Raw genomic sequence first — 516,633 nt, forward strand, 5'->3', positions numbered from 1 at the left:
TGAGTGAGTGCCGAACCTGGGAAGGGATTTATTCAACAAACATTTACTCTGTGGTCTCTGTATCCGGATAGAGGAGAGGCCACCTGGGCAGCCGAGAGCTGTATGGGTGCCTTTGAGGAGTAGATGTGCCCAGGCCTCCTGGGTTTTTTTCTTGTTTGTTTATATTGTTGTTTTCTTCCTTCCTGACTTCCTGGCCTAGTGCTTTGGTCTTTGTGAACTGGTGAGGCTGTGCTGCAAGGCTCACAGGGATGTTTCCTGGGGCCTTTTCTACAAGGCCAAGAAAGCCTATACGACAGTCAGTGAGCTGTTGAAATAAGAGGTTACTGTGTAAATAAAACACTTCATCTCGTTGCATTTCGTTATGTCAGAGCAATGTATAAATCTGTCATATTATATCACAACATTAAACCAGGAATGTTCAGTCTCGGACTGGGGATTAAGCTCATTCTCAAATCATCCTGAAGGGTTGGATCCAGCGAACACGTTTAGCAAAGGCTCTCCAGACTCTGAGACCGAGGTAATCATTTCCTGGGCTATCACAAATGCAAAACACCCTGGAGACATCCTATAACCTTCCTAAAAATTTCAGATCAAAGAGAGGTTCTCAAACAATAGAAGCCATTCCCAACAATCTTCCTCTGCTTTTCTAAGGACCAGGTTATCTGATCAGACTTCCCTTGGAGTAGATAAGCGCCCATAAAATGAGTGATAAATGGAGTCCATTTAGCAAGTGGGAGGAGAAGAGATGGTTTTATAGATGGATTCAAAGATAAAAGCTCCATTTTTAAGGCACTGAGAGGGAGTGAATTATTAAACCAGTTAGAGCCTCAGAGACGGAAAGATGAGACATTCTATTTATCGGCTATGCCTCTGTCATATTTTGGTTGAAGAGTGAACTTTATTAAAAGAAATATTATCCTGCAGAGAAAAAAGGAAACTACAATAGGGAAAGGAAAACATCATCCTTGATTTGGGTCCATTGTGGTGGATGATTAGATAATGTTTAATGTCTCTTCCAGATCTGGAATTCTGCGATGCTATGGGGGAAGATTTTGCAAATCCCTTTCTCAGGGATATGAGCGAGAGCCATGTAGATGAATTTTGGTAAAGACCTCATGAGAAGGTGGAAGGGTGGGTTTGGGCTTTGCGGTACAATCAACCCTCCCCTCGCAGCTGGTTTTGTGCTCAGGCCTCAGTGTCTTATTGACAGAGACCTTATTGCCATCTTCTCTTCTATGGCTTTCTGCCATTGTTCCAACATGTGAGGAAAGAGCAAATGTGAAGTTAGGTTACTGCCTTATGCGGTCTTGGCAATTCTGTAAGGAAGTTCTGAAGCTTCCTTTAACAACACATCACTAACAGTTCCCTCCCAACCTCGTTCAGCACCGTCTTGCCCCTATGGGTTTTTTTTTTGTTTTGTTTTTATTTATTTTTGGCTGCGTTTGGTCTTTGTTGCTGCGCGGGGGCTTTCTCTAGTTGCGGCGAGCGGGGGCTACTCTTCGTTGCGGTGCGCGGGCTTCTCATTGCCGTGGCTTCTCTTGTTGCGGAGCACGGGCTCTAGGCGCGCGGGCTTCGGAGTTGTGGCGCTCGGGGTTAGTTGCTCCGCGGCATGTGGGATCTTCCCGGACCAGGGCTCGAACCCTGCATTGGCAGGTGGATTCTTAACCACTGCGCCACCAGGGAACCCCGCCCCTATGTTTTTAATCTTTCTTTTGTCAACTCTCCACATCTCTCTCTTCCTCAGACACAAGCTACTTCTCCTCTTCTTCCTTTCCTCTCTCTCCTCCCTCCTCCTCCCCCTCTTTCCCCCTCCCCCTCCTCCTCCCTTCTCCTTTTTCTTCTTTTTTCCTGGCTTTTCAAAAGCGCACTCTTGAACCCTGACAATTTGCTTTCCAACCCTATCACCCCGATGAAGCATCCTCTTTTTTTTTTAATGTTCCTTTTCTTTCAAAAATTGAGGTATAATTGACATAACATTATGTTAGTTTCAGGTGTATGACATGATAATTAAATATATGGATATATTACTAAACCATCACCGTAGTAAGTCTAGTTAACACACGTAGTTACAAATTCTTTTCCTGTGATGAGAACGTTTAAGATCTACTCTCTTAGCAGCTGTCAAATATGCAATACCCTATTATTAACTATAGTCAGCGTACTGTACATTACATCCCATGACATTTATTTTATAACTTGAAGTTTGGACTTTTTGACCTGCTTCTGGCAGCCACAAATGTGTTCTCTGTATCCATAGAGCTTTTTTTGTTTTTTTTTAGATTTGACATATAAGTGAGATCATACAGTATGTCTTGCAAATTTCTCTTAAAGATCAGTGGTGATCTCCAAGTGGAAAAGCTTTTGTTCACAGCCCATTCTGCATCTGTGCAGTTTCTAAGGCTGTTTACCAACTCCTATCTGAAACTCTCTTTTCTCTTGGGGTCAGGGACGTTGAGTTGTTCTGTTCCGCTCTTTCCCAGGGTTCTGTCTCTCTTCTTTGCCTGCTTAAAAAGGTAGATGCTTTATAAGGGTCTTTGTCTTGCCCTCTTCTCTTCTTGATGCGTCGTGGACAGAAAGGGGGGAACAGTTTCCTGGAAGAGATGGACTTGATTTGGGTCTGGAAGAGAGGGAAGGATTTGGCTGGATGGGGATATGAATGCTGGATAGAGATGGTCATTATTTTTAAGGAAACATTGTAAAGAAACTCATGGTCCCTAACTTTGTGACACTTTGTGCCAGTGGGGAGGCTGGGCAGATAAATAAACACATCGTTACACTTGGTGGTTTAATTAATTATATAGAAACAAATCACAGATGCGTTATTAAAAAGTGAGGAGGGAATGGATCACACGTGTAGGGTGTCATGAGGAAGTAAACATTTAAGTCAAATATGAGAAGGAGCCAGCTCTACCGAGAAAAGGGGAGTAGCGTGCCAGGAGTGAGGGCCGGAGACAAGACCATTGCAGGCACAGGGAACAGCATATGCAAAGATGTCCTGTTCAGAATTTACTGTCCTTCCTTAAGTCAAAACAGGATAAAGAGTGACATTCAGGCTCCCAGTTTGGCATTTACGGCCCTTGAAAACTTTCTAATTTTTATCTTCTTCAATATTCCCTGAATATTCTGTATCTCTTCCTTCATTTTCCTTCCTCTTGTGAGGGCCATGTCCCTCACAAAAGAAGTCTTCCTCACTCAGGTGAAAGAGCAATTTGAATAACAAGTGTGATTGATGGACAAGCCTATTATTATGTTTTAGGCCCCTGTAATTAAGTTACAAACGTGTTTTATAGAATTTATAGAGTAGAACCAAAGTTTTTTAATGTAGGAAGGTGGGAATGAGGAGTCCTATTCGCTGCTTCCAAGCAGCAAAGCAGACTTCTCCCTCCATCTTCTCCGTCTCTGCTTTTCCTTCTTTCTCTCCCTCCTTCTCTCCCATTCTCCCTGCTGCTTTCCCTTCCTTCCTGATACCTGTCTCTAAGGCGATTATGAAGAAATGAGGTAGAGAAAACATAGATAAGAATACTTTAGAAATTACCATTCTGAACGACAGAAGAAGGATGTCTGTGTTACACCATTTGTGATATTAGTGTTCTAATGAAAATTAAGAGGCATTTGAGCTGGACGGAGCATGAGAGAGAGATTAAGAAAGTTTGATTAGGATAAAGTCAAAAGCAATAATAAACAAAGGATTGCAGAACCACTCTCCAGTCCATTTGCCTCAGGCAGTGAAAGATGATTTCTAAAAAAAGACAAAAACAAATAAGAATGGAAACAGTAACAGTGAAAAAGATTCAATTTTAAACAAAAAGACTAAGGGTGTGGGGGGTGGAAATTTAAGATATAACAAAGATGGAAGAATAGGTGATAGAATTTGTTTTAAGAAAGAAAAGCTGTCTCGAGGAATGAGAGAAGTCAGACAGACAGCAATGTTCCACCTTCAGACGTATTAGATGCTCAGAGGTGAAGAGATGAGAATATCGTCTTAGTGCTGAAGGACAGGGAAAGAGTAAATAGAAAAAGAAAGGAGCTCTATTCCAGCTGGCTTGTAGAGATAAGTGTCCTTTCAGTGTCTCAAAAATTCCAAGAAAACAGGGAGCTTGAACTAATAATACTTTCAATATGCTACAGTTAAAATAAAATGTACTCTTGCAGAAACTAACTCAGAAACATTTTAAGAATCCAAGTTGATATAATTAAGGTAAACCTTTGGCAAATAAGACTAGTTGAATAATTTTGGTATAATAAAAAACAATATTTTTCTCTGATTTATCAATATCACGTATAATGTAAAAGCACATTTTTATTCTATTTGGACCTGCTTTCTCTAAACTTACGCAGGTGTACTGATTGGTTATGAAAAATGTCACTTTTTCTACAACTAAATTGAATCATTATTTTGACAGATGCTTTATTTTAATAGGAATCATGTTTTGTAGTATGTCAGCTTGAAGATAATTTCCAAGATCTTTAGGGAGTTTAATAATAAAATGACAACCAATTGAAAAATTGGCAAAGGATCTGACTTGACGTTTCTCCAAAGATCATATACAAATGGCCAATAAGCATATGAAAAAGATGCTCAACATCATTAGTCATTAAGGAATTGCAGATCAAAACCACCGTGAGATACCAGTTCATGTGGACCAAGATGGCTAGAATCAAATACACAATAATGAGTGTTGGTGAGAATGTAGAGAATTTGGAACCCTCGGCTACCGCTGATCTGAATGTAAAATAATGTAGCTGCTGTGGAAAGCAGTGCTGTAGTTCTTCAAAAATTAAATATATACAGTTACCTTGTGATCGAGAAATTCCACCCCTAGGTTCCACTCAGGAAAATTCAAAACATATTTTCATATCAAAACTTGTGTACAGATGGTCACAGCAGCATTGTTCATAATAACCAAAAAGTGGAGACAACCCATATGTCCACCAACTGATGAACAGATAAACTAAATGTGGTATATCCGTACAATGAAATATTATTTGCCCCTAAAAGGCATGAAATACTGATACTTGCTCTAGGACGGATGAACCTTGAAGACAATATGCTAAGAGAAAGGAGCCAGACACTAAAAGCCACATGTTGTATATTCTATTTATGTGAGACGTCCAGAATAGGTAAAACAGAGAGACATAACGTATATTAGCAGTTGCTGAGGTAGAGGGGAAAGGGAATTACAGAGAATGACTGCTAAAGGGTATGGGTTTTCTTTTTGGGGTGATGAAAATATTCTGGGTAATGGTGATGGTCGTACAATCTTGTGAATACACTAAAAACCACTGAATTGTACACATTAAAATGGCTAATTTGGGGGCTTCCCTGGTGGCACAGTGGTTAAGAATCCACCTGCCAATGCAGGGGACACAGGTTCAAGCCCTGGTTCGGGAAGATCCCACATGCCGCAGAGCAACTAAGCCCGTGTGCCACAACTACTGAGCCCGCGCTCTAGAGCCCATGAGCCACAGCTACTGAGCCCACGTGTCACAACTACTGAAGCCCACGTGCCTAGAGCCCGTGCTCCGCAACAAGAGAAGCCACGGCAATGAGAAGCCCGCACACCGCAACGAAGAGTGGCTCCCTTTCACCACAACTAGAGAAAGCCCGCATGCAGTAATGAACACCCAACGCAGCCAAAAATAAATAAATTAAATAAATAAATTTTTTTTAAAAAGAGAACAGCTGTGAAAATGATTTATAGAAAAAAAGGCTAATTTTATGGTATGTGAATTATATCTCAATTTTACAAAAAGAACTCTAGGGAATTTGAATCCTTAGACTGATTAAATAGAGCTAATTAATGGATAATCACTGGACACCTAAATTATTTCAAAGTAAGATAAACCCCTGAAACATTGATCACTGAGCATAACTTTATGTTTATATGCTTTTGCTTTTAACATGCTACAGATAAGCTATGTCTTTCATTAATTTTTGCCACTTTCAGAAGGGATATAAAGTTGTAGTAAGTGTGTGTATTTAGGAAGTTGTGTTAGATGTATTTATGAGTTCTCCTTGTTGGCTAAAACGCTGATTGGTGACAGGCAATTCTCCATTATCTACTTTGAAGTTTTCTCTATGAAATAGAAGTTGGTCACTTGGTTTGGTTTAAAGTTACAATAAATATTGGTGTTTGAGACTACTCTAGGAGCACAGTGTCAGAGAAAATACAACGACAAATGTGCTTCTATTTTTCAAGGAAAAGAATAGTTTTCCCCTAAAATAGTACTCCTCTGTCATTTTTCCTTTCTTTTTTTCTTTTTTTGTTCTTCAAACCCATTTACACTCTTAAAACTTACTGAGGACTCCAAAGAGTTCATGGGGGTTGTAGCTACTGGTACTGACTGTATTGGAAATTGAAACTGAGAACCTTTAAAAACGCTTCTTTATTGATTACTTGAAGGTAGTAATGATGAAAGCATCCTATGCTAATAACATCTTCTGAAATTAGTTCTCGTGGTCTCGCAGGATTTGTCCTCAAGTGCCAGGCAGTATGTTCCAGAAAATTAAAGAGCACAAGGAAAGGCAAAGCTTGGAATGTAAATTTTATTTGCCTTGGTTTATAATACCTGAGTCTGAAAAGCTATGGAATGTGTTAATGGCTTAGCAAATTTGCTCAATGTTGAAGAAATTGCTTCCTTGATTTACCATTTATGGCTTTCACTTACAATATGAAGGGTTAATCTTTCAGTGTCATCTAACTACATAGCAAAGATTGTCTTATCAGAGTAACTTTCTGTGCTTTATGCTGACTTTGTCACATCCTGGCTTATTTAAGAAAACAACAACAAAAAAGAGAAGAATCCTCACTTCTGAAAGAGCTAACATTTTTACAATTATGTTACCTTCAATGTTTATTTTTAATTTTTTGTCACTTCAATTAAATAGGTAACAAGTATTGTTTCTCAGGCACCCACTTAATCAAGTGTCTATATCTCCTCTGATATTTTTTATTTTGTCTTCCCCAAATCAGACAGTATAGAACAACAACAACAAAAAGTAAAACTCTCAGGATATCTTTTGTATCTAAAACTGTATTTATGATTCCCAGAGGGCCCCTGCAAAATCACAGAGATGTGTTCTTTCACCGTGTAAAGCACTAGAAATAATTAGGTTTAAAAAAAAATCTATATTCCTATTGATGGGTTGCATGAGAAGAGATGTCAAATCAAAAGAGATGTGTATCCTCCCCTAAGTAAAATTTTTATGAGTAAAATATTATTAATATAAATATTTCAGAAACTGCATCTTATTTGGGAGGTTCCTGGGAATGTGTCAATGTCCTTGTGGTCCATGACATTCTTCTATTTATCAAAGTCTTGGTGCAGTTTTGATTGATGACATTAGGCATCAACAGTAAAGTGTTGTTAGTCATAAATTTCAGTTATTATTTAAAATGCTTATTGGCCACAAGTTTATTTTTCATTTAAATCTGACACCTTCTGGGCCAGTGGCTCTGGGGATTGTATATACATCAGATGCATTCATGAGGTTTTATAAAAATACAGATGTCTAGACTCTACTCCAGACTTACTAAATCACTTAATAATCTTGGGATATTCTTAGCATATGCTTTGCATATTATTGGTATGTTATGTGTATTATGTGTCAGGATTATTATTTTATATGTTGAAATTATTTCCTCTGTAAAGAGTACATTCTAATTTTATAAATCAGATGTAACATTTCACTAACTTCTTTGAAAATAGGCTTAATCATGGTCCTTAGGAGACATTTTACCTAAGTGTTTTGAAATGGCTTTATTATCTTGTTCTTCACTGCACGAGTACAACCAAATTTGCTTGTCAGTTGCATCATCCTTGTTATGGACATTCATCAGACCTTTCACATTGGAAACGTATCAGTAATAAATTAACCACAACTATTTGAATCTCTGTTATCTACAGATAGTTTTTGTATTATTCTGATGCTTTTTTGCTGTAGGTATGACAGTTTGAAAAGCTGCCAATAATGGCAGAAAACAGCGAGTTTGATCCTATTTCCTCCTTCACATCAGAATCTGGGCAGTCTTCTCCCAGCTTCTGCCCTAACCACCTCATCGTCTGGTTCTATGCTGGTCCCATTCCTTTCCCTGCCCAAAGCTTTCCGTATTAACTGGCTTATTCCTTTTCTCCCTTGTTCAGGGACTGTCTTCTTTTTCTCTTTCTTTTGTTTCTTCTCTCTCCTGTTCCTGATGATTAGTTTATTATTTTACCTACCACTTCTCTCTCATCAGGGTTCTCTCTCTTTTTTTTTTCCAGGTCTTTCCTTTCCAATTGCCACCCCAATTCCTAGCCATCAGCACCCCCTCTACTAATCTCTGAATCCTCCTATCAAGTCAGGTCACTCCCATGCGATTTCCCTCCTGATTTTGTCCACATTTCCTCCAGTATAAACTCCTTATTGCATCATAAGCAAACTCTTTGTCCAGAATGCATTTATAACTCCATTTTACCTGCTTGATAGAGCAGAAAACACTCACACAATGTTATCAAAACTGTTTCTGAGTTGCTCTGCGGACTGGGGGTTCCCAAGTTGAAAATCAATCTAGTGCTTTCCTAAGCGCTTTAAGTGCCTTTCTGAATTAAAGGACAGCATCAAATATCCAACCAGAATTTCAACACAAAAGTTAACAGCTGGTGTATAGAGAATCTCCTAGAGCCTCTTGTTATCTGAGTTAGGCCTTCTTTATTGAACTTTATTTGAAACAGGCAACTTGGCATTAAACTCACAGCTGCAAGTTTTCTAGGAGGGAGAAAAAAATCATTCTGGATAGGGTTACATCAGCTACAAAAGAAAGAAAACCTATCTGTGACCTTATTCTGCGGGCAGTCTGACGTGGTGGCAGAAATCGCTTTTCGTACTGCTTGGGAAGTATCCCTACAAATTGTTGCTGGGATTGAGGGTGACTCTACTGGCTTCTTTCAGTCGGTGGTTTTGGGGTCTGGCCCACCATTTGGAGGCATAAGTCTCACACTTAGAGACTTTTTTTTGCTTTTGTGCAACAGATGCTGAGCAGAAACAAATACCTACTTAATTTTGGTATAAGGACCAAAAATTTTGGTGCACCAAATGTAATTTGTAATGTAAATTTTTTTCAAATGTAATTACGCCTGCCAGCGCAACCCTTTAATAACAAGCACCTAGTTTACAATTATGCTGTCCACATAATTTGCTACTTGCACACTGATTTCCACCCCCTCCCTCCCCTTAAACCCCCTCTCTTCCCACAAGCTTCCTCAACTTAATTTATACTGAGAAAGCTTTTGATACACTGGGCATTTTTCTAAACTAGTGTGTCCCAAACTTTGCTGCACATTAGATTCAGCTGGGGAACTTTAAAAACTCCTAATCGGGGTGCCTGGAGGAGGGAGCCAAGTGTCACCACTTTTGAAAGATTCTCAGGTGATTCCAAAATGAAGCAAAGCTTGGAAACCATTGTTCTAAGTGATTTATCTGCATCAACTCGCTGTCTTGGCCCTTCGCACTCAGAGTTATCAGGCTACCCCAGATCATATGGGTTGGTTGGTCTGTTTCTCTGTACTTATCTCGTGTGTCATAGATGATAACTTATCGCCCTTAATCTATTCACTCTTCTCACCTGTCTTCCAGGAACTACACTTGCACCCTGATTTTCTCTTACCCTCTGTTTATAGCTCCCTTCTCCTTCCTGTCCTGAAAATACGGATATGCTCCAGAGTTCAGGCCTCCTTCATCTCTTTTTTACCTTACACTTACCCCCTTGATGATCTCACCCAGTCTTGTGACTGAAAACACCATCTATATACTGACAATTCTCATATTCCCAGATTTATATTTCTAGCTCCAAATTTTCTCTTAAATTCCAGATTCCTAAGTCCAACTCTATTACATATCTCTGCTTGGATGTCTAATAGTCATGATGATTGACATAGCCAAAACAGAATGTATGGTTCTTTTCTAATTACCCCTCCAATTACTCTTTCTACAGAAGTTTCCATTTGAGTTGATGACTACTCCATTCTTTGAGCTGCTCAGATGAAAAAGAAAGCACCCTTGACCCCTCTTTCTCTGAGCACATTGAATCTGTCAGATAATCCTGTTGGCTCTACTCTTCAGTATCTCCAGAATCCAACCACCTCTGACCACTTCCGCTGATACCACCCTGCTGTGAGCTGCCATCATCTCTCACCTACATCACTGCAAGCACCTCCTCACTCTTCCCCCTGCACCTATCATGCCTCCCTGCAGTCTCTTCTCAGTACAGCCCCTGGAGTGGTCCTTAAAGACACAGTTCAACCCTGTCACTCCTCTGTGTGGCTTTCCACTTAACTTATGGTAAAACCCAAGATTCTTAGGGCGGCCTTCAAGGCCCATGTGATTTAGTTCCCAGTCACCTCTCTGACCTCATCACCCACAACTCTCCACCCTGCTCAGCATGCAGCAGTATGGTTAGGCTGAATAATGGCCCCCAACGAGGTCCACGTTCGAATTCCTGAAGCCTGTGAATGTTACTCAATGTAGCAAAAGAAACTTTGCAGGTGGAATTAAGTTAAAGATCTTGAGATGAGGAGATCATCTGGGTACGCCCAATGTAATCACAAGTTTCCTTACATGAGGGAGACAGGAGAGTTACATTGACTAAATGAAGATGTGATAATGGAAGCAAGAGGTTGGAACAGGATTTGGGAAAGTTACTAATCTGGCAAACTTCACTATCATCATCTGTAACGTGGCAAATGTAATACCCACCTTACAGGGTCATTCTGAAGATAAAGTGAGAAAAGCCTTGTATGTTTGTCATTTGAAGTGGTATGTAAAATTTCCTATTTACATTTCATTAATTTCATCTTATTTATTTTGGACCCAATTTTCCACCCATCTGGGGGAAAAGGCAAAAATCTTTTAAAGTACTTATTGTAATTTAATGAGATAATCATGCAATTGAGATTTATGTGCCGGTGTTCATTCAGGTCATGGACATTACAGAAAAGAACTAGACCAGATACAAAACTCCTTAAACCTCTAAGTGGATTCTTATCCATATTTAATATTATTAAACCATTTATGAATTCACCTACACTGAGTATGCAGATATGCCCTTGGTCCGTGGGGGTTTGGTTTTTTTTGAGGAGCTCTTAAACTGCATAACTAAAATCCTGGTTTACAGTGTCTGTGACCACTCCCTAACTGCTGGTTAGTTGGGCAGGTTTTTCCCTTAGTGAACCCACTTGGATTCTATAGATCATCTTGACCTGCTATCAGTTTCCTAAGTATTGGCAAGCCATTTTAGGATTTTGCCATGTATATATTGATATACGAAGTTTACTTTTTGGTAGTTTCTTGGGATTACTTTTTGGAAGAGAGAGACCTTTTTTTCCCCTCAAGTCTTAAGATTCCTCTCTATTTCTCTACAATTTCTCACTAGTAATCCATTTGGGTGCTTGACTGTACCTGCACATTCCTTTTATATCCTGAAATATAATATATCTTGGTCTGAAAGCATGGTAACATTTACTGTGACCACATACTCTTTTACCCTTCTCTGTATCTTGGGATTCAGTTCCCACTTAATGTTTGTCCTATCTGCACAGTTTGAAGAGCACTCTTCTTAACAGACAAGGTAGAAATTGGGAACATTGCAAGATAATTTTGTACTCCCAGTTCTTTTAAGGCATCAGTTTCAGTACAGAACTGGGAGTTCTATTTTCCAATAAGACTACCAGATTTAATTTCACCGAGAAAAAATTTATGTTTTCCCTATAAATTATATTTTTACTCATTAGATCTCATTTTCCTCCCTTGGCTTTATTTTTCTTTTATTAAAAAAATTACAAAGCTTCATTTCACTTACCTTTTGGATCCTTTGTATGATAAGAGTGATTTAAGGTTTTAGTCTATAGCACTGGAGTTGAATTCACTCCCATATTTTAAGATATTCAGCTTCCTGACATGTGAAAATATAAAATGTGCACCTGGCACAATTTTCAGGGAAAAAACTCACAGAAGTGTGTTGATGTTCCTTTTTTTCAGCTTCAGAAATAGCTGCCCTGTGTTCCTTTACCCTGTGTGTGAAATACCCGCCCTCCCCCTACAGTGGTCTCTCAGGACATCAGCTCTGTCTAGTGAACTAATGTCATTAACTGGACTGCCTGGTTTGTACTAAACAAAGAACTATGAAAATAAGGACAGGAAGAAAATTTCTTGTTAATTAGTTCACTCCAAAATTAATGTTCAGACAGTCAATATATGGCAGTAGACTGAAAGCAATTTCTCAATAACCTGTAACTTCCCTTTTTTTTGCTTCGTAAAGAGACATTCAGCTAGAAAAAGATTAATTACGTGGGTGTCCTTCACTCTGTGGAAAGGAAACATCTAGAAAGCTAACTCTTAAAAAATGCTGATTTACATTATAATTGTGAAAATGTTACTGCTGGGATCTCCATTTCTGACTGTCTTGTCCTCTGCCTGGAGAAGGTAAAATGGTGTCATTTTTTTTTTTTTAATAGATCTTTATTGGAGTATAATTGCTTCACAATACTGTGTTAGTTTCTGTTGTACACCAAAGTGAATCAGCCATTTGCATACATATGTCCCCATATCCCCTCCCTCTTGAGCCTCCCTCCCATCCTCCCTATCCCACCCCTCTAGGTCATGGAAAAGCACCGAGCTGATCTCCCTGTGCTATGCTGCTGCTTCCCACTAGCTATTTTACGTTAGGTAGTATATATATGTCGATGCTACTCTCACTTCGCCCCAGCTTTCCCCTCCCACCCCATGTCCTCAGGTCCATTCTCTATGTCTACATTTTTATTCCTGCCCTGCAACTAGGTTCATCAGTACCATATTTTTTTTATATTCCATATATATATGTGTTAGCATATGGTATTTGTTTTCTGCTTTCTGACTTACTTCACTCTGTATGACAGACTCTAGGTCCATCCACCTCACTACAAATAGCTCAATTTTGTTTCTTTTATGGCTGAGTAACACTCCATTGTATATATGTGCCACATCTTCTTCATCCACTTATCTGTCGATGGACATCTAGGCTGGTTCCACGTCTTGGCTATTGTAAACAGTGCTGCAGTGAACATTGTGGTACATGTCTCTTTTTGAATTATAGTTTTCTCAGGGTATATGCCCAGTATACTGTTTTCCATAGTGGTTGTATCAATTTACATTCCAACTACAGTGCAGAAGTATTCCCTTTTCACCACACCCTTTCCAGCATTTATTGTTTCTAGATTTTTTGATAATGGCCATTCTGACCAGTGTGAGGTGATACCTCATTGTAGTTTTGATTTGCATTTCTCTAATAATTAGTGATGTTGACCATCTTTTCATGTGCCTCTTGGCCATCTGTATGTCTTCCTTGGTGAAATGTCTATTTAGGTCTTCTGCCCATTTTTGGATTGGATTGTTTGCTTTTTTGATACTGAGCTCCTTGAGCTGTTTGTATATTTTGGAGATTAATCCTTTGTTCTTTCATTCGCAAATATGTTCTCCCATTCTGAAGGATGTCTTTTTCCTCTTGTTTATGGTTTCCTTTGCTGTGTAAAAGCTTTTAAGTTTAATTAAGTCCCGTTTGTTTAGTTTTGTTTTTATTTCCATTACTCTAGGAGGTGGGTCAAAAAAGATTTTGCTGTGGTTTATGTCAAAGAGTGTTTGGCCTGTTTTTCTCTAAGAGTTTTGTAGTGTCTCGTCTTACATTTAGGTCTTTTATCCATTTTGACTTTATTTTTGTGTACGGTGTTACGGAATGTTCTAATTTCATTCTTTTACATGTAGCTGTCCAGTTTTCCCAGCACCACTTGTTGAAGAGGCTGTCTTTTCTCCATTGTATGTTCTTACCTCCTTTGTCATAAATTAGGTGACCATATGTGCGTGGGTTTATCTCTGGGCATTCTATCCTGTACCATTGATCTATATTTCTGTTTCTGTGCCAGTACCATACTGTTTTGATTACTGTAGCTTTGTGGTATAGGTTGAAGTCAGGGAGCCTGATTCCTCCAACTCCGTTTTTCTAGATTGCTTTGGCTATTTGGGGTCTTTTGTGTTTCCATACAAATTGTAAAATTTTTTGTTCTAATTCTGTGAAGAATGCCATTGGTAGTTTGATAGGGATTGCACTGAATCTGTAGATTGCTTTGGGTAGTATAGTCATTTTCACAATATTGATTCTTCCAATCCAAGAACATGGTATACTTCTCCATCTGTCATCTTTGATTTCTTTCATCCATGTTTTAAGTTTTCTGAATACAAGTCTTTCACCTCCTTAGGCAGGTTTATTCCTAAGTATTTAATTCTTTTTGTTGCAATGGTAAATGGGAGTGTTTCCTTAATTTCTCTTTCTGATTTTTTGTTGTTGGTCTGTAGGAACACCAGAGGTTTCTGTGCATTAATTTTGTATCTTGCAACCTTACCAAATTCGTTGATTAGTTCTAGTAGTTTTCTGGTAGCATCTTTAGGATTCTCTATGTATAGTATCATGTCATCTGCAAGCAGTGACAGTTTTACTTCTTCTTTTCTGATTTGGATTCCTTTTATTTCTTTTTCTTCTCTGATTGCCATGGCTAGGACTTCCAAAACTATGTTGAATATTAGTGGTGAGAGTGGGCAACCTTGTCTTGTTCCTGATCTTAGTGGAAATGGTTTCAGTTTTTCATCATTGAGAACGATGTTGGCTGTGGGTTTGTCATAAATGGCCTTTATTATGTTGAGGTAAGTTCCCCTATGCCCATTTTATGAGAGTTTTTATCATAAATAGGTGTTGAATTTTGTCAAAACCTTTTTCTGCATCTATTGAGATGATCATATGGTTTTTATTCCTTAATTTGTTAATGTGGTATATCACATTGATTGATTTGCATATATTGAAGAATCCTTGCATCCCTGGGATGAATCCTTCTTGATCATGGTGTATGATCCTTTTAATGTGTTCTTGGATTCTATTTGCTAGTATGCCATTCAGGATTTTTGCATCTATATTCATCAATGATATTGGTCTATAATTTTCTTTTTTTGTGATATCTTTTTACGGTTTTGACATCAGAGTGATGGTGGCTTCATAGAATGAATTTGGGAGTGTTTCTCCCTCTGCAACTTTTTGGAAGAGTTTGAGAAGGATTGGTGTTAGGTCTTCTCTAAATGTTTGATAGAATTCGCCTGTGAAGCCATCTGGTCCTGGACTTTTGTTTGTTGGAAGATTTTTAATTACAGTTTCAATTTCATTACTTCAGATAGATCTGTTTATATTTTCTAATTCTTCCTGGTTCAGTCTTGGAAAATTGTACCTTTCCAAGAATTTGTCCATTTCTTCATGGTTTTCCAGTTCATTGGCATATAGTTGTCTTTAGTAGTCTCTTATAATCCTTTGTATTACTGCGGTGTCAGTTGTGATTTCTCCTTTTTCATTTCTAATTTTATTGATTTGCATCCTCTCCCTTTTTATCTTGATGAATCTGGTTAAGGGTTTATCATTTTCTTCGTTTCTATTTCATTTACTTCTGCTCTGATCTTTATAATTTCTTTCCTTCTACTGGCTTTGGGTTTTCTTTGTTCTTCTTTCTCTAGTTTTTTTAAGTGTAGAGTTAGATTGTTTATATGAGGTTTTCTTGTCTTTTGAGATGTGATTGAATTGCTATGAACTTCCCTCTTACAATGGTTTTTGCTGCATCCCATAGGTTTTGGGTCGTCATGTTTTTGTTGTCATTTATTTCTATGTATTTTTAAATTTCTTCTTTGATTTCATCTGTGATCTCTTGGTTATTTAGTAGCACACTATTTAGCCTCCATGTATTTGTCGTTTTTACAGTTTTTTTTCCTGTAATTGATTTCCAGTCTCATAGTGTTGTGGTCAGAAATGATGCTTGATACAACTTCAACTTTCTTAAATTCTCCAAGCCTTGATTTGTGGCCCAAGATGTGATCTATCCTGGAGAATGTTCCATGTGCACTTGAGAGGAAAGTGTATTCTGCCGCTTTTGGGTGGAATGTTCTATAAATATCAATTAAATCTATCTGGTCTATTGTGTCATTTAAAGCTTGTGTTTCCTTATTTATCTTCTGTTTGGATGATCTGTCCATTGGTTTAAGTGGGGTGTTAAAGCCCTCTACAATTATTGTGTTATTGTCGATTTCTCCTTTCACGGTTGTTAGCATTTGCCTTATGTATTGAGGTTCTCCTATGTTGGGTGCATAAACATTCAAAATTGTTATATCTTCTTCTTGGATTGATCCTTCGATCATTATGTAGTGTCCCTCCTTATCTCTTGTAACAGTCTTTAAAGTGTATTTTGTCTGATATGAGTATTGCTACTCCAGCTTTCTTTTGATTTCCATTTGCATGGACTATCTTTTTCCATCCCTTCACTTCCAGTCTGTATGTGTCCCTAGGTCTGAAGTGGGTCTCTTGTATACAGCATATGTATGGGTCTTGTTTTTGTATCCATTCAGCCAGTCTGTGTTTTTTGGCTGGGGAATTTAATCCATTTACATTCAAGGGTATTATTGATATGTGTGTTCCTATTACCATTTTCTATTGTTTTGGGTTTGTTTTTGTGGGTCTTTTTCTTCTCTTGTGTTTCCCACTTAGAGAAGTTTCTTTAGCATTTGTTGTAAAGCTGGTTTGGTGGCGCTGAATTCTCTTAGCTTTTGCTTGTTTGAAAAGCTTTTGATTTCTCTGTTGAATCTGAATGAGATCCTTGCTGGGTAGAGTAATCTTGGCTGTAGATTTTTCTCTTTCATCACTCCTGCCACTCCCTTCTGGCCTACAGAGTTTCTGCTGAAAAAATCAACAGATAACCTTATGGGGATTCTTTTGTATGTTATTTTTTGTTTTTCCCTTGCTGCCTTGAATATTTTTTCTTTGAATTTAATTTTTGTTAGTTTGATTAATATGTGTCTTGGTGGGTTTTTCCTAGGGTTTGTCCTGTATGGGACTCTCTGTGCTTCCTGGACTTGGGTGACTACTTCCTTCCCCATGTTAGGGAAGTTTTTGACTGTAATCTCTTCAAATATTTTCTCAGACCCTTTATTTTTCTCTTCTTCTTCTGGGAAGAACCCTATAATTCGAACCCTATAATTCAAAGATTGGTGCATTTAGTGTTGTCCCAGAGGTCTCTGAGATTGTCTTCAATTCTTTTCATTCTTTTTTTCTTTATTCGTCTCCTTGATAGTTATTTCCACCATTTTGTCTTCCAGCTCACTTATTTGTTCTTCTGTCACAGTTATTCTGTTATTGATTCCTTCTAGTGTATTTTTCATTTCAGTTATTGTGTTGTTCATCTCTGTTTGTTTGTTCTTAAGTTCTTCTAGATCTTTGTTAAACATTTCTTGTATTTTCTCAATCCATGCCTCCATTCTATTTCTGAGATTCTGGATCATTTTACTATCATTACTCTGAATTCGTTTTCAGGAAGATTGCTTATTTCCTCTTCATTTATTTGGTCTTGTAGGTTTTTACCTTGTTCCTTCATCTGTGACATATTTTTTTATAATCTCATTTTTTTTCCTTTTTTTTTTTTATGTGTGGGATTGTGTTCCTGTCTTACTGGTTGTTTGTCCTGAGGCTTCCAACACTGGAATTTGTAGACAGTTGGGTAGAGTTGGGTCTTCGTGCTGAGATGAGGACCTCCATGAGACCTCACTCCAGTGAATATTCCCTGGGGTCTGGGTCTCTGTTAGTCCAGTGGTTCGGACTTGGAACTTCCACCACAGGAGTTTCGACCCAACCCCCAGCTTGTGAGCCAAGATCCCACAAGCCACGTGGGGTGGCAAAAAAAAAAAAAAAAGAGGGAGAAAAATAACAAAGTAAAAAATAAAATTAGACTAGGAAACTAACAGATATTTTAGAAAGAATATAAAAGTAAAAATATAGATGAATCAACAACTGAAAGTACAACAGTACCACACTAGTAAAAAGGAAGAGGAGGGAAGAAAAAAACGGGGAAAAGGCCTTGGCTGTGGAGCACAGGGCCTAACCAAGGGTGAGGTTTGGGCAGTGGGCGAGGCCTATGCTCAGGACCCACAGGGCTGGAAAAGGCCCTGGGGGCTGTGGGGAGTGGGACTTAGGCTCAATGTAACAGAAGGGGCCAGGTGTGCCCCCCACTCCTGGTCTCAGAGGGTGGGAGATATCACCTGGGAGCCCAGCAGGCTTCCTGGGCTCGAGTGGGGGGGAAAATGCCCTCCTCTCCTCTCCTGCTCCTCCCAGGGGGCCCCTCCCGCCTGCCTCTCCTGCTCTCCTTGGCCTCAGGGGTGCCGATCCTGTCTGGCCTTCGCTTCTGCTCCCCCCTCAGTCCCCCCACATCCTACCGGTTCACTTGGGGGTTCCTCCCATCTCCTTGGGCGTCAGGGTACCCCACTAGTGGCTGGCAGACACCCTAGTTGTGCAGAGACGCTAACTAGGTATCTTCCCACACCGCCATCTTGACTCCACCTCTCTGGCGTCACTTTAATAGTAGTGGTTGTAGTAACTACAGTGAGTGCCTCACCATGTTTCAGGTGCTGTAAGAAGGACAGGGGTGTTGTTACACTCAGTCCTCATGGCAGCACCATGAAGCAGGTGCTATTGTGAGTGTCATTTATAGAAAAAGACGTTCAGAGAGGTTAACAAAATTGCCCAGTTCACATAGTTATTAACTGGCAGAGCCTAAGTGGGCCTGACTTGGAGGCCTGCTCTTATCCACTATACAATATGCTTTTCTGACCTTAACCACCATTAGAGACACCCCTGGAAGTTCAGTTCCCCTCAAATGACTCCTGCATTCATTCTGGGAGTCTCTAAGATGTGTCCCAGAGGAACTCATTAATAACACTCTAGAGTTAGCTCCAGGAATCTTTCATTTATCCACTCTTAATCTTCCATAACTACACCATTGCTGAGGTCTACACCATCGTCAAAATCTTCTGAAGGGCCCTCTCCTCTGCTCCCCCAGCTGAACGGGGACCCAGGCAATTTATGGGGATTCCCAAAGGTCCCAAAGGTACTAGGCATCCACTCTGTCTGATGAGGCGTCTCTCCCCAGCTGGGAAGGATGAGGATTCTGGGCTCCATCACCACCCATGTGGGCCAAGGGAGTGGGCCCCATCATGGAAGAAGCAGATACACTGGAGCAACAGGAGTTCTTCAGTTGCCAGGACATCCTGTCTCTTCTTCGTTCCTCTATGCCTCCCAGCAAATGTTTCAGCAACACCTCATATGCTCTTTTTTACTTGGAATTCCCCTCTTTCCTCCAACTCCCCTTTACCTGGTAAGGTCTTCTTCACTGTTTAAGATCCAATTCAGGAGATACCAGGTCTCAGAACCCTTCCCTGACTATTCCATGTGACTTATTATTTGCCCTCCACTGTGTTTCCATAATAGCCTTTACTTGTGTCAAATGCCACCCTGACATGTTGTATTATGAATATTGCATATGTATCTTTTTATCTCACTAGATAATTGAGTACATTTTTCAATTTGAGAGCAGAGATTGTTATCCTTCTTTGTGTCTCAGCCCAGTACCTGTCATGTTGTATCAGGTCAATAAATGTGAAAAAATAGATTGCTCCTGTGTTTCTAGCTAGAATAACTAGGAGGACGGATGACTTAATAAATTTTCCTTATTAAGTTTCCCTTGACCTTTCCCCAGTTCATGTCTAATCACCTCTTCCCTGGACCCCTGAAGCAGCCTCTCAACTCTTTTTATTGTGGTAAAATATAGATAATAAATTTATTATTTCAATTATTTTGAAGTATACAAAGCCTCTCAACTCTTAACCTGTGTCCGTGACCTCAGTAAATCCTCCTCAATACCACCCTTCATTTAGTTGCCCAAATGAACTAAAACCATGTCAGCCTACTGTTTAAAATCCTTCACTAATTTCCTTTTGCTTACAGAATATAATTAAGTCAATACTTTTAAAATGTCATATAAGACAAGAAAAAGAAATAAAAAGGCATCCACATTGGAAAGGAAGAAGTAAAACTGTCACTATTTGAAGATGACATGATACTATATAAAGAAAACCCTAAAATCTCCACCAAAAAAACTATTAGAAATAATAAATGAATTCAGTAAAATTTTAAGATACAAAATTAATATACAGAAATCAGTTGCTTTTCTATACAGTAATAACGAACTATCAGAAAGAGAAAGCAAGAAAACAATCTGCTTAAAATCACATCAGAAAAAAAAAAAAAACCTAGGAATAAACTTAACCAAGAAGGTGAAAGACCTATACTCTGAAAACTATAAAACACTGATGATGGAAATTGAAGATGGTACAAAGAAATGGAAAGATATCCCATATTCTTGGATTGAAAGACTTAATACTGTTAAAATGTCCACACTACCCAAAGCAATCTGCAAATTTAATGCAATCCCTATCAAAACTCTCTATGACATTTTCCACAGAACTAGAAGAAATAACTCTAAAATTTATATGGAGCCACAAAAGATCCTCAATTGCCAAATTAATCTTGGGAAAAAAGAATAAAGCTGGAGGTATCATGCTCCCTGACTTCAGAGTATACCACAAAGCCATAGAAATCAAAACAGCATGATACTAGCACAAAAACAGACACATAGATTAGTGGAACAGAATAGAGAGCCCAGAAATAAGCCTAAGCAGTTATGGCCAATTAATCTAAGACAAAAGAGGCAAGAATATACAGTGGAGAAAAGGCAGTCTCTTCAACAAGTGATGCTAGGAAAACTGGACAGCTACATGTAAAAGCATGAAATTAGAATATTTTCTCACACCATATACAAAAATAAATTCAAAATGGATTAAAGACCTAAATGTAAGACTGGAACCATAAGACTAGAAGAGAACATAAGCAGAACACTCTTTGACATAAATCATAGCAATTTTTTTTTTGGATCTGTCTCCTAAGGCAAAAGAAATAAAAGCAAAACCCCCAAATGGGACCTAATTAAACTTAAAAGCTTTTGCACAGCAAAATAAACCATCACAAAATGAAAAGATAACCTACTGAATAGGAGAAAATATTTGCAAATGATGTGGTCGATAATGTGTTAATATCAAAAATATATTGACCGCTCATACAACTCAATATCAAAAAAACAACCAACCTGATTAAAAAATGGACAGAAGATCTAATAGGCATTTTTTCAAAGAAGATATACAGATGGCTAACAGACACATGAAAAGACATTCAGCATGGCTAATCATCAGAGAAATGCAAATCAAAACCACAATGAGATATTACCTCACAATGAGATATCACCTGTCAGAATGGCTATCCTCAAAAAGTCTACAAAAAACAAATGTTGGCAAGGATGTGGAGAAAAGGGAACCATAGCACACTGTTGATGGGAGTGTAAATTGGTGCAGCCACTATGGAAAACTATATAGTTTCCTCAAAAAACTAAAAATAGAACTACCATATGATCCAGAAATTCCACTCCTGGGTATATATCTAAAGAAAATGAAAATGCTAATTCAAAAAGATACATGCACCCCTATGTTCATAGCAGCACTATTTACAATAGCCAAGATGTGGAAGCAACACAAGTGTCCATCAACAGAGGAATGGATAAAGAAGATGTGGTATATGTACACAATGGAATACTACTTAGCCATATAAAAGAATGAAATTGTGTTATTTGCAACAGTATGGATGGATCTAGAGGGTATTATGCTGTTATCACTTAAATATGGAATCTGAAAAAAAAATTTTTAACGCATGTATGTAACAAAACAGCAATAGACCCACAGATAGAGAACAAACTAGTGTTACCAGAGGAGAGAGGGAAAGGGGAAGGGGCAAGATAGGGGTAAGGGATTAAGAGGTACAAACTACTATGTATAAAATAAATAAGCAACAAGGATATATTGTACATTATAGGGAATAGAGCCAATATTTTACGATAATTTTAAATTTAAAAACTTTGGAGACGAGCTTCAAGATGGCAGAAGAGTAAGACGTGGAGATCACCTGCCTCCCCACAAATACATCAGAAATACATCTACATTTGGAACAACTCCTACAGAACACCTACTGAACGCTGGCAGAAGACCTCAGACCTCCCAAAAGGCAAGAAAGCCCCCACGTACCTGGGTAGGGCAAAAGAAAAAAAAATAAACAGAGACAAAAGAATAGGGACAGGACCTGCACCAGTGGGAGGGAGCTGTGAAGGAGGAAAGGTTTCCACACACTAGGAAGCCCCTTCGTGGGTGGAGACTGAGGGTGGCCAGGGGGGAAGCTTTGGAGCCGTGGAGGAGAGTGCAGCAACAGGGGTGCGGAAGGCAACGCGGAGAGATTCCCGCACAGAGGATCGGTGCCAACCAGCACTCACTGGCCCGAGAGGCTTGTCTTCTCCCCTGCCAGGGCGGGCGGGGCTGGGAGCTGAGGTTCGGGCTTCGGAGGTCAGACCCCAGGGAGAGGACTGGGGTTGGCTGCGTGAACACAGCCTGAAGGGGCTAGTGCACCACAGCTAGCGGGGAGGGAGTCCGGGAAAAAGTCTGGACCTGCCGAAGAGGCAAGAGACTTTTCCTTGCCTCTTTGTTTCCTGGTGCGCGAGGAGAGGGGATTAAGAGTGCTGCTTAAAGGAGCTCCAGAGACTGGCATGAGCCGCAGCTATCAGCGCGGACCGCAGAGACAGGCATGAGATGCTAAGGCTGCTGCTGCTGCCACCAAGAAACCTGTGTGCGAGCACAGGTCACTTTCCACACCTCCCCTCCTGGGAGCCTGTGCAGCCCGCCACTGCCAGGGTCCCGTGATCCAGGGACAACTTCCCCAGGAGAACGCATGGCACGCCTCAGGCTGGTGCAATGTCATGCCGGCCTCTGCTGCCGCAGGCTCACCCTGCACTCGGTACCCCTTCCTCCCCCCGGCCTGAGTGAGCCAGAGACCCCGAATCAGCTGCTCCTTTAACCCTGTCCTGTCTGAGTGAAGAACAGATGCCCTCAGGCGACCTACACACAGAGGTGGGTACAAATCCAAAGCTGAACCCCAGGAGCTGTGGGAACAAAGAAGAGAAAGGAAAATCTCTCCCAGCAGCCTCAGGAGCAGCGAATTAAATCTCCACAGTCAACGTGATGTACCTGCATCTGTGGAATACCTGAATAGACAACGAATCATCCCAAATTGAGGAGGTGGACTTTGGGAGCAATGATATATATATATGCTTCCCTTTTTCTCTTTTTGTGAGTGTGTATGTGTATGTTTCTGTGTGTGATTTTGTCTGTATAGCTTTGCTTTTACCATTTGTCCTAGGGTTCTGTCAGCCCATTTCTTTTTTGTTTTTTTGGGGGGGGTTTTTTAGTATAATTTTCAGCGCTTGTTATCATTGGTGGATTTGTTTTGTGGCTTGACTGTTCCCTTCTTTCTTTCTTTCTTTCTTTTAAAATACTTAAAAAAATATTTTAATAATTATTTTTTGTCTTTTATTTTAGTAACTTTTTTATTTTATCTTTTTCTTTCTTTCTTTTTTCTCCCTTTTATTCTGAGTGGTGTGGAGGACAGGCTCTTCGTGCTCCAGCCAGGCATCAGGGCTGTGCCTCTGAGGTGGGAGAGCCAAGTTCAGGACATTGGTCCACCAGAGACCTCGCAACTCCACGTAATATCAAATGGCAAAAATCTCCCAGCGATCTCCATCTCAACGCCAAGACCCAGCTCCACTCAACGACCAGCAAGCTACAGTGCTGGACACCCTATGCCAAACAACTAGCTAGACAGGAACAAAACCCCACCCACTAGCAGAGAGGCTGCCTAAAATCATAATAAGGTCACAGACACCCCAAAACACACCACCAGATGTGGACCTGCCCACCAGAAAGACAAGATGCAGCCTCATCCACCAGAACACAAGCACTACTCCCCTCCACCAGGAAGCCTACACAACTCACTGAATCAAACTTAGCCACTGGGGGCAGACACCAAAAACAACGGGAACTAGAAACCTGCAGCCTGCAAAAAGGAGACCCGAAATACAGTAAGTTAAGCAAAATGAGAAAACAAAGAAACACGCAGCGGATGAAGGAGCAAGGTAAAAACCCATCAGACCCAACAAATGAAGAGAAAATAGGCAGTCTACCTGAAAAAGAATTCAGAATAATGATAGTAAAGATGATGAAAAATCTTGGAAATAGAATGGAGAAAATACAAAAAAGGTTTAAAAAGTACCTAGAGCTAAAGGGCAAACAATCAAGAACAACACAATAAATGAAATTTAAAATTCTCTAGAAGGGATCAATAGCAGAATAACTGAGGCAGAAGAATGGATAAGTGACCTGGAAGATAAAATAGTGGAAATAACTACTGCATAGCAGAATAAAGAAAAAAGAATGAAAAGAATTGAGGACATTCTCAGAGACCTCTGGTACAATATTAAATGCACCAACATTCGAATTATAGGGTCCCAGAAGAAGGAGAGAAAAAGAAAGGGACTGAGAAAATATTTAAAGAGATTATAGTTGAAAACTTCCCTAATATGGGTAAGGAAATAGTTAATCAAGTCCAGGAAGCACAGAGAGTCCCATACAGGATAAATCCAAGGAGAAACACACCAAGACACATATTAACCAAACTATCAAAAATTAAATTCAAAGAAAACATATTAAAAGCAGCAAGGAAAAGCAGCAAATAACAAACAAGGGAATCCCCATAAGGTTAACAGCTGACCTTTCAGAAGAAACTCTGCAAGCCAGAAGGGAGTGGCAGGACATATTTAAAGTGATGAAAGGGAAAAACTTACAACCAAAATTACTCAATCCAGCAAGGATCTCATTCAGACTTGAAGGATAAATTAAAACCTTTACAGACAAGCAAAAGCTAAGAGAATTCAGCACAGCCAAACCAGCTTTACAACAAATGTTGAAGGATCTTCTCTAGGCAGGAAACACAAGAGAAGGAAAAGACCTACAATAAGAAACCCAAAACAATTAAGAAAATGGTAATAGGAACATACATATCCATAATTACCTTAAATGTAAATGGATTAAAAGCTCCAACCAAAAGACATACACTAGCTGAATGGTTACAAAAACAAGACCCATATATATGCTGTCTACAAGAGACCCACTTCAGACCTATGGACACATACAGACTGACAGTGAGGGGATGGAAAAAGATATTCCATGCAAATGGAAATTAGAAGAAAACTGGAGTAGCAATTCTCGTATCAGATAAAATAGACTTTAAAATAAAGACTATTACAAGAGACAAAGAAGGACACTACATAATGATCAAGGGATCAAACCAAGAAGAAGATATAACAATTGTAAATATCTATGCACCCAATATAGGAGCACCTCAATACATAAGGCAAATACTAACAGCCATAAAAGGGGAAATTGACACTAACACACTCATAGTAGGGGACTTTAACACCCCACTTTCACCAATGGACAGATCATGCAAAATGAAAACAAATAAGGAAACACAAGCTTTAAATGATACATTAAACAAGATGGACTTAATTGATATTTATAGGACATTCCATCCGAAAACAGCAGAATACACATTTTTCTCAAGTGCTCATGGAACATTCTCCAGGACAGATCATATCTTGGGTCACAAATCAAGCCTTGGCAAATTTAAGAAAATTGAAATCGTATCAAGTATCTTTTCTGACCACAATGCTATGAGACTAGATATCAATTATAGGAAAAGATCTGTAAAAAATACAAACACATGGAGGCTAAACAATACACATAACGAAGTGATCACTGAAGACATCAAAGAGGAAATCAAAAAATACCTAGAAACAAATGACAACGAAAACATGACGACCCAAAACCTATGGGATGCAGCAAAAGCATTTCTAAGAGGGAAGTTTATAGCAATACAACCCTACCTTAACAAACAGGAAACATCTCATATAAACAACCTAAACTTGCACCTAAAGCAAGTAGAGAAAGAAGAACAAAAAAACCCCAAAGTTAGCAGAAGGAAAGAAATCATAAAGATCAGATCAGAAATAAATGAAAAAGATATGAAAAAATGATAGCAAAGATCAATAAAACTAAAAGCTGGTTCTTTGAGAAGATGAACAAAATTGATAAACCATTATCCAGACTCATCAAGAAAAAAAGGGAGAAGAATCAAATCAATAGAATTAGAATGAAAAATGGGAAGTAACAACTGACACTGCAGAAATACAAAGGATCATGAGAGATTACTACAAGCAACTCTATGCCAATAAATGGACAACCTGGAAGAAATGGACAAATTCTTAGAAATGCACAACCTTCCAAGACTGAACCAGGAAGAAATAGAAAATATGAACAGACCAATCACAAACACTGAAGTTGAAACTGTGGTTTAAAATCTTCCAGCAAACAAAAGCCCAGGACCAGATGGCTACACAGGCGAATTCTATCAAACATTTAGAGAAGAGCCAACATCTATCCTTCTCAAACACTTCCAAAATATAGCAGAGGGAGGTACACTCCCAAACTATTCTATGAGGCCACCATCACCCTGATACCAAAAAAAGACAAAGATGTCATAAAAAAAGAATACTACAGACCAATATCACTGATGAAAATAGATGTGAAAATCCTCAACAAAATACTAGCAAACAGAATCCAACAGCACATTAAAAGGATACACCATGATCAAGTGGGGTTTATCCCAGGAATGCAAGAATTCTTCAATATATGCAAATGAATCAATGTGATACACCATATTAACAAATTGAAGGAGAAAAACCATATGATCATCTCGATAGATGCGAGAAAGCTTTTGACAAAATTCAACACCCATTTATGATAAAAACCCTCCAGAGAGTAGGCATAGAGGGAACTTACCTCCACATAATATAGACCATATATGACAAACCCACAGCCAACATCGTCCTCAATGGTGAAAACCTGAAACCATTTCCACTAAGATCAGGAACAAGACAAGGTTGCCCACTCTCACCACTCTTATTCAACATAGTTTTGGAAGTTTTAGCCACAGCAATCAGAGAAGGAAAACAAACAAAAGTAATCCAATTCAGAAAAGAAGAAGTAAAGCTGTCACTGTTTGCACTTGACATGATACTATACATAGAGAATCCTAAAGATGCTACCAGAAAACTACTAGAGCTAATCAATGAATTTGGTAAAGTAGCAGGATACAAAATTAATGCACAGAAATCTCTTGCATTCCTATATACTAATGATGGAAAATCTGAAAATGAAATTAAGGAAACACTCCCATTTACCATTGCAACAAAAAGAATAAAATACCTAGGAATTAAACCTACCTAAGGAGGCAAAAGACCTGTATGCAGAAAATTATAAGACACTGATGAAAGACATTAAAGATGATACAAATAGATGGAGAGATATACCATGTTCTTGGATTGGAAGAATCAACATTGTGAAAATGACTATACTACCCAAAGCAATCTACAGATTCAATGCAATCCCTATCAAACTACCAATGGCATTTTTAACAGAACTAGAACAAAAAATTTCACAATTTATATGGAAACATAAAAGACCCCAGATAGCCAAAGCAATCTTGAGAAAGAAAAACGGAGCTGGAGGAATCAGGCTCCCGGCCTCAGGCTATACTACAAAGCTACAGTAATCAAGACAGTATGGTACTGGCACAAAAACAGAACTATAGATCAATGGAACAGGATAGAAAGCCCAGAGATAAACCCATGCACTATGGTCACCTTACCTTTGATAAAGGAGGCAAGAATATACAATGGAGAAAAGACAGCCTCTTCAATAAGTGGTGCTGGGAAAACTGGACAGCTACATGTAAAAGAATGAAATTAGAACACTCCCTAACACCATACACAAACATAAACTCAAAATGGATTAAAGACCTAAATGTAAGGCCAGACACTATCAAACTCTTAGAGGAAACCATAGGCCAAACACTCTCTGACATAAATCACAGCAAGATCCTTTTTGACCCACATCTTAGGGAAATGGAAATAAAAACAAAAATAAACAAATGGGACCTAATGAAACTGAAAAGCTTTTGCACAGCAAAGGAAACCATAAACAAGGCCAAAAGACAACCCTCAGCATGGGAGAAAATATTCACAAATGAAGCAACTGACAAAGGATTAATCTCCAAAATTTACAAGCAGCTCATGCAGCTCAATATCAAAAGAACACACAACCCAATCCAAAAATGGGCAGAAGACCTAAATAGACATTTCTCCAGAGAAGATATACAGATTGCTAACAAACACATGCAAGAATGCTAAACATCACTAATCATTAGAGAAATGGAAATCAAATCTACAATGTAATATCATCTGACACCAGTCAGAATGGCCATCATCAAAAAATCTACAAACAGTAAATGCTGGAGAGGGTGTGGAGAAAAGGGAACACTCTTGCACTGCTGGTGGGAATGTAAATTGATACAGCCACTATGGAGAACAGTACGGAGGGTCCTTAAAAAACTAAAAATAGAACTACCATATGACCCAGCAATACCACTACTGGGCATATACCCTGAGAAAACCATAATTCAAAAAGAGTCATGTATCACAATGTTCATTGCAGCTCTATTTACAATAGCCAGGACATGGAAGCAACCTAAGTGTCCATTGATAGATGAGTGGATAAAGAAGATGTGGCATATACAGACAATGGAATATCATTCAGCCATAAAAAGAAATGAAACTGAGTTATTTGTAGTGAGGTGGAGGGACCTAGAGTCTGTCATACAGAGTGAAGTAAGTCAGAAAGAGAAAAACAAATACTGTATGCTAACACATATACATGGAATAAAAAAAAAAAATGGTCATGAAGAACCTAGGGGCAAGATGGGAATAAAGACGTAGACCTACTAGAGAATGGACTTGAGGACACGGGGAGGGGGAAGGGTAAGCTGGGACGAAGTGAGAGAGTGGCATGGACATATATACATTACCAAATATAAAATAGCTAGCTAGTGGGAAGCAGTCACATAGCACAGGGAGAACAGCTCAGTGCTTTGTGACCAGCTAGAAGGGTGGGATAGGGAGGGTGGGAGGGAGGGAGACGCAAGAGGGAAGAGTCCAGAGTCCCAGTCTGGACTCTAGACATTCCAGAGAGCAGGGAATGGATCTCTGTGTAGAATTTGACACACAAGTAGGTGCTTAGAAAATACTAGGCAAGCTACAATAAGGGGGTTTCATCCAGTTTCTTTCACTGTACTGCACTGTTTCTTACTAGTTCTCTTCTGTGCGTCATTATTAGGGAGTGATACTGAAGAATTTCTCCAGAAATTCTGGAGCCTCAGTTTCCATTGCTGTGCTTGATGCTAAGCTACAGCCTGTCTGCCACCTCCTACTGCCTTCTTCCCTGTTGCCCTGGACTCTCTGTCAGGGTGGCTTGCGTCTGCACCCGGAGGCTTTTCCTGCCTGGCCTCTGCTTCCATTGAAGCTTCTCCAGAGAGAGCGTGTAATTGCATTGGGTTGACACTCTTTAGCGCAGAATGCTTCTGTGGGGTTCTCAGGCTAAACCACCTTGTGGGCTTCTGATCATAGTCACCGACTCAGACCCCAGTCCCTGATCCCATTTGCTTGTGGCCAAGATGACGGGGTCACATAATATAAGATGGGAAACGTGTGGAGGCTGGTAGGAGTGGATGAGGAAGGCATTTATAATTTTGAGGCTGTTCATGGCAGTCACCAAAGCATCAGCGTTGCCTCAGACCAAAGCTTGACCATATCTGATTCTGTTCCAGGAGGTGATGTGCAGCTGAGTACATGCACATTTAGGTGTTATTGTTGAGAAGCTGTGTCCTTAATTATAGACTGCATGCTGACAATTTACTGCACCATATGTTCCAAAGCCAGAACTTGGTTTCCACTTTCATTCAGATGTGGCTCACACTGAATGTTTCCCAGAGGACCTGCTGCCCAGCATGTGATGGCTCCCTCAAAACCTTTGGATCGTAGAAAGGGTTTCATCTGCTTCTGTAATTACTTATTTGGGGCCTGACAGAGGAATTGAAAAGCTGGAAAAAATTGTTCAGCTGTAAAGTCCATATGTGATGATTTGCTTGTTCCAGCAAAAGTGATGATCATAGCAATAAAAATAATACTTCAGTCTTGACATTTCCCATTTAGAATGTATGGAACCCTTTAGGAGAAGTGTTTCCTGTTGAAAACTTTTCTATTACCTTTCAGGGATACCTCTTCGGGGCTCAAGTCCTGGAGGAATTGTTCACCGCCCTGAGGATGACCAGGCTCTTTTCAACTTCTGTATTCAAGGTCTGCCGTTACAGATGCACTGGACTCACTGCCTGGGGCTGTGTAAATGAGAAAGAAGGTACATTCTCTTCCTCCAGTAGATGGAGTTAAAATTGTTGTTCAGGGTCTAAGTGAGGTTGTATATACAGGGTTGATCACAGGATGGAACTGCCCATGCTTCAGGTTCCTCTAATCTTACCCAGTCTGGGTCAGACCAAGTCAGAGCTCTGGTAACTAGGAGCCTGCTAAGACCACCTTAGTTCCTGTGTTTGGCTGAAATTGCACATAATTTTTCAAAGGTGATCTCCAGAACAGATTAGCGTTGTTTTGGGTTGCGGTCAACTCTTACAGCTCAGGGCAGGATGTTATATGCCATGGTGGGAGGTGGGCTGAGGTTGCTTTGATTCTAGTTCTTGAATTCTCCCAACCTTACCAAAATATGTGTTACTGGGGAGTGTGATGATTGTTCTGTCTCCCAAGGCCTTGGCTGTCCCTGGTTCCTGGAAAGTCTCCCTCCTGTTACACCTCAGGCCTATGGGTAGTAATGGTCTCCAGCTGTTGCTAGTCTTTGAGCATGCTTCAACACCCCCTGTCTACAGGGTCCCTTAATCCTGTCTACACCACTGCAAACAATTCCTTCACCAAAAAGCCTTCTTCAAAAATCCCAGGCTGCGACGCCATCTGTCTAATTCCAGGACCTTGACTGAAACACCCTGCATGAAAACATCCAAAGTAGATAACTCCCATCTCCATTTCTGAGCTTTATCAATATGATAGCATCTTATATCAGGCTGAAATAATGTCTTTACATTTTTAATAGTGTATTCATAGACAGCCACAAATCTATTTCCAGTTTTGATCCTGGCCCAAATGAAATGAATGTCTTAATGGAAGATCATTGTAGTTCAATCTCCGAAGGCTTGATCTCTTTCAGCAATATTTTTTCACTAGCAAATATTTCCTTAATATAAATGAATTGCCTATTTAACTCACAATTGTTAGACATGTGCACTTATTTCATATTGCATAGATCAATATAAAAAGAAGCTCAAAAATTCAAATTTTGCAGAAAAGTGGAAGAGTGGAGGAAAGAGAGCAAAAGATGAGCCAATTATATTGTACGTTTCATGAGCTGGTTATTTTACATTCCGAATCTCTGGTCATCACGACAGGGGCTGAACTCACCTCTTCTTCGCAAATCTATTCTTCACGGTGTCCAGGTTTTCCGGACTTCCTTCCTCCGAGGATTTCTGTCCTCTCCATGTGCCTCAGCAGCACCTAGGGGCTCTGCACGTGGTCCTTGTAACTGATTCAGGCCCTGGTACTGGCCCTTCCTCACTGCTTTTTCTCTCACACTCCATGTCATCATCCAGCTTAGTCCTAAATGACAGCAGTGTTTCCACCACGGTACACCTGTGTACCAGTCTCTTCCACCATTGCCATACACACATGTTGTATAAGTAACCCCCTGCCACCATCACCAGCATTCCTTCCGCCTCCCCCCATGAACTGCAGTGGGCCTCTCACTAATCTCCTGGTCAAATGGAATCTGTTGTTTCCTTCAGTAGGGGCTGTCTTTTCTCTCCCTTCCTAAAGCACCACAGGGGTGGATGGAGGGCTCTGAATGTTCCCTTTGCCCTCTTGCCAGTTCCAGCTCACTGCTCCAAATGAAGGCTAATAGTTTTGTCACTCAAGGACAAGGGTGAAAAATCAGCCAAAGGATTTGGAATTGTTATTCTAAATGGATGTTATTCTAGTTTGAATAATGGCCTCCCAAGATGTACTGCTCTTAACCTCTAGACCCTGTGAACCTTTTACGGCAAAAAAGGACATTGCAGGTGTGATTAAATGAAGAATTTTAGGAGGAGATGACCCTGGATTATCCAGGTGGACCCTAAATGCAATCACAGATATCCTTTTAAGGGGGGAGGCATCGTAGGGAGACTTGAGACAGACAAGGAGGGCAATGTGGCCACTGAAAGAAGATGCTACATTACTGGTTTTGAAGATGGAAGGGGCCACAAGTCAAAGAGTGTGAGAAATGCAGCTCTAAAACCTGGACAAATCAAGGAAACAGATTCTCCCCTACGGTCTCCAGAAGGAGCACGGCCCAGTGAAACCAACTTTGCACTTCTGAACTCAGGAACTCTAAGAGAATAAATGAATGTTGTTTCAAGCCACCAAGTTGATGGTACTTTGCTACAGCAGCCCTAGGAAACTAGGACAGAATTCCTGGATAACTTATAGGCCAATCTGGGGAGGTAGGTGGGATTAAAGAAAGATGGTATTTTAGCTCTCCCTAAACACTGCTGCTGAATTAATCTCTCTAAAAATACAACACCAGTCATATTCTTAACCCTTCTCAAAACCATCTGTAGACTTGTTTTTTTGGGTTTTTTTTAATGACTTTAAAAAGGTCTAATTAGCGTCCTCCAAATTCTGGCCACACCTTCCTTTCAGCCATATATCGCTCCCTGTTTTCCTTCTGCATCCAGCCAGACACACGCCCGGTCCTGTGCATCCCGCATGCAATCCCACCTCCACCTCTGGACCTTTGTTCAGCTCCTCAGCAGCCTAGCTGGTCCTCCTTCCCAGCACACCATGACTCACGCATCCATCAAAGCTAACCAGATGCCTCCCCCGCATGAACTCTTTCCTGATTCCTTCAATAGAAGTTATTTTCTCTCTCTGAACACCCAGACTGCTTCGTGGGTCCTCTCTCCTGACCCCTCTTATGTTTGTCCTTTCCTTATACTTATAGGTCATAGTTGTTAAACGCACACACTGGAGCCATCTCCTGAAGTTAAATTCTCGTGTGAATATTTACTAGATAAGTGACCTTGGGCACGTTACATAATTTTTCTGTGCCTGTTACCTCAACTGAAAAAAAAACAAGGATAATAATTGTGAGTAACATGGTTTGTTATAAAGATGAAAAGAATTCATGAAATCAGTGCCTGGCACATTGAAAATGTTCAATAAAGGCCAGCTATTGTTTTTATTATGCATTATCTTGCCTTTTAACTGTAAGTTCCTTAATGGGAAGACCCTACACTTACATATCTTTGTCTTCTCCATAGTTCAGTACATGGCATCGAGTAGGTGCTCACTAAACTCTAGTGTTTTTTTTTTGTTTTGCGGTACGCGGGCCTCTCACTGCCGTGGCCTCTCCCTGTTGCGGAGCACAGGCTCCGGACGCACAGGCTCAGTGGCCATGGCTCACGGGCCCAGCCACTCCGCAGCATGTGGGATCCTCCTGGACCAGGGCACGAACCCGTGTCCCCTGCATTGGCAGGCAGACTCTCAACCACTGCGCCACCAGGGAAGCCCTAAACTCTAGTTTTAATGGAGCAGGCAAGAGCCTATGTCCTGGTAAGACCGAGAATAGATTTCAGAGCCAAAATGCAATCAATATTAAGGAAGAAATAGCACTCTCTTTACTTTCTCATGTGCTATATTCTCCTCATTTCACTGTAACTTGCTTCAACTTCACCTGTGCTACTGGGACTGCCATCAGATCACCAGAGACTTCTTACATGGTGGATTCAAGCACATGTCGCAGGTCTCACCTCACTGCTGGCCACTTCCTTCTTCTGGAATCTCTTCTCTTTTTCCTTTGCTTGCACCATACTTTGTGGCTTCTCCAATCTCACTGACTTTTGCTCTTCCGGTCCTTCTGTGGGTTCTTCTTTCTCTCCATGGCTCTCATATTGTGTACTCAGGGTTTAATGTGAGATCCTTATTTCTTTTCATTCAACATATTATTTCTGGGAATTGTTACCACCCTTAACGATTTTCACTACTTTACATATGCCATACACTGATGACGTCCATGTTTATATTTAAAACATAACATCTCCCCTGCATTTCAGACTCAAATATCTGGCTGAGTGCTGGACAGCTCATCCTTGATTTTCCATAGACATCTCAAATTCCATAGCATATGCCAAAAATAGCACATTACCCTCTTTCCCACTAAACAGCTCTTCCTTCTGTATATTTTCATCTCTGTTGGAGGTACCACCATTGACTCAGACCCTGGAAGTTAATCAAGACCCTACCTCCCACTCAAATCCCGTACCTAATCAATCACTAAGTTTTGCTGTTTTCTTGAGTTAAATACCTGTTGGATTCATCCTCAAATAGATGTCTTTCTTACCATTGTCTTAGGTTAGGTATCACATCTTACCCAGCATTATGCATGAATATTCTAATGTTTCATTTCCTGACAGCTGCAAGAATGATCAACTGTGAAGCACATGCTTAAACCTTGTTTAAAACTCTGCCTAGTGGTCCATGAATGGTTCCCTATTGCCTACAGGTGCAGGTGGTATTTAACATGGTGTTTGTTTCCTTGCTTTCGTCCTGGTCTACCTCTTCAGCCTCATTCTCTGTACTCCCTGCTGCACTTTACGCTTCACAACGCAGGGCAGCCTTCACCTCCTTTCCACGTGGCATGCAATTTCTCGTCTCTCTGCCTTCACTTACTCTGCCCCTTCTGCCTGAAACACCCCCCCTTCCTTTTGGCTAACTCCTCTGTAAGACTCAGTTCAGGCACTGCCTCCTACAGGAAAGCTTGGTGGAGGTGTGGGTAAGCTGGGAGGAACATGCAAATCTAAGACACTGAGTGGGACGGGAAAGGGGAACTCTCCCATCCCATCAGCAGCGGCCAGGTGCATTTGTTTCCTAGGACTGCCATACAAATTCCCACTAACTTAGAAGCTTAAACAATACATGTTTATTATCTTACAGTTCTGTAGGTCTGAAGTGCAATACATGTTTCCCTGAGCTAAAATTAAGGTGTCTGCAGGGTGTGCTCCTTTCTGGAGGCTCTAAGGGAGAAAACGTTTCGTTGCTCATTCAGGTTGTTGGTAGAATTCTGTTCCTTGTGGCTGGAGGAGCATGGTCCCCATTTCTTACAGCTGTCAGCTGAGGGCTGTTCAGAGGTTCTAGAAGTCACCCACATTCCTTGGCCTGTGGCCCTGCTCCCACACCTTCAAAGCCAGCAACGGTGGGGCACTTCCCTCTCGCACTTCTGATCTCTCCTGCTGCGTCTTCCAGCTCATCTCTCGGGCCCCGCCTCTTCTGCTTTCTTCTTCTGATTTTAAGAACACATGTAATTAGACTGGTCCACCGAGACAGTCTAGGAAAATCTCTCCCTCTTAAGGTCTTTAATGCCAATTATCTCTGCAAGTCCCTTTGCCATGGAAGGTAACATATTTGCAGGGTCTGTGAGGCAGCCATTCTTCCTACCATACTCAGGTTGAGACAAATAGATCACTTGATTCTAATTCTATGTTCACAGAATTCATATTCGATCATTTCCCTTTGCATTATTTTGTTGTGCAAATTTCTGACTTCAGCTTTCTTTTTGAATCCAAGGAGTTGAGGAAGGGACTCAGCTCTGCTGGTTCATTTGGTAAGTACTTAAAGAAATGTTAAGTGTGCATAACTTCTCAGGGCACTGACCTGGAGATCTTGTTCAGGAAGGCATTCACAGGTATGCCAGCTGTGGAAAAGCACCTGGAAAGCCAATTCGGAAGATGACTGGAAATCAATAGATAAAATTCCATTATTCAAGATTTAAACCATTCGCTAGGATTTAACAAGGTTAAAGAGACTTCTGAGAAAAGAAACTCATCACGTGATGAATAACCACAGCAGAAAGCGAGAAGGAATTTTCTTATAACAAATGAGAACTATTAAACAAAAGACATATTGTTTCAGGAGAAATGTTCATTTAAAAAATTGTCATCCAATAGAATTTCATATTTCTTTCTTATAAAAATTATTAAAGCAAAAACAGTTGAGTTTATTATTTGTTGAATTTATTAGTGCTTATGAATTATTTGTTAGGATAATATTTACTTACTGAATTATTTCCCTCTTTTAGGAAATCATTATGATTCACTAAATATACTCTTAGCTTTAAGGGATTTTAGAAACAATGTACTTTAATTTCCTGCCCTCTAGTGACAAAAATAATGCACTCATGCCTTTATAGTGAACAAATTCTGTTAGTAACAAAATTAGAGAATCTGGGGACAGAAAATAGAGTCTGGCTATCATTACTAATGTATAAAAACCATTTTTGTTTGGCAAAAATTCTTATTCAAATAGATGACTTTAAAATTGTGAAGTAAAGGTCAATGTGTTTTTTCTAGCTATCACCTGGCTATCTATGACCTCTATCTTTACAATTAGAGGGTATATACTTTAGAAAACTCTGGTAACAACCAGGAAATTGACAATTTTAATATCGTTAATCTTAAATATCAGAATTGAAGGAAACTTACTAATTCTAAAAATTCCCCTCAATGTTGTATTCATCTGAATCTTTAAGTCCAGGCAATAAACAGTTGGATAACCAGCTAGGGAGTTAAAATTAGAGATAAAAGTAATCAAACTGGTTGATGATTACAATAGGACTAAACAAGGTAGAATTGCTAGATTTGATTAAGTGTGACATTCCCATTTTTTGGTATTCTAATTACTAACTGCATTATTACTATCATTGAACATTTTGGCATTCCTGGGGCACAGGAATGTGTGGTATTTGTGCTATTAATTTATCAGGAACAAATGTATTGAATGTCTACTCTGTGCTAGACTCTGTCTTTGGTGCTAACTGACTGAATTCAAAGGCGAAGGCACTCATTCAACATGCCACACTCCCAGGCCTTGATGGAGCTCCGGGCTCCTGCATCCCAGATGTTCTGATGTAGTACAGACTGGGTTACTGCTTTTCATCTGCAGCGATCTTCTAAACCCCATTTCCCTACCTCGTGGGGCACACGGGTTAGGACAGAGAGGAATATGTTTTGTTGGGGCTGGAGGGCCTTGATGGAAATGTGAGCTCCAGGGCCAGCTATTTCTGTGGCCATTCCTCGTTGGCAATCACAGTGGGGCTACAGGGCCTCCCTTTACCAAGCACAGCCAGAAGGCCTCTTGAAAGGGTGTGAGCTCTCCCCTGGCTTTCCACGTGACTGTCCCTGCGTGAATAGTAGGGTAGAGTGGGGTGGCGTCCTATCCGGATGTGACAGGCTAGGGACAAGCACTCCATGTTGGGCCCTCACTCACTGCACATTTCCTATGCATGTGACTCTACATCAGCATCTCTCTCCCTACAACAGCCTTGTCAGGTGGGTGTTAACATTCCCACTTACAGACAGGTAACTGATGGAAAGAGACTGTGCCCGAGGTTGGGCTCAGAACCTATGTCTGGACCAATATTTACGAATTCAGTTGATTAAAAGACAGTGGCATGGGCTTCCCTGGTGGCACAGTGATTGAGAATCCGCCTGCCAATGCAGGGGACATGGGTTCGAGCCCTGGTCCGGGAAGATCCCACATGCTGTGGAGCAATTAAGCCCGTGCGCCACAACTACTGAGCCTGAGCTCTAGAACCCGCGAGCCACAACTACTGAGCCCACGTGCCGCAACTACTGAAGCCCGCGTGCCTAGAGTTCATGTTCCTCAACAAGAGAGGCCACTTTAATGAGAAGCCCGCGCACCGCAATGAAGAGTAGTCCCAGCTCGCCGCAACTAGAGAAAGCCTGCGCACAGCAACGAAGACCCAACGCAGCCATAAATAAATAAATAAAGTTACAATGCTGGTTGTAACTAAAAAAAAAAAAAGACAGTGGCAGATGGTGTTAGTGAAAAGGATAAGAATTAATAGTTCAGCACTTTTACATCTTTACAAATGTTAACTTTTACTCTTTGAGGTAGATTTTATCTCAGTTTTCAAGTGAGGCAACTAAGGTTAAATTGCCCAAGGTCACACAGCTAGTAAATGAAAAAACCAGGAATTGAACGCAGATTGGCCTTACTCCCTTCTGCCGGGGATAAAGAGTGTATGTGTGAGTGTGTGGGGTCCCTCACCACCCACTGGCCAATCTTCACGCCCGCATCAACAATCAACCGTGACCCTCTTGCTCCGGAACTGGGATCTCCTCCTTGGAATCCTTCTCTGGCACTTTCTGGGCAACCCCTACGAAGCTTTGGAGTTTGTGTTGAGCGCAGCCCTCCCTGCTACACCTGTTCCTCACCTGCTGCCTCTCCACCCAGGTTCAGCCTGGATGCAAGGACAGCTTGGTCTCATGTAACAGACCTCACGACCAGAATAGGACAGTGACAAGTGTACCTGCTTCAAAAGAAACAGATCTCACTTAAAGGGAACAGTGGGCCAAGAGAACATTCAAGGAGAGAGAAAAGGCCACAGACAGCTGTTCTTTAACCGATTCAACACTGGCACAGAAGCAAGAAACAATGGCAGCAGGGGCTTCTGCTGTCTGGAACTTGCCAGGGCTTTTACTGCCAAGAACGGAGCATCTAAAAATTTCTTGATTTTCTTCTTAATGACAATTTGGTCTCTCAAAAGCCCGAAGCAGCAATGAGGGGACCTGCTGCTCCTAAAAGAATTCTGGCCAATAAGAGAGCGTATAAGGGGCCGATCTAATGAACTGCAAGTGTGTCCCTAGCACTGCCTCCTGTTCTGCTGAGCTCTCAGCATGAAGACCGTGGGGCTGGGTTGGGGTGGAGGCAGGGAAGGTACTTTTGAACCTTAGACACTTTACTTGCAGGGGACAGGCTGGGGTGGGGGGACTTCTGGGGGGTGCACCACTGAAGCTACCTGGTGACACACAGTAGCTCTGAGGACAGTAGCACTAGCGAGCAGTGCAGAGATGCTGAATGAGATGTGAGAGAATAGGCAGGACAATCTTAACCTATCTAATATATAATCATATTGATCCTAAGACAAAGCAAACCTCACTGTATCTCCTTTCTTCCTATTCTCCCAAGAACGCCCTGTTGCCTGGACCTAGAATCCTGCGGTTAGAACAATGGCTTAGTTGTGTCATGGTCTGGCTTAATTGCTGTGGGCCGTCCAGGAAATTATCCATCATTTATTTCCACAAGAGGATACATTCTGAGTTCCAATTAGTCAACTTTTCCAATCCATTTTTGTAATGCAATCAAGTTTTAAATTGGGAATGGCCTGTAGCCTCTCTTAGCGTTCCTGTGTGCCAATGCATGTAATCCTGTTTAGAATGCAGTTTACGACATAATTCAGCAAACATTTGAAATTCACATATACTAAAGAAAGTAATGATCTTTATCAAATTTTAAGGGTACAGGGAAAATGCATTGGTTGGGGCTGCTATTTCTGGATTAATAGTTAAAGGAGGCTAACTCAAGGCAACATAATGCTGCAAGACCAATTATAATTTCAAAATACTGAATGGCATGTCTATTTTAGTTAAGAGTTTCCTTATGTAGCTGTAGGACTGAATTTAGTTCTGCACTTTTGGAAAGTCCTCAATTTTTTTCTTCGTAAGCTTAGCACACATCAATCTCTCTCTCTACCCTATTCACTCACTGGCTCCCATTCCTCTATGCTTTGGCTTAGAAGTTCCCATAGTACATAGCCGTGGTTGTGAAAATTATGTGTAGTGGTTTAAAAAATTCGCAAGGAGATGTACAATGTTAAATGTTATGTTTTATCACATTTACGATGCTGTGTCTCCAAGCGTTATATTACAGAAACAAGAACACTCATTACTAATTTCTAAATCATAGTTTTTATCATATACCTTTTATTCTATGTGTTTTTATTTTTTTTTTTTAAATTTTTTGGAAATACATTTTTTTAAATTTATTTATTTTTGGCTGCATTGTGTCTTTGTTGCTGTGCGTGGGCTTTCTTTTTAGTTGCGGTGAGCGGGGGCTACTCTTCATTGCCATGTGCAGGCCTCTCATTACGGTGGCCTCTCTCGTCTTGGAGCACTGGCTCTAGGTGCGCGGGCTCTAGAGTGCGGGCTCAGTAGTTGTGGCTTGCGGGCTCTAGAGCGCAGGCTCAGTAGTTGTGGCGCATGGTCCTAGCCGCTCTGCAGCATGTGAGATCTTCCTGAACCAGGGCTCAAACCCGTGTCCCCTGCATTGGCAGGTGGATTCCCAGCCACTGCGCCACCACGGAAGCCCCTATTCTTTTTTTTTTAACATCTTTATTGGAGTATAATTGCTTTACAATGGTGTGTTAGTTTCTCCTGTATAACAAAGGGAATCAGCTATACGTACACATATATCTCCATATCCCCTCCCTCTTGCGTCTCCCTCCCACCCTCCTTATCCCACCCCTCTAGGTGGTCACAAAGCACTGAGCTGATCTCCCTGTGCTATGCGGCTGCTTCCCACAGCTATCTGTTTTACATTTGGTAGTGTATATATGTCCATGCCACTCTCTCATTTTGTCCCAGCTTACCCTTTCTCCTCCCTGTGTACCTAAGTCCATTCTCTGACTCTGCATCTTTATTCCTGTCCTGCCCCTAGGTTCTTCAGAACCACTTTTTTTTTTTTAGATTACATATATATATATGTGTTAGCATACAGTAGTTGTTTTTCACTTTCTGACTTACTTCACTCTGTGTGACAGACTCTAGTCCATCCACCTCACTACAAATAACTCAATTTTTTTTATTTTTTTTTTTTTTTTTTTTTTTTGCGGTACGCGGGCCTCTCACTGTTGTGGCCTCTCCCGTTGCAGAGTACAGGCTCTGGACGTGCAGGCTCAGCAGCCATGGCTCACGGGCCCAGCCACTCCGCGGCATGTGGGAACTTCCCAGATCGGGGCACGAACCCATGTCCCCCTGCATCGGCAGGCGGACTCTCAACAACTGCGCCACCAGGGAAGCCCTCGTTTCTCTTTATGGTTTAGTAATATTCCATTGTATATATATGCCACATCTTCTTTATCCATTCATCCATCAATGGACACTTAGGTTGCTTCCATGTCCTAGCTATCATAAATAGTGCTGAATGAACATTGTGGTATATGACTCTTTTTGAAGTATGGTTCTCTCAGGGTATATGCCCAGTAGTGGTATTGCTGGGTGGTATGGTAGTTCTATTCTTAGTTTTGTAAGGAACCTCCATACTGTTCTCCATAGTGGCTGTATCAATTTACATTCCCACCAACAGTGCAAGAGTGTTCCTTTTCTCCACACCCTCTCCAGCATTTACTGTTTGTAGATTTTTTGATGATGGCTGTTCTGACCAGTGTGAGATGACACCTTGTTGTAGTTTTGATTTGCATTTCTCTAATGATTACTGATGGTGAGCTATCCTTTCATGTGTTTGTTGGCAATCTGTATATCTTCTTTGGAGAAATGTCTATTTAGATCTTCCGCCCATTTTTGGATTGGGTTGTTTGTTTTTTGAAACTTGAGCTGCATGAGCTGCTTGTATATTATGGAGATTAATCCTTTGTCAGGTGCTTCATTTGCAAATATTTTCTCCCATGCTGAGGGTTGTCTTTTTGTCTTGTTTATGGTTTCCTTTGCTGTGCAAAAGCTTTTCAGTTTCATTAGGTCCCATTTGTTTATTTTTGTTTTTATTTCCCTTTCTCTAGGAGGTGGGTCAAAAAGCATCTTGCCGTGATTTATGTCAGAGGGTGTTCTGCTCATGTTTTCCTATAAGAGTTTTATAGTGTCTGGCCTTACATTTAGGTCTTTAATCCATTTTGAGTTTATTTTTGTGTCTGGTGCTGGGGAGTGTTCTAATTTCATTCTTTTACAGGTAGCTGTCCATTTTTCTCAGCACCACTTATTGAAGAGGCTGTCTTTTCTCCATTGTATATTCTTGCCTCCTTTATCAAAGATAAGGTGACCACAGTATGTGGGTTTATCTCTGGGCTTTATATCCTGTTCCATTGATCTATATTTCTGTTTTTGTGCCAGTACCATACTGTCTTGATTACTGTAGCTTTGTAGTATAGTCTGAAGTCAGGGAGCCTGATTCCTCAAGCTCCATTTTTCTTTCTCAAGACTGCTTTGGCTACTTTAGGTCTTTTGTGTTTCCATATAAATTGTGAAATTTTTTGTTCTAGTTCTGTGAAAAATGCCAGTGGTAGTTTGATAGGGATTGCATTGAACCTGTAGATTGCTTTGGGTAGTAGAGTCATTTTCAAATGTTGATTCTTCCAATCCAAGAACATGGTATATCTCTCCATCTCTTTGTATCACATTTAATTTCTTTCATCAGTGTCTTATAATTTTCTGCATACAGGTCTTTTGTCTCCTTAGGTAGGTTTATTCCTAGGTATTTTATTCTTTTTGTTGCAATGGTAAATGGGAGTGTTTCCTTAATTTCTCTTTGAGATTTTTCATCATTAGTGCATAGGAATGCCAGAGATTTCTGTGCATTAATTTTGTATCCGGCTACTTTACCAAATTCATTGATTAGCTCTAGTAGTTTTCTGGTAACATCTTTAGGATTCTCTATGTATAGTATCATGTCAAGTGCAAACAGTGACAGTTTTACTTCTTCTTTTCTGATTTGGATTCCTTTTATTTCCTTTTCTTCTCTGATTGCTGTGGCTAAAACTTCCAAAACTACGTTTAATAATAGTGTTGAGAGTGGGCAACTTTGTCTTGTTCCTGATCTTAGTGGAAATGGTTTCAGTTTTTCACTATTGAGAATGATGTTGGCTGTGGATTTGTCATATACAGCCTTTATTATGTGGAGGTAAGTTCCCTCTATGCCTACTCTCTGGAGGGTTTTTATAATAAATGAGTGTTGAATTTTGTCAAAAGCTTTCTCTGCATCTATTGAGATGATCATATGGTTTTTCTCCTTCAATTTGTTAATATGGTGTATCACATTGATTCATTTGCATATATTGAAGAATCTTTGCATTCCTGGGATAAACCCCACTTGATCATGGTGTATGATCCTTTTAATGTGCTGTTGGATTCTGTTTGCTAGTATTTTGTTGAGGATTTTCGCATCTATGTTCATCAGTGATATTGGCCTATAGTCTTCTTTCTTTGTGACATCTTCGTCTGGTTTTGGTATCAGGGTGACGGTGGCCTCATAGAATGAGTTTGGGAGTGTTCCTACCTCAGCTATATTTTGGAAGAGTTTGAGAAGAATAGGTGTTAGCGCTTCTCTAAATGTTTGATAGAATTCACCTGTGAAGCCATCCATCCTGGGTTTTTGTTTGTTGGAAGATTTTTAACCACAGTTTCAATTTCAGTGCTTGTGACTGGTCTGTTTATATTTTCTACTTCTTCCTAGTTCAGTCTCGGAAGGTTGTTCTTTTCTAAGAATTTGTCCATTTCTTCCAGTTTGTCCATTTTATTGGCATAGAGTTGCTTGTAGTAATCTCTCATGATCCTTTGTATTTCTGCAGTGCCAGTTGTTACTTCTCCTTTTTCACTTCTAGTTCTGTTGATTTGAGTCTTTTCCCTTTTCCTTTTTAATTAATTAATTAATTTTTGGCTACATTAGGTCTTTGTTGTTGCATGTAGGCTTTCTTTTTTAGTCACAGTGGATGGAGGCTACTCTTCATTGCGGTACACAGGCTTCTCATTAAAGTCGCTTCTCTTGTTGCGGAGCATGGGCTCTCGGTGCACGGGCTTCAGTAGTTGTGGCACACAGGCTCAGTTGTTGTGGTTCACGGGCTCTAGAGCGCAGGCTCAGTAGTTATGGCACATGGGCTTAGTTGTTGCGCGGCATGTGGGATCTTCCCGGACCAGGGCTCGAACCCATATCCCCTACCTTGGCAGGTGGATTCTTAACCACTGCACCTAGAGACTGGAGGTGGAGGCAAGATGGAGGGACAGACGTCTGACCCTTGGATGGGGGCAAGGAGGTGGGCTGGGCTGCCCTCTTCCACCTTCTGTTTCTCCTGGCAAGTTTATGCATTTGTCATGGTGTGAAAAGGGGGAAAACAGTGTCAGGGAGGATACTTTAATATAGGCTGAGGGCAAAAATGGAATGATACTACATAAAACTGTGAATGCCAAAGGCCACTTACTTCAAGTGCAAGAAGATGCCGGACTTGGATCTTCCTCTGGCATGAATATTCTTACCGTGTCTTTATTGTGAATTTGAAGTCGTGGGGTCAAAGGTGTGTTTGGCATGTGACTGGGTGGTCGGCAGGGGTGGGGAATGAAAGCTGCATGCTAGGGCACATGGAAATTGTCGACTGTCTTTAAAGGTGCACAGAACCAGCCTTTGGGGCCTAGGCTCTCTCCCCATGGAGTTTCTATCTGTCGGGTTTAACTACAAAGCTCATGGAGGTGGGAGCAGCATTCCCTTGAATATCAACCTGTGGAATCCCAATGAGACGTGGCTGGAGAACTGGGTGAGGGGGAGTAGGGGACTCTGAGGCCACAGAGCAAAAGCTCTACATTCCAACCCACGGGGTGCAGCAGTTTAACCCCTGAGTGATGCCAAGTGGTGGTGGGGGCCAGTGACCCACCATCTCGCTGGCAGGCCCGGCAGCTGCTCCTTCAACTTTAGACACTGATGGGATGGAGTCCGGCTATTCAGTCACCCCATCAAAATTACGGGCAGTCTATTATTGTAAAGCATGTATTTCTGTGGAGATTTTTTTAAGCCCAATATTTTAGTTCTTGCTGCAAGAGCCAGTTTAGAAAGCAGCCCTGTGCCTCCAGGTTTTAGTGATCCAGGAGGAAAGCACACAGAGCTACATGTTTTGCTCCTAGATTGAAAAGGAAAACCATTCCTGAGCCAAAGAAAGAGCGCGTGCTTCGCTGAGGGCAGAGTGTGTGAATTACATCGTCCCTCACAACCTGCTGTGAGGCTTAACTGGAGATTGCTTTCTGGATATAATGCCATCGGAAAGGGAAGCAAATCCCTCATGAATAAATTCATTCTCCTGTGAACGTAACTGCAAAGATAGTATGACATTCATTTAATAAAGGCAGACTTCAGCAGTCCAGAGTTGTATCAATCTGGTGTTAGTGCCTTTGGAAAACTATTTCAAGTCTTATTAAATTATTGAATGTGTGCTCTTCTTACCCCCAAACAAAGAAAGTATCTTGAAGGGTGGCTGGGATATATCTAAGACTAGAGCACACACAATAACAACGGGATCCATTAGTAAATGCTACTACTGTGGGGCAAAGACCCAAGAATTATTCACCTCTCCGACTTCAAGCAACTAGGCTTTTAAAAATGAAGCACAGCTTGGAATCCTTCATCATTAGAAGATCACACCTAAGTTTCACTGGCACCATGCAGATAAAGAAGCTAGAGATCAACACCAAATGCTTCAGAATGCGTTCATTGTGCTGCAAAACATGTTGTCATGAAATGGATATTGAATTCATTATTACTAGGGATTATAATAGTGGAATGGGGGGGGTGGGCTACAAGAAGAAGCTGGAGGAAAAGAAATAGAGCACGTTCATGCATTGTGAATCCTCAGTTTCTTAACCGGGTGCTCAATTCACTAGAAGACATATTTAAAATCTCAAGGACCTCAAGCTTCAGTTTTTCATTCACTTCCCTCTGTCTGTTTAAACACAAACACACACACATACACAACTGTGGCAGAATAAATGCTACTTTATCTAATTTAACGTATTATTCAGGTGAGGATAGCTTCCCATAAGCATAGGTGAGAGCAAAAAATAAGTAGGGCTATTTTCATAGGATGCTACCAAGATGATATCCTCGTGAGCTTACCTATTTGGACTCAGCCGAATATGGAGCAAAGCAACAGGATGGAGTAGATGAGTAACTCTCCATTTTTAGGGCATGAGAACCACCTGGAGGGCTTGTGAAAACACAGGTTGCTGGGCACCACCTCAGAATTTCTGCTCCAGAATTTTTCGTTCAGACTTTTCTGATTCTGACCTTTTGGCATAGAGAAAAGTTTGACTGTTTCTGAGCTGCCCGGCTATGCGGAACGTTGCTCTCTCTCCCGCTCTAGGAATGCTCTTCTGCTTTCCTCACTGGGGGCTGTGGGAGGATGAACGGGGCCCTGGGGACAAGGCAAATGAGCAGAAGCCAGTGAGGGAGAGAGATTCAGGGAGGAGGGGCTGCTGGATACCTACCCAGGATAAACTTTCTACAGTTGGCAAGGAAACTAAGATTGAGTACAAATTTCTAAAACAAAATATTTTTCTCTTTTGCTAGATAGGTAAAGGCCTATTGAATTTCTGCTGCCGGTTCCTGGAGCAGGCTTCAGATTGTTGATGTCTTTTTTTTTTTTTTTTTTTTTGCGGTACACGGGCCTCTCACTGTTGTGGCCTCTCCCATTGCGGAGCGCAGGCTCCGGACGTGCAGGCTCAGCGGCCATGGCTCAGGGGCCCAGCTGCTCTGCGGCATGTGGGATCTTCCCAGACCGGGGCATGAACCTGTGTCCCCTGCATCGGCAGGCAGACTCTCAACCACTGCGCCACCAGGGAAGCCCTGTTGATGTCTTTTTGGTTGGACCCATCTCAGCATTATCTGCATATGCTGTGGAAGGGCTTCTCCTACTAGAAGCAGGTAGAGTCACCTGTAGGGCTGCCATATTGCACAACTCCAAGGCATCATTCACTTTGCTGCAGTATGAGAGATGGAATGTTTTTCACTATTCCCTGGAAATCTAGTTATCACGATGATCTCTCCTATTCACTCCTGTCTATTTTCTTTCCGTGTGGGTATAATACCTCCAAATCCATTTTAATAACAAACTAAAAAAAAAAAACTACAATGAAAATCTACAGAAAAAGTGGGAGAAAAGAGCTCAAAGTGACTATGAATCATCTCTAACCTAGGTCTCTGGTTTCACAGATGAGAAAACAAGGGCCATGCAAACACCTATTAAATACCTTTAATACTTATCTATGACAATTTTAATAGCTGCATAGTGGTCCATCCTATATAGATACAATAACTTATTTAATGAATTCCATCTTGTAGAAAGTTAAAAATTTTTTCAAAATGTTGCTTTTATGGCAATTCCTCAGACTACTATTCATTGTAGAATTGAGACAGTGCTATTTTTACATGCGATGGACCAGAATTTCAATAATATATCAGCAATGGAATTTTAGAACCTCACGTTTAAGGTATCAGTAGTCAGTAACATAGAAAGCATGCATAATATTTTTTAGAGACATTTTATATAAGAATTACCCTTCCTTAAGTATTCAGTCTGAGGCAGTACGTACTATCCTGTGCTAAGTGATCAGTGCATAATGTCTCATGTAACCCTTATACATGCCCTAGGGCTTAGATTGGAGGATTACAGGATATCCCAGAGATATTGCAAATTCGGTTCCAGACCACCGCAAGAAAATGACTATCAAGATAAAGAAAGTCACATGAAATTTTTGATTTCCCAGTGCATACAAAAGTTATGTTTCCACTACACTGTAGTCTATTAACTGTGCAATAGCATTATGTGTAAAAACAATGTCCATACCTTCATTAAAAAGACTTAATTGCAAAAAAACTCTAACCATCATCTGAGCCTTCAGCGAGTCATAATCTTTTTGCAATAGTAACATCAAAGATCACTTATCACAGATCACCATAACAAATATAACAATTATGAAAAAGTTTGAAATATTGTAAGAATTATCAGAATGTGACACAGAGACACAAGTGAACAAATGCTGTTAGAAAAATGGTGCCAATAGACTTGCTCAGTGCAGAGTTGCTGCAAACCCTCAGTTTGCAACAACGCAGTACTTGCAAGACACAATAAAGCGAAGTGCAATAAAATGAGATATACCTGTACTCCCAATTAGCCAGATGAGGAAACTGAAGTTGACAGCGACCAGAAAACTTGCCCCAGGTACACAGGTAGTAAGAAGCAGACTCAGGTGCCAAATCAAGTCCTCTACCATTAGGGCCACTGTCATGCTGCCTCTTCTTGCCTTTAAGATAATGAAGCTGAGTCTCTAGCAGGAGAGAAATGGAAACACAGGAAAATGAAAACAGGGTCAGGAGGACAAAATTTATGAAGTAATCTTTCTCTTTTTCATCTTATTTTCAAGAAAATACAGGTATTGTATCAAGAAATTAATAGCTTAGATGTTTTGAGTCCACTTAAATGAATATGACTTTTACTTATTAAAATGCTAATAATCCATTAGGCTTTAAATTTAAACATCAAAAATGTAAATTTCAATATCAAACCCCCAATTAAAGGCAAGTAATTACATTTTTCCTGTAGTGGAATTGCTGGGTGAAGGAGTGTTCGTTCATACACCTGGGAATTTCCCGGGTGAAATCTGAAACTGGCCACTGTACACAGAGGTCGAGAGAGGGAAGAAAGAGGCAGATGAGGAGGCGGGTCGGATAAGCAGGGAAACTTAACAAGTTCGACTTGGGCGGAGGCACAGTGAGTAGATCTCCGCCCCCGCCCACCAAATTTTAAAAGCTCATAGAGAGGCCTTATCAGGGTTCAGCCACGTACCCGGTCCAGGTGATCTCAACAACACATTACTCTCTGAAGGCGAGTTCTCGGAACCAGCTCCTACTGCGGCAGCGGTGGGCAGAATATACCCTCCAAGGATGGGGGAGGGGTGAGGAACCTCCTGCCCGGGTGCAGCTCAAGGGTCAACCAGCCCTCATGTCCTTTGGATGACCTCCTCCAGCCGGGATAGAGGTACAGCTTAATATTTTTAATATTTATTGCCAAATTTTCCTTCAAAAAGTTTCTATTTTCCTCTCAATTTTTCTTCCCGACACTCCTGTCATATCGGAAGTAGGTCTTTTTTTTAGTTCCTCAAAAAATTCCTGCGAAGTACCTCTTTTAAAAATGTTGTTTTAATTCTGTGCCCATTTAATAGTGGAAACTGATCTTTCCTTGTTTTAATTTGAATTTCTTTGATTAATTATGAGGTTTAATTTTTCTTGTTATATTTATATACTTGGCATTTGTTCCTTTGTGAATTTCCTATTCTTTGGCTTTGCTAAATTCTCTGTTGGGGTGTCATATATTTTTGTCTTTGTTGAGTTGTAAGAGCTTTTCCTATAGTGAGGATATTAACCTTCAGTTTGACATACATTGTCCGGCAATCTCCTCTAACTCCAGGTTTGTTGTTTGTATTTTAATTTTATAGTGTTTTGTTCATATAGATGCTTCACAGTTTTAATAGTCAAGTTAATGTATCTATTCCTTTTATGGATTCTGCTTTTGCATGCATAGCTGATTTCAGGTGGCTCTTTCACTTATATTTTTCAAGCCTTCAGTATATGTTAATGTACACAATTGCCTTGTCACAGATTATGTTTGGGAGAACATTATCTCATTAAAATGACCTGTCAGTTTTCTTTCTGAGGTTTCTGTGTCTGCCCTTCTCAATGAGCTACACTTTTATTTTTCTTACAAATGCCCCAACCCACTGTTGATCCCAGCAGCGCCTTTTAGTGGAGCAATGAATAATTGCTTTTCTGCTGAAGCTTGAAGTCATTTTCAGATTATTAAAACATGAGGGAATTTAGTTGAACAGGCTGGACCTCTTTTTGTGAAGATTACAGAGAGAATCTACAGTTTCTGAAAGCTGATCTTGCCTGAGAGTAATGATAGTGCCTGAAATAAAAGGCCTCTCTCGCATCTCCTGTGGGCCCTCAGCGCATTTTAATCCTAATTAAAGAAGTCCAAGAGCGCTTTTCCAGAAGGAGCTGATTACAACCACAGCTCCATATGGAACGCATCGAGGGTTACCACTGCAGCTGTGGAGCATTAGAGCATGAGAACCACACTGGAAATGTCTCCATGCGACGCATCTGTTGAAAAATGGTTTGTTAAACTTGGCTGTGTGGGAGTCCTTTAGTGTTCTTAGTACCAGGGGACAAGTTGTGTTCTACCAGGAGGCCCCCTTCTTCCTTTAAGCCTTGCTATGCATTTTTGTGCATTGATACTGCATGAAACCTTTCTGATTGCTGGAGTGCCCTGGTTGTATTCCTGACAGAGGGCGTGGTACTCGGTTTTAGATCTTTATCTTTGGGCAGTGGGCTTGGATTATTATCGACTAGGGCAAGTTGAAAAACACATTCAGTAGCTTCTGGGTCACATATTGCTGGGGGGCTGGTGCAGTCCATGAGGAGGACAAGAGGCAAAAGAGCTGGAGATGAGCGTAAATATCTCACATCTGCCCTGGAACAATCCGGTGAGCCTCTGCCACTCACAGCAGAGAGATCAGGGCCGGGGAGACCAGAAGTCCACTTGTCATTTCAAAACTGGAATAAGGTTCTGGTGTTGCCCTGGCAGCAAAATAAATGAGTGTTGTAATGGTTAAGATATTTTTCTCCTCTTAGCACTCTAATTCACACTCTTTTGCACCAGTAGTAACTCAAACGAACAAAGACCAGTACAAAACAGGAGAGAAAAAGCACACGTCACTGAAAACTCAAGATAATCTCACGTCTCATTTTAGCTAATATTTCCTATTCCCACCTTTTCTCCAATTCAACTCTTAAAGCCTGTGCACTAATAAGTGTTAGTCTCAAGTCCAAGGTGAAGCTGGGTGCAGGGGAAGCATGAGATCACCAGCAGCCGGAATGCCCTGCTTCTCCCCAGCTGTTCAGAGTGCTCGCAGATTCAAAGGGAGGTAGGGAGAGAGGACACCCATGAGCAGTGGCCAGGACCAGGGAACCGGAGGGGTTGCCGATCCTCCTTCTGGGTTCTTGAGGGAGGACATGCATTTTATTCTTTGGGGCTTCGGGCTCTAAGCTCATAGTCTCCAGGTGAACTTGGTACCTAGGAACATCATGACTGGTGTGCTTCAATTAGGCAGGCCCCAGTGATGTGGATGATGCCTTTCTCTAGGCCACCTTCTCCCCACTCGTCATTCTTAGATAAGAAGGGTCATATGAAAACCTCCCAAGTAGGGCTTCCCTGGTGGCACAGTGGTTGAGAATCCTCCTGCCAATGCAGGGAACACAGGTTCGAGCCCTGGTCCAGGAGGATCCCACATGCCATGGAGCAACTAAGCCCATGTGCCACAACTACCAAGCCTGTGCTCTAGAGCCCATGAGCCACAACTGCTGAGCCCGTGTGTCACAACTACTGAAGCCTGCGTGCCTAGAGCCTGTGCTCCACAACAAGAGCAGCCACCACAATGAGAAACCAGTGCACCACAAAGAAGAGTAGCCCCCGCTCGCCGCAACTAGAGAAAGCCCACGCACAGCGATGAAGACCCAGCGCAGCCAAAACTAAATAAATAAATAAAAATTTGGGCTTCTCTGGTGGTGCAGTGGTTGAGAGTCCGCCTGCCAATGCAGGGGACACGGGTTCGCGCCCCGGTCTGGGAAGATCCCACATGCCGCAGAGCGGCTGGGCCCGTGAGCCATGGCCGCTGAGCCTGCGCGTCTGGAGCCTGTGCTCCGCAACTGGAGAGGCCACAACGGTGAGAGGCCTGCGTACCGCAAAAAAAAAAAAAAAAAAATTTAAAAAACAAAACCTTCCAAGTACAAGGTAACAATATATATAGGTTGGGACAGTCCCAAGGGATCTGAGGTTGCATTGTTATATTGGGTTTATAGAGTCAAAGCTGGGAGACATTTGAGAATGGAGGGGGCACCCCAGACCCTAAACAGTTGTGCCTGTGGTGTATAATACTGTGTGATGCCACCAACTTCCCAAAACATGAAAAGCTGAGCTTATGAGACAAGCAATTCAGAGGCCTTATGTTAATCAATGGGAAAAAGATGGTGTTTATTTTAGTGATAGTTATGTGTGGGAAGGCATATATTTTCCTAACCAAGTGTCTAACAGCTAAATTAACTGCAGAGATTCTAGTCAAAAAATCTTCTCGCTTTGAGGATGAAGGGGTAACAGGCTTGGAGGTGAATAAGCTTTGAGGGCATAACTCCTAAGAAAGTAACTCATGAATTTAAGACAAAATGTCATTAGGTGTTTTATAAATTTATTTCCCAAGGGTATTATACTTTTAAAACTACATGTAGGCTTCTGCACACGGCCCGCAGCCCGCCGAGCTGAGGTATTGGTGCAACCATTTCACACTAGGGACTCTGGGCTGAAGGGCCGTGAGAGGCCTCTGCATGAGACACTCTGTGAGCAAGTGAAACGCGACCCGGCTCCAGATTTGTTCGGCCAGGTTAGGTAGCCTGGTTTCTGCAGCCAAGCGGCTTTCCCAGTGGTCTGTCTGTGCTTTCTTCTGGATACAAGCCATGTGGATGAAAGGCTCTTGATGCTCCAGCCAGGAGTCAGTGCTGCGTCTCTGAGGTGGGAGAGCCTACTTTAGGACACTGGACCACAAGAGACCTCCCAGCTCCACGTAATATAAAACAGCAAAAATCTCCCAGAGATCTCCATCTCAACACCAAGACCCAGCTTCACTCAACGACCAGCAAGCTACAGTGCTGGACACCCTATGCCAAACAACAAGCAAGACAAGAACACAACCCCACCCATTAGCAGAAAGGCTGCCTAAAAACATAATAAGGCCACAGACACCCCAAAACACACCACCAGATGTGGATCTGCCCACCAGAAAGACAAGATCCAGCCCCATCCACCAGAACACAGGCACTAGTTGCCTCCACCAGCAAGCCTACACAACCCACTGAGCCAACTTTAGCCAACGGGGACAGACACTAAAAACAACAGGAACTATGAACCTGCAACCTGCAAAAAGGAGACCCCAAACACAGTAAGATAAGCAAAATGAGAAGACAGAAAAACACACAGCAGATGAAGGAGCAAGGTAAAAACCCACCAGACCTAACAAATGAAGAGGAAATAGGCAGCCTACCTTAAAAATTCAGAGTAATGATAGCAAACATGATACAAAACCTTGGAAATAGAATAGAGAAAATGCAAGAAACATTTAACAAGGTCCTAGAAGAACTAAAGCGGAAACAAGCAATGATGAACAACACAATAAATGAAATTAAAAATACTCTAGAAGGGATCAATAGCAGAATAACTGAGGCAGAAGAACGGATAAGTGATCTGGAAGATAAAATAGTGGAAATAACTACCACAGAGCAGAATAAAGAAAAAAGAATGAAAAGAACTGAGGACAGTCTCATAGAGCTCTGGGACAACATTAAATGCACCAACATTCGAATTATAGGGGTTCCAGAAGAAGAAGAGAAAAAGAAAGGGACTGAGAAAATATTTGAAGAGATTATAGTTGAAAACTTCCCTAATATGGGAAAGGAAATAGTTAATCAAGTCCAGGAAGCACAGAGAGTCCCATACAGGATAAATCCAAGGAGAAACATGCCAAGACTCATATTAATCAAACTATCAAAAATTAAATACAAAGAAAACATATTAAAAGCAGCAAGGGAAAAATAACACACAAGGGAATCCCCATAAGGTTAACAGCTGATCTTTCAGCAGAAACTCTGCAAGCTAGAAGGGAGTGGCAGGACATATTTAAAGTGATGAAGGAGAAAAATTTACAACCAAGATTACTCAATCCAGCAAGGATCTCATTCAGATTTGATGGAGAAATTAAAACCTTTACAGACAAGCAAAAGCTGAGAGAGTTCAGCACAACCAAACCAGCTTTACAACAAATGCTAGAGGAACTTCTCTAGGCAAGAAACACAAGAGAAGTAAAAGACCTACAATAACAAACCCAAAACAATTAAGAAAATTGTAATAGGAACATACATATCGATAATTACCTTAAATGTAAATGGATTAAACCCTCCCACCAAAAGACACAGACTGGCTGAATGGATAGAAAAACAAGACCCATATATATGCTGTCTACAAGAGACCCACTTCAGACCTACGGACACATCCAGACTGAAAGTGAGGGAATGGAAAAAGATATTCCACGCAAATGGAAATCGAAAGAAAGCTGGAGTAGCAATTCTCATGTCAGACAAAATAGACGTTAAAATAAAGACTATTACAAGAGACAAAGAAGGACACTACATAATGATCAAAGGATCGATCCAAGAAGAAGATATAACAATTGTAAATATTTATGCACCCAACATAGGAGCACCTCAATACATAAGGCAAATACTAACAGCCATAAAAGGGGAAATCGACACTAACACAATCATAGTAGGGGACTTTAACACCCCACTTTCACCAATGGACAGATCATCCAAAATGAAAATAAATAAGGAAACACAAGCTTCAAACGATACATTAAACAAGATGGACTTAATTGATATTTATAGGACATTCCATCCAAAAACAACAGAATACACATTTTTCTCAAGTGTTCATCGAATATTCTGCAGGATAGATCATATCTTGGGTCACAAATCAAGCCTTGGTAAATTTAAGAAAATTGAAATCGTATCAAGTATCTTTTCCGACCACAACACTATGAGACTAGATATCAATTATAGGAAAAGATCTGTAAAAAATACAAACACATGGAGGCTAAACAATACACTACTTAATAAAGAAGTGCTCACTGAAAAATCAAAGAGGAAATCAAAAAATACCTAGAAACAACTGACAATGGAGACACGACGATCCTAAACCTATGGGATGCAGCAAAAGCAGTTCTAAGACGGAAGTTTATAGCAATACAACCCTACCTTCAGAAACAGGAAACATCTCAAAAAAACAACCTAACCTTGCACCTAAAGAAATTAGAGAAATAAGAACAAAAAAACCCCAAAGTTAGCAGAAGGAAAGAAATCATGACGATTAGATCAGAAGTAAATGAAAAAGAAATGAAGGAAATGATAGCAAAGATCAATAAAACTAAAAGCTGGTTCTTTGAGAAGATAAACAAAATTGATAAACCATTAGCCAGACTGATCAAGAAAAAGAGGGAGAAGACTCAAATCAATAGAATTAGAAATGAAAAAGGAGAAGTAACAACTGACACTGCAGAAATACAAAGGATCATGAGAGATTACTACAAGCAACTCTATGCCAATAAAATGGACAACCTAGAAGAAATGGAGAAATTGCACAACCTGCCGAGACTGAACCAGGAAGAAATAGAAAATATGAACAGACCAATCACAAGCACTGAAATTGAAACTGTGATTAAAAATCTTCCAGCAAACAAAAACCCAGGACCAGATGGCTTCACAGGCGAATTCTATCAAACATTTAGAGAAGAGTTAACACCTATTCTTCTCAAACTCTTCCAAAATATAGCAGAGGGAGGAACACTCCCAAACTCATTCTATGAGGCCACCATCACCCTGATACAAAAAAAAGACAAAGATGTCACAAAGAAAGAAAACTACAGGCCAATATCACTGATGAACATAGATGCAAAAATCCTCAACAAAATACTAGCAACCAGAATGCAACAGCACATTAAAAGGATCATACACCATGATCAAGTGGGATTTATCCCAGGAATGCAAGGATTCTTCAATATATGCAAACCAATCAATGTGATACGCCATATTAACAAATTGAAGGAGAAAAACCGTATGATCATATCAATAGATGCAGAGAAAGCTTCTGACAAAATTCAACACCCATTTATGATAAAAACCCTGCAGAAAGTAGGCATAGAGGGAACTTTTCTCAACACAATAAAGGCCATATATGACAAACCCACAGCCAACATCGTCCTCAATAGTGAAAAACTGAAACCATTTCCACTAAGATCAGGAACAAGACAAGGTTGCCCACTCTCACCACTATTATTCAACATAGTTTTGGAAGTTTTAGCCGCAGCAATCAGAGAAGAAAAAGAAATAAAAGGAATCCAAATTGGAAAAGAAGAAGTAAATCTATCACCTTTTGCAGATGACATGATCCTATACATAGAGAATCCTAAACATGCTACCAGAAAACTACTAGAGCTAATCAATGAATTTGGTAAAGTAGCAGGATACAAAATTAATGCACAGAAATCTCTTGCATTCCTATACACTAATGATGAAAAATCTGAAAGTGAAATTAAGAAAACACTCCCATTTACCATTGCAACAAAAAGAATAAAATACCTAGGAATAAACCTACCTAAGGAGACAAAAGACCTGTATGCAGAAAATTATAAGACACTAATGAAAGAAATTAAAGATGATACAAATAGTTGGAGAGATATACCATGTTCTTGGAGTGGAAGAATCAACATTGTGAAAATGACTATACTACCCTAAAGCAATCTACAGGTTCAATGCAATCCCTATCAAACTACCACTGGCATTTTTCACAGAACTAGAACAAAAAATTTCACAATTTGTATGGAAACACAAAAGACCCCGAATAGCCAAATTAATCTTGAGAACGAAAAATGGAGCTTGAGGAATCAGGCTCCCTGACTTGGTACTGGCATAAAAACAGAAATATGGTTCAGTGGAACAGGATAGACAGCCCAGAGATAAACCCACGCACTTATGGTCCCCTTATCTTTGATAAAGGAGGCAAGAATATACAATGGAGAAAAGACAGTCTCTTCAATAAGTGGTGCTGGGAAAACTGGACAGGTACACGTAAAAGTATGAGATTAGAACACTCCCTAACACCATACACAAAAATAAGCTCAAAATGGATTAAAGACCTAAATGTAAGGCCAGAAACTATCAGACTCTTAGAGGAAAACATAGGCAGAACACTCTATGACATAAATCACAGCAAGATCCTTTTTAACCCACCTCCTAGAGAAAGGGAAATAAAAACAAAAATAAACAAATGGGACCTAATGAAACTGAAAAGCTTTTGCACAGCAAAGGAAACCGTAAACAAGACCAAAAGACTACCCTCAGCATGGGAGAAAATATTTGCAAATGAAGCAACTGACAAAGGATTAATCTCCAAAATTTACAAGCAGCTCATGCAGCTCCGTAACAAAAAAATAATCAACCCAATCCAAAAATGGGCAGAAGATCTAAATAGACATTTCTCCAAAGAAGATATACAGACTGCCAACAAACACATGAAGGAATGCTCAACATCATTAATCATTAGAGAAATGCAAATCAAAACTACAATGAGATATCATCTTACACCAGTCAGAATGGCCATCATCAAAAAATCTAGAAACAATAAATGCTGGAGAGGGTGTGGAGAAAAGGGAACACTCTTGCACTGTTGGTGGGAATGTAAATTGATACAGCCACTATGGAGAACAGTATGGAGGTTCCTTAAAAAACTAAAAATAGAACTACCATATGACCCAGCAATCCCACTACTGGGCATATACCCTGAGAAAACCATAATTCAAAAAGAGTCATGTACCAAAATGTTCATTGCACCTCTATTTACAATAGCCAGGACATGGAAGCAACCTAAGTGTCCATCATCGGATGAATGGATAAAGAAGATGTGGCACATATATACAATGGAATATCATTCAGCCATAAAAAGAAACGAAATTGAGTTATTTGTAGTGAGGTGGATGGACCTAGAGTCTGTCATACAGAGTGAAGTAAGTCAGAAAGAGAAAAACAAATACCGTATGCTAATACATATATATGGAATCTAAGGGAAAAAAAAAAAGGTCATGAAGAACCTAGGGGTAAGACAGGAATAAAGACACAGACCTACTAGAGAATGGACTTGAGGACACGGGGAGGGGGAAGGGTAAGCTGTGACAATGTGAGAGAGTGGCATGGACATATATACACTACCAAATGTAAAATAGTTAGCTAGTGGGAAGCAGCCGCATAGCACAGGGAGATCAGCTCGGTGCTTTGTGACCAACCAGAGGGCTGCGATAGGGAAGGTGGGAGGGAGGGAGACGCAAGAGGGAAGAGATATGGGAACATATGTATATGTATAACTGATTCACTTTGTTATAAAGCAGAAACTAACACACCATTGTAAAGCAATTATACTGCAATAAAGATGTTAAAAAAAAAAAACTACATGTAAGTCAACTAGTTTTTCATAATTCAGAAGAATAGGAACTGCTAATAATCTTGTCAAAGACATACAGTCTTTTAAGAAGTTTTGTTTCAAAGTCATTTGAACAAATGGGAGAAGAAAGATCATCACTGTAATTTATTAATTACTATGAGGAATTGGCTCTCAATCAGCTGTCTGCCAGCTACAGACCCAGACAAGCCAGTGCTGTACTTCAGCCTGAAGTTCTGAGTCTGAGCCCTGAGAACCAGGGGAGCCAATGGTGTAAATCGTAGTCCGAGGGCAGGAGAAGAGATGAATGTCCCAGCTGAACAGTGAGGCAGGAAAAAGGGACAAGTTCTTCCTTCATCTTTTCTTCTATCCCAGTTGTCAATAGATTGGATGATTTAATACCCATATTAGGTAGAGAAATCTGCTTTATGGGGTCCATGGATTCAAGTCCTAATGTCATCTGGAAACACCTTCCCAGACATCCCCAGAAATGCTTGATCTGGGTACCTTACGGCCAGTCAAACTGACACTTAAAATTAACCATCACAATCATGCTTGTGAAAAAACTCGTTGAAATATTTTATTCTTTGAATTATAGTAATAATATATTTCAAATGAGAGGACATAGGAAGAAAACAGAATCTTTTACATGAGAGGTACTAAAAACTTCATTTGTGCAGATACAAATTACACACTATATAATTAGAGAATGTTGAGTTTTCTCCAGAGTAAATTATTTCTGTTTTAATAAGGACCTTATGTTGGAATTGACTAGCATCATGAAAATTAACATTTGTTGAAAGTCATGACTTTATAGTGCAACCCAGTAGTATAAACATCATCAGTATTACTGTTGTCAACTTGACCAGTTGCTTTCCCAAAAAAAAAAAAAAAAAGGTCTGCGGTTTAGTTAACTGTATTTGCTATACATATAAAAACAACAACAACAAAAACTAGTAGTTTAGCAAAATAGATGTTTCTGCTCCTGTAAAGGTGAAGTGTGTATGTTCACGGTCTGGGGGCAGCTTTCTCCAAGCGATGATGTGGGGACAAAGGCCCCTTTAATCTTTGAGTGTCAACATTCCCTGTGGTCTTACGTCTTTATCTCCTTGCTGAAGGAGGAAAAGGCAACATAGAAGGTTCATCTTGCTTCTGTCCAGAACAGCCCAGCCTGGTGCACATCCACGGACAGATCTTACCACAGGGCTTCCCTGGTGGTACAGTGGTTAAGCATCCTCCTGCCAATGCAGGGGACACGGGTTTGAGCCCTGGTCCAGGAAGATCCCACATGCTGTGGAGCAACTAAGCCCCTGTGCCATAACTACTGAGTCTGCGCTCTAGAGCCCGCGAGCCACAACTGCAGAGCCCGCACCACAACTACTGAGCCTGCGCGCCTAGAGCCTGTGCTCCACAACAAAAGAAGCCACCTTAACGAGAAGCCCGAGCACAAGGAAGAGCAGCCCCCACTCACCACAACTGGAGAAAGCCCGCGTGCAGCAACGAAGACCCAACGCAGCCAAAAATAAATAAATTTTTAAAATAAATAAATTTTAAAAAAAGCTGGTGATGCATTAAAAAAAAAAAGATCACGGAGTCACACGTCCTCTATGTACACCTGCCCTGAGTCACCTGCACACCTGCCTCTCCGTCCCAACTCTTCACTTTAGAAAGCAGAGCCTGGATGCCTGTAGAATCTGGTCTCTTTGTTGCTGCCTGAATCCAGCGAGTTGGTCCACACTAAATCAGAGCATTCATCATAGACTGTGACTTCTGTCCTATAGTTAGTGTAGTGAATGGTGTCAGTGAGTAGCTGTCCTCCTGAGGAAGACTTATGAACATAGTGCCTGGGAAGAAATAAGCTTAATTGAAAAAATAAAAACAAGCTGAAAACTTTTCAGTAAGTATTCTAATCTAAAAGCTGATAAGGGCTATGGATTTCATTTTATTTTTGAGAGAGCGAGGTTGTTTTGTTTCATACTTTTATTCTTGGTTTTATACCAAGTGATTATTTGTATTTATCCATCATAAATACTGTATTTAGATATATGTGACTCTTAAGGAATTAGTAAGTAATAATAGTGAGGTATTATGTGTAATGAATTAAAATATTTCTTGGTGAATAATGTTAATAATTTAAGTTATACCTGCATAATTAGTTTTTCTGTGTGTTGGATACACCACTTGAAAAAATGATTTGTGTCGTTCCATTGTCATTTATAGCCACATTAGTAATATCTAGCATGTATTTTTCAAAGTAGTAAATTTCAAAATTTTCTGGCAATATGATGGTCTTGCATTCCCTAGAACTTTTGGTATTAGGCTCCTACTGCCATTGGTTAGGTAGTCACACTCTTTTGAAATCAGAGAATGAAAGTTAGTTCACCAGTCATTGAAAAGGGGAACTAGAAAGGCATATTGAATAAATCAAATACTTTGACATTTTTAATAACTCCCACATAATTGCCATGTTTATAATTCAGGGCAGGAAATATATCAGAGCTACCCATTAATTAAAAATTATTCTGATCATTATGCTTTATATTCATAAATCCATACATGCACAGATAGTACCTGAAGTAACAACAAATACAATATCTGGGCGACACCCAAATCAAATGTAAGTAGAGAGCATTTAGAACACAAATGGAACATTAAGACAGTCACGATCTCTTGAAATCGGTCCTTCTGGTTGGATTTCCCCTTGATTGGCCTTTTGGACTTGTTTTGACTTCTCAGACCATTTTAGTGGTCATGTTTAGTCTCTAATTTAAATATTAAAACATGTGTTCTTTCAAATCTTAACTAGGATTTTAAAGAAAGGGAAAAAATAAAAGGAAAAAAGATCAAGAGGTTGTTTTCTTATGGTAATGGATGAAAACGATTTAATACATAAAATGCTGGGAAGAAAAAAACGGTACCACAAAAGTGGTTTGGGAATTTTTTTTGCTGCCTTTGGGGCAGTGATTATTTCTATTCTAGAGAAGTAATGCATATTCCGTTCCTCAGTGTCTGAAAAAACCTACCGAGACTCAGGTGTGCATTTTCTTAATTCGAAACCCTCAGAGTATGGTCTTAGGCTCACATGATCAGTCATCTACTTGAAGATTATGGAGGACACTCGAAAGACAGGAAGTGAAGAGAACAAAAGGTACCTTAAAATAGGTTAGCTGAGCTTCCCTGGTGGCGCAGTGGTTGAGAGTCCGCCTGCCGATGCAGGGGACACGGGTTCGTGCCCCGGTCTGGGAAAATCCCACATGCCGCCGAGTAGCTGGACCCGTGAGCCATGGCCGCTGAGCCTGCGCGTCCGGAGCCAGTGCTCCAGAACGGGACAGGCCACAACAGTGAGAGGCCCGCGTACCGCAAAAAAAAAACCAAACAGGTTAGCCTTCTCGGGGAATTTTGTGAATATTTGAGAAACGAAGGGTTGTCATCAATTAGTCGTTAATAAATAATAAACTGTCACCTGCCTTCACTGATCAAGCTCCCTTTGTTTTTCAAAAACTTGTATATCCTTCAAGCATCACGTAGTCTAAACAATAAGATGTTTGCCCAAGTACTTTTTTCAGAAGCTTGGAGTCAGCTGTGTCCAGTTCAAGCTCCAGCTGGTTAAGACTGGTTAGGACTGGTTAGGATCACAGACCCTCCAACTGGGCATGCGCGAGTGTCCACTCTGTGACCTTTGACGTCAGAGAGCCAGGAGCTCCGCCATCAAAACGTTGGGTGGGGGGAGGTGGGGGGCTGGTGGTGATGTTCTGGGCATGCGTGCCAAGAAGACTCCTGTAGCTTAGTTAAGCCTGCGCAGAATGATTACTCACCTTTTCCTTATTTCCAGTCACCTTTCCCCATGCTCCCCCTGCCTCGGCTTTATCCCAAGTAAATATTCCGGGCCTCTCGCTTTCAGAGAGGTGGGTTTGGGATCTGTTCTCTCACCTCCTCACTCGGCTGCCTCGTGAATAAACCCTTTCTTTGCTGCAAACCTCATTGTCTCAGTGCTTGGCTTGCTGCGCGTCAGGCAAATGAAACTGGTTTGGTAACATATGTAAAATACAGCTTCTGTTGGTGTCAGATGTCATAACGTCATACTGCATAACAACTACACCACGTGTCAGATGATAATGTTCACTTTATATAATTTCATAATATCTTTGAAATTTTTACAAACCTGATTAAGTGTTTTCTAACACGTGTAACTAGGAAAGGATAGAGCCTTTCATTCAGGAGTGAGGGTGGAATAAAGCAGCCTTCAAAAGCCCCAGGAAGGACTGACACAAATAGAGGCAGGGTTAGGTTTGGAAGTATTGGGGTGTTCTGGAGCTGTAATTGGGGGTGCAGGTAGGGATAAGAGAGCAGAAGGTGTGCCCTGAAGAGTTGGCACCCTAAGCAGGGTGCATCGGTGCTGCAGGGCTGATTCCCTTATGAAGATCCTGGCTCTGCACATGGAGACTTCATTCCCATCAACAGTCTCTCCAGGTATATTTTAATGCAAGATGCTGAGTGGCCATGGCTTTCCAACTGCACCCATTGTGCTTCAAGTTGGCGGGGCAGTGGTCCTAACTGTGGATTTCCTGTAGTGAATAGTGGTAGTTTGTCTCTGCAGGCAAAACCCCTTCCGGAGATGAGGAATTAATGAAGCTTTCAATAAATGGCCTCACATATAAAAAGAGGACTGTGAATATGTGATATGGATGATAGAAAGGGGTTGAGAGTAAGATCAGTGAAAACTGGCATAACTGAGAAAGGCTTCATAGTGGGACTCTGGTCCCCAGGTCTTGCAGGATGGCTAGGATTTGCATAGCTGAAAAGAGAGGGCCAGGGCTAGACCTGCAGGTCGAGGAACCACAGAAGAAAAGGCACAGAACTAATAAAAGGCATGATAAATTGCATGCAGTGTGAAAAATAATAATACTTTAAAGAAACCGCACAGTGGTGCATGTTCAGCCATGAATACCTGGAGTTAGAAGGGACTCCTTAGGTACCGGGCTGCAACCTCAGAGTCATACGTGGAGTGCAGGCTGCAGTTTTGTCTGTTCTTTGCACATATATGTTAATATCCATGAGGCCGAATTTGGGCACAAATGGGGAAACCAAGAGTAATAATTGCTTTAGAGAAAATTCTAAAGAGAAATTTGAAATTCTTTAAAATTCAATGATTATCTTTCTTTGGAAAAGCACACACTATCGAAATATATTTAATTAATTATTTAGCATCAACATTCAAGAATATACGATCACAAATCACTATGTGTTGCTTTAATATTATGCCGATTCAGTAAACCATAAAAGCTTCCCCTTGAAGCATCGTATAAATGAAATGTAATTTGTTTAACATGTCTAAATGACCTTACGAGATTGTGAGTTTCTTTAGAGGAGGACCTGATTCCTCCAGAGCATTAGCATATTCAATAAATGTATGTTTGGTGGTGATTAGATTAATAATAGCTTTAAAACTCGATAAATGAGTAAAAGATTTGAACTGAGGGGCTGGGGAGGAAATTCTTGATTAGAAATTATAATGGTGATGAATAGTAGACATTTTTTGAGGGCAGCATACTTGATAACTTTGAGCATCAAATAGAAGACAAGTAAAAGATATAGAAAATATCAGAATGAGTCAATGGGAGAACTTTGAGGAATAATTCTCATCAAGGTGAGGGATAGATGAATCCCTCAGGGCCTGGATGAATTTTAGAAAGAAAAAAAAGGAAAAGGAAAAAACAAAAAGGACAGAGTTAAGGGATAGAAATCATAGGATGTATTTGGAATGATGAAAAGAAAAGTGATCATTACTTGCAAAAGTGTGGTTCCTTGATTAGGTATAGTATAAGAAATAAAATCAGGTTAAACTGATTTTATAACTATAAAACTATAATTATGTTTAAAATTTTAGAACTCATTGGTTTAGTTTATATGCACATATACACATAATACACGCCTATATAATTTATATTATAGATATACTATTCGTGCTATATAAGTAATTGAGAAATAAACTTTTGTTAGTACTTAATAAGAAAATTGTCCGTTTGCCTTGGAGAAATCAGAAATCTGCCCATTTTTCCCTTACATAAAAACTGGAAAGTATTTATTGCTTTTATTTTTTTCCTCAGGTTCACTCTTGTCTCACAGAATATGTATTTTCAGTTTTATTTCAACAGAACATCCATGAATTTTTGTTTCTTTGTCTACATTTTTATTTCCCCGGGGAACATTTCTGTGGAATCCATTTTTACTTGTATGTGACCAGAGGACCTCTATCAGTCAAGTTCACTAACATCTTCGGCATAATTTCAGGAGGAAATTACAGAGAGCACTGCAGGTCTGCCACTCTCCTGGAGGGGAAATATTAACACCCTCACCTCTTGCTCCCAATATAAGATTCTGGCTAGGAGTGAGTTACTCATTTTCTGAAGGGGCATTAATTCCTTAATACCTCTCTAGTCACTTGGTAAATTACCTCTTCCATTACCCAGAACAGTGCTCAGAGATTTCAAGGAATGAATACTTCTAAAGGTGAGAAATACTTAGAAACCCATTATGAAAGTGGTTTCTTTCAAATTTTGTTTTAAATACAGCTTACTGTATGTCTGTATGCACATATATCTGTAGTTATTGAGTGTATGTAGGCATTTATATTTATATAAGGATATTAGAGATTTCACTTATACATTCGTATTAGTTAGGCTCTAGGTTTTCCTTGTATAATAGAAATCCAACATAATAGTAGCTTAAACTAGGTCAGGGCTTTTCAATCTTGGCATTGTTCATGTTTTAAACCATAGAATTCTCAGTAGGCGAGGTCGTCCTGTGTATTGTAGGATGTTTAGCAACAGCCCTGGACTCTACCCACAAATGCCAGAAGCAACCATACCCTCTCAGCTGTCTCCTGACACTGCCAAATGTCCCCTTAAGGGCAGAGTTTTCCCTTATTGAGAATCAGTGAGCTGGATAGAAATGTATGTTTCACTCATGGGGAGTCCAAGCTGGCGTGGCAGCTCTGCTCTGTGCTGGAGGCCAGACTCTGAGCTTTGTCATCTCTTGGACCTGCCGTGATCATGTGAACCCATAGATCTCGCTTAAGTATCCTGATTCTAGGGGGGCAAGGGCAATGTGTGTTGGTAAAGTGACTCTCTGAGAAAAAAAAAAAAAAAAAAAAGAGCCTGATTGGGGAGCAGGGGACTGATTTCTAGTGTTTGTGGATTTCCATGTTGTAAATATTCCTTCAGTGGCTGCTGTTAAACTATCAATTGTTTAACAACTGGCTTCAAAATTCTTGCATATTTAACAATCACTTTTTGTAAGGCAGTATTAGTGGGTGGCAGCATACGGCCACAGAGGAAAGAGAAGGCACAACCTTCTGTCTAAGGGCAAAATGAGATTCCACTTCTGTTCACCCTCATAGGTTAGAACTTAGTCACATGTTCATCCTAGATGCAAGGGAGGCTGGAATGCTGTGTGTATTCTGGACAGCATCTATCCAGCTAGAGAACCAGGAGAATGTATCACTGGGAGACAGAGAGAGAGAGAGAGAGAGAGAGGGAGAGAATTTACTTTTTACAGTAGGAAAACCATCAGCCTCTGCCATGTTATCATTTAAAAATTGACCAGAAATCTGAATGAATTTTATCTGAGAGGATCTTAGGAATTTCAGCATTTAAAATATAATAAGTGAGAAGAGATACATCACAGACTTCCTTGAACAGTCAAAGATTCTCTATGCAGCTAACAACAGAGGATGTTGGGTGATTCTTCTTGCAATTTCTTAAACTGAAGGTAAATGTAGCTCTAAAATTCTACACTTTTAGCTCAAGTCTTTTGAAGTAGGTGACCTGTGTACTTCACCTTTTGGACTCACTAGAGAATAAATACAGGATTTTAGAATTAGAATAGGATTAATGATAATGGTAATGATTATAATAGATAACATATATAATAGTATGTATCAGTCACTGTCTAAATACTTTGCATATTTTTGTGGTCTTTTAATCTTCACAACACCCTGCGTAGTAGGCACCATTGTTATCCTTATTTTTAGACAAAATTGAGGCACAGATAGGTTAAGTAACTTACCCAAGGACACATAGCAAGTAAGAAGTGGGGCCAGGATTCTTAGAGATCATCTCTTCTAATGTTCTCTGTGCATTCATCTCTATTTCCTTCTATATCTTCCCCCGTAAGGAGGAGAGGCTCTGGAAGGGTAAAAACTACATTTCCCAGATTCCTTTGCAGCTGAGGTTCTGGGTACACTTTGCCTTCAAACTTTCACCTTTATGATGTGAAGCAGCTTAGTGACAGTTGGGTTAGCAGTAGGAGCAGCTATCTCCTGGCCCCCTCTAAGGTGTTGTGACCTTTCTGGTCATAGAAACTTGGTAGGTTTTTAAAAATTTCCTCATTTGTAAGATGGAGATAATAACATTTCCCTTTTAGGATTGTTCTGAAGATGGAGTGGTCTATTAGGAAGTTGGTTTGGCTAATGACAGAACCAAAATAATAGTCGCTTAAACAAGATGAAAAGTTATTTCTCTGTAATGCAAATGTGCTAATGTGCAGTTCAGGCTTGGTGCAGTGGCTGCAGGATCCTCAGAGTTCAGGCTCCTACCTTGTTGCTTGACAATTGTCAACATTCGGTTTCCACCTGTGGTCTAAGATGACTATGCCCACTTCCCACCCAGTGGTGAAGGGAAAGTGGGTGGTGTGGCTTGTCCTTTAAGGGCAAGACCCGGATGTGGTACCTATCATTTCCACTCAAGTGCTTTTGGCTAGAAGTTAGTCATATTTCACACTTTTGCTGCAAGTATAGTCTTAAAATTGTAGCCTTCGATTGGACACTTACTATCTCAGTTTAGAAGGTTGAATTCTATTACTAATATTATGTGAGAAGTATATCATGGATATTGAGGATGACTAAAGTCTCTGCCATGTGCAAAGCACTTGGTACATGAGCATATTAATAACTGGAATTCTTCACTTTATTGTTTTAGGGTCTTTTATCTCCTAGAAACAATATTATTTCTGATTTCCGTTGAAAAGGTAATATTTTGATAGTGTGTTACCTGAAAATTCTCAGAAGCAATGTCTGTCTCTGAATCAAGCTTCAATGGGAAATAGATCCTGAATCAAATGCTAAGAGAAAATGACTTTGTCTTAATAAAAATGATTTTTTTCATTTCTTGCAGAAAAATAATAATAAATAATGAATTTTGGAATCTCATTGGGGTGTTACACTCTCCAAGCTCTATGACAGTTTCAGGTGGCAGACCATTTGAATCCTTAATGCTGCTGGTGGCTATAAAAATATTCTAACTATTCCTTTCAAGTGATGAATTATAGAGTTAGCAGTAGACCTGATCAGTAGAACATGGTCAATATGGTTGAGTGCCCACAGTTTTAACTTTAAAAGTAAGAAGAAGTAAATCATGGGAATTGGAATGGAGTAGCCCTTGTAAAAGTTGTGTGGTGAACAAGCTTATCTTCAACATTTGCCTACAGTCTTGTTAGGTTACCTTCTTCTCCTCCTTCACCAGTGCCTAGCCCATAAAGTTTCTGCTCTTCCAAGTACACCTCATCTCACTGTCTTGTTGGTAAAGAGCTGAGTACCTATTGCTACTCCCCCTTTGCAGATAAAGAAGTCCCTCACCCCAGATAAATGAAAGCTAAATGCCTGGGAGAAGGGTACCAGAGGTATTTGGGCGAGGAGACTCTTATCTGTACCTGAAAACTCATCCCATTTTGTCAACTGAGTCTCCATGTACAGAGGTGGGCGCTAGCTAGATTTGAGGGAAACTAAGCATTCCTATTTTGGGCAAAATCTGCACATGGTTATCAGGATGAGTAACTAGGCAAGGGTTATTTGTCTGCTTACTGAGACTATCGATATTTCATAAAGTTTGGAGTGGACTTTGGGTTACAATTGTTAACACTGCTATTCTTGACAAGGGCAGACAGATGAATATCTATAGCTCTCTGAGACTTTTCTATTTACCCAGTTGATTACACCACGTGGAGATGTCTGAGTGGCTCTGTCTAGAGAAATGGTGCTTGGCACAAAAGAAGACATTTAAATACCTTCCCCTGCTTCCTGCACGGCTTAGCTCCCTCTGAGTGGGTTCTTCCACCACTTGAAGCTATATATGAAGGACTAGCGGCCGACAGCACATGACATCTTGGGAGGAATTTTGGAATCCCTCAGCCTCATCTTTGGCCACACAAGTCCCTTTGTTTGTTTATTTGTTTACTTATGCTTTAAATTCTACATATTTTATTTAAAAATGCATTTTAGAAACTGGGAGGACGAATACAAATCTTCATTTTTTTGATAAATAACTCTCTCTCTCTCTCCGTCTTTTTATCCCATCTTTTAGCTCTGGCAGTTCTCCCAGAGCAAGTAATAATAGAGAAGACGTTACAATGAAACAAAAGCTTAAGACATTTCCCAATTGGGCAAAAGTTGGAAAATGTGACTAAAAGAAGCAAAAGTAATCCTATAACAGTGGAGCCTGGAGCTTTCTTACATGACATTGGCAATCATATGTGGCTTCGTAGCTTGCAAGACTTAAAAAGAAGCCAAAATTAATATGTGGTTCAAATTTTAAAATACACAAAAAAGGGTAAAATTTACATTTGTAGCAAGATGCTCAGACCAAAACTCTGTTCCCAAAATCAACCAATGAACCAGAGGAGCATACAGTCTGTTGATGGTAGAAGTTAAGGCAAACTCTGACTTCAAACTCGCCTGCCCATGGTTACTGCCTGGCAAAAGACCCAAACTTGAACTTGGACTGGACATTTGTTTCTGTGGACAATACTGACTCTTCAGGTAAAATAATAATAATCCACGCTACTATTCTTAAGGAAATTGTAAAGTGACTCGAATGCAGACATTTAAGAGTAAAAACCTAGACATTTTCTTCGTAACGTGGACTCCTTTTGTTTTAGCTGGAGTGCTATTCTTGCAGACATTTAATTCTTTGGGAAGTATTGGTTTTCGCTGCAAAGAATTCACCTGGGTACATGGTGTCTGTAATGTGGAGATCATATATATATATATATAATGTGTGTAGATTGTCACCAGAGAGAAACAAGGCTGAACATACGTAGGCGGGAGTTTGCCCTCACTCTAGAGGAAATAAACTCAGAATCGCTTGGCTAAACTTAACCTGGGATTAGATTCCAGACTGTCCCCTGCAACAAAGAACTGTCTCGCCCAGACTGTCAGTGGTGCCATGAAACCCTGTTACAGGAAGAAACTAGAAAATAATGTGTCCAAGGACCCATAGCCAGCTAGTGGCTGAGGAGCGCTTCGCCCCCAGAAGGCTCTGGAAAGAAAGGTTTCTTCACCCAGTTGGTGATGCAGGCCCAAGGGCCTGTGGGTCATGATGCCATGCCCAAGTTCGGACTTTTTTCCATAAACTAAGCATGCTTGCTTAACTTTGCCATCCTAATATCGAGTTCAGCTGTCATATAGAGTATAAAGAGCTTGTTTGTTTTTATTTTCCCTCCAATACAATTTCATTTAAGTATTGAAATAGGGTTCATTTGAATTTTATTTTTGGCTCAGGAGTGAAGTGCTTTTAGAAATGATTCTCAGGTTGGCTCCATCTAATTAAGGATGAGTGCACTGTGTTCTAGATCTCAGTCATTGTGGACATACCCATGTATTATCCTGAGTGTCTGTCATTGTCTCTTGCCACTTGTTTTTTTTTTTTTTTTTTTGGTCCATTCATTCCTTCCACTAATTTTTATTTCAGAGATTTCTTTTGGCTCATGAATAATGCTTTGAAATGACTAAAATAACCTAGAAATGATGGGATGTACTTGAGAAGGCAAGATTCAGATCTGATTATAGATTTGACAGATTAGAGACATGAGTAGATGCAAATAGGTGTACAGAATGATACCCTACAAGAAAGGAAAAAAATGAGCAAATAAAAGTAACAACTGCTTATATTAATGATATGTGGTCATATTTCTGATTAGAAATTCACTCTTAAAACATTTTTCACCGAAGAAACCATTTTTAAAAATTGAGCTATATTTGACACACAATATTATATTCGTTTCAGGTATGCAACATAATGATTCAGTATTTGTACTCATTGTGAAATATCACTATAATAAGTCTAGTTAACAACTGTCACCACACTTAGTTACAGAATGTTTTTATTGGGACAAGAACTTTTAAGATCTACTCTCTCAGCAACTTTCAAATATACAGTACAGTATTATTGACTACAGTCACCATGCTGTAAGTGACATCCCCAGGACTTATTTATTTTACAACTGGGAGTTTGTACATTTTAGCTCCCTGTACCCATTTCACGGACTCCCTAACCCCTGCCTCTGGCAATCACTAATCTGTGAACTTGTTTTTGTTTTTTTTTTTTTAGATTCGACGTATAAGAGAGATCATACAGTTTTTGTCTTTCTCTGTGAGACTGTTTCTACTTAGCATAATGCCCTCAGGGTCCATCCATGTTGTTGTAAATGGCAAGATTTCATTCTTTTTTATGGCTGAGTAATACTCCATTGTATGTATATGTGTGTATACACACACACACACACACACACCATCTTCTTTATCCATTCATCTGTCAACGGACACTTAGGTTGTTTCCATATCTTGGCTATTGTAAATAATGCTGCTATGACATGGGGGTGCAGATGTCTTTCTGAGCTAGTGTTTTCATTTTCTTTGGATAAATACCCCAAAGTGTAATTGCTGGATCATATGGTAATTTTATTTTTGTATTTTTTGATGAATGTCCATACTGTTTTTCAATTTTCATTCCCACCAACAATGCACAAGTGTTCCCTTTTCTCCATATCCTCCCCAACACTTGTTATTTCTAGTCTTTTTTGATAATAGCCATTCTGACAGGTGTGAGGTGATATGTCATTGTCATTTTGATTGGCTTCTCCATGATGATTAGCGATGTTGAGCATCTTTTCATGTGCCTGTTGGCCACCTGTATGTCTTCTTTGGAAAAATGTCTGTTCAGATTCTTCTGCCCGTTTTTAAATTGGATCTTTTGGATTTTATTGCTACTGAGTTGAATGAGTTCTTTATATATTTTGGATATTAACTGCTTCTCAGATATATGGTTTGCAGATATTTTCTGCCATTCAGTAGGTTGCCTTTCCATTTTTTGATGGTTTATTTTGTTGTGCAGAAGCTTTTCGACTTGATGTAGTCCCACTGGTTTATTTTTGCTTTTGTTGCTTTTGCTTTTGTTGTCAAATACAAAAAAATCATTGCCAAGACCAATGTCAAAGAGCTTACCGCCTACGTTTTCTTAGAAACAAGTGGATATGATTTATACAAACATTCACTTTGGAGAATTTATAAAAATCTGGAAAGAGGTTTTAATGTAAGTTTTTAAAGACATTTTATTGGATTTATTGTCTTAGCTTTGCATTTCTCATCATCTCACATTTGGATAACCTCCAGTCCTCTTAATTGGCTTACCTGCTGCTAAAGAAGTGTCCCTCACAATCTCTCCCCACCAGAGTACACTTGCTAACATTTAAATCTGATTGTGCCGTTATCCTGCTTACAATCCTTCAACCTTTCCATTAACTTTCCAGAGCACCTGTGGAAAAATGTTAAGACCCCTGCCAATCCTGTAACTGTCCCCTCCCCCTACAGGCTGTGCAGCCTCAAACCAAACAGAGCTATTTGTAGTTTCCTTCCCTAGCCAGTCTTTTCTGTGCCTGGCCGTATTTGCATTTGGAGAAGCCTTGACGCAGTTTGTGTGCTCAATAAACTCACTTATCTTTTAAAACGCAAATAATGCTGTTTCTGTCAACTGTCCCCACTAGCAGTTATAGATTCCCTCTGCGTTCTCATAATAATTTCTGCATGTCTCTATGACAACACTTAACTATATTGTATTTTAATTATCTATTTACCCATCTGACTTTGCCACTGAGTGTTGGACTCCTGTTCATGAGGACCTTGTCTTGTTCATGTTTGAATCCTCCATATATTATATATTTTCTGGTGTGTAGTAGATGCTTAACAGATATTTGGAGAGCCAGAGAATAAATAAGTGAATACATGTTGAATATGTAAAAATTATACTAGAGTCAAATTTAATCAGTCGCTTTCAAGAGCTCGTCTTAATCAACTTCGTCTTTTTTGTCAAAGCGTTCTGTAAAGAGATTTATCTCAAAGTTTGCTTGTGGCATATTTAAAATATAATTGAGGTTATTATTATAAGCTAAACAGACAATTTTCTATATTCAGTTTTGTGGATATTGAGGGAATATTTTGATAAGCAAACAGGATGTAAAAGTGTATTCAAAATAAACTCAAATAGCATGATTTAAAGGGCTGTGTTATTTCAGTTTCATTAGACAGCAAGCACATTTGCAGTGTCCAGTAATCTGGTGAATTACTACTAGAGCAATATTTTTAAAACCTGCTTCTAAAAAGGTCTTTTACCAACTAGAAAGAGGCTAGTTTCTGCTAGATGATTTAATATTTTATATGTACATTTAAGGGAAGTTGAGCTCAACTGCGGTCCTCCTTACTTTAAAGGAAAAAACAATAACTTTCTTCCTGAAATGTCCTCCTGGTCATTTTCTTTTCCATGTAATTAGTTAACCTGTGAGAGTCCTGCTATTAGTATTCATCCTAAATTCTGCCCTGAGGAAATTTCATGGATTAAATTCATGATCCCTTGTGGAATGTTTACTGCATAACATTTACCAAAGAAAAACAAGGAAGATAATTACCTTATGAGGAACAGCCCTACCCTGAGGTATTATTATTTATTTTTTTAGATCGAAGTATAGTTGATTTACAATATTGTGTTAGTTTCAGGCATACGGCATAGTGATGAGGTATTATTTTGAAACAACAGAAAATGTTGCAGTTTCCAGATACTAAAATGGAGTCAATGAGAAAGCTGGTAGACACTGAAAAATGGGAACATTTCACCAAACCAAATTCTAAGCGGAACAAGTCAAACCATAGTGTGTTGGAGGTCATCTTGTTATCAAACTTCACACATCCAGGAGTCACCAGAAATGGGCCATCTAAGTTTTCTTTTCAACTTTACCATGAATGTGTGACTTTCATTTGTAAAATGAGAAGTAGTTGTTTGCTTACCCAGTAGTGTCAAGGCAGCATTTAAAGAAATTAATCTAAACATCTTCTAACAAGTACAAAGTCATTTCTCTTTTACCCAAAGTGAATTTAGATAGAAATCGCTGTTGACCTGCAATAAATAGACTGCCAGATATTTCTCCAGCAAAAACAGGTTTATTCAGAATGAGCAGAGAATAGCAATTCCGGGTCTGCAACCATGGGGAGCCGTGTGCAAGTTTTCCCAGGGCAAGAGAAGGAGAACATTTTTACAACAGGGGTGGAGGGTGGGAAAAGAAAGCTGGGAGGGCTGTAGTGCCCAAAGAGTCCATTTTCATTGGCTGAGTCCTTGGCAGGAAAGAATAGTCTACTTCCTATTGGGCTCTGCTACAATTGCAGGGTGTGAGAGCTCCATGGCTGGTCTCCTGGCTCTATTTAATTGAGGTTTCTGTTTATTAATTTTTTACATAGTAGTAGGCTCAGTAGTAGGCCCACTAATGAGATGGGCCAAAATAAAAATAAACTAGCACTGAAGGATAGTCAAGCTCTGGGGGAAATGAACAGGTACTTTACCTTGATATCAGGTAATTTAAATACAAGTCTCTTTAAAAAAAGTTTTGAAGATCATTGTTTAGTATTTTCAAGAGCATTTTAAAAGTTTATGTCAAAGGTTGAATATCACTTCTAAAAGAAAGCTTATATATAGGTTATTTCAAACGTTCAGAGGTTATGTCTGACAGGAATCCACTGGAGGGCAGTATGTAGTAAGAGTTATGACTTGCCTGGAATATTGATTTGTTTCAGAACGTAAACTGAATATCACATTACTGCTCAATTTTTTTAAATGACATACAGTTCTGCTGTCTGTTTTAGAGTTTAAAAAGATTTCCCACACTTAGTGCCTGAATTAATCTGTGTATTTCGATTGGGTGTGAAAACGATAGGGCTGATTATATGTTGAAAGCATCTCTGTCTTACTGATAAATCAAAAAGTGTGAATTCAAGTTTCTGCACTCATTGAACAGTGATGTATTTCAATCTGGCTAGACTTTAATTTATACTCTATTTCCCTAGGGAAGAAATTGGGTTTCTGGAGACAGCTGTCATTAATTGAAGTTAGGTCACACTGCCTCACATGCCTTCACCCCAGAACACTGAGTGCAATGTTCTGGATCGTAACAGCTGCCTGTGTAGGACCCACTCCCTCCACGACGAAATGTATTTAATTTGATTTGTGCACATTAAAGACACACCTGTGAGATAGAGCTTAGAATTCAGTTTGTTCATTTAACTGTAAAGAAATACTATATTTGATTGAAAAGTCATCGTTTGCTTATAATAGTACTTGCCCTCTCACCCATAGTTCCTTCCTTCCTTCATCCATCCATCTATCATCTATCCTTACATCCATGCTTACATCCGTCCATCCATCCATCCATCCATCCATTAATTTATTCAGTATTTATTGTTCTTCTACAATAAATGTGCTCTACAGCCCTGGGTTTGCAAGGTGATTATGATATTTCAGTTCAGAAGTATTGCATAGGAAAAACTTTCCTCAGAATCATATCAAGACTTGGTGAACTTTAGGTCTTCCTCAAACAGTGATAACAGACGTGTGTATAGCCTCTGAACCAGGCGCTAATTATGAGCTCTCTACATGCCAACCCTGTGAGATAGGTTCCGTCGTCGTCATCCCCATTTACAGATGAGTACATGGAAACACAGAAAGATCAAGTGCCTTGGCTGTGGTCACCTAGTATGAGTGGCAGAACCAGAGTTTGGGGTTTGCTCTAGACCACATGCTCTGAACAACTAACCAAGGTACATTTCTCCTCAAGAGCAGGGGTTCCAAGTAAAGCAAAAGTCAGCTTGGAAAATAGCTAATTTGAGGATGGCTTTGTGCTTTTGTGAAAGAGAAAATGTACTAGGCAATTAAGGAAATGTTTTATTCAGCCTGCTGCAGTAGGAAGAATGTTCATTAAGGAATGCCTCAAAGAAGAAAGAGGGAACTTAGAATTTCATAAAACAAGGCAGTCATTGAGGAAACGTGGGGCTAGGTCTTATCTCCCAATCTGCAAGGGCAGACTCACTTGTGTTAGCTGTTTGGGCATTTCTTGGAACTCAAAAGAGTCACAACATGGTGGAAGGATTTCTTGACCCTGTTGCTACTTTCCAAGAACACCGGGCTCAGATAAAGCTCAACGTTGTCAATCCCCACTTGTGTTCAACACGTAGAATCCCATTCCTTGCTGAATAGCTGAGAGGCAATCATAAACTTCCCAAGTGGAACGAAGTTGGGCTAGGAAATTGTCTTGAGAGGACTCTGGTTGGCCTTGTTCCTGCAAAATCATTTGAATTATCTGTTGGGAGGTGGTGGCAAAGGTTGGCAGTTTTGAGGGACTGGATCAGGTATCTTCAGAGAGGGATGCCTACAATGAAAAAGATATCTATTAATATCAAAGGTTGTATCAAAATAAAAAGCCAGGAGTTGAACTCTGAGAGTAACCAGTTCAGTGGATTCCAAAACATTGGTGGAGAAAAATCTTGCAGGACTACTTGTGGAGTTTACCGAAGTTCTGGAGCCAGAATGTCAATGCTTTTGATGATGTGGTCCACAGTTCCGGTTACCTCTCTTATACGAAAATGCATGACCCTAGTATTTCATGGGACTTCCCTAGTAGTCCAGACAGGACTCTCCCTTTGCATCCAGGAGGAAGTCTAGCCCATGCGTGGTCTGCTGTGGCGCTGAGTCCTTTGAGGTTTATATCAAGTCCTTGGATTTCAGCCCGAGGGGCTTCTTCATATTCTGGGGGAAAAGGTGAGCTGCTAGGCAACCTAGAGTCCCCCTAGGGATCTGGGCAGATAGTTATCTAGGCAGATTACACAGATAATAAAATAACCTTCTATAGCCTCTTCGTAGAGCACACCAGTAATCCAAGGAAAATGTTCCATTTTAACAGAGAGAAGGCCAAATTCTATTGCAATACCAGTATACTGTTTGATATGAAATCTCCTCTTGAAAATCTTATAAATAAATTCATTACAATAGGCAGAATAATGGCTCCTCCTGAAGATGTCCACTTCCTAATCCCTAGGACCTGTGAATATGTTACGTTACATGGTGAGAGGTAATTATGGTTGCAGATGCAATTAAGATTGTCAGTCATTTGACAAAATAATAAGGGTATCCTGGATTGTCTGGTGGTCACAGTGTGATCATGATGACCATTTAAATGTGGAAGAGGCAGGCGGGGAGAGTGTCAGAGGATGCAATGTGAGGAACACTCACCACTTGACTTTAAAGCTGCAGGGGGGCGGTAAATTGAGAATTCCAGGCAGCCTCTACCAGCTTGCAAAGGAAAGACAATGGATTCTCTTCTAGACCCTCCAGGAAGAATGCGGTTCTGATGATATCCTGATTTTTGCCCAGTGAGACTCATGTTGAATTTCTGAACCATAAGATGATAAATGTGGGTCAGTTTAGGCCACAAAATTTGTGGTAATTTGTTACAGCTGCGAAAGGAGACTAATACACCCATCAAATTTTAGGCCACTTTGATCATAACAACAACAACAAAATTCCATTTCAGCAAAACTTCCACACCTTCGTATACTCAGTCAGGGTGTGCCCTACACTCTTCTCTCCTCATTCTGGAATAGTCCTTCTACTTTAGGACAAAACTACTGTCATTTCCTTGACACAAACATATCCCTTATAGCACAGCTTCTCAAAGTAGCAAAAATGAAAATGCTCTTTAAGAGACCCAAGTACATACCCTCTCTCTATAGCATAAGAATAAGAGGCAAAATATGTAAACTTAAAATGATGCTTAGTAACCGATGTTTCAGTATTCTATCTGAGAAATTATCTAGACATCCAGTAACCATTGATTAACTCAAGTTAATACCAGTGCAAGGTTTAAGTTGCCTAAAAATCTTGGGAATTGTCTTGAAGTTGACATACTACTGCTTATAATTAAGAGTCTACCTAAGCTGATGTGCTGACAGCTTTTAAGTCTCCCTTTTCCCTCTCCCTCCTTCTGTCCCACCTTTAGGCAGGTTGATCAGGAAGCCCAGGTGCTTCCTCCTTTGGTGCCCAGGTCGGGGTTGTGGGACAGGAGTTCAGTCCATGCAAGCCCCTGCCTGCACGTGGGAAACTGCACTCCAGCCCTGCCCCTAACCACCTTGAAAACGGAAAGCCAATCTCCTTTCCTTGTTCTTTTGTAAGCCATTTTGGACCTATATGGGAGGCCTGCCCTGCTCTCTCCAGAAAGGCATCTTCTGTGAGTAATAAACCTTTTCCTACCTTCTTGGTGTTTGTGTAGCGTCATCAGCCTACAATCTTTTTTTTCTTATTTTTTTTTTTTATTTTTGGCTGCGTTGGGTCTTCGTTGCTGAGCACGGGCTTTCTGTAGCTGCGGCGAACAGAGGCTGCTGTTCGTTGCAGTGCGCAGGCTTCTCATTGCGGTGGCTTCTCTTGTTGCAGAGCACGGGCTCTAGGCGCGCGGGCTTCAGTAGTTGTGGCGCACGGGCTCAGCTGCTCCGTGGCGTGTGGGATCTTCCTGGACCAGGGATCAAACCTGTGTCCCCTGCATTGGCAGGCAGATTCTTAACCACTGCGCCACCAGGGAAGTCCTCAGCATCCAATCTTAACCACATTTTGGGTCCACAACACTATTGAAATAAAATTTGTCAGAAGAGTGATTCAATTTTGGTTAAACATATTTACATTTTTCGTAATCTTAAACATTTAGTAGAAGGAATGTTATCTTATTCAATCAGCAAACTTGCATATGGTTAGGGAAAACATGTCCAAATAGAATAAAAGTCTCCATGTAAATTATACTTACACTAATCTAATAGAAAATACATAGCTGTTTTTAATTAAATCAAAATGATTAAACTAGCCTTGTTTGCCAAGGATAGACCTACATTATGTGAACTTCTTAAAACATTTCTGAGTTCATTTCTATAAGGAGACCTTTTTTTTTAACATTTGAGGAGTTTCAATTTCCTTAATATCTGAAAATTTTAGGAATATTTAAATTATAAGTGCTTCTTATCACTATACCAATCAGAATAAGGCTCCTTTAAGAGATTTTATAATCTAATTATTAATACCATGAAAGGGTAGGAAAATGTTATGTACTTACACAAAGAACATACAACCAGACACAAATAGAGGGCTTATAGCTTTATTTTTTAAAAACTTCAGCCATGGGTTAAGCATAAACACAGAAGTACAAACCTCACCAGTCTAAATCTAAGAGGGTTTTATCACCAGGACGTACAAATTCTTAATTTGTTTGAACTCAAAATAGACAAAAAGAGAAGCATAAAGGGCTAACATACCAGATTCTCTGTTGTCTTTCAACCAAGAGAAACAAGATCTCTGTAAATCATTAACACGTTTATAGAAATCACAAAATATCAGACCGTGAAACCAAAAGAAACCAGCACCAGGTATGAAACAAGTACTCACAAGGAATCAAATCAAATCCTTATTATGCTATGGGTGGACAAGAGTCCAGAACACAGGATCAGGAACTGAGCTCACTTTTGGGTCCCCGGACTGTCACTCAGGAACAGAGCACTAAAGGCTCTGAGATGCCTCGTTACCTGGTAGGAGACAATGGGATCATAAGGCTAAGACCAATGTCATCTGAGTCACAGCATCAAATCCTAAAAGACAAAATGTACCAATTAAGATGATTTTACTCAGGCTGTTGCAACAGAGAGAGCATTCTCTAGTGATAAATGTCTCGGAGCAGAGGGAGAAAACCTGAGGTTTAAAAAAAAATGACAGTCATTAAGGAAGGGTGGAGGTGGGTCTTACTTTAGAACATGCAGGAACATGGTGGTCCTTTGTAGTCAACCCATTAGCTACTTAGCCATTTTGCCATTTCTCAAACATGAAAGAGTTACAAAAGGGTAGGGAGGTTTCTCAACTGTCACCGCTTACCAGGAGCACAGGGCTCAGATGAAGTCCAGCATTGTCACTTTATAATAAGCTATTTGCTTCACCAGCTCTTTGACTATGGAACCCTGAGGCACAAGGCAGGTGATATAATAATAATAATAACCTTTGGGAGGGCTTTCCATGCCTTGTAATGTCAGGTACTATGTGGAAATTTTGTAACATTCAAAACGATTTTTTAGGTACCACATGACTTTGTGTATTTGAAGATTAAAAAAACCCATTTCAGGCTTCTAAAAATTTTTAGAGATGACGTGAAATGGAAATTACTAAACAGGAAACCATCTTTAAATTAGTTACCATTGAACTTGCAGGGTGAGGAATTTGAGTGATGTTAAGGACAAAGAGACATGTTCTAGAAGCATCTGCTATGACTGAGGGGTGAACAAGGGCCAGGACTTCTGGTCATCTACTTAAAACGGGCAATTTTAGCTTTCTCTGAAGAGGTGCTTTATGGAAGCAAGGGCAGAGGAAGACTTTGTTTAGCACCTGTGAGAACATTAGGGACCCAGGGAGATTAGATATTATGCATAACAGTTTGAAAAATGTTAGACCGCGTGAATTAGACTGCTCCAGAGTGGCTGTTGGCATTTCAATCTGCAGAGTAGGGGCAGTAGCTCAGCAAAGCTGGTAGAGACCAGCGGATCCTGCCAGAGCTGTGTTTCCGCTATGGCATAATAATTCAAGATGTAGCTTCCAGAAATGTTCCATGTGTGAAGGAAATGGATATTCTCCAATTCCTGATTTAGGGTTCAGTGCATGTTTACTAGATCCAGCATGTTAATCATGACATTCATGATTTTTTAACTTATTTTTAAAACCTTATTCTATCCATTATGAGAGATGAGTCAAAAAATCTCCTTTTGCGATGGTGAATTCGCCCACGTTTCCTATCATTTTTGCTTATATTTTTGAAATTATGCTCTTAGGTACAAGTGAATTTAGAATTGTTTAATCCTTTTGGTGAGCTGAAACTTTTATCATAATATAGCAAAAGTGTTTTTGCCCTAATTTCTGTTTTGTCTGATGTTAGTATAGCTATCCACCTTTTCTACTGGTTGGTATTTGCCTTATATAATTATTTTCATCCCTTCATTTTCAACCTTTTTTTTTTCCCTTACATGTCTCTTCCTTTTTTCATGTAGCTGAATTCTGACTCCCTATATGAAAATTTCTGCCATTTAACTGAAAACTTCAACTATTTCCATTAATCCATTTAAATATATTGTAAGAGCTAATATATATATTATATATATAATATATATATCCCTGCCATTTTAATTTTGTGCTTTTTATTTTTCTTGTTTTTTCTGTTTCTTTTTTTCCCCCCTTCATTTCGTGCCTATTTTTAATTGATTGGGAGCTCTTTTCCTTCTTCTACTTTTCCCCCCGTGTTTACTCTTAAACTCATAACATGCATATTTAACTTAGAAAATTAAAATTTAAGCAGTATTTCTATCATTCTGGGTCCAGCCAGGGAAAGAGGAACCACTTTAAGCCTTTCAGTAGAGGGTATTTACTACAGGGGATTGCTTACAGAGGTAATGAAAATGCAAAGAAGCTATATAGAGGGCAGTAATTCAGAGTTGAACAATAGCAGGAAGTTGCTTTCACTTCTAGTGTTGCAGGGGCAATGGAAAAGGAAGTCCAAATGTTATACATATTACATCTTCTTAGTAGGTCTTCAATTCCTTTGAATCTGCTTTCAACATTTTTCCTCTCTTTGTTGTCTACATTCTTTGCTTTCTGTGTAGTGTTGTCCAATACCTCCATGTTTCCTAATTCTTATCTCAGTTCTGCTATTTAACCATTGTAGGCAGTTCTAAAATTAAATGATTACATCATTCATTTCTACAACTTCTCTTTGGTTCTTTAAAATATCTGCCTATTTATTTTTTAATGGTATCTTGCTCTTGTGTCCCACTTTTTTGTTTCTTTAAACGCATTTAACATAATTCTTTTGTATTATGCGCTTGAAAATCCTAGTGTCTTATTTTTCTGCAGGTCTGATTCTGTTGTTGGTTGTTTTTGCTGACTCTCACTCACAGTGGCTTTTCTTATGTGTTTTATTTTTTATTGTGAACTTACATTTGTTGGAAGTGTTTCTGAGAATCTTTCAGTCTGAAAGACTGAAAGTGTTCAATCATGTGTTCTTTTAGGGAGTACTTATGTTTGCTCCTACCATTACCTGGGCGTGATAAACTTGCACACACTTTAAACAACAACTTTTGGTCAGCAGTTTTTAGGGCTATGAAAAAACTATGAATCAGGCCCCAAACCTGCATGAGGTCTGACCAGTGATCAAGAATTTTCAGGGAAGACTTTGTGTTTTTTTAGCTCTATCTAGAACAAAGACCAAGAGAGAAAACTTTCTCAGCAACTGCTTTTGTGGAAAGGTTATTTTTTTCCTAGTTTGTCCTCTTCCTAACAGTATATTTCTCCCAGGATGCTGCCTCTAAGTGAATGGCCTTTGATCCAGTCCCCTTTTCTACAAAGGCCCCAGGCTTTCTCCCCACACCCTCGTGTACTGAAGTTCCAGGCTTCGGGGTGGTGGTCCCCAAGCATCGCTCAGATCTAGTGCTCACTACTTCCCTCAACTCATGCTTCTCCTTTGCTCCTCTTCTCTGTGGGTCTTTTTTTTTGTTTTCTGTTTAAATAATCCTTCTATTTATTTATTTATTTATTGGCCGCACCTTGTGGGATCTTAGTTCAATCCTGACCAGGGATTGAACCTGTGCCTTCCGCAGTGAAAGCGCGGAGTCCTAACCACTGGACAACCAGAGAATTCCCTCCGTGTTTGTTTGTTTGTTTGTTTGTTTTTCTCATTTTCTCCCAGGCTTATTCAATTTTTCAAAAGAATTTTAAGAATATATTTTATTAAGCATTTTCAGAAGCTATGTCTAGAGGGTAAAAATTCCATTCATAAAATAAAGATGTTGAAATATGAAAGAAAAGGGTAGCAATTTCACAAGTTATCTTCTGCAATAGTATAGAGATACTATTCAAAAGGCATTTCTTGGTTTTTGTTAATATCTTCCTCTGCTTACTATGTGTCAAGCTCTCTGCTAAGCACTTTGCATACATTATCTCATTCAATCCCTGTCACAACTCCGTGAAGTAGATGTTATTATTATTTCCCCATTTTGCATCTTAGGAAAACGGAACTCAGAAATATTAAAAAAACATACTCCAAATCATATAGAAATAAGACTTAGAAATGCATTTGAACCTTGGTCTCTCTGACTATAAAATCCATGTTTTCATCCACTCTTCTATAAAGTTGAGTACAAGTGAATGGGCTGCTCTACACTCAGTCAGGAAGCCTTTATCAAACCTTCCTCGCCTTGAGCCAGAAGGCTAGTTATTACATTTGTAATCTTTGACTAAAGTGATGTTGTGATAAGACTTTGAAGTTGGCGCCATGAATTAATTAAAAATATGAAAATTATAACTAGAATTTAATTAGCATTCTGTTCAGTGTCTATGAAAGTTAGAAAATGATAACAGCACTTGGAAGCTATTTTCAATTTTAAGAAGTGAATTGTCTGAATAGAACAAGTGACAAAGCAGCGCTAAAAGATCTGCTCAACAGAGTATGTAGAAGGCAAATTCTATTTTTACTGCTACTTAAACAGAAGAAATAGGTTAACATTTAAGTGAATAACATTAAACAATAAAAAACAAATTTTTGTACTTAAAATTATTATAAGATTGTTATAACGTGCCTTAATTTTCTCCTATGTTTCTTTTATTCTTTTGTAAAGATGCCATGCAGAGCTTTGGAAATAAAAAAGTTATTATCAGGGAGTGTCTTTTTTTCCTAGACTTTTGTACAGTTGACTTTTAGATCATAGTGTTAGTTTGAGTTTTCCCAGCAGCAGATTTTTCAAAAGATAAAAGTATGTTCAACTGATCATTCAGACGAAAGCAAAGCCTTTAGGTAAAAAACTAGTTCTGCCATAGATAAAATGATAAAACTTAAAATTTATTAAATAACTGATGTAAATATTAAAGGCTCATCTGTTAGGAAGAAGATGGAAGTAAAACTGAGTAAGAGGCATGGTAGCGGTTACTACCTGTTTCACTTGTCTCTTTCTGTAAACAAGCCACCCCCAACTTATTGACATGCAACGATCATTTATTATTAGCACCTGTCACAGATCTGAGGATGGATTGGACAGGTAGGCAGTTTTCACTGAGGGTACCTCAGGCAGTCATAGTCAGACAGTGGCAGGGGCTGGAGTCACCTTGATGACTTAATGGCTTCTCAGCTCACTGTCTGGCACACAGGCTGGGCACATGCAAACAGCGGTAGCTTGTTGTGGTGGGGTCTCAACGCCTATCTGCTCCCTGCCTCTGCAGGAACCTTACAACCAATATCTGTGAGCGCTTGCTTGGCACATCTCACTAGCTGTCACCCTCTTTCAGTTCGGTGACAATGTACACACACCTCCCATACCTGAGGCCACAGTAATGACCTGTCACTCTCGTATTTCACCAACACGTTGGGAAGAAATGACCTAACTTCAGAAAAAAGAAAGGTAAATAAAGTCCATCTATACTACTGGCAATCTCAAGGGAGAGAAACCAGATTTCTCCAGCAAAGTATTTTCACTTTAACTTTTGTAGCTTTATCTGTGCTTTGAAAAGCATTTTTTTAAAAATAATAGACTTTAATTTTTAGAGCAGTTTTAGGTTTATAGAAAAATTGAATAAAAAGTACTGAGTTCCCATATGCTCCCTCCTACGATTTCCCCTATTATTAACATCTTTCATTAGTGTGGTTCACTTGTTATAGTTATTGAACCTATATTGGTACACTATTATTAACTAAAGCCCATAGTTTACATTGGGGTTCAGTCTTTGTGTTGTGTAGTTCCTTGGGCTTTGACCAGAGCAGAATGTCATGTGTCCACCATTACAGAGTCATACAGAAGAGTTTCACTTCCTAAAAATCCCCTGTGCTTCCCCTGTTTATCCTTCACTCCCTTTTCTCCTCTCCACCCCAACAGCTGCTGATCTTTTGATCAGATCTCCATAGTTTTGCCTTTTCCAGAATGTCATATAGTTGGAATCATACAATATGTAGCCTTTTCAGACTGGCGTCTTCCATGTTGTAATATGCATTTAAGTTTGCTCCGTGTCTTTTCATGGCACGATAACTCATTTTTTTAAATCACTGAATAGTATTACATTGCATGGATGTACCACAGTTTATTCACTTATTGAAGGACATCTTGGTAAAAGTCTGCATTTTTATGAAGAACAGCTTAAATAGTTCTAGGATGGTTTTACAGGATTCTTCTGATAATGATGACATGATAAGGTGGTTATGATTTGCAGGAAGCTAGTGAGATAGCTTCACCGAACTTTATTGTCAGGAAGCAAAAAGCCTAGTAATATTGTAGTTAAGATCATCATGACTTTTCTAACTAATGATTACTGTTTGTGGCCTCCCAATATGGCCAAAGATTTTATCCTTTTTTTTATGGAATTGATTGCCAGAGGGGAAAAATGATTGAAAAAAGTAGGTAGTTGGATGATAAGTTATTAATACTGTGTTGTTTACTTGAAATTTGCTAAGAGAGTTGGTCTTAAGTGTTCTCAACACACACACACACACACACACACACACACACACATACACACGCAAAAGGTAACTATGTACCACTTGATAAGATGTACTGAGGAAGGAACAGCATAACCTCATGGTATTCTTGATAAAAATGCACAGCCTCAATCTAAGCATGGGAAAACTTCAGACAATCCCAAATTGAGGAACATTCTACAAAATAATTGACCAATACTCCTCAAAATTTCGAAGTTAGACAAGACTGGAGAGAATGAGGAACTACCACAGATTGGAGGAGACTAAGAAGACAGGACAACTAAATGCAATGTGAGAGACTGGATTGGCTCCTGGGGCAGAAAAAATATATTTGTGGAAAAACTGATGAAAATCCAGTGCAATCTATCGTTCAGCTCATAGTACTATACCAACGTTAAGTTCCTGGTTTTGACCATTGTATTATGATCATGTAAAATGTTAACATTAGGGGAAGCTAGATGAAGATAATATGGACATCTCTGTACTATTTTTCCATCTTTTCTGTAAGTCCAAAATTATTTCAAAACAGTCTGTCCACCTTTCCTTAGCTACCGTCTTTGATCAAGTTGTCATCATCTTTCATCTGAACCGTGACAGCAGCTTCACAACTGTCTCCTTCATTCACACTGGCACCTCTCAGTCCCCTCTCCACACAGTATCCAGAGTGTTCTTTTAAAATCATGATCTCACATCCCTGTGTAAGACCTTCCATTTTGCTTCCTATTGCAATCAGAATGAAATCCAATCTCTGTCCTGCAATCTCTTCCCATTGCTCCCTAAACTCCAGGTACATGGGATCTCTTTTTTAAAAACTTATGAAATAGTTCAGGCTTTAAAAAGGGCAGAGACCAATTTAAAATGAATACCAACTCCCCCATTCATCTTGTTGAATCTTAATTTTCAGCTGTCAGATATGCTGCTTCAAATCATTTTCAATAGAAATGAAACATTGGCGCTACAAATAAAAAACCCTAATCCCTGATCCCATTTCTTTCTCTAGAATTGTTTTTCGTATGGGTGGGAGGGGTGCTTTACATGTTCTGGACAATACTTCTTTGTCAGTTACACACACTGCAAATATTTTTTCCGAGTCTGTGGTTTTGCCCTTTCCCTTTGTTTATAGTATATTTTGTAGTACAGACGCTTTATATTAAATGCAGTTCAATTTTCTGTGTGGTTTGCATTTTTTGTGACTTGTTTAAAGAACCCTTTCCCACTTAAAGATCATGCAGACATTCTTTGATGTTCTCTCTCAATAACTTTAAATTTTTATTTTTTCATACCATAGTGCCTTTGCTCTTGCAATTTCTTGTAACACCTGCCACCATATCTGTGCCTGGCCGGTCCTTTCTTGCCGTTCAGCTCTCTGCTTAAATGTGACTTCCTTATCAGACCTCTCAATCAAGAAATAACCTCCACACAGCTCTGGTTGCTTCCTCAAATTATCTTGTTTTATTTTCTTCACCACACTAATTATTCCCTGCAGTTACCTTGTTCATCTATTTGTTTATTTTATGTTTCCTCTAAGCCAGATGTGAGTGCCAAGAAAAGGGATCTTTATCTCTTGTTCACCATGGTGTCCCCAACTTCTAGAAGAGAGCTGTTGCAGGTGGGGTTTGGCGGGGGCAGACACTGAGGCAGAGTTTAGTGTGCAGGTTGCTTATTAGGGTGAGCCCTTTGGATCAACACCTGTGCGAGGGAGAAAGCAGAAGCAACATCCAGCAGAGGGAGTAGTTGAGCTGTAATGCTGGCCCAGCTGCCTTGGCTCCTGAGGTCAAATGACCTGTTGGTGTCATCCCAGTGGAGCCAGAATGGCTGGGCCTCTACAGCCCAATTCCATCAGTCTTGGGGTGACCCACCCTGGGCAAGGTGGCTCTGCAGCTAAGGCCATATCTGCAGGGGCCGACAGCCAGACACAACAAGTCCTCTCCTGCAGAGCCATCTTGGTGACCCAGCTGTGTGTCACAGGTGCCTGGCATGTAGTTAGCACCTAATAAATATTTAAGTAAGCCTTTCCGCACATCCTGAAACTTTTCCTGAGCATAAAGTAGAATTTCTGACTAAGAGGATTTAAAACATTTTTAATGTAAGTCCTGCAGAAATCTCCTCTAGAAATTTCGTGACAAGTCACACTCTAACAATTGGTATAATCATTCCTCCTTCCCTGTGGGCCAGTGCCCTTCTTCCTTTTTTTGAGCTTAGCCCACAAAGGATATTGTTTATATTTTTCTTATTTATTTTTTTCAACTTTTAAGTGCTTACTAGTAAAAATCTGTGTTAAATTTTGTTTTTGTTTTGTTAAAAAAAAAAAAAAAAGACCTCTGACTCTCCATGGGGCATTGTATTCCCTTCTCTGAATTTTTGCTTTTTTTTACAATTCCTGGAAGCATCCTTATTTCGCACTGTCTCTACACAGAGAAGTTAAACTTCGTTTCACCTTACTTGTCCTGGTGCACCCTTAGTTGGCCATCCAGTGGGTCCTAGTTATCACTTCTGCTTCCTTGAACTCTCCCGCCAAGGGATCTGATGCAGATGGAATGAAAAAAGGACGCGCAAAATACGAACAGGACCACATCTGGATTACTCCTGGGAAGAAAATGGAAGTCACATCAGATCACCCTAGAGTTAGATTTTTTTTGTTCATTTTACAACCTGTCCAATATATTAGTGTAGGAGGTCACAAATATGTGATTTGGACATGGGTGTGCATGCTGAAACATTTTTAAGGTTGGGGTGCATAATCACAAAGCAAGATGTTAGTTACCTCCACCATATCTATCCCTTGGTTTGGCATCAACGGATTTTTTTTTTTAATGTTTATTTAACTGAATAATCTTAGGGCTGTGCACTGAGCATATGCTCTCCTCCATGCTTATTAAATGAATAAATAAATGAATGAATGGTATTTGGTTATTCTATGTACCAGAACACTTGTGTCACCATAACAACACATTCTCTCCCTAAAGTAGATGTTTATGGAAAGTCATATTCTAAATAGAAGTTTGCTTGATGAACACAGGATTAGAACAGGAAAAGACAGTTATTAGTGTTAACATCCATAACTACAATTGCCAGATTTGGTTATTTGCAGAGGGACATTCTTGCCACAGGGATAAGAATGATCAGATCCATAGGCTGGTGGGTTAACTTTTGGTCCTTTGGGCTTTCCATCCCCTCACTATGTAAACCAGACAAGTTATAACTGCTGAATTAAGATTGTGCTTCCTAACTCATATTCTAGCCCTGCCTCTTAAGATTTTTCACAGGTTTTTTGTTTGTTTGTTTGTTTTAACCATAGGTTTGGCAGTTGTTCATAATGTCTACTTTCCATTCTTATGCATTTCCCAATGCAAGAGTACTTATTTTCTTGTGGTGCCTTTAGAATTTCATTTTGTGATTAAATCAATTATTGACAATTTTATATGGTATGAGGTAGGTGCTACAGCTTTTTCTGTATTGTCTTAAGTAATTACTGATTTATGATGCATTCTCTTAATCTTTTATACATTTGAAGGGCTCCAAAAAGAACTGAGAAAATGTCTGAGAAATAACTTATTTTGATGAGCTAAGATTAACACTTTATAGAAAGGATTGCATCTATTAATGTGTTATTTGAGATGCTGAGAGACTTGCATGATGCCTCCTCTGCCTCTGATTTCTCTATATGAAGTAGGCACAATTAACTCTGTATTGCCATCTTTTTCAGTAATTATTTCAGTACGTAATTCATGTTAAGTGCAAATATTCAAGGAAGTCTAAAGGTTTTAATGCCCAGTCGACTTGCATGAGTTAGAGCTAACTTTCTGTTATTTATTCAGTTTTCTGTTTTAAGTTGTAACGTGAAATCCCAAGAATGAAGACTTTCTTATAAGGTTCCCCAGCTTGAGTTTGGGTTGATTAGAAATGTCATTGAAAATTGGATCATTTGGGAGTATAGAAAAATTTATATCACAGAACAAAAATAGCAGTGGTGAAGGAACATAAAAATAAAACCACAGAGCATCATCTGAATTTTCGAACATCCCTCTAGATATAGTTTGGGTTTAGAATGAGATTTTGGCATAGTTTCAGGATATTTTGATATTAAATAGAATTTTGAATTGGCTTCTTATTCTGATGTTTTAGAAGGGGGATTATTATTTCAATAAACTTCAATTATGGCTTCGTGTGCTAGTGAGAGTTTTCTACCAAATTAGAGACAAAAGACAATGATTTTCAATTCTGAATCCAGCTGCAGGAAGCAGATTGGTATTGATTTTTCCTTTTCCAATGAATGTGTGAGGACTGTTTAGACATCTGCAAATGGGGTGGATAAAAACTTTATAGTTTCAAAGGTACTTAAAAATATGTCCTTCATATACCTTGCAGCTGATGATGGGAAGGGAAATAAATACCCATCCTTTTTATGTATTAATTTTTCAATCTATTTCATATAATATGTGGGATTGATTGATTATAACTTACGGAAATTTTAATATTGTATAGAGACTTACTATGTTAAAAACTTGGAATTTCTGGGGAAAAAAAGCCAAGAAATAAAAGTTTTCTTTTTCTAAACAAGGAAACAAAAGATTCTAAAATATAAGTTTGGATTTCATAACACTTACTTTTCTTTTTTCATGTAGCAAATAGCATTACATAGTATTATCAATAGGTCATGGGTGCACATAAATTCTCATCAGCAATGTTCTTTGAGGGCCTATCACGTCTATGAACAATTGTGTTTTATTTGGTTTTATTGTGGTAAAAATTTCATATATATCTATATATATAAAATATAAAGTTAACCACTTTAGCCACTTAAAAGTGGCTCCATGAAATTAAGCACATTCACATTGTTGTGCAACCATCACCACCATCCATTTCAATAAATCTTTCATCCTCCCAAAGTAAAAATCTATATCCATTAAGCAATAGCTCCCCATATTTCTCCTTCCCCAGCCCTGGTAGCCACCATTCTACTTTTGTCTCTAAGCATTTGACTATTCTACATATTGTACATAAGTAGAATCAGACAATATTTAACTTTTTTTTTTTTTTTTTGCGGTACGCGGGCCTCTCACTGTTGTGGCCTCTCCCGTTGCAGAGCACAGGCTCCAGACGCACAGGCTCAGCAGCCATGGCTCATGGGCCTAGCCGCTCCGCGGCATGTGGGATCTTCCCAGACCGGGGCACGAACCCGTGTCCCCTGCATCGGCAGGCGGACTCTCAACCATTGCGCCACCAGGGAAGCCAATATTTAACTTTTTGTGTCTGGTTTATTTCACTTAGTACAATGTGTTCAAGTTTCATCCATGTTGTACCATGTTTCCCTGTTGAATGGTTTTGGCATCCCAGTTGAAGGTCATTTGAGCGTACCTGAGAGGGTTTATCTCTAGGCTTTCTATTCTATTCCATTGATCTATATGTCTGTCTTTATGCCATTAACATACTGCTTTAATTACTGCAGATTTGTAATAAGTTTTGAAATCTGGTAGTATAAGACCTCTAAATTTTTTCTTCTTTTTCAAGATTGTTTCAGCTGGTCCTATAAGATTCTGTGTGAATTTTTCTGTTTTGGCAAAAAAAAAAAAAAAAAAAAAAGCCATTGGGATTTTGATAGGGATTGCATTAAACGTGTATATCACTTTGGGTAGTGTTCACAGCTTAAAAATGTTAGGCCTTCCAATCCATGAACATGGCATGTCTTTCCATTTGTTTGTGTCTTTAGTTTCTTTCAGCAATGTTTTTAGTCTTCATCATACAAGACTTTCACCTTTGAGGTTAAATTCATTCTAATTATTTTATTCTTTATGATGTTATTGTAAATGAATTTTTTTCCTTAACATTGTCTTTGTATCATTCAGTGTTAGTGTATAGAAACATAACTGATTTTTATGTGCTGATTTTGTATCTTGGAATTTTGTGGAATTCGTTTATTAGTTCTGACAGGGCTTTTTTTTGACAGAATTTTTAGGGTTTTATATATATATAAGATCTTGTCATTTGTGAACAGAGAAAATTTTACTTATTCCTTTCCACTTTGGACGTCTTTTAATTTTTTTCTTGCTTAATTGCTCTGGCTAGGACTTCAAGCTCTATGTTGAATAGAATACCATTTCTCTTTTATAAAGCCCTGAGGTAAATGTGGTGAAAGGAATCAGAAGACTGCAGAAGAATTTTTAAGTTACCTGCTAAGTGTTATTCAAGAAAAGTGTTATGTGGAAGAACAGGTTTTCAAAGCTGTTGAGACTGGCTTGTTTTACAAGGATGCTGGCAAATGAACCTATATATCACAAACGGCATTTTAATTGATGAAAATGTTGTGACCAGAGGCTTGAGGAAACCTAACCCTGTACTTCCCCTAAAAGCAAAAGTTCAATATTCAGTAACTCAGTGTTCACAGCAAATTTAAAGAATATAACTTCCATGAATAATGAGACTTGATTGTGAGCTCCACTATTACTGCCGTATGACTTCAGTTCCAGTGAACTATTTGTGATTGCCTGAAAATGCTTTCCCTGGTTTACCCTCTCCTCTTCATTTAGCTACTTAGATTCATCCACTAAACTGCAGCCCCTGTGTGAAATTTTATATATACAAAATTTATGTCTCTGCCCCTGGTTCCTAGTACAAAGCTCCTAGAACCCTTGTAAGTTCCTAACTAAGAGCACTAAGAACATTTGTTCTCATATTTGGTCTTTGACTCTGGTTCCCCTAAATCCCTTGGCATTTTCTGGGTGATAGGAGTGTCTTTCATTCTAATGAAGCAATGCTTGGTGGGCTCCTGGATGAGGGCTGGTCCCAAGAAAGACCAAGTCATGATTAGAAGCTTGGAACTTTCAGCTCCATCCTCTATCCTCCAGGAAAGGGAGAGAGGCTAGAAATTGACTTAATGATTGATCATACCTATGTGATGAAGCCTCCATAAAAATCCCAAAGGTATGGAATTCAGGGATCTTCTGGATTGGTGAGCACATCTATATGCCGGGAAGGTGGCAGTACCCCAACTTCATGGAGACAGGTACTCCTGTGTTCGGTACCCTTCCAGACCTTGTTCTGTATACCTATTCATCTGGTTGTTCATTGACATCCTTTATCAGAACCTTTATTGTATAAGAAACCGGTAAATGTAAGTGTTTCCCTGAGTTCTATGAGCTGTTCTAGGAAGTAAATGAATCCAAGGGAGGGGGGAGTCATAGGAATCCCCAGTTTGTAGCCAAGTTGGACAGAAGTTGTGAGTAACCTGGGGTCCCACGACTTGCGATTGGGTCTGAAGTAGGGGAGGCAGTCTTTTGGGACTGAACCCTTAACCTGCGGGGTCTGTGCTAACCCCACTTAATGTCAGACTTGAATTGAATTGTAGGACAACCAGCTGGTGTTGCAGAGAATTTCTTGGTGTGTGAATAAAAAGAGCCACACATCTGGTGTCAGAAGTGCTGTGAGTGTGAGAGTAGGGTATTGAGAGTAGAGAAGAAACACACAGGAGGAGGAGTATAATTTTTTTCCTATACACTCTGTCATCCCCAGAAAATCTTTCTGGACCTCAACCTCTATGGTACCTTCGATGCTTCTCTTTTATGCTTGTTAACCCACTGTGGTATACCTGTATCTTGGCATCTATCACACCGATGTATTTTTTAATTTGTCTTCTCCGTTAGTCTCTAAGCTGCTGAATGGCAAGGTCTATTGTGTGTGTGTGTGTGTGTGTGTGTGTGTATTTGTTTGTGTGTGTGTGTGTGTGTATTAGCACAGTGCCTAGGCCATAGAGAGAATCAGTAAGTATTTTGGGGAAAAAAAGGTAATGGTAAACAATATTCATTCATTCTACCTAATTGAAGTTCCTTGGGTCATATCTTTTTAGTAAACAGATAAAATAGTTTTAAATTAATATTAAATTAACCGCTTGTCTCCTTAAATATTTTAAACAATTCCTTTACCCACTTTCTTTATAATTTGAGCTATCCATAGTAAAATTTTGCTGAGCAAAAATAAACTTCAGCTTTGTCCAAATGAGATAATTAGAAATGTGGAAGAAGTGATCTGGATTAATGAGTTTTTACTGTGCTCAGCAAAATTCTAGAATCTTTGAGCCAGAGAAGAGCTTCATTTACTTACACATGTGTTAATTAGGCTCTTCCAGGTTAGCTAAGGAGACAGGAGGGGAAACCACAGAAACAGCCCTCACCAGGCCGTCTGGGGCCTGAACACAAGGTCATTTGATGGCAGCACCATGTCCAGATTCTGACAGCAACTCTGTGACTGAACAACTCCTAGCACTTACTCCTGGGTCAGGGGCTGCTGCTCCAGCTGCGCCTTGGTCATGGCTTGTCCTGACTCATTCTTTCTACCACTACTCTCTCTGCCTGATTTATGCTCCTGCTTAGACTGGCAAGGGCTGATGCTCTCTGCAGGTCACAAATTCAAACCAAATTCAAAGGATCTGGTTGCTTCAGATAGTCACTCTCCTTCCTGCTGGATGGAGATCTTGTACTTGTCCATCTCCTAAGACCCTGGCCACCCTCTAAATTAGCTGTTCATCAGGCAAGCACTTTCTCCTCGTGTGAGATGGCGAGAAGTCATGGCCCACCTTCTTAGAAGGTGTGTGGGCACGGCATGAACTTGAATTACACCCCTGGGAGCCCCTCCCTGATTCAACAGAGGCAGAAACTGAAGCCTAAAGTCACCACTCTGTTCTAACAATAAATAAAGGAACTGAACAAACTGAAAAATCAATAACTCTTCTTAGATCCATAAGAGGATTAATGTCATAGGGCAAACTTCTGCACCCCCGCAAATTCAAGAGACAGACTGTGTAAAAAACACAGTTTGAAGAGAAAGAAGCATCAGAACCAGACATGGCAGGGATGTTGGAATTATCAGGTAATTTAAAACAACTATAATTAATATGCTAGCAGATAGCTAGCAGATAAAGTAGACAGCATGCAAGAATAGATGGGCGATGCAAGCTGAGAGATGGAAATTCTAAGAAAAAATTTAAAAGAAATGCCATTGATTAAAACACTAAACAGAGGGCTTCCCTGGTGGCACAGTGGTTAAGAATCTGCCTGCCAATGCAGGATACATGGGTTCGAGCCCTGGTCTGGGAAGATCCCACATGCCTCAGAGCAACTAAGCCTGTGCAACTACTGAGCCTGCGTGCCTAGAGCCCGTGCTCCACAACAAGAGAAGCCACCGCAGTGAGAAGCCCGTGCACCGCAACGAAGAGTAGCTCCCTCTCGCCACAACTAGAGAAAGCCCTGCGTGCGGCAGCAAAGACCCAACACAGCCAAAAATAAATAAATAAAATAAATAAATTTATATATATATAAAAACACTAAACAGAAATGAAGATCGCCTTTGATGAACTTATAGATAGAGTGGACACACGGAGGAAAGGCTCTCTGAGCTTGAGCGTATAGCAGTAGAAACCTCCAAAAGTGAAAAGCAAAGAGAACAAAAATTGAAACAAACAGGACAGATTATCCAAGAGCTGTGGGACAACTACAAAGGTATGATGTGTTGGTTTGGCCAAAAAGTTCGTTCGGTTTGGAGTAAAAATAAAAGACATTTTTCATTTTCACGAAGAACTTTATTGAACAACAGAACTGCTAACTGAATGAAATTTTTGGCCAATCCAATATATGTAATGGGACTACCAGAAGGAGAAGAATGAGAGAAAGGAAAAGATGAAATATTTGGAATAATAATGACTGAGAATTTCCCCAAATTAACTAGACTATGTCTAGAACAGTGCCTGGCACATAATAGTGCTCAATAAATAGTATTTTTTTCTCTGATTCTGCAAGGGAGTTATAAAAAAAAACAACAGGGAAGTTTTAGAAGAGGGAGAGACCATCCTGTAGAGCTGAGGTGAGCATCAGAGATGTTTTGTGGATGAGGCTGATAAGAACTGAAAAGTAGTTCCACTGGTTCATTCAGCAGATGCTCAATATCGCTTATATGTGGAATCTAAAAAAGTGATACAAATGAACTTATTTGCAAAACAGAAATAGATCCACAGACACAACAAACAAACTATGGTTACCAAAGGGAAGCGGGGCATAAATTAGGAGTTTGGGACTAACATATACACACTACTATATATAAAATAGATAAACAACAAAGACCTACTGTATAGCACAGGGAACTAGATTCACTATTTGTAATCACCTCTAAGGGAAAAGAATCTGAAATATATATATGGATATATCTATATATGGAATGAGAATATAATGGTGACCAAAAACAAACCCAAGAGTTTACAATCTGGTGAGACAAACAAATGTTCATCAAATAATCACATAAATAAATATAAATTTACATGACAAGCGAGCTAAATGCCCAAAAGGAAAATGGTGAAATAAATACATTTTTTAATTTATCTTATGTAGCTACTGAAATTGTTTCAAATAATTGTAAAATGATTACAAGAACACTGGATATTTTAAAAAGTGGGATATCGAAGTATAGAGTATAATCCCTATTTTATAAAAACAAACGTGTATTTGCCTACATGTCGGAAACTTGACTGTGTACCACATGGAACAGTGGTTACCCCTGGCGATGAGATTTTGAAGCACAGGCCAAGTTCTCATTAAAGAGTAATGTTTTTGCCAGTAGGCAAGTAGATTTGTTTTTCCATTGTTTGAATCTACAGTTAGAGCCTCTGTATGCTTTAAATGAGGAACTAAAGTTGTAACATGTATTCTTTCTCTTGCTTTTGGTTGTTTCTTTTTCGGTTTGATGGGGTGCAGAGTAAAGAGAAGGTCCTTGAGAGAATAAACTTTTAAATAAAACATGTTTCCAGTGTAATAATGTATTGATAACGTATTACCTTGTATTTAGTCTGAGAAAACCAAAGAGTGCTTGATTTTGCCCTTGAAAGAAACCCAGCTTTAAGGAAATTCCATCTTGGTGATTTGATTTTCTTTTAAACCTGAATGAACGTGACAGATATTACTACTGTTGCCTGACATGCGGTTCCATCCTCCTTCTGGGGCACAGGCAGGGGAACTGTGCTCTCCTGACTGCTCGCAGTTAGGGCTGTCCATGGGACCAGTTCTGGCCAATGGGGAGGATCCTTTCCAGTTGAGATTTTACAAAATGCCAATAAGAGACCCTCCAGCTCTGTTCCTCCTCCCTGTGAGGCAAACACAGAAGTATGTGCTGACGTGGAGACTCCTTCAACTTGGGGCCCTGCGTGACTACGGAGTGGATACCCTCCAACCCCCCCCATCCCCCCAACTACCACCCCAGACCCACATTGGACCTGTAGAGTAAGTGAAAAGTAAACTTTTGTTGTTTAAAAAATCGGAAGCATTTGGGGTGACCACGGCTGGCCTGTCCCGAATGACACGAGGGGCAGCTTCGCCTCCTGAGTGGCACCAGCTTTCCCCAGAGATCAAAAGAGCTTCCTAAATATCCGAGTTCTCAATGTGACAGATGCGCTAGCTGCTGCCACTTTCGAGGGACAGTGGAACTTTCTTTTAGAACAGAAAGACCACATTGTAGGCGGATTACACGAAATGCCTGGAGAATGAGTTCCTTCTGTGGTTTCTAAAGGCTGTGTGTATTTAGTGCCAAATACCCGATGACGATTGAAAACTTCCACCAAAGGTCTGTGTGTTCTCAAATAGCATCTGGATGCTTGATATCAGACAAAATATCTGGTCGACTGCTGGACTTGCAAAGTTTTTCATTGGATAGTTAACATTGTCCATAAATAGGCCTAAAGTCAATGATTTGGTCTCTGTTTGGGCACAGAAATCCTCTGTTTGGTCAAGTGGACTGGAGATTGACTTATGCAGAAGCAGACCAGATGTTTTGTTAAAGGCTTTGTAGCTTTAGAATTGCGAGAAGAACCCTCCCTCCCACCAAAGATACCCCTCCAAAATCCGCTGTCAGTAATAGACCATATATTTTTTTGAAATACAAATTTCCTCTTTTAAAATGCAAACACAGCTGAGGTGGTCACAGCACTTGGTGATATATATATACTTGAAAATCACTGAAGAAATGATGTTTAGGTGTTTGGGTAAGTAAGAGCAGGCTGTGAACAAGGAAATGGGATAATTAGAAAGAAACAGGAGGAGAGAAGAAGCAGTTTCAGGGAGTGGCAAAGAGCTCCTCAAATTAAGTGACACAAAGATTTCCCAAAGCTCTTTTCTTCTGCATGCAAATGAAAACTTACTTTTTTCTCCTAAAGAGGGATTTTAGTAAAAAATGCCCAAATAGATTCTGGAATTCCTGAGACACACACACACACACACACACACACACACACACACACACACGAACAAAGAGAGAAGAGAGATTTTTCCTGATCAAAGACTCAGTATGTAAACTATGAATAAGAAAGTTGATCAACATTCCTTTTGAAAAAAAACATTGATTTTCACATGTTTATTTGGGCCACTTATTCATATTAAACAGTATTAGAGTGCCAGCCAATGATTTCCACCTTTCAATGTTCTGTCTTCCATAAATTGATAGTGGAGAGAGACAGGGGCTGTAATCATGGGTACAGATCTCCTCTCCGAAACAAGGCGTCCTGGTCTGCTTCATAACCATCTGTCAGTCTTGTGGAGGCCTGATGTCAACTACTTTCGTCTGGGAAATGTTGCTGCTTCATTGCTGTTGGCCTCAAAATAGGATCACAAAATCCTTCAAGGTCACGTGCAGTGTCCTCTGAAACCAAGTGGAGGAAACCCCATTTCCTGCTAGAATCAGCGGAGCTTCTGGAACAAAAGGTCACTATTGGCTACAATCTCTTGTGTGGCTCTGGACCTCACTGAGGGAACGGGACCAGACAGACATGGGTGTGGAGCAGGAACTGGCCTCATGCTGCTGAGTAATGATGACTTACATGTCAGATTTTTATCTAACGGGAGCATAAGGGGTTTAAAATCCCCATCCTCCCATCAACCACTACGCAGCTAATTGCAACTTAAAACACAGGCATTGTTCCCATTGTTTCTATTGTCACTAAGGAGGGATATATAATAGAAAATATAGCGAAATGTCTGGATGAAGATAACATTTCAACTCACTTGATTATAATCAGATTCCTGCATCTAACACCCCTTCCTTCAAATCGTTGAGGATGTATATTCAGAATGATATTTTTACATTGGATCTCTTGATGTGGTTAGTCCAATCTCAACTAATAAGTACAGTATTAAAACTCCAGAAGACCCATTCCTCCTCTTCCTCCCTGTTTTTTTTTTTTTCCTTATAAGCAACCCACTGCTGCCTATAGATGTAAGCTGGTAATAAACATGTTACAGTAACCAGCAATTTTTTTGTAGCCAATGTCATCATCAATTCCCCTAAGTCATGAGGGTCCTCTTACTTCTGATCTCCAGATGTCAGTGGTGCTGTCATCCATACTGATCATTTGACTTTCTGCTTCTGTTGAGAAAGACAGTCTTACTTGGGCTTCTCGAGTTCCTATATGTCTTGCTGGGCATGCTGAGACTGCAAGGCCCTGTTACCCGGGCACAGGCTCTGGACGCGCAGGCTCAGCGGCCGTGGCTCACGGGCCCAGCTGCTCTGCGGCATGTGGGATCTTCCCGGACGGGGGCACGAACCCGTGTCCCCTGAATCGGCAGGCGGACTCTCAACCACTGCGCCACCAGGGAAGCCACCATTTTTCATGTCTGTTTATGCAGCTGGTAACCTGTGAGATGAGGTAAGGTATCCGCCTTGGACAATGAGCAGGCTAGCTTGCCTCTGGCTGGAAAAGCAGTGGGTTCCCCAAGGTCTACTGATGCTTACTCTGCTGTGAATAACAAAGTCCTTTGTTTCTGACTCAGGATCTCGAGTCGTCTTCTAAGCACCCAGGAAACTGTTTGTAGCTTATAAGTGGGATACAATGAAATCCAGACCTGACAGTCTAGAAAACTGGATTGCTTTTATCTCTGTGCCCTTTCCCCCAAATAGAAAGCCCATAGCAATCAAGAATGAGTACTCTTCGCATTCTCTTTGGTAAACTTATAATGAATATTCAGTAAGCATTCACCGGCCATGATGATATCAGCTTATACCATGATAAGGTGAAGTGTTGATATCAAGACAATGAGGAAATCACTGTGATAACTTGTACCACCACCGTAGAACAGCACTCCTGTTCACCTCTTACCCTAACTCATGAAGTAGATGGTGCTACATTGTGGAGAGGGTTCCCCGTAGGAAACAGACATGAAGAATTAAACTGCAATGATGAGACGCTGAGAATACGGCAGACGTGGTAACTCCACCCTTCTGTCCCCACCCTAGTGACAAACAGCTCCAGGCAGAGCAATCATTTGCCAAGAGGAAAAGCTCACTTCAGGAAAAAAAAAAGGACAGAGCTGCTACTTTTTTAAAAAATGTGATTTGTTTTAATTTTTTAAAATTGGAGTATAGTTGACTTATTATATTAGTTGCAGGTATATAACATAGTAATTTGATATTTTTATAGATTATACTCCATGCAAAGTAATTATAAAATATTGACTATATCCTTAGTGCTGTACATTACATCCTTGTAACTTATTTCTTTTATACCTAGTAGTTTGTACCTCTGAATCCCCTTCACCTATTTTGCCCCTCTCCCATATATATATATGTGTATATATACATATATGTATGGGCCTAAAGGGTATTACCTAAGTGAAATTAGTCAGATTAGAGAAAGACAAATACTGCACAATTTCACTTATATGGGCAATCTAACAAACAAAACAAATGAACAAAGCAAACCAAGTCCTAGCTACAGAGAACCAACAGGTAGTGGCCAGAGGAGAGGAGAGTGGGGGGAGGAGTGAAATAAGAAGAGAGGGAAAGTAAGCGGTACGAACTTCCAGTTAAAAAAGGAGTCACGGGGATGAAATGAAGGTAGGAAAAGTAGTTAATAATAATGTAGTGTCTTTGTATGATGACCGATGGTAACCAGACTTATCATGGTGATCATTTTGTAATGTATGGAAATAATAAACCACTATGTTGTATGTACACCAGGAACCACCATAGTGTTGCAGGTCAATTATACTTCAAAGCAAACAAGCAAACCAACAAACAAACTCATAGAGAAATAGATCATTTTGTAGTTGCCAGAGGCTGGGTGGGAGGGGCAAGGGGGAGTTAGTGGAAGGTGGTTAAAAGGTACAACCTTCCAGTTATAAGATAAACAAGTACTAGGGATGTAATGTACAGCATGATTAATGCAATAAACATTGCTGTATATTATATATGAAAGGTGTTAAGGGAATAAATCCTGAGTCCTTACATTAAACATATTTTTTCTTTTATTTTGTACGTACGTGAGATGCTGAACGTTTCCTAAACTTGTAATCATTTCATGATGTATGTAAGTCAAATCATTATGCTGTACACCTTAAACTTAACATACTTGCTGTATGTAAATTATGCGTGAATGAAACTGGAAGAAAAAAAAGACAAGCAATAATGATTTAAGACCAGTCAATTGAGTCTTTAAATTTGAAATTATAACTACTTTCTATGAGCACAGAGGCAGATCTCACCTCTTTGACTCTTTTCTGAGCTTTCTTCCAAAGGGGACACTCAACTCCACATTCCATTCTCCTCCTCAGTGTGTCACAGCATTTTCTACATTATCTCAACATACTCCCCCTCTTACTGGACTTGTTAAGATCCATCAGAATGATTTACATTTTCGTGGAGAAAAATCACCTTTTACTCCCCTGGAATTCACATCAATTTCCCCTGTCTTCAAAAGCCTTCTGCTAAAGGCATGAGGATGTTAAAGATTTAATGCTTGGATGGCTTTGAAGTGAGAGCAGAGACCAGGATCCTCCTTTCATCTTGACAGCGATAAAGCTATGATGTGAAGAGGGAGACTTCGGGCCATGTCCAATTTTTTGTTAGCCTTCAGTCCTCCACTCTGCCTGCATTTATGTGTCAAATTGCACTGGAGATGCAGAAGCTGATGAGAGAATTTATTTGCATACAACAGTGTCTCAAATGGTCATTTTATGGCTTTGGGAAAGCATCATCTGAAAATATTGGTGTTCTTTTAAAATATCATGAGACAACCCTGTATAAATGCATTCAACTGTATTTAGTCACCAGCTGCTGTAGAATAATTTAAATTGGCTAATCTTCCAAATTAGAGAGTAGTGAAGTTTGGAGAGATCTTCCAGACACAACGTGAGGCATGGTGAAGATAATATTCACCTGTGTCTTCTCTATTCCTGAAAAATGTAATAGTTCTCTGTAGGTTGTATAAAATTTTATATGACATAATTGAACTTAATTTCAAAGTCATTGTAATAGTAACTCTGTATTCTTAGGGTGATGCACAATGTTTCACGTCAGAAGGTTGGCAGCTCCCCATGCCCTGTGGGAGGGAGGCTCAGCTGATATTGTCAGAGGTTCCTCTCTGGCCCATACGTCTGTATAAATGGTACACTAGGTAGCCATCTCCTGTACTGTTTTTCATCATGAGGATGCAAGAAATTTTCAGTGGGTCTTGTAGCCTCCATGAGTAGCCAGGAAGGAAGCATAATATTCTTCCTTCTGCTTTCAGATCCCCCAAATATAGGATTTTATCTCTGTCTCTTGCTAGGAATCAGCCTGGAAGTGAGCAAAGATTTCCTTTCTCTGGGACCTTCCCTAATCTAAAATCTCCTCTCTGACTTCTTCTCTTCAGCTTGAAGCATTTTATCAAGCATGGGGAAATGGTGTACTGTAAGTTTTATCTAATTGAAAATTAGGGAATGTAAGTTTTATCTAATTGAAACTTTGATTTTTTTTTCTTCTTCTACATCTGAATCTAGTCTTCGGCCTAAAAGCCAGAATTATTGTTAACTTTAACTCTGTTTCCTTTATTACTGTCCCCAGTTTAGAGCAATCATGGACGCACCACTAAATAGAGATGAATTTGTGTATCTGGGTGGTTCCTATAATAATCTATGTGTTGCCCTTCCTGTGTCAAGATAGAATCTTCAAAAACAAATAGGTAACTCACACTGTATGCAAAAATTACCTCAAATGGACAAACAATATAAATATGAGAGCTTAAACCATAAAACTCTTAGAAGAAAATATAGTGATAAATCTTCATGACCTTAGATTTTGGGAATGGATTCTTAGATCTGACACCCCAAAGCGTAAACAATAAAAGAAAAAAATAGATAAATTGAACTTCATCAAAATTAAAAACTTCTGTTCATCAACAGACATTATAAAAAAGGTGAAAGACAACCTACAAAATGGGAGAAAGTATTTGTAAATCGTTTCTCTGATAAAGGTTTACTATCCAAAATATATAAGAACTCCCAAAACTCAACACTAAAAGAAAACAACCCAATTAAAAAATGAGCAAAGACTTGAAGAGATAGCAAATGGGCAATAAACACATGAAAAGATGTTCAACATCTCTAATCATTAGGGAAGTGCAAATCAAAACCATCATGAGATACCACTTTACACTTACAGGATGGCTTTCATTTTTAAAAATAGAAAATAACAAGTGTCAGTGAGCATGTAGGGAAATTACACCCTCATCCATTGCTAATGGGGATGTAGAATGGTTCAGCTCCTTTGAAAGAGTTTGTGGTTCCTCAAAAAGACAAATATAGAAGTGTCAAAAGACCCAGAAATTACAGTCCTAGGAAAATACCCCACATTACTAAAAACAGGGGCTCAAATGGTTACCTGTATGCTGATGTTCATTGGAACATTATTCACAATAGCTGAGAGATGGAAACAATCCAAGTGTCTGTCAACAGATGAATGGATAAACAAAATATGATACAATATTATTAAGCCGTAAAAAGGAGTGAAGTTCTGACATGTGATACAACATGAATGAACCTTAAAAATATTATGCTTAGTTAAATAAGGCAGATACAAAAGGACAAATATTGTATGATTCTACTCATACGAAATATCTAGAATAGGCAAATTCATAGACAGAAAGTGGAGTAGAGCTTACCAGGAGCTGGAGGGAGAGGAGAATGGGGAGTTATTATTTAATGATTACAGAATCTCTATTAGGCATGATGAAGAAGCTTTGGAAATAGATAGCGGTGATGGTCGCACAGCATTGTGAAGATAGCACCACTGGATCGTACACTTAAAAACTGGTAAAATGACAGCAACTAAATAAATAGGTGGATTCATTTCCCTATGCCAAGTAGATGAGCAGATTTTGAAACATGGGTGTAAACATTAGCTTAAGGCTTCCCAGGAAGATAAGTTAGGAGCGATACTAAAGGGTGAAATGGAAAGAGCATTGTCTCATAAGAACCATGAGAAGAAAGAAGTATTTCATCCTTTGTTCAGTAGGTTTCTGTTCCTAGAAGAGAATTCTCTGAAAAAAGCATGGAAGTTCCACTTGAGCTCTGTTGTCATCGACAATTGATTAAGACATCCCACACCAGAGGATATTTGGGTTGGTGGAACTTCATGTGAGTTTTTCTATAGGAACTTAAAAATGTTCCTTAAAAAATTTATATATGCTTGTCTTAGATATTATATCTTATCTTCTTTGTCAATATCAACAAAACATACTAGTTCTGAAGAGGCAGAAGTCTTTGGTCAATTTTTCTCCCTTTCTTTGCTGTGTGAAGTTAGTCATAGGACCCATTAATACTTTAAAATAATTACCTTATAGGGGCTTGGATGACCACTTGGATTAGAACTCAAACTTCGTAACCATGTAAGAGTTTCCTTCAGGAAAATTCGAAATCCTTGGACTAATTTCTGTTGCAGTTTGTCTTGTAGTCTTAACAATTTTGGAGAATAAAAACAGTGATGAAAGTAGGGAGAAATAGTTAAAAACAGCCAGTAACTAACATTTCTATCCACTTACACAGCAACTGACCAACACATTGAAAAAATTTTCAGGATTGTGCCTCTCGACGCTAAGAAAGTCTTACTGTGATTTTCAATGAAGTTTTTTTGTTGGAAATAAATTATTTGTAAGCACTTGTCTGTGTAATCATAAAAAGGCTTCATAAATATAGAGTGACACACTAGAGAGAAAAATATACACAGAGAAATAAACACAGGCACCTCACAGTCCCAGACAGTCTCTCAAGATTATACTCCTGTTGTAGTCTTCGAAAGGGATGACGGAAACCTGAAGGCATGAGGAGGAGGGAGACACATGTTAAGTAAGGCGAAGTATTTATCATGTCAGAAATTGGGTGAGGATAAATAGGGTAGAGTGATTTTGATTAGTACCAGGAAGAAAACAGCTAGGGTGAGCATAAAAAAAGGATGAGTAAAGAAAGATGAGTACCAAAAAATGGGGATTCTTGGAAGATCCATGTAAAATGAATGGGAGGGAAGTGCTGGTGCCTTTGTCTCACGTTTTCAAGTGTCTGGAGTGTGGAGGCGCTCCATTACCTCGGTCTTTGGCTTTTCAAGACTATTTCTTCACTCTTCCACTTCCATAAATTCAGGAGCCTTCTCACCCTCCAGAATCTATAAGCATTCATGTTCTTGTTGCTCTAGTTTCTGCTGCAAAATTGTTGAAAACCAGTATGAGGGTTCCAGTCTAAGAAGTTGAAAACACCTCCGATACACAAGGATAAATAGCCTTTGTAGCAAGTTAACATTTTGGAAGCCATTTGAACTGTTGCAGTCAAAACAACTGCTTCATCAGAAGCAACTGACCGATTTGACCACTACTTCAAATGATCTTCTAATAAGGCTGTTACAGGAATAGTTGTTTTGTCATTGATTTCTCCATTCACTGATACAAGTACATGCTTTGTGATGTGCGATGACCTACCTCCCTTGAAGAGTGCTTCGTTAATGACTTTTCAATATATCTTGAAAAGTTGTATTACTTTTCAGACACTGGTTCTTTGTTCCCCCAGAATCACAAGATTTTCACTGTAAAACACACTGAATAAAAATGCAATACGAAGTGCTATTTCAACAGTGTGATTTCAGGCAAAGAAATGCTTACCAATTCACTCAAAACAAGTTTTTAGTCAGAGAACAGTGCGTGGAACAAATTTAAATTGCACACTGGGAAGGATGCACCCAAAATGTTTTCCTTTGTGGACGTAAGACAAGCAAAGGGATGAAAGGCAGCTTCTTCAGCTAGTGATGCACGTGGGCTCTTTTGAAGTGTTTTGAAGTGTTCTCATGGTTATTTAGTCTTTATTTAGCCCTAAAGCTATGTTTCTGTGCTGTAATTTCAAGTGTAGATTTGAGTTCTGGGCAACCATGAGCCTCGAAATGGTTGAAAAATTGGCAAAGAGAATGACATAGAAAGAACCCATCTTCCAAAGAATATCTTTCTCACATCTTTCCTCTACCACCCACCATCCACTGTGTCTTTTATTGTATTAAAGTACATTTTAAATGTAAACCATCTATTTACTTTAATCTGTTTATTAATGACAAGACGTTTTTATTGTTCAACTCATATTTTTCTAAGAAGAGTTTTTGGGTATCTTGGGGTTTGGTCTCTGATAAAAGCATCATACTTCTTCCTATTACACTTAATGAACTTTAATTTAACCTCAGTCGTATTACTAAACTCACTTATTTGAGCCTTCCTTTCCTCATCATAAAGTGATGCTAATAAAATCTGCCCTTGGGGGTGGTGTGAGGTTTTAAAAATAAATAAATAAGTAAAGATAATAAACGCTATGAGTAAAGAGTTTCAAGCACTTTAGTGGCATTTATTTATATACTGGTAAATGTCATGTTAATAATAAATCATTCTTACTTATGCATTAAAGCAGTTCTTAAATATATGTGGTATTAAAACTTGATTATTTGAGAACAAAAAAAGCATAATGGATTTTTTTCCATTTAATGGCTCTTCTCTTGGTGGCAGCATTTCACAAATGAATCAAAGTCATTAAGCAGAAGAATACATTTGGTGGAAAAAAGAGATGAGTAAATTATAATCCCAGCCTTGAAGAAATTTGCAATCTTTTAGAGAAGATGAATAGATTTGTATTTAAGAGTATGCAGTATGTAAATACTCAGGCAAACCATGAAGAAACAGGACCGTATCTGAATTTATATGCCCAAACTAGTATTGTCTCCTTTAAAAAGTTTCCCTAGAAAATATACACAGTCATTTCTCAAAAGCTGACTGGATTAAAAAATGAGTTGTGATGATAAAGTAATGGAAATGGTGTCGCAGAGAGGCGCTGGGATGTGAAATGCCCAGAATATAGATAATTGGTGTCTCTCAAGGGGTGACAACCCTCAAGGAATACTTTCCATGATCTACTTAAAGGAGAATATCCTCCCTTCAACATTTTCTACATAAAACAAGAACAAGATTCAGAATAGCTGATATAAAAGGAACATTGGATTGCTAAAGTCCTGTTCAGAAGGTTAGGTCAAGCCCAGATCCCACACTGTGGACATTTTTTTGCGATAAGAGACAACCACACACCAAAGGAAGTGACTTTGAATAATGAGTTGAGCAGACTCATTCTAGAAGATATTCCTTTCCTGGCTTAGAACTGTTGTGGGGAGGTGGTGGTGGGAGCGAGGGGTAGTCGAATGCCTTCCTATTGAGCAGAAGAGAGCATTTGCAGAGGATATCATGGGCATTCAAGAACATTCAAAGGGAGTTAGATGGCAAGGGGAAGTAAGGGTGATCAACTCCGTGTGATCAACCAGAAGCACTGCTACAAGTAAATGGACACCCTCTCTGGAGCGGGTTGAGATTCAAAATAAATTAGATTGAGAATAACACTGAACCAGGACACAGAAAGATTCCAGAAAGGCACTCTACTAGTCCTCTGACCAAGCTCTTCAGCATACGCTATGATTGGTGGTTAGCATCATTGCCATGTATAGACATTCTCATAGGTTACCTGTGTATTTTGGTATGTTTATTCCATAACATGAGTTCATTTCTATTCAACTAATTTTTTTTTGTCCCAAGTTTTTTTTTTTAAAAAACCTTTAGGTTTTGTTAAGGGGAGATTCTTGAATTGGATGGACATTGTGAATGGACAGTGTATTTCTGATCCTAATGAACATTGTATATTTTTCCATCCTGATTTGTTGATAAGCAGATATAATATTGGTCCCCTTATAGAGTGAACGGGCCCATTAAGTTAACATTCTTATATTAATCAAGTATTATTACACCAGGATTGTGGTTAGTGCTTAAAAATTTTTCCCCCAAAATAGATATGTAGAGATTTCTTTAGCATTGTACTGGCATATACCTCTATTTCAACATATAATCTCAGGCCTAAATTGATCATGGCAGGGGAACTAAGATTTCTGTATGTCCCTGCTGGGGCTGGTTATTGTGTGTATGCCTCTCCTGACACATTGTTTACTCTTCTCCATCCTGCTCCAAGCCCCAAGAAGCTGACCTGGGAAGACTGCAATATCCAGGCTCATCTGCACTCCGGTTTTTAGTTGGGTTTGACAAATGCAATGCAGCAGCTTAGGGAGTGAGAGGAGGAAGAGGTCAGCGTACTTATTCCTGCTGCTCCCTGCCTGGGTTGGCAGTGTCCGCATCCCTCTACCTGTGGCCTCAGCAATTATCAGGTGGCTTCCCTCCCAGGGTTACGGCTCTTACAGGGTTACAGCTCTGGTACAGCTCCTTTCCTTACTCCTTCAGGTCTACGAGTCTAACAGGACTTCCTGCTGTGGCCTCAACATCCTTTGTTGGTTCCTTAATCCTCCGCAATCAGTCGCCACATCAAACACTTTTCAGGTTTTCCATTTGAATGAGCCATAGGTTTCCTGCCTGAAATACGTACACCTCCCATGCATTCTTTTCTCATCCATTATTTTATTTAATTCCCATAATACCACAGAGAGAGTTATCACTCCAAAGGTCCCAAACCAGGATCATACTACTAAAACACGGTAACACATTATAGATTTAAATCTAGATGTGACTGACTCCAAGCCCTCGCTCCTTTCACTATGCATAATTTCCTTCTAGGTTTGTTGGTACTTACTCAGTACCATCCTCTGTAAACTTACTATTATGTTCCCATTTGGCAAATCAAAAGCATCTCTTCCCAGTCCTGCCCGCCTCACACACACACAAATACATTTTACTGTTTACATTGTCATGATTTTACTCTGTCACTGTCTTCATCACAATGTCACAACTCTTGCAGGAAATTTTTGTCCAGAGAGATAAAACTTAAAAATAACTTGTGTTCCTTTCAGGAACTTCCTGAAAAATCCATTTTTAGTGAACATAAGACTGTTTGGCTTTTCAATAGATAGCATCAAACAACCCTTTGCTTTCTAAGACTCTTCCATAACCTTGCCTCAAAGCCTTCCTCTTGCTGTACCCACCAATCCTAAAGTGTTCTATTGTGATCTTACCTAATCCTAAGCAAGCCCTGACCTTCACTGCTGCTACACTGCTCACCCCACTCTACCCATGCACTTGTGCTCCCATCAGTTGACTTGTAGGCTTCCCTAGACTCAGTTGTGTTTGATTCCAAACCTCGTCATTGTAATAATAGAACAACTACGTGTTCCACAGCTTGGCAACTACTTATTATGCAAAATGACAAGTTTTAAAATAAAAATGCTGTTGCTGTGAAAAGTAAGTTAAATACTTCAGAAAGCAAATGGCTTTTTAAAAATGAGATCAGATCAAATAACTATAAAGAATTAGGAGAAAAACTTCAAAGATCTAGAACAATTTTTGCTCTTAGATTTAAGTTGTTTTTCACTTAAGGCAACGCACATTGGAAGAAGATGAATTATGGGTATAGTTTTGCGAGAAAGACCAGATTCACTCAAAGAAAATGCTTTGTGTCTACTATAAAGGATAAGTAAATGAATATGTATTTATGTTTGGTGTAAAATTAAAATTTCCATTACTCTATGTATTTCTTTTATGATTGTCTAATATGACTGACATTTTTTGATTAACCAAGTGTGATGGTTAATTTTATATGTCAACTTGACTAGGGTATGGGCTGCCCAGATATATGGTCAAACATTACTCTGGGTGTACCTGTGAGGATCTTTTTGGACGAGATTAACATCTGATTAGGTAGATTGAATAAAGCAGATTGCCCTCCCTAATGTGGGTGAGACTTATCCTATCAGTAGAAGGCCTGAATAGAACAAAAAGCCTGACTCTCCCATGAGTCCTGACTACCTGAGCTGGAATATCAGTCTTTTCCTACCTTTAGACTCAAACTGAAACATAAGCTCTCTTGTGCCTTAAGCTTGCCAGCTTTCAGACTAGAACTTACAGCATGAGCTCTCCTGGTTCTCAGGCCTTTGGGCTCTGACTGGAACTACACCGTCGACTCTCCTAGGTCTCCAGTTTGTTGACTGCATATCTAGGGACTTGTACTTAAACCTTTAGGAGATGGCCAAAACAGGAAGAGGAAGCAAAGAAAACTGAAGACTAGATGGTAAAGAGAAAAAACCAGGAGAATGTGACATCATTCAACCCCCAAAAGAGAATTTCAAGGAGTGGCCAGCTGTATTCAATGCCAGAAGATCAAGGAGGATTAGGTCTAGGTAATTCCCAATGTATACAGCAATACAGAGGTTGGATGTGACATTCACATGAGTAACTTCACTGGAGGGGTAAGAATGGGAGACAGATTATAAGGATTGAAGAGAGAACTGTAATTCTGGTTAACAAGGGATACTGGACACAAGTGGTTACTTCTGCCCTTTTTTTCTAACATCATTGAAACATAGCAAAAAAAATGATGAACCCAGAAGACCTCAAGAACTACATGGAAGACAATAACAGATAAGAGACTTCAACAGCTTTTGAAAGGTGGAAAATGGACGGACCAGGGGTAACTGACATAATCTAGAAAAAGGTCAAAGTGAATGTAGTAGTGTGAGGGGCAGGTAGACAAAGAGCGAGATGGTTCATGACCCGGAACTCTGGAAGAACTTGGAAATTTGTGGTATTAGGGACCTTTTAAAGATCCGTTGAAAATTTGACTATGAAATAGGTCCTCACATCCTCTCCTTCAGTCTTCAGCCGATGGATGTCTTGTCCTCATACCAGAAGACTGGAATATCACTCTCTGAAAAGGTTGACTCTTCCTCCAAACAATAATGAGAATTCTCCCAGCCTCATTTACACACACCAGGTAGGAGAACAGAGAATTTCCTTCAGAGAAAACGGACTGGCCTTTGGTAGAAACCACAGAGACACTGATGTTTGTGTGCCCTTCATTGAAGAAGCCAGCTTAGTGTCAAGTGCTGTCCACCACTGACAAATGCTGCTCATGCAAATAGAGTTCCTAACATGAAATACAGAAGATTTTGAATGTCATTCATAAGGATTCTGAACAGCATTAGGAAGCCTTGGGATATAGGGAAGAGCATATCCAATACAGGGGAAAGCTGAAGAGAATTCCCAGGTGGCAAGGAAATCCTTGCATGACAGCTGTGTAGCAAAGAAAGGGAAGATGTGGAACAAGTCAGGAGTCTTGAGTGCTGGGAAACAAGGGGGTAAACAAGATTGAAAGGCGTGAAAACCTCACTACCAGCCGGAAGGTGGGCAATCAGCCTGGTCCTGACTTAGCCCTTGGTGTGGGGCCTTGGCTAGCTGCCTACTGATGCAGGCAGATGAGGGCTCTAAGCTGGTGGGAGTGTGTGCTGTGGTTACCCAACGAAAGTTATCCCCACCCACAAAGTACAATCTTTTCTCAAGTCTTATTTATTTTTTGGAAAGCTTTCTTGTATGTGACCTCCCATTTCAATGAGAATTTCCTAAAGTGGAAAAACCCCCTTAGAGGCACTACCTATTCTACAACAGACTTTACTCTCAACAATTGCAGGCTACATTGAATATTGCTATCATGTTACCTGAGCTTTTCAAGCAGTTGGTGATTTTCCTTTGAGACAAAGCCACTCATTTGAAGTACGCATTTCATTTAGGTACTGGATTCATTTTCTTAACAATTGGCACCAGAATGCCTTCTGGGGAAGAAACTACCTTTGAGGAAACGCCTTGATTAGCTACTGGGTAGAAGATGGGGCCCTGTAGGGTGTGGTGTTTAACAAGTCAAAGCCACAAAAGAAGCTGGTTAAATTGCTCTTATGAGAATTAGAGAGGAATTACTTTTGTTTCTCAGAGGGTGAGGTGGGGAAGAGAGGGAAGCAAAGAGGGGGAAGAGAGCAGAGACTAGGAAGAGGAAATTATGGTACCTGCTGAATGATGGGAGGTAGAGCAGCTGGTGGAAGCAGCAGGGTGGCTGGAGGATTTTCTGTGAAAAGGATTGTTGAGGTCTCAATAAAAACTCTCTGCCTTTCTACGACCCAACACGCAATCTTTTGCGGGCCCATCCCATACCAAATCTTAAAGTACCCCACACTCATAAATGCACGTGCAAATTGGCTTAAGGATGCAGATGATTTTTATGCCTCAGTCAGCTCGATGTTAGAGACAGCAGGCCCCAGACGTATGAACCCAGAAACAGATTTGACCTTAAGGTTTGCCCTTCAGGAATGGGAAGGCTTTGGATTTCCACACTGTGCAAAATGAGAGTTCAAGCCAGGACCCGTTTAGATCTCAAAAGAGTAGGAGACTCCAGCTGATACGTAGATTGTACTTCTAGCAACACCTCGCCAACCCAAGTCTTAAGTGTGCCTTTTTTTTTTTTAATGGCTGATTACCTCTATTATTTTAACCTAAAGCATGTTCAGTGCAAGCCACGGCTTGGTTTTCATTTAGTTACTTTCAGAAAACTGTGTGAAATTAATTACATCTAATGAATGGTATGCTTTTTTGTGAGTTTCCCATGCTTCAAACACGAGGCCAGTTCCATATTGAATAAGGCTTTTGAAAAATCTGATTCCATTACGCACAGGGTGCATTGTTTCCCTTATCTTGTGATTTTTAGTCTCACTTAAAAAAAAAACCCTGTAACTATGTTACACATATATGCTAGATTTGCTCTCTGTCCACTCTATCTGTCTGTCTGTCTATACATCCATCCATCATCTATCTATACATCCATCCATCATCTATCTATCCATCCATCCATTATCTATCTCTCCATCCATTATCCATCCATTTTCTTTCTATCTATCCATCCATCCATTTTCTATCTATCTATCATCTGTCTATCTAATTTTTCCTGTTACCTGTCCATTATCCAGTTTTTCTTCTTCATAGCTAGAAATTTCATTTCTTGGCAGTGAGCCCTCATAACATGGAAGTGAATTTAGAGCTTAACTCATCTTCCATTTCCTTTTCCTATGTCTTGTTCTTCACTGTCATTATTTTACCGATTTTCTTTTCTGCTGACTCTCACAGATTAATTTTAAAGGCTCCTCTGTGTTAGTTCAAAGATTTTCCATAGTTAACCTTGATTCCCTGTGCTTCTGATCAAATCTGTCTCCATAATGAATTCATCTCTGTTAACATTAACTGATTTAAAAAAAAAATACCAGAAGGCATCATTTTACTTTTCTTTATCTCCAATATTGGGGCCTGTTCTTTTTTCTTTTTTTTTTTTTTTTTTTTTTTTTTTTTTTTTGCGGTACGCGGGCGCCTCACTGTTGTGGCCTCTCCCGTTGCGGAGCACAGGCTCCGGACGCGCAGGCTCAGCGGCCATGGCTCACGGGCCCAGCCGCTCCCCGGCATGTGGGATCTTCCCAGACCGGGGCACGAACCCGCGTCCCCTGCATCGGCAGGCAGACACTCAACCACTGTGCCACCAGGGAAGCCCGGGCCTGTTCTTTTAATACACTGATCCTTCTCACTGCATTTATTAGAACATGCTTGTGATAACAGACATGTTCTTTTCCGAACTAACCCACCAATTATTTGGAAGATTCCTGTCTGACTTCTTGACTTGGAAGTGAAACAGTTAGTGAATCTGTTCCTAGAGCAGAATGAGCTCTGTCAAGCATAGTTTCTAAGCTCCCTATTTCAAGGTTTAGTTCATTTGCAAAAAATGTCCATCTGGCTTTGCTCTCGTGATTCTACCAAAATGACTCTCATAAAATCACCAGAAACCTCTGTTATTAAGATACATGCATACTCTGGTGCTTTCATTTCACCTGGCTTCTCTTTCTTATCCGACACAGTTTACCATATTTCCTTCTGTAAAACATGATACCTGTGGCTTCCATCACTACCCACTCCTCTGGTTTTACACTTGTTTCTCTGGCCTCCTTTTTAGCCTCCTTTTCTGGATCTTCCTTCTACTTTTTGATTTAAACTCTGTGCGACAGCTGCTCAGGGCTTGGTCCATCTTCCTCTCCTCTTCTTCACTCTCTCTTTCATGCACTCATACATTTGCAGTTTTCCCCAAAGATGAATTTAAATGCCAGTGAATATAAGGAAGGTTCTGGTGATTCCTATTTCCAGAGACCCTTTTTCTCTCTACTTGGGGAAGTATTCTCAGAAAGGGGTATGTGCTGCAGCTGACATTTTGCCGTACACATGCGGACACGTGATCAAAATGAGGACTTGAACAGATCATGAGCTCTTTGTGAAATTTTGATAGATTCATAATTTTGTCCTTCCTCCAACTCATTGTGATAGCACTCAAAGCATCTTTGGTTTGTTTTTAAAGTTCTTATTTTAGCTTCAAAAAGGCTAATTCTTTTTTTTTTTTTTTTTTTTTTTTTTTTGCGGTAAACGGGCCTCTCACTGCTGTGGCCTCTCCCGTTGCGGAGCACAGGCTCCGGACGCGCAGGCTCAGTGGCCATGGCTCACGGGCCCAGCCGCTCCGCGGCATGTGGGATCTTCCCGGACCGGGGCACGAACCCGTGTCCCCTGCATCGGCCGGCGGACTCTCAACCCCTGCGCCACCAGGGAAGCCCCCAAAAGGCTAATTCTTACATTGGATCATTGCTTATTTCACCCCAAGGAGGGGACATATTTCTAGGCTTTAGATAATCTGACTTATTTTTATTACCAGGATACTTGGTAACCATTTTCCTTTTTTTCAGACATTACTTAATCAAGATTAGCTCTCTACACAGGGAGATCAGCTCAGTGCTTTGTGACCACCTAGAGGGGTGGGATAGGGAGGGTGGGAGGGAGGCAAGAGGGAGGAGATACTGGGATATATGTATATGTATAGCTGATTCACTTTGTTATAAAGCAGAAACTAACACACCATTGTAAAGCAATTATACTTCAATAAAGATGTTAAAAAAAACAGATTAACTCTCTGTTGGAAGAACCATTTAGAATATTTACATTAGAAAATTCCTTAAAACTTTTTAGTGCAATATAATATTTTGTAATTGAATGGACTAGACAGATGGTATGGTTACTTCAGTCACGTCAGAAAACTTTACGTAAGAATGTTTCTTAGGACCCTGTGTGTTTGAATGTTGAGAAATGCCAGTGGTGTGAAGGAGTCCTTCTTTAATGAGGACTGTTTGCTGCTGAATTAATCAGGCTGAAAGTCCTAGTTTTATGATGTGCTAACTATATATCTTATTTGTTCCTCGATGTGAGATTTCTTTAAGGAATTTTGACTTCTTCAATTAATCAGTTTAAAATCTCCCATTATAATGAGCAATTATGTAGAACAGTAGAAAGGCATGTGCTTTGGAATGAGGCCAATCTCTTTTCCAGTGGTGACTCAGCCACTTGTTAACTGTGATATTTATTAGGAGATGATTTAACTTTCCTGATCCTCACCTCACTTTATCACCTGTTTATTAGTTTTGGGGTTTTTTTTTTAAAGATTTTTCTTTGAGCAGTTGTAGGTTTAACACAAAACTGTGAGGAAGGTATAAAGATTCCTATATACTCCCTGCCCACAAACAGGCCTAGCCTCCCCCATTATCAACATCGTGAATGGTACATCAAAACAGTACATTTTACCAAGGCTGAACCTACACATCATCATCACCCGAAGTCCCTGAGGGCTTACTCTTGGTGTTGCATCTTCTGTGGGTTTGGACAGTCGTACAGTGACGCATAGCCATCGTTACAGTATCCTACAGAGTATTTTTACTGCTCTAAAAACCTTCTGTGCTCTGCCTGTTCATCTCCGCACCTCCGCCAACGCTGGAGACCACTAATCTTTTACTGTCTCCGTGGTTTTGCTTTTTCAGAATGTCATATCATTGGAATCCCACAGTACGTATGAAACCTTTTAAGACTGGCTTCTTTCACTTAATAATATGCATTTAAGGTTCTTTGGTTAATTTCCCGCCCCTCATGGCTCAATAACACATTTCTTTTTAGTGCTGAATAATATTCCATTGTCTAGATATAGCACTGTTTATCCATTCACTTCCTGAAGGACTTGGTTGCTTCCAAGTTTTGGCAGTTATGAATAAAGCTGCTGTAATCATCTGTGTACACGTTTTTCGTAAATACCAAGAAATGTGATTGATGGACATATAGTAGGAGTATGTTTAGTTTTGTAAGAACCCACCAAACTGTCTTCCAAAGTGGCTGTACCATTTTGCATTCCCAACAGCAATGTATGAGAATTCTGGTTGCTCACCAGCATTTGGTATTGTCAGTGTTCTGGATTTGGGCCATTCTAATGAATATATAGTGATATCTCAGTTAATTTAATTTCCATTTCACTGGCGACATATGATATGGAGCATCTTTTCATATACTTCTTTGCCACCTGTGTATCTACTTTGGTGAACTGTCTATTAGGGTCTTTGGCTCATTTTTTTTTTTTTTTTTTTTTTTTTTTAACATCTTTATTGGGGTATAATTGCTTTACAATGGTGTGTTAGTTTCTGCTTTATAACAAAGTGAATCAGTCATACATAAACATATGTTCCCATATGTCTTCCCTGTTGCGTCTCCCTCCCTCCCACCCTCCCCATCCCACCCCTCCAGGCTGTCACAAAGCACCGAGCCAATATCCCTGTGCCATGCGGCTGCTTCCCACTAGCTATCTACCTTACTGCGTTTGTTACTGTGTATATGCCCATGACTCTCTCTCGCCCTGTCACAGCTCACCCTTCCCCCTCCCCATAACCTCAAGTCCGTTCTCTAAGAGGTCTGCGTCTTTATTCCTGCTTTACCCCTATGGCTCATTTTTTAAGTGGTAGTTTGTTTTCTTACTGTTGAGTTTTAAGTGTTCTTCCTACGTTTTATGTGAGTCCTCTATCAGAGGTATCTTTTGTTAATATTTCTTCCCAGTAAGTGGCTTCTCTTCTAACTCTCTTGAAATTTTCTTTCACAAAGAAGAAGCTTTTAACGTTAACAAAGTCCAATTTATCAATTATTTCTTTCATGATCATGTCTTTGATGTTGTATCTAAAAAGGTACCAATATACTAAACATCATCTAGGTTTTCTTCTAGGAATTTTTGAGTTTTGCATTTTACATTTAGATCTATAATACATTTTGAGCTAATTTTTGTGAAGGGTGTAAGGTCTGTGTCTAGGTACATTTTTTTGCATGTGGATGTCCAGTTGTTCTAGCTTTATTTGTTGAAGGAAATATCTTTGCACTATTGCCTTTGCTCCTTTGTCAAAGATCAGTTGATTATATTATTTATGTGGGTGAATTTCTGGGCTCTCTATTCTGTTCCATTGATCTATTTGCCTATTTTTTTCCCCACCAATATCACATTGTCTTGATTACTATAGCTTTATAATAAATCTTGAAGTTGGATAGCATCAGTCCTCCAACTTTGTTTTTCTCCTTCAATATTGTATTGCGTATTCTGTATCTTTTGCCTCTTCAAATACATTTTAGGATTAATTTGTTGATGTCCACAAAATAATTTGCTGGGATTTTGAATGAGATTGCATAAACTTTGTAGATCAAGTTGGGAAGAACTGACATCTTGACAGTTCTTCCTATTCATGAACATGGAATATCTCTTCATTTTAGTTCTTCTTTAATTTTATTAGAAATTTGTCATTTTCCTCATGTAGACTTTGTACATACTTTGTTAGCTTTATACTTAAGTGTTTTATTTTCTTGAGTGCTAATGTAAATGGTGTTGTGTTTTTAATTTTAAATTCCACTTGTTCATTTTTGGCTTACATAAAATCAATTGACTTTTGTATATTAAACTTGTATCCTGCAACCTTGCTATTAGTTCCAGGAATTTTTAAAATCAATTCTTTTGGATTTTCTGTATTGACAGTCACATCATCTGTGAACAACAATGGTTTTGTGTCTTTCTTCCCAACCTGTATAGCTTCTATTTCCTTTTCTTGCCTTATTATATTAGTGAGGATTTCCAGTACAATGTTGAAAAGGAGTGGTGAGAAGGAATATCCTTGCTCTGTACCTGATCTTAGTGGGAAAGCTTCTAATTTCTAACCATTAAGTTTTTTGTAGCTAGTCTTTATCAGGTTGAAAAAGTTCTCTATCCCTAATTAACTGAGAGTTTTTATCATGAGTGGGTAATTGGATTTTGTTATATTCTTTTCCTTCATCTATTGATATGATCATGTGATTTTTCTTTTTTAGTCTGTTGATGTGATGTATTACATTAATTAATTTTCAAATGCTCAACCAGCCTTGCATACCTGGGATAAATTCCACTTGGTCATGGTGTATAACTTTCCTTATACGTTTTTAGATTTGATTCGCTAAATTCTTCTGAGGGTATTTCATCTATGTTCATGAGAGATATTGGTCTGTAGTTTTCTTGCAGTGTTTTTGTGTGGCTTTGTTATTAAGCTAAGGCTGGCCTCATAGAATAAGTTAGGAAGCATTCCTTCTGCTTCTATCTTCTGAAAAAGATTATAGAGATTTGGTATAATTTCTTCCTTAACTGTTTGGTAGAATCCACAAGTGAAGCCATCTGGTTCTGATGCTTTTTGCTTTGGATAAATTGGTTTTAATTATGCTTATGTCATAGGGTTATTGTGATCATTAGGTGAAATAATGAATGGAAAATACCTGGTAGTGGAAGTAATAATAATACTGAAATCCCAAGTCAGATTCAAAAGCTTCCTCTAGATAGTTATGTGTTTCTGAAATGGATGTATTTCCAGTTAGACATAGTAATAATTTAAATGTGTACAGGATTTTGCAACTCTTTTTACATATTCTATGTAGTTTTATCCTTGCAGGACTTCTCCCTATTTTGCATGAGAAGGTAAAGTGTGGGAATTGCTATCCTTTTCAAGCTCACCGAGCTAGCTCAGTGTCCAAGCCAGAAGGTGAGATCAGAGTGTCTCATTACCTTATAGTGTATTCATTGAGTCAGGTCTGTGTAGGTTGAAACGAGTCTTAGATCACTTATAATAATATTCAGCATGATGCTTTACACAAAATAAATTTTTCATGGTTGTCAAATGAATGGGTCCACTTAAGATATTACTAAGTGTGGCAAAACCTAATAATTCTTTTACTTTTTTATTTATGATAGGCAAAGTAATTAAATATTAAACCTATTTGTAGTACAAACTGAAGGAAAGCTGGAAGATACTTATAGCACTAAATCATTTTTAATAGAGTTGGAAATAACTTCTTTTAAGATAGCAAAGGGAATTTTAGATTATCTCTCATGTGATAAATATATGTGCTCAATATAATTTAGCTGTTCTGATACTTCAGATGGAGTGTTTTAGAATTTTGACCATTGCAATATGCCAATTTCAGATCCTATTCCTGTGTTAGTATTGTTAATATCTAGTGTGTAATCAATTTCTTTTTCCTTTTACCCCCAACACACGCATGCACACACACACACCTTCAGAGTTTAGTTTCTCATCCACCTACTTAATGGAGCTTTAAACTTTCTGTATAGCACATAGACAATATGAGAACATAACTGAAATTAAAAGCTTTTTGGTAAATTAGACAGTTTATTGTTTTTAACTAAACTACTACAGTAGTCTGAAGAAAATAACACGAGTAGAAAAAAATAGATCTGATTAGTTTCAATTGCTGTAATCTGGAATTATTTTTAAAATATAGTGTTCTGTTAGAGAATAATTTTTTCAAAAGGTAAAGTCATGACTCATACAAATATAAAATGAGCATATGTCAGAGATTTTACTCATCTCATTAATTAAATGAGGAAACAAAAAGATGTTACAAGTGGTCAAAGATGTCAAAAAACAGAGACTTTACAGATCAAAAATATTGAATAAATGTGCAAATGGATGCAGCACAGTCCTCCCCGCCGCCCCATCTTCTCTCTTCTCCAGGAGTGGGGGGGGGGGGGGGAGGGGATTCCCTCCACTGGAGAGTATTTATTTGTATATCTATAGACAAGCATTGTTGCACCACTATTAGTGTTCTGCAATTTACAGGGTCGTCAAATAGCCCAAAGATAATGAAGACTACAGAGCCACACTTAGTAATATCTTAAGTGGCATGGAATCAGAGTCAGTTAACCCTGAAGGCTGTGCTTTGAAACTTTAAACAACAGTTTTCCACTGAAGCACACATTTTGCCCTATACTTGGAAAATAATGATAGGACCTTACACTCTATGAAACATTGTGATCAGGTTGTGAATATTCACTGTGTTTGTTTTAATGTAGCTTAAGACAGAAACACTTGTTTAGTATTTAGAGCAAATCTGAACATCAAAAGAAGTCAGGGAGATTATATATTGGCATGAGAGAACGGTCATGGGGATCATTTCTAAACTTGCATGTTTTAACAAAGGCATGGAAAAGTTAAATAAGCAATGTGGACCTTTGGAAGATTGTTATAATCTCTTCTGAATCCATCGTCCTAAGAATCTCTTGCAAAGAAATAACTCCTTTGCACCCCGACCCAGCTCAAAACTACTGAATCAGAGTTTTTGCAAGATGAGTGAGAGTTTTCTTGAACTGGGCACTTTTCTAGCCTTGGAAAGGGAAATGAGCTCCTGAAGAACTTGTTCTCATTTGCACATTGCTCCCTGACGTTCACAAACTCGATGTAGAATCTCATCTTGAAGCTCAGTGAGGGAACACGACTCCGATTTTAACAAGTGTCAGTGACAGGACCTGGTAATGGGTGACCAGAGACATCTCAACACCAGGGACCTCTCGCTGCTGGTGAAAGAGCCTCCTTAGCAGCCCTTGCTTGTGGCTGCGGGTCAGGAGGAAAGCGAACAAACATGAAAAGGAGAGAAAAAGGAAAACACGGAGATGTGTTATTTTAGGGGCACCCCTGTTATGTTACTTGAGGAATATTGGTGTCTTCATTTTTGAGGGCTTTTAAAATTGTTCTGTTTGTACGATGATCAGTGTGTTTGGATAGCTTATCTTATAGCATTTGATGGAGTCTATATTTTTCTCTTGATGAGAATGCCATTCTCATTAGCATTAATGACAATTCCACGTTGTTCTTCTCCCAATTTGCCAACTGTCTTTTTTCCTTTTGGAAAATGGATATTTTCTTTCTGCCACTCCTAAAACTTTTCCAGCCTTAAGCATTTAGGTGGGTTTAAAATGTGCTTTAAAGCTTATGCCTCTCTTTATAGCTTCCAAGTATTTGCAGGTTTTATCTTGGTGCAAGTTACTTAGTGCCCATACAGGATAGATAAGTGATGACAAAATGTATTAAATTAAGAATTCAATTTCTTTAGTGACTTAATCCATCCTCATCAAGAAAAAATACATACTTGCAACAAACTCCTTTATTGTGTGTGTGGGGTGTGTGTGTGTGTCTGTGTGTGTGTTCCTGCATCTGTTGTAGACTCATAAGATTATTTTTGTCTAAACTGTCATTTGTCCTTTTTTGGAAATCAATACAGAATAACAAGGGCATATTTCCTCTAGATAATAGTAATTCTTTAAAAGGAAAGTACCTTGGGCCATTGTTTCATTTTTGGAGGTTTGGATTATTTTAGCATGATTAATGAGAACAGCAGTCCCTTGACATTCTTAACAACTATGTCCTGTTAGTTCAAGACCTCCCTTTGCCCAATTTTTGGTTAAATGCTCTAATTACAGGTAGATGTAACACAAACAGTTCTCGCTTTTGACTGTGACAGAACTTGGCAACTGTAGTTTTGACCAAACCTGTATCCTCCCAGAGATCAGAGAGAATAAACACAGTACTAGTCTAGCCACCTTGTCACCTTGCTGTAGTTTCAGTTTCTTTGACTATCTGGGGTTGTTTTACAGTTTATTTGGAACTCAGAGAAGCCTACCATACAAATCAATAATTGAAAGAGTCTTGAAATGCTCCAAAGCTACTAATTTCCTTAAGGGAAACACCTCACCAGCTTTTATTCCCTTCATCCTTGGTCTTCTTGACATGGCTGACCGCTCTGAGGAGGAAAAGAAGGAGCCTGTTCAGGTCATGGCCAGGACCTTTGTGCCCTCTGACCTTGCCTGTCTCCATGGCCCTTATACTCTCAGAGCCTTAGTTTGGTGATGCATTTAGACTTCCCCCCTCTGGCCTCCTGGACTCAATTTGGCACATTGTTCTGACTCTGGTTTCCCCCCAAATTTCGAATCAGAGGTTCTCTGTCCTTCTACAATGACCCGCATATTTCCTGTGAATTACTATACAAGCCAAAAGTTACCTTCAGTCTGGCAGTTCTCCATTCTTTTCAGTGCGTGCAGAATAATCTCTCTCTTTTTTTGTTTGTTTAACAGGCTAGGATTTTTTATAATAATCAATTTTATAAGGTACTTGCACAAATGACACACAGTGGGCTGTTTAATATGAACTCGTTCACCAATCACATGTTTGTAACAAAATCCTGGTGGGCTGTGTAAGCTTCTTTTTTTTTTTCTTTTTTTTTCTTTCACACACACATACCGCATTTTATTTTTACAAGAGATAAATAAACTGACATCAAGCATTGTAAATGGATGACCACAACAAAAGCAACAATGATTGCAATTACCAAACACGAAACACACTCACACGATGTCATAATATTGACATTCAGTCCAGGAATCCTCCACGGTAACCGCTCCTTTACTTTGCAGTGGAAATTGATTTGTATATATTTTGCCTCTGAGTCCTTGTGGGATTTTTTTTTTTATTCAAACAGAAAGTCACAAAAATTATAATCATCCTCATCAGTTCACTCAATCCCATGTAATTAATTTTTTTATCTTGATCTTTTGTTAGCACTTTTATGAATTCATCAGTTTTCCATTAGAGTTCTGAAAATGCTTATTCATTCAGTTCAGCAGTATAGTCAGTTACCAGAAACCTGTACTTGCCAGAGTCTTTTCCATGAATTCCTTGAAGGTGAAACCCTTTTATAGGAACACTTTTGCAAAAGCGTCAGAGTACACCCAGAACTGTCTGTAAATGACAAAAGACTTAAAAATGACCACGGCTAAAGATTTGATGAAAGTTCATAATAATGCAATTGACAAGGAAATTTAGTTATTTCTGAGATATACATTTTAAAGTAATAACTAGAATTATGACTTATAACATTATACCAGAACATAGAGGATTTTATAAATTTCATGTAATGACTGAAACATTTATATTAACATATTCCCACACACATAACCCAAAGAAAGTTTAGTATTCGTTGTTGTTTTTTGTTTGTTTGTTTGTTTGTTTATACTGCAGGTTCTTATTAGTCATCAATTTTATATACATCAGTGAATACATGTCAATCCCAATCGCCCAATTCAGCACACCACCATCCCCACCCCACCGCGGTTTTCCCCCCTCAGAATAATCTTTCTTAAAGCCCAAATTTCAACAGGTCCTTCTCTGCCATCAAGACTTCAGTGGTATCTTTCCACTCAGCTCCTTTGGGAAGGGACAGAAGCCCAGGTGACAGCTCTGGCCACAGCTCATGCCATGACTCGCCGCACACACCGTGCTCTCGTCTGGGGATGTCAGAGTGGCATCCTCTGGCCAGCGGCATCAGTATCACCTGGGAACCTGTTAGACAAGCAGATTCCTCAGGGTTCCACTCCAGACCCACTGAACTAGAAACACCGGGAGGGAGCCCAACAATCTGTGCTTTAACAAGCCCTCTAGGGGATTCTGAGGCAGGCTCAGGTTTGAGAACCTTCGTCGTCATCACAAACACTTGGAATCCTAAAGCATCTTTTTTCTTTCTCACTTCCAGAATTGATTCTTGCACCCCCTTCCTCTCCCCAGTTCCTACCATTCCACCCACATCATCTTCACTGGGCTACATCCTGTTTGTTCTTCAGTACAAGACATAACCTCCCGTGAGTGTTCTGCAAATCCCGAAACTAGGTCTCACATCCCTTCTTTGTGACCCCATGCTACCTTTACACCAGCCCTTCACCTAACAGCCTGATATTCCTCAGTCATGTTCCCTCCAACCCCCAAGGCTGTAAGTACTGGAAAAGTAGGGCAGTGAGTGACAGCTCACTACATCCCTTTTTTCTTAGCTAAGCACAATGTCTGGAGCAAAATAGGCCAGTAAGTGTAAAAACAAATGTCTACTGAATGAATATGTTCCCTATTTGCTTTACATCAGCTTCGAATTGTCATTTAGAATGACTGATCCACGGTCATGATGTTTCCTCAGTTTGACTCTAAGACTGAAAAAAATCCTCGAGGGTAGGGAATATTTTTTTGGCACATCTCCCCTCTTTCGACAATACTACAGCAACATCTTCTGCACATGGGTTTTCATTTCAAAGCATTACTTGAAATGGCACACCAGTAAATGCTTAGCATCACTGATTTTCTTCAGGAGGAGGATGACGGTGCAGGTAGGAGGATGTTTATAACTAGACTAATTTTGAATGAGCCTTCGTTATTCATTTTGCTTCATGCGTGTGCTGATGAATAGTACACAGAGTCTTCTGGAGTTTGCCTGGAAGACTGGTCTCGTTTATTTATTTGGATATTGAAAGGATGTTCTCCCGTTGCCAAACCTGTTGTCTTTTCATGTAATTAAAAGGATTTATTCCAGAAAAAAAACGTTGACAGATAATCAAAAGCTAGTGAATTCCTTCAAATCATTGAATGATTTCTAACAAAGAAACTCTACCCTGAATAGCACCCTCATGGGTAACTGAAAGAGTAAACAGAGAAGCCTTTAGGGTATATCTTAATAGTTTCCTGGTTCACACTTACTAAAGTCAGTGGATGAGTTGAGTCAGGGTCGCATCTTAAAGGATAGCTTCTGAGACTCTAGAGATGGTTAGTGAGGATAATCTAAAATGATTTCAAATACAGAATTGCTGGTAATGCCCATAATGCCAAATATCACTATTTACTTCACTTCTGTCATAAAGCAAATAAGAAGTAAATATTGAAACACATCCTTATGTGGTGCAGTTCCAGTCTTTGGAATATAGTGTTCAGCGTATGAGAGAACAAACATGCAAGAACAAGGAGATTTTAATAGGGTTGAAAGGTCTTACTCCGTTCTGAAAAGAGTTGTCTCCTTGCTGGTATTTGTAGGCTACTTTTGAAGTTCATATGGTGTACTGTAAAGCCAACTCACTGAAATACTTTCTGGAGAGACACGTGGCTATTTCTAATTGGAAATGGAGGCTTTGCTGTGGGTCAGATGACTAGTTATTCATCTTCAAGGATGGTATTGTTTTATAACAGGTGCAGCAGGTCCTAAAGATGGTCTAGATGATGAGACCTTAGGATTGTGAAATTGGACCATTGTCCTTCATACCTAAAATGAGAGTGTGGAACATGGTGATCTCCAAGGATCCTTGCTATTTTTCTAAAGTGGAGGGTTGCCTGGTAAAAAGAAAATAGGCTTTGTAGTCCGTCAGCCCTGGAGTTACCATCTACTGGGTGTGATCCTGGAAAGTTATTTGGTCTCTGAATCTCACTTTGCACACCTGCAAATTGAGGACACTAATGACATATCATCAAGTTACAGTACAATTTCATTCATTGTTCCTGACCCTAAAGTACATGGGATGGCGGCTAGCGTGGTGAAGGTGCTCATTTGTGAGAGGCATTGTGAATTAGATACGAACCTCTGCCAACAATTGTGTAACTTTAGGAAAGCCGATTAAACTGAAGTTGCTATCACCACTCAAACCTGCACCCTAAGGTCTAACGGTAACCGCAGTCGTGAGGCTGTCAAAAATGTGACGTGCCTTTGCGTGAGAATATCAACGATTGCAGGCTGAGCTCTTCCCATGGGGAAAAAATATCCCATCGTCATTATTTTGCGGGGGGGGGGGATTTACTATTTAAAAATAGGTTGCCTTGGGAGAGAGGGGAAAGTGCTGAAAAGATGCATTTTCACAAAATTTGGAAAACAGTTCCACACCTCTCCATACATATTCCCTAAAGCACTTGCTAAAAATGGTGCTTAGTGTTGTATCCCTTGGCTCAGAGCCTTCAACTTGCTAGGGGCACATTGAAAATAATACAGGAAATGCCTCATTCAGGAGAAGTTGGTGTATCCTTTCTTCAGGCAGCCTCATCTCTGCCAAATCCAAACCACTCTTGAAGCTCTTTGGTTGCATTTTAAATGAAAAGAAATATATTTCTTTGCGTTGGGCTCCAGAATACAAGCGTTTGCAGTTGAATCGACTGTAAAACTAAATTCAGGCCCTGCCATCACACTGCTCAAAATCTCCAATAGCATCCCATCTCACGCGAATCCTCACTCTGGTCTACACAACCCTGCACAACTACTGGCCCTCTTTTCCCTCTGACTTCATCTACTCCTGCATTCTCCCCACCCTTCAGCTTCAGTCACATCAGGCCCCCCAGACAAACTCCTATCGTAGGACCTTGACACTTGCTCCATCTCTGCCTAGAAGGTTCTTTGCCCAGGCATCTATCTATCTTCATACTTCCTTCCCTCATGTCCTTAAGGCCTTCTGGCATTGGCATTGTCTCATTGTGGCTACCTTTTCTGTTACTGCAATCCTCCCATCCCTTCCCCCTTCCATCATCTATTCATTTCTCCTTAGTAATTATGATTAAATAATATTGCAAACATTTTATTTATTTACCTTATTAGTTGTCTCCTCCACTACCTTGTGAGTTACAGGAAAGCAGGTGTTTGTTTGTTTTCTAATTTGTTTTATTCTGTACTTATACAGTATTTAAAATAGGACCTGACCCAGGATAGGTTCTGAATCCATTTTTATTGAATGAATGAATAAATGAATGTTGATACCAAGAAGAGATGAGTCATCAGTTCATTGGGACATACATTCAGAGATCTTAGAGCATAAGTTCCCCAAGGAAAAGATGAGATCTGGCTAATTCTCTACTGCCTCCTTAAAGCTTTGCAAAGTTCTGGAATATAGTGGGCGTGCACTAAATACTTATTTTAAGATTTTATGTATGTATGTATGTACATATGTATGATTTAAGCCTCTCCTAATTGTCACAGTGTGTCCTGAAATAAAACATCACGCTTTGAGCAACTGTTTTCTTATTATAATTTGTCTATCGATTTTGTTTTAGGAGCTTGAATAAATTCCTTGTTTCTGAGCCTCAATCTTCCCATCTTTGAATGGGAGCAATATTATTTTTAGTGTATGAATCTAAGAATTAGAATAGCTAAACCATATACAGTGTCTGGCAGATAATAATGTTTTAATAAACGTCATATGTTATTTTTTTTGAAAATCACTCTCACTCTAAAATGATTCTTACGATACAATTTACATCTGCATTGTTCTCTCTGAGGAAGAATTTAAAATCTCTGCGACAACACAACCATCTGCAACAATAAAACAAATTGTAGATTCCCATTCTCAAGTTCCTCCCTACATTTCAAGCTACACCTGTGCAGGAAGCATTATATCACATAAACAAAGTCTTAATCATTGACTACCAACAAAAAAAAGAAAAGGGGGGGAAAAGATCTACAACTTCCACAGGAAATTTCAAGCACAAATTCTCACAGTCGCTTCTATTCACTTGTTTTTACTGCTTTAACCATTGTTTTAACTACAGCTCAAAGGGAAACATTCGTTTCATGATTTTTTTTTTTTAAATTTCTTGTTTCTCTCTGCCATTGGGACCTGCTGCTACTTTTATTTTTGGCCACGCCGCGCGGCATGCAGGATCTTATTTCCTCAACCAGGGATTGCACCTGTGCCCCTGCAGTGGAAGCACAGAGTCCTAACCACTGGACCACCAGGGAAGTCCCTCATGATCCTTTTTCTTCCTAAAAGCCGAGTACTATCGCTGCTCTCCAACCTGGATGATGGCAGTGCCTGGCTAGTGTAGCCAGTCCTGCTGAATTAGGCTGGGGAAACTAGGAAGTCAGAGATTACATTCTGGAAGTTAAATATAAAGTGGACAATTTTTATTTCCAGTGCCATAAAAGTGTATATAGTTCTTTCAAGTGCAGCCCCAGAAATCAGTCTCTGTTGGAAGGCATGTTTCATTAACTTTCATCTATGTAGGCCCGGGGCAGACAGGAACACAGTCTTAGAAAATCAGTAGTATTATGGCTACACTTTTTCTTCTGTTGTCAGCAGTAGAAGATTTGCAGGAGGAATTGTTTTCAGGGAATCTTGATAAGGGAACTGATATAATACTTCAGAGAGATTTCTAAATGTATCCCTGTGGTGAACTTGCCCTATTTTTCTAAATTCCCGGAATTTATTTTTGTTTTGTGCCGATCCGCCTTCAACTCATTTATCTCATTAGTCTTTCTTTGTTAAACTTTAATTAAGTTTTAAGAGAGGCCAGGGTCAGAAAATAGCACTAATTGTATGTGGTGTCATTTGTTGTCTGAGTTGGTAAAAATGTCTCTGTTTTGGTCATTTTTAGTCATTTTCTGTTAACACTTTAAACAAAATTTTCTTTAAGTAAATAGGGCAAGTTCACAATTGAAATAAGTATGGAAATATCTTTAGAATATGATACATACTTTGTGGGTAATTTACTTGAAATAATAATATTTTATTTAGATCTCATTTTAATCATGAATCTACAAAATCGGCTTTGAAAGATCCTTAAATTCAAATAGAATGGCTTCTAGGTTGCATCCAAACTAAATTTGAGCTTAATGTGGCACCGTTTTGGTGAGTTTATGTTTTGGTCAAGATAATGCAGATTCTCTCATCTCTAAACTGTTTCTTGATTCCCTTTCAAATGCAGTGGGGAAAAATAACAGCACAGTTTTTTATTTTCAAGATCCTTTTGGTTGATTTTTTTTCTCTCAGGAGTCCTTTGCCTTACATGCTTTGCTACCTAACGCTCTTAGAAGGAGGAAGATGTGGTATTTAGAGAATTATGGTTGAGGTAATATGTCTAAAGTTTTCATGTATTCACTCCACAAATGTTTACTGAGCTTCAGTATCTATTACCAAGTAACAAACCACCTCAAAACTTGGTAGCTCAGAATAACAGTCTTATTATTTTGCATGACTCTGTGTGAGGGCTAGGGCTCAGCTAGGTGGTTGTTCTGCTGGTATTGCTTGGGGTTTCTCATGAGATTGCAGTGAGATGTCAGAATCATCCAGGGTGGATTCTTCACTCACATCCTGGGCACCTAGGGGTTCCTCCATGTGGCGAGTCTCTCTGGCGTGTTGCCTAGATTTCTTACACAGTGGCTCAGGCCTCTCCACCCTTCAGCAAGTCTCAAAGTCCCAGGACATCACTTCCACTCTATGCTACTGGTCAAAGCCAATCACAGGATAAGGTCATTTTCAAAAGATTTTTAAAGGAGGAAAATGAAGGTTTTAGCTCAGATTAGAGAGCTGGATAAAACATCTCTTCCACCTCTACAACAAGACAAAAGCAGGAAAACTACATACTAATGACATTTTGGGAGCCCTTCCAAGAACTAAGGTCACTGGATAAAACATGACTTGAAATCTGGAGAGAGATATGCACCTACAGGGAGGAATAAAATTTGAGTGTTGCTTACCTTGGACAGACACCACCAAACACCAGCTATGTTGGTAAGAATATTCAGCTAGCAACTTTTAATGAGTTGCTAAAAGCCAAGTAAGGGCTTGAAGGAAAGTATGAAGCCCCTGGAGGCTGCAGACCTAGAGGGGATTACATCCTCTTGCAGGTTTTTCCTCTAAGAACTCCACCAGGTGCTCACAGGGAAGACCAGGGAGAATCTTGAGAAAACTTCCCTGAAGTTCTGGTATGGGCAGGACACAGCAGCCACTGCCATAGCTCTGCCCAGATCTATCTCCTCTGTCTCCCTTATGGAACAAACTCTTGATCCATAGGGGAAAGGGCAACAGAAACTGTAGCATGAGGGTACTGGTGGAAACCTACTGTAACGGGCATAGGGAAACAAGAAAAGAAAAGTTCGCCCTAGTGAAGGGAAGAAATATGTGCTAGGCCCAGCTTTACATCTGAAGACGATGCAGGAACACTTGTAAAGAGCATACTCCCAAGGTTCATATTGCCTGTCTAAGACTGAGACTTAAGCAGAACGTCAGAAAACAGACACCCCACCCCCACCACCATCACTCTAACAAGTGTTAAGTACAAATAACAGTGGAAGGTACAGTGGGAATCCAGTACAAAGGGAAGAACCCAGGGCCACACAGGGAGCAGGTGTTGAGAAAACCCATCGGCAACTAACCCATACCATAAAGACAAGATATCAATAGAGGAATTTGAAGCTCTAGTGCACTGAGGGTAATCATAGCAACAACAAACTTCAAACACAGTCCAGCTTCTGACTAGACTAACACAAAACTCTGTTCTAAAAGCCTTACAGAAGGAGAGGCAACCTCAGTTCCAAACTTTAAAAATTATTTACTTCAATATCTAATATCTTATACAACATGGCCAGATTTCAACAACAACAAAAAACCCACATAAGGTATGCAAAAAAAGCAAGGGAAAATAAAAGTGTGAAAGGATATAGCAGTTATCAGAACCAGTCTCAGATATGACACAGTTGTTGGAACTATGAGACAGAGAACTTAGAATAACTATGATTGATGTATTAAAGGCTCTAATGGAAAGGAAATATATAAGACAGGCAATTTCAGCAGAGAGATGGAAACTATAAGATAGAATCAAATGGAACTGCTAGACATCAAAACCGCAATAACAGAGATGAAGAATGACTTTGATGGGCTCATCAGTAGACTTGACATAGCCTAGAAAAGAATCAGTGAACTTAAAGATAGGTCAACAGAAATCACTCAAATTGGAAAATGAAGAGGAAAAAAAAAAAAAACCGAAACACTAAACAGAGCATCCAGTAGTTGTGGGATAATATAAAATGATATAGCATATGCATAATTGGAATCCCAGAAGGAGAAGGAACAGAGAATGTGGTAGAAGAAATATTTGAATAAATAAATACTGGAACATTTTCAAAGTTGGCAACAGACATTAAACCATAGATCTAAGAAGCTCAAAGAATACCAAGAAAAATAAACTTTTAAAACAATCCAAAACACAAAACAACAAACCAAGGCACATCCTGTTTAAATGCTGAAAACTAAAAAGAAAGAGAACATTTTGAGAGGCATCAGAGAAGACCTCTACACAGGAACAAGATAGATAGTAGACTTCTTGTCAGAAACCATGCAAGAAAGATGACAATGGAATGACATCTTTAAAGTGCTGAAGGAAAATCTATATCCAGTGGAAGTAACCTTCAAAAGGGAAAGAAAAATAAAGGCTTCCTCAAACAAAGGGAGAGGAAATAAGCTCCACTTCTTGATTTGAGGAGTGGCACGTGCATATAGGGAGAGAAGAAATTGGTTGGAGGACACCATTGAAGGTAGTTGCAATCATTCACTGCATGCAAAGTAAAGGGTATGCTATTTGGGGAAAGTTCATGTTATCTCCTTAGACCTTTTTTTTTTTTAATTTATAAAATGCTGATATTGGTCGGCATGATTTCTTAAAATTGCAGTATTTACTTTTTTCATAGTAGTTGTACGTTGTTCATTCCTTTATCAATCTGGGAATAGGTTTTTTGTGTGTGTGATATATAAAAAATAGTCTATTTTAATATATAGTCAATCTAAACAAGTGAATATATTTATAATGTATAAATAATACTATGATATAAATATACAATATGTATTTATGATATAAATAATATTTAATAAATAATAAAATAATATACTATAAATAGATGAATATATTTAAGAAATTTTAGAATGGTTGGCTACATGTAGTGGCTATGGCTGATTACAATTAATCTATGGAGACCTAAACATCTACATGTAAGCTGATGTCTGTACGTTGATAATAAATGTCAATCAGGAGTCAAACTGATTAACAATGGTCAACAAATATAATTTCAATTTCAGAATTATTTTATCTTTTTTTTTTTTGCGGTACGCAGGCCTCTCACTGTTGTGGCCTCTCCCGTTGCGGAGCACAGGCCCTGGACGCGCAGGCTCAGCGGCCATGGCTCATGGGCCCAGCTGCTCCGCGGCATGTGGGATCCTCCCGGACTGGGGCACGAACCCGCGTCCCCTGCATCGGCAGGCGGACTCTCAACCACTGCGCCACCAGGGAAGCCATATTTTATCTTTTAACTTTCTTTTTTTATCTTATGACATACTAAAAGAGAAAGACCCTGGATATTTCAATTCAATTGTGACAAATATGTATAGAGTCAATTTCTTTGCTTTTTAAAATGCTAATAAGAATTATTGGAATCAGTTTTAGATTGGGTACTCTTAAAATTATTTTACTGCCACTTACAGGGATATTTCTGATATTATGTAAATTATGATTAAGCTTCTAGATAGCTTGAATCATGCCTAATACATTTGTGCACATTTGTTAAAGAAAAAAAATATTTGTTAAAGAGAAAATATTCAGTGAAACTTGTTAAAGATGGTGAGACAGACTTTATTCAGGACATTGTGATAGGTGTAGATCTGCTACCAATACACTCTGAGAACTTCAGCCCAATGTTTTAATCTGTGAAATGGAGGATTGATAGCTACTCTGTAGGGTTATTGCTAGAATTTTAGAATGAAGCACTTGCCCCAGTGTCTGGAACAGAGGATGTATCCAATAAATGACAGCTGTTGATACTCTTTTGAATGTTTGATGAGGAGGAGATCATTGAAAGATTATTACGCTTTTCTCAACACATTTAATTTGTATCTTTACACATATTGAGCAAATTGAGTAAATAGTTTGACCTCTTTTTTTTTTTTTTTTCAGTATGTGGGCCTCTCACTGTTGTGGCCTCTCCCATTGCGGAGCACAGGCTCCGGACGCGCAGGCTCAGCGGCCATGGCTCATGGGCCCAGCCGCTCCCCAGCATGTGGGATCTTCCCGGACCGGGGCACGAACCCGTGTCCCCTGCATCGGCAGGTGGACTCTCAACCACTGCGCCACCAGGGAAGCCCTAGTTTGACCATTTTGATCCTGATTACATTAATAGGAAAGCTACCTTTTGAGTTGGAAGGGACTATTCCAATTGTGTCTCAAGAGGGATCCCTATTTTGCTAAACAAAACCTGATCAGTCAACCAGTGTTTACTGAGTACCTTTGTCCCCAGACAAAATACCAGCATACACACTCACAGATACACGTTAACTTGCAAATGGATACAAATTGGCGATTTCGGTTTTCTTCCTTTCTCTTATCATTTTGTCTCTGGACTTGGCCCTTGAGTTTGCAGGTTGTATTCCTTTGCTTTGTGCCCCCTCCCCCATGCTTCAAAGTGCACATCTTGCATCAGTTGAGTACCTACAGCAAAAGCGGGCAACAGATGTGTGGGCTCTGCTGTATTTTGGTATTGTAATTTCCTATCACTGAAAAAAAATGAGAAACGTCACCAAGGAGTCCAGGGGGATTTCCTGACTAGCAGTGCCTTTGAAGTTGAAGAATATATTTAAGACAGAGGTTTTTAATTGTAAAGAATCTTAATCACGTAGAGAAGTATGCCTTTGAACAGCACATTTACGAGTTCAGGAAGCTCATTTCCATGCAATGATATTCTAATTTTAATGCATTTACTTCTCTTACACTGCATGTGTCTGGCAAGCTACAATTTTGTTTCTTAGTCTTATTTATGACGTTCTGCAAATTAGGCTACTTACCTTAAGCTATTCTATATAGATGTTTTTACTCCCAACACCCATTATTTTAGAGATGCAATTTTAGCCTTTGATTGGAGAAAACAATATAAAGTGGCTGACACTGAGGTTTCCTGCGTTTATACTCCTGCCATCTCTGCAGGGGGCTGGTCTCCACTTGAAATGTCTGAGAATTCCCACTAATGTTAATTTTGGGTATAAACTCATCATTCTGGAGGCAAAGAGACTTTACTTCTAAATTCAACTATCCTAATTCCATTTGCTTGAAGTTTGAATAAACTGAACTCATCTTAAGACGGAGATTTTATCACGCAGAAGCTGAAGCAAGAGGATTGAAGGGCTTGTCATCTGTGTGAGACAGGAAGATGACACTGTTCAGAGTTTATGTTAAAAAACACATATTGCGGGGCTTCCCTGGTGGCACAGTGGTTAAGAATTCACCTGTCAATGCAGGGCACATGGGTTCGAGCCCTGGTCCGGGAAGATCCCACACGCCATGGAGCAACTAAGCCCATGCGCCACAACTACTAAGCCTGCGCTCTAGAGCCCGTGAGCCACAACTACTGAGCTCATGTGCCACAACTACTGAAGCCCGCACACCTAGACCCCGTGCTCCGCAACAAGAGAAGCCAGCACAATGAGAAGCCCACATACCACAATGCAGCGTAGCCCCGCTCGCCGCAACTAGAGAAAGCTCGCGTGCAGCAGCGAAGACCCAATGCAGCCAAAAATACATAAATAAATTTAGAACAAAACAAAACACATATTGCCATAAACATTGCATTGTTTTTCCCAATTAGAAGGCAAGATTGTTTGTGTTCACATTCCTAAGTAGTAAATATATCATAACCAGAAGCATACTTTATGTCTTTGGTTATAGTAACGCGCGCGCACACACACACACACACACACACACACATGCACACACATCATCCAGGACCATTGAAGCCCAAACAAAATGACATTTATTAGGAAACCACACTCTTCTGAGTTAATTGCATTTCTGAAATGAAATAAATATTTTTAAGTACAGTTTCTTTACTTAAAACACAATCGCTAATTGCAAATGGTTGTGTTGATATCATCAACCTAACCCGAATAAAGTAGCTATCATATTAGTAAATATATTAATAATAATTATACATATATATGCATATTAATATATCTTTGGCCCCAGGGTCTCTTAAAATTTGGGTTACAAATTTGGTTTCTAGGTTGCTTATTTTATCCAGTTTTTGTCTTTAATAGTGTCAGTATTGCCACTGATATATTTGGTTTCGATTGAAGGAGATCTGCTTTTTTTTTTTTTTTTTGCAGTACGCGGGCCTCTCACTGTTGTGTCCTCTCCCGTTGCGGAGCACAGGCTCCGGACGTGCAGGCTCAGCGGCCATGGCTCACGGGCCCAGCATGTGGGATCTTCCCGGACCGGGGCACAAACCCGTGTCCCCTGCATCGGCAGGCGGACTCTCAACCACTGTGCCACCAGGTAAGCCCGAAGATCTGCTTCTTTTATCTTCTTTTATCTTTTTCACATATGGGGTTAAAACTCCTGGATAACCAGTAATAGCTCCTCATCACAGAGGAAGTGTGAGGTAAGGAAAACTCTAGCAGGTAATGCAAGTCAGGTGAAGTGTCTTAAGAAGACCACAGTGGCAGCCTTACCTTTGGGTAAAGGAAAGCTTGCAGAATCAGATAGGGTGGGAAAACTTGGGGACCTGCTGGAAGCTGGGATTACACAGCACGTTACATGAAATTGAGGAAAAGTCAACTGAATATAACAAAGAACGGGGGTGACGAGAGTATGTGTGGGCTCTGGTGGGTGTGGTTGTTGGATGGTAGAGATTACGGTTATGGTAAAGCTGATATAGAAAGAGGGTAAGAGGTATAAATAAAATGGCAAGTTTTAGTGTCAAGAACATAATTTTTTCCTTAATTAGGAGACTTGTGTGCTAAGCTGGTAGACTTTTAAAAACTAAGAATCATCTGCGCTTCCCAAATACACTTTCATCTTTGCTTTAGTGAGAAGCCCACACGAAGGCCTAAAGCAGCTTCATACGCCATCTTCATTTTTTGTGAAAAAGAAAGAAGCATATTTTAAAAAATCCCACACTTCATTCATCCAAAAATTTTCTTAGCGTCTAATATTCCCTTTAAAAGGAAGGTTTAAAAATTCTTTTCTTCATACATGTGAGCAATAGCTCCTATGAAAATGAGCTTGCCGAAAACTTCTGATTAGAATTATAGACAACTTTTCCATGACATCTAATTTGACTGTACTTTCCTCATTTTTTTTCAAAAAAAAAAAGCTTGAAAAGAAAGGCAAACTTGTACTAAGTATTAGCTTTCTCTCAAAGACATCTCAAAAGGCACTATCAGATATAGTCTCTAATGCCTACAAATGTTTCAAGACCATGTAAATCCTATCAAAAATAGTGTTTTTCTTTTTAGCAGATTATTTTGAATTTCAGAAAAGAAATAGAAAGTGAAAAAAAAAATTCCTCTATTCATAAAGATTAAGGATTAATGTCGGGGCTTCCTTGGTGGTGCAGTAGTTAAGAATCCGCCTGCCAATGCAGGGGACATGGGCTCGAGCCCTGATCCGGGAGGATCCCACATGCCGCGGAGCGACTAAGCCCGCGTGCCACAACTACTGAAGCCTGCACACCTAGAGCCCATGCTCCGCAACAAGAGAAGCCACCGCAATGAGAAGCCTGTGCACCACAACGAAGAGTAGCCCCCGCTCGCCGCAGCTAGACAAAGCCCATGCGCAGCAACGAAGACCTAACACAGCCAAAAATAAATAAATTAATTAAATAAATTAAAAAAAAAAGAAATTGTAAAAAAAGGAGTAACGTCAACATTAATACATAAGCATCTTGCTTGTGACAACAGTTAAGGCATAGTTTGATATTAAGGCACTATATGAACATTTTACTTAAAAATAGGGCAATTTTTGATTGCAAAGTCTGTGATACCAGCTGCGTGTCCTACAATTCAACTCAATTCTGACACTACCTACTGGAGCTAGTTTCAGATCCCACAGGTTAAGGGCTCAGTCCTACAAAACTGAATTAGTGACTTGGAAATTAAGAAACACACTTCTAAATAATTGTTGGATCAAAGAAGAAGTCAAAATTGAAGTTACAAACTGTTAAGAAAGCAGTGTAAAGAAGTGTTAAAATTATCAAGATGCATTTTAAAAAACTGTGCAGAGGAAGATATAAAGCCTTAAATGGCTTCATAATTAAAGAAAAATTACTGATTATACAGGTTTTTAGTACCTAGAAAATTAGAAAAACAGCAGCAAGGAAAATGAGAAGAAAACAGGAAAAAGAAATTAATAAAGATAAGAGGCAAAAATAATTAAAGAGAAAAAAATTATAAAGACAAAAAATCCCAAAAGTTAGTTGTAGGCATAGACCAATAAAACAGAAAACACCTTCATAAACCTGGTTAAGAAGAACAGAACACAGAGCAAATATATAAAATATTAGAAATAAAGATGACATAACACTGATGTGGAATAAAAATATGACATTATTGCATACAATTACATGACAACAAATTGAAAAACTAGGAAGAAATAAAAGATTACTGAGCAAAATGTGAACTATCAAAATTTTTACAAGAGAAGAAAGAAAATATAAATAGAAGTTGCAATTTAGGTTAATCTCTACTGTTGAAAAAATACCAGGAGTAGTTGGATGGTTTTATAACTAACTTCTAGCTCACCTTTATTTTTCATTTTTTTAAACATCTTTATTGGAGTATAATTTCTTTACAGTGGTGTGTTAGTTTCTGCTATATAACAAAGTGAATCAGCTGTATGTATACATATATCCCCATATCCCCTCCCTCTTGCATCTCCCTCCCACCCTCCCTATCCCACCCCTCTAGGTGGTCACAAAGCACCGAGCTGATCTCCCTGTGCTATGCGGCTGCTTCCCACTAGCTGTCTATTTTACATTTGGTAATGTATATATGTCCATGCCACTCTCTCACTTCATCCCAGCTTACTCTTCCCCCTCCCCATGTCCTCAAGTCCATTCTCTACATCTGCGTCTTCATTCCTGACCTGCCCCTAAGTTCTTCAGAACCATTTTTTTTTCAGATTCCATATATATGTATTAGCATATGGTATTCGTTTTTCTCTTTCTGACTTACTTCACTCTGTATGACAGTCTCTAGGTCCATCCACCTCACTACAAATAACTCAGTTTTGTTTCTTTTTATGGCTGAGTAATATTCCATTGTATATATGTGCCACATCTTCTTTATCCATTCATCTGTCGATGGACACTTAGGTTGCTTCCATGCCCTGGCTATTGTAAATAGAGCTGCAATGAACATTGTGGTACATGTCTCTTTTTGAATTATGGTTTTTCTCAGAGTATATGCCAAGTACTGGGATTGCTAGGTCGTATGGTAGTTCTATTTTAAGTTTTTTAAGGAATCTCCATACTGTTCTCCATAGTGGCTGTATCAATTTACATTCCCACCAACAGTGCAAGAGGGTTCCCTTTTCTCCACACCCTCTCCAGCATTTACTGTTTGTAGATTTTTTGATGATGGCCATTCTGACTGGTGTGAGATGATATCTCATTGTAGTTTTGATTTGCATTTCTCTAATGATTAGTGATGTTCAGCATTCTTTCATGTGTTTGTCTGCAATCTGTATATCTTCTTTGGAGAAATGTCTATTTAGGTCTTCTGCCCATTTTTAGATTGGGTTGTTTGTTTTTTTGATATTGAGCTGCACGAGCTGCTTGTAAATTTTGGAGATTAATCCTTTGTCAGTTGCTTCATTTGCAAATATTTTCTCCCATTCTGAGGGTTGTCTTGTTTACGGTTTCCTTTGCTGTGCAAAAGCTTTTAAGTTTCATTAGGTCCCATTTTTTTTGTTTGTTTTTATTTCCATTTCTCTGGGATGTAGGTCCAAAAGGATCTTGCTGTGATTGATGTCATAGAGTGTTCTGCCTATGTTTTCCTCTAAGAGTTTTATATAGCTCACCTTTATAAACAGATCATTTCATAGCAGATGCAATCTATTATATGCAGAATCATTAAACAACAAGGTCCTACTGTGTAGCACAGGGAACTATATTCAATATCCTGTGATAAACTATAATGGAAAAGAAATTAATAAGAATATATATATATATATATATATCTGAATCACTTTGCTGTGCAGCAGAAATGAACACAATGTTGTAAATCAACTATACTTCAATAAAATAAAATTTAAAAAATCCCCAGATCCTTTCAATGTTATTTAAACTATTTCAGACCCTAGATTTTTTGAGTTGTCTCCTCACTTATGTTAAAAATGCCATTTAACTCCTACACTTGTTAAAGAGAACACAAAAAGAGAACTGCTCATCCAGTGCTCTTATGACTATGGATGCAAATTCCTATAACATTAACTAATACCAAGTAGAGTGGATTACGTTGGCACCGTATTTTAAAGAAGAAAAGATGACTTAAACACATACAAGTGTGTGAGGCAAGAATGTAAGAGATGAGAGAAACCTGCCCTAAATCTGCACTGTTGCCCGTTGTTTATGGGGAGCATTTCCCTCCTCTTTTCCTTTTTCACTCCCCTCCCGCATCGTTGGACTCTTACAGTCCACATGTGAACCTGAGCTGGTTTCCGAGCCGTTTTGCACATTGGCTGAAGCCACACCTAAGAAGCTGGAACATACACAGCCTCCTAGGGCTTAGCCATTGTTCAAGTGAGAAAACTCCTCTGGCAGCTGTTGAGGGAACGCATGCAAGTCAGGGAATGAGATCCCGGAGGTGAAGAGCCCCTCTTCAGAGACCACAGGGTGTCACAAGCAAGGCGGGCTCCCAGATCGTTCTGGGTGACAGAGGTGGCCAGTGTCCTGGAGCTCAGAAGACTTCCTGAAACCCTGGCTCCTCCACGGGGCACCAAGGTTTCTCTTCTTTCTCGCTGATTCTGCAGTCAGAATATCGTGCGTTGTATAACCCATCGCCAAGTATCGTCTTTTTAAAAGTCTGTAGATTTTTCCGTCTAGTACACACCAGTTTTCATAACTTCCCCTTCAGAACTGGCTTTCTGTTATGCCACATCTCTGTGTTTGTATACTTAGTTAAGTGTATATTCACATGTCTGTTAATCAAGGTATGAAGATACTACAAGTCCTTTCTTTTTGGATATCATCAACCTTTTTATTTAAATGCTCTACTGGCAGCTTTGTTATGTCAAATGTGAAACTTCTAGTTAAAGGTGGTTCAAGATAGTGGCATGAGGAGGTTTTCCCTTAATCTCTTCAAACTCTCCCCTGTACCCCCACCATTAGGTAGTTAGAGAAAACGCCTACTGCCATGAAGAGAATGAAAGAGAGACATGAATAGGAGAAAAATTTCAACAAACTTCTGAAAGATAAAAAGAGAACGGAAGTTTTCTGACAAGGAAAGAGATTGAGGCTTTGGCAGACCAGAGTCAGTGGCGGTAAAGGCGTCGGGACTGAGGAGAGTGGCTTAATTGAGAAGCCTGTCTGCAGAGCAACGTAATGCTTTCTTCCTGCCAAGTCCATTTTTTTGCTTTCCTTATCTGTGTTCTCATAGCTCAGTGTAGGAATCAAGCATCAATCTCAGTCTAAAAATACCTAAGGATTCTTCTCTAATCAGATGTAAGTATCTACACAGGCGGAATTAGAACTCTTGGTGTCAGCCCCCCAGAGTGAAGTTCTCCCATCTTGGCCACTGGAACCTCCACAGCTAAAGACCTGCTACCTGCCTGTTCCCTTTGAAGGCTTCATTTCATTTAGACAAGTCCTGAACACATCCATAAAGTTTCCAGTCAGTGTTCCTATTAGTGAGAGAGACCAAGTAAGAAAACAGACCCACATACAACCACAGAGGAAACGCACCCCTGCTACAGGCAGAAATTATTCCATTCTCCTGTCTTAAATAGAATGAATATCCAAGGACCGTCAACATCATGAAAGGACAGGCTAAAAGGCAGGGCAAGGTAAAGAAAGAATAAGATTAAAAAAACCAAAAAACAAAAAAAAACAAAACCCCAAAAACCTGTCTCTAGAAGAAACAAAGAAACTTTAGAGAAAGATTTGAGAAGGTAGTACCCTCAGAGTAGAGGAATAGAATGCTAGGTGAAAAGAACAATCAGGGAACAAATTAGAACATTTATTACATGTATAATCAAATGCCAAATGAAAAATTTCAAGAAGGATTAGAATATAAAGGAAGTCTGTTACAACATAGAGAACAAAACAAGGACAGTGAACAAAACAAAGAGACAACAATAACAAAAACAAAACAAAGAGATTGAATACTTGAGATAGATAAGATATACAGAGAATAATTCTAAGAAAGCCAACTCACCTGATAGGAATTCCAGAAAAATAGGGAAACAGTTACCAAGTGGAAGGAATTTTAAAGAAATAATGCAAAAAACTGTCCCAGAGATCAGAAGAGACTACTTTTCTGTTTGAGTCTATCAAGTTCCTCCCAAATAATTGAAAGAAGACCCACCTGTAAACATGGTCCTGAATCTTTTTTGTCAGAACACAAAAGAAAGAGAAGATTCCTAAAAACTTCCAGATAGATAAAATAGGTCCTCTGCAAAGGATAGAGAGTCAAATAACATGGAGCTTTCAATCACCAACAGAAATGGTAGGAGAAGAAGGAGCAATGCATTCAAAATTCTAATGGGCAATAATTCTAAACCTAGCATTCTTACACAAACTATCCATTAAGCAGCATGGCAAAACAGATACATTTTAGGCACACCAGGACTCAGGAAACTTATATCCCATGCACCCTTTCTAAGGAAGTCATTTCAGATATAATTCAGCAAAATGAGTGTAGATATGAAGTGTTGTCACTTGAATTGTGTGTCTGCCCCCCAGTTTTGTAGTTCTATCCCCCAGTACCTATGAATGTGACCTTATTAGGAAATAAGGTCTTTGCAGTGACCAAGTTAAGATGAGGTCATTAGGGTGGACTCTAATCCTATTATGACTGTGTCCTTCTAAAATAGGAAAATTTGAACACAGAGACAGACAGGCATAGAGGGGAGATGATGTGAAGACACAAGGAGAACACTATCTACAAGCTAAGGAATGTCTAAGTATGCTTGATGATAGGTGAGAGGCATGAACAGACTTTCCCTCACAAATCTCAGAAGGAGCCAACCTTGCCAACACCTTGGTCTTGGACTCCCAGCCTCCAGAACTATAAGATATTAATACCTTGTTATGGCAGCCCTAGAAAACTAATATACCAAGACAAAAGATTTTTGATAGACAAGATGATGGAATTCACGTGGAGGCCTTGGAATAACTATTCTAGAATGACAGTTTTCAAGCAGGTCCTTAAACCTGGGAATGAAATCAGAGGACTCCAAGAAGAATGAAGAACAGAACAGAAACAAAACAAAATAACAGATAGCGCCCAAGGGGCTAGATAATGTTAGTGACTTGTGAAGAAAGAGTATATTTCTTCTTTTCACAAAAAATTAGGATCTCCACCAAAAATGGAAAACAAACCAGAAAACTAACAGACTGTGTAACAAAATCATGGCAGACATGAAGGAAACCAAGAAATATCATGAGTGTCTTTCAGCAGTTGATGGTTTTATGAAACAGAAATCATTGAACCTAGAAGTGGTCCCTGGAGTGTCATGAGGGTTATGAATTTGGACCTAGAGAAAATGAAATGTAATTTTATCACACTCCTTGTTTCTGCAGTGAGGATTATTAAAGTAGTCATATAATATATGCTCTGTTTCTTGATTTTAAGCTTTTAGAAAGAGACTTAAGTGTGGTCACAGAACATAAGATAAATGTTATCAATCCTAACAATACAAAACTAAAGATACTGCTCAACAGGTAGAAGGTGGAAGGTGGTGAGATGGAGAAAGAAGGGCAGAACTGTTAATAGTCTCATAATATAGTGGGTAGTCAAGAGACATTGCCTAAATTTTCTAAAATAAGAACGAGTAATTTAATTGTATTATTTATTTGTGCAAAAGTTATAAAAAATAACTAAAATTATAACTATCAAAAATGGATCAAATTGATAAAGAACATCTGTGGAAAACCTACAGTTAACATCATACTTAATGATGAGCAACTAGATGTTTCCTCACTAAAATCAGGAATAAGACAAGAATATCGGCTATCACCACTACTATTCTACACTGTATTGGAAGTCTTAGCTAATGCAACAAGACAAGAGAAAGAAATAAAAGATATACAGACTAGGAAAGAAGAAATAAAACTTTGTTCACAGATGACATGATTGTTTCTATAGAAATCCCAAAACAATAACAACAAAAACTCCTGGAACTAATAAGTGATTACAGCAAGATGGCAGGTTACTATATAAAAGTCAATTTCTTTCTGCTATACCACAAATGAACGATTGGAATTTGAAATAAAGAACACAAGACCATGTACATTAGCAACAAACAAACAAACAAAAAGGTATAAATGTAACAAAATACCTATAATATCTATATGAGAAAAAATTTAAAAATCTGATGAAAGAAATCAAAGAAGATCTAAATAAATAGGGAGATAGTCCATGTATACGGGTAGAAACACTCAATATTGTCAAGATGTCAGTTCTTCTCAACTTGATCTATAAATTCAACATAATTCCAATCAAAATCTCAGCAAGATAATTTATGAGTATTGAAAACCGATTCTAAAGTGGATCTGGAGAGACAAAAACCCAGAATAGCGAACTCAATATTGAAGGAGAAGAACAAAGTTGGAGAACTGATATAATGCCTGACATTAAGGCTTAGTATAAATCTAGAGTAATCAATACAGTGTGGTCTGGTGAAAGAATAGACAAATAGATCAAGGTAACAGAATAAAGAGTTCAGAAATAGAGCAACACAGATATAATCAGCTGATATTTGAAAAACGAGCAAAGACAGTTTAATGGAGAAAGGACAATGTGTTAAACAAATTGCACTGGAACACCTGGACATCTACATGCAAAAAAAAAAAATAAATCTAGACACAGACCTTTCACTTTTCACACAGATTAACCCATGGATCATAGACCTAAAAGTAAAATGAAAAACTATATAAACCTCTGAGAAGATAACATAGGAAAAATCTAGGTGACTTTAGGTTTGGTGATGATAAATATAAACATTTTTAGATACAACACCAAAAGTATGCTCCATGAAAGAAAAAATTGACAAGTTGCACTTTATTAAAGTTAAAACCTTCTGCTCTTCAAAAGGACCATGTCAAGAGGTTCAGAAGACAAGCCACAGACTGGGAGAAAATATTTACAAAAGACACATCTGATGAGGAACTACTATAGAAAATATACAAAGAACTCAAAACTCTATGCATACTCTTAACATATGATTCGGTAATCACATTCCTTCGTATTTACCCAAATGAGTTGAAAACTTATGTCCACGCAAAAACCTGCATGTGAATGTTTTTAGCAGCTTTATTTATAATTGTCAAAACTTGGAAGCATCCAAGATGTCCTTCCACAGGTAAATGGATAAAAAGACTGGTATATCCAGACAACGAAATTTTATTCAGTGACAAAAAGGAACGAGCCATCAAGCCACGAAAAGACGTGGAGGAACCTTAAATGCATATTCTGAGTTAAAGAAGGCAATCTGAAAAGACTACGTACTGTATAATTTCAACTATATGACATTATGTAAAAGGTAAAATTATGGAGACAGGTACAAGATCAGTGATTACCAGGGTCTTTTGGGGAGGGAGGGAGGGGGATGAACAGGTAGAGTACAGGGGATTTTTAGGGTGGTGAAACTATTCTGTATGATACTGTAATGGTGGATATAATGTCATACGTTTATTAAAACTTACAGAATGTGCAGCACAGGAATGAACCTTAAAGTAAACCATGGACTTTCATTAATAATAAAATATACATATTGGCTAATTAGCTGTAACAAATGTGTCACACTAATGCAAAATGTTAACAATAGGGGAAACTGGTGGGCGGGATGGGTAGAGTATAAGAGGATTCATGGGAAGTCTCTGTACATTCCGCTTAATTTTCTTATAAACTTAAAACCACTTAAAAATATTAAAAGCCCAATAATTTTTAAAAATAGTTACAAAAAGCTATTTCACAATGTTCTATTTTTATATTTATGTGAGTCCAGAAGTATTCCAGCAAAAATGAAATTCTTCTCCACCACTAAGAGTAGCCTAATACATTCTATATGAGTCTTCAGTTAACTGGCTTTCCTGCTTTGGGAGTTATCACATATTTCTTTCCCTGCTTTCTGTGATTGGTTTGGGAAGAGTATTAGATGGATTTGATTATGTGGTTGGGACATTTCAGGTGAGATGAATGATACTTGTTCTTTGAAAATACAAAAAAATAAATTTAATATTTGTAGTTTGTTCTTATCCTCCAAAGGCTCACAATCTGTAGTGAGGCTCCTTTACATACAGAAAATTTTTCTCTGAGGAATTAAAAGTGTACCTATGTTGGCTTCTCCTAATGAAGAAAAGTTATAGGATAAACAAAAAGCCGAGTCAGACTTGTCTTTGTTTAGAAATAGAATGATTAAGCTCTGGGAGACCAACAGAGTTTCAATGCATTATATTCCGCCATTCAATAATTCATATATTCAATCAGCAAATATTCATCTAACTACACTTACTGGCCAGATTTTGAAGAGGCTCTGGGGCTACATGGGTGGCATGGTCTTATTCTTCAAGGCACTGTGGTCTGGTACAGAATTCCATTAATTGATCTGTCAGTTTTGATAAAGTCTAATCAGCGATATGATAGAGAGGAAGAAGTGTACCCTGGAGCTTGGCACTGTAAGAATACTGAAAGTAATCTAGTGTGGCTTGGGTGCATTTTGTAAAGGCGGGTGTGGCAGGGAAATGAAGCCAGAGAGGCTGAGCCCTAAATGACATTTGCCTTTATCCAAATTTGAAGCAGGATCAGACCCCTCTTCAGTCCTAAGAAAAACTCTCTTGACCTCTTCTGTTATTCCTGATGACCATGGAAGCAGTTCCTCAAGGGCTTAGACCAACCTCATACAGGAACACTCTAGGACTGCCTCACCCTTCTTGTTTCCTGACCTGAATCTTCTCTGTGAAAACCTCTAGGCACTCATGCATGGGCAGCCGGGAAGTACAGGGACCAATCAATGCCCTGTGGGACAATCCTTGACTAACTGGGAATAAGCTCTGATGAATAAATGCTTCCCTCTTTCTCCCCTCAGGTGGACAGTTCTGAGATGTATTTCACAAGCCTTCACAGTAGGTCCTGTAGGATAGAACATCCAGTTTCCCACAGGGATGGTCAAGTCTATTATGCATCCCCGTGTTGGTTTTCCCTCCTTCTCTCTTCTTTCCACTCACTTGTGCTCCCTAGGAATACATTGCCATATATATTATTTTTATATTAGCTTTTGTCTCACTCTCTGCCTTCTGAGGAAACCAGGTTAAGACAAGCAGGGAATGATATATTTTAGGTATTGTGTGTACACACACACACACACCCTAGTGATAACCCGGGAGAACATAGTAGAGAGTGTTAATATAGGAGATAAGGCAACCAAGTAGAAGACTGAGGTAGTGATATGGGTGAGATATGAGAGTGGCTTGAACTTGGGTAGTGACAGTGGTGATGAAGAGAAGTGGGAAGATTTGAGAGTTTTAGAGATAGAATAGCAGCTAATAAGATTTAGGGGGTAAGATAGAAGAGTCAAGAATGATTCCTAGGTAATTGTTGGTACCCTTTATTGAGTTAGAGTGTAGAGAAGAGAGAACAGGGTTGGTGGGAGAAATGATGATTTCTATTTTAGACATGCTCTGTTGTAGATTTTTATGGTATAGTCAAGCGGAAATAGCCCTGGTGGTTGATAATGAGCTTCTGAAGCCCAGGAGAGAGAACTGAGGTGGAGGAAGAGATGTAGCTGTCATGAGCGTGCAAATAGCCTTTTGAAGCCATGAACCAGGGAAAGTGAGTATGAAGAAGACCTAGGATCAAACTGTAAAGAACACCAACTTTTAGAAATGGGCCAAGAAAGAGAACTTGGCAAGGAAAGGAGAGAGGGATAAAAGAAAAACTAGAACAATGGTGTCAGAGAAGGCAAAGAGAGAGAGAGCTTTCCTAGGATGAGAGATAGTCAATGCAATGCTACAGGAAGGTCAAATAAGACAAGAAATGAAAAACACCCACTGGAATTAGAAACATAAAGACATTGGTGATGTTTTCTAGATCAGTTTCACTGCAGGAATGGGAAAGTAGTCATATTAAAGGCGTTTGAGAAAAGACTGTGAGATAAAGAAATAAGGACAACATGTTAGTTTTTTATTGCTATGGTAACAGATTACCATAAACCTAGTGGCTTAAAACAAAACACAATGATTTTCTTATAGTTCTGTGGGTTATGTGAGCAATATGCATCTTACTGGGCTAAAATCAAGGTCTCAACAGGACTGTGTTCCTTGTGGCGGGCTCCAGAGATTCAGCTTCTTTGAGTTTTTCAGCTTCTAGTGGCTGCCCACGTTCCTTGGCTTGTGGCCCCCTTTCTCCATCTTCAAAATCAGCAGTGTTTCAACTCTCTGACCATTCTTCCTTAATCACATCTCCCTCTGTGCTCAACCCTGGAAAGATTCTCTACTTTTAGGGGTTCAAGTGATTAGACTGTGACTGCCTGTATAATCCAGGACACTCTCTCCATCGCAAGGTCCTTTGCTTAATCATATCTGCATGAGATTACCTTTTGCTATGTAAAGTACCATATTCATAATTTTGTGGATTAGGACATGGGTATTTTGGGGGGACCATTATTCTGCCTACCACAGGCAATGAGTAGAACTCTTTAGAAATTTTTATAGGGAGCAGGGAAATAGGGTGTGCTTGAGGTATGTGAGGTTGGGGAGGATTTTTAAAGGAAGTGACAGGAACGGAAGCAGGCAGATGGTACACTCCAAGGATGACATCCTTCCGAGACCAGTCAGAGTCAAAAACTGGCTGTTTGTTTTACTGGGTTACCTGTAGGTTAAGTTTCTGTCATGGGAAAGTGATTATGCATTACATGTTAGATTATGGCCATGAGGATGATTTAGGGTTAATCAAGATAGTATTGAAATGAACTTTAAGAACTTTAGAGTCTTGCTAAAGTAATCCTAGCCAAACATTTATTTAGTTTGCTATGCCATAAACGTTGTTTCTAAAATTAAAATATGGCTTATGAAAACTGTATTTTGTCCTTTTAGGCAATACATATTCTAAAATCTTTTATTGAATGATAGAATTAATTACATGCTCCAGTATACCCTGTACTTCTGATGACTAAATTGCAACCAAAATTAAGTGGAAGTAACTGAGGGATTAAGCATGAAGTATAAACTAAATTAAGAAATATTTTTAGACTTCTTGTCCAGGACTCTTAATTGTACATTATTATAGCTCTAATGTGTCCATGATGTTTTTTATGCTAGTGTAGTCTATAGTCTACCAGAAGCCAGAGTCGTCAAGGAAATGCCAGAATCAATTTTACTTGTAAACAAAGAACCGTCTGCTGCGTAGAGTTCTCAGTGTAACAAGGTTGCCATGACATCAATCAACCTTTCCATTTTTTTTCAGTGTTGCTGTCTTTTAATGAACTTCAGCATCAAATTTGACCTATTACTTTACCCGGGCCAATACTAGTATTGAAAGGGCAAGGAGGCTAAAATGACCTCTATCTGAAATATGACCCTCTTCCTGCAAAGAGATGGCCTTAGATTTTCTTTTAGTGCAGGAGTTGTCCTGCTCCTGGGCCTGACCAAAGGAAAGCTACTGTGTACTGTGTTTTGGCTCTTTGAACCGTATGATAATAGATTCTAACCATACCACTGCATGCATATGAAATAAATTTAATGGCAGAGCTAGTTTACTAGTCAGCCTTTTTTCTCTATCTTTTTTTCTGGCATTTCCTTTTTATGGGATGCTTCAACCTCATTAGTATTTCAGGAAAACACTGGACTCTGTCCATCATGTTGGTTGTTGCTTTCCTTTTCCTGGCAGACGGAGCCTAAAGTTTCAATAGAGGAAGCAGGGAGGGATACAACACATTCAGAGTTTATGAAAGATCTTACTTACCATCAAAGTGAAGGTTTCCAGATACTCCCACTCTGTTTTCTTATGATCTTAAGTCTTTGATGAGGAATTAAGGACTGCAGCCAGGGCTACAGAAGACAGGGAGAGGTGCGTGGCAGAAGGCACTACACAGTGTCCTGAAGCTGTTCATTAATTATAAATAATGTTGCGGACTGAGCAGAAGCTATTAATATCTTAATAATTTCTACGTGAGCACTTCTGAGAGAAATCTGAATCTGTACACTTAAATGAATATTTTCCTGCTAGCTTCCATTGCCTTTTTTTTTTTATGAAGCATTCTCTAGTGGGTTGTGTATAGATTTTTTTTTTTGATGGAAGAAAATTGCATAAACAGTTCTTCAACTTGGGACAGTTGGTAAGAGAGAAATATTATTTTATCTAGAAGAACTCCTGATGGAAAACATGATTTATTTACTTAACTTTTTACGTTAGAGAAGGCTGCAGACTAGGGGGGAGGAAATGTATTCATTCCTTGCTGCCTGTAGTACATGGTGAAAAGGTTCAGTCCTGTCTCATTTTCCCCTTCATTACTGGGTGTGTGTTTCCTAAGTCTTCTGTTGGTTTCTTTTGTTTGTTGTTTACTAGGTGCTGTGAGGTCTGCTCTTTAATGTGCCTCGTCCTGTTCTTCTGCCACAGGGTGTGAAGACATTTACTGATTTGTCCTCTGCTCATGCTACCTCTAAACAGCCATGAGCAAAAGAAAGAGGAAAATTGCATCTTGTTCGTCAGCTCCTCACACATCTTTCAAAAACTGTGCCCTTAATATAAGAAAAGTACGGTCCCTCTTTATTTCATTACAGAGAGGTATAGCGATTCATCACAAACCATGCTCAGAAAAGACATCATCTGGAAACCTGATAATTATTTTGACGTGAATAACGGGGAAAGCATCGTAATTTTTTTGTCTTGTTAATGCTTCTAACTGTCGGCACAAATGAACATGCCACTTTCTGCATCATAACCTCACTCTTCCATTTATTTAAATGTCACTAGGGTGAACTTTCCTACTTAAAGTTGTTCTAAGTAGGAAAAAATGACTCTAAAAGATATACATGGTTAATATCAAGACAAAGATATATATGGATTGTTTTGCTTGCTTGTTAAATTAATTGGGAATATTCAGTGCTCATTAGGCCCTGGCTCTGTTTCCAAGTAAGAAAAGGCAATAAACAGAAACATTAAAATCAGGACACGCTCTGTGTTACCATTTTCAAATCCTAAGACTCTACATCTATATCTACATCTATGTATTTGTATCTATATCTGCATCTATATATCTTTTGATGAGCATTCAGTAGCAGCTTTGTCTTTTCAATTAGTGACACTGTCTTAAATCCTAGCAGCTCAGAAACAAAACTGGCGCAAATATTCTTGCCTCTGGTTGAATTTACATTCTATCTTGATGTTGAAAACAAGTTACAGACATGCAAAACCTCTCCCTCCAAAACAGCACTGTGCAAGGATGATGCTTATTGTATCTGGAGTTTATTGTATGGGCCAGGCTGTCTCTTTCCCATAGTGTCTTCATTTATTATGCTAATTGACTTTCCAAGTGCAGGCAGGAGGGTATCCGCCTTGTGAAATATTCTCAGCTGGCGGGGGGGTGGGGTGTGTGTGTGGGGGGGGTTAAAAGCAAACCTGTTTTGTGCCTGAATAAAACCAAAAATCAGTGTGCTTCTTTTCAAAGACGGGAGGGTCAATACCATGGTTGTTTTTGTTCCCATGAGTTATGTAACCGTGGAGATTTGTTTCTTTGCTTTCGGGATTTGTACAGAACACATGAAAGCTAAACAATAGGCGGGAGTCACAGGAGCAACCCTCGAGCTGTGTCTTGGAGTCTGTCCTCCTAGGTTTGGGAATCTCCAATTCCATCTCCAGCGCTGACTGTGCGTGTGCCATGTGTGTGCGTGTGCGTGTGTGTGTTTAGTTAGCTGGCACGCAACACACTTCCCCAGGGTTGTGCTTCCTTTTTCCTGAGATTTGGCGAAGGGTAAAGGGTCGGAGTCACATGGATACAAAGCATTTGATTAACGTCCAAGTCACCGCTGGGGCTGCCGGAGCCGCCTCCCCTCCAGCCCCGGCAGTGCGAGGCCAGAGCCGCGGGGCGCGGTGCGCAGGTCCCGGGCGGGAGCCCCATCCCCCGGGAGGGAGTGGCCTCGGCACAGCCCCCAGTCTCCCGCGCCCGACTCCCGGCGAGCGCCCCCTCCTCCGCCCCTGCCCCGGCCTCTCCACGGCGCGTAAAGTCGCCCGGCCCACCTCAGACCCGGCGGAGGCGGCAACTTTCCCTGCCGGCCGCGCGGGGCCGGGGCAGCGGCGGGCGCGTGGGGCAGCGGCGGGCTGCACGGCGCCCACCATGGGCGACGAGAGCCGCGGGGACGGCCGCGCCGAGAGCGCCCGGGACCTGGAGAAGCAGCTCCGCCTGCGCGTGTGCGTGCTCAGCGAGCTGCAGAAGACCGAGCGCGACTACGTGGGCACGCTGGAGTTCCTGGTGTCGGTGAGGGGCTCTCGGCGACACGGGGCGCGGGCGGCTCGCGCGGCATTGTCTGCGCGGGGACCGGGGACCCGTCCGGGCATCGCGGGCACCCGAATCCGCGCGCCGACGCTGGGTCCCCGGGGGCGGGAGTCATTTTTAATGCCTGGAGACGCGCCGAGTGGCCGGGGCGAAAAGTTAGCTCGCGTGGGAGAAGGCTGTGTCTCAGGGAATCCCTGCTGCCCCGTCTCTCCTCACTCTTCTCTACCCGCCTCCCTGGTCTGCTCGAGTGCGTTGTGTAATTTTTTTATTTTTATTTTTTCCCTTGTCTTCCTTCCCGGGGATTTTGTTTGAAGACTCTGGCAGGGTGGTTAAAAGTCTGTCTGCTACATTCAGGTACCTACAGGTAAAAAAAAAATATCCTGATTCTTCTGGAGCTTGAGTTCATAATTCAGATTACATGGCAGTGAAGTCCCTTTAGTTATAATAATCTTTGGAGCATAGGATTCTGGTGAGGGGTACGGAGGGCAGCGGGGTTATGACGTCCAGCAGCTGTTGGATATGAAAGCCACGTGTAGTGCTCACCGCATCCTCGCCCTACTGTCTGCTCCCCCCACCCCAACCCCGGGGTTTAAATTTGCTGTTTAAATCCCCCGCCCCCGTGGGTTCAGCTCCCGGGTCCCGTGTTCACACTGAGCCCAGGAAAGCAGCAGAATAAAACTCCCATCCAGCAACTTAAAGCTTTCGTAGAACTCGCAGGAACTTTGTTTCAGAGTTTCAGCTTGACTCACTGGAAGTCTGCATTGAAAATATTTCATTCATGTGAGGGCCAGGAGGGGCAAAACTGAGTGAAGGAAACTTCTTAGACGTCACTCAAAAGTTGAATTTTTTCTGTTCGCCGCTGCAAAGACAGAATCTGAGGGTTGGTTCCTCTCTGCCCAGATGCGCGGGAGAGCATCATTCAGAGACTGAGGACCTTTAGCCTTTGCTAAAATCTCCCTCAAATCTTCTAACTTCCTCTTTCCACCACCCTATTCCATACCCCCTTGGTCTGAAGGGGAATGTCTCAAAGGCCAGACTTCCTGCTCAGCTTTGTAAAAGAGGTGAGCTGTCTGCTGAAACTCATGAAATTCCCTCCTTGGCTCAGGCAAGAAGGAAAGAACACTGTCTCGAGGGATGTGAGATGCACAGGTTGGCTTCTGGTTGACATCTCAGATTAAAATCAATATACTTGAGCCCCCAGGGTCCACATTCTTTGGAAAGGTATGGGTGTTTGAGAATATACTGGTAATTGGTGATAAATAGAATTGTTGTACACTTCCATGCAGCAATGTCAAAAAAGCATGTTTTTAAGGAAATGTGACTTTTCATAGCTTCAGATTTGGCTTTCATGAAACTTTGTTGGTGACCAAGTCCTTTGGCTTTTGAAGAATCTGGGTGACTCTTCAAGTTGCATTAGTTACTCCTTTCAGGAGGTGTATGAAAAAATACTGAGCAAAAAAAGTCCTAATTTACAGAAATAGATAGCTAACCTAACCTACCTTAAAAACCAATTTGTTGATCTTTATTTAAAACATCAGTTTTTCCTCTGATCTTAACACCTGATTATTAAAATTGATAATGTAATTCTGTATAGAGTTAAGTCAGAAATTATGGGAGGTATAAAATAAATTGCATTTTACTCTTTACAAGAAGATCATTTTATGATTTCATTCTTATTTCATTCAGAAATTATGGACTCTTCCACTTTTCCTTTTCTTTATTTGCTATTTTTTGTGTACACGTTCACACACACACACAAACACTAATTGGCCTGAAAGTCTTCCGAAACAAGGGTTAACCCTGACTTCCTTTTAGTCTTATAAACGTTCAGAGTCTAAGATCTACTTATAATACATTATTAGATTTTCTTTTTTGGGTATTATTTATAGCAACATTTCATTCTCACTTATTTTATGTGGTTACCTTCAGTGGATAGAGTCAATGTAGTTTTAATTTTATCCTGAACTGATATGCACCAAGAGCTTTAAGAATATTCAAACCCTTTTGTCTGGTAATTCCTTTCCTAGGAATCCATCCTAAGGGAATGGTCAGAAATGCAGACAAACAAAAGAAGTTATTTTTAAAAAAAAATACCTGTAGTATTAAATAAGTGCAGTGGTAAATTTGCTGCAAAAATTGGATAATGAATTCCTAAGTCAAATTTAAATATTTGTTAGATTAGTCATTGTTTTTGATTTCTGCCAGTGCTTCAAGCCATCAGTATGGGTGAAGGTAATTCTTATCTTTATTACAGAGATGAAAAAACATATTTTTGGTTTTACTGAGAACCTATTTTTACTTACAGGCCCATAAAGAAGCAAACAGTTTGTATTATTGCTCTTGATTAAATGATCATGTGGCCTGAGGGGAAAACTTTTTTTTTTAATAAGATGCCTTCTCTTCTCATTTCCAACTTTTGGCCTTTTAAAGAGAGAGCACCTCCCCCCTCATCCCCCGACCCCCAGATAGTCCATGAATGTTGCCTTTTTCCTCCCCCAGATGCATCAATATGTATGATCTATACGCACCTTCTCTCTAGTCACCACCCAGGCACACACTTCTAGATTGAACAAGGCTCTGACCTTGAAGCTGCTGTCATTTAGAGTGGTGCACTCTTCCCACGTGCCAGGCTTTCTCAGGCCTCTTGTGCGGTATGCAGGATCTTAATTCTCCAACCAGGGATCAAATCCGTGTCCCCTGCATTGGAAGCTTGGAGTCTTAACCACTGGACCTCCAGGGAAGTCCCTCAGGCCTCTTCTTCTGCTCCTCTGTAGCGCTTAGCAATCTGCTGGATTCCTACTGGCATTTCAAGGCTCTTCATCTCCTTCAGTCGAACTTTCATGATCCCATCCTCCCTCCTGCCCAGGCTGGAGTGCTCACTGCTCGGTACCCACTCTTCCCTGTAGTCACTGCTTCCATGGCACCAAAGCAGGCGTAGGCAGGATTTGTCTCATTCTTCTAGAATGGAAGCTTCTTGAGGACAGGGCCACATTTTACTCGTCTGTGTTTCCCTGGACTTTTGTGTAGTGCTTGTGACACTGTAAGTACTCAAGAAATGCTTACTGAACGAAGGAATGGAGGAATCAGTGAATTCACCATCTTCTAAACCTCCCACCCATTTTTAAGGACAGTTCCTCAATGATCCATAAATTTCTGATTTTGTTTTTTTTCCATTGGGTCTGTATAGACAGTGGAAGTTACTTAAGTTTCACTCAGGCACATATGTATTATGTAATAAGAAGCTTTAAATTAAGCACGTAGTACCTGCATAGAGCCTGTGCTCCGCAACAAGAGAAGCCACCGCAGTGAGAAGGCCACGCACCACAACGAAGAGTAGCCCCTGCTCACTGCAGCTAGAGAAAAGCCCGCGCGCAGCAGCGAAGACCCAATGCAGCCAAAAATGAATAAATAAAATAAATTTATTAAAAAAAAAGAGAAACATTTAAATCTGGCATCGAGGTATTAAAGACATTGTAACACACTATTATTTCAGTTCATTGTAGTCTAAATTTTCATTTGGGACCATGGACATTATCTGGATTCATTATTTTTAGGTTGTAGATAAAATGGTAGAGAGTGATGGAATTTGTTTGAGTTTATGTTCTTGTTTTGCTTGGGAAATGAAATTCTTCATTAGAGTACTCGAAAACATTTTTTCTCAAAGAAATGATTTTATGGACCTGATTTCCAGTATTTGATGTCCAGAGTCTGGACAGTCGTAGGTGGTAACTGGTTTTCTGGAGAAAAGGCCAACCAGGGCCGATTTCAAGGATGCATCTTACACAGTCGCACAGGGCTACCCACTCTGAAGGACCTCAAGCTTAGTTTGATGCTCTGCCATCACTGTCTTGCAATTCTTGCTAATTTTATCTTTGAACTTGGGCTTGGGCTTTGCAAGTGAAGTCCAGTGGGACAACAGGGTGTGAGCAGAGCAGATACACAAAAGAAAAAAACCCAGCTTTCCGCCTCAGTACCGTTAATAGCACTTTTGGTCTTGCCTTTTGAATAAAAGGTCTCACGTTTGAATTTTGCACCAGGCCTGGAAAATTGTGTAGACACATTTCACTGTGGCAAGTGGCGTTGAGGCAGGGTGATCGTGTAATTTTTATTTAAACTGGGACACTTCTGAGGGTGCAAGGGTGTGCTATTAATAATTACACAGGGAAACAGATGTAAACTGGGCTTGTTCCTGGCAAATCAGAAAGCATGGTTATTCCCTGTTATGGGCACATTAAGACAAAAACTTTGAGCTATGTGTCTTGTAAGCAAAAAATTGAGAAATTTGTTACCTGTCTGAGCTTTGACCTCAGATACCCCAGAATCTTGAGTCCTGTCTCTAATTGCTATACAGAGCCACAGGTGTTGGCCATGCCGAGTGTCTGATTTTTGTCTCTATTATATTCTCCTCTGCCCTTTTTCTGTGTCTCTGAGTCTCTGATTCTTCTCTGTGTGTTTCCGTTTGGTCAGTTTGGCCCTTCCCATGGTAATCTTGGCTTCAAGACAGCGACAGCAGGTTGCATTCTATGTGACGACAGCCAGAGTTAGTACGGTGCTTTACGGTGTATACTGAGCAACTGCATATTTCTTATCTGACTTGGCTTCATGTGTGTGCATCCCTTAGCTCTTTCAGAGGGTACTCCTGAGAGCTTCTGGGTTCTGGGGTTCGGCTTCAGGGGTCCTCACAAAAGGTCGGAGGAGCTGAGCTGTGTGGCTTCAGGCCGTCCACCCTGGCATCTTCCAGCACAGCCCCACCTTCTGATTTGTGTTATTGTTTAAACAGTTAGAAAAACCCCTCCTCTGTATGGTAAACTCTGAGAGAATAGGGATGCATTTACTTCCTCTGAACGCTTTTCTTGGCCTCATCACAGGTGCTTTGTAAATAGCAGGTGCTCAAGAAAACAAAGGGACGAATAAAGCAGGAGCAAACAAAGGGGTTCGAGTGAATCCAAAAACAGCTGCTTTCAGTCATGATCCGACGTTTCTAGGGAAAGATACATAGATTCAACACATTATGCTTAGGCTTACGTTATGGGTTGATCTGTATCCCCCTCAAAGGCATACATTGCAGTGCGAACCTTCAGTCTCCAAATAAGCACAATGCCGTGTGGGAGGTGAAATGATAGAGTAATACGCAAAGTGTCAGGGAGGCATCAAGGGACGCCCTCAGCCTGGGGTCGAGGGAAGTTTGGGGAAGAGGTGATAATAGAGCTGGCTCCTGAGGGACGAGGAGGAATGTGCCGGACTCGGAAGAGAAGGATCCCCCCTGAGAGAGTAACCTCGTTGAGGGTGACCATGGTACAGCAGCCCGGGGGTGCTGGCATGCCCTGACATGCTCCAGATGCTGAAACATTCTTCATTAATGGGGATAAACACTTCTGTATGCTTTTCGGCTCTTGGTAGGAGATAAGGTAAGTTCAGGCCAGTTTGAGAAGAGTTCCATTCTTAAGAATTCTGACTTCAACTAAAGCCAATGGGAAATCAGTTGTGAGGGGACGCTTGCTCTCTTATTAATAATAAACAAGTCTGAGGGCTTCCTTGGTGGCGCAGTGGTTGAGAATCTGCTTGCCGATGCAGGGGACATGGGTTCGAGCCCCGGTCCGGGAAGATCCCACATGCCGCGGAGCAACTAAGCCCGTGCACCACAACTACCGAGCCTGCACTCTAGAGCCATGAGCTGGAACTACTGAGCCCGCAAGCCACAACTCCTGAAGCCCGCGTGCCTAGAGCCCACGCTCGACAAGAGAAGCCACTGCAATGAGAAGCCCGTGCACCGCAATGAAGAGTCACCCCCGCTCGCCGCAACCAGAGAGGAGCCTACGTGCAGCAACAAAGACCCAATGCAGCCAAAAAATAAGTAATAATAATAAACAAGTCTGAGACCTCCAAGGTTGGCACTGGGAAGGGGGTCTCTCACGGGAAGAAGTTGCCAGGCCAAGATTCCCTGAATCTGTGTCTTTGCATTTGGCCTTGGGATTCCTTCTGCTCGTTCTCTATTTCCGCCACCTCCCTGGCCCTCAGCCTACACTGCCTGTTTGGTCATCCACATGCTCATCTTAATCTGGGACAGGTTATAACCTTCAAAAAGTTGTTACTGTTTACTAAAGGGGAGCACAGACCAGTAATCCCGGAAACGACACAAAACACAAACATCGTCTAGTTGTGTAACACAGATTTCTGCTCCTAGCAAAGTGATCTTGCTCTCAGGGTCTGCAGACCCTGCCCTGTTTTTATCCTAAGCCTTAAGACAGCTCCTGTTTGATCCCCCTGACTGGGCACTACTCCTGGGCTGACTTGACAGGGTTCTGTTTTTCTAGTCGTTAGCCTGAGTGTGTATTCATGAGGGTGGTGTCAGGAAGCAGCCCTTAAGATGCCTTGACTCTTGTAGTAAACATACTGTGAATTAAATGGGGCTCTTGGCATAATTCTGATGTTTGGAGTGTTAATCATGTGGCTAGAACTGACTCTCTGTACAGAGGGATGTGTCTTTAGTCTTAAGGTTTCATCTGCATAATTATACTGTGTTATAATTTGATGACATTAAAATGAGTAGTCTTTATTGAGATTAGTTATGTTTCTTGGCAAGAGAATTCTGTCAGCAGGGTTGAGGAGCAAAAGTTGAAGTCTGGTTACCCATTAGGAGTTTCTGCCATTTCACTGGTCCAGGTAAGAACTGTGGAATGTTTGATCTAAGGTAGAAGCGATGATGAAGATAAAGAACTAAACCCAAAGAAAACGCAAACAAAATCAAACCAAACCACAAAACGTCAAACACCCAACAACCACGAGACATTTCTTGGGTAGAACCTTTAGCATTTACGTTCACTCAGAAGTGGAGGTTTAAGTAGAATGGAGAACATTAGGGTGGCCTCTAGTTTGAAGATAGGATGGGGTGTGTCATTAATTCAGAAATGGAATGCAAGGGGCAGAACAGTGTGGAGAGGAGGAGAAGAGTGAATTTGGTTTTCAACTTGCTGAGCTGCAAATTCTGCTGTGATTTTTGAAGATAATAATTTGGAACTTAGGCAAGAATTTAGAGATCTACAAAGTATTGATGACTAATCATATATATTGAAGCCATCAGGTAGATGAGATGGCACAGGGGAGCAATTCAGGGAAGAAAACATGCTAACCAAGAGTAGGATGTAGGGAGCTGATACTTAAAGTTTAGGGGAAGAGGAGAGTGCCCTGGTGACTTGAACTGCGCTGTCAAAGGTTGACGCAAAGAACCAGGAGAGAGTGATCTCCTGAAAGCCAAGGAAGGATCTAGTTGCCAGAGGAAAGGTTTCTTTCAACTCTCAGAGTTTTACAGAAGTAGGTAGTGTGAAGACTGAAGAGGCCACTGGATTTGGCAATTAGAACATCATTAGGGTTTTGGCTTCAGGAGCATGTGTGAGCAGAAGCCTAAGAATGAGCTGGAAGACATGACATGAGTGGAAGCTGAGGAGATGAAGACGAATGGAAAAGCTATTCAAGGAGGTTGGTGATAAATGCAAGGGGAGAAATAGGTTATTAACATAAAGGGATAATTTTTGTCTAGGGATGTTTGAGGGAGATGAGTATAGCCAAGGAGAAGGAGACGATAGATAAATACAGGGAACTAAAGCAGCTGTAGCAGAGCATTGTGGAAGTCAGATGAATCTTCTGGTAAATCAAGAGTCCCCGTGGCACTGGGAGGTAAGGAAGGCACTTGGTATGTCCCGTGGTATGCCATGGAACATACCCACGGAAAAATGTCATGACAGAGCCTAAGAGCAAGCAAGCTGTCTCTCGTATATTTTTAAAATTCCGCTTCTCCTTTAGTCTAGCGCTTTCGGAGACTACTGGGGTGGCCTTTGCATCCCCCTGTGACAGCTCACCAGCGGTTCTCTCTCCTGCCTTGGGACAGTGGGGTGAAGAGCACGGTATAGAGCATGGGTTTAGGTTAGGGGGCCTGATGACCCAGAGTTGAAGTCTTGGCTCTGAAATTTACGAACAGTGTAGCTTTGGGCACCTCACTTAGCCTCTTTGTGCCTCCTTGCATATTTGGAAAACACATTCGATACTATCTCACAGGGCTGGCCTAAAATTAAATCAGCTTCTGTAGGTGAACTGTGAAGTGTGAAATGTGACTTTTTAAAATGCAACATATAAATTTAGAAGTCAGAAGAGGGAAGTAAGTTCCCCTGATTTATTATTACCTCTGTTATGACTAGGTTCAAATCTTGGAAATAATGACATAATCATTTTTTAAAATCATGACACACATTGTATAAAATTTATGCATTACATTTAATGCAAATAGCAATCATTGTGCACACTTTTAAACAAGAAACACTGGTTTATCTGACAACATTTTAGTCTGATTACATTTTTTCTTAGTACTTGTCTTTTGCGTGTTCTTTTACTCCATACCTGGCATTATATTTTAATACCAAATAAGATTGTTATGCTTGAGTTTGGGGTATAACCTATTTGACCTAAAAATTGTTGTTCTTGTTTTTATTAATTCTTTAAAAATCTTATTTATAATATTTACTTTTCATAACAGATGCATTTTTATTATTCTCAACTTAGTAAATGTTTCTTTGCTTGAAAGTGTGGTTGGGTCACTTTTCTTATGGTTTTGAGTGAAATCATTCAAATCCTGACACATCTAATAAAGACATTTTTTCCCTAATTTTTTCCCCATTCTCATGAACTATTGCATTTGATCCATGAGTTCAGTGATTGTGATTTTAAGAAAATTGATACGTTGAGGTTCTGATATTTAAACACTTCTGATTAGTATAGATGATTTCAGACTTTGAATCTGTGAATAATTAGTTTTTTAATTCTAGCCTTGCCGTATAGCTAAGTATAGTGTACAAAAAAGGACCTATCTCATTGGAGAATATCTAAGCCCAAGGACATTATGTTCTGTCGTTAATGCTAAATGCATATTTTCCATGAAAAGGTAAGCCCTTCATTTGAAAAGGTTAAATGGTATAATACTTAAGAAATGACTCCAGCTGGTTAAATTTAGAATACTGGTATGAAACTATTTTCTGAGTTTATAGCAAAAATCTAGCAATATAGAATATGAATGGGTAAGCATTTTTATTCAGTTTAAAGCTTCATTTCTCTGAGAAGTTCAGATGAGGGTTGATATCTATGTTTGACTTTGCTTTGCCACTTTTGTGAGTTTAATTATCTATTTAACTTGTCTTCTTGCCAGGAGGAGAGGCTTTATAGATGGTGACACATTTTCAGTGGTTATGCAAGAAACATTGATGTTTTCCTTCAGTGCCTTGTAATGCCTCCACTTGGCCTTAGTTTCTTGCTCCTTTGGTTTCTCGTTTTTTTCTTATTTGAGACTATTGCCCCAAAGAAAGAAATCTTAGGATTCCAAAAATGACATCTCACATTCCAAAGTTTTATTTCTGTCAGTAACACTAGGGGAAGAGCTATGGAAAGACATTATTTTCACCTAAACGTTAGTCCCACACCCACACATTCCAAGATTGTTTTAATAACTCATTATTTTCCCAGAGGTGAAATTATGAGTAAAGGGGACTTCCATTTTATATACTGTATATCTATGTCATGTTTGACTACTTTGTATAACTTTAATATATATAGAAATATTTTTTATTTATATATTTTACATTTCACACATTTTCTGGAATATTCTAGATACACCTTTATCTCAATTTTTCTTGTGCCTCTTAATAATGAGATCTCTGTCAGAGACTTCTAATTATCTCCAATATCCGTTATTTTTTTCTTCTGTAGTAATAAAAGTTTTAGCATGATTGTCCATCTTAAGGCTACATTTCCCAGCCTCCCTTGCAGTTAAGTGTGGGCATGTGTCCTGGTTCTGGTTCTGGACAGCGGATTGTGAGCAGAAGCAGCATGGGTAACTTCTAAGGTATTCTTTTATAACAAAAGACTATGCACTCTCCCCCTTCTCCCTGGCTGGTATGAGGTGTTGATGGTAGGGATGGGGCAGCCATTTTGGACCATGAAATAGAAGTCACATGTTGAGGGTGACAGAGGAACAAAAATGGAGTCGTTTCTTTATTAAAGAAATCTAACTTGTAGCGTATCAAAAATAGGCCCATAAGATAAATCAGTATTTATTGTATCTAACTCTGTCCTAGTCATTTTTTTGAAACTTCACATTTTGCTTCCAAATTCTTATTGATTTATGCAAATTTAACAAATTGGCAAACTTTAATATATTTTTTTGCCTTTGTCTTGTCAAACAGAGTAATCTTAATATTTAAAATTTATTTGTAGTTTTTCTTTAATGAATCTTCTCTAGCTCAGCAATGATTTCCCAGGATTATGCTAAAACTCTGCTCTCTTCGTTTCTACTGGTATATTTTCGTTTTTTTCTTTAGAAAAAGAACAGTTTTTTTTTTAAGCCTGTACTTATAATTCTTTTTCCGGAAGGCCAGAATTTTTGTGTTTATTATATATATTTATAAGGATGTTTGTTCAGCTGCTTTCTCTGAGGCCAAACAACAGTAGTTTAAACAACACAGAAGGATGATGTGTGAATATGGAAGTGGTATGTAATCAACATGCCTCTCTTGCATCCTCTCTTGGCGCTCTGGTTATTTAATTTTTCAATACTGTTGCCCAACAGTGTCCAGGGGAGGGAGCAGCTCAGCTCCATCAAGTCATTCAGAGACCTCTCTGGTCCTTCTATCTTATTGCTCCACCGTCCCCTAGGACCGACTAAATCAGAGTTTGTAGGACAGAGAGCCAGTATCCATATGGTTGAAGTTGGCTTGCCAGAACCACTTTCATGTTCCAGCCCCAGAGGGACTGATGGTGGGAGACACATTCCACACATCACTTGCACTGTCATCCCCTTGGCCAGAACATGACACGGCTGAATCAGCTGCAAGGGAGGCCGGGAAATGTAGTGTCTAGTTGGGCAGCCATGTGTACAGCTGAGATGTGGGGAGTTTTATACTAAAATTAAGAAGTGGAGAATTCATACTGAGAGACAAAGAGTAGCCTCTGCCACCTTTTCGGAGTCATACTTTAGGCTCATTCCTCAGAAAATCACTTATGTTAATTCTTGGATTCCTTTACTGTAAGAACGTATTGTGCTAAAATACCATTTGGATTATTTCACCCTAAAATGATATATTCTTGCCCATATAGAAGTCCGTTTCATATTTTATATATGTATCTCTTTACATATGTTTGTAAGGGTTCCCCCCCTCTCCCATTGGCTGACTACAGGAAGAATTTGAGAGATTTGGAGATTTTGTGTGCTTTAAACATTTTTTGGAAGTCTCCCCCTGACAAAAAAAAGTCCCAGGATAATCTGGAAATCATTATTCTGTGTTTGTTTCGTGTCAGGCACTGCATATTCCTGTGTAACTCACAACTCCCTTCAAGGCTTATATCCTTGTAACTCACACCTGAGGACACCCTGATGAGCTCCTAAGTGGGAGAGTGGGGATTCTGAGCAGATCCATTGTGTTGCTGGTGATTCGCTGGCCTGGGCATTTCTAGATGGTGGGAGCAGTGTGATTAATCAGGACTAGGAAAACCAAGGCAGGTGTTGGGACCGGGACACAGAACTTGTTGACTCCGGAGGTACACAGAGGCTAAAAGACAGGAAGGAACAGTAGTTCGTTTCAGGCAAAGCTTCAAGAGCAAGCGAGCAGCAGAAGCTCACTGTCAACCCAAGACAGGGGTCAGAGCCAGGCAAGCACTCAGGAGCCAGAGATTACCCAGAAGTCAGGAGTTTCCCTCACAGAAGTGAGGAAATGCAATGACCTTCAAAAAATAGACAGCTCTCGCTCTCGCATTGGTAACGTACGTTATTACTGAGACTAGTTTCAGTTTAATTGAATTCCTTTTGGGTCAGTTGGGATCTCTATGTGCTTATTTACTTAGTACTTCACAGCAGGTTTGAAGCAGTTAAATATAAATAGCGTTAAATATAGCTCATGTTTTATTCCATATATGATTAAATCATAAAATATTTGAGACAAGTGTCAATTTTACACACACACACACACACCCCTTCTAGTCTCCAAAATGTATGTACTGCTTGGCATTCAGTGGATATTGTATAGATCACATTGGTAGAAAGCATTAATGCAATTTAAATACAAATGAAGTGAATCCCCAGAGTTAAATGATCATTATTCCTGGAGTGTTTTGTTTGCCAAGCCTACTTCTTTTGATGGGTTGGATGAGGGAGGGTAACTGGCCTTCAGGTAGTCACAGAATGAAGTTAGATAGATAGGCCCTGTTATTTAGATAGGGGCATTTTCCTTAGTTTCTACCAAGGACAATTAGTACAACCGTATAATGGTATAATCTTAGAGTCCAAAAGGGAATCATGCTATGGATGGATGAGTATAGTTTTCTACTGAAATATGAGAAGTTGACATTTCTCCTGTACATTTTTCAGTGAGCTAATAATCCTCACATATAAATTGTACCTTCTCTGTATGGTGAAATTTTTTGAGAGTAGCAAATATTCTTGGGGATTTACTTCCCTTTTTTTTAGTTTGTACTTAAGGGTGACCTAGTTATAAGGAACGTGATCAGTTGGACTGTCAGAAAATTTGAGAGTTAGGTTGATACTTGAATGGATTCTTAATTTTAAACATACACATTTCTATAGTTGAGGATTTAGGTCAGATTCAACTTTCGTGGCATTAGGAAAACATAAGCAAATGTTAGGAGAGATCCAGATAGTCAGGATGTTTGAATAAATTTTTTAAAAAGGAAAATCTGCTAACAAGATTTAAAGAAAAAAATAGCTTTATTCTATTGTGTTATATATTCTCACTACAAATTATTTTCCAGCCTGCCAGACTTTAAATTCAATTCTATGATATTATAGTATTTAATGTCTAAGTGAAATTTGCAGTAATTTTTTAATAAATACAGAACTAAAAAAGTCTATTAAAAAGTACCACAGGAAATAGTATGGAGGTTTCTCAAAAAACTAAAAATGGAACTACTATATGACCCAGAAATTCCACTCCTGGGTATATATATCCAAAAAAAAACCCCCAAACACTAATTTGAAAAGATTCATGCACCCCAATGTTCATAGCAGCATTATCGACAATTGCCAAGATATGGAAGCAACCTAAGTGTCCATCAACAGATGAATGGATAAAGAAGAGGTGGTATATATATTCAGTGGAATATTACTCGGCCATAAAAAAGAATTAAATTTTGCCATTTCCAGCAACATGGATGGACTTGGAGGGCATTATGCTAAGTGAAATAAGTCAGACAGAGAAAGACAAATACTGTATGATATCACTTACATGTGGAATCTAAAAACACAACAAACTGGTGAATATAACAAAGAGGGAGCAGACTCACAGATATAGAGAACAAATTATTGGTTACCAGTGGGGAGAGGGAAGGGGGGAGGGACAATAAAGGGGTAGGGGTGTAAGAGGTATAAACTATTAGGTATAATATAAGCTACAAGGATATATTGTACAGCATGGGGAATATAGCCAGTATTTTATAATAACTGTAAATGGAGTATAACTTTTAAAAACTGTGAATCACTGTACTGTACACCTGTAACTTACATAATGTTGTATAGCACCATACTTCAATAAATGACATTCAGAATATTCTAAAAAAAGAACAAAAAGAACAACAGAGGATGGAATCAGAGTGATTTTTTTAATTTGTTTACAAAACCAACTTGTTTAATTTGCGAAAAGCCTTATTTTCAGCATAGTATAGCTAATGTGTCAGGTCAATTTAAATAATAGCTCTAATATGATAAGCCTTATGATTTATCCTCTCCAATAATTGTTTTAAAAAACATAGAGTCGGGCTTCCCTGGTGGCGCAGTGGTTGAGAGTCCGCCTGCCGATGCAGGGGACATGGGTTTGTGCCCCGGTCCGGGAGGATCCCACATGCCGCGGAGCGGCTGGGCCCGTGGGCCATGGCTGCTGGGCCTGCGCGTCCGGAGCCTGTGCTCCGCAACGGGAGAGGCCACAACAGTGAGAGGCCCACGTACTGCCAAAAAAAAAAAAAAAAAAAAAAAAAACATAGAGTCTAGATATTTTGATTCTTAATGTTCCAGGGACTATTTATTGAGCACCTACTGTGTGGCAATCACTGTTCTTGGTTCAGGGGATATATCAATGACAAGAATTAAAAATTCCTGATTTCATGGGACTCCCAATCAATCCAGGAGATACAGGAGAAATGAGTAAAATGTGTAATATATTAGTTACTCTAAATGGCAAGGAGAGTGAATGAAGCAGATGGGGAATAAAAATCTGTGTGTCTTTTGATATTTTATATAGGATGAAAATGCAGGAATCCACTACTTAAATATTTCTTTCTGTAAGTCTAAAAATGTTTATTTATTTATTAACATCTTTATTGGAGTATAATTGCTTTACAATGGTGTGTTAGTTTCTGCTTTATAACAAAGTGAATCAGCTATACATATACATATATCCCCATATCTCTTCCCTCTTGCGTCTCCCTCCCACCCTCCCTATCCCACCCCCTAGGTGGTCACAAAGCACTGAGCTGATCTCCCTGTGCTATGCGGCTGCTTCCCATTAGCTAGCTATTTTACATTTGGTAGTATCTATAACTCCATGCCACTTTCTAACTTCGTCCCAGCTTGTCCCCAAGTCCATTCACTACGTCTGTGTATTTATTCCTGTCCTGCCCCTAGGTTCTTCAGAACCATCTTTTTTTTTTTTAGATTCCTTATATATGTGTTAGCATACAGTATTTGTTTTTCTCTTTCTGACTTACTTCACTCTGTATGACAGACTCTAGGTCCATCCACCCCTCTACAGTCCCTCAGTTTTGTTTCTTTTTATGGTTGAGTAATATTCCATCGTATATATGTGCCACATCTTCTTTATCCATTCATCTGTCGATGGACACTTAGGTTGCTTCCATGTCCTGGCTATTCTAAATAGAGTTGCAATGAACATTGAGGTACATGACTCTTTTTCAGTTATGGTTTTGTCAGGGTATATACCCAGTAGTGGGATTGCTGGGTTGTATGGTAGTTCTATTTTTAGTTTTTTAAGGAATCTCCGTACTGTTCTCCATAGTGGCTGTATCAATTTACATTCCCACCAACGGTGCAAGAGGGTTCCCTTTTCTCCACACCCTCTCCAGCATTTATTGTTTATAGATTTTTTGATGATGGCCATTCTGACTGTTGTGAGGTGATACCTCACTGTAGTTTTTTTTTTTTTTTTTTTTTTTCTGGTACTGCTGCGGCCTCTCCCGGTGCGGAGCACAGGCTCCGGAAGCGCAGGCTCAGCGGCCTAGCCGCTCCACAGCATGTGGGATCCTCCCAGACGGGAGCACGAACCCGTGTCCCCTGCATCGGCAGACGGACTCCCAACCACTGCGCCACCAGGGAAGCCCACCTCACGGTAGTTTTGATTTGCATTTCTGTAGTGATTAGTGATGTTGAGCATTCTTCCATGTGTTTGTTGGCAATCTATATCTTCTTTGGAGAAATGTCTGTTTAGGTCTTCTGCCCATTTTTGGATTGGGTTGTTTGTTTTTTTGATATTGAGTTGCATGAGCTGCTTTTAAATTTTGGAGGTTAATCTTTTGTTAGTTGCTTCATTTGCAAATATTTTCTCCCATTCTGAGGGTTATCTTTTCGTCTTGTTTATGGTTTCTGTTGCTATGCAGAAGGTTCTAAGTTTCATTAGGTCCCATTTGTTTATTTTTGTTTTTATTTCCATTTCTCTAAGAGGTGGGTCAGAAAGGATCTTGCTGTGATTTATATTTTAGAGGGTTCTGCCTATGTTTTCCACTAGGAGTTTTATAGTGTCTGGCTGTACATTTAGGTCTTTAATCCATTTTGAGTTTATTTCTGTGTATGGTGTAAGGGAGTGTTCTGATTTCATTCATTTACATGTAACTGTCCAGTTTTCCCAACAGCACTTATTGAAGAGGCTGTCTTTTCTCCATTGTATATCCTTGCCTCTTCTATCAAAAATAAGGTGACGAGATGTGCATGGGTTTATCTCTGGGCTTTCTATCCTGTTCCATTGATCTATATTTCTGTTTTTGTGCCAGTACCATACTGTCTTGATTCCTGTAGCTTTGTAGTAGAGTCTGAAGTCTGGGAGCCTGATTCCTCCAGCTCCATTTTTCTTTCTCAAGATTGCTTTGGTTATTTTGGGTCTTTTGTGTTTCCATGCAAATTGTGAAATTTTTTGTTCTAGTTCTGTGAAAAATGCCATTGGTAGTTTGATAGGGATTGCATTGAATCTGTAGGTTGCTTTGGGTAGTATAGTCATTTTCACAGTGTTGTTTACTCCAATCCAAGAACATGGTATATCTCTCCATCTGTTTGTATCATCTTTAATTTCTTTCATCACTGTCTTATAGTTTTCTGCATACAGGTCTTTTGTCTCCTCAGGTAGGTTTATTCCTAGGTATTTTATTCTTTTTGTTGCAGTGGTAAATGGGAGTGTTTCTTTGATTTCTCTTTCAGATTTTTCATCATTAGTGTATAGGAATATTTTTCTTCTCTGATTGCTGTGGCTAAAACTTCCAAAACTATGTTGAATAGTAGTCGTGAGAGTGGGCAACCTTGTCTTGTTCCTGATCTTAGTGGAAATGGTTTATTTTTCACCATTGAGCATGATGTTGGCTGTGGGTTTTTCATGTATGGCCTTTATTATGTGGAGGTAAGTTCCCTCTATGCCTACTTTCTGCAGGGTTTTTATCATAAATGGGTGTTCAATTTTGTCGAAAGCTTTTTCTGCGTCTATTGAGATGATCATATGGTTTTTCTTCTTCAATTTGTTATATGGTTTATCACATTGATTGATTTGCGTATATTGAAGAATCCTTGCATTCCTGGGATATACCCCACTTGGTCATGGTGTATGATCCTTTTAATGTGCTGTTGGATTCTGTTTGCTAGTATTTTGTTGAGGATTTTTGCATCTATGTTCATCAGTGATATTGGCCTGTAGCTTTCTTTCTTTGTGACATCTTTGTCTGGTTTTGGTGTCAGGGTGATGGTGGCCTCATAGAATGAGTTTGGGAGTGTTCCTCCCTCTGCTATATTTTGGAAGAGTTTGAGAAGGATAGGTGTTAGCTCTTCTCTAAATGTTTGATAGAATTCACCTGTGAAGCCATCTGGTCCTGGGCTTTTGTTTGTTGGAAGATTTTTAATCACAGTCTCAATATGAGTGCTTGTGATTGGTCTGTTCATATTTTCTATTTCTTCCGGGTTCAGTCTTGGAAGGTTGTGCTTTTCTAAGAATTTGTCCATTTCTTTCAGGTTGTCCATTTTATTGGCATAGAGTTGCTTGTAGTAATCTCTCATTATCCTCTGTATTTCTGCAGTGTCAGTTGTTACTTCTCCTTTTTCATTTCCAATTCTATTGATTTGAGTCTTCTCCCTTTTTTTCTTGATGAGTCTGGCTAATGGTTTATCAACTTTATCTTCTCAAAGAACCAGCTTTTAGTTTTATTGATCTTTGCTATCATTTCCTTCATTTCTTTTTCATTTATTTCTGATCTGATCTTTATGAATTCTTTCCTTCTGCTACCTTTGGAGTTTTTTTGTTTTTCTTTCTCTAATTGCTTTAGGTGTATGGTTAGGTGGTTTATTTGAAATGTTTCTTGTTTCTTGAGGTAGGATTGTATTGCTCTATACTTCCCTCTTAGAACTACTTTTGCTGCATCCCATAGGTTTTGGGTCGTCATGTTTTCGTTGTCATTTGTTTCTAGGTATTTTTTGATTTCCTCTTTGATTTCTTCAGTGATCTCTTGTTTATTTAGTAGTGTATTGTGTAGCCTCCATGTGTTTGTATTTTTTACAGGTTTTTTCCTGTAATTGCTATCTAGTCTCATAGTGTTTTGGTCAGAAAAGATACTTGATATGATTTCAATTTTCTTAAATTTACCAAGGGTTGATTTGTGACCCAAGATATGATCTATCCTGGAAAATGTTCCATGAGCACTTGAGGAGAAAGTGTTCTCTTCTTTTTGGATGGAATGTCCTATAAATATCAATTAAGTCCATCTTGTTTAATGTGTCATTTAAAGCTTGTGTTTCCTTATTTATTTTCATTTTGGATGATGTGTCCATGGGTGAAAGTGGGGTGTTAAAGTCCCCTACTATGATTGTGTTACTGTCGATTTCCCCTTTTATGGCTGTTAGCATTTGCCTTATGTATTGAGGTGCTCCTATGTTGGGTGCCTTAATATTTACAATTGTTACATCTTCTTCTTGGATTGATCCCTTGATCATTATGTAGTGTCCTTCTTTAAAAATATTTCAAAATAACTTTTATTTTTTACTGTTAACCTTAATAGGCAATATTCAAGAGCAAAGTGTTAATCAGGTCACTTGTTTTCACTCCTCCATATAATTGTAATTTAGTGGTGAAATTCCACCCAGTTATACATTGCTAATAGAGTTAACAGAACAGATTAGCAAAAGCATGGTGACTCGAAGACTTAAGGGTTTAACTGGGTAATTTTTTGCTGTCACCGTTTAGTACTCTAACTTTAATATAATAAACATTTGTTTTTTGGAGGTGCAAACTCAAAATCTTCTCCCTCACTCTGTGACGTATGCATATCGCTGAGGAGCTGACAGAGTGTTTGCCAATAGGTTTTCAGGTCCCGGCAGCTTGGCGTCTGGTGGGAACTGCAGCCGATGTTAGAATACAGCCTTGGTGGGAAGCTGGTGCTTTGTGCCGTGCTCCACTGGCAGAGAAGCTTCTGCCGGAAAGGAAGTATCCTTTAGCCCCGAGTGGCTGGAGGCATGGACGGGGGCTGAGGGGCTGGAGATCTTTAAGGCACAGCATGATCTGAAGTCAGTTTTCTAACCCTTACCTTAGATGACCTCAGATGTATTAAAAGCTAAGGTAGGAAGTCCTTTCCATACATTTTTCTGATAAAAGGTCTTTTCCTGAGAGGGCCTAGGAAGGTAAGGAATGTACCTGGCAACCCTTAACCCTCCTTGTTCCCATGGTGTTGTCTCCCTGGTGGCCTTACAGAAGGACTCCCTTGAGCAGTGTGGACAGCTGGATGCAGATCCTCACTGGCCTATGAAGTGTGATTGGGAACCACTGCCAGAGGCTGGGAGAGCGGGAGGTCACTTGAGGACTGTGGAAAATATTCCCTTTCTCGTCAGTATCCTGGGACCTTGTTTCTTGCCTTGCTGTCAAGAGAGTTGGGAGCTCAGATTCTGATCCTGAATTTTTCTTCAGGGTTCGTTCTAGAAATGATAGTTTTGAATCAGCCTTTTGTGGGGCTTCATTCTTTAGTTCCCTGAAATCTGTAGCTTGAAGGAAGGGAAATAGATTTATTACTATCGTCATGACCAACTTCAGAATAGAAACTGGTGAATAATTATCCTCGACTTTACAGAAGTGTAACTGGAGGGAAGGGATTGAGCTGGCTGGATTTTTTTGATAAGGTTGTGTGCCTTCCTCTTCCGTTTCTCTTTGGAGACCATTCTATGGCTAATACATCATAAAAGTTAAGAGGAAGTGCAAACACAATGACCACAGAAAGTGTAAACCTTTTCCATTCACTTCTTTGTGACATTTGTGAATTGTCTGCCTAGTAAGGAAAACCCCGAGTTCTTCCTTTCAAAGTAAGGAAAAACTTGGGGTTCTTATCTCTCCTTTATCAGTGGCACTGGTTTTGTGAGTGTGGGGTGATGCTGACAAAACTGGGACTCAGTCCGCCTTAACGGTAACAGCCATTGTAGCAGACCAACCACAAGAGTTAGTACAGAGTGTACGCAGCGGGCTTAAAGGCAAGTAGACTTGTCTAATGATGTAATGCAAGATACAGTGCCTGGGAGGGAATCAGATATAGAACACCACGCTGTAACAATGTTCAGTCCCGTCAGTAGCTCTGCCTTGGGGGCTTTGGGATTTTTCTGCCCCTCCCTCTGCTCGGTGTCTCAGTCCTTGTCCGGGCCCTGAGTCCCAGAGTCCCAGGAGGAGGCCCTGAGCGCTGATGGAGCTCATTGCTCAAGAGCACAGCGAACAAATGCCTGCCGTGGGGGTGGTCACTGGGAAGCCAGGCTGGATGTAGAATTTGGTCTAAGATAACATCTGGACAAGCCAGAGGGTCATGAAAGGAACTGGGGTCAAGGGTTAACACAGCTGAGGTCTCTGCACTCTGTGACACAGAGCCAAGGAAGCAGCCTCGGGGGATCTCAGCCACCTCTTACACTTGAGAAATGTAGTTCCTGTTGCTTGACCCCTTCCCACGCTGTCTGGTCATCCCCTACCCCTTGCCTTGCAGGGTCCTCTGGCACTGAATCACAGGGTAGCTTCCAGTACGGACTTTAGGCTTATGATGACTTCCGAGGGACAGGTGATCCTATAATAATCAAGATGAGGACCAATATTTGTAACCCGAGGAGAAGCAGATTATAACTACTTTTATTAAACCTATTTCCTTAGGTGATGAGAATAATCATTTGAGCCAGTTGGTTTATAGTTGCTCCCTTGGTTCATTTTCCACCGAGGAAGTTTTATTAATGTTTTACGATTTTTGTGTAATTTAGAAGAATACTTACCAGCCACCAGGACCTTTCTTAATAAATCAAGTCTCGTCTAATCTAGAGACTGTGCCCTTAGGAATAGCTTGAAAACTTTCCTGATGACTTGTTTGAAAGTTGCTGTTTATTTCGGTCAGCAAGTTCAGTTTGCTGCCGTTGTGTAAACGTTAGAAGGGTTGTCTTTCAGTTCGCTTATGGTCCCAGGTGGACACAGGTGGAATGGGTGACTCCAGATGAAACGAACAGAGTTGGAGGACCTTTTGCCCATCATCTGAGCCTGACTCCGTCTTAATGCCCTGTAATTCAAGTTTCTGTAGTTCAATTTTTTCTAATTCCCATCACCTTAAATTCTTCTTCTCCTTGATTGTTTATACTGTTGTGTTATTTGTTTAGAGATTCGGGAAGCTTGGAAAAATAATGAGAGAAATGAGTCACCTCCATTTTGGGAGATGCAGAGCGAAGTGGCTTTGTTGATCGACTTGATGGTGTTATGTTTGAGTAGCAGTTGTTGAGAGTGAGGTTAAGATCTGTTTCTTGAAATCCCAGTCTCCAAATTTCATGTAAAACAGTGTAAGACTCAGACAGAGTTTGGTCTTCAAACAGCCACCCCGCATCAAAACCAAAAATGAATGAAAAAACCCCAAACCTCAAACAAAAGCAATTCCTATTCATAGGAAGAAATACTGCCATGATCATCAGCCTTTCAGTGACGTGGGATTATCTATCCCAGTAAAAATAACAATACCCCTAATCTGTTTTCAGGCTTTTGTGTCTCTGATGGAACTCATTTAGCAATGAAGGCTGGCGTTTGCTTTGCAGTTCTCAGCCCCACCAGTCCCCTCCGGAGGTTCGGTTGGGCTGACAGTTCGGGAACATACACCAAAAATACCTGGAGTTAACCGTGCTCACACTAGTAGCTACAAACTCCTGTTTTCTTGATCAAGAAGTAATCGTCTTTTGTCTTTAGAGTACGGGATATGAAAGAAATCAAGAGGAAATTAGTCTTCTCTTCCGAGATGGTGAGCGGTTTGTGCCGTGTGTGAGGCTCACAGCCAGCTAGAGCCTTGGGAGTTAGGACAGAGCAGGGGTGCAGGGCCCTCTTCCTCCACCACCTGCTCACACAGCTGGCCCTATCTGCAGTTACTTAGCGGTTACGTTCTTATACTAATTTACCTAATGCAAACAGATTCTCTTTCATCGATCACTCCAGTAACAGAGCATACAGGCCTGTGCTTTGGGGGTAGATGACACTTCTAATGGGAATCGTTGGAAAGGCCTCCTCATTCCATGACTTTGCTTTTGTAGAACAGTGATTAAAATGGTCCCACTGAAGGACTGATGTAGGGGAGTAGTGAGTGATTGAGGTGGCCTGGGGTCAGACGGTGGATGGCCTTGTGTGCAAGAAGAAGTAGATTAGAACTAATTTAGTAGACAGTGAAGAGCTAGGGGAGGCTTTTGAGCAAGGGAGTCACAGAATTGAGCCTTGATCAGAGTCATCTGGCGGATTGGCTTTTAGCAATGGATTGCAGGAATGGCTCTACTGGGGACAGGTGGGACTGGGAGAGTCCAACCCATTACGCCTGTCAAATATTGGAAAGACTAAACCACTGGAGAATAGGACGACGGCCTTCCTCCCAACCAATGTAATTAGAATCTTGGAGTAGGGGGGAGAGAGAGTGGAGAGTCAGTAATTAGTATTTTGAAAAAGCTCCCTACCTGATTCTAATGTGCAGGTAAGGTTGAGAAATACAGGGAAATGAATAAATGGCATTAGCATACGTTATCAATCAAGATGGAGATAAGTAATGTTTTTCCAATGCCCCTAAAAAGTTGATCAGTATGGAGTCAGTTGTTGGCTTGCTTCCCTGGAAAGTGACAGAGCTCTGAGATGACAAAGAGGAAAACAGAATGATTTGAGAATTGGAGGGCATCTGTGGAGTAGTTTAAAAAGCATCACTAGAAAGAAAGACATTATTGAATTGGTCAAAATGATCAGGAATGGGAAGAGTGACCAGTCATGGGCCAGAACAGGCTTTCTCTGCAGTTGAGGGATTTTCTGATTTTCCCCTTCAGCATGGATGCTATTGACAAAAAATTAATCAACAGTCAATCTAAGAAAGAAATGGAAAATTTTATTTGAGCCAAACTGAGGATTATAACCCAGGAGACAGAGCCTCAGAGAGTTCTGAGAACTTCCAAAGAGGTAAGGGGAGAGGTCAGTATATATGTGATTTCGGCGAAGGGGGTACCTGCGGTCAGGCACACACCTTGGTAGAAAGTTGCTGCTACTCACGAGGAACAGCCATCTCAGTTGATGATTTTAGTGCTTTTCTAAGTATGGGAAGTTGCCCGAAGCCAGGTGCATAAAACATTTCTCCTGAAAACATCCAAGTATCCGACGGCCTGTTCTGCCAGTTTGTCCACAGCACAGGTGCCTCATCCAGTTCTTCGCCCTGAATTCTTTCCAGCGTGTGTGCTGTAGGTCAGCAACTGCAGGGGCTGATGATGTCATTCTCGTAGAGCTGGGTGGTGGGCAACATGCTTTATTTTTTTAATGTTGAGCCTTCTTTTAATTAATTAATTAATTTATTTTTGGCTGTGTTGGGTCTTCGTCTCTGTGTGAGGGCTTTCTCTAGTTGCGGCAAGCGGGGGCCACTCTTCATCACGGTGCGCGGGCCTCTCACTGTCGTGGCCTCTCTTGTTGCGGAGCACAGGCTCCAGACGCGCAGGCTCAGTAGTTGTGGCTCACGGGCCTAGTTGCTCCATGGCATGTGGGATCTTCCCAGACCAGGGCTCGAACCCGTGTCCCCTGCATTAGCAGGCAGATTCTCAACCACTGAGCCACCAGGGAAGCCCAACATGCTTTATTTCACAATCCCTTCCCTCTCTGTCTTAATTTTGACCAAGGTTTGGGAGGCATTTCTTGACCAGTTTGTCCCATGGTGCTAGGAATGCTCATTCCCAGGCCAGGCGAGGATTTTGTCGATGGGCCACTCAGTGTGCTGTTACTGGACTTGGACATGTCAGTAGTAGCCAGAAGCCTCTAGACCACCTGTCATACTAGTCTTTTATGGTCCTGGAAATGGTTCCCTCTTGTTGCTTCTTCCCAAATCTAGAGTTACAGTACCACAGTCATTGATCTTATAGGACGATATATTTGGTCAGTTGTTTCAAGTTGCCTAATCATCATTAATTTTATCTGAAACTCAGTCACACATTTGGTAATGCAAGAAACAATAATCTTGTAAAATCGGCAGAATATAAGTCATACAGTTAGTAACATTAATAAACTCATGAGTAAGTTTTCAAGCTAAGAGCTTCCACTGTCTCACCAGGTCGTCTGACCCAGTCTGTTCTGCACCAATCGCTGTCTTTAAGGGACATGATATATTGGCATTGTACATAAGATTTCCCAAAGATGTCTGCACCTACAGGGTGAGTGGTGGCTCACCGTGACCCCTTATGGGATTGAGAAACGAATGTCATCTTCTAAGGAGTTACGTGGCTGATGCCAGAAGGAGAGAAATGGATCTTTATGGTTGCGGGTATTTCCGCCTTTAGGGAGGTCTGGTCAAGGCGTAAAGTAGATGCGCGATGAACACCAGAGGGGAGGGAGGAAGCCCAAACAGGCAAAGAAAAAATTTTGATTAAATTTTTCTTATCTTGCCTTAAAATATGAATTTTTATTTCATCATTGCTTTACTCCAGATACATAAAACTTTGAAAAAAGGAATACTTTATAAAGAAAAAGTACTATGCAGTGGGAGAGTTAAATTGATTAGTTGGTACAATGAGACCTGACCTCTGGTCCTTCTACTACTTACTAGGAAAAGGAGAAAGTAACTGGTATGTGCCAAGCAACTCCCATATGATGGGCATTTATATCCATTATCATTAACCTGCATAAGGGTCCTGTGATGTAGGGATTAACCTCCCAGTTTTATGTATGTATGTATGTATGTATGTATGTATGTATGGCTGCACTGGGTCTTCGTTGCTGTGCGCGAGCTTTCTCTAGTTGCGGCGAGTGGGGGCTACTCTTCGTTGTGGTGCGCGGGCTTCTCATTGCAGTGGCTTCTCTTGTTGTGGAGCATGGGCTGTAGGCACGTGGGCTTCTGTAGTTGTAGCACGGGGGCTCAGTAGTTGCGGCTTGCAGGCTCCAGCGCGCAGGGTCAGCAGCTGTGGCGCATGGGCCCAGCTGCCCCATGGCATGTGGGATCTTCCCGGACCAGGGCTCGAACCGACGTTCCCTGCACTGGCAGGCGGGCTTTCAACCACTGTGCCACCAGGGAAGCCCAACCTCCCAGTTTTATAGGAAATAAAAGGAGGCTCAAAGAGCGTCGCTAGCTTTCCAGAAAGCACACATCTGCTCTAGCTCCCAAGCCTGTGCTATTTTATCTCCCCTGTGCTGTCTCCGCACAGGGGAGCAACAGTGGAGGTGAACTTTGAGTGCTTCGTGATAAAGGAGATCACAAAGACTAGTGTTATTATTGTCATGATTAGTTATTGTAGAGATAATCCAAATGGATGGCTCGTTCTATGTTAAGTGAAGGTAAGTGACAGAGGACAAGATTGTGCAGAAGAAAACAGAGTCCAATGACCGTACCCCGAGAACAGAAAGAAGAGTTAGGCCGAAGACACAAGTCAATTCACATTACTCTCCTCCCATTTTCTTTTGAACTAGTAACCTTACTGGCTTTTATTCTGCCACTCCACCCAAAATGCCTCTCTCCGAGTCACGAGTGATAACCGTGGTGCTAAATCCAGTGGTCAGCTTCTCAGTCCTCATTTTACTTCACCTACTTCCCCTCATTGAGACACTTCCTTCCAGGCTGCTACGTTCTCCTGACTGCCGTCCTGACTCTGTGCTCCACCCTCTTGCTGTCCTTTGCTGCTTGCTCTGATTTGCCATGATACGTAGCTATTGGAGCTACAGGGTATCTTTCCTGGACTCCAGGATTCATTGCTCTGACCTTTTCTCTTTTCTACCTACATTAATTCCCTTGACAATCACCTGAACTTCGGCCTTGAATTTCTGCCTCTCTTCCTGGATGTCTAATAGGCGTCTCACACGTACCATGGCCGCAACCAAACTCATGATCTTCTACCTCCCCTCACGCCCCTACATCCCACTCTCTCCCCACCAAGCCTCATCCTCCTGAGATCTTACTCATATCAGTAAACCACAGCTTAATCTTTTTCTCACAGCCCACATCAAGTCCTTTTAGCTCTGTCTTGAAAAAACATCCAGCCTTTAACCACTTTTTGCCGCCTCTGTTCACCACACCTGATCCAGCAGCTTCCTCTTTGGCTTCCCTGCATCCCTACAATCAGGGATTTGTGCAGTAGTTGGAGTTCTTTAAGAACATGTCAAGTCATTTTAGAACATGTCAAGTCATTTTACTTCTTTGCTTTAAATCTAAACACTCCTCATATCCTTCAAAGGAAAAGCCAAGGTCCTTCCAGTGGCCCGGGAGACCCTGTGATCTGCTCGCTCCCCCTTTACCTCTCTAATCTCATTTCCTGCTGTTCTTTCCCTCACCTTCTTCTAATCACAGTTGCCTTTGACTGATCCTCAGACACGCCAGGTGTGCTCCTGCCTCAGGCCTCTGAACTGTTGTTCCCTTTGCTCAGCACGTTCTCATCTCAGATACCAGCTCCTTCACTTCCTTTAGGTCTTTGCTCAGATGTCACCTCTCAGCGAGGCCTTCCCTGACCACCATATTCCAAGTTGCAACCCTTCCCTTTTTAGCCCAACACTCCCCATCCACCTTCCCTGTTTTAATTTCTCTATAGCACTTGCTGACATGCTACTGCCTTAATTATTTTGTTGGTTTGTGTCTGCTGCTTCTCTCACTAGAAGAGTGAGCTCGGTAGGGAAGGGAAGGGAGGGGAGTCATGACCATTTATTACTCCGCTCAACCCTCATAACAACGCCTAGCGCTTAGTAGGTGTTCATAAATGTTTGTTGAATGAATTGACGTGGGTCATACTCAATATCATGTTAAGGTATAGAAGTATTTTGTAAAATACCCTTTCTTGGGACTTCCCAGGTGGCGCAGTGGTTAAGAATCCGCCTGCCAATGCAGGGGACACGGGTTCGAGCCCTGCTCTGGGAAGATCCCACATGCTGCGGAGCACCTGGCCCGTGTGCCACAACTACTGAGCCTGTGTTCCACAACTACTGAAGCCCGCGCACCTGGAGTCCATGCTTTACAACAAGAGAATCCACCGCAATGAGAAGCCCGCGCACCTCAATGAATAGTAGCCCCTGCTCGCTGCAACTAGAGAAGGCCGGTGCTCAGTAACGAAGACCCAACACAGCCAAAAATAAATAAAATAAATAAATAAAACACCCTTTGTAGAGAAAAATTCTTGAAACATTTGCCATATATTGGAAAGGTATTGAAGGTATACAAACTTCAGTCAGATCTGTAAATATTAACAGTTTAACAAAGTAGGTAATATTGGTTATACCGATAATAAAATGAATTATGAAAAGGGATACGCTGACAAAATTATAAAACTAGGAAGTCACTAAACATTGAAGAAGTTAAAGAGAAATGGAATTAGCTAGAGACTGCATTTATAAGGAGATCTCATCCAGTGGTTTTCCAATAACAATTTTCTATAGTAATGAGGAATAGTGGTAGTAGAAATGATATTGTTAAAGGTTCGATTTAACTTGGATGAAAGCAGTCAACTAGGTATTTTCCATGTGTCTGAGCAAAGCATTAAGACAGCAGCAATTGGTGGCAAGTATTCTCGATGTGGGAAAGGAATTATGCTACTTTGGGAAGTAAGGATGTTGTAGAAGCGAATATTTAAAAATCTTTAGAGGATTCCACAGGGGACTGGTGTATTTTCTAAAGTTCTGTATTGTGATGGAATGTGGAGGGTTATTTTCCATGTGGCCGGTTTGTGAACATAAGCATATGTAGGCCAAGGGAGATTTGAAAGGCAAGAAACTGATTTATGTGAAGCCACTGGTTTGATGCAAGGGATGTCTTTAACGGTTTTGGTTTGTTTCCATCTCAATCCTTATGTCTAAAGGTATAATTCAGACTCACTGTTGTGAAAGGCTCAGATGCCTTTGATTTTGTCTGTAATCATAGTAGTTTGATTTCCAGTTGCAGTAATTCCTGCAATAATGTCCATTGGCGAGCTCCAAAGAATTCAGGCCACTGCTAGCATACGTGAAGAAGGGGGAAAAAAGTGTCACTCTACTTTCTTTCTCTCTATGGGATTATTTTATGCCATCAGGTTAAGCAGGGCTTTTGTGTTGAAAAAGAGAAGTGAAAGCCCGTCTGAGCCTCCCTGCCGGTTGTGGCAGCTGTAGAAATTCCCTCCCAAGGCTTTCAGATTCCGTGACCCTATTGCCGTATTTGCTGTAGCATCTACTGCTTCCTTGCCCTCTTTGAACCCTTTCCCAGCCTGGCTTCCTGACCCCTCTCTTCAGAAGAAAGACTCCTGAGGTTTTCCTGTGATCACCTTTTAACCATATGTCTTAACTCTGTCCCAATTTTGACCTCCCTTTGATTCCCTGTGGCATTTGACATTGCTCATCAGTGTTAACTTCTTTGAAATTCCCTCTTGTGGGGCATCCCTTGGGTTCATGATAAAATTCTCTACTTACCCCATTGCTTCTGACTCTCATTCTTAGCTTCTCATTCCCATCTTTACACAACTTTATTATTATTTTTTTCACTATGCTTATCAACTCCTCGTGGCCTCTATAATTACCTTCATATAAATAAATTCAAATTCAAAAATACTGCTCCAGTTATGACCCTGAGTCCCAAAGTCATGTCTTCTACATACAGGACATCACACTGGAAGCCTTACGTCCACTTCCAACTCAGCATGTACAAAACTGGACTCATCATTTTCCCTTTCTTTCACCCCAGCTCCTTTCTGTAATCGTCATTCCCTGGACTGGAAGGCTTCTTGTCATCTGTGGCTCTTTATCTTTCATCCCGTCTAACCAGTCTGAATGCCTGATTGATTCCCCCTTATAAATGTCTTTAGACATTTCTGAATGTCCCCAGGACTCTGCTGCTTAGTCTATGAATTAATCTCCCTTTCTTCAGGGGAGATATAACAATGAGATAACAGCAGAGTGATAGCCATCCCAAATTAATCTTCCCAAAATAGTCTTTTCATCTTTTTCTTTCTTTTGTTATAGACCTCACCTCCTTGGTGCTCACACCTCTTGATTTCCCAACTTGGCATTCTGGAGGCTTTATAAAAAGGTCCTTACCATATCTGTCCAAACTTACTTACTGTAGCTCCCCGTAAAGAATCCCTCCTGTAGGTTAGTTTGTTTCTCAGGTGGTACAGTTAAACATCTTTCTGACCTACCTTTTTGTCTCTGCTTAGGCTGTTCTTTCTACTGGAATAATCTTTCTCTTTTTGAATATTCATATTCCACTTGCCTTTCAAGACCCAGTTCACTTATCATTTCTGTAATGACATCCTTCCTAATCTGTCCCATACCACTCTTACCTTCCGAAACATATATTTTATGGTTCATAACACAGATTTCCAACACTTCAATATTATCTGTCTTGCATTGCCATTTATATGTTTTTTTTAAAAAAGAATTATTTGTGTGGACATCACAGTTTATGACATTCTCATATTTGTGCCTGATAATAAAGCAAGTCAGACATTGTACAGTTGGGAACAGTAATACTAGTAAGAGTCTTGGAACACATAGAGTTAAATGCGAAATAGAAGTAGAACCTAAGTATTAACACCAAGTGCAGTGCTTTCACTTATTGTAAAACTTAACACAGTTTTTTTTTATATTTTCCATAGATCCTAGCATATGTCTGTTACAGAGTAGGTGTTACATGTCTTTTTTTTTTTTTTTTTGCGGTACGCGGGCCTCTCACTGTTGTGGCCTCTCCCGTTGCGGAGCACAGGCTCCGGACGCGCAGGCTCAGCGGCCATGGCCCACGGGCCCAGCTGCTCCGCGGCATGTGGTATCTTCCCGGACCGGGGCACGAACCCGTGTTCTCTGCATCGGCAGGCGGACTCTCAACCACTGCGCCACCAGGGAAGCCCGGTGTTACATGTCTTGTTGGCTGATTGTAGTATATGTTATAAGTAATCAAGAAAATGTTCTCTGAATTATAAAATTGTACTTACGTTTACCTTTCTGCACTTAGAACAGATAGAAAATTGGAGAAAAGGTGAATTATTCCAAAAAACTGCTTTAATGTGCTCTGACAAACAGCTTTCTAAAAATAAACTATAGAAACTCACGTTTGAAAGCTCCTCTCTCAGTGTTGCTTTTGTGATACTACTCAGGACTTAAACTGATGAAATATAACTTTTCTGGTATCTTGGTTAAGAAGAAACAGCATGGTTGCTAGATTGAAAGAAGTAAAAAAAATAATCTGTGGAATTTTTAAAGCATTCTAATAAATTTGATTTTAAAAGTACAAGTTTATAAGCATTTTTCATGTCATGTCCTAAAAATATACTTTAATAGATATATATTATCTTTCTATATATAAATATATAACACTTATATTTTAATAGATATTATTTTATAACATGGCATGAGATGAGTTAGCTAAAGTCTTACATAGAAATATTCTTTTATGAGTTTTGGAGTTAATTTTCCCATATAAAGAATAACAAAATAATAAATGGAAGGGAGTTAACTTTTTAAAATTGTTTTTTTTGGTAGATTAAAATTGTATGGTTGGCCAAGTATGAGGGTGTGAAAATGTTCCTACTATTAATCATGCAAATTCTGAGAATTTGTTTCGGACTGATTGTACAAAACTAGTACAAAGAAGAAGCTACTTTTACTGCTGTGAAGGGTTATGACAGTCAGTTCTCCTAACCTAGAGATTCTGTAATGATGCCATTAAAAAGAGTTGTGTTTTAAATCCATTTATTGCTTAAGTCTCTTTCAGTTTTACTCTCTTCTTCATGTAAGGAGATAAACAATTGGATATTAAATTAGTTGTAAAAAACAGATACAAGAACAGACAGTTTTTGCGTTCACCTGCAATCTCTGTTGCATCCTGACTGGTGTATCTCAGGACTAGCTCCTGATTGCATCTGGGAAGTGTATTTCTCCTACCACTTCTTGGTCTGGGCCTCTGCACCTCCCCCTGAACTGGCTTCTGCCTTAAGTCTTCCTTATTCCTTCTTGCACTGAAAGAAATTAGATTTTTCTAATGAATATATGGCTTTTATTTTACTCCCTTCTTTCTCAAAAAAACGTATTGACTCACCATGACCTACTGAAAACCTGTACAAACTCTTGGCCTTTACTGGTCAGGACCTCCCAGTCTTTTGAACTCCTGTGAAGAAATGAACCAATGGTTCTGGTTGATGTTGCTTGCCCATAGTCTGTACTTTTCTGACTCTATGTCTTACTCATTATGTTTTTCTCCAAGGATCTGTAAGCAGGAACTCTGCCTTTTTGGCATTTTTATTCCCTATAATCAATTCCTAATGCAGTGCCAGCCCTGTAGTGAACCTGGAGAATGAAATGAGGGAACAAATACATGCATTTCAAGTGAAGCAAATCAGTGTTAGTATTTATCTTTTTTATCTCTTACATTTCCATGTGCATAGTAGTCTCTGAATAAACTGAATGTAGGAGAAAATGAGAGCGGTGGGACTGAACAGAGTTGATGGATATTATTATCAATAGATAGTGTGGCAGGGAAGCAGTGCCTAAGTATTATATTTTGCATGTAATTCTCTCTTTTCAACCATATCTTACTCATCTAGTATACATAGTATTTATCAGGAATTCAGTCAGTACCTGGTTTTCAATTAAACAAATGCATGAAATCTTTCTTATATATATTTTAAACTTTTGATTAAACGATAATGCATTTGCTCCCAATGAACCAAACCTCCCATAGTCACACCATGTATAGCCCCCTTCCTTTTACTCTGGGCTGGCCTCGTACACTGCTGGTGACCAGTGACTCCCAAGGCTGTAGGTCTTAAGAAGCTTTGCAGCGACTGCCTGGGTCTTGTGGAAGATTTGCTTTTGGGGTGCTTCCCCTTGAAACTAGCCATCGTGTAGGAAGTGTGGCTGTTCTGGGATGACCATGTTTTGAGAAGGCTGAGCTGTGCAGGGAGGCCTGAAGTATGCAATACCATGGAGAGAGTTGGGGAGGAGGGGGGAAGGGGAGAGAGAAGCCAGGGTACAGCACGGTGCCATGTGAGGGATGAAGGGATGGAGCTGTCGCAGAAGCGGATCTGCCAGCCACACAGCTGTTGCCACGTGCAGCAAAGAGAAATGTCAGGCTGAGCTCTCCTCAGATTCCTGTCCTACAAAATCATGAGCAAAAATGGTTGTTTCACAGGGAACTGTATTCAGTGTCTTGTGATAAGCCAGCATGGAAAAGAGTGTGAAAAAGAATATAACTATGTATAACTAAGTCACTTTGCTGTACAGCAGAAATTAACACGACATTGTAAATCAACTATACTTCAATAAAATTTTTAAAAAATGGTTATTTCAAGCCACCAAGTTTTGGCATAGTTAGTTATGCAGTGACAGATAATGGAAACATAACATACAGAAGCATGTACATAATCAATGCACTTTACACACTGAACACACCTGTGTAACTAGCACCTGGATCAGGAAACAAAACATTGCCAGCACCTTGGAAGTCATTCTCCCGTCCCCTTCCGGTAACAGCCTTCTCCAAGGGTAACAACTGCTCTGACATCCAGGTCTCTAGATTAGTTTTGTCTGGCTTTGACTTTTATGTCAGTGGATTTATCCAGTATATGCTCTTTTGTGTCTTGTATCTCTCACTTAATGTTTGTGCTGAGTATCCGCATTATTGAGCATAGTTGTAGTTCAGACGTTCTCACTGCTCTTTAACATCCCGTTCTATGAATATATCACAATTTATCCATTCTATTCTTTTTTTTAAAATTAATTAATTAACTATTTTTGGCTGTGTTGGGTCTTCGTTTCTGTGCGAGGGCTTTCTCTAGTTGCGGCGAGCAGGGGCCACTCTTCGTCGTGGCGCGCGGGCCTCTCACTGTCGCGGCCTCTCTTGTTGTGGAGCACAGGCTCCAGACGCGCAGGCTCAGTAGTTGTGGCGCACGGGCCCAGTTGCTTGGCGGCATGTGGGGTCTTCCCGGACCAGGACTCGAACCCGTGTCCCCCGCATTGACAGGCAGATTCTCAACCACTGTGCCACCAGGGAGGCCCTATCCATTCTATTCTTGATGGACATGCGGGTGGTTTCCTGTTCTTGACTATTATGGACAGTCCTGCTATAACATTCTTATAAATGTCTTTGGTAAACGTATGTCTGCCTTTCTGTTGGGTGGTTTTGGATTGTTTTATGACCGTTTTGTACTTGTTAGTTTTATCTCTATAAGTCGCCTGTGTGTCATTTTAGAGTATAGTGACTAGGATTTATTTTTTCTTTCTCATCGTAGTGCCTAGCAAGCAGTGTTCAAGTTTAGAGTGGTTATTCAGGAAATATATGTTAATTAGTCATTTGGAAGTTCTAAAGCACATATGCTTGGCTTCTCTAGAAAGTTCTGAATTAATCATAGAGTTTACATGCCAGTCTTTAAGTACAAAAGATAGGAAATATCCTTTTAATTAGACATTTCTGTTGAATTAATAACAGCTTATTGGAAAATTTTTCATCTGCCCAGAGCTATTGTTTGTTTCTTTGCAAATAGCATGAGAAAAAATTAGTTTGTTTCTTATAATATAAAAGAAAGGGCACTAGTAAACAGTTCAAGTTTCTGTGTATTACTATACCTAAGGGTTTTAAGCTTCAGTGAATTATTTGTTAGGTTAGAACTAATAAATTATATTGGTGGATTTAACTTGAAAATAGTCTTTAGAGTACATATTCTCCATTTTTATGAGTTATGTGTTTAGAGATGTATCATATCGTTTACTGTAATATAAATTAATGGGTACTAAAATTATAATTCTTTTCTTCATATCTAATCAACTTGAATTTCCTTGTTCTTTGCTTCTTTGTTATAACATTTGTAATATTTACTTTAAAAGTTGCAGTGATAAAACCATTGCAAATAAGCCAGGTCTGATTATTTTCAATCCCAGCACATTTACTTAAATGCCAATACCATATGGAAAAGTTTGACTCCAGTATGCCAGACTTTCTTTTCTTTTTCTTCCCCCTAGGACAAAAAATGAGTGACATGGAGATTCAAATTAATGTCAGATGGTTTTATAGCCTGTGGGTTTTTTTTTTTAATGTGGTCATTAACTCTGAAGAATCGGAACATATAAAAAGATTAAAGAATCTTTTCAACTACCAAGCTTAAAATATATATGTTTACAAACAAGTGCCGTGCATTTTCTATCTTGGTTTATCCTTGCTCCTTTAATTGCTAGTTTTTTTGTTTTATTTTTTAGTACTGTGATGTCTCTTGCATTTTGCCATTCATTTATTTATTCAGCATAATAAATATGAGTGTTTTCTGCGGAGCAGATACTACGCTGGGTCCTTCCGTTTTCATAGACATGGCTCTTCCCTGGAGGAGATTACAGTCTACTGGGAATACCAGGTCTGTAGACAGATACTTACCACATGACATCTAATAGATATCACAGAGATATTAGATATCATTAAATAGAGCAAAGTAGGATCAGAGCAACTCGTTCTGCCTAGGGCTTAGGGTTAGGGTTAGGGAAGAAAATTTTACAGAGCAGATAAACTTGCAACTGAGACTTGAAGGAAGTATAAGAATTTGAACAAAGAAGTAGAGGGAAAGATCTATGCAAAGGGAGTAGCATAATACATAGGTGCAGCTGAGAAAGGTTTGCATGTTCAGGAAGCAGTGGTAAGTTCCATTTGCTTAGAGCTTAAGGCACATTGGAGTGAAGAGGAGGGGGGAGGAGTGGGGATGAAGTAGGTTACGGTTCTCATCTCACTGCCAGGAACGAAGGGTCAGTCTTCACCCAAGTATCTCCCATCCTCTTGAACTTGAAATATGGCAGTAATCTGGGACCTGATAATCCTTTGTGGAATTGGCGGGAGTTGAAGAGAAGGTAGGCTTTTGACCAGCAGAGAGAATAGGGTTGAGTGTTCCAAAAAACAAACAAAAAAGAATATGAAAAATGGGGGAGGAAACCCCAGACTATTCTCAGCACAGTAAGTAGATCAGTTGACCATTCTTAAAGTAGAGGTGCTCCAGATGAAATGGAAACACCCTTAGGACGGATGCCTGCATGGAGTGCTGGGGGGAACACTGAGCATGGTCTGCCTTATTCCTTCATCCTACTCAGTGACCTGGATGAAGTCACAGAGGGCAATTGGATGGAGTAGGTGCAGCAACGGGATGATTTTTTTTTTTTTTTTTTTTGGTACGCGGGCCTCTCACTGTTGTGGCCTCTCCCGTTGTGGAGCACAGGCTCCAGACGTGCAGCCTCAGTGGCCATGGCTCACGGGCCCAGCCGCTCCGGGGCATGTGGGATCTTCCCAGACTGGGGCACGAACTCGTGTCCCCTGCATCGGCAGGCGGACTCTCAACCACTGCGCCACCGGGGAAGCCCAACAGGATGATTTTTAATAGGAGGATACAGTGGCCTGAAAACAGAGAAAGTAAAATTTAAAGGCACAAATACAAATTTCTAAAATTTTACACTTATTGGGAAAAAGATGTTAGGTGTTTTAAAGCAAATGTCTAAAAGAAGGGAACAGTATTATGAGATTGTTAAGGAAGTAAATGTCATCTTCCCAGGGAGACCTGGATAAAGGGGGGTGAAAGTGTCTCTTGCCCTCCATCAAGACATTTCAGTTTGTCCTGGACCCTGTATTTTAAGAGATCATTACAGAGAAGAGAATGGCCAGGGGAAGGCAGCCGGGGCCCTCAAAGGTGTGGGAACGATATTGCAGGCAAAACAGATAATGAAACGGAGGCTGTAAACCCTCTAATTGAATAAAAGACAAGACAGTTGTTGAAAACAAGAATTGTCCAGAGAGAAGACAGCAACCACTAAATAAGATCCAGGGAGTAGACTGAGTTCTATGATAAGATGATTTGCTAATGATTTTCGTTGTGAGTAGGGAGGTTAACAACATTGGGATAAATGCCGCTAAGATAACGAGTTCGCTGCGGACTGGGAGTGTTCGGGTTGTGAATGGGTGCCTACTTGCGCGTTGTGGGAGTTTTACCTAATGACCTTCAGTGTTGATAGAAGACGTCTGAGACTGTAAAAGATGACACTCTTGATGTCCTCAAGAGGATGACTGGTGGGAAGTGAGTTGCTAAATTGAGATGTATTCAGTCATCATTGCAGCCACTAGGAAATGAGTGCTTGTTAGTACCTGATTCTCAGCTGGGCACTTAATACACAGTCTGACTTGATCATCACAACAAACTTGGGTGGTGGGTTTTATTTTATCCACCCCTCCTTTGATCAGGAGAGACATAGAAGTTAAGTAAATGGAGTCCAGCTGTGACATTTCCTAGCTGTGTCATGTTGAGAGAGCTACGTAGTGTCTGTGCGCCTCAGTTCCACCATCTAAAAAGGTGGATAATAATAATGCTTGCCCCATAGGTATGTTGTGAGCATGAAATGTGTCTGGTACCTAACAGATGCTTAATAAAAGTTTGCTATCATATTATAGTTTTTATTATGGCTCCAATGCTGTTTGTACTGCAGCACTTTAATTCCCCCTCAGATGGCAGTGGGTGGAAAGGAATATGACAGTTAACAAAAGAAATACTGAGAAATATTAGAATCTTCATTCTTTTTTTAAAAATTTTATTTATTTATTTATTTTTGGCTGCATTGGGTCTTCGTTGCTGCACGCGGGCTTTCTCTAGTTGTGGCGAGCGGGGGCTACTCTTGGTTGCGGTGTGCGGGCTTCTCCTTGCAGTGGCTTCTCTTGTTGTGGAGCACGGACTCTAGAGCGCAGTCTCAGTAGTTGTGGCACGCAGGCTCTAGAGTGCAGTCTCAGTAGTTGTGGCGCATGGGCTTAGTTTCTCCACGGCAGATGGGATCTTCCCAGACCAGGGCTTGGACCCATGTCCCCTGCATTGGCAGGCGGATTCCTAACCACTGCGCCACCAGGGAAGCATCTTCCCAGATGCTTCCAGAATCTTTATGCTTTACAGGGAAAATGTTAGAGCAGCACGTGCTTTCCATTTGAGAATTTGGTAGAGGCAACTGTGGGAGTTGACAATCACATAGATAGACTTACATTTTTTTGTATAAAACAGCTTGCGGTCCTTTCTTGTGTACATGACCTCTCAAAACCAATCTGAGATGCCACCTACTTTATAAAACTTTGTTTTCTGATCCCCAGAATGGAGTGGGATTATGTCTGTCTTTAAACCCCCTTAGAATGTTCTCATGTGTTTATTGTTTTCCTGCCTCAAATAATTGTTACTTGTAGACTTATCCTCTTCGGAGCACCTAAAACTCGGTTTTGGTCTGGGCTTTAGCGTGTTCTTTGTGGTATTTCTTGGAATACCTCAGTTTTTGTATGCAGATACTCAAGTCTTTATTTGAATTGAGCCACATTATTAAGCTTTAATCTTGATCCCTTTTTTCCTGATCCTTTGAGACAACAGTGAAAGGCCTCTGCATCTCCCAGGCTACAGATTCTCCCCAGCACTGCCCACCCATGTTGCTCAGTGATGTTTGCTCGTACAAGTGCTTTGCAATATCTCTCCTCTCTCCATCCTCAAGATCACTTACTTTGTACTCTAAAAGTCTCATACCTGAGTTATTGTAATAGCTTCCTGATTGAGGTTTCTGCATCCATTCTCAACTCAAAATGTCCCCTCCTTGGTAATAGTGAAATTTCTATACAGAGAGATGACCATGTTCATTCTCCTAGAATGTCCCCAGGGGAAGTTCCAAGCAATTAAGCTGGCCCGGAGGGCCATCCATGATCCTTCTCCTAACTAACTTTCATCAGCATCTCTTCCCGCCCTCTCCCTTCTGCCAGACCCCTTGAACTTTATGCTGCAGAAGTACAAGATAGTTTTTTTCACTTGTTTACTCACTCTCTGATTATCCACTAAATATTACTGTGTGCCTTCTATGTAGGTATTAGAGACATGGGCTCTGGATCCACACGGTCTAGATAGAAGCTGTGTGATGGTAGAAGAGGTTCTTAATTTCTATCTCCTTCAACTTGCACACCTGTCAGATGGGGCTGATATTAGTGCCAAGTCTAGATTGTTGTGAAGATTGAGTTAATACATGTCAGGAGCCTAGCACAGTGCCTGGCACATCGCAGACATACATCAGTCTCACCCTGTGGTCAGTCCTGCTCTGGGAACCTGTATCATCCCACTTTGAAAAATTTCTATCTATTGTTTAGAATCCTCTTAAGGTATCAGCTTCTTAGTAAAGCCTTTCCGTGTCACCTTTTCCATCCCCAGAACGATCTGATCACTCCATCTTCTGTGCCTTGAAAATAAATTTATATGCAACACACTTTAATGCAAGTATTTTTATACATGTGAGTGTTCCCTTCTAGATTTTAAACTCAAGAGGAAAAAGACTGATTTATTTCTCATTCATTCCTTAGAAGCTAGGTCAGTGCAGGGCACATAGTATTCAGTAAATAATGTTGAATGTGTTTTTTGAATTGAACAGCAAAGCACTTTTTGACATAAGGTGGTGGTATTGAATGTCAAGATCTTGGACTCAAATCCAGGGCACTTTGTCACCCTGTCTTGCTGCTAAGCACACTTATATACATAGCTCTGCATGTGTGATTTGATTAGTATATGCTCGATTAAATAAAATCGTTACTGGGAGTTTCCATATGTTGAACTACTTCTGGTGGACGTGAATTTCTCTGAATTCCCGCGTAGACGTGCCAGCCAGGAGTCGTGGTGGTTTGGGGCCAAGGATCTGTTGCTGTTCCCGTGGAAGACGCACATGTCGGCAGGTTCAAGCTGTGCTTTAATCAACAGGCGCTCAGACACTCCTTGATGGGAAGTACAGCTGAGGATTCTTTAAAGTGCACGGACAGATCATGCTGAGTGCTTTTCTGGGTCATGTTCGTTTCATAAAAACAGTCAATTCCCAGCCTTCCCAGAAGAGGAAATGCTGAAGGTCCCTAGCTGCGGTGCAGGGCGAGGAGGAAACCAAGGACTGAGTGGGGAAGGGGCCCACTGCTTGTCCTTTCCTTGGCAAGTCACAGGCAGGCATTCCGCCCAGTCACACGGGTCCCCACACGGCGGCTTTCAGGCAGGATTGGTGCCGCTGCTTAAATGCAGAAGGTCTTTTTCTTTTTCCTTTTGTAGCGACCACATTGTTCCAATGACCAGAGCAACACGACATAGAAGCAGAAAAAAACACCCCAAGTTCTTGCCAGTCGCCAGGCAGCGAAAATGCTTTTGGATATTTGCTGTATGCTTCCCATGTTGATTTCCTAATCATGAGTTGTTTTCACAGCCAACCACAATAGCATCCTGAACACTCATCGGTATTTGGTAGGTTTTGCTGCCAAGCTCATTAACAGATTTCGATTTAGAGGAATGAGGATAAAGGGGATGCTTTCGGTAAAGCAGTAGCTTGGTGGGAAATTTGACTTTTCTCTATTTGAGTTGTTATTTCTGATTTTTTGACACAGTGTTATAGATGTTAATTCTGGCTATGTCTGTTTTAACACATGCAGTTTTTAGATTGTACTTAACCTTGATGCTAATATATCTGCAAGGGATATTACCCAAGTTCTCTTTTTAAAAGTCTGATGCATTATTGAGAGGTACTTCACTTTGGACCTAAACATCACGATTAGAGCAGTTTCTCTCTAATCATGCGCTCTGATGATTTACTTGTGCGCTGATGAAACCTAATCTTCCTTATTGTCAGGGATGGGAAAACTATTTGCTGTGGAACTCCAGAGCTCTCACTGCTACGCAGGACAGCCTGTGAATCCTGAAATCAGAGGCAGAGAATTCCTAGGATGCCTGTTGAGTATAGGTGACTGCAAGGGAAGGAGGAAGGGCATCCCTTCCCTGGATGGCCAGACACATTTGGAAGGGGCAGGAACGATGAAGCTGCAGGCGGTGGTTTGAGAGGGATGTCAGGGCGGGGCCTTCAGGCTTGGCTGTGCCTGGGGTCACTCGTTGAGCTGTGGACGTGGAGCTGCTCCGTCCACACAAGCAACCGGTGGTGCCCAACAGAAATACCCAGAGTGATGTCTCTTTACTTCTGTTCTCAGGACCATGAGGTTTCTAGCAGGGAACTCGGCTCTCCTTGAGGCTTTCAGGAAGCCTTGTGAATAGGAAGACACATGTAGTGGTGGGAAGATCTCTGGCCATATGTCGCTTGGGAGATGGAAGCTCAAGGTTAATGCCACTTGGTTGGCAAAAAAGTATTGAGAGAAAAGTTCCTTTTCATAACGCTTCCTTTGGCTAGAGACAGGAGAAATGGGGAAAAGATTGATATATTTTTCTAGGATCTCTTTTGGTCTAATCTAGTTAGACTAATGAGAGTGATTTAGGGTACCAGGCACAGTACCAAGTGCCTTGTGTGAGTAAACTTTTAATTCTCACAATAATCCGGTGAGGTAGACACTCTTATTCTCCCTTTCTTACAGATGGGACATTGATGTACGGAGAGATTAGGCAATTGCCCAGAATCACCCAGCGCTGGGTTGAACCATGTCTTGCGATGGAGTCCCTGCTCTTAGCCAGTGCACTCGAGTGCCTGGGCATGCAGGGGTTATAGATATTATCTTTAGTATCTGGATTGGTCTCTGAGCTCTCTGTAACACTTGCATGGAGCATTTATCTCACTGGGTTTAAGCCATTGATTTCCATTTGCATGACTTCTGTCATTCTGCAGAGGTTGGACTTGGTACTACGCAGGCGCCAGCAACCCGGGGCTGAAAATAACAGGAAGATGTAGAGCTTTAAGGATCCCTGTGACCCTATTCAGCTCTTGTCAGGGGACTAGAGATACTATTTTGTGCCACAGTTTAGAATTCACTGAAACCAGAAGTAAAGATGATTAAAAAATCCCCAAATCACTCATTTCTGATGTGTTTAGATCTGCTTTCTTTTATCATCAATATTTCCATCTTTCTAGGATGGTGTAAAGTCAGTCAACTCTCCCTAAATGTTAAGCTAGTGATACATTGGGCTGGCAATGCTAAATAGATCAATTCAGAGCCACTGTTGGCATTTTAAGCTTGATTCTTTTTCTGTGTACTGTCTGGGCGCCTTTAGAATGTTTATTATTCCTCTCCAACCCACTGTGATCCTGCAGGGATTCTGGGGTTATCTCTCCATGAGGAGAGCTATGTGCATTGGGTACAGAGTTTCAGTTACCAGATGTGTCCAGCCTTGCCCCCATCCACCACCTTACGCACTGGACTGATGGTCTGTCTTCAAAGAGACCTGGTAGCTTCTGCCTCTGGGTCTGGCCTCACATGGTTTTCTTTGCTAGAAATGCCCTTTCCCTGAAATCTTCCTGCCTGTGGAAGCCCTTCCCGGTCTGGGAGGCTCCAACTCCATCTTTTCTAAGCAGCTGTCCAGGATCCCCTGCATTTAACCTGTCCCTTTCCTATACTCTGATGATTCTCATTTCTAGACTGTCTCTTCCTAAGGCAAGCCTCAAATCAGATATTTGTGAATGGGTGTGTCTTCGTCATTAGGGATTCTGGAGGACCGGAGATTGTGTGTGTGTGTCTGTGGGTGTGCACGTGTGAACTCACATGCATGTGTACACAGCGTCTCTGCCATGCCCATAAGGCAGAATCGCAGCCACTCGAAGGTGCTTTTTCAGTTTGAAAGACCACCTCCACCCTTCCCTTTCACTTTTTGCCTCTTTACATAACGGAAGCCTCGTCCTGATAGCACAGAAAAGATATGAGCACTTCGACCTTCTAGTCCTACAGTTTTGGACCACCTCTCTTCCCATTCTTTTCATTTCCAACATGCTGCAGAGCCCACAACTGCCTAGCGTCTGTTTCTGACCTCCTCCCTCTCAGCTCTCCTCCTTTTCCCCCCTCCCCCTGCTGTGCAGCCAGGACTAAATTTAGAGCAGTAGGATTGATGACGGTGGGAAGTGGATGAGAGTGAAGGCAGGCTGTGGCCAGTGCCCCTCTGGCATTATTATCTGCCCCCTATGGCATTATTTCAGTTATGCTGATGAAGAAACTGAAGCTCGCGGTGCTGATGGAGTGCAGCTGGGACGTGAAGCCAGCTTTCTCTACCCGAAGCCCGTGTTCTCTCCCCTACTCTCCCTACGACCCTCGAGCCCTGATTCTCTGCCTGGCGCCAAGGACTCCTCACTCTACTGCGTCCTTGCCACCGTCCTCTGCGAGAGGGGTTGAGAGCCCCAGCATGCAGAGAGCGAGCCCCCCACCGAGGTCCCGCCGTGGATAGTGGAGGAGCCCATGACTCTTTTCTCCATCACACCATCTCCCGACTAACCCCGCAGAGAGACAGGACGTGTTTCCTGGCTTCCATGTCCCCGGGGTGGCTGCCCACTATTCACCTTTAATCTTCCAGGCCCCCAGCCTAGATGTGGAGTCTGGGGCCTAAGGAAGGGGGTCTCTTACTTGATTAGCTTATCCTTTTGTGAAAAGTGGGAATCTCAGAAGCTTCCAGAAGCTAGTAGGGATGGTATACGTGACAAGTAGGTGGCGGTAACTGGCAGATCGGAGAGAGCCTGTGTCCCGTTCAAAGGGGCAGAGATACATAGCTCCAGACAATGTTGCTAAGTGGGGGTGTGGCCCCCGTGTTCCCAGAACGCCTGCTTTTCCAGAATAAGCTGGAATTCTGGATTTTAATCTGAGTTTTCCAAATTTTTAAAACACGGAGCCAGCAAACCAATTGGGTGTGGACCAGATTTCCAGGCTACCGTGTTGTGACCTCTGCCTGGGAACCTGACTGCTAGCTGCTACTTCACGTGATCTGCCTGCCCCCTAGATATCTGGATTTGTGACCCGTGGCTTGGAGAAAGGAGAGCAAAATTAATAAATGAGATATAGATATGATCAAAAAGAAAAGAAAGCTAATATTTCGTAAAAAAGATTCATTCTAAAATAAGTGGAGTCGAAATTTATATTTAAATATAAGTGGCATTTTAATTTAGTGACTAGAAAGAATATTAGAGGGCCTAAAATATTTTTTCTCCAAATTAACTAGTTATCTCTCTACGAAATTTTGCTTAAGAGTGGTTTTTAAATCTCTTTTTAGAACTTTTAAATATTGAATATTCTAAGAATTAAAAATTTCCAGATCTGGTTAAACATTAGACTACTAAAATTTTTTTTTTTAATTTTCTTAACGTAAAATTACTTGAATGACTAGTGTTTTTATTACTTTGCCATTCTGGATACATTCCTGTAGTATTATAAGTATTTGAACGTTTAACCAGATTAGCACAGAGCTTACACATTATTAGCAATATCTTAATAATATTGCTCTATATTTCATGCAGATCTATTAACGATTTTGCCATTTTTAAGTAGAAAATTTATGACTTTACCATAGCAATTTAAAGTTGTTTTAGTATTAAGTAAAAATAGCTTATCTGTCCTTTTAAAATTACTTAATCTGGTATTGCTAAATTCAATCACCTTCTGAAGATTCAAAATTATTACCCCTAAGGCTGTGGAAATGTCCTAAATAGGCATTTTAAATAACCTACGTAGGGGCACACTTTAAGAAATACCACATTCCATAAAAAATTGTCTCCATATTTTTCTAAATATGTAACTCACATATCCAAAATGCAGACATGTTTACAAAATGAATACTTTCTGCCAGATGAAGCAGTAATTTCTGGGTTTTAAAGCTTCCTGAGTTGCTCATCTGTAAAAATGTGAACCTCTGCACTGAATTTGTGAGCGTCTTAGAGTTGCTGGATAGGGCTGGTGCTGCCCATGCTGTGCATCAGTGGTTCTAAAGCCTGTCTGTACATTAGAATCACCTGGAAAGCTTTTCCAATATATCCAGATCCACCCGCAATAGATCTGATTTACTTGGCTTGGGGTAAGGCCTGGGCAATTTTTTCTTTTGTTTTTAAATGTTCCCCAGATGGTTGTAATGTGTAGCCAGGGATACGAACTAGCTTTGACCTTAGAGGAGAATGACGGTGTGACTGATATGGTGTCACTGAGTTTCAATGGTGAGTACCCCTCACTCAAGATCCCCGGCAGCCTACCTAGATCATGCTGGACGGGCTGTAGGTCTGCTGCCTTGACCTAAGCTTGGAAGCCTTCTGGAGGTTACAGCTCTGTACGCCCGATGCAATGCAATAGTGGGAGTTGGATCTATCCCTATTTGTGTGTTGTGTGTTTTCCTTAATAATAAGTGCCCTGGGCTACGTGCTTCATATTGGAATTATATTCGATTTCCCCAACAACTCTGCAAAGTAGTTGTAATTATTATAAGTTTACAAGGAGAAAGCAAGAGCAGAAAGAAGAAGGGACATGATATGACCAAGCTCACACAACCAATAAGTGGTAGAATTTAAACCTGGGTAGTCTGACTTAAGTTCATATGCTTAACCTTCATACCAAGGAGTTCAAATTAAACATTTACAGGGTGAGGCAGGGAACAAAAACGAGCAAAGCTGCTCAGGGGGTAAACGGGGAATGGTGGGGACTGGGGCACACTAAGGGGCACCACCACTCAGCTCTAGCCAGTTGCTGCCAGGCAGGTATGTGGCCCTCATTATAGCCAGAACATCTGATTTTTTAAGAGGTAATCTAAAAATCTGGAATTTTTAACGTGAATCTTTCTCAGTTTTTAAACATAGCAAGCCCCTGTTACAAATTATACTGCTTTTTGTCCTTACTTCCGGAAAGCCCTAGTCAAGGATAGAAGTATTGAAAAGATAGTACAAGCAATGCATCAAGCTCTTTGATAAGGGAGCATGTAGATTCTTTTGATGAGAGACTGGTTTTTCCATAGACAGGGCCCATATTGACCTACACTAAGTCTTTGTCTTACTTTCTCCAGAACTGGTATAGACTGGTCTTCTGTGAGGCCAAAGCTAAGCTGCGTGTGCAGGAATGTTACATAGGTCTGAAGGTTAAATCAAGGACATCTCAGTTTCTTTGCCATTTCTGTGGTTCAGTAAGGATGAGGGTATCGCAATGTCATAGACACAGGTGTTAAGATATAACCCTCCCCAACCAACCTAACATCCTGGTTTTTCTCTGTTTTCATGGATAAATTCCAAATTTTTGTGCTTGTGTATTAATTAGTCTCAGCTGAGAAGTATGATTAACATTTCCTTAGTGTTTATTCATTCAGCAAGCATGTAGGCTGAGAAACATTTAAGAACTTGGAGAAATGGAGTGTTTCAGAATTTTATGGAACACTGCTTAAACTTTGATTAGATCAGATACTGAGTCTTAAACAAAAACATTTGAGACTGAGTGTTAATGATAAGCAATTTTTAAGACAGATTTCTTTTTTAATGTTCTAATACAGCATATAATGGTTTAGGCGTTCTTGAAAACAGGGCAGTGTTTTCCAAGAAAAATCATTGTTAATGGCATCACAACCATAGGATCTGAATGTTAGCACCTTGATTTAGAAGTAGTCAAAGCTTATTTTCTGTAGCCTCTTTAGTAACGATTTGAATTCCATTAGTTTGGGTTATTCATCTGATTATAATAGGAACTGTCTTCTTGTTAGAGGAACCAAAGTGAGTTCTTTCAGAGGGTTTAGGGGCTCATAACCGGTGCCTTAGAAGAACGGGGGCAATGTAATTAGTTATTCTGAAAGAAAAACAGTAGTTGAACACATTTCAATTGGAAATTCTGAGCTTATGAAAACATTGCAGTGTTTACTTTAAAAATAATATTTGAAAGTTGTGAACTATTTATTTCAGAACTTGAACCACTTGAAACTATCCTTCGCTTATGTTTGCAAACAGATTTCGCAATGTTTTAATTTTTCTTAATGATGTGGAAACAATTATTAACAATGGTTCTAGATATGTAAGTATTTATAAATGGATGTTTGATCATCTGAGAATTCTGTTCTTTTAAAAACAGATAGTTTCTCAAATTAATGCCCCTCTTTGGCTATATTTCTGACCATGTAGCATATTTTATTAGACTGTATCCCTTCTCCAGATAATAGCATCCATTTGGAATCGGATGATTGGGGATGAGATGTCTAATTTGTAATTATAATTCTTGTTTCTTAGAAAGAATACTATATCTTACAACTACGTTTTGAAATTTTAGAATATTACTTCAGTTCACTAGCTATTTATTGAGCATTTTATACAGTGGTAATCACCATGGAGATACCCAAATATAAGATTAAATGTCCAATAAACATTTTATCCAGTAAGTTCAATTGGCCATTTAATTAAGATAAAATATAGGTCAAAGGATTAGAGGAAATCTTCATGGGCAAAGAGGGCTTTGGTCTAGGCCCTGAAGGATGGATTGAGTTTATACAGATAGGTAGATGCAGTTCTCATCATAAATAACACTGGTGACTAAAGGAAGAAGTGATTGGAGTCACGGGATGACTTGAGGAGGATAAATGGCTGAGAGATAATATTAAAAAGGGTTGATTAAGTTCTGTAGAAATGATGCATAATAATTATATATAACTTTAAACTGATTATTGCTTCTCTGCTGTCATCCAGTCCTGGGTGATTCTGTTGGTTAAAGCATACATCTAATGCAAGCAAGACCTACATGTTTTCTTCTGTTCCAAGGCCATAGATGCTCTTACTGTCTCAGAAATGTGTTTTGCTGGTCATCACTGGGTGGACTGGCTGAGACCACCGCTGACTCACGACAGGAGAAAGGCCCAGCCCAAGAATCATCTTATTGGCATAGACACTATAACAAAAATCCCGTTGTTGGAGTTGTCTTAATGTTGTTACTGAACGTATTATTTTAAGTTTTGTGGTGGAGAAGAGAGGAGATTCTTTCACTTTACAGCGTTTTGATGTCAACTAATTGGTTTTTAAAAACCTTGAATGAAATAGCTTCCTGTGATTGAAAAAGATAATAAAGATGATTATGAATTACTTTCACATAATCATATATTAAGCAATTGTTGAAAAATTTGAATTCAGAGAAGAACACTGGAGAAAAGAAATAGTTACGCCAGATGGATTTAGTATGCTTTTGTTAAGCAACTATTACGTGTAAGGCCCTGGGCTAGATTCTTTAGGAGAATCAGAAACAGATTTCATCCTAGTCTTTAAGAATTTTCTCAATAAGTAGCTTTGCTGAGTAAACTTTGAGGAGAACTACTTCACCATGAGGTCCAGGTAATGATTTAACACATCTTTATGATCTTGAGCTATGTGCCAGTCAGTGTAACATCCAGGGGGATTTTAAAAGTAAGGACTATACCTGGAGAGGAGATAGGGTTTAGAGCCTAGAAGACATTTTACGCTAAAAAGTTCTGTAAAGTTTTAACATAATTTGATATGTGTATAATTCTACTCTAAACTTAAATTTTAAATGTTTTGAGGGGGAAGATTTCTCTTTCCTTTTATCCTTTTTTCATTTTCTTTTCTTCTGTCTCCCATTCTCTCCCCTCCATAGTTTTCTCTTCACACCTTTTCTTTTCTTTTAGACTAATTCTGGTGCACTGTTTACATCCACTGTGCTCTATACACAATGTTACATAATAAATGTTTTATGGATAATGAAAGTATACATTTTGGAGTTATTGTAAAGCCACAGAATAGAATTTACATGGCTTTTCATGGTTAAATTTTTTTGTGATTAGTATAATGCATAACGTTTTCTTAAAAGCCCTTTTGATTATTGAATTTAATTTTTTATTTTCACTGATATATATCACAAACAGAATATGATATAAATTCCTGGTTTGAAGGTAATTGATGATTGACACTTTAACTTATTTTTAGAGTATCATTTGTAGTCCTAAATAAAACTAGATATATGTACTTAAGTAATACTGCAACTTGAAAATAGTTACCTTTACATAACAGATAGACTAATTAAAATTAGTTTCTTTTTACTGTGCTTCATTATCCAAGATACCACAACATGTTGAACCTATTTTTTTTGAGAGAACTATTTACATTGAAAACTTTCAAATTGTCAATATGAATGAAAAACTATTGAGTTGTTTTGTTAGATGATAGGCAAATATTTACTTCATCAAGTATAACTTAAGATACATCTTAATGGATAATATTTATGAAAAAAATTTGTTGTGCTCACTTGTGTTTATAGTACATAGTGAGAACATAATTTGTTTATCTATTAACTACTTGGTATACATTTATGTTGTTTCCAGTTTTTATCTATTATTAATAAAGCTGCCATGAATGTTTGGACATGAATCGTTGGGTTGACATATCTTTCCATTTGGGGGGTTAAATTCCATGTAGTTGGATTGTTGGGTGATATGGAAAATGTATGATAAACTTTATAGGAAACTTTTTCAGAGTGGCTGTGCTTACTAGTTTGCATTCTCATGAGGAAGGCATGAGAGTTCCAGGTTCACATTCTTGCCAACACTTGGGATTCTCAGTCTTTATACTTTTAGATCATGGTGTTTAGTTAGTGCTATCTTATTCTCATTTTAAGTTTCATTTTCCCGATAGTTAATGATCTGAAGTACCTTTTCATGTGCCTATTGACATTTCTGTACCTTTTTTAAAAAAATATTTATTTATTTGGCTGCATCAGGCCTTAGTTGCGGCACGTGGGCTGTTCGTTGCAGTGCATGGGCTTCTCTCTAGTTGTGGTGCACAGTCTCCAGAGTGCGTGGGCTCAGCAGTTGTGGTGCACGGGCTCTCTAGTTGTGGCACACAGGCTCTAGAGTGCATGGGCTTAATTGCCCTGTGGCATGTGGGATCTTACTTCCCTGACCAGGGATTGAACCCATGTGCCCTATATTGGAAGGCGGATTCTTAACTACTGGACCACCAGGGAAGTCCCCTCCATATCTTTTTTGTGTTCACATTTTTACTCGTTAAAAAAAATTGGGTAGTGTTTCTTTTTTATTATTGGTTTGTAGGTATTCTTTATATATTCTACATAAGGGTCCCTTGTCAGATATATGTATTACAGAATTCCCCAGTCTGTAGCTTGACTGTTAATTTCCTTAATTAATTGTGTTCTGATGGGTACAAAAGCTTTTAATCATGATAAATTCTATTTTACATTTTTAAAAAAATTAGTACTTTTTTTGTCCTAAAATGTTTGCTAATCCCGAGATGCTGATGTATTTTCTATTTTTTTCTGCAAGTTCTGTATTTCTTATAGATTTAGGTCTGTGATAAAACTATGATTAATTTTTACGTAAAGAATGAAGGAATTAAGGTTTTTTTATTTTTTCCAGATGGATATACAGTTCTTCTGGAAACATCTATTAAATGACATTTCTTTCTCCATTGACTCCAATTAGCATATTAGTGAAAAATCAATTAAACTTTATGTTTGAGGTTATATCTCTACTCTCTATTCTGTTCCAAAGATTTATTTGTCTGTCCTATGCCCATGATGCCTTATCTTGATTATTCTAGCTTTTTTAATGGATTTTTTCTGAAGCAGCATTTCCTAAAACCGTACTGCAAAGTATATGTGGTACTTACTAATTTTAAGGGATTTGGAAATGTCACTAATCTGTTTAAAATCATAATGCTAATTTCATGGTGGAAAACAGTGTGTTGAACCATTAGTTTGAGAAAGTGGTAAATGTTACAGTTTGATAACTGGTTAAATATAGTTATCTGACAGTTTTGAATTAGGAATTTTGGGTCTCTGATAGTTTAGGGAAAATATGCTAGTTAAGGAACTCATATTTTCACGTTGTACCAAGAACAGTTAGCTCTCTGGAGAGTGATGTTTAATTATTATCATTATCAACTGCATCAGTCAGCTTCAAAGGAGATTTTTATGCCACTTTTAATTCATTAGTACATTAGTCTTAAAAGATTTCTGAAGACTCTTTCAGGGGGACTGGGATTTCTCCTAACTATATCCTAAACCCTTATAAGCTGCTATATTCCTCTAAGTAGTAGTTTCTTAATACAATAACTTTTGATTAAAGCAAGGTGACCCTTTAAGTATCTAAATTCCTCCGAGGGCAAAAGATAATTCAGATGGGACAGTTTTCCTAGGTGAAACCAGTGAGTAATATGTCACCAGAAAGACTGTAGCATGCCCTTCGGAACAGCTGTAACTTGTTAACTGAAAGTAGGTACTCATTGTATTGTGTTCTTTATTGTGTTCTTCTTAACTTACATGCTGTAATTAGGATAAGAGGAAAGGATTTCTGGAGAATTTTCTCCCATAAGCAATATTCTGTTACAGAAATATAAGGTTGCTCAAATGCTGTGATTTTTATTCAGTTAGGGAAAAATCCAGTACAATCAAAGTCAAGTAGCTTTGAACAGAAGAGACTTATTCAATTTCTCTGCTAAAATATATGAAAACAGTGACATCCTTTCCAAGGCAGTCATAGGAACTTTGGAAATCAAATTTAGAAACTGAGTATAATTTGGTTTTATTTCAGCCTCCACACGAGGTCTCCTGACCTGACAGTTGTAACTTACCTGTGGGGAAGCGTGGGTCTAGCAATCCAGTGAGTGGTTGGAGACGTAGTGCTGAGTGAAGCAGGGACTGAATCTGGGCTCCTTTATTTCCTGGCTGTTGGACCTTGGAGAAGTTACTTAACCTTTGGGACTCAGTTTCTCCACTGCTGAAATGGAGCCAAGATTATGCCCAACTCTACAGGATTACTGAAGCATTCACTGAGGTAATTTGCATAGGGCTTCACATCACACTGAAAATAAAATGCCAAGTCATCACTGTGACCCCCACATCCTTCGTGGTCCACTTCACCCACTCTACCCTTCCTTTGGGTCCACATACCCCAGCTTCATCTACATCTGCTGTTCCCTTTGCCTACTCTTCCTTCCCAGATATTTCCATGCCTCCCCTTTTCAGCTCCTTACTGTCTCTCCTCAAATGATACCGCTCCAGAGAACTCTTTCCTGGCTCTCAGTTCCTCACTCTTCCCTTTAGTCTGTTTTATTTTTCTTCATAGTAATCATCACCACCTGAAACTGAGTTGTACATTTGGTGGTTTATTTTTGCATATCTGGTCCCTGGAATGCGTGCTCCTTGAGGGGAGGGAATTGGCCTTGTTATCATTATCTATTTAGTACCTAGGACAGATATACACAGGGTAGATATACACAGGGTAGATGGCACAGGGTAGATATACAATGATTATCTCATCCTATGAGGATATTGTTCCTTTTTGGCTAGTGACAAGAGGTAAAATTGTATACATACTTCAGGACATATGCGCTAGTTTCCCAATGAGATGTCCACTCCCTATAGATTTCAGGATATATGGCTGAATATGAAATTTTGAAATGCAGTTCCCGCCATTATTCTCTGATAGGAAAGTACAATTTTATAGTTGACATGGAGGAAGCAGCTCATTTGTAGTTTGCTGGTCCTTTAAGCTCTTGTGTCCTCTGCCTCCCCAGGGCCCCTGAAACAGTCCTGACCAAGCTGGAAGGGAAAGGGGATCGCTGCCCACCCTGGGAGGCATGGTCTGGAATTAGTTTTTCTGTCCCAAATCGAGTGTCCTGGAATGAGCTGGGACACAGATTTCCCCACTGAGCTTCAGGCTGATAATCTGCCCCAGTGGTGTACAGCCAGACTATAAAGTTAGGTTCTACCTCATTTCTGATTTTTTATCCCAGTTCATTTTCAGGTCTGGGGCCTGACATTAAAGCCTACCGCATTAGGAAGAGGCCACGACAACAAGAGTTATTCTTCATGAGATCCTGCCCTCCCTGCATCACACCCACTCATCTCACTCCACTCCAAGCAGCATCCCTTGGGGTTACTTTTGGACCAGTGACCATGCACTACATACTCCCATTTCCATTAATACTTCACTGCTGCCTGAAGTCTACTTGCTGAGGTGCTTAGGACTTCCAGACACCCCCAAACGTTGGGCCTTATTCAGCTTAGGTTTCAGTTTACCATTCAGTTTATCCTTTACATGTGATTTGCATTTCCAAGCTCTGCAGATAATTGCCCTAAACAGTGTTAGTTATCCACACTCAGCCTTGAATAATTTCATTTACATCTTCAAAAGGCCACCTTGAAGACCTAGGATGATTCAAGTCCTCTGAAACCAAGAAACTATTGATGGATCAGTGGTTTGGGCCCTGGGTACCAGTTGTGCAGGGAGGTGCTGACCAAGAAGCGGATGGCCTAGCGGGATATCCCAGCTGGCAGCCCTGCCCTGTGGCTGACAGGGTCTTGGTGCTCCGGTTTGGTGTCAAGCCTGAGCCTTGGAGGTGGGAAAGCTGAGTTCAGGACATAGGACCACCAGAGACATCCTGGCCCCATGTAATATCAATTGGTGAGAGCTGTACCAGACATCTCCATCTCAATGCTAAGACCAAGCTCCACTCAATGACCAGCAAGCTCCAGTGCTGGACACCCGATGCCAAACAACTAGCAAAGCAGGAACATAACCCCACCCATTAGCAGAGATACTGACTAAAATCAAAATAAGTTCACAGACTACCCCAAAACACCACCAGACACAGTGCTGCCCACCAGAAGGAAAAGATCCAGCCTCATCCACCAGAACACAAGAACTAGTCCCCTCCATGAGGGAGCCTACACAACCCACTGAACCAACCTTACCCACTGGGGGCAGACACCAGAAACAATGGGAAGTATGAACCTGCAGCCTACGAAAAGGAGACCCCAAACACAGTAAATTAAGCAAAATGAGAAGACACAGAAATACACAGCAAATGAAGGAGCGAGGTAAAAACCCACCAGACCAAACAAATGAAGAGGAAAAAGGGAGTCTACCTGAAAAAGAATTCAGCGTAATGATAGTAAAGATGATCCATAATCTTGGAAATAGAATGGAGAAAATACAAGAAATGTTTAACAAGGACCTAGAAGACCTAAAGAGCAAACAAACAGTGATGAACAGCACAATAAATGAAATTAAAAATTCTCTGGAAGGAATCAATAGCAGAATAACTGAGGCAGAAGAACGGATAAGTGACGTGGAAGATAAAATACTGGAAATAACTACTGCAGAGCAGAATAAAGAAAAAGAATGAAAAGAATTGAGGACAGTCTCAGAGACCTCTGGGACAACATTAAATGCACCAACATTTGAATTATAGGGGTCCCAGAAGAAGAAGAGAAAAAGAAAGGGACTGAGAAAATATTGGAAGAGATTATAGTTGAAAACTTCCCTACTATGGGAAAGGAAATAGCCAGTCAAGTCCAGGAAGCACAGAGAGTCCCGTACAGGATAAATCCAAGGAGAAACATGCCAAGACACATATTAATCAAACTATCAAGAATTAAATACAAAGAAAAGTATAAAAAACTGCAAGGGAAAAGTAACAAATAACATATAATGTTATGTTAACCATAGTTTAACAGCTGATCTTTCAGGAGAAACTCTGCAAGACAGAAGGGAGTGGCAGGACATATTTAAAGTGATGAAAGGGAAAAACCTACAACCAAGATTACTCTACCCAGCAAGGATCTCATTCAGATTCAACAGAGAAATTAAAACCTTAACAGACAAGCAAAAGCTAAGAAAATTCAGCACCACCAAACCAGCTTTACAACAAATGCTAAAGGAACTTCTCTAGGCAGGAAACCCAAGAGAAGGAAAAGACAATAAGAAACCCAGAACAATTAAGAAAACGGTAATAGGAACATACATATTGATAATTATATGTGAGTGGATTAAATGCTCCAACCAAAAGACATCGACTGGCTGAATGGATACAAAAACAAGACCTGTATATATGCTTTCTACAAGAGACCCATTTCAGACCTAGGGACACATACAGACTGAAAGTGCAGGGGTGGAAAAAGATATTTCATGCAAATGGAAATCAAAAGAAAGCTGGAGTAGCAATTCTCATAACAGATAAAATAGACTTTAAAATAAGCACTATTATAGGAGACAAAGAAGGACACTACATAATGAACAAGGGATCAATCCAAGAAGATATAACAATTGTAAATATTTATGCACCCAACAGAGGAGCACCTCAATTCATAAGGCAAATGCTAACAGTCATAAAAGGGGAAATCAACAGTAACACAATCATAGTAGGGGACTTTAACACCCCACTTTCACCAGGGACAGATCATCCAAAATGAAAATAAATAAGGAGACACAAGCTTTAAATGACACATTAAACAAGATGGACTTAATTGATATTTATAGGACATTCCACCCCAAAACAACAGAATATGCTTTCTTCTCAAGTGCTCATGGAACATTCTCCAGGATAGATCATACCTGGGATCACAAATCAAGCCTTGGCAAATTTAAGAAAATTGAAATCATATCAAGTATCTTTTCTGACCACAATGCTATGAGACTAGATATCAATTACAGGAAAAAAATGTACAAAATACAAACCCATGGAGGCTAAACAATACACTACTACATAATCAAGAAATCACTGAAGAAATCAAAGAGGAAATCAAAAAATACCAAGAAACAAATGACAATGAAAACACGATGACCCAAAACTTATGGGATGCAGCAAAAGCAGTTCTAAAAGGGAAGTTTATAGCAATACAGTCAGGCCTCAAGAAACAAGAAAAATCTCAAATAACTAACTTTACCTTGCACCTAAAGCAATTAGGGAAAGGAAAACAAAAAAACCCCCAAAGTTAGCAGAAGGAAAGAAATCATAAAAATCAGATTAGCAGTAAATGAGAAAGAAATGAAGGAGACAATAGCAAAGATCAATGAAACTAAATGCTGGTTCTTTGAGAAGATAAACAGAAATCATAAACCAGTAGCCAGACTCACCAAGAAAAAAAGGGAAAAGACTCAAGTCAACATAATTAGACATGAAAAAGGAGAAGTAACAACTGACACTGCAGAAATACAAAGGATCATGAGAGATTACTACAGGCAACTATATGCAATAAAATGGACAACCTGGAAGATATAGGCAAATTCTTAGAAAAACACAACCTTGTGAGACTGAACCAGGAAGAAATAGAAAATATAAACTGACCAGACAGAAGCACTGAAATTGAAACAGGGATTAAAAATCTTCCAACAAACAAAATTCCAGGACCAGATGGCTTCACAGGCGAATTCTAGCAAAAATTTAGAGAAGAGTTAACACCTATGCTTCTCAAACTCTTCCAAAATAGAGCAGAGGGAGGGACACTCCCAAACTCATTTAATGAAGCCACTACCATAGAGCTGATACCAAAACCAGACAAAGATGTCACAAAGAAAGAAAACTACAGGCCAATATCACTGATGAACATAGATGCAAAAATACTCAACAAAATACTAGCAAAAGATTTCAACAGCACATTAAAAGGATCATACACCATGATCAAGTGGGGTTTATCCCAGGAATGCAAGAATTCTTCCATATATGCAAATCAATCAATGTGATACGCCATATTAATAAATTGAAGGATAAAAACCATACTGTCATCTCAATAGATGCCGAAAAAACTTTTGACAAAATTCAACACTCATTTATGATAAAAACCCTTCAGAAAGTAGGCATAGAGGGAACTTACCTCAACATAATAAAGGCCATATATGACACACCCAGTGCCAACATCATTCTCAATGGTGAGAAAACTGAAACCATTTCCACTGAGATCAGGAACAAGACAAGGTTGTCCACTCTCACCAGTATTATTCAACATAATTTTGGAAGTTTTAGCCACACAATCAGAGAAGAAAAAGAAATGAAAGGAATCCAAATTGGAAAAATTGAAGTAAAACTGTCACTGTTTGCAGAGGACATGATACTGTACATAGAGAATCCCAAAGATGCTACCAGAAAACTACTAGAGCTAGTCAATGAATTTGGTAAAGTAGCAGGATACAAAATTAATTCACAGAAGTCTCTTGCATTCCTATACACTAATGATGAAAAATCTGAAAGAGAAATTAAGGAAACACTCTCATTTACCACTGCAACAAAAAGAATAAAATATCTAGGAATAAACCTGCCTAAGAAAAAAGACCTGTATGCAGAAAATTATAAGACATTGATGAAAGACATTAAAGATGATACAAATAGATGGAGAGATATACCATGTTCTTGGATTGGAAGAATCAACATTGTGGAAATGACTATACTACCCAAAGCAATCTACAGATTCAGTGCAATCCCTATCAAAGTACCAATGGCATTTTTCAAAGAACTAGAACAAAAAATTTCACAATTTGCATGGAAGCACAAAAGACCCCAAATAGCCAAAGTAATCTTGAGAAAGAAAAACGGAGCTGGAGGGATCAGGCTCCCTGACTTCAGACTATACTACAAAGCTACAGTAATCAAGAGAGTATGGTACTGGCACAAAAACAGTACCAATGGATGAATGGAACAGGATAGAAAGCCCAGAGATAAACCCACGCACATATGCTCATCTTATCTTTGTTAAAGGATGCAAGAATGTACAGTGGAGAAAAGGCAGCCTGTTCAATAAGTGGTGCTGGGAAAAGTGGATAGCTACATGTAAAAGAATGAAATTAGAACACTCCCTAACACCATACACAAAAATAAACTCAAATGGATTAAAGACCTAAATGTAACACCAGACACTATAAAACTCTTAGAGGAAAACATAGGCAGAACACTTTATGACATAAATACAGCGAGATCCTTTTTGACCCATCTCCTAGAGGAAGGGAAATAAAAGCAAAAATAAACAAATGGGATCTAATGAAACTTAAAAGTTTTTACACATCAAAGGAAACCATAAACAAGATGAAAAGGCAACCCTCAGAATGGGAGAAAATATTTGCATATGAAGCAACTAACACAGGATTAATCTCCAAAATATACAAGCAACTCAATAGCAAAAAAAGCAAACAACCCAAATGGGCAGAAGACCTAAATTGACATTTCTCCAAAGAAGATATACAGATTGCCAAGAAACACATGAAAGGATGCTCAACATCACTAATCATTAGAGAAATGCAAATCAAAACTACAATGAGGTAGCACCTCACACTGGTCAGAATGGCCATCATCCAAAAATCTACAAACAATAAATGCTGGAGAGGGTGTGGAGAAAAGGGAACTCTCTTGCACTGTTGGTGGGAATGTAAATTGATGCACCCACTATGGAGAACAGTGTGGAGGTTCCTTAAAAAACTTAAAATAGAACTACCATATTACCCAGCAATCCCACTACTGGGTATATACCCTGAGGAAACCATAATTCAAAAAGAGTCATGTACCACAATGTTCATTGCAGCTCTATTTACAATAGCCAGGACATGGAAGCAACCTAAGTGTCCATCGACAGATGAATGGATAAAGAAGATGTGGCACATATACACAATGGAATATTACTGAGCTGTAAAAAGAAATGAAATTGACTTATTTGTAGTGAGGTGGATGGACCTAGAGACTGTCATACAGAGTGAAGTAAGTCAGAAAGAGAAAAACAAATACTGTATGCTAACACATATATATGGAATCTAAACAACAACAACAAAATGGTTCTGAAGAATCTAGGGGCAAGGCAGGAATAAAGATGAAGATATAGAGAATGGACTTGAGGACAAGGGGAGGGGGAAGGGTAAGCTGGGACAAAGTGAGAGAGTAGCACTGACATATATATACTACCAAATGTAAAATAGATAGCTAGTGGGAAGCAGCCGCATAGCACAGGGAGATCAGCTTGGTGCTTTGTGACCACCTAGAGGGGTGAGAGGGAGGGTGGGAGGGAGACGCAAGAAGTAGGGTATATTGGGACATATGTATATGTAAAGCTGATTCACTTTGTTATATAGCAGAAACTAACACAACACTGTAAAGCAGTTATACTCCAATTAAGATGTTAAAGAAAAAAACAGTGTTAGCTGGCATTTCTGCTACGAGTACTACAAGTACCGCCACAGTTCTCTTACTTCTACCATGTTTTTGTTTTCATTTTTTTAAATTGAATTATAGTTGATTTACAGTGTTTCAGGTGTACAGCAAAGTGATTCAGTTATACGTACATATATATTATGTATATATTTCAGATTCTTTTCCATTATGTTATTATAAGATTGAATATTGTCTCCTCTGGTATGCAGTAGGTCCTTGTTGTTTATCTAATTTATACATAGTAGTGTGTATCTGTTAATCCCAAACTCCTAATTTATCCCTTCTGCCGCTTTCCCCTTTGGTAATCATAAGTTTATTTTCTATGTCTGTGAGTCTATTTCTGTTTTGTGAATAATTTCATTTGTATCATCCTTCTACTCTGGTTTTAATTAATACGAGAGAACAGAAGTAGAGGGTAAGGCCCCTCTCTCCCCCTCTCTGCTCCTCTATTAATAGTGAGTCGATCCAACTAACTCTAACTTTGAAAGAATTCGTTGATTTTAAAACAAATAACTCAAGGAACTCGTAGGGGGAAAATCTAATATATACATATATATTGCATATTGTCAAATTGTACTGGATCTTTTCTACTCCGGATTCCAGGCTGGCCCTCAAATGTGGTTCATGTCAATCTCTCTATTCATGTTTTCTAAACATTCCAGAAATTTAAAAATTATCAAATGGATGGTAGGAAAAAAATCAATTCAAGATCAAACTATAAGGTGTTAATAAAGGCTGGAGCTGATCTCCATAATCCTTGAGAGGACTTAGAACACAAGGTATTCATAAAAATTGAACAATGTATGTGAAGCATGGCTAGACCACCGCTCTGATTTCAGTGAGCTGCTACTTGATCTGGGTGTGGAGAAGAATCACACAGGCTGATGAAGTAAGCTGTCAGGCAATCTGAAAACACCTACAGGAGAGTCAGGTATAAAAAAGAAGGCTAATATTCTTGAAGTTGCCTTAGCTCTTCTAGATGCTATCAACCCTTTAGAGCACAAATAGAATTATTCAACAAAGGTAATGTATTAGGCTAGGTTGCAAAATTTAAATTAAAATCTATGCCTTCATAATTCACAAATCATAATGTTTGTATTGATAAAAGAGATTAAAGTCAGATGAAAATAATGAACTTTTCTATACGTTCAGAATTACAACAAAAAAATAAAGATTTTCAGATATCCCACAATTCTGGGTGGCATTTCAGATAAAAGTATGTGTCGTGGTGTCAGTTGGTGATCAACATGGGATAAAAGAAATTTCTGAAAGGCAGTTCGTGAGCTTACATGAACATAATTGTGAAATTTTCCCGTAATAAAAGTTGGCTAAATTGCCATTTTTAATATTATACAAATATTTATTCAGAGATGCCAGCAGACTATTGTGTCTCCAGTATAATACTTCATATTGTGCTGTTCAGGAATTGACATGGATGTCAGATAACTCAAAAAAAAAGCACAATGAAAGAAAAGGCTAAGCGGGAAGTACAAAGCACATTATATAGATGATATTCTCAAGCACAGATTTTTCTCTGGCACAGGAAAGTTGTCATTTCCCGAATTTAAAGTGCAGAACACTATTCCTGTTTAAGTCATTAAGAGAGAATTCAATTCCCATGAAAAGGAAATGTAAGCAGTGGGGGAAGGAAAAGTACTTAATGCTGGAAAACAACCCAGAGAAATGAATGAGGATCCCAACTGGAAGATCCGTCTCTGCCTGACACCTACCCCCCTCTTTTTTCTCACAGGTGGATCTAGCTCACTGTGCGACCCCATGAGGTACAAAAGAAAGATTTTTAAATTCTCTTCATGATAAATATTTGTTTCAACTAATGTAAAGAAAAATTTTATTGAGAAATTTGTATATCTACTTGACCTTCTAAAACTGATTCTAAAATTGTCCGCTCTTATCCTTAAAATACATATGACTTTTCAACATCCCATTGCACTTCTGACTTACCATTTCCCCTTCTCTCCTTTTCTCATGCCCCAATATTTAATAGACCATTCACTCCTTAGCAGTTTTCTTTCCTTTTCTTTTTTTCATTCTACTCCAACTCTATTCCTAAAAAGAATTAATGTATAGTAATAAAAATGGTTAGTGTTGGGCTAATATAGACAAGTAGATTAATGGAACAGAAGAGAATCCAGAAAAATCCCAAGTAGGAGGGAATTGAGTATTTAAAATACCAGTGGTACTTTAAATCAACGGGGAAAGAATGCACAGGTGTTCAGACTGTGGGTAATCCTGTTTGGCAAAATATAATAGAAGATAAGAATGTAATGCAGTTAAGAGCCAGTCTGCCTGGGTTCAAATCCCAACTCTGCTAATTACTAGATGTGTGACATCTCACGATCACCTTTACCCCTCTGAGGCTGTCTCCATATTTGTTAAATGAGAGTAATATGGCATCCACTCTTATAGACTTGTTGTAAAGACTAAATAAATTAATATATTAAAGCAACCAGCACATCAAGGACCAATACATAACTGTTTGCCATTATTACTACTTTTTTTCTATTTCATTTTCTATCACCAAATACACTTGCCAGATGCTTTCTTAATTACAGCATACTTAATCTGTGAAATAAGACCTTCAAGAAGAATCATTCAGTTTTACAATATCCACCCAGCAAGTTTTAATCAATGCACCAGTAAGAGGATTAGGTATTGTGTCTGTATAAATACGTAAAATATTTTAACATTTTAAAATGGTTTTTAACCATTCATAATTTCTATTCATAATTTTCTTCATAAAAATTATATTAACAATCTGCAAGAAAACAAATATCTGAAAGCATTTACTTATACATTCAAGAAGTAGGAGAAAAATAAACTCGACTGTGAAAATCTGGGGTAACATTATTATCAGTAATCCCATTATATTTCAAAAACCAAGAAGAAAATGAAATAGGAATATCATAATTCCTTCTACATACTTCATAAGGCAAATAAGAGCCACCAAACTGTTATTAGTGAGTTCATTTCCATGGTTATTGGCTTGCAGTGCTGTCAACAGTTGAATATTCATGAGGCAAGTTGGGTGCAGGTAAAGAAGAAAACATTCCTTCCAGGAAAAAGAAAAAAGTTATGATAACTAAAAAATATTTTATGCATCCTGTTCTGACCTGGGATATGTAAACTAACAAAGAAAAAGCTAATGTCTATTCAAACTTTATGAGTTTTGTTACATATCCACCAAGATGCAGAAAATTTTCTCAACTACTGCAAAACGACAAATATCCCCTAATATCAGTAGTTTCTTAAAAAACATCTTTATTGGAGTATAATTGCTTTACAGTGGTGTGTTACTTTTTGCTTTATAACAGTGAATCAGCTATACGTATACATACATCCCCATATCCCTTCCCTCTTGCGTCTCCTTCCCACCCTCCCTATCCCACCCCTCTAGGTGGTCACAAAACACTGAGCTGATCTCCCTGTGCTATGCGGCTGCTTCCCACTAGCTATCTGTTTTACATCTGGTAGTGTCTATATGTCAGTGCCACTCTCTCACTTCTTCCCAGCTTACCTTTTCCCCTCCCCGTGTCCTCAGGTCCATTCTCTATATCTGCATCTTTATTCCTGTCCTGCCCCTAGGTTGTTCAGAACCTTTTTTTTTTTTAGATTCCATAAATATGTGTTGCCATGTGGTATTTTTCTCTTTTTGACTTACTTCATTCACTCTGTATGACAGGCTCTAGGTCTATACACCTCACTACAAATAACACAGTTTCGTTTCTTTTTATGGCTGAGTAATATTCCATTGTGTATATGTGCTACATCTTCTTTATCCATTCATCTGTTGATGGACACTTAGGTTGCTTCCATGTCCTGGCTATTGTAAATAGAGCTGCAATGAACATTGTGGTACATGACTCTTTTTGAATTATGGTTTCCTCAGGGTATATGCCAAGTACTGGGATTGCTGGGTCGTATGGTAGTTCTATTTTTAGTTTTTTAAGGAACCTCCAATACTGTTCTCCATAGTGGCTGCATCAATTTACATTCCCACCAACAGTGCAAGAGGGTTCCCTTTTCTCCACACCCTCTCCAGCATTTATTGTTTGTACATTTTTTGATGACTCTGACCAGTGTGAGGTGATACCTCACTGTAGTTTTGATTTGCATTTCTCTAATGATTAGTGATGTTGAGTATCCTTTCATGTGTTTGTTGGCAATCTGTATATCTTCTTTAGAGAAATGTCTATTTAGATCTTCTGCCCATTTTTGGATTGGGTTGTTTGTTTTTTTGACCTTGAGCTGCATGAACTGCTTGTATATTTTGGAGATTAATCCTGTGTTAGTTGCTTCATTTGCAAATATTTTCTCCCATTCTGAGAGTTGTCTTTTCGTCTTTTTTATTGTTTCCTTTGCTATGCAAAAGCTTTTAAGCTTCATTAGGTCCCACTTGTTTATTTTTATTTCCATTTCTCTAGGAAATGGGTCAAAAAGGATCTTGCTGTGATTTATGTCAAACAGTCTTCTTCCGATATTTTCCTCTAAGAGTTTTATAGTGTCTGTTCTTACATTTAGATCTTTAATCCATTTTGAGTTTATTTTTTTGTATGGTGTTAGGGAGTGATCTAATTTCATTCTCTTTTTTTTTTTTTTTTTTGTGGTACGTGGGCCTCTCACTGCTGTGGCCTCTCCTGCTGCGGAGCACAGGCTTCCAGACATGCAGGCACAGCGGCCATGGCCCACGGGCCCAGCCGCTCCGCAGCATGCGGGATCCTCCCGGACCAGGGCACGAACCCGCATCCCCTGCATCGGCAGGCGGACTCTCAACCACTGCGCCACCAGGGAAGCCGTAATTTCATTCTTTTACATGTAGCTGTCCAGTTTTTCCAGCACCACTTGTTGAAAAGGCTGTCTTTTCTCCATTTTACATTCTTGCCTCCTTTATCAAAGATAAGGTGACCATATGTGCATGGGTTTATCTCTGGGCTTTATATCCTGTTTCACTGATTTACTGGTACTGTTTTTGTGCCAGTACCATATTGTCTTGATTACTGTAGCTTTGTAGTATAGTCTGAAGTCAGGGAGCCTGATCCCTCCAGCTCCGTTTTTCTTTCTCAAGATTGCTTTGGCTATTCAGGGTCTTTTGTGCTTCCATGCAAATTGTGAAATTTTTTGCTCTAGTTCTGTGAAAAATGCCATTGGTAGTTTGATAGGGATTGCACTGAATCTGTAGATTGCTTTGAGTAGTATAATCTTTTTCACAGTGTTGATTCCTCCAACCCAAAAACATGGTATATCTCTCCATCTGTTTGTATCATCTTTAATTTCTTTCATCATTGTCTTATAGTTTTCTACATACAGGTCGTTTGTCTCCTTAGGTAGGTTTATTCCTAGGTATTTTATTATTTTGGTTGCAGTGGTAAATGAGAGTGTTTCCTTAATTTCTCTTTCAGGTTTTTCATCATTAGTGTATAGGAATGCAAGAGATTTCTGTGCATTAATTTTGTATCCTGCTACTTTACCAAATTCATTGATTAGCTCTAGTAGTTTTCTGGTAGCATCTTTGGGATTCTCTATGTATAGTATCATGTCATCTGCAAACAGTGACAGCTTTACTTCTTCTTTTCCAATTTGGATTCCTTTTATTTCTTTTTCCTCTCTGATTGCTGTGGCTAAAACTTCCAAAATTATGTTGAATAATAGTGGTGAGAGTGGGCAACCTTGTCTTGTTCCTGATCTTAGTGGAAATGGTTTCGGTTTTTCACCATTGAGAATGATGTTGGCTCTGGGTGTGTCATATATGGCCTTTATTATGTTGAGGAAAGTTCCCTCTATGCCTACTTTCTGGAGCGTTTTTATCATAAATGGTGTTGAATTTTGTCGAAAGCTTTCTCGGCATCTATTGAGATGATCGTATGGTTTTTATTCTTCAACTTGTTAATATGGTTTATCACATTGATTGATTTGCATATATTGAAGAATCCTTACTTTCCTGGGATAAACCGCACTTGATCATGGTGTATGATCCTTTTAATGTGCTGTTGGATTCTGTTTGCTAGTATTTTGTTGAGGATTTTTGTATCTATGTTCATCAGTGGTGTTGGCTGGCTAACATTTATTTGGTCCGAATTAGGCACTAGCACTGTCCAAGTGCCAACAAAAATGACCTGTGCAAAAGTTCTTCATCTGTCCCAAAGATAGATATTATTATTATTAACCTGATTTACTGAGTGAGGAAACTGAAGCTTAGAGCCTTTTCCTTCATAGATGCTAACCATAGGGCTGAACTCCACATCTAGGAGGCATCCTGTGTCTGTTTCGGTATGTGGGCAGCTGTTTGCAGGTGGGTTAGGGGGGGAACATGGAGGGTTAATTTTGAGGGGTTTCAAAACAGCTGACTGTAGTCATTGGGTGTTTCTTAATCTTATTTACTTTATTTAGTTGATTTCTCCCTAAAGTTTGGTGTATCCCTGACTATTCTGGAGAGATCCATCACCCAAAACAATACAAAGAACAGAAGATCATTAGAAATCAAATGGTACTTATTAGAATGTCTAAGCCAAGAAGAGTTTATTGCCCCAAAAGTCACTTTATTTTAAAAAATTAATAGTTTAAAATAAAGGACTTAGAGTTTTTTCAGTCTTTGAGAAAACTAGCTGTAGACATGGTTTGCAGAGTTGTCTGTAGAAAATATCACTTCTAAGAATTAGCATCTAACTTGATTCCGAATTCTTTGAAAAACTAGGTGTTAAGCAACTAGGTGTTAAGTTTTCTTAGTTTTTCTATTTAAGGTTTTTATGTCTCTCTTATCTTGGGAGTACTTTTTCACTCAAATACTTTAAGATCAAATGCTATTTTAAAACTTAGAAGTCTGGAACGATCAGGATTAAAAATTTATCAGAGCCAAAAGGGCCATTGCAAAATCTCAAGACTATGGGCTGAAAACTGAAATGGCTGTGGAAATTTCTAAGTCACAAACATGAATAAAATGGATTTTTGTGTAAGAATGATAACAACATTAGTGTAAAAATAAATAACAGGTAACGTTTCACTTTGGTGTAGGGATAATAAGGAATAGTGGTGACTGAAGCAAATGAAAACTTGTGGCTGCCTTTGCTCTAGCCCATTGTAACCGTTCAGGAATGTGAGACCTGTGTTGATTTTTCCCTAGTGTTTGAAGAGAGACTATAGTTACTTTTATGTGAATGCTGTTACTTCTTTAAACGTTAGCAGTTGAATCAATGTTTTAACCACTCTGTGCTATGTTTAAAAATACCTCTACTAAAAAAAAATACCACTACTGTTCTCGATCTCTGCTTTAGACTAACTCATTGTCTTAGGTCAATGGAAGTTAAATATCCAAGAAAGACAGCTCCAATATACCTATTTTTACAGGTTGAACTGTGAGATGAGATGTGGGAATCAAAATCACAAAAACATAAGCAAAAATTTTAAAAAACTTAACGAAAACTTAGCAAAACTTTAAAAATTAACAAATGACACACTTCAGAAATGTTCGCATTTATTGTAGTTTTTATTGTAACCATCTCAATAAATTTCCTAAATTATCACTTTTCACTTTTTTTTTTTTTTTTGTGGTACGCGGGCCTCTCACTGCTGTGGCCTCTCCCGTTGCGGAGCACAGGCTCTGGACGCGCAGGCTCAGCGGCCATGGCTCATGGGCCCAGCCGCTCCGCGGCATGTGTGATCTTCCTGGACCGGGGCACGAACCCATGTCCCCTGCATCGGCAGGCGGACTCTCAACCACTGCGCCACCAGGGAAGCCCTTCACTTTTATTTTTAATAATTTTACACGTGACTATAATTGCATTGAGAATGATTCTGATTTCTCTTTCATCTTCTGTCCATTTGACTTTCCAGCCACCTATTAAACACCTTTCCCCACCCCGTTCCCCTCTGGTAACCAGTAGTTTGTTCTCTGTATGTGTAAGTCTTTTTCTGTTTTGTTATATTTGTTTGTTTGTTTTGTTTTTCAGTGAAAGCTTCTAGTTTCTCACCATTGTGTGTAATGATAGCTGTAGGGTTTTAAAAGACTTTCTGTAATGTCGAGGATGTTCTCCTCTGTTCTTAGTTTGCTGAGAGCATTTTTTGTGAATGGCTGTTAGATTTTATCAGATGCATCTTATGCATTTATTGTTATGACCATATGGTTTTTCTTTTTCTTTTTCTTTTTTTTTTTGCAGTACACGGGCCTCTCACTGTTGTGGCCTCTCCCGGGCCTCTCACTGTTGTGGCCTCTCCCGTTGCGGAGCATAGGCTCCGGGCGCGAAGGCTCAGCACCCATGGCTCACAGGCTCAGCCGCTCCGCGCCATGTGGGATCTTCCCAGACCAGGGCATGAACCCGTGTCCCCTGCATCGGCAGGCAGACTCTCAACCACTGTGCCACCAGGGAAGCCCTGGTTTTTACTTTTATACTATTGATGTGATGGATTACATTAGTTGATTTTCAAATGTTGAACCAGCTTTGCATATCTGGGATTATCCCACTTGCCTGTGGTGTACACTTCTTTTTATACATTTTCGGATTTTATTTGTTAATATTTTGTTTAGGATTTTGGAATCTAGTTTGTGAGTGATATTGGTCTGTAGTTTTCCTGTGAAATCTTTCTCTGATTTTGGTATTAGGGATGCTGGCCTCACAGAACAAGTTAGGAAGTATTTCTTCTACTTTAGTCTTCTGAAAGACACTCTAGAGAATTGATATAATTTCTCCCTTAAATGTTTCATAGAATTCACTAGTGGACTCGTTTGGTCTGGTGCTTTCTATTTTGGAAGGTTATTAAATATTGATTCAGCTCCTTTAAATAGATATAGTCCTATTTAAATTGTATTTCTTTTTGTGTGAATTTTGGCAGATCATGTCTGTCAAGGAATTGATCCATTTCACCTAAGTTAGCATTTGTGGTCATAATGTTTTTCATAATATTCCATTATTATCCTTTTTATGTCCATGGGATCTGTGATAATGTTGTATTTTTCATTTGTGATACTAGTAATTTACATCTCTACTCTCTCTCTCTCTCATTAATCTGGCTAGAGGCTTATCAATATTATTTATCTTTGCAAAGAACCAGCTTTTGGTTTTGTTGAGTTTTGCTGTTGATTTGTGTTTTAAGTTTTCCTGATTTCTCCTCTAATTTTTATTATTTTTTCCTTTTGCTGACTTTGGATTTAGTTTGCTCTTCTTTCCTAAGCAAAAGCTTAGATGATTGATTTAATTCTTTCTTCTTTTCTTTTCTTTCTTTCTTTTTTTCCTTTTTGGCTGCATCGCATGGCATGTGGAATTTCCTTGGCCAGGGATTGAACCCATGCTCCCTGCAGTGGAAGCACGGAGTCTTAATCACTGGACCACCAGGGAAGTCCAAATCTTTCTTCTTTTCTAATGTATGCACTCAATGCTATAAATGTCCCTCTAAGCACTTCTTTTGCTGCATCCCACAAATTTTGGTGAGCTATATTTTCATTTTTTTTAGAACGTTTTCATATTTCTCTTGAGACTTCTTATTTGACCTATATGTTATTAAGAAGTGTATTGTTTAATATCCATGCATTTGGGGGTCTTCTATCTATTATTGATTTCTAGTTTAATTAGTTCCATTGTGGTCTGAGCAGATATTTTATGATATCTATTCTTTTAGATTTGTTAGGATGTGTTTTATCCCCCAGAATATGCTCTGTTTTGGTCAATATTCCATGTGAGCTTGAGAAGAATGTATTTTCTGCGTAGTTGGATATAGTTAATTGATGTCCATTATATCCAGCTAATTGATAATGTTGTTGAGTTTAGCTGTGTCTTACTGATTTTCTGCCTGCTGGATATTTTCACTTCTGATAAAAAATTAAGTCCCCAACAATGATAGTGGACTCATCTATTTCTCCTTACAGTTCTATCAGTTTTTGCCTCATGTATTTTGATGCTCTTGTTAGACACATACATGTTAAGGGTTGTTATGTGTTCTTGGAGAATTGACATCTTTTTAATTATCTCTGAGAACTCATCTTGCTTTTGACATCTGCTCTGTCAGAAATTAATATAGCTTCTTCTGCTTTGTTTTGATTAATGTTAGCATAGTATATCTTTTACCATCCCTTTTCTCAATCTGTATGTGTTTTTATATTTACAGTCGGTTTCTTTTAGACAATGTAGAGTTGGGAATTGTTTTTTGATCCACTCTGACAATCTCTTTTAATTGGTGTATCTAGACCCTTGACATTCAGTGTGATTCTTGATATAGTTGGATTAATATCTCCCATATTTTTTACTGTTTTCTATTTATTGCCTTTTTTTTTCTGTTTTTGTCTTCCATTCTTTCTGTGGCTTTAATTGAGCATCTTATTGATTCCATTTTCTCTCTTTTCTTAGTATATCAATTATACTTTTTAAACTTTTCTTGTAGTGGTTGCCTTAGAGTTTGCAATATGCTTTTACAAGTGATTCAAGTACACCTTCAAATAACACTATAACTCTTCATGGGTAGTGCAAGTACCTTATAATAACAAAATATTCCTAATACCTCCTTCTTCTTCCTTGTATCATTGCTGTCATTCATGTCACTTGTACATAAGAATACATAAGCATGTGTATGTATACACACACATATACATACATAATTGAATACATTGTTGCTGTTATTCTTTTCAACAAACTTTTCTCTTTTAGATCAATTTAGAGTAAGAAAAATAAAAGTTTCTATTTTCCCTTCATTTATTGCTTCTCTCTGATTTTTTTTTCTTTTTTTATGTACATCCAAATTTTTGACCCGTATCATTTGCCTTCTGTTTTAATAACATTTACTCTTTCTTGCAAGACAGGTCTACCACTCCATTTTTGTTTATCTGAGAGTTTTTATTTTCCCTTCACTTTTGAAGTATAGTTTCACAGGGTACAGAATTCTAGGTTGGTGATTTTTTTTCTCCCAACACTTTAAATATTTCACTTCATTCTCTTCTTGCTGGCATGGTTTCTGAGGAAAAGTCAAATGTAATTCTTTTCTTTGTTCCTCTGTAAGTAAGGTGTTTTTTTCCTCTGGCTCTTTCAAGATTTTCTTTTAATCTTTGATTTTTTTCAGTTTGAATATATGTCTAATTGTGGGGTTTTGGGGGCATTTGTCTTGTTTGGTATTCTGACCTTCCTGAATCTGTGGTTTGGTATCTGACGTGAATTTGGGGAAATTCTTGGTCATTATTGTTTGAATATTTCTTCTGTTCTCTCATCTCTCTTTTCCTTCTGTTATTCCCATTATGTATATATTATACCATATGTCACTGTGGAGAACTGTGGAGTTTTTGGATATTCTATCCCATTTCTTTCAGTCTTTTTTTTTTTTTCCTTTGCTTTTCAGTTTTGGAGTTTCTATTGCCATGTCCTCAAAGTCAGTGATTCTTTACTCGAGTCTCTAATGAGCCCATCAAAGGCATTCTTCATTTATGTTACAGTTTGAAAAAAATCTCTAGGATTTCTTTTTGATCTTTTCTTAGAATTTCCATCTCTCTGCTTTCATTGTCCATCTGTTCTTGCATGTTGTCTACTTTTTTCAGCAGAACCCTTAGCATATTACTCCTAGTTGTTTGAAATTCCTGGTCTGATAATTCCAACATCTCTGCCATATCTGAGTCTAGTTCTGACGCTTGCTCTGTCTCTTCTATCTGCTTTTTTTGTCTTTTAGTATGCCTTGTAATTTTTGGTTGAGAGCCAGACATGATGTACTATGTGAAAGGAACTCTGGTAAATAGGCCTTTAGTGTGTGGTAAGTAAGATGTGGGGGGATGGGAAGTGTTCTGTAGTCTTATGATTAAGTCTTTTGGTGAGCCTGTGTCCCTGAGCTGTGACCTTCACCAATTTTTCTCAGTAGTCCCCCCTCCTTATATGGAAAAAGTTGGCAAGTGTAAGTGAGGGTTGAGTATTTTTCTTTTCCCATCTGGAAGATTAGAGCAGGCAGGAGTCAGCATTTCTCTTCCCACAGTTCAATTAGGCTCTGCTATAACCCCAATAGTGTAGACTCCCGTGAAATAGTTTCTTCTTGAGCAGGCCTCATTAAGAAGAACAGAATGCTCTGATGTATTTCAAAATGGTTACTTTTCCCCTCCCTCTAGGGGCACAGAAGATTTCACTCTGATATTCACTGTGAGAAACTGGTAAAGCTCCTGGAGGTAAAACTCACAAAAGTGTGAGCCCTCCCCTCCCTCCTTTGACTGTGTCCCCCTGGAGTTTTAATCCTCAGACTTGTCCATACTGAGCCTTCAATAATTTGTCAGTTACAGTTCAGGATCTCCTAACCTGTACTGCTTCTGGCAAACATTTCAGCTCAGGCGTTGGTGATCTGGTAAGTTGTAATTCTGTTTTCACCTGCTTGTGTGTTGATGTTTGCACTAATGGTGCAAAGCAAGGATGTGTAAAGCTGCCAGTGCTTTAGCGTGAGTCAACGCAATGGCACCAAACTGTACTAGTTGTCACTGTATTAGTTGTCACTGTACTAGTTGTCACTGTATACTTCACTGTCACCCACTCGCGTGGGTGGTTGGGAATGCCGGTTGCATTGAAGAATGTTCTGGATAAAGCTGTAAAAATTATTAATTTTATTAAATCTTGACTCTTAAGCACATCTGTTTAATATTCTGTGAGATGAGATGGGAGATATAGCTAGGTACTTTGCTGCATATGCAAGTGTTATGGTTGTCTCCAGGGAAAGACTGGGTGTGATTGTTTGAGTTGCTGTGGAACATCATATTTACTTGAAACAGCAGCTGTGGGATGAACTGTGGTTTCAGATTTGGGGTATTTGGAAGATATTTTCTCAAAAAAGAATGAAGTGAGCCTGTCATTGCAAGAAAAAAACTGGTAGTATTTGCTTATGGTGATAAATTCAAGTGAATTTAGAGTTTGGAAAATTTATGTCTATCACTGTGAGCTTGGCAGCTTCCTTACACTTAAAGACTTTTCTAATGAGTTGGATATACTGAGATTAACTAATGTGATGTGTTTTTTAAATATTGAATAATGAAATGTGTTAATATTTGGAAGATATGCATAACTCTCAGTGAATTACTATTTAAAAATGTACAACATTGAGCTTCTCTGGTGGCTCAGTGGTTGAGAGTCCGCCTGCCGATGCAGGGGACATGGGTTCGTGCCCCAGTCCGGGAAGATCCCACATGCTGCGCAGGGGCTGGGCCCGTGAGCCACGGCCGCTGAGCCTGCGCGTCTGGAGCCTGTGCTCCACAATGGGAGAGGCCACAACAGTGAGAGGCCCACTTACCGCAAAAAAAAAAAAAAAAAAAGGACAACATCAAACATGGTTAAAAGGTCTCTTCAAATTCCAAGATAGGTCAATGGGTTTTAAGGTAACAGAGTATGAAAAGTTCACTGATACAGTTTCGGATTCCACATCATGACTACCTTTAAGAAACTACCACTTATTGAATTTTGTTGTTGTATTAAAGAAGAATATTCACAACTCACTGAAAATGTTATAGCAATGAACATATTTTTCCCTTTTCCAACTATCATTGAAAATACGTTTCCAAACAATATATCACAATGCATTGAAGCATTGAGAAGTCAGCTATTTTCTATTAAGCCAGACGTTAAAGAAATTTGCATTCTTATGAGATAGTACCATACTTCGTACTACAATTTTTTAGGAAAAGATAGCTGTTTTTCATAAAAGTATGTTATATATGTTAACATGTAATGGGTTTATAATTGTTAATTTTAAATAAATTTGTAAATAAATGAATTTTTTGGATAGCAAATATTAAAATTTTCCTTAGTTTTAGTTGCTAACATATTAAATATTGTTAGATAATAATACACATAAATAAAAGCTCTTTGTGGTTCTCCGTAATTTTTAGGAGTGTAAAGGAGTCCTGAGATTAAAATGTTTAAGAACCACTGCCAAGAACAATGCCTGTCATTGAATTTTGTTTAGTGGTTAATAGTTAATATGTATTTAAATTTACAGACCGTAACACCACAATATGCATGTCTAGTACTTTTTTTTATGTTAAATAAAGGAGTCCTACTCAAAAAATTGGGACTCAATGGGTGTTCAGGAAAAAGTGAGATCCAGTGGACTGGAGAATTTATGAAAGATTTGCCAAAAGTATAATAAGGGAACATAAAATGTAACTCGAACAATGAATTGAGCTAGTATTTTCTAGCTTAAAAAATAAACTGTTCCTTGTTCTAAATTCACCTCCATATCTCTGCTCCCTCTCTCAGCAAAACTTTAAAAACTTTTAAACGTTTTCTGTGGTTATAGACTCCATCTTTCTATTTTCCATTTCTCCTTCTATCCATTCATTTGGGAGTGCCACAGTCAAGATCACCAGTGACAGACCTTGTGTTGTCAAGTCACATATCTGTTTGTACCTTACCTGAATTCTCAGCACTGTTAAAGCGATTGACCACTCCTTCTTTCTTGAAGCCCTCTCTCTGTTGGCTTTTGTGACACTATACTCCTGGTTTTGCTCCTTCCTACCTTACTGACTTCTTTAGTTTCTCTTCTTCTGCTTGACCTCTAAATGTTGGAGTGCCCCCAAGGTTATGTCCTGGGGCTTTTTTTTCTTCTCTATCTATATACTTTCTCCAATGAACTGGGGCCAGCTGTCTCTTCTCTCTTCCCTGAGTTATGAACACTTTCCCTGAGTTATGTCTTTGTGCCAGGGACATTCAACTCTCTAACTTCAGCCTTGAACTCCCCTCAGAAACCAGGATCAGTACAGCTACCTCCCTACTTGAGATCTCTACAGTGGTGTCCAGTAGGCATCTCAAATTCAACATGGCCAGGACAAGCTGACCCTCCCACTCCAACAATTACTCCTCATTTCGACTTCTCCATTCCAATGAAATGGCGCCATGATCAACCAGGTATTCAAGGCAAACTCAAATGACAAGCCTTTTTCACTTAATAGGACTTTGTTTTTTTCTCAGGAAGTCAAAACAAAACACTGTCTTCCAAAGAATTTTGATGTCATAATATTGTTTTAAGTTCAAGAGGTAAAAGGAAAATATTTACTCTTATTTTTTCCACGTATTTTCATGAAATGAGTACACTTTTTCCTGCAATAGGGCGGCTCCTCTTAAATCCTTCATATGTAAAATTTATCCATCTCTATTGATATTAAATAGCCACAGTTTCAAGGTGACAGTTGCTGCTAAAATCATTCTGAATGTAGAATATTTATAGGAGTAATAAGGTTTAATCCCTGTGTGATATGAAATTCAGATTGGCATCAGGTATCTAGAATTAAAAGTGCGAACTGTTAAAATCTGTGTGATATTTGAGAGTGATCTGTGTGCCTGACTGATGAAAAGAGTGGAAAGGACAAAAGTGAGTTGAGAAAGATTATCATTTAGTACACTGAAATTATGAGATAAGCAAATGCATTCTGAGAATAAAACTCATCATGGACTTGACTTTTGAGCTGGTAGTGGCCCAGATGGACAGACAAGGCGAAAGGGGATTGCTGTCATCTCCCTATTATATCTGAAAGAGTTTGCTTCCTTCTTTTGATTTCTTGGTAGCAAACTTGTGACATTTTTCGCTTTCTCAAACTTTAATGTATCACATTTAATACATTTTATCAAACTCTTGCTGAGAGGAAAACAACGTGGACCAAATTGAAGAGAAGGTGAGGTGAGCTCTCTGAATGGGAAGAAAGCAGCCCACGACTAGAGTGATATCTGGGAACACACCGTGCAGCATCATCGTCAGGGGAGCGCTGGTTTGCTGAGTGTGTGCTGTGCTAATTACACACCTGCAAGCTGGAGGTCCCTTCCTCCAAAGGTGACCTAGGCTGTCTTACCTGGCTCACCTGTCTCTGCATCTCACGAGCCTTCAGAGATTATCATCACCTGTTTACACAGCCCAGCTTGTGATTTTCATTGTTGGGAGGAGGGTCCTCTGGTGAGGTATCAGGAACCCCAAGTGGCTGAGCGAGAGGGTACTGTACGTAGAGGGAGTATGACCTGGAGTTGAAAGTCAGGGTGAAATAAGTGAACCCGTTTTTCCCATTGAGTCTTACTTATTTGTTTCCCAGTCTGTTTCTTTAGTCTTTGGAAGAATAAACATAAAGATCATCAGACTGTGGTCTCTGGACCAAGTGTATTAGGGAACGTGCTCAAAATGCAGATTTCTGGGTCCTAAACCAATCTGCTGAATCAGGCCTTCTGGGGACAGGGCTGGGGAATCTGCATTTGAAGAAGCTCTCCAAGTCATACACAGTGAAAAGTTTGAGAACCACTGGCATTAAAAGCCATTTTCTGGTACTTATTTTCCATATATTTGTATCAGAATGAAGATGATATAATTCTGATGAAATTCTGAACCAGGGAGAATGGATGAGTACAGAGATAAAACAACATATTAAATCTCATGTGTTTTTGTGACTAGGGTATTAATGCTTCCTTGATTGATAGGAGAAAGATTAAATGCCCCAGTTACCAAAGTCTGAAAGGACTCTGTAGATTCTGGTTGTTAAAGGATGATTCTGAGAACAGGTTGTTTATCTTCAGAGAGGAAGACTTACACATTTTGTAAAAACTGTCAAACAGTTTTCATGATTTTGCCCTCTGGGCAAACTGTCTTAAATCTGCCTTCACTGTTGTATAAAATGAGGCTCTTGGGAAAAATAAATGCTTGGTTAGAAATGCTAAGAAGTTCCAGGTTTTCTTTCCTATGCAGTTAAACAAAAAGTTCCCTATTGTCACGGAGGATTGAAGATAAAAAGTCAGATAAAGATAGAGTTTACTTTATTAGCTTGTGTGTTTCCTTCTACCTCCTAGTTTGATTCATTTTCACTACCTCCTGTCTTCAATTTGTTGGTTTCAGAATGTGACTGAGTTCAGTTTATGAAGATAAGGTTTATACATGTAGAAGTGAAGTTTAAGTTTTGCTTGCATGAGAGGTTATGTTTCCTACGTGGTTAATACGAAATGTAAACTGGGCAACCAAAGCAACCGTGCTGTTTTAAGACTAAACAGAAAGAGCTAAGGAGCATTTTTAGTATAGGTATATGGAAAACTATTCCAGAAAAACAAAACTAAAATTAAAAATTAGACTAACACTAATTAAAATGGGCACTTAAAGTCAGAAAGTTCGAAAATCTCTCTCCATTGCCAATTATACCTAACTTTAGATAATATTTCAAAAGATTGTATCACGTTTCCAATAAAAAAGTTAAGGCGACCTCCAGTACTTTCATATTCATTTTATTTAATTCAGCTGAATTCTTTCATTCATTTGAGGCTGTCAGTACTGATGTGGCTTTGTAGTTATGGAATCTGAAATGTGAACCCATTGAATCAGGAATCAAGATGGTGCTGAAGCTAAAGCTAGGAGTGAGATCTGTGGCCCATTTGTTTTGTTTCCTTTAAATAATATTGTTATTTTTCTTTACAAAAGTTACAACATGCACACAGCCAGATAGTCTGACAGAAAGAAAGTGTACAGAGGTCATCTTCCTATCACCTGGAGGTAGTCACTGTTTGCGTTTTGGTATATGCTACATATTTTTTCTTAGTATGAACGCACACTGACATTACCCACGTGTATATATTATATACATGTGTAATATTCGTATGTACGTATATGTACACACATATACAGTTGTGTGTGTGTATATATATATGTATATATACACGAAAGTGTGTATGCATAGGTATGCACACATCCAGTATGCTGTTTAGTAATTTTTTTTGCCAAACAGTATTTTATAGACATCTGTTGTATACACACATATGTATATATAATTTTCATCCCATTCCATTTATGATTATACTTTTGCACAGTATTCTGTAGTTTGCATGTACCATCATATATGAAATGATCCCATTAATTATGGGCATTTAGGTGGTTTCCACTTTTGTAATCAATACACTGAAACCCCTTGTCTGAATATTTTCTTAGGATAAATTCCCAGAAGTAGAATTACTGGGTTAAAGGGAAGGCCCACTTAAAAATTTGAGATATATTGTAAGTTGTCCTTAAAAGTGTTGTGCCGTTTTATACTGTTATCAGCAATGTCTTGAGGGTGATAATTTTGGAATATTATGCACAATCCTGGGTTTTGTTAATCTTTTAAATCTTTGTAAATATAGCATGTCAAAAATGAACTTTTTTTTTTAATGAAATTCTTACATTAATTTTCATTTGTTTGATGCAGTATCTTGAGATTGCTTCAAGCTTCTGTGTGCCCTGACTTGGCAGGTAGTGGCTGGAGTTCTTAAGACAGACAAGGGAAGGGATGATCTCACGTGGTCACTAGGTAGTTAGTGGACGTTGTCTTGAGGACAACGTCTTGTATTTACTGGATAGAAAGTCTCGTCTTTTTTTCCTTCTAAACTTTCTCTTTTAAGGCTCAGTATAAATAACTCTTTTAATCCTTTTTTTCTTTGCTAAATTAATAGCTTATTTAGTCATGGGCTTAATGGCCATCAGGAAGAGTCCAGATCTTTGAAATACAAATGAACTCATTTGCCTACCATAGGGCTGTGGAGAGCTCAGACCTGTTCCCAGAAATACAAATTCTGGCTTCCTAAAACTTGAATGGGGCAAGAGGGGATGGGAAATTCTTCCATTCCTTCTTGAAGGTCCCTTTCTTTCTCCCTTCCTCCCTCACTTCCTCAATTTCTCTCACTTCTAAAGGGCTCCCTTTAGAATTTCTGGCCCTTTTGTTTGTATTAGAAATCCCATTTGGGGCTAGATTTTGGTCTTTTGTGCTTCACAAGACTTAGAAGTTTAGGAAACATTTGACTCTGTGTGTTTTACCGCAGAACTTTGAGATCTTGGTGGATACGTTTAATTCATATCTACGTGATCCCTTTTGGTCCTGTCCCCAAACTATAAAGGATATTTAATTCCCAGGTAGGAGAAGCAACGCACAAGATTTCTGCCTTATACAACAAAACTGTAACACTCGACAGTTATTGGATTTTTAAACTTTGGTTTCTTATAAAAAACAATTAATTCAGATCAACACTCATTTGATTAGTCCAATGTTGCCTTCATAGTATCTTTTCCTGCTTTCTGCAGGCATTCTTACACCGGATGAACCAGTGCGCTGCGTCGAAACTTGACAAAAATGTAACAGAAGAAACGGTGAAGGTGAGGAGGTGCCCTCGACCCCAGCACAAGGTCCCCTCCGATGAAATGTTACCCGTGGGATGTTGCCTCAGGGCTCGTCAACTTGTCTCCACTTCCGGGATAAGTTCTGTACCAGTCACCAGTCATTGTGTGGCCAGCAATGAGAAAAAGGGAAGCTAGGGTTTGGGAAAAGAAACGGGGGTTATGAGGATGGTGTAGAAGACAGAGAGGAATTTTTGCCAAGACCTTGGAAACGTTTGAAAGGAGGAAAAAGATAACCCCAAGTCCAAGAACCTTCATGTCTCTGGAGGGGAAAGGAGCTGAACCATGTGTGAGGGGATTGCTAGAGGGCCTGGGCGGCAGGATGCGGGTACATGCGGCTTCCAGTCTCTGACCCCTGGAGAGCAAACGATTTGGAGGGTCCATTGGGGCAGAAAACGTCCACACAGTATCTTCAGCTCACAGATGTATAAGCATTTCCTTTTAAACTGTAGGGAAGGAAAATTGTGAAGAGTTTGGGGGAAAAAAGGGGGGGATGGTAAATGAAAATTAATTGTGCTCTAGCCATTATTCATTGAAATTGTATAAATCATCATTGATATTTATTTTGGATGCCAATTTGCTGTTTTATTTTACGGAAAATAATTCCCAAGGATTTTATAGGCACATCTGTTTCCCATTAAATTCAATAGTAACGTTTACATTCTCCTTACCATGGAGTGTTTTAGTTTGGGTGCTTTTGGTTGCAAGCAAAAGACACCTGTTACTCAAAGGGACATGAAGGTACTTTGATTCCCATAGCAGGGACTTCTATGGGCAAAGAAGCCCTTCCCCCAGAGCCTGCCAGCCATTCTGCCCGCGCTGTTTTACCTGCAGTCCGCTGTCCTTAGTTGGGTGGGACAACGACCATGCTTGGGTTCAGTTACTCAGGTTTGTCCTGAGAGCCGGGACTAGGTTCCCGGCTCCCAGAATTGTGTGGGAGGGGAGAGGATGTCCAGACAGAATGGGTGCGCTGCCAGCCAGGGGGTGGGGGGGTGGGAAGGACAGCTCTCCACCGACGTTTTCAACTTGGAGAGAAAATACTCCACTCCCATAGAAGTTTTTAAAAACTTGCTTCACTATTGCACTTACACATTTATTTACAGATGCTGTTCTCAAACATTGAAGATATCCTTGCAGTACATAAAGAATTCTTAAAAGTCGTGGAGGAATGTTTACATCCAGAACCTAATGCTCAGCAAGAAGTGGGAACCTGCTTTCTTCACTTCGTAGGATCAATTTCTGTTTATTTTAAAAGCTTTTCCCCCTAAAATTTCCAGTTTCACTTCTGGCACAGTAGTATGTGGGAATTCAGCATTAGAAGCAAAATCTGACACCAAAAGTTTGGGGTCTTTTAAGGCCAATGAAATCTTCCACTTAGAGCCAGAAAAGGGGAGAGGGCCTCACATCATCCATTTTATTCAGCGAAGAATAAACAGGCTTTTCTTTTTCCGAACGAGTTAGTTTTTTGCATCCTCTGTAGCTTTGAATTCTAATGAATATTCAGGCTGTTTCATAATGAATGGATTTTTATGTTTCCCTCAAACATAGAGCATTTCTCTTTTGAGGCAGAAAATCCTTACTTTTACAATGCTGCGATGAGCCTTTTATTAGTCAAAACATTCCCTTGTTAATCGACTTGTGACTAACCTGGAGGTGAACAGACCTGGTCCCTCTAGGTACACATATGCCTGCATCTGAATTTTTCTCAGAGGCTTGTACTGAACAGTGCCGAAGGAGAACAAGCCAGTACTTGGTTATTTCAAATTATATGTCGTGCTTGTATGATCATTTTCATCCCTTTGCACATGATAGCTGAAATTATTTATGCAATCGATTTGCAAGGTACAAAGCCACCGGTACAGTGAAAATCGTTTTCAGAACTAAAGGGCATTCATACTGACAAAGGAAAAATAATGCTGCTATTTCTACCACTCTGCTGATGCTAATTTTCAGAATACCAATTTGAATCCATTTACTTATCAAAATGCTATGCAATTAGTGTTTTATTTAAAAATGTATAGGAGTATTTTGTCATATAAATCAATTTTCATTTATTTTTGATTTCCAGTCTTTTATAAAGTAATGATATGGAGTTTCTAGATCTATATTTCTGTATGTGGTGAGCAGACTCTGTAAATGTTATTTTTAGAATCAGAAAATAGTCCATAAAAATAATTATATTAAAGGGAGAGACTCCTTGGGTATAGGAAGATCAAGGTTTCGTTGGGCAAAACTATAAACCACGTGTGTTGTATCCACTTAATCCAGACTGTTCCCTTTCATGAAAGAATGCACATCTCCCGCCAGCTGGAGTAGTTGCTATCTCAGTGCCGGGCTGCACATGGGAATCTTGCACCCTGACATCCATTTCCTCAGTAACACACTATGAATCTGTCAGCCATGAATTTAGTTAAACTGTTTCTGAAGTTTGTTTTCTTCTGGTTTATCCCATCTCTTGAAATAAGTAATTCAATACATTTTCTACTGGCTGTATAAAATAGCACTCAGTGTTTCTAAATACACGTCTTTGAAATTTTAGAGGACGCACTTCTGTTCCACTATTCAGTCACTACATTTTCTGTGTCTGCCTCTTTCACTGGGATATATTTACTGGGATATTTGATAGATATTGATCATAGATACTTGGAGAAAATCTTACAGAAGGAAGGGAGCTTTAGGGATCAAGATGGTGTGAAATTTCTCCTTTTATGAAAGAATCCCTTCTGTAGGATCTGTGAAGGTTGTTGATCTTGTTTTTACTTGATCACTTTTAGTTACAGCTCTAATTGTTAGAAAATCTCTATATTAATCCTGAATCTGCCTATCACTGCCCATCATGCCCCTTGCAATTTCCACCCAGTGGTCCTAGTATTGTGTTTTGGAGCTACAAAGAGTTGTAAATCCTTTACAATAAATAGGACAGCTATTTGAAGTAGCTACCATTCCTTTTATATACGAACAAATCTCTGTCTCTGAGATGACCTCTCAGATGGAATATTTTCAGGGTCTGTCATTATCTCAGTCGCTTGTTGCTGACTATTCTCCACTTTGTCAGTGTCCTTCTTAAACACAACTGTCCAGCTTGGTGCATGTGACCTGCAGGGTACTATGTCCTATTGCTCTATGATCTGGCACTTGCCCTCCACCAAAAATACTTTCTTCCCTCTCCCTGCTAGGGAATCATGGATTTATGTCTCTGTATCTTGCCCACATATGACATCTTTTTTAAAGCTGTGTCTGAATCCTCCCAGCAAAGCTAAGTACTCTCTTCTCTGTAATCTGCTACCACGTCGTTCATTTAATTTTTATTGCATACCACATATTGGATTGTAATTAATAGAAGTCTATCTCCTTTCCTAGACCATTCTTCATAGATCAGGGAAAATAAATTAAACATACTTATATATACACATAGTATAGCTCTTGAAACATAGTAAACACTTAATAAAGTTTGTTCATAAAATCACACTTAATATTTCAAAATGGCTAATAAAATAACTAACTTATTCTTACTTGAATTCACAGAAAGACAAGTTTCGTATCTACGACGAATATTGTAGTAATCACGAGAAGGCACAGAAATTGCTTTTTGAACTTAACAAAATAAGAACAATCCGGACATTTCTTTTGGTAAGTATATATTTACATATCACTGTATGCTGTTATTTGTTGATAGCCCCACTGAGAGCCAAGGAATAGCATCCGTGTGGTGTAAAAAGTGCTTGTATGACATCTGTTTTTAACATATCCCTGCTAGGAAGCTAGAGAGTCATTTGAGAAATGTAAGAAGTGAGACTGTAAATCAACTATATTTCTCTGTATATATGCTCTTAAAATCACACACACACACACACACACACACACACACACACACACACACAAATGAAATGAACGAAATGAAAAGAAGTGAGAGTTGGGAGAAGCTTGTTTATGGGGAAACACTGTCATGCCCTCTCCTGGTTGATTATGAGTTGTGAAACCGCAGGTTCTTAGTGAGCGAAGACATTTATGCCAGAGTTCACAGTTGCTTTTATATCCCTCAGCTCCCTAGAGCTTCATTTACTTCTGCTAAGAGAGCTCTAAGTAGGGCAGTGACAGGAAGGAAATGCATCATGGGGATGGTAGAAAAGAATTTTCAAGATTGACTTTTCTCCTACATACATTCCATATTCAGTGTTCGTAAAAAGCGCAAGAATCTGTATTTAATTTCTTCAGGATCGTACAAATAAACGCATAGCGTAGCAGTTTCTTGGACATTGTAATTGCCAGTGAGAACCACACTGTAAATAGAATTCAGTGATATTTAACGAATTGTGGAGTGGAACAGACATCTCCATGATCCAGTTTTAGAGCCTGGATCAGCTCATTTAAAATGAAAAATAAAATGCCCATTTACAGCTCTTTTCCACTCGCACCATTAGCTCCAGGCAATCATTGATCTGCTTTCCATCTCTATAGGTTTGCCTTTGTTGGAGATTTCATGTAAATGGATTTGTACAATATAATCTTTTGATGCCTGGCTTCTTTTACTGAGTAAAATGATTGTGAGGTTCATCCTTGTTGTAGCATGTATCCACATTCTATTCACTTTTATTGCTGAATAATATTCCATTGTATTTTGTTTATCCATTTGCCGGTTTATGAACATTGGGTCAACAATTGACTATGATAATGATGGACCTTGAAGATCCTACATATGAGATGTCATTTCAGAGAGAGAGATTTCTTAGTGAAGTCAGGAAATGTCAAGTTTGGGCAATTCTGAAGAATGCTGTTATGAATATTCATGTACAAGTCTGTGTGTGGACATACATTTTCATTCTCTTGGGTAAATACTAAGAGTAGAATTGCTGGATCAGAGTAAGTTTATGTTTAGTTTTTTTTTTTTTGTAATTGCTCTAGGGACTACAATATGCATCTTAACTTAGGAAGTTTATTTCCCTCAGGTTGGTTATTGTTTTTTGTTGGTTTGTTTTCAGGAACTTGCCTGGATTTAATTTGAGAATCTGTGTCTTTTGTATATGCAGCTGCTGCTATGTCTGCTCAGTTTCTGTTTTATAACTTAGCCTTTCTTTTTAGGGGTCACTCCTCTGACTGGTTAACTTAGTGGTCAGCTGGGGATTTGAAAGAGGTGATCGAACATCATAACCCGTATGATTTGTGGGTCTGCGTGTGAGTGTCGCGGGTGACACATTCACAGACCAGGCAGTTTTCAAGTCAGATCTGGGTTTTTTTCTCCTGGGGCCATCTCAGGTCCTCTCTGCACGTGCATAGTCTGACGTTTGCCCCGGACTGCAATCTCAGGCTAGCAGAAATGTGAACGCTCCCCATTTTTCTTGGGCAGTGTGCTAATTTTATTGACAACACTCCTGGGTGTGGGATTTTTGCCCTCTGCAGTCCCCTCTGGTAGCAGGTTTGCAGGGCCAGGGCTACTGTGACAGGGTTACCATGCAGGATGAGCTGAGGATGGCCCTGGGGCTGGGGGCATGTAGGGGCAGGATGGGAGGAGCCCAGGCAAGAATGCCACCAACTCCCCTGTTCGTACCTGAAGTTCAGCAGTTTTTCATGAATAAACATTTCTCAGTTTGTTGTTTGACTTCGATTGATCACCAGAGCCCTTAAATTGTTGTTTTTTTAAAATTTTGCTCAGTATAACAGTTGTTTTGGAGAAGAGAATTTACTCATCTCTTCTCTCTGCCATGGCCAGAGGAAGTTCCTGTGCCCCTGGACCAACGGGGCTCTCTTTGAACTATCAGAACTTTGCTGTCTTACTGAGGGCACTCTGTTCTCAGCGGAGCTGGCTCTCCACTAAATAAATGTCACAATTCCAGAGTGCTGGTTTTTACAAGATCCTACAGCATAGTCTGGTAGGAAGACCCTGGCTTTTATAGTTCTTGCCTTGGCACTAAGTGGCCACTAATTACCTGGATGACTTGAGGAAATTCATTACATGTCTGATGTCATTTTCCGTACTCATAAAATGGGGATAATAACAATGACCCTTTGAAAAACATTAAGGATTTACATATTTGGGGTGATGATATTATATTTTTGGTTACTTGCATATACTGTCACCTGAGTAAGTTTTTAGGATCAGTGGAATCTCTAGCAGCTTATTTAGGGAACATTCTGTCTGTCTACATAAGGAGAAAGCTGGCTCTCATAAGCCAGTCTAATAAGGACCTACTGTCTAGCACAGGGAACTCTACTCAATACTCTGTAATGACCTATACGGGAAAAGAATCTACAAAAGAGTGGATACATGTATATGTATAACTGATTTCACTTTGCTGTACGGCAGAAACTAAGACAACATTGTAAATTAACTATACTCCAGTAAAAGTGAAAGAAATAAAGTGGCTGTTATGAAGAGAGTTTATAATCTATACAGTACTAATAGACAAGGAAATAAAAGTGGGTTAGACAGTCATGTGTTCCGCAGGGTGCTTCAGCCCAGGGCTAGAAAGAGGGGGTGGCCACATTTATAAGGGGTGCTCACTCATACGGGGACACTGAAACATCACTGGAAATAGAACGGGATGTAGATCGTTGTGTTACATAGGGTTCCTCTGGGGACAGTACCACACAGGTGGAAAGAGTATTTTGATGACCTGATTGCAGTAGGGGTTGAAACCCCCAAAGAGCATGTTTGAATGAGACACTTCTTTGCTGCTGTGTCTTCTAAGGTTTCTGGTGAAGTGAAAGTCATGGTGCTGGTTTTGCCGAGTTGGTTGAACAAATTGGAGCTGAACTCAGTTGCTCAGGGCAGTGGGGGGCTGGTCTGCTTGCATCACTCTTCCTTTTGCTTCCTTTCCCACTCAGCACTCGGTCTCTCCTCTCAAGGAATGTAGGACAGTATTTCAAAAAATAGTGGTATAAAGGTTATAAATTTTCAGTATGATGTTTGAAGAGCTCTTTTCTTCCTTAGTCAAATATTTATTATCAGCTTCCTCTGTGCCAGTCACCCTGATAGGCACTGCAGAAACAGGTTTTGACATAAGTCTCCAGTCTGTTATTTTAGGGAATTCCCTGGCGGTCCAGTAGTCAGGGCTTGGAGCTTTCACTGCCGAGGGCCCGGGTTCGATCCTGGTCAGAGAACTAAGATCCCACAAACCGCGTGGCGTGGCCAAAGAAAAAAAAATCTGTTTCTTAATTAAAAAATTGTTTTTAACATCTTTATTTGAATTTTTTTTGCATTGCTGCTTAAACCACAGAATAAAGACCTGGTGTTTCAGAGGATCAAGCCTGTATTTATCAGAGTCGATTCCCTTGACTATTACTTTCAGTAAATGGAAGCTGCTTCTATTTCATCTCACTGTGATTGCTGATTTTGAGTTTTCTCCTTCCATCTTGGCTCTGTAGAGATCATATCTGACATCCTTCCCTGAGACTGCCTGGCCAGTGTCATTGGTGAGGTATTATAGCTTGAAGTGACTTAGAGATCACTGGATTAAAACAGGCCAGTTGTACAGAGAGGAAAATTAGAATTTTGAAATCCGTCCAAGTTGCATCACTGGCCAGTGGCAGAGCATGGGTAGAACCCAGTTGTCCTCAGTCCTGATCTTCTGCAACACCACATGACCTCCCCCTATAAGCGGGATGTATGTACATATGTGTACATCTATTTATTCATCCGTCAGTACATTCTTTCATCAGTACATCCATCCATCCATTCATCCATCTATCCATTAATTCATTCCTCAATCTCTATTTCTTTTTCCTCAGACCATACTCAGGTGAATATATGTGAATTCATTTTCAAGAGAAAGATTCAAAACACATTTTGGTCGGTAACTAATCTGAAAGGCAAAAGTATTTCCTTTTTCTCCTGTAAACTTTCTTTGTGACTGAATGTGCTTTTCTCAGAGAGAGAAGCTATATAGAGACATGCTTTCACAGGTTTTCAGCAGAAAAGTTTATGATAGAAGAAAGTTTCACCACCTCAGGCTTAAAAATGTACATAATTGTCTTTATTTCCACCCCAGAACTGCATGCTACTTGGAGGACGGAAGAACACAGATGTCCCCCTGGAAGGATACTTAGTAACACCAATACAAAGAATATGCAAGTACCCTCTCCTTTTGAAGGTACTTTATGTGTTTACTTCATTGTTGCATTTCCCTTGTACCTGCATATTTTTGCTGGTGATCTTTAAAAAATTTTTCTTTTAAATAGTGTGACATTCCAAAGAAAAGGCAACTATAGTTATTGGGAAAAATAGCTATTTTGTCAGTAATTTATATAGAGAGTGGGAAGCAAATGTCCTCGGAAAACACTTTTAGTGCTCTTTGCAAAAAATATGCTTGTTTGAGTTTCCTTCAGCGTAAATGCATTCGTTTCAAGATAGGTCCCATTAAGTACATTATGACCAGTTTATATAGCGCTTTGTCTACAGGGTTCCTTATCTTAAGTAAATTTGCTGTTGGTATATTTTTTTTTCATTTCCCCAAACATTGGTGACTTCTTGATACTCATGAAGTTAAGGCCAAGTTACATAATTTCAGAGCCTGGTTTTTAAATCATTATTACAGGGAATGGTGTGGGTCACATGGGATAATAAATGATAGAAAGTGGAAAGACAGTGCTAAGACAACACTGCCTCTGGAAAACAGGAAATGCCTTACGGTCGTAGGTCCATCGCCTCATTACAATGACCAAAAGTTTTATTATGAGAAACATATTATAATATACTAATTACTGCTCATACTGCAAGGGTCTATGAATAGATTAGAACAGCAGTTCTGGAAAGGATGTTTTTTGGAAATGTAGAATCTGACAGTTTGGGGTGGTGGTTGAACATTTGAGTTCTGAGTTCAAATCCTATGCATTCTGCTTACTAGCTGCGTGACTGAGCTCGTCATCTAACCTCTTAAAGTCATGGGCTTTATTTATGAAACAGAAAAGATGATGGTGACATGATGAAATTATAACATATATCTAAAAGAATGTATATATGTATGCATATGTATATCTCTGTGTATACATGTGTATGCATATACATAAAGGAGTACCTCATAATTAATTGAGGTGTTTTATACGCATCATTTAACATAGTATGTACTCCATAAATGTTAGCCATTATTACTCATGTATATTTGATTCTTTTAATATATTATATTAACTACTTCTTAGCTTCTAAATTTAAAAAAACCTCAGAAATGTTATGGACATACTAACTGGTGTTCTTACTGATTTACTTTTTGAGAACTAAATGTTATGAATTTGAACTAAAATGCATTTTTTCACTACAGGTTCTGTCAGTTGCATAAATTAGGTCTCAGTGAAAATTTACTTTGGAAAGAATTTCTTCTTATTAAAAAACAAGTTAAAGTTGCTTGGTTAGCTAATGTAGAGAGAAGCTGGCACGGGGATGTCCCGGTCTGCAGAGCTTTGGCGTGGGAAGATTGGTGTAAATGTAACTCCCATCTTTCTGGGAGTCCCTTCAGACCTCTGACTTGGTAACTCAGATTGCATGCGTTCTCATCACTCCAGTTATTCCTAGCCCTGATTTTGGAATCCCGAGGGTTTGTTTGTTTTAAGAGTCAGAAGGATAGTGATATTAAGAGAAATATATCAAGTTAAGTGGTTGTTCTAAATCAACTCCTTTCTGGTGAAGGATGACCTCAGGTGACCTCACAGATAGGAACATGGACATATCCTTTCTTAGGAAGAAAGAGGTCGATTCAGAGCATCTTCAAGAAGTGGAGGAATGACATCTTTTCCCTTTTTTTGGAAGATTATCTTCACAAAGAAACAGGAGAAAACTACTTGTGTAGTAGATATATTGGTGTTGATGGTTTTCTTTGTTGTACCATTGACTGAAAAATTGAGCTGGTATTCTGGGATGATCTGCAATGGTTTTATTTATTCAGAGAAGAACATTAGGGGATTAGGCTGTGTGTTAAAGAAAAGATACGTTGGTCTTATTTGTGGAACTTGGAATTATTGGGTTGGCCAATCAGCACAAGGTTCATAGCAAGGAACGGACAGATTATTACTAGTCATTTCTCCTGCTGTCTCACATTATCTAAATTCATGTCTCAACTCCAGAGATACCCACCGGGCACATAGACTGCAGGCTGCCTTCGCCACTTCACGTAATTTACAAATAATTCTACACGTGAGAGTCTCTGCAGAAGCCTACGTATCTCCTTTATGGATTTGTGATCCAGCGTAACTATTTAAGCCTGCTCTTGGGAGTGATGTAATGTGCATTCTATTGGTGTTAGTTTTATAGAGTGTGAATATTTCGAATGCAGGGTCAAAGTTTATGGCAGAAATTTCAACAATAACAGACATCAAGAGAGTATAACAACTGCATATTTTCCCACTGTATGTTAAGAATTGAGAAAATTCTTTTAAAGACTTGCCTCAGGATTTCTGTAATTGTTTTAATTACATGATGATAGCAACTGTAGTAAAGAAACAAATGACTAATTAAAAAGTAACGTGGTCACAACTGTCTAGACAGTGGGTGAAAATGTTTAATTTTGTGCTTCTAAACAAGACCTTTTATAAGATTAAAGATTATTCTAGTTCTGATATCCTAAATGGAAAAAAAATAAAAAGAAAATAAAAGCAAAAAGAAAGCTGTTGAAGGGTGTATGGAAGTTCATTCATTGCAGAGAATGAACCTGAGTTGTTGGCAAACACAGCATAAATTCCTCCTTTAATGATGGAGTATTGTGGAATTTATAAATTGTTTATTTTACTAGAGTATAAGACTATTTTAAAAATTTGCTTTATTTATGACATTTTTATAGTTTCTCAAAAAATATTAGAAAATAAGGAACTTAAATTGTTTTTGAAATTACAGGACATATTCATTTAAATATTAACTATTCTTTTAAAGGCTCTAGGAAAATGAAATCAACATATAAAGATGTCCTCCTTTTGGAGCAAAGCTCAAACTTATAAAAAATTGCATGCAGTAGGTGAGGTATTTGACAACTCCAAAGGAGATGCCTAATTTAGTTTTTTGAAAAAACATCATTTTGAGGGAAACATTAAAGTGAATGCAAAGTGTGCCAGGGGGTAACGCTTATTCATTGATTCAGCCTTTTTGTTTTTGATCTTAATTTGGTGGAGTTTGTGATGTCACTTCTGAAATTGGCTCTCACGGACTTTGCGGTTTTCATTTCCTGGTCAGTCTGAACCTGCTGTCCCAGAAAGCTGAAGATCAAAGGGCGGTTTGTTTTTTGTGTATAAACAGGAGTTGCTGAAGCGAACTCCAAGGAAACACAGTGACTATGCAGCAGTGATGGAAGCCCTCCAAGCCATGAAAGCCGTCTGTTCCAACATCAACGAGGCCAAGAGACAGATGGAGAAGCTGGAAGTTTTAGAGGAGTGGCAGTCTCACATTGAAGGCTGGGAGGTACAGTCACTGTACTCAACAATTGAGCTTAAAATAGTTTTGTTATGTCTTCTGCTGTGCGTAGAGTTACTGGCATTGGATGGAACCATAAATGGTCGTTTTCCTAGGTAATGCTAGAGGGCTCTAACTATTTCCGAAAAGTGCTGTCATTATTCTTTTTAAATATCTTTAAAGGGGCAGTTAATTGACTTAACTTCAACCTGAAAGCTTTACGATAGAGCCAATCAAAACTGTGTGTGTTATAAGCTTAAATAGTTCAGTATTTGTGCATCATGACAAATCTTTCTCCTGTCTTAACTTTGGTCAGTAATACATAATCGTAGCCTGAGTCCTGGAGAGAGTAAAGAAGGGGAGTAAGGCTCCAAACCTTTGCTGTGATATCATTATTTTCAGACTCTAAGTTAGGTGTTTGATGATGAATTTCATTTTAAGTCCACTTCATCTCTCTAAATTTGAACTTCTTCATTTCTAACATGAAGGAACTGGCCATGACATGATTTTTAAGGTCCATTCAAGATGAAAAATTTTATGGTTTCATGATTCGCTAAAGAAAGATTTTTTTAAATGACAAAAAAGCAAATGAAGAGTGATATTCAGAATCTGTAATATGTTTTCAGCTATGGTAATTTTGTATCCCAGTTATTTCATGGAGTTGGAGCCCTATCTTACTTTAGCACTACGTAAAGAATAAACTAAAATTCTTTCTTTAAATTGACTTAATTTAGATGATCAAGAGCTTTCAACTAGGATAATTTCTTATGGTTATAAAGTAAGCAATTAAGATAATATTTTTAAAGTGTAAAGAAGATTTAAAATGTCCAACCAAATATTGTATCACACAAATCAAGGGGATTGCTTTTATCTTTAGGGCTGTATAATTGACTGATACATTTCTTATCTTCAGTGTTGGTTTCCATTTAGATATAACCTTACATCCATTCAGATTTGCAAAGAAACCTCAAACATTGACCCCAGGGAATGCTCCTATTTATCCATTCTTTGCCATTAATCTTTTAAAATGCTAACTGACTTAGTTTCTTCCTCATCTATATTCTTTCATTTCAAGTGTTCAGGGTGACCCCTTATTTCAGCATGAATGCTACTTATTTCAATCAATTAAAATGGTTGTGTGTTTTACAGTTGATTCATGATGATAATTCCTTTCCTGGGGGCAGTTGTCCTGCTGGGCTGAGAAAAATAGATGAAAGTTTGCTTTTGCCATTCTGTTGTCACTCAAACATCAGAAGAAGAACCAAACTTGTTTTAAATTGCAGGATTTGTCAGTGACTTCTGCCAGGCCTTTGACCAAAATAAAACTCTTTTAGGTTCTCTAGGGACATGGAATCTGTCATAATTTTGTTTCCTCCTCATGTATCAGTGTATCTTAAAAATTGAGTCTCCTTTAGAAATGGGAGAATCCTTAAAAAGTGTTGCTATTTCTTCCACTGTTCATGGCCAGTTACTCAAAGGAAGAGTGCTCTGTGGTCCATACTATGTCATTTGTAGCCTATAGCGGTGGGTGCTTCAACTTCACCAGCCTTGGTAGGTTTACAGCACTTGGAGTGGGAGAGAAAAATGGAGCCTGGGGACAAAGGAGACCGGTGAGAGGAAATCTGATGTGACCACAGTTCCAGTGGGCACAGGGGAGATAAAATGAAGGTCAGGTTCCAAAAAGAGAGGCAACACAGATTCTACTTGAGTAGGATTTGAAAATGAGTGCATAAGACACAGCCATACAGTGACTTGGGAGTTTTGGGACTTTGAGGGGATGCAGCTTGGAGCAGGGTCCAGCCAGTTGATTGGAAACTTGTGATAAGAACCTGATTTCACATCTCAGTCCACCACCTTGGAGAGATGGGGGAAAGCTGTTATAGTACTCAGGCCTGGTCCCTTCTGGGAAGTTTAGGAGGATCTGCTATCTGGTAAGACTCCAGAAGCACACGAATCAAAGGGAGGGATGCGGCCATGTAGGATGAATTCAGGCCCTGGAAGGGAGTGGGAATGGTTAGGGCTTTCTGTGAATCGCTAACAGGGATTAGTGCTCAGCTTACAGGCAGCTTTATGTATGTTCAGAGTGACTCTCGTGAGGTTAAGACAAGGCCAAGACAAATGTCTGATGGCATGCCAGTCACAGAACAGAGAGTTCCTTCAAGAGTTTTGGAGGTGAGCAGCCTTGAGCGAATGTTGGGTAACAGCTCTCTAACTCCTTGCAGGAGCACCTGCGGACGTTTTAGGACTATCTTAGAGTTGACACTCTTGCTCCAGTAACTAAAATTCTCTTGAATGGGGATCTGAGTCTGATACACCATGACTTTGCATTATTTCCACTTTCGGTGGATGATTATTTCAAGTATGTCACTTAATTATCTAGGGTCTTATTTCCCCATTCATCAAATGAAGGGGAGTAAAATCTCTCCGGTAACTTGCCTCTCTGGTATTTTGTGCTGCTAAATTATCATTACATTCCTTTTATATTGAATTTAAGTAAACAAGCAATTGAAATTTATTGTTCTTAAATCATATGATATAATGAAAAAAGCCTGGCTTTTGTGCAGGTTTGGTGTCCAGTCTGGATCCCTTAGTATGGGGATGAAGCACCAGATCTCTTCGACGTACAGTTTGGGTTATTACAGGGGTCAATGAAATAAATGAAAGTGCTTTGAACACTGTAAAACGCTCTGCAGATAACAGGTAGTATTTTAAAGCTGTGGTTCAGCCGTTAGATTTTACCCTTGAGAAATCCCCTCTATCTGTCTAATTTATGCACCTAACTACTGAAAAGGTTATGTTACTTAAGGTTATATGGTCCCAAGCAACAGAAACTAAAAGGAAAGTTAATTTAAAAGATATTGAGTAGCTCATGGAATCAATAGAAAAGCTACCCTCTCAGACTCGAAAGGGTATCTAGGCAGTTGAAGCTCTTTGGTGGTCTTATCAGTGCCCTAGCTAAGACGAATAGGCGCTAGTCATTTTCTCCATCCTTATATTACTGCATTCAGGATCAAAATCCGAGATTCCACCAATCTTGCATGGGTAAATTTGCTCAGGGAAGGGCAGGGGCCCTTGATTGTCCATCAACCAATTTCCTTTTGGGGAAAGGCTGATCCTCCATTGTAGGCAATCCTGGTGAGTCTCTTTGAAAAGTTTGCTGAAGTATTGGGTTGGCCAAAGGGTTCATTCGGGTTTCCCCATAAGGTGTTACGGAAAAAGCCGCACTAACTTTTTGGCCAACCCAGTACTATAATCCCCACTACACAGCTTTTTAAAATGAGGGCTATATAACTTAACCAAGTTCTTACAACTAACAGAGAGCAGAGTTTAATTTGAAAATAGGCAGACTGATTCTAAAGTTTCTATTCCTCATCACCGTGTGATATTCTATCCACTCAGGTACAAGTTTAGCACATTCTTTACATGAAGCTGGTTTTGCTGCTTGCCCTTTAAATAGTGAGTTGATAGTAGAAATTAGGCTTGCGGTCAGCGTTTACATAGTGACTGTACCGCAGAAGATCTGTAGTTTACATGGTCATATTTGAAGTTCTGCTTTTGATTAGTATTATGTATTATATCTCAGTCATATATCTTATCCAACATTTAAAACATTCCACCACATATTCTACTGAAGGTGATTGTAGGGCGGTGATCCGTGTTCTTGGAAAGAAGTTTGTTAGCTGTTTATTCAGAGTGACTGATTCATTTCTTAGAACAGGACCATGCTCATTCTTAGTCTGCTTTTGGGTTGGTCGATAGTATTGTCATGATAACTAATTCTTTGGCGTCATGCTGAACGTTGATAAGGGAGTATCCGTAAACATTATGTCCTTTAGTTCTTCAGCATTATGTCCTTGATAGGCCTGTTTGGAACTGATCGCTCAAATCTGGGAAAAAATCACAATAAAAGAGTGGGAATTACTAATAGGTGAAGGTGTTGGAAGACATAAGATCAGGATAATTTTTGTGTTTTAGGAAGTAAAAAGAAACAGAATTGAAATTTGACGCCTCTTGATTACCTTTTTACGTGGAGAAATACAGTGCTACAAGACCATTTTAAAATCATTGTTGGTTTTGGAATCTCTTTGCTGCTTACATTTGATTCAGTTTGTGTCTGACAGTGTATTGACCTCTTGTTATTTTATGAGTGTGAGTCTTCCATAGGTTGTGATGAGACCTGATTCTTTCTGTCCTCTCTACAAGGTGATGTGGTAGATACAAATTTGTCTACTACCTTGAGGTTGAATTGATTTATACATGGCTCTTGTTATTTAAGGATAAGTGGTTTAGGAAGACAACCATTGAGAGTGAATCCACTTAGAAAGGAGACCAAAATTTTATAGAAAGTGGGAGAGGAGGAAAGTTTGATTGGGACTTTATCTTGGTAAAATGAAAGGTATATTATTAGTTTCTTTTAGCTAATCTAATATGTAACAGAATTTAGGTTTTTATTTCAGTTAATAATTTGAATCTCAAAAAGAGTGAATCGAATGCTTAGTCTTTTTTGGGGTGGGTGGGGACATATATTTTACGACAAGACTCTGATGAAACAATATGATATTCTTCATTTCATGTTTGACTTTCCTAGTATTTTAAAAAGATTTTTTTGAAAGAATATTCAAATGCTTCATTAATTTTCTCAAGAGACTCCTCTGGTATTGAAACTGTTCTCTTATGAAACACCTATCTCGTTGTCATTCTAGTCATTTTTCTTTTCTTGCACCATGAATGGGTCTAGCTCTGAGAGACCTTCATCTGCCAATGCCTTGTATATGAGTGGGGAAGTTCCAAGACCTGTCATCTTCTACCTTTTCCAAGATTATGGTTTCTCTCTGCAGTCAGTCTGTGTTTTTCTGATACTGACATTCAGCATTTAGCTGACCAGATGAGTTAGATAGACCCTGGTGTGAAGCAGGGAGAGCTGATACTGGGGTCAGATAATTAATGAGCAGTTTCATTTGACAGTGATTTTTGCCACCTCATAGCTGTAAGACATCCGTCATGAACCCTTATGCAACTTACATTAAGAGAACTTGTTGACAGAAAAAAGATATACCCTTTCCAACAGTCTAGATACGGTTTAGCAATATTAGTTTTATTGGGTTTATTGAGAAGAGGGGATTTGTTCTGTTATTACAGTCCATCCTAAATCATGATTGCAATGTTTGAAGAAACCTTGGAAATTAGAAAAAAGCCATAAAATAAACATACGTGCTTCTGATTGTCTTTTTTGGCTCTTATCATCTTCTGAAGGCTTGCTGTGGCATCTAATGTGTCCCCTTATGAAATTCATCGTGCTTCCACCTTACATTCTGTGATGATGCTTTGAAATTCATTTTTCATGTATGCTGACCGTATAATTGGCAGCCCATCATATACCTCAAATTATAGATTCAAAAATCATTCAACTTCTTAAATTAGACTCTGAATTGTTATTCTTTTCTTGCTGGATCTCGTAACACGAGACACACACAAAAAGAAGTGGACCTTGGTGAGGCGTGTTGCCCACATGGACGCCTCTGGGTCCCAGTGTGTGTGTCTGAAGTCACTGCCATCCATTCGATTGCTCTCTTAACCATATTGGGAAGTGATATTTAAGTGGTGTCCTTCATAAGTTTGACAAGGAAAATTACTGGAAAATGATTGAAACCTGAAACCACAGCATGGAATGAACTGTATGAATAAATGTTTAATAATAACCATACATAATCATAAACACACACAGCCATCATCCCTGATATTCATCACTGTTAATTCATGCCAACTCTCATTTTATTAATGTTAAATTATAGCTGTGATCACACAGCATTTAATTCTGTGTTTACATATCTGTTTCTCCACTAGTATATGTGTTTCTTGGGAGCAGGGGTCGTGTCTTATGTTATGGGTCCGCAGCATCTAGGACAGTGTCTGGTAATTGAATGCAGATATAATTACCTCGTAGTTATGTATTACTTGTCATTGTCTTTTCACTATGTTTTTGGCGCCTTTGGTTCATGGCAATGATTCTGATGTGGTTCTGTTCAGAGTCCAATATTTGTTTCATTATCCCGCTGCTTTGAAGTTCTCTAATCCTCTCTAGCATCCTGTTCTTGTTTATGGTTCACAAATGTACCATGCAAGGTTTTTCAGTTTTTTGTGTTAAAGTTGAACACCCTGCAAGTGTTTGAAATTCAGTCTTTGTAAAGTCTTTGTAAATTTCTGTAGTACAGGTCCTGTTTCCTCTGTCTAATGGTGGGTTTCCCTTACTACATTTCACCCTTCGCACTGCTGGGCAGTGGTGACGGAGGAGGAATAAATAGGTTTGCACAGCTTGGGGTAGAAAGAGAGAAGCTTTTGGAATGAGAGGATCCTGGTGGGTACATCTCCCACCACTGGTCACAGTTATTTATTTATGATTACTTCTTACCTTGACCTACCAGTTAACCTTCCTTTCCTGGTCTAATAAAAGCAGTCAGGATTAGAACCATGCAGGTAGTTTCCTAGTTGGAGTTTTGCTGTATTTAATTCTACATATGTAATTCATCACAAGCAAACAGTCTCTGATTTTTACATGGTAAATGTAGCTTTCTAAAGGGAAATACAAATTAAAAATGATAAATCATATTGATGATAAAAGTATATTATTTTGGCTCTTTCAAAAATCTATTACGTACATTTTATATATAAATTTTTATTGAGGTATAGTTGACATACAATTTTATGTTACTTTCTGGTGTAGGACATAGTGATTTGACATTTGTATGCATTGTGAAATGATCACTACAATAAGTTTAGTTACAATCTGTCACCATACAAAGTTAATACAATATTATAGACTGTATTCCCATGTAGTACAGTACATCCCCATAACTTATTTATTTTATAACTGCACGTTTGTACTTCTTGATCCGCTTCCCCCATTTCATCCCCCTCCGTGACCACCCTCCCCTCTGGCACCCACCATCTGTTCTCTGTATTTGTGAGTCTGGGTTTTGTTTTATTTTGTATGTTTGTTTGTTTTATTCTTTAGATTCCACATATAAGTGAAATCTTCGGCATTTGTCTTTCTCCCTCTGACTTACTTCGCTTAGTATAATACCCCCCAACATCCATTCATGTTGTCGCAAATGGCAAGATTTCATTCTTTTTTATGGCTGAGTAGTATTCTATTCTATATACATATACCATCTCTTCTTTATCCTTTCATCCGTTAATGGAAATTTAGGTTGTTTCCATATCTTGGCTACTGGATATAAGGCTGCAATGAACATAGGGGTTCCTAAATCTTTTCTGAATTAGTGGTTTTGTTTTCTTGGGTTAGGTACCTAGTAGTGGAATTGCTGGATCATACAGTGGACCTATTTGTAATTTTTTGAAGGACCTCCATACTGTTTTGTTTTTTATAGTGGCTACACCAATTTACATTTCCACCAACAGTGTACAAGGGTTCCTTTTTCTCTACATCCTTGCCAACACTTGTTATTTCTTGTCTTTTTGTTAATACTCCTAGTCCTGATAGGTGTAAGGTGATATCTAAATAGAGAGCCCAGAAATAAGCCCACAGATAGATGGTCAGTTAATTTATGACAAAGGAGGCAGGAATATATAATGGGGGAAAGGACAATCTTTTCAACAAATGATGTTGGGAAAACTGGACCATTATCTTATGTGACATATAAAAATTTACTCAAGATGTATTAAAAACTTGAATGTAAGACCTGAAAACATAAAGCTCCTGGAAGAAAACTTAGGCAGTAAGCTCCTTGACATCATTCTTAGTGATATTCTTTTTTGGATCTGACTCCAAAGCAAGGGAAACAAAAGCAATAAAAACAAATGGGAGTTATCAAACTAAAAAGCTTCTCCACAGTGAAGGAAACCATCTACAAAATGCAAAGGCAACCTACTGAATGGGAGAAGATATTTGCAAGTCATATACCCCATAAAGGGTTAATATCCACAATATATAAAGAACTCATACAATTCAATAACAACAAAAAATCTGATTAAAAATGGGCAGAGGATCTGAATAGACGTTTTTCCAAAGAAGAAATATAGATGGCCAACAGACACATAACAAGATGCTCACTAATCATCAGGGAAATGCAAATCAAAACCGCAATGAGATACCACCTTATTTTAGTTATTTTTTAAGGAATTGCTAAAAGGCAGCAGGACTCTAAATCATATGGGTAAAAATATTATTTAAAAATATCTTCATTAAATATGTACAGATACACATTACATTATATGTAATGGCTTTAGGGTAGTTCAAAATTAATGATTTACACAAAGCCCTCTTATTTTTTAAAAACAGTTCTTTCACACCTTCCCTCTCAAATGTTGGTTTGATGATATATCACTACACTGTTAAAATAGCTTATTTTCTTGGGCACTTTTTTCTTCATGATCACAATTTTTTCACAATACCATAATCTGCTGCCTCTGACATCTACAAAGTGACCCATGAAACAGTCTACAAAGCTAATTTAATAAAATAAACACGCTCTTTAAAATTTTAGAACTAGGAGTGGCCGACTTGCTGGAGATTTATATTAGGAGAGAATGTTTAACACATTGCCTGGCACCTTGTAGAAATATTAAAAACCTGACTTTAGTATTCCTCTAGATCACAGTGTTTATTATATATGGTTGCTCAATGACTAAATTTGTATTGGCCCAAGAATAGATATCTAGATTTAAAACTTAGCATCCATTTTCAAAATGAAGATAAAATACTAACCAGGTAAAATAACATTATACAGATTTTAATGAATATTCGGTGATGATGAAATGTACCATGGGTGTAACTGTGATCTGTAACATATGATAAACATCTTTTCTGTCCTGGGCTCTGGGAAGCAGCTGGGACAACCTGGCAGGGCCCTGTGCTCACCTTCATCTCCATGTTAGCAGGGTTGCTATACTGTGCACTTGAGCACCTGAGCTCAGGCTTCCAAAGCAGTGTTGCTTCAGGTGTTGACAGAGTACGACAATGTATCAGAATCTACTGGAATGGTCTGGGACCTACCCCAGATGTACTCAGTTTCCATCTGTGAGGATAGTGCCAGGGAACCTAAAAGTTTTTAACAGTCCCGTCAGGTGTGTCTTCCAGACTCTGAAATTTGAGCACCATTGTCTTGGAGGCTTTGCTGTCTTCCAGTAATCTGCCCAGCTTGTTTTATTGCTTTCACATTTTTGGTTTTCTAGCTAATTTGTCTGACATGCTCATTTTGATAGACTCTAGTGCTCTTGACCGTTTCCTAGCAGTCTGATGTTTGTAATCATTCAATTTCAGTCATTCAATTTCAATTTTGTAGCTTCGCTTCTTTATCCCTAACCCCAGAAACTCTCTTGCCATTTCTAGATAATGAAAACAAATTGCACGTAATTTTCCAAATATCATAAACCTCATGCATTTCACAGACAAAGCTGTGAGTTTTTGTTTTTTTCCACTACAGAGAAAGGTAGATTATATCATGTAAGTGAGGGAGAAATATGACACCACATTAGTCAAAAACAGACATTTATTAAGTGTCTGCTTGCAGATGGGATGAATTTGAAGTGAGAGGCATATCGTGATTACATGAGAGACTATATCTACACTTGGCCAAATTTTCTTCAATATTTATAATAATGTATCTACCTGTGTTTCAAAACTTTTTAATGATTTTTAGTCACCATTGTCCTGGAAATAATACACAGATTAAATCATGGTAAAATCAAAGACACAGTGGACATTCTTTTAGAATGAGGTTTTTAGACAAATCTGTATGTTTTGACACAGAGTTTTTTAAGTACGTAAGCATTTCCCTAGGAACTCATGAAGATATTTCATGTGATGATAGTAGATTACTATGGTAGAAGATAGTAAAGGTGATACTGTATTAATTGTTGAAGTCTGCTGTTAAATATTAAAGACACATCACCTCAGTAATAGAAACGTCTCAGTAGGATTTAGTAAAGTGTGTGTTACGTGTGTATTGTAAGATATACTTTGTATATTTGTGGCAATATGGGCTTGATGTCCTTACCCCATAAAATTACATTAATTGATAATTAAGCAGATGCTTTGAGTTGCTTAAGAAAAGAAGTGTTTACCTCAAAGAGGTCAGTTAATCTTATTCTGAGGTTTTGTTTTTTTTTTTTGCGGTACGCGGGCCTCTCACTGTTGTAGCCTCTCCCATTGCGGAGCACAGGCTCCTGACGCGCAGGCTCAGCGGCCATGGCTCACGGGCCCAGCAGCTCCGTGGCATGTGGGATCTTCCCGGACCGGGGCACGAACCCGCGTCCCCTGCATCGGCAGGCGGACTCTCAACCACTGCGCCACCAGGGAAGTCCTTATTCTGAGTTTTGATCAGGAGCTAGGAGTTGGGAACTTATGGTGATGCCTTCAATATAATGTATCTGTATATTAGTGAGAGTTTTGAGAGCTTGCTGTGATATCAATCTGGATTAAATGAATCAAAAGTCAAGCTATTCAAGTATAGGCTAGAGGAAAGAGACCTGGGAGCACTTTGACTAGAGGGGCACTTTGAATCAATTGTAGGATGGGATTGCCATAAATATGCTAATATAACCTTATGCTAAATTAATATCATGTATTGTAGGGGACTGGAGAAATAATAGTATCACTGCTATATTCTTCATTTGCCAGCTCACATCCAAATGATTGTATTCACTTCTAGAGGTGTTCATGTTAAGGGAAACTCTGACAAACTGGAGAAGGTCCAGAGGAGATCTAGCAGGATCTTCCAGGTTTCTGAAATCAAGCCATATGGTCAAAAGGCAACGGTGTTACAGAGCCTGGAAGGCAGAAGGAAGCATGTTAGCTATGTTCACATATTGGTCGGCCTTTCACGAAGAGGATGTCCACCCACTCCTAGGAGGAAAAATAGTCAGCGAGTGAAAATCATGGTAGATTTTGGCTCTGCAGTAAGAAAAACCTTTCTGATAATTAGACTAAATAAAGAAATGGACTATCTTATGAAGGAAGGAGCTTAATTTTACTGGAAGTATCCAGATACAAGCTGGAAGGCCTTTTTCTGTCAAGGCAGGAGTCGGTGTTCTCTGAGGCAACAAGATGTGTCCACCCTCAGTAACCTGAGAAATAACATTGTCTTTAATGAATTAAACCATAAAATCAACATAGAGTGAAACACAGCAGGGATCAGAAATAAAGGAAGGAAACTTGCAGAATCAGACCACCTTCAATGTTAGTAATCATAATCGTAATAGCCTTTATTGAGTCCTTTGTATGCGTTAGGCATGTGCCGGGAGTTTTGCATGTATTGCTGTATTAATTTTCACTCTGACTGTATACATTAAGCCTGATTATCCCTTTTCTACAGTGGTTTGAAGGCATATGAACATAGCTACAGAATCAAAGGAGCCAATGAGATGTTTGACTTGTTGGCATTGAAAGTAGAGAAAAGAGAGAAAGGTCTAGGAGGGAGAGGCACACAGAGAGACAGATAGACTTTGGACAGTCTTGTCCAGGTGGTAGATAGAGTCTCCTAGCCCAGTGCTTACAGAAGCTCCCCTTAAATCCACCTCGCCAAGATTCTTTCTGTTGATGTTTGGCTTTCCAAATGGGTTAAGTTTACAAAGGGAGATTGTTTTAGCCATACTCATGGGACCATTCAGTGTGTATGTCGGTTATCATCAAGAATAATATATCCGCTTTCTATTTTACACATTGGTCCCCATGAGTTCTTCTTGGACAATATCTCCCCGGAGGCTGTATATGAGGATGGAATAAATTGCCTCTAGTCATTATAGTTTGCTCAAATTCACATTAAATTCTCATTATATTTATTAACAAAGATAATAACCACAAACAAGTCAGAAAATGTATTGTTAGTAATTCTTTCATTTAGGAATACATCTATAAATAAATACCTACATATTTAATTTGGGAAACTTACTTGGAAGACTGGTTAATATGAAAATTAACCTAATATTGGCAGTAACCCTTTATAATGTAATGAATTATTTTCCTGCCTTGGCACTCATGGGTTGCTGTATGGAATAGTCTAAGGTGAAGTGTTTTGTACCTTTTGTAAAATTGCTACAAATAAAGCCACTTTTCATAAGGTTGTGTAGGTCCCTTGTTCAAGAATCAATATGGTTTCCTTTTTTTTTTATATTTTTTACATTTTTAATACTATTGTATCTTAATTTTTTTCTAAGAGAGGATGGTATTCACTATAAATTAGAAATCATTGCCACTGAAACTGGGATTTATATTGATATTTGATGACATTTTTTGCTTAATTGTCACATGACACGGTATATGAAATAGTGTAAATTTTTCACAGATCTCCATTTCTATTTCTATGTCTACCCTTTTGACAAAAGGAAAGAAGAGAGGGAAGTATTTAAAATTTAAAATGTGTTTGTAATGTAGATACTCAGATTAACACAGATTAACACTTCCCTTTCGGGAAGTTTCTTATTATAGTTATATGAGTTATCTTTTAAAAAAAAATTTATTTTTAATTAAAAAAGGAATTTTTTTGACCTATAGCTGCTTTACAATGCTGTGTCAGTCTCTGCTGTACAGCAACGTGACTCAGTTACGCACATGTAGACAGTCTTTTTTTATATTCTTTGCCATTATGGTTTATCACAGGATGTTGAGTATAGGTCCCTGTGCTGTATAGTAGGACCTTGTTGTTTATCCATTCTAAATGTAATAGTTTGCATCTTCCAACCCCAAACATGAGTTATCCTTTTAATTTAAATTTTTATAATTGATCAGAACAACTATACCTATTGTTATGGTGAAAATATGAAATTAACATTAATGTTCTGAGTTTAAAATATCAAAAATTAAAATTAATGCATTAAGTTTAAAAAGAATCAGAAATTTGTTCCCGGATTTGAAGAGACCGGACATGTTTATATTTAAAACAGAAGTATTCTTGAAGAGCACACTTAACAGGTCTCTACTGAAAACTTCCTTGTTTTTGGTCCAACTCAGTGACTCAGGGCATTAGTTATGCTAGTCTAGGTTGTAGAAAAGAATAGACTACAACATTTATAATGGCTCAAAATAGGTGTTTTTGACCAGCTCACACAACAACCCAATGTGTGTGTTCTGCTCAGTGGGCAGTTTTCCTTTTTTTAAAATAAATTTATTTATTTATTTATTTTATTTATTTATTTTTGGCTGCGTTGGGTCTTTTTTTACTGCGCGTGGGCTTTCTCTAGTTGCGGTGAGTGGGGGCTACTCTTCTTTGTGGTGCACAGGCTTCTCACTGCAGTGGCTTCTCTTGTTGCAGAGTATGGGCTCTATGCGGTGGCTTCTCTTGTTGCGGAGCACAGACTCTAGGCCTGCGGGCTTCAGTAGTTGTGGCTCACAGGCTCTAGAGCGCAGGCTCAGTAGTTGTGATGCACAGGTTTAGTTGCTCCGTGGCATGTGGGATCTTCCTGGACCAGGGCTTGAACCCATGTCCCCTGCATTGGCAGGTAGATTCTTAACCACTGCGCCACCAGGGAAGTCCCAGTTTTCCTTTTTTGATACTTCAGGGACCCAGGCTCCTTCCCTCTTGTGGTTCCTTTCAACTTCCAATGGTAAGCACTTGTATTAAGCATCAGTTTTGTCACTAATCATATGACCTTGTGGGCACTCGATAAAGGTTTATTTAATGAATGAGTTTGCCATGCAACTATTAATAACTGTGGCAAGAGGTCCTATGGAATGTTGTTCTCTTTACATAGATTTTTTTTCTTTTTATTTCTTTTTTTTTCTTCCTCTCCATCCTAGAAGTGGATACAGATGGCCCTCCATATTGCGGGTTCTGCATCTGAAGATTTAGCCAACTTCAGATTGAAAATACTCAGGAAAAATAATTCCAGAAAGTTTCAAAAACAAAACTTGCACCAGCAACTATTGGATAGCATTTACATTGTATTTGTAACTATCTACATAGCATTAACATTGTATTCGGTCTTAGAAGTAATCTTGAGATTATTTACAGTATACAGGAAGAGGGTCATAGGTTATATACAAATACGACACCATTTTACTTAAGCGACTGGAGCACCCTCAGAATTTGGTATCTTCAGGGGTCTTGGAAGTGATCCCCCATGGATACAAAGGGATGACTGTATATAAATTGAGACCTGCTAAACATTTAGACAATTTCATGTACTTTGCTATCTGTTTATGGAGCTCTTTTTCCAGACCAGGGAAAGAAAGGAGGAGGATGAAAGGAATATTAGGGACATTAATGTTATGAGTTAGTTTGAAATCATCTCCTTTTTAGAGAACAAAGGTGAAATGTGTCATATATGCTGTGTATGCATACATATATAAAACAGCTAAAAGGAGACATAGAATCTCTTAAGAGTAGCTGCATTTAGTGATACTGACCAGGAGGAGACTGGGAGGGAAGGATACCTACGTTCAGTGTATAAATATTTATACTATTTGAACTTTTATCCTGTACATATATTGCATCTTAAAATAAAAACAAACCACTTTTAAGGAGAAAAAAGAATTACACACGAAAGTTTCTGTTAAGTAATCAGACATTACTTTCTCCGTTTTTCCTGGCTTAGGGGTCCAACATTACCGACACCTGTACTGAAATGCTAATGTGTGGAGTCTTATTAAAAATTTCTTCTGGAAATATTCAAGAACGGGTGTTTTTTCTTTTCGATAACCTTTTGGTGTATTGCAAACGAAAACACAGGTAAGAATATAGACAGGTAATAGTTCAGAAACTGTTTATCCATCGCACAGGTTCAACCTTTCCTCTGCTCCCAGGAACTCATGACCTCATCAGTAAACTTCCACATGCTCTTAGCTTCCTCTCCTTGCACCTTGAAGAAAGGGAACGGGTTAGGATTAGAGCCAAGAGATAATTAAATTGCTGTCTCTCTATCTTAATGAGCTTTTAAAAAAATTCCTTTTTACCATCCGTGAAAACGAACCTGTTTATTTCTTGTAATATGCTCTCCTAAATTCTTTGTGTTTGGTAACAAGATTGGGATTAGTAGAAATGGGCTTTAGGAAGATCTAGAAGAGGCTGTTAATTCTACCTGTGTGAAACTCTTTAAAAAATTATAAGGTGATTCAAGTTGTTTAGGTACAATTATTTTTTCCCCCAACTTTACTGAGGTATAATTGACAAATAAAATTGTAAGATAAAGTGTACAGTGTGATGATTCATGTATACATGGTGAAAGGATTTCCCCCATTGAATTAATTAACACATCCATCTAGGTGCGATTATTAAAGGCATCAGTTTGAGAATGAGATCTTTTCTTCATTAGAGTTATCTCATCCTTATATATATGCCTGCCCCCAAGGCCAAAGCTTTTGCAAAATTAACAGTGTACAAATGACGTGAACCTTCATGGTCTCATAGCTGTAATTGTTAAATAAAGTAAGCAATAGGAAAAGTTTTACAAAGTTAAAATCATGCAGTTTAGCAAATAGCCTTAAAGTATGTATAGTGAACATGGACCAAATACATAGTGATTAAAAACGGAAATCACTAAATAAACCTATATGTCCATTCCCTTCCTGAATTGGAATGGTGTGAATATACCATCTGTTTCATTCATTTTAGAATACGTCATCTCCGTTACCATATACTTTCTAAGCTCTAAAGATCTTTCAGAGAATATGAGTAAACTGAACCTTTTCTGAAACTTCCATAATTTTGTAATTCTAGGAGCCAGGGACTGGTGATTTCACTTTAATTCTACAGCTACATTCTTTAAAGAGCAGAGTGCTGGATTAGGCCCCCCAACTCTGGACATTTCTGTTGCTATTCATTTTAGGAGAAACTAGTTTAAAAACAATTTATCGTGCGATATTAGATACATATAACATGATATTGCTTCCTTTGGCTTGTTTATGATATTTGTAAGATAGTATCACAGTGTATTGTCTTCTGCAGTTTACATTTTGTATACAATATGGTTTGTAAACTAGTTTGTAAACTATATATCCCTGTGTGTAGCAATAATTTATTCATTTTAACTGCTGCATAAGAGTTCATTGGTTGAGGGACTTCCCTGGCAGTCCATTGATTAAGACTCCACCTTCCAATGCAGCGGGCACGGGGTCAATCCTTGGTTGGGGAGCTACGATCCCACATGCCGTGCAGTGCGGCCAAGAAAAAAAAAAAAGATTTCATTGGTTGAATACATCACAATTTAATTATTCATTCTCCTATCAATGGACTTTAGGGTTGTTTCCAGTTTTTCTGCTATTGCGACATTACTGTACACATATCCTGGTGACCATTAAAATTCATCAGGAGGGAAGTCATAGAATCAAGTTATGCAAGTACTCAACACTACAATATAGAGCAAAATTATTTTGAAACCCAAGGTTTTTCAATTTTGATACTTCAATAGGGTCATTTTCTGAAGAGACCAAAGATCTCTTTATTTAAGCTAAGTGTTACAGTATTGGTCAGACACTTACTGGGATTTCAGTTTGAGTATTAATATCTACAGGTCAAGAAAAATATAAAAAACCTGGACAGAGATCACAGCAAGATCACAAAGAAAATTAATGTTTTGGAACATAGACCCAAAGATAGATTCTGTAGTGTGTGTGTGTGTGTGTGTATACATATATATATAGATAGATAGATAGGTAGATAGATTATAATATATAAAAAATATATAAACATGCCATAATTTTTTGCCTGTGACTAAAACTGCTATTGGGGATATTAAGCTTTGAAAAATATGATTGATTTTAAGTATGATGTACCAACTTCTAAGAAATTCTTTTCTGCAAGACACCATGACACTGTTTCCTCCCTGAGAGACAATGCAGTTGCCTGCGTGTTATTCTGCTCTGCATTCTTCTCTCTTCTGCCTCCAACGATGCCAACTTTCATAGCTACCTGGCCTGAATCCTTCATTTAAAGCAGTTATTTAGGCTTTCTACAAAGGACATTTAGAGGTCGCTTTCAAAATGAACATGGGTGTGCAGGATGGTGAAGGCCTAGGGCTGGCAGACGGTCAGTCAGATTAATTAGTCAATTTAGTTTTGTTTAGTGGTGATGAAGGATTATGAAGTTTTGATGAGGGTTTAGGACATGTAAGCTGGAATATGCTCTCTTTTCTAAAGGAACTCAGGGAGCATGATAGCACCTTGAGACTCCCTTCCCTTCACGTCCCTCTTCCACTCCAGGGCAGGTGTCAAATGCAAAGGAGAGGAGGGAAGGGGGCACTGCATTAGTGTACTTGACATCTTAACTTTTGCTCGGTGTGTCTTTGTAACACAATACATTAATAATTATTTCAGTATATTCAATTGTTAGCAGACTTTTGTCAGTGAGTCAAATTGAATAGTTCAGGTCAACTGAAGTCTCTTGAATGACTAGGTATTACTTAATCTTCTTGAATTATTTCTTAGAATCTTTCCTCTTTAATTTAATATATTTAAGAAACCCAGTTTTGAAAACACTATCCCTGAGTGTTCAATGATTCAAGTATAAATATACATAACTGCCTAATTCATTATTACAAATATTGTAAATATTACAAATATTACATTATTACAAAACCTGGATTTTTTTTTTTGTTTTTTTACTTTGTGTTGCTTAGGTTTTAATATTAAAGACTGGTACCATACACAAAATTTTGAAATGTTTTGGACTATTTTTAAAATAAATAAGATCTTTATGAAGGATTATAAATGTATTGAGAGACTTATCCCTCAAGTATACAGTTATCATATCATAAAAACAATATAGGGAAATATTTTATGGCTAGATAATGCTTAATAACCTCCAGTACAGTTAAATTTCTTTGAAGAAGGACCATAAATAAGTATTAAACTGAATTTCACCAGGGATTGAAAAAATGGGAATTACCAGCTGGTTACTGAAAAATGAGAAATGAAGGTGAAATAAATCAAATGAAATTGTGAATAACCAACTTTTAGTGTCTGTCAGAGTTTGATTAGGCACCTTTGATGTCATATATTGAGCAAAAGTACATATTTACCCTCCTACCTGTATGTTGTCCTTAGCCTACAGCTTCAGTTTATTTAAAAAAATAGCACACAAGTCACATCTTATAGAGCAACCTGTGCTGTTATGAATGGGAGGACACAAGTAAAAAATTCCAAGAGCCTAACATTTGATATTATTGACTGAACTGGTATCTCTTTTTCAAAGAATTACTGCTTTAACACTGCTTTGCATTAAGTTTAGTAACCAAGTTTTTGTGATTTCATTCAATTGTAAGACGGTTGAAGAATAGCAAAGCATCTACCGATGGACATCGGTACGTTTTTCGTGGCCGGATCAATACAGAGGTGATGGAGGTGGAGAATGTGGATGATGGCACAGGTAAGTGGTTGGTAGATTTAAAATGGAATGCCAATAATAAACTCCCCTGTACGACAGACTTTTCCCTTGAATAATTCATTGGCAGTGAATTTCAGCTTAGAAATACTTTGTTAGGGAGAACAGTCACAGGAAAAAGGCAAGATAAGGGAGAGGAGGACTCTTATAAAATGGAAAATTACATTCGGCTGAAACATGTTAAACCCTAGCATTAAACACAGAGATACAAAAATAGCTGGGAGTGTCAGAAAGTAGTAGTAATGTCCATAATGTACATATTTGTTCGATCGTGATGCTATTAAAATTGTCCAGCTTAAGAGCTATCGTAGGAAAGCATTGAACCTCCTAGAATTACTTTTCATGGTACAGGCTTGGAAAGCCATTCAAAAAGTCGCACCAGATCATTTGTATTCTGTCCTGACTACTAGTTTATTTGTGTGGTTGGACAGAGGGCGAGAATGTTTGACCTCTAGAAAATGTGATCTGTAATACAGTGTTGGACAAACCATAGATTGCAATACAGTAGTCAAATTTGAATTGGATAAGATGGAAATTCTTTATTCTTAAGGTGTTCTTGAAAAGATATTTCAAAGACAAGGTTCAGCTGTCATTTTTAATATAAATATTTGAATGTATTTAAGATACTGAATGCATTGTTTTTATAAAACTAAATTTGGCTTATTAAAAAAATTGGAATTTGCAGAAAAATAGGTGAAAAGTAGTAGATAATCTTATCAACCAAAGATAAATAAATGAGAAAATTTTTTTAAATGTCTTCAATTTTCCTTTGGTGCATAGGTAAAAAAATACTTGAAACATGAACTTTATAATTTTGTATCCTTTTCCATTTAAATAAAAGCATTATCTTAATGATAGTCCTCTTTATCTTCATGTCTTGTTACCAAATAAACATAGTTTTTATTGTTGCATAACAGTCAATTAAACAGATAAACCATAGTTACCTTAACAACTAGTATTGTTTCATAAGCTGGATTTAATACATTCTTAATTAAAAAGTGGCATAACTTTACAATGTTGAAAAGAGTACCGAGAATATAATAGCTGTTTTCTGATACACTTAAATTTTCAGTGTTATTAATTTGAGGCAGTGTTTTGGGAATTTAAAAAGGTCAATGGAGAAGCTACTTTTTAGAGTTTTAAAAGGAAAAATTAGAAACATTTTTCCCCCATAAATAATGTCGTATGTTATTTTGGATGCCAGAAAAATGTTCTTTTATTGTTTGACAAAATCAAACATTTATTTAAAAAAATAATTTTCTCAACATTAAATACTTATAATGTGAGTGTATTGTAATTTTAAAAACTTCTCTTAGAAATTTATGCATTCCCACTGTTGATCACCAGAATTCAGGTTAAATACATTATTTAGACACCAATTTCTTGATGTTCTAAATAATATATTGTCAGTTGCTTCTGTTTTCTAGCCTAACAATACAATACTTGGCTATTGTTCATCTTATTAAAATGCAAGTTATTGAAAGGATACCAGACTACCCCATGAGGTTTATAGTTAGTTGTATCAGTTTTGGAAAAACCCCACCTCATTGTATAAAGCTTTGCAGAATTAAGAGTAAGGAATCTGCAAACTGGATAGCTTCAAAATAATTAGTGACTTGTTCAGGGCTGCCTCTTGGATTTTTCTTTTTTTTTTTTTAAAAAAAGTCAGTGACTAGAGACTGTTGAACTTGGATATTCCACACTTAATGAATGACAGTTTTAATTCCATTTCTTCTTGACACTTCCTATAAAATTAATATTTTAGATCCACTGAAACTTACAAATTTCTGTGTTTACTGGCAATGAATAGATTATTTGTTCTTTCATTCAAAAAATATTTTTAAATTCCTACTTAAGGAAAGGCATTGTTGGACTTTTCTGTGATCTTTAATGAAGGTGTTCTTTATAGATGAGTTTAATTCTTATTTTGTTAAATGAAGATATTGAGATAGGTACTATTATTAAAATTATGAAGCTGTTTATATATCACTAAGTCTTTTGAAATAAATAAAAATAAATTGCTTATTTTGTACAACATTGATAATTTAGTAACTGATATCGTTACAAAATACTTATACTACATTTTGAGGTCTGTTGTATGTATTACATATATGTGTGTATACGTGTTTTAAATTGCTTATGATTTTTTAAATTGTCATGGTAGAGAACAGCTAGCACATAAATGTTAAAAAGGAACATTATCCTTTCATTGTAAATTATTAGGTGACACAGCTGTTCTTTGAAAACCTTATATTGATGCAGCAATTAATCTGTTATTGAGATAATAGATTTTATAGTCAGCTAATGATCTTGCTCTTTGTACATGAAACAGTAGCCACGTGCAATCACATGCTGGTTCTGACTTCAGTTGTACAGTTTCCAGGGGAAGTTTGAATGCACAGGCTGGAGTGGTCAGGCAAGTCTTCCTGGAATATGTGGGTACCTATTAAAGAGAAGTGAGGGTCCATGAGGCAGAGAGTAGAGCAGGATAGCTTGATGAGAGCCTTGGCCTGGGGGACACATGAATATTCTCAGGACAAGAAGGAAAGCAGCAGACAAGAAGAGTGGTGGGAACACAGTGGAACGTAGTGGGAAATGGAGTTAGCTAGTAGAGTGGAGTCAATCTAGGGAGAATCTCTAAAGCAAACCTACATGTGTTGACTTGATTCAGTGGTGAGCTACCAAAGGCTTTTGAGCTGAGAAATGGCTGCTAATGAAAAATATTGGAGGAAAAGTCAGCGGGGTGTGAACAGGGCAGTGTCAGACTCAAGTAATCCCAGGAGGAAAGGAAGGTTACAGAGGTGGCTTGCCCAGGGCACATACTCTACAAGGTCAGAAGCATCACTCTGGTGAGTTTGGCACTTGAACTTGAGATCCCCTATGTTCTGTGGGCGGAATACATTATGCTCATTTTAAAGTAAGTCTGATGTTTTATTACTGCAGGCTGCATGTGGCTCTTGTGGTTTTCTTCGTCTAGGGTATGGGTAAAGGGGTAATAACGCTAGTGGGAATGTGGGATCTTTTAAGCTGCAGTGCTACGGTTCACTTAGCAATCTTTGCCTGGTTTTCGAAGAGGGGAGAGAATCTGAAGAGCTTGTTCTTGTTTGTGATACTGGCCTTGTAAGGTGACAGCTTGTGGGAGGGAGGTGTGGAAACACGTATAATTTGTTCTTTTTTTCCAGCAATTTATAATAAATTCTCAGTTGGTTATTTTTATAGATATTAAGGAGGGATGGTGGCCTAATGAGGAACTACAATAATAATTTTTATTACCTTATTAATTCCAATGATGCTTATCTGACGTGTATTATGAGGTTCTGCTATTTTGTATGCATTGTGAATATGAATTAAATATGTAAAGGTAAGAAGAAAAGTACAAAAATTCCTTTTAAAAACAGATGGTAATTTCTTTAAAAGGGAAAATCCTCTGTCAGGTTAAATCTCTGTATTAACAGAAATTGTTATTGAGTATTCATGAGATTATGGCTAGAAGAATATCTAACTAATATATGATATATATAATATAATCCTATCCTGGCTCAAATGTAACCTGGAATTTTTAAAGTAGCCCTCTCCCCCACCTAGACAGAATCATTCGATAATGCATTTCTGGAACATTCTGTTCACAGATAATTTATGGTGATTTGGGAGCTAAAAGACTATGAGAACCAGATTTTGGGAGAATGAGTACCAAACCATTTCTTCCTCTACTCAGAACTTAGCAAATAAAATAGATCAACAGAAACAAACAACAAAAACAGGTGTAGTGCCACGACCTTTTATGTTCTGTGGCTTACCTCCTATAATCCACCATAGCTTCTTAGTGTCTCTCGGGGGTGACAGTGGAAGATGTCACTTTAATTGATGCAGATGCTGATTCAGGCATTTGTTGTATGTGTTTCTGTCTTGAAATCTTTGCTTTGCAGACTCTCATGCCAGTAAAGGCTGGTTACAATTAATGTCTATTCTCTGCCTGCCGTTAGGTAGGGAGCTGCCAGAAAGGGTTTGCTGATGACATTTTCAAATCCAGGATGTCAGTTTAGCCAAAATTATGGTGAGATCTAGAAAAAGACAAATGTGAATTCACACTCAAAGAAGAATTTTTTCTTTCATAAAGCAGAAGCAGTATTGTAACAAATTCAATAAATTCTTTTTATGTGGACTTTTGAAATGGTCCACGTTAAAAAAAAATCTTAAAAGAAAGTTTTATTGCTTTAGGAACTTGAACAATATTTTTGGACATTGAGGAAAGGAATGTTAATGAATTTGGGTGGTTAATTTCCTGTAATATGTTAATGTTGTGAGTTAGAAATGTTCTGACTGCACTTAATATATAAATGTTTCTTCAAGTTTTAAAATTTGTATGGTCTTCAATACACATATATAAAGCAAAGGTATTTTGAAGAATTCCATGGTTTTGGACCTTTTTTGAATGAGTGCATTACTCGAATATATGTTATATCTGTTCATTCACCTTTACCTATTAATTTTCAGCTGACTTCCACAGCAGTGGACACATTGTTGTTAATGGGTGGAAAATACATAACACAGCCAAAAATAAATGGTTTGTGTGTATGGCAAAAACACCTGAAGAGAAACATGAATGGTTTGAAGCTATTTTGAAAGAAAGAGAACGGCGGAAAGGTGGGTGTATGAATTGGGCATTATTATACTTTGTGAAGGTTCCAATTTAACAAGAAAGCAGAAAATGGGCAAAAGTTATGAGAAAGTAGATGGTGTCTGATGTTCACTTAGATTAACTATGTGATGTAAGGCCAGGCTAAAATACTTTTTGAATACTTCCAATGTTGTTACTGAGATAAAGTAAAAGAAAACCTTATATAGTTAGCAAAATAATTATATCGTGGCTAGTGGTGTCTTTTAAATAATGTCTTAGTCTACTGAGGCTACTGTTAACAGATTACCCTAGACTGGGTGGCTTATAAACAACAGATATTCATTTATCACAGTTCTGGAGGCTGGGAAGGCCAAAGTTCAGTAGCCAGTGAGGGCTGTTTCCTGGTTCATGGATGGCCATCTTCTCACTGTGTCCTCACCTAGCAGAAGGGATGAAAGCTCTCTGGGGTCTCCTTAATAAGGGCACTAATCCCATTCATGAGGACTCCACCCTCATGAGCTAATCCCCAAAGACCCTACCTCCTAATGCCATCACATTGGGCATTAGGATTCAACATATGGAATTTGGGGGCACACAGACATTCAATTTACAGCAAATAGTTTCACCTGCTTTAAAATTTGTTCCGTTTTCTTTGCACTTTATTCTTGCCATTTCTGAAGCATCATTATAGAGTTTTCCTTGAAGAAACATGATTTAATAATATAATGCAGTGCTGTGGGGCCTGCAACAATTGCTCCCTGTATATTTAACAGTACACTGAAAATTCCTAGGCCACAGATTTTGGTATTCTAATTATAAAATAAGGCAATTTGGATGAATATTCACTTTTTAATATTGTTACGATGCCACAGAATGTAATGTAACTCAGTAAGGAGCTTGTTCACACAAGGAGGCCTAGCTCAAATTCACTTCATGTTTTTATCAAGGTTTGCAAACAGTATTTGGTCTGGTGATACTCAGTTGTATGAAGTTTATCTGCAAGTACTCGTATTTCTGTAATTCAGCTAGGAAATAGAAATGCTTGTATAACTACTATTTTCTTTACCAAATAATTGATGAGAAACGTGACAGTGTTTATTCCTTTTCTCAGAGATCTAGATGTAAAATATCTCATTGGTGACAAAATTTTGGAACACAAAAAGTTGCTTCCTCCATCTTTAGGTATTTCCCCATGAAGGGTGTAGAGAGTTTCTACCTTGATTAAAATATGCATAGCATACCTTTTTATAAGTATCTCCAAAACATTTAAAAATACTTACTCCTTTGATTGATCTTAGATGAAGAACCAGACAGAAAAATTTAAAACAGAGATCATGAATGCATAATTGGCTCTTTAAGTTTTATTGAATCTAGCAGTCAATTCAAATAGCATAACAAATCATTTAGAAGGTAAATTGAATTTTTCATCAAGTTGAACCTTAACTCTTCCCAGAATGGCTATGCGTATAAATACCCTTAAGACCAAAAAAAAAAAAAAAAAGGAAGAAAGAAAGCACATTCTATAACTCTGCTTATGTTAACAGGCTCTATTCTTTTTTTTTTTTTTTGTGGTACACGGGCCTCTCACTGTTGCGGCCTCTCCCACTGCGGAGCACAGGCTCCGGACACGCAGGCTCAGCGGCCATGGCTCAAGGGCCCAGCCGCTCTGCGGCATGTGGGATCTTCCCGGACCGGGGCACGAACCCGTGTCCCCTGCATCGGCAGGCGGACTCTCAACCACTGCGCCACCAGGGAAGCCCCAACAGGCTCTACTCTTATTCACTATTACTGACCAATGTTAATGGCTTCTCCATAGTAAGGAATAAAATTTCAGTAAGGAATTTAGTAGCTAGAAGACTAAAAATAATCCAAGAATTTCTTCTTCTCTGCCACAGTTCTTCATCAGTCCCATTTGCTGATTGTCAGTGTTCCCAGGATTTCCCCTTTGGCACTGGTCACCTCTAAACTTCCTTGCCTTCTCTGCGTTGTCTCTTTCCATCAGATTAACTTCCACTCTGCACTGCCAGGTTCTCAATCTTTATGTCCAGCCTTGTCGTCTCTCTGGAGCTCCATGCCCACTTAATCAGCTGCCCCTTGGACTCCACTTGAACTTCCAAACCTGCTATTGTTTACAGAGACTTGAGCTTCCCTGAACTTCGGCGGGTCCCTCTTAATTGTCTCCCTCTTTTTAAACCCTCCCGCTTTCAGTTTGTCCCCTACACTGTCCTCTGAGCTTTGTTTCCAAAGCAACAAAACTTCCTTTCCTTCATTACTCTGCTTTCCCCCTCCCTCCGGTTTAAAACACGTAGATGTTCTCCCAGTAGAGAAGGAGTGAAATACGCTGAGACTGCAGTTGAGTATGGACCCTGCTCACCCCTCCGTCCACCTCCTGTCCTGTCACCTGAAACCCAGGGCTCCCTGCTGCATCCCTCAGAGGCCCTCGTGAATACTTTCTCTCTCTGGAAATCCTGTTCATACCCGTGCATTCAAACACAGCCCTTCTGTGAAACTCTTCCTATTGTTCTCAGATAGAGGCAAAGTTCTCTGAATATGTCTCTGCTGTAGCACAGTTTTCCCTCTAAGGCTGTCTCCAGGGCCCCTGTGTCCAGCTGCGCTGATCTAGTCCTACAGAAGGGGTTCAGTAGCGTCTGAGACACAGCTGTTCTTCCTCCGCTGGCCAAACTGTAGCGTCTGAGATACAGCTGTTCTTCCTCCGCTGGCCAAACTGTTTGCCTCTGGGGCACAGTTTGCCCACAGATGCCCCGGGCATCTTGCCCTGACTGTCTCCCTGGTACCCTATGAGCTTCTTGACAACCAGGGCCCTATCATAGGAGCTCTGTATCCACAGCCCCCAGCACGTGGTAGACACACAATGAATGTTTGTTTAATGAAGGCATGAACGTATGAAGAGACTTTTTCAGTTACCTGTCCTGTGTTTCATTTTCGATAGGTTTAAAATTAGGAATGGAGCAAGACACCTGGGTAATGATCTCTGAACAGGGTGAGAAACTTTATAAAATGATGTGCAAACAAGGAAATCTGATCAAAGACAGAAAAAGAAAACTGACTACGTTCCCTAAATGCTTTCTTGGAAGGTAGGGTTGGTAGTCCGGGTGCATGTATTTCTTTCATATTTTCATGATCTCGTGTGTTAACTTTCTTTTAGCCACTCATTTTTCTCTAAAAAATATTCTCCTAAGTGTTTTCGAATCTTTCTTTACTATCAGCATTTCCTGGGCCATAGTGGGATGAGGGAGTAGACATAGAGCCAGGAATCCTGACCAGAAAAGTTAAGGCATTCATCCATTCATCCACGACTTCAGTAATTTCTGATATACTGTGTTTCAGGGGTGAAGCAGAGGCTGGGGTCAGGCAGGGGCGGGAGGGCAGGCGGGGTTGCCTGTAGGGACAGAGTCCGGCAAGGACATGAATACAGGACCTGAGAGTCAGTTACACTGAAGGGCACACAGTCTACACTACCAATTAATTCAGAATTTAGACAGCTGGGCTAAGGATGAAGGGATATAGATGGAGAGTCTGAAAAAGTGGGTCACGCGAGGGGCCAGGCACACAGGAACAGGCAAGGAGGTCGCTTGGTTGTTCAGCCCAGAGCAGATTGATTGTATGTCCTTTGGTTTCTGTAGCCGACTGCACAGCTGCAAGTGGGAGTCCCTGGTGGGTTAAGCAGGTGGGGGGGATGCCTTCAGGTAGCTCTGCTTAGGGCAGCCTTTGTGCTGGCTTCTTCCGATAATTATTTCCAATCCTCCAGTACATACTTCGGAGTTAAAAACCTTATTTTTTTTTAATTTTTATTTTTTTGTGGTACGTGGGCCTCTCACTGTTGTGGCCTCTCCCGTTGCGGAGCACAGGCTCCAGACGCGCAGGCTCAGCGGCCATGGCTCACGGACCCAGCCGCTCCGCGGCATGTGGGATCTTCCCGGACTGGGGCACGAACCCGTGTCGCCTGCATCGGCAGGTGGACTCTCAACCACTGCACCACCAGGGAAGCCCAAAAAACCTTATAGTTTTTAAAGATTCAGAAACTAGTGATCAGGGAGTGTGACTAGCCCACGTTCATACAGCTAGTAAATGCCAGTGTCAATGCTATAAAAGTAGACTGGAGAGGTAGTTCATAGCCCAGACTTCACAATCAGACTGTCCCCACTCAAATCTGGTCCTGCCACTGGCTAGTTGAGAGACTGGGGAGAGTTAAATTTCTCTTTCCTCTCTAACAATGGAAATGATTGTAGTGCTTACCTGTAATACCTACCAGAATGTCTTGTTTTTTTTCTTTTCTTCCAGTTTTATTGAGATACAGGTGACATACAGCACTGTATAAGTTTAAGGTGTGCAGCATAATGATTTGACTTACATACATCATGAAAGGTTTACCACAGTAACTTTAGTGAACATCCATTATCTCATTTAGATACAAAGTTAAAGAAATAGAAAACCATTTTTTGCCCTGTGCTGACTCTTAGGATTTACTCTACAGCAGTGTTCATTATATTTTAGCATGTCTTCTTAATTAGTTATGCAGGCACACAAGCTCACCATAGGCCACACCAATCCCAACCCCGTTAGAATACAGGCCAGGAAACCCAGTGCTTTCAGGGCAGCAGGGGGCCTCTTCTTCAGTGGGGTGGTGCTCCCAGCAGGACACACAGCTGCCAGCAAGCTAGAGTTGCTTGTGTTGGCTGTGCCCCAAGTGAAGGTTCTTGTGCAAAGGAAAGAGCAGCTTGTGAGCCCCTCTTGGTTTCTAAGTCCCATGTTGCAAAGAAGACGCTCTTTCTCGTAACAACTTCACGGGCATAACTTCCAGGGTCCCCAGATCACGTGCCCACTTACAAGAGAGTCATACCAGGCTATGGCTTCTCACCATATATTTATAAGTATGGAGTTGAGCCATCAGAAGCCATTTTTACCACAAGCAGTGCTGCCTGGTTACACAGCTGACACCCGACCTTCATCAGGTTTCTAGGGAAGCGGAGCTAGAAAGCTAACCCAGGGTCAGATTTGTCCTTATTGAAGAAGGGGTTTTATTAACCCTTTACCCACACTATTATGTTTAACTCCAGGACAGCACTATGGGGTTGATAGTCTTATTAATTCTATGTCATTGAGGAAAAAACCTGAGGCTTAGAGAGCTAGATTTACTAACCCAACATCACGCAGCGGGTAGAGACAGAAACAGGATTTGAATCCAGGTGGTTTTATTGCAAAGTTCGTGATCTTAACCGCTATACTATATTCTACTTTACTTTTATTTTCTTTCTTTTGGATCGTTCTTATTTAATAGAAGCATATAAAGAACTTTAACAACTTCTTCTGCCTTAAAATGTGCATTGTAGACTAGACATCCATTTTTGAATTTCTGTATCCCTTGGTCATTTGGCTTTACCATATGTGTTGCTTTTAGTTTTGAAATAAATGGAAAAGTAATTTCCTGACACTTTCCATAGCTTTGCTCCTCTGGCCTCTGTGCAAAAAATAAAACCATTCTAAAATATATTCATTAGTTAATGTAAGAGTTCGAATGTTACTTTTTAAATATGAGCATGAGTAAATATTTTATTGTAATAAGTCTCTGTATTTAGTGTTCTCCTAATGATACCACATGGCCATAAAAAAAAATCAGTACTGAGCTGAAGCTCTCCTAAGTGCTACAAAACATCACCTCTCTTATCTGAGATGCTGGGGCCCCCCGTCCTCTCCCGAAATGCTGAAAGATGTGAGCTGCGGTCCTCAGTGGCCTTTCTCAGCCACATCAGATGTGTGCGATAGACAGTTCTGACGGTTGGTTTCGTGTTGGAGTATTCCTTATGGATGACAGTTTAGATATAACAATGAATTTACCAAGTAATTTTAAAATTTGAAAACAGGGTAGTCAGACTTTTCTGTGTCTTTTGGTGTGTATCAGTTTGCTATTGCTGCAAAACAAATTACCATGTATTTAGTGACTTAAAAACAATGCCCATGTATTAGCCTGTATTTCTGTAGGTCAGAAGTCCAGGTGAGTTAGACCAGGTTCCGTGCTAAGGGTCTCACAAGGGCAAAATCATGGTGTTGGCAGAGCAGGGGCTGGGCTCTTATCTTGAGCGTTTGAGGAAGAATCCACTTTCCAGCACATTCGGGTTGTTGGCAGCACTTAATCGTTTGTAGTTGTAAGCGTGAGGCCCCGTCTCCATGCTGGCCATTGGCCAGGGCTGCTCTCCGTTAGAGGTTGTCTATATTCCTTGGTCTATGACCCCCCTCTTGCTGCAAAGCCAGCAGTGGCACATTGAATCTTTCCTGTGCTTTTACTTGTTCTCACTTCCTCTTGTGCCACCAGCCTGAGAAAACGCTGCTTCAAAGGGCTCAACTGATCAGGTCAGGCCCTCGTGGATAGTTTCCATATTTTAAGGACAACTGACTTGGGATTTTAATTACATATGCCAGTCCATTCACAGGGCTACCTAGATTGGAATTTCATTGACAAACCAAGGGGTAGGATTCCTGATGGGGGGTGGGAGAACATCTTTAGAAGTCTGTCTACCATACAGGGCATGCAGTTTAATTTTGTCTGCCCTTTTGGAGTTTCAAACCCACTGGTTCTTTGTGCCTGGAAAGCTACTTTTAGACAGTTTATGTCTTACATGAAGTCATCATTACTCTATCTAGTTCTGTCGTTTAGCTGTCTTTAGGATCTGTTGTTTTCTCTTTCGTCCCAAATTTGCTTTTATGTGCGTAATAACCTATAGTTAAAGCTACTTTAGAATTTTCCCTTTGTGTTTACTAAAGGTCTCAATAAGCTGAATAGTTATTAAGTATAGCTTAGGTAAGTCTGAATGTATGGACATGAGTTTTCTAGAATAGAGTCCAATTTATATCTGTGGGCCTTGCATATGTGAAAACCATGTATGTGAAATGAGCTGCCAGCATTCCTTTATATTTTGAGACTCCTTTCATAGCTGCTTGATAAATGCATGGTAAGGATAGACTTCCTGGGGGAAAAAATTAATGATTTACCTTCATTGGATTTCTGTTGCAGTGAATTTGTGTCATGGCTGTTGGAAATCGGAGAGATTCACAGGCCTGAGGAAGGTGTTCACTTGGGACAAGCATTGTTAGAAAACGGAATCATCCATCATGGTAATTATTTTATTAATCGCCTGTTTATTTATCCACAAATTACGTGTATCTTCATTGCATCGATCAGTTTAGTTTATAAAACTTCTCCACATTGTAGGATGCTTATGTTTTTTCCAGCATCTTTGAGTGCCTCATCTATACAGAATATTGTTTCAGGGAGTATGGGTTTATGGTGATATATTTAACTTGAAACAGACAGTTCCAACACAGAATTCCAGGCAAGTGACGTGGGACTGAAGAGGAAGGAACGACGAGTTCTAACTAGAGTATTTGGGATGCTTTGTGAGGGAATTGGCCTTAGTGCTGGGCATTGTAGAATGAATGGAACTCTGACAAGGACAGAAGACAGAAGGACATTCCACCCTGAGGAAGTAGTAGCACTCAGACACAGGAGTGGGAAGGTTCACGGTGGCCTCTTCAGAACTAAGTCAGAGTCTCACGTGGCAGGACCGTATCCTTCACGGATGAGTATGCTGGGACGAGGGGTGTGGTGAGAAAGGTAGGCGAACACCTGATCCCAGCAGATTTTAACTTGCTGGCTGTGTATGTGGGGCTCCTTCTGAGGGACATGAGCAGGTGATGGGCATCTGGAGACAGAGGAGTGACCAGATCTTGATTCTGGAGATAACAGATGAGTGGAGAGTTAGAGATTACAGAGATCCCTGCCCATGGGGACCCTTCCTTCCCCAGGAGGGAAAGGACCAGGGCCGTGTCCATGGCATGATGAGAGGGACCCGTTCAAGAAATTCTGGAGAAGCTGAGACAGCGTATTTGATGTCTGTTTGGACTTAGGAGGTGAAGAGTGAGGGGTGAGATCAGATTATTCTGAGCTTTTTGTCTGGATGACAGACATAGCTAATTCAAGAGGACGAGCATCGGGGGGAAGGTGAAGGGTTTGCGGTGGATTGGGTATGAAACATCTGCAGGGGAGCGTTCAGCAAGGGGTTGAGAATGTGTGGGTGTAACACTTGGGGTAGAGAGAGCATGAGGGTCAGATTTGGGAATCATTTCAAGAGAGCATGAAGTTCTTAGCACATCGATAAGAGACTACAAACAAACAAAAAACAAGAAAGCAATGATCATGGGACTAAGAATAAAAGCTTGAAGAATTTCTAATGCAAAATGTGGGAGAGGAGAAAAAGGCAGGGAACTATGACTAAATATGGGTATTTGGCTGTGGTGTTTTGATGTTCATTTTTTTTTTTCTAAATTAGAGTGAGGTGAAAACAAACTAAATCCTCCAAATTTTTCCCCACCACAGTAGACGCTGCCAATATAATGTACCACCATTTACACAGATAGGAATCCCCTGGCATTCCTTTTTCTCCTTCATGCCATCAAGCCCTGTAAGCCCTACCACCAAACAGGTCTCTAGTTAGACCACCGCTCTCCCTTCCAGGATCTCCACCTTCTTCCCAGTCACCACCTTCTCTGTCCTTGCTTCCACATTTGTCCTCCATCCCCATAGAACACTCTCCAGGTAATGGCTAAAGAGACCTTTTAAGATGTATATAAGATTCAGGCGCTCTCTGCTTACAGGCATCTACTAGCTTCTCATTAAACTTAAAGAAAAGTCCAGACATCTTAACCTAAATCTCTTACCATGGCCCACAACGCCCTACATGATAGGGCCCCTGACTTCCTCTCTGAGTTATCACATAGTGCTGTACCTAACTCGTTACACTGGGGCCATCCTGACCTTCTTTCTCTTCTTTGAACACTCCAAGATGACTCCCCATTTAGGATCTTTGCTCTTGCTGTTCTCAATCAACAATTGCTTATTAATTTCTAGTATATGCCAGTGACCTTTCTAGGTGCTGGAGACACAGCAGTGAATGAAACGACAAAAGTCTCTGTATTATGACTCATCTTCCATGACACTCTGCCTTTTAGAATCCTACCCAGTCCCGTTATTCCAATAAACTACTTCTTAAATTTTTGAAATTTTCTTCATGTACTACTTATCACTCTCTGAAATTATCATGTTGTTTTGTTTCTTTGTTTAATATTTCTCTCTTTATCTCCCATCCCTACTCTAGACTGCAGTCAAAATATAAGCACCGTGAGAACAGGAGCCTTGTGTGTTAATATACAACAAACACCTAGAATGCCCAGCACATATAGGTGCTTAATAAATTATTTGCTGAGTGAGTGAATAAATATATTTTGAGCAGATAATGTTGATAAATTGTATTTGATTTTGTACTTGGTTCATTAATGCCATTAAAACACCGTTTAGCATCTAGTATGCTAAGAAGCGTCATCCAGTATCTTATAAGTAAAAATGGAAAGATGTTGAGTTAGATGGCTTTCCTCTTTATGCTCCTCTTTCCCTTCTTCTAACCCCATGACCAAGTATATATTTGGGACAAGAATGGACTGTACTTGTTTTATCCTGCAATCTATTAAAGCTGAAGTAGGTGGCATGTAAAGAGGTTTTGTATACAATCATTGACCTTCAGAAGTGATTATTCTTTTCCCATTCAGACTGTGTACTTCCAGGGCCTGTGTATTACCAATAGAGCAAGGAAGGGAAAATCTGTTTATGGATACCTTTTATTTACTCCTTTCCTTACTGATTCTTTCCTTCATTCTACATGTAAGATATTATGCCAGGTACATGAAGGTATGTAAATATGAACCCTTGACCTTTTTTTTTCTTACGGTCTAATCGTTTTAAGCCTATCTTTTTAGCTTGTCCATCAAGAAATCCAGCTGCTGGAATATTTCCTTTCAGACAAGACAGAAATCTACTAGGATGGGAGAACTAATGTTTTGCAAGGACTATTGAGAAGGAAAACTGTATTGGTTAACACTAGCTGCTGTAACAAGTAAACCTCCCCAATACAGTGGCTTACATTATAGAAGCTAATTTGTCGCTCATGTACAGTTCAGTCAGTGGTGGAGGATGACGTGGTGGCACCCTGCTCCATGCAGGGTTTTTGGTGCCCGACAGAAGCTCTTCCATCTTCAATACAGTGCTCCTAAAGGTCACCTTGAAGGAAGGGTGGAGTTTCTTGTTTGTTTTAAATGGGTTTGTACCCTTCCCATTGTGCATCACTTTTGTGCACATGTCCGTGGGCACAACTCAGATATGTGGTCACCCTTGGCTGCATGAGGCTCCTAGAAATGTCCTGTACATGCATATGCAGGAAAAACAAAAGCTAAACCAATTTGGTAAAAAAATACCCAATTTCTGCCCCTGAGGCTTAGCTCCTGGGTCAATATAAGATCTATGAAATCATATGAAACACAGAGTAATCATTATATTTATTTGTTAATGTTTTACGATGATATCAGCACATAATAGTCACAAAATCACTTTTAACATTTCTGTTTTCAGTTGAGGTTATTGTGACTTGTGTTGTTAATTTGAGTCACTTTAATCTTTTATGAATTATAAATAACAGAAAAAATGGTTTAAAGCTATCTGTCAACAATAGATACTGCTATTAAATTGTTTAAAAAATTATGGATATGTAAGTTTTTGTACTTCTATGGGATTACTTAACTATATTCTAGAAAGAGCTATGCTAAGTTTGTCACAGTATTTTCCTTTTTGACTATGAGGTACCTTGTAACAGATAACAGGATATTAGAGAAGCTTTATTCCCAAAGCTGGAAAGGTCAAGGCGCAAGGAGAGGTTATCCTTTCAGAGGAGCTGTAAGATTATTTTCAAGTCACCCATCCACTCTTACTTTCATCTTTCAACACAGGTGATCCAGCAATTGTATGAGGAAGAGTTGCTCGTTTACTTAATGAATTAGGTTCTGAAAATTGAACACAACTATCATGGGTGGAATTTTACTTACTTTACAGTAACAAAACTGTTGTTACTTTCGCTGAAGGCATGCGTAGCTAGGCAGACACATTCAAGTCAATTTTAAGTTAGTACAAAGTGGAGTTGGAATAATATTTATTCAATCTCTTCATGAACATAGTACTCTAGAGTCTGACCTTTTCAGTTCAGGACTGCTGAAAGATCTGGAAGGAATCACAGAGAGAACCACCCTTACTTATTTTGTTAACATATGTCTCAAAATATTTTAATTGCCTCCTCTTAAAAGAGAAAAAATCAACAGCATAAGATTTTTTTTTTGGAACGGATATCAGAATTTCAGTCCTAATCAACTTTCCTCCCCTTCCTCAGACACCACCTTTTCCAGTAATACAATTTTGAAAAGAAAGTAGTAAATTCTGTATTAAAATTTATTCTGAAACTTCAAATTCAAGGACACTTTATTATTTAACTTAAAAGAATTGAAATCTTTTTGAACAATGATATTTATAACCTGCTTAACTCTTTTTCTGAGAAATTTAGCACTGAGTACCCTGTATTAAAAGTCCTGTTGGTCACAGTTTGATTTCAGTGGCCTGTGCTGTTACTGTTACCAGGATCTGATCAGTTGTAATGTCCGATCTGGTATACAGAACTTTTGTTGCTGGAAGTAACCTTTTTTTTTTAGTGTCCAAAGTTAACTAATAGAGATTCTCCCAAGCCTAGGATAAGAGAACATATTATGCAATTTCACGTTAATAATTTTATTAGAATGAAGAAATATGGGCCAAGCAGGCTAGTTTCATTAGTATGTGGTTCCAGCTGCATTTTAGTGAAAATAGAATTCCTAAAATAAAGTTGAATGAGCCATCTGTTTTATAAAGAGCCAGCAAAAAAAAAAAAAAAAGTTGACTGTTAATGCTATTATTCACATTGCAAATATCGTTGAGAACTTCATCAGAGGCAAAGCCTTGCTGTACTGGGAATTCTTGGGTTGAGGCAGCATATGTTTTCTCTGTGATATGTTGATAATGTTCTTCTTGTCTGGCTTTATTATTTACATTATAAATGCTTATGTGGGAATTCAGAGAGCTCATTCATTATAGCCAGTGGTGTGCTGAAGTTGGCTGGTCAAAGCTGTAGAGAGCTGGTGATTAACTGTTTAAATAAATTGCAAGCTTGTAGTTAAGCACAGCTATTATTAAAATTAAATTATATAAACATATAAGTACCTAAATTATATTATAAACAAAGGTACTATACCCTTAGAACTCATCACTTCCTAATTATTTTACTACATTTTATTGTTATCTGTGGTCGTGGTGTTACTTATGTCTATTATTTTTGTATGGTGGAAATACTAAATAATAATGTGTCACTGCACATCTCATTCTGTGTTCAGTGACTTTATTTTGGTAGCTGGAAATTGGCCAGCGTGGGAGTATTTGATACCGTGGAAACTGGCGAATGTTACACATCAGTGCTCCTTCTTCCACAACACTAGAGAGCAAGCTGTTCATCATTTACCAGTACATCCCTGGTAATATCCAGCATCACAGAGTTGTTTAAAAGATGTCATTCAGCAACCTTTCTCATCAGCTAATAAACCCATTTTCCGTGCTCGAGAAGTTGGGGGAGTGGCTTTGTATGCAGAACTATTCACTGTTTTTCCAAGGCAACAGCGTAGAGTTGCAGATTAGCCCAAGATTCATTAGCAAAGTCACAAGAGTTTACCTTACAGTGAAGCATTCTATTTTGAACAGGTTGAAACACCACTTGTTTTATTGTGGCAAGATACCTTTGGGCCCAAGTTTCCTTGAATTTTGGAACATCAATATAATAACTTATTTCAATGACTCTTAAGGGATAAAAATGGGAATAGGTAGATTGCACAGGAGAAATAAATAACGGGTCTTGAAACATGCCATAGGATTTCAAAATATTTCTTCCGATTTTATTTTTCTTTCACATATGCTTTTCTTTCTTTTTGGCTTAATCTGGAAAAAAGATGCCAAAAGTTGTGTTGTCTGTCCCTTTTTGGCAGCAAGCCTGTCTCAGTTTTATGGCTGCAAGCCATGCATTTGGTTTGGATAGATGAGGGTGAAATTGCTGAAACTTTGCATATGTGTGTGTGTGTGTGTGTGTGTGTGTGTGTGTGTATATGTGTGTGTGTGTGTGTGTGTTACAAGTCTCTTGGCTTTCTTCTGGATTCACCAATGTAGTTCATGAGAATTCTGACAGATTTTTCTCCCCCTTCAACATTTTTAGCAAAAAGTAAAGGTCAAAGTCTTCTATGTAATCATGAAAATAGAGCCCATTGCAACAAATTATCTCTTCTGCAAATTTTTCATTCCCTGTAAATAAAACATTTAAATGTAAACTCTTTGAGATTTAATTTGAGGTTTTTCCTTTCTAGAACAGTTTTTTTTTTTTTTTAATCAGACTACCTAGAATAAAAGGAAACTTGAGAGAAAGTTTAGTAGGAGTCTTTATGAATGGAAAGTCTTATCTTAAGGATGGAAGTGAAGGTTGACCACTCTCATTTTCCACTGAGGAAAAAAAAAATTAAGTGACGTGTAACAAAAGCATTTGTCAGTGTAAGAAAACTGTTAAAATTTTGGAATCAGTTACATACTGAATTTATCTAATCTACTCTGAAGATCTAAACACAGGATAAATGGTCAAGATTGGTATATGTGTGGTCTTGGCCTGATCGCTGTGGGATAAGACAGATAAATGCTAAAATTCACTTCTGGGGCTGAGAGTCAAATTATAACTCACTAGTTGGAGTATCTGCTGTTCGAAGGGCACTTTTTGCTTGACTTTGTGGCATTGTGAAGAAATAGAAAACACAAACTCGTCTATTTATTTAAGTGTAAATCACTGCGCACACGCACAAATGCATACGCTATGCTACCTAAATGTGGCTAACCTTAATTTAGTTCTTCAGTCATTACATGGAAGTTGTAACTATATTATGTAACAAAATCTTATCATGAATCTTACCATCAAAATACTGGATTAGCATTACTATGTTAGGAAAATGAAAGCTTTTGATAAAACTAAAAGTTTCAGTATTTGGGAATATGTTTTTTATCTGCCAGTTTTTAGTTTGTCAGGATTTTAATATACTGTTCTTATGTTCTTAGTTACGGATAAACATCAATTCAAACCAGAACAGATGTTATATCGATTTCGCTATGATGATGGAACCTTTTATCCAAGAAATGAGATGCAGGATGTGATTTCAAAGGTAACAACCTCTCCCATAACCTTTTATCAATAAAAGAATTCGTGTTGTCGTTATATTCTTATCTTCAGCAAGATAAAATCCTGTAGAGAGACTTAAAATAATTCTGCTGGTATAGGAAATTTTTACATGACGTATGTAAGCAAACCTCTTGATTTTTGTCTTGCTATTTTAAGAATTAGAATGTTAGATTATTGTTTTTATTCTGTTTATCTAATTCTAAAAGGGAATAGTGCAATTGCATAACTCAGAAGATTATATCTGTTGAAAACTGTTTCACATGTAGCAACAAGTGGTCATGATACTTGAATAAGTTTAACAAAAAGATAAATACATAAAATTTATGTAATACCAGTTTTCTTTGTACACTTGACAAAATTTATATTGACATGTAATGATCAAGTAGTATGATGGACCACTACATAGATTTATATTCTGTTTACATTATATCTCAAAATTTTATATTTTAAGAAAATAGTTTTAAAAGTCCTCTGTGTATGTATATGTCATATGTATATGAAAAATTCATAGCACAATTTAATCCTGTTTTTAAAGATTTAAGTTATATTATTTTTATGATGTAATATATCATTTGAATAATAGGGTAATGATTTCAGCATGTTGACAGTGAATCTGTTTTATTCAAAATTTCATTGGTTTGTCCTTTGAGTGATCTTACTTGCTTTTGACATATTTTTGTTTTACAATAGGGCGTACGATTATATTGCCGTCTTCATAGTCTATTTACTCCAGTGATAAGGTGAGTCTAGTTTCTAAGTTCTGGGAGGTTAAATGGAAATATTTATATTGCATATTAGATAAATATTATTAAGCTGGAACTTAACTTAGTTATTTTGTTTTTCTTCCCAAAGTGAAAATTTTACTTTTAAAGATTAAGTCACAATTTATCTGAAAATTTTTCTGAGGCTCTAATTATACCATTTCTTCTACTCTTTTTATTCTGATTTCTAAAATTATTTGCCATTAATTCATAGTAAATTACAGGCTTGATTTTGAAATGATCCACCTTCAGTTAATATTTAATAAATAATAGTTGGCTGGTTGGTAGAGGATTTCAAAATACTGTTTACTATAAATATTTACCATTATGGTTATTTGTATAGTAATTTTTTTCATTAGACTGTGTAATCAAATCTTGGATATGTATTTTATTTCACAATATTTTTTTAATCATCTTTTATCCAAAGAAAAAATTTTGCACTTGAAAATTAAGAATTGACTTGGAGTTAATAATTATAATTTTCTCATTTTTTTTCTGTACCATGTTTTAGCTTCTGAAGAGATGCCTTTTTGTTTTTTAAAGAGACATCAGGATTCATTTTCAGTTTATCTCTTTAGAAAAACAGCAGAAAACTTTGAGTTCTGTGTTATGATTACTAACAGAGATCATCAGTACTTTTGTAATATGCACTGGTATACACTAAGTAGTAGGATGTAATGTAATGTAAAACTAATTTCAGATGGCCAGATGTCATTTGGAGTTTATTGACTAAAACATACTTTTTGGAACAGAAAAATGAACATACTATTTCTAAAATGAATATAGAGGCTTTTCAGTCGTGTCTGTAGAATCCAAACGTTTGATGGACAGTGTTTCTGTTTTTCACTCTGCTTTCCAATTCCAAGGAAACGCAGAGCTTAAAAAAAAAAGATTCCAAAAGTTGCTGGTCAGCGTTGGAATGCCCACACTGCAGGTCCCGAAGGAGAAGACAGAATTTTACCTATTACTCCTGAAAATGCCCTGTCCACTTTCACAAGCAGGCTTCACAAAGTAAAAAGAGGGGAAAGGAACCAACATTTGTTGATTCTCTGCTATATTCCTGGCACAGGCACTCTGTGAATATGTTGGATAATGTAATGCTAAAAGATGGTTCGATACTTAAGGTTTTTTTCTGCTAAACTGATAGAAGACGATACTGGATAATTTTTTCAGGCCACATGTGTATGTATATGTAGGTTTCACGTGTGAGAAAATGTGTTCTGACAATCTATTTTAGCCATGTGGGATTTCTTATCAAGAAAGTTACATTCTGAAAGAGCTGATAAGAAGGAATTGTTCTTTGGCTAGAAATGACGAGGGTTTATGAATTGTGCAAGGTAAATTTACGAGGAAAAAACCCATAAAACAGATGGAATGTACGATAGTCATGTGTGAACTCAGCTTATGAAAAGAAAAATGACTTGGGTGAAGAATCCACAGACCCACGTGTAGTCTATAAAAGACTACCCTGTCCTTCTTATTGACACATGGAAACCAAGATGGAATGGGTGATGAGGTATCAGAAGGAGGGAGGTAGACTTAAAAAGATTTTTAAAAATCTGCTCTTGATTACTGGCTAACTAGTTCATTCACTGTTGAACTCTCAGAAATTTCATTCATGTTTCAGGGAGCTTTTTATGAAAATGGATGAAATGATGTCAATATTAATTGTAAACTACTGACAGAAGCTCAAGAACCATGAATATAGCCAGTAATTATTTGTCACGCCAAGTGGATTGCAGTTTGGATTTTTTTGACATGTTGAAAAGACTGTCGTTTTCTCATTCCATTTTGATCCAGGCCCGCAAAGTAAATGAATTACAGGTTTCCACCCTTGGGGCCTTATTCTGACCATGAGCACTTTGTTGGTATCTAACTAGACTTTGAAACGTTTCTCAGAACTGGGAAGTCTGCAGAAAGGAGAGTCTGCTGCGGAGAGCCAGGATTCCCGGGGCTGCCTGGGGATGCAGCGTGGCTGAGTCCGTGCTCTGATCAGACAAAATGAATAACGAGGTTCTCGGTGTGTTTCCCTCAAGACAGGCCTCAGGTCTCCCACTACAGCTGAGCCTAACGAATAATCCTCTGGGGCAAATCGTGCCTTCCTGGAGAACTCAGGAGCAGAAATACAAGGGGTTGCTTTATTTCCCGTACTTTGAGGAGATTTTTCGTAGACTCTATCTTGATTTAAAGGGAGGGAATTCTATTTTATTCTTCTTTTACTAATGAGCTATTGTATTTCTAGCCAAGTTATTACCAGGTAACATAGCATTAACAATCAGTTTGGATATAGGAAAATGTGAAAGAAGAAATGTGCTGTTTTGGTATCCTTGTGGGTTTCTTCTTCTGGTGTGAGCTGGTGAAGGGAGTTTTCAGGTGTGTACACCTTGTAAAGCTGTCTTATTTACACATAAGTGGGACAGTCAATTCAAATTACAGTGAGTAAACTCTTCTGTTGCCCAGTGATACGAAATGAAATGGTTCCTTGTGCTTACTTGTCCTCTTGCTTAATGTTTTTTCTTTCTCTTTCCTTTATAGAGATAAAGATTACCACTTAAGAACCTACAAATCTGTGGTTATGGCCAACAAGCTGATAGACTGGTTAATTGCACAGGTAAATAGACAAATAGAAGTGACTGAGTTACATTCACTGCTGCTTTAGACTTTGAAGTGATTTAGGTACTTTTTAAAGCTCCCACTTGCCAATGAGACAGTGAAATAACTTGACCAAGTTCATACAGCTAAAATGAAGCAGAGTTAGGATTTGAACCTGGATCATCTGACTTCAGAGTCCCAGACTTGATTTTTATGCAATATTGTCTTTCAAGAGGAAGGTGTTTCTGGATTCAAAAATATCATCTGAGATCCGTCAAGAAACGAAGTATAATTTAAATAAATGTGCATGTACTAAAATTATTTGTATGTTTTGTTCACTGATTTGTTTTAAGGTATCTGGTTTTTAGTCCTAGCAGGTTATTCTAATCTCCCTGTGCCTTCTTCTCTGTTAGATAATAATTGTGTTTTGATAATATGAGCTTTACTTCTCTGAAATGGATTGAAATTTCCAATTAGTGTGAACAGGGGAGGGTGAATGGGTGAATGCAGTAAGATGTATCATTTACGTATTGCCCTGTGTGTATGGCTAGAAGCTTTTGCAACTGAGATCTGCCCTACTTTTCATGCTAATGGTAACGCTTGTCCTCCTAATGCAGCTGTAAACTTTATAAGCCCATAGGTAGACAGCATCACAAAATATTTACCCCTCCCCACTGGCCCACTCTCAAGCTTCACTCCCCTCCCCCCCCAAAAAAAATACAGTATCCATCTGCATACACTGTAAATAGGAAAGTATAAAATTTGTTGTGATTGTTGTTCTGCTTCTTAGAATGTGGGAACTGATAGCTGGTATTGAGAAAATGTTATATGCAACTCAAGGCATCTAGCCCATCATAATAGATATTCAAATATAAATTTATTTAAATGTTTTATTGTGCTAGATCAAGTAATAAATAGTCAAATGTTTTCCAGGGATTAAAGAAAAGGCTAAGAAAACTGATATCCACTTTGACAGAACTTACTATTTTGAGAAAGGGGATATTGCTTGGTTGAAATGTTGTCATTACATTTGGATATTTGAGTCAATTTACTTTTCTGTTATTGAAGAAATTAGCCTACCTCCTTTGTTGCAAGTGGATAATAACGTTTGATGCTCAGTCATAGAAATGTTTATTTTTTGTTTCAAATATTAACGTTTAATTCCCATTTGATTCATCTGTGCACACACATTTTGAGATTTTTATTTTTCATATTAACTTCTACACTATCCAAGACCCCCTATTTTTGCATTTTATGGCACTTAGATTTATTTTATCTAGAAATTAAGATCTTAGATTAAACCAAACAGTTTTTTTTCGATAAAACCCAAATTCCTATGTCCAGGGGCTTGACTAGTGTGAGAGCCTTTTATAACACTATGGTCAGTGTGTGTCATTGGGATTGGTTCTATATTTGGTAACAGAGTTGGAATTTCACCTAGAAATTAAGCTGTTAACAGAATTCACATGAATTCTTGTACTATATGTTGATTATATGAGAAAACCGAAGAAAGTTTCTTTGAAGCAAAAGCTGATGTGGAATAAATATTTAAAGTTCTGACTCAGGAAGTCAGTTATCACCTTTTTTTTTTTTTTTTCCCTCTTTGGCACGTATACTTTCCAAGTGTGAATATTAGAAGACTAAAATAAGTTGCTCAAAAAACGGACCAAGTTGCAATTCTTTTTTTCTTCAGGTTTTCTTAGTGGTCTGTTATGACAACGTCTGTAGAAATTGTACATAATAGAGATTGAAATGGACTGGGATTCAGGTAATCTGGTGTCTGATGACAGTTCTGCTGATAAGCAGTTCTGCAAACGATTGAGTCACTTAATCTCTCTAGATTTTATTTTCACAGCTGTTTTCTGCTTACTGGACTAGCTGTATATGTCAGCTGTTCTCTGTCACTTAAGCTTTATGAGTCTGATGGTGTAAAACGTATCCAAATGTACGTATCAGACCTGATTAACTCTAGCTTCAGATTAGGACAATATGGGCTGGCTGTGAAAAGCAAGACATGGTAATGGTATGATAAGAGAAGGATAAGTTACAGTTCTTAATCTAAGATGAAAAAGAGATATTTTAAAAGTAAGGGTCTCTTTCCACCAAGGCTCTCAACTGATAATAAAACTTAATTTCTAGCATTGACCGGGACACTGAGTTGACTTGGAGAGCTTAAGGGGACCAAATAGAGAACTGACTCCAATGTGATAGTCCATGTGTTGTTTGGAGTATAGCCTAGATCTGATAGCTTTTGGATGATGGTACTTATTATATACCATATTTTAAGTGACTAAGTTCTTCACCAGATTTGAATTGCTGGAGGACAGGGAAGTATTTTTTTGTTTGAGTGCTTTACTCTCTGTAGCACTTGGCACACTTTGTGGCAGAAAAAAAAATCTTTTGAGTGAATTCATAAAAGTTACGTAACAGCTATATTTTGAAAAGGGTACAGATGCGTTGTCCAAAGATACAGATTATACATGTCTTGTTAGTTAACAGGATTAGTGAGGGGTGGAGTTGTCACAGCATGAGGCGGCACTTGTTTTGGTCCTGGATAGACAGATAGGTAGAATTTAAATGTGTGAAGGGTAACAATTGGGGGGGTCAGCTTGACAAGAGTGAAGGTGACCCCACCTTTGGAAAATGAGGCTGGAGGGGTAGAATGAAGTTAGGATTATGGGAGGCCTGGGAAGCCCAACAGAAAATTTTGATATTTTACGATCATTAAAAAAGAGAGTCAGTGTAAAGTTTTGGAACATGATATTCCTGTGTAAGGAAGTTTAATTCTATAAAGGCAATAAGTTAGAGAAAGTACAGGAAAAAATTATGGCAATTTAGAAGTGAAATGAAGAAACACTGGGTTAGGGTGTTGAGATAGAAATGAAATAGAAGCCAGAGAGAAGAGGGGATGGATTTGGTAGAGTATTGTACCTAAGAGCTAAAACATAGGACTAGGAAAAATGAGATAATATGTAAGAAAGCACTTCTTAAACTGTAAAACATACAACTGTAATGACATATAGACACACATACATACATATACACATATATATTCACATGCAGTCGGCCCTCTTGGGATCTACGAGGGATTGGTTCCAGGACCCCTGAAGATACCAAAATCCACAGATACTCAAGTCCCTTACATAAAATAGAGTAGTATTTGCAAATAACCTCCCATGTACTTTAAGTAATCTCAAGATTACTTATAATACCTGATGTAATGTAAATGCTATGTAAACAGTGTCTGGTCCTGCAATTCAAGCTTTGCTTTTTGGAAGTTTCTGGATTTTTTTTCTCTGAATAATTTTGATCCGTGGTTGGTTGAATCTTCAGATGCTGAACCCGTGGTGACAGAGGGCAGACTGTATATGAATTCATACTTAAATGAATAAAATAGATGTTTTCTAGATAAAAATCATAACAGAAGTTTGCATTGGGCTTTCTTTTGGGGATCAGTTATATGAGCTGATTTTTTTTTTTGGCAAGATAGAGAAAGAGAAGCTTGCATTTGCTGACTTCACTGAACAACACACTCTTAGGGTCTTACGAGTCACCCTAGATTAGTAGGTTTCTTTGGGGGTACTTAAAGAGCAAGGCCATTTTGTGGAAGGGAGGTGATAGCTGAGATCACGCATAATAATTTTTACTTAGCAAGTTTTATTTAGTGAGTTTTCAATATGTAGGATATTTCCTTGATACATAATTGCGATATAAGATCAAAGAAATAAGAGAAAGGGATCATTTGTGATAGCAATACATTTTAGTTACCTATGTATTTTTCCTTTTAAATAAGACATGATTTTTCTCAAGAAGTATGAAATCTTTATTTTTTATGTAATGTCAGAAGAAGAGATTTTCATAATCAAGTGAATGTTTTATAACCCTTAGATGGATCGTGGCCTTATGAAAGCAGCGTCTGTCCTAATGTATGAATGGCTTTGTCAGTCCAGTGCTGAAATGTCAAACGCGGTTAAGATGCAGCAAAATCTTCAGTTGCCTATTAACTTGTACAGGGCTTTTGTGGTTAACAGGGGGATTGCCGCACCAGAGAAGAGGCAATGATATTTGGCGTTGGACTCTGTGACAATGGATTTATGCACCATGGTAGGGATCGTTATTGTGGAAGCTTACAGATGTATTTCACTGTTTTGTTTTGTTAGGACACTGGGAGTGTCTCAGTGTTCCGGGGAAGTCATCTGGAGACAAACCAGCAAGACTGTCTGGGTCTTGCCGTGTGTCCCTGTTGGGTCACCACGTCTGCATTCAGTGTCACTTTGGTGCCTTTGCTATGTCTAATGACTCTTATCTACCAGTTGCCATTACTTCTCTTCTGTTTTTCTAGACTGATCCCAAAAAACCAACAGCTTGAACTAGAAGTTTCTAAAAAAAAAAAAAAGAAAAGCTGATATATCTCTTTGAAACTATTTTAGGTCAGAGCCATGTTTTTTTTTTTTTTTGAATGCCAGTATATATTAAAATGATTAAACGAGAGCATTTAATCTGAACATTTATTGTTATTTTTAGAAAAATGCTTTCAAAATTATCTCAGAGAACAAAATTATAAATCTCTGGAAAAAAATCTGTTTCTTTTTGGCTGCTAATTAAAGATTGAATTTCTTTCTTGTTTGATGACTTCATTTCCCTTCAGTTTATAAAAATAATGAGACTTAGTTTTCCCTCTCTATTCATACCATCTTATAGATTCCATAAACCCAAACAATCTCTTTTCATTGTTAATATTTGCATGTGTGTATATTTGATAGCTCTTGTACCTATTTGTCAATTACACTCAGAAAGTTGTTACCTCTTTCCAAAGAAAAGTACAGCAAAAGTTAACAGCGATTTTGAGAGCATCCTTGGTTTTCGTATGTTCCTTTGGGAATTCCATTACATTCTAGTATCTCTGGACCACTGTATGAGCTGTGATAGGGGAAATGTCTGTCTTTGAAGAGCCAACAATGGAATGGAAGGAATGATATCATTATAGGGGATTAAAACAATAATATCAACCTTCAAAGGTTTTGATTATTTTTCTCTTGAAAGTATCAACAAGCAGCAATTTTATCTAAATAGTTTTTTTAAAATATTGAGTTACAGTAAAGGTTTTCCCTACGAAAGTCTCTGTCAGTAAAGCACAGCTAGTTCCGCTCATTCCTGGCCTTACTGATGTTCTCTCTCCCTGCCTTTAGACTGACTGTTTGGTGGAGGAAAACAGTAGTAGCAGAAACACCATGTGAGTTTTGGGAAACTGCTTAGGTCATGTAGGCAAGACGTAACTCGATCTCAATTATATCCTCATTTCTCTTGTCACCTACAACTTGTGTTACCTTTTAATTTGTGGTTGGTAGTTTCATTTGTTAACTCATGTTGCCAACCAGTCCTTCATTCAAAGGTCAATTCATACATACAGCTAGTCAACAATTGTGATTTGGACCTCTGTTAAAATAATGAAATCAAAGAGCTGTCATTTTTGGTTGCCTACTATAAGCCAAGTTATTTACACTTATTACCTCATTTTAGTTTTGTCCAACATTATGAAGAAGGTTTTACTGCCTGCATTTTACGGGTGAGGAAACTGAAGTTCAAGGAGTTTAAGTAACTTTCCTAGTGTTTCACCCAGAATCAGTCCCAGACCTGGAATTTGAGCTCCGGGTCTGTCTTATGATAAAGCCTAACATTCTACTGTGCCCTGGGACTGCAGGTCTTAGATCCCGGACTCAGTGAATCAACCTGTCTCAAAAAGTATGCTTTAGGGTATAAGGGTAGATAAGGAGAAATAGAGAAGATTTCTCTTTTAAGACACTTTGACAGTTGTCAGGTCCTCACTGAGTACAAATTCTTTCTATTAGTATTTAGCTTTATTTTTAAAAAGGCTAACAAAACATATACCTTATATCATGAGAGCGTGCCAGGAAGCTTGGGGACTTTGGGGGGAAATATTAATGTTCAGATAAAAGGGAAGAAACTGACCTTTGCAGAAATAAGTTTATTTGAGAATAATGTTTTTACAGAAAAGAACTAGGAATTAGTGGGAACTAAAATCACTTTTCACCCAGAAGATATCTTTCTGGTTTGAAGGGTTGGAATAAAAGCGACCACAGTGGGAATTGCTCACACACATAAGGGCAACAGTTAACCCATTTGAATTTTCCCATAATTGTGCAGGATATTAAAAACAGAAATGTTTTTGTGTTTTTAGTTAAAATGTTTACTACAAATTCGAAACAGTGTAGGTTTCTGTGTTTTGAACTGCATACATTTTTTGATTCAATATAATCTTTGACTTAAAGTTGGGTTTTAATCTGGAAAGGTGGCAGACTTGGTTAAGAAAAAAACGTTAACAATGAAAAATATATTACTTGTTTTAAAAATTCAGAATTATTTAGGTAATAGTAATCTAAAGGAAACATTGGCTTGAAATTATAGCAAGAAATAAAAAAGGGTTATTGGGATATTTGTGAATGTAACTTGTTCTAGGTGATGGGACGGGGTATTAATTTACTGAAGGGTCTGTCAGTATGGAAACGGAGGTCAATTTGGGGATAATTGAAACAGTTTGAATCTCTCTCTGTTTCCATAGTCCTTGAAAAAAGTGAATTCAAAGACGAACCCTTACTTTTCCGCTTTTTTGCTGATGAGGAAATGGAAGGATCAAATATGAAACATCGACTGATGAAACATGACTTAAAAGTTGTAGAAAATGTTATAGCCAAATCATTATTGGTAAGTTTGTTACTGTGCTATGCAGGTTTTCTTCTTGATTAGCCATTAACAGGAGATTACATAAACGTGTTTGACAGCGATGCACCGTATTATTTCATTCTGTTTGATTTGTAAGTTTTTTCATAGTTGTTTTATTAATAATGTTAATATTTTGCATTTCAGATTAAATCCAATGAAGGCAGCTATGGTTTTGGGTTAGAAGACAAAAATAAAGTTCCAATAATAAAGCTGGTAGAAAAGGGGTCTAATGCTGAGGTAATGTAAATTAGCATTTTTATTTAACTTTGTCCGTGACATACGAACATAAAAGTTTTAAACAAAGTGAAATCAGCCTTTAAGTATCTTTATGGAAAATAATGTTTCTGAATAATCTTATTCTGAGGTTCTTTTAAATACTGTTGGATTCGTGACAGAGGTTGTCTGGGTACTTAAGGATAGTGGGAGGAGGTATTTTAGAGATCTACAGCTTGAACTGTCGACCTCCTAGGAGTCCAGGTGGCTTATTCCATGTCTGATTCTAGCCTGCAGCCCTGTGGAGACTGCATAGGGTGGGACTGTATTGTGTATGTCACATGATCCTTCCATTAAATCTAGGGCTGTATCTTCTATTTTCCTATCACTTTTGACTGTCTTATTTAAGTACAACTTCCACCAGTAAAGCACATGCTTTCGTTTATTTTCTTATTGGGTTAATGCCGATAAATTGATTAATGTACTCTCACCTTACCAGACTTTTAAACAGAGGAATCTCCTGATCATTCATTCATTCAGAAATGTTTATTTAGTGCCTGTTACGTGATGAGCAGCGTTCTAGGCTCTGGTAATACAGCAGTGAACAAAACAAAGTTCTCTGCCCTCATGGAACGTACCTTCTAATGTTATATCCCAAGTATGTCAGGTTAAAAGTATTCCTACCTCTGCCTGGCTTATAAAATGCTTAATCCTCAAGCAAATGTCTCAATATATAAATTTTTAATAAAGAATGAGAAAATGAATGAAGCGTGGCTTTTAACTTTGAGCCTGTTTAAAGTTAGTAGCAAACTGTCACTTACCCGATTTGCCGACGCCCAAGGTCTCTGCCTTTTACCAACCTCGTGCCAGACAAAGCTCTATGTACAGCATATTAATTTCAAACAAAGTAACTCTGCTCAGCCCATACTCTGTTGGTGGGCCTGGCCAACAAATGACTGTTTGTATTATTTTCTTTGATGAGGAAATGTTTTCCCCAGTCATTTTCAGAGGGTGTTCTTGGAGCCCAGCTTCATCTGACTCTGCCACCAATAAAATGCCCTCTCCCGGGTTTTCGTCATTTGGCTGGTAACCAAAACAGTATATAGTTTATAGGCAGTAGGGTTGGTTAAGAAGATTGGCCTGGTTGGCATGGAGAGATAATGTCTTCCTTGTCATCTTTCCAGCATCTTGTGATCTGTGCCTGTTGGAGCTCTTCCTTGGTTCCAGGCCATTTCTCTCTCCTGCCCTGTGGTCCCCTATGCTATGTCAGGCTAGAGATGTATATTTGGTTGTTATCCATGTCTATATACAGGTTGAAACTCCCTCAGTTATTTGGATATAGATAGAAAACACAGGCAAAAAACTTAACCTGGAGTTTGACTGTAGTTAAAAGGATGAAATAAGAACTATAAAATATAACAGAAAAAAGGGTTACAGGAGAAGTACATTGTTAAGTCCTGGAGGGAGGGAGGAGAATTTCAGTAGAGATGCGTGATCAAATTTAAAAGTAGGTCAAAGAGAATAACTGTGTTATCTCTTCCACAGTTCTGTATTGTCACATTGTATGAAAACATTGCAGATGTGTTAAAATGTCAAAATCTCTAAGTTCTAGACCCTTTCAGATTCTAATTCTGTGAAAAAATAGGTTCCTTATTAAAATAAAATTTTATTTTTTTTTTTTTTTTTTTTTTTTTGCTGTTTCTCTCCTAGATGGCTGGCATGGAAGTTGGGAAAAAGATTTTTGCTATTAATGGTGACCTGGTTTTTATGAGACCTTTCAATGAAGTGGATTGCTTCCTGAAATCATGCTTACATAGCAGAAAACCTCTAAGAGTTCTTGTGAGCACAAAGCCAAGAGAGTAAGTTGTATAATTTATGTGCGGTTTTTAAAAAAATTAGACATAGGTGAATAAAATAGAAAAGTTAAGAGTGAACATCTGGAATTAAGCATCTCACTGCTTGGCACATTTAAACGTCACCAACATTACTGATACTGGTCTGTAGATAATGGGAAAAAATACATTGCTTATGATGGTTAAATGCTTGCTACTTAAATCAGGTAGTTTCAACAGAATAATATTTTCCTTTTGATGCCCCAATTTTTCTGCTCTGGGTTGGGTTGAGTTTGATGATGAGTGAAGAAAACTAGTAGAACACTTGGCAATGAAAACTTTATTCCGCCATGTTCAGCTCTAAGAATTTCAGGGACTATGATACCATTTATGATTAAGTGCTCATAGGAGATGGGATCAAACCTGGGTGACAGACACTTCCATGCTTTCATATACTTAGTAATATGTCCATTATTTTTAAAAAATATGTCTACCTATGATTAGAAAAAAAACCTTATGTTTATTATAGAAAAGTTAGCGAGTACAGGTTTTTCTAAAGGAAGACATTTTCTTATAATCATATTATCCATAAATGACCATTGTTATTTTTTTGAAATTCAGTGCTAGTTGATTTTTCTAAGTATTGACACACGTACATACAATCAAGTATTTATAAAATGGGAACATGATTAATGATCTGGGGGGGGTTGAAAAAAATTAACAAGATATTATGGATATACTTGGAAAACATTAGCTTTTTGTCTGCAAATCATTGGTGGTCTCGTGTTCCTGTATTAGATTTCCATGATTTGTTTAACTAATTAATTAATTGAGAGAATATATATAAAGTGCTTAGCATAATGTCTTAATGTACTATGATTATATCAATATTACTCTTTAAAATTGAAGTATATTATTTTAATAGTAATAAGCAACTTCATTAATTTGAAGGTAAATGAAGGTTACCACTTCAGAAACAAAAAGGTTTAACTACTTATAAAAATATTCTAAGTATATATGGTATAGTATTCTTCCCTACCTTAGTATATATTTTCAGCAATAGCTGGGTCCATCATTTATCTTAAGAGTTAAAGTGCAGTGTAATGGGCTGGATTCTGCAGTGTCATCAAGGTGGAGGCTTTAGCTTCTACCCACAGCTTACCAAGGGGTCTGAAGGAGTGAGAGTGACTCATTAAAGTTAGTAATTTAGGAAGGCTTTGAGATACAGGGCAGCAAATAACCATGACAGTGTCTTCTCTCTAAACCTAATTATGATCTATTAGTCACCCTTTCTCCAACCCTATCTAGGACGAGGTTTATCTAGTTGCCAACCTCTGGACAATTTGAGGGCATTTAAAAGGAAAAGGACAGATTGGAAAAGACTAAGGCAGTAGTATTCCGGAGCAATCATTAGTAAGCTAAAGGCCCTCTCCACAGCCCCTTGCCCCCTGATTTAACCCGGCAAATACTTTTCACTGATCATAGACATTTCAATTTAGAGGACTTTGAAGTCATCAGCTTCAATACTGAATAGAAAGGGGCAGATCCTCAGTCCTAGAATTAATTGCTAGATGAGCAGGGTTGGAACCTGGGTCTTTTCACTCTTCCCTCTGTGTTTGCTGCACAGTATCTGAAACCCGATATCTCCCGTCCAGGTTCAAGCCTCTCTTTCACCATTTGCTTACTAATTGTGTTGCTTCAACAAACTCATCCATAAAAAAGGGGGATAATAAGAGTGCCTATGTCACAGGGGTGCTAAGAACATTAAACAAATCTAGGTTTGCTGGGACGAAGTGAGAGAGTGGCATGGACACATATACACTACCAAACGTAAGGTGGAGAGCTAGTGGGAAGCAGCCACACAGCACAGGGAGATCAGCTCGGTGCTTTGTGACGCGCTAGAAAGGTGGGATAGGGAGAGTGGGAGGGAGATGCAAGAGGGAGGAGATATAGGGATATATGTATATGTGTAGCTGATTCACTTTGTTATACAGCAGAAACTAACACACCATTGCAAAGCAATTATACTCCAATAAAGATGTTTTAAAAAAATAAATAAATAAATAAAATGTATTGGGCACCTATGAGGTGCTGGGTACATTATGAAAGGTAGCATTAAATAAGAAAAAAAAAAAACCTATTCAGGTGTTCCGCATGCAGTATGTATTCCAGTGATGTTATCTGTGACGCTTATCTATTCTCATTTTATTTTTTTTCACTGCTTCTTTATTACATCAAGAGCACATTTTACATTTTATTTCAAAACTGTTTTGAGGATGGAGTACTCAGTTTTTTCCTTTTTATTTTTAATTTGTCTGAAGTATTACAACCTTTCCTTTCATATGTCCTTATTCTAACATATGATTCCTATAAATCATTCTCATATTTTCTTATAATAGCTACTTATAATTTATGTAGTATCCTGTTTGGGGGGAAAAAGGCAAAATACGACGGGTAAATACAACAGAATTTTTGTTTTGAACCTAGCTGTATTTTACACTTGATAACATCAAGGAATTTTTCAGAAGGCTTTGTGGCAGATAATTTAGTGCACTTATTTTCCTACAGGAAATGAGCATTCCTCTTGTATAAATTTAATTCTTCTTTTAATCGTATAGTGGTCCCAGCAGGGGAATATGTTTTCCAAAGGTCGTTTTATGAAGAGAGCCCAGTATTATGAACAAAATGCATCTCACGGTGCTCTGTATAAATTTTGTTAAGAAAAAATATCATCATCTTCTTGAAGATTAGAGTAAGATCAGCCTTGCTTAGCAATATAAGATAGAAGACCTTACTCAGAAAGAGTTTTGAGAGTTCACTGTGAATTTTTCGCAGTCCAAAAGCAACAATAATTCACCATGGCCAGAAAGCTCCAAGTTATTTCAGCAAAAGTGAACTCTCATTCGTAACATAGAGAAGCATGAACTACCTCTGTTTTTGGTTTCATGCTCAGAAGATGTATTTATTCCCTTTTCTTTTCCTCAGTCAGTTCTATCTTCCATCTTCCAGTGTACCTTTGACACACAGTAGTGCCAAGGTGATGTTCAAAGGAAGCAGATACAGCCTTATCCATCAAAGTGTTTAATTAAGGATACAGGATGAATTAGTTCCGTGACCTCTGTGCCACCAATATACAGATCACTTCATAGTGTGTAACCTAATTTATAATAACATTTTCAGGCTTGCCTAGAACAGACAGTTTGCATTTCTATCACGGAATGCCTGAATGCCTACTGGGGTTATATTTTATTTTATTTATTTATTTATTTTTGCGGTACGTGGGCCTCTCACTGTTGTAGCCTCTCACTGTTGTAGCCTCTCCCGTTGCAGAGCACAGGCTCCGGACGCGCAGGTTCAGCAACCATGGCTCATAGGCCCAGCCGCTCCGCGGCACGTGGGATCTTCCCGGACCGGGGCGCGAACCCGTGTCCCCGGCCTCGGCAGGTGGACTCTCAACCACTGCGCCACCAGGGAAGCCCCGGGGTTATATTTTAAATTGCGGGGCCAGCCCCTGCGTTCAGCCCTAAGGGCAATGTATGGCTTTCTCAAGTTTTCTAGATGCAGTGTTGCTCTTTCATAGACTGCAAATAAGTGCTGTTGTACCTAACTTCTGATTCTGTCTAATGTGCCCTTGAAGTGCTGCCAACCTTTAGTTCATGATTAATTCATCATCTTTTGGAAAACACTTGTTTCTGGGGTGTCAAGGGCCATCCATCAGAATGTACTGGGTTGTATTCATTTGTCTTTGCTCTCTCTGGCAGTTTATTTAAACTCATTTTTATTGTTATGATGTTCCGTCTTGCCTCGTGTTCTCTGCTTTTCATGGTTGCTTTCTGATTTCTGCCTTCCTTCCGTGGAGTAGTTCGTTGATTACTACCAGTGGGACATCCGTCCCTGGTTTGCCATGACGGCTGACTCAAGGTCTCCATCTCTTCATCTTCTTTTCCATGTGGATTCATTAAAAATACAGCTTTTCGGGCTTCCCTGGTGGCGCGGTGGTTGAGAGTCCGCCTGCCGATGCAGGGGACGCGGGTTCGTGCCCCGGTCCGGGAAGATCCCACATGCCGCGGAGGGGCTGGGCCCATGAGCCGTGGCTGCTGGGCCTGCGCATCCGCAGCCTGTGCTCCGCAACAGGAGAGGCCACAACAGTGAGAGGCCCGCGTACCGCAAGGAAAACCAGAAAACAAAAAATACAGCTTTTCTTATTCTGGTTTACCTTTTGGTGTGTTATCCTTTTAAAATTCCACTGAATAAACACAAAATTTAATCATATTTGTTAAATTCTTTTGATATTGTGTTTGACAGATCTGTTCTTTAAAACCAGCTCTTTGTTGTCGCTCTTTGCTGAAGCTCCCAACAGGTAGAAACGTGTGAACCCTGTGTTTCTTTTATATTAATTTTAACGATGAGGTTTCGCAGCGCACTGATGCCTTCTTTGTCAGAGTAAACTAAGGAGAGAAGCGTCCATTTTACTAAGTATTTACATAGTTCACAGCGGGGCAGTTTACCAGAGCTTTCTCTTTTCGTCTCCACTGACACCCTGCAAAGTAATGTTAACATCATCATCTTTCCGTGGAAACTGGCTCAGTTAAGGAGTTCTTCCAAGTTATCCAACTATGAAGTGACTGAATCAAGATTCAAAGCGAGGTTTGTCTGACCCCAGAGCCTTTGTTCAGGATATCCTACACAACGACTGTGTTCCGTGGAGGAACCCAGGGTGACGTGCCTGCTCTGGGCGCCTGGAAGGGCACCCGCCATGCTTGTCCAGCCCAGTGTCTTTCACACAGGAGACTATGATATGCATTTACTGAAGGACTGAATAAAGGTGTGGACAACTATTGTTTCAACCAACTGTGGTGTTTTAAAATCATCTCACCTTATTTTTGATTGGCTTTAGGACAGTGAAAATCCCAGATTCAGCGGAGGGACTTGGCTTCCAGATCCGAGGATACGGCCCTTCGGTGGTGCATGCGGTGGGAAGAGGTGAGAAATCCACCCCGTGTGGTAACCAGCTTGCCAGCAGGTTTGGATACTCCCTGCTGAGCAACAGTATGTTTAAAAGTGCATAGTCATGTTGCTGTGAATTTTCTCACTGGTATTTCTACTGTATTAGCTCAATGATAGTATATTTCTAAAGCAGTATTTTCAAAAAAGCTCTTCAAATTGTAAGACATATTTATCATTGTTAAAAATTCATAAGAGAATGATGCTTCCCAATCTCCCTTTTCTGCATGCTTTAGTTTAATCAAAGGATATAATGACTTTAAGGTTTTGTATTTTTCTCTGACGGCAAATTATTATATTTTTGTCAGCGATTCAAAGATGTGAGTGTTTGGGCTTAAGAATGATCTGTTTCCTTTATATAATGTCTGTTGCTATATGATTACTTTATTACTTTATTCTCATAAGCCATGCATTTTATAAAGCATAGAATGCATTTTAAATTAAATAATTTATGTGACCCAAAACTTAGGTTTATATTTTATTCTCTTTTTGTTTGATAGGCAAATCAGCCTTTGATATCTCTTGTTAACATATGTACTTTTAAATTTTATGCTAACACTAATGTGATTTAAGGGAATAACTGTTAGATCCCACATTGCTGACCGTAGTAAATAAATTGCTGCTGTAGCAAGAAGGATCACTAAGCATGCGAAGCCATGTGTTTATCTTAACAAGAGACGTACATGCTTTTCGTTACTAAGATATGTGCACTGCAGAGCATCTTAACATGATCGCTCCAATATTAGACTGGAAAAATTTGAGAGGACATTGCTATCCGAATCACATTTATCAAGAATATACTACCTAGACCCCTATTAGGTTATGAAATTGCTTTCATTAGTGTATGTATGATAAAAATTAATCTTATTTCAAAACTTGTCTTTTTGCTCAGAATTTTAAAACACATAGATTAATAGACATTTAAAATGTGTCCAGTAACTCATTAAAATTATAAAACTGAAATGGGATTCATTGCATACCGAAATGGGATATTTGATACATCAAACATCTCCTTCATTTTCACTAAACCAAAAAGGAGCCAGTCACATTATTGATACTATGAAATAACCGAAAACCTAAGTGAATCAAACTGTGCCTGTTTCCCTATTACAGTATCTTTTAAAGAGCAGGGTTGTATTTTGGGAACTTAATCATAGGGTAGGGCCAATTCTGGTTACTATGCTTTTTGCTTCTGAAGAGTAAAAGAAAGACTCATGTGCTTTTCCTTTCGAGTGTATATTAAATATGGTATCAGTCTGTGGTTTCCTTTTGCACTGTAATTTTGCCACAAGAAAAAGAAACTTCTTTCCCATTTTTCTTCTTCAGCCCTTTCCCATGGTCACACACTAGAGCATATCAATAATGGGACTTTCACCTGTGGAATCTACAATTCTAATATGCCGTTTTCTGACTACAGTCTCTTTTTTGGGGTCTCTTATCTGGTTGCTTTAAAATTTGGTTGCTTCTTCAATAAAAAATGGTAAACAGAATTCCGTTGGGACCTCCAGTCTCGGAATCCTTCTCCTTTTCTCCCAGTTAATTATATCCCTCCAAGTGCCACTTCCTTCCTTAGCCAGCTTTATCCCCGTGGTGGAGCACTTCCATCACTCTTCTTCTCAGCATTGTTAGGGTCCTCTCATCCCTGTCTCTCAGGTGCATCCAGGGTCCTCTTGTGCTTATCCCTCAGGTGCATCCAGGCCACCTTATTTCAGCTTTGGATAAACCTAACTACATTCATTGCTTTTTCTCCTGAGCAGCTAGGAAAAATCTATCATGGATATGGAATTAGTATCATCCCAATTCACTGTCTTGTCTTTTACTGAGCCCTGTCACTACTCAGCAGTCTTTTTATGTGTCTGATCAGCTGTCTCTTTTTCTATTCATTATTGCCTCCTGTCCCCCATGATGACTTCCTTTTTCACCTCACAGACATATTCAGGCTCCCAGGTATGAAGGCCTCCAAGTCCCACTCCTTTTTTTTGCACACGTTGTTGGCTGTTTTACCATCACCAATTTTTCTCCTAGTCTAGAGGAAGAGGTCTTCCATTTTCCCCTCTGGAGTTCAAGGTTAATATCCCTACAGATATTCTAGAGCCCACCCCTTCAGATACCTCCTCTGGGGTATTACACTGTCAGATATTCCGATTCCAGAATTTTCAATGTTTCTCTTCACTGGATTACTATAGTAGGGGCTATAAACATGCTCAGTTGTTTCTCATTGAAATAAACAAAGAAACAAAACTGTCTTAAACTGAACAGCAAATACAAAACCTGCCCTCTTCCCTTATTTTCCTCTCTAGATCCTTGCTACACAGAGTGTGGTCCACAGACCTACAACGTTGGCATCACCTGGGAGCTGGTTAGAAATGCAGAATCTCAGGCCCCATCTAAGACTTACTGAATCAGAATCTGTATTTTAACAAGATCCTCAGATGATCTGTATGCATGTCAAAGATTGAGACCCTTCGCTCTAGAGTAATGCTCTCAGAACTTACTTTTGTCCTGCCAAACTTCCTGAAATGCTGGTCTTTATTTTGGCTGGCCCTTCCTCACTTCCTATTTGAACTTTAGCCCAGGGCTATAGACATCTCCTCCCACCTCCTACCCATGTCTCCAAGAGTAACCCATGTCTTATAAGAGTAATCATGGACTTAACTGGAAAATACAATGGACATTGAGAGTTCTTGTCTTAATTGAATATTCTGTTGCATTTGTTTAAACTGACTGCTCCCGTTGGCCTAAAACGTTCATTATCTTGATTTCTGAGACGGTACTTTTCAGATTTTTCTCCTACCCCTCCTCTGCCAGCTCTTCATCTATTGACCCCTGAACTGTTGGCACTCTCTTCTCTTCTTTGCCTTCTTGTTCTCCGTAAACAATCATATTGACCCTCTTCGCTGGGGATTTCTAAATCTCTTTCTCCCGCCCAGACCTCTTGAGTTCTGTAGCCTAGATCTAATTGTTTATTAAACATCTCCACCTAAACGCACCTTTGGCACCTTAAGAAACCCAGTATTATCCCCAGCTGAACTTTTTATCTATTCTCTGAAGCTGCTTTACCTTCTGTATTCTCTCTCTCCGTCTACTCAGCCACTGAGTCCGAAGGCACAGGAGTGATCCTGAGTGCGGACTAGAGCCTTGCCGTCAACACCATCATCAAACATCAGAAACTTGATCTCGTTCTCCCCTTTATAATTCAAGCTACGTTAATTCCATCCTGGGAATTTGCACTGGATGCTTGCTGTGATTTTGATTTTTGACTTAAACTCCGATGATCCATCCTCTGCGTAGGCGAGGGTTGGGAGCGATCATGTCACTTCCCTGCTTAAAATTCTTAAATGTTTTTCCTCTTGCGTGTATAGTAAGGTTCACGCTCAGGACTTCACGCAAAGCGCACAGAGACTTCACAACCTGCCTCTGCTTTGCTCTCCGGTCTCTCTCACCCACTTGCATTCTAAGCTCACACTGACTGCTCCTATGGTCCCAGATGTCCAGGTTATTCTTGACTCAGTGCCTTTTTTCAGGCTCTTTTTCTTCTTCTTCTTCTTTTTAAAAAACTTTTATTGGAGTAGAGTTGATTTACAGTGTTGTGTTAGCTTCAGGTGTACAGCACAGTGAATCACTTATATATATACATACATCCACTGTTTTTTAGATTCTTTTCCCATATAGGCCATTACAGAAGACTTGAGTACAGTTCCCTGGGCTATAGAGTCCCCTGTCCTTATTAACTATCTAGTTCATATATTGTAGTATGTATATGTCATTCCCAGTCTCCCAGGGTATCCTTCCTTGCCACCACCCCCTGGTAACCATAAGTTTGTTTTCTACATCTGTCACTCTGTTTCTGTTCTGTAGATAAGTTCATTTGTACCCTTTTTTTTAGATTCTAGGCTGTTCTTTCTGCTGCGATTCTCCCTCCCTCCCTCAAGACTCAGCTCAATCCAGGAAAACCACTTAATATTTCTGGGAGTGAATTTTAGTGAGAAGAAATGTATACTGTCTTCTTGAATATAAATTCTGTTCTTTAAGATGTTTAATAATTCCTTCATGGGAGAAATTGCTTACAAAGGAAAGCTCTTCTAACATACTTATGATGAGATTTATAATCATTGATGTTAATTATGTACATTGTATTTAGCAATGGTGCTTTGTAAATGTTGATTTGCTCAGAATATCAAATAGTAATGATTGGAAGGTTCTGAAAATCTTAGCTCACCTGTTAGGATATGCCACTATATCTCTGCAAATAAATGGTGGACAGTTGATGTTTTCTGATTAATTTTATTCTCCACAAATTGTCTGGTTCCTGACCCTTTGTACATATCCTGAAGTCTTGTTTCTCTTAGCAAATCCAGTCCACCCCTACTTGCTAATTGACTTGATTTTTTTCCTTAAGAATTTCTTTTAATTGTTGGCATTTTAAAATATGAAAGTGAATACTGTTTAAATATTTAGAGATTTTGTAGACTAAAGGAAGTGTAAAAAGGCCTGTATTTCTGGCTTTCTCATTGTGCCATTATATATGCATGTTTAGAAAATTAGATCGATTAGACATTTGAAAGGGAAAATAACTGATTAGCATTATGAAGGTTTCTTCACAGTATCTCTTCAAACTACTTCTTCAGGGGCTGGGAAGATATTTGTTCAACAGAGTTTGAATGGCCAGTTAAAAAGCAGGGAATTTTTTTTTGCGGTACACGGGCCTCTCACTGTTGTGGCCTCTCCCGTTGCGAAGCACAGGCTCCGGACGCGCAGGCTCAGCGGCCATGGCTCACGGGCCCAGCCGCTCCGCGGCACGTGGGATCTTCCCGGACTGGGGCACGAACCCGTGTCCCCTGCATCGGCAGGCGGACTCTCAACCACTGCGCCACCAGGGAAGCCCAAGCAGGGAATTTTTGAGAGGGCATTGCCGTCAGAGCCAGATTCATCAAGAACATGCTAGCTAGATGTTTATCATATTTCAAAATTGCTTTCCTTACGGTATATGGGATAAAAATGAATCATATTCCTAAAATTAGTTTTTGGCAGTTTTCTCATTTGTATTTAAAGGAACCGTGGCCGCAGCCGCTGGTCTTCACCCTGGACAGTGTATCATCAAAGTAAATGGAATCAATGTCAGCAAAGAGACACACGCCAGTGTTATTGCCCATGTCACGGCCTGCAGGAAGTACAGGAGACCAACAAAGGTAAACTATGCTTGGCTGGTGTAGCTGTGATCACACACTTGCAAGAAGGCCCCGGGGACAGCATGGGATAGTGCCAGGGCTGTCTGTGGTTTCCACTGCCAAGTTCACGTTTAAGTGCAGAACTTTCAATCGCATAATGCTTGTTTTATCTGCATAATTAGTTATAATCGATTCTGCTTCAATGGCCACATTTTGCTGCTACAGTATTATCACCAGTTTAAAAAGTGCTTTGGGCTAGTTTCATTTTCATTGTGATGAGTTTTCAAATAGCTAACTGTTTCTCAAATTGAAATCCAAAGGTCTTGACTCTTGTGATTGCCTTCGAATCTATAATGGTCAGCTGCGCCTCCATCTGTATATATGAATTATTACTGCTTACACTGTTTATTATAAAACTTCTGTGAAAAAGAAAAAATTGTGGGTTTTATAGGGTCTGTGATTGACTGTTGGATATATTTTTATTTAGGTAGCTGGATTTAGCTTTTAAAAGAAAATACCAATATGTGTTTGCCGTTACTTAAAATCTTAAGCACTGTCCTCTGATCCAAAGTTTAAGTGCTGTACAAAAATAAAATTAGAATCCTAATTGATAAGTAAAGCTTATTATCTCATGAGATACAAGGGAGTGTTGGATTATAAGAGAAAATTCTCTCAAATTAATTAACTGAGTGCAAAAGGAATTTTAAAGGACAGGCTTTCTGTTTTTTTCTGTCATGCTCGGTGAGGGACTCTTTTCTAGATTTGAGTATATGACTTTGTGTCCAAAACAGAAAGATGAGTGGCTCTTTTCTCCTAGGCCAGGACTGACATCCTGCAAAATACTGAGCCCACAAGAAAATAGCTGATCAATTTTGCTTACTAGTAAGGTCAAAAGAGGACAGCAGATTGGAATTCACACGTAGAAGCGTAGGTTACTTGGGTTGACAGTAGTTTAATAAATAAATATTTATTGAACTGTATTAGTAAATGAAGTTTTAAAACGATACTACTTAAATGATCAAATTTTCCCCCTTCTATCAAAATTTTAAAAGGTAGCCAAATTGATTTGAGTTTCATTTCTTTTCATTTCCCCTGTCTTCCTTGTTGGAGAGGTGTTGATCAGTGAAATAATTAAGAAAAGCACTAAATGGACAGAAAAATTCACTAAGTGAATAACATGCTCTATTGGGTATCCATTGCCACAAAACAGACTGTCCCGAAACGTAGTGACTTAGAACAACAGTGATTAATTGTTTCTCTTGGTTCTCCGGGTTGACTGGGTGTTGGTTCCTGTGAGGGCTTCGTCCTGATGTGGCTTTGTTCTGCTGGGAACTGACTAGTGCTGGGGTTCCCCTCCTGATGTCCTCTCACTCCAGAGCCCCTCCACCTGGCCTTCCTTTCCATTCCTTAGCAGAATTCTCCTTTCTGCACGGTATCTGGGTTTCAAGAGGGAATATTACAGGCAGTCAACTCTTTACATCATGCTTGCTACTGCTCTCCCTTTGAAGAGTCAGATCCGTGACCAAGCCCAGGATGAGTGTAAGAAGGAGCTACACAAAGGTGTGGACTCTGGGGAAGTGGTTACTTGGAGGCCACAACAGGTCACCAAGGTGTACTTGAATGATTAAATGTTAACTAGCATTTTAATGATGGATAGCAATATAATAATCAAACGCAATTGTGAAGTTAATATAAGAGAAAAATGGATAGTACAAATTATATCACACTTCAGTCATGTAACTCAGCTTATCATCTTACCTAGGAAAAGTACAAACATTAAAGTAGTAATGCAACCCTGAAAGCAGTACTTGGTAGCCATTTCATCTCTCATTTATCTAAGTAAGACAGGAACTGCTACTTCAATGATAATATAGGATGATTTATGACGTGGAAGGATTAAAAGATAGTTATATCAATTGGGAACCCCATGAGATGAAAGGTGTTCTTCCAATTTTCTTATTGGTTTGACTCACAAAAACCATTAAATGTGTTGAAACATATGTGACTGTTAGGAGAGCATTTAAATCATTTGTACAATTATAGACCATTGCTTCTTCAGAAAAGTGCCCATCTAACATTTATGTAAAAATGTAATTTATAATTCATTTTGAGATAGACTTGAGTCATTTAAGACATTTGGGAAATACATCTTATTTAAAAGCCTATCTATCGTTGGAAGAAAAAATCTCAAGCTTAGAAAGTTTGTCAGTTTGTTGAAAAATATATTTTTTTAGTTTTATCATCCTATCAGTTTCTCACTGACCTATTAATCTTTTTTAAATTTATTTATTTTAATTTATTTATTTTTGGCTGTGTTGGGTCTTCATTGCTGCATGCAGGCTTTCTCTAGTTGTGGCGAGTGGGGGCTACTCTTTGGTGCGGTGCGCAGACTTCTCATTACGGTGGCTTCTCTTGTTGCGGAGCATGGGCTCTAGGCGCGCAGGCTTCAGTAGTTGTGGCTTGTGGGCTCTAGAGCGTAGGCTCCATAGTTGTGGCTTATGGGCTTAATTTCTCCATGGCATGTGGGATCTTCCTGGACCAGGGCTCAAACCCATGTCCCCTGCATTGGCAGGCGGATTCTTAACCACTGCCCCACCAGGGAAGTCCCTGTTGAAAAATAATGCCACCGACTTTCTATTAGTTTCTGACATTGATTTTCCTTCTCTTTCAAATGTGATTGTATTTTATTGTATTTAAACTAGAAGAATAAGTAAGATTGTCAACTCTCCTTTTGAAGCAGGTTTATGAAATGGATATGCATTTCAGGAAGCACTAATACCTCTGAGGTTTCTTTCTCCCCCTCATTTCCAGCAAGATTCCATTCAGTGGGTTTATAACAGCATTGAGAGCGCTCAGGAAGACCTTCAGAAGTCTAACTCCAAACCCCCAGGAGATGAAGCAGGGGATGCTTTTGACTGTAAAGTAGAAGGTGGGTTCCTCTTTCTTCTCCTCATTGCCCTATAGTATTCTTTGTCCTTGTGCCATTGCCGCATCCCAGTTATTGAAAACCTTATATGTTCAAGCCACTTCTTAGTCATCTCAGATAGATGCCACGTCAAATCCCTAAGTCATAATTGCTGGTGACTGGCATAGAATAGCTATGACACTTTCTTAGGTACTTTATTAAATGTTTTACGTGGATTATCTCATCAAGTCATCAAAAACGAAAATCTATTAAAGGTGGGATTATCATCATTCTCATTTTATGGGAGAAGAAATAGAGACCCATACAGGTGAATGGGCGTGCCCAAGCCAGGAAGCAGTGGAATGAGGATTCAAACCCAAGTTAGGATGTTTCCTTATTTTGAGTTTAAACATTGTGTGCACCTTCCCACTCCACTGTGGTTCACAAACCAGCAGTATCAGCATCACCCGAGTAAGACAGAGATGCAGAATCTCAGCCCCACCCCAGATCTACTGAATGGGAATCTCCATTTTAACAAGGTCTTATCTGTATGTAATTACAATAGGAGAAGCCCTAGTTTAGAAGGTCCATAGTTCCTTTGAAAATACATTTTTTTCCTTTTCTTTTAAATAGAAATGTAGTTGATTTACAATGTTGTGTGAGTTTCAGGTGTACAGCAAAGTGATTGTTATACGTATATATGTATTCTTTTTCAGAGTTTTTTCCATTATAGGTTATTATAAGATATTGAATGTAGTTCCCTGTGCTATACAGTAGGTCCTTGTTTTGAAAATACTTTCTTGATTCAAGTAACTTTTACTGTATTCTTACAGTAATGAAGGAGGCAAACTAATAATGTGAGTATGACGGGGAGAGAGATCTTTTGATAAGGACTCATAGCATTTCTGTTTTCTCAGTGAAGCAAACCTGCAGGTCACTGTATTCAGTGGCGAAGGGTGAAGGGACTGAGGCAACTACGTTTACGTTTGCGTGTAACAAATACCTTGAAATATCATTATAAACTTTTTCATGGAAGTCCTTGAATCCTCTCCTGCGTTTTCTTGGTATCTTTCCACTTATACTATTGGTGGATGTCTCTGGACATTTTTATTGTACTATTAGTTTCTTCCGAACCAGCATAGCTGGAGAATTTGCTATGCACACTGAATCATATGGGGGTACTTAGGAAAAGTGGTTTTCCCTCCATTCCTGGAAGGGCACTTGGGAGGAGCTTCTCAGATCATGAACAACATCAGGAATATTTCAATCTCACTGGAGCAGCAAAGCTGTAGTGCTAAATCAGCTCTTTTATTTATTCAAACCAGGACAAATCTCAGGACCTTATCTTGAGGCTTTTATTCCTCATTTATAGTTAGTTTTTGCTAATCATCATTGGTGCCACGGTGAAAGGTAGAATGGGTTAATGAGATGCTCTGGAAATTGATTTATAGCTATTCTTGGACTTAATTATTTTAAAGAAAACCATTTTTCTGCCTTTGCCTATTTTTTAAAATAAATTTATTTATTTTATTTATTTATTTTTGGCTGCGTTGGGTCTTCGTTGCTGCGTGTGGGCTTTCTCTAGTTGCGGAGAGCAGGGGCTACTCTTCGTTGCGGTACGTGGGCTTCTCATTGCAGTGGCTTCTCTTGTTGCGGAGCACAGGCTCTAGGTGCGTGGGCTTCAGTAGTTGTGACACGTGGGCTCAGTAGTTGTGGCTCACGGGCTCCAGAGCGCAATCTCAGTAGTTGCGGCGCGTGGGCTTAGTTGCTCCGTGGCATGTGGGATCATCCCGGACCAGGGCTCGAACCCATGTCCCCTGCATTGGCAGGTCGATTCTTAACCACTGCGCCAACAGGGAAGCCCTGCTTTTGCCTATTTTATATTTACTGTTTCTGTTATTCTAGGGCTTAATTGTGTTAAGTAAGCTAATATTCTCTTTTCGCTTATTTACTATTTACTGTTAGATTCCTCAGCAGTTTCTTGCTTGAGACTTTAGGTGCTTTTTTCCCCTAGCTGACTGATTGTTGGCCAAAAACCTATAGGAATACATTCCAGATGGAAATTTTATTACAGTGAACAATGACACATTTTCGCAATGAGTCAGCTTCAGAAGATGCTGTTTGGGAAAATTCAGGCACTCCCTGCTTAAAAAAATAATTATTCCATCTCCTCTCTGCTTCTTCAATATGGTTTTCTGTATTTTTTCTGCTTTGAGAAAATATTCATCCAATGTTTGACGCAGTTTTAGGAACCCTGACTTTAAGTTATGCATGCTTTTAATGAAAAAACTGTACGTTTAATGTTGATATAGGTATAAATAGGCATACATATGGTCCATAGATCAAAACGGGTGTGTAAAGATAAGACTAGCCATATTAGAGTGGTAAGATTTGGATCGGTCAATCATGTATTTTTTTAAATGTTCTTATTTTTTAAAATGTTAACAAGAATAGACGCTTCATTTAGCACAGCAGATTTAGTCACCCTTTAAAGAACTCTTTAAAAATTATTCAAAGAGACTCAAATTATTTGAAGAGATTAACAAACCCTTCCTGAATTTGCTGAATTAAAGTTATCTTTATTCCAGAGGTAATTGACAAGTTCAACACCATGGCCATCATCGACGGGAAGAAGGAGCACGTGAGTCTGACGGTGGATAACGTCCACCTAGAGTATGGCGTCGTGTACGAGTATGACAGCACCGCCGGGATCAAGTGCAACGTGGTGGAGAAGATGATCGAACCCAAAGGTTTCTTCAGCCTCACTGCCAAGGTACGAGCGATCCCTGCAAAGGAAGGGATTTTGTTCCTGGTTAAGCAGCTAAAACCCTCCCTCACTCCCACTTCAAAAAATGTAAATAGCTGTACATGTTTCAGCTGTCCACTCACTGAAGTTCTTTTTCTTTTTTCCCCCATTACTCAGTTTGTGTACAGTCTTTTTTTTTTTTTTAATTGATCTCTTGGAGCACAGTGTCATGTTAGATGGGACGCTTGCCCAGGCGAGCATTAGTTGATTTGGCAAAGGTGTCTTTGCATTTAGTAAGTTTACTACGTCTGTTAACTCAGTATCATGAATACGTTTCAGATGGTTTTCATGACAGGTGGTGCTTTCCTAAATGTACATAATCCTGTGAAGAATATTTGAAGTCGTAAAACGCATTCAAATTCTGCAAGTCTCATGTTTATTTCATAAAATTGCTCGAAGCTTAGAGATCAGTTTATGAATAGATCTTCAGGTATTTATACAATTCTTAGTTGCAAAGGATCTTGTACTTAGTCCTTAGACTACAGCAAAACAGGAAGGGAGAAAGGGGGTCTTCATCCAAATGGATAAAACATATGCTAAGTAAGAGGCGACCCTGTGTTTGCTTTTCATGATCCTTCCACAAGGTAAATCGATCAGACTCCTGTTGGACCCTCCACAGGTTGGAGCTTTAGTGTTCCATCTGCTTTTGTATAGCTTTGCCACCTTTATTTCTTCATTTCAGTTCTTGTTTTGAATGTGTGTAGTTGAGATAGAGCTAGCATTAATAACATGTATTTTTTTATTTTAGCAGAAAAATAATATAAAAATCCAAATGCACTATTTCAAAAATAATTATTTTATGTTTTTGTTTTATATTCTGAAAGTTAACTTTTGAAAAAAATCCCATCATTCTGATGGCATTGTACCACTATATGTACCTACTGATAGAGAATCTGTATTTTCAAAATGCAACCCCTTCCCAGCTACATTATACTATTAAGAGGATCCATGGAAGAGTTTGGGATCAGGTTACTGTAATTATTTTATCTCATTTTCTAGCTATTTCAAATTGGCAAGATTACGTGGATTACTTTATATATGACAACTGTACAACTTAGTCTGCACAGATTTCTGTTTTACACATGAAGAAAAGAAAGTCAAAGAAATTACGAAATTTAACCAAGATCACACTGCTAATGCTAAAGTGAGCTCTAATTTCTAGACTAGTGATGAAACAAAAAACTCACACTCTATATTCTGCAAGACAGGGGAATGGAGGTGGTGAAGGAGGTCAAATAAACACAGCGTCTGTAGGTTGTCTCACACAATATTGTAAAACTGTCAGGTAAGGGTGTAATCAGTCTTTGTGATCTTTGAACAATCATGAATGCTACATATAAATAATAAACATAATTAATTCCCAGTTCATGAGAAATTCTCAGTGATTCATGGTGTACACACACACACACACACACACACACACACACACACACACACGCTGCCTTATAATTGATTAAAACAGCCAAAAGGATTTACTAGCTGAATACGTCATGTGGATGCTTTTATCTAACACTTTTATCAGATGGAGTTCAGACGCTGAAAGCAACAGTGCTTTTTACTTTATCAAGAGAAAGTCTCATGTATTCATTCCTTCAGCAAACATTTGTTAAACGCACTCTCTGTACCAGGCTCTCAGTAGCAAGCAAGGTTATGGTTTTCCTTAGTTTTTGTTGTTCTACTACCAAACTGAGAGAAAAAAATGTTCTGAGTAACTCTGACTAACATATGAGAGTGTACACATCAGAGTGTACTGATTTATCCAGCAGGGAGTCTTTGAAGTCCCCTAACCTCCCTCAGGCAGCCTTTTATAGCCAGCAGAAGGGAAAACAGGAGATGCCAGACACAGAAGTCCATCACTTCACTGCCAGGGTTTATTGAACACACAAATCCCGGGCAGCTGAAAGCAGCAAGCACACCGGGGAGAGTCACCCTGTGCTGTGGAATCGTGAACATTTTGTTTGGCTGATTTTGAAGGTTTTATTTTCTTGTTCTATTTTGTGTGTGTGTGTGTGTGTGTGTGTGTGTGTGTGTGTCTACAGATTCTTGAAGCCCTGGCTAAAAGCGATGATCATTTTGTACAGAACTGCACCAGCCTTAACTCTTTGAGCGAGGTGATTCCTACTGACCTTCAGAGTAAATTCAGTGCTGTTTGCAATGAAAAAATTGAGCGCATATGTCAGAGAATATCCAGTTATAAAAAGGTAAAAGCTCTATGTATGTATTTTACAAGTAATTATTATTTAAATTGTTATTAATGTCAAATTGAATTCAATTCTTGATATTTTTCATTACTTATTTATGTACTGCTTTATTGAAATAATGATAACATTTATGTAACATTTTAGAGTTTTTTGAATGCCTTTACATCCTTTGCCTCATTTGATCTTTGCAAACTTGTAAGCTAAGCCTTTATTCCACATTTTCCAAAAATAATAACTGAGGCCTAAAGAATTAAATTACTTACTGGAAAGAATAGAGTTGGGGTTTAAATCCAGGCCACCTAATTCTGAAATCAGATTTTTATTATTACACTATAGTTCTTCTTTCCCTGTTCTCTTGACAGAGGGAACAGAGCCCTCAATCAGAAAGTACATGGAGCATCGGCTGTTTTAAATGGATTCATTGCCTCATTCATTTGACGTATTAATTGAGCACCTTTTGTGTGTGAAGCAGTGTTCTTGGTACCAGGAATATGGCAGCAAAGGAGAGAAGGTCTTTCCTCTCAGGGTGCTTCCATTTGAGTGGGGGAGACAACAACGAAGTAAATAAATCTCTACAAAGGGGGAAATCAAAAATTGGAGAGAGTTGTGAGGAAACCTATGGCGGGAAGTGCTAGGGTGGGAACTCTAGGCTGGGTATCTATAGAGGAAGCCTCTCTGGGAAACTCATGTCTGAATGACAAGTAGAACTCTTCCTTTAAATGGGAGGAAAAAGCGTCCAGATAGACAGAGCAGCTAGTACAGAGGCCCCAAAGCAAAAAGAAGGTCAGGGTGTCAGGGGAAGAGTGACCAGTCAGTCGTAAGGGCGGAGGCTTTGGCAGGGACAGGTGTGAGGTGCCGTGGAAGCTCTTTGTACCTTTCGGGACTTTGGAAGGTGTTTGGATTTTCTTCTTACATCGATGAGAAGCAGTTGGAAAATTTTAGAAAGAAGGATGACTTCATCTAATTTAGGTTTTTGAAAGATCATGCCAGTTCCTCTGTAGGAATGGATTGCAAGGGGCAAGAAGTGAGGCGTAGAGAGGGGTGGGAAGCGATTGCAATAGTCCAGGTGAGTGACGGTCATGGCTTGGACTCTGGGGAAGACAGAGGAGACAGAGAACATTTGGTGAACTCGAGGATATATTTTAGAGGTAGAATAAATAAAAATTGATCTCTAAAGCATATAGTAGGTTTTCTTTTTCTTTTCCTGTTTGTGTCAGTGGGAGGCTAGCTAATTATTTCCCTCAAAGTGAGGCCGGTTGCTTAAATTTTGGTAGTCATACTAGGAAATATTATTTATCCCAGTGTTTATGAATATGAGTTAACTGTCTATGTTTGGTATGGCAAATAAAAGATAAGTCAATATGTGTCCAGATATTTCCATACAAAAATAGGGAAATGTGTGAAAGAATACCCAAGGGATTTCAATTTGGTTGCCTCAGGTAGGGGAAGGGGAAGCAGGCTCACTGTGTTTTTCTTTAAGCCTTTCCTACACTGTTAGGCTTGTTAAGTTGAATATGTATTGATGTCATAATTTTTTATAAGTCCATTTACATGAAGAAAAAATGATATTCAAGATCACTGCATAACTGTCACATCTGTTCACCTTCTTTCCATGATTGCTAGTGACCTCTTTAAGTTTGGGAAAGATTCCATGGATATGTCCCGTTGAAGCTGAAGAACGGAAGATTTTCTTTTTACTTCTCCTGTCTCTATGAGAGGTGACAATGCTTTGAAGTGAAATTTAAAAGCTCTAAAAAAATGCAAATTAGTAGTCCCCTTTTGAACACATTTTGAAAAGAGAGTCATTCTACTTCAGAGATGGATCTGTATAAAGCATGGTAGGGTTCAGGCAGATTCTGGTTGTCAAGCTTGTCACTTGCATGTGTCATTTTTCTACCTTTTTTGGATTTTGTTCCTATTTTCTTCTCTCCATTCATTCAAACAGCAAAAGCAGTAGAAGTAGCTTAAAGAAATACACATAAGAAAAGGTAAAATATAGAAATAAAAATAAAACATTAAGATAAGGGTATATTACATAGGGTATTGATTCAGCTGCTTTAAGAAGGACCAAGACAACAGAGGCTTAAACCAGATAGAAAGTTTACTTCTCACTCATGTGAAAGTACAATCTGATAGGAGTCCAGTGAGGTGGGGCTTGATGATCTTCTAGGGATCCTTCTATACTTTTGTTTTCTCCCCTAGGATTTTGCCCTCTTCCGCAAAGCCAGACTTGGTGCACCACCACCATGTCTAAATGAATGCCCCTTAGAAGGGGAAACAGGAAGTGGAGAGTAAATCACTTCCTTTTGAGGGCAGGACCCAGAAGTTGTACACATCACTACTGTTCACATCCTGTTGTTTAGTGAAAGGGAGGCTGGGAAATGTAGTCTCAAACTAGGCATCCATGTGCCAAACTGAAACTCAAGGAATTTTATTACTAAGAGAAAGAAGGAGAGGATGAATATTGGAGGAAAATGAGTAGGTAAATTTAGAGGCAAAGCTATATTAGAACAGATGGTATAGACCATCAGGGAAAAAGGGGCTATAGGTAAGCAGGTCCTAAGACTCTATTTACTTGCTAAAGTGGAATATTATATTTGGCCTTCAGCTTCCTGATGGCCAAAATGAAAAGGGAAACAGAGTCCGTTACTTATTTATCAACATCCCTGTGATACATACATGTTTCTTAAGAGAAGTAAAGGTTTTCTTGGTCTAAGTTCTAAAGGAAATCTCTCACCCTGGATTTCAAAGAGGCAACACCAGGAATGTCAGGGCAGTGTCCATAAACATAGCCCTGCAAAAGAAGCGGCAATTTGTTTTATGTGGAAGATATTTTTAAGACACTCTTTAATGAAAGAGCATTGGTCAGAAACTCAAGTTCACAAAAGCAAGTTTGTTGCAGGATGAGACAGGAAGACTGGGGAAATACTTACTAAATGTGTATCTTTTACATAGGCAGTAGGGGCTTAAGTCAGTTATTTGAAGAAGTCTGCCCTCCCCCACGTACAATCTACTTGGGAAGAAAGGTCAAAATACATGAAGTGATAATAATACTACTTAGCCAACTAGGAGGTGTTGCCATGAATGGTTGAACACGCTGGCACCCAGCACCTTGCTCTATATGCTGGTCCTCTGTGCCGTTAGAGAGCGCACAACAGTTTATAGCAGTCTATATCAGGCATTGCATGCTAGCTGTATTTTACAGTTTGCCTGTGTTGTATAATCTTACCAACACAGTGATAGGAGATATTATCCGTTTCATCGATGAAGTGACTGAAGCTCAGAGGGATCAAGTAACTTTCCCAAAGGCACACAGCTGGGAGCGGCAGTGGTATTTGAACCTTGCTTCCTTTTATTCTAAAACTGGTTGTTGTTTGTTTACCTGTAGTTGATACTTTGCTACACAGCTGATGTGCTAAACAGTATGGTTCTGACTGCAAGGGCAATAGCATTTCAGTAATGGAGAAATCATCTCGGACTGAGTGGTCAGCAGATGCTAGCTGCTATCAGCTGGAAAGATCTGTCAGAGTGAAAAGGGAGAGAGATGGCTCTCGAGTAAAGGGAGAGATCATAAATGAAGGCAAAGACTTAGAAATGAGACTGATCTGATTGATGAAGAGTTGACGTACTGCCTGGGCCAGAAAGGAGGATTTTAGTTGGATGCAGTTAAAAAGGAAACCTGACAAAATGTGATTTTTTTCCAGTGATTTTCTTTTTTTAATTTTTATTTATTTTTGGCTGTGTTGGGTCTTCGTTGCTGTGCATGGGCTTTCTCTAGTCGTGGTGAGCGGGAGCTCTTCTTTGTTGAGGTGCGTGGGCTTCTCATTGCGGTGGCTTCTCATTGTGGAGCATGGGCTCTAGGCGCATGGGCTTCCGTAGTTGTGGCCTGCGGGCTCAGTAGTTGTGGCTCGCGGGCTCTAGAGTGCAAGCTCGGTAGTTGTGGCGCACGGGCTCAGTTGCTCCGCGGCATGTGGGATCTTCCCGGACCAGGGCTCGAACCCCTGTCCCCTGCACCGACAGGCGGATTCTTAACCACTGCGCCACCAGGGTAGCCCCCCCAGTGATGTTTTGAAGTGACATAATCATCAGATTTGTTTGTAAGATGTCCAAGTTGAGGGTGACTTGGACTCACGTAGAAAGAAGCATTGGGGACAGAGAGAAAAAGATCAATTCAAGCTGTGTGTAGGAGGAAAATATATACCGTCTATGATTAATTGGTTATGGTGATAAAGAAGGTGTTATTTCTTGGTTTCTAACAACAACCTGGTTTGCAATAAACTGAGAGATGTATGTTTTGGGGGATTATAAGCAGAGTTTTTCCCCAAATGTCGGAGATTCTCAACAACATTATCCTGGGGAGTGAGAAGCATCTTCCATTTCCTCAGGAGTAACTGGGCACCTGGGAAGCTTTTAAAGAAGAGGTGGACAGGCTACCGGGCAGTGCTTTGAAATGATAAAAAGAATGTCACTGAAGTTTGGAAAGCTCTCGTGTGCACATTGTTGCTGCTTGAGCCTCCAAGTAGCCATGCGTACTGAGTAGTCTTATCATCCTGCCTCTTTCTCAGGAAGTAAGAATTTGCTTCAAGTCACATACGTGGCAGGTAGCCAACTAGGTATCAGTCCTATGGAGTGCCGTCTCACTTATTTTTATTTTTAATTTAGAAATAAAGAGAAACTTGTAGTTAACCAGGACATGAGTGCTTTAAAAGCAGTCCTTTCATCATCCCTTCTTGACCGTAAACCTGTTTAGAATCACTGGCTATCTTTCTCACGAAAGAGAGAAACAAGGTTAGCAAGAGAACATTTCAAGGATCTTTTCTGTTTGAACAGAATGTCGATACCTAAGGTAACAGCCTGTCAGGTAAGGTCAGCTCCATCCACGTAACAGATGTGTGTCAACAGAAACTATAGCATTTGTGAATATATATTTTTAATTTCCACATATTTACTTTTAAACTATTATTAGCAACCTATTTGTCTCCCAGATGAAAGCTTCAAACAGCCCTCTTTGTATAAAATAAAATGTATCCATAGAAACTAAAATCTCAAAGAGGCTGGCTTTCCCTTATTATTTAGACTCTAAAAGTTTTACGTGTTAAAAATAGAAACCGGTTGATATTTCTACAGTTTCCATAGCCAGGCTGCTGCAATCACATTTAAGTTTTTGGCCAGCGTTATAGGCCACAGATGTTCAGACCTTACTGGGGACCTGAATGAACCCTAAGCTGGTATTCAATCTCTGTGGGGCAGGAAGTGTGGGCAGTCATTCCAGACATAAAAGTATGCACTGTTTGGAGGAACGTGCTCACTCTCTGTTGTCCTGAGAACTTTTAAAAATTCTAGATTCATTCTCTGTTTCCAAATAATTCCATAATTGGCCTTATTTTTGGCATTGGGGATACTTCTTCCATATAAGTATTTAATGAGCTTTTAACAGATAGTTCCTTTTTACACAAAAGTACTATCTGTAGGAATCTAAGTTTCACGTGGACTATTCTGAGTATCTTTAGTTATTAATGCCACATAATCCCCAAACGGATGTATGGATTGGGAAAACTGTGGGTAAAATCTCTCCCCGTGTCCTCTTCCCCTGATACAAAATTCCTATAGGTCCATGCCAGTGGGGTCTTACACTTCATTGAAGTGGGAGACTGTCTGCAGAATAATAGCTTACCTTTGTATTTTTTTTTGACTTGTAGTCAAATGACTGTAATTGGATCTAAATTTGTTGTCATGCTCAGTAATTCATGAGTTAACTACCAATGCATTAAAAACCTGAAATTCCTTTTCCAAGAATGACTTCTTCCTGTCAATACACAAATATGCCTTAATATCTGTATTAAAGATAAATATTTCCCTTGCCCGCCACTCTCCTCTCTACCTCCTCTTCCACATCTTTGATCTCTCTCCTAAAAAGAGCTACCTACACCTGCTGTCCATACCTGCTGTCCACACCTGCTGCCCACACCCGCTGTCCATACCCGCTGTCCATACCTGCTGTCCACACCTGCTGTCCATACCCGCTGTCCATACCTGCTGTCCATACCCGCTGTTCATACCCACTGTCCACACCTGCTGTCTCACTCACCTTTCGTTCTCAGCACACTGAAGGTGGGCTCTGGTTCCCTCCATGTAACTGAACTGGCCCTTTCTAAGGTCACTGGTGACCTATATTTTGCCAAATCTTATTCACTGTTGTCATTGTAGTCCTTGTTTTAGTAGCATCTGATGCAGTTGAGCTTGTACCTTTCTTAAGCAGTGTTCTGTGACATGACCTATCCTGGTTTTGTCCTTTCTTCGTGGCCCATTCATAGTCTCCTATGGTGATTCCACCTTTTTCGCCAACCTCTCATGCGGCAAAGTCCCACTTTGACTTTGACTTACTATGTTTATTGTTTGCCTCTCCCCTCATTAGAACGTAACCACCCAGAAGACAGGAATCTTTGTTCATTCACTGTTTCCCAATGTGCCTAGAACCGTGCCTGGTTTAGAGCGCGCTGGATAGGTCATTGTTGGATGAATGAATGAAGCTGGTAATAAGCTTGGTCCACAATAGGTCTAAAGCATTTTCCATCCCAACTCATTCCCACCCCCTATCCCATACCCTGTACGTTTCTTTATTGCAAAATGGCAGTTTTTATTTATGGAAAAGAACTTTTGTCTTTCCTTGTGAGCTTCTCCAAAGCAGATGAGTGAGCTCCGTGTTTCATTTGATGTTGCTAAAGAAGATGACAGGTCCACATTTCCAGGGCCTTTACTACTGTATGGCATGACCAGAGCATTTTCACGTGCCCACCACGGTCAGTACAAGAACTCTGCCTTCCTCATTTCAGGTCTGTTTCAGAAAGGGCTCACCATTAAAGAGCAGGGCATGCCGTCTGCCAGCACATTTTTGATCTTCAAAATATATCCACATTTCCAGGACCCATGATTATGGGCCCCCCTCGCCCCCTCCCCCTTTCCTAGGGATACCCCAGGATGGAAGACAGCACTGCTTTCATAAGGCTCTTCCTTCTCCAAGAGAGGCTCGCATCAAAGAAGTTTCCACTTACTTTTTTTTTTTTTTTTTTCGGTACGCGGGCCTCTCACTGTTGCGGCCTCTCCCGTTGCGGAGCACAGGCTCCGGACGCGCAGGGTCGGCGGCCGTGGCTCACGGGCCCAGCCGCTCCGCGGCATGTGGGATCTTCCCGGACCGGGGCACGAACCCGTGTCCCCTGCATCGGCAGGCGGACTCTCAACCACTGTGCCACCAGGGAAGCCCTCCACTTACTCTTTGAAAGAAACTAGGCACATTCAGACATGTGGCTACGCACCGTTCTGAGTGCATGGGGAGAGGGCATAGAAGACATTTGTATTGAGATAGATGTCGGAAAGCTGCAGGAAATGGGTCCCACTGAAACTAGAATCTTCCCCCTCCTCTGCCTGATCACTGTGGTGATACTTCATTACATCACCCTGTTCACTTCCTTCTCAGCACTTACCAAAACTTCTAATTATCTGGCTATCGTATTTATTATATAATTGTTACATATGTGTATATACACATATACAGTTGTATATATGTTTATACATATATGTTACATATAATTGTAATAGTATAATTGTTATATATAAGGGTGATATATCGTTTTCACCTGTGTCCCCTACTAGACCGTGAATTCTGTGAGGGCAAGGGCTGTGTCTCCAGCATAGCACAGGATCCAGAATAGATGCTTCTTTTCATATTTTTGAATAAATGAATAATTGGTTAAAATGAAAGAAAGCCACAGAAGGGTAACTGCCTCTTACCATGGATGCAGTGACGTAATAAAATCGATCTCTGTGTCTTTGTGCCGTGGGAGCCTCATCTGAGATTTTTATCCTGCAACTACAGTGGAAAAGAACTTCTGAATGAAAGTTTTCATCTGGCCTTAAATTCTAGGTCTTTCCGAGATAAGTCTCCAGGTCACAGTTTCGTTATTAATAAAGAGAAAGTGATAATTCAGGAGTTCTCTAAATGCCTCCCTGTCTTTCAGTGTTTAGGCTATTTTCACTATGTATCATTATCAAATGTGTTAGTAATTTTGTTAATAGATTCCTGCATTTCAGTCCAGTTCTATTTAGAGTCCTACTATGCGCTAGCCCTTTGCTGAGATACATAGCTTCTGACATGTGATTTGAAAAGAAAGTTTAATATACTTGTAAGATAGTTCATATTCTAATGGTGAGCTAGTAAGATGTGATTTTTTATATCATATCTTTATTCTTGAATTTAACCTAGAAAAGTTAGACAGTAACTGGTAGTAGTCTTAATTTTTATTCTCTTCAATGTCCAGATTACTACTCTACTAGTGGAATAAATAGATAGAATCTGGTTATCGTTTCCAAGGAAGAAGCGAGCATAGATATTATTTAATCCACATTCCATATTTTACTAGAAATGACAAAGAGACAGGGACTTGCCCAGCATCACATCAGTTATGCGGACGACATAACTAAAACACAGGGAGCTGGTGGCTCTCAGTCCTTTGTTTTTGAAACTACAGTCCACTTCAATTCTATGAGATGCTTGTGTGTGATGCATAAGACAGATGTAAGCATGACTTTCATGGAGTTTACCATCTGCTAAGGGAGAGAGAAATAAGAAGATTATTCATGGGACTTCCCTAGTGGTGCAGTGGCTAAGAATCTGCCTGCCAATGCAGGGGACACAGATTCAAGCCCTCATCTGGGAAGATCCCACATGCCGCAGAGCAACTAAGCCCGTGCACCGCAACTACTGAGCCTGCGCCCTAGAGCCCGCGAGCCACAACTACTGAAGCCTGTGCACCTGGAGCCCATGCTCTGCAACAAGAGAAGCCCTGGCAATGAGAAGCCCCGTGCACTGCAACGAAGAGTAGCCCCTGCACGTCGCAACTAGAGAAAAGCCCGTGCGCAGCAACGAAGACCCAACGCAGCCAAAAATAAATAAATAAATAAATAAAAGAAAAAGAAAATTATTCATAATTGTAAGGAGGATTACAGGGTGCTGTAACCTAGCACCCAAATGGAAAAATTGAACCTAGACTAGGGCTCAGGGAAGGCCTCTTGATGATTTCACAGAACTTGAAAATGCATAGGAGTAAGTTTGGAAACAAGGGAAGAACATTTCAGGCACACTGAACAGCCTGTACAAAGACCTCGAACGAGTAGATGGTATGTGAGAGGGACTGGGTGAAAGCCAGGAGGAGCACAGGGAACAAGGGGAAGAGAGCTTGAGATAAATAAACCGGGTATGGATCGGACTTTGGGAGGCTGTATAGACCATGGCAAGTGTAGACCGTGGATTTGGATGGCAAGGTTTTAAGTAGGGGAGTGGCTCTCCGGGCAAGTTGTGTAACTTCCTTGAGCATCACTATTCTTGATGGTGTAGAAGCAGCATGCATGCCGGTGTTCAGGCTGACCCTGACCCAAAGCTCAACAGTGATGAGCAGGAAGCACGGGTGGGAAGTAAAGTCTGTTCTGCCTGTTGTCCTGCCATTCGGGGTCCCCACCACCAAGCTTTGCTGTCTCACCTGTTCCCAGACTCAGGTCTGGGTCAGCTTTGTGACGATGTTTGGAATAATCCATCTTCTTCCATCCTTGACCTGACAGCTACCCTGTTCTGCCACCTTGCACTTCTCCTATCTTGGTGTCCTAGAACGCTGATTCAGTTTCTCTCTCTGACTCTCAGCTGCTGGGAGCCTGTGGATTTGAGTCCTAGTAAGTGGTGTTGATCGCTTGAATTCACCTCTTTTAGCGCTTAAGTTGCAATCAGTGTTTCAAAAGAATCCTTTGCATTTGCTGCCTGTATTGCTTTGCTTTTCTAAGAACGTGTGAATTTTAAAATAATGACTTAATTTCTGACAGCTTGTAATTTATTTCACCCGTTGCAGTTGACATGTTTTAATTTTCTTTTGATTTTGCTGTGGATGACAGGAGTGAAATGTTTGAATTATCACTGCATTCAACTGCTTTTTCTTTCATCTTTCATCTACAGTTTTCTCGTGTACTAAAGAATAGAGCCTGGCCCACCTTTAAACAGGCCAAATCTAAGATCTCCCCACTGCACAGCAGTGATTTCTGCCCCACCAACTGCCATGTCAATGTGATGGAAGTTTCTTATCCCAAAACATCAGCGTACCTGGGGAGTGCATTTGGTGTTCAGTTGGATAGCAGGAAGCATAATTCTCATGATAAAGAAAATAAATCGGAACAAGGTATGTTAGCTTTTTCAACTTTATCAAATTATGACACGTAACTTAGGCGATCATACCTATTCCTGCATCCCTGAAATTAGCATGTCAGCAAGTCTGAAATTTTATAAAGAAAGGATTCCTCACGCTAATCATTTGGATAATTATGCATAAGTGTTTGTAGAATGAAAATGGAGTTACACATTTTCATTAGTTTTCCTCTGAGAAGAATAATTGTTTTTGTCTTCCTTACATGCCTGATAGGCACAGCTCATCTTGCTGTGAAATCACTCATCTGAGATGGCCCTATAACTAGGAGAAAAATAGTAGAGGAGCAGCTGCAAGGGTTGCGGAGTACCACCCCATGCCATCCCAGTGGGACATGGAATCAAACTGTATTTGTAGTTTTTAATCACAACTCCCCATAAGCTTTAATTCCTGAATTAAATGCAACATTAGATTGGCATTTTATCTTTTGTAAGCTTGGATGTCTAAAATGAATGGCGCTGGATTGCTACTGTAAGTTAAAGGTAATAACGGTTGCTATGGAATGGTTTCAACTCCTCAGGAAAACTAAGCCCTATGGTGTACATTCAACATACGATTACAACTATGGCGGCCCCTTCAGGTCTGTCTCTGGGGCAGCAAGATGGGCACGGTCTCCGGTATTTGTTGAAAGAAGACGACTTAGAAACCCAAGATATCTATCAGAAACTGCTGGGCAAACTTCAGACTGCACTGAAGGAGGTGGAGATGTGTGTTTGTCAAACAGATGAGTAAGCATTTTATTTACTGTACTTTTAAATGTACATAATACAATAGCTGTAGGAAATGGCACTCCTGAATACCCATTATTCTTTTTACTGTTTGAAAATGTAGGAATTTTTGCTAAGCGTATAGATCCTCTTAATGCCAACACCTTAAAAATAAGAAAACATGGCAGTTCTGTACATCTGTATCTTAAGGAAGCATTTAATACTAGGGAAGAGAACAGCAAGGTTCTTTCATATAGAAAACGCTAAGTTTCAGTGTGCCGATGTTAAATTGAACAATATGATTGAAAGAGTACGAACTGCGTGTAAGGATTTCCTTGTGTACCTTTCACAGACCAGAACACAGCATTCGGTGGATAGGCACTCAGTAGATGTTTATGAAAAAATGTAAAGCCTACCGAGTCCTTAACATACTTGTTAAATGAGTAAAAGCCAAAGTATGTAACCCCAGGACCAATGACCAACACCCTTTCTTCTCTTCTGATTGAATTAATGGTTTACTAAGAAAGTACCCAAATCACTGTGCCAGTAATTTGGAATCTTTTATCAAGAACGGAGAAGAGGAGGGAGTTGAATAAAATTTTTCCAGAGGTCAACTCTGATTCTTATTCAGGAATTTGAAGGTTGGAGAATTGCCTGAACTCTGTAGGATGGTTTGCTACATCATGGAGTGTGACCGTGATTCACATCTAGTCAAGGCAGAATGGAATTTGGGGTAGTTCAGTTTCTCACGTATAGAAGAGGGTGAATAATCATAACCAATTATCTATTTGTGGTGAAAAATATAAAAATTAATACGAAAAGCAATCAGCCTAGGGCTTGACATGCTTGCTTCTCATTCAGGGGATTGAAATTGTTGAATATATCATAGTGGGAAAAATCTGAAAATGGTATAAGGACCATTTTCCTCTTTTTAATGTACTCCCTTTATGAAGTTGCAGATTTAGATGGCTATCAAATGTGTATTATTTAGTTCACACACACATCATCCCTACTTCCACGGATAATTCAGATTTCACATAAAATGTTTAGAACTGATTCTAAGGCTTTGTTGTAATTAGACTTTACACTAATGAAATTTTAATGGACATGATCTCTATACATCTTTGAAATTTAGAGATCAAAATTACCATATTAGTGCACCATATTTCTAAGATTATCTTTAAGTAGTTACTATTTACTGTGCTACTGTTTTCTGACATTTTTATGAGTTAATTTAGAATTGAAATTCTGTTTTCCTTTGTCTAATACACTAGTTTTTTAAAATTACTTATGACACTTGGTATATTATATTGGGACCACCCCATTCCTAGACAATTTAAACAGTTTGAGGTTACTTAGAGAACAGGTGGTTATTTTTAAACAAATATATGATATTTGGAATTGTTTCAGAATGACCTTGTGACAGAGAAGTTAATATTTTAGGACATTATATTTTGCTTTATTTAATAAATTGATTTTATCATGTATGTTATATGTATTTTAGAAACCAGTCTCTTTTTTCCCCCTGAGGTATTCAGGAGGTTCAAGAGGAAGACTGTTTATTAATAAGGCAATGGATAGTAACACTGAATCATGGATCCTAGATCTCAAAGGGATTCTAGGAGAGCATCTGGACCAATCCCATGATTCCAGTTAAACCAAGAGTTATTATTCCTCCTTTTCAGAAGAGTCCTTTGTCAATGGCAGGATAATTGATGTGCCTGAGTGAACACTGCCTTGGAGACTGGCTCTCTAATGCACTGACTACCCAGCACTTCCTGGCACTTGTCCAGAGTTTGTCTGTCTTTGTGAATTTATTGACTTCTTTTTTTTTAAGTTCAGCTAATGTAGATATATTTTCAAGGAAATGGTTAGAGCCAAGGGGCTCCCTTTACTTGGTTTCAAATGCTTTATATTTAAAGCACTAATTTCAGAAAGAGGGTTAAGCTATTTTTATTAACCAAAGCTAGTTAAAATGATTACCTATTTTTACTTGTGATTTCGCCACTCTGTTATTCTAAAAGTCTTTACCAACTGTGCTTGTTTATTAGGAAAGTGACATGAAATGAGCCAGTGATTTGAGACACTTCTTGGTCTTCTCTGTGTGCACCATATAATTTAATTCTAAATATAAACATGTTCCACCATAATCCAGTGTGTAACATAATCACTTTAAAACAGTACCGTTGTCCAAGTGCCTGGATGCCCCATTGCCCCGTTCAGAAATGCTGCAGTGCAGTGAAGCTTGACAAATTATTTAAAAAGCTAGTTACTAAACAGTTTTCTCACCATGTAGAAATTATTCTTGGTCTAACATAGGTGCCTCTGCAGAGTGGAGAAGCAGATCTCAGCTGCTGTGCTGAGTTTTAAGAGAATTGCCTCACGATATCTCCCTGCTAGCCTTTCTAGGAGTCGTTCATTCCTGTGAAAGGTCCCGGTGCTCAGCCTGTCTAATTGTGAAGTCTGGTTTTCCTGTCACTTGGGAACACATCCTTTGACACACAGGCATTCCCCTAAATCCTCCTACCTTGTTCAGATCCAAAAATAGAACTAGAGACAGATGTGCTGTGTAGTAACAGGAAGTAATGTGATGTTATGAATTTCATCAAGATTTTGTGATTCCTGTTTCATTTCAGGAAGCTAGATATTTAGCCCTTTAATGGGCGATTTTCTGGTTAATGACGCTCGGGTATTAGATATAAGTAAAGGGAAAAAATAATTCGTGGAGAGTCCAGAATCTTTGACAGGGTTTTAAAATTCAGGGTTTGTGTATTCTCACAGAGAGGAAATGAATAAAGAGTATTGGGGGCTAGTAAGGCAGGAAATTTGAGAATAGACTTCATTTTGCAGGTGCCACATGTCCCAGGATTGAGTGACAACCAAAACACATTGTAGGACAGTTAGTGAGCTGGGGGTTACAGATAGGAACGGTAGGGCTGGTGGTGGAATTATCTTTGAGGTTTTCCCAAGCATTTTTCTGGTAAATGTAAAAAACTGGGCACAGTTTCATAAAAACTAGCATGTATTATAGGGGCTCATGTGCCGGGCACAGTTATATGATTACATGCACTGATGGCTTTCGTTCTCACAGACCAGCTGTGAGTTGGTTGATGAAACACTGGGCTGTCTCACAGACGCCTCAAACTTAAATTTGTTTCTGAAACTGAAATCTACTTTGACCTCATACTCAAATCTGCTTTGCCCCCTCCCCCATCAAGGTTGTCCCCCTTCTCAGTATTCTCCATCTCTTCAGTTTATGAAGCCAGTTTATGAAGCCGGTATCAGCTGTGATTCTTCTCTTTCCTTTCCCTTCACCTCCAGTACCTTATCAGGTCCTGCCAGTTATACCTCAGAATGTGTCCACCCCATCACCTTAGACTGGGTCACCATAGTCTCCTCCCTAGTACCCGCTGTAGAATTTTCCAGCTGTGCCTCTCCATCTAATACATTCTACATTCGGCAGGTGCCGGAGGGATCTGTACAGGTAAGTTGTGCTAGTCCCCTGCTTAAAGCCAGTTAATGGCATTGCAATGCAGCTAGAATCATGGGAGATGCGTTACTGTGGCCTGCACATTTCTACGCAGTTTGCCCCCGTCCCTCTCTCCAAACCCATTTCTCTGAGCTCCTCTTGCATCAGCCTCTTTCTGATCCCGGAACGTGACACACCTCTGCCTGGTCAGCCCTGCTCCCGAGGCCGGCGTGGCTGGCCTTCTAGGCACTCAAGTGTCAGGCTGGTGGCCGGTCTGTGGAGAGACGGTACCAGCTCCCCCGGGACACAGTCCATACCCTGAGTCCCAGTCACTCGTGTCTTCCTCCTCTGGACTTCCTGCTTCCTCTACAACTGGTTTTTAGTTTCCACAGTATTATGAGTGTGTCTCACTCAGCCCATCTCTAAGATGAGAATAACAATAATAATACTGATAATAATAACGAGGATACCCACTTCATAAGGTGGTCTGAGGGACTGAGTGAATTAATACCTGTTAGGTACTTAGCATAGCGACCAGCATAAGAGCTCAACAGATGTTAGCTGTGCGGAAGAGGATGATGGTGATATTTAAATCTCAGTCAAATAGAAAACGCACAGGTAGATGCAATCCACCATATACAGAAATCTTTATTCATCAAGGGCATTTGGTGGAGATTGACCAGAAATGGTACTCAGCTCAGGATGTTAATTCAGAATCAACAGACCTACACACTGTCAGAGGGAGCTTAACACTGTATACGAGCAAAGGTAAAGGAAAATATTTCTGCGAGCACAGATATTAAGCTTTATGCTCTATTATTACTTTATTTTTTATTTTTTTTTTGCGGTACGTGGGCCTCTCACTGTTGTGGCCTCTCCCGTTGCAGAGCACAGGCTCCGGATGCGCAGGCTCAGCGGCCATGGCTCATGGGCCCAGCCGCTCCGCGGCATGTGGGATCTTCCCGGGCCGGGGCACGAACCCGTGTCCCCTGGATCGGCAGGCGGACTCTCAACCACTGCGCCACCAGGGAAGCCCTATTATTACTTTTAAGAATCGAGAGATTTTATGCAAAAACGTGGTGTCAAAAACATTGTTTTTCTATCATTTGTTTGTTAGCCTAACACTTGTTCTCACAGGGTCAGTGCAAGCATGACTGCAGCTGTTTAAAATGAAAAGCAAATATGTGAACACAATTTGTCGAGCTCTGAAAAAAATGTTTATGCTGAGCCCCCATGACTTCTCATTTAAAAGGTCCATAGAGCACAGAGGACTCCTTGCAGAATGAGAACTCCTGCATCTCTTTCCTCTTTGGTAGTCAGAGTTCATCTGTCTGTGCAGCGTGCAGCTTGGGTAATTGGAGTTAATCTAATGCTTTAATCTTTTGGGTGGAGGGAGTGAAGAAATACACAGTCTGTCTCATGAGACATAAACATATCTTTCCAAATAGAAAAAGTGTGTTTAAAATAATTCATAGCTTTGCAGGGCCCTGAGCAATCTAGCAGAGCTCCCTGATTTTCCCAGGTGTCTAAAAACTATAAACTGCCCAAATATTATTCAGATATCATCTCACAGTGAGACCTTACCTGATGCCACTATTTGAAGTTGCAGCCCTGGCTTCATTCCCTTTTTAGAAAGTTTTCACCTTCCCAGTTGTCACCATGTGATACACTATACAGCTTATCTGGTCACTGTTTGTTTCCTCCCAGTAGAATTTAAGCGCCAGGAGGGCACGGACTTTTGTTTGTTTTGTAAACTGCTGCATGAACAGCACCAAGGGCAATGCATGGTTCGATAAATGTGTTTAATTAATTCATTAGTGAAATGACTTAACAAATATTTACTCTGCACAGCATTGGGTTTGACATTATGGGATATAAATAAGAGGTAGAAGATCTTTTCATGGTCTTGAAATAAAATAAACATGACATTGCTATGGAAAAATGAGTGTCAAGATATGCGCATATGTGCTGTTGACTAGAACAGCATGTCATCGGTATTTGGTAAATAAAAGAGAAGATGATTGTGGGCTGGAGAAACTATGCCTGGGCCCTTTGTTCAGTTATGGTTTAATTTGTTTTGCAAATTCTATATCACATTGTTTGATAGTAAAGACTGATTCCATTTTTGTGTCATTTTGAGTTAGTTCTATAAGAAACAATGTACAGCCAACCATGCAAGTCTAGCCTGGTGGAATCAGTGCTGCCTAGAGTCTGCATCAAGTGTTTTGCCAATTCAGAGTCTGGAAGTGTGTTTTAGCCTTGAGCCCAGTGGAAGAGCCTTGCGTTTGGGCAGATTCACGATGTTTCATGATGACTGGGTTGTGGATGGTATCGGGGTAGCCCCTACTACCGCCTGTCCTCACCTGTGTGTGACTCTGTTTAGCGTCTTAGGGTCAGGACGGGCAGGACTCCTGTTTACATGAGTGTGAGAACAGTTTGTCCACATGATATTCTCCCTGACAAATAGAGAAAGCCTGGGGGAAACCCAGGGCAGGCGGAGAGGGGCGGTGGGATTTGAACGTCTAAGGTAAGCCAGTGCAGAGGTTCAAGCCCATTTAGTGTTTATTTTAATATTTGGATAGCACTTTAAAGTTTCTCAGGTATTTTCATGTGGTGGTGACAATGGCTGGGAGCGAGGTGATGCCCGTTGAGTACCAGCAATATGTTCTATGCATTTCATTCTCACAGCAGCCCTGTGGGTAGCTATTCTTATTATCCACTTTTCATAGATGTCAGAGAGAACCATCCTGGTTTTGCCAGGAGAGCATAGCTAGTCCGTGGCAGAACCTGGATTTGAACACAGCTTTCTCATCCAAATTGTGAGCTGTTTCCATTACTTATTCTGAGAGGAAAAAGTGAACTGTGCATGACAGGCGTTTTATGCAATAGGGTATTAATTTCAGGTGACACCTAGAAGAAGCTCTAGAAATATCTGTAAGCCTATCATATTCTATGAGCAAGGTAGTTATCTGTAGCCGCCAGTGTGAAAATGTGCACTTATTCTTTTTTTTTTTATATCCCACTGCAGCCTTCTGTCTTCAATAACATATTCTCCTAAATTAGAACGTAAGGCATCAGAGTCCATAGTCCCAACAGACAGTGACAACGAGAAGGGAGAGAGAAACAGCAAACGCGTCTGTTTTAACGTGGCAGGCGATGAGCAGGAAGATTCAGGTCACGACACCATCAGCAACAGAGACTCTTACAGGTAATTCATTCATTCCTGAAACTCATCTCATTGACCAAGTCAAATGTGATTCTGTATTTTCCACAAAGGTCTTGAAAAAATTTTTTTTTTTTTTTTTTTTTTTGCGGTACGCGGGCGTCTCACTGCTGTGGCCTCTCCCGTTGCGGAGCACAGGCTCCGGACCCACAGGCTCAGCGGCCATGACTCACGGGCCCAGCCGCTCCGCGGCATGTGGGATCTTCCCGGACTGGGGCACGAACCCGTGTCCCCTGCATCGGCAGGCGGACTCTCAACCACTGCGCCACCAGGGAAGCCCTTGAAAAAATTTTTGACTGTTGTTTTTGTTTATTATTCCCACAAAATAACTGCTGGCTGTTACCAACCTCAGACAAAGCATAGTGAGACATCACTATCTTTCCAATTCTTCCCTTTTATAATCTGAGTAATTTGGACAAAACATTTTTTCTCCAACCGAGTGGACCTCATTTAGGAGATTTGTTATTCTTTTATGGATTGTGTAACATGTATGGCAAATAAACAAGTTGTGCCTATATTGACAGTTTTTTCTTGAATATCTGTTTCTGATTATTGGACTATTGGGTAGTGAATAGGAGTTCTTTCTGTTTTGTTTTTCCTCCTTCCTATGTTCTGTGATTCAAGCTAATTGAACTAGTTTCACGTGCTCACCTCTGTGACCAGCTTTGTGCGTTTCTTCTTCCCTCACATGCCTTCTGTACAATTTTGATAGGACTGCTGTAACAGAGTACCAAGAACCAGGTGGCTTGAACAACAGAAATTTATTTATTATCCTGCAGTTCTAGGGCTGGAAGTCTGAAATCCAGGTGTCAGCAGGGTTGGGTTCTTTCTGAGGGCTGTGAAGGAAGGCTCCATGTCGTGGTTGCAGACGGCTGTCTTCTCCCTCTGTCTCTTCCCATCCTTTTCCTTCCAAGCCTGTCTCAGTGTCCATGTTTCCTCTTCTTATAAGGACACCAGTCATACTGGATTAGGGCCCCCACTAGTGACCTCATTTTAACTTGATTACCTCTGTCAAGACCCTCCCTCCGAATGAGATCACAGTTTGGAATACTGAGTGTTGGACTTCACCATATGCATTTAGGGGCGGGGGAGGGAGAGATACAATCCAACCCATAACACCTTCCCTCCAGACTCTGTCGAGTCATCTTCTTACCAGACTCTCAAATGATGGCTCTTCCAATGAACTTCCTTAATTGAAAGTGCTTTTTCTCCTTTGAATCCTTGTGTCACCTGGAACCTCATTGAGACCTGTGGCAACCTGCCACGTATGCTGAGCGTGCAGCTTCAGAACCTCCCGTTTTATGTACATTCACCGAAGACAAAACCTCTCTTACTCTTATTTATTATACAGTGTTTTACAGTGAAAAGATATTTAGTAATTATCTTTAAATCGAAGTTGTTTCATCAGAGATGTTTAGCACAAACTAGTAGCTAACATTAAAAGCATTCTTACCAGACACAGGGGGAAGCAGGATGATTTCACGGAATTCCTCCCACAGCCCTCTGTGGCAGGTTCGGATATTAACTGCATTTTACATCTGAGGAAGTTGAGGCCCGCAGGAGTTACATAATTTACCTAGGAAATCAGGTGGCCTGGCTCTCAGTTTATTAACCATTCTACTATTCCAATTTCTATGTGAAAAGGATTTTGATGAATACGTGAGTTAATTATTCCTAGAAATTTAATGATATATAAAACAAATTAACCACTTTTACCATTTCACTTACTTTTAGCTTCTAAGGAGACCAGTATGCTCTTTAATAAGAACCTGTGGTTTCTCTCCAGTGGGAAATTACAGATCTAAAAATACCTTCTTCCCTCAAATTCTAGTTATCAGATAATTAACATTACTCTCAGGTTCTCTCTAGGGTAAAATAGAAATTTTAAATGTACATTTAAAGTTAAATAAGTCCCTTTTACTTTTTCTGAGAGAAAAAAATATTTATGTCTCCTGCACTACTTCTGAAATCTGTCATGGGTCCATATTCACACACAGACATTTCTAACTTTCTTTCCCTTGATGTTCATCATTATCCAGCACCTAGCAGGTGTGGTGTCCTGTGCTGGGCTCCGGGATGGAGACAAGATGCCATCTTCCTGGGGCGGGGGAAGGGTGGGAGCTCAGAGTGCAATTAATAAGTTATCCTTTAAGTTACTAGAAAGGGTTGAAAGGCAGAGCTCTTGAAACAGGATTTTGTCACTCTTAGCGAATCAACTACAGGCATATACCATCAAATGGATTATAACGAATTTGAAGTTTGGTTTGACTCCTGTAAATAGCTATGCATCTTAAAATTCAATTATGATTAGATTATATGACAAGAAAAGTTGAAATATGACCGAATTGAAAATACTTTCGTTTAAAGTAAGATAAAATGTGAGTTGAAAAAATTTATCTTTCTCATAAATTTCTATAAAGCATATTAACACATATAACCGTGACATAGTAAGTTTATCCAGTAAGAAGTGGCAGGGAAACTTTGCCAGATGCACTGCTAAAGTGACACGTACCTCATTCTTCACAGCGACTGCAACAGCAATAGGAATTCCGTCACCTCCTTCACCAGCATCTGCAGCAGCCAGTGCAGCTCGTATTTTCACAGCGATGAGATGGACTCAGGTGCGTTTGGTGAAGGCACGCGGACGCTTTGATGATGCCGAACCTAAGGGATTAATTTGCCTGATCCATTTTTACCTTTCATTAGCCATTCTCGGTGGCCACACACACTGCCTTTCAGTTTTACATGCTTGAGAAAGTCAGCTTCCCAATCCCATTATAAACAGAGTGAATTTTTAAAGAGATGGAAGAAACAAACTAATTTTTATGTTAATAAGTGATGTTTCATGATATTTCTGTGTTACTGCATGGTACCTGTATGATAGGTACACAAGAAACAAGTTTTCTAGGATATTAGGCATTGCTGATTGTGTAAGGAGATGGGATGGGCTTTGAAGCAGGATTTGAAGGCAGCAGATGCACCTGAGCTAGCCTGATGGGCAGTGGGGAAGGGAGTGATGGGAAAAACACTGCTTGAAATAAACACCTTATAAATGTTTTATTTTGTGTGTGCTAAGAAAAAGACTTTCCATCGAGTTAGGAAAAATCTTAATTTTTAGATGTGCAGTTTATTCCAACTATTTGACCATTAGAAAAATTCACCATTTGAAAGAATCATTAATGTGGGTACCACAGGATTCTTTCTGTGAGACCCTCTGCTTTCATCTCAGTTTTGAAGGAGCAGTAATCTGACATCCTAATAGTTATTAAAGCTTTTGGAATTCTTTTTCTGAACATGAGAACTAATGTATGGAATAAGAGCTAGTGTTTAATTATTTTTTACTTTATTGACATTAAAATGCTTTGGAATGTTAAACATAAGATGAATGATTTATTTTTAATATCTAGGTGATGAGCTTCCCCTGAATGTTCGCATTTCTCGTGATAAACAGGACAAGATCCACAGTTGCCTTGAGCATCTTTTCAGCCAGGTACAGTTGGGACAATTGTGGGTATTTTTTCCACAGACTAAACTGTCAGAAATTCGTTTTTCAGACATAGTGGAAGGAGTCTGGGGTCAGAACGGAATCTGTTCCTGCATCCCCTGTACCTTAATTTCTATAGTTTACAATGGAAAAGAGATTCCTTCAGCCAGCTAACCCAAAGGATTGTTATGAATGTCAAGTATTTCACAGTCTTTAGAAAATTATAAAGTGTCCTACACACAGGAGTTATTCTGTTCATTATTTGTTTCTCTGTGGGTTTTCAGATTCCTCCATGACATTTCTTGTTCACCTTCATTCCTAACCTCAAGAAGCACAGGGCTGTCTTGTGCTCATGTTGTATTTTGCATTTTTAAAAAATTTATATCCACAACCAAAATTCATAGTGTAGAAGCTTTTACCACTTTGAAAAGGATTATGATAACTTTTAGGTGTTTTTAAAAAATAATTCTAGAACTCTTACTTCTTTTATAAAGAAAATTTATATTTTGTATGAATATTTGGTAGGATAGTAAGAGATGTCATTGTAAATGTTATCAGGTGAGTTTATCCTGATATTTTATTTAAAGATAGATTTTGCAAGCAGCATGGGATTTCAAAAATAATTGTTGCTTTGAGGAAAAAAGTATTTTACAAGGTTGACTCTTGGAAATACCGAGAAGTTATGTAACTCCCAGAAATCTCTGCTGTTATGATAGGTGGATTCCATTACCAATCTCCTGAAAGGCCAAGCTGTTGTGAGGGCCTTTGAGCAAACCAAGTACCTGACACCAGGTCGAGGGTTACAAGGTAAGGTTTACAAAGTAACTGTTAGAGGCAACTGGGAAACAAAAGTGGGAGACAGTATAGTGAAGCAAAAGCATGGCCTGAGAACAAAAGTTCTGGGTGCTCATTTCATAATTCATTTAATACTGCTTCTATTTGGATAATTGTTGAATATATATGTATATATAAATCAAGGCCTTTTAGAGTTCTTTGAAAGTTTAAAACGTTTAGTGCCTGTAGGGGCCAAACCGAATGAGTTAATTGAAGAAATATAAGTGTTGAGTTGCTTTTGCTGAAACTAGACTTAATGCCTACTTGGTGGTAGGTAGCCCAGTGATGGGGGGAGGGGTTTGGGGAATGGCGGTTGGCAAACAGAACAAGATCTAGAGCTCCCACTTTCTGACGTCTAGTTTAGGATGTTGAAATAGAGTTTTTATCTAAATTCGCTCCTCTGTTTAAACATTTGTAAAAAGAGAATAATAAGATTTGACGTTGTTTTAGATTTAACAGATTTTCTCCTGTGATAGAGCTAAAGAAATTGCTACCATGATAATAGCCTAGGACCACAGGAATGAAAGAAAGAGGATTCTTTGTTTATGGGCTTGTGAACTGGTAAATGGTTGAGACTTAAGAGAGCTTTTCTGTGTTTATTTAGAGTTTCAGCAGGAAATGGAACCAAAGCTGAGTTGTCCAAAAAGGTTAAGGCTTCACATCAAGCAAGATCCTTGGAACCTTCCCAGCAGTGTCCGGAATCTTGCTCAGAACATCAGAAAATTTGTTGAAGGTCAGGATGAAAAGCAAAGAACATACCGTGACATTAGCAATACTCATTTAAAAACCCATCATGCCTTGATTACTTTTTGAAGTTTTTCATGTTAGGAGGAAAATAAAAGGACTGAAAAGGGTGAGTGAAGGCGGAGGAGGGAAAGAAGGAATAAGATGACAGAACCTTGTGTCCCAAGGATCTAAATGACGTGGACTGTATCACAGAAAATATTCTCAGGCAATAAAGTAAGGGCTCATTCTTAGGAAGACAAGTGGAACGTGGAGGGATTTTCATATTTTATAACATGAAACAGTATGAGAAAAATTCCTAAAGGGTTCACAAAACGTATGAAGCTATACTTCATGGAAAGTCTACAAAATCAATCGTGAGTCTGTGAGAATCAAAATAATGACATAGGTTGCATCATTAGTTTTTAAGTTTCTCTTTCAGAAGCGTTTGTCTAAGTTGATTGTTATTAACTAGCATAAGTTTGTCTACTCAGCATCCCATAACTGATACAGCCTCTGATTGGAGATATAAAAGACTTCAAGACAACTCTAGTGAGCCTGGTTGCATGTTGTTTAGGGTCAGAGTTATTAAGTAGAAAATTCTGAGAGTTTCTAAAGTGATTGTGGTGAAAAAGATGAAATGAGAAATTTGTTTAATTTTTTTGTAATGTCTAAATCAGTGGTTTTCTTCCCAGTATTAGACCAGTGGTGGGCAGTGTCTAGAGACATTTTTCCATTGTCACAATCGTGGGCGTGCTATTGGCATCTAGTGGGTAGAGGCCAGGGATGCTGCTAAACGTTCTACAAGGTACCAGACAGTCCCTCACAACAAAGAATTATTTGGTCCTAAATGTCCATAGGGCTAAGGTTGAGAAACCTGCACAATAAATATCATGGCTGTATTTCCCCATCATTTGTATGTCATTGGGATGTGGTGAATAGTATTCAGCAGAATTACATCATAACCCACCAGTTTTTAACCCATCACTACCATTTTTTTAGGGTAAATTAGAGAGAGTTGCATACTTTGCTGATGGAAGACAGCTCTTACACCCTGTAGGGTCTGAGCCTGTGATGTCACTCCTTCGTGCCTCAGTGTGTTCACTTACTAAATGACAGGGATGGTGTACATGTTCTGTGATTACCCGGTCTTCTGCCTAGAAATATACTCAAGTATAACAGCTTAGATATTGTTTAGAGATCAATAGAGAAGAAATTTGTACAGAAATGGAAAACTCCAAATAAATCACAACAATTCTATCGTATAATGAAATCTTTTATTCTTGACAACTGGATTTCTTGACTGTATCTTTATTTTATAGCTAAATACAATGATTATTTGTGACACATTGTAACATCACGTTCAGTCAGAAGTCTGAATTTAAAACCCCCCAAAATAATGAACAGCAAAAATGACAAACATATTTTTAAAGGCTGTGAGCTTTAAGGAATTTAAGCATATACTTTACTGAGTAAAAGGTATGTTTTCGCTGAGTGGATGCCAGTGTCATAACACTCCTAAAAGTTATAATTTGTGAATCTAAATGCAGTTATTCTCATCATCTCTGATTTTTTCTTTTTACATTATATTTGTTTTTAGAATAAATGCAATATCAATCGAGAACAAAGAAACCCTTAAAACTTTTTCTTTCGTTTTGTTTTTTGAAGAGCTTTATCTTTAAGAAAGTAGCTTCTAATGCAGGGCAAAAAACTTATTTTTTAAAAAGTTTTTTTTTTAAGAATTTTACATTTTCATCTCAAGTCCTGCCTTATATACTCAGTACTTCTTTTCACAATGAGCGGTCATCGCAATGACAACTATCTACATATATTGATTGATTGATAGATGTTGTGAATATTAGTGTCCCCCTTGGTCATGGGAGCCCAGCAGCTGACTGAGCATGGTTGGCTGTGCTGAGTCCTCCAGTCAATGGAGTCAACAGAGGGAGGGCTCTTGGCAGAATTTAAGTTGCATCCCTGGCTGCAAGTCTCAGAGAGCTGCAGTTACTCTTTGGGTAAGAGCTGTGATTGTCACCGTGATAAGTGAGTCTTTAAAAACAATCAGTAGTTCAACTCAGTGGACCATCAAGGGAGGGGACGAGCTACCATTTCCTGGTGATCTGTGTGGTGTCTGGTCCTGTTGTATGGGGTGGAAGCAGCAGCTCTGGGATCCTTGTTCTGTGGACAGACTCAGAAGTAACCTCACCCGTTCAGCATGAATTCATCCTGTTCAAGTTAAAGTGGTTTTCATTCTATTTCCCAAATTGTCTTTATGGAAGGATTGATTTAATGGAAGGTTAGGTCTGGGCTGGAAGTTTAACATAATGTTACCTTGCCGGAATGTCAGGGTGTATATGTATAGCTGGGATGACCCCATTCTGATGTTCCCGTAGGGGAGGAAAAAAATATCCTTTTTTTCTTTAACTCTCCCAGTAAATTAGTCTGACAAAAAACAAATTAACAGGAGAAAAGCACATAAATTTATTTATTATAATTTTTACATGAACATGGGAGCCTTCATAAGGAAATGAAGACCAGAAGAAAAGGTTAAACCTGAGTGTCTTTATACTAGGTTTGAAGAAGAGTAGAAAGTCCTGGAAAAATTTATAGAACAAAAGGGTATGAGCTAGGTGTAGTAACCGGAGTGGGGGGGCGGTGTTCAGCAAGGCCTGTTCCTCTTGGCATCCCTCCCTCTTTGGAGATAAGGATGATCCTTTCCTTTGGGTATCGCTCTCCTGAGCAGCTTATGACCTGCTTCTGGGGGAAAAGGGACGTGGTCAGAGAGTCCTTCCTGCCCTCACTGTTTCTCAGGTTCCTTCAGCTTAAACTAATTCAATATGCCAAAGTGCTGTGTTTGGGGGTAGCCTGTTCCAAACCCCATCATTCCTTCATCTCTGATTTCAAAATATCCTAGCAAGTATATACCAAATATGATATCAAGGTATAATAAGTGTATGGTCTTTATGTAGGAGGGACTGTTCCAGTGCCGTTCATAAGTTATCACACTGCATGCCATTCACTCAAAGCCTGTAGACTGAGGGCAGAGGAGAGCAGAAGAAATAGTGGACTAAATGGGGGACAGTCATTGTGTGGTATCACTAAGATAATCTCCTAATTCCTCAGCTAAGTTACGGAATCACAGTGTCAGCTAACTGAAGATACTTTTACGTGGTTAGCCCACTGTGGTATTGTGATTTATAATAAAAAATATATATTTGGTCTTCATCCCCTTTTCTGGCACAGAGATCAAAAAACCCTTGAGATTTCCTGTGATGAGAGGATAAAGCTGTCTTTTCTTATGTTAATGAGGTGACTTTTGGAAATCACCAATGGATGGTGGCTGGTTGCCTGGGGAACCAACCCTGTGAGTAGAAGGTTGGAATTTTAAGTCCCACCCCTGACCTCCAGGGAGGGGAGAGAGGCTGGAGATTGAGTTCAGGTGCTAATGGCCAGTTATTTAATCGACCATGCTTATGTTATGAAGCCACCATAAAAACCCAAAAGGAGAGGACTGGAGAGTTTCTAGGCTGGTGAACTTGTGTTGGTGCCTGGAGCTCAGTGCCCTTTCCCCACGCCTTGCCCTGTGCCTTGCCCTCTTCCATCTGGCTGTTCCTGAGTTACATCCTTTTATAATAAAGTGGTAATCTAGTAAGTAAAATGTTTCTCTGAGTTCTGTGAGGTGTTCTAGCAAGTTAATCGAACCCAAGGAGGGTATCATTGGAACCTCCTGTGTACAGCCAGTTGGTCAGAAGCACAGATGATAACCTGGACCTGTGATTGGTGTCTGAAGGAGGGTGAGTGGGTGGGGAGACAGTCCTGTGGGGCTGAGCCCTTATCCTGTGGGATCTACAGGTAGATAGTGTCAGAACTGAATTGAATCGTAGGACACCCAACTGGGGTTGAAGAGTTGCTTGGTGGTGTGGGGAAGAATACACATCTAAATTGGATCCACCATCACCTTAAATTCAAATGTCTCTTAGTGACATTTCAACTCTTTGTTGCCTACAAAAGTTATACTCCTTTTAAAAGCTCCTATTTCTCTAGCAACCTACTTTTTTTCATTTTTTTCTCTGCCTTTGTCCTAATATCCTAAAGAGCTTCTTCTTCTTCTTCTTTTTAATTCAAAAGTGTTCAGTTTTCCCCTTTTTCTTCATATCTCAGTTACTAAAATAGTTTTCTAGCTAATCCCTTGTCTCTATCTTTTCTGGTTCATATACACCATCACCAGATTCATTCTCCTAAAATATCATGTTCAGTACCCTGCCTCAGAGCCTAGTTATTTTCTGTTAGCTAAATCTAAACTCATCAATCTGAGGCTGAAAGCCGTTTTTCAATAGGGCTTTCCAGTTGTATCCCAATCTCAATCTCTTAATGATACAATAAAATCTTTTCTATGCTAGATTGTTGAATGTTTGGCATTTATTCTCTATTCCCTTGCTAACACTATTTCCCACTCTTAGGATATGTACTTAGTCCCCTGCCAATGAACTTTGAAAATTTTAAAAATTTTGAGACTCTCTTAAAAACAATTCGATACCAATTTTAGCCATATCCAGGTTACAATAATAATAGCGCTTCACGGGTACACAGCACTTTAAATAATTTTCCAAGGCTTTTAATATATATTCCCATTTATTTTTTATACACAGTCCTATAAAATAGATAAGATAGATGTTATTATCACTTATGAATGAGCAAGTTGAGACTCAAAAGTAGATTAACAATGTACTGAAGATGACAAAGCTAGTGTATAACAGATGGGTCTCCTGACTCAGTCCAGTGTACTTTTCTGCCTCTGAAATCCATTTGTTCTTGTGTCTCACTCGTAAAACTTAATGCCCTTTCAGGCATTTCCTGCATTTCTTACCTGTTACTTTTGTTGCTCTGATTCTGCTGTGAACCTATTTAGAATAGGGTACAACCTAGCCTTTTTTATTTCCCATAATCTTGGTTACATAAATGAACTCTTTATGTTTTAATGTTTTCCTATTGCAAGTAAACTATTTACCAATTGGAAGCAAATGGACACAGAGCTCATTGGGCACATAGCAATCAGTATGATGTTAATACACATCATTTATCAGACATCTGTGATTGGCCCTGTGTGGGGATGGGGTGAGAAGAGTATTCGGAAATCCTTAGTATTTTTCTGTCTTATAGGGCTGTATCTTGACCTACAGATAGGAAAGCCACAATATATACATATATTTCTAATAATAATACACAGATAATTCACAATATCACGTACACATATTTATTAATATATATTTATATATTATATTTCATATATTCTTTATATATTGCATATATTTTTTAAAAGTTTAAATTTTAAAAATACTATTTGACAGTTTATTGATCAAGACCAGAATAGCTGTAGGTGTTCAGAGAACACCACGCAAGCTGCAACAGCTAATGATGACCTACAACGGTAGCAGGATTTGAATGCTGTTTCATAGGCTCATGTAATTCAGATCTGGAAGAGATTTTACGGTCTTGAGCAGTGAGTAGAATTTATATAGGTAGATAGGCAAAAATAGCATGTCAGGTGAATGGGATTTTTATTATCTAATGTATATAATAAGGTTGTGCTAATTTTTACTACACAGTTAAAATGTGATGTTAGTTGCAGAAAAAGACTGAACAACTGACTGATATGTTTTCTTTCTCTGCAGAGGTAAAGTGTAGGATACTCCTGGCTCTTCTTGAATATTCAGGTAATATTTTACATTATTTTTACTATTTGAGATTATTATAGCCCACGACCTTAGATGTCTTATGATATGAAGGCAGCGTCTTCAGCTGTTTACAAACTAGATGGAAATATGATCTCTACCTTTTCTAAAGCCTGGCAGAGATTAAAAAAATACTTAGATAGTGTTTTGATAAAAACATAAAACATATGCTCATCTTCAATTAAAGGTTAAAAACATGAAAACATATAAATGTATATTTCTACAAAATATAATTTAAAAGGAGAAAGGGAGGAGGTTTTGGTAAAGTTAATTGTACAGATAGGCTTTTTTGTGAAACTGTGTCTAACTTTTGTTATAACAAGGATGTAGGCGGGTTCAGATTTAAGGAGAAACAGACTGTGCTTTTGATAGGAGGACTCTCAATCTGAAATCGTTTTGCAAGGGCATGGACACAGAGAGGGGAAGAATTTGTGAGCACTTTTACAATCTGTCACACTTGGAAAATTTAAATTATAAACGAATGAACGAGCCAACTTAACCAAGAGGGCCTTTTGTTTTTTTTGATGCTTGGTTTTTGCTTTGCTTTTTGACTGAGTAATAATATCAAAAGTATCTTACATTTTTTGAGCTTTAATAATGACAGCGTAGTCGATGGACCTCATTTTTATGGATTTCACTGAGTTCTCACAACTACTCTGTGAGAATATTATTATTGTTTCCACAGTTTTAAAGGGGAAGAAATCTACATTCAAGTAGATGAATAACTAGCACATGGTAGTCAATCAACACATACTTTGGGACATCTAGAAGATTAGGCATAGAGATGCCTTACTGGGTGAATAAATAAATAGTAGGTGCAGTTTTGAAATTCAAACTTCGTTCTGCCAATTCCAGAAATGGTCCTGGAATGCATTGCTTTATTTATTAATATTCAGATGGCTGTTCTTATCTTGATTTCGATTTCATTTTTCTATTTCTATCATAATTCTCCTTTTTCCTACTTGATTTACTCCTTTTTTCTTTGTTACATTTGAATGATACCAAACATAGCCAGATTACTCCATATTGTTGGCTATAAAATTATGCTTTTCACTTGAAAAGGGTGGACTGGGTCTGCTAAACATTATTCTTAATTGTCTTTTATTCCTGTCTTTCTGTCTCTCTGATCTCTTCTTTTTGTTTCTTTGTTTATTTTGCTTTCTTTCCCCTACAATCTCAGAATAATGACAGATTACTTGCATGTCTAGAAACCATCTTATTCTTTTCAGGTCAGCAAACTTACAATGGAATTTGAGTTTTTTAAACAGTTGAGACTAAATTAAGTGTTAATGTTTTTAAACATGTCTGTAGAAGATGAATTTAAGTAGGTGCTTAAATACTGAAATGAAACAGAAGCCTTTGATAGGTAAAAATCCATTTGTTTTGAGTGTATTCCCACTACAAGGGAATTTTTACTTGGCGAAAATAAACGAGCTGTCAAAAAAAACAGAACTTGCTTTTCTTCTTTTACTAGAAGCTGGGAGCAGCTGTTGTGATTCTTGCTGTAGTTCTTATTGATAAAAATGAGGAATGAGAATAGCTTTGGTAAAGGATGGACACTTGTGACTTTCGAACAGCTGCATAATTAAAAGGAAAAGACCTGTATGTTTTTGCTGAAAGTTTGCTTATTGGGTTTCTTTCTTTGTCACGATGTTCCTTCTCTATTTAGCAATAAAACTGAGCACGCATGTGCCAGGCACTATGCTAGATGCTAGGGAAAAGAAGAATCATGATAATATCACTGTCTGTTTTCACCTTGCTAAGTGCTTTAAATGTTTTTGTCTCATTTATCTTCATCACAGATCTAAGAAGTAGGAATAACCCCTATTTTACGAATAGGGATCTGAAACCTAGAATTGTATAGATTAAAATTGGCAGAACGGGAAGTTGAAAGCAGATTATATGCCTCTCAAGTCCCTGAGCATACATCACATGATATGCCACTTCCCCTGGCGTTGATGTGCTGACGGTCCCTGGGGGAAGACAAGCATGTGAGCAAACTCTCACAATGCTAGGTCATTAGCCCTTCAGTAGGGGGAGACACCCCCAGACCTGCAGGGGCAGAAAGAAATGCACAGACTTCCTGAAGGAGAGAGGACATTCCCCAAAGGGAGATAATATTTTAGTAGTTCAAGAGTTGACTCTTGAAGAATGATTTCAAGTTTGCAGGGTGGTGAGGGGAGGAGGGTGGCCCGCAGCTAGAGGGCCCATGGACCAAGGATCACCTTTTTTTTTTTTTTTTTGCGGTACGCGGGCCTCTCACTGTTGTGGCCTCTCCCGTTGTGGAGCACAGGCTCCCGACGCACAGGCCCAGTGGCCATGGCTCACGGGCCCAGCCGCTCCGCGGCATGTGGCATCTTCCCGGGCCGGGGCACAAACCCGTGTCCCCTGCATCGGCAGGTGGACTCTCAACCACTGCGCCACCAGGGAAGCCCAAGGATCACCCTTTTAAGTCAAACTAAATCCAGTCATTTCAAGAAGCCAGAGAATGAGCTCATACATTTTCATTTCACTTATTTCATTTGTTAGTTGCTCTACTGGTTCATTATTTTCATTCAGTAAATATTTGTTGAATGTCTACACCCAGTTAGAAATTATGCACAACGGAATAAGTGTTTTGTTTTTTTTCTTAGTTGAGAATTGGACAAAGTTCTTTCCCAGCTTAGCCATTTTATAGTGACCTGTAAAACGCTCTTTTCTGTCTATTAGAGCAGGAACATAGTATATAACTACTTAAAGGAAATGTCTAACACATGTTGTTAGTTAAATTAACAGGTTGAACTATATGGAGTTGCCATATTCAATCATGTTGACCTACTAAAACAGCAAGTTCATATAGTTCCACCTAGTCAATGAATATTTTTATCATATAATTAAATATTTTCAATATATTATCCTGTTTCTAACAAAATTTTCAAGAGTAGCTTTTACTAACAGTGAAACTAAGTAACAAGCAGCAATTATGTGTACACATGCTTTGAGGGTCATTAAAAACAGGTGTTCCATGTTCTTGGTAAACAACTTAAAAACTATGCCTTTCTATCAATAAAGCAAGAACTCATTGCTGAGTAAAGGCAGCATGTTTATCTACGTTATACACTAATTATTGACAATGCTTCTTCATTTCAGGAGATTCTGAGCTCTCAAAATATTCAGTGCACTTTTGGGAGTACGATGATATTTACCTGTGCCGTTCCTCTAGTACAAGAGATTTCTCAGTGTACAGAATGTATGGCTTGGTGTTCGTGTTGTTTATGTAGTCTGTGTTACATCCAGCGCCCCAGAGAAGTGAACCTTTTCGGATCAGGTTCTCAGGGGCACAGCTGCTTTCCATTTGAAAAACCTGAGGTCCAGGACTGGTACTTCACAGGGTAAACATACCTTCAAAGTGGGTCAATCAAAAGTCCGGTTAATTGCAGAATAAGAATGCTAGTAAAAATCAATTTATGCTAGAACTGCAAATATTTTACCTATTTCAAAAAAATATATAGGAATTTATGAACTGGACCTGTTTATACCTTATGAAGTTGAATAGGTGACTTCAGGAGATACATTTGCATATTTAAGATATGCAGATTTGCATATTATTACAAGCAATTGGACATGATGCTCTTCCCCATGTGTGTTTCACATTAATATTTGAATAGGTCTAGTAGGTAATTTTTTAAAATTTAGTACTAATAATATTTTATTTCATTTACCAGCACAAACTGAAAAACTGGACTTTGAGTTTTCTTTAGGAAAGTGTCATGTACTAGTACAAATTGTGTTCCATCATGAAAAATAAAGTAAATAAAATAAAGGCTTATTGTATTGGGTTTTATAAAACAATTTAGTGATCGCAAAATAAAGTTACAATATCAGTTAAGAAAAATGAGCTTAATGTTTCTGACATTTTTGGGTGTTCAGTGTTTTCTAAAAGGCATACTTGCTCAAACGTATGTGCTCATGAATAGAGCTCAAATTCACATTCTTCCCATGGTGTGAGTTTAGGGAACGGATGAAATAACAGTGAATGCAAATGCTGAATGAATTGGTCTTATTCAACTATGACGTTTTCCAAAACTGCCTTTATGTTCTCCTGGATCACAGACAGTGAGACACAGCTCCGAAGAGACATGGTCTTCTGCCAGAGTCTTGTGGCCACAGTCTGTGCCTTCTCCGAGCAGCTCATGGCCGCCTTAAACCAGATGTTTGACAACAGCAAGGAAAATGAGATGGAGACTTGGGAAGCCAGCAGAAGGTGGCTGGACCAGATAGCGAATGCAGGAGTTCTTTTTCACTTTCAGTCACTTCTGTCACCAAACTTGGTAAGGAACCACAATGCCTCCCACTGGCTGTGTCAACTGGAACGTACATTGGGACCTATTCCCAATAAAACATGGTTCTTCGTTATTGTATCCACAGTCTTCCAGCTCCTTTAAAAGGATATGTTTTTCCATGGGCAAATATAACTTTAATAAGTATGTGGAAATATCTTTCCTGATTTTTATTCTCAATGGCTGCTAAAAGCTGAGAAAGCCTCCATCTGTTACCAATTCCTGTATCCCTAAGCACCGGCCGAGAAAGGTCAGCAGAGGAAAGAGTATCTGCTGCGGTTGCTTATTTGCAGTCCAGAAGGAAGAGTCTGCCATGAGACCCGAGCTCCCCCTGAGGTTGATGTTCTGGAACGTGCTCTTAGAAGAGCTCTGACAACTTGCATGCCATACTGTCTGACAATCTGGTTAGAATTTGCATGTGTTAAATGATTTTATTTCCTTCCTTTGTGTGCATGTTTTTCCTGTTAAATCTAAGAACATTGCCTTAATTACTGTAAAATATTCCGTGTTTATGCATCAGTTGTCCACAGCGGAGATGAAGAAAGCATCTCGGAATATTTGATAAAACTGTGGTGAACTTAGAGTTTTTTCACATATACTTCCTGTGGTTCTGATAGTTGTCATGATGTATAAAGGCAAATATGTTCAGTTTATTTAAACTTAAGGTGCGTGTTAAATATAATTTTGATTTGAAACATGAGACGGTATTTTATCTGTTAAAGTACACATAGAAAATGTAGCTACCAAGTAACATGGTTGAGTTTTTAAACGATTGTATATGAGTTTATACATCAAAATAATGTTTTTCTTCAATGGTATTGAGGACGGGAGGTAATTGCTGTACTGCACGGTCATAAAAAGTTCTGGAATGGTAAGGTAAGAAAGTCCATTCAGGTGAATGAAATTCAGAGAAACAGGATTAGATTCTTTTGAAAAGACTCTATACACTCCATGTGGGTGATGAATTTTTTATTTGGTTGCTAATATAACCAAATAAGAAAGATTTAATTAATGAAAACTTTGAAATAAGTCCCTTGAAAAGTGTTTAAAAACAAAATAAATACTAATTAATCATTGCCTATCAAATAAAAATTACGTAAGATAAGATGCACTCTTCCTAATACATGGTAGGCTTTAAGTATTTGTTGAACAAATTAATTAATGAATGAGGCTTCATTTCTATTCTTTTCTTAAAAACTGCCATTGTCTAGGCAAGTGCTGGTACATTTATTTGAAATCTCAAGGAATGGGGGAAAGTATTTGTAATTCATACATCTGGTAAGTGACATATCCAGACTATATAAAGAATCCTTAAAACTAAAGAATAAAAAGACATCTCGATTAAAAAGCAGGCAAAGGATTTTTTTTTTTTGGCGGTACACGGGCCTCTCACTGTTGTGGCCTCTCCCGTTGCGGAGCACAGGCTCCGGATGCGCAGGCTCAGCGGCCATGGCTCACGGGCCCAGCCGCTCCGCGGCATGTGGGATCTTCCCGGACCGGGAACCCGTGTCCCCTGCATCGGTAGGCGGACTCTCAACCACTGCGCCACCAGGGAAGCCCCAGGCAAAGGATTTGAATGGTCCTTTCTCCAGAGAAGATATAACATGGCCAAAAGCACATGAAAAGACGCTTAACATCATTAGCCATTGGGGATGTGTAACTCAAAACTACAGTGAGATACTATGTCACAGTGATGTGGACGGCTACAATCCAAAAGACAGACAGGCACAAGTGTTGGTGAGGATGTAGAGAAATTGTAACCCTCAGACACTGCTGGGGGGAATGGAAAATGGTGCAGCCATTTTGGAAAACATTTTGGCAGTTCCTCAAATTGTTAAATGTGGAATTCCCATATGACCCAGAAATTCTACTCCTAGGTAATATCCAAGAGAAAAGAAAACTTATATTCTAACAAAACTTGTACACAAATGTTCCTGGCAAGATTATTCATAATACCTAAAAAGTGGAAACAACCCAAATGTCCATGAGCTGTCTGATGAGTGGATAAACAAGTTGGGGTATATCCATACAATGAAATATTATTCAGCAGTAAAAAGGAGTGAGGTACTGATACATGCTACAACATGGATGAACCTTGGAAACATGTTAAGAGAAATAAACCAGTTACGAAAGGCCACGTATTATTTGATTACATTATTATGTAATAATAGGCAAACTTTAGAGACTGAAAATAGGCTAGTGGTTGCCTGGGGCTAAGGATTGGAGGAAGGTATGTGGAGGATGAATGCTAATGGGTACTGAGTTTCTTTTTTGGGGTGGTGAAAATATTCTAAAATCGGATGATGGTGATAGTTACACAACTCTGCATATATACTAAAAACCCCTGAGCTGTATACTTAAAATGGGTGAATTTTATGGTATGTGAATTATATCTCAAGAAAGCTGTTTTGTTGTTTTAAATAGGTCTTATGAAACCCTTAAGTTTATTTAAAGAATTGATTAAAAAAATTCAAAGGTAGTTAAAAAAAAAAGTCAAAGAAACTTGTAATGTTTCTGCCTTTGTAACAAGAGCGCTTAGGGCCTCCTAGAACTGTGAAGAGCTCCCTGGGAGCTGCAGGCACTGGCGGTCTGTGTGTTCCTGGGCTCTGAGCGCAGTCCTAGGTCCTTGGGTATGGGTTTAGCCACATCTGCAAGTTACAATCAGAGCACAACCTGTTTGGGACATTTCTTCCTGTGTGTATTCCTCTCAACTGGAAGAATGCTGGTTCTTTAGTCCTGTCCCTACAATTACAGGTTCATGGCATTTTTCTGCTGCTTCAAAGGACTTTAAAAAGTAACAGTCTTATAAACATTTATTCAGCACTTACTGTGTACCATCCATTATATTAAGTACCAAACTAAGGTACAAAGGTGATGATGCTATTAACCTTTTGGTGTCCATGTAGTCCTTCTTTGGGGTCTGAGGCTGCCTTAGTGGGTTTTTTCCCATACACAATGGAAATTCTTTACCATCTCCTTCACCCTCTACTCATGCTGCCCCCAAAATATGGCTATAAGCTTACAGCAACTTTTAAAATGCGGGTAAAGCATGTTAAAATTATTGTTAAAAAGGATCATTTGGGCTTCCCTGGTGGCACAGTGGTTGAGAGTCCGCCTGCTGATGCAGGGGACACGGGTTCGTGCCCCGGTCCGGGAAGATGCTACATGCTGCAGAGCAGCTGGGCCCGTGAGCCATGGCCGCTGAGCCTGCACGTCCGGAGCCTGTGCTCCGCAACGGGAGAGGCCACAATAGTGAGAGGCCCACGTACCGCAAAAAAAAAAAAAAAGGATCATTGACCTTCTTAAGGAAACAAATGTACCTTTGAAAGAAAAGTTGTGTATGATTAGGTTAATTATTCTTTCATGAGGAAATTAGTAAAAGACTTTAGATAGTGCACTGAACTGCTAATAGGAAGGCCAGATCCAATAATAGAAAGATGATGTCACTGAGATATGCAGTGAACTTGTTACCATGTCTGGGCCTTACCTGCCTCAGCTGTAAAATACGCTGTAGGAATGAAATGAATGATTAAAACAAATCAAATCTCATATTCACAAGATTCTAGATTTAAGGCCCCATAAAGGCAAGTGAAAATGATTCTTGTCCCCAGGCTCTTTGGAAGAAAAATCATTACATACATGCAAATTGCTTTTATCACAGTTTTCACAAATTGCAAATTGAATAATGCACAGGTTATCTTATCGTAAAGTACGATGACCATTATGTACTGGGCTTTTTAAGAAAACAATATTTTTGTCTTTCAGCTGTTATATTTGTCAGATTATAGAGATTTAGAGGCAAATAGCATTTTTTTGTGTGTACACATTTGTAACTAATAAACACAATCAATAGAACTAGAATCTAGCTACAAAATAGGCTGAAAAAACCATTTAGACAGCAGAGAAAAGATAAAACTACAAAAGAAACATAACTGAGGATTTGTTAATTTCATTTTAGGCAGTAAATTCTTAGATGTGTTGATAATTTGGTTTGTACTTAAATAAAACACAAGTGAACCTAGTTTTGATCTGGAGTTGTTACGTTGTATTATGTTATATTATGTTTTATCCCAAACAATCCTATCATATCATGTATTGCTTTTATTTCTTTCTAGACAGATGAACAAGCCATGCTAGAAGATACACTGGTTGCACTATTTGATTTGGAAAAGGTTTCTTTTTACTTTAAACCATCAGAAGAGGAACCACTGGTTGCAAGTAAGTAGTTAAATATTTCATGTACGTTTTGTAAAATTTCTTTGGCATCAGACGACAACATATGTCATAACTTTGATACGAATATATTTGATATGCAGTTTAAGTTTTGTATAAAATATTATATTTAGGGTAAAATAGTAATAACCAACTGGGGAAGTGATAGAAAGTATATATAAATTAAATTTACAGCTAATTTTATACTTTTGTTTTTAGCTATTAGTCTGACCTCTAAAACTTTTTCGGAGTGTGTGTGTCAAATATTGTGCTACTCAAGATTGCCTTTTCTTTCTTTTTTGTTATTGTGGTGAAATATACATACCATAAAATTTACCATTTAACCCATTTTCAGTGTACAGTTCAGTGGTATTAAGTTCATTCAGAATGTTGTGCATGGGGCTTCCCTGGTGGCGCAGTGGTTGAGAGTCCGCCTGCCGATCCAGCGAACACGGGTTCGTGCCCCGCTCCGGGAAGATCCCACATGCCGCGGAGCGGCTGGGCCCGTGAGCCATGGCCGCTGGGCCTGCACGTCCAGAGCCTGTGCTTTGCAGCGGGAGAGGCCACAACGGTGAGAGGCCCGTGTACCGAAAAAAAAAAAAAAAAAAAAAAAATGTTGTGCAGCCATTTCCACCATCCGTCTCCAGAACTTTTTCATCTTCCCAAACAGAAACTCCATACTCCTTAAACAATCACTACCCTCCCCCGCTTCTCCAATTCCTGGTAACTCCTCTTCCACTTTCTGGCTCTGAATTTGCTTACGCTACGTACCTCATATAAGTGGGATCACAGAACATTTGTCCTTTCTGCTGCTTTTTTCATGTCAAGACTTCTTTTAATAAAAGAACTGCCCTCACATTTCTGGCTATGTGGATAATCTCTGAGGCCAGCAAAACGTTCACTCAAATATATAATTATTACTTAGCAAAATTGATTGAGTTGGGTTTCCACTCCTTATCTTCAGTTGATCCTGTAGACAGTGTGTTAGCAAGCAATGAAAACAGTGTTTAAAGCCAAGAATATACAGAGACATTATAGTTGTTTGATCTGACAGTAATTGATAAAATTTATAATTTAATTCTGAAGAAGTAGACACATAGTCTACATTTTTGCCGCTTAAAAATGAAAATTAAAAATTATTTTATCCAAGTGTCAAAAAATTTAGTGTGGGGCTTCCCTGGTGGCACAGTGGTTGAGAGTCTGCCTGCCGATGCAGGGGACGTGGGTTCGTACCCCAGTCCGGGAAGATCCCACATGCCACGGAGTGGCTGGGCCTGTGAGCCATGGCCGCTGGGCCTGCGCGTCTGGAGCCTGTGCTCCGCAAAGGGAGAGGCCACAACAGTGAGAGGCCCACGTACTACAAAAAAAAAAAAAAAAAAAAATTTAGTGTGTACAAATATAATCACATTAACTATCTTGATTCATTTATTCATCCTGTACAATTTCCAAGATGGCAAAACCTATCTTGTTCATTGCTGTATATCTAGCACTCAAGAGATGCCTGGAACAAAAAGGCCAATATATTTTTTCAAGTAAATGAATGAACAAATATCAATTCAGTTTATACAGTGCATCAGGCAGAAAGGCTTTATGGTTATAAACGTAGAAGGATAAACAAACTTGCTGTGCAGAACGAAGAATAGAATTTCAACAGAACTTGGTTGTATCTAATGTTGCAAAGAAGTTACTTTATGAAATTGAATTGAAAGATTGAAAAGTATCCCTTTTCTTTAGCAATTGGCCATCATTAAACCTAACAAAGGCATTGTTTTAGAAGTATACATCCAGAGAAATAGCAACACCTAGGGCTTAATCTATAGTTTCTGCAAGTTATGATCATTTATCTACCATTTCAACATTGTCACAAATAGGTTTAAAATGTGTCTATCGATCCAAGAAATCTTCAGCAGTTTGTTATTTTTCTGTTTCTTGTTTGTTCATAAGTCTGAGGATCCCCTATGTATTATGGTAGAAGATCTAAACAGATATTTCAGGTCTGGGAAAGGTTTTTACTTATTTGCACATTTCCAATGTCTAGTACAATAAATAGGGACTCAATAAATATTCATTTAATCTGTTATCTAGAAATTATAATCATTTATTCATCAAAAATTTCTTAAGTGCCTACTTATGGCCAAGTGTTGGATACAATAGAGAACTAAACAGAGATAAATAATAAGTGAGATAAATAAGTTATTTTGATAATAAATTAGAAGATAATATGAATGCATGACAGGAAATAGAAAAAGAGCAAAGGTTGAAAATGAAGGGACAGGTAGGGCATTTTTGATCTGGTGCTCGGGGAATGGAACTTGCAAAACACGTGCTAATTGTGATAATGGTTGCTATGTGCTCAGTTTCTTGCACACTACTTCAGAAGTGTACCCCAAGGACTCATCTTGACTAAAATATGAATGAGGCAGCTGTCCTGGGAAATTGTGATTCCAAACCATGTGTAGCTAAACTTCTTATTTAGTTAAGTGAGACACCTGTTGTGTTAAAGTGTAACGCAGTTTTCTATTACAGAATTTTATATACAGTACAGTAATAAATCTGTTGCTTTAGCTAATGAGAACCTGATTTAATACTCTTTCACCAAATAGCACTGTCAGTATGCCAAACCTGAGCTTTAATACACGTGGGTACTTTTAATATATTAGTTTCTAGTAATTTTGGGGATTCTTTTTTTTTTTTTTTTTGGCGGTACGCGGGCCTCTCACTGCTGTGGCCTCTCCCGCCGTGGAGCACAGGCTCCGGACGCGCAGGCTCAGCGGCCATAGCTCACGGGCCCAGCCGCTCCGCGGCATGTGGGATCTTCCCGGACCGGGGCACGAACCCGTGTCCCCTGCATCGGCAGGTGGACTCTCAACCACTGCGCCACCAGGGAAGCCCCGGGATTCTTTTTAAAGCTTAACAAATGTACTAAATAAAATATCCTGATTTTAGGAAGTAATATAATATTAAATGTCATTTTAGATGTTCCTCTTACTTATCAAGCTGAAGGAAGCCGGCAAGCTCTGAAAGTTTACTTCTACATCGATAGTTATCATTTTGAACAACTGCCACTAAGGTTGAAAAACGGAGGAGGGTTTAAAATTCATCCTGTTCTTTTTGCACAAGGTAAACTGCTTTCTTTACTATACTTCATGTACTTAAATTATTTTATCTTTATCAATTTTTTAAAATGTACTTGTGACTATCCTTTTTGTTCATTAATTCAAAAATTTATTCATAGTACCTAGGTAATATGTTTACTGGTGGGAATGTTTGTTAAGGAAAGAATTTTGTATGGTTTAAATATTTATCAAATAGGATTGCAGCATTATTTATAGTGGAGAAATAAGGCATGAGTGGCTTAAATAAAGATAAATTAATTTGGCTTAAGTAAATTATGGTAGAACCATTAAAATTGGTTGGTTAAGATATTTTATGAGGTAGAAGAAGTTTGATGATATACCCACGCAGATTACAAAAAAGAATTTATATTATAGTGTCAATTATGTCATACATGTATGTATATACTTACATGTGTGTAAAATGTATCATTGGATGATTAAATTGATGATATTTTAATCTTTAAGTTTTTTTGCATTGTGTCAATTTTTTTGTCAGTAAAAATGTATTCCTTTCGTAGTAAAAAAATTGTTTTGGCAAATAAACAATGAGTGTTAACTACAGTAGAAGAAATTAAGAATAACATGAATAAGAAGATTCTTGCAGTGACGTGATCTCCCAGGGAAGGTCCTGGATCTTTTTTAGGATCTTTTTTAGGATCTTTTTTATTTCTGTGGTCACAGATGCTGCCAGAAAAGATAAGAAATTCAGATTATTGTGTAGTATCTTTTTGTGTATGATTTTTTTTTAATTCATGCTGTGATCAAGATTGTATCAATTTCTCTGAGTGGTACCACAGAACATTTCATTTTTTCTTTTGAGTTTTCAAGACTGCATTGGTATTGCTGTAGAATTTTTATATTCTAATAAAAAATGAGAAGAGTAGAGGAATCAAATCCATCTCAGTAACGGAAGAACAGAGAGGCATATGAAATCTAAATTCACTGCCAAGTGAAAATTCTGCTTTGTACCACATGCATGTTGTTATAATTCTAAAAGATAGATTACTCTTCCTTCAATTGCCATAGTTTAAAAATGACTACCTCAGATACTTGGCAAGAATACATTTAAGCAGAGAAAAATTTCAGCACAGAGATCTTAGGAGTTATTCGAAGGTATTTTCATTTATGTGATAGGGTCTATGTAGGTAATACAAGAATCTGCAATGAAAAGAAATAAAAAAGAAATTGAGCAAAAATAGACCTTTGGACTATGTTAGGAGAATAGTTTAGCCTAAAATATGTTAAAAGCCATTACAGAGATCAGTAGTTTTAGAAGAAAGGAAAGGCTGCTGGTCTGGAATATTAACTTTTATAGGGTTTAACCAGACCTTGCCCTTGTTAAAGGCTCTTCATTTCTTTTCCTTTATTTCTCTCTTTTAAAAAATTCTGTCTTTGAAATCATTACTGAGATGACAGATGGCATTAATCATCTTTTCTAAAAAAGTGATTACATTTGTGACACACCAACCATAAATAGCTGAATATTCATACCCAGCAGCCAGTGTGCATAGGGAAAAAATGATTTTGCAAGTAACCTCTATTTTATAACTGTGGCTAAAGCTAATTTAAAAACAATCCTGAAATATATATGATTTCATTGAGTACACTGTTGCTTTTACAGTGTAATGTAAAGAAAAACTCTAGCAAACATTAGGTTTTAGCATTCACACAGCAGTAAAATATGAAAAATGATTTGATGAGGCGACAGTGGAAACACTTCTGCAGTGGAGGTCACAGATAGGTAAAGAAGACTGGAAAATAGTCTGTCTCATTAAAAATCTGTCAGTGATAAGGTTGTTTATTTAAAGGAGTTGCAGAGGTTCCGCCGCATTCACAAAACTCCCATGAGGAATCATTAGTAACTCTGAGTTTTCATCAGCTTGAGAGAAGCACAGGAAATTCAGCCCTAGCTTGAGCGGCGATTACCATCTGGTATTTGAAAGTGGTGGTAAATGGGAGAGATTCCAAATGGAGTCTATTCCTGGGATGAACGTTTAATGGAAGGATTTTAGTTTTGTGGGTATGTGAGTCTTTGTTAGCAAATAATAAAGAGAAAAGTAGGTGAATTTGAAAATTTCCTGGGAAACGTATTAGACTCAGCGCTCCTAAGGTTGTCCGTGGTACCATGTACCTAGAACAAGAAGCAAATGTCCTGCCTTCTCGTTTTTTCTTGTCTGCATGGATCCTTGGGCAAAGGAGGGCACATGGATGAATGGGGCCCCCTGCAGAGTTGGGACCAACTAGTAAATCAGGAATTCCAGGGTTGGAGGCAAGCAGGGTAAACTTTTAGGGAACGTACGTTGCTAAAAACCAGAGCTGCTGGAGAAAAAGAGTCTAGGCAGACAAAATGGCAAAAAGGCAGATTTGCAAGGTTTGGACCACAGAAACAGCCAGACAGAAAAGTCAGCACAAAGCATAACCAAAATGCTAGAAGGTAAAGGTCACACTAAAGCAGTCTTCTAGAATTACTTCCTACAAGTCAGAGAATTAATCCTTTTAGGATCCCTGAGCCCTTGGTAAGATAAAGCAAGTAACCATAAACCGGGTGAAAATGGGAGTCCAAGGAAGATAGATATCCAGGGTCCCTGGCTTGCTTTCATGCTCTCTCAGTGGTTCTCAAGCTGGCTGTCCTTTAATCACCTTGGGAACGTGTTAGAAAATACCCATGCTTGGTTCCTTGGTTCCACGCTGAACCAATGAAGTCAGAATCTCTGGGAAGTGGGGCCCAGATACCAGTATATTTTACAAGCTTATCCACCAAGAGTGAGAAAGCACAGAGCTATGCGGATTATAAACCACTGTGCAGTTATCTAGTTAATCTGTGCTTAGTTACATTAATCCATTTCACAAGTGTTTGACACGTCTAGATTCTGGGGAGCCGGGGCAATGAGAACTGGGCCTTTTTGCTTCTGCGTTGTTAGCTCATTAGGACTTGGGCTACACCGAGAAGGAGATGTGATTTGGGTGGGACAGTTTTTTTTTAGCAGAGGCTGAAGATGCCCTGTAGAGCTGACAGCTGAGGGATGTCTTCTGGCAATCACAGCAGCTGGGCAAAGAGCCCTTCGTTTCTGAAAGGGGCTCTGAGTGGGTAGCTTTAGAGGATCTGCCATAGTCTGCATCTTGATCTATTCCTTTGTGTAGGGAGGGTGTCCTTCCTGACTGTGATGGGCCTCTGTTCCTGGGGGAATAATTTAGCAGCATATTAATATGCTGCTGCAGAGGGTCTTGGGGCTACGACAGATTCTCATTTTCCCTCTTATGCCATCCTTTGTACGGTAGCCTCGTTCTCAGCCTGAACCTCTGCTGGTCTTCGTGGCATGACTAAGACCTTCAGCCCCAAGAGGCCTGATTCCCTGGTGTCGCTATGTCCTTCTCAGGCCCGGATTGCTGCATGTGTCCATTTACCATCAAACTTGGGCGAGGGGGTACCAAGAGGGACCTGAGCGGATTACCTGAATGCCAGACATATTTCTTCTTATCCTCGTTATGTAACAGTAGCCCTACTGCCTTATGATGAGCAGGGTAGATTAGCCTGCCAAGATAGTGATTTCTTTTCTTGTTGGACGGTGCCTTGGCACAAGGAGACTCAGGTGTCTGGGTGTCAACCAGAGTTTACAGTTCAGTGGGGCCCCTTCTTTGTCTCCTAGGGAAAGTGTGCCCCTTTGGGGATCAGGACCCTTAAAACTGTGGAGCCAGAGTTTCAGGGATGGGAAGCACACATACCCCAAGTGAGCCACTGGAATTGATAAGTTTCCCAACACTGCCATAAAAATGACCACAAACTGGGTGGTTTAAAACAACAGAAATGTATTCTGTCATAGTTCTGGAGGCTAGAAGTCTGAAACCAAGATGTTCACAGGCCATGTCCCCTTGGCAGGCTCTAAGGAAGTATCTTTTCTTACCCCTTCTGGCGTCTGGTGGTTACCGGCATTCCTTGGCTTGTGGCAGCATAATTACAGTCTCTGCCTCTGTCTTCACATGGCCTTCTTCCCTCTGTGTGTCTGTCTCTGTGTCTCTGTCCAAATCTCCCTTTTCTTAAAAGGACAACAGTCATTGGATTCTGGCACACCCGAATCCAGTGTGACCTCATTTTAATTTGATTTCATCTGTAAGACCCTATATCAAAATTAGGTTACATTTGCAGCCACCGGGGGTTAGGACTTTGTCATATTTTTTTCAGGGATACAATTTAACCCTCCACAGATGCTAGCATGGCTATTTCTTCTTCTACCCTTGGTTCCTAGACCCGTGTATTCTACCTCTTTGGGACATGGCATCAGATAAAGGACTTTTTTTTAGTTATGTACTATGTCTTTAGTTATGTACTATGTCCTGGAATGTGGTGTCCCTTCCTTGTAAAGTGTTGTTAAGTACCTATTCCCTGAGTCTCTGGTGGTGATTTTCCTTAAACTAAATGGGATGTGCAACGCTGGTTCCTTCTCCACAAGCACATTCTTGGGGCTGTTTGGTTTCTTCACCCCCTATGCAAAAAGCTGGCACCCAAAACTGTTACTCCTAACTTTTACCTCTTTAAAAGATGTCTTTCTATTCTCAGAGAATAATTAAAATCACCCAGAAACTTGAGCATTTTCTATTTTTTAAACAAAAGGGAATATTTTGTTATAAACATTGTCAGTTTCTAAGTTACCTTCATTCATGTGGTTTTTTTTTTCCTGCAGAATCCTTCTTAAGATCCTTTAAAAGATGAATCCTTTAGTTTTCCATTTGGGTTTTGCACAGTGTTTATAAACAAAACATTAAATACCTTTTGAAAAGAGGAAGGAACAATTCCCAGAGTTGAGATTTCCTGAATGTTAAGAGTGGGTACATGAACCTGTGAACCCCCCTCTCTTTACAAAGCAGCACAGCCTTTTGCAATGTTGGTCACGGCAACATGGACAAAACTTGCCTTCCTCACAAACATTGCAACCAATTCTGAGGAATTGTGACCAATTGTGACCATTTCTGGAGATTTGTAACAGTGCGTATGTAGTGTCTTATTTAACCAATAAAGTACCATTGTTGCACTATCAGAAGAGGGTGTTAGTTGATTGAAACTATTCTTAAAATTGTTCCTCAGAGATTTCTGATTAATCCCTTTCTTGAAAAAGCCAGGAAATGCATTTTGAGTGAGTGGAAGTGAGGCTCATTTTCAGTCTTAGAATAATTTAATCTTTAATTTCTGCTAACATTCATTATGTTTTCCTTTTTTACGGACTATACCTACATTTAATGGAATGTTTTGCTTCTAAATTCAAAAGTAGTAGAAGTAAAACAAGCAAACAAATTTGAGTTGTATTTTAAATACTGCTTTCAATTAAGTGCTTTTAAATAAATTAAATATTTATTCAGTCAAATATGTCAATACTATTTTTAAGAAATATTATATGGATGAGAATTAAGAAAAGTAGACAAGAAAGTGCGAAAGAGGGGTCAAACTTTGAAGTTTGGACATTATTACATATTTAACTTTTTTTTTGCTGAGAATAGAAATTTAGTTTGGTAAAATGTCATTCTATTCTCTTTATTAAAAAAATAGCTATAAATAACCAAACTATTCACCTAAAAAAGGGAATGTTCTCCTTCTTCTACTTTGCCATGCACAGTTTACTTTTTAAATATAAAACTCATCTTTTTTTTAGTTCATTTCCCTAAAACCCTATACATGAGCCAGAAAATATTGCTGAGACTCTTCGCAACACTGTTAAACTCTTTTCTCATTTTTTTAAAAAAATTACATAATTGTGAATCTTAACTGGTGTTAATTTGAAAATATCATTAAGAAATATAAGGAAAATTTGTTTTTCTATTGTAACAAGCTTTTAGAGCAGGACTGGGCATTCTGGCCAAATAGAAACTAGATACCAGGGGTTTTCTTGTTCCCTCCCACTCCCAACCCCCTGCCTCTAGTTCCCCTGTTGCCCGTTCCTGGTGGTCACCTTCTAGTCTTTCTGACCTTAAATCACAAATTCAAGTGTCCTTGCATGGACCCTACTCTTAGATGCCCAAACTTCCTGTTTGGCTCAGCACAGTCAAGCGTCATCTATATCTCCTGTGGAAATTGAAGTAGATCATGCTGGGGGGCATTGGGCACCTTGCCTTGTACAGAAAATACATTCCATAAATGATAAGAATAGTCATGGGCTGTCTTAATCCTATTATTTAATTTAATTATTTCTCAAGAACCATAATTAGTAAGTGCTCTTATTTTCCATTTCACAAACAAGGAACCTGAGGATCTCAGATATTAATTAACATACCCAGGGTCACACTGAGTTACTAAGCAGTGAAAGTTGTGCTTTTACTCCAGTGCAAGGGCTTTCATTATTAGCTTTACAACTCAGAAGAGGAATTCACATTGAAGTATGACTGCTGATAGACTGAATCCTCCTGGAATATTGGCCTTTCGCAAATAACACTTGGTTAACTGAAGGGAATGTGGCATGTATTTAAGGATTGCTTTATCAGAAAGACTTCCTGTATTTCTTGTGTGTATTCAGGCCCAGAAGCTTGCTGAACCAGTTGTGAATATTCTAACGAAAGCAGAAATCATAAGGAATAAACAAATAATCCTTGAAAGAAGCCCACAAATTCGATTTTCTGTTCTAAAGCAAACGTAGGAAACTTTCTGTCTAATTTTCCACAAGTGCTTTGCTCAGTTATAAGCCAATAATGCCATTAAAAAAAATTAAATTTAGCAATACTCTAAAACTTCTGTCATTTCTTCAATGCTCTAGAAATCTGAATAGATAGAAAACACAACACAGCTAAAACTACTTAGCAGTGACTTTCCTGTTTTTGCCACCAAAATGGTGATGTTTTTATCAATTTGAGGAAACGTTATTAGTTTAGAGACTACTTACTGCATTTAGCAATTTTGAAAGATTATTCTTTTATCCATTTTGAAATAGTCTGCTGAAAATTGAGGCTCATTAATAGTAATAATTTCAAGGGGAAATAATTTACATTTCCAAATTGGATCCATCACCATTCCTGCCATTCCTGGCAACCTCTCAAAAGGAAATCTTGTATTTCTAGATACTTTCCTATAATTCATTTCCTCTCCAAAAGGTTAACAATACCACTGCATAAAGTTTAAAGGAAAAAGAAACAACCAAAAATGGTAGTTATGAAAGAAATATATATTACTCAAAAGACATTTAAAATTAATGGGAAGTTATATATGTGTTTGTGCTTATTTATTTTTAACTAAAGTAACTGACCATTGGAGTCAAAGCAGTATTCTAAGATTTCTCTTTATCTATACGTCTTTTTTTGTTTGTCATTGTTGCTTTTATTTATTTATTTTTTAACATCTTCATTGGAGTATAATTGCTTTACATTGTCGTGTTATTTGCTGCTATATAACAAAGTGAATCAGCTATACATATTATATCCTTATATCTCCTCCCTCTTGCGTCTCCCTCCCACCCTCCCTATCCCACCCCTCTAGATGGTCACAGAGCACTGAGCTGATCTCCCTGTGCTATTCGGCTGCTTCCCACTAGCTATCTGTTTTACATTTGTCCATGCCACTCTCTCACTTCGTCCCAGCTTACCCTTCCCCCTCCCCGTGTCCTAGAGTCCAGTATACATGTACCACATCTTCTTTATCCATTCATCTGTCGATGGACACTTAGGTTGCTTCCGTGTCCTCGCTATTGTAAATAGTGCTGCAGTGAACATTGTGGTACATGACTCTTTTGGGATTACGTTTTTTTCAGGGTATGTGCCCAGTAGTGGGATTGCTGAGTCATATGGTAGTTCTCTTTTTAGTTTTTTAAGGAACATCCATACTGTTCTCCATAATAGCTGTATCAATTTACATTCCCACCAAGAGTGCAAGAGGGTTCCCTTTCCTCCACACCCTCTCCAGCATTTATTGTTTGTAGATTTTTTGATGATGGCCATTCTGACTGGTGTGAGGTGATACCTCACTGTAGTTTTGATTTGCATTTCTCTAATGATTAGTGATGTTGAGCATCTTTCATGTGTTTGTTGGCAATCAGTATATCTTCTTTGGAGAAATGTCTGTTTAGGTCTTCTGCCCATTTTTGGATTGGGTTGTTTGTTTTTTTGATATTGAGCTGCATGAGCTGCTTCTTTATTTTGGAGATTAATCCCTTGTCAGTTGCTTCGTTTGCAAATATTTTCTCCCATTTTGAGGGTTGTCTTTTCGTCTTATTTATGGTTTCCTTTGCTGTGCAAAAACTTTTAAGTTTCATTAGGTAGCATTTGTTTATTTTCTTTTTTATTTCCATTTCACTAGGAGGTGGCTCAAAAAGGATCTTGCTATGATTTATGGCATAGAGTGTTCGGCCTATGTTTTCCTCTGAGAGTTTTATAGTGTCTGGCATTACATTTAGGTCTTTAATCCATTTTGAGTACATTTTTGTGTTAGGGAATGTTCTAATTTCATTCTTTTACATATAGCTGTCCACTTTTCCCAGCACCAGTTATTGAAGAGGCTGTCTTTTCTCCATTGTATGTACTTGCCTCTTTTATCAAAGGTAAGGTGACCATATGTGCCTGGGTTTATCTCTGGGCTTTCTATCCTGTTCCACTGATCTATATTTCTGTTTTTGTGCCAGTACCATACTGTCTTGATTACTGTAGCTTTGTAGTATAGTCTGAAGTCAGGGAGCCTGATTCCTCCAGCTCCGATTTTCTTTCTCAAGATTGCTTTGGCTATTTTGGGTCTTTTCTGTTTCCATACAAATTATGAAATATTTTGTTTTAGTTCTCTGAAAAATGCCATTGGTAGTTTGATAGGGATTGTATTGAATCTGTAGATTGCTTTGGGTAGTATAGTCATTTTTCACAATGTTGTTTCTTCCAATCCATGTACATGGTATATCTCTCCATCTATTTGTATCATCTTTAATTTCTTTCATCAGTATCTTATAGCTCTTTGCAGCCAGATCTTTTGTCTGCTTAAGTAGTTTATTCCTAGGTATTTTATTCTTTTTGTTGCAGTGGTAAATGGGAGTGTTTCCTTAATTTCTCTTTCAGATGTTTCATCATTAGTGTATAGGAATGCTAGAGATTTCTATGCAATAATTTTGTATCCTGCTAGTTTACCACATTCATTGATTACCTCTAGTGGTTTTATGGTAGCATCTTTAGGATTCTCTATATATAGTATCACGTCATCTGCAAACAGTGACAATTTACTTCTTGTTTTCCGATTTGGACTCCTTTTATTTCTTTTTCATCTCTGGTTTCTGTGGCTAAAACTTCCAGAACTATGTGGAATAATAGTGGTGAGAGTGGGCAACCTTGTCTTGTTCCTGATCTTAGTGGAAATGGTTTCAGTTTTTCACCATTGAGAACGATGTTGGCTGTGGGTTTGTCATATATGGCCTTTATTATGTTGAGGTAAGTTCCCTCTATGCCTACTTTCTGGAGGGTTTTTATCATAAATGGGTGTTCAATTTTGTTAAAATCTTTTTCTGCATCTATTGAGATGATCATATGGTTTTTCTCCTTCAGTTTGTTAATATGGTGTATCACATTGAGTTATTTGCATATACTGAAGAATCCTTGCATTCCTGGGATAAACCCCACTTGATCATGGTGTATGATGCTTTCAATGTGCTGTTGGGTTCTGTTTGCTAGTATTTTGTTGCAGATTTTTGCATCTATGTTCATCAGTGATATTGGCCTGCAGTTTTCTTTCTTTGTGACATCTTTGTCTGCTTTTGGTATCAGGGTGATGGTGGCCTTGTAGAATGAGTTTGGGAGTGTTCCTCCCTCTGCTATATTTTGGAAGAGTTTGAGAAGGTTAGGTGTTAGCTCTTCTCTACATGTTTGATAGAATTCGCCTGTGAAGCCATCTGGTCCTGGGCTTTTGTTTGTTGGAAGATTTTTAATCACAGTTTCAATTTCAGTGCTTGTAATTGGCCTGTTTATATTTTCTGTTTCTTCCAGGTTCAGTCTCGGAAGCTTGTGCTTTTCTAAGAATTTGTCCATTTCTTCCATGTTGTCCATTTTATTGGCACAGAGTTGCTTGTAGTAATCTCTCATGATCCTTTGTATTTCTGCAGTGTCAGTTGTAACTTCTCCTTTTTCATTTCTAATTCTATTGATTTGAGTCTTCCCCCTTTTTTCTTGATGGCTCTGGCTAATAGTTTATCAATTTTGTTTATCTTCTCAAAGAACCAGCTTTTAGTTTTATTGATCTTTGCTATTGTTTCCTTCAATTATTTTTCATTTATTTCTGCTCTGATCTTTATTATTTCTTTTCTTCTGCTAACTTTGGGGTTTTTTGTTCTTCTTTCTCTAATTGCTTTAGGTGTAAGGTTAGGTTATTTATTTGAGATGTTTCTTGTTTCTTGAGGTAGGATTGTATTGCTATAAACTTCCCTCTTAGAACTACTTTTGCTGCATCCCATAGGGTTTGGGCCTTCGTGTTTTCATTGTCATTTGTCTGTAGGTATTTTCTGATTTCTTCAGTCATCTCTTGGTTATTTAGTAGTGCATTGTTTAGCCTCCATGGGTTTGTACTTTGTACAGTTTTTTTTTCCTGTAATTGATATCCAGTCTCATAGCATTGTGGTCGGAAAAGATACTTGATATGATTTCAATTTTCTTAGATTTACCAAGGCTTGATTTGTGACCCAAGATATGATCTATCGTGGAGAATGTTCCATGAGCACTTGAGAAGAAAGTATATTCTGTTGTTTTTCGATGGAACGTCCTATAAATATCAGTTAAGTCCATCTTGTTTAATGTGTCATTTAAAGCTTCTTTTTCCTTATTTATTTTCATTTTGGATGATGTGTCCATGGGTGAAAGTGGGGTGTTAAAGTCCCCTACTATGATTGTGTTACTTTGATTTCCCCTTTTGTGGCTGTTAGCATATGCCTTAAGTACTGGGGTGCTCCTATGTTGGGTGCATAAATATTTACAATTGTTACATCTTCTTCTTGGATTGATCCCTTGATCATTATGTAGTGTCCTTCTTTGTCTCTTGTAATAGTCTTTATTTTAAAGTCTGTTTTGTCTGATATGAGAATTGCTACTCCAGCTTTCTTCTGATTTTCATTTGCATGGAATATCTTTTTCCATCCCCTCACTGTCAGTCTGTATATATGGGTCTTGTTTTTGTATCCATTCAGCCAGTCTGTGTCTTTTGGTTGGAGCATTTAATCTATTTACAGTTAAGGTAATTATTGATATGCATGTTTCTATTACCTTTTTCTTCATTGTTTTGGGTTTGTTATTGCAGGTCTTTTCCTTCTCTTGGGTTTCCTGCCTAGAGAAGTTCCTTTAGAATTTGTTTTAAAGCCAGTTTGGTGGTGCTGAATTCTCTTAGCTTTTGCTTGTCTGTAAAGATTTTAATTTCTCTGTCAAATCTGAATGAGATCCTTGCTGGGTAGAGTAACCTTGGTTGTAGGTTTTTCCCTTTCATCACTTTAAATATGTCCTGCCACTCCATTTTGGCTTGCAGAGTTTCTGCTGAAAGATCAGCTGTTAACCTTATAGGGATTCCCTTGTATATTATTTGTTGTTTTCCCCTTGCTGCTTTTAATATTTTTTCTTTATATTTAATTTTTGATTGTTTGATTAATATGTGTCTTGGCATGTTTCTCCTTGGATTTATCCTGTACAGAACTCTCTGCGCTTCCTGGACTTGATTGACAATTTTTTTTCCCATATTAGGGAAGTTTTCAACTATAATCTCTTGAAATATTTTCTCAGTCCCTTTCTTTTTCTCTTCTTCTGGGGCTCCTATAATTCCAATGGTGGTGCATTTAATGTTGTCCCAGAGGTCTCTGAGACTGTCCTCAATTGTTTTCATTCTTTTTTCTTTATTCTGCTCTGTGTTAATTATTTCCACTGTTTTATCTTCCAGGTCACTTATCCGTTTTTCTGCCTCAGTTATTCTGTTATTGATACCTTCTAGAGAATTTTTAATTTCATTTGTTGTGTTGTGTATCATTGTTTGTTTGCTCTTTAGTTCTTCTAGGTCCTTGTTGAACGTTTCTTGTATTTTCTGCATTCTATTTCCAAGATTTTGGATCATTTTCTTATCATTACTCTTAATTCTTTTTCAGGTAGACTGCCTATTTCCTCTTCATTTGTTTGGTCTGGTGGGGTTTTTTTACCTTGATCCTTCATCTGCTGCATATTTCTCTGTCTTCTCATTTTGCCAACTTACTGTATTTGGGGTCTCCTTTTTGCAGACTGCAGGTTCATACTTCTGGTTTTTTTGGTGTCTGCCCACCATGGGTAAGGTTGGTTCAATGGGTTGTGTGGGCTTCCTGGTACCTGTGTTCTAGTGGATAAGGCTGTATCTTGTCTTTCTGGTGGGTAGGACCGCATCCAGTGGTGTGTTTTGGGGTGTCTGTGACCTTATGGTGATTGTAGGCAGCCTCTCTTCTATGGGTGAGGTTGTGTTCCTGTCTTGCTAGTTGTTTGGCATGGGATGTCCAGCACTTGAGCTTGTTGGTCATTGAGTGGAGCTGGGCCTTAGTGTTGAGACAGAGTTCTCTGGGCAAGTTCTCGCTGATTGATATTACATGGGTCCGGAAGTTCTCTGGTGGACCAATGTTCTGAACTCGGCTCTCCCACCTCAGAGGCTCAGGCCTGACACCCAGGCAGAGCACCAAGATCCTGTCAGCTACAAAGCTCAGAAGAAAAGGGAGAAAAAAAAGAAAGGAAAAAAATTAATAAAATAAAGTTATTACAATAAAATTTTTTTTAAATTATGAAAATAAAAAGTAATAAAAAATAGAAAGTAAAAATAAAAAAGGAGAGCAACCAAACCAATAAACAAATCAACCAATGATAATAAGCATTAAAAACTAAACTAAAATAAACATATAAATCAGAAAGTAGTCACGTACAGCAAACTCCCAGTCTACAGGTGCTCCCAAAGTCCACCGCCTCAATTTTTGGATAATTCATTGTCGTTGTTCAGGTATTCCACAGATGCAGGGTACCTCAAGTTGACTGTGGGGATTTAATCCGCTGCTCCTGAGCTTGCGCAGAGAAATTTCCCTTTCTCTTCTTTGTTCGCACAGCTCCTGGGGTTCAGCCTTGGATTTGGGTTCGCCTCTGCACGTAGGTCGCTTGAGGCATCTGTTCTTCGCCCAGACAGGACAGGGTTAGAGGAGCAGCTGTTTAGGGGGCTCTGGCTGTCTCAGGCTGGGGGGACAGAGGGGTATGGAATGAGGGGCAAGCCTGTGGCAGCAGAGGCCAGCTTGACATTGCACCAGCCTGAGGCACCATGTGTTCTCCCGGGGAAGTTGTCCCTGGATCACAGGACCCTGGCAGCGGCGGGCTGCACAGGCTCCCGGGGGGGGGGAGGTGTGGAGAGTGACCTGTGCTTGCACACAGGCTTCTTGGTGGCGGCAGCAGCAGCCTTAGCATCTCATGCCCGCCTCTGGGGTCTGCACTGATAGCCGTGGCTCACACCCATCTCTGGAGCTCATTTAGACGGTGCTCTGAATCTCCTCTCCTTGCGCACCCCAAAACAATGGTCTCTTGCCTCTTAGGCAGTTCCAGACTTTTTCCCAGACTCCCTCCCGGCTAGCTGTGGTGCACTAGCCCCCTTCAGGCTGTGTTCACGCAGCCAACCCCAGCCCTCTCCCTGTGATCCGACCTCCGAAGCCTGAGCCTCAGCTCCCAGCCCCGCCCGCCCCGGCAGGTGAGCAGACAAGCCTCTTGGGCTGGTGAGTGCTGGTCGGCACCGATCCTCTGTGCGGGAATCTCTCCGCTTTGCCCTGTGCACCGCTGTTGCTGCGTTCTCCGTGGCTCCGAAGCTTCCCCCCCCGCGCCACCCGCAGTCTCGTCTCCGCCCGCGAAGGGACTTCCTAGTGTGTCAAAGCTTTTCCTCCTTCACAGCTCCCTCCCAGAGGTGCAGGTCCCATCCCTATTCTTTTCTCTCTGTTTTTTCTTTTTTCTTTCACCCTTCGCAGGTGCGTGGGGAGTTTGTTGCCTTTGGGGAAGTCTGAGGTCTTCTGCCAGCGTTCCGTAGGTGTTCTGTAGGAGTTGTTCCACATATAGACATATTTCTGATGTATTTGTGGAGAGGTAGGCGATCTCCACGTCTTACTCCGCCGCCATCTTGAAGGTCCTCCTCCTTTATCTATACTTCTTATTTCATAATCTAATTGCCACTGCAAGAGAATATGAATATGCATGGAGAGTGACAAATTCAATTTTTTTACTGTTATGTATGTTAATACATATTTCTGCCTCTCATTCATGTCCATATATATGTATATGTTGCATTTATATATGTGTATATATATATATTTGTGTGTTTATATATGTATAAATAATATATATGAAGTTTGAGTTTAGCTTCGCAAAGAACATATACAAAATTTTTAAAAGAATAGAAGACAGTGTAAGTTAGAAATTACCTTTACCTACTTAACAGAGATAATTACCAAGTGTTTGATATTTATTTTGAGCAGAAAAATGATTTTTATTTATATTTAGACTGGTTAAAGCTTGTTTCTTGCATATGTGGTCATATTTGGTGGTATTTAATACATTTACTAATAATAAGATTACACTAACTGTGGAGAAATTGTGTTATAAAATCACGTGAAAAGTACATTTACTTGTTTTCACAGCACTGGAGAGCATGGAAGGATATTATTATAGAGACAATGTTTTGGTGGAAGAATTTCAAGCCCAAATAAATGCAGCCTCCCTGGAAAAGGTCAAACAGTACAATCAGAAGCTCAGGTATGTCATTGTTCAATTAACAGAAGAGTTTCCAGTTTGTTTTTGTTTTTGAGTTTCCAGTTTTAACAAGAGCAGATGAATAAAGCTTTTGATGTTATTCGTTGTGTTAGATGATTGATGATGATATTTCTTTTGATATAAAGTTCTCTTATTTAGGGTTTAATGTTTCAGATATTCGAAGGGGTACACTTTTTGCAAATAAAGTAGAAAAGAATTTTAAACTTTTCATGCTGTTGTCTTAATTTCTGAGAAGATCAAGAGATTAATTATTTCGTAGACCATTTCCAAGAAAAAAAAGCATTGCTTTATAGTGCTGTCTCCTAGGAGGTTCAGTGGATTAAAGGAAAAATAGGTTCCTTTATGTACCATTAAACAGCTGGCACCCTGACACCAAGAGATGAATATGTTTAACATGGAAAATATGATTAAAAAAGGTACTACTTGATATTGGAAAAAGTATCTACTTTCAGATAATATTACATTTTATTGTTTTTTCCTCTAAAAATAATCTTGCTGGTATTATGATCAATGGCAGGGAAAAATTAACCACAGTAAATGAAAGGGAAATGTATTATAATTTAGAAGCTTCAATTTTTAACCAATTATTAGCATATATAGTTCCCTTTTATAAGTTACTGTGTTAACAGGTCACCTTTTAAAATTACTAACCGATTATGGCTTTTATTTTTAAAAGAAAAATACATTTGTTCTACCGTAGGCCTTAGTAACTCAAAAATACTGTTGTGATTTTTTTTTTTTTTTGATTTTGTCTACGATATGGCTAAACCGTGAAGATAAATTAACTCCTAAAATTCCTGGTGTGTGGAGGTGTTGGTTCTTGTGATTACCACCAGGTTGGCTTTTTTTCACTTTGAATGCATTACCCCCTTACCCTTGCCTCACACAAACCTGTCCCTTTTCCTAGGTTCTTTATTTCATACCATCATTTTGTCATCTTCTCAAGTTCTCAGCCTCAAACCCCCAATATGTTTGATTTCTCATTCTCTTTTGCTCTTAAAATGTAGTTGGAGATCCTGATGATTCTGACTAAAATATCTCTTAGACTGCCCTAGTTCTATTACCTTGTCTAGATCACTATTTCTCAAAGACATATAATGGACTGACCTCTTTCACAGAAAAAAAAAAAACTGAAAATTGAATTCTTCAGTACTGTGTCTCCTAAGAAATACTGACTTAAGAAGATCAGTCACATCTTGTGAACATCTCTCATTTGAGTACCGTTAGCACAAAAGAAAAGTTTTGCCTTCATAACTGATAAAATATATTCTTAGGTTATCTTTCAAATAAGGATACAAAATGAAAGCATTTCTATAGAACATGTGGGCCCTGAGAATACATCCCCAGAGTTCAGTTTGAGAAAATGGGTCTGGACCATTGCCGTAGCATTCTAAACAATCTCCCGTCTCTAAGAACCAGTGTTGTTCTAATCTACTTAGGATTTTGCTTCCAGATAATAATTGTAAACCATGTGTCTTACCACGTCACTCTTCTGCTCAAAGCATTTAGTGATTTCTTATTTCCCCCAAAAGGAGTCACTAGCTCCTTGGCCTGGCAGTCAAGGTCTTTTATGACTTGGTCTAAGACTTCCTTTCTCTTCCTGTGTGCCAGCCACGCGGTACTCTCCTCGTTTCTAACCATACCCTCGACTGTCCTTCTTCCCTGACTTTCCACACTTCACTTAGAATCTGCTTCCTGTCTCCAAATGTCTATAAAGCTACTATTTATATGAGTCAATGTCCAACTCTAAGATAATGTCCTTCATAAAATATTTTTCTTCTATTATTGGGCTGGGATGAGGCCCCGGCATCCAATTTTTTAGAAGTTCCCTAGGAGATTCTAATGTGTTGCTAGAATTGAAAACCAGTTCCCCAGATCAGGGAGTCAAAGTATGATGTCAGACCAGCAGCATCAGTATCACCTGAAAACTTGTTAGAAACATCTCCTGGGTGGGCCCAGCAATGTGTGTTGGGACAAGCCTTCCAGGTGATTTTCATCAACTCACACTCAAATTTCAGAGTCACTGCCTGAGGCTAAATGAATGTCAGATTTCCCTTCCAGTCTTCCATTTTAATACTTTATTTTACTTTATGGCTGTTGTAGAATTCAGTTCTTCTTCCTGATGATACAGTTACTGTGTACAGATTCCTTATCTTCTTTTTTCTGTTGTTAGCTCTTTTGAGATGAGGGTTAAGTTTATCTTACTGTTTCCCATTGTGTTTATTTTGCATAGGAAGCTCTCCATGAGTATATGTTTAGTTGCATTAAATTATCTCGCTATAACTAACAGAGAGAAGCGGGGGACGTGGCATAGCTTTCGCATGCCTGTGGATCTTTTTTTTAAACAGAAATGTATGCTCATATATAGCAGATACATGAAAAGATGTTTAAGATTCTTTGTTAAGAAAAACAGCCTGTGTGCATTAATTGCATGCTATCCTCTTCACATAAGAAAACATTTTAATGTATCTTTCCTGAAGAAAGCAGTTTTAAAAGTACAGACTCCTTGGTACAAATTGTGTGCCTTTGTCAGCAATTATATATCCTTCTTGCTGCATATTAGATTTCCTTTGCACAGGAAGACAATTATCTTCCTCTTTACTCCCAGTAATGCCTTCTCTTCCTGCTGATTTCTTGAATGAAGGTGTTAATTTCTCCCTTAATTTTTCCTGTTACTTGTAACCACAAAGACTCAGAGATTGCTTTTGAACAATCTGTTCTTGGTCTTCCGAGCCAAAGGCTGACATTGACCATTTCTTTAAAGGAGCTCTTAATGTCCGCCTTAAAAAAAAATAGCCCTCAGGTGTCGCTAGTTCCACACAGCCCCAGAGCCTTTCTAACACTTTCACTGAAAACCGTTTCATTCTGGATGGTACTTTACTAATTAGACATCAGAAAAGGCCTTACAACAAGCAAACATAAGGAAATAAGAAATCACTAAATGCTTTGAGCGGAAGAGTGACATGGTAAGACACATGGTTTAAAATTATTATCTGGAAGCAAACATACAAAGGCCTTACAACAAACAAACATAAATAGGCTAATATTTTATTGGAAAGCATTGTTTAGATTACAAGTTTCAGAAACCAAACTCAAACTGGCATAAACAAAATAACGGATTGGCTTATTTAACAGGTATATCCAGGGGATATGGCTGCTTCAGGCACAGAGGGATCCAGGGCTGTGGGTCTTCAAGATACTCTTTCTCTCTCTGTCTCTTCTTGGTACTCCTTTCCTCTGTGTGGGCTTCATTTTCAGGCAGACTTGTTTCACATTTGGGTAAAGATGGTCACTACAGACCAGCGTTGCACTCAAAGAAGAAGAGAAGGTGCCCCTTCCACCCCTCCCATCCCCAACAACTAAAGGTTCCAGCAAAGGACCTGGTCTCATTAGCCAGACCTGAGTCATGTGCCTGTTCCTAGGTGGGCTTAGCATCGCAGAAGAACAATGGGCTGTCACAAAAAGCACAGGGTGGGGGCTTCCCTGGTGGCGCAGTGGTTGAGAGTCCGCCTGCCGATGCAGGGGACGAGGGTTCGTGCCCCGATTCGGGGGGATCCCACATGCCACGAGCCCGTGAGCACGTCCAGAGCCTGTGCTCTGCAACGGGAGAGGCCGCGGCAGTGAGAGGCCCACGTTCCGCCAAAAAAAAAAAAAAAAAAAAAAAAGCAAGGGTAAGAGTACCGGACAAGCTGAAACAATGGATTCCACTTCAGTTACAGAGGTTTCTTCAGAACAGCAAAGAATAGGTGGGAATAATTTGCTACTTAAAAGAAAATATAATGTAGCCATAATACCTACCAATTTTTAAGAACATGTTAGAAGTCAGTAACAATACTAGGTAAGTTATATGGATTATTTAATAAGCCAGTGAGTTCCATATTATCATTTCCATTTTAAAGAGAAGTTACACAAGTTTACCCAGATAAGAAATGGTGAAACCAGGATTTAAATCAAAGACGTTTTTCTCTTTAAAGTCCATAATTTTTGTACTGTCTTAGGCCATCTCAGTGAATGGAGTGAACATTATACACTACAAACCAATTTTCTGTTACGAAGGTGTGGTGTCAGATATTATCAAATGCCTCCAATTGCTCTGATTCTGTACCATTTCTTCACTGAATGTTCATGAGGTTTCCATTCTTGTGAGAATGGGCAAGACAAAAAAATGGGCAAATAAATCCATAAACAACGTATTGCAGATAGTGAAGAGGGCAATGAAGAAAATCTAAAACGGGTTTCTATGGTAGGAGGTTGGTCATTTAGAGCAGGTGGTTAGGAAGGACTTAAATATTAGGTGGTATTTCTTTTTCTTTCTTTTCTTTTTTTTTTGGGGGGGGTCATGTAGCGTGGCATGCAGGATCTTAGTTCCCCGACCAGGGATCGAACCCGTGCCCCCTGCACTGGAAGCGAGGAGTCTTAACCACTGGACCACCAGGGAAGTCCCTTAGGTGGTATTCTTCTGAGGTGGCCTTGCCAGAGTATGGGGGAAGATCCTTCCCAAAGCAGAGAAGTGACGCATACAGGTCATGGCAATGGCTTATCATGTGTGAGGAAGACAGAGGTGGCCAGGGCGATCCTAGCACCTTGGGAAGGATGATAGGTGTTGAGAGAAATGTGTAGGGGTCTGCTTATGTAGGGCTGTAGGCCATTGTGGAGGTTCGGATTTTATTGTAAGGAAAGAAGCCATTGGAATGGATTTTATTGAATTCCTGCTGTCCAATTATATCTCATGCATCTGTTGCAAATAAAATTCAACTGGTTGAAGTCTTCCGAAAGCAGTAGTGAAGCATGCCGAGGCCAGCTGGCTGTTCTGAGAGTTTCTCCTCCAGTCTCCAGGGGAATTCAGATGAGGTTGTGCACCTGGGGACTCTTTGCCACCTGCGTCAGAGCCCTGACACTGGTTGCCTGCAGACACCCTGGGTTAGTTGTTACCCCCAGTGAACAGGATCGAGCCAGCAGAAATGTCTTACGGCTGTTTCTAAAATATATCCTCCTGTGCCAAGTCAGGTAAAGTTCTTGATAGATTTCCTTCAGACTCTTAAGAAGTCCAGCATGTAAATGTCTAACTCAGAAATTCTAACCAAGGAATTCTGGAGGAGGGGCATTCTTATTCCCTACCTTCACCATCCTCATGCTATTTTATTCTCTCTTTTCTAACTGAGGCTTTCCTTTGTATTTCCTCTGCCCATGAGCCATCATCCCCATTGGCCTCATTTTTTCCTACCTTACGTAAATGTAATTTATCATTACCAAACCCTTTCATTTTACTGTATCCTATTTATTGGCAGAAGGCATCACTGCATAGTGACTAATGAGATAAATGTAAATGTGAATAATATTCCTCATACTAAAGTACTCCTTTCAGTTCGAGGGGTCTAGCTTAGCTTTTTTCAAATATTATTTTCAGTATAAAGTCAACGTTAAAATAAAAAGAAAAATCAAAAGGAAACAAGTTGTATAATTAGTTACTGAGACTATTATTTTGGTAAAGCTTCATACTGAATTTTTTTTAATAGATCTATTTATATATTTAGTTTTGGCTGTGTTGGGTCTTCGTTTCTGTGTGTGGGCTTTCTCTAGTTGTGGCGAGTGGGGGCCACTCTTCATTGCGGTGTGCGAGCCTGTCACTGTCGCAGCCTCTCTTGTTGTGGAGCACAAGCTCCAGACGCGCAGGCTCAGTACTTGTGGCTCACGGGCCTAGTTGCTCCGCGGCATGTGGGATCTTCCCAGACCAGGGCTCGAACCTGTGTCCCCTGCATCGGCAGGCGGACTCTCAACCACTGCGCCACCAGGGAAGCCCATACTGAATTTTTTAGGGCTTATGATTTGGGATATCTAAATGTACATTCATCATCTTTACAGAAAGCAGACAAATAAATTATTCAAAGCATATATTCCCTTAAGGTGTGCCTTTTTTGATAAAGAATGGCACATTTTCTTTAAAGAAAGTTTCAAAAAGCCAAAATATATTTTATGTAACAAATAGAAAGAAGATAGACATTTTATTTATGTTAACAAGAAATGCTACACAAATATCAATCTCAGAGTCATATATTTGAACCATTTTTTCAACTGAGAATTGTCTGGCCAGAAATATGTATGTGTTTTGGCCATTCCCATGATAGCACCTCTGTGAAATGTGTCACTTCTCTCTTACCTCTGGAGGGAAAAAAAAAAGTGAGTATGTTCTCCTGGCATGAGACAGATATGAAGAATGGCATGGACTTACTACCATTTCATGTCTTTACAACTATCAACCAGCATAAGAAAGTCAAGAAGAGCAGGACATCAGCCTTTCAATCCAATCTGCAGTCCTAGGCACGTTCCCAAGCAAAACTTGGGTCCCCTTGCCTAATCCAAAGTAAAGCCAATCCACTGACACTGGGTTGTGGTCAAGGAGAATCAAGGAGGGTTCAGCATTTCATGCAGGCACCAAGCAAGGAGTCCAGGCAGCTAATGCTCAAAAGGCCCCAACTCCCCGATGGCTTTCACAGACAGGTTTTTTAAAGGTAGGGTGAGGGAGAGGCTTGCAGGGTGTGTGATCAGTTCATGGACATTCTTCTGATTGGTTGGTGGTGAGGTAATTGGGAGTCGACATCATCAACCTTCTGGTTCCAACCTGTCTGGGGTCTAGTGCTTGTGCTTGTGGTCAGCATACAGTGAAGTTCTTCCACCTGGTGGGGGTTTCAGTATCTGCAAAACAGCTTAAGGGTATGGTTCAGAGTATTCTCTGTAGCTCTTGAGGAGGAGCTAAAGACACTTGACTTTATTTAATGGCTAAACAATTTTTATTTTGTCTTGCTTGGCTGTTTTCCTTTGTTTCTGCATTTTCTCACTTCTCTGATTAAATTTATTCTTTGGAACTTGGGGAGGGCCTTGGAGGCCTTTTCTACAAGCAAGAGGCAGACGGAGGACATGGTTGGGGGCAGGAGTCTGTCCCCCAAAGGCCCTATAGAGTCCTGCTCTGTTACAGGCACATCCTCCATCCCATCTCTTTCTTCCGTCAGAGTCTTCAATTCATAACACACTTTCCCGTTCCTTGTTTTGATAGCAAACAGTATACCCACGTTTGAAACAGAAAATTTTGCTTCTGTTGACGAGGAGCTGTGGAAACTACCTTAAATCAACAAGAGTATGAACTTAGTAAAATCTGAGAGAGAGCAAGAGAGACAGAGAGAAGATCAATTAAAATACAGATAATGCCTTTGTCCTTCAATTGTTTCTCTTTATAAAGGTGCAGATTTTAGAGTTATTCTTTTTTAATTAATTGGAAACATTCCAGATGCATAGTTATCTCCTCTAGAGCAGTTTTATATTTGCTTTCCATCCTATCTTTCAGCCGAATTCCATTTTTTATACCTTAAGATACAACCACATTTGTGTTTCTCGAAGACTAGCTGTAAACTAAATATGTATATTCAATTTATTTCTGCTTTCAGGTTAGGAGTATGGAGTTTTCAGAGTTGTACATTTTTTTTTTTTAACGTGGGAAGTGATTCTTCAGTAGAAGGAGAAAACAACTAAATCTACAAAGAATTTGAATTTGTTTACAATGCTTAAAAGTGTACTAGGCTTCTTTACTATATCTGACATATATAAAGGATCTATAATTACGAAATAGAATTATACTTAAGTGTCATATTCTTGCACAATATAAAATTAAAGGAATTGCTGGATACTTGTATTTGACAAACCTTTCACCCCCACCAAGTATCAGGGACATGAATGAATTATTTGAGGAAGTGACTCTTTCTCTGAAAGAGAAGTTGGGGTTACAGTGTTTAAGGGAGAGGGGATGGGAGATAAAGTTGTGGGGAAGTGGGTATTTTCCAGCAGAGGAATAGTATGTATGAAAATCCTAAAGTGGGGAGGAGAAGGATGAAGTGTTCCAGAGGCTGGAATTCAGGAGAAAGAGGGGCATGAAACAAATGTAGGAACAGAATCAGTATACCCTCGTTTACCATCAGCTCTTCCTCAGCTTCTTTCAACCCAGTTCATTCAGGACACACTCCAGCCCTATTTCCTTGTGCAGAAAGAGTATAATTATTTAGGACCCATCTCAAAATTGTCTTCCTGTAGGAAGCCTTCAGGTATAGCCTCATCTGGAATTACCTGGGTTTCTTCCTTAAAACTCTTTGAAAGCCTCTTTGTTTTCATTTGTTTGATTTTGACTTGTGGGCTGTTTACCTGCCTATGTATATATGAGGGCAGCCAGGTCCTAGTTCCCCACTGTGTTTGGTACATAGTAAGTACCGTAAAAATAGTTGAATTGAATTGGAAATCAGATTAATTGCGATGTATTGGTCTTCTTTGGGTGGGGTATTTTATTGAATTTATTCCAGTATCCAGTTTGCTTCATTTTCTATTCAGAAGATTCTGGGCCATTTGAAGGGTACAGATGCTGACTCTGTTGGAGACCTCTCCCGAGAAAATTCATCAGCGTAGCCAAGGTTCATACATTTCACATGAGACAAGATCAGACAAAGCTGAAATTATAGCGGCACTTTTGAGAGCAACATATCTCTTCTTTATTTGAAAAGTGCTATAATTCTATTAAACGTTGCCACCATTACTTTCTGAAAATATGATATAGTTGCCTATGTATTTATGCATATAATCTCATTTAATTATCTGAACTGTACTTATTTCTGTCTGAACTCAAACTAATTCGTTTGCCCTTGAGAAGTTGTAATTATGTCTAATATTTATTTTACTTTTACATTAAAGGAATTTTTAATTCAATTTTTAAGATAAGGGCAACAAAAGAGATTAGAATGACTTAACTCTGAGTTTTCACATTTTTGCGATAAGTCCACTGTGATGATGTTTATCAAGGATGAATAGATTTTCTGGCTGACAAATAGAAGCAAGTAAAATCGTCTTCAATAAGAAACATTTGAAGAGAATTATCTGTCTGCAAGCTAAGGAAAGCTATTGTTTTCACCAAAGCAAAGGGAAGATCAAAGTACCTTGTGTTCCGAATTTCCCAAAGGATAAATTAGAGCTGGAAGTATCAAAGAGAAAATAAGCACACCCTGAAGAATCAGTTAGAGAAATACACTGTGTGAGGAAAAATGGTCCGTGCTTATGGAAGCAAGACTGATTCTTATTTTTAACTCTGCTGACTTTTCTAGCTGATCATGAGGACAGTCAGTCTTTAAAAAATATATTCAGAGCATCCTAGTCAAGCTCTTTTAGTGAATCTTTTTCCTATTGCTTTTGTTCGGTTCCTTTTTGCTGACATTTCAAACTTCTTTGGTTTGGTGGATGGACCATGGAAAGTGAGTGAATCACAAATTATCCTTTCAAAACTTTACCCCTTCACCAGTCAGGAAATGTAGCCTGGGCCCAGAGCTTTTGAGAGAAAGACATAATTGTAACTTAGAAGAAATTAATACGAATTTATTGAAAATCATAATTTATGTGAAGAGTAAGAGCCTTATGTTCGTGAATGAGCTGTCTAGTTATATAGACCACCCAACTTCAATGGAGGGCAAAGTTCTGTCTTACATAGGTTCAAGTTTGTGAAGTTCTGTCGGTCATTCAGGAAGAAAATCAAACACATCTTTGCTTGGCTTCTGGTAATTTCAGCCACAAGGACTTCAGTTTCCATTGCTTTAACCAATTCCTTTCCATCTTTCTTGGTACACCTCAAAATCCATCCTCCCTGAGAGGTCTTCCCACCTCCCTAAGGCTAGTCTTTTTTCCTTATTTTCCCTTTTTAGACATCTGTTATAACATTTACCACATTATGCTTTATATTCTTTTTATATGTATCTGTTTCTCCTTTTCACCTTGTCTTTCTCTTTTTGGTTTACCCACTGCTGATAAGGTAGCTATTAATAGGTGATTAATGAATGCTTGTATGTAGATGATTTGGGGCAAACCAGAACACAGCACATCAACGGTGGTGGGGTCCTGACTGACCTCATGATGATTTTCAACAGAATGTCTGGTGAATGGTGTGGGCTCTGATGTCAGTATTGAATGGGTTTGGAAATATTCCCTATGTTTCAGCAGTATTTATTGTGCACCTGTATGCAAGTGCAGGAATGTGTACAGTATTGGGGATACAGAGATGAGTTAGACAACATGACCTTGTGAATCTGAAAGGGAAGGAAGAGTTGATGTGGTGAACAGGTAATTTTGAAATTCTCTGCTAACCATCACGGTGGTTACAGGATGCCCAGGGAGCGTAGAAGGGGATCACTTAGGAGAGACTGAGGATGGGGGAGTTCAGACAGATGACTGCTGGCGGGCCAGATGCAGGACAGGAGACAGGCTGTTTCAGTGGGAGGGAGTGATAAGAGCAAAGGCATTGCAGAACCGTGACAGGTGAGGACAGGCAGAAAGGACGCAGGAGGGGGGTGGGCAGGCGCAGGCCACGGGGGACCTCAGACGCCCGCCGGCTGAGGAGCTTAGGCTGAAGCCTGTAAGTGACACTATTCACTTGTGAGTTCTCAGTGGCGAGGGAGCATCACATTTTTAACTGAGCAGCCTTGGGGATACCACTGAGGACCAGTTAGGGGTGAGGACAAGACTAGAGTCAGAAAGACTGATTAGGAAGCTATTAAGATAGTTCAGGCAAGTGATAATAAAAACCCTATGCAGATAGAAATGGAGATGGAGAAGAAGGCATAGATTTTAGAAATATATGAGAACTAGGGGAAAAAAATCTTCTCCACTAAATACATGGTAATGTTGAGAGGGAGACACAGACATACTGGTTTGGGTGCCTGGATTATTCTCTGATATCGTGAGGAAACAAGCGGAGAAGCTCCTTTGGGGTTGTAGTGCAAGATACTGAATTGAATTGGATTTGAGATGAGAGACTGACATCCAGGAGTCTCGGTGCAGTAGGCTGGAGTCATTCACATAGAGGTCAGACATAGCTAAAGCCAAAATAAGGCATGAAACTTCCCGGGTGGTAACACCTCACATACAGAGAGGGTCGGTGAATTGCTCAAATGCAGGCATCCGGCAGTGATGACACCAAGCCTCTCAAACTAGCTATTTCCAGCTCCACAGCACTCACTTTTTTTTTTTTTTAACATCTGTATTGGAATATAATTGCTTTACAAGAGTGTGTTAGTTTCTGCTGTATAACAAAGTGAATCAGCTATACATACACATACATCCCCATATCCCCTCCCTCTTGCGTCTCCCTCCCACCCTCCCTATCCCACCCCTCTAGGTGGTCACAAAGCACCAAGCTGATCTCCCTGTCACAACACTCACTTTTATTACAGCACTCCACTACTTCTCTGAAGTAGGGAATGATCCCAGTATTAATGTGTTTCGCTTGGGGAAGTGATTTAATGCAACTTTAATCACTTACAATAAAAGCGTTAAGTACAACACAAATATGTAAAACCTTCTTTTGAAGAAAATGGGAATTTCAAAGGACAAGGAAGAATTCTGATTTGTTGTTTCTGAAAAGGGGTAGTTTCATAGCTGTAGAACTAGAAAAGAAGCTATGACAAAGACCAGAGTAGAAGTAAAAGGGGCTGAAATAGTTGGAGTCTTATTGTTACTTGGAAATGAAAGAAATTTTGTCTGGAGTCTGACTGTGAATCAAACTCACTAATGTATTTTTTTTTGCCCTCATAGTGAAGGCACCTCATAGGATATTACACGTTGTCAGAGAAGGGGAATTCATGTGCATAAATTTTAAATGTCATCAGCATGCATTTTCAGCCATGGTCTTTGCATCAAATCCCAAAATAAAATACTGAAATATATACTAAGTAATATTACATATAATATAATTTAATTATATAATAATGATACACTATAATTAAATATAAAATATTTTAGTAGAATAAAAGTGAACTCAATAGGATATTTTCTTTTAAGCCTAGTCAATATTGACATGTTCATCATGCAAAATTAAAAACCTATAGTTCTGTTCCATTCATAGCATATTTCATACAATTGTGTACACATTAATAAGTTAAAAGCTTCTTAGAGGTGCTTCCATTGATATAAACGTTGAACTTCATCTTGATACTTGAGAAATCAGTGAACTCAGATGTAACATCAGACACATTCAGAAAACACAGAAAAAAAAATGAACAAATCCCTTCCTAGTCTAAAGGAGAAGCATTTTTAGTAGATCTAATGTGATGCTCATTGCATTTCTTATGAGCTAAGTAAGAGAAAACAGAAATACGCTTAATAGACCAAGTTACATTTAGGTCAAGGGAAAATTTTTTTTTCAGTTGGTTTGCAATTTGTACAGTGATATAAATGAGAAAAACCAGAAGGTTAATGATCTGGAATTGCCTGCTGCAGTAATATACTAAAGGAGGCAAAGTTGGTCACACTTGGATTCCAGTCCCCACTCTTGCATTGACTAGTGGTCTGACTTGGGGCAGTTTCTCAATATCTGAGCCTTGATTTCCTTATTTGTCCAGTGGAGCTAAGTGATGCCTCATAGGCTGACAGGAGTGTTAGCTGAGAGGAGGTTTGTACAGTCCTCAGTATTTGCCTAGCATAAGGGGTAGCTAATCACAAAGACTTGTACCTGAAGGTGAGCTTCATGGATGGTGGATTTTGTGGGTTTCCTGCAGAGCAACTTACTTGGAGAATAAAATTAGTATCAAGGGCTTCCCAGGGTACTCAGTGTTGGAGCAGGTGACCTCACTGCCCAGTGGGGAAGACAGAGGGAATCTACGTAAAATAACTCTTCAGAATGGAGCTGGAAGAGTTTTATTTGTGCAAAGAGATACTCCTGAAAGCAACCTAGATGCGTCATTCGATTTCACACCAGAAAAACTATAAAAGAGGCAATTGTGAAAAACTATCCAGAAGGATGTACAGCCCCAGCTATGCTTCCAGGCCTGGATTTAGCCCAAAGACAGAAACGGTGATTGCCCAACTGCTATGAGCAAAGCAGAAGAAGGCTTCCACATACCTCCAAGGACAGTATTAGAAGCAATAACTTTTTATACAATTTGTAATTAAAAGCTAAATGGAAGGTATCACATTCAGCTCTGTTCTGCACTACCTCGAATGCTCCCACATTCTTTGGGCAATTAGTAAAGTATTGCCACTGAGGTCATTTTTGTTATTTTGCAAAATCAGAATTAAAGTTATGAGAGAAATAGTGATTCCCCATAGTCAACATCTTTATGTATACTTTGAACAAACACTGCATATACCAATATTGAAAGTTTTAAATGTGAGAAACGAGTAGTTTCTTGTTTGGTAACTAATCTAGGTTGGGATGGCAGCCTAGCTTACAGGGGAAAATGCGCCTCTAAACTCTTTCTATGCTTGTTTTAATAACCCGTAACCCTCCTAATAGAAGAAAACCAGTCTCACAGAGATATATATTCACAGGAAGGGAAGATTTAAACACAATTTCTTAACAAAAATAAAATGAAATTGTATTGTCATCCATAAATTATGGATAAATTCTACCAATTTGATTTCCCTCATATAGTTAATTATATTAAACCATCAATTTTTAAAATTCTGATTGACAAAGTGACAGTAGAGATAAGTTGTAAATAAAAACAAATGTTTATGTTTGATTTCAGTTTTTATACCCTTTTGGTTTATGGTTGACAAACTAACCTTCAGATATCACTTATCGCCCTGTAGCCCTACTGCGCGTGACTCTTCTGCAGCTCACGCCACGTACGACTTACTGGACGGATCAATTTCCTATCCAATAACAAAAGTACTGTTAATTATTTGCATGTTGAGGCAATATAAATTGTTATGCAATTTCTGAACTCTTGGGAACAAGTTCTGTACTTAAGTCTGAGAACCACATCTTGAGAAGTACTAAGCTAGACCACATAGTCTAGAATTTAAAGTAAACAATTGCTGGTGAGAGATGTCGCTTTGGTCTTTCATATATGTGTGCGTGTTCCCTAAACAGAGGTGGAAATTGGAAGGTGAACTGAGAGCAGATTCTGAAGCGGGGAGAGCAAGCTTGTCTCATGTCTGGGTGAAGAAATGTCTTTGAAAACCACATAGGGAACAAGGCTGCCTATAGTAGAAACGCGGATGTGGGAAGAGCCAGCATTAGGAGTCACTGTTTTCCCACACAGAAAGGCTTCTGGAGTCGGGTTTTTCAGACTTTCACCAGGGAAGAAAGACAGATTCACATCACCCCTCGTGTGTGCTAGAGTGCAAGCTCCCTGAGGGGAGGAGCTTTGTCTCCGCTCATTGCCGCATTCCTGAAACAGAACATGGCTTTATACCTAAATAGTTGCTTAGAGAGTATTGAAGTAATGGAATGAAAGTATTAAGAACATGCCCTCATATCCATAGTGTAGGCTTAGTATTTCTTATTATTCTCAAGTCCCTGTTGTTGAATGCTACAAGGATTTCAGGAAGGTTAGACAGATTTACAGTGTTTTATCAACAGTCAGGACAATGGAAAAATCTTTTAAGTCTTACATCATTTGCCTCGTCATTTATATCTAAACCAACATAGCGGAATCCATGATAAATAAAGGGTGAGGCACCCTCTCCCTCCCTCTCCTTCTTCCTCCCCCCTTCCTTCCCTGTCGTCCCCCACCCCCACCCCCACCCCCGTGTCTGTCCCTCTCTTCTCTATCACCTCCTCCCCCTCTTGTTCCTTCTTTACCTTTTCATTCCCTCATTCATTCATTCAACTGTTGTTTAGATCTGCTGAGTCATCACCCAACTGCCATTTCTCATGCCTTCCCCTCTCTGGAGGGAATTAAGAAGCTTTGCAGAGACTTAAGTTCCACGATCTAAATGGACAACTTCTGTTCTCACTTCTAAATTTTCCTTATGCCTTAAAGACCCTTCATTCCCTTTGCCTAGTACCTATTTTTCTTTTAACATCTTTATTGGAGTATAATTGCTTTACAATCGTGTGTTAGTTTCTGCTTTATAACAAAGTGAATCAGCTATACATATACATATGTTCCCATATCTCTTCCCTCTTGCATCTCCCTCCCTCCCACCCTCCCTATCCCACCCTTCTAGGTGGTCACAAAGCACCGAGCTGATCTCCCTGTGCTATGCGGCTGCTTCCCACTAGCTATCTACCTTACGTTTGTTAGTGTATATATGTCCATGCCTCTCTCTCACTTTGTCACAGCTTACCCTACCCCCTCCCCATATCCTCAAGTCTGTTCTCTAGTAGGTCTGTGTCTTTATTCCCGTCTTGCCCCTAGGTTCTTCATGACCTTTTTTTTTTTCCCTTAGATTCCGTACATATGTGTTAGCGTGCGGTATTTCTGTTTCTCTTTCTGACTTACTTCACTGTTTGTCCTAATGTGTTCACTGATGTGCTTTTCTAACACTCTGCTAATAACCCTTTTTAGATCACTCATCACGCTGGATTGTAATTACCTATTTATCGTCCTCACTCTCAAACATAAATTCTTTGCAGGTAAACACTGTCTTTTTTTTCACCTTTTATCCCAGTGCCTGGTACTGTGCCTGGCTTGCAAAGTATTTATTTATTGAACACATAAGTAAACACACAAATCTGGAGCTTAGAGATGCACAGATTTGAGTCCCTGAGAGGAAAAAAAGATGACCCAGGAGAGGGTTCAGAGGGAGAATAGTGAGGTGAGGCAGAATCAGATGCTGAAGGGGCAGGTCAGGAAGAGGAGCCCGTGGAAGAGGCAGAAAGGCAAGGTTAAGGAATTGTGTGGGAACCAACAAGGCACCAGCCCAATGTCAAAAGACTTAGCGGATAGAGAATGTGAAGGAGTGGGTGATCAAGAGTGCATCTGTAAGAAGAGATTCAGAAAATAACACCTGGAAAATGTCCACTGGATTTGGCATTCATAGGGAGAACGGTGTGAGTAGTGTGATGGGTGGAGATCTGACTGCGGTCAGCTAAGGGGAGTGGTTCAGAGGTTTAGAAGGAGAATTACCGAGGTAGACTTTTTTGGGAGAAATTTGGACTGGAAGAGGAAGGACGTTATTGGACAGTGTCTAAAAGATACATGGATAGATGAAGACGTACTTACTTTTTTTATTAACTTTTTGTTTTATATTGGAGTAGACTTGATCAACAATGTTGTGTGAGTTTCAGGTGTACCGCAAAGTGATTCAGTTATACATATACATGCATCTATTCTTTTTCAAATTCTTTTCCCATTTAGGTTGTTATATAATATTGAGCAGCGTTCCCTGTGCTATATAGTAGGTCCTTGTTTGTTATCCTTTTTAAATATAACAGTGTGTACATGTCAATCCCAAACTCCCTAACTATCCCTCCCCTCCACTTCTCCCCCCAGTAACCATAAGTTCGTTCTCTAAGTCTGTGAGTCTGTTTCTGTTTTGTAAATAAGTTCATTTGTATCATTTATTTTTATTTTTATTTTTTATTTGTTTTTAGACTCCACATAGAAGCAGTATCATACAATATTTCTCTTTCTCTGTCTGACTTACTTCACTCAGTTTACATTTTTATTAGAATGCAGTTGATCAAACTTACAATTCTTTGCAGGAAGGACTCAGTAGTGGACGACTTGATTTCTTGTCTATCCATGCCGATTTTCACTTTTCCTTAATGATTCATTTAACGAGTATTTACTGAGCAACTGCTTTGGCTCAGGCAATATTCTAGGTGCCAGGCATACAGTGGTAACATGGTGTAGCCCCTGCCCTCACAGAGATCATGTTCAATTCCAAATAGTTCTTTAAAACTTACCTGTGATCTGTTTGCTCATCTGAGGAATGAAATTACAAAGAAAAAGTCCCAAGGGACCTTCAATTTCTTAATGTATTTTCACTTACCATACTCACTATTTCTAAATTCTGCTAACGACATCTTTCAGATGTCTGTATGTCAGTATTTCTAGTCATATTACAATTTCCCAAGCCTTCCTTCTGAAGCAGACGTGTGCAATTTTTTACGAGATGAGACTTATTTTTGAATTGTCTGCCTTAATATCTTAGAAGACAGTGATAGTTCCACACTGCTTCAGCAGATCTTAATTAAACACTTTCAAAGTTCAAAATAGGGCAGTGACCGGTTTGTCTTTTTCAGACAGTTAATATTTTTCCATTTTAAGTAAGGTTCATAAGCAAAATAGTGAGAGTGTATGTTTGCTTTGTGATGGGGAAAATTTACTATGCTTGGCAATATTTTTCTTGACCAACAGCTATTTGTGATAGATGATTTCTAATACTTTTGGACACAGACTCTTCCTTGAAAGAAGACACTTTCTTCTTGGAAATGGTTTAGACCTGTTATTCAGCAGGAATTTTAGGAAAGTTAATTATTTGTTTATTTATTCAACCAAAATGTATTGAATACTCACAGTGTGCGTGGCACTGTGTCAGGTGATAAAGTAATAAAGGTACACTGTACATTGTCTCTGTCTACAAGGTGCTTATAGTTTAGTGGGGGAAAGAAACATGTAAACCAAGCCCTTCAGATCACAACAATAGGTACTGATGTGTAGGGATGCAGTAGCTGCTGGGGTCCATGGAAGAGCCACTGACTCTGAAGATCCTTAGGAAGTTTGAGAGAGACGGTGTTGTTAAAGATGGGTCTTAAAGAATGAATAATACTGGGGTAGTGACAGCAGCAAGATGGTAGTTTAGTAGTTTCCAATGCTCCTCCCCTCACAAAAACATCAATTTGAACAACTATCTATTAATAAAAATGACTTCATAAGAGCTAAGGATTCTAGGTGAAGGGTTACAGCACCTGAATGGAGCACATAAATAAGAAAGGATGCATTGAAGAGGAGGCCATTTCACAGTATCCCCATCACCCCTCCCTCAAGTCTGGCCATCCCAGTGTGGAGAGAGGCACCCTCCCCCTGGGGGAAGGAGAGTGACGTGAGCACCCATCTTCCCTGTGGACCCCAGCACCAGTCTAGCCCCCATGGCCCCAGGATCCAGGTGGGCTCCTGCAGACCCAGGTACCAGGCTGGTCCCTGTAGACCCAAACACCAAGCCTGTCCACTGGCTGGCCCAGGCACGAGACCTGCCTGCCTACAGGTTCCACCAGATGGCTCCAGCAGAATTTCTGTGGGGACTGACTGGTGAAAAGCTTTTCCTGCTGAAGCCAGTCGGTAAAGACTGGAAGAGTTGCCTCTTACTTCAAATGCATAGACACCAACACAAGAGCACAAGGATCATGAATAATCAAGGAAACATGTCATCACCAACGGAATAAAAAGCTTCAATAACTGACTCTAAAAAAAATGGAGATCTGTAAACCTCCTGACAAAGAATTCAGAAGGATTCTCAAAGAAATACAGTGAAATATAAGAAAACACAGACAACTAAATTAGGAAAACAGTGAATGAACAAAATGAGATGTCCAACAAAGGAATAGAAACCATTTATAAAACCCAAACAAATATCCTCAAGTTGAGGAATACAATGACTGAACTGCAGAATTTAATAGAGAACCTCAACAACAAATTCAACCAAGCAGAAGAAAAAAATCAGTGAACTTGAAGACAGGATACTTGAAATTATCCAGTCAGAGGAACAAAAAGAAAAAAAAAAAGGGAAACAGTGAAGAAAGCTTACATGAATTATGGGATACCATTAAGAGAAACAACCTACATATTACTGGAGCCCCGGAAAGAGAAGAGAGGACGAAAGGGGCAGAATGGTTTTTTAAAGAAATAATAGCTGATGATAACTTCTCAAATCTGGGTAGGAATTTGGACATCCAAGTTCATGAATTTATAGGTCTCCAAAAAGTTTCAACCCAGGAAGTTCTTCTCCAAGACACATTATAATAAAATTGTCTAGACTCAAAGACGAAGAGAGAATTTTTAAAACAGCAAAGGAAAAAAATTGCTCAGATACAAGAGAACCCCCATGAGGCTATCAGCAGATTTCTTAGCAGAAACCTTATGGCCAGGGCAGAGCGAGATGAACCTGGAGGACATTATGCTCCATGAAATAAGCCAGACAGAGAAAAACAAATACCGTATAATATCACTTATATGTGGAATCTGGAAAAACAGAAGAAGAAGCAGTTGAACTCAGAGAAACAGAGTAGAATAGGAAGGTGGGGGAAATAGGACGATGTTGGTCAGAGGGTACAGATTTGCAGTTATGTAGGATGAATGAGTCTAGAGAGCTTATGTACCGGCATGTTGTCTGTACTTGATGATACTGTATTGAACCCTGGAAGCATGCTAAGAGAGTAGAATCCAGGAAATTTTACATACACAAAAAAATGGTAACTGTGTGAGGTAATGATATGCTAATGAGCTTGACTCTAGTACTCATTTCATTATGTGTTTCAGATCATCTTATTCTGCACCTTAAGTATATACAACTTTTATTTAAAAATTTAAAAAATGTTAAGTAATGAATAAAAATGATGATAATGATTGCTAATATTGAGTAATTTGCCACGTGTCAGGTATTGTACGAAGGGCCTTGGATTTTGCCACTTAAAGGAAATCACAGCTTTTTATAGGTTCTAGTGTAAAAGTATAATAGCCAAGAATTAGACATTTAACATCTAAATGTGATAGTGCTTAATCATGTTTGTTTTTGTCTTTTCTTATTTGGAACTGAACAAGAATTTTGCTGTATCATTTCTGCTAGTCATTTATAGGTAAAACAGCCTTCCTGTGAGTCTTGCAAGAGACCTTATGAATATTTTTCTCTTAATCATAGTTGTCTTTCACCAAGGAGGGAATATTGAAATGCCCTTCCTCCCTATTGTTTTTTTTTTTTTTTTTCGGTACGCGGGCCTCTCACTGTGTGGCCTCTCCCGTTGCAGAGCACAGGCTCCGGACGCGCAGGCTCAGCGGCCATGGCTCACGGGCCCAGCCGCTCAGTGGCATGTGGGATCTTCCCGGACCGGGGCACGAACCCGTGTCCCCTGCATCGGCAGGCGGACTCTCAACCACTGCGCCACCAGGGAAGGCCCTCCCTATTTTGAAGTTCTGATGATTGTTAAGTCCTCTAAGTATTGTGCTTCAGTGTTCATTGAGATGTAGCCTAATATTTATAAACTTAAGAAGAACCCTTCCTACAAAGAGTTCTTTTTCAAATGTGCATAATAATTATTTTATCTATTTTAAAAATTAAGATATTTATTTCTTTTTCTCTATGAGGTCACACATATATTTAGTTGCTTGACAGTGTGGAAACCCCAATTCCTTTATAGCTCTCATAAAACTCAATTCAGTTCAATACTACATCAAGTATTAGTTGCAGGCTATGAGTCGGGCACTGTCTTGGGTATGGGATCACAAAATTTTTAAAAATGGGGCAAGATAGGGTCAGGGGATAAAGAGGTACAAACTATCATGTATAAAATAAACAAGCTACAAGGATATATTGTACAACACAGGGAATATAGCCAATATTTTATAATAACTCTAAATGGAATATAACCTTTAAAAATTGTCAATCACTGTGTCGTACACCTGTAACATATAATATTGTACATCCACTATATCACAATTTTAAAAAAGCATGAACATTAAAAAAATTTATCCTTACTCAAAAAAAGGGTCTCGGACTTCCCTGGTGGTGCAGTGGTTAAGAATCCGCCTGCCAATGCAGGGGACACGGGTTCGAGCCCTGGTCTGGAAAGATCCCACATGCCGTGGAGCAACTAAGCCTGTGCGCCACAACTACTGAGCCTGCAATCTAGAGCCCGAGAGCCACAACTGCTGAAGCCCACGCGCCTAGAGCCCGTGCTCTGCAACAAGAGAAGCCACCGCAATGAGAAGCCCATGCACCGCAACGAAGAGTAGCCCCTGCTCGCCGCAACTAGAGAAAGCCCGCGCACAGCAATGAAGACCCAACACAGCCAAAAATAAATAAATAAATTTGTATTTAAAAAAAAAGCAAACCACCTAGAAGGGTGGGGTAGGAAGGGTGGGAGGGAGATGCAAGAGGGAGGGGATATGGGGATTATATGTATACATATAGCTGATTCACTTTGTTATACAGCAGAAACTAACACAACATTGTAAAGCAATTCTACTCCAGTAAAAATGTTAAAAGAAAAAAGGGTCTCTGCCCACTGAGAGTATGCAATTTAGCAGAGTGGACAGAATGAGTGCAACTTGGTGTCGTATAGTGAGATAAATTTGTTTCAGTGGGGAAGTTCTCAAGAAGATATCATATTTGAGCAGGGTGTTGCAGGATCAGTGGAATTTTGCCAAGCAGAGGAGGTGAGAGGCCATTCCAGGCAGAGAGAGTAACACGAGAGAAGGTGGAGAGATTTTCATGTGGATGGTATGTTAAGAGGACTCAAACTTGAACATGGCAGGCTGAAGAGGTGAGAGATGGGACGGGAAGTTTGTTGCTGAATTGTTAAGAGAGGCCTTGAATACCCCAGGTGTAGACTTTGGGTGCTGGGAGAATTTGAAGGTCTTTAAGCAAGTTAATGAAATGCTCATATCTGTGCTTTATAAAGGTAATTTTGAAGGCCGACTGGAGTCAAGTAAGGAATACACAGAAAGATGTGGAGAAGGCACTGACCTGTCAACTTCTTGTCAGTTGAGCCATTATAAGACTTTTATGAGTTTAAACCTAAAAAAGCATCCTTTAATATGGGCATGCCACACTTTCTGGAGACATAATTGTTATTAAATGAAATAGAATTAGTTTAAAAATAGAAATATTCCTTGACTTTATGGTTTTTCCTGGGTGTAATGAGATTTTTAAAAATATAATTAAACTTTATTCTTGGGAAGGATTTCCTATTTTTAAGGATTTGCTTTTTCTGTCCATTTTCACGAAGATTGTGTTCTGTAATGGCTGGGCATGGTGTTGCCATTGGGAAATCTGTTTTTATGCAGAATTTTAACAGTAGATGGTGCCTATGGTGGTATGTACGTGTTGCAGGTGCAGGAAAGGAATATCACCTTAGAAGACTCATGAAAAGAGGAGCAAAATTCCTCATGGAGTAAAGGAGGGTTTGGGAAGCAGAGAAGAGGATTTTAATCCAGTCAACTCACTGAGTGAAGGTTGTCAAAAAGGAGAAGAGTGGGGCTTCCCTGGTGGCACAGTGGTTGGGAGTCCACCTGCCTATGCAGGAGACACGGGTTCGTGCCCCGGTCCGGGAAGATCCCACATGCCGCGGAGCGGCTGGGCCCGTGAGCCATGGCCGCTGAGCCTGCGCGTCTGGAGCCTGTGCTCTGCAGCGGGAGAGGCCACAACAGTGAGAGGCCCGCGTACCGCAAAAAAAAAAAAAAAAAAAAAAAAAAAAAGGAGAAGAATGAAATTGGGTTATCAACAGCAGTAGGGAGGAGTGGGGTATGTCTCCACTGTCTCTGACACCATAATTCTGTTTTCGGGGCCTAAGAGAAATCTCAGAGGGATTTTTTTTTTTTATAATGTGAGAAAGTCTTGCTCTCTGTGGTCACACATATTGTCTTGTTAACCTTCCAGGAGTTTTTTTCCCTGACACTCAAGCAGAAATGGAGCTCTTAATTGATAACAGGCAGGTTTGTAACAACACCTGTAACCCTAGGTGCTCTGTTTCTGACAAGCCAAAAGACAAATTTATCCAAGCAAATCCAAGTCTATCTCATTATTCAGAGTTTCTCTTCATGTAACTTTAAATAAAGCCTAGTCCAGAGAAGTCAGTCTAATGTTTATGGACACAGAAGGTGGGTGGGATGAAGGGACAAATCAACATTCTCCTACCTACTTACTCATCATGTATTCTTTGCCCATATGTAGGCACAGGTTGAACCTGTCCGGTGATTCTCCTTTATACAAAAGATCGGTGTATCTTAATGAGATTTTCTGTGGAATTTTTTTTTTCCTAACTTAAGTGCTATGATAGTCAAATGCAGTTTAACAGTAATACTCAATGAAACAGTCACACCTATAGTCGACTGCTGTACCACTGTAATAATGGCATATATAATCATGTCTATGACTAATATCCATAATTGACCATTGTCATAGCTCCTTTTGGAAATGCAGAGTAAATGCTAAAATCCCAAAGCTACCTGATACAGTTTAGAATATTTAGGAGTAGGACATGATATTAGGAGAAGTACATATGAGTCTGGCTAAGTGAGAAATTTCCATAAATTATTATAAATATAGAGATGATCTCATAAGCAATGATCTGGAGAAGAAACAAGAATATAGTGGAGACCTGAGCTGAATACTATAGTTGTTCCTCCTTATGTATAAAACACCAGTGGCTCTTATGCCTTAATCACCTATCTTAGAAATTGGATATCCTCCAGCATGCCCAGAAAAAGCAAAAACAAGTGCCAAATGAGATTGCCAAATGCCAGTCGCTTTTGTCATTGATGTAACCTCTGAGTATCTCCTGTGACAAAATTAATATGTTTAAATTTTATATCAGGTCAGGCTGTTGTGTGGTCTCTCTTTACGTAAAAACCTGACCATTCCTGGAGCATCAGCCTGACCCTATAGAGCTATGACCCTAATTCTTTACTTGTTGGAGAAATCATTTTCCTAATTCTTGTTAGTATCAATACATTAACTTGCATAACTCTCCGTAAACTAATCTCGATGTTCTCCGAACTCATTTTCTTTCTCTCCTGGCAAACATCGATTCCCTGTGTCCATTGCCATGGTCTTGTTACGAATGCTGAACTAGTCTTTTCATGTCTAGGGTCTCTTGCAGCTCTAATTTCCCTAAATTGTCGTATCTTATGGGTCATGTACTTCTTTCCATTTATTCTTACTTTTTTACGGGTAGCGAAGTTTTTACTGTGCAGTGCTTCTCTACTGCTTAACAAATTCATTACGATTCCTTAGTTTGGTATTTAATTTCCTCACAATATGGATCCGGCCCACTTACCCAGCACTTTCTCTCCCTGCCTTACACGAACCTGCTCTTTGGCCAGCCTGGCTCCATCCATTGCTCTTTCTGTTCTGTTTATGGTGTTTCCTCCACTTGAAATGCTGTTTTCCCATTTTGACCTGTCCCATCCATCCGTCAAAATCCAACTCATGTACCATATTCTTATGTGGCCTTCCTTCTTCCTCATGTGGGTGTATCCCAATAACTTTCTGTACCTTTTAAGGTACCTATCACTTTCTGCCCTGCATTCTAGATACCTGTGTATTTGCCTTTGCTGCTAGATTGTATGAGATATTTTCCCAAGATTTGTTCCATTGTAGTTACTATTTAATTTGGATATATCTATACCACTATTTATTGTAACATGACATTATCACCTCTTTCATTGGTATTTTATTCTATAGGGACTAAACGGAAAATATCATAATATATCCATTTTATATGGCAGGGTTCATTTACAAGTTGTGGCAACAAAGCCTGATGTATGCCTGCATGAAAGGAAACTTACTGTTCCTCCTACATAAAGTAGCAGGAGTGCTTTCAAAATGGTCTTAATAAGATTTGCTGTATTGAGACAAAGAACCATGACTTCATTCTTACTAACCTCAGAAACATAAACCACAGTCAGTTTTGGCATTAATCCAGTTTTACCATTAACTCTCTTGTAAATTTTGATTAAGGGGTATTGCAGGACTTTTGTAATTAAGGGAACTGCATTAGAAATTTATTCCCTGTGAGAATTTATTTGTCATATTCTGAAAAATACTGAAGTCCTGTGAATGCTTGTAAACGTTAGGGATGGTCAAATACATGGCTGAACAGCCATTCTTCTGAGGGGGGAGTACCCAAAACTAGTTGAAGGCTCAAGTCCAAATTTTTGTTTTGGTTTGTTTTTGTTTTTGTTTTTGCGGTACGCGGGCCTCTCACTGTTGTGGCCTCTCCCGTTGCGGAGCACGGGTTCCGGACACGCAGGCTCAGCGGCCATGGCTCACGGGCCCAGCCACTCCGCGGCATGTGGGATCTTCCCGGACCGGGGCACGAACCCGTGTCCCCTGCATCGACAGGCGGACTTTCAATCACTGCGCCACCAGGGAAGCCCTAATTTTTATTTTAACAAATAATTGATTGAATTAAAATATTTCTTGGCTGTGTAAATTTCACAGGAGTCACAAAGAAGCTGTTTTTCATGGTTCTATTCTCTAGATGTCATCAGCCCATAGATATACTTTATAATAATTTGTTGCTTTCTATAATCATGTATTCACGAATATTAACTACTCGCACAAGTCTGGATCAGCCAATATATTTAACTCTGAACTTGTTAGGCTTTTATCTTCTAAAAGTATTTTGAATGGTGCAGTTATATCATTAGATGCCTTTTCTATTTTAGTTTTGCTCTATAGCAGCTTAGAAAAGACAAGATTCTTTCTGAATAAGGGTTTAACTTGATGTGAGCATTTATACATTTTAAATCTATAAAAATTTTTAATTTTAGTTTTCTGTTGGCTGGCTTCATCAAATATGTGTTTTTTTTCTTTAAAGATTTTGTCCCAAGGAAAATTTGAAGATTTCTTCCAAGTCAGTTTAAGTGACTATAGCGGGATTAGATCAACATGATCATGCTCTAAACAGGCTGAATCAGTGACAACTTTCTTTTTAAAGGAACATCTCTTTCAGAAAGCAGGAAGAGGGCTGTGTGGCCTGCTGTAGTGGTAGGTTTCTAGAGTGAAGTTTTCCTCAGGTGGTGTTGATGATATGGACTGCTTTTACAGAATATATTTCTTCCCAGTCTATCCAAGGTATAGAAGAACTGCAGTTTTTACAACCAGTGCACCTGATTAAGCCGTTTAACTGACACTCTCCTTTTCTTTAACCTAAAAGTGTTCTTTTCTTTTTAGACTTGAACTCTGTACACTGATGGAATTATGTAGATTCCAAATATCTACTTTAATTTTCATTTTTTACATGTATCATAAAATATTCTAGATGACCTCAGGGGAAAGCAGAAGGTTTTGGCCTTATTTTACTCCTGGCGATGGATAAAAATGTTCTCAGAGTCCCCTCCTACTGTGCACACGTGAATAGTGATGATTATTGTCTATTGCATGAGTCCCATTTGCTCACCACAGTACTGAGCACTTCGTATGCACTGACTCGTCTTCAACATTATGCTACCTATATATTAGACAATTTTACTATCCATTGTGAAAATGAGGGACTTGAGGCCACATGAGGCTAAATAATTTGTCCGTGGACTTGCATACTCTTTTTAACCACATTACTTTCTCTACCAAGCACACTTGAGGAAAGGCGTGAGGACATCTGATCGGTATTCTCTCTGTGGGTTCCAGCTGTGAAGCATCCTCTCTGTTCCAAGCATATAGCCATGCTAGACAAAAGATGAAAACAGAAAATGCAAGAGTCGCAGCTGAGCGCATAATTTATCATCTCAGTGGCCCACAAATGGAGCGGGAATTCAAGTGCTGATTTGTAAGCTGTGTTGAGGCCTCTGGCCTCCTGGGCTCTGCAGGTGGACAAGGGGCCGGTACAACTTGTGCAGGGAAATGAGAAATTAAAGTCATCCTATACTAGGTGGAGATGCAGAGCGAGCCTCACTCTGAAACCAGGTTGTAGAGAAGGGCCCCTCTACTTCTGAGCAAGGATGCAAACTCCGGACTCTCTCACTTTTGTAGACGTTAAGATGGCAAGAGAAAGACGACACGGCTCTTAAACTAAGAACTGAACCAAATCACTCGCTGGTTCAGCGACGTGACTGGTAATAATTCAGATGTCTGGACAATGTAATACTCAAATCACCAATATGAAACTGATTACAGATGGGTAATTCTGGGCACAAAATGAGCACAGAATCATTTGTAAGAAAAAGATGATGAGAGATATTGGGTGGAGCTGTTTCAAAGCACTAAATAAAACTGAACAGAACATCTTCCACACTCCAATAAAGATGTTAAAAAAACAATCCTCCTACTTCAAATGAACTTGCAAAACAAAACTCCAAAGCACATGAGGTAGCCTAAAGCTACAAAAGAGCCAAGGAAAATGACCATTGAAACAAATTTGACCCAAAGAAATTAAAATATTGAGACATCATGGCAAAGTGTATTTTGGATGCTCAAAGTATAAACAAAGGATCGCCATTCATGAAGAAGGTAGAAAATCCTGCAATAGAAATAGTCAATTATGGGCTTCCCTGGTGGTGCAGTGATTGAGAGTCCGCCTGCCGATGCAGGGGACACGGGTTCGTGCCCCGGTCCGGGAAGATCCCACATGCTGCGGAGCAGCTGGGCCCGTGAGCCATGGCCGCTGAGCCTGCGCGTCCGGGGCCTGTGCTCCACAACGGGAGAGGCCACAGCAGGGAGAGGCCCGTGTACCGCAAAAAAAAAAAAAAAAAAAAAAAAAAAAAAAAAAAAAAAGTCCATTATTTATTTACAAATATTTATTAAGATCAAACCATGTTCTACACTCTGTTAGAGGTGCTAGAGATGCAGCAGCGAGCATAAGTAAATCAAATCCTTATCAGCATAGAGAGTTTACATTCTTGTGGGGAGTTTTACCTTTTAGTTACAGAAATGAAATACGAATAGGCAGAAAGCTTGGAAATGAAAAAGATAGTCATTGAAATAAAATTCCCAGTAGAAAGGATAAACTCTAGATTGGCAAAGACAGGGTTTTTTCATTTGGAAGATACTATTTAGGAAATCAACAAAATTGCAGTAATGGGAAAATAAGATCTTAAAAGAAAGTGTATGTGTGTTTATGAGTGTGTGTGTGTGTGTGTGTGTGTGTGTGTGAGAGAGAGAGAGAGAGAAAATGGATGAGATTATGGGGAAAGATGATACCTGAGATTATTTTAGAATTGAAGATAAGACTCCTTAAATTGAAAGTACAATCTTAGAACCTATCTGGATAAATAAAAATAAATCATCACCTAAACACTTTGTGGTAAAACTTTAGAACATTGAGGATGAAAACAAAATCTTTACCTATCAGAGAGAAAATATAGACTAGCCCCCAAACAAAGACAACTTAATTGAGAGCGGACACCAAGAGCAGTATTGTGGGGAAAAATTCACTGTCAATCTAGATTCTAGAAATTTTATGCCAGAGTATACCACTGACAGACACGGATCAAAAATATTAATTGAATAATGAACTTGAAAAACTGAATATTCTTGAGGAAGTAAGTGTAGAAAGAAAGTCTGGATTTAAAAAAAAATAGAGGAATAGAAACTTCTAAATGTCATCAAATTTAACTCTTGCTATAAAAAGTAATAACAAATTTCTATGTTAAAAAAAAAAAGGTGAGACTTGGGAATTCCCTGGCGGTCCAGTAGTTAGGACTCTGAGCTTTCACTGCTGAGGGTGCAGGTTCAATCCCTAGTCAGGGAACTAAGATCCCGCAAGCCATGGGGCACAGCCAAAAAAAAAAACACAAATGTGACTGCACGAAAGTAAGCAATATCAGAAGGCTATAAAAGAAGAAGAAATCCAGATGGATGACAAATATGTGCAGATTGAAAATTACAACACCAAAGGTTGAAATTCTGATGCCATCAACGTGAACAAGGATATGGAACAATGATCACACCTGTTCCTTGGTGCCTCCACTTGGGCCAACTGTGTGGGTGACCTTGTAAAGCATGGAAGTGACAAATGCCAGCTTCTGGGTGGTGTTAACCCTGGGAGGGGAGAGTCTGGAACAATGGGAGTGGACAAGTGTGATACAAGGGATCACCTGTATCTGTAAGGTTTCATTCCTTTAAAAGGGGAAGCAAAAGTGCAAAATACTAATTTGTTAAAGCATGGAAGTGCGTACATCGGTTTTCATAGCAGCAGCCTAAATACGTACCTGTATAATTGAAGTGAAAAGACACTCAGAGCTTTCTGGAGACCCTGAATTGTTATGCACAGCAGTAAAATTTATAAAATAGCCTGTCTTCTGGTAATGGAGGCCTTTAGTTAAAACCCAACTCTATCAGGGCCTATCAGGCCATACAGAGTCTACCCCCTCTGGCTTCTCTAAGTTGCTCATTTATTCCAATAGCTTCAACTTCATTGCATGTTTCTGTACTTCTCACAATTCAAGCTCATTTCCTCTCCTCTTAACAGCAATCCTCGTAGATTGTTGTTATCTCCTTCTGAGACTGGGGAAAATCTAGAACATTTGAAGATGTATCAAATCCCTTTGATTTTCCTCTCAATCCAGTACTCTCAGTAGCTGCTGATGCAACCATCTGAGTGGAACTATATTTTCATGGCACGTGATGGATGTTCCACTTTGCAGTGGTACCTGTGAAGGTAACCCAATCGTCATGAGCCGGGTTTGCCTGGGTTTGCTGTAGTCCCCAGGCTCCTGTCAGCATTATATGCTCAGGAGTGGTAGGTAGCTCTGGGATTCAGGCTGAGGGAATAATTCGTCCCTGCTGTGGACTCTCCTTCGCCACATCTTTCTACCAAGCACAGCTGAGGAAAGGCATAGGGACATCTGATCAAGGTATCTCTGCGGATTCCAGGTTTGAGGCACCACCTCTGTTTCAAGATGCTACGTGGAAATCGCCTAGGAGTTCAAAACGCTTTGGACGCTGAACTGTTGTAAAATTTCTGTTGTAGTTTGAATTTGTGTTTGAGAGATGAACAGACATTCTCGGTGAGAATGTACATAATTTACATTTTGGAAGTTAGAAGAAGTTAAAGCTTTCCTAATTTAAAGTGTGAATTTTGATTAATCCATGCGACTTTAGCTTAAAAAGACAAAAAAACAAGCTGCACTACTGCTAGCTACTTCTAGTAATTGGAATAGCAGTGTGTGTGTGTGTGTGTGTGTGTGTGTGTGTGTGTGTCTAGTGGGACTCAAAATACCAGTGCTGGGCATGACGTTCTCCCTCACTGATTTACTGATTATGCCCATTGCTACTCATGCATTGGTTAGTGATCCATCAATAGTTTGAGGTCCTAAAAGCTGCTCTGAAACACCAGTCTAATGAGTTTTATTTCAATATCTAGTCTGACCATCATTCTACTATTATTTTGGTATATCAGTGTTAAGTGTTCACAGCTTTTAAATAATTTCACTTCATTAAAAACATACTCGCTTAAATATAACTTAAATGTCCTGTCTTCATGGGTCATTCTCTTACAATTTCTGTTTAGTATTGAGCTAATAGCTAAACGAACTCAGCAATAATTCTTTGGAAATCACATCTAATTATCGCAGGCCACTAAGATTCCGCTTAGTGTATTAAAATAGTTGTTGGCGTATTGCATCCTGGTGACAAAAAAGAGCCCGTGTATCTTCAAAGAGGGTTTAACTTCCAATCTGAGCATAGCTTAGTGGCTGAAGGAATCCAGCTAAGCAGTCTGTTTAAAATCTGTGTTTTGAGTATTATTTTCGTAATCTGACATTTGCACAGTAAGTGAAAATGGGATGTTTTTAGAAAATATCTTTTTTCAACTTTTATAATAATATTAATTACTGTAACTATCAGTGAGCACGTATTCTGTACTGTGTACCATCCTAAGCATTTTATTAGCGCCGACTTCATCTTCTTGGTCACCTTGTGAAGTAGAAACTAATGTGATCCCCAAATTGCGAAAGAGGAAATTGAGACACACACTAAGTAATCCCTCTGAAGCCATACGATAAGCAATGGAGCTGATGGTAGGTTCAATCATTTTTTTCTGAGTGGAAGACTGTTCTTTCCAGTCCCACTCATCCTAGCGCTCAACACTTTGTCTATTCATTTGTCTTTAAAAGGAAGTCAGTGCTGGGCTTCCCTGGTGGCGCAGTGGTTGAGAGTCCGCCTGCCGATTCAGGGGACATGGGTTCGTGCCCCGGTCCGGGAAGATCCCACGTGCCGCGGAGCGGCTGGGCCCGTGAGCCATGGCCGCTGAGCCTGCGCGTCCGGAGCCTGTGCTCTGCAACGAGAGAGGCCACAGCAGTGAGAGGCCCGCGTACCGAAAAAAAAAAAAAAAAAGTCAGTGAAACTTGCATGTCTTCATGCTTTTTAATTTTACTGACAATAAATGATCATTTATTCTTTGTATTCTTACAGGGCATTCTACTTGGACAAGTCAAATTCACCACCAAACTCCACATCCAAAGCTGCTTATGTAGATAAGGTAAAAACAGAAGATTGCATTGACTGTTGCTTTGCCATTTACCTCCCTTATTTAATTTTGCTGGTGCTCTGGAGCACTGTGTAATTTATAAACATCCGTGGTCTCTGATTCTGTTATCTCCATAATAAAATATTTTAGACTATTCACTGTAAGTTATAACAACTGTGAATTATATCCCATCTAAAAGGATTTCTTTCTACTAAACATGTTGAACCTTATGGGCATCGTTTTTTTCTGCAGCTCATGAGGCCTCTCAACGTTTTGGATGAACTGTATCGACTGGTAGCCTCGTTTATCAGATCCAAGCGCACAGCTGCCTGTGCGAACACGGCTTGCAGCGCCTCCGGTGTCGGGCTGCTGTCGGTGTCCTCGGAGCTATGCAGTAGGCTGGGGGCCTGCCACGTCATCATGTGCAACAGCGGCGTGCATCGGTACGTGACTTCCCGCCTTACCTGCATCTTTTTTTTTTTTTTTTTTTTGCGGTACACGGGCCTCTCACTGCTGTGGCCCCTCCCGCCGCGGAGCACAGGCCCGGGACGCGCAGGCCCAGCGGCCACGGCCCACGGGCCCAGCCGCTCCGCAGCACGCGGGACCCTCCCGGACCGGGGCACGAACCCGCACTCCCTGCATCAGCAGGCGGACTCTCAACCACTGCGCCACCAGGGAAGCCCTTGCCTGCATCTTTGCTATACCTTATTACATTCGGAGGTTCTTGTTTATTACATTTAGCTCCATGAAATTATAGCTGGAAACATTCAAAGGGCTCAGATATATTTGGAATAAGACTTTAGAAATCAGATAATTCTTGCACAGTAATTTCTGGCTTTGGTTCTTCTATTTTGAGTGACTGTTTATTCATACAAATGAATGCAGTCCCACGTTTATATCACTGTGGCCTAGAATCTTATCACCCTTGTATTTATATTAAGATTTATATTTTAGGTACAAAATTTTGCATCTGTTTTATTCACTCTAGGAACTTAACTTGGTAGGGGCTGGTGACTAGCAAAACAAAACTTTTTCTTCAGTGGTTTGGATCCCTGTTACCCAGCTGTGGTGAGCTAGATGCTGCCTGTGAGTTACTACTGTCTTCCTACTCCTGGACAAATCATACTCCAGGAGCCCACACGATATGCTCTTCCTGAAAATGTGAGGAGAAGTCTTAGATAGGTCCTCTTCAGCTGGTCTGTCTTAAGCAGCAGTGCTGTGTCTGGGCAAGCTGTGGTAGGTGCATAAATTCCTACAGCTACATCAGATGCAAATGTGAGGGGAGAACCCCGAGTCAGGTCCTTCTTCATAATCACTTGTTCCTCTTCTATCACCTCTCCATTTTCACAGCGAAAGGAAACCATGTAGGTGGAAACAATAGGGCAGCATTTAGTCCTCATTGTAGCAGAGAATCTGCTGTCACCACTCATAGTCTCTTCTTAGTATGAGGCCAGTTAGATTTTGAGTGGATGGTGGTTATTGTTTATTCAAATGTACTTGCTAATTAACCCATGCAAAGGACTGCAGTTGGTGCTCTTGGCTGGTAATGTCATAAATGGGTGATATTCATGTTAGAGACATAAAACATGAACAGCAAAAATCATAGTAAATAATCGTATGACAAAATAAGATGACAAAAACATAATGAAAAGTAACAAAAATAACAGATTACCTAGACGACGAAGAAAAATAAATGATCTAGGAAAGTTACAGCTAAAAAATAAGGTTCAGAAGGAACATAGATCTTTGAGATGGTTAGAACTTGCCATGGAGAAGGTAGCGTTTGCAATGGGTTTTGATGGGTCAGGGTTTTAAAGAGGTAGAAAGAGGGAGAAAGTTCAAATCAGCAGGTTCTCACCTGTGACACTCCATTCGACTTGATGTGCCTGAATTCTAGTTTACGAGTCCTACGCAGCATGTCCTTGCTTATGAAGCGTGACAAGACTTTATTTCTCTAGAAGGAGAATTAAATTTTTGTGGGTGATACAATATACAGAGTTTTCTGCTTTATTTTAATGGCTGTGTACTTTGTGCTCTATTGCAAGCTTACTAAGAGCTTAATTGAAGTATCATCTGCAACTAAATGAGTAAAATATTATTTCATCATTTTTTTTACTACCAGAGAAATGCTCTCTCCCTCTGATCAGTCATACTCATTCATTCTGTTCCCATTCATTCATTCATTCATTTATTATTCAGTCACTCAGTGAATATGCGTTGAGCACTGTTTATGTGCCAGCACTGTTCTAGTTGCTGGGATAAAGCACTGAAAAAAACCCCTTCCTTCTCTCATATAATGTAAACCACGTTGGGGTGAAACAGATGATCAAGTAAACAAATAAATGAGTAATGTAGTAGGTGGAATAAATACAGAAAAGAACAGAAGTCAGAGAGGTAAAAAGGGACAAGATGGGATGAAGGGCGGGCACCTTCCATGGAGGAAATTTCATTAGAGACCTGTGTGAAATGAAGGAGTGAGAGACCTGTGTGAAATGAAGGAGTGAGTTATGCAGATATCTCAGAGAAAGAGCGTTCCATCTAGGGAGCAGAGTGCAAATGTGGGAGGCCGAGTGGGGACCAGCATGATGTGCTTAAGGACCAGCACAGCGGCCACTGTGGCCTCGGCAAAGTGTCATCCCCTTGATTAACGTCCTTATCCTACTCTGGTGCAAGATCATAGTTATCTGAGGACTGTGACAACCAAGGGACACTCCAGGCTTCAAACTACAAGCATACGCTCTTATCTCCACATGAATTTACTGGAAGTTAATGCAGTTAAATTTGCCATTTAATGGAATTCCCTGGCAGTCCAGTAGTACTCTGTGCTTCCAGTGCAGGGAGCCCAGGTTCGATCCCTGGTCGGGGAACTAAGATCTCGAAAGCCACACAGTGAGACCAAAAAAAAAAAATTTTTTTTTAATTGCCATTTAATCCTAGAACCGTGACCAACTTGTCCAAATTATTCTCTGAGGTGCCCCATGAACAATTTTAGAATTTAACTACTGATGGGTAGGAGAAACAGATTGATGTTCCACAACCATTTTATAATTGCTGTATTCATTGATTGGTGTGTTGGAATCACAAAAAACATTGAAATTTCAAAGTATTTTGACTTTTTCCATTTCTACAGTTCAAAATAAATATGGCTTTAGTTAGTTCATTTCAGAGACATTTACTGAGGTGTAGGCAACAAATTCCCCATGACAGATGCCGAAATTAAGGTTAAAACTGTTTGAAAATAGTACGGTTTTATTTTTCTATTATGCAGAATAAAATAGGAGTTTAACGTTATCTTTAGTCTTTCAGGGAAGGCTATGCTTAGATTTTTCATGGTGATAAAATGTGTGCTAATTTATATTGGAATCAGAAATCTCACATAAGACTGTTCCTAAAACAATTCTTTAGTAATTATAATTCAGGCAGCTAGAAAGGAACCCGAGTAGGTCCACATTTACACTAAACACTGAACGTGGAGGTTTACCCTCAGGTTCTGGCAAAGGGGAGAAGTTGATAACATGAATCAGAATTAATACTACACAGACTGTTTTACCATTTGCTTCTGAAATTAAGATGAGAAATGGTTAACAACATGGTATCCCCATTAGATAATCAGCTTCCTGCCTTTTCTGATTTTATTCACCAAAAAAGGGAATCTAACATTTTTTCAAGTATAGAGTTATATGCCTTATGTTTGACATTAAAGAGAAGAATGTGATTTTTTCAGAATGAAAAGGCAGATTTAATTAGCATTAAGGTTTAGACGTTTTAATGCCAACCTGAATTAGATGGCAGGGTGGCATACAACAGTGAATGCAAGATTAGGAGGAATAGGATTCAGGATGAATTATTAAAATCTTTTCAGAGCGTTTAGCCCAGCTTTGTTTATTAAATTCTCTTTCCTGGGGCAGTGTTTTATGCGCATTACAATTCTGCTGATGAACTTGCCTGCACACACTTTCCTCAGTCATTGACTTACATTAAATATCTCCATTGCTATTGAATAGTGAAAGAAGATTGTCTTTTTTTAAGATCAGGATTTTTGCCTTTTAAACAGTATACATGATATTAAAAGGTAGTTTAATAAATGGAAATTTTCCAAAATTTCCTATCCTGACCTGCCTCCTTTCATTTTCATTTTGAATCATCTCTTGCACCTTCTATCAAACAACGTACATCTGATCATAGTTTTATTAGTATGGTTTAATAATCTGCTTTACGCTCATAGTATCTATTTACCTATCTACCTGTCTATCATCTATCTAAAATGTCCACACAGACTTTCCCGTGATCACTTTTATTTGCTACATAATATTCTAGCCACTTGATACACCACAATTTACTAAACTACTAATTTAGTGGTTTATCTTCTTTCTCTACTGCCCTTAATGCAGAGAGACATCTTTATGTAGCTGTTCAGATTTCAATTTTATTTACCACTAAGCTAAAAGTAAACAAAAATATCCTCCAGATACAATTAGTGTGTCAAAGAGCTTAAACCTCTTTGGTTAATATATTATTATTTAAGTTTCCAAAAGGATTGTCCTTGTAAAAACCCAACAGAAGGTTAGATAGTTGTTTGCCATCTTTACCTTGTCTTCAGAGGGTGTTAGAACCCATTTATCTATTGTGCTTCTCTACCAGGTGTACAACGATATTGTATTTCTTCAGTGCTTTAATTTATACTTCTTTGATTAGCAAATACAAACATTTGAATATCCTTTGAATTTTCTTTCCCACAAAGAGTCATGCTTTATATTGTCCATATATCTGCTTTTTAGGCAAAATTACTTTTTGCCAGTTTGAAAGTTTGTAAAGTATTGAATCAGCACTGTGGCTTTTAACGTTCTCTTTTGTTCCATGCAGTTATTTGCTGCAGACCCACAAGCATGCTACATGGGTTCTAAATTTCCCTTTTATTTCCTACTGCAGCATCCTTCCACTCACTGCGGTATTTCGTTTTGTTTTGCTTCTTTATTCCCATCCCTGCCTAATAGCCAACTGTTTTCCTTTAACTGGTATGAATCAGCATACCGCAAATGTTGTAAAGCCTAAGCATGAGTCTTATCGCATCCAAAAACAGAGATGCCGTATTCCTCGCACTACATTTGCTTCTGCTTCCTTCCCCAGTGGAAACAGTAGGTGGACATTTCCAGAGGCTACCTGAAAGGTTATGTCAAGAAAATTTCTAGTGAGAGCAAGGAATCTGGAATCACAGTGTTTCCCTTTAAGGACCTGTTCCAGGGACTTTTTGTACACGTACTCTTTGTACCTGTTAATAATGGATTTTCAGCAGTGTCGGAGTCCTGGGATGGTCCTGCAGGAAGGTGGGGTGATTTGAACACAGGCCTCATGTCTGACTCACCTGTGATGTCTTAGTATCAAAACCTTGGAGATCTGTACACATAAATTCCCTTTTATCTTTATGTTTTGTTGTGAGGATGAATCTCTTCCAGGAAACAAGGCCCTGCATTAGCTAACATACTTGGTGTTCAGTCACCAGTGAGGGATGTGAACAGCAGCATCAGGAGGGGCTCACTGTGTCAGGGGTTCACCAGCACCTGTAACAGCAGCATCATAATCACGTTGTTTTGAACCCCACACAGGTGTGAGGAGGAAACAGTCTGTGGCAAGGTCAGCCTGTTCTCATTATTAAAAGGCATAATGATGGTGAGCATCAAGTTGGCTGCCATCTATGTATTCCAGCATTAGACTGCTTTTCCTTTTATACATTGTGGAAACTCATTTTAACATATATAAAAATGTAGGAACTAATAAACTATATAATATGAAGTTTCCAACTTAAAAGGGTGTATTTCCAAAATGCATTTCTTAGTTGGTTATTTAGAAATTGAGACATTTTTTCACATTGGACAGGATTGCAGAGGGTGGTTGAATTCTCAGAATCATCCCTCTTCCAGCAGAAACTTACAAAACCTATCATGTGACCATAGTATAGGACCCAAAGTATGATTATAAGCGTTTGTTAGAAAACTGAGATAGATCCAAGAGTTAAAATATAAAAACAGCTAAAGGGAAATATGTATTACGAATTTGGTTAATGAAACAGTTTTCATTTCAAATGAAGCAGTGTAGTGATTCTTGGTTCATATAAGCAATTAAAAAAAAACATTTTTTAGGTAACTATCAATTAACAGTTTTAAAAACCACTTTTGTTTGACATTTAAGGACTCTTTCTTAGCAATATTTTATTCTGTCATCACCGTGGCATCAAAGGACAAATTGACAAATAGGCCCAGATTAAGGAAATGCCGAATCTTATAAAAGAAGAGCACTCAAGGTAACCTGGCTTATTAGGTAATGAGAGTCCTAACAGGGCAGACGATGAAGCTGCATCTTTCTCCACTGTGCAGCCAAAAACACATCAAGTAAGAGGAGTGGATTTACTCCGGGGATTTCCATATGTAGGTTAGACTCCAGGTATGGGAGGGCAAAAATAAATTACTGCAATAAGCAAATGTAGGTTTGAAATGTATCCATTTATTTTTCTGTCCAAAAATGACTTGGAAGATTAGCAGCAAGATTAGTGGAAATCTTGAATTTTAAATCTCCAGAAAGATGGCTAAATAGAACAAAAGAAACTGCTAACTCATGATGCCAGGATACTGGACATTTGCAATAAGAAGTCCTAAAATTATGCTCGTATAGTCAGGAATCTGAAACACATTAGTCCAAAACACTTCTTTTATATAAAGGTAGTAGTAGCAATGACAGAGGTGGTGTTTAAAATTGTTATTAGATATGGCTGCAGTTTTGATTATTTTTCTTTAACAGTTATAATTTGATGATGATCAATGCAACCATTCTCATTTGTTAGATATCTAATAAAATCACTATGAATGAAAACCAAAAAAACCTCAAAAATGAAAATATAAAATTGTGCACTAATCTTTAGAAGAGAAAAAATAAGATGCTATAATAATGGGGCTCTGGGAGAAAGAATATATCCTACTCATGCCATAAGTATAAATCTTAATGACTCTGCCAAACTCATAGAAGCAGAGAATAGAATTGTGCTTACCAGGGGCTGGGAGAAGGGGAAAACTGGGAGACAACTGGTCAAAGTTTCAGTTATGCAAAGTGAATAATTCCGGAGATGTGACATAACAACAATGCAATTATACTTAATAATACTGTATTATATACTTGACATTTGCTAGGAGGGTGGATCTTTTTTTTTTTTTTTTTTGGCAGTACGCGGGCCTCTCACTGCTGTGGCCTCTCCCGTTGAGGAGCACAGGCTCCAGACGCGCAGGCCCAGCGGCCATGGCTCCCGGGCCCAGCCGCTCCGCGGCACGCGGGATCTTCCCGGACCGGGGCACGAACCCGCGTCCCCTGCATCGGCAGGCGGACTCCCAACTACTGTGCCACCAGGGAAGCCCTGGGAGGGTGGATCTTAAGTGTTTTCACCACCAAAAAAGAAAAAAACACAATGGTAACTATGTGAGGTGATGGATATGTTAATTAGCTTGATTGTGATGAATATTTCACAATGTGTGTGTATATCACATCAACAGGTTGTATACTTTAAATTTATACCATATTTAATTGTCAGTTATACCTCAGTAAAGCTGGGGGAAAAAAAGAAAAGTAAACGCAGATTTTCAAATTATACTGAGTTGTAAAGTAGGCAAATAAAACTCCACGATTTATGTTAATTTAAACAAACAGATAAATAAGGTTATTCCCTTAAAATTATGGGAAGAAATCAAATATTTCAAATATAAGTTTTACTCTTTTACGTTGTTTCATTATCTTTTATAAAAGTTCTTTACTCTGAAGAGGTAGATGGCCAGATTTACATATATATTTGTTTTCTGCCTTAGATTTTTCTTTGCAATTGATATGAATCTTGATTTAGTGCATTAAATTATTCTATTTTAAAATGTTCGTTGTTTTCATTAGTTTACTGTGAAAGAAGAATAACACAGTAATAATGAGAGTCACTTCTTACTGCAATGGTTTCTAGTTCTGCCAGCCAGTAACCATGGGCCAGACAGGCTTTAATTTAAGTACATATAAAGCCAGAGCTTATACATTGTTACCTCCTATCATTAAGATTGGAAAATTCTAGGCACATTAAACATACCTTGATAAAATAATCTAAATATGTAATTTGGAGTGATATTTCATGTTTTTGCAAAACTCAATTTTACTATTAAATTAGTAAAATTTAAGTATTTACATTTTTAAAATGTAGCTATTTAAAAGTGATACATGTATTCATAGAATTGACTTTCAAAAGCGTTAAATAGGGCATGATTCTTCAAATTTTCTTTTAAAGAAACTGAAGTTATTGTTTTTCCTAAACCTGCAAAATGATATTTAAAGCAAAGTAAAATTCCAGTCATTCTCTAGGATCTCTTCCTGAGGGCTTCAATGCTAATGGGTTTATAAGTGCTGTAATAGACGACATAAGCCAAGAAATATGGGTACCTCTCCAATATAACTGGTTCGTCTGCCAGCACTTTCCGAATCGCCTCTTTTTCTCTGTGACCTAGAGCAGGAGAGCAGGTGGCGTGGAGGAAGTTGAAGGGAGGAAGCAGCAATTTTTACCTCTAAGATGTTAATTTTAAATTGGCAATAGGTCATCTAACATCCTGGGGAGGAATACCGAGGAGTGAGATTTAAATCCTGTTAAGCAGGAAGGATGGAATGTAACACCTGTTATAGGTTTTAAAGCATGAGTAGTGTTTACCAGGTGACGGAAATGGAGAAGGACGTTCCGTGTAAAGGAATAGTATGAAAATACAATATCGAGGTGTGAAATAGCGTACGACGGGGCTGGAGGTCACAAGAAAGAGCTGGCTGTTTCTGGGCGGTGAAATGAGAAGAAGGGAGCAAGAAAGACAGGAATTGGAGCATGGACGGCCCTGCCTGCTGGGTTAAGGGTTTGGGACTCCCTCCTAGAGGCCCTGGGAAGCCAATGAAAGGTTTTCAGCAAAAGAATAACATGATTAGATGTTTTAAAAAATATTTTAAAAATAAAGATCAGTACCATGGTCTATGATGGGACAAGGATGGAGGCAGGGAGACAGCTAGGATTTTACAGGAGTACAGTGACATGATGAGATACAAAACTAAGGTATTGGCACAGAGGTTAGAAGGGAAAAGACAGATGTGAAAGATATGAAAAGGCAGTAAACAGAACTAGATGAACTGGTGAGGAATAGAGAGCACGGGAGAGGGAGGGTTTCTGATGATTCCAGCTGGGAAAGATTGGGAGAGGGAAGATGCCACGGTGTGTGGGGGGGAACATGCATTTGTCTTTGAGGGGACTGGGGAGAGGGATGTTGAATTAATCTGTTACATGTTCAGCTTTAGATGCTCACAACGTACCTATATGGGGATGTACTTTGATGGATTCATAGTCAGCAAGGGCTAGAAGTATATATGAGTACAAATGGATATAATAACAATAAATAATAACATATATATGTAATCTCAAGGGGTAATGGAAAAACACTGCTAGGAATTTTCTGGGAACAAACCAGGTGTTAGGAGCAGGGAAGAGATATTCCAGGAAAAGGCACAGAAGTGTAAGCAAAGAATAATTGGCTGCCCATTGTGGAAGGTGAGAAAAAAATCACCAGGGAGAGTAGAGAGAGTATGAATATTCCCTGGTTCTCCACTGCCCTGTCCTCTGTGCACCCGTGGAGCCTCAGAATAAAACACTGTAGGATCCACGAGAAAGGAGTGAAAAATATTCAAACAAATCTATTTAGTATCTTGGATAAACAGGTCAAAGAGAAAACAATTATGGTACAATGTCAAAGGATGGGGGAAACAGATGAAAATCGCATACTGGACACCCCTTAAGTATTGGTGTCATCAGAGAACCTACAAGGAGTAAGGACAAAAGTCAGACAGCCAAGAGAAAAGACGAACTAGAGAGGGAGTGTTGAGGAACTTCGAGTAGCTGGGATAGGTACCCGACCTATTCAGTTAAGTTCCAAAAACATGAAACAGAAATAAAATCAATTGGTGAAAGAGTCCAGGCTGAAGAATTTAAAATGCAGAGGAGCAGATTCAAACCTGGTGACAGTGGTAGAGTCCTACCTTACACACAGATGTTTCACATTCATACGCATTTTCAGCCGAGCAAATACCTCCTCTAGCCCCTCAATGCTCAATTACCCATCCCCGAAGGTCTTCAGTTACCTCTGTGCTCACCTCAGCAATGAAACGTGTCAAAGAAAAACACACCCTAATGTGCTTGAAGAGAGGAGAATGAGGGATGTGCAATGTTTTTGAAGCCTAGGTTTAAAGCTAGACACTGAGAACTTTCCGAGAATGTGTTGAAAGTTGCAGTAGAAAGTCCTGTTATCTTTAATGGGAATTTCATGGCTAATTCCCTGTGCAATGCTGAAAATGTGCCCCTTACATGTGATTTATTTTTTGCCTTAAGATATACGGAGTGAACCACGTATTCAATTTGACTCTGCTGCTGCTGCCAGGATCTCTCTCCAGCTGTTGCCCATTGCTTTTCCATTGTGTTCAGTTGTTTTCCATGGTGCCCATCTCTGCTTGCCATCTCTTTGCTGTTTTTTTCAAATACTCATTAACCCCTGTCTTTCAGCTCCAGACTATGAGACATAGGAGTTAGTACAGTCATGGGAAGATCTCATCAGTACTGTCTCTTTGACAGGAGTCAAATAATAATGTTGAAATTATCAATAGACACCCGGAAGTTATGTCTATAAAATGTACTGGAAACTTGCCTGAAGGATCACTGGCTTTTAGATTGCACTTATTGTTAGACCGCCATTCAAATTCTCCTAAAGGGAGAATGTAAATATTTAATATTTTATTATCCATGCATGTGTGTCTCTAAGTGAATTCTGTATTTTTGAAAACAAATAACTGTTGGCCCTTTTTTCACGTAAGAGTATTTCCATGTTTCATTAAGAAAAGTGCCTTCTCTGTTATAGGGGAACAAGGACAGAGGTATTGGGCTGGCTGGTGGCAGTTTTCTCAAGCTTTTCACTTATCACAAACGCATTGCTCAGGGTGACCAAGTTGGGCAGGACCAATAGATCAGCAGAGGTCCTTTCCATATGAATTGTGCAGACACTCTGCCTGTGTTGAGCCATAGCAGCACTGCGGCATTGATTCCTGTTTAACATACTGCCTTAGCCCTCAGACGTATAGTTCTTCCTCCGTGTGAGGTAATAAAAGGAGGCAGGGAAAATAAAACCCTGCAACAGTAAACAATTAGTTTCTTCAATCGGGCGCTTCCTTCTAGTTGCCAGTATACTTTTCACAGTGGTGCCCTGTGCTCAGTAGTTAGAAGTAATTAGAAACCAGAATAAATGAGATCACTGCAGGAATGAACATGCCTTACCCAGCACAGTGCATTTTATATAGAAAAATGCACATCTGTAGTAGAGAAGGAACGCAGTCTTCCTTCAGTTTATTTTTACTACGTGATTGCTTTAAATCGATAGAATTGTTCAGCAGGTTTCAAATCTAGTTTCTTTTTAATCATGAACACATTTCAGTACGATCAGGTCTACATTCGTAGTGAAGTCGTTTGGTCTGGCTGCATTAGTCTCTACCAAAACACTGCATTTGGCATGCAATGCTGAGACCAGGATTGGGACTGTTGAATTAGGGATGTGGGGAGTTGGGATTCTCTAAAAGCAGTGATCTATGTGATGTGATTTTGGAATAATGGAAAGAGCTCTGGATTTTGAATTAGAAAACTGGTTTTGAATCCTGTTACTTACTGTGTGACCATGATTCCTTCATGGTCTCTCAGAGATTTATTGGTGGAATGGGAATAATAATTTCTTTTTGCAAAAGGTGGCATGAGGATTAAGTGAGTAACATATGTGAAAACATCTACTGCAGGACCTGGCAATAGTGTACACTCAGTTGTTTCTATCTTCATCTGTGTTTCTGATGGTGAATCCATCTTCTCATTGCAGAGGTAGAAATATGAAATGCATCTGTTTAAAATGACTAGATCATACCTACTAAAATAGGGAAACCTTTTCTATGTAAAGGGAAAATAAAATAAAATAGGGAAACCTTTGTATGTAAAACAAAATCACAGTGGTTGCTAAGAGAGTAGATCTTAAATGTTCTCAACCACAAAAAAGAAGTGGTAATTATGTGATGGAGGTGTTAGCTAACTATAGTGGTAATCGTCTTGCACCATGTAAGTGTATCAAGTCAAATATACACAACTTTAACCAACACAATGTTACATGTCAATTATACCTCAGTAAAGCTGGAGAAATCACAGTGATGAGTCACGATAGGATGTAAGAAGAGTATGAAAAATATGAATTCACTCCTCTGGCCTATAAGAAGTAGAATACACAAAGCACTGGACCCTGTTAGAGCTTATTTTTAGAATCCTCCATTGATAGCTTGTAGAAAGTTGTTCAAGAACAGCAGAACGGGATCCCCTTGAATTCAAGGACAGGAAGTCTTCTTCCCTCGTGTCAAAAATCAAGAGTATGTGTTAGAATAACAACAGATATTTAGGACTTGGAAAGAATCAGGTTCTGGCATTTGTGCATTCATTCATTGAAGGACAGAGGAGTTATTTATGGAGCACTGCTCTGGGGCATGCACTGCGCTACCCCAAACTAGGGTAGTGAGAGGTCCTTGCTCTCCCAGCAATTCTGAGGTCTTGACAAGGGGACCACATTGGGAAGCCAGCCAGCCATACTGTGTAGCACCAGTTTACTTTAATATGGACAATAGGAGAAAGAGAGCCAAAGGATTGGGTTTTTCATGAAGTGACTCAAAGAAATGAACACATGGTTTTGAAACTACAGGGGAGGGGAAGCATATATAACATGTCATTTTGACAGTGTTAAAGAATTGATTCTGCAAGGGTTCCAAATGTATTCTTCTGAACCTGGAAAATAGGTAAATGATACATAGACCATTTTGATGAGCGAATAAGTGTTAATTAATAGAATTAATGTAAGAATAATGAATCAGTAGATTATAACACATAATTTCCAATCATTAACAAAACTCATCGAGAGTTGTTCATCAGAAGCCGTGGTACGAGCAGTAATTAAATCCTGAGAAAGGGAAATGCAAGTCATTGTTCATGAAAGAAAAGCTATATACCGTTTAGAAGTTGTAGGGGAAGCTGTGGTTGTTCTTTGACTAAAATCTATTGTCTCTACAGTTCATTTATTACTTTACCAAATTTATTTAATAAGTGAACACTTCTTGAACACATAGATGGCAAATGCAGAGTATAAAGAAATGAATTGTATCTTTTAGGAGTTACGTATAATACTGTTGGCATGAATTAGGAATTCATGTCATTTCTTTTCAATAACTGTATATTGAATGCTTACTTAATCCTGGGAAGTATGCTAGGGTCTAGGAAGGTTACAATCAGTACAGACACTAGTCTGGCCTATTGGTGGTGGTGTAGTAATATTAATGAAAATTGCTAACATTTGTTGAGAATGTACTACATGCTATGTCCTGTGCTAAGTACTATATATGAATTATTTCCTGTAATCCTGAAAACAACACTCTGAGGTGCGTACTATCATTAAACTCATTTACAGATGAGGAAACAGTTTCAGTAGCTTAAGTTACCTGCCCAGAGTCACGGAGTTTATTAGCAAATTTAAGATCCAGCTTAGGAAGTTTGCCTCTAATGCCCGTATTCTTCATCCCTACACCTTTCAGACAAGTATAGCATGACCAGAGGCATGATATGTGACCCAAAGCAGGGCATCTGAGATCATATCAGGAAGAGAGCAGCATATGAGAACTGAGAGGAGGTGACTTCAGAGAACTGTGAATAGTATAGTTGAAGCATGGAGTAGAAGTAAGGAAAATCAGAGACCATATTGTGAAGACTTTGTATTTCAAGTTACGCAATGGAAAGCCATCTGCATTTTTTAAAGATCACCTTTGATGAATAGTGGGAAGAGGCAAGACAAGAAGAGTCTGAGCCAGGTTGCACCAATCTAGGCAAAGAGTTGATATTAGCAGTGCGGCCAGAGAGGAGAGGTTTGAGGGATAGTAAGAAATATGAAATTAATAAGTGTGAAAGGTACTAGAGTAGGTATATTAGCACGTGGACCTGCCGCACATACATTAATCTCTTGTAATTGATGAGTTTGGTTTGAACGGCTTGGAAGCTTGTATCTCAGTCTGGAGGTGAAACGGGGTCATCATAAAAGACTAGACAAAGATTTTAGGAAAGCAATAATTTTAATCTCGACCACATCTTCTTCCTTTGGGAAGGCTTTGCAAAAATGGGAAGGTTGAAGACACTAGAAATATCGCACAATACACCTTTAAGGAATTAGATAATTTCTGCGGCTTATTTCTTCTAACAACTTTCTTATTTCTTTGAATGCTGGCACTTAACATTTAAAAATCAGTAAATATGAGGATCTGGGGCTTCCCTGGTGGCGCAGTGGTTGAGAGTCCACCTGCCGATGCAGGGAACGCGGGTTCGTGCCCCGGTACGGGAAGATCCCACGTGCCGCGGAGAGGCTGGGCCCGTGAGCCATGGCCGCTGTGCCTGCGCGTCCGGAGCCTGTGCTCCGCAACGGGAGAGGCCACAACAGTGAGAGGCCCTCGTACCGCAAAAAAATATATATATATATGAGGATCTGGGATTGCACTATACTTACTATACCCATTACTACACATTACTACACAGTGTCTTTTAAACAATGTTTCTAAGAACTAACTCATCAGACACTTTAAATTATAGTAACTTGGTAGCACATTTCAAGAAGTTTAACATTTAGATTAGATTTAAAAAATGTTAATGGAGAATCTCTAACTCAGATATTTCCTACAACTGTTTGTTTTTACTGTCTGATTAAATGGGATTATGAGAAAAGCACAAGGAAGAAGTAAAAATATTTGGAAACTGAGCAGAATCATTTACATTTTTTCCAACAGGGAGAAAATGTGTCTTTAGTTCAAAGATTGTTGAAACTAGTTTGCCTTAGGCTCTGTAGGACTGAAGTTCAGATGATGCTGCAGAGTGCATAAGACCAGGTGATCACAGGATCTTCCATCTGTCGTAAAAAGCTGGGTATGAAAGAGTGGTGGGCAAATAGCAGTAGTATCTGCCGATATTCCAGCTTATTTCACCTACTTCGCTCTCTTGGGATTGAAATAGTCATTATTATCCTCTCCAAACTTTGAAGCTGCCCAGGTAACTTCAGCTTAATAAAGTATCCTGGAGAACCACGGCTAATTAGATTCCTAATAACTTACTAGTGACAGTCACTTGAACAAGGATAATGGACCTGGCTTTTAATTAAAGGAGCAAAAAAGACTGTCATAGAATACGGGGAAATTGATTGTACGTTTTAAGATCTAAATCTGTAAGATTCTAAATATAAACAGCTGCAACTATATCAAGACAAATAATTCATGGGAAGAATGTCATCAAAGAATAGGGTCTTCAGACTGTCTTTATACATAGATTCTGAGCCATGCATTTTCCCTAAGGGAATTTTTTCCCTCTTATTTTTGTGACTAAAGGCAGTATCACAGTTAGAAAGGGTGGTGAAAATGAGGCAATACACATGGAAATCCGGAGCTAAAAAACAAAATGAAGACTGATCATTGGGTGGAATTCTACATTGGGGCAAAACTCACTGATTTCAGAATGGTTAAATAATTATTTCACTTTATATTCATCTAGCACAAAATCAAATTAACCTGTATATGAATGCAAATAATTCCAAATGAAATATTGAAGTAAATATTGAAATATTTAGCCAGTTTATGTAGATTGTTAGGGGACATGTCTAATGTTGCCTTTTCCAGAGCAGATCAAAACCATTGTTTGGCATATGGTCCTTTAAACTCAGAAACCCCAACATATGCCTTTCAACTGTGGGTGTGTGTCTTCCATTTATCATATTTTTCTAACAGGAAATTATCCTGCTAATTATACTGCGCTAGCACACACACAAAAAATGAACATAACTTATCCAAGTGCCTCAATTCTGTTATGGCACAAAAGAGTGAAAAAATCACTGCTCAAGTAACTTTTTAAGTTGAAACATGTATCCCTAAATTCAGTGACTCCAGTGGGGTTTGTTTTGGGGCACAGTTTTTAGTGGTAATTGAGTATGTAACATTATTGAGGGATACAATAGAAATTTGCAAAGTAATATTCAGTCTCATTCTCAATTTTTAAAATATGGAGAAATAAAAGCAAAGTATCCCTTGCGAAAGATTGCATTTTTCTCTCTTTAATTACCTTTTAAGTTTTTTTTGTTTTTCACTTCAACATCTACATAATGTGAATTTAAGGCAAATTATTGTGGCTACAAATTCAGAGATCCTCATTACACTAGTTTTTCATGTGTTTCATTTAAGGTGTCAGTTTATAATTAGAATCTCAATGCCCCTCCTCCACTAGTAATAACAAAGTTTGGGACCACCCAAGAGAGAACAATATGGTTAGCTGCCAGGCAAAACATCAGAGTTCCTGGCAGTGAACATGCTGAAAGTCAGCAAAGAAATCCACAGCGCAAAGCCATAAACATACCGTTGTTCTGGTTTGCCATGTCAGTTTCACTGTGAGTTACTGCATCACCCTGGTGGCCCGAAAGGGATGATGCATCTCCCCAAGTGTTCAGTTTGATGCACTTCAACCCTTGGGAGATTGGCTTCCTTGTTAGTACCGTTCGAATCAACATTAAATGAGGCTTTAGAGCTCTGGAGGTTTTAAATTGTAATTAAAGTAAAACTGGTGTTTTTGTGATCATGGTAAATGACCAAATATGTAGAAGGTCCTCGGGTTTGGAGAATCTTTTATCTGATTTATTATAGAAATGTGATGAGTCATCTTAAAGGAAAAGATTACCATGTTTTTATAAAAAGATTAACACATAACCTGCTTCAAATAAGAATTGAAGTCTTAAAAGTGAACTGAATGTAGTATAATAGATATGAGTTAATAAATGGTTGAAATACAATATGTTGCATTTAAACCAATTTAGGAAAACTAAGCTTTGTCTCTCCAGTGAGACTGAGTTGAGGGAGGGAGGGAGTGGGTGTTGGTTATTGCTCATTGCAGCCCCCTGGCATCGAGAAATAGGACTGGCAAACAGGAGACCATTTCACATGCTTTTCCTGACCCTAAGCTCTACAGTTCGACACTAAATAAAGTTGATACCGGATGTTCTAGGATCAGTTGGGACAAACATAGGAAATAAAAATCACAGAGAATCATATTATCAAGTGCCAAATTATAGTCATGTGAACTCTATTTCAACCAAACCCCAATTTATAAAGGAGACATTGGTGAAAGTTTGTCATGAACTTCATGTAATTATCATAATCTAATAACATCATAATCTTACGGAAGAATTGACAACACATTTCAACATCAACATTATTTTAAGTTTAAAAATTGTTGTCAAATATGAAAACCTCCGTAAGGTTCTTTAGCATGAGGACCATAATGTATGGAAGAATATTCCACAGAGTAGCGTCTGGCTCTATACATTCCAACCTTGTTTCTCCTGCACCATACTGAGTCCTGGGTGCACCGGGATATGAACACATTGCATTACAGCCTTGGGCCCTGCACATCCTCTTCAACCTTGGGTGAGTCTGTACAATGCGCCGGGGGAATACTCTGGAGTCCATTCCTACACTAGGATATTGTAATAACCTAACTATAAGTGACTGGGCATCATATCCGTAGGTCCCAGTAAACCTAGCCTAAAGGGATCCCTAATTCTACTTCCTTTAGCTCAGTTCCAGAAAGAACTGTGGCCATTGGAACATTGCAGAACGTGACAGAGGAAAGCTGGGACATAAAAAGACAGCAGTCATAACCATTTGCAGTCAAAACATTTGGCTCTTGCAAATTTGTAAAAGCTTATGACTATGTGAACAGGTTGCTAGGGATCCTATGAAAAAGGGACTCCGAAGCTCAACGATTTTAGCTTGAAAGTAAATTACTTCTGCCAGCACTTAAGGGTACTTGTAGTTACAAAGTAGACACTCAAAAATATTTGTTGAATGAGTGGATGAATAGAAAGTTACCTCTTTGTGACTCTTCCATAGCATTGCTAAATCAAAGTGCTTTTCAAATTAAATTGGAACCATTGGCCACAGGTTACATTTATCATATTAAAACTATGCTAAATCCCTGAGTGATGTGGGATCTATTTTTAATATGAAATATGTCAAGAAGATTTATTCATTATAAGCACAGGTGTATTGACCCTTTCCTTTTTTCTTTCTATGAGGAAATGCACAATTTCTGCATAATTTTGCAGCCCTGTCAAGTACACGTTCTCAGGAGTATACCCTAAGCAGAGCTGTTACTTGGGATGTCTTATTACTAAAATCATGGACCAACTTTCCTCAGTGTATATGTTATATTTGCCTTTTTATGAAGGACAAATTCTACACTGTGACCTTTATTTTACTTTTTCATTTTTGTGACTCCGAGAGAAAGAATTGTCTAAATTTTTAAAATGATATTGCAGCTAGAAGGAGCTGAACAATTGAGAGCCCATATTTTCCAGGACGGAGTAAAAATGTAGATTTATTTAAATTTTAATTTAACTGCCTAATGTGAGAACAGAGATAGTTCTAGAAAGGAAATTCGCAGGTCAGATAAGAAATCTCGTATGGAATGGGATTTGCTTAGGATTCCTGGCCTTTGGTCTGTTTCCTTCATTCTCTTGCCCAGAATTAGCAGAACAGTCTCACTGGTAATCAGAGAAGTACCTATAAAATCAAATGATCCCTTGTAAAGCCTGACTCTGAGTATACATTTATGCACCATCAAAAAACCAGGTGCGGGCTTCCCTGGTGGCGCAGTGGTTGAGAGTCCGCCTGCCGATGCAGGGGACACGGGTTCGTGCTCCGGTCCGGGAAGATCCCACATGCCGCGGAGCAGCTGGGCCCGTGAGCCATGGCCATTGAGCCTGTGCGTCCGGAGTCTGTGCTCCGCAACGGGAGAGGCCACAACAGTGAGAGGCCTGTGAACCGCAAAAAAAAAAAAAAAGCTATGAGGCGAGTAATGATATGTTGGAAGCAGAGTTGTGGGCTTAGTGCTGGTGCTCTTCCACATGCTTAATTTAGGAGAATGGAACTCTGTGATGCTGCGATGGAAAAACTAGGCCTCCATTGGATAAATCAACTGTGAATCGAATAGGCAATATTTCTCTCATTGACCTGGCTGTCTCTTTTAAATTTTTTCACTTTTTAAAAATTTCAAATTAATGGTGGGACCTAATTGGAATATACACAGTGGTTAGTACAAAAAGGCAAGGATAGACGAAGCCATCTTCTCTTGATATGCTGGTGAAATAAAACTTACGTATCCATTTTAAGCTAGATTTTTCTATTAGATGATGTACATGTGATTGGTTCTAAAGGTGTGACACTTTGAGGTACCCTGTCCGAGAGCATGTTACGGGCCACGTTGATGGATCAGGAGATTACGGTAAAATCTTTTAAAGTCTCTGGCAGATAATTTGCTGCTGTACTGCTCTTTACTACAGCTTGAAGTAGAGAGAAATAAATCAGTTTAAAAAGGTTAAGAAAATGGATAAAAATTACAGGCTTCCTGTTAAAGGTCCTTCACAATGAGTAAGTGTTTGTTGTTAAGTTGATGAGGGCAAGTGAGGCTTCATCAGGAAGCAGAGACATATTTCAGTATGTTTAGAAAAAGATCAAGATTTTTTTCTTAGCTTCATTCAGCTGGTGTCATGAGCATTATTGATGAAAATGTTAGGATCAGTAAGGACTTAAGATTGGAGTAGAGGAGACCTTAAGGAGGAGAAAAAGGTTATGGTGTGTTGAGTTAGCTGACAATTAAATGCTTTCTAAAAATTTGATATTTTTTGAACATGAACGGTCAGGTATAGCTCTTGACTTGCATTGGCATACGCATGCAGGTACATGTAATATACAATTTTATATTATTGTCAGACTCCTACATTAAATATTTATAAACATCGTATACTACTAGAAGTTAATTATAAAACTTTAGCCCATGTGAATATGTGTTCTTAATGCTTTCTAAAGAGTTCTCTGTTAATGTTAACGAGGAAGCTGCTTTTCACATCATTTAACAGCCAATGGAACTGATCGTGTTTCTCCTTAGAATGCAATTATTGTAATAATTAAGTTGCATTTTGTCAGGTTCTTTCTAAAATTACAGCAGTAATGTTTTAAATCCGTTTCTCTTTTCTGCAAGTCATCAGTATCTGAATCTGCCAGGTGTACTGGGCTTCTGTGGTACAGCCTCACAACCAGGGATAAATGAGTTCGACATTCCTCATATATAATTGCACTGTAGAACTTTCATTTGTAGGGAAAAACTAAACAGATCTAGAAAAATACATTTGTAAAATACCGAACCACAGAGAGGTCATTGCAAAAATGGAGAAAAAACAATCAAAATACTAATAAATTGAAAAATGAAGTAAAACAAAATCCACTAATATAGATGTTAGGCAAAACATCTAAAAAAAAGTAACGAACATTTTTCTGGAATGTATGCAGAAGGTACCCCTAAAAAAACAATTCAGAGACCAGCACCTGAAAATATTATCAAATGTAGAGGGTTCTTAGCTCCCTATGAGTTGCTATAGAGAAAAATGTGGAAGAAATGCCCTAAAGGGAAGGAGGACCAAGGCTCACCAATCACTGAATTTGGGTGCTGAATTCTGGATTTCCTTTGGGGCTGCTCTGGGCACCACATTGCTGAATAACTCATTAAAATTTCCTTTTCAAAATGTTAGTCTTTTGGATTGGGTCCAAGAAACACACTTTTAAAAAAAAAATTCTGACCTTAGTGAATATTAATTTCACTTTTTTCTAAGATATTGGGTATAAATCAGTATAATTCTATTAACTATGTAAACATGAATGAAAGATATTAGTAAGTCATTTCTTTTAAATTACGTGAAATACCAGTAAAGATTCATATCTGACGATAAAATTTATTATACTTCTGCTTACTTAATTTTCTGTGTATAAACTCTCTCCTCAACAGAGTTCATTATGGGTTTGTTTTCAACTTAAATACTCAATTTAGGACCCCAGCTGTGTACCTCTATAATCTATTTTTAAACAGGTGTTCTGTGTAGAAAAATCACTGGTCTATTGTCTAGTTGTTTTGAACTTGGCTGGTGCTATTTGATTTTGAAATTCATGTGGGAGAAGAAAAATGATTTTTCCTCTACTCTTCGGACTTCTCAGTTGAGATCCCTGTAACAAAAGACAGATTACCAAGAGAAAAACGACAGAAGTTTATTAACATGGGTACCTCATGAGTACATGGGAGATACCCAGGGAAAAATGAGTACTTCTCGCAGGAGGCATACTGTTCCACCCTTCATTAGCAGCCCCAGATGTCTTGAAGAGCTTAACGGGAACCGGTGGAGTCTGACTTGCCCTTGCCTTTGCCCACAGGTGCACCCTGAGCGTGACCCTGGAGCAGGCCATCATTCTGGCCAGAAGCCACGGACTGCCTCCTTGCTACATCATGCAGGCAACAGATGTGATGCGGAAGCAGGTGAGTCTCACAACACATTTTAGGAAGTTGTTTCTCACGCCCTGGGTTTGAAGGTTCCTTGGTTCATTTATCAGGTGTCTGACAGGTACCTGGATGTGGCAGGCACTTTTCCAGGCTCAGAAAGTGAGTGGTGAACAAGAAACACTGATTCCCGGGGAAGAAGACCACACAGGCATCTCTCTGAGGGTTCTCCAAGAAGCTTAGACAACCTGAGAAAAGGGAAGTCTAAGAGGTAACCTGATGGAAGACAGGGAGGTGGCCAGGCAAATGGACAGGAGTGGATTTGGGGCAGTGTAAACTACAAGATAGAAGGACATGTGGGTTTCCTTGGTGGCGCAGTGGTTAAGAATCCACCTGCCAATGCAGGGGACACGGGTTCCAGCCTTGGTCCGGGAAGCTCCCGCATGCTTCAGAGCAACTAAGCCCATGCGCCACAACTACTGAGCTTGCGCTCTAGAGCCCGTGAGACACAACTACTGAGCCTGCACTCTAGAGCCCATGCTCTGCAACAAGAGAAGCCGCCGCAATGAGAAATCCACACACCGCAACTAGAGAAAGCCCACGCACAGCAACGAAGACCCAATGCAGCCAAAAATTAATAATTAATTAATTAATTTTTAAAAAGAAGGACATGTGACATTTTCTGGGAAAGGCAGGTGATTTAGGAAGGCTGGGGAATAGACTGGGGAAGGGGGAGGGGCAAGGAGGAAGAGGACAGAGTTGAGGACCCTGCTTGCTTCTGGAGATCTCGAAGGGACTTCCGCACCATGCTAAGAAGTTTGTGCCTTATTCTGAAGATAAAGCACGTACCTCAAATTTTCCTGCAGAAGATGGAGAGCTGCCTTTGGACTATCTTTAGGTCACTGAAGTACTTATAGGTGAGAATACACTCTTACGAAGTGAATGAACTTTCTTTTTTTTTGGCTGTGCCCCATGGCTTGCGGGATCTTAGTCCCCTGACTGGGGATTGAACCTGCGCCCTCAGCAGTGAAAGCTCGGAGTCCTGACCACTGGACCACCAGAGAATTCCCTGAACTTTCTGTACAATAGCTCAGTAGTATTTTAAGTGTGGTAGTTTGGTTTTGAACCCTTAAGATTCTTTAAAAAGCTAACAAAAATGCACTAACCTCCAATGTACCGATTATTAGGAAAATGTGCTTAATCTAGTAGAAAAAACACAAGTCAGTAGAGAGACAAAAGAAGTTAAAAGGCATCAGTTTTATATTTTATTCTTCCACCTTTTATTAGGGCTACCTCAGAAAATTGATTTAACAAATCTCTCTACTTGCTGATTGGGTTTGAATTATCCAGTGATAGTGAGTGACTTAATTTTTAAGATATGCTTTTGTAATTATGTCTGCTTTATTTACTAAAGACTTAATGTATAACTCTCAAGCAAACATATAAATCCCTATAGATTTGCTCCCAAGGCTACACTACAGAATGTCAACCAAGTCGAAAGAATAATTCGTGGAAACAGTCCTGAGTGAGGCCAGTGCCCAGCCTGGGGTCTGCAGAGATGAGATAGAGCAAGCACATGTACGTGGGTGCTTCGGGTTGAGAACCGCAGAGCTGAATATTGAAAACCAAGATCTCACAAGGTCCAAGAGGGATTTGCTAAGTAAAGGTCAGATCTGCGAGAAGCACATGACACAGTGTGGTTCGGCTGGAAAAGGGCAAATACAGATGCAAATGCCAGCAGGTTTGGGAAGGATTTTTGGGGTAGATATTCAAATTTGGTTTTAAAAAAGTAGATCAAAGTAAACTTGTGATTATCCATATCAGGGTTGGGATTTGGGTGCTAAAACATACAGCAAGAGATTAAGCTTTCTGTTTCACTCTGTTGCTGTTAGAGTGAGTTTGCAGTAAGACTTGGAGGAGCCCTCTCCAAGGGAAGACTAAGAGACTGATAATTGATCTTTTTTTCCTTTTTTAATAAAGTTATTTATTTATTTATTTATTTATGGTTGTGTTGGGTCTTCGTTGCTCTGTGCGGGCTTTCTTTAGTTGCGTCGAGCGGGGGCTACTCTTCATTGCAGTTGTGTGGACTTCTCATTGAGGCAACCTCTCTTGTTGCAGAGCACGGGCTCTAGGCACATGAGCTTCAGTAGTTGTGTGACGCGGGCTCAGTAGTTGCAGCACATGGGCTTAGTTGCTCCGCAATATGTGGCATCTTCCCGGACCGGGACTCAAACCCATGTCCCCTGCATTGGGAGGCGGATTCTTAACCACTGTGCCACCAGGGAAGCCCTGATAATTGATCTTTTTAAGAATAATCCAGTAAAGAGGTCATTATGAGCTGGCTACATATACATTCTTACTACATGGATTTGAATAATCAAAACCTTTAACTTCTTACAACTGAAAACTGAGATAGATAAAATAAAGTTGGGAAAAGTAAAAACAATATTACCTAGGCCTTAATGACTTATTTAAGTTGTTCAAGCCTCTTTAAAATTTATTTGTATATTAATTAACAATAAATGATTATTAGTTAATTATTAGTATATATTAATATATATCATATATTTATAAAGTATAATTTTAAAAGACTGAAAACTTAGGAAGTTTGTAAGTTGATTTCTAAACTGCAGTATTTTTCAGTGTTTATCACTCCCTCCTCCTCTTTTTTGTTAATAAATCCATTTAGGGTGGGTAGCTTCCTACCTTTGTGGCTTGTTTCTCTGCCCCAAGTTATGACACAAGTGGTTCTCAGACAAAGACCTGATTTCTGCCTTCTTTGTGAAAGATCATGGAGCCTTGGGTCCTCTCTTCATAGAAATTGGGGTGGACTGGTGCCCAGAGGAGATTTTTGCAATATTCCTTCTGTGGCCAATCCTCTTTCAAGTATTCAGCAGTTACAGGCAGTGGGATTAATGGCTGGGATCCAGTCTACAAGCCAACTCTTACCCACGTGGGATCTGAGTAGTTCGAACACAAGTGTGAATCAAAAATCTAACTTTTCTGACCCTTCTGTCTTTTAATCGTTTAAATCCAGCTTTCCAGAGACAGAATGGTTAGAATGCTTACCTGGTTAATGAATAATATTTTCTAAGATCTTTAGTTTCTTTTTGAAGAACAAGGAGCTTTTCAGCATGATTTACTGTTCTTATTTCTAATGGCAGTGTAGACCTCCCTCCATATCTGCCACGGTTTGGTTCCAGGAGCCCCTACAGATAACAAGTCCTTGGATGCTTAAGTCCTTTACAAAAAATGGTGGAGGAGCGCAATGAATACAGTTGGCCCCCCATATCCATGGGTTTTGAGTCCATGGATTCACATCCACGGATTCAACCAACTGTGGATCCATGACACAGTTGATTGAATCTGCAGATGCAAAGCCCACAAATATGGTGGCCAACTGTATAGTTTTCATGAACAGATTTCATGTATGTAGTTTTAATAGAGTTGTTTATTTTTGTTTGTTTGTTTGTTTTTTTGTGGTACGCGGGCCTCTCACTGCTGTGGCCTCTCCCGTTGCGGAGCACAGGCTCCGGACGCACAGGCTCAGCGGCCATGGCTCACGGGCCCAGCCGCTCCACAGCATGTGGGATCTTCCCAGACCGGGGCACAAACCTGCGTCCCCTGCATTGGCAGGTGGACTCTCAACCACTGCACCACCAGGGAAGCCCAGTAGAGTTGTTTTAATTATCTGGTTGAGTTAGAAGCAAAGATAAAAGAAGGGAAAGGTAGTATGCCCATGCAATTTGTGGGTAATGATTATAATAATCCTAGGCAGCATTTTTACATAACCAACTGATATGATTAGTAAACAGTTTGAGGACTTCCCTGGAGGTCCAGTGGTTAAAACTCCATGCTCCCAATGCAGGAGGCACGGGTTTGATCCCTGGTTGGGGAACTAAGATCCTGCATGCCGCGCAGTGTGGCCAAAAAAAAAAAAAACAAAAACAAATGGTTTGAGGTAGAAGCTCTAATTTACATTATAAGCTTAAAGTCTCCTATCCTCTAAATTATATGTTCTAAGTATTTTTTGGTAGAAGTCTACCCCAAATTCTTTTCTGACCTTTTTAATAAAAATTTGGATTCTGAAGAATTCTGTCTCCTGACCTCCAGTATCAGGGCTTTATACTGAGCACTAAGGACAAAGACCAAGGACGATCAGCTTCTTGCCCAGCCTCATGGCGGACATGTGTGGGCAAATCATCATGGTGCACCCACAGGCAAGTGCTCTCCGGGGTGCACAACCTCAGTGCATGAGGACGTAAAACAGGGAACAAGTAAACGAGTAGACTGTGAGCCCCTGAATGGCTGGGACACCGAGTGTATGTCATGATGGTATCACTGGTTTCTACATTAATACCCAGTATAGAGGAAGTGCTAAGTGATGTTTAGGCAATGAATTAGTTCTACCTAGGAGAACTAGAAAAAGGCTTCATGCAGAAAGCATATATGTGATAGTAGCCAAGAGCACAGATTCTAGGGCCACGCACCTCAGCTTGAATCCCAGCTCTAGTGTTTACTGTCTGTGTGATTTGAGGCAAGACTCTTAGCTTCTCTGTTGCTTCGTTTCCTCATTATTAAGACAAAGATAATAATGGTATAATGCTTGCTTCATACTGTTGTTTTGAGGCTTGAATACTGAATGCATTTAAAACAGTACCTAATATAGTGAATGACCAACCAATAATTGATAAATGTGATGCAGACATGTAGGGAAAAGGACAGAGAGGGTGTTCAGTAGAGGGAAACCATGAGCAAGGTGTAAAAATGCAAGTCGCTGGCACATCGAGTATAAGAAGAATTATATGGCTGAATTCCAAATGGAGTATACCAGCAGATGTGTTCAGCATGATGAGCTTCAATTTTATTTGAAATCTTGTAAGCAAAAATCTTTCTAGAAATTATTTAATGGAATATCATGAGACTAAAGACAAAAATAATTATACAAAAATACCGTATTCCAGTTACTAAATCTGTTTCTCACAGGAATATGATTTAGAGATTCTAAAACTAGTTAATGTCTTTGGTAGGACTGAACAAATAAGTAAGTATATTGTGAATACTGAGAGTCAGGTTTCTTACTGTCTGAGAAAGAAGTTACAAATAAGGAAAGGGAGAAGCCTGGAATTTAGAATGAACCCTGGGTACTGGATTGGAACCGGAAGTATCAGCTTGAATGCATGGACACATACACACAGAGATATAGATAAATGTAGAAAGAAATATAGATGTTTGATTACATTTACACTAATCAACTAGCTCAGCCCACTGAGAAGACCTAGAAGCAGTTACACACCAGTAGTAGTAATGGGCATACCCACTGTCCAGATCTTGAATTCTAAATATCATTCTCCATTAAAAAGAGCCAGGGAAGCGAAGGCCTTCCCTGGTGGTGCAGTGGTTGAAAGTCAGCCTGCCGATGCAGGGAACACAGGTTCGTGCCCCGGTCCGGGAAGATCCCACATGCCACGGAGCGGCTGGGCCCGTGAGCCATGGCCGCTGAGCCTGCGTGTCCAGAGCCTGTGCTCCACAACGGGAGAGGCCACAACAGTAAGAGGCCCGCGTACCGCAAAAAAAAAAAAGAGGGATTCGGGCGGTGTGAGAAGACTCCAAGTTAGCGTCTCCCCACAACTAGGGTGCCTGCTAGCCATTGGTGGGAGACCCTGAGGCCCGAGGAGGCAGGAGGAACCCCCAAATTAACCGATAGGATGTGGGGAGAATAAAGGGGGAAGAAAAGTGGAGGCCAGACAGGATCGGTGCCTCTGAGGCTGGGGAGATCAGGAGAGGCACGCAGGAGGTGCCCTCCAGGAGGAGCGGTAGAAGAACAGAGGGCGTTTACCCCATCCATTCGGGCCCAGGGAGCCTGCTAGGCTCCAAGGTGAGGTCCCCAGCCCTCTGAGACCAGGGGTGGGGGGCACGCCTGGCCGCTTCTGTTTCTTGAGCCTAAGCCCCACCCCCCCACAGCCCCCAGGGCCTTTTCCAGCCTGAAAGGTCTTTTAAGTATATGCCCCGCCCACCACCCAAACCTCACCTTTGCTTAGACCCCGCCCTCCACAGCCAAGGCCTTCCCCCCCTTTTTTTTCTTTTCCCTCCCCCTCTTTTGTTATTATTGTGGTACTGTTGTACGTTCCAGTTGTTGATTCATCTATATTTTTATTTTTAGATTCTTTCTAACATACCTGTTAGTTTCCTAGTCTAATTTTACTTTTTACTTTGTTATTGTTACTTTTTTTAATTTTTTTGCCATCCCGTGTGGCTTGCGGGATCTTGGTTCATGAGCCAGGGGTGGGGCTGAAGCTCTTGCAGTGAGAGCTCTGAGTCCAAACCACTGGATTAACAGAGAACCTCAGACCCCACAGAATATTCATCGGAGTGAGGTTTCACAGAGGTCATCGTCTCATCACCAAGACCCAGCTCTATCCAATAGCCTACAAACTCCAGTGTTGGAAGCCTCAGGCAAAACAACAGTAAGACAGGAACACAATTCCACTCATAAAAAAAAAATGAGACGGCAAAAAGATATGTCACAGATGAAGGAGCAAGGTTAAAACCTACAAGACCAAATAAATGAAGAGGAACTAGGCAATCTACCTGAAAAAGAATTCAGAGTAATGACAGTAAAGATAATCCAGAATCTCAGAAATAGAATGGAGACACACATTGAGAAAATACAAGAAATGTTTAACAAAGATCTAGAAGAACTAAAGAATAAACAAACAGAGATGAACAACACAATAATTGAAATGAAAAATACACTGGAAGGAATCAATAACAGAATAACTGAGGCAGAAGAACGAATAAGTGAGCTGGAAGACAAGATGGTGGAAATAACTGCCGAGGAGCAGAAAAAAGAAAAAAAAATGAAAAGAATTGAAGACAATCTCAGAGACCTCTGGGACAACACTAAATGCACCAACATTCGAGTTATAGGGGTCCCAGAAGAAGAAGAGAAAAAGAAAGTGTCTGAGAAAATAGTTGAAGAGATTATAGTCGAAAACATCCCTACCATGGGAAAGGAAATAGTCACCCCAGTCCAGGAAGCACAGAGAGTCCCATACAAGATAAACCCTAGGAAAAACACACCAAGATACATATTAATCAAACTAACAAAAAATTAAATTCAAAGTAAAAATATTAAAAGCAGCAAGGGAAAAACAAAAAACATACAAAGGAATCCCCATAAAGTTATCAGCTGAGTTTTCAGCAGAAACTCTGCAGGCCAGAAGGGAGTGGCAGGATATACTTAAAGTGATGAAAGAGAAAAACCTACAACCAAGATTACCCACCAAGGATCTCATTCAGATTTGATGGAGAAATCAAAAGCTTTTAGGGCAAGCAAAAGCTAAGAGAATTCAGCACCACCAAACCAGCTTTACAACAAATTCTAAAGAAAGTTCTCTGGGGGGGAAACACAACAGAAGAAAAAGACCCACAAAAACAAACCCAAAACAATTAAGAAGATGGTAATAGGAACATGCATATTGGTAATAACCTTGAATGTAAATGGATTAAATGCCCCAACAAAAAGACACAGACTGGCTGAATGGATACAAAAAGAAGACCCATGTATATGCTGTCTAAAAGAGACCCAGTTCAGACCTAGGGACACATCCAGACTGAAAGTGAAGAGATGGAAAAAGATATTGCATGAAAATGGAAATCAAAAGAAAGCTGGAGTAGCAATACTCATATCAGATAAAATAGACTTTAAAATAAAGACTGATACAAGAGATAAGATCCTTTCTAACTACATAATGATCGAAGGATCAATCCAAGAAGCAGATATAACAATTATAAATGTTTACGCACCCAACATAGGAGCACCTCAGTACATAAGACAAATGCTAACAACCATAAAAGGAGAAATTGACAGTAACACAATAATAGTAGGGGACTTTAACACCCCACTTACACCAACAGACAGATCATCCAAAATGAAAATAAATAAGGAAACACAAGCTTTAAAGGACACAAAAGACCAGATAGACTTAATTGATATTTACAGAACATTCTACCCAAAAGTGGCAGAATACACTTTCTTTTCAACTGCACATGGAACATTCTCCAGGATAGATCACATCTTGGGTCTCAAATCAAGCCTCGGAAAATTTAAGAAAATTGAAATCGTATCAAGCATTTTTTTCTGACCACAACACTATGAGATTGGAAATCAATTACAGGAAAAAACTGTAAAAAACACATATACATGGAGACTAAACAGTGTGCTACTAAATAATCAAGAGATCACTGAAGAAATCAAAGAAGAAATTTAAAAATACATAGAAACAAATGACAATGAAAACACGATGACCCAAAACCTATGGGACGCAGCAGAAGCAGTTCTAAGAGGGAAGTTTATAGCAATTCAATCCCACCTCAAGAAACAAGAAAAATCTCAAATAAACAATCTAACCCTACACTTAAAACAACTAGAGAAAGAAGAACAAGGAAAACCCAAAGTCTGTAGGAGGAAAGAAATCATAAAGATCAGAGCAGAAATAAATGAAATACAAATGAAGAAAACAGTAGCAAAGATCAATAACACTAAAAGCAGGTTCTCTGAGAAGATAAACAAAATTGATAAACCCTTAACCAGACTCATCAAGAAAAAAAGGGAGAGGGCACAAATCAATAAAATTAGAAATGAGAAAGGAGAAATCACAACTGACACCACAGAAATACAAAAGATTATAAGAGACTACTACAAACAACTCTATGCCAGTAAAATGGACAAGCATGAAGAAATGGACAAATTCTTGGAAAGGTACAATTTTCCAAGACTGAACCAGGAAGAATTAGAAAATATAAACAGACCTATCACAAGCACTGAAATTGAAACTGTAATTTAAAATCTTCCAACAAACAAAAGTCCAGGACCAGATGGCTTCACAGGCGAATTCTATCAAACATTTAGAGAAGAGCTAACACTGATCCTTCTCAAACTCTTCCAAAAAATTGCAGAGGGAGAAACACTCCCAAATTCATTCTACGAAGCCAGAATCACCTTGATACCAAAACCAGAAAAAGATATCACAAAAAAGAGAAAGCTATAGACCAATATCACTGATGAACGTAGTTGCAAAAATCCTGAACAAAATACTAGTAAACAGAATCCAATAGCACATTAAAAGAATCATACACCATGATCAAGTGGGATTTATCCCAGGGATGCAAGGATTCTTCAATATATGCAAATCAATCAATGTGATACACCATATTAACAAATTAAGGAATAAAAACCATATGATCATCTCAGTAGATGCAGAAAACGCTTTTGACAAAATTCACACCCATTTATAATAAAAATTCTTCAGAAAATGGGCATAGAGGGAACCTACCTCAACATAATAAAGGCCACATATGACAAACCCACAGCAAGCATTATACTCAATGGTGAAAAACTGAAAGCATTTCCACCTTGGTCAGGAACAAGACAAGGATGTCCACTCTCAGCACTCTTACTCAGCATAAATTTGGAAGTCCTAGCCACGGCAATCAGAGAAGAAAAAGAAATAAAAGGAATATAAATTGGAAAAGAAGAAGTAAAGCTGTCACTGTTTGCAGATGACATGATACTATACACAGAAAATCCTAAACATGCCACCAGAAAACTACTAGAACTAATCAATGAATTTGGTAAGGTTGCAGGATACAAAATTAATGCACAGAAGTCTCTGGCATTCCTATATACCAACAACGAAAAATCAGAAAGAGAAATTAAGGAAACACTCCTATTTACCATTGCAGCAAAAAGAATAAATTACCTAGGAATAAACCTGCCTAAGGAGGCAAAAGACTTGTGCTTAGAAAACTGTAAAACACTGATGAAAGATGACATAAACAGATGGAGAAATATACCATGTTCTTGGATTGGAAGAATCAATATTGTGAAAATGACTCTACTACCCAAAACGATCTATGGATTCAGTGCAATCCCTATCAAACTACCAATGGCATTCTTCACAGAATTAGAACAAAAAATTTTACAATTCATATGGAAACACAAAAGACCCCAAATAGCCAAAGCAATCTTGAGAAAGAAAAATGGAGTTGGAGAAATCAGGCTCCCCAACTTCAAACTATACCACAAAGCTACAGTAATCAAGACAGTATGGTTGGCACAAAAAACAGAAATATAGATCTATGGAACAGGATAGAATGCCCAGAGATAAATCCATGCACATGTGGGTACCTAATTTATGACAAAGGAGGCAAGAACATACAATGGAGAAAAGACAGTCTCTTCAGTAAGTGGTGCTGGGAAAACTGGACAGCTACATGTAAAAGAATGAAATTAGAACACTACCTAACACCATACAAAAAGTAAACTCCAAATGGATTAAAGACCTAAATGTAAGGTCAGACACTATAAAACTCTTAGAGGAAAACATAGGAAAAACACTCTTTTACATAAACCACAGCAGGATCTTTTTTGACCCACCTCCTAGAGTAACGGAAATAAAAGCAAAAGTAAACAAATGGGACTTATTTAAACTTAAAAGCTTTTACACAGCAAAGGAAACCATAAACAGGACAAAAAGACAACCATCAGAATGGGAGAAAATATATGCAAATGAAACAACAGACAAAGGATTAATCTCCAAAATATACAGGCAGCTCATGGATCTCAGTATCAAAAATCCAATTAAAAAATGGGCAAAAGACCTAAATAGACATTTCACCAAGGAAGACATACAGTTGGCCAAGAGACCCATGAAAAGATGCTCAACATCACTAATCATTAGAGAAATGCAAATCAAAACTACGATGAGGTATCACCTCACACTGGTCAGAATGGCCATTATGAAAAAATCTAAAAATAATAAATGCTGGAAAGGGTGTGGTGAAAAGGGAACCCTCTTGCACTGTTGGTGGGAATGTAAATTGATACAACCACTATGGAAAACAGTATGGAGGTTCCTTAAAAAACTAAAAAGAGAACTACCATATGACTCAGCAATCCCACTACTGGGCATATACCGTGAGAAAACCATAATTCAAAAAGAGACATGTACCACAATGTTCATTGCAGCACTATTTACAATAGCCAGGACATGGAAGCAACCTAAGTGTCCATTGACAGATGAATGGATAAAGAAGATGTGGCACATACATACAAAGGAACATTACTCAGCCATAAAAAGAAATGAGATTGAGTTATTTCTAGTGATGTGGATGGCTCTAGAGCCTTTCATACAGAGTGAAGTAAGTCAGAAAAAGAAAAACAAATACCATTTGCTAATGCATATATATGGAATCTAAAGAAAAAAATGGTACTGATGAACCTAGTTGCAGGGCAGGAATAAAGATGTAGACATAGAGAATGAACTTGAGGACACGAGGTGGGAGGGGCAAGCTGGGGCAAAGTGAGAGTAGCATCGACATATATACACTACCGAATGTAAAATAGATAGCTAGTGGGAAGCAGCTGCATAGCACAGGGAGAGCAGCTCGGTGCTTTGCGATGACCTAGAGGGGTGGGATAGGGAGGGTGGGAGGGAGGCTCAAGAGGGAGGGCACATGGAGACATATGTATGCATACAGCTGTTTCACTTTGGTGTGCAACAGAAACCAACACCATACTGTGAAGCAATTATTCTCCAATAAAGATCTATTCAAAAAAAAAGAGCCAGGGATTCTTGGTGAAGAGGTTAATTCCCAGCTGAGACAGGAAAGATGAGCCTGGAGCATCTTGAGGTTCCAGAAAATAAACAGGTACTCAAAAATGATGGTGGTTCTATGAACAGGACACGAGAAGCAAACTGAAGGAGCTCCCGGCGGCCAAAACTGGAGCAATTTGAACAAAATGTTACTAATAATAAAAATGTTGGATTATAATCATAGGATAAAATAAATAGCCATGAATCCATACTGATTTAAATAAATACTTGAATACATAAATAGTTTGGGGAGAAGGGATAACTCTTCTTTACAGAAGCATTCCAGTTGACAAACACTACAGTGGTATTGATGCGGGCAAGAGGCACCAATAGAGGCTAAAATCAGTGAGCACAAGTTTGAAGAGAAGCAGGATGTGGGCATAGTCTCACAGTTTCTCTCACAACAGATTTATTAAGTACAAAAAGAAAGCTGGTGATTTACAGTGGAAAAATCTGGTGGACACAACCTTACCCAAGTGATGAGAGTTAATGTCACTGGTGACAAGACATCTGGACATTATATGATATGATGATGATCCGCCTCAGTGATATGATGCACTAAGAAGATACAGCATCACTTCTGTGATTTTCTTGCCCAAAATACAGTTCTTCTATCTAATCATAGGGAGACATCTAGCAAACCCAAAATGAGAGACATTCTGCAAAACAATGACCAGTACTCATGCCAAGTATTAAGGTCATGAAAGACCAAGGAAGCCTGAGGAATTGTCCCAGATTGGAGGAGACCATGAAGATACAAAGACAAAATACAGTGTGGGATCCTGGATTGGATTCTGGGATAGAAAAGGAGGACATTAGTGGAGGGAAATGGGGAAATGTGAATAAGACATGCAGCTTAGCTAATAGCATTTCCTGGTTTTGGTCATCATACTGTGATTAAGTGAAGGGTTAAAATTAGAGGGAGTTTACCTGGTGGGTAAAGTTTGTGACCTCTCTGTTCTGCTTGTAAACTTTTCTCTAAGTCTAAAATTACTTCAAAATAAAGAGGGTTTTTTAACTTCATAATTGCAGTTCCTAAATTTCTTCCCATCTGTTTTTTTGCCATACACATCCCCTTTTCCCTAATTACTTTCCTTTATTTGGTCCATCTTGAGAGAATATACTCTTTTCTTTTTCTTTCTTTCTTTTCTCCTTTTCTTTCTTCCCTTCCCATCCATCAGCATTTAGTAGCAGGGAGAGAGTTTTGGGTTTTTTAAACCACTCTCCTCCATTTATACTCAGCCCCAAACCCTGGTGTTTGCTTCTGTGTAGTAACTCATTCCCCTTAGGAACTGAACAATGAATATTTATGAACTTGACAGATTTGCAAAGACTTTTTCATTGCTAAAGCATTTTATCTTTGTACTATAAACTTTGAGGCAGAATTCTTATATTTCAGAGATCCACATGCATATGCCTCATCCAGAAATTGCTTTAAACTGTTTAAGGAAAGATTTTCTTGATAAATACTATGAAGTTTAAAATAGCTAAATATTCAGCTAAGGACAAAACAGGCTGTATGCATATGATAGAACTGTGATTTCTGCTCCAGGAAAGTGGGGACACAGAGCAGGTATTTCTAGTCTGCTCCTTTCCTGGTTTCAGTGTCTTAAATGTTAATTGCTTAAATATTTAATAAAGACATAGATGAGATAGTAAACAGGAAGCTGTCATTTTACCTTACTTTGAAATGATTTAGATGGTTTTGAAATAAGTATCAATCCTTTGAAACAATACATCAGTGTATTTTGATTCTTAAAAGCATTAATTCTGAAAATGCTCAGATGATGATTTCTTTCTCCTCATCCAGTCTCTCTTGATGTTAAATATAAATATATTGTTGCAATCAATACTCTACACTCACATGTTAATGGCATGTTAAATGGTTGCTAATACAATGTAGAGCTAAAAGTGACTGTCCTTACTTCTTTCAGGGAGCAAGGGTTCAGAACACAGCAAAGAATTTGGGAGTCAGGGACCGGACCCCACAGTCTGCTCCGAGGTGAGTGACTCCCCATGTCTGCTCTTTCCCAGAGGACTTGCCACCATTTCCCAGACAGTGTCACTTACAGCTAATGCAACGACCCCAGGATACACCCAGTGTAGTACTGAATATACTCATGGGAATCAGCCTTGTAAGCATTCGGTGGCAAAACCTGATTAGGCTTAAATGCTCTCAGATTAAATGAAATTTTAGGTGAAGCAAACTTAGAGGTAACATTATCAACATGATTCTATTTTTCAAGTTCCTTCCTGAATTCAAAAACAAAACTCCACACAAGCACCACTGAAATCTGTATTCCAACTGTGCCCAACCACCAAGATGCCATTGCCATTTATACTTCTCTGATCGCATGTGCTGTTCCCTCTGGCATGATCACCTGTCCCATCTGTGTCTGTATGAAAAACTGCCACATAAGCGCAAAACCCAACTTAGGGACCATTTTCTCCTTGAAGCTTTGGTTGAGTTTTCTTCCTCTCTGTGTTCCCTTAGCATCTTGTATACTGATCCATTATAGCCTTGATGTGTTGCAGCGTATCATTCCATGTCTCTCTGCCTAACCTGAATAAGAATGCTTTAGAGGCAGGGAATATTCTTTTTGTGCCAACATAGAATATTTGAACTGATTTCAAGAATGCATGAATGAATGAATGCAAGAGCTTTTGGTTCGTTATTCTACCAGATGTTCACAGTGCATGTATCATCATAAGAAAGGACTGTAATCCACCTTTAAAATAAATAAACATGGGAACAGCCATCAAAGATTCGACTTCCCTGGTGACATTAGGGTAGGCAGCCGTCTATCTTGAAGTAGGGCAAAGTTAAATTTCTTTTACATTTGGTTGTTTTTCTGCATTTGCATTTTAACAAAAAGTAGCCCCCTCCAAGCACTGTCACAGGTGAGACACTCTTTGTTTCTATTTACGAAGCAACTACCAGAGTGAGATTGATGACTGCAGCACTTATGAAGTTCTATTTCATTCTGAAAAACTATGTGGGCAGTGAAAGTACTTGCAAAAGGGAAAACATTTTCCCCCTGAAAGTAGATGGAGTGCTCATATTCTAATCGCATTGATTTTCAGTGCCGGCTCCTAACTCTCTTTAATCCTCAAGTCTTGCTAATGTTATCTTTCATAGTTGATGAGATTAGAATCTAAGACTTTCTGTTGCTAAAGAATCGTTTCACATAGGCATTATCTCTCCAGCACCTTAGCAGTCATGGTATATTTGGGTAATAAACCCAGTGAAGCTTTAAAATTCCAATAAGAAAACAATATAATGGCTCGGCGAGGTCTTCTTAGCTGGGGCTTATAAACACTAATAAACAGTGGGGATGAGACGTAAGCATCCTGATCAATAAGCCAATGTGCAAACTCAACGTGAGAAAAGAAACTGATGAGCTCACTTTGTTTTTTATTGGGTTACGTTTCAAACACTTGAAACACAATAAAACCTGCCAGTTCTAAAGTTGACATATTTTACAAGGGGGTAACAGCCCTGAGAGAGAAATCTAGAGTAATTTTTCAATTTTAGTTATGCCTTCATTCATTCTACAAACATTTCTAGAGGACCTAAGAAATGAAAAGCATTCTGCTGTGCCCCACGGAGAATGTAAGCATGAGACAGAAATCGTTCCGGCCCTCAAGGAACTTTCAGTTAAAGAGGGATGAGTGAAACACAACCACAAGAAGAGGGAGAAAGTGAGAAACACTCTGTGAGGGTGCAGAGAGGTTGCTAAGGACCACAGAGCATCTGGCATCCCTCCCATCTGGCAACCAGGATTCCTGTCCCAAAGAGAGCAAAGTGAAGAACACATCTGTCTCTCCAGGCCAGGCCCTCCAAGGCAAGACTCGGGTAATGTTTCTGGAAACATCTTCACGGAGATAAAGTTTGCTGTCTCTGACTGACATAGTATTTGACTCATATCCCCAACGAACCTCTATTATAGTTTTCCTTTCTCCATTCACTGCCTTTCATTTTTAAAAAATTCACTCAGCAAACATATATTGAATTTCTGCTGTGTGTTTGTAGATATGAGGCACTTTGATAAAAGCTAAGGATAAAGACATAATCCCCTCTACCAGTCAGTGAGGTGTCATAGAGCAACAACTGAATAAAATGAAACTAGTATACAGTGTGTGTGTGTGATAAGAACCATGACAGTGCAGCCACTATGAAAAACAGTGTGGAGGTTCCTTAAAAAACTAAAGTTGAACTACCATATGATCCAGCAATTTCACTGCTGGGCATGTATCTGGAAAAAACGAAAACACTAATTCGAAAAGATATATGCACCCCAATGTTCATAGCAGCAGTGTTTACAATAGCAAGACATGGAATCAACCCATGCCCATCAACAGACAAACTGACTTAAGAAGATGTGGTATATGTGTGTGTGTGTGTACACACACACACACACACACACACACACACACACACACACACACACTGGAATATTACTCAGCCATAAAAAAGAATGAAATTCTGCCATTTGCAACCATGTGGGTGGACCTAGAGAATATTATGCTGAATGAAATTAGTCATACAGAGAAAGACAAAGACTATGTGATATCACTTATATGTGGAATCTAAAAAATAATACAAATGAATATGTATATAAAACAGAATGAGACTCGCAGACATAGAAAACAAACTTGTGGCTACCAAAGAGGAGAGGGAAGAGGGAGGGACAAATTAGACACACAGGATAATAGATACAAATACTATATATAAAATAGATAAACAACAAGGATTTATTGTACAGCACAGGGAACTACACTCGTTACCTTGTAATAACCTGTAATGGAATAAATCCACACAAATCCTGAATCACTGTGCTCTACACGTTAAAGTAACACAGTACTGTAAAGCAACTGTACTTCAGTTTAAGAAAAAGCACCATCACAGGAATGGCACAGATTGCCATGGGAACACAGAGAAGGGGCACATAACTCAGCCTGAGGATGGAGGGGAGAGGTTGCAGAGTATTCCTTCCCAGTCAGCATGGTAATCAGTGTCTTCCTCAGCTGATGCAGTGACACCAATGCCTAGAGAACACGTCCCGTTCTGAGAACTACACCTAGATCTCTATGACTGACGGTTGAATGTGATTTAAGAATGATGCAGGGTGAGGCTGGAGACATAGGCAGGGGCTGGATCAGGAAGAGACTTGTGCAAGATATTGAAGAGTCTTGGTTTTAACTTGAAGACAATAAGGAGCCATTAATAAACAATCTTTCTGGAAGATTTGGATTTTAGAATTTATGTCTGGCAACATTAGGAGGAGCCATTTGGGGACAACTAAGACTGCAGGCAGCAGATGCTTTGGACACTAATTGGATCTAGGAGGTTAGTGAAGAGGAAGACTCTAGGAGGACCACCAAATCTCTGGCTTGGCTGACAATGGTGAAAGGTTCTAGTCACTGAGATAGCAGATGGAGGAGAAAGAGCGTGCGTGGGAAAGATGATGAGCTTGACTTGGTGGGATGGCAGTAAAGTGCAGCTGGGCATCCATGTGGAGATGTTTTTGATACAAATGAGGTTCCTCCTCCTTGTAACTAGCATATATTGACTGGCCAGAACGATAAACATATCTTCACCAAGAACCAAATATGACGTTCCAGATGTAACGGCGCACTGGTCTTATTTTCTATTGCATTACACACTTTGGAAACTACTTGTGTAATGAAAATTTGATTTCCTTTATTTACATACTTGGGAGACAGCATATTGTAGTGGTTAAAAGTGAACCACTTTTGGGGTGAACCACTTTTGGGGTCCCGTTCCTGCCAAGTGACCTTATTTAGTCAGGTTATTTATCTTCTCTGAGACAGTTTTTGCCCTCTGTTAAATTGGGAGAATTGCCTTGGGTCAGAGTGTTATTGATAATTTAGCCTTGAGTAGAGGCATTCACTTTGTGGTCTCCTTTAACACGGGTTTTATTTGTGCCATGTAGAAAGATGAAGGGCATGATCTATAGACTGAAGTTGGAAAGTTCTGTTCTCTGCAGACTTAAATTTGGGCTCGAAATGCCAGCTCCAGGATGGCTGCCTGAGCCCAACAGGAAAAGGAGAAAGTGGACCCAGAAACAAATGTTTTTTATGCAGGGCCCGATGTGCACGAGTGGGATGTGAATACGGCAGGGGCTCCAAAATGCTGGGCAAAGTACTCCCGTGACCTAACTCTTTAGCTGACAAAAAGCAGATGCCTCAGCAGAGAGCAAAAGTCCAACTCGTACCTATCACATTTGACTTACAAACTTCATCTGCCTGTGCTCAATTCCCGAAGCCCCACCATTTCCATGACAGATGTGTCTGAACTCAGATAACCCTGAGTTACTTCCAAGAAGCCTCCCCAAAAGCTGCATCTGCCCAGCTCTGCGGTACCCAGAGCTATTACTTTATTAGGTGATCACAGGGCGTAGCCTTTTCTCCAATTTGCGAGACAGATATTGCAAAGACTGCTCTACCCAGTGGCATTAGTTACGCTGTGTGAAAACATGCAGTGCAAGGTGATGGAAAGTGACGTCTTAGCCCAGATCTCAAGGCATAGGACATTTGCCACCCAGCTGACTGTTCCTGTTCTACGTAAGTCCACTGTGCCTTTTCACTCATTAAGCAGCACTTTCAGGGAAATAAAATGATAGAAATAAAAGAGGAAAAGAACTTTCCCATCATTCTATTATTCCAGCACTGGGAATGCAATTTGAAGCAACACCATATCCTTCAGCTGCAAAAGCAGCTTTTAAGAATATCAGCTCAGCTTAATGTAATTCTTTTCTCCGGGAAGGATGAAATAAGTTTTCTGATGTGAGATGTCCTCATTTCAGCGTTCATTTTCTTCCATGGAGATGACATGTACAGTATTAACCACCTTCCAGACTCCAAAGGCGGTAACTTCTCTGTGTTTCCAGAGTAGGAAAGTTCATTTTGTTAACAAGGTTTCTAACTCGATATTAAATCATTTTCATTCTCTCCCCTTTGATTTTGAATGACCATGGGATTAAATGTTGAAGGGAGAGGAGATTTATAATTTGATAAATTTGTCAACAACTCATTTAAAGTGTGTTCAATTTCATCTGTAAAAGAGTGAGTCACCGCAGCAAGTCCTGGGTTTGGAGTGCTTTTAAAATGGAGCAAAGTTGAAATCTGCACCTTAAATTTTTAGATCATCAGACAAAGCTCTGAAGTAGGACCAGCGTGGCCGTGGGCATTCCTGAGGACTACGGGCTTACAACCAGCCACCTTAGATCAGCTTGTATTCTCTCAGGTTCTGCCTTAATAGTGGGTGTGCCCTGGGTATTACCGTTGCAGTGATTATATCCCCCTTTATTTGAGTTCTGGAGTTAGGAGTCAACCATTCAGAAAAACGTGGACCACTAGAACTTGTATAATCCTACTAGTTCAGTTCCCTGAGCTTTGCCTTCATGCTGTATGGTTTCAAAACACTAGACCTGCGATGCAAAGAGAGAGCATCTTGGAGCATCTCTGCCAGTTCCGATGGATTCCTTAGTCCACTTGAATCTCCACCTGATTCTATTGACAGATGAGTGACAGTGTGGGCAGAGCTGGACAGGTATTCCTTAGGAAACACCAGCTAATCGTGCCTTGATATTCAGGCCTCAGGACTGTGCCACATCAGCCTAGCCATGACCAGCTGCCAGCGCCACCAGGATGGCACAGAAGGAAGCAAATTTCTAAGACAAGTCAGAAAATCAGTAACCCGTAAGAGGTAGATGCTGTCTTGCTACAAGATAATCGTGATAGACATGATGGTAATTATCTCCTAGAATTCGGAGAGTCACTTTTGCTACCAGCAAGGTGAGCAGCCTGGGTTGGCAGCACTGCAACAGAAGCAGCTGGTGTAAAAACGGCAGCATCAATAGGCATCTAGATGTGCAAAGAGACGTTGGTGTTTTGTAATAACAGAACCGGAATTTTGGAGTTTGCTAACGCACAGGCAATTTTTAGTGAAATTGGTGACATGATCGTGACTGACTCCCAAACCAAGAAATTATTGTCAATGTATTTGTTAAACAAATAAAAACATGTCAAGCAATGTCAATATGCCGGGCTGTTGTCACACCTTCCCATGCCTTTTGTAGGCTGTACAAGCTGTGCGAGCCTCCTCCCCCAGCTGGAGAAGAATGAGGAGACTCTCCGAGGAACCAGGCAAGCAGAAGCTTCTGAACACTGGACTAGACAGAGGATGTGCTGGCTAAAATTCTCCACTCAACATAAGAAAATGGATTTTTTTCTCTTGGTCTTTCATCATGGTGTAAATAACTAATGTTCAGCTTGCACTTAGATACTTGTGCTGGAAATGGATGGAAGTCCATTCAGACAACTCAGCTTCACAAACCGATCTTTCATGTGTGTTAACGTGAACGATCCATCCCTGGAGATTACATAAAAAAATATCAGAGATAAAACGTTAACCATTGTGCCTCCTTTCCCATTTATTAAAATTATTGTATTGTGTTTGCTTTCCTCTTCTCCAAATGGAGCACGTTATGTTGGATATTTCCGTTTGAAGAAGTCTGTCATTGAAGAAATGTGGTCACACTTTCCAGATCATCACACAGAAATGTGACAGACAATAGAGACTGGGTGTCTTAGGTTTTCTGTCTCCCACTTGCATCTGAGAAAGTAGCTTGCGGGTGAAAGGTGAAGAGCATCCTTTACTCTTTCTAAGGGAGTGTTTCTCAGTAGAGGAGAAGAGAGCTGATTGAGGTCTCCAGCAAGACCTTCTTCCAGCTGCTTTCAGGGACCCTTTATGCTCGTGGACAGTTCCAGGGAACCATGCTGTCCTTGGCCTCTGAAGTGGCCGTGGCTTCCTTGGGCGGTGCGTCCTGATGCTGCGCCGTAGGTGTCCAAGAGATGGGGAGAGGCAGGGATGGGGGAGGGTTGGAAGGAAGACTAGGGTGAAGGAGGGAAAAATAAGCTTATTTAAAAAGTCAACCTTTAAATTTGAAAGATACCTAAAGCTCTTATTTTATTAAAGGCTTTCATATGAGATGTCAGACTCCTAAAAGAATACACCATGCTGAATGTTTTTCTATCAAGGTAATATATATATAAGATGAGAAAATAAAGCTTTATTTGTTGAACTTTAAAAGGACTGTTAGAGACCTTGATAATTTATGAAAGTACAAGGTGTATTCTATTTTCATGCTAGAGTTTACATAATGTTTATCCTTTCTACATTGATAAATAACATTGTTTTTTTAGCATAATGAATATAGTAATATTGATTTTAAATCTGTAATTTTCAAAACAATTATGCCCTTACTGAGATTGTGATACTTAGGTGGATTTAGATTAATTGCTTATGTTAAATGCTTTTCATAACTAAAGTATATACAAACCATTATGAAATTTTAATTTATGAAATTTGATAATAGTTTTCAAACACTTATTAAAAAAACTTTCATCACTAGCAGTTGTGTATTGAATAACAGAAATACTGTGTTGCATATACATGAGGCCTTTATATACTGGTCAAATTAATAATAAATGTTATTCAGCACAGAAGCACTTAAGACTTTTATGCTAAGTACACATCTATAGTGAAAAATAAACCAACATCAGAGATTTCAGAGAAAAAGTTGAACACTTTGAATTTAATGAAGATATGACCTTAATATAAATATCTACATGAAACATATTCTTCACTTTCAGGGGTTTAACATTCTTGATACTATTGCAAGTGACCCTGAAGGTCCATGAAATTAGTAAATTGTGATTTTCCTGTACTGAAATTTTGATTACATTTAACACAGGGCTAATGAGTGAGTAAAACTGATTAACTAGCAAGTACTTTTCATGTTGTCATTCCTGTTTTCTAATCACTACCCTAGAAGCAGTGTTCCTTATTAGAGGCGTGAAGAGATCACTTAAACATTTCAGTCGTACTTTTTGCTGTTTCATCGGGGAAAACCATCTGCTATTGTAGTATTTACAAATCAGCACATTTTAAGATCAAATCTCTATATAATAGGGTTACTTAATATTGTTTTAAGGGTTAAACATGGTGTAAGTGTACAATCTTATCAGAGTGCTTGGCACTTATTAAAATCTCAGAAGTTAATGATGACTTATATTACCATCAGTCACTGTGATTTTTGATTGTAATAAAAACTGTAGCTAAAACCTAAGTAATTTCTACCTGCCAAGCAATACCTCCAGGTGCTTCACCCATACTTTGTTGTTATTGCTTCATTAATCCTAATGGTGATCTGAGGTGATATTCTTTGCATCACCCCCATTTTACCGTTGAGGAAGTAAAGCAAAGAATAGTCCAGTGACTTGCCCAAGATCACATGGCTGACAAGTGGTAGAAGCAGGATTTGAACCCAGGAAGTCTGTCTTCTTAATACATTGTGCTGCTTTTCCTTATTCATATAGGAAATGTAATATTGCCAATTATTTGTTAGTAAAGTTGGAGTTATGTGTGGTGTGGGCCATTAAACTATATATCTTATACTGAGAAAAAAGTGAATTGAAATGTGTAAAATGCCTTTAATATATGAAAACCATAGGATTCCCTGGACATTTTACCATTCTGGATACACATTATGAGGTAACCCAATGCTGTTGCAATCTGAAAAAACATGATATATCCCTCATAATTGAAGATAACAGTCTTAGATATGCTTTGAAAGTCTGGAATAGTACATTATATAAAATTTGACTATGATTCCAAAACAGTGATAACAGTAAAAAATGTCAAATGAGTGAATTAATAAAGACAACTCTTCAGCACCATGATGTACCTCTGTGTGACGTCGGACATTTAACTGCCCTTGAGTTTTTAGATGAGAGCGGGTATGTTCAGGGTGGTATGACCATAGACTGGCCTTGAGTTTTTAGATGAGATCGGGTATGTTCAGGGTGGTATGACCATAGACTGGCCTTGAGTTTTTAGAATGGGTTTACCTCAATGCTCACATACTCCTCTGCAAGCAGTGTACCTTTAAACATTACAAAAGCCTGCTAACAGTTCTTCCAAGTTCTGACAACTTTGAAGTTCTGAGTTTGGACATCTGCCTCTCTCCACCTAAAAGGGAAGGTCACACCTAGAAATTTTGGTTCTTAATATGGGACTGATTCATAAATACTTGTCAATACTTGTCATTCATGGTCAATAAATCTTAAACATTCCATCATATCTTATAAAGTTTTCTCATTAAGTATTACAAAAATTAATATATTACTGAAAGTGTGAGTAATTTGAAGAGACTAGAATTTTACATCTACTTTCATTACATTTAACAAGAAAGAAAGAAAGAGGGAAGAAAGGAAGGAAGGAAGGAAGGAGGGAAAGAGAAAGAAAAAGAAAGAAAGAAAGAAAAGAAGGAAGGAAGAGAGAAAGAAACATGGAGGAAGGAAGGAAGGGAGGAACTTTTGTACTAGTTTTACTTATATTGGATATATAATTTTGAATTTAGAGTATAAGCTTTGTTTTATGAACCAATATCCCCATTTTGGAAGTCTCACACTATTTTCTGTCTTTTCAAATCATATTCTACCAGTGGCTTAGATTCACTGTGTGTTCAGTGGCCACTGTTATTGCAGCAACAATGTTCAATTTAAAAGTAGGTTAATTTCTCATGATACTGTAATACATATGACATTATATTGATATTGGTTCTGACTCTACTAATTTAAATTTTGTGATAGTTAAATTCAGAATGAAATGATACTGACCTTGGCACTAACTGTAAAAGCCAAGAAAATGAATGGGTAAAAAAATCCCTAGGGGATATTAACTCATTTAAGAAACCAAACTACTTTCAACCCTTTGGACACATTTTAACAGCAAAACTAATGTTTCTTGACTTGGAAGCATTCAGTTGAGTTAGTTACTCTATGTATTTGAAAATAATAAATTTGCAATTAGAACACCAAAGTATTCTTTCGTTAGTTCACGTAGATCTTTTCCTATGTAGCATGATTTAGTGCAGAATAGAGGGCATACTTTTATTCATCTATATTTTCAGTAAAACATAAGATTGAAATTTAAAATGATCTTTATTTAAGTCATCTTCATTTACATTTTACTTTAAAGGTCATTTTTAGATTTTCTTCACTAGCTGTATTTAGTAACAATGAAACTAACCTTTATCATGTGACTAAATTGCTTCTGAATTTTCAAAAACTATGTTTCATTTTTAAAGGCTTATTTTTAAGTGAATTATCGTACAAAATTATACCTCAATTACTTTCCCAAAGTGAGTAGTAGTTATTTCATTAACATGTATATATATTAACATTAACCAGTTTGCCAAATGAATTGTCAGTTGCCCTGCATAAACATGAAAGCAAAAGCTTTGGAAACGATTTAGGATGATCTGAACCTCGATTAAGAAAATATTCTGAACTTTATCAACTTTTTTGAAGGGTTAGGGATGAGCCTCAGAAAAGTTTCACCCTTGATGAAGCAGATGAGGTGGGGTAAAGTTCCAGCAGGCATCTGGGCCAGGAGTGGGCTTAGGCTGGTTCCTTTTACATACAGTGGCCATAACCTTTGTAGGTGCTGTGATTCCATAATAGTTATCATGGTTAGTCTTTTGTTTTCAAAATTTTTACTACGTAAAAGCTTTGCTTTTAACAGTGATCTCAGCGTTCATATTGCCAAGCTGTGCTATGCAGACACATGGCCTACTTCACTCAGGATAGCTTGCTTCTCTCACTGAGAAGAGATGTCTGAAGTCTACTAGGTGTACTAAGAGATATATATATACACACACACACATATATTTATAATGTTTTGTTTTTACGGTAATACATTATAAAACTTACTTAGATTCTTCTGTCTTATTTTGTATGAACTATATAGTTGTTCAGTATGTTGAATGTCTGTCTAAATATGCCGTAAGCATACCTGGTAGGCCATCTTTTGATCACTGGCACTAGTTTACTGCTCCATCTGGAGTCTATTGACCTGGCTTTGCCGTCAGAAGAAGTAGCCAATTACGAACAAAATTGTTGAATTCTTACATGATAGTTCTAGTTTGAATAGCTAATTTGGGATGCAAACAACAGAATAAATATTATCCACTCATGTGTTCATTCAACAAACGTGTTTGAGAATTCACTTTGTAAAAGGCACAGCCAGTGGGCCTCATTTATGTGTTGCGTGTATTTGGTTCAAAAATCTTAACAGTATCTCCGCTGTGTTAATCTCCTCTGTGTCTTTTACTTGGAATGATATTATTTGTAACACAAACCTATTCTAATACCATGTATGTATATATACTGTGTGAAGTCAAGAATGCTAAGTAAGTAAAATGCCCTAGAAAAAGTACATTTGAATTTGAGTATCTAATGCCTCAAGGAAATTTACTAGAGTTTCAGATGAATATATATTTTTGTAACTGCCAAGTAAATGAGTAGAACATAGCTTTTTGTTTAAAAAATATTTTTATAAGTATTCATTTACCCAGTATTCATTATTTTCAACATTAAAATATCAAATTGGTTCTATAAATAGTGATTCTTTTGAATATATTCATATTTAACATTGTATAACACCCAAACTAATGACAATTTCATCCAAATATATTATTATAGTAGTCTGTTTTTCCTTTGTAAAATATACATGTAACATAGTTTCAATCACTCAGTATTTTGTGTGTGTTAAAATGATCAAGTGTATTATGTATTTTATATCATTTATTTTTGTCGGCATAAAAAGACTAGAACAGTGACATTGTATCATACATGTCAAAAATAATAAAGAGAAATCTAGTACGACCATCTCAGTTTCTATCCATTTAAATTTAACTAATTTCTATTATGTTCTCACCTGTTTAGGAGACACAAATATCCATGAAACAGAGCTTTTCACCCTTTAAGAATTCACAAGCTCAGTAGAAGAAATTTGATAAACATGTGAAACAAGTCTACAAATATGACCCAAGGTGAGTTGTAGAGACAGTGACTGTTAGAAAAAGAAGCTAACTATGAGCAGGAAAGCTTCATGGAAGATAAGGGACTGTGTGTTCCCTGAATTAACTAGCCAATCTACCAGGGTTCATTCAGTACCTGTTATGGATAAGCTCCTAGCCTAGTTGCATAATATATGCAATTATAAATGCATATAATTCCCAAACTCTGCAGTTAAAGAACTTGGTATATATTGATGATTAACGCAGTGCACAAACCAAAATTGTAACTACCAACATAAGGCAATACACACTAATACAAAATGAGAGGTAAGACAATGAAAAATGGGTACTATAGAAATTCGAGGAATTTATCAATAGATTCGATCCAACATCTCTTTATGGGACACCTAGGAATTACTTACCAGGTACTGAGCTAAGCTGGCTATTTAATCCATATATGGATTAAATATATATAGCTATTGCACATGTGGAGTTTACTGTCTAGAAGGGGAAGACTGACAAAAAAATACAGAAATAATGAGAGATGGCTAGGTCAGCTTTCAGCATGTGTAAGATTAAGCAATGGAAGAAGGGAATGCAACCTTTTTAACAAAAACATCATGCATACAGGCGAGATGCAAATGTGCCAGATATTTTGGTGAGTTGGTGAGTAGATCAGTTTGGATAGAGGATTAAGATTTGTGAATGTGGTAAGTAATGACGTTGAGCTTTTATCCTGTGTTTTTGGCTATTAATATAATGATTTTTAGGAACTGTCTGTTTAGATGCTTGCACATTTTTACTGAGTTTGTTGCTTTTTATTATTGCTTTATAAAGTTCTTTATATACCAAAAATCAAAACAAAAAAAGATTTGTGAATGGAATTTGATAGGGATTGCATTGAATTCCATAGATTGCCTTGGATTGTATAGTCATTTTAACAATACTGATTCTTCCAATACAAGAACACGGTTTATCTTTCCATCTGTTTGTGTCGTCTTCAGTTTCTTTCATCAGCGTCTTAACAGTTTTCAGAGTAAAGGTCTTTTGCCTCCTTAGGTAGGTTTATTCCTCGGTATAGTATTCTTTTTGATGCAATGGTAAATGGGATTGTTTCCTTAATTTCTCTTTCTGATCTTTTGTTGTTAGTGTATAAAACTACAGCAGATTTATGTGCATTAATTTTGTACCCTGCAACTTTACTGAAATCATTGATGATCTCTAGTAGTTTTCTGGTAACGTCTTTAGGATTTTCTATGTATAGTATTGTGTCATCTGCAAAGAGTGATAGTTTCACTTCTTCTTTTCCAGTTTGGATTCCTTTTATTTCTTTTTCTTCTCTGATTGCTGTGGCTAGGACTTCCAAAACTATGTTGAATAAAAGTGGAGAGTTGGGGGGCTTCCCTGGTGGCGCAGTGGTTGAGAGTCTGCCTGCCGATGCAGGGGACGTGGGTTCGTGCCCTGGTCCGGGAAGATCCCACGTGCCGCGGAGCGGCTGGGCCCGTGAGCCATGGCCGCTGAGCCTGCGCGTCCGGAGCCTGTGCTCTGCCGCGGGAGAGGCCACAGCAGTGAGAGCCCCACTTACCGCAAAAAAAAAAAAAAAGTGGAGAGTGGGCATCCTTGTCTTGTTCCTGATCTTAGAGGGAATGCTTTCAGCTTTTCACCCTTGAGTATGATGTTAGCTGTGGGTTTGTCATATATGGTCTTTAAAAATGTTGCAGTATGTTCCCTCTATACTCACTTTCTGGAGAGCTTTTAGTCATAAATGGATGTTGAATTTATCAAAAGCTTTTTCTGTATCTATTGAGATGATCATATGGTTTTTATTCTTCAGTTTGTTAATGTGGGGTATCACACGGATTGATTTGTGGATGTTGAAAAATCCTTATATCCCTGGGATAAATCCCACTTGATCATGGTGTATGATCCTTTTACTGTATTCTTGGATTTGGTTTGCTAGTATTTTGTTGATTTTTGCATCTATGTTCATCAGTAATATTGGCCTTTAATTTTCTTTTTTTGTGGCATCTTTGACTGGTTTTGGTATCAGTGTGATGGTGGCCTCATTTTTTCACAGAACTAGAACAAACTATTTTTTAATTTGTTTGGAAACACAAAAGACCCCAAGTAGCCAAAGCAATCTTGAGAAAAAAAAAAAAATGGAGCTGGAGGAATCAGGCTCCCTAACTTGAGACTATACTACAAAGCTATAGTAATCAAGACAGTATGGTACTGGCAAAAAAACAGAAATATAGATCAATGGAACAGGATAGAAAGCCCAGAAATAAACCCACACACCTATGATCGATTAATCTATGATAAAGGAGGCAAGAATATACAATGGAGAAAAGACAGCCTCTTCAGTAAGTGGTGCTGGGAAAATTGGACAACTACATGTAAAAGAATGAAATTAGAACATTCTCTAACACCATATACAAAAATAAACTCGAATGAATGGATAAAGAAGATGTGGCACATATATACAATGGAATATTACTCAGCCATAAAAAGAAACAAAATTGAGCTATTTGTAATGAGGTGGATAGACCTAGAGTCTGTCATACAGAGTGAAGTAAGTCAGAAAGAGAAAGGCAAATACCGTATGCTAACACATATATATGGAATTTAAGAAAAAAAATGTCATGAAGAACCTAGGGGTAAGAAAGGAATAAAGACACAGACCTACTGGAGAACGGACTTGAGGATATGGGGAGGGGGAAGGGTGAGCTGTAACAGGGCGAGAGAGAGGCATGGACATATATACACTAACAAACGTAAGGTAGATAGCTAGTGGGAAGCAGCCACATGGCACAGGGATATCAGCTCAGTGCTTTGTGACTGCCTGGAGGGGTGGGATAGGGAGGGTGAGAGGGAGGGAGACACAAGAGGGAAGAGATACGGGAACATATGTTTATGTATAACTGATTCACTTTGTTATAAAGCAGAAACTAACACACCATTGTAAAGCAATTATACCCCAATAAAGATGTTAAAAAAAATAAAAATAAAAATAAACTCGAAATGGATTAAAGACCTAAATGTAAGACTGGATCCTATAAAACTCCTAGAGGAAAACATTGGCAGAACACCCTTTGACATATATCACAGCAGTATATTTTGGATCTGCCTCCTAGAGTAATGGAAATAAAAACAAAAATAAACAAATGGGACCTAGTTAAAAGCTTTTGCACAGCAAAGGAAACCATAAACAAAATGAAAAGACAACCACAGAATGGGAGAAAGTATTTGCAAACGATGTGACCTACAAGGGATTAATTTCCAAAATGTACAGACAGCTCATACACCTCAATATCAAAAAACCAAACAACCCAGTCAAAAAATGGGCAGAAGATCTAGACATTTCTCCAATGACATACAGATGGCCAAGAGGTACATGAAAAGATACTGCCCATCGCTAGTTATTAGAGAAATGCAAATCAAAACTACAATGTGGTATCACCTCACTCTGGTCAGGATGGCCATCATCAAAAAGTCTACAAACAGGGTATCCCTGGTGGCACAGTGGTTGAGAGTCCGCCTGCCGATGCAGGGGACACGAGTTCGTGCCCTGGTCCGGGAAGATCCCACATGCCGCGGAGCGGCTGGGCCCGTGAGCCATGGCCGCCGAGCCTGCGCGTCCAGAGCCTGTGCTCCGCAACGGGAGAGGCCACAACAGTGAGAGGCCCGCGTACCGCAAAAAAAAAAAAAAAAAAAAACAGAAAAAAAAAGTCTACAAACAGTAGATGCTGAAGAGGGTGTGGAGAAAAAGGAACTCGCCTATACTTTTGGTGGGAATGTTAATTGGTACAGCCACTATGGAGAACAGTGTGGAGGTTACTTAAAAAACTAAAAATAGAGTTACCATATAATCCAGTGATCCCACTCCTGGGCATATATCCCGAGAAAACTATAATTTGAAAAGAGACATGCACCCCAGTGTTCATTGCAGCGCTATTTGCAATAGCCAAGACATGGAAACAACCTAAATGTCCATCGACAGATGAGTGAATAAAGAAGATTTGGTATATATATACCCATGGAGAATTAGCCCTAAAAAAGAATGAAATAATGCCACTTGCATCAACATGGATGGACCTAGAGATTATTATAGTAAGAGATTATTATAGTAAGTGAAGTAAGTCAAAGACAAATATATGTTGTTGCTTATATGTGGAATCAATAAAAAGAGATACAAATGAACTTATTTATAAAACAGAAATAGACCCACAGACATAGAAAGCAAACTTATGGTTACCAAAGGTGAAAAGGGAGAGGGGATAAATTAGGAGTTTGGGATTAACATATACACACTACCGTATGTAAAATAGATAAACAACAAGGATCTACTATATAGCACAGGGAACTATACTTAGTATTTTGCAATAAGCTATAATGGAAAAGAATCTGAAAAAGAATATTTTATATATATATATATACTGAATCACTGTGCTGTACACCTGAAACTAACACAACATTGTAAATCAACTATACTTCAATAACAAAAGATTTGTGGATGTGATTAGAGAGAGATCTGGATAGAAAAGAAGGTTGAATCTGGATGCTATAGGTCTCTGAATGCCAGACTAAGAAGTCTGGACATTTTACATGTTAAGAAAATTGAGATATCTAGTTCATAACAGTAATAAAGAATTATGAAATCCCAGTGAGGAGTTTGAAAAATGTGTATGTTGTTGACTGTATAGGTACCTCATAAAAGTGAAAAGAAATAATCATTGGCGGAAACAAAAATCAATAACTAAATTTGACCTTTTGGATATTGCTGCTATACTGAGATTGCAAATATAATGCAGTAATAAGAAGAAAGTGGAATCAACAAGCAGAGGCTATTTGTTTTAGAACAGCGTTCCAGACACTGGTGTTCCAGAGATGCTATTAGGTGACACACACACACACACACACACACACACACACACACACACACAAAATGTATTTTGTGGTTCAAATAGATTTAAGAAACAGAATTAAGCAGATTTCTTTATCATAGGATAAAGAAATCGGACCTTTTAGTGCACTTATGAAAATCATGATTTTGGAAGAGAGAGGTGGGATGTTGTGGTTCCCAGCTTACCAGAAGATAGGACATGTTTCATAGAAGATTTGCTAATATTTTCTTAGAATACTAACATTTGGCAGAGCACAATGTGGGAAAACTCTTCTAAAAACTTCATGATAACACAAAGGGGGAAAAGCTAAACGAGAGGGTGGGGTGCCGTGAAGGCTTAAAGGAAGAACTGACAAATATTTTTTTTTGGTTATCTATTTCTTAAAAAATTTGATTGCAGTATAGTTGACTTGCAATGTTGTGTTAGTTTCAGGTGTACAGCAAAGGAACTGATAAACATTGACGTAAATGAACAGTAACAGTAGATTAGAATTAAAATCAGGTTGTGATATTGTCACCATTCTTCCATGTTCAGGATATTAGGGGCTCGGATGAGCTTATTCCACAGAGAAATGCAGATGGCTCCTCTCCCTTCTGATCGTTTCAGCTCTGTAATATGATGGGACGTTAGGGTAGGGGACATTTTAGTAAGTCAACAATTGACACCAGTTTGCCAAGTTTTCTGGACTAAATTTGTAATTCTCCGCGGCCATGTCCAGGGTGTCTTGTTAAGATGACTTAAAGGTAAAAGACCAATTTTCTCTTCACAAAAGGTATTTTAAAATATGTTAAGTGTGGGGTTTTCTAGACTGACATTGGTCTGCCATTTGAACATGATCTGAATGCAGTAATACAAATACCTCACTGATTTTTTGAAGCTGGGTCTTGATAATATGAACCCGCAGGTCATCTCCGAGATCCCTTGGGATCAGGAATTTTCCAGTGGACCCTCTTCACTGTTAATTAAAGTGAACGAATGGGAGAAAGTTTCAGTATAAAACTGTCTAGAAATTCAGCAAGTCGCAGAGTTCCTCGACCCTCTGCCCTCAACTCACTATCTTGCTTTTACTTAGGAGAGTCCTGTGAATTCCTTGTCAGAAAAGTGATAAAATATATTATTCCAGGGCTGGGTGCTCGGAGAAAAGGGCAGTGATCAGCACATGATATAGTAGAGTGTTCTTCTGAGGGCACTTTAGTGCAGAAGGATGAAGACAAGTGGGGATATAAATGATGGTCCAAGAATGACTAAGGACATCCAGGGACAGATTGCCAGGAAATATTAGGTCTATTAAAAACTGCTGCCACTCAAACTGCCCTCATGTTGACTCACTGTGAAAAATGTTTATCTCAGTCAGAGGTTAGAAGTTAAGATGTTACCTAACTTTAGCAATGGGGTATCTGGAAATTACAACCAAACAGAAAAAAATTGGCTTGATGATGATATGAAAAGTCTTTTCTATACAGCCTTTGGAAAACTTATTTGAATTGTACAAAATGTTGGTTGGAAGGTTAGCCAGGATAAGCTTTTTTCCCCACTTTTCCCTAATTTAGGTGAAATTCACACAACATAAACTCAACCATTATAAAGTATGCAATTCACCAGCATTTAGTACTTGCTCTATGTCGTGTGTGCAACCGTCACCTCCGTCTAGTTCCAAACATTTTCATCCCTTCCAAATAGGTTTTTATTAAATTAAACTTTTGAGATAATTGTAGATTTACATTTTTGACAAAGTTGCAAAAGCAATTCAATGAAGAAAGGACAGACTTTTCACCAAATGGTCCTCAGACAATTGGACATCCATAGGTATAAAAATGATCCTTAAACTCAACATTATGCCTCATACAAAAATTAACTCAAAATGGATCATGGAACTAAGTGTAAAACACACAATGACAAAACTTTTAGGAAAAATATAAAATAAAATCTGTGAGGTCTAAGGCTAGATAGAATTCTTAGACTTGACACAAAAATCATGATCTATAAAAGGAAAAATTGATAAATTAGAGCTTATCAAAATTTAAAACTTTTTCTATTTTAAAGCCTATGTGAAGACAGTAAAAAGACCAGTTACAGACTGGGAGAAAATAGTTTCAAACTAAATATTTGACAAATTACTAGTGTCTAAGAATATGTAAAGAAGTCTGAAGAAAGCCCGTTGCAAAAGATTTCATACTGTAAGATTCCATTTACATAGTTTTCTTGAAATGGCAAAATTACAGAAATAGAGAATAGATGAGAGAAAAGTGGACAGGAAGGAAGTGGTGTGGCTCTACAAGGGTGACAAGAATGATCCTTGTGGTGATGGAAAGTTCTCCATTTTGGCAATATTAATACTGATATCCTGGTTATGAAGCTCTGCTATACTTATGCAAGACATGACTTTTCAGGGCAACTTGGTTAAGGGCATCCAAGATCTCTCTGAATTATTTCTTACAACTGCATGTGAATCTATAATTATCTCAATAAAAATTTCAATAAAAAATATAGAATGAGTGGCTTCCCTGGTGGCGCAGTGGTTCAGAGTCTGCCTGCCAATGCAGGGGACACGGGTTCGTGCCCCGGTCTGGGAAGATCCCACATGCCGCGGAGCAGCTGGGCCCGTGAGCCATGGCCGCTGAGCCTGCGCGTCCGGAGCCTGTGCTCCGCAACGGGAGAGGCCACAACAGTGAGAGGCCCGCATACCGCAAAATAAATAAATAAATAAATAATAATTAAAAAGAGTCAAATGTTCTTTTTACATGAACCCGTGTCCCCTGCATCGGCAGGCGGACTCTCAACCACTGCACCACCAGGGAAGCCCTGACTCTTTAATTTTTAAAATTTTCTTTATTTCTACATACTTTGTAAGATCAACAAAAACGGTTTTCAAAAAAAAATTATAGTGATTAATCTCACCAGTGCCCACTGTCCATCACCTTTATATATGTATTATATAGATTATATAATATTGATACCTGTATTGACCCTGTTCTTTGAGTATAAGTAATAGAGAAACCAAACTTTGAGTGACTTGAACAACCAAAACAAAACATTAAAAGGATACAATGAAGTTGTTAAATGTTTTAGGACAATCTCCTGGGCAGGACCAGCCCTCAGGATTAAAATGTCATCAGAAATTTCTCTTCATCTCTTCACTTTGCTTTCCTCTGTTTCTGCTCCTTTCTCAGACCATCCCTCCCTTAGTGATAGCAAATTGGCCACCAGCATCACTAAGCTTGTATTTCACACAATTTACCACCTGCAGTTGAAGAGAACTTACCAAAAGTGCTGCAGAACTCCTGCACTGCTTTTGATTGGTTTAGTCTGAGTCATGTGACTTCCCTTAAACCAATCGCTAGAGCCAAGCAGATTCTGTACTCTTATTGGCAAGACTGGAATTACACTGTCTATCTCTTAACTAATAGTGGGGGCTGTCAGAGGATGCCCAAAAGAAAATCAGGGTGATATTACCAGAAGCAGAAATGGATTCTGGGCAAGCATAAACAACTGATGGCTTTGAGAATAGTACTAGTCATGTGCCAATCTTAATTACACGCTTTATCTTGCATTGACAAGTCTATTAGTGTATTTCCTCTTCTGTGAATTTCCTGATCTTTTAAAACTAGAAGTATTTATCTTTAAAAGAGACACTTGGTCCAGAAGACAGATTACAGTAGGTTATATATTGAGCAAAAAAGGAAAACAAAGGTCACTTTTCTTATCAAGTTGATGAAAAGGAAAGGAGCTATAGTTTGAATAGGAAGCAGTACAAAGTTTTTTGTTTTTGTTTTAGCTTGCAGGCATGGGATCAATGAAGATTTATTTCTGTTAAGAATGAAAATGCTAGATTTTTTTTCCATGTAGCTATTAGGTCAAATGCTTTTCACGATAAGCGTATATAAATACACATGTCTTGGATTTGTTTTCTTTGGCTTCGGATCCTGTGGTCCATTATTTAACTGTAAGTCTCCAATGTGATGTTAACCTCGGGAGAGGTTCCCATGTGTTTTGGGAAAATGTGTTAAGGAGTCCCAATGCATATTTGGCAAATTAAGTGAGCCAAACAGAGCGTCATATTTTATATCAGACATCATCCAAGAGTTGAAAAGTTATCAGTGTGGCTAGCTAAAGAATTTAGATACATTTTGAAATTTTAATATTTAAATTGCACACATTATTGTCCATAGTATAAAAGTATTCTTAAAAAGTAAACCAAGTGAAGAAGGTTGTTGGTACACAATCTTGTATTCAGATCTAAACAATGTGTGGAGTGTGTAATTCTGAGCTTATTCCCTGACCATTCTCTCCCTGCTTTGGGGATAAAGCTAAAAGTCCGAGGTAGAAAAACTAGATGATTATTACCAGGGCAATGTTCACTGTGTGAGTTAATAAATAAATATCACTGGCCTTGAACTTCAACTTTAAAACTCAGATCCAGAGAGAAATATGACTTGTGAGTAAAAGAAGTTGATGAAGGGCCGTCACACTGTGTTTTCACATCTGACATTATAAATCATGAAGACATGGAAGAGGCATTGCCTTTAGCTTTTCTCAAGTTTCTGGGGTACATTTCAAGCATCTTTTGGAGTGACTTTAACCCACTGTCACTTATTCCTCAACTAGAGGAGAAAAGGAAAAGGGCTGTGATTAAGTTTCATTTTTCCTAGGACCATTTCATCAAAGTCTATGACATTAGCCGAACAGAGTTATCAGATGCCTGAGCCCCGGGTGACAGACTACAAGTGATGCCAAGTTCATCATTAGAGAAGAGGCAGAGTGAAAAGTTATCCGAAATATCTTATATTAGCATCATGGGAGTAATGTCATCTGAAATGTTAAAGTTGAATCACATCTCCATTTCCAGTATCAGAATTATTATTATGTTAAGTATAGAGACAGTGGAAAATGGCATGCCAGAAAGGAAGGGTATGATATCAGTAAGGTAATGTATATTCTACAGATAAGGCAGTGCTAATTCTATGATTGGCATAATTTTCCTGATCTTAGCTGACTGAGTGGTGGGGCTTAGGGGGTTGTATTGACCATGGCTTTTATTTTCTGCATTCTGATGTTTTGACATCTGGGGCCTTACTGACCCTGAAGAGTCTGCTCCTCCCAGGGTGACCCAACTCCTTGACAGAGTAAACAGCTCACCAGCTACAGTGCTTTTCAAATGCAAACCAACCAATCCAGGGCCCATATCCCCACCATCTTTCTTATCAGGCTCTCACACTTGGGCCCCTCTCCCCCTGCCCTAGTCACTGCAGGGCCAGGTACCAGACAACTAGGGACAGCCCCTGCACCCCAGAGCCTGCTGCTGTTGCTGAAGCAGCCAGTCCAAGCCTGCTTACCCTGCCCCACCTGTTTCATCTCAGAGAAACAACAATAAAGGCTCTTGTTCTCATGTTCCCTCCTCCTCCTCTGCGTCCTGACCAACCCTGGTGCTTCCCCTTTTGTCCCCCTTACGGCATGGTGTACCTCTCCTCTTGGGAACTGTAACAAACTATCTTTTCTTTTTTTTCGTTTTTTGTAAATTTATTTATTTATTTTTCACTGCGTTGGCTCTTCGTTGCTATGCGCAGGCTTTCTCTAGTTGCGGCGAGCGGGGGCTACTCTTCATTGTGGTGCGCGGGCTTCTCATTGCGGTGGCTTCTCTTGTTGCGGAGTGCAGGCTCTAGGCACGTGGGCTTCAGTAGTTGTGGCTCACGGGCTCAGTAATTGTGGTTCGCAGGCTCCGGAGCACAGGCTCAGTAGTTGTGGCGCACGGGCTTAGTTGCTCTGCGGCATGTGGGATCTTCCCTGACCAGGGCTTGAACCCGTGTCCCCTGCAGTGGCAAGCAGATTCTTAACCACTGCTCCTCCAGGAAAGTCCCAAACTATCTTTTCAATGGCAATCATCTCCTGGTCTGTCAGCCTTACCATCCCCAAATAATAATAAAACCTATCTTTAAACAGGGATGGGGGTATGAGAGGTGGCAGGAGTTAATTTCTTCTTAGGATATCTGATACACTGACAGTAAAGCTCTGTTGGATGGTCAGATTGTTCCCAGTACCACTTTGTGACAGTCCTGGCAGAGTCTCTCACTTTTAACTGCTTGAAGGCAGGGGACATCAAAACTTAGCAGCATCACCTACCGTACTTCAGAGTCCATCAGCTTTAGGAGTAGAACTGCATGACATTTTTCCAAGAGAGCCAGGACTCATTCTCTTTTTAAATCATGTAGTGGGTTAATCTAGATGTGGGGAATAGGGGTCAAGTGGTAGTTCCTAAGTCTAGCTCGCCATCAGAGTCACTCACAGAATCAGAAGACAAGAACGTACCTTTTCTCAGGCCTCCCCCCAGGTTCACTAAGTAATTCTGGTGACCTGCCAGGTTTGGAAACTCTTAAGAGAATATAGCTTAAACCAGTGCAACTTAAACTTTAATTTGCATATACATCCCTTGGAAATCTTGTTGAAACACAGATTCTGACTCACTGGGTCTGAGTGGGGTCTGAGATTGCATTTCTAGTGAGCACACATTTTGAGCAGCAAGGACCAGCACTCAGTTTACCCAGAGGGGCCTTTAAATATAAAGATTCCTGGGCTTCCCTGGTGGCGCAGTGGTCGAGAGTCCGCCTGCCGATGCAGGGGACATGGGTTCGTGCCCCGGTCCGGGAGGATCCCACATGCCGCGGAGCGGCTGGGCCCGTGAGCCATGGCCGCTGAGCCTGCGCGTCCGGAGCCTGTGCTCCGCAACGGGAGAGGCCACAACAGTGAGAGGCCCGCGTACCGCAAAAAAATAATAATAATAATAAATAAAAAAATAAAGATTCCTGGGAACTTGTCTGGAGATTTTGATTCAGCAGGATGGGCTGCACCTGGGAATCATCTCAGATAATTTTATCATCAGATTACTTTATCATTTAGGATACACCAGCCTAACGAAAATATCTGAGAGTCGTACAATAGTGACAATAGCCATAATACAAAGAATTTATTTTTTAATGATACGTATTGGCCCCCTCTATGTACCAGCACTGTTCCAGGCTGTGGGGCTAGCATGATACATTAAAACAGGAATTCTTGCTTCCCATGAAGAGGGTGGCCAATGAAAGAGTAAACTTCCCAATAGATAAAATAATTCCACAGAATGGTAAGTGCTTTGAACATGATAAAGCACTATGGTAAGGAGACAGCATCCTAGAGAGTTGCTGATGGGCAAGATAATAGCAAACACAACAGTAACTGTGCTAAAAAGGACACTTAGCATCTGGGAAGCAGATTTTACAAGTCAGGAAGTGTTGAAGCATTTCGCCTGCATGGTTCTGTTTCCTTCCCACACCCAACTTAGGACAGATCGACTATCATCTTCATTTTACAGGTGACGCAGCTGAGGCTTACAGAAGTTTACTAACTTGTCTTTTAAATTTTTATTTTTAATTGTGATGAAATAGCTATAACATAAAATTTACCATCTCAACCATTTTTAAGTATACAGTTTGCACACATTGTTGTGTGACCAATCTTCATAACTGTTTTTAAGCTTGTAAAACTGAAATGCCGTACCCCTTAAACACTAACTCCCCTCCCCCCTCCCCCAGTCCCTGGCAACCACTTTTCTACTGTCTGTCTCTCACAATTTGACTACTCCAGGTACCTCATACAAGTGGACTCACACGGTATTTGTCTTTTTGTGACTGGCTTATTTCACTTAGTCCAATGTCTTTAAGATGTAGCATGTGATAGAATTTCCTTTGTTTTTACAGCTGAATAATATTCCACTGTACGTATGTGTGGCTGAACCACACTGATTCCCTTTGGTCAGCTTCATCTTAGGCCCATAGTGCCACCCCCTCCCTTCTCTGCATGACTTGAGTGTTAGACTACTCACAAGGAATGCACCCAAGCCAGACAAGTTTCCTATCAACTTTTCCCCTTGCCTACATCTGATATGAAAATTGGAAGAATGCCTTTTGCTGACACAGGTGGTTAAGGGTCATGAGACCCCCGCCCCCGGGAGGAGAAAACACTCCCATTTCCAGTCAGTGCAGATGTGCTTCTCACTTGGTAGTCAGACTCCATTGGCCTCTTTAAATCCCCCTGCAGCCCTTTGGGTGGTGCAGCTGAGAAAGCCCCTGGATTATCGCGATCCTGCCTGCATGTAAGTTCCCCCCAATGCGCTTCATAATTGCACTTTATGGAGTTGCCTATTTCATTTTTTGCTCTCAAAGTTCCTTCTCAGTTTGGAGGCTATTAATCAATATCTCCACCTCCCTGCAGTGTATGTGCCACATTTTGCTTGTTTATTCCTCTGTGGATGGACACTTAGGTCGCTGCCGCCATGTGACTCCTGCAAATACGCTGCTGTGAGTGTGGGTGTAGTAACTGGCCTTCTTGACTGTTTTCAGACACATCACACTGACCAAGGTCCTTCTTGCCTCACGCCTTCATTGCTAGTTCCCCTTCCAGGAAGGCCTCTCCTCACATATTCTCCTGGTTCAGTCTGACACTTTGCTCAAGTCTCTGCCGAATGTCACCTCCAAGGAGAAGCCTCCCCTGACAACCGCATGTAAAACTGTGCCTCCCCGGCCTCATGTCTGTGATTTCACTTTGCTTTATTGTTCTTCAGAGCACTTGTGAGTACCTGGCATTATATTATGTACTCTGTTTGTTTATTGCCTGTCTCCCCCTGTCCACAAATATTACCTCCAAGAAGGCAGGCTTTGTCTCTTCCTATAATGTTCTATCTCTAATGCCTAGGATAATACCTGGCCATGAGTAGGTGTAAATATTTATGAATGAATGAATGGATGATGGAAGGAAGGAAGTGGTGAAATATGTGCTTGAATCCAGACACTCTGCTTCCAAGGCCTTTGCAGGGGTGTTGGATGGATGGGGCATGGAAGTAGAGCTTCTAGGTGGAGGAAAACTTGTGGTGGGGATGAGTAGTATCCGTGATGAGGTTCTAGAAGTATCATCCAGCTGCTACAGGTAGAAGAAACAGAGCCTAAGCATAAGAAATCAGAAGTGAAACAAAATCCTTAGAGTGGGTGGAATAGTGGCCCACAGAAGATATGCCCATGAACTAGCCTCCGGAACTTGTAAACGTAACCCTATTTATAAAAAGCATCTTTGAAAATGTAATTAAGTTTAGAATCTTGAGATGAGATCATCCTGAATTATGTGAGTGGATCCTAAATCTAGTGACAGATTCCTTATAAGATACAGAGGGAGATTTGAGACACAGAGGAGAAAGCCACGTGAAAACAAGGCAGAGACTGGAGTTATGCAGCCGCAGCAAAGGTGACTCTTGGAGAAGCAACAAGGAAGGATTTTCCCTAGAACCTCTGGAGGAAGCCTGTCCCTGCCAATGCCTTGATTTCAGACTTCCGTCCTCCAGATCTGTGAGAGAGTATGTTCCAGTGGTTTCAAGCTACCAGGTTTGTGGTCATTTGTATGACAGCCCTAGGAAACTCATAAATCCTACATTTAGCAAATCAGAAGCGATTAGGAGTGAAGGCTAGAGTTTGGCTTTCCTGCTGGTTCTAGGACCCAGTTGAGCCACGTTGAAGACAGGCCTTAAGGCACCAGGGGTACTTGCAACCTCCTGACTCTGCATATGTGACCTGACTGGCTCTGGCACTGCACAGGGCAACATGGGGCAGTGTCTTCCCTTCGGGCTTCTGGGTGAGGTGGGCTGTGTAGAGCCAGCAAGGGCTAACTGCACCGCAGAGTGAATAAGCAAGCTCTTTCAGCTGCAGTTTCCACGGTCTGTACAACTTTATATGGTTTAACCAAGTGGCAGAGGATTGTAAAATGCAAAATATACATACCAAACAAGAAAACATCGTGGGGAATGAAAATATCCCCCCAAAGTCAATTCTCCAAATGATAAAAAAAAAAAATTCCCATTTCTAAGTCTTTATCAAGTATATCCAATATTTTGCTAGGTGAAGAAATGGCCTTTTTTTCTTTCTCTCTCTTTCTGAGATTTTGAAGAGCTCAGAGAAGAAGTTTATTGAGATGCATTTAGATAAAGTTCTTTCCCAAGACAGGAAGATGAATTTAATAACCTACTGCAGTCCCTTATAGCCTTGCACTTCTAAAATTTGCTCAGTGCCCATTTATCCTAAGCCAATATTTCATATAAAAATTTTAAGCCTTTGGAGTTATAATCACCTCAAATAAAGCTATAAATCTTCTGCATAGTCTTGCTTAGTATTTCATATAATAACTTTTAATTCCAGAACTTTATATTTATTATGAGAATTAAATTTTGTTTTATGCTTACACTAGCTTAATAATAGTGTTGGGATTATAAAGCAATAGGAAAAACTTGTTACTATTTTAATAAATACTAAGCTTTTAACTTGTGAAATTCTCTCAACTTTTTCTTCTCTAGCCAGCACATGGGCTTGTGTTATGGCGGTTTGCTATAGACGGAATGTTTGTGTCCTCCCAAAATTCGTATGTTGAAACTTAATCCCCAGTGTGATGGTATTTGAAGGTGGGGTCTGTGGGGTGAAGCCTAATGATGTGGGTGAAGCCCATATAATTAGGTCATGAGGGTGGAGCCTTCATGAACGGGATTATTGCCCTAATAAAAGAGGCCCCAGAGAGCTGCCTCTCCCCTTGTAGGGTGCAGCAAGAAGCTGGCTATCTGTGAACCAGGAATCAGGCTCTCACCAGACAGCGAATCTGTTGGCTGCTTTATCTTGGAGCCTCAACCTCTAGAACTGTAAGAAATAAGTTTCTGTTGTTCATAAGCCACCCAGGCTCTGGTAATTTGTTGTAGCAGCCCAAATGGACCATGACACGGTTCTGCTTGGTCAGAAACAGACACAGAGCAAAAGCCTTGCCCATCACTACAACAGTTCCCACATTGTCTGTATTTGTGGGTTCTCCAGGAAAATTGTCTGTTTTCTCCAGGTTTCTCTAAGAAATCTTCATGTGGAATAGTGGAAAAAACAAACAACATACATACGTACATATGACAAGGATTGTGTACAAACACCAGCTAACCAATACTTCGGCCAAGTCAACCTCTTTTACAGAATGGATGTGTAAATTAAATAAGATGATGTAAAATGCTTAAAACAACTCCTAGCACATAGAAGTATTTAATACATGTTACTTTCCTCTAATACATCCCTTTTCCTTTTTCCATGATAGTTTCATTTCCCTGTCAGCTTCAGGGAAAATAACCTTTATCCTTACTTGTTTTGTATCAGGGGTGTTTTTAGGAAATCCAGTCTTTTAAGTCTTTGTAGTCAAAACTTTCATCTAAAATCAGCTAGTTGCTAGCTTCCTGATTATTAGAGATTTCCAGACTCAGCCATTCCCATGTTAGAAATTTGGCCATCCATCAATAACAGAATTTCTTCTATTTTCTCCTCTCAGTATTTCAGCAGAACAGGTAGCAGCAAAAGCAGGTTTCCACCAAACTCAATATATTTATGCCTATTCATGCTGTTCCTGATCCAAAGGGCTATCCATCTCTCAGGATACAGCAGACGGAGCAATCACTGCTGACTGATTTGAATAGAAAGTCCTCTGAGTTGGTCACGAACTTGGCTGCACATTGAAAGATGAGTGTGATTTTGCTACCTGGAGTTAATAAAGAAGAACAGACAGGATTTATGCTAAAATGTTTGGAAAATATAAATAGCAAGGCTCTGGTAGGACAATGCCACACTGACTATTGCTGTTATGTTCTTTTTTGCAAGGGGCTCTGAATCAATCTTTGCTAATGATGGCACATTGACCGCAAAATATGTTAACAGGTTAAACCAAAAAAGAGCCGGCAGTGGGGTGGGAAATGGGAACTAGGAAAGCACTGTGAGGGTCATGGAGAAAATACACTGCAGCAGAAACACCTCTTCAACCTTTGCTAAATGCTTCTACCATAAAAGCGGTAGTTTAGTTTAGAAAATGATTTCAGTTCTAGAGTCTAGTTTAAAGCTCATAAAAGCTTCTCTTTGGAGATTAATATCACTATGATGTAATCAGCTTTAAAGTGCTTTTATAAAAGATCTAGAATCAGGGTGAATATATTCAGGTTGCATGAAAGTGGGAAATGCTCTTCAAAGAGTATAATCATTAATACAAATGCATTTCACTGTGAACATTTCAGATACACAAATACCCTAATTTATCAAAAATATACATTGAGCATAAGTAATTCTTTCCAGAAAGTTGTACAGCATTTTTTAAATTGTAAGTATCCCTACTGTGATCATTTCTATTTGCTAGTATAACCATACATCCATCAGATGAGCTAGAGCTCTCAGATGATAATGGCAAAGTCGGTCATCTACCTTAGGCAGGTGGTATGTGCAGGGGAAGAACACAGGAGACCTGACTCCCAGGCTCAGGTCCTCCACTGAGAAGTCACTTTGGGGAAGGCCCTACATGCTTTGGGACCTGTTTTCTCATATGTTGAATTAGAGAGTTGGGTCAACTCAGATTTAAGGTCCCTTCCAGTTCTAAAAGTATATCAGAGGCATGGACATATATACACTACCAAACGTAAGGTAGATAGCTAGTGGGAAGCAGCCGCATAGCACAGGGAGATCAGCTCGGTGCTTTGTGACCGCCTGGAGGGGTGAGATGGGGAGGGTGGGAGGGAGGGAGACGCAAGCGGGAAGAGATATGGGAACATGTGTATGTATATGGCTGATTCATTTTGTTGTGAAGCTGAAACTAGCATACCATTGTAAAGCAATTATACTCCAATAAAGATGTTTTAAAAAAAAAATAAAATAAATAAAATAAAATAAAAGTATATCAGAGGAATTGATCAAATGTTCAGGAGTCCCAAATGGAAAGAGAAGATGAGGAAATGCTTACTAGAGAAGGTGGAATTGGAAATGGACACTGAAGGATTCAGAATGGAAATCAAGCATGTTAAGTTTGCATTCCTGGGGAGCAATCCAATCCATTCTGTCTATAGGTATGGAAGTTAGGGAATGCAGAGCCTTAGAGGGAATAGCAAGGGCCCTAGTTTGTCAAGTACGGTAAGAATATGTAGAGAACAGGTGTGGACATGCAAATCAGGACCACACAGTTTATTTATTCAGCAGATATTTATTAAACAGTTACTATGTGCCAGACACTGTCCCAAGCATAAGATATAATAATGAGCAAGAGAGGCAGGGTTTCCTTAGGGGAACTTATGGTCGGGGGAAGAGAGATATTTAACAGCCATGATAGGAAAGCTTATGGCAAGAACGTCTTCAAGTCTGTGGAGCTGGGCAGTCTTTGAAGATGTTATATTTAAGCGATACCTAAAGGGTGAATTGATGTTAGCCAGCACTGTTTGGAAGACTGTCCCAAGCAGTGAAATGTCTGCCTTTCTTAAACTTTTATGTCTAAATCCTGTTAACCAAATTACACGGCTAATTACAGCGTACATGTGTCCAGTAGCCAATAAAAATGAGTCACCAGGGACTTGACTGGTGGTCCAGTGGTTAAGAATCCGCCTTCCAATGCAGGGGACACAGGTTCGATCCCTGGTTGGAGAACTAAGATCCCACATGCCGCAGGGCAGCTAAGCCCATGCGCCACGACTCCTGAGCCCGTGCGCCTCAACTAGAGAGCCCGCATGCCACAAACTACAGAGCCTATGCACCAAAACTAGAGAGAAGCCCACATGCTGCCACGAAAGATCCCAGATGCTGCAAGGAAGATCCTGCAGCTAGGGCCCGACGCAGCCAAAAGATAAAAAAATGAGTCATTGGCACCCCAAGCAATTGCAATTGGCAGGCAAAAGAGGTATATTTACCGACAGAGAGGGGTCCAAGCGTTTCTGAGAAGACTGCTTCCAGGAAGAAAGTGGTGTCTACTGGCTGCCCAGGTTAGAGGACCTTTTGTGATTGAAAAGAGGACACATTGCAAGGCACTCTGCTGCTACAGTGATTTAGAAGAATGAGAGAGAAAGAGAGAGTGAGATCTCACCCTTGTTGCAAAGCCTGGCTTGTTGCATCCTGCTGCTGTTTCTCCTGCTGCTCCTGCAGCCACCATGTCTGCCATCAGCTACCTCATGCACAGATTCAGGTGCTTACAGAGACTGGAGTTAACAAATGTTTACAAAGCTCATGCTGTTTGCCAGGGATTTCTCCATATACATGCTTCTCAGCATTGTTCCCAGTGCTGGAAACTTAAAAGATAGGGATTCTGCCAGCAGCCTTCATTTGGGCTGCAACTCTTCCCAGAGTCTCAGGTCTGCTGGCCTACTACATCAAATTTTGGATTCACCAAGCCTCCACAGTTATAGTCTTGGAGCTCCGGCCAGGTGTTCAGGCCTGAGCCTCCGAGGTGGGACAGCCGAGTTCAGGACATTGGTCCAGCAGAGACCTCCTGGCCCCACGTAATATCAAACGTCGAAAGCTCTCCCAGAGATCTCCATCTCAACGCTAAGACCCAGCTCCACTCAGCAACCAGCAAGCTTCAGTGCTGGACACCCTATGCCAAACAACTAGCAAGACAGGAACACAAGCCCACCTATTAGCAGAGAGGCTGCCTAAGATCATAATAAGTTCACAGACACCCCAAAACACACCACCGGACGCAGTCCTGCCCACCAGAAAGACAAGATCCAGCCTCATCCACCAGAGAAGAGGCACCAATCCCCTCTACCAGAAAGCCTACACAACCCACTGAACCAACCTTACCCCCTGGGGAGAGACACCAAAAACAACAGGAACTACAAACCTGCAGCCTGCAGAAAGGAGATCACAAACACAGTAAGTTAAGCAAAATGAGAAGACACAGAAATACACAGCAGATAAAGGAGCAAGGTTAAAACCCACCAGACCAAACAAATGAAGAGGAAATAGTCAGTCTACCTGAAAAAGAATTCAGAGTAATGATAGTAAAGACGATCCAAAATCTTGGAAATAGAATGGAGAAAATACAAGAAACATTTAACAAGGACCTAGAAGAACTAAAGAGCAAACAAACAATAATGAACAACACAATAAATGAAAATTTTAAATCTCTAGAAGGGATCAATAGCAGAATAACTGAGGCAGAAGAACGGATAAGTGACCTGGAAGATAAAATAGTGGAAATAACTACTGCAGAACAGAATAAAGAAAAAAATATGAAAAGAATTGAGGACAGTCTCAGAGAACTCTGGGACAACATTAAACACACCAACATTCAAATTATAGGGGTCCCAGAAGAAGAAGAGAAAAAGAAAGGGACTGAGAAAATATTTGAAGAAATTATAGTTGAAAACTTCCCTAATATGGGAAAGGAAATAGTCAATCAAGTCCAGGAAGCACAGAGAGTGTCATACAGGATAAATTCAAGGAGAAACATGCCAACACACATATTAATCAATCAAAAATTAAATAAAAAATATTAAAAGCAGCAAGGGAAAAGCAATAATATACAAGGGAATCCCCATAAGGTTAACAGCTGATCTTTCAGCAGAAACTCTGCAAGCCAGAAGGGAGTGGCAGGACATATTTAAAGTGATGAAAGAGAAAACCCTACAACCAAGATTACTCTACCCAGCAAGGATCTCATTCAGATTTGATGGAGAAATTAAAACCTTTACAGACAAGCAAAAGCTAAGAGAATTCAGCACCACCAAACAAGCTTTACAACAAATCCTAAAGGAATTTCTCTAGGCAGGAAACACCAGAGGAGGAAAAGACCTACAATAACAAACTGCAAACAATTAAGAAAATGGTAATACGAACATTCATATCAATAACTACCTTAAATGTAAATGGATTAAGTGCTCCAACCAAAAGACATAGACTGGCTGAATGGATAGAAAAACAAGACCCATATATATGCTGTCTACAAGAGACCCACTTCAGACCTAGGGACACATCCAGACTGAAAGTGAGGGGATGGAAAAAGATATTCCATGCAAATGAAAATCAAAAGAAAGCTGGAGTAGCAATTCTCATATCAGACAAAATGGACTTTAAAATAAAGACTATTGGAAGAGACAAAGAAGGACACTACATAATGATCAAGGGATCAATCCAAGAAGAAGATATAACAATTGTAAATATTTATGCACCCAACATAGGAGCACCTCAATACTTAAGGCAAATACTAACAGCCATAAAAGGGGAAATTGACAGTAACACAATCATAATAGGGGACTTTAACACCCTACTTTCACCAATGGACAGATCATCCAAAATGAAAATAAATAAGGAAAAAAAGCTTTAAATGACACATTAAACAAGATGGACTTAATTGATATTTATAGGACATTCCATCCAAAAACAACAGAATACACTTTCTTCTCAAGTGCTCATGGAACATTCTCCAGGATAGATCATATTTTGGGTCACAAATCAAGGCTTGGTAAATTTAAGAAAATTGAAATCGTATCAAGTATCTCTTCCAACCACAACACTAGGAGACTAGATATCAGTTACAGGAAAAAGTCTGTAAAAAATACAAACCCGTGGAGGCTAAACAATACACTACTAAATAACCAAGATCACTGAAGAAATCAAAGAGGAAATCAAAAAATACCTAGAAACAAATGGCAATGAAAACACGATGACCCAAACCCTACAGGATGCAGCAAAAGCAGTTCTAAGAGGGAAGTTTATAGCAATACAATCCTACCTCAAGAAACAAGAAACATCTCAAATAAACAACCTAAGCTTACACCTAAAGCAATTAGAGAAAGAAGAACAAAAATACGCCAAGTTTAGCAGAAGGAAAGAAATCATAAAGATCAGATCAGAAATAAATGAAAAAGAAATGAAGGAAACAATAGCTAAGATCAATAAAATTAAAAGCTGGTTCTTTCAGAAGATAAACAAATTGATGAACCATTAGCCAGACTCATCAAGGAAAAAAGGGAGAAGACTCAAATCAATAGAATTAGAAATGAAAAAGGAGAAGTAACAACTGACAGTGCAGAAATATAAAGGATCATGAGAGATTACTACAAGCAACTCTATGCCAATAACATGGACAACCTGGAAGAAATGGACAAATTCTTAGAAAAGCACAACCTCCCGAGACTGAACCAGGAAGAAATAGAAAATATAAACAGACCAATCACAAGCACTGAAATTGAAACTGTGATTAAAATCTTCCAACAAACAAAAGCCCAGGACCAGATGGCTTCACAGGCGAATTCTATCAAACATTTAGAAAAGAGCTAACACCTATCCTTCTCAAACTCTTCCAAAATATAGCAGAGGGAGGAACACTCCCACACTCATTCTATGAGGCCACCATCACCCTGATACCAAAACTAGACAAAGATATCACAAAAAGAGAAAACTACAGACCAATATCACTGATGAAAATAGATGCGAAAATCCTCAACAAAATACTAGCAAACAGAATCCAATGGCACATTAAAAGGATCAAACACCATGATCAAGTGGGGTTTATCCCAGGGATGCAAGGATTCTTCAATATAAGCAAATCAATCCATGTGATAAACCATATTAACAAATTGAAGGAGAAAAACCATATGGTCATCTCAACAGATGCAGAAAAAGCTTTTGACAAAATTCAACATCCATTTATGATAAAAAACCCTCCAGAAAGTAAGCATAGAGGGAACTTACCTCAACATAATAAACGCCATATATGACAAACCCACAGCCAACATTGTTTTCAATGGTGAAAAACTGAAACCATTTCCACTAAGATCAGGAACAAGACAAGGTTGCTCACTCTCACCACTATTATTCAACATAGTTTTGGAAGTTTTGGCCACAGCAATCAGAGAAGAAAAGGAAATAAAAGGAATCCAAATCAGAAAAGAAGTAAAACCGTCACTGTTTGCAGATGACATGATACAATACATAGAGAATCCCAAAGATGCTACCAGAAAACTACTAGAGCTAATCAATGAATTTGGTAAAGTAGCAGGATATAAAATTAATGCACAGAAATCTCTTGCATTCCTATACACTAATGATGAAACATCTGAAAGAGAAATTAAGGAAACACTCCCATTTACCATTGCAACAAATAGAATAAAATACCTAGGAATAAACCTACTTAAGGAGACAAAAGACCTGTCTTCAGAAAACTATAAGACACTGATGAAAGAAATTAAAGATGATACAAACAGATGGAGAGATATACCATGTTCTTGGATTGGAAGAATCAACATTGTGAAAATGACTCTACTACCCAAAGCAATCTACAGATTCAGTGCAATCCCTGTCAAACTACCAATGGCACATTTCACAGAACTAGAACAAAAAATTTCACTATTTGTATGGAAACACAAAAGACCCCGAATCACCAAAGCAGTCTTGAGGGAAAAAAACGGAGCTGGAGGATTCAGGCTCCCTGACTTAAGACTATACTACAAAGCTACAGTAATCAAGACAGTATGGTACTGGCACAAAAACAGAAATATAGATCAATGGAACAGGATAGAAAGCCCAGAGATAAACCCACACACATATGGTCACCTTGTATTTGATAAAGGAGGCAAGAATATACAATGGAGAAAAGACAGCCTCTTCAAAAAGTGCTGCTGAGAAAACTGGGCAGCTACATGTAAAAGAATGAAATTAGAACACTCCCTAACAGCATACACAAAAATAAACTCAAAATGGATTAAAGACCTAAATATAAGGCCAAACGCTATAAAACTCTTAGAGGAAACCATAGGCAGAACACTCTATGTCACACATCACAGCAAGATCCTTTTTGACCCACCTCCTAGAGAAATGGAAATAAAAACAAAAATAAACAAATGGCTACCTAATGAAACTTAAAAGCTTTTGCACAGCAAAGGAAACCATAAACAAGACAAAAAGACAACCCTCAGAATGGGAGAAAATATTTGCAAACGAAGCAACTGACAAAGGATTAATCTCCAAAATATACAGGCAGCTCATGCAGCTCAATATCAAAAAAACAAACAACCCAATCCAAAAATGGGCAGAAGATCTAAATAGACATTTCTCCAAAGAAGATATACAGATTGCAAAAAACACATGAAAGGTGCTCAACATCACTAATCATTAGAGAAATGCAAATCAAAACTACAATGAGGTATCACCTCACACCAGTCAGAATGGCCATCACCAAAAAATCTACAAACAATAAATGCTGGAGAAGGTGTGGAAGAAAGGGAACCCTCTTGCACTGTTGGTGGGAATGTGTATTGGTACAGCCACTATGGAGAACAGTATGAAGGTTCCTTAAAAAACTAAAATTAGAGCTACCATATGACCCAGCAATCCCACTACTGGGCATATACCTGAGAAAACCATAATTCAAAAAGTGTCATGTACCACAATGTTCACTGCAGCAGTATTTACAATAGCCAGGACATGGAAGCTACCTAAGTGTCCATCGACAGATGAATGGATAAAGAAGATGTGGCACATATATACAAAGGAATATTACTCAGCCATAAAAAGAAACAAAATTGAGTTCTTTGTAGTGAGGGGGATGGACTTAGAGACTGTCATACGGAGTGAACTAAGTCAGAACGAGAAAAACAAATACCGTATGTTAACACATATATATGGAATCTAAAACAAAAAATGGTTCTGAAAAACCTAGGGGCAGGACAGGAATAAAGGTGCAAATGTAGAGAATGGACTTGAGGACCTGGGGAGGGGGAAGGGTAAGTTGGGACGAAGTGAGAGAGTGGCATGGACATATATACACTACCAAATGTAAATAGATAGCTAGTGGGAAGCAGCCGCATAGCACAGGGAGATCAGCTCGGTGCTTTGTGTCCACCTAGAGGGGTGGGATAGGGAGGGTGGGAGGGAGACGCAAGAGGGAGGAGGTACGGGGATATATGTATATGTATAGCTGATTCACTTTGTTATACAGCAGAAACTAACACACCATTGTAAAACAATTACACGCCAATAAAGATGTTAAAAAACACTTTTTTAAAGATCTAAAAAAAAAAAATGAAGTATATTTACCATCCCTCGTCTAGAGATACTATGCCAGATATAGCATGCCCTCTCCTTGTTTTTAAACACAAAAAGCATACTTACAGTTCAAAAAGCGTTACAGAGAGTCTTCGAAAGTCAAGAAATAGAATGTCAACAGCAAAGTGTTCTTTCAAGCTTAGGCAAATTTCAATAAAATTCAGTAATTTTAAGAAATGGAAGTTGTGTGGTAAAGCAGCTTCTGATTAGGTCTTCAAGGCTGGATGATAGCCCAGAGGTAGGAGGCTATAAATTTTAAGTTGTGAGTTTCTTCAGCAAGATTTACCAGTTGGAGTATATAGTAAGAGAAGTCTAATGGTTAGATTCATCTAAGGTTACAGTTTGGCAGGAAAAATAGAATTGATAGTAATTGTACAAAGGGGTCTAGGCAAGATAGAAGAGGACATAAAGTCAGAGAGTTGGGGGTAGAGCGGGAGAGAAAGGAACTGACAGTTTCAAGAAAGATGAGGAATGTATTGGGAGAGAGAGGAGAAATGAAGGAGAAGCATGCCAAGAGTTAGATATTGAAATTTGAAATGTCCGAAAGCGGGGCAGTTCTAGGGGATGACAATGTTTAGGGTGTGGCCACAGGAGTGTTGGCTGAAAGAAACAGGAAAGAGCACGTCCCTGTGAGGCTGTGATTTGTATTGAGTGCTCATGTAGATATTTAAGTCATCCAGGACAATTACAAGTGTAGGAATGGGGTCAAAGCTTCAAGTCCTATGACAAAATGTTCAAGGAATGTGGGCAATTTTATTGCAACTGGGAACAAAAAGGGAAGTAAGTAAATCCCAGTAGCAGGAATTATGTAAGCATCAGATGCAATAATCAACCTAAAAGCCCCTGGGAAGGAGGAACAAGGAATTGTTTGGAAGGGATAGTGGAGAGCAGGAGGGATACAGCCACTTGCTTCCGGGACGATGATGCCTGTGGAGAAGACGCAATGAGGCAGAGCCTTTGAGGAAGAGCTGAATACACATAAGATCATGGTGTGAGTATGGGACGAAGGGGTGGGGGGGTGTAAGGTGGGCACAGGGGAAATAAACGGCCAGGGGTTCAAAAGAACAAAGATGGGTTTGGAAAGCCAAGGCCTAGGGATGAGAACACAGAAATGGAAAAGAGACTGAAAAGGCTCGGGTTTATGACAATGATGAACGGTGGCCAGGATAAGGGTCTTGGTGTTCATTAGCTGATTTTAAAACGCTGACTTGGATCTTGGATATAAAGGCGTGTCCCTGTTGATGCAGAGAGAACTCAGTTATGTCTGAGGCCAGATGACCATCTCTGCCCTGTGGCTGACTTCTGTTCTTAAAAGCTGAGCTGTCTTTTGTGGAAACATAGGCATAGCCGGACAGGAGCTGCGGTGACCTGCCCAGAGTTCTTCTATGGACACAAACAGATTTGTGGAAAAGGGAGCGGCATCTTACTTGAAGGTTACTAGGCAAGGGCATTAACTATCAATTGGTGTTAACCAGTTTATCTGGGTTGGAATTCAGGGTTGGCCTCTATTCTCAGCAGGGAGCTGGAGTGGAAGGTGTGTGGACCAGTCAGGAGTGAAAGGGGGGCTGGGAGAGTGTGGAAAGAGAAGGTAAATCTCTATCAGCTACATGCTCACACCAACCACTAGAACTCCACTAGAACGGAAAGGCATACACACAGGATTCAGACCCTGTCACTTTTGGCAAGAATTCCTCAAACATTTCCAAGTCTAGCCCCCTGTGATTGCATGACTGTGTGTAATTAAGGCAGCGGGACAAGGGTGAGTCGGGGCATGGACCACGCAATCACAGCTGTGAACACATTGAGCACTGAAGCCACTTAGGTGCACGTCCTTTAAAGATGACCTAGTGGACAGTATATGAATGTTGGTGACAGGTTACTGTACCCACTAAAGGGGAGCAAATGCATCCTCTTCTCTGGAAAGTGAAGCCTGAGGTGGACACATTTTACCCGACCTCCTATCTGCTTTGAACACCTATCTGAAGAGTTTGGGGGTGAACAGCCAAAGATGTGAGCCTCATCCTGAATTGGATGAAGACACATACCTTAGGTTTTCAGCATATAAGTCAGGAGGGTCGTCAAGACTTGTCTCCTGGAAGCATCCTTAGGATAGGTTTTCCACTCAGCATGGAATCGCTCAGAGCACTGCAAACTGCAACACGTCCCAACTGAATTCAAGAAGAGAGAAGAGGGGGGAGCCTGGAAAAACCTAAATCAAAATTGACCTTTAAGACCTATTAAAAGGTGACTGTGCTAAATAAAGGCTAAATAACATAGATGCAAATAGCAACCAAATGTTACCCTCTAGAGAACAATGGCACTGTGACATTAATAATACACATAGCAGACTGGGAACATAGGTCAGGTTTTCTTTGTGGGAAGTGACTTTTTTTTTTTTTTTTTTTTGGCTTTCATAATGCGAGAAGCTGGGTTTGTAATTTTGTTTCTGACTCAGTCATTTACAGCAATCTATTCAGGTACCAGTATTATTCACCCGTGTTTTAAGTAAAAGGTAGATGAAAAAAATGTGATTGTAAGGCTCCAATATTTGATTCAGAATAAAGTTAACTTTCCCTTTTGAGAGTATACCTGTAGCTTTTTATTTCAATTCAAGTTCAAATTAGAGCTGTATGAAGCTTATTTTTTTCGAACAGGAATTGAAGTATGTAGAGTACTTTATGTTCTCTTTTTTTAAGTGGAACTTGAAAGAGAAAAGGCTCAAGGAAAGTTCTCAAGGAGGTGTCATCATTTCCCTGTGGCCCTCTGTCTTGTCTTGTAAGTTAGCTGACACCCAGCTCCCCTACCTGCACCCCTCACCACCTTTAAGGTGGGCCTCACAAAAACAAACCAGATCTCAGCGAAATGAAATTTAGTGAAATGAAATGAGGATCTGGGTCAGGAAGGGTCCTCGGCCACCAAATAGAATGGATATCTGCCTTCAAAAGTTTCAGTTTTATCCAAAAAAAAAAAAAAAAACTCACGATAGCCAAACTTTTGACCTACTTAAAACATTTCCATGGAAATTGTTTATATATATACACACACATAAATATACTTTAGCTCATATGGAAATTGGTTCTATATTTAGTTTATATACTTCCTTCCACTTAATCATTGTAACCTAATCCTTCCTGATGCAATTAAATCCCACTTCCTCTGCTTCGGTAATTAATGAAAAAAAGAGAACACTTTTTTCAATTTGCCAGTGTTTCCTTCCCAGGCTGCACATCTTTTAGTTATCTGTTTTTTATTAACATGAATGAAAACTCAAATGGGAAACTTAGCAAACATGGAATTTTATTGTGTAAGCCTCAGTTAATCTCTGATGAGGTATTCAGTCTCCATTTCTATAATGTCAGTTAACTGAGTAGCTTAATGAAAATCAATTCCAATTTCTATCAGTGCTTAGCAAGGTTGATGGGTTAAGGTCCATGGAAGCTAGTATTTTTATTACACAAATTCAAATGCAATTGATTCTTCTCTACCATTTTGATACCAGACATAAAACTTTATATAATACATTATCCTTTTCCTACTGCCTCTTACAGTATTTTATTTTGAAGTTTTGGGAGATCTCAAGCTGTGTTTTCCAGACCCCAAAGCTAAGATATGCACTAGGATTGATGTGCTTTTTGGAGACAATTTTTTTCTAAAGTCTGGTTTTTATCCAAGAATTATTTCCTTCATGAAGCTGTAATCATGAAATACTTTTTCCAATAAAAATCCTTCAGTGATATACCAAGAGCTTTTGCAACAGTTTATTACTACAGAAAGAAGTCATTTAAATCCAACAAAGCACCATCCTCATTTAACCTCCTTTCTGAAGAGGTGAGCTTAGCTATTATAAAACATCTTTCCAAGTTTGGGCTCAAAAATAATTATGCAAACAAATAAAGATTTGACATTGGGTAAGAGCATGGGTTTTGCTTTGGGAAATTTTGAATCTTTGCTCTTTTATTTGCTAAGCTGCCTAATCTTGGGAAAATTAACTCTTATCTTCCCTCACCTGAGAAAGGGAGGAATATTGAGCCCCCAGAGGTGCTAGTGAGGAATAAATGTCATAGTGTAAATAAAATACCCAGTCCGGCAGCACCACAAGCGTTCAACAGATGGTAACTGTTTATGTCAATTTAGCTATATTAATTTGCAGTTATATCAGTCAATTGAGTTATTTTTTGTCAATTGTGTAATGTTAGTTTGCAGTTGCAACCTTTCCTTTATTTTTAGTTTCATTCATTTCAGTCCTTCTTGCTGAGATGTCTGGGAGCTCTCCTAGGAATGCTGGGAATTAAACCGGGGAAAGAATAATCTGTAATCAAATCCAAACGGTGAAGTGCAAGCCAAAAGGAGAGACAGAGTCACGTGAGGGTTAGAAACTCAGCACCAGGAATGTGGCAATGAGCAAAGTCAGTTTGAATCTAGCAAGTTCTACGTACAACAAGTAGAGACTGTAAAGCACCTGACGTTTTTCTTTTTCATTTCCTTATTTACGAAAAATTTCATTAGACGCTAATTGCATGCTCTGCTCTGCTTTAAATATAGACATGAAAGAGTTTGAGTTTTATTCTGTGACAGTTGGAATGCACACACAAAATAAGTTTTGAGCAGGAGAACATTGGATGGGAATTTCAGAAATATTCATCTGGCAATAAGATGTCAGCTCAATTTAAGGTCAAGGTTTAACTGTTACAAGCAATAATTTCTAGAGAAACTAGTCAAAGTATGACTTGGGGAAATAAACATAGAAATGGAAATGAAGAGAAAATAAGGAAATTTATCTTGGAAGTAGAATTGGCATGGATTGGCAGCTGGTTAGGTATGAGAGATCTCTCCTTAATCTATTTTTTTCCCATAATTCTTAGAGACATAGTCAGTAATTGTGGGCTATACTACAGGAAATCTCTTGTCTTTTGCATGTTTTGCCAAATGCTCTTTTTCCTGTTTTGAGTCTAGAGCCAAGATTCTAAATTTTATGATACAGTAGGGAGTGTTGTAAGCGCCAGGTGGTGAGTGTGCTCCAAGCACACCTATTAAATGCTACGACTGTAGAAATCTAGAAAGAATAATCAACAAAACACACAATTTAATGTTAACTTAGCAAAGCGTGGATAGTATTTGCTTTGTTTCCCCTCTCCCTGCCACCACATTTTTGGTTTTATAATTCATCAAAACATCATTTGGGATGCCTGGAGATTAGAAATAGCTTTCGATACAGCTTTTTCTACGTTCCTGTTTACTGTCCATGTTATAATGGACTCTGGTCCCCTCAGCTAGGCAGTTTCTGATTTCAGCAGGAGGTCTTCAGTACTTTAAGACACCACGTGAAGCCTTTGCCAGTTTCTGAGGTTGTGGGCAGAAGGGGATCTTTGTTGTATTTTCTCATCATTGCTGTCTTTCCCCCACCTCTCTCCATGGCTTTTGTGTTGAGGCATAGAGTCACTTCCATTCACTTTTTGTAGACTTTGCCCCATTTAAACCCTCAAAGATTTCTCTGCCCATAAGCTCTATTCCTACTTCTTTCTAACTTCTGTAATCTTTCACCACACTTAGATGGAACCCTTTTCCCACGTCATTTATAATAGTTTATCAAGCACCATTTGGTTTTGGACTTGGAGGGCTGATGGAAATCAATGAAAAACATTTCCTGCTTCCTAGGAAAGTGGAATCTAAGTTCCAGGTTCCATAGAAGTAGACTGGGGAGCTGGCTGTCCCCCAGGAAAGGCAGAGATGCGGGAGACCAGAGGCAGCTGCCTGCAGTCTTGTTGACACTTCCGTGGATGGTTATGTTGTTGGCAGATGGTGCCTTGATAGATGTTCACTGTGGTGTTGAAAATGTTGTGAGCACTGAACCATGGGCAAGTTTTTATTCCCCTTGTTTCTGAAGCGACAAGAAAATATTTTCTGTGTCTCAAAACACTGCTGCAGATCCCCTGAGACTAGTTCAAGAGTGGAATTCTGGCCGTTTTAGATTCCCACTCTTACGAAGTGTAACTACAGGGACCGAGAGACCACCCTGTCTGTCTGTCTGTCCATCTGTCTGTCTGTCTATCTATCTCTATTCACTTATTTATTTGGGGAAGCCATCCCTAGTTCTATTTTTATTAGAACTTTTGAACTATTTTATGTTTCCTGGCTGAACGGAAAAATGAGAACAAATAAATAAATACACAAATGAAGACTTCCTTAGCAGTCATCGGTTTGGATTGAACTGTGATTCATCTTGGACACAAGGAAATAGCCACCTGTCTCAAAAAAGTCACACCAAGTTCTGCTCTAGCAGAAACTAGCTGGAGAAGCCTAAACAGTAAGCTACGGCTTAAATATAGGCTGCAAATGGTTTCCTTTGTTCCTCTGGAAGGAGAGTGGTTTGAAAGAGGAGGAGTTGGGTGACAGAGCTCAGATACTTCTCATTTAAAAAAACTTCATCGATATTATTTTACATAAAATTTCTGTTTCTCAGGATTCTTTTAAACATTTTTGTCAGCAGCATAGCTAGGCATTGTTGATTTGTGCCTTCAGAAGCCTCAGAGCAAAGCGATGAGAGGACCAGCAGGTGCAGTTCAGCCCCATTGTCTGCAGCCGGGATGGTTTTATTGTCTGTTACTTGGGGTTGTGTGGGCCAAGCTATTTCATAGATGTCCATTCTTCCCTCTCATCTTCGTATCAGTGTTCTGTTCCTGCACCTGTATTCTATTATCGCTTTGTACACAGGTCACCTATAATACCCTCCACATCATGTTCTAGTTTTCTGTTTATACAGAAAAGCCAAACTGCTGACTCATACAGCATGTAATTTATAAATAAGCGAATTCTCCATCCTTGATTACAGTAGGCAAAATAATGACAGCAAAAATATATTTTTCTTCATGGTTCAAAACTAATCATTGGGGACTCTCCCTTCAAATTTGACTATAGAAGGATGTTGTATAATTCATTATCAAGATATATATGATGGTTGGGAATGAAAAGTTTCCTTCTATCCTTCTAGGTTCTTCTGGCTGGTCTAAGAATTCAATTGACATGAGATACGTTAACAGGAGAAAAATCAAACAAAAGTTTAGGAAACATGGGAAAAACCCAGGAAAACTGAGTAACTTGCCCAAATAGTCTAAGCCTTCACCTTAAATACCATCTTCAGCTAAAGACAAAAGGGGATGTTGGGAGTAGTGGATTAGGACTTCAAAGGGGAAGAAGGCAATTGACATGGTTGTGAAAAAGCAAGTGTTTGGTAAACAACGCTTTGTTGGACCATGCAGAGACAGTGGGGCACAAAGGGAACTCTCATCTCCAGGCTCTGCTAGTTTCCCCACCACACCTGGCCCATATTCTTTGTAGATATCTCTGGTGATGCTCTATTCCAGGAACAGACCCTTTATCTAAATTCTTTTAGGTATTTAAGGGGGAGGTAACGAGTTCCTGAGTCTTCTGTTTTCTTAAAAATAGTTAGCTTAATCTTCATTCAAGAGACACATTTTGAGGCGGCAAATTTTGCTCCCCTACAACTTCAAGGGCATTTCTGTCCATTTTGCAAAGCAAAGCATACAATAGGAATTGGCATCTGACCCATAATTCAGAATTGAGATTTATCAAAGGACCTCTATCACACATAATGATAATTTTACCTGGTGAACACTAGAGTTAACTGAAAGATCTGAATCCAAATCTTAATTCTTATATGTTGTAGCTTTGTAGATGTGGGTGAGTTTTTGAGTTTTTATTCTCCCACCTTTAGAAGGAACCAGCAATAGGAACTGACACATAGGATTAATGTAGGGATCAAATGAGGATTTACATAAAGTGTTTAAAAACAAAGTGCTATGTATTTGTTGTTAGAGTGGTTGAGAAGGCATAGGTCTTTAACACCACGCTTTGCAAAAAGTATCTGGTTCTTCTATTTTCTGTGATATGCAAATAAAAGTTGATCTTTCAGGAAACTACATCTCCCCAAAAATAATTTTTTTCTTTACTCAGAAAAATAGATAAATGATTCAGAAATACTTAGGAAGGGAATGCCAATTTTATTAAAAATATTTGGTAATGCTTTAATTCAGTGGTTTGTGGTTCTACCTGTAGTTCCCTTTTCAGTTTCACATCCAGTTAGACATTTAGAAAACTGGAAGGCTCATTTGTTTATTTCTCTGTTTTTGAATGTTTTAGAGGGTGGTTTACGCTTTTAAATTATTAAAAATCTGATTAATTGGTTCACAAATGGTTTTCGTTTTTAAAAAAAACTGTACTGATTATATTAGATGTATAGTTCAAACACTGAATTCCTGTTTTAAAAGTTTGATAATACTATTACCAAATTTAAAATCAGAAGAAGTCATAACTAAGAATCCTTCTTTAAGATTCTTGGTTGAAAAATGGATTTGATCATTGTATGTACACACATGTTAACTTGAATTTAAGTATCAGTGTTACACTCACACAATATCTTTTTATCGCTAAGTTGTAACCAGAAGAAATGCTATTTGGTTTTTTCATATAAAAATATAATCCAAGTGGAACTTAATTAGTTGAAATCGTGTTTTGTTTTATTCATGGCCTCGGTGTGAAGGGCGTTCGCTTTGTTGGCTCGGCCCAATACTCTCCTGCAGCCTGGTCGATTTGTGGCGATGTGCTGTCTCTCTGTCCTCAGCAAGAGGGTAAAGAGTAAACACAGATTGCTCTCGTTGAATTTATAAAATACTGTGAACTGGAAATCAAGTTACGAAGAACACCATGACTTACAGGAAAGATTAGAACACAGCAGAGTAACAACACTGAAACAAAATGAAGCCCCACCTAAGATCCTAAGAGAGGGTCCCATTCCATCATGGCAGACTAGTTCCCCTCTTCCCAAGACCACCCCTTACCATCCTGATCTCTGTCTCCATTTTTCAGGACCTCTCTGGATAGGACGCTGAAGCATCCTCTTTTTTGAAAGCATGTTGTCAGTGACCTTGCCACGTATATGGCTTTACCTTTTGCCTATGAGAAAACTTCCAAATCAATCTGTGATGTCCTGAAAAACAACTTCAGGGCGATGAACTACAGGTAGAATCAGAAATGAGTGTCAGAAATTAGTTCAGCACTGAGAAGTGGACACAGTATAAATGGAAAAAGCTCTATAGATAGGCATAAATCAAAAAGATAGTTGCAGAGTACTAATAGCCGCAAATCAGAAGACAGTCTTATGTACAAATAGTGCTTTATCTGTCCTTTTGACTTTGCTGTCAGTAGCCATTTTCAAACACAAAAGAAGCAATAATCTTAAATACTTTGGAGCAAAGGAGTGTTTTATATTTTTTATGGCCAAAAGCCTAGATCAAGGTCAACTTTTGATATTAAGCCCAAGTTTAACTGATGGTGGGTCAAGGTATTCAGTCAGCGACACACAGAGAATATCTGACATGCAGATATTTTGTGATATGTCCTCGTAGTTATTGCTTCATGTGAAACATACCTGAAGCTAATAGAAGGGAATTTCTTACTTGAATTGAGGAATGGAAAGCTTTTAGAAAACATAATATTATTCCCTCCAACCAACACAAAAATCCATGTGACTGTGATAATTTAACTAATAAGTACTAAGTGGATAAATTCTAGCAACTTCTATGTACAAGCTATGAAATTTTTAATGTCTTTAACTAAAAGGTTTTAAAATACAGTTGGAACGGAAATATTTTCTGACATATAATCCAATATCTTTTATTGTTTATAAAACGAATGATGGGAAACTAAATGTAAACCCAGATATTGTTTTTATCTCTATGAAAGCATAAATTCCTTATTATTAAGCAACTGCAAAATCTTTCTATGAGTTTAATGATGTAGCTGTTATAACACTAGGTTGAATAAACTGCTCATTCTTTTGTGTTTTTTGTGAGACAGTTTCATTAAGAACAGTTAAGTTGCATTATGTGAAGCTGTGATCAGAAATATTTCTCATTTAAATTGTAAAATGTCTGAACAGCATAGTATTGGGGAGAATTACATCTATATTAGTTAGAAGACTGAGCTTCCACCCTTGGATTTTTAGCAAAAATATTTTCATTATGTCTTAATTTAACTTTGCATCTTTAACTTTTTATTTACAGTAGTATTTTTGTACTGGGTGTCAGGGAGGGAGAAATTTCCCCCTCTACCCCTCTTGAGCTCTTGTGGCTGGACTAATAATAAAATTGTTACAAGACAGATTAACAGGAGAAGAAACAAATTTAATTCATGTGCAAGGAGATCTCATAGAAATGGGACCTAAGAAGTGGCCAAAGCAGAAGGCTTTTATATTTTTGAGACAAAGAAACAATAAATTTAAGAGGAATTGACAGGACAAAGAAGTGTAAGTGGCATGGTTAATTAGTAAGGAATTTAAGCAAAGTTTGGGCTTGGGTAGTAAATTAAGAAAGAAGTAACAAGGTTTGTTTCTACAGACTTCTGGGCCCAGAATCCCCTGTCTGGTGATAACGTTGTCTTTCTACATCCTTGTTCAGAGAGGGTACCTTTCACATAGGAGATTTATTTCCTGCTTTCGGGAAACAGATAGGAAGGTCAAAGTGTCCCTCTTACATGGCTGTTTCTTAACTAACTTTAAAATAATCAATATGCCATTGAGGCATTGTTTGGGGCAGCCTGTGCTGGTCCCCAACATGGGTTTATTATTAAAGACTTGAGTTCTGAAAATTTGTGAGCAGCAAGTTCAAAGTGACCTTCAAGGTTAAGTGGAAATCTTCTCTTTTTTTCTAGCAAACTCCCTCTCTCACAGCTGTCTTTCCAGAACATTACCATTTTCTCAAGTTCTCTTTCTCACCCATTCTTGTGCCAATACTGTGGTGTTTACTTTTAACCCATCTGGGTCTTTATATTTAAAGTGGGTATGTAAAGTACAGTTGGATCTTGTTTGTTTGTTTGTTTGTTTTTAGCAATATAGTAATTTTTGTCTTTTGAGTGTTTATATTTAAATTGATAACTGATACAGTTGGTTTATTTTTTTTAACACCTTTATTGGAGTATAATTGCTTTACAATGGTGTGTTAGTTGCTGCTTTATAACAAAGTGAATCAGCTGTACATATACAATCCCCATATCGCCTCCCTCTTGCGTCTGCCTCCCACCCTCCCTATCCCACCCCTCTAGGTGGTCACAAAGCAGGGAGCTGATCTCCCTGTGCTATGCGGCTGCTTCCCACTAGCTATCTATTTTGGTGATACACTTGGTTTAACTCTATCTTCTTGCTATCAGTTTTCTACTAGTCCAATGTGTTCTTTATTTGATGTTATTTCTCCTTTCCTAACTTCCTTTAGAATAATCAAATATTTTTTATTGTTGCATTTTTCTCCTCTGTTTAGTTCTAGTTCTAATTCTTTGTGCTTTTGGTAGTTGAATACACATTTCAAAATGCCTTCTTATTACCCTTAAGTAAATACTTGCACCAATTTCTGAATGATACAAGAACCTTACACAAGCTTACGCCCATTTTACTTCTTCCCACCAAACTGGGACACCTTTGAGAGTGAAAAAGTTATGCTGTTAATAATTGTTACCAGAATTGGCATAGACTGGGAATATGTTGGGGCAATTCAGGACATGGAGAGACCCTGTGGACCCTGAACAACAAAATGGAGTCACTTACGTCAAAGGGATGTAAAGCGGAGACAAAGGTCATTAAGGACGCAGAACTTACACACATCCACACCTGGAGGCAACATAAACTTCTGATTTAGCCAACCAGTCAGGCCACCTGGAGCTCATTTTCTTCAGTCTCTGGAAACTGCAGCTTAACCACCAATCAGCTGTCGACAGGTAACTGAATGCCTGCCAACACCAACCCCTGTTCCGCAAAACAACCTAAGTTACTTCTCTGGAATGTCTTTGTTCTCTTTCTAAACCGCTGCCATTTCTACTTCCCTTGGAGCTTATTTGAGTTGCTGCTCAAATCTGTGCTTCCCGAATTGCAGTTCCTAAGACCCTAAATAAACCCTTTTCTCATCTGCAGCTATACGGTCAGGCCACCCAAGATGGCTGCGCTCTTGCTCTCTATCCATCCCCTGCTCAACCAGTGCCTGCTTCACCTGCACCTGCACCCTACTCACGTGACTAACCTTCCCGCATACTTGTCCCCAGAACCCAGCTTGTGATTGTTCTAACCTTTAGATCAGAACATCTCCACCACGATAGCTTATCAAAGGAGTGGTAATGGGTGTGCCCCTCTTCTAGTTTCCCTGGTAACTGATGGGCCAACCTGACATCAATTCCCCCTATAACTGGTAACCTCCCTCTCCTCCAGGGAGCAAAGACTGCCACCATGTCCTGCCCAGCACCTACCCAAGCCTCCCACCTTGGCTGAAGTTCTAGTTTATTTGGGTGTCCCCTGTTCCTGGCTTCTGTTCTTGGGACTTTGTTTCCTGTTTTGTCTTGGTGAGTAATTACTCCTGGCTTAATGGGAAGTTTGTTTTAAGGGTGAGACTGTTGCAGCCTCCTCCTAGTACTCTTGCTGGTTTTATGTACAAGAACTATGGTCCCCGGCTTCCCTGGTGGCGCATTGGTTGAGAGTCCGCCTGCCGATGCAGGGGACGCAGGTTCGTGCCCCGGTCCGGGAGGATCCCACATGCCGCGGAGCGGCTGGGCCCGTGAGCCATGGCCGCTGAGCCTGCGCGTCCGGAGCCTGTGCTCCGCAACGGGAGAGGCCACAACAGTGAGAGGCCCGTGTACCGCAAAAAAAAAAAAAAAAAAAAAAGAACTATGGTCCCTCAGCCTACGAGTACTTATCTCACTGGACTATGATTACCTGGGATGATTTACAATTAAACTGGCCAACTTGGGGCTCCTTTGAAATTCCTAAGTTATTTGACCTGGGCAGTCCATTAGAAAAAGGATGTAAGACAAAGCAGTGCAAATGGGAAGCTTATTTCAATGGCATTTTGAGACCTCAAAATGAGTTAGCTGTTCCCAAATTGCTTCCCTCCAGGATACTAACTCCAAATTATCTAAGGCTAATTCTGACTAAACTCAAAGAATACTGACTAAACTCAAAGAAACTACTAAATGTTCCCCTAATGTTCCTCTGTCTCTGTTTTCTTCTCCTGCTGGTGCCCACCTCCTCCACTTCTCTCAGCCCATCCCCCTCTCTACCCAGCTCTCAAATTTCCCTTCTATAATGCTGAGGTTGATTCCTCGCAAAAGACTAGCCAGACTGCGCCCTGCTGTAATGACAGCCCCTTTGAAAACCATGTGTAAAATGTAGTTGAAGGGTGGATCAATGTTATCTCTTACAAATCTTTGCAAAACTGGAAATGCAGTTCCAGAGGCAGTTCAAATCCCACCCATTGCTTTCCACTGAGCCCCACACCTCTCCTATTTATTTAAAAAGTCATGTAACCTCTTCGGTAGCTCTTATCCAGACCATCTCCAATTCCTAAGACTGAAAAATAAGGAAAAGAGACCGCTTTAAACACAAACTGCTGAAAGGATTCTCTCCCAAACAGCCTCCTTAAAATTGCTTGTCAAGGTCAAATAAACATCTTAAAAGCCTTCTCCACAAGTAATAAAAGACTTCAGCCATCTGAGTGGGTAGACTTAATTTATTCTAACAGTTTTTTATAAACTAGTGAGTTTTGTATTGTACCTGATTCGTGACTAAAATTTTAAAATGAAAACTATGGTATTTCTATCTGTATGTACGTATGTATGTACGTCCATATACGTTCATTATAGATGTGGTATTTTTCTACCTTTGGATGGTATAGCCAAAATTAATTTGTAAGAGAGTTTATTTATTTGGATTAAACAAATAATAAGCACTTATATAAAATTCTCAGAAATAGAAACAAACCCAAATGTTTTTCAAGTTCCCATGATCAAGGATTAATCCTTAGTAAATAAAAGCTAGTTTAAATTTGGTTTACTTAATACGGACAAGTCTTTAGAATTATTAACATTAAGTATAATACTTTCACTGTACCTAGGATTACTACAAATTTTTCAGCAAGAAAAATAACTTGGTAAGTTGGAATTTTCATAAGTAAACTAAATGTAAATGAGATAAGAATTTTTAGGTGAACCTTTAAGAATAATTATGCTTTTCTGTTATGAATACCTAAAAATAGTTTCCCCAAATCTTTCTGGTAACTTGAAACTTTAGAGTTTTGCTAGGTTAAGTTAAATGATGGGAATTCATTGGAAGTCTATGTTATTTCAAAATAAGATAAAATACTGAAACGTTGTTAAAGAAATCTAAGTTTACCTACTTTTGTCTTACTACAGGAAAACTAAAGACGTTTGGGTCTATTAGAAACATGTTTTGTACCACTCTGAGAAAAAAATACTGGTATAACAAACAGTTCACAATTGCTTAGTTTTTACTAAAAATTAAGGTTTCTAAGGGTTAAGAATTCTAATTAATATATGTACTTAAAACTACTAAAATTAATAAGGAAAACAATTTCATATGCAAGGAAATTTTTTTAAAAGGTCTAAGGAATGGAAGACCCATTTTGTTAAGAAGAAGAAAATGATTTTGTCCTAACAGCTGGTTATTTCTAAATGGGAAAGAAAGAAGGAGACAAATAAAATGGGCGTAGAAAGTTGTAAAAGGCTTGTGGAAAAAGGGATCTTTAGAAAGGAATTTTATGTGTGGTCAGGACTGACTGAAATTGGATTAAATTAAGTAAATGAGTTTTAACTTCTCGGAAATACTTTTTTTTTCTTTTAACATCTTTATTGGAGTATAATTGCTTTACAATGGTGTGTTGGTTTCTGCTTTATAACAAAGTGAATCAGTTATACATATACATATGTTCCCATATCTCTTCCCTCTTGCGTCTCCCTCCCACCCTCCCTATCCCACCCCTGTAGGTGGTTACAAAGCACCGAGCTGATCTCCCTGTGCTATGCGGCTGCTTCCCACTAGCTGTCTACCTTATGTTTTATAGTGTATATATGTCCATGCCTCTCTCTCGCTTTGTCACAGCTCACCCTTCCCCCTCCCCATATCCTCAAGTCCGTTCTCTAGTAGGTCTGTGTCTTTATTCCTGTCTTACCCCTAGGTTCTTCATGACATTTTTTTTTCTTAAATTCCATATATATGTGTTAGCATACGGTATCGGGAATATTTTTGTCTGTTGTCTTTATAAATCTCCGCCATTTTTACTTCCCTGAGAGCACGTTTGAGTTGCTACTCAAATATTCCTCCTGAATTGCAATTCCTAAGAGCCCAGATAAACTCTTATTTGTAGTTTTCTGCGTTTCTTGGTTGACAAGCCTGTTTATGTGGCCCTCCTCTGACTAGAACATACCCCTTTCGAAACTGCCACTGTTGTGAACAAAATCAGCACAGAGTAACGGTGGAGATAAGTTGGGGCCGGGTCGGGGCCGGGAGGGGGTCACAGATCATGAGCCCAGTCCTTGATCTGCCACTTTCTGACTGTGTAATTTTTGGCAAATTAATTAAACTGTGCTGCCTCAGTCTCATCACCTGTGAAACAGGGATTAAAATGTGATCAGATGAGATCAAACTCATGTAGATGTTATGAGGATTTTTTTAAAAAAATGCTGAGGGGGCTTCCCTGGTGGCGCAGTGGTTGAGAGTCCGCCTGCCGATGCAGGGGACGCGGGTTCGCGCCCCGGTCCGGGAGGATCCCGCGTGCCGCGGAGTGGTTGGGCCCGTGAGTGGTGGCCTCTGAGCCTGTGCGTCTGGAGCCTGTGCTCCGCAGCCTGTGCTCCACAGCAGTGAGAGGGCCGCGTACCGCAAAAAAAAAAAAAAAAAAAAAAATTGCTGAGGGCACAAGACACTGCCTGGCATATAATAGTTACTTAACAAACGGTAGCAATATTTTTCCCCATCGTTTTTTTTCATAAACACATACTTGCCTTAGCTGAAGTTTACAGTTTGCATTTTTGAGAATCCCCTGTTGTTCAAAGATTGGGAGGCACTGTCCCACCAGCCCAGCAGGAATGGCCTTCAGTCTGTCCCTGCTACTGATCTTTCTTAATGCACATTGAGCACAACACCCTTCTGCTTGCAAAGCTTTACAGGTTGGCCACCACCTGAGAATGAAGTCCAGACTTAGCACAGCACAGAATTTCCTTAGTCCTTCCCTGCCACTCCCTCTATACAGCCCACATTCTAACAAACTCAGCTCTTGCTTCTCCCTGTTCAATAAATCACTCTTTGGGGCCTTTGCTTAGGCTGCCTGGAGAGCACTTACTCTTCATGCCCAATCTCATCTTCGCTGTTTAAGTTTCTCTGGTCTTTCACAATTGAGTTAAGTTTTTCCTTTTCTCTGCTCCAATATAACCTAGTATAGGTAGGCAGCTCTGAAAACAAGATAAATAAGTGTTTGAGAGTTAACCTAATAACTGAGATCAACATGCCAAAGACACTTTATTTTTTTATTTTACTTTTAGTATTTTTTTAAGATTTTTCTTTTTTTTTGATGTGGGCCATTTTTAAAGTCCTTATTGAATTTGTTACAATATTGCTTCTGTTTTATGTTTTGCTTTTTTGGCCATGAGGCATGTGGCATCTTAGCTCCCCAACCAGGGATCAAACCCGCACCCCCTACATTGGAAGGCGAAGTCTTAACCACTGGACTGCCAGGGAAGTCCCTGCCAAAGACACTTTAGAGGTAACATTTCTCCAGTCAGAATCACGAAGTGCTACAATGGTGGTTCTCATCCCCAGAGAGGCATTTTTAAAAATTCGTTGGATGTTTTTTGTCATAACCATGATTGAACATACAGTCACTTCTGCTATAATGCTTGTTTTGAAACCATAAATTTATTCCAAGGAAATCAATATATTAGGGAACACATTTAGCATAAGGTGAATGTCACATTTGCTTTTTGCAAAATTTCATCAGTGGGAAAGCTAAGATAAGGTAAATGACTGCATCCGGTTGAATCCAGATGCATGAGAATACACAAAATACACACACACACACACACACACACACACACACACACTTCAAACATCTACCAGCTACCTCAGTTTACCATGTATGTTATCCTAATGTTATCCTACAAAGTTATGTTTTATTGTTCTTTGGCATTTGTGAATATATATATATAGACACAGACAAAACACTTTTTCAACATCACAAGTCTGTTTAAGCATTCTGGTTCAAAACTCCAAGCAGTACTTACAAAAGAGAAACCACTTGAGGATCCTAATGGAAATTGTCAATTATCCTACTGGTGCTAGTAGCGTCGGGTTTAGCGGTTTCCAACATCAGTGCAATTTCCAAAGTCTTCAGTTGCCAGATGAAACTCCCACTGCAGATGAGAAAGCTGGAAAAGAATTTCCAGCAATAATACAGAAGTTAATTAAAGCAGAAGGTTATACATTGGATCAAATTTTCAATTTTGATGAAATAGATATCTGTTATAAACACACGCCGTGAAAGACCTGAATCTCAAATTCAAAAACGTGCACTGGGATTAAAGGCTGAGAAAGAGCTCTGAAAGGATAATGAGTCATACCTCTCTGCATCTGGTGTTACAATTCAGAAAACCCTCCTTCTAGTACCTCACCATCATTTTCAAGTTGCAGCCCTTCCCGTGCCCACTTCCCCAAACAAACTCCAGGTCTTTTGGAAGGTAAAGTGCCGTATTTATCCTAGATTTTTTTTCTTCTCCTTTTTCTTTTTTTTGGCTGCGTCACGCAGCATGTAGGATCTTATTTCCTGACCAGGGATTGAACCTGTGCCCCCTGCATTGGAAGCGCGGAGTCCTAACCACTGGACCGCCGGGGAAGTCCCCTATCCTAGATTTTATGCACTTATTACCATTGAACATATATAAAATTGTGCTACCCTTTTTATTAGGTTTCTGTCTTTAAACATGTTGATGACAAAACTTAGCCCATTCTTCCCTATCATAAGCCCTGTGGTTCTTAACTGCAGAATTTTGCATAGTAAGTGTTTTTTAAGGAGTGTGTATGTCATGTTAAAGTAGAACTAGCTGTACCACTGATACCTACTGTGCAGATGTTAGGAATGGTAGACGTTGCCTATGTGGGAAAACCCCCAAATTTTATGTTGGACACTGCTTCCCAGTGTCCCTTTTGGCATAAGCATAGATGAAAAACTATATATAATTATCGGAGCCTAGAACCCAACTCAGTTTTACATATAGACTAAAAATGTTTTCGGTTGTAAGGTCATAAAAATAAACCATGGGAACAAATAAACTCCATAAATTTCCAATTACAGGATTACCTATAATTTAGGTTATTACAGAATAATGTTAAAGATGGCACAAAGCCTTCTAAAATTAACAAAAATGTACCTACCAAGAACACAGTTTTGGAACTTTGAGGTTCACGTACAGTACTCACTGGAGGAGCACGTACCTGTAGACTCACTAATTTTGATTTCTGCTGTTGTCCTCAATTCCAGCACCAACTTCTCTCTGTTATGTGCATTAAAGTTTATTGTAGGCTCGACAAAAAGTTTACAGTTTGATGCCAGCATTTATTAGTGGTGTTACAAATCAATTCCAAAAAAAAAAAAAATGTTGGAAACACAATAGTCAGCACAAGCACAATCCAATAATTTGTGAGCAGTGTTGGCCACTTTCCATGGAGGAGTGCCTGGAGAGAATGGAGGGGAAACTTCACAGCTAAGTAGCCACTGGTCTTTTCACTTATTGGCTTTTAAATAGTGCAATATATTATAGAGATATCCCCAGGTAAAGCAGGAGTGAAAAGGGCCTCAAAACATGGAAAAAGTAGAATACTCATCTCTATAATGTTCAATAAAATAATTCATTTCTGATATACGATGAGAAGAATCATGGCCATGTAAGTTTGAAAAAACTCACCATAATATTAAGGCTTTTGGCGATTTTCTCATAGCTGGGACATTTGTGATTTAAATCACCTAATTTAGTTCTTTGCTCCTTTTCCTTTTCAATAATGTTTTTTTCTTTGTTTTATTCTAAAGCAACTGTGTATGTGTTATCCATTCTTTAATAGAGATAATAGATTAAATGGAAATGCCAATGATTTATGATGATTGCTTCTTTGACATATGTAATTTAACTCTCTTGGTTATTTGAGATTCTATTGCATTCAGTTACTTAAAAAATATTTTCATGTGTAACTGTACATGTGACTTTATAATGCATTTCATTTGGAAAATGAGGCATCACCTAAAGTAGTATCTTTTTAAAAAATTCCCAGGACAGTAAATGAGAATTGATAAAGCGTGCATTCATTTCAACTCAATTCCAAAACCTTGCTACATGTTCAGCCCTAAACTAGGTGCTACATGGAATACAAAAGAATTCTACTTTAGACCGTGTAGGTGACAGTATGCAGTCTCTGAGCATGAATAGTTACATTATTTGCTCATGAACAAAAACATACACCTTGGGACTGAATATGAATCTTTAAAAATAGAACTTGGGATATTAACAAGTGATAGATTAGATTTTCCTGCTAAAAGAAGAAAATGAACAAAATAAACAAACAGATTTTAAAAGACAAACCCACTGGGATAATATGAGGAAACTGGGTGGAATAAGAAATAATCAAGGACCCAATTTGCAACCTGGGTGTTCAGAAGAGGGAATGTTAATGCTTCAGCGACAATCATGTAAGATAGCTTTTTAAAAATAATTCAGTATAACAAATACCAATGTCAAGATAATTGCTGAAAAGCAAAGACGTCTGAAAATATTTGCTAAGCTAACTACAATTCTTCTTTTAAAACACTCAAGAATTGAATTTGTAAATCTAAGAAAAATGGGGACATTTAATCTTTATGTAAACACCTAAAAATGAGTTCTGATTCATTTACAAGGAGCCAGTAAATTTACAGTGCTGGCCTTTCAGGGAGGTGCATAAGCCCCTAGGTTTCTATAGATGGCCATGAAGTGGTGGTCTTGGCGAGGGTGGCAGTCATCTTCTGGGGTACGTGGCAACAGACAGCAGGGCACTAGTTTCTGGAAAGATCTAAGTAGAAAAAGAAGTAGAAAGACCCCACTCCCAGGAAACTAGAGTACCTCCTGAGCACCACAGGAGAGATTCATGTGCTCAGAAAAGAGAAATTAAGAGGGAAGTTTGAGAATCAAATAGACCCAGGTTCCAATCCAGACATATGATTTGGAGAAGTTACTATACCTCTCTAGTTTTAGTTATCTAGGCAGTAAAATATAGAAAACTGCAGTACATATTCTGTATACTACTTTTGAGAATTTAATATGGTGCTTGGCATATAATAAACGTTGCCCCCCAAAATGCAGCTTGTGTACTAAAGTTGGTCTAATGTTGTGCTGATAGAACTAAGGAAAAGATGGAAGACAAAGGTTAGGGCAAAGCTAAATGTGGCAGGGGGTTGTTAATGGCTCCAAAGATAAAAGGATGAAAGGGCAAGTGAGGGCTGGTGAGCACAGCAGGTGACCACAGGAGCCAGTAGGGACTGGGTGAAGGAGATGCAAGGGTACCAGGAATGTCTTCAAATCATTAAGAATTGTGTTTGGATGGATATGTCTGCCTTTTCCCCTCCCCTGAGGACAGTGTCCATAGCTTTCACTGGCTTCTCAAAGGAATATGTAACTTAATTAAAAAGAGGAAACGCTGGGAGAGCATTTTCCTCTCTTCATGATTAAAGCACTGCAGTGGAAGACCAATTCATTCTCTTATTTTTAGGGGGCTTCTTTCCTGCCACAGCCAGCTCATTTAAGTAAAACAAACAGGTGCATGGATCTGCACAGCATGTTCATGGCTACTGAGTGTGAACTTGGGCTTCTCTCTGCAAGAAGTGCGATCAGCTGAAGAAGGTGTGACTGAGATGAAGAGATAGACTTTGACATTTACAGAAAAAAGATTGTCTGAGACTCAAAATCTGCGGTTGCATTTCGTGATCGTGGTGCTACTGAATCTTTTATCAAATTTGAAATTGTTTGCATTCGTGAGTACATAGCATTCTTGCCAGGTAAAGCTACTTTAATTTGGTGAGCTCAGGCCTGGAGTGTATTTTATTTCTAAATTTATTACTTTTCTCAAATTTATTCAGTTCAGGAGGTTGTAAAGTGGATGCCGATGCCTCTTATAAGGTAAAGATGTTGTTTACTTTGGCCAGCTTCAAACGCTTTTGGAAGGAGCCGGGTGTCAATAAATACGAATATAGTCGCACTGACTTCAATTTGGTAGAAAGAAATTTGGTTCTGATACTTTGAACTGCAGTTTTTAGCTCATGACCCCACTCCTCAGCTGTAATTCTACAAAAATTTTCCATTAAGGGCAGAGCACATTAATTTTATCTTTGAGCTAATATGTACACTTTATTGAAGTCTTTCATACGTTTTTAAAATTGTTGTTTTTTAGACTATCAGATGTAAAAATATATGAAGTCTATTCAAACATGGAATAACTCAGATTGTTGCTTTTTATAATCCTTTTCTTTTCAGTGAGATCATTCAAGTTTTGTTTCTCCCCTAATATGAGATCTCAACGAGCTTAAGCAACCAGGGGTGACATCACATCCAGTCATCTGGCTCAGGATAAATTTAGACAATATTTCTTAGTAACTGTTTTGGCTGAAATTCATACAGAATAACATCCTAATAGCTATTAATATGGTGAAAAGTTCACTGTCATCTATCAGAATGCATAGCACCCAAAGAAGATTCACCATCGTACATTTTCATTAAATTAGCACCTTTGACCCAAAAGTTCCAATACAAGAATTAACAAGAATAAAAACATTTTTGCATCAAACCCAAAAGTCCATGACATACCAGATCCATCTATGTCCCTTCATACATACATGGTCAATAGCTTTGTTTCCTTTTCATTACAACATTTTTTTTTACATTAATATGTTTTATTTGGGAAGATTGTTCATATATATTTAAAGGTTTCTAGTTAATAAAATTCTATTTATTCTGATGGGAAGCTCAAACAGGTCTTTTTTAAAAATTTCTGTGCTTTATTGAGAAAAGGAACACTGACATCAAAAACGTGTCGCCACAAACCCAAATCAGGTCTCATATCTGTGATGTTATTCGTGATGACTAAGGTGATTATTGGTGAGCCTGGCACAGTGTAAGATCTGAAAGTCTTTCTGACCCACCAGGAAATGATTAAATTATTGAGATACAGAGGATATAATATGAAATCAGAAGAGCTGTTTTAGGCTACTGACTCGTCCACTTACTGACAGATCCTTTGTGCACTTTCCCCAGTCTCCCCTAATATTGAAATTTTACAAAAAATGGCACTTTATCATCACCAGAATGTTTGCATTGAACTTATTCACTTACCCAGTTTTACTTGTTCTCATTTATGTGTGTGTGCATTTAGCTGCATACAATTTTATCCACTACCACAAGGATCTCTTCTGTTGCCCTTTTATTATCAAAGCTACCTTCCTCGGCCCCTCCCCCATCACTAAGCTGTTCTCCATTTCCAAGTTTTGTCATTTCTAAAATGTTATATGAAATGGAGTCATACAGTTCGCAACATTTTAGGTTTGGCTTTTTTTCACTTAGCATAATTCCCCAGAGATTCACTCCAGTGACTGCTTGTATCAATAGTTCATTCTCTTTTATTTCTGAGTAGTATTCCACAGTGTTGATGGAATAGCATTTGCTAAACCATTCATCTGATGAAGAACATCTGGATTGATTTCAGTTTTGCATTTTTGTGAATGAAGCTGCTATGAACACTCACGTACAGGTTTTTATGCAAATGTTTTCATTCCCCTGGGTTAAATGCTCAGGAGTGCCATTGCTACACCACATGATAATTGCGAAACTTTTTCCAGAGTGGCTGTACTATTTTACATTCTAATGTGCAGTGTCTGAGTGGTCCAGTTCCTCTACATTATCACCAGCATTTGATATTATCAGTATTTAAAAAACTTTATCCATTCTGACATCCATGTAGTGATGTCTTATTGTGGTTTTAGTTTGCATTTTCTTGATGGCTAAAGATGTTCAGCATCTTTTTTTTTTTTTTTTGGCGGTACGCGGCCTCTCACTTGTTGTGGCCTCTCCCGTTGCAGAGAACAGGCTCCGGACGCGCAGGCTCAGCGGCCATGGCTCACGGGCCCAGCCGCTCCGCGGCATGTAGGATCTTCCCGGACTGGGGCACGAACCTGTGTCCCAAACGCGTGTCCCCTGCATCGGCAGGTGGACTCTCAACCACTGCACCACCAGGGAAGCCCTGTTCAGCATCTTTTAATGTGCTTATGTACCATCTGTATATCTTTCTGGGGGAATTGTCTCTTCATCTCTTTTGCCTATTTTCTATTTTAATTGTGTGTTCTTTCCTGTTGAGTTTTGGGAATACTTTTATATGCTACACATTAGTCCTGTGTTGGATATCTGATTTACAAATAATTTCTTCCAGCCTGTAGTTTATCATTTAATCTACTTAACGCGGTCTTTTGCTAAGATGTTTTAAATTTAGGATAAAGTCTAATTTATCAAGTTTCCCTTTTATCGATTGTGCTATTGGTGTCAAGGCTAACACTTCCTTTGTTTTGCTCTAGATCCTTAAGATTTTATCCTATTTTTTCCTAAGAATTTTATAGTTTTACATTTTATATTTAAACCCACATAATTAACCAAATTTGAGTTAATTTTTGTATCAAGTGTGAGGATTAGGTCAAGCTTCATTTTTTTTTGCTTGTGGTTGTCCAATTGCTGCAGCACCATTTGTTAGGAAAACTGTGCTCGCTCCACTGAAGTGCTTTTGCACTTCCATCAAAATTAAGTTATATTTGCGTGGGTTTATTTCTGGGTTCCCCTTTTCATTCCAGTGGTCTATATGTCTGTTCCTCCAATACTAGACTATCGTGAGTACTGTAGCTATAAAGTTTGACTTTTTTGGTGAGAGTAATTTTAATCATTTCATTCTTCTTTTTCAAGATGATCTTAGCTCTGGTAGAGTCTATGAATTGCCATATAAATTTTAGAATAACTTGACCATGTCTATAAAATCTCCTGCTGGGATTTTGATAGGAATTGCATTAAATCTACAGGCCAATCTGAGGAGAATGGCCGTCTTTACTACATTCATGAGTGTAACATGAACATGCATGTCTCTCTATTTATTTAGGTCTTCTTTTATTTATTTTATTAAGATTTTGTAATTTTCAGCATACAGATCCTGCACATGTTTCCTCAACTATAAACCTAAGTATTTTTTTTTCTTTGGAATGATTATAAATGGTGTTAGGCTTTTGATTTCAGTTTCTGCATGTTTACTTTTAGTATACAGAAATGTGATTAAATTTTGTATGTTGCTCTTGTATTCTGTGACATGACTGAATGCACTTATTAGTTCTATGAGTTTATGTGTAAATTCCTTGGGATTTTCTATGTAGCTAATCATGTTGCCTTTAAATAGAGATAATTTTATTTCTTCCTTTCACACTGGCATGCCTTCTATTTCTTTTTCTTCCCTTACTGCACTGAGTAGAGTTTATAGCATTATGTTGAATAGCAATGGTAAGAGGAAACATCCTTGTCTTATTCCTGATCTTAGGGGGAAATCGATCAGTCTTTTACCAGTAAATCTAATGGGTATATTCAACTGACATGTTCTTGAACAAATCAAATCATCAAATTGTATTCTGACTCATTTTCGCATCTGTAAAAATAGGGAGAATCATAGAAAATATGTCTCTGAAATCTGTTTCTAGATAAACCAGTGATGGTGTGAAAAATGTAAACTAGCAAATGAGGGAGTTATTTTGGCAAAGACTCTCATGAGATTTTGAACCAGAGATTTCTTCAAGTTCACCAAATCAATAAATACTCAGAATATCTCACCATGTGACTTCAGGCTTTAGACATTTCAGTCTTCTCCTTGTCAATTTCCTATTCTATAATTCAACTTTTTAAAATGGATCTCAAAGATTCTTCCAGTTTTCTTTAACTCTGTGTTTTATAAGCTCTATTCTGGGCATTAGGTCAGATACAACGATTGAGACTGTTCTATATGTGTTTAAAAGGTCGTTACAGACATAAGATCTATACATGTAAAAATATTATTTAAGATATATTGTTAGAATCAAATTGTGGTCAAATATATGAATGAAAGCTTGCTAACTCCATGAGAGTAAAGACTGAGGAGCTGATTTTAATGCACTGTTTATCCCCAGTGTCTAGAGTAGAGGCTCAATGAACATTTGCTGAATTCATAATGGGTAGCACAGTAGAATTATAAAAGTTACATTTGATATGGTGCAATTTCCAATGAACAAAGAAGCATAGGTAACTAATCAAAATGGATGCCGGTTGGTATGCTGTACCAGTGTGCACCCTTGATATGATCCATGGGTGCAGATCCAGGAGAGGGAGAAATTGTTGGGTGGCTAGAAGAGGTGCCAATGGAGCTGGGCTTCAAAGATTTGTAGATTTCAAGTGCGGGGGGAGCGGGATGGTATTTAACTAGAGGAAATTATTTGAGTAAAACCACCAAGGTTAGAGTTGTGGAGAAAGCAGAACAATCTGGTTTAACTGGAGGATAGGAAAAGGAATTTTTAAACGTAGTTTGGCATCCAGGTATTGGAGGGTCTGACACTTATTACTTTTTACTGTTATCTAAATATTCGTGTACTTTTCCTGCTTCAAAACAATAATAACAATAAAACAAAAACTTCTGAATGTATTTTTTGATCATCTTCCTTTTCATTATATTAGGTTAATTAATTTTTAGAAGTTCAGTTTTAAAAACCATTAACCATTTAATAAAAAGTGGAATAATAGTTCAAAATGTAGAAATTATTTATTATAGCAATACTTAAATGTTCTTATAAAATCAAATGAAACCTATTACCAATATTAAAAAACTGAAGGAAAGACATTGGCATATCTTGACCATGTTTTTCTTAGAGCCTGTATAACCTATATTGGTTATCTCTTTCTATAGGAGGAAATGAAAACAGCTAGTAAAGTTTTATGTGGTATGAGTAATAAAGAGAGTGGGAGGGTCACTTTATGTACTTATAAATAAATCATATTAAGACTCCTTCATATGTTTTACTGTCCTCCTCGACCCTGTTTTGATCTAGAAGGCATTGAAGAGAAAAGCAAGTGGGAGCCATTATTTTGTTACATAGAAGAAAGGGCTAATAATTGTTAAATCCAGGACTTGGCCTCTCTTCTCTTTTTATGTTTTCCCAGCACTATCAACTGGGACACAGACTGTCTTCTATCAGAATCTGGAAAAGTGAGACTTAATCACTGATTTTAAAAAATATCTGAAAAGGGGCTTCCCTGGTGGCGCAGTGGTTGAGAGTCCGCCTGCCGATGCAGGGGACATGGGTTCGTGCCCCGATCAGGGAAGATCCCACATGCCGCGGAGCAGCTGGGCCCGTGAGCCACGGCTGCCGAGCCTGCGCGTCCGGAGCCTGTGCTCCGCAACGGGAGAGGCCCGCGTACCGCAAAAAAATATCTGAAGGAAAAATTATTATTATAGAAACAGACAAAAACACACATTTCACTATTTGATTTGAACCTGGAATCTTATCGTATACATTGTATATACTGGCAAAGAAAGCCTGTGATAAGCGAGGCACCAAAATGTTTTTCTCGCTTAAGCAATACACAGGAGATCTCAAAACTGCACTATTGTGTTTTCTTCCACCCAATAGCACAATTGTTTCTTTCTAGGAAAATCAAAAGATAAAGGGTTGCCTCTAAATGATGAAAATGCAAATGTGGCATTCAGTCTTATTGTAACCTAAGTTCCTTTCTTTCTCTTAAATTGGGAAGGTTTGACCCACCAAAATAATACAACGCATTCACCTTAAGAATTGCTTTCATGCCTTTAAAACGTTAATCGATCATCTCCTAACTAATCCAACTTTTCCCTCTGAAGGACCATTGCAATTATTGGAGGGGAACACAAAAGCGTTTGGAATCCTCCTTTTCTTTAGTTTTAAAAGATGCTAATCTCAATGGTAATCTCCATAGGCCAATTTGTTAAACGGAAAATTAGTTTAATACTTGGGGAGTAGAACTTTTAATTAGTTCAGCGCCAACATCATCGTGGTGTTTGACTAATCGCAGTCATTTTCCCTTTTAAATCCTTTTTTTATCTCCTGTATCTTTCCAAAGCCCTTTAGCATTCTGTGATTTTTTTTACTATTATTTCATTCTTTCTTGTATCCTTATATCTGCTACGTGATCACTTACACTGCTCTTCGTGTCATTATTTTTTAATTTAGTAACATTTTTATTTAATCAAATAAATCCAAAATATTACCATTTCAAGATGTAATCCGCATACAAATGAATAATATATTTTATATTGATTTTTACTGAGTGTTCAAAATCCAGTGTATAATTTACACTTACAGCACATCTTGATTTCAAAGTTAAATTTTATCAGATTATTTGATCTGTATTTAGATGTTATAAGATTTACAGTTGAAAAAGAGATTCACATGCCCAAGTTGTTCCAAATACACCTTAAAAATTTTCAATAACTGAATCAAATATCAGTTTTTAAAATTAAATATACACTAATGAAAATTAAATTTAAAAATCTCTTTCTTTTTATTGTAATAGAGCTGCTGTAAGATTTGCATATAGGTTTCTGTGTGAACATAATGTTTCATTCTTCTAGGGTAAGTATCCAAGAGTGGGAATTTTGATTTCTTAACTTGAGGCATTTCAGGATGAGGTTTTGCTTTGATTACCTAGACTACTAAGGCATTAAAGCCACCTCAATCTAATGACCTTTTTAATTTGACAATTCAGTTAGATTATTTTGGCATCATCTGCATTTCATTCTAAGATCTCTTGACCTTTTAAACTGCTTTCTAAAAATTCGTACATGTTAAGGTTCTTTCTTTGATCTGTAAAGTTCCAAGCGTTTTGATAAATGCATAGCATCATATGCCCACCACTACAGTATCATAAGAAATAGTTTCACTGCCTTAAATAAATCCTCTGTGCTTCACCTACCCTATCCAAACCCAACCACTGATGTGTTTACTGTTTCTATCATTTTGCCATTTCCAGAATACCATATAATTGAGATCATAAAGTATGTAACCATTTCAGACTGGCTTCATTTACTTAGCCGTATGTATTTAAGATTCCTCCAAGTCTTTTTGTGGCTTGAGAGCATGTTGCTTTTTACCATCAAGTGAGACTTCAGTGTATGGATGTACTATACTTTGTTTTTCCATTCATCTGTTGAAGAGCAACTTGGTCACTTCTAGTTTTTGGCAATTATGAATAAAAATGCTATAAACATTTGGATGAAGGTTTTTGTGTGGACATTAGTTTTTAAATCAGTTGGGTAAATCGGGAGTATAATTGCTGGATCATATGGTAAGACTATGTTTAGCTTTGAAAGAAATTGCCAAGTGGTCTTCAAAAGTACCACTTTGCATTCCTAGCAGAAATTAACAAGAGCTTCTATTGCTCTGCATCCTCCCCGACAATTGATATTGTCAGCTTTTTGGATTTGAGGGTAAAGTCTTAATCCAACATGACCGCTGTCCTTATAAGAAGAGGGAGAGGCACTCGGGAGGCATGCACACAGAGAAAAGCCCATGTGAGGTCACAGCGAGAAGGCAGCCATTTGCTAGCCAAGGGGAGCGGCTTCAGGAGAATGCAAACCTACCAACACTTATTCTCAGGCTTCCAGCTCCAGAACTGTGAGTAAACAACTTTCTGCATTTAAGCCATCCAGTCTGTGGTATTTTGCTTTGGCAGCCCTAGCAAGCTAACATACTAGGTTTCATATGTTTTTCTTCTAGAAGTTTTATAGTTTTTAATTTGATATTTAGGATTATGATCCATTTTGAGTAAATTTCTGGGACAGGTGTAAGGTCCATGTCTGAGCCAAGCAGTATAGATACTACAAGATGTCATTTTTATTCAGGAGCTAGGGGAGAGTCAAGTCATATAAATTCCTACTCTAAAATCTTCACACCTAACTTTCCAAGATTCACATTTTCTTACATAGACCAGTCTCCTCTCGGTTTCTTCAGTTAAGTCAAAAATACGTGTTCCTCTTTGCCCATGTATTTTTGCTTGTTAGTATATTTCTTGAGCTGTTTTCATATTATTTCTTTCCTTTCTATGAATTTTTTTTTTAATTTGGAGCACCAAGTTGTAAAGATGTGTGTATTTACCTGACAATTATACTACAGTTAAGTTGAGAAGGGTGAATCAATAGCTTGTATTTGTTTTTTAAATTAAATTAATCCTGGACAAGAAAACAAACAAAAATACGGATGTAGAACTGTACCCACACCAATTATTGGAAAGACTTCTTTTTCTATTAAATTGTTCTTGCATCTTTGTCAAAGATCAGTTGACTTTTTGTGTGGGTATTATTATTTTAATATTTAAATAAGTGAATTTGAATTAAAATTTAAAACTAAGTATTATCTGCAATTATGGTAATAATCCACCTAGCTCAATATTAACTATAAGGCTATAAACGGATCTGTATAACTTACTGAATTATTTATCTCCAGCTTGATTTTTTTTTTTCATAGATGAGTTCAGACTGATCTATTCCTTGAAGAGAATACTTCAATTTAAGGAAAATACTAATTATTTTGATTGGTATTTGGGCAGGCTGGCTCCAGGCCAGAATTTTGCATGTGATCTTTCAGGTCCAACCACAGGCAATTACAAAGTCCTTAGTTGAGAGACCCCACATCGGACCAGGTGCACAGACAGTGCACGCCAAAGGGGGTTGCAGTTAGACTCCACTCCAGTCGGACTCCACACTTCCCAGTCCTGCTTCCTGCACTTACCACACATGCATACTTTTGCCAATGCAAAACTTTAACATGTTACAGTTGCTTTGATCACATTTTATCCTTCCTTCTTGTTTCTTTGATTCTCTACATTCCATCTGGTTATGTAAACATTCTCATGGTTTTAAATTTTCATTTTCTTCACATTGGGGTGAGGAAACTGGTGGCATACCTATTTTCAGAGATGTATTTCATTTGAGTGTAATGAAACTAACACTAGATACATTTAAAGCATAGACTCTATAATTTCACTTTTATTTATTTTCGGGATCTCAAGTCTAGTTCCTTGTAGCTATGAAGTATTGCATCTATTTGCAATCCTCAAAAGATTCTACGGAATTTTAAGCCAAATTTACTTGGAGAATATTTTTTCCTAATGCTTCAGTAGATTCGCACAACAGCTGCTGATTCTCCTTCAAACAGTTTGGTAACATGAAGATCTGGAAAAAGTACCACTCAGGGCTCCTTCTGTATACCAGGTCTGGAGTTTGCCACTTGTAATTGAAACGTAAGCCACCACAGATTATTTTATAAGTAGTAATTCCATCTCCATCACTGTGTAAAATCAACTACTTAAAAAGCTATTATATGTATTTATCCAGCTGACACCTGCACACATGAATACACAATATTTCAGAATGGAAACATATTTGCAAATTCATTACAGAACACATCTTCTCTCTCATATTAAATTCCACAACAGAAATCATAGTAGATAAAAGGGTAACAGACTCTATCCTACCTATAATGCATGCATTCAAGTTTATCAAATGAGACTCTAAATTATCATAACTTAGAATTTTAAATACTTGAATATAAAATAGCTTCAGCTAATACTTTCTTAAAATGTTGATGACACATATATATACACAATGCACACACATATGTATTCATTTTTTAACTAAATGCTATTCTATATTAAAAGTATAAGGTCTCTCCTGGGGCAATCTGAATCTTACTACAAAGAGAGTATAGAATGCCATTGATATGGATCGGTGTGGTCATTAATGGAGATGCTATCAGTTGGTAAGTTTGGTTTCAAAAAGTAATGTGTGTCCTTGCCTTTATGGAATTCACAAACCAGTAAGAGAGACATATAAACAAAGTTATTGGAAGAGAAAAAGTAAGTATATGAATAGAGGTAAGTGCACTGTTTCAGTTAAATATAGAAAGGATGAGTCAGAATGAGTCTGTCTGGATAAGTCAGAAGAACTCACAGAAGAGGAGATCACTGAGCTGAATAATGAAGGAAAGTAGAAGCTTTGTAACTAAATAGAGAAAGAAAGGGGGTATTTTAGGAAGAAAGTATATATTGTGTAAAGTCATGAAATTATGAAAAACTAAGATCTGTTTGACAGAAGGTAAGTAGTTTGGTATGGTTGTAACATAGGATTCACATGAGAAAGAAGAGCCTCTCTTACTGAGGATGAAATAAAGTTCCAATGAAAATAAAGGTAATTGGAATATCATACCATCCAACACTTAAAACAAAATTTTAGGATTTTGAGGAGTTTCTGCTTGTTTGGTTTTGGTTTTGCTAATTAAACTGAAATATCTAATTCAGTCATTAAGCAAGTGTTCACTGAGAAAAGCCTGAGATAAAAGTAAAATAAAATAAAGTATATGCAACACACCTGAAAAAGGAATTTCATTAAAGATCTCTACCTATATGATTGACAACTACCTTAATTAACATATTTTCAGTGTGAAAATGATATGGGGGTATCTGACTATATAACGGACCCATCCAAAGGAAAAGGCCTGTAGGTATGCATGTTTGAGGGTATCCCATCAAAGTAATGAGGAAATCTCAACAAGATTGTCCTTAAGAAAAGTCAGCCACTCAGGAAGCTACAGCCACCAGGGTGGACCTTTTACTCTGCCTTTTAGTGCATCACTGTTAAAAGTGAAAGTACAACCAAGGATCACCAGACGTTTAAGAAAGGTTTTAACATGAAAGGGACCCAAACAAATCAGTAGGAGAAAATCTTCAGAGGAAACAGAGAGAATGCAGAGAGTGGTAGAAAACTCCAAAAATGAGCTACTGGGGGCCCCACTTCCTGTGTGGTACCCAAGTAATTTCCTACTAGACTGAACTTCCTGTATATTAGGTCTATAAACTCTGGACAACATATGAGAAACAACTACCTCAAGACACTAACGAATGAAGAAAAGTAGGTAGATTCTGGAAGGGAGATGACATTTGGAAGAAGACACCCCCCCACCTTTTAAAATGGCTTTTAGCCTAAGAGCAGCCTGAAGTTGTCACCACATTGAGTGACTAACAATAAGCAAGAAAACAGGTAGTCTTTCTGGCCAGAAGAGAGGACAGAGTTTGGAGCTATCAGAGACTCTGGAGAGGGAAGGGGAAATCCTAAAAAAGGTGAGAGCAAGGGAGCGGGATCTCCAAATGCTATGTTAAGCTTTGCAAAAGATACCTGGTTGACCCTTACGCATGCACATGTGAAACAGAATCCAAGCAGCACAGAGTCCAGTATGAGATCAACCAAGTTAACTACCTACAAAACAAAATTTGACACTATTTGAAGGAATAAGGCAGAACCTAGACTTTCTAAATCATAGAGTTCATGATAATGAGGATATAATACAACATTACTCAGCAAAGAAGAATAGGAAAATATGACCCATTCTCAAAAGAAAATAGAGACTCCACCCATTAATGACCCAGGTGTTGGAAACAGTATACAGGATCTTAAAGTGGATTTTTATAACTATGCTGAATGAGCAAAAGTGTACTCATAATAAATGAAAAGATAGAATAAAATTAAATGAAAATTTTAGAATTTAAAATACAATATTTGAAATTAAAATTTACTGAGTAGATTTAGCCAAATGGAGATAGCAGAAGAAAAGATAAGTAACCTTGAAGATAAAGCAGTAGAATTTGTCTAATCTGAAGAAGTGGAAGGAAAAGAGAGGAGAAAAAAGGGTGAGCACCTCAGGGATCTGTGAGGCAATACTGAAATGTCTAATATACATGTATAACTGAAGGAGAACAGACTGAGAGAAAAAATATGTGAAAAGTAATGGCTATGACTTCTGCATCTGGCTGATATGAATGACCCAACCATTCCACTCCTAGGTATTTACCCAAGAACGACGAAAAGATTGTACATGAATGTTTACAGCACCTTTCTTTGTAAGGGCCCTGAAGAGGAAACAATCTAGATGTTCTTCAACAGGTGTTGAAGACAATCTAGGTGTTCTTCAACTCTAATAAACATAATGTGGTATATCCATACAATAAAATACTACTCAGCAACGAAAAGGATCGGGCTGTTGACATATACAGTAACATATGAATCACAAAATAGTTACATTGACTGAAAGTAGCTAGATAAAAAGATGGACACATTGTATAAATTCATTTACATAAAATTCTAGGAAATGCAAAGTAATGTATAGTGTTGGAAAGGAGATCAATGAGCTTGTGAATGAGATGGAAGGTGGGAGAAATTATAAAGAGAAGAAAACTTTCTAGGGTAATGGATACGTTCATTATTTTGATTGTGTGGTGGTTTCCTGAGCATGTATGTCAAAGTGTATCTAAATGTACACAATGTACACTTAAATATGTGCTGATGAGGGTATGCCAATTATACGTCATTAAGCTGCTTTAAAATAAGCAGGGAACACAAATGTGAAAAATTAAAATAAAACCAAACTTTGGCTCATCACAATAAAATTACTGAATACTAAAAATAAAGAGAAAATCTTGAAAGCATCCAGAAAAAACAACATACTCTAATAGGTGAACAAGGTCATGGAACAACATACTTAGAGTTTTGATAGACCAGAAAAAACATCTGACAACCCAAATTTATATATTCAGCAAAAACAAAGAAGGCTAAATAAAGGCAACTTCAGATAAGGAAAAGAGAATTCGTCATCAGCAGATATGCCCTTTGAGAAATGCTAATGGGAATTCTTCAGGCCGAGGGGAAATAATACTGCATCGAAATTCAAACTTCAGGAAGGAATTAAGAGCACTGGAAATAGTTTTTTCATAAGGCTAAAAGGGTCAGTTCGTCGGGAAGACATAATATTCATAAGTGTTTTTCTCAGAACAGCTTCAAAATTAATAAAATAATGATAGAATTGAAAGGAGCAATAAATGATCCTACAGTCATAGTTGAAGAATTTTTAACACTTTTTTAGCAGTTGATAGGACTAGATAAAGAAAATCAGTGAAGACATAGACGGATATGAACAAATTACCAACCACCTTGACCTAAATGCTGTTTATAGAACACCACATTCAGCAACTACAGAATATACACTCTTTTCAAGCACACATGATATATTCAATATGATAGATCATACACTGGAAGATGCAACAAGTCTTAATAAATGTAAAAAATTGAAAGCATACAAGATACGTTTTCTGAGCATAACAATTAAACTAGAAATCAATAATGATGCAACATCAGGGAAAATCACTGAAATCATTTAAAGCCCCTCGATTTTCTTTAGCAAAGAAATTAGAAAAGACTTTGAACTGAATAATCAGCATAAAACCATAATGCTTTTGAAGGGAAACACAGGATAATATCTTTGTGATTTGTGGGGAAGCAAAGTTCTAAAATCTGAAGCAATAACCATAATAGAAAAAACTGAAAAGTTAGACTTGGCAGAATTAAAAACCAATTAACAGAAGGCAGCATTAATAACTTGGGCATGCCACAGATTTGAAGAAAATATATATTGCAAAACACATATCTGACAAAGGACTGGGATGCAGGGTATATAAAAAAACTCCAACTCAGTGATAGAAAGACAGCTCAATAAAAATGAGCAAAGAATTGAACATACACATCAACACACACGTGATACAAGCACATGAAAACGTTCTCAACATCATTAGTTGTCAGATTAAGACTACATAGACATACCACAACACACACATCAGAATGACTAAAATGAGAAACGCTGTCAATACCAAATTTTGGTAAGGATGTGCAGCAACTGGAAAACTCACATATTGCTGGTGGGAATGTAAAATGTGACAGCTATTTTAGCAAAAGATCTAGCATTTTTTAGTAAAATACATGTTTACTAACCTACGATCCAGACAAAAAAATGTATATACTATGCTGTTTTATTTTTATGAAGTTCTAAAACAGTCAAAATCAATCAATGATGGAAAAAAAATTGAACAGTGCTTCTTCTGAAGTGGTTTTAGGATTGGTGATTAGGAAGGGATATAAAGGATCTTTCTGGGATGATAATGATGTTCTATCATGATAGGCTTTGCATTGTATTTACAAGTATTTGCATATTTTAGAACTCAGCAACATTTGTGCATTTGATTGTATGTAAATTTTACATCAAAGGAAAAAATACTTAAATATTGAACTCTGTGGCAAGAGTGCTTACACTGAATACAGTTGTCTGCAATTTACTCTAAGATTTATAAAACCATATGGTATATCAAAGTAAGAATAAATACATGAAAGAGCAAGGGTAATAAAATATTAATCCAAGAATCTAGGTGATGGGTATATTGGCATTTACTCTAAAATTCTTTCAGTTTTGCTATATGTTTCAAAATTTTGCTTAAAATTTTTTTCAGAATCTAAAGTGCTATAACCAACATCTTTAGAGAGAAGAGAAAGCATAGCATTTGGGTACACTGGGCCTGCAGGATGCCAGGGCTGGAAAGGTCTGTGCTCGCAGCCAAGACTATATTAGGGATCTTGGAAGCGTTGCCAACGTGTACGACATTCAAGAAGCCACTAACCAACTCCTGGATGTGAACTTTCATGAAAACCAGAGATCTATTCAAGTGACAGAAAGTGGCCTCAGAGTGAACATGAGCATCTCCAAGTCACTATTAGAGTGACTGTACCCACTGGTTTTGAACAAACAGGGGCAGATGAAGTGAGAAAGAAATTCAGGTCATCATGCAAAATCAACAGAGACCAGGCAAGATATATTTTGACGTTTCAATGGAAAGTCTGGCTCAGGTTCATTGTCTGAGATCAGTTGATAACTTACTTGTGGTTGTTCAGGAGTTTAAAGATTCTAATTCAAAGGGGGAAAAAAAGGAAGTTCTAAAGGATTTTGAAGAATTGACTGGGAAACTCCTGCACTCCGATCCTTTGAAAGTATGGAAAATTGACACCAGTTTCAAGGAAAAAAAAGGTGTAAAAAGATAAATCAGAATTCATGTAAAAGGAAGATGGATAATGGACAAGGAGACAAAATTGTTGAGAGAGTTGTTAAAAAAGAGTTTACTAACAATGCCTTAAGTTCAAAAGAAGAAATTGATTCTCAAGTGCTGAAGCTTAGAGTCACATGCAACAGGGTAGAAGAGAAACATTGCTTTACTGCACTAGAGACCACAAGAGATTTGGGGAGCGCTGTTCAAGATTATTTTAAGTGGAAGGCTGACATGACCAACTTTGATGTGGGTGTTCTTTGAATATCCATGATAATGAAATCACTGTGGGTATTGCATTGATAGAAGAGTCTCCACCAAAGAAATATCACACATTTTGGATTTGCAACTCTCAGATCTTCTCTTGCTTATGGGATGCTCCAGCTCTCTTCCCCTCACCCTACTGATATAATAGTTGATCTGATGTATGGACGAGAAACAAAACAATAGAGAGGGCGACTGAATGATCTCACTGTTATTATGTTGTTGGTAATAATAATCCAATATACCAGTGGCTATGATTAGAGCAGCAATTACATCTAATTTTTATTGACAAAGAGCCAAATTAAATAAGGCAAACTAAAAAAAGAAAAAAAAAAGAAGGCAAACTACCCTGGGGCTTGCCCAACGATGCTGTTCAATGGGATAGCTGCAAACTGGCTCTGTGGATATATTGTAATGTTATTTTGAAAAAGGATGGACTCCAAGAAGAGAAATTGGAACCTTCATCCAGCTTGCCTACACTACACGAATTAGTGGAAGGTACATCAGAAATAAATTAAACATGTATGAGGCATTGATTGAAGCCAGGGAAGCAAAAAGTTGTACAGGGAAATGTTTCCTTCATCAATGACTACATGGCTCAGCTGTGATTATTATATGACAGTATTAATGTCAAACTGAATTATTAACCAAAAATGACTACACTAGGTGAATGGAGGAATGGGTATATAAGAGAATGAAATCCTCATGTTTCATAGTGTGAAGTCAATACATATTAATATTGAAAGAATCAAAAACAGTAATATGTGTTATAATTTAGGAATTTGATAGTAAATACCAGAAGAAAGTGACCTGAACAGCTTTTCTCTGGGAAACACAAGTCAGAGGTGAGGAAGAGACCAGAAGACAGCTTTTTAAAAAAATGTGCGATAAGCTGTGTAAAGTTATTTGACTTTAAGTAAACAAATAAGAAAGTAAAATTTAATATGCAATGATGTTAAAGAATGGTATCACTCAGATGACTCTTTGTTGAGAAAATTCATTCCTCCAGCTCTAATTCTTATTATAAAATATAAGAATCTTAATGTTTTTCTCCATGGGAATAGGTATGGAAAAGTTAAGCTTATTAACAAGAAATTTATGAGTATAAACTTTAGTGAAGCAATGTACATTTTCCAGTGAATTTATTTATTTATCTATTTGGGCATATGAGAAAACTCAGTGATGTTTTCTAGACCTCTCTGCACTCAAGAAATTTACCAAGGGTACTGGAAATATGAAAAGTACAAAAATAAAAATGGGAGAAATTTTTACAGAATATTGAATTTACTTAGAAGAAATGGTTGTGAAACTTGCTTTATTGTATTCTGCATAGATCTAACAAAATATGTCACAGACGTAAGTTGATACAGATTGATTTCCATAAAACACAGCTTTGAGCAGGTCACTCCAAGCTCAAAAACATAACTTCTGTCTTATCACCTACAAAATAAAGCCTGAATTTCTTGACATTTAATGCTTTCTATGCTCCACCCGAAAAACGTATTTCCTAGGTAATTTACTGCTGTTCTCCTTTGTGTACCCTTCAGGATAGTCAAAATGAGATTCCAGCAGTGCCTCATAATCAATCCTTTATTTATTGTCTCTATGACTGTTTGTTTGTTTGTTTGTTTGTTTTTTGTTTTCCATTGACTAGTCGGCATCCTCTTCCCTCATCTCTAAAATTCTGTTTATCTTAAAAATTATTATTTTATCCTAAGAGTATTTATATATTAAATTTGCATAATTTAATTTAGTTTAAATATATTTATGCTTACAATTATTTATCTTAAAGATTATTTTCTTAAGAATTAAAAATAAATTATTTTACCTTAAAAATCAACTCTTTTTTTTTTTAAATCAACTCTTAACCTTACATCTCTTTCTAGCTATTATCTGATCTAGATTCTGTCTTTTACAGATATGTTTCTTGAAAGGACTTAAAAATGTATTTTAGATTTAATTAGGTCTTTGGCTACCTTAGCCAAAGCAATGTCAGTAGAGTGTTGGAAAGTTACAGAGATAACTGTAGATATCTCATAGAGATAAGTAAGAACTCAGAGAAAGCAAATGGAGGTCTTTCTAGGCTAGCTGTGAGCAAACATTTTTCTTTTGAATTTATATTATATATAAATTATTCCATAATATATACATAATGATATATAATATATACATAATATATATAATAATATATATATTATTCCATAATATATTATGAGAAAGAAGGAAATTCTGCCGTTTGTAACAACATGGCTGGACCTTAAGGGCATTATGCTAAGTGAAATAAGCCAGACAGAGAAAGACAAATACTGCATGATGTCACTTATATGTGGAATCTAAAAAAAAGAAAAAAAAGTCAAACTCACAGAAACGAGAGTAGAATGGTAGTTGCCGGAGGCAAGGGAGTGGGGAAATAGGGAGAGGTTGCTAAAAGGGTACGAACTTTTATTTATAAGATAAAGCCTGAGGGTCTAATGTAAATTATGATGACTATGGTTGAGAACACTGTATTGTATAATTGAAATTTGCTAAGAGAATAGCAAAAAAAAAAGTGAGGTGATGGGTGTGTTAATTAACTCGCTGGGAGGAATCATTTCACAATGTATACGTACATCAAATCATCAGGATGTTTGCTTTAGATATCTTACAATTTTATTTGTCAATTGTACCTCAGTAAAGCTGAAAAAAGAATAAAGGGGCCAGGAAATACAATGTTTTTGTATATCTAGAATAACAATGAAACCAGATAGTTCTGAATCATGAATGCTGTGTGGTAGGAAAACTATAGAATAAGTGGTCGGTTGATATGTCCACCATATAGATCCGACGTGTTTTGGTAAGACTTTTTTCTCTTCATGTTTAACGTAGAGTAACACTTTCCCTACTCCCCTGAGAAACTGTAAGTGAGGTCAAAAGTTTTGTCAAGTAAACTGTGGGATTGCAAAATCATATTGCAGACAAACATTTCCAGTCTTCCAGTTATGCTGTGAAAAAAGAAAATGACTCATTAGATGTGTGAGAAATTGTGAGATGACCAGCAGGATACACGCTTCTCTCTGCATGAGAAAGTCCAGAGTGGCCATGAGGTAATCACTTCCTCCTTCTACGCCCAGAAGAGAACTGAACTTGGCCTGCCTTGTTTGAGAACAGACACTGTGCAGAGGAAGGGTGCTAATTGTTTATCATGTTGTATCCCAAATTCATATTATTGTGGGGCGTTCCTGCCAGGCTTGCCATACGGGTTATGCGGTGAACCTCAATCAGTTTATTTCAATTTAAATAAAGTGTATGGTACGACTGCTAAGTAAAAATGTTGTGATGTGTGTATGGCCTGAAAGGGTAGTCAGAGAATCATGACAACACATGACATCATAGCAGAATAAGTGGTATCTTACAGACTGGGACCTAAGGTTCCATTCCTGTGCAGAGTCAGATGCTGAGATGTCGTTTCTCACAGCCTGAACATCCTCAGACACTCACACTGCCTAGTCTAGGGGAAGAGAAAGCTTTTTGCTCAGAATGCCTCTTTGAACCTAAAAAAGCTGAGGCCTATATGGCGAGCAGAAAGCCAGGTGGCTAAAGCACGAAGTGTGTGGACAGAACGGGAGGGAAGAGGAATGCCAGGGAGCAGCCAGCCAGCGCTCTGGCCACGTTCCACGTGGGGAGGATGAAGGCGTCTGCGTTTCTTTCTTCCCTTCTTGCGTCTATCAGCTTCTCTAACTCACCATCTTCTAACATCCTTGCTCCCAGCCTGTATAAACGCTCGGCTGGCCCACAGTGAACAACAACTATTTTGCTTGTATTCTGGGGCACAAAGAGGCTTCTACGTAAAATTCATTTATCATTAGAATCATTAAACTTGAGAAGTAGTGCTGTGATGTTGCCAATGTTAGATTGTCCGGGCTGGGGATTGAAGGGAAGATCGTTTTTTAAATATTCATAGACAATACAAAAACAAATATATAATATGCGTTACTCTAATTGATTTATCACATGATTATGTAGCGTATGCTGTGTGTCAGATATAGTTCTAAGTATTTTTATTAATAGTAACTCATTGACTTCTTATACCAGTCCTACAGGTTAGGTTCTATTATTTACATACGTGTCCTACAGATGAAGAAATTGAGGCTCAGGGAGGTGAAGTAAATTGCCCAAGGTCACACAGCTAGTAAGAAACTAGTTGGGGGCTTCCCTGGTGGCGCAGTGGTTGAGAGTCCGCCTGCAGGGGACACGGGTTCCTGCCCCGGTCCGGGAAGATACCACATGCCGCAGAGCAGCTGGGCCCGTGAGCCATGGCTGCTGAGCCTGCGCATCCGGAGCCTGTGCTCTGCAACGGGAGAGGCCACAACAGTGAGAGGCCACAATAGTGAGAGGCCTGCGTGCCGCAAGAAAAAAAAAAAAAGAAACTAGTTGGGATTCAAACTCAGATAACCTGCAGAGTCCCTACCATTAATTTAATGCTGTGCTGCAGTGTGGTGACTAAAGAAAACACGTGAAGAGAGTTCAGTAGCTCATTGTAGTTGCTAATTCGATTGTACTTATTTTCTTTATGGAGTCCAACATCTGGGGAGTGCTTAAAGATTGCTCAGGTGCTGAAAAATGCTGTCAGGCATTTAAGGGTCTGGCAGTACAGATAACTTGAAAACCCTCCAGCTACAAACACCAGGAATTGCTCAATAAATTATAACTAACATCCTTATAAATGCATGACTGAACGGCTAAGAAAGGCCGGGAAATTGCCTTGGGCCAGAAATGAAGAAGGAACGGAAAATCAGGACAGGTGAACTGCAGAGCTGACGCTCTGACTGCCTGGAGGTTATTTATCTCTTTTAATAATATAGGGGCTTGAATTTAATACCAGTGCAGGGAGAGTTAGGACTGAGACCCACGCCTTTTATAGGGCTACCCCTTCGGTGTGAGTGAGAAGTCAGGAAAAGCAAACTCTCAAAAGTTGTGGGAAGGATTAAAAATTTATACAACCACTTTGGAGTGCAATGTAATCACGTCTCATGAATTTGAATATGTGCATCCTTCTGACCAAGCCATTTCTTTGCTAGGCTTATACCCTGGAGAAATTCTAGGCCATGGAAAAATCAGACATGGACAAGAATTTTCTCACAACATAGTTGCATCAGTAAAAACTTAGGAGAGTAGATAAGTGAATTATGCTATATTCATACAATGGAATACAGTGCAGTGAACATCATTGTCCTGTAGACATGTATCATCAGGGATAATTCTCAAAACCTTCACTTTTGTGAAAAAGAAAGATAAGTTGCAGAGTATTTGCAGCATTGAGCCTAAGCGCTGAAATATAGAAAAATCAGAAAGAATTTTAAAAATTATAATTCTTAACCTCAAGAAAAAAAGAAACTAAAAGCACTTCTAATTATCCCTCTCCAACACAGAAGCTGTACCAGCAATGCAGATGTAGTTGGCTTCCCTTTGGCCCAGCGCCTACCCTCCAGACAGACCCTCAAAACAGGTCTTGGAGCACAGCGAGAAAGAAGTGGTTTTACTGAATGTTTTCTACTTACAGGAATATATATATATATATATTCTCATCTATTTCACCAAAATTCAAAGCAAATCAATATACCTGTAACTCTCCTTCCACCTACACTGCATCTTTGCCTCTCTGGCCTGGCCAAGTGTCTCTCATTTCCTGAATCCGCACAGATGAACATAGTCCCAAACTTACAGCAAAGTCGTTTAATTCCCTTTTGCTTTTAATCCTGCATTTTTAGCCCATCATGCGGCTCACCAAATAAAGGACCATTTTAAGGATCTGTTTATAACTGTGTGTGTGCTTTATAATAACATTTTTTTCCATCACAAACAATTAAAAAAACCAGGAGTCAAAGAAGACCCTGGGACATACATAATATAACAATTAGTGTTATTTCTTAAAAAACATTTTTATTGAGATATAATTCACACAAAATAATTCACCCATTTAAAGTGTACAATTGAATTTTTTTAAGGACGTTCAGCAGAGTGGTGCAGCCAACAGCACAATGAATTTTAGAACATTTTGATCACCCCTAAGAGAAATCCCCATACCTATTAGCAGTCACTCACCATTCCTCCACCTTGCCCCCCTTCACCTCCCCAAACCCTCTCCCCCATTACCTGCCTCCTGCTCTCCCACCAGCCCTAAAAAACCCCTAATCTACTTTCTGTCTCTAGACATTTGCCTATTCTGAATATTTCACATCAGTGGAAGCACACGATATGTGGTGTACTGTGACTGATTTCTTTCACTTAGCATGTTTTCAAGGTTCATCCATGCTGTAGCATGTATTAGTACTCCATTCCTTTGTATTACCACATCATATTATATTGTATGGACATACCACCTTCTAGTTAATCTTTCATCAGATAATGAATATTGGGTATTTGGATTATTTCTACTTTTTGGCTTTTATGAATATTGCTGCTACAAACAGTCATGTATAAGTTTCTGTGGCGTCATGTGTTTTTCTCTTGAGTTTATACCTAGGATGGAACTGCTATGTAATATAACTTGATATTTAACCTTTTAAGGAACTGCCAGACCGTTTTTCAAATTGGCTGCTCCATTTTACATACATACCAGTAGTATATGAGGGTTCCAACTTTTACACATCTTTGCCAACACTTGTTATTGTTTATCTTTTTGACCGTAATGAATAATGATGTTAGGCATGTCTTCACGTACTTATTGGCCATCTGTATATCTTCTTTGGAGAAATGTCTATTCAGCTCCTTTGCCCATTTTTAATTGGTTTATTTGGTATTTTTATTATTGAGTTGTAAGTGTTATTCATATATTCTAGGTATGTCACTTATCAGAAGTATGATTTGAAAATATTTTCTCCCATTCTGTGGGTTGTCTTTTAACTTTCTTGATGGTGTCCTTTGCGTCAAAAAAGTGCTTGTCCTTGATGATGTCCTATCTATTTTTTCTTTGTGCTTTTGATGTCATATATAAGAAAGCATTACTTAATCCAATGTCATCAAACACCTTTGTTTTCTTATAAAATTTTATAGTGTTAGATCTTATCCTTGAGATCCATTTTGGGTTTATTTTTTGTATATAGTATGGTAGAAGTCCAGCTTCATTCTTTTGCATGTGGATGGCCAGTTGTCCCAACACCATCTGATGAAAATATTGATGAAAATATTGATCAACACCATTTGATGAAAATATTGAATTACTTTGACACTTCTGCCTAAAATCAATGCACCATAAATGTGAGGCTTTATTTCTGGACTCTGAATTCAATTCCATTGATATATATGCCTGTTCTTATGCCAGTACCACACTCTCGATTACTGCATGGCTTTTTAGTAAGTTTTGAAATAAGGAAGTGGGAGTCTTTCAACTTTGCTCTTCTTTTTCAAGATCATTTTGGTTATTCTGGGTTTCTTGCATTTCCATATGGATCTTAGGATGAGCTTGACAAAGAAGGCAGTTGGAATTCCAGTGGGAATTGTGTTGAATCTGTAGATTAGACGGTGAGTATTGCCATCTTAACAATCTGTGAATACAGGGTATTCATTTTATTTAGATTTTCTTTAATGTCATTCAACAATGTTTTATAGTTTTCAGAATGTGAGTTTTATTACTTTTATTAAATATATTCCTAATATATATCTTTTTCATGTTATTATAAATATGATTGTGTTGATTTCCTTTTTGGGTCGTTCACTGAAAATGTGTAGGAATACAACTGATTTTTGCATCTTGATCTTCTGTCTTGCCACCTTGCTAATAAATTGATTTACTAGTTCGAATAATTTTTTTAAGTGGATTCTTTAGGATTTTATATATACAAGATTATGTCATCTGCAAATAGAGATAGTTTTACTTCTTCCTTTCTAATCAGGATAATTTCTTTTTTTTCATTTTCTTGCTTAATTGTGCTGGCTAGACCCTCCAATACAATCTTGAATAGAAGTGACAAGATTTTTAATATATTTTTATTTTTTAGACTCTGTCTCTCTGATTTCTTTCTCTCTTACGATTAGTGGTAAAGTATTAAAATAAAAGCTTGTGTCTTTTTTCCTTAGAAGCAGCAAAGGAGGAATGAACTGGAGGAAACCAAACATTGCCCTACAGCTATTGTCTGAGAAGAACAAAAAGGGAGAAAGAGGAAATGGTGACCTTTAGTAATATGAAGAAGAGAAAATCAAACTGGGGCTCTCATGCCTCCTCCAGGAGACAAACAGTGTGCAGGAAACTGGTCTGGGCCTGAGACATGTTTTTGAGAATGGACAGTATGAAAGTTTATGGAGGTTCTTTGTCAAAGCACGAAGCTTACTCATTTTAGAATATGTATCAACGTATGTAGGATTACCACACAATCAAGAGTGCTTTAATGTAATTAGATCTCAAAAATTTTTGCTGGAGGAAAAAGTTCATTTTAAAATAACTCCAAACTTCTCTAACTTTTTCTTACATAATTCATGCACATCAAAAATCAAATTCATCAGTATCAGGTATTAAATGATCTACTTACTTCTTGTGGCCGGGAAAGAAATAGATTACTTTAAACTAGGCCTAGGTAGCTTTTGATATGCTAGTTTTTCTTTATTTTGAGTTTGAAAATGAGTATGTGTCATCAAATAAAAGTTTAAAAATATTAGACTGTCAACAATAACTTCCAAGTTAGGCCTTGATGTTTTTTTCTCCATAGTGCTTCTCCTTTTTTTTTCCCTAAAACTGTCATTTGAAGTCCATTAAAATATTAAATACAGACAAATAAAAAGATATCACTTAAATCTCCAATTTTTCATAAGTAGCAAGCAATACAGTGAAATGAGAGCTATTTTAAACTAAGAGGTAAGATATGAGAAAATGAGAAAGTCAGTCTAGCATTACTTGGTCAGATATTTCTTACCTTTAAAATGGGGAAAAGAAAGGAGGAAATATGGGTTATCTCTGAAATATCTTCCAGTATAGCCAAAAGCAATAATACAAGGAATATCCATTTATTACCTGCTCCTTGGCATGCTCCGTGCTAAGTGCTTGATATATTCTCATGGGAACCTCACAACAGCACTAACTTAGGAGGAGTCTTTTTAGTATCATCTAATGGTATATCTGAGAGAACTGAGGCTTAGGCAACACCTTGTCAAAATTCACAAGTTGGTATGTGCTAGAAGCGGGGTTCCAATCCATGGAGTCTGTTCTGTGTTCTTTTATGAGACGGTCAGTCAGGTGTGGCCACAATCACAGACACAGGACAGGCTCAGGAAAACAGATTTTTATATTCACAGGTCCTAGAGACAGGAGGCAGGACACACAGGGCCAACATGGGGGACCTCAGAAAGTAGGAGCGAGGGGAAAGCTGAGGTTAGACCTTTAGGGTTTTCTTAAGAGTCAAGGCAGGGCAGAGTGAATAGTTTAAGATTGGCTAATTTAAATACTTTCCTTGGGCTCTGAGATATAAGGGTGGTCCTTAGTTGCCTACCTGGCCCTGGGATGATTAAGGCAAAGGGATATTGACTCATAGGTGTCTGGGCCAGATAGAGGTGGTCTGGTTCTGGATTGGTTAGCTTACATATCAAGGGCACACGCTTTGCGGTTTCTAAGTACTGGCTAGCCTGAGGAGGGGCAGTCTCTCCCCAGTCAGAAAGGTTCTCAAGATGTCAAACGCCAAAGATAAAAACTGTATGATGTCACTTATATGTGGAAATGAAAAAATAATACAAATGAATGTATATGCAAAACAGAAACAGACTCACATATACAGAGAACAAACTTGTGGTTACCAAAGGGGAGAGGAAAATGGAGAGGGACAAATTAGAGGTATGGGGTTAACAGATACATACTACTATATATAAAATAGATTAGCAACAAGGGTATACTGTATAGCACGGCGAATTATACCCACTATCTTGTAATAACCTATAATGGAGTATAATCTGCAAAAATACTGAATCGCTGTGTTATACACCTGAAATGAATATAATATTGTAAATCAACTATACTTCAATTAAAAAAATTTAAAAAGATGTCAAACATCATAATATACAGGAAATTTTAAAATGTGAACAATACAGAGTCTAACTTCAGAGCCTATGCTTTTAAACAGTCTCCAGTGTTGCCTCTTTTATTCTAAAAATGGTTAGTGAGAAATTACCAGAAAATTATATTACAGTGTTCACATATCTTTCACATACTGTTGAAAAATAGATTGATCAGTTGCATTAGAAGTGCAGTAAATGGTGTGATTGAATACTGTTCTAAATAGAAATAGCTTTGAAAGTAAAAATAGTACCAAATAAAAACAAAAAGAGAGAGAAGTAATTCAGGTGTTGATGGGTATTCAAAACAATTGAAGTAGAAATTGGTCTTGTGTAATAAAATGAAAGGACACAAGCTTCGGAATAACATGGACTTGGATTTTGTTTTTCTCACCAACTAGTAGGGGATGTTATTGAGCTGCTCTGGGCCTCGGTTCCCTCATCTGTAAAATGCAGTGATAATGATCGGTGATCGTGGTGTGGAGCTGTGTGTGTAGCTGACCCACAATTCAATCTCGGGTTTGACCCCAAAGCCCGTTTAATTACCTTTGAGAAAGGTACACTCTAAGGGAAATAAAAATGTCAAAGGACACTTAAGCTAGCAGGTCAAATACTGAACAAATACAGAGACCATTTATTTTCTCTTAGAAGCAGACAGGACACATATTCGAAAAATTCAGTCTTGCATATTTCATTTCATAAGGTGCCAGTCAGTGCCTAATTTAAATTTTTCACTGGAGGGAGACTATTGTGAAATTAAATATTAGGAAATAGAAAAGGTTGACCATATTTCTTTGTTCCCTGCTTAAATTCCAAAACAGCCTTACTGTCATTGCTTTAAGACAAGTTTTTACATAATGCCATTTTATTAGAGATAATGAAATGAAAAGGAGAAAAGATTATATTTAAATACTTTGTAAATACTTAGAATAATTGTGTATTGAACAAAATCAACTCACTTTATTATGCATGAAAAGGGGGATTTAGACATAAATGACTGAGGACCTGGTTATTAAATATGCCTCATGGTTACCTAATGAATTATCAGCATTTAACTAATTCATTGTTTCTTTCCTTCCTCTGTTCTTCCATCTGTCCACCTATCCATTCATTCATTCATTCATTCGTTCATTAAATTTTTGGTTTCCTAATCCTCCCAGGTAAAGTTAGTAAGTTTAGCTGCTGTTCCTCATGACCTCATCAGAAATCTTTCGTGGTAGATATATAATAATTCAGTGTGATTCTCTGACGTTTGTGGAAGCTTCGCGCAAACCTTAGACATCACAAAAGAAACCTCTCTGACTCTCAGGACCAAAATCATCAGAGGGTTGGAGAGGGATGGGTATTATCCACAGAAAATAGACCAACATTTGCTTTGGAAGGAGGGAGTCTGCTGACTACTTTGGGTACCATAGCTTCCAGAGTGCTTTTGCAGAGAGCTGTCATCCCTTTTTTTTTTTTTTTTTTAATTTAAATCCCCTCTAGGCAACGGTGGTTCCACTAATTCTGCTAAAATGTACCTTTAGCCTTTAGTGCTGGAGTGGTTATGATGTGCCGCATTATAGCTGAGCATTAGCTGGCATTTACAGAGATGTGTGTTTGAGAAATAGGTCCCGTGTTACTTATTCCTTGATAGTTAGATTAGAGCAATAGCACATCCTGTCCTAGGCAGAGTGCCTGACTCTCCCCAGGGTGCACACCAAGTAGAATTGTTTTCCTTTCTAAGTCATCCTTTGTTTGTTTAGTCGCTCTTCTTTTCTCCTCCCTTTCAATAAATTTAGTATCATGTTATAGTATTCTGTAGCATTTTTCATTGTTTAAGCTGTTTTTCTTAACAAAGACTCTCACTTATTGGTATGAAGAATCAAGACAGTACCATTTTGGAAATTATAAGTAAAAAGCATGTCGGGGTTAACAGTTTATTAGTAATTAATATCAAAGCTATCTGCAGTTTGATATCTGTAGATTTACTTTAAATGATTCATGATATAATGCAAATAAATGTTATAAAAAGTTATTGACATAAAGTATTTTAGATGGTGATTGCTTATAAACATGCCATATATTAAAAGTTAAATATTAAAACCTAATATTTAGAGCTTCCCTGGTGGCGCAGTGGTTGAGAGTCCGCCTGCCGATGCAGGGGACATGGGTGCGTGCACCGGTCCAGGAAGATCCCACGTGCCGCGGAGCGGCTGGGCCCGTGAGCCGTAGCCGCTGAGCCTGCGCGTCCGGAGCCTGTGCTCCGCAATGGGAGAGGCCACAACAGTGAGAGGCCCGCGTACCGCAAAAAAACAAAAAACAAAAAACAAAAAAAAACCCTAATATTTAAATGTGGAAATTTAAGAGAGAGAAATGTCACCTGAGAAGACTGGATGCAGGATTTCACAAGCTGGCAGTATCATTTGAGTTCTCAATTTAGGAGGTCCAGTGAGTCGATGTTATCAGTTCAGTTAGAATCAGTCCCAATATGATTGATTAGCATTATTCAAGCTCTCAAGAGACATATAAGCCAGTTTGCCAACGTTTCCATTTAGTATGAGGCCAGAAAATTACATGGGTATCTGCCACCCAGGTTACCTCCTTCCCCATATAAACATACTAGGCAAGTCAAAGTAGTCACCCAGATACCTCCTGGTACAAACAAGTTCGAAGCAAAGGAAGTGACACTGGTAGTCAGAGCCTTGAGAGGCAGTTGAGTGGTGTTTAAAATACTACCCTCGTTCAAATACGGACTTTGCTACTAACTAGCTGGGACCTTGGACAAGTTGCTTACCCTCTCTGTGTCTCAGTTTCCTCATCTGAAAACAAGGGGATGTGACGCTTATGTGCTGGATCCTGTAGCTTTTTGTCCTACTCGACAGATGTGGATAATCACCGAAAAGTTCCTATTGCCTCTCCTTTTACCAGGCTTCTTGTGGAAACCTTTCTTCCCTTATAAATAATTTCTTTATGTAGAGTAATATAATTAAGTAGATCATTTTATATTACACTTTATACTCACCTTACAGCTCTCTTTTTGAATTTAGAAGTACCTTTCTTATTTCCTTTAATTAAGAGACTATAATATCCTGTCTTACTGCTTTGATTTGCAAGACATTCTACGTAGGACTTCTTCAGGTAATTGGTTTGATACAGCTTATGTGAATTTTGCAAGTCTAAATCTCAGGGACTTGATAATGATGGTGGTGATAATGATGATGACATGATGACAATAATGACAATATTAGCACTACCCTTTATTGAATCTTTCCTCTGTACCTGGCCCCATATGCATGCTTCCTGCATTAGCTCGTGTAATCCTCATAATAAACTGATGAACTATGTACTATTTACCTTTAGTTTACACATGAGGATACTGAGGCTAGAGAGGTTAAGTAGCTTGCTGAACATCACACAGGTAGTAAATGGCAACGCCTAGATTTTATCCTGGGCTAGAACTCTGAGGTCAGTGTTCTCAACGATAATGCTGGTAGACTCCCAAATAATGTGTCCCCCAACCCCCTCCCCATTTCAGCTGGATTTGAACCACCACCTAAGAGTACACAAGAAAACACTCTACATTTTCCTAAGGAGATACTAAAGAGAGAATCAAATTCAGGGAAGACCTAAATGATCCTTCACACATGCTAACACAGATATTGGTCCTCAGGCTAATCACAGATCTAACAGTATGTGGAAATCAGTCTTTATAACTAAAGGTATATTATACTATGTGAAGTGGTAATAAATATTCTTGCATTAGCATCAAAGTATACCCAGGCATCTTTTGACTTCTTTCCTGAAACATGTATTTTGAAAGTTTCCATATATAGAAATCCCACTATGTAATAGTTTTATGTGGTTTAAAGCATAATTATCATTAATTTTTTGACAATTTGTAATTTAATTGAAATCAAATTACATTTAGGAAGTTCCCCATTCAGGACTTTTCTATGCCCCCACTTGTCTGCTTTATCTCTTCCAGAACTCCCTTTATTTCAGTCTCTGACGCCACCTCTCCACTTAATAGGACAAAAATGAAAATCCTGGGTGATACACTGAGTTCTTTGGGAAAATAGAAGTCTCTGGCTGTTTTAAAGTGGCAAGGTGAGGGAATTCCCTGGCGATTCAGGGGTTAGGACTTGGTGCTCTCACTGCCAGGGGCATGGGTTTGATCCCTGGTCGGAGACTAAGATCCTGCAAGCCGTGTGGTATGGCCAAAAAAAAAAAAAAGAAAGTGGCAAGGTGAGAGAGATACAGGAAGGGGACAAATACGCTTCAGGCTAGCAGCCTAAATTCAAGAAACCCGTATAGAGCTTCCCTGTTTCTTATTTCAGTATTTAATTAATTTCAAGGGATTACATTGTTTATACTTCCTAATTAGGTCTACTGGCCTTCACCATTGTTCTCTTGTCTCTCATCAAAAATTATTTGTTTCAGGAGCTGTGCAAGATGCAGTTACACAAGGGCTGTAGAACATTCTATAAATTGGATTCTGTGTATTTGTAAATTATGCTGATAGGCACTTCTGTAGCACAATGAGGTCAAGACAGTCTCACTGAAAATGGCCTTTTCATGCTGTGCTCGAGCCAAAATAAAGGGAAAGCATCATAAAGGTACTGTGCTATGTTTGCAGAAGAATGCTGGTCAATTCAATCCAAGACAGTGGTTACAGACTTCCCTAGTGGCGCAGTGGTTAAGAATCCGCCTGCCAATGCAGGGGACATGGGTTCGAGCCCTGGCCTGGGAAGATCCCACATGCTGTATAGCAACTAAGCGTGTGCACCACAACTACTGAGCCTGCGCTCTAGAGCCCGTGCTCTGCAACAAAAGAAGCCACCGCAATGAGAAGCCCGTGGCGCACAGCAATGTAGAGTAGTCCCCATTTGCCGTGACTAGAGAAAGCCCGTGCGCAGCAACGAAGACCCAACGCAGCCAAAAATAAATAAATAAATTAATTAATTTTAAAAAAAGTGGTTATTTGTCAGCCAACCTTAAAGAGACTAAATGAAATTCTCAAAATGTATAGCAATAGGATATTAATTAAAGATATGTTTATGAAAAACATATTGTATGAAAATATACTATGTTGCATGCTATAAAGTACAAGAGAATTATTAAGATACAGTTCATGATTTTAGAGAGTTTGCAATTTAAAAGAGAGACTAAAATATGCATGCAATTAATTAAATGGAAGAAAACAAAACATAAATGACACATGTCAGAGGCAAAGTTTAGCCTGAAAGAACATAGCTGGATTGAATTGAGCTACTAAAATTTAATTAATTCATTTAACTGCTATTTATTGAGTACCTACTATGTGCCAGGTCATGAGACATAACCCTTTCTACCAAAGGATACTGATATCTGGAAACTAAATTCTTGACTAATTTTCAGGATACAGGATAAGAAATGGAAGTAGCTTCAGCTTGAGTTTGAAAATACTGAATCAAAATCTGGCCCAATCAATTATTCACTGGGGGACTTGGGCAAATAATTTATAATCGTTTAGCTTCATTGTAGAAGTCAGAGGGTCATCTTTGATTGCCTCTTCTAATTTCATCCTACATAAAGGTAATCAACAAATGAGTCTTTAAATGTTCCTTGACTATTTCCCATCCTCTCCATCCTTTTATCTCCCGTCCAAAGGCTGGCCCTCATGATTTGCTTGTGGATTCTGTACCCTAAATTAGTTTTGCTCTCCCTGTATCATCCTTTTTCAATCTATTATGCATGTTGTAACCAAAGCAATCCTTCTAAAACTTTTACCTGACCATAACACTCCTCTGCTCAAAACTCTTTAGTCACTTCTCATCACCCAGAAGATGCAAGCCTGTGTCTCTTAGCAAGTAAGAACTTTAATGAGCTGAACTCTGCTTACATTTTTAACCACACACGCCAATCTTCCTCCATATCCACCCTATGTTTCTCTAATCACCAGGCTGTTTTGTGCCTCTGTGCCTTTGCATATGCTATTTTTTTTTTTTTTTTTTTTTTTTTTTTTTTTTTTTTTTTTTGCGGTACGCGGGCCTCTCACTGTTGTGGCCCCTCCCATCGCGGAGCACAGGCTCTGGACGCGCAGGCTCAGCGGCCATGGCTCACGGGCCCAGCCGCTGCGTGGCATGTGGGATCTTCCCTGACCGGGGCACGAGCCCGTGTCCCCTGCATCGGCAGGCGGACTCTCTCAACCACTGCGCCACCAGGGAAGCCCAGCATATGCTATTTTTTTAATGCTGAAGCCTGCAACGTTATCCCCATCCTCACTCCACCAATGCTATCTGGAAAACTTTAAAATTTTACTCTTCCTTTGACAGTTTGCTCAAACACAATCTCCTTCATGGAGCGTTCCTTGATTATTCGGGCACAGGTCATTTTTTCATCCTTCGGTATGCACACAGCATGTTTTATTTATCTATGTTAGCACCATGCATTATAATGTCATTATTCGTGTATATGCCAATTGCCTCAAAAAGACTGAACACCTGAGAACAAAGACAAGGCCCTTCACCTTTGAATCGTCACTCTTAACGTAATGTCTGCCATGGAGAGCCTGTGCAATAAATATTTATTTTAGTAAGGAAGTCAGGTTTGGGCATAAATGGAAAGAACGAAGAAACGCTTTGTGGAGGAGACGGTATTTAAGGTAGGCCTTGAAAAACTTCTGAAATGTTTCCTGAATTTTAAAAATGTAATTTGGGGATGTCCAGTGTTTTGATATACATATATACATAAATGTATATATCTTCATGCTCTTCCCTTTACTGCTTAAGTATTTTGCCAGCAAAGCTTTGTCTTTTCCATTCAAGGCCCTAGATGCAGTGCTCTGAGTATGGTGAAGGCTTAATAAGTAGGTTAATAGTCTGATTTAAAGAAGCATCTTCCTCAGTTCTCTTAGAATAAGGTACTGTTCTGATTCTCCAGTGCTATGTGTGGTGTCAAAAATGCCTGCCTTTTTAGCTGAGTCATAGATGGCTGTGTACCATACCTAATAGCAAATAAAAATGTTGATATTCACTCTCTATATTTAATTTCTCTTGAACATATTAAAAATATATATAAGTGAGTATGCTTTTGATCCACAACGGAAAATATGTGAGAACCCTGGGCACCTCACTGCTATTCAATTTAGCTCTCCCTGGGCAGATCACCTGAGTCTGATTGTAAAAGTATTAACTTGGGCATCTTTTCAATCCAAATCATGTCTATTTCAGGTTATCAGTGATGGTTATGCTCTTAGGTATTCTGGCAGAATAATAATCTGAATTATTAAATAGAATTAACAGTACTTTTGGGGATATTCCATTCTTAACTAGTGCATGTTTCTACTTAAGTAGTTCATTTAAAATACAGATGAAAAAACACTGGGACTTCCCTGGTGGTGCAGTGGTTAAGAATCCGCTTGCCAATGCAGGGGATACGGGTTTGAGCCCTGGGCCGGGAAGATCCCACATGCCGCGGAGCAGCTAAGCCCATGCACCACAACTACTGAGCCTGCGCTCCAGAGTGTGCGCCTAGAGCCCGTGCTCCAAAACCTACAACGAAGAGTAGCCCCTGCTCGCCACAACTAGAGAAAGCCTGCGCACAGCAATGAAGACCCAATGCAGCCAAGATAAATAAATAAATAAATTTATCAAAAAAAAGAAAAAGAAAGAAAGAAAAAACACTGACAGCAATAAAGATATTATGAATTACAGAAATCTAGAAAGTGGCGAGAGAAAAGGAAATCTACTCTGTTGCAGTCTGCTTTAGGATAACTGCTCCCTTCATTCTAACTTTCATGTTTACTAATATAAATCTTTTTATTTTGATAGCACATCATGGTTAGGAGACAGGGAACTCGTCACTGGAGGCCTCAATGATTGCTTTTTTTTGTTTTTCCACAAGAAAGAGCTTGTGAAGGAACCTCTGCTGTCTGGAGATCTTCCCTCGGAAACTGCTGCATGATAAAAAGTTCCTGGCTAAATTTGAGGAGCTCAGGAAGCATCTATAGGAGACATCGTTAAGTGCACTAGCGTAGTATTTGAGATGTAGCTATAGATATATAGCCATAATTACGTGTGGGTTGTAATC

The 516,633-nt window shown here is 39.0% G+C and overlaps 1 protein-coding gene and 1 pseudogene across 12 annotated transcripts; both read left to right on the forward strand.

Moving 5' to 3' along the window:
* The first annotated feature begins 149,249 nt into the window (after positions 1 to 149,249).
* PREX2 (phosphatidylinositol-3,4,5-trisphosphate dependent Rac exchange factor 2) lies at positions 149,250 to 437,478 on the forward strand. 12 transcript variants are annotated; one of them, XM_073794482.1, is made up of 41 exons: positions 149,257 to 149,689; positions 226,093 to 226,164; positions 227,289 to 227,411; positions 229,711 to 229,815; positions 234,171 to 234,272; positions 237,398 to 237,559; positions 252,101 to 252,234; positions 255,764 to 255,867; positions 260,377 to 260,526; positions 263,451 to 263,595; positions 267,531 to 267,631; positions 269,671 to 269,778; positions 274,560 to 274,663; positions 275,371 to 275,420; positions 277,977 to 278,052; positions 282,065 to 282,137; positions 284,614 to 284,756; positions 284,919 to 285,011; positions 286,698 to 286,846; positions 291,717 to 291,802; positions 296,855 to 297,012; positions 299,803 to 299,920; positions 302,485 to 302,669; positions 304,784 to 304,903; positions 314,901 to 315,120; positions 315,665 to 315,872; positions 322,349 to 322,528; positions 325,070 to 325,164; positions 325,951 to 326,033; positions 326,744 to 326,834; positions 327,466 to 327,594; positions 333,257 to 333,298; positions 337,409 to 337,626; positions 341,751 to 341,853; positions 344,824 to 344,967; positions 359,555 to 359,669; positions 390,507 to 390,573; positions 390,814 to 391,004; positions 411,997 to 412,099; positions 425,655 to 425,722; positions 431,826 to 437,478. In XM_073794482.1, exons 1-41 carry the CDS (start codon positions 149,549 to 149,551, stop codon positions 431,869 to 431,871), a joined length of 4,905 nt encoding a protein of 1,634 aa, XP_073650583.1. In that variant the 5' UTR covers positions 149,257 to 149,548; the 3' UTR covers positions 431,872 to 437,478. The 12 variants fall into 12 exon arrangements, 11 of the variants coding, with proteins under 11 accessions (XP_073650587.1, XP_073650584.1, XP_073650583.1 ...); XM_073794479.1 differs by having other exon boundaries at positions 227,289 to 227,387; positions 304,742 to 304,903; XM_073794480.1 differs by lacking the exon at positions 431,826 to 437,478 and adding an exon at positions 427,289 to 428,059 and having other exon boundaries at positions 304,742 to 304,903.
* A 45,963-nt stretch (positions 437,479 to 483,441) lies between these two features.
* Positions 483,442 to 498,824, forward strand: LOC101315504 (tRNA (guanine(6)-N(2))-methyltransferase THUMP3 pseudogene; annotated as a pseudogene).
* Positions 498,825 to 516,633: the final 17,809 nt, after the last annotated feature.

The sequence above is a fragment of the Tursiops truncatus genome, chromosome 17, assembly GCF_011762595.2.
Source record: "Tursiops truncatus isolate mTurTru1 chromosome 17, mTurTru1.mat.Y, whole genome shotgun sequence".
Classification (NCBI taxonomy): domain Eukaryota; kingdom Metazoa; phylum Chordata; class Mammalia; order Artiodactyla; family Delphinidae; genus Tursiops; species Tursiops truncatus.

Excerpts from the sequence above, each read along its gene's own strand:
- PREX2 (XM_073794477.1), top strand. The coding sequence starts at position 149,549 with ATGGGCGACGAGAGCCGCGGGGACGGCCGCGCCGAGAGCGCCCGGGAC. Across the intron at positions 149,690-226,092 it reads CGCTGGAGTTCCTGGTGTCG|GCATTCTTACACCGGATGAA; the intron begins GTGAGGGGCTCT and ends TGCTTTCTGCAG. Across the intron at positions 260,527-263,450 it reads AGAAAGAGAACGGCGGAAAG|GTTTAAAATTAGGAATGGAG; the intron begins GTGGGTGTATGA and ends CATTTTCGATAG.